Source organism: Falco cherrug, chromosome 14 (assembly GCF_023634085.1).
Source record: "Falco cherrug isolate bFalChe1 chromosome 14, bFalChe1.pri, whole genome shotgun sequence".
NCBI classification, from domain to species: Eukaryota; Metazoa; Chordata; class Aves; order Falconiformes; family Falconidae; genus Falco; species Falco cherrug.
This window is the reverse complement of record NC_073710.1, coordinates 8,839,538-9,416,253: the sequence shown is the minus strand read 5'-3', so window position 1 is coordinate 9,416,253 and position 576,716 is coordinate 8,839,538. Positions and strand designations below refer to the sequence as shown.

Sequence of the window (576,716 nt, the reverse complement as noted above, 5' to 3'; positions counted from 1 at the left end):
CATTCAGGGAAAATTGAGTTTCATGACTCCCAGAGGAACAGGCTACAGTCTTCATGAAACAACTTTCCACCTTTTTATGTCAAATAGCACAGACTCCGCATAAATGGTGCAAGACATTTTTGTGAGTTACATCATGAGCGGAAAAGAACAGCAATTATATTAAACTGCCTGGGTGCGTTAACCTTGTTTCTGAGGAGTTAAAAATCTTTTTGGAAGCAAAGTTAGCGAAGACTGCACCAAGAAAAGTCTGTCACTTGACTTGCCTTCTCCTCTTTTGCCTGTATTTCCTTTTGGCAGCAGTCATACCTCTGCCTACTTGAACGTTAAAGAGGGTTCTAGCGGGTGAATAAAATTTTCAAACCCTAAATCCATGCACTTAAGTTCTTATCCTGAGGGACATTTTAAACAGGCAGCCATAAAGAAAACGAAACCCAGTGTACATTAACTATGCTGCAAACTAATTTCATGAGGCAACTTGAACTGGAGCATGAGTCTTAGTTTCAATAGCTAACCACTTATTACTCTTATCATGACAGCATCCTTCAGAAAGATGATTTCTTTCCCAGAAATAAGTGAATTATCTTAAATTCATTAAGAACTAAATCAGAAATTGCTGTTTGATTTGCCTTGATTTGTGCTGCATACTGATAATCATTAAAATACAACTTTCTTTATCATTCACTTTTTTATTGCTTGAAGGTTCTCTGTATGAGGACTACACTTTCCCAAGCAGTGTGATCTGGAAGCAACAGCACAGAATTGGGAGATAAAAAGCAGACACCTAAGTCTGAATACTTACCCTGCCACTACAAAAAGCAAAAAGGGAAAAAACCTCCCTCACTCTCTTCTGAAGAATGGAAGTTAATTACCTTGCACATATACACACATAATTTCAAATAGGCTCAAGTAGCACACATATAAGAATTAATTGCACATGCCTGTTTTCTCTGAAGTAAAGACACATTAAGGATGTAAAGACATTTCCAGACCCATGGGAACAATGTTCTTACGCCAGCAGTACTCTACCGGAATGCAAAAGAATCTGTGGTTTTTTCTTTTTTAAAATGCTTTTAGTATGACTGAAGAGCCTAGCACTGCTGCTGCGGCTGCTGAGTCCCTGTCGCTCCCAGGCCGAGAGCACAGGGAATGTGGGGAGCACCTTGCTCAAGTGTCCCCTAACATGGTGCACACAGAAGACACATTTGCAGATATGCCCTTCAGCAGCACTATTTATAATGGCAAAGAAAGAAGGTGTAAGCAACAGAGAGAGCTCTGACACAAGCTGGCAGACAGGGAAGGAGGCAGTAAGGGCAGGAATAGACATGGAGGTTTCTGGTGCCAGGAGCAGAACCAGGTTCAAGCATCTGCTCCTGCCCTCCTCCCTCCCTCCTGCTTTTTAGTCATTTCTCGCCAACTTTCTTCAAAGCAATGTTTGAGAAAAGAAGAGAGAACACAAATATGCTCAAAATGAAGCGTTGAGTACTGCTTCTCACACTGCTCCTCTTTTACAATGAAGAAATAGGTGGCAGCGTCCTGCAGGATGCTCATGGGTTCATCCCAAGGCCTCTCTCTGCTTGCTCAAAGCTTTGATAGCCTATGGGATCCCAGCCCCATGTAGGAGCAGGGAGGAGACCTAGTGCATTACATGTCACTCCCCGAAATCACCTGACCCCACTAGGAACAGCTAGCTCCCCATCTCAGCCGTCTGGGTGGGCTAAGCCATCATTCACAACCCCCCAGTCACCCTTGGCGAGGTATAAGCCAAGGGGAGGAAAGACGAATTCACCCAGCCACAGACGGGGAAAGCATACTGCATGGGGGAGCAGGGTAAGAAGCTTCTTCCACTGCTCTTTACACAGATGTATCACCACCAACGGCCCAGCAAAACCCCACAGGGTGAGGTGCTGGTCCTTGTCTTGGCAGCAGTAAGGTAGGCTGGGCATCCTGCCGTTAAGCATAAGGGCTTGAGATGGAGATTTCTATTTCTGCCCATATAAGAGATAGAAGGCAAACTCTAATTTCTATGTCTCAGTCTTCCTTCAATAAGAAATTGCAAGTCATATGTGTAGGGAGACCTTACACTCCTTCAGTGTGCCTTGTATGCTAGTTAAAAAGACAAGACATCACCAAACAATATAAAGTTCCGGTTCTGCAAAAGTCAAGGGCTTAAAACACCTTTAAAAATTTAGCCTCGAATTTTGTGGTAGCAGTTTAAAATGAGAACAGCTTAACAGATTCTTGAAAATGCAGGATTCCAGCTTCAATAAAATCTTCTCGATTAAACGCTGCTTAATTGAAAGTGGTGTGTGATTTCTCAACAGCATAAGTAATCTGCTGTAACACCTGTACAGGCTGTCAAACCATTGTCAAACTGTAATACTGCTTTCTCCTTTCTGTCCATTTGATCATACACTCCATTTTGGATTTCTCTGCTTTCTGTACAAAGGCTTCTGCACTCAAGATCACAGAGATGGTCTAGCAATAAAAACATTCAAGCAGCAATACAGACAGCTGGGAATTTATTGCATCAGGATTTGTTTTTAAAATATAGGTTTCTCCTGATAAACTAATACTGTCATCTGTTCTGGTGGCAGAGCATACTGCAAACAGCAATCTTCCCCCAGAGAAAAAACGTCAGATTTTGATTTATGAACAGGGAGCCACTAAAGAGTATGATTTCACCCTAAATCAGTAATTTATCAAGTAAAGAACCACAAGCAAATAGCTGAATATTGGTGCCTTAAAGGGTCACTAGACTTCTCACTAACTTTTGCTTCAAGCACAAATAATCAGAGACTCCTCCAAGGGAAAACTGTTCAAGTGGATGCCCTAGAAAATAAAAACATTTAGGTCTAAGTGTTGAGGAAAGCATACCCAACGTGACCTTTGAGTGTCCATACAGGGTTTAGAGGAGCTCCACACAAGGGGACTGCACAAGGCTGCTAAATGTAGCAAATCAATCGAAACGTTGTACTGTAGATCAAGAGAAGGTAGTGGGGAGAAAGAAGGGAAAACAAAGCCATCTAAAAGGGCAAGTGTTCGTTTTCAACCTTAATTAATTGCCTGAAGTGAAGCACTTGATTTCCATGTACAATGAGTTATGAATTATTGGAAATCGCTATGACACAAGTCGACAGAACAATTACTTTGTAAAATCCTCCTACAGGCCAGGGAAATGAGTTTCTAGACACCCACCTGGGAGCAGGGAGTCCCTTCCATTTCTGATCACCATTGGCAGGAAACATACACTGTCAGTGCCCAAAGGCACGGCCACAGATGCAAAGCTGTTCAGCTAGGATTAGAAGCAAACCAAGGAAGCTCAACATATTACTCTCTAGTCACTCCCTCAGACACTTTTCTTCAGACTCCCCAACCTTCATTCCCAAGAATTTAAATGATTTGTAATTTTGTTGATTTAGCAACTGCAGAGCACTCAAACTCACACTGCTTTCAATATTAGGGAATGAAGTATAAGCTCTTTTTTCCAAATACCATATTGCAGATGTAGATGCCTGGATCTAGGCCCATAATTTCCACAAAATTAGGCAATTAAAATTTTACTTGAGGCAGTTTAAATGCATCTGTAAAACTGCTACTAGTGGTGTCGATAGAACAATTTATGGTTCTGTGCTTCTAGATCTGGACTGTTAGAAGATTTCATGGGGCATCAATCCACAACAGCCATGAAAAATGGGTGTTTATTTTACTGCTTAGATGCCAGCAATCTGTTCCTTTATATAGCACAGCTGGATTTAATAATGAAGGACTTAACTTCTTAACTACCAGAAAAAAATTCTTGTCCACTCAAGAACTGATTCAGATTTATTTTCCATTGATGTAATTCCACTGTCTTCTTCCATTTGCATAGGTCTGTACCTTTTTCTGAGATGGCTTAAAAGCCAGCAACTAAGCCAGTAACCAGAACAAGCAGGAGAAGGTTTTCCCAGCTTTCAGATTCTCATTGCACAGCAGAAGGGCACTGGATATGATGCTTTCCTAATAACATTTTTTGCCCAGATTTGTAATGATGCTAAAACTTCCTTGGGTGATGGTACGGTCTCTGCTCTTTCAAACTGCAGAGAATGAATGCAGTGATAACCAGGTATGTGGAGAAGCGATGAGTAGCAAAAGAAGAAAATGGGTGAATCACAGGAAATTTAGTGCGAGACGCCCAAAGCCAACCATCTAGAACAGTGTGAATAGTAAATGTTCAATTCTGATCCTGAAGGGGTACTGGAAAGGAAGCCCTTTCCCATTTCCATTCTAGCTTGCTTGAACATTCACATCTGCAAATATTGTATTTTGGCTTTGTGAGAAATAAGCCCTTCGGCTTATTCAATAACAGAGTCAGTTCACAGGTCAGGTACTCTCAATGGTTTTGGTTTTAATGATCACAGTAGATACACTTTGAAAAAACTGAGAATTATTATTTAATCTACTTGGAGAGTTTAGGTATTTCTTCTTTAGATAGCTTGCTGGTTAAAGAAAGGCAGCTAAGAAGCTAGAGTTGCAGCTGCACTTTATGTTTGATCATCAGCTTTCAACCGTTCCTCACACCAGGCTGGGGGAGCTTCTCCTGTGTGCCGGTGACATCCTCTTCTCTGTTTAAATTTTGGCACAAGAACCGAGTCTGAAGCAGTGCGAATTCATATTCAGGGGAGACAGACTAGGACAATCAACATTAGCAGGAGAGGCCAAGATTCAGCTCTGACACAAATAACCTGATTACAAGTTGAGCCTGGATAGCAGACAGCCGGCCTAGAGTACCATCTGCAAAAGCTTCCCCTTGCATTCTCGCATCAATTGCCTGAATTGCATTGACTGCATTTGTGCAGCAGAAGAGCTGCTATGATACATTAAACACAAGCTTAGAAAAGCCAGCAAGTTAATGATCACTGTCCATACAAAAGTACAATAGGAGAGAAGCAGTTGTTTCATTTTGCTGCCCTTAGAAGAGAAAGCAGAGAGGCCACAGCCTGAATGTTTACAAGGGCTAAAGTCTTGTAAACAGCCAGAGGATTTTGCAGCAGTTGGGAGGGCTGCGGTGAACAGCCTGGCCCCCTTAGGCAATTTGAAAAGGCCAAGGGGTCAGTGCCAAGGCCAAAAAACTGATTAATGTGAACTATTTCAACCACTACCTTTGGCAGTTCACAACTCAGTGCTGACGTATTTCAATCAAAGCATGTCTGCAGCTAAACTTAATAACTAGCCAGCCTATCAAGTGGCGGACGCTAAGCAATTCCAAATCACCCCAAGAATTTTAAAATGGCAATGACTTACTGCAGGACTGCTGAGAATGACCCATCTGTCAGATGCAGTTGTATCTGTGGCCAACACAGACGTCAAGATTCCTGCTCCCCTCCATGAACACTTCTGTGATGCTGTAAAATGGAGTAGGCCATCTGGGATCACTGCCCTACACAACCCATCCAGAATCTGTCCTACACAATCTTTCCTGCATTTTTCTAGTAATGACATTTCATCACTTCTGAATGAAGTAAGTTCTTTCGCAGTGAAATTGCATCTTTTCCTGTTGGCCAGAGGTCAGTCAGTCTGCTTAATGGTAAAGTAAAACAAAAATGCCCCCTTCTTTTTATTCTATTTTATTTCTTTCATAAACAGAACTAACATTGCAATTGTTTTAATTTCACTACCTAATTTTATTTGTTTGCTTATGAAGATACAGCTTTTTTGGGAGTAGCTGCAGTCCCCTGAATTCCTGTGGAAAGCACTTAAATCAACAAAGTTGTAAACCACTTCATACCACACTACTTTGTACCACCAAACTGTTATTTTTGACACACAATTTTTAGCTTTGGAAGGAAGAAAAAGAAAAGGTTATATCCTGAGAGTGGCAGAGCACACACGCGTACCCCTTGGAACTCACCTGGAGTCAAACACTTTAACATATATTGAAGCTGCCAAGAGTATGGGAAGCTAAACAAACAGTAAGTTTCACATTTAAAATGAGTTTATCTGGCAAAAGTCATGGGAATTTATTTACTCTGCCAAGAGAAACAGCTCCAGCTTCTCTGCCTCTTTAATAATGTCCTTGGAGAGCTGTGATGGACACTGGAAGTTGGCAGTGTAATGAACAGCCCATAGCTAACTAGCAGAGATTGTATCAGCGCACAGTAAGCACCACTTTGTGGCAAATTTCACATATACTTTCTTGTCCCATCCCATTCAGCCTCCTGGGATATTCATTCATCATAAAATCTCACTGTCCAAAAATCTTTGCTGAGGGCTTCTTCAAGATTGATCTGGGTAGCAAGAAGTATCTACACTGAGAGTCTCAAAAGAGACATCTCAGCTTGTTTTTTGAAGTACATGCTAGTTAAGGTTTGTTGGATTAAGGGAAATCTCTGCTCATAACAGAACTGCTCTGCTAATAGTTTTCACTTAGTCACAAAAGCCCAGAAATAGGCCATTTGCTGGTAGAAAATAAAGCAAACGTGCACAGGCCTTACTGGATATGAAACTGGGGTACAAGAGGAGAAAAATCAGCTCCCATGAGAAGGCAGACTGAGATAACAGTCTTGATATAAAAAAAGCATCCACTTTTACAAAGTATATAATACAAGTTTAAGAAAGAAAGTTTTAAAAAGCCAAAATAAAATCCTAGTCAACAGCTTCCCATGAACAATGACCCACATAACAGACCAGCACAGAAATCTGCATTCAGCAGTTTGTTGCCAAAGTCCTACTCCTTACTCACTAGAGCATACAGGCCTCCCAGAGCCATTTGCCAGACTCAATGGCTCAGATTTGCTGTGAAAAGGGACCTAGTATAAGGGCACGCTTTTCACAAGAGAGCTCTCTTGTAAAAGCCCCTGTGTACACCAGACAACTTGAATGCCTGGGGAATTTCATGCTGTTCTTGCCGGCTGAGACAAAGCATTGTGGAAAGCCTAATGTGTATGTCAATCAGTTACAAAACTAATATTTACCCTGTCTACATTATAATTTTACAGAAATAAGGAGCTCTTTTTTAAGCCAAACAGGCAACCATGTTCTCACACCACACTTTTCTTATAATAGAGAGCATCTGTGCCTGTATCCACCTCCTTGTATTACAGGAATTTTTCCCTTAATATTTTATACACTAGTTAATTGACAAAGGTAACTCGTAGGTACTCAGTTATAAGAGAGACACAAAATCAAAGGAGGAGGCAGTAAAGACTAGACAAGAGAAAAAAAACCAAATCTGAAGAAGAACAGCTAAGTGGCACAAATAGAAACAACTATAACACCAATAATAATCTAAGGCTGCTGAGGTTGTATTCCTTCTCCAACACAGGTGTACATGTCTGGCATCTTGGATTTTACTGGAATTTGCCTACCAGTGTATATTTTCTGGAAGGCAGTTTGACACGCCAAACCCAACAGCAGTCTTGAACAACTTTCTGACACTTTCACAAGTGCAGCATTAGAACACCAGGGACAAATCTACATAGCTACTGTAAAATGGTCTTTAGACAGTTTGTTCCTGGAGCTACACAGGAGCTGTCCCCTTTCCCTGAGGCGTTGCTCAGTGCACCACAAGGCAAAGAGCTGCGGGCCTGCTCCAGGCTGGCAGCACACTCACTGCTGGAAATGCATTTTCATTAACCAAGAGCAGCACCAAGCACAGCCCGCATGAGAAACGCAAGTGTCCTCTGGATGGCTGGAGAACTGCAAGTGAGCATAGTCCTGCCAATGAAACTGTGGTCAGCTTCACTGACTTCAGTGGAATGGATCACTAAAAAAAGGCTGTATTTCACCCAGATTTGACCCGGGGAACAAAATAGTGTTTGACCCATCTGGATAAAATTTTGAAAGAAAAAGAAATAAAAAAATCTAAATATTGCTTGAAAAACTAGTTTAGGGCTGGGTTTAAGGGAATATACAAACCTGACGGCTGCTGGAATGCCAGAATCCTTTGAGTTAATATGTGACCTGGCATCACAAGGGTCCTGTTATCTTTTGTTCATGGGTAAATGTGGCCAACCTGACCATAGCTACATCTGGGAGTAGGATGTGTATAGGGTATCAGAAGCAGAAGGCTATGGACTTTGATTTTTGTGTAATCCCTAAAGAGTTCATTAGTTAAGTGAACGTGGGCATCAGTGGAATCTATGTGCAGGCATTTGAAGCAAATACGATCACTACTATTTTTTAATCTAGTTTCATATCTATCAGCAAGATTTAGGAAGATGTTGCCAAGCAAATCTTCAGTTCTTGCATATTCCTCAAATGTTTCCAAATTCAGGGTAAGTCTAGATTTTATGGCCTGTGTTTACATTTTAGGAAATGATGAGTCATCCTTTTAATTAAAAAAAGCAGCAATTAGAAGTTCTACTACTTGCATAATCATTACAGATATATACAAATAAATTCCATAGATTAAGATATATAAATAAAAATGTATTTATACAGAGATAGCCATCTTTGTCTCCCCCAGTTATGATGGGCTCTGAGTTTAGAATAAAGACTTGAACAAAAAAAGTCCTGGCAGCTTCATTTCCTGTGTAATTTTTGAATACTCTGACATTATGGGTTGTGAAATCATCTGTCTATAACTGGGGTCAGGATTAGCGTTTTGACTCGGGAAAGGAATTACCGAAGCTCACATTTTCTTGCGATTACTATAGGCACACACAGAAAGCACAGCAAAATGAGTAACAGTCCTCCTGCCCTGAAACACAGAATGACAAAGACAATGACTGCCTGAAGTGTCTTCAGAAAATCCTGTCTGAACAGTGGAAGATGCAAGTCTTTAAGGCTACCAACGTGCATAGAAGAGCTCAGGTACCCAGTCTGCCCTATCTCCAGAACACCAGTGCTCACCTAGAGGTTATCAGAAGAAAAGCCTCCGCAGGTTTTTTGTGGTCTTTCTGCTGCTCAGAGAAAGATGCTGTTTCCCAAATACCCTCCTAGCACAAATGCCAAAGTACGGAATGGGATGTGAGTACAGAATCAGTGACACCGCAGCAGATTTGGCTGTACTCTTGTTTAACTCAATACTTTTTGCAGACCAAGGCAGGCACATTTAGATGCTCCTGAATAAGTAAAATAAGTGCAAAACTAAAACTGCTCAGGAAAATTTCACTAAGTAAAGGAATCTGATGCTTCACCTACTTTGTCAGGTGGGGCTCACAAACAAAAATGATGCTTCAGTGACTCTTCCCTCTTGGAAAGGAAGTGGAGTAGCTAGAGATAAACTTTCATCTTCCCACCAGACCGCAGGTATGAAACAGAGGGAGAATATTAAGCTTCTTTCTCTCCATAATGATCCTCTGATCTAAAAAAAAATTTTGCTCCTTACAGCTAAAAAATATGTGAAATAAAATGAGTGGAATTAGAACAAAATCAGCTCCACTTCAGTACGCGAATATCTTTATGAGTTGAGAACTCAGAAACAGTACGATGAATACAAATATATTTCATTTGAACTAAAAGAGACTTTTAATCAATACAGAATAGAGGAAAAAATCCCCAGATTGGGTGAACGGAGGCTCTCAAAATACAAAGTCATGAAAATGAACTTTGGACTTATCTTTATTTGTAATGGAGGGCCCATTCCTGCAGTTTTTTTGGGAAATCTCCCAGTGGAACCATTCCAAAGGAGCTCTGGTACAAGGAGAACTTTACATACCTTCAAGGTGTGGTGTGCTTTTCAGATAAATATTTTTATTGCTTTTTGTAAGTTACAGAAAATGTTCTCTCCAGAGGCAGAAAAACAGATAAATGGTTTACATTATTCAAAGAAAAAAAAAGCATCCTGTCCAATATAAGATCTTTAAATATGCCTCACCACCATACCCTGTCCCAGAGAACGGATCGAATTTCTAGCATCAATAACTTCGCAGAGGGGATACATTATCTCCTCCCACAAGTGTTTACCAACAGGAAAATAATTGGTGGGGAAACAGCAAAAAACCCACCAGAAACAAGTGCTGAATACTCCAAATAACAATCCCCACCAATTTTTTCAGTAGAGGGTGCTTAAATGAACAATCCCTTTTCCCATCCCAGCTCTTAGCAGGGCTGGCACACTTAGACATCCTCTTGCCTCTGACTCTACATTGCCTATTGCATTCTTACATTTTATCTAGAAACATGGCTTATGCCAATTCTCTGTTCCTGAGTCCAGCAGATACCTGTATTCTGCATTAGACTGAGAGCTTGTGAACCTTGTGGTGATTAAACATAGGCAGAGAAAAATGGTGCATCATCTTGAAATGCTGTGCTACTATTTAATATTATATACTTTTCTATTATAAAGTGATGGTGAGAATTTCACTTGTAATGCATACCTCTGCTAAAAATAAAGGTGTCTATCTCCCAGTTCGCAAAGGTAATACTCCCTGTTAAAACAGCATCTTATTAAAGTTGTGTTAAACCACCTTTCCATGAGGATTTTTTTGTTTTCTTGCCAGATCTGAGTAAGAAGTTGAAATGTGAAAATTTACAGCAAAATGTGATTTCAGATATATTTTCTTTCAGGAGGATCAAAATGCTTTGTTTCCAGAAAGATTTTTCAATCTTTAGGGCATAATAGCTGAAACAAAATATTATTTTCTAATTTTGACACAAAAGGTTCCAACAATTTCCCATAGCATTCTGATAAAACCTGATGCATTTTTTGGGAAATGTTCCCATTTTGCCAAATCAGTGTTATCAGATAGAAAAAAATGCATCAACCAGCACCACTCAGTCACCTCTGAATTCAATTTCACTTGTTCCATTGCTGTACATGCTATTTTTCTCACATTTTTTATTGACTGAACTTTGTTCATTGGATTTCAAAAGTGTTTTCCCAATAGTATCTTTAGAAAATACAAGAAAAACGGTTCTCGGCTGGTGGAGGCTGGCAAAGCTCCAGCAAAGTCAATGGGCCTCAGCTGAGGCACTAGCCTTTTGTGAGTGTTCACAGAGGCTTTTTATATTCTGCCGAGATGCTGGATTATGCAGAGAAATCAGGAAACCTCACTGTGTCTCCAGTTTGCAAAGATTATAGATATTTTAGCAGTCACCAGTCATTTAAGGCTAATGGTACAGTGACAGTTTTGGATAAAGGGAAAGCCTCAGTAGGCTTCAGATAACACTGATTGCTTTACTTGACCATACATTTTCTTCACTGCATTGAGTGCAGTGCTCAATGGGTTTTAGGCGAATCAGAGAGAGACTGTACGCTCAGGTAAGTAATATGTACCTGGTAACTACTGAAAGCACCATCTGCTGCTTCTTGCTTTCATTTTCAGTCTGGTTCTGAGCAGTTTGAAGAAAGAAATATGAACTACAAAGCTAAAGGAAACACGTTCTGTGGCAAAACTTGCATGAGAGGATAGCCTTCCTGCAAGGAAATGTGCTATCCGAGAGGCCTTTAAGTCATTAGATCATCCTATCCATGGGGCGCTCTGAATTTTTGATAAAGACAGGAGGGATCCTGAGTGTAGCCTGGGGATCTGAAGGCATTCTCCTTCCTACCAAATCATCTCAAACCAGCAGAAAACTTACCATGTTGGAACTTCCAGTATCTAGAGCAAAGGCTTGAACGGATGGCATTTCTGCATATATTTGCATTACTTTTGGCTGTGGAAATCGGCCAACAGTCACAAGGACTTTCATCATCGTGGCTTTTTACCATAGTCTTTTATTGCTTATCTGCATAGAATCTGTCATGGATGGCCATTTCTTGCAGACAAAAATTTCTTTGCCTTCCACAGTGTTCCAAACTCATCCCATGGGCTATGGAGAAGTCAAAGTTCCTCAGAAACCCTCCTTTACTCCTTTACCTTTCTGTCCTTGTGCAAATCAATGCATATGCATGAGCCACTCTTAAGAAGATGGTGACTCAGCAACCAGTAGAATATGGACAACGAAAGAGCAAAGAAAGAAAGAAGACATTAGAGAAAGAAATAGGAGGATTTAATGTGATAGCTGGTCCTGATCCACCCAAAAAGATAACTGGAATCAGTTAAAGAAAACTGGTGCAGTGTGATCGAAACCATCAGCATATGGCTCTACCATGATACTGCTCACTTGCAGGAGAGGGGCCTCAGTTTAGGAATTTCCTAATAATGACACTGCATTTTCAAGAGACTAGGGAAGGTCCATCCCATAGATCTGCTCACGTGTCAGATTTGGCTTAACCAAATGAGAAGTTTTAATTCCAAGAGAACCGAAAAATCTTTCAGGGCATGCTGTTGAATTTTAAAGTTCAGAGGTAAATGATATCCACCAGATAGTAGTATCTGTATCATGTTAAAGCATAACCTATTTTATAATTTAATTTCACTGAAAGTGAAATGAAAGTGCTATTGATGAGAGAAAGAAACAGGAAAAATTTGGCACTGTACAAAAAATACAACTTAGTCTGGGAATCAGAAAAAGACAGGAACAAAGAAGGAAAAAGGTAGAGAAAAATACCAAAACCAAGAAAAGAACACTGCATTGTAATCCAGTTCTTAATACAAAGTCATGCCTCAGTGCCCAGATGGCCAGAAGCATTAAAAGAATATTGGAGAAAAAAGCATAGGACCTTAACTCCCTACCCCCCTCAAAATAAAAGGAAGAAGAAAGCTCTTGTGTAAGACTGCAGGAGATGAAGCTTTAACTCTGCCAGAAGCAGATACAAATGCATCCCACTGACTGCCATCAATGTGAAAATGAGAGATGTTAGAAAAAATAGCCTCACAAAGTTTTTGGGAGCAGAGGAGATCGTCTAGGTTAAAAGTCACGCTCCTAAATACTATAAATGTACTAAGCTATTTACTTGGAGAAACGGCTCCAGTTCATAGTCTAGTGATTTGATCAGCAGCCCCTTGAAATCAATAGAAAAAGACCTACTATTGGCAACAGTGCTCAGACCTGACTCCACTTACTACAAGGCAGTAAGTGCTGAGACTGCCCCCCTATTCAGTTCAGCATGTATGGAGAGATAAAGTTTAAGATAGGGCTCTGCAATAAACAATTTAAGAAAATATTTACAAAAATGCTGTTCTGAAGTATTGTAAACATAGACAATTCACCGTAAAGCTTTGTAACAGCTGCTCTGCCCAGGGATGACAAATGCTAGCTCCTCCACTGAGAGATGGAGAGAGAGAAATCAAAAATGTCAGCTGTTTTTACTGTGTAATGTTGCCTTCCAATCTTTGAAAAATATCAGATATGAAGAGAAATATGTGGGGAGAATGTAAGCAGGCATTTAGAAATAGAATTATCCAGAAAAAATATTAGAATTATTTTAAAATATCCTGTGAGAGGTATACTACTCTCACACAGCAAGGAAAGGAGAGAGAAAAAATAAAGCTAATAGAAAACTTGTTCTGTGTTCCTCTGGCACTGTAAAATAAAATATAACATGTAAGAAATTGAATGGCAGAGTATGACATCTGATTGCTGTCAGACCTTGCACCCAAATGTTAAGGTTACAGGTGCTCTGAAAACAATGGATACTATAGATGCATTTAGAAATGAAGGAAAATGGGGGGGGGGGGGGGGGGGGAGGGGAACCCCACACGAGCACATCTTCAGAAATGGTACAGGAACCTGGAGGAGAAGCCTCTTGTGCAAATGTCATTTAATACTTCTCAATATTTTACCCTCTTACTTTCTTTTCTTCTATGTTAAACAAACTTGTACTTTTTCAATACATTTCCCATTGTTGTGAGGGGGCACTGCAGACCGGACTGCAGCTGTACATCGCCATTATCTCCAAGGAGGTGACCATTTCCCTCCTATTGCACTCAGTTCCCTCAGATATGAGAGACAGTCACATTCACACAGCATCGAAATACCCACTTACAAATCCCTGAGTGCCATAACCCTGAAAGGGGATTTTTTATATAGAAGTTTATTTTGATACATAGACCTCTGTTGAGGAATTTCCTACATCTAGATGTTATTTGAATAATCATTTGATGTATAACTAAAATTTTTGCAATTACATATTCACAGAGATGGTTTAGTTTTAGTAGATTGCCTTCTGAGGCAAAGGACCCTTTCCTCCTGTTGTATCTATGTTGAATTAATCCCTGGTGTAATGATGTCAGTGGGGATATACCAGGGGCAGCCTTGACACGCTGTTCTGTCACTGTCGAGTACGGTTGTGCATTGCCAGGCACCTATTTATGACATGTTGTTACAATTCCAGAACTCAGGGAATTTAGTACAGTATTTTCAGACTCAGTCTGGCATACCACAGAAGAAACAACATGCTAGGTCTTCTGAAGCTTTCATGAAAATTTGGCAGCATTTGCCACCAACCCTGATGGAGTGGTGGTGTGGCTGGGGCAGGGTGATGGCATTTCTTTGTGTTTAATCTTTTGGAACAAACAAGGGAACCACTTCATTTTTCGTTGTTGTTTTTGGGTGGGGTTTTTTTTTTCTTTCTTTTTTTAAATTTGAGACTACAGAAGCAAAGATGAAACTAGCAGACTGAATGGATAATAAAAAATTACAAGTGCAATTTCATACGGGCAAGGGGCTAAGTTTTCTGACATGGATCATGGTCACCGACTGTTAATCTTTCTGCCCTCAAACTAAACCACATATCCACTGCCCCAGTAACTAATGTTGTCACTGCCCACCCAGGCAGGTATGTAGTCAGTGCCTGTTGGCTTAAGAATATTTAATATGTTGAATCTTTCCAAATCTGCCTGCAGATTTTCCATTTCCAGAAGAAGGAAATAAAGCTTCGCATAAAAGAGAAGAAAATGTGCCATACTCCTGCAGACGAATAACTGTGAGAAACTCCAGCTCCTACTCCTACCTGTACAAGGTGGAAGGGGCGCAACCCTTACTCATGTTTGATGTAGCTGCATAATGCATTTTGCGGTCTGCAACTTTTCAAGCCCATCAGACCATTTTGTATTTTATGATGCAGGTCTTTGCTGTGCCAAAAAAAAGCATCTGAAGTGATGTAAAGTAATTCCTTTCCTGTTAGACTACAGCAGAAGCCTTCCCTACTCACTCCCTTGTCTGCTCTTCAGCACATAGCAATTTATTTTTAGTTTGCCATTAGGGTAAGATATTTTCTTCTCATAATGGAATACAGGAAATTTTTCCAAGTGACACAGGATGATGTTACCAAAAGAAAAGGTTTTGTCACATGTTTTGAAAAGAACAATTTCTTTTACAGCCTGAAATACCACTTGCCTCTTGTGACAGTGTTAGCAGATTCTGAATTTAAGATCTCTGAAATTAGCCATTATCCTTCTCAGGGGGTTTTGTTGTCAGCTGAAACCCAACCATGGAAATGGCAAATAATTAAAAACAAACAAGCAAAAGATCACAACTTTTGAGATTTGCTGCTATTGTTAATATTTTACTTTATGGAAAAAATGCCATCAGTACTTGGGAACCAATTGTCCAGAGCAACATACTTCAAAATGAGTAATCTTTAAATAAGACTTATAGGCCCTATGTAAGTCAGCATTCTTGCATAGGTGTGTTTAACAGATCCAGATTTTACTAATTCCCCGACTGCAAACACTGAATCAGGTCTATTTCTACCTACCCCGGAGAGGCAGGTCTTCCCACACCAACAGATAATGCAGAAGCTAATGTAAATAAAAGCAACCAGCAGTATTATATATAGAATCATAGAATCATGTAGGTTGGAAAAGACCTCTGAGATCATCAAGTCCAACCATTAACCTAGAACTGCCAAGTGCACCACTGAACCATGCCTGTAAACACCACATCTACATGTTTTTTGAGCACTTCTAGGGATGGTGATTCCACCACCTCCCTGGGAAGCCTGTGCCAATGCTTCACCACCCTTTCAGTCAAGAAATTTTTCCTGATATCCAATCTAAACCTCCCCTGGTGCAACCAGAGGCTGTTTCCTCTTGTCCTGTTGCTTGTTATCTGGGAGAAGAGACCGACCCCCAGCTGCCTGCAGCCTCCTTCCAGGCAGCTGTAGAGAGCTATAAGGTCCCCCCCGAGTCTCCTTTCCTCCAGGCTAAACACCCCCAGTTCCCTCAGCCGCTCCTCATCAGACTTGTTCTCCAGACCCTTCCCCAGCCCCGTTGCCCTTCTCTGGACACGCTGCAGCCCCTCAGTGTCTGTCTTGGAGTGAGGGGCCCAAAACTGAACAGAGTATTTGAGGTGCAGCCTCAGCAGAGCTGAGTACAGGGGACAATCGCTTCCCTCGTCCTGTGGGTCTCACTTTCTGATACAGACCAGGATGCTCTTGGCCTTCTTGGCCACCTGGGCACACTGCTGGCTCATGTCCAGCTGGCTGTTGACCAATACCCCAATAGGAATTTCTACTGCGAAGCTTCCAAACATGGTTTGAACAAAGTCTTCATTTTACTGGACATGTTTTGTACCGTAAACAATTGTAGTCCTGAATGCCACCTTGTGAGTATCTGGTCATTGTATGTCAGCAGTTACGCAGCTGCCTAGAGCAAAGATGCTGATCAGCACAGAGGGACGCGCGATGAAAAGGTTGGTTTCCATAGGCTCCATTAGTGACACACATAGGAAGAGCTCTAGGAAAAGGCCAGGTAGAGAGCTATTGTGAAGATGAGCAGCATGCTGTTCTGCTTCACCAATGTCAACAGAAGTGTCTCTGAGGACGGTTATTAGTAAATAATTTGCTTTATTGGTGAGGAGAGAAGCCTGGGACTGGAAATCACCGGAAGGTTTCCCTCCACCTCAGCTGCAGCACTGAACACTAGAAACTTCATACCTGCTTAGTATCATGAAATGATCATGCTTTTTCATGGCAAATACTGCTGGATGAACTTCTACAAGCAGAGACAGTTATTTTTGTTACTTAGAATACTGTAAATATTAACAAGTCAACTATTTAAATTAACAGAGTACTTGATTTTCTATTGCTATTTATTTTAGTGTCTTCAAACAGGAAAATGATATTTCAAGGATCAGCACTTTATTATAAACTAATACCTTTCCTAGTAACTGAGGTTTTCCTGTTATTCCCAGCCTGGCTCTCACACTGACTGAAAGGCTGAGTTAATTTCTCAGTGGAACAGCAGCGGAAGAGAGGGATAGGAGAAAGAGAAAGAAATCCGAGATAAGGCTGAATAAACCCAATTTTCTTCTGATTTGGTAAAGCCAGACTGATTGACATGGTATGAATTTTAACCAGATCTTGGTAAAGAAGAGACATCTGATTATGAAAATTATGTCATCAAGCAATGAAGTCCAAGTCTGTTTCAAAATAATGTACATGTGACAAAGCTGGCAGTTTGCTGCTTTGGGCTGGGGGATATTTCCAAAGGTTGTGTTTTGTTGAAATCTTTGTGGTCTACTACGGAAAATAGGAAGAGGTGAGGAAGATTCAGCACTCCAGCAGTCACACACAGTCTGGGAGACTCGCTGCTGCTATAACTCCCAGTGTCACTGATGCTGGGCAATCAAATTTAGAGGGACTTTTGCCCTCAAATTAATAGGGTCAGACTTAAGCACTTACTAAAAGTGGACTTTCTCACACAGTATTATCAGAAAGGGTCTTCTTCAGAAATGACCTGGAAAAAATTAGAGACTTTCTTACGGCTTCTGGTGACATAATGAAATGCTTTCAGAGAGCTTCACTTGCCTGGCAGAGTCTTTATTACCAACTAAATTAACAACTTTGCTGAACTGGGGCACATGACAGGAAAGAAGAGTGCTAGGATTTCTATTTTTACTTTTTGCTAACTCTTGACCATTTCTTAAGACTAAAGCTTCCTTTCAGTAGGAGACTTAAAATTATCACAGTTAATAATTTGTTTTCCTGTTTCTGTCCAGAAGTGGTTACATTTTTAGATTCCTATAACAATATATACCTACTGATACTCTCATATTGACATAAGTGACATAATACTTGACTATACTTCTTTTTGCCTTTAAAAAATATTTTTGTTATTGTTTTATTGATCTTTATAACTCATCTAAAGTAAAAGGGTGAAGTACTACATCACAAGAAAATGCACTACCGCTCATTTTTGAATACAGCTGAAATAAAGCATCAGCAATGCAATACATGCTAGACCATAACAAATATGCTATAAGAGAAATCAATGACCATAATGAAGAGTTTCCACGCATAGATCACCTTGTGCAAAATGCTCATATTATAATTTTTCTCTTTCACCTAATTCCCTTAAGGTTATCTTTATGTACAGTACTATAAATTACTTTTCTACTTCAGATTTTAAATCCCTTAGGATAGAAAACAGATCTTATTTTATATCTAAAATATCACTATTATTCACATCGCTAAATGTAAAGAGAGGTAATAAATTTGAAGCTAGGATGATCTTTCGATACTATCAGCTAAGTTTTCTGCAATCTAGGTTAAAAACGTGTGCACTTGCAAACCCTTATCTGAACCACTGCAGAAATGGTCTGCCAATAGAGTAAAACACGCCGCGCTGCAGACCAAGGTTTTCAGCCTTCTGTCAAGTTGCTGTGAGCCATCGCATGGTGCCTGCAGCAACCATGCAGCCTGCAGCGTGCTGGTTGTGGTGTGTGGCATGCTGTAGCAGGATTGTTATACATATTTACACACACGTATAGTTTATCTACACACATAAGATAAAAAGGCTTTTTTCAGTGACATAGCTTAGAGTAGACACAAGGTAGCTCTAAGTTCTGATGTGGTGTAGTTGGAGATATTTCCTTCCCTTAGAAGCTTGTCTAAGCCCTAGTCTCTCAACAGGAAAAGAGACTGGCTTGGTTAACACTGACCTGGAAACTGCTCTTATGCTTTATGGTACGTAAAGGTAATACAGAATAGGTATCTGCACACTATGTGCAAAATCGTTCCTTACCACTGCACTCACTAAGTGCAGCAAACCAGCCATCCTACCCCTGCGGAGCAGCTGTGACAGTGCTGCTGTGTGATCCCCGGGCAGTAACGGCTACCTCCTGTGCCTGATCAGTCCTGGCCAGCCTGCGCTTGGAATGAAATAGCCCTGGGTTGATCATAGGACAGCTGATATACTAGCCAGGCTGAGCATCTATTAGTTTTGCCAAAAGTCATAGAAGATTCTTGTTACAATGCATGCAACCTTCCTATCATTACACCTTTGTATCCCCTTGGGCTAAATCCATGTGCCCCTATATGCATGTAAGTTTGCAATTAATGCACACGTCCCTCTCCGCTGCAGCAGACCTATTAACAGGTTGGAATCGGCTCACACAAGATAAACATGTTGCTTGATAACTAAACTATTGTGATTTCAATATACTTTTTGCTGTAATAATAACTTCAATCAGCAATCAAGGTTTCCTTCTCAATTTTTGTTGCCTGAATTATGTGGCAGTTTAATTCATTGTATACTAATTCCAGTTGTGCATTAATTGTATGTTTCTGCACAGTAATTAACTAATCACTATGTCACTCCCTCCCTATTATGAATAACCTCATTAATTCAAGACTGAAAGCTGGGTGCCTGCTGCCATTGCTATAATTTTTTTTTGTTCTTTCTGTTGCTTCTTGACTTACAATCAAATATGAAACTCATGTATTTTTAAATACTTTCTCTTCTGTTTCTCCCACTAAAAAATTCATTGTGCTATCAAGCCTTTTAAAATAATGTTTATTCATTATGCATTTTTTTGCTAGGCAATCAAGAGCTGTTACAATAAAGTGTGTGACTTTCTCTCTTTATGGCAGCATTTCTACTGTGTCAACATCTCCATTTTAAACCCAAGTTTACTAGAAATTATAATTTAGATCTAAAATTTAGCTCCAAGGTTAAAGGCACTGTCAGATGTCTTTGCATGAGGGTAAATTTTATTATTATTGTTAAATGACTGGATGTTTTTAGGTTATGCTTGTAGCTAAATGCTTGTGGACGCACTCAACAATGGCAGCAGAGCTGTGCACGTGCATCTGTAAGGTCAGAGCCTGGCCGACAGAAGGAAGTGCTGGGAGATGCCCACAGCATAGATCCACAGCTTGGATTAACAAGATACTTGAACTGTGAAGACTAGTCATGCACAGCACTGAAGCAAAACTGCTTTGCTATTGCAGTCTGGTGATCTAAGTTCAGGACTAAGCATTACTTCAGAATTTGCTGAATCAAGGTTCTGCTCCTCTAAGAAATTTTTTTAAGGAAATTTACATTTCACACAGACTATTCAGAGAGTGCTCTTTTGTCCTTTTTATGCTAAAAGGCAACAAGGAGCTTTGATTACTATTTTTTATTCCCCAATAAAGGCAATGGATTGAGATTCTAAAATGTGCGAACACCTCCTATTAGAGTGGATGGGAAATCTAATGGTTCTGCGTATGCACATGCACGTACATGCACACTCCTAACCTAAACCCACTACAAAGCCAGCTGACATAACTGTACTTACTAATTTTTAATAAAGAATTAAATTAACATTTTTCAAAACAGAAGTAAATATGCCTAGAAGTCAGGATGCTAGTTTCTCTGCTGTTACAATTTCTCTGCTGCACCTCAACATATTTCAAAGGCAGACTGTGTAGTTGCAACAGCTAAGAGACCAGTGCAACTTTTTTAAAAGGAAAAAGGCACTGCTAATCAACAGAGGCTGTGAAAGCTATCCTGAAGTCCAGAAAATGTATTATGGAATATATTAATCCTTTAAGAAAGACAGATTTTGTGTCTCCGTGGTATTTTCCCTTAAAAAACCCAAATGACTAAACTAACAATTAATGACTAAAAACCTAAAAGTATATTTGGTAATTTTGGAGTGGTTTGATTACTGCCTCTTACAAAAAGGAAAAAATGCAAAAATGCACCTCTGCAGAATGGGCTGTTGCTAATGAACAGCATGGCTCCGGGGCTGCTAAACACACACAGCAACTTCTGTTTCATCACGTCACTACACATCAACATTTATCCAAATACATATTTGTACAATAGACCATAATGGTCTGTTTGCTTTGTAACAGTCTATTTGGCTGCCCCTAAATGAGTGGTTTGGGCATGCAGTGGAAGGAGATATTACTGCTATTGCTGTTTCGGCATCTGTTCCTGTCCTAGCTACTACCATTTCTCTCCTTTCTGCCTCAGATACTGCTGCTCCTGCTATTACAGCCACCAACCTCTTTTTGCATGTGCCTTCAAACCTGCCTTTTGAATGAATGTCTGACGGTTTCTGCTAGCCTCTTTGGATATTTCCGTTATGCCCTCTCTTTTTCACTTTCTTTTGCTATTTATCTGAACACATTGATTTCTGTTTTCCTTTGACTCATCCCAGTTGGAAGCCCACAAAAACAGCATTATTTGTATTAAGAGCAGGTATAATTTTGTTCAAATTAATTAAGAACTGGCCTGCAACATCACCACTTCTTAGAGCTCAACTGAACCTACAGTTGTGGTTCTGGAAGGCGATTTTTTATTAAAAATATGATTTCCCACTGCACAACTAAATATTCTAAGCAGGAAGCAGAGAACAAGGGGATATATACATAGCTATAGGTGTATATAAAGAAAAGGATGACAATGCCCTGCTAGCTGAAAAGAAACTTTGCATGCAAGTTGCAGTAAGTTCCTTGAGTCCACACAGCCTCTTCATTAGCCTACTCTGGTCAGCATGTACTCTGAACACCTGTGGTGGTGCTCATGCTGAAGGCAGTAACAGTCTTGCCTTGGTGGCACTAAATGAGAAGTTACAGAGACGGAACAATAAATATCTGTCATCATCTCCCTCCTTTTTTTCATAGGGAGAATTAAATTGTTAACAAGGGTGACATGTAACTGATTGCACTGGACAGCTGATTAACACTGTTCCAGAATAAATAAGGCAGTTTGCAGCTCTCCAAACTATCATAGCAGGTTCCCTTCAGGTTTAGTTGACATCTCTCCATCACTTATAACTAGTTCATTTGGAAGAGGCGGGGGAAAGGGAGAATCTTTAACCATGACCATGGAGACTGCATGAAGGAGTATGTAGAGCAGAAAAGATGGCATGCCATCAATTCGCAGCACATCTCACTTCTCCCTGACTTATTCACTCAGGAAAGCCTTTATACTCCATTTTAAAAGGGAAACTGAGACACTGCAGAAAAAAAAAATTACTTTGAAACAGTGATAGTCTTCTGCATCTTCATACCCCAGACTAATCTGTGCCCTGCAGACAAAATACAAATCCAAGCTGCCAAAGAGTTCATAAGAAAGCAGACCTGCAAGCATTTCAATGACTTAATGTCTCAGTTTCTCAGACTTAACACACCGAAGGATAAGCTTTCAAGATCACCAGACCCCTGAACACAGACTGCCTAAAACGGTCTGTATCAAATTAGTATTAAAAGCAATACAAATGCTCATATACTTAATTACCAGGAATTGCAGAAGCACAGCCTATGTGCAGTGCTCAGTGTCTGGCACAAAGCTGTAGGTTTTGGAAAGTAAGGCACACTCTCTGTTCTTCTGTGTTTACACCTGGGTCATATGTGTAACTGCTTTGTTTTTAAAACATTGGGTTTATAGTTAGGTTTGCAGTAGGAAGAAGAAAAAAAAATGTTGCCAGGCTGGCTACATGACGTGCCATAAAGTTTACTGCCCTTTAAGGCTCAGAACAAACTTTTATATTCATTGAACTGCTTCAGAGAAAACTGATCACATATCATCTACATGCTATAACTACAGATTAGCCAAGCCTTATTTGACGGAAGAATAACACTGAGAAAGCTGTTACAGAATTTGTAGAAACTTTCACCTTTGTACATTTGCCTTAAGGCAAGTCATTTAAAGCAATTTGTTGTGCTTATTAGAATGAGATGATATCCCATTACATAATCTCTCTGCAAAAACGGGTTATCACGATTTCAAGAAGTAACCATGTTGTTAAAACTGATTAATTTGTTACATATGATTAAGTTACAATTCATACCTCAGACATCCCAGAGCAAAGTTAAGGGCAAAACTTGATGGGGTATTAGAAAAACTCAAGGTTTGAATTTAGTTTTGGAAAAGAACTTACTATTACTATTTTTGGATCCGGGTCCTATCTCACCTTAAGAGCAGGCTTTATAAAGAAAGATGTTTTATAAAAATAAACCTTACTTTCCTTAATTCAAATCTTTCTCAACATATATGTAGGACTCAGATGCACAGGCTAAGCCTCCTGTTTTCAGATTGGATCTATATCTATCCTAAATAAAGCACCATTTACATCAGTCTTGCTAAACTGCTTGCCTGTTTCTCTGCAAGTAACTTTTCAAATTAAATTACAACAAAGTAATTGTTTCTATTGACACTGTGTGTATTTGCACTGGGAGGGGAACAAACATTTGTTTACTGAAAAAACCACTGATGGCATTTTTCTCAGCATAACATCACATTTAATTTTATATATTGAAACTGAGTTTGAAATATTGCATCTGTATTTATGTTAGCTCCAAATATTTTCTGAAGCAAACCTGGACCGAATGAGATGCAGGCAGCAAAAAATGGGCAGATAATGCCAACGGCCTGAATCTGTACTTGTTCTAGTGAATCTTTACTTAGTGTCTCACAATATGAGGTGTAGCAGCACGCAGTCTCTGGCAGTTCAACAGAAAAGAACTGGTGGCAGTGACGTGACAAGTGGAATTCACCTTCATTCTTGTGCATGAACATAAGCAATGCTGGTGACAAAGCAGCACCAGGCAGTTGGCAGCATTTACCAGCAGGTCACAGCTGGTGAGACTGCCAAGCCACAGCAAGGCCACAAGCCTAGCTCCTGGCTGCACCATTTCCCCTGCTCTCCCCTTTCTGCTTACGTTGGGATTGTCTTTGAAGAAAACTCTCTCACAGGAAACTTTGGCTGTCAACCAAATTGTGTTTCTGTGAAAGGAATGTTATCCCTCTGCTCTCAGACCATGGCAGGCTACAAACAGGCTGGGAGCTGTCATGGACAACTGGATTTAATCCTTCAGCACATGGATACTTATTTTTCCATTTCTCCAAAATAAGTCCACTTTAAAAAAATTGGCCCATAGGGAAAATAAAAACCTCAGCAGATATAGTTACAGTTGATAAAAGTGGAATGTCATCACTTTGGCCTAGAGTTAATGGGACTAGATCTCCCCAAATGGAGCAGGAATGACAAAAGTCTTAAAGAATGAAGGCAGTGAAAGTTTCAGCAAAATAAATCCCTGAATTTTGTGCTCCTCTCCTATCCAGGACACAGATGATGGTGTTTGTTGCATTCCTACTGTATCCCCTTCACAACAGACATCAATTCTTTGATGGCCTGTATAATAACTATCAGGGACAGTTAACTTTTTTAAACAAAATTAAGACTACTCATGGCAAGCCAGATGAAGATATTGGACAATCATTAACCTGCAGATCTCAGAAAATAGTAGAATACTTACAAACCCCCAGATGATTAGCTGAACCACAGTACTAAGAATGCACTTGGAATAAAAGTCCTATTGTCCTCACATTCCTGTTTTCTCTTCTCCCCCCATATTAAAGATGTGGGGTTTTGTTTTGTTAGAGGACATAACATGTTAAGTCTGCTTGCTTTCTCTATTAACGGACTTCCCAGGACAAATAACATTTCAAAATAAATTTGGCAAATCACAGCAAAATGCAGAGAACCAGGTAAATGGGTTGTGTATAGTTCTTTTTTGGACAATAGATTATCAATCAAAAGAAAGAGTTGTTTTGAATTAGAAAGGATCGATTGGGAAACACAGTATAGGAGGTACAAGGACTGGACTAAACCCTACAGACTCTGCTTCCAGAGCCTGTCTTTGCTGAACTGCTCCATCCTGTAACCATGTGTTCAAGCCAGCCTAATTCAGGCAGCCAAGCGTGGCTCTGGACCACTGAGTGATGCTATTTGCAGCACAGAACAATTGTGTTAACTGATGATGAATTGCATAAACTCAGCTGCAGCCTGTAGTTTCACCTCATCAGTTGTACCAGCTTTGGGCACAGTCTAACTAACTTGCTATTGCTGATCCTAGCTAGGCAGTTTCCTATTGCCACCTTGCTATAAATTCTAGACTGATTTCTTCCCTAATCTGGATAATTTCAAAATGTTTTTGAAAGCATTTAAACCAGCAAAAATCTAGGGTGGGATTTTGCTAGTGGATGGGAGTAAGATCAAGAAGCAAATTCAGACTCTGGCTTGCTGAAAGGACATAACCTTTGGGTTTTTCCTATAATTTTATTTTGATAACCTCTGATGCTAAATCAATATGGAATCACTGTAAAGTGCTATAAACTTGTAATGTGATTTCAAAGAACACAGTAACATCGCAATATTATTAGGTGCTAACATTAGAGATTCTTTTTTAACCTCAGTTCTGAGGTCAGTATATAGAGCTTTAAGGCCGGATATAAAGAAGAGACAGACTTTTCTTTTTATCATCTAAATCATACCACATATCATTTGTGCCCACACTGTTAAAGTGGCTGAAATATCTGCACTGCAGTTTACCGGTATTATTCAGAATGCAGTGACTTTCACCTGCTTCTTTCTTGCTTACAAAGGTCAGTTCTGTAAAACTTGTCATCTTGATTGATATTCTAATGTCATCTTTTAATAAATTGTTTTGTTGATATATATATAGCCATTTGCAGCTGCAGTGGATGTTTTGCTCGATTATTGAGAAAACTGAAGTCTGCAAAAGTGCTAAACGTTGGTGAGGACCATCAACATTTGCCTTGAAGAAGGAGATCTCATGTCCTTCCTGAAACCAACCATAGCCTGTCTGGCTTTAAGGAGTTTCTTCTTCAGGCTACAGACTGAGTTACCACTTAGAGGTGAGCTTTTCTATACCAGAAGGAAAACAAGAAACTGGCAAACAGCAATCTGAAACGTTTCCCCAGGATTTTGGACCCTTATTTCATATTTCCAGCCAGGGAACAATGCATGCAGGCTTTCTGCTGTGCCATGCAACCCTCTGGGCACCACAGGTAATGGAAGGGTATCCACAGTGCTCCTGCTGGACACCCAGCGCGGCACTGAACTTGCTGCTCAGTAACATCTCACAGCACCTCTGGGATGCTGCCAGGGGGCACTTTCCAGTTCATCTGGCTCCTCTCATGCATGGCTGAATCTTTACCAATACCAGCCCAGAAGCTTGTGGCAAAATGGTTTCTTTTAATTGGAAAAGGCAGACCCATCAAACCCAAATCCTTATAAGAACATAAATTTGGTCCTCTCATAGAAATATTTTCATGTCTGGTATAAAACTTTTGGTCAGAATGAGATCTCATAATATTCACAAGTTTCCTGTACTTATTAAGATAAGAGATACCCGAGATCAAACACTGCCTTTCACCTCCCTTTTGTGTTGTTCAGCACGGACAATTTAACCCGTCTATTCCTATTCCTTGTCTTAGCAAGTTCCCAAAACAGAGATAAATGAATAGCAAGGAAAAAAACCCCTTATTTCATTCTGATGCGAAATAGGATTTTTTTTTTGTGTCTTGACAAAGCCATGCGTTCCTAAATGCCAATCAATGTTAATAAAAACATTATGCATTCAAAAAGCACTATCACAATAGGCTGAGAAGGTCAGAAGGACAACATTTATTACTGCATTAACTCGATTTGAAATTCTAGGAAGATACCAAGATTTACTGAGGAAAGGATCATTTACAACTTGATAGATAATGCATATACACAATTTTAACATTCTTTATAACACTTATTGCAGGATTTGAACAAAGCACTCTCACACATCCAAAATAAGTCTCAAAATTCTGGGCAGGAAGTAGCTAGATAAAATTTTCATAAATACAAAAATGCTAGAGGTCTGAACATATTGCCTATGCTTTACAGAAAGACTATTTCAAAACCTGTTCTTTCCTACTTTCCCTCCTAGCTTTTGTTTTCTAGATCTGTATATGGAAATGCGTGAGGAAAAGAAATAAAAGATTCCAGACACACTCAAGATCAGTTGGAAAATAAATGTCAAAATACAAAGAGGTAAAAATCAATACATTTAAAAAGTAAAGCTACATATTCTCTTAACATTACATTAATTCAAAAATTGGCTGCCATTCAACTGAAAAGTAAGTCTGCCTTTCCTCTCTAATCCTGGTAAGGTTTGTTCTATTAATACATTGTACCTTTTTTCTGAGCACCATCTCAGTGCAAAGCTTCAGCCTTGTTTTGTTTAAGTACTCTCCTGGAGTTCTTTATACCACCTTATTGCCTTTGGAAAACTGGATGAACAGCTCTGAAAAAGCCAGCAAATTACTCTGGACATACCTTCTAAATGCAGATGTTCCCTAATATTTCCCAAACAAGTGAAATAACAAGTGAAGCTTAATTTCACCCATGACTACTTATCAGCAATTTTCTGGTGCAGTCCAGATACATTTATTATACATTTCTGGGCATAACAGAGGAAGTGCATAGTAGTAGTGCTTATAAGTTTGAGTTTCACTCCAAAGAGGTCCTCCAGGCTTCCCTTCAAGACAAATGACCACCAAGAACCAATCAGAATCACCTGAAGATTAACGTCACTAGTTATTTGTCATTGTCTTTTCCTTTCTTTGTTAAATTCAGGATGTTAACAGCAAGCTAAGCCATATGCCCCCAGATCCCACACTGAGTTTCATAATCACATGCACACGTAAGATATGTTTTGTCTTCGTTTAAATGTATCATTGATTACTCCTCTTACTGCAAACTACAGACCATGGTTAGCAACTGCAATCAGGCTAAGGGTGCTACAGAAAGAATTTCTGTGTTAACTGTACATCGTAATTACTACATGCATTTTATCACTGTTTACTTCAATATAGCTAATTCTCACTAAGATGCTAATTTACTGAGTCACAGCAATTTGAATGAAGAAAGTTCGTAAGACAAGAGAACATACTGACTGGGTGCTCTAATGTTTATTTGGGATCAGACTGAGGTCATTTGCCTCAGTGCCCCCAAGCGCCGTTAGGAGGTGTAACTGCAATACTGTTGGGCTGCCTTGCACCCAATGGGAAATGTCCCCTGTTATGACACAATTCTATGAAATTCATCATGGCTCATGTGCCTTTCCATGGAATACTTAATGTATTTCCTATCCTAATAACAGATCACCAGAGTTTCAAGAAAACTGTTATGTTTATACATAAGGACAGCACAATACGACTACACTACGTGATGGCAGTACAACTAGCAAGCAGTGTCTGCCTGTCAAGAGCGGTTTGTTAGCCCCATATCACACTCTGAGGAAGACTGCTAATTCACAAAATCACAGCCAATGTGCCAGTCTAAGCATGCTGTCTAGATGCTCTATATTTAAGCTGGAAAATCATTATCTATTGTTATTATTAAATTGTATCCCTTCTGGAGCCAATACCTTGTCTTTTGCAAGGAGAAAAGCAGAAAAATATGTAATCAAGGAAACAGGCTGAAGAGGTGGATGCTTAACTGTGTTACGGACTTTCTTTAATTAAAGCCTCTCTTAACCTGCTCTTAATCAAAGCAAATGGCAAGTGGCATGCTCAGCAGATGGGTACAGCTGTGCATAACAACCATGCAGGTGTTTAATTTTATATTTGGCAAGTACAGCAAACAGCATTCAAGGATTTGAGGGTGAGGGAATAGTTAGTAAGGAAGGGTTTCAAAGACACATGCCACTGAAAGAGGGAGATTATTCTGCCACTATTAAGTTACTCAATCAACTTCACCAGTTTTGTGTTAAATCCCTGTTTAAATTACAGGGGCAGATGTATAATCTGTGAGGCGTTCCAGAGTAATCCTCCTCTCTTTCCCCACCCTTTATTTTTTCTAAAGGCTAACTGTACTGAACTGAAGTTTTCTGTCTTCTCACATATCAGAAGCAGTTCTTATTCTTTGTCTTCTATTCCCAAACCAAAAGACACTGAATGAGTCAGAGGAGACAGACACAAACGCATCCTAATAGACATTTATCACTGACAGAACCAGGAGCTCCAGAAACATGTGAAAGCAGTGAGAGAGGTTGCATGAATAGAGAAATAAACCCCAGATGAAAGACTTTCCAAGACAAAGTGCAAATCCAGAAAATTACTGAGATTGTCACAAAATAAGAAAAAAGAGTATTAATTTCATCTAGAAGTCTGCCACAAATATAATTAAAATGAAAAACAATAATTCAAAACAAAGCCAAAGAAAGCTAAATTTTGCATTGAATGAACATCAGTTATTCCCTGCAACCCCAGTAATTCACAGTATCATTTACCTGCAAGAATGAAATGGAATAAAGCCAGGTAAATGAAACACAGGGAAAACAGCAACTATTTAGCATCTTCCATATAAAATATACCAAGGGAAGGAATTTTGGCAAAGCAAAGGATCAGCATAACACAGCTTGAAAAGGAATATTACTGAAAAGTAAAAGTGTCACTACCATCATCTGCATCAATAGGTATTATCCAGACTTTTATTACAGCTACAGACAAGGAAAGACGCAGAATGTGGATGAGGCAGAGGCAGAATGTGCAATTTCAATGCATGCAAGTCAGTGTTGATGTTAAAGTGATTCAGAGACTGCTGCTATTACTTTTTCACTTATTTTCACGTACTACAGTACATTAAAGGTTAGCTAAAAATAGATTACACACTTTCATAATATTGCTTTCTCACATATTCCCCTGATACACTATACTCTTTCAAATTAGAATAGAAACATCCAGCAGACTCCCTCTGTGTTTTTCCATGCACAGAAAGTTCAAATACCCTTGTTTAACAATCTGAATATAAAGAGGTATGGAGCTGCTTAAGAATTCCTTCCATCAGTACTTCTCAGATTTACTGAAAATACAACCCCTCCTTTTGGGTCTCCGTTTCCATCTGCTTGCAAAGTCCGAGACAGTTGGTAGAATATTTTGAACACTTTAAAGCTTTTGCTACTACTTTCCAGTTCCTTTGGCATGCTTCTCTAGTCTTCAAGTAGTGGTATGGCACCCCACAGCTGGAGAAACAGTGGCTTGGTTGACTATCATAATTGAAGCACATAGGAGTTTAGCCCAGTAATTACTGAATAAGGTTCCTTATACTAAGCTGAAGATTTATAAATATATAGAACTCTCTTATGCAATAAAAAAAATATTTGTTTTGCTTTGACTCAGATTAATTATTAATGCACCCAACTCCACGAGCACTTCAGGTGCTCTTTGGGTGACCATGATTCCGATAGTAATGAGTGATACATCACCCAGAATCCCCTAATGAGTCCCACAACAAGAAATTAAACAGATCCACAGGTGAACTGCTAAAAGATCAAGTTCTGAGACCACTGCTGTGAACAATTTCCCTTTTCCAACTTTAGTTTTTATGGTCTGGAGGTGGAATCTTCTGACACTGTTGAGAGATATATTCGGGAATTTAAAACACAAGGTCCTGAATGCTAATACTTGCTACTAGGAAAAGAAGCTTTCTACAGAATAACATTATACAGCAATTCCTAATTTAATTCATCTTCACCTTAAATACCCAACCTACTGATTTGCATTTTTTTCCTGATATCACTGAAACGGAAGAGCCCAGGACTCAAAAAACATTTTAACAATTTTTCTGTTATTGCCAATAGTCAGAGTTCGAACAAAGATCAGTGAACACTCTTTTCCCACAGAATACTGATCAAATTAATTATTATCAGGTAGTTTGTTACATAGATGATAACCATCTATAAAACTACTCTCCAGTAGGTTCTACAACTACCAATGAAGCAAATAAGGTTACCCTCAGGTTTTAAAGTGTCTATTTTAAACAGATCTTGCTGCTGTTTCTGTTGAGGCAAGGACCACAACGTGACACATTTGAAGGGCTCTGCTGCAGAACTGCTCTACACTTGGCAGCACAGAGTTCCTCCAGAAAATGGCAGGAGCCACATTGTGATACCCGCTGGCATCTCCTGCCAGAAAGATTATTAGTGCTATGTAATATAGCAGGTGAGGAATATGCACAAACAAATCTACTTAACTTTTTCTGACTGAAGTAAAACTGGACATGTCTATATACAGAACAGTTTATACCTGTTCAATGAAGCAGGCTCTTCTTTCATACGAGATCAATCCAGTCCAAAACATTTAATATTAGATTTCCAATACCGTCTTTCCAACATTAAACATTACAATCGATTACAATAATTAGAAATGTTGGTAACTTTTCCTAAGTATTTTTTATTTTAAAATTTGTCAAAGATAATTTCATGAATGGTTTTGAAATGCAAGTTTTTAATGGCAAGCTTGTTAAACATAGAAGAGTAGTTGAGAAAGGGACTTGCTTTACCCGTAAGCTCTAGCATAAATGGAGTCCAAAGGACCATTATACTCAAAGCACATACATGTGAGACAAAGTTTTAATTCATTACATATTCCTTAACACCACAAACTTTATTTAGTCAGTATTTTGATTTCCAATTTTTTTCCTGTTCTATTTCTGCAATCATAACATGATTTCGTTAAATATTTAAAGGCTTCCTTCTTAGCAATAAGCAAATTGTCTATTTGTATAGCAGATGAAACACTAGTTATACCTTGGAGAATTACAAATATAAACAGAATAAGCATTCAGGTCAAAATAAAAATAAAATTGGAGTCTAGAAATGTTTGTAGGAAATAGCACAACTTACATTTACCAAATTAATGTAGAATTAAAGTGGAAGAAGCTGTGTATACAAAGCTAACTTTTATGACAACCTATACTTCCATAAATATTTATTATCAATACAGCATATCTAACCAGCTAAACTATTCTAGTCATATTTGCATTTCAGAGTGATTATTTTTGCAGCTAGCATATTAATTTCCTTGAAATGAATAATTTATCATGGTTATTTTTCATTTCTCCCTTGTGTGTATTTTCAAGAAAATGGTGTCCTAAGGCTTGAATAATTACCAGCCAAATACCAGATAGTTACCTTGATCTTTGCTCAAAATACACGTGTGTGTGTGTGTATTATCAGGGCTTCCTAGTATTTTCTCCAGCAGACAATATTAGGTAAGACTAGAAAACAAAGCTTCAAGGTGATTAACATTCTTTTTGAATCAAGATAATTCAGAGTTTCAATACCAATAGTATGCAGTTATAGGGGCATCCCTTTTGGTCTCTGCAGAGTATTTGGGGCTATAATTTCACCCTGCATTCTCTAACTTTGTCACAGACAGAGGCAGAGCCAAGAGAAACACAAGCAAGATACTGTAGGGCCCTTCTTAAGTGAAATAGGACTGTAGTCATGTTTTCAAGTTTAAAAAAAAATATTAAATCATGTTGACTCCAGCAGATGCTGCTCTTTTTGAGGGGCATTTCAGGTTTGGCACTAGCACATCCCATCTGTCCTGGCAGCACACCTCTTGCAGAATTCCTTCCATGCAGAGAAGCCCACAGCCCCTCACCCCACACCGCTTCTCCAGCCAGAGATCAGCATGGGCAGGCACAGACTTAGAAGTACTCTACGGGATCTACCCCACTGTTCTTGATTTGAAGTGGATTATATTTTTGATTGAAAATAGGGAGGAAGGAGGGGGAAAAAAGAATACCAAAGGCTAATATGATAGCTAGTCTTCCAGTGAGCAGTACTATGGTCATGGGCACTGAAACTCTTTGTTCTTGATGTGTTTATGTTCCACTTTAAAGCTGCTTGGTTTTGTTCCATGTGTTTAGATCAAAATCTATAAAAACTGCCTTAAAATGGGCACATTTGAAAATTTTATTCTTCAGTTTGCCCATCCCATTTGGCTCTGGGCAGAAACAAAGACAGGCTCAGCACAGCTGAGGGAATGTGATGGTGCAGGCAGTAAGCGCGAATGCTCTGGGCTCCCACTGAACCACTTCTGTCCCCCAGAACCTGCCAGTGGCAGATCCACGATGGGTCTGAAGGAGTGCACTGGGGCAGAGCCAACATGCAGGCTCCCACTTCTGCTGCTAGCCCAGAGCTGGTGGACACACTGATAAACACGACCTACTGGGGCAAAGGCAGCCTATATTCTATAAAGGGGAAATTATGTGTCTTGCAACTAGTGTCCTGTGAAAGACACTTATGAAGGAAAAGTGGATAAGGGTCATCAGTGATTAGAGGACACCTGGAACATTGAAATGGTTTCAGTCAGATCCCTTGAAAATAAACAAACAAGCCAACCCCCAAAAATCTTCTGTAGGGATGACCACATGCACCCAAATACAGACCAGCTGTGAACATACAGTACCCCTTTGTTCAGAGACATCCCCTGTAAAAGCGGGACAGTGTAAAGGAACCCTATGCCTCCCCCGTGTTCCTGGCACCGCAGGGGCCAGCCCCTCTGGCTGCCCCATGCCCATGCTCCCCTGCCTTCCCTCACCTTTTCAGCCAAGCCCATGTACTGACTTTGGCTGTGCTTCCCTCCGCGCTGCCTGACATCTTACTGCCCAGGTGGCACCTCCAACACCTCTGGATGAGAATGAGGAAAATGCTCACACTGCTTAAGTATTAGCCTCAAAAGACAACAATCTTCTGGGGACCTTCTGAGTGTGAAATAAACTGTTTCTTGCTCTGCTTCAGTTAAGCTGGTGAGCATCAAAATCTTTGGAAAATGTCACAATCTGAGTATTTATTATATATATTCAATACAGACACTACACTATATGCAGCATTCACTATCTCCCAGCTTCAGCAGATAACATACAAGCTGCAAACAGATATAAAATAGTCAGCTCTTCCAGAGGGCAGAAAAATGCATTTTCTTCACTGTAAATTACATGCAAACATAAAATAGCAACTACCCAGGCAGCAAATGGTTTTCTTTCCATTTAAACATGCAAAAGATGTTGATACAGTAATCAAGGCATAATGGTAGAAACCTCATATCTACTACTGCTGTTTCTTAAAATAAACAAACTTCCTAAGTTGAATGTTAAATAGATACTTGCACCAACACCTAGGCCCTAAACCTGTCAGCTTTCCATATAATCACCTTAAACATTTAAAAAAAATTCAGAAGGTTTTCATAAGGACTAAAGCATTAGTAGTTACAGCATAAGCTGAGAAGGAATTTACTGCTATCGTTCTGCATCTAATGTTTGCACAAGACTAATTGATTAAGACATTCCCAGATGGTTTTAACATTTAACAGGATCTATAGAATGACAGTCAGAATTTTTAATACTCCGTCATAAAAGAGTGGCATCAATAAGACAAATTGTATGAGTAAGTGGAATTAGACTGCACTAGCAATGCACCCAAAAAGTTATTTTTAAGGACTGTGACAAGAAATATTCCAATTAGGTTACATAAGTTGCCAGAGTGTAACCACCATTATTGAAAAGAGAATTTCCCTTGTTACCATAAAAAGAATTTGTTGTACAGACTGGAGAAATATATACTCTTTGGACTTATTAAAATAGATGTAACAAGTTATAATTAAATGGGTCTTAAATTGCAATAATTACCTAGAAACACTGAGCAGTGTTAGATGAGCACAGGTGAACAGTACACACACATCAAAGCACATAGCGAAGAAAATGAGAATAAATGCTTGCTCTCTCTTTTAAATGCTGTGTCTTCAAGTAAGCAACCTGATGTCAGCTCAGCCAACCAACAGAGCTGATGTAATTAAACAATGATACAGGTTTATTATATAACCAAATGGAAAGCTGTAGACAGGTCTGAACAGCACTAAAAGAAGTTTTAATTAAGTTTGCAGAAAATCTAATTATGCAATGCTGGAACCAAAGTGTACGAACTGGATCTGTTCGGCGCTCACACTTCTTTCCAGCTTTTTATTCTAGAATTTCAAAGATTACTTAAAAAAATATAAAAGAGGAAAAAAGGAGCATTTGGTCCAAAAGAATGAATTTTTCATATCAAAAATCAGCACAAAAAAGAAAGGTACTCTGCAACAGAATAACCAGCAGCTGCACCAGAGACAAGCTTTTATATTTAACTTCTCAAGAAGCATTCATTGCTTTCCATAAAAAGAAAGTGCGAAAATCTAAGCTAATCTCATAGTTAAATCCCCCTTCCTAACGCATTTTAGGTTGACAAACATATCCCTGAAGTCACTGAGGTCAGTGTAGTTCAGCTGACAGCCCCCTGCAGCCCTCCTGCAGCTCACCCAGCCAATTCCCTTGCTCCTTTTCCATGCTCTGCTGTAGGCTGTTGAGGGGACTCTGTCACCTCCCCACTGCCAGTAGGTAGCTGGCATAGTGTTCTTCTCCTGAAATACCTCTCCTTTCACCCCATGACATGCTGCCTGCCAGTAACCCAGCTCCTTGTCTCCGGCTACCCAAGCACCTGGGGAGCAGAAGCACCTTGTAGGCAGTTTGCCTAGATAAGCTCCCCTCTTTGCTTTGCTTCTCATCCTCTTGCAGGACTCCCTTGAGCTTTTCAATAGGCCAGTCCTGAAAAGCTGCATGTGCTTTATTTAGACTTGAACCATTAGCTCAGCAGGCTGTTGGAACAAAATCTCCTTTTCCAACTGCAGAAGTTAATAAGATATATTACAACAGTGGCCTTTTCCCTCAGAAAGGTCCACTGAGCTCCAAGCTGTGTACACTGTAAGCATCACCACTCCAAAAAAAAAAAAAAAAAAAAAAAAAAAAAAAAAAAAAAAAAAAAAAAGACTTAGGGAAAGAAATACAGAATACAGAAAGGGAAATGGCAATTTGCCTGAGGTCAGAATGGACCAAAAAGGCAAATAAATCACTTGTGCGGCCATAGGGACTGGCTGAGCTGCATGGCTGCAGTGAGACCATACAGCAGCACCAAAGCATGAGCGACATGCTGCAGAGGACCCTAGGTGCTGCCTAACCTGCTCACCATGCTCCCTCGGAGGCACAGGCAGGCTTCCTCCCTCCTTGGTTAGCCACGCTTTTCTTACACCAGCTGCCAATATGCCTCAGCTGTATTTTTATTAGCTATGATTTAAAAGTATAATGATAAATGCATTTAGTAAATACACAAGTGACATTTTAAGGCAGTCAGTGAAATAAATTGGTGTTAAAGTACATTCCTCATTATCTAGTTTTGTTCAGAATACTTAAATCAGTTTCTCCACAGTTTTTTCCAGTTACTGTTTGGTAGCTGCTTCTGTGCTTGATCAGTGACTTCTTTTTGCTCCCTCAGCTGTTTTCTACACAATGACATGCTTAGACACATCTGAGAAATTCAAGTGTCTCATTCTTCTCACTCGTGTCTATCTCAATTCAATCCTCTTTCAGTTCTCTTTTCCTCTCAGACAATTCCTTGTTAGCATAAATCACCTGTCACTTTTCTTGATAGATTTAGTTGGATCCAAACTGAGAAAGCTGAGATAATTCTCAGCTCTCACCACATAGTATCCTTTATTTTACCGTTCTGACGTTCCACATAGCAATACTATGGTTTCCAAACTTCCTTGTAATATCACAGATTGTGGAATTAGCGCTCTGCTAACAAGTCATCTATGGGAAATTTATGACTGCTTAATAGATTTTTGGAGTACTCTTTTTAGCCATGATTTTCACTGCCTGCCCAAGAAACGCGTTTTCAGTACCACCATTATAGGGGGAGATTCTACATGCTGAAAAAACGCGTGTGTATTAAGTGTCAAAATAATATTCACCTTCAATGATTAAAATTAACAGCATGAAACTACAGTAAAACTATAAAATTCAGGGTTTATCACCAGAAATAGATAGTATTCAACCTACAGTATTTTCAAGGCAGGGCTTAGGGTGGTCAGCCTGGGCTAACTGCCCAGTGAGGCCACGGTGAAGCCTTCACTCATTTCAGCCCTTAAGCCTGTATGGAGCTGCTTGTTAGTGTAAAATTGAGCACAAAAATCTGTGTGTACAGATCAATACTTTAAAATATCTTTTTTTGAGTGGTTTTTTTGGTGCTCTGTTTTGGGTGGGTTTTTTTTGTTGGTTCCCCCCCCCCCTCCCCCGTTTGAAGTCTTTGCAATGTAGGTGGTTTTGAACTCCATATGCCACCTCCCTCACACCTGGTAAGGCTGCTGATACCCAGAGCACAATGTAGAGAGCTCTGTGACCACTCTCACCTTGATGGGATCTTAATCTGAAGCATCTCCCAGCTGCATTTGGTGTGCAATGTCAGCCTGGCCTCTAGTCTTTTCCTTCTGTCATTCTGATAGAGGTATGACTAAAGTTCAGCCAACAACTCTATTAAATGGAGTCACTAAATACCATGAAAAGGAGCCAGTGCCCCCTAACAGCAGCAGAAACTTCCCTGGTGATTTCAAAGAGCTTTGGCTCATGCCAAGAGTGCCTTTGTCTTCACAGGAGAGTAAAAATTTAGGAACAACCTACAGATATTTAATATTCAGAACATGAATAGCTCGCTATTAATAGCTCACTAATACCAACAAGTTGACACTATGGAACAAATGAATGAAACAGAAGATAACTACAGGAGGCGCAGTAATTATTCCATGTAGCAACAGAGAAGAGCACTTTTCTAAATACTAGTACAAAAAGCTGAAATTTAAAGTGGTTTCCCTTTCCACAAAAACATTCTAAATAAATTATGGCTCATTATAACATGATTTGAGCAGACATTAATTCATTAGGCCTTCAGGGATGTGGGTAGAATCCTTTCGGATGAATGCAATCAGACCTTTGGTTATCATACATTCCTAAAATCATGCCATGGTTGTTAGTTCAATTATACTTTTTTTAAATACTCCTTAAATATAAAATGATAAAAACTTCTTTAGCAGTATCTTTACAAGTGTGGTAATATGTTATGAAATTCATTCCAGTGCATTCACACTGAAGGTATCCATTTTCACCCTCATTTAATACACTATCCCCAGGAGGATTCATTTTGACAGAGAGAGTACATGCTTTGATAATAGCTTCAAAAATTACGATACACTGCAAGCAATATTCTTAATTGTAAAAAAGTTAATGATTTTAGAAACAGGGACTTAACTATGTTTTTAATTCCTAAAATTCATTGGCTACAACTCGTTTTAAAATCTCCAAGCTACTAAAGAATAGCAATGCCCTCCTGGTAAGGCTGCCCAGTACCTTCACCATATGGAGATTATTTTCAATGCAATAAGACAAGGAACACAAAGCCCATTAAAAGCACTGCTGAAAGAACACAGGAAATCCTGAGCTTTAGAAAAGATAGAATGGGAAGGATGTAATTTATTTTTATTGACATCTTAGAGACAATTTTCCTTTAAATATCACAATATAATTTATTTTAATGAGATACTGTGCAGAACAGGAAAAATGGAGGGGGAAAGAGCACCAAATCTCTGTTTTTAAGTGTAGGAGATAAGCATCCATTGATTGCAAAACAACGCATGCTGACAGTGCAGTAAAGTTTAAATTATCTAATATTAATTTTCCATGTCTATGGCACCTGCAGTGTACCAGATACTTACTCAGTGTGTATGTGCGTAGAACTGAATTTCACTGCACTGGATTTGAAGCTTTCTAGACTAACAGAGAAGTGTGGCCATGCGCCTCTGTAGAAGCAATCAGGAATTCTCACTAACCAAAGCCAGGCTTGAGAGACTTAGAGAAATATTACTAAGAGTCGATCATCCACTCATAGCCTTTCATGACCTTTTTATACAGAATTGCTCTAAATGAAAACATTGAATAGGATCACATCCTTGCTGGTAAAAGTTCCCATTAAATTATTTTAATATTATCAGAGAATAACCAATAATCTGAGAATTATCAGAGTAAAAAGGAAGTTTATGATCTCAGTGCATTTGTAATTTGCAAGACACAGACCATTAGCAGTAACACGCTCATTGGCTGAGAAACTTGATGGACAAGTCAAGTGATTTCACACCAGGAAAGAACATACCAACATAAAGCAACCCTTTAACTCAAAGAATGTTCCTGTCCTGATATTAAGAAGAATATGTGCAGAAAGGAAAAGGGAGCAGAATATGATGTTCAAAGAAAATAGCTATATGTGACAGCATTATTTTAAATAGAAAAAGACTTTTTTTTCTATATTATTGGTTTAATTTCATACCTAAAATTTACAAGTGACTTTGAGAGTTGACAACGCAACAATGAGGTCCCTTTTGATAACTCTAAGACTGTGAAAGAAAAATTAAAGAAAAAGACATTTGATGTTATAGAGTGAAAAAGGAATATAATATTGCACAATTAGAGAGAAAACTGCTTAATAAAAATACACTTTAAAAACTTGCTGGTGTTTGGGGAGTTTCTTTTAACCTTAGGAAATAATACTGTGGAACAGAGAGGACTGAAAATCCCATCTACAATCTAGTATATTTCTTCGGTCTCAACCTGGCATACGGACACATCTAGCATTACTATCACTGTTTGAATTTTGCTTTGTTGGTAGTAGTATTCAAAATTTTTTAAAAGAACCTCCAAATTTTGAAGGGCTTAAAATAATCAATTATTGATTTTTCTTTTCTCCCTAAGAATATGCTTTTGCATTTTGAACCTTTAAGGTTTGAGTTCTTTAGCATTTCTGAGTTCAGAAAGTAACTGCTCATCAAAGAAAGAAAAAACTGCTACACTCTCACTAGCTTTTGGATTGAGGCAAGAAAAAACAAAAGGGTGAAATTTGGAAAACAATCTTACATTATTTAGGTAGTTCAAAGGTTTTATGTAATTCAGTCATATTTTGCAATTTGTGTAATTATTTACAAGCTTCTAAGATTTGGCACCATGATCAGGTAGGTACTCTATGGACTGATCTTTATAAAACTTGTCACCAAAAAGTCTACTTATGAGAAAATACCAGTTTACATCAATGTAAAAACTTTCCAGAACAATATAGATACACATGTAACAGGTAGTGGTATTTGGGTCTGAATGTCTTGGCAGTGAATCCTCCTCTCCATATCAAAGGGAGTAATATTAAGCCCTTTAAGATGTTAATAGGATGAGTTCTTGAAAGAAACCACAAAATTTTATGCAGAAATACTGAAAAAATTGACTAATTAGAGACTAACGCATACCATCTAGTTGGAAACTACAATTTTCAGCATCTAAATTTAGGATCTTGTAGAGCCAGCACAGAGGGGCTGCTGCAGAAGACAAATCAGAGGTTCTTCTACTTGTGCCTCTCTCCACTACTGACCACAGGGTGATTAATATTAGCTGGTCAGAAAACCACATTCCTTTCTCTCTTCAAATAACAGTCTGAGAACATCCACCAACTCAAACTACATTTTTTGCAAGCTCTGCAAGTCCACGAATGGTTGACCATCTAGTCTGTGGTTTTGCAAAGTTTGCTTTCATTCTCTTTGCTAAGTGATTAAAAAAAAAATTAAAAATCAATAACTTATACGTAAACAATCACACTAACTGATGTCCAACAGTGTCTATTTTAAATGCCAATAAAAATCTTGCAAATGGATTACAAAGTTAAATACAATTTATACATTACAAAAATGGTACTTTTGGCTCTACCTTTTTTACATGGTAGCAATATAAACTACAAATGCACTTCTACCATTTATTCTATTAAGTGCTTTTCAAACAATAACTCTCCATTCAGAATACCTGCAGTTTAGAAGGGAATTTTATTGCTAGGAGATTGAGAAAATAGAAAGTTTTGGGGCATCTCTGTTGAAAACCTACTGGTACCTGCTGTAAAATGCAGATATGTCACAAGCTGTGTTAGATAAAAAATGGCCCTTCTGAACACAGTCTGTAGCTAACAAGGGGTAGCACACAAGAGTTATTCTAATGGTGGTTTTTAATTCTCTGAGTTACACTCTTTCTTTTCCATAATTCTGCTATTTATAGTATTTGAACTTACAAGTTAGTTCTGCTATGGCTGAAATGGCAAGACGCTGAACATTTTGGCCTTGACCCCGGGAAAGAACTGAAACATTTTAGAAGACAAGACCCACACGCATCTCTGAGAATTTACTTACATGTAACAGTAAGAAGTTACTTACATATGCTTAATATTAACATTATATCCTAGGTTAAGATACTATAGTACTTCAGAAAATATGTATTAATTTTATGCCAATTTATAGATGGGAAAACCATGCAGCAGATCAAACAACAATTCTGGGCTAGGAGAGTGTCTCTCATATTCAAGCCAAGTTTCCATCCTGCCTGACCCAGGCTTTATCTTTCTCTTACTCTTTATGCAACAGAACTCTCACAAGCTTTTTTTCCAATTAGAACTGTATTAACCACATTTTACAGTGCTTGCTTCCTTTTCATCTTCTGCTTACAACTAACAACAATTCTCTTTGCTTTCACATCGTGTAACTTGTGGGCATATTCCTGACCCTAGTATCCCAATCACATAATTCCTCTTTGTTGTAAAAGCCTTACAAAACTGTTCTTGCCCACATCCAGACCAGGTTTTTATCGCCTCTACTAACACCTGTGCTACAAGTTATCTTCTCCCTGTGCTACTTTCTCAGTTATTTAAGGCACCAAATATGCAGCCACTTTCCATATTGCTATATAACATCTTCTAGATATGGTTTCCTCTATGATGAACTTAATTTGACACATTCTAACTTTAAACACTTTACAAACCATTTAATTATAGCAGAAGAATAAGATCTGAACAACTAGATTGCCTGGTCAGCTGTGGAGGTCCTTCTCAACTGAAACCTTCTCAACATGATACTATCATCTCTTGTTTCCTACTCTGTGCAGAAATATTTTTGTTGCTTAGTAATACACAGCTCGCAGGAAGTCATATGTTTAGTGAAATGTTAAACTGACTGAAAATACATAAATTGCTCTGCTACAAGCCTCTGATCTGTATTGTGCTCTCCATATTACACAATATTTGTTCCTTGGATGGAACCACAATTGACTTACTGAAGTATAAGAATCCTAAATGAAAATACCAAATGTTCTCCTTGGAAATCTGGCTTGTATTTAGCTGCAGTGGTGAAAAGCAAAGAGGAAATGGAATGCTGGCAGAAGATCTTCTTCACAGGAGCAACCAAGTTGCATCCATGCAGATCCCATGGACTCTTACCAGCTGAATGAGCTCTTCAGCCAGCCAGAGACAGGTGAGCAGAGAAAATCAATCCATCCTCTGCTCAAACTGCACAGGCTCTGCAGGAAGCTCTCTGTCTATGGTCCCACTCTAGGACCATGGGATAGAGACCTCAAAACCACAGGCACAGGCTATCTGTAACAGATAAAAGCTAAACCCAGAGTAATTCTTACATTTTTACAACTCTGTGAACACAACAGCTAAATTTAAGTGGCTGAAAGCTTTCCTGACACTTTGGAAGCATACAGAAAGCCTGTGGTACATCCTGAGAAATTCTGCCAGAGAGAACAGCAACATCTCAAAGAGTCAGCAAAAAGATCACGATTATTACTCCCTCAGGGTACCACAGAATAATAGAAGTTCATTTGAAGACAAGTAAATATATGTGCGTGAATGAAGCTGAGCCTCTACTGTGACTTAGACCTGTAAAAGACATGGTTGGTCCTTTTAGCAATATCTGCAGTACGGTTTTAAGGTGTACATTCAGGCTGGCTGTAAAAAGAGATGGTACAGATCAAGTCAAAAAAGACTCATTCAAAATAATATTGATCAAATTGCAAGATCCGTGAACAGTGAAACAGGTATATCTTCCTGTAGGTCTTTGTCACTGATTGACTGTAGAACCATTAGGGTGAATGTGCTTTCCTAATGGGTTAGCAGAATTGACTTCTGAATGACAATGTTTCTCCTCCAGGCTTATACAGCTCCAAAAGTGCAATGAATGAAGTTTTCCTGGACTTTAAAGAACAAAGGTCATTCTGAGGCATCAGATATATACTGTCACTGCCCCAGAGAGAGCTCTATTTCTTTTTGCAAAGAAAATGTATTTGACAGTAATTTATATTTTGTGACAGTTAATTAGAAAGAAACTATAAACCTCTGACAAAAAGCAAACCAACACATGTTCCCAAGTGGGCTTCTGTACTTTGCTTCTGTTTTCTTATGTATCAATTACATGCATATCTTGCTTTGTATCTCATCAACAACAGCTTAATAGTGCTCTAGCAAGCAAACCTGCATGGTGGCTCTCCAAGGTGCTTAGCACAGGATCTTTAAATGTGGGGAAGCGGATGAAAAAGTTCAATAAACAACGTGAAGAGCTGAAAAGGACTCAAAATGCTTCAGCAAAATGACAATGGTGCAACAATGGTGGCTTAAAAAGACCCTTTTCAAATGGGATTCCCTAGTGCTCATAACGTCACCAGCTGCCAGCCTGCAGTCTTCCAGTTTAGCATCTACATCCACATACCACATGGGAACTGAAGTAAGAGCACCTATAACGGACCAGAGGAAGGCTCGGGAGGCCAGGGTGGGAACTGACCCAGTGTGAGTGGTATCAGCCCAGCAGCAGGCACTGTGGAAGCCACTGGGCTCATTGCTCCCAAGGTCACTCACATGTGCGTGGTTTTATGCATGTGAGGAATCCAGCAAACTGAATTTTTCAGCCCACCTTCTCCACAGCCATACAGTTAAGCTATTAACGGTGAAAGAAAGAAAACTCAGCATAGTGTCTGACTGGCACAGCTGCCTGAGGTCCCACAGAGTATTTAACAATTAGGTGTTACAGAGCACTGTAGGAAGAAACCCTGAGGTCTGATCAGGTTAAAGTCAGTATTTCATCATCAGAGACAAGAAACGGTTCTGGTTATTGGCTCATACTGACTTCATGTCCAGTTAATAACAATACCCAATAAATTATCTGTCACTTCTGATATTCCCGATACTGGCATACTGCAAATTTTCATGCATTTATATAGTGAGTAATTTATCAGATACGCTCATAAGTACTCAGATAATCTAAAGAGTAGTAAATGCTTAGTCATTGCTGAGAAGCACTACAGAAAATCTGAAAGGTTGGAGGGGAACAGCATTGTCCAAATAGTTTCCATTCTGCAGCTCTGCCCTGCTGCAGAGCACTGTGCTTGCATGATGAAGCTTCTGGGATCTTATAGATTATTCTTTAACTTTCATCTAGTAAGTGCAGTTCAGTTTAATAAACTAATAAATATTCCTGAATGAACATAACAGATTGTTATAACATCTGGCACTAAAATTTAGGACTAGATAGGTGCAAAGAAAATAAAAGATGAAGTTCTGCCCTACCAATCAGGAGGGAAAAAAAAAAAAAAAAAAGATCCTCTTGGCTTTTATCACAATTTCCCCACTTACTGCCTCAGCCAGTGAAACATGATGTAGTGGCAGTAGTGTTATTGTTGCCTGCAAAAACCTCACCATGAAGCAGATGCATCCTGATTCTAATTTAGCAGTTACCACCAGAATCTTATCCATAATTTGTCTCCTGGATCTGTTTTGTTTATTTTTAATACAGCATATTTCACACACCACATACAATTAGAACATAAGACAGATATAAAATAACTTTTCCATTTTTTAGCCTGCAATTAAAAAAAATGCATAGCAAACTTTCTTGTCAGAGACTACTGAAAGACATAAATACATATTTTTTTAAAAAAACAGCCTAAATAGATTGATTTTATGATAAATAAATTATTCAACACTGATAGTGATCAAGAGGAACCCAACACAAACAGGAAATATTTAAATAGAGATTGCAAATATACAAGTACTTTAATTTATAAATTAAAGAGACAAGTGTGTGTTTTGTCTGTCATTTAAAAAAATTATTTCTTAGTGAGAACAGACACGAGATATATATATCTACACATATATATATCTCACACAAACAGAGACACATCTGCTTCCTTGCCAGAGTGCTGCTTAAGCCAACCTGAACAGCAAAAATAAACCAACACTAGCTCTAAGTATGAGTAATTGGAAAAAAGCCTGTTATGCAGGAAATTGTGGTAATAGCTTCCTCCCATGAAAATGGGAGGTGGACTATTAATGACAATACAACACCAAGGACTACACTTCTAAGAAGCCCTATAACCAGAAAATTATTTTTGGACTGATGGGCACAGATTTACAAGATTCCTGGTAACAGACCAGCTCGAAGAGAAACAGGTTTATTCTAACTTCTTACTGTCTGTGTGTGGCAGACTGAGCAATCCACGTAACCATGCCCTAAGCACAGGGGCAGCCAGGTGTTGCAGCTACAGCCCAAAGCCAAGACACAAAGTATGGCCTGCTTTTTCCTAATAACAAAACAGAAAGAACAGGTCTTCCCTAGTTCTGGATCTTCCTAACAACTTTGACTTTTCCAGACTCCTCTATCACAGTAGATTCTTTTACTTAAAAAAAGAAAAGGAAAAAAAAAACCAACCCACCTCATAAGCAGCCAGTTAACCTTGTTTTTACTGGCAGATGTTTGTTCTTCCTTTGAAGACTAAACTCTCAGGCTGCAGTTTGTTTTTGCAATCCTAAATCAAGGAGCTTTTCCTTCTCCTTTCAGTCCCTTTACAGCTCCCTGTTCAGACCACTTCACTGTGTTAAAGGGAGTAAATAGGTTAGATTCACTATAAAACCTTTACTCCTCCATAAAGGTTCCCAACAGGCTTTACATAATTTGACTTCAAAGTTCTGAGTGGCCCCAAATGCTGGTAAAATTAATGGGAAATAAGTGCACTGCAACTTGCAGAATTAGGTCCATTCAGTAACACTCAGGCAACATCAAATCACTGTTCTCAGTGCAGAAATGAAACAACCTCCAGGATGAAATACAGAAGAGCAATATCCTTTTCCCCTTCTTATTCTTCAAACACAGCAGCAGGTGCCAAGTAGGAGGGGAAGGGATGAATGCTCACCAGGTTTGAACAGATGTCTCTGAAATAGTCTCCTGCTTCCAAACCCTACCCAGTATGACACTAAGTGGGGTGGGGGTGGGGTGGGAAGCTGTGTGTCTAAGTTAAAAAATTAAGCTGCCTTATAGTTTGAAATAACAGATACTGTACACTGAGGACAAGCTGTCCAAAAGGAAAATGCATCACTGTAAAAATAATAAAATGCAATCGTAGTATCACAAAAATCAATTAGATAAGAAACCTGATGAATCTAAAAATAAAAAACCAAAGATATCAACAATTCTCAAACAAAAAAAAGTTGGTTCTTTTAATAATATCTAAAAATAAAAAAAAAGATATCAACAATTCTCAAACAAAAAAAAGTTGGTTCTTTTAATAATATCTAAAAATAAAAAAAAAGATATCAACAATTCTCAAACAAAAAAAAGTTGGTTCTTTTAATAATGATTTTTGAAAGCATAAGAAAATCTGATCAAATGTATTATTTGATATTCTACTAATTTAAGAGAAAATTGAAAGCAGACATTAAAGGGCTATATGATACAGAAAATCATTTGAGACTGCTACTGATAATTGTTAACTATTAAGCATTCCTAATTCTTTGTCATGCATGAGCTATAGGCCAATCCCTAACTCTAGACCTCATTCCGTGCTCTCTCTGTATATACTAGTGATACATTTGTACTGTTGTAGGAAAGGTTTTGTCAGCATTTCCACTATAAGCATCTTACTGGGACTTGAAACTGTCATAAAAATGTACTCGAGGATGAAAATTGGCATGGAAAGTCTCAGTCTATTAAAACTACAGTAAGCATGTTGCAAATATGAAATCACAGAAAGGCTGAGGTTGGAAGGGACCTGTAGAGGTCGCGCAGTCCAACCACCTTGCTCAGAGCAGGGCCAGCTATGGCAGGTTGCTCAGAGCTGTGTCCAACTGAGACTTGAGTAACTAGCATGGAGAACCCAAAACCTGCCCAGGCAAACCTGTTCCAGTGTTTGACTGTCTTACATTAAAAAAAGATTGTTTGTATATTTATACAGGTTACATTTTATTATATTATCCATTATATATTGCACACTATATTTTAGAAAATAAGTTTTAAGCTAGCAAGGATTAATGTTATTGCTAGTTTACCATGATATAACTATCTGAAAAGAATGCAACTGTAATTAATTACTGAGGTGCCTACGTATTTGATACAGGCTTCATGTCTGACCATGTGCCCACTTATATTGGGCTCCTGCCATTCTCAGTGCTCAATGTGACATGGCCTGAAATTCAGTTGAATTTTCAAGCCATAAAACATGCCTGGTGTTTGGGAAAACATCACGTAAACTTTTAAGTGCCTAAAGGTGATTCTCAGTAATCTAGCCCTAAGGAAAATGAGCAGAAGAACGTGATTGCCTTAATTCCCTTGAGATAAACAATGGAATAATTTTACTGAAATTAAAAAACTAATAAAGATGGCCAGACACTCACCATATGAAATTTCAAACAAGATTGCAAAGGAGTAAAACTATAATAAAATAAACCCAGGAATCTAGAAATGAAAGTTAGTATTTAAAGAACCTGTACTGGAAGGGAAAATACATCCATTTATATACAATACCATAGACCACTTCAGTGTTTTTTAAAAGGAAAAAAAAACCAAAACCATAGGTCAACACCAATTGGAAAAATCTTGCCATTCTGTTAACTCCTGTACCAACTGCTCATACAAAACTTTTTCTACAGGGTGAGTGAAAACTGCTTGGTCACAGAAATCAGCTGCAGAAACAGGAGATTAAACTGAGACAGGGGCTACAGAAGAGAGTGGGAGAAGAACCAGCCCCAATCCAGGTAGCTGTGACCCACTGCAATGCATAAGAGGGAGACAAGCAGCATGGCAGTGTGACTCCAGTCCCTCAGGTTCACCAGCTCTGCCCCTCGGAGGGGGCTCTGTCCAGCTGCAGGGCTGGGTGAACGCCATTGCAGAGCTGCGCTGGCAGGACCAGGGCAGATGGCTGTATGGCACGCTACACAACTGTGGTTTTCCACCACTCCACTGTGTGAACGTGTCTGAAGGGTCTCAAGGCAAAGTGGCTTTTTGTCATGAGAAAATCAAAGCATCACACATTTTTCCAAGATAATGAATCAGTGGCAGAGATCCATAAGAAACATTCTGATCTTTTCTTACTGGAGACTTGATTCATGCACAGCCCTGAGCTTTTTTTTTTCTTCTACTCGTCTGCAACCTCTCACAAGAGCACAAATAGAGCAGAGGGAAGCATGCACGGTTACTAGGATTACTCAGAAAAACTTTTTTTCTCTTAGATTTGGTTTAAGTTACATTATCTGAAAATGTACAAGTGATAGTCAACTCATTAGTTTAATCTCCATGTTGTTTTAACACAATTTTACTATGTTTTGATAATTTTCTTGAATTGCATCAGCAAAATTAACTTGTTTATTGTCAGTCCTCTGTGGAAAAGTTACTACTAGTGATAAACCTTTAAATCTTACAGGCAATTGTAGGATCAGCCATGCATTACTTTTTACCTGCTTGTTCTATCACTTCAATCTCCTAAGTCTTTCGTTATCTCAAACGGATGCTTACAAATATTTTGTATGGTTTTGCCATTATCTGTGAGACGACTGACTTCTTTTGGTCCCTCTAGTTTTTACTGGCCAATGCTCAGCCATTGATTGTCACTGAATTTTTGAGATTGTTAATGATAGGGATGTTCACATTTCCTCTTTTATTCCTTTCTTTTTCCCCAGCAACATCTTTCTACTGTGATAGCTGTTACATACTTAGAAGGCAGATACCAAGTTAACTCTGACAGTGGAGCAGACATGGTCCTGTGTATTTGAACTTAACCTCTACTCATGACTTGTTTGAAAAGGGGGTTATTTATGGCATTCCTTAATTCTCTTATTACTCATACATATCTTGGAGGCCACCAAGACAATACAAAAGCTTACATACGACCTGTTTAACCAATTGGTATCCTGGGTTGATATAAACTCTGCAATCCATACTCTCAACAAGTACCTCAGAAAAAATAGATGCCAGCTTTATTGATTTCATACAGGACTTAAGACACTGGCAAAGAATCTGGTATGAAATTGTTCTTTGTTCTTCTAGTCAATTATCTCATCCACAGAAGAGACAGAGCCTTCCTCCCCAACATAAAAAGCGACAGGTTTGCATTCTGTGTCTGCAAATCCAGCGATGCCACAGAGCACTTAATACAGACTTACTTGGTTGCTCTGTTAAAAGACTGATTCCAGTCACATACACACAGAAAGAAAGAAAATCCATATTGAGAGAAGGCTCTAATTAACAGATCTCTCTTCAGCACAGATGAGTACCCAGAGATGAAAAGGCTCAGATTACCTACTTCATGCTGATAAAGTGCAAAAATGAAACCCTGATCAGTTTTGGAAAGGCATTCCAACGCATTTAGGTAAACCATTTACGAATGTACATTTCATAACTGACATCAAAACAAGAATTATGACTTAAGTTTTGATACTTTGATCAAACATCCTATGGTCCTTCACAGGATCAATATTCTCTCCCCCCCCCCCCCCCGCCCCTCCCCCCCCCCCCCCGCCCCTTTCTTCTTTTCTTTCTTTCTCTCTCTTTTTTTTTTTTTTTTTTTTTTTTGTATTAATGGTACAGGCTGGTAAGTATGATATGCGCTCTTCAGCGTCCTTAGTATTGTACCAAAATCAAGATCTTTCATGTCCTTCTGCCTCAATGTCAGTGTTGAAAGCATTGGGATATTTGCCACTCTGCTCCCCATTTCCCCAAAATTAATCATCAGTCCCCAAAAAGAGACAACATTTTTCATTTCAGAATCAGATACAGATTTTCTTCTTACCAATTCACATGCTGAACTCAACATGACCTCTCTTCTTACAAAATTTCAGTCTCATCAGCCCCTCAGCTCAACACTTGCAAATACATATGCAAAGACCCACCAAAGAAACAATAGAGATCATTTCAAGTTTAAGGAGCCTGGACTGTAAATGTCTCTCGTGTCTGCAGTCCGCTGGTGTACAGCATGCTGCTGAGGTCTGTGTGTCAGGAAACTCAACTATTAAAGCATTTCACTTAGTCACACACTCTTATTTTAAACAATATGTATCAGCCTTGCCTTCTCATTAGGTGAGGAAGAATTGAAAACTACCTTGGCTGGTCTCAGTCTGAAGTATCTGAATTCCATGATCATGAAGGAGTTATCTCTTTCTTATTCAGGCTTTGGGGACAATAGAGGATTTTATAGATTTGTTAGATTATGAACTTGAACCTTAAATATTGGCTCATCATGTTTCACACTTCTTGTACTTTATTAGAGCTGCAGGAAATGAAATCTAGTGATTGTTTTCATCTGTCTGCTTAGAATCAAGTTAAAGGGTTCTCATTATAACCAACATTCAGAATGACCTCCTTTCCAAACTGTGCTTGGCTTTTTGCATTGTCAGTGTAAAATAGCCTTTCTTGTGCAGGCAGTTGACTTTGTTCTAGATTTTGCCAAGCATATGCAACACACTTTGAGAACTTTAAATGGTTCCAACAGAAAGATCTGTTCCCCATGTTCCTTACTTATATCTGATAAAGGAAAACATCTGTAATGTTGACTATGTTGCTAAAAGCTTTTGTGAAGGTGAACCAGGTGTTCCAAGGATGGAGAGGTTTTGCTGCAATATAACTTTGGGTATGCACACAGTACCTGGGACAAGCCTTTTGTCTATTTCCAATGTCCAGTTGCCCAGACACTCACAGACTTGGTAAGAAAGAGAGACACATGAAACCCCAGTGCCTGGGGGTGTAAACTCAGACTCTCCTTCATGCCAGACCTCTTCTCCAGCACAGATCTCCAGAAAGTCTAATACACTAGCAGCATTTTTTTTTTCAATTCCTTATTGTAACATCAACATATCTTGACAAGAAAATCTGATCCGAGTTAGATTCCTTTCGCTTCCACATGTTCCTTTATGAGTTTCTCTCTAGGTCTTCTTCTGTTTTGGGAACTTTTGAAGGAAAGATTCCACTCACTCCTACTTGCAGTCTTTTGTCTTGAGGTGCAGCCTCAGAAAGCACAAAACAGATTCCTTTGGTATGAAACAAAACTGGAAGACTGCCACTAGTGTACTTCAACCACTAATCAATGTGATCCATAGGACCAGAAAAGAGCTTTTCTGAACTGAATATAATATGGACAATGGGACCTCAACACTTAACCACTCCACTTTACAGCTCTGCTTTCGCTGCACCACACTGCCTGGAATGAGGACAGAGTCTTGCAGAGTCCCCTTGGTGCCTTACTCCCTTGGCAGTCTCAGACTTACCTTTCCAATGGCACCAACCCACTACTTTATCACTGCAAAAAATGCTGGCCCAGGACCATGCTGCCATTTATTTCCATTTCATTTTAGTTCCAAAACTTAATTTTTTGGTGTGGTGGTTTTACTTTTAAATTAAATATACCTTAATGTTTCATTTAAACAGTGTTTCAGCAGAGAGAAGTGATTTATTTTGAAGATGTTCAAATGTTAACAGAATAGGTGTGGGTTTTGGTGGTTTTTTTTTTTTTTTATTATGGTTTTGGTTTTTGTTTGTTTGTTTGTTTTACAAACTCCAAACTGTTTGCACAAGATGCAAAGTTTATTTTCAAGCTTCTTACAACTCTGATGAGTTTTTCTTACTGCTTATCTAGCCATTCTCTCACTCTTGAGAACCTTACATGCCCCCAGTTCACTCCTGTAGCTGTAAGTCAAGGTGCATGTGGTTGGTTTCTATCAGCTTTGAATTCCAGTTGGTCTACAGATAAATGCAGTTCCAATCCAGCCCTGGGTTGTTCACCATCTGCCATACACATAACACTGTGAGCAACAACACACAGACCGTGGAAAGGGATCCCTGATATACAGAGTGTAGCTATGAAGACAGTCTGGACAGAGAGATCTTTAAAGTCTCTCTCGAAGTCTCTCCCCCCAGAACCCTCATCACTAGCAGCCCTCTATGCTGTGTTCTGCTCTTTTGGTGCTTTGGGCTTCTGTTTCTGCCTCTGCTTCCCTGCAGCCGTGCACTGCCTCACCTGTTCCAATGCCCCCTGCAAATCCCTTATACACCAGAAGCACAGGGATAGCAAAGCCTACACTGAACTGCCCCACCGCTGAGATGGCCCTTTCAGCCTGGAGTTTGACATAAATATTAAATCATCACAGTTAATTATCCAAGGGGGGCAAATTCAGCCCTCTCAGGCCTTGCAGTGACTGAACCATATGACAACTACTGCTAACACTTAACAAATATCTTCCAAACACCATGGAAAGAATATTCTTTCATTGATATGCTGTACTAATGGGTTTGTGAAATGAAAGTCACTGCATAGCTGCATTCCTGAGACAAGTTTTATACCTCATTAATGCAGTACATAAGCTGTACAATTATACACCCATATGTCACTGCCAAATTTATACACTTTTACATACTGTTAGATTAAATGGTTTCATTTCATTGCTCTGCAAATGGACTTTTGAAAGTGTATTTCACTCAAATTTTTGTGTAGCACTGACAGGCAAAGCACATGAAAGACATGGGGTTCCTTGTGTAAATGCAGCACCTACAATATATACCAAAATAAAAAATGTGGCATCAACTAACAATGAATTTTTACACTCTTCCAATACACTGATATTTTCAAAGTGTAGGCTGCAGCTCAGCGTTTGCTGCCTGCACCAAGAGACACCATTTTAGAACCAGTTCCACCAGATTATACTATCATGCACTGCAATGTCTCTTGATCTGACCAACTTCTTTAAGTTACATGGGGTTTTGTTTACACTGGAAGACTTCTGCTCCAAAGCAGCAGGAGGATTACAGAACTGTAATTAGAATAACTTTTCAATTTTTAGTGAATAATGAATATATACTATCGGATGCCACTGCTTAGCGGACTGGGCAAAGAACCACAGAACCAGCATATCTAGGTTCTGCTGTTTACAGGGGAAAAAACCCCAAACAAAACAACTCCCCCCAAAAAAACCCAAAAAAAGACTTGAGTTGATATTACATATCTAGCTCTCCATCATGAAGCCTGCTTTTATGTCTTTGGCTGCCATTTCTTCCCCTCAAAAAGAACGATTTGTTGTATACACTCCCACATCAGTACACTAGACCATTAGCTACAGCAAGTCAGAAGACTGACTTCGTGTTTGAGAGGCAGTTAGTGTAAGACAACCATAGCCATAATGAAGAACCATAGTGCTGCAGCAAGCAAACTAAAATTACTTTCCCCGCTGAGTTATTGGTGTGCTGTGTGAACTTAAACATAGCGTTTCACACCTGGAGCTTTAGTGCTAGAGAGCATGCTGAGATGATCGCTGAGAGGTACGAGGTAGTTGTAGGGTCCTTCACAACACTGGCCAAGTAGCAGGTTGCTCCTGGTGCTCTCACTCCCCTTATTTCCATGCTAACTAGCAAATCCAGGCAAATCCAGAGGTACAGTCCTTTACTTTTACCAGACCAAGAGACAAAAGCTACAAATTTGAAAAGCAATGTTGCCTCCCCTTGTCCCTCTTCCCCATCATGGCAATCTTGGGAGTAGCTTAAGTGGGCCCCTAAAATTGATTATACAAACATTGCAAACTGGAAAAACCAAAGCCACAGGTTTTTGTGTAGAGGAGTTTCAGGAAATGATGCAGGATAACACAATCCTGTAACAATGTGTGAAGCTACATATAAAGTGCAAGGGTAAAGAGCTAGTGATAGGAAACTTAGTGGGTAATTAAGGGATTAAAAAAAAAAAAGTAGGAAGTAGTAGTCATGAAAGCTTAAAGGAATTATGAAGAATATCCTAGACAGATTCTTTCCAATAGGTGACTGCAGAATGTCTCTGCAATTACTCACCCTTTAAGAATTAGAGATGCATTTATTGCATGTAGCTTGTTCTTACAGCAAAGACAGATGGAAAGCATGTAGGGCCGTTAATACAACTGTTTACACAGGAAACTGCATTATATAAGAAAAGCTGCATGAAAAGGATCAAAATGACAAAATGCAACTGACTTAGAACACAGCAGTAAATATAGGCAAATACATTATAGTAGTTCAATTACTAATAGGATACTAAAGCCTATTCAAGACTTAATATTTAATTACCTTTAGACTACATCAGTTGTTAAGCTGTCAGCAACATATGTAGAGGGTACATAGGTGGACATCTGTTACAGACTAAGAAAGCCATACAGCAGCAGAACTGTTTGCTGCAAATACACAGAAAGAAATTCAGGAGCTGGTATTACAGCCGTATCTTCCACATAAAACATATTTACAACAGTGATATGTAGCTTGGTTCACACTGCTGCTGGTAGGAGGCAGGACAAACTGCACTGACTGGGGGATCCCTGGAGGTGAGCTGTGAATCCTGGGGTAGGGGAGATGAAAGGGCACAGTTAAAACTGTCTGCACTGAACCACCCAGAAATCCAGCTGAAACTAAGTTTACAGATCTCTCTTGCATGCAAAATACTGTTGTAAAAGATCATTCAGGTTGCAAAGTCAAGCCCACTTAAACTTAATTCTGCTTCTTTGAACAGATGCATCACAACACTATGCATGCATAATTATATAAAGGAAATATTTTTTTTCTACCCCAGGAACACCATTGCATGGACAAGTCTCACAGACAGCAATCCTAAGTACTCCTCTCATCTTAGTTGCTGCTACGCCAAGCACCCACCACCCACAGTGGCCCCTACAGAACTTGCTTGATTAAACTCACATGCACTCCCTTGCCTACAGTCTCCATCCAGCAATTCCATACCACTCCTCACCTCAATATTCCTTATTTCAGCTTCCAGCACCCTGTGCCCAGCCGAAGAGCCTTGAGCTCCAGTCCCTGCTTTTAGTCTTTGGGGGCTATCCTGCTCAGTGCCACAGCAGAAGCACTGCAGCCCTGGAGCTTTCACTTGCCCACTGTAGGTCAGGATGCCTTACTAGTACCACAAAGCAGCTGCTGGTCTGAAAATGTCCCTGAGCTAGGGCAGGTCCAGAAAAAGTGACATCTTTGCACTTAGAAGCCCACTGAGCATCTAACAAAGCACAGGCAAATAAAATCAAAGTTGGTAACATGACTAGATTTAGCTGGATTCTTATGAGAAGAACAAAAAAGAGACTGACTCCCAACAACAAAGCAACCCTCTACACAAAGTATCTGGTGCGAAATAAGAAAGTGAAAGCTGCTTAGCCAACAATTAAGAATATAGCCTCCTTCCAAGAAAAAGCTCAATTATTTCTGTTGACAAAGTCTCAAATTCATCCCCTAGCAGCAGCCAAGCATCCTTCAGCTTGACAAAGCTTGACTCAGCAGAAACAAATCTCACAAAATGGACATACAAGGTAACCTTGACTCTAGGAAGCACAACCAGCTACGCCTACATCATATCTTACAGACTTGCACTTCTTCTGCACTGAACAATGACAATAAAGCACAGTGCAGCTAAGTGCATCACTTTTTAATGATATTTGAGAAGTTAAAGAGGACAATAAATTTCTTCCTATCTGAGCTGCATGTCTGAAATGGCAAAGGATGTGAACACACGCAGTGGATTGAAAACACCTTCTTGTGCTCCACAGCCACAGTATTTGTTATAATTCTTCACACTCTTCTAATAGGCACCAAGTAATCATGATGCTCCTTTGCATTCATGAGACTGACCAGTTCCAGCAATCCCAGAAGCAGTGACATTGTTTTTCAAGGGAATTCCCTGATGATACTTGAAAACTGAAAATACAGGCTTTGTTTCTGTACGTCGTACAGGATTTGAGTGTGGAATCATCCAAATCTGGTGTGACCAGTGATCGTTTTGCCATTGCAAGTCAGTGTATTTTAACCATCTCTTAGGTCACTAAGTGCACTGGGGAGATTTATAGCAACTGAAAATGGGAAAGGTGACTTTGTAATTTTGCAGGGAGAAGCTGACACTTTTTGTTCCTTTTTGTCAGGTCTCCAGAGCTGTTAGGATCTTGTACTGTAAATGAACCTTAAAGATTTGCTTAAACTAAAACTGGATTTGCCCAAGTAAATTTTTTTTTAAAATACAAACCATGTCTTTGTATTTCTGTTCTCAAGGTCACATAGCAGGGATTTGGGATTGTTGTTTTGTTTTGTTTTGTTTTTTTCTTTGTTTCTGTTTTGGCGGTGCTGGTTTTTTTTAGACATAATAGCTTCTTCTGCATTTTTTCCCCCTCTAACCTTCCAGTGTGGTTTAAAGATGCAAATATTAAAATGCAAAGTCAAATACAAGTTATTTTCACAAGCACTAATGTAAAAAATTGTCTATTTTCCCATTTTCTAGAATAATATTTACCATCTTTGACAGCCATATTGCTGAGCAGATTGCTGCATATTTCAGCATTATCTTTTAACAACTTGACAGATCCACCTATTTTTCTGTGATTATTTTATCCCAAGTTGGAAGCCTAATAGCTCCTTTTCGACACATTGAATCACAGGATTTGTAGCACAGCATAGAGTCCTGTGATTTATAGTTAATATTTTGATGATGCTTTACAGAGCATATTTGGATTTCCAGCAGTGTTGCTCTGTTTGGTCTGATCTGCTCAGAAATACAGCCAGCAGCCTCAGTAACCTCAGGATGATATGTATTCTACCAGCAGAAGCACAAGTCAGGCAGCCATCTGAAAGACTTGAATTGAAGATCAGAAGGTCACTCAGGAACCACTGACTACTGCAACAACAAGTGCATGCTTTCTTAGAAAAGAAGGAAATCTTGGACAAGTTAATTCTGGATATTCAGGAAATGCCAGCAGTTTCTACTGTCGATCACTTAAATACACAACCTAGGAGCATGGGGTGGATAGCTGAAAATGCACACAGATACCGTACAATAGAATAGGGAATATACGGTTCCATACAGTAAGTTCTGTTGTAAATGCAAGCAAAGGACATAAAGCAAATTGCTTTAATAGCAATTACCCTTTCAAGGGAGTGCATCATACACAATTTTGCCCCCTAAACCCAGAGAGTAAAAGATTCTCCACATTGTTCCTTCATTCACTTCAGCTTTCTCTGTTTTCAGATTATAACTGGTAATTCTACTAATTATTTCCAGCTAGGTTCCTAGGGTTATTACAGAAATTATTTTGCAGCCAGTGAAGCACACCAGAAGCTTTATTTGTTTTCATAATGATTGCATATTCATAGGAAGTAAGACTGGAAGAGACCTCCTGGGTCATCAAATGCAATTCCCTGCTATCACAGGCAACCACATAATATAACCTCTTCATAAATGAGCAAGTTCCATCTTAGAAGTAATTTGGTTTCTCGTCCCCACTACTCTAATTGGAAAGTTGCTCCAGAACCTCTAGTGTTTAGCAACCTTCTCATTACCAAATTAAATTTATTTGTGGAAAGTTTATTCCATTTCTGGTGCCAATGCTGCCCTTTAACCCAAATAACATTTCTACCTTCCATTTGGTCCATTAATAGAGAGCAACTACAACCTCTCCCATTCTACCGTTGTCATAGCTTATAAAGTACTGTGTATATCCACACAACAGCTTATGTACTAAACCAGCCTTCTACTAGTTTACAAAGACACTTTTTTAAGCCCTGGGAAACTGTGTCACATTAGAGCACCCAACCTGAGACTTTTTAGGTTAAGACATCCTGATCTATTGGTGTTTTGTTAGCTATACCAATTTACATCAACTCATAATGCATGAAAAGAAACACAAACTGCCATGTCTAATGGCATGCAAATGAGCCCTATGGAGTCAGTTAAAGCCTACAGATGCTTAAAACAGTGAGTGGAAAATGCTTATCACTACAATATGTTAAGTAGAAGGTGTATTTCTCCAGGTACCTCATCACGCCGGCAGTTACGAGAGAGGTTTTTGTTAGCATAACACATTCGTAATTAGGCAAATACCTAGTCAGGACATGTATAGGGAAGGGGAACACTTACTACTGAGACCCCAAGGCCACATTTGCCTCTCTAGGAGTGGAGGAAGAGGATGGAGATGCAGTGCAAAAGGAGGGCCAGGAGGCTCCCAGTCACTCTGCACTTTCTTTCCTCTTGCTGCACTCAGTGCTCACCACAAAGCGATGCGGGACAAAAGGCAACTGTATCAGTCCTCAGACATGTGCTCCAAGAGTAGGAAGTATGAATTGTGCTATGCCAGAGCATCCAGCCTGCACTCTTCAGAAAAGCTGAGCATTTTAGGAGAATTCCGAATGCCTGTGTGCATTTCATATGTGCATCTGTACCTTAACACAGCTGTGGGGCTGGAGCCAAGGAAAATAGTTTTGGACCAGTAGAGTCACAGTATAGCCCCAGAACTGAAGTGACACCATGCCCATAAGTTTCTTATTCAAACTCTCACTGGGATAACAGTAAAGAAATAATATTTTGTGATTCAATGGCAGCAGGGCATAATTCACATTAAAAATATCCCAGTCATTACTAAAACAGCCCTCAGAAAAAGTTGTTTTACCTTTACCTTCCTTTTTTGTACTGTAGCATAGAAGATGACTTGTACCTACCTCTATGAACATGTACACAAATTAACAATTTTACATATACATACATAACTATATAGATAAGTACAATAAGCAAAGGCAGGCTCCTCTGGGAGTGAGGAATGAGGCAGTTTAGAACACCTACAGAAGAGCTACTATTTAGCTCTAGTTTGTCCAGGTGAGACCTCTTTCTGGTTGTGGTTTTTTTTTTTTTTTTTTTTTTTTTTTTTAATGTCACTATATCTGTATAAAGTATAGATGTTGCAAATGATGTAGATATTTTAGATATTATACAGCAGCTGCCTCTCAGATACTTGATGGGGATTGGGAAGTCACAGACCTAAAATTCTTGTGTATTAAAAGGCACAGAAGTTTTCTTCATACTTAGAAAACTGCATCCTGGAGTCCTGGAAACCTTCAGAAGAGGGAAGATTCATTTACAACAACACTGACAGAAATATTTATTACTTAGCAAATATTGATTGGCTTAGAAGGGAATTTTGAGGTATTCCCTACAACTAAATTAGAACATAAGAAATTCTGGTTGTAAATACTGTAATGTAAAATGAACTATTAAATCATTTGAACAACAAGCTCTGAAAACTAGAAGAAAAAGATGAATGATTCAAAAGGATTTTTTGATCAATAAGGTAGAAGTAAACCACATTACTAAATATGAGATCTGGCAGACAGAGAAAATAAGAATCCTTAATAAACCTGTTTTTGTCAGCAGATAACCAGATAGATTTGAATCAAGATTATGATAATTTAAAAACTAGACAGTTGGAAGAGGAAAGCAAGTTTGAATTACCAGAAGATATACACGCACAGAGTGAATTTTACAGAGAAGATTAGGAATACTTATTGTGAAATAGCCTGATATGAGCTCTACAGATTGCTTAATAAAAATGTGTTAACTGTAACATCAGAAATGAAAGAATAGCACCTATACAAACCTGATAGGTTTGAACTGGGCACAGACACTATGCTAAGATTATGAGTTCTCTTAATATAAAGATAAGGCAATGTTATCAGAAACTGGATTCAAAGAACAAAAATAGAGAGAGAAGAAAGAATCACTGACAGGAGAGTTACCTTCTGCAAAGGAAAGGGGTATTTTTTTTCCCCACATAAATCAGTACTTTTCCATATGTAGAAAAGGATACAGACAACCAATAGAAGGAAAAAAAAAAAAAAAAATCTCTCTCCTATTCCTGCCTTCAGCACCAGAACCCAGAGCTGGAGACGTAAATGTCTGGTAGCTCTTGGCTTGGGGCTCACTGGAAGTGGTACAGCTGCAGCTCTCGCACTGCTCCTCTGGTCTACAACTCAGCTGCAAATTACCTGGTAAGAGGCACCATGCTGGAAACTGTCACACTCAAAACAGCTCCTGTTGAGTTCAGGAAGAGTTAAAGTACTAACTTACTGCCTCAGACAGTTTCCAATCAGCGTATTGACAGCGAATGGGAGGATACTAACTTTGGAGATATCAGGTTAAGTTGTTTGCTCCACAATAGCATTGTTAGGTAACTTCAGGCAAGTCATTTAAGGTCAGACTTTACAGCTTAGGTAACTAGAAAGAGGAGTCCAAATCGGGTAAATCTTCATCCAGACATCCCCATAGCAAAGCCCTCCACATACTTCTTCATCTTCCAGGGTATTTTAGTGCACAGAGTGATTGAATTTGCCACAGACACAATTGGACAAATGCAAAAATGGAACAGACACTCATTCAATTGCAGCAGTGCATATCTTCCTTTAGTCTGAAATTATGGAAAATGTCTAGGAGAGCTTTTAGCGTGCTTGTTCTTCCTTACCTCTAGGTGCGATCCTAAACAGAGTGAGAGCCTAAGTTCAAAACTATGACAACACAGTTCTAGAAGATATCTGAACTTTAAAATTAAAGTACTTTCAAAGTTTTCTAAGAAGTTTCTATGCATGGGTGGAGAGAGATGGGAGGTTAAGCCATTACAGCTGAAAAAATTTCCCAGAGGGAAAAAACCCTGTGAAAAATACAGCTCTCCTGCTCTCTGTCTCTCTATCTCCATTGCCAAAAATGGATATTAATATTGCCTGATTCACAGAGAAGACCGAAGTGATCCAGGATTACTACAGCTATGAACTGCTATATAAGCATAACAAATGGCTATATATTCCCACCAATTCATCATCACACACAGCTAGATAAAATATTCTCTGTTACTTACTTTTAGCTAAATTAGTGTTAACTATAGCTTTCAGGCAAAATCACAAGTCCTTTGGTTGTGTTCCTTCAAAAGAATAGTCATAGAGGAAAAAATATGTTCTTATTCCTGCAAATCAAAGGGATTTCAAATGTTGCTTTGGTTGAAATTGTACCTCTTTGACAAGTAGATTGTCAATATTTCACTTAAGTCCTTTAAAAAAGTAGATTGTATTAGGTTTTTTTATATACACATTTATGTATCCGTGACTGAATAATTCTCATTCTTGGGTTCAAATATTTGTAGTGTATCATAAATGCCCTAAATAAAAATCAACTATGCTTGAGAGTAGCTTGCATATATTAAGGAATAGTGTTCTATAAGTCACATAACTATAGTTTATAATTGAAAACTCGTCTTTTTCTGGAATGATAGCTGTCATCAGCAGATGTCTTAAGCACTTAAAAAGAACACTTCACAGTTTTTCCTGAGGCATCTTCAGGAGCACAAATTGATGATATTGCTTCTGAAATGTGTATATCAATGCTTCTGCCGTTCTACTATCTATCTTGTACACACCTGTGCCACACATGTGGTCTGGGTGGCTAGATTAAAATTTGTCCTTTTATAGTTGCTGGGAGGATTCCCCGAATAGAATACTGTCCAGAATACTATTGCTACAGTTCCTTTACAACTTGATGTTACAATCTCCGTAACACACCCTGCTGTAATTATATTTAGACTGGTATTTAAAATTATTAATTTCATTAAATCTCCATTTGGAGCCTGAAGCAAGCAGCTGAACATCTTACTACACACCAAATGTCTGACAGAACAGATTTGAAAGTCCCAAATGGATTTCTTCAAATAACAAAAAAGAACAACCACTACCACTACCTTCAAAAGGTGCCTTTACAAACATAAGGTGTCAGCCCCTAAGTTAAGGATGAAATTCATTTTTCAGGACTCCTCATTACACATAAATGTCCTAACCCTCTAAGCATTCAGGCTATTCCATCCTCAAAGGCCTCAGAAGGGACAGAGAGACAACATTTATTAACTTCATAATGTGAAGTTAATAAATCTAGATTCTAGCAAGAAAGATTTGATGCTTCACAAAAGATGCCCTTTTCACTCTTGATGAGATCAATTTATCTAGAATGGACAAAGTAATTTAGAGGGCACAGGAAGGAAAAGTTATCACATAAAGTTATTAAGGAGAATTTAAATCAGACCCTTGATTGTTAGTCCACAGCAGAAAGTGCAGATTTTAGAAACTATGCAAGTACCATTTAGGCCTATTGTTCCTACTGCTGAAATATTCCTATGAAAGAACCTCCATTTAATCTGTGTTTATCCATAAATTGTTTTAATAATCACCATTTGTCGAAAATGTGACCAGAATTCTCAGGACTATGGAGAGATATATAGAGCAACAAACCCAACAATTACACATGCTTTGAAGTCGCAAAGCTCAGTCTCACTCACAACAGCTTCATTAAAAGCAATGACTTCATATTACAACCCTTGCACCAAGAAAGGGCTTGTTTTTCTTTGCATGGATTGCTCTTAACCAGCAAAGTTTCTCACTGATTGAGGCAATGTGTGTTCTAAGTCAGTCCTCTTGCAAGATTTGGCAAACGGGCTGCCAAATCATCGCTCTTTTCCCTGCTGCTTTTGCATAGCCCCAATCCATCATTGTACAGGTGATTCCAACACTTCTGAGCTTGTAAAGTCAAGTCTCAAAACTTTAACCTTGATATAGTTTCTGTGCAGGGTTGTCCTAGGCTAAAAGAAATGGAGAAAACTAATAAATTAATCTGAACCTGTTCCTTCTGTTGCCTCTAAAATTTCCTAATTTAGCCTTACTTTAATGTTCCTTTCAGAGTTTAATAAGCAGAGTTGAATACAGAGCACAGAAATTGTGTAAAGTAAGCAAAGGGATTTTAACATAGAAAGAACCTGTAAACCTACTGGGAATCCATTAATATTAACAGCAGAGAAATCTGTGATGCAGGAATTGTGGTTTTGTCCCATTTCTGGTGAGGCTAACGTGCCCTGTTCACAGGCCTCCTCAATTCATCTCATTGTACACAGGGTCTTCCAACATTGTCTTCTCTTCTGCCTCTGCTCCATGCTCTGTCACACCCACTAACCAGACTTCTCCAGGGCCCCATATGGATCCTGTTTCCATCTGTGTCCTGCCCCGCCATTCATCTGGGTCTGCTCTTCCTCCCACCATGACACCAGCTTGAGTCTCCTGTCCAGGCAGCTCTGGTCTATTCCAGCCTCACGAGACTGCAGTTCTCAACATCGCCTCTTTCATCCTTCTGTCATCTGCCTCCTGTCTTTCCTGCTTTTGCCTAGTCTTAAATCAGCAAGGACAGGAAGAACATCTCTGTTTTTGCTTTAAGGACCAGTCTAATCCAAAGCCATAGCCTCAGGGAAAATGTGCCTGGAGAGCTCAGCTCAGTTCCTGCAGCCCTGGGGTAGTGTCTGCTAGATAGCTATAGAATCCTCAGAACATTTGTCAGCCAGTTTTAATAAGCCTTATGCATGGTGTAGTTCTGCCAAAGCTGGGAAAACTTTCACACAAATAGCAGCAAGAACATTTCCTGCATTCCCATCAAAATTTAATCTCTTCTTATAGGAAGACACTAAAGTTTATTAATGAAACATCTGCAAGTATTTTTAACCATGACAAAAATGAGTGCCATTCAATTCTTTGAAACAGCTGAATCTCTTTCATTGAAAACTTAATACACATTTTCTTTGGTTGTCAAACACACAGGAAAGAGGCACAGTTGGAGTGAAGTTAATTCCTTCAAAAGCTCAGTAAATTTTTTTATATAAAGTTTGGAAGAAGTATTCTCCAAGATCTATTGGAACTCTGGTATTCAGCATTAAGCAGTTCAGATATCATTTGTCCCAAAAGTTTGAAAAGAAAGCAAACGATTTTTACTAATAGAATAAGAAGATAGTTCTAATGTGACATAGAAAGTATGTACTAGCACAGAGCTTTATCACTACAGTAATGAGTAAAGAAAATGATATATATTTAACTCCACTACCATTAAAGATTTAAGATTATTGCAATAATTTTCTGCTTCTCCTTTGCTTTATTGAGCTCAGTCAAACTGATATATTGCTGTGTACTTCATTCATCCCTGCTGATGGATGATATGAAGTATGTAGACAATGCTGATGTCCAACTAAAAAGAGGAATTACAGAAAAGAGAAGATAAGCAGTTGCAGATGATGAAGTGCTGATTAATAGAATATCCCCCTCCCCATCAAGTCCAAGCCCATATTTTAAACCACCAACAGCATTGCAACTGAATGAACAAGTATTTCTGGAATCCAGGAAATGTTGAGGAGCTGACCTTTCTCAAAATTAATCCTTAGCAGCTTCTTTCAAGATTTATTTCTTTCTCTTAGCTTCAGACAAAATCAGTAACAGCACGCATGACCTGAGCTTCACAATTTCCAGCTGTGAGCATGCAAGTACTTTCTGGCTTAGAGGTTTGATACACTTGCCTTAGTTTTCATATAAGCACTTCAGGCAGTGCTGCTGACATTGGTAACATCCATTAAGCGTGAGTTCAGAACGAAAGTGATGTAATGGAGCCACCTTAAGCCACTGAATCAACATGGGCTCATATCAGCAGTAACAACTGAAAGCTGTTACTAACCTGTGGCTTTGAGGAAATGAGATAGTACACCTACAGTTCCAATTGGGCATAAGAAAGAAAGGAGAAGGAGAATGTTTTAAAGGATGGTGGTAGCTCGTGGTGGATGAAACTTACTGAAGAACTGATGAAATTCCACAAAATGCACCAACCAGCATGGCTCCCTTGAGTGAAGGGTTAAGACCTGCAGAGTTCGCCTCCTGTCAGAAGGGGAGTTTCTTCATCCTCACCAACAACATCAGAGGCACCTGTAACTCAGGGGTGAGGTGAAGTGATAAGCTGCAATTTTGGAGATTCTCTTGACACCAAAACATCTGCCCAGAGGTACTATGGGGTTCAACAACCTATACAACAGCACAGAAAAAACGCCCAGACTTCCCTCGTCTTAATTATGCTATAAACAGTGCAGAATTCACCTCTAGTGCCCTCCACAGTCTTGCTATATGAATACCATTTAGAATTTCTCTCAAAGGGAAATAAATCAAAACCCCCAAGAAACATGCCAGGTTGGAGAACTACAGTCCCTTGCTTGGACAGGAGACAGATGTGTTATCTGCTGTTTCCTGTGAGATGAGAGGATGTTGTGTTGAATACAAAATTTGCATATGGATAAAGTTCTGTCTTTCAGAGTGATTAAGTAAATTTTTTGCACAATTAGTTTATGATTTCTTGCTAGGTATTGTGCTACCCTATGATGTGGCCATTACTGAAGAGTTACTCTTTTAACACAAATAGTATGGTTCTTTTAGACCATTAGAAAGTACTCCTAGGTTAGCTAGTTATGTGGGAGGATAGAAGTGGCTTTAAAAGAAAGTCTTGTAACTATGTATGTTTCTGTGAACAATTTAACCTACAAAAACTAAACCATAAGAGTCAAATAATCAGCCGGTCTGAACTATCAAAGTTCTCTTGACTCCAGTTACAATACATTGTCTAGTTTCTATTTTCTTGCTCAGCATTTGCTCCCACTAGAATTCTGTTACATTTAATTAACTTTAAAATGCAGCTAGCTTTTGGATATTCCTATAAGAATACACATAAAGAGATAGGCAATTGAAAAAACCAAACTATTCTGAATACTGAGCATAAGAAAGTGTATTTTTCTGGACAGTCCTTGTATGACTAGAAGTTCAACTATAAATACATGGAATGTGGTGCAGATAGAGTTATATCATCTGAATTGCACTGTTGTAGATAGATCAAGTATTACAAGTGGACAAACAACTTCCAGTGAATACATACTGACAGAGTGAAGCAACACATCCTCAGCCATTCAAAATACATGATAAATTTAGCAAAAATCCAGATCAAGACTAATTCTGAAAATAAATTGTGCTTTCAGAACAACATTGAAGTAACTTGATAGGAGAATTGCCTATTTTCAACTACTATGGCAATCAACTGTCATTGTTATTTTTAGCTGTTCTTCAAGAAAATAAATTTATGCTAGTTCACATACCACCTGTGACAAACTCCACTTCAACTTTACGCACACACCCCCTCCCCCTTTAAAATCTAACATTCAATTCTAAATGGAAAATATTTTTTTATTATCAGTTTTCCAGACACCTACTTTTGTTTTGTTCTACTATGCATAAAAATTCAAACCCTGAGGAATGTTTTTCAGGTATATGTGAACATCACCAACTGCTATTTGAATCTTTTTTTTTTTTTCCTAATACATTGGCAGTGCTTTAGATCATACATTTGTTTCCAATATGATAAGTGATGATGCCACATAAATTAACTAAATTTTCATTTGTATTTTAATTATTGCAAAGTCTTAACACCTTGCTACACTACATTATGGCATGTCATACAGCATATTACCTGTGTGACACAGCAAATAACTGTCCCTCAGTGATGATGTGAAGCCATTTAATGTGCTAATATATGTTTTCTCCTAAGCAGGTTATATCCAAGAGACCAGCATCTGTTCTGAAGCCAAGGTTTAAAGGTAAGGCTGGCATGTTGGTCACTGACAAGCTCAGATTCAGTGCCCACATATCCATGGAAAGCCTTTCAGAGAAAGAGGTGGCATTATGACTTCCCAGGTTGTGATCCCCATTCTGCTTCTCTAATGTGTCCCATATGTGACTATTCCACAGACTTTGCTTTGTGCCTAACTACAGGTCTGGACTTATCATCTTCATCAATTTAATATTGGGATAAATTAGCTGACTTTCCATTCCTAGAATGCTAGATGGGAAGTGCTAGATAGGTGTGGCTGGGCCTGCAGAAAAATTGCTGAGGGGGAATATCCACTCTTTGTATTTCTTGTAAGAAATAGGTGCACACAAACTGGAGCTGACAAATCTGTGAGAAAACTCCTGATATATTTCTGTTCCAGTTTTAGACCAAGAAGGTAAATGCAAGCTGAATTTGGGATTACAAGAAACATAGTTGTAATACTGTGCACTCCAAAGAAATATTAGATGCATAGCTACATGCTCTTGTAATGAACAAAGGACATCACTCAAAGGGTGAAAAGGATATTTTAAGTTCAGCAGATGCTTGATGATTTATTTCTTTATGCTTTCAAAGGCCAGTTATATTGAGCCAGACCACCAATCTCTAACCAACTCTCCTTCGGTTATGCTTAGAAAGGACATATGGGGTAGGAAAGACAGCATGCAAACTGTGTCCCAAAGACACAGACAGAGAGACCACTGTAACTAATGTATACACTTGCAAAGCCCTTGTATGGGGACAGTGAGTCTCGTACAGCTTATTTCTTTTTTTAACAGGTGTGAGTTGGTGCTGACCTTTAACTCTGACAGTATTGTTAAAGTAACAAAATTCCCAGCACTTCCTTGGCACCCTCCAAGTGCAGGAGAGGTTATATAGTTCTCTGCAGCCCAGTTCTAAGGCATCCCAAAAGGATCTTCCCTGACCCATGCACCCTCACTACTATTTCAGTCTAAGAAACCAAATATGTGTCCAGGAGGAATCCAGAGTCACCTCCCTGAAGCTGATGTTACATCTGCTTCAAACTGGTTTTAAATACACATGGTTTTTGGCAGGCTATACTCTCATTCTCACAAATAATTATTATGAGGCCAAATAAGACTGGCATTTTAATCACAAGGGAGCTTAAACAGTCACATGTGCTAAACACCTGAGAATAAAAGGCCTGTGAGCATGAGCAAGGATAAATTAACATTCCCAATTTGCTAGCACTCCAGCATTTTCAAGTGAAAACTAATTTTCCCCATAGACAGTAAACCACAAGTATGTTTATTTGTTCTAATTTACCAGACGTATTCATTGTAGCACTGTTAAAGCATCAATGTAATTTTTACTTCATCTTTAAGCTATATGCAAAGAGATTTTGTCATAAACCCAATCTGCTATTTAATTAACACACACAAAAAGTTGTTGAGTATAATAAAGCCCAATTTGTCCTGAAAAATGTGCAACTTTTACAAGACCCCACAGTACAGTCTCACACAAGGTCAACAGGTCTTTTTTGAGCAAAAGGGTAACACAGTGAGGATCAGAGAGGGTGCACGAGCCTGGCTACACAAACACACACACACTCCTTAGCAAGAGGACCAGGTACTTTTTGATGCTGGAAATGTCCACACTGCACAGCAGGATGTTAAGGAAGGATAACCTCTTCCGCATTCCCTTTAAAGATTTCTAGTCTTAAATTTCAAGAGAAGAAACCTAGGGCAACAGAGAACATTTTTTAAAGAAAAGGACAGGCACACAACAAACACTGTAGCAACAAGAACTCATATAGGATTTGCTAGGGAAAAAAAAAAAAAAAAAAAAAAGAGCAGCTCTATGTGGTTCTACAAGTAAATGGCATCCTTGAAAACTATGCTGCACAAGAACAGATGAATCTGACCAAGGACTCCTGAGACTCAGATCCATAAGTCTTCTACAAAATAAATAATTCCAGGATTGTAAATGCTCTAAAACCCTACAGTCAGCCTCTGAAAACTTCTGCTGGTGATACTGTAAAATATCATTTATCAAAAATTAAATTAAGAGAAACATATGACTGATTTAAGAAGATACATATATACAAAAGTCTTTTTTTTTTTAAGAGTATCCAATTATAATCAACTGTAGATTACATGAAAACATGTTATAAGAGTAGGTAGGAAATAAATACTGTTGAGAATGTCTCTGGTTTCCTCAAGACAATCTGAGACCTTTTTAAGTTCTATCTTTCTCAAAATGCCAAGACATTTCAACATTATGGGCTAAGAGTCATATAAGATCAGGTTTTAATTGAATTTGGTTTTGAAACAGATGTCTGGAAATCTTAAGCCAACACTTAGTCCACAGAAAATATTTAGGAGCGTTTATAATTGAAAAAAAATATATAATCCCCCTTTTGATATACTGCCAAATAATGCCATTAACAGTTCTGCTTATATTGTAAGGCAAAAAGCAGCATGGCAAATATTTCTCATAAAAATTTAATTGCTCATACAGATTTAAAAGCAAAGAAAAGGAGGCCACATCTAACCTGTAGCACCTTTAAAATAGCAGCCTGGAAACACACAACCTCAAGAATCAAGGAAGGCCTTCATTTTACTAAATATCTTGAAGAAAAGACTTCACTTTTTTTTTTTTTGAAAAAAAGACAAAATCCTCCCCAAACCTCAAACTTCATGCTGAAACACTCAAAAGACAAGGGAGCTTCAGCTAAACTGAGTGTTGAGCAGGCAAATTAAACACATCTGGAAAATATTTCAGTCAAAACATATGCTCATGTATGCAATATGTTACAAACCATGGCCAAAAGTATCTGAAAATAGCTTACACTAAAGCCAATAAAATTAGTTGAGGCCCTGGGTAAAGAATAAATTGCACCAATATAAAACCCCATGTGCCAGAGTCTACCGGTCAGTACCTTTGTGGTTGTATGAAGCATTTGGTGCATACTGACAAAGTGAGTGCTAAGCACTACCAGACTGATTCATTAATTAATGTTACTGAGGAATGTTTTATATTCGCTTTGCGTTTTAAAACTGGACTTGAAATCAGCTATTTACTGTAAATGTGATGAAAACAAAGGCAAATAATGCACAGAGCTATCAACAGCTAATTTAAAAGCTGCTCCCAGCACACCAAAATGCTTTCTCGGACACAGCATACTGTGTGATTAATAACAAATGATGACATTACGCCTTTCTGTATGGAACTCCCCATCTGTACCCCTGCAGAACTCTCCTTCTCTTGCAGAAGTCCACAAAGCATCCTAAAGGCAAGTTCAGGAGGCAAATGGGATGCAGTTCCACACAATGTGAACGGCCAAACATGTAACGTACTAATGCATAATCTTATAGCTTCTTGTAAGCAGAGGCATCTTGTTATACTACCACTGAACCGATCACGTGTACATGGAAATATTTACAGACACCTTCACCTAAACAATTCCCTCTGCCACCGGCTTTCGTACTGCTGAAAAGGCAGAGCCTGTGCCTCATGAGTTCAGCGCAGAAGGATCTATTTTTAGAGGTGATGGTACCTCAAACAATATTTTGGCTTGGCCCTCTCAGAAAACTTGATGAAGCCCATTATCTGACTTCTAAACTTCCCAGTCTTTAGTTGGCAAACTTCTTCTTTCATATGAAAGACATAAGTCTTTCTTGGACTCAGAGTAATTTTTTGAATGCTTTAAAGGTGAAGAAATTCTATTGTAAGCAGATGAACTGTAGTTATACCAAACAGCATTGCTCAAGTAGGTGCAGCTGTTTTAATACAAACAGTCTGAAGCCAGAATTTTTAAAAATTGTTTCACTTAAAGGAATTAGTGATGAAATTACATATGTCCTCAGGCACATAGAAATCCTGTTCTTTGAGCATAGCTGGGGGTCAAAGAATAAAAGACAGTATCCTAATTCTCACCATGGGATTGTCCTTTCCACCTTTTGAAGTCACCAGATTCACATGAAAATCAGATGGCAGGGGGAACTCTGCAGGAATTAGTTTCCTTTTTTGCCTCATTTGTTGTCAAATCAAGATTATTTTCCTTTTTCATTTTAGTATGTGGTATTGTTTGATACAAGAGGGGATTAACACAAAGTCTAATATATTCTTCATTCATAGGAATAAGACTGATAATTAGCTAAGCTAAGATTAATTTTAATGTCAGTCCAGTAGCTCCCAGAGTCTTTTACTAGAGCTTTAATATGATGATGATATTGAAAATAGTTTACTGAGAATTTTGAGATAATAAGGGAGTGATTAAGCAGATGTCCCTGATATTAAAACTGACCTTTTCTGTACAAGGAAGAGCTCAGATCAAACACTGTGGATTTACTTGTGCAATTTCAGCAAGAGCTCTCCAACACCCATGTGCTGGATAGTCAGAGGCATGTTTTTCCCTTTCTATCACTGACTGCAGTGAATCTTAGATAAGCAAGGGACGTATGCATCAGCTCTTCCTGTAAAAGCACAGCAGGTATCACCAAGATGAATTGCAGATACACTTCTCAGATTGCATGTTTTAACGGGGGGCAAAGGAATGCCCATGGCTGCTCCTTTGCTTTGCACACTAAACAATCTTGAAAGGGCAAGAGAGAAGCTTTCTCCTCTGCCCCCAGTCACTGAACATAAAAGGAAGACAGTAAGGATTTATACTGACAACTGATTGTCTCCTACATGACACCTGAGAGGATAGACAGTCACAGCACAGAAATGGCCAAAAACCTGCAAGAACTGTCCTTACTGCTTTTGTTTCCCACACTCAGTTATTTTGCAAAGAAGCCTGGAAGTCGGTACCTGCAAATCAGCTCCCCGGCTCCTCTGCAAGTGTTTCTGAAATGAGGTCTATCAATCTTTTAACGAACATTTCTTACAATAAATCTTTCAGCAGTGAAAGTAAAATAAATGGTATCTATAACAGCAAACATTCATAGAGGTCTGAAGCAATCTCAGAACATTTGTTTTAGGAGATGCATTTTAAATGTAAGGAACAAATGAAAAATTTTAGTCTGACATTAATTACTATTTTATGTCAATAAAAGTTTTCACAGTATATTTGCCTATTAGAACAGTAAATATTGTTGAAAAGTGCTGTAATTACACCGAGTACACCATTATATCAGCTCTCCCAAGACAGCCTGGGACAGATTTAAGACCTGGGAACAAACTTCAGATTGTGTCTCTAGTGGCACAGCTGCCTGCAGAGCACTGGTTCCTGCTCCACCACTCAGCTGGTACGAGGTTGGAGGTGAGTGATGGGGGTGTGTTGACAAGAGGGCACAAGATTAACTATTATCTACAGCTTGAAAGTATCTTGTTGAAAGGCCTATTCTAGGCATGGAAACAGTGGTTCTCTCTGCTTTGCTATTATATTAACCTGTTCTACTGTCCTACTTTTAGCCAGAAAACAATCTTACTGTGTAGTCCTGGTTCTGACCTGTAGATTAACCAAAAAATGTGTAGCATGACAGGAAAACGGGCCATATGTCCAAAAATCTTATTTCTAACTAATAAAGCAATGATTTATAATGCATTCTCATTTCCTTTAAGTTGACCATCACCATCCACCTTTAATAGCAAATGCAGTTCTTGTCTTTCACATCTGTAAAAGATATCTCAGTAACAGATATTACTCAGTAGGTAACATTAAATCAAAGATACAGAATGATATGCAGAAAGAAATTAATTGGTGGAATTTCTTAGTTTGGAAGAGATGATTGAAGAAAAGTCACAAGTGGTACGGAGAAGGGAGCCAGAAGTAACAACTCCCACCAAAACAAGGCTGGAGGTTTAAAAAGATATATATATCTGCATACAGACATAATGAAAATATACACATCCATGCTGTAGAAATTACTGCTATAATAAATGGAATTGCTCAGTATGATTATTCTTGCCTTTTTACATTATTTTGTTTTTAATTATAAAGAACAAGCAAAGTTCTGTAAAAATAATTACAGCCCTGCAAAGCAGTTTTACAGGAACTCTATACAGTTTTATAATGTTGCAACAGTACAACTTTAACAGCTTATAAATGAAACAAAATGGGAATAAGGATTTTATTTACTTCCCACTAATCATCTATTGCTGAAATATTGGAAGTGTTCTTTACTGAAGGATCAAACCAGGTAGAATTGAGCAACTTACCTGATTCAGAGAGCATGTAACTAAATATACTTACAAAAAATCAAAATTGATTTATCATTAACTCTTTGCTTTAATGAACAAGCATTTTCAAAATAGATGTTAGCTCTAAGTTTGTAATCAGTTTTAGAAAAAAATTATGGAATTAGTGGCTAACAATCTGGAGGAGAACGCTACAACTAAGCTTCTCACCTCCTTGGGGAACTGCATGTTGGTCCCATCCTCAACAGAAATAAATCAAGGAAAGACTATCTCACAAGGTAGCTGAAAACAAACTGTAAATGGAAAAGAGCAGTAATAATCCAACAGTGACTCTTTTGTTAAGAAATCCCAATAACCAGAAAAACTCTTTGAAATGATCAATTCCATTAAAAGCTTTAATGAGATTACCAAATTTAATTACTCTTCTGTGCTGCATTAATTTATAAGGGGTGGGTTCTCAATCTGAACATTTAATGGTTTCCAGAAATAGCGAATCTCATTTGAAAAGCAGCAAAATGATTTTTTATTTTTATTTAATTGAAATAATCTAGCACTGCTATAAACCCTTTGGGCAAGATTTCTAGGAGTACTATAGTGTCTAAAAAGGCTGATATTTCCTAGGTGTCTATTTTAATTGTCATATGTTTAAAGACCTTTGAAATGTTCACCCTCTGTATGTTAACCACATAAAAAGAATTAACAAGGTTACATTTACGCTGTTTCAGTTTTATAAATGTGATTTTACAAATTATACCACTAGAAAAGATAAGAAAGTAATTTTTAATACACAGCAAGATGCATTTCTAGCTAGATTAAGCAGCTGTTAACATTATTTTTTCTGCAGAGCAAGAGAAAATGTCTACAATAACTAGACCTTAAAGGAAGAGGCAATTCCATTTGATGCACATAGCATACATTTGATTTTATTCCCCAATAGCATTCAGGAGGAAATAAAAAAGAACTAGATAAGGAAATTAATTTGCAGCAGTACTTCAGACATGCACATTTGCAAAAGCGTAAGAATGTTGAAGATGTTAGAAAGAAGTCTTTAAGAAGCAAGAACAAAAGGATAACACTGAACTCCAAGATTCAGCTCTGGTGCCAAGTTCTTCCTAGCTAAGAGTGGCAAGTAGGTAAAAAAAATAATATAAAAAATATCTAACAAACCTCCCCAGATACATGTGATAGGGAATATGAAAGCAGGCTTTTACAGAAGTTGGAAGTCTTCCGCTGGAACAGAAAATTGTATTTCTTGGGATTTTTTCCATACCCCCTGTGCTTAACTATCCAGACATCATTTTACTGAAATTATGAGTGTTATATCAAACAGCAGCTGTTCCAGGAAATCCACAACCATGACAACAATGAAACAATAGCCAAGGTGGGGTTGAGATATAACAATGAAAGGTGTGAATGAAACATTGAGGAATTTACTAAACAGCAGCTACATCCTGTAGGGCTCAATCCCAACTAGGATGATTCTGCCAAGCTAAAAGTAATAAAACAACTATAATAAAGCAATTCAGGCAACAAGATTTGATGGTAATGAAATATATTACATTAGCCAACACATGAAACACCCAAAGGATTTAGCGAATAAGCCTGTTTTGATAAGAGTTTTTTGAATATTTGCTTTCTGTAACACTAATAGGGTTATAATTCTCTACGGTGGCTAAAATAATTTATAGACAGGAATTAATTTCTTATTAAATGATGCAAGACTATCCCTTTCACACTCTGCTGTCAGCATGCCTGTTTTCAAGGGACAGCTGAGGTTCCACAAAGTGTGATCACTGCTCTTTGCTCAGCTGCATTGACTACCATGTTCTGCAGGACAGGGTGGGGCCCTGGGCATCCCCCAGAACTGTCCTGCTGAGCACGCAAAGCCTTCCAAGCAGAGTTTCTCCACTACAGTATCCTGGGCAGATGTAGTAATTGCCTTAACGCCTTCTAAAAACCACCTCTAGCAAACAGATGGCTTTGTTCATAAAACTATGTATGAGAATCACAAATTGGAGCTTTCACCTTGCCAAAATGATTTTTCTCCACAAAGTATACTGGAAAGGCACTTGCATAGCAGTAATTTCAGAAACTTAACTATAAACAACTATTAAGAGTTTCAAATACAACACATAATTAACAACAATACTAAAGTTATGTTTCTACGTAATAGGATTAAGCCAGCTTCAGATCACTGCTGGAAATTTGTTATTTCAGTAGTACGGTATATGCTAGTTTGAGTATAATAGTTAATTACAGAGTTGAACTTAATTAAATTATTTTGTTTGTAGTACAAGGATCTCTGCATTTATATAGGTCTAAGCTCCCTTCCCACAAGCACTGTTCCTTTAACCCACGTCCTAGGACAGGCGGTATTTGCCACATTCCAACCAAGAATGCAGTAATCCAGAATCAGTCTTATAAAACAGTAAATCCTGCTGCAAGACATGGAGGTACATCTGTCCAGCTGAAATCCTCTTACAGCAAGACATTCATTATTGCAAGGAGAGAGTGCTTAGCAGAAACAAGATCAAGGGCTGGTGATCGTACACAAGTACAAATGCACAGATGAAACTTGTGGTAAGAAGGTACGTGTACTATGTTGTCTGACTTTACAACTTTAAAAACAGTTGATATATGGCAGTTAGATAGAACTATTCTTTTAAAACTGGACAAGGAATACCTCTCCCCAAACCAGAAAATCCTTAAACATCCCAAAAGCTTATTGAATGGATGATTAATTAGGTTAAACAATTACTGCAAACAGAAATGTAGTCATCTTTCTGCAACCATAAACTGTCTAAAGTTATTTTAGTCTTAGCAAAAAAAAGGCAATTTCCTAAAGAAACCCTCACGTAGTTTATTGCCACCCACACACTGCAGTCTGTACAGACCAACAAGCAGGTCCGTCCCTCCCTCCCCCATCTCTCACCATGGCATTAGCAGGCAAATTCTAAGGTCTCATTATTCTGAGGTCTGCATTACTTTTAAAAGCTATACCATCAAATCCAGGCTCCAAAATATTATGAAACATAAATAATCAAAGGTAAATGTCAGCTGTCAACATAACAAACACTGCATGAGGCTCATTTACTGGAGAATGGAATTGAAAAGTTGATTCATAAGCTACCTTTGCACTTCTGTGACCACGAACCAGCACATCACAACGAGGACCACGCTGAACCTTGATATGAGATGGAGAGGAAGAAACAGAGGCAGCAGTGGACTGCTCGCACTGGCCTGGCAGCTGCCTTTCCCCAGTGGCATTACTGGAACCAATGCCAGGCAGAATTGCCAACAACAGGTGTGGAGACCTGCAGTCCCCCTAGTTTTCTCCAACTTTTCCCCCATTTCTTGGGCTTAGAGGGGGCCTCTCAGCTGCTACTATGAAGAAGCGGTTCTGCTGTATGTCACTTCATAGTTTGGCACAAAATGAAAGGTAATACCCTTTAAAAGAAGCTTTGTAGCCTCCTTTTCAAGCAAAGATGAAAACCAAAAAGACAAAGGAAATCAAAAGGGTAGAAAAACCCTGAAAAAAACCCCAAACATGTTTCTTTCCTTATCCTTGTATCACACCTCCACCCCAAATCAGAAATGGTTTCCTTTGCTCACAAAAATATTTGTAGATTTACTTTCACCAAACAGTCCTTTACTCCATCTGGCAACAGCCTGGGTCAGTGTATTGAAATGATATCCTCTGTGCTGCTAAATATTCCTGCTGATAGAGCGCTCATTGGAGAGCTGCCAGCATGTTTAATTGCAAATGGAGAAAGCGTTGGCCAAATGATTCCTTTATTTCCAAAAGCACAGATGAGAGTCAGCTCAGGAAATTTCTTTAGGTTGTAAGAGATTAACCCTCAGCATGATTTGGAATATTTCCTGCTTCTGTTGACTGTCCATATTAATCTCACGTGAAACAGAAGCAACGGAGGCCCAACAGTGCTGAAATTCAACTGTGTGAAATCAGAAACAACAGATCTGTCAGATTTATTTCCTTTAAATTTTCCATTCATCTCTGTCTATGATGATGATTTGAGTAAAACAGTTATTTACAGACTAATTATGGGAAGCAGCATCAGGAATCTCTGTCCTGACCTGATTCTCCTCCAGTCTCCCAGGTAGGTAGTCTGCGTCCCCTGGTAATGGGCTGCCCCGCCAGCGGGGTGCACACCAGCCAGGGAGTGAGGCAACAGCCCTTTCTTTCCATCCTTTGACACAGAAATTTTCTGCAGCAGATTTTTTTTTTCATCCCCATTTAGATATTCTGCCTTTTTCTCCAACCCAGAAATGAAAAATCTTTGATTATGAGTGTGCTTGCTTTTGGCTTCCTAGTAGCAACACCTTGACAGATTAAAAAGATAAAAATGATTTTTAAAAAGTGACACCATCACCAAATCCTGCTTGGGTAGCAGTGCTGGGGCCCTTGCACACAATCCTGTAACCAAGTCGAAATTTATACCCACTGCTGTAAGAAAGGTTTGAGATGTACTTTCCAAAAACATTCCTAAAGATCATGGCATCACCAATGACAAATGAAATTATGTTGCTCAACACAAATATAGCAAAGCATATTTTTGGCATCAGAATAATTTCTGCTAGGGAGGAAACAGTGCAGACATTAAGTACAATGTGTATTTCATTAATTATTGATGACTGACACTCGTCAGCAATTTGAACAGACCATGTAAAACAATGCTAAAAAAGCCTCCGATCCACCAGCACTACATAAAAGCATTTTATTGCACAGGATAAGAGAGATTTTAGGAGATCTGGCTTTCTGTATGCACATGGTATTTTGTTTTCTTCATGTGTATACTTGATTTTTCACAGAATTCTTACACTAAAACTATGCATTCATATTTATCTGCATGAAATATTTTAGTCAAATTTTATTAAAATTCTTGACTAGAATCCACAGAGAATAAAGGTATCAAATTACCCAGGTAGCAATAGGGCAGGACAGAAAGCTGGCAGTGAAGTACTCAAAAGCCTCACATGAAAACTTTGGAAGTTTGAGACTTAATCATACCTCTAGTTTCCTACTTGGACTTATTGCTGAAAGACTTTTGATTGTGGATATTTTTCTAGAGGATTTCCCTGTGTTCATATCAGAGCTGATGCAATTAGTTTTTCCTTAGTTACAAAACACTAATTGGTAAAACCAGAATTTTATTACAGCAACTTCTCATCCTCGGGAAAAAACTTTTCTCAGAAATGAATTACAAATTCAGGATGAGAACTGCTAGTCAAGAAATATGAAGCAAGGATATTAATCCAGATGGTCCATGTCCTGGGTAAGTGTCCTGGCCACTAAATCCATGTCACCCCATCAATGCGTAGTCTCACAGTATGTAAATCAGTCAACATTCATTACTGCTACCTCAGAGTTAATATTTTGCAATCTTCCGCTCTTTTCAAATATTTTCAAATGCTCCATTTGTCCCAGTTCAAAGATCCCAAACTTTACTACTTATTACAAACCTTATTACTTTTCACAGTTCTTGTTTTCTGGATAAACACAATTCAGTTACTCTACAGTCTGCATCTAAGAATTTTCGCATAGAAATTCACTTCCTGATGATCACATTAAGTATTTCTGAAGCCAGGTGAGTTATTATTATAAACACGGAAATTCTATTAAGCTATAAATATCAGCTGCAAAATAAGCAATGATCAAACATATCTTCAGGAGAAAGTTTTTCCTCTGTTATTTTTGTAACTAAATCGGGTTTGGGTAAATGCCAGCAAGTTGAACCGCAAGTGAAGACTGCCAGGTCAGCAGGCCAGCTGCGCGGGCACGGGGCTGCACACAGACCACAGCAGGAACGCTGCTTTTGGTACCCGAGTGGGGATCTCGGCGTGGCACTGTGTTGGGACCATCCAATGCCATGCAGCACTCTGCCACTAAGGAAAACTGTCCAGCAGCACACGGACCAAATACAAATGTTATTTTGGATAAATGACGGGAAAATGATTATGTTTATTCTGTAACAACTATTCATAACAATTGCACCTGGCTAATCTATTTTTATCTGAAATTAAGATCTTCAGGGATTTGAAACTCTTTTAACAGCCCAAAGAAAGTTACACATTGAAACAATTCTTACATTTGTTTAGCCAGAATATTTTTACTCATATTTCATTGCTACTTATTTCCTGTGACTTCAGCTGAGGACATGTATCAGAACTCGTCCGTCTCGGGAATTTCTGTTCCTCTGTTTCACCATCACTAAACAAATCTTATTGTTTGTTGTTATTAAATATCCAGAAGTGAATGTGGAGCCACAGATACTCCTCCAAGGTATTCTGTGCCATAAAAAGATATATAGTGCACAGAAAACCCTTTAAGTTTAAAAACCTGACTATAAATTAAGACTTTCATGTTTCCCGCCATCAGATACAGAGCATCTGATACCAAGCTGGCCAGGCCCCACAGACACAAATACAATGTTCATTTATTTTATGTAGAACTAAGTGAGAATTTTCCATAGATTTAACTTCTAACATATCAGCTAGTCATTTTTATCCCATGAAAAAAGAACATTAATACTCCACCAAGGCTGCATAATAATACTAATAAAAAATATTTATTTCTATAAACTCCACTTATTACCTTCATTTTTTATAGCTTTTGCTTTCTAATTATACTGCAACATCTGTATTTTGTACTATTTTGTCAATTTTTATACCTTTAGTTACTATCTTATTTACCTGAATAAACCAACCTTTAACTTCATTTTATCAGCACCTGTTCTGCAACATATGAATGAAACAATTTCTATAAAGAATAAAATTCAGCTTCTGCAAACAAATTCTACCTTGTAAAACTGACATTTGAAATCACTTCTCTATCATCCTTCAGCTGATCCACAGGTAAGTTAATTTTGGCAGCATTATAATAGTCTGCTGAGGTCACCAAAACACAGTAAAGGGGAGAAATTCAATGGGGGGGAATAGCACCTGAAAAATGAAATGGCAGACATATGGCAAATGAACAAAAGTTTTGTTTGAAGCACTAAGTTTATATTTATGAACCATATACATTCTATGCAATTAACTTTAAAATATTCTTAATCACATCCAATTTCACACTAACCTAAAATAAGCCAGAAAAAAAAACCCCACCCCACATCTCAGAGGAAGACAGGAAGAAAGGATCTTCAGGTTTACTTTATCAGCATGATTTTTTTCCCCAGCTAGTAGTTAATCACAGTAGGTTTGGCCCTTATGTTGACCATTTTTTTTCTTGTATTTGATACCTTGCTTGAGTCCAAAGGCAAAAAGAGGGGAAAAAAACCAACCCTGAATGACATTATAGATAATCATTAACGTGTTTTTCGATGCACAGGATAGCAGCAGCAATTTTGCTTAGATATACTGAACCATGGGTCTACTAGTTCCTTGATGGTCAATGTTTGTTCTTTTTAATTCTTGTGATTTCTTTTACAGCTACCAATAAAGTAACACACTTCCCTAATCTTCACTAAGTCAAAATTAGGCATAATATACATTGGAAACCACCAGAAAGAAAAGCCTTTAATACCTTTTACCCATCTTTCTGCCGTTTCAAGTTCCTAAAGTTGAAGCTGAGAAAGTATGAGGACGAAAGCTTAGGAGGATGTAATTTCTGAAATTATTTTAGAGCCAAGTCAAAGAAAGAAAGAATTTGACACCTGCAGAGATAGAGGAACTGCTATATCATGAGCAGAAGCACATGAAAAGTGCACAGACGTCTCAAAAATTTCACATTCTTCATCTTTTACAGAGGGGGAGGAGAGAGAGGTGGAATTTTATCCTATTGTAATCTCCCACTCCGAGGTGCCAGTGGCCTTAAAATGATCTTTATCATGCTGCTTTAAGATTTTTTGCCACAAAAGTGAAGAGAGAGAATCATATATTGAGAAGCTAACTCATTACTGAATGGTTGATCACATCCATGGTGTTGATTAAGGATGGCTGGCAAACACTTACAGGTATTTTTGGCTTGTTATTAGGCATCCTTTCATCTGTACGTGTTGGAAATATGCCGGCACTGTTCTCTGTGCCTGAAGCATAAATAATTGCACAAGCCTGATCCTGCATCTCCTCCTCAGGTAAGAGATTCTTACTAACATGAGGAATACAGGCTACAAAATCATGTTTTGCTTTTCCATGGATTAGTCATGGTTCATCCCGGTTATATCTGATGCAAACACAAATTTCCATTTGTGATCTGAACCATTTTTGCAGGGTTACATACAAAGCTTTCAATATTTATTAACAAAGACATGACAGTTATTGCACTCGTGGACTTTGGCCCTGGAAAGTCTCATCCACAATAGCCAGCTTAATTGATTTGCAGGTATGGGGCTTTACATGCTGTCTGTATTTAAAATGGAAAACTTGTTCCCCGTGCCACTGTCATTTACATTGGGAAGCCCATTATCCCTCAATAACAGAGTTTGACACCACTCTGGATGAACACCTGTATTCTATTTAAAGCAGTCTACTTCATTTTCACAAAGCATTAGCAGAGTCATGGATCTCTGAGCACTCATTTGGAGGTCCTTATTGATGCAGATTTGTTTATTAAAAGGAAGAAGCCAGACTCATGGAAACCGTTCCTATACACAACTCCCAGCTACAGTCTTGAGAATTCTGGAAAAGCTCATGTTCTAAGATTTGGAAGGAAATCTTATTAGAACAGGTTCTGTTTGAACACATAAAAAGAAGTATTTTCTCAATCTATTTTAATCTACAAGGATTCACTGGCTGTGCCATTTTACTTCTATAATTATGCATTGCCAATGGAATTAAGAGAGCTCTGTACATTAGGAGAAATATTCAGCAGCTAATTCTCTTGTTTTTTGGGCAACTGGAAAAGAGATGGGCTTTAATGTAGCTCCTCAGTCACTTCATTGTGTCAAAACTAAATAGAAAACATAACATATCAATGCAAAAATGGTAGACCAGATCTGAACCTGAGAGTATTCCAATGAATGCAGAAAAAACCAGTACATTCCCCAATTGTTAAAAATTACAGCCTTTGAAAATACAAATTAAAGAACAGAAGAAACATGCTTTGAGCAGTCTACTGAGTTTGCGATCAATAAATATGTTTGCGATATGTTTATTCACTGAAGAAAACTGCAGAACAGAAATTACCCAAAGCTCTCCCAAAAAGGCCAGTGAATTTTCACCAAACAAATTTCTGTGCAAATATGGACGTAATCTTCCCTTACACACAAACTCCTTTCTGAATCCACCTCCACCATGACGTGTTTATTTTACCTACTTTTGCTTAACTCCACACATTTCAGCTTTCAAACCGTTAATTGCTTCTCCTCTTCTCTATACCAGACTCTCACTAGAGCACACCAGTGATGCAGTATTGCACGTAAAACAGCGCAGTGCATCACGCCACTTTATACAACTCCAAAGGTACAGTACGGATTGCAGGTGGAGAGAGGGGCTTGGAGGCAGTACCAGATCATGAGCACATGCGCAAGCAGCAGAGTACTCATTGAAGCATCTCTGTAAAGAATTCTTCAGATTGCAAACCAGTTTGGTTTCAGAAACAGTTCAGAACATTATCCAGTGCACAGTACAGGGAACATTAAAAATTAATATCAACAACAAACAGATTAAGAAAGTTTTCCTAATATGTAGCAGAAACAGGATTGCCAGATACAGGTAAAACTGCAATAGGTTTAATAACATCGTTAACATAAGCCATATAGTGCCAAACTCCTAAAGCACAGATATTTCATCATGCCAACAAGGAATTACTGATAAAGAGTAACAAGCTAAGTGCAAAGGCTGACACTGGATGCAACCTCTGTGTCTGCAGAATGTAAACCACCAGTCTCTTTGTAGCTGAACAGCATCAGTAGGGTCAGTTACCCTATCTGTTTTGGTTCATTAGACCTTCTAGGGCAAGGGTAAGTTCTAAAAAGAGCATGATGAGCTCAGCTTACTGTTGGGATTGTGTTTTATATGCAGATCAATATTAAAAGAATCTCAACAGTGATTCACCATATCAGGGAACACACAGAATTCTGAAAAGGAGACAGGCTGAAACTTGTTGGATTCCCAGAGGGTGCTCTTACAGAATTTGGGTCTGAACATACATTTTAAACATGGAGTAATGACTAACCATATACCAGGTATATATTTTTCATTTATGTAATGTAAAGATGAACTAAAACTATCTTGGAAAGATAACTTCTTCCACATTATGAAGACGGTCATGTAGACAATTAGTTTGTCCAGGCAGTACAACAAAAAAATGTATTGCTTTTTCTACTTCTACTTCTTACTGGATTTAGAATACAAGAGAGGTCAGGTACGTGGCTTAAGTAAGAACAGACATGCGAGGTCTTCTTTAAAAGGCCCCAGTATGACCACAAAACCTGGTTCACCTTATTATTTTCCTTTGAATGAATGTGCATATAGATGTATTAGTGATGGAAGGGAAGGCAATACTGTATTTGTATAAGAGATATTTTTCCTAGACACATACATTTTTTTCTGGACTGCCTCAACAGTGGCTAATCCTGTCTCTAAAAAAATGAAAGAAAGAAAAAATGGTGTTAATGAACTTTCTAAATAATATGCAGAACAAATAAGAATGAAATTAGTAAATTATTAATATTCAACACTGTTACTATTAAAGATGTTCTTGAAAATCCTGCGCAAGAGTAGGGTCATTAGGAAATATTTACCATTTTCTATAATGCAGTTTTTGAAACAGCAGTCTTCCCTGGAATGATCACCTCTAGCTGAGGCTGCTGCTCACACGGTAAAGCAATTCATTACATGCTGCTAAAACACTGCCCAGCCTCCATCAGGTAAATGTGTGGCAGCTTCCCTGCACCTGATACACAGAGGTCCCCACTCACTTTGCACTGAAGTTACATCCTCATGTTAACTGACAAGCGAGATAGGCATGAGATTTAAACTCTGGATTTTATTTTCTCACAAGACATTTAGGACATCTCTGCTCTGTGCAGCAAACCTCAGCATTCAGACACTTTGGAAAGCAAGATGCAGCTGTCTCAATGCTTTGGTCAGCAGAACATAGGTGCCTTAGGGCTTCCTCAAAGTTCTTTCTATGGTGCCAGGAAACCCAAGGCTGAAAAACTCTACTGCATCCCTGAGCCCTGCAGCTTTTTGCTAGCTGTAATAGGGAGCAAGGTATCCCAGCTGTTTTATATTTCAGTATCGTATGTCTGTAATTGTTTTTAGTTTTGATAAGCTGTTAGCTGAAGAGCGAGGTCCTGTGATGCAGCTCAGTGAACGTCCCCGTTAGTCTGCCTGCAGTTATTTTAGGGGCTCACATACTTTTCGACTGAGGACACCTGTGATTGCCAACGAGGACATTCATCCATCATCGCCTTTACCGTCTAGATACAGTTTAGTGGCATTAAGTCTGACAGCCCTACATGCTGTAAGGTTATTACTTCATAGCTCAGCAGTGCCACTATAGCTTAAGGTCTGTTGGTATTACTATTATAAACAGCACTTTTCAAGGGGTTGATAACTTTGCTATTTGAAATTGCACAAGGTTAAAGCTCAAAACATAAATTGTCATTCCTCCCCTCTTTTAAATAAAGCAAGCTCCCAACCAAAATGACAGGTTCTGTTCCAATTTGACAATACATCTGTGTGTGAAATATTTTCTAGGTGCTTCCAGACACTGTATTGCCCTTTCCATAGTAGACAAAAATATCCTGGTAGATGCCATGTCTGCCTCTCTGACCCGCACCACTCAGAACCTCTGAATTCAGTTCACAGATTACTTTGGCAATTTACAGGCCTACACAAACACCGCAACTTCTGGTGCAGGTCAAATATACTTTCTTCAAAGTCTATTTTTGCACAGATTGACAACATATAGAAGAACTGGCTTCCCTTACATTTCAAAAAAAAAAAAAAAAAAAAAAAAAAGCAGCAAGAGCTACATTATGGGATCATTTTGAAGTATTTCTTCTCCATATCCTTCTCTAGAGGACTTTTTGGATACTTCCCCCCCCCTTTTTTTTTTTTAAAACAGCTCCAGCCATGTCCCTATACAATGTTCTGGGCAGGTGCTTCACAAAGAAGTAGGAGCTAAGGGGCCTTGCCTTTGCCTGAGTTCCTCTAACTTCTGAAATGTTCATGTCCTAGAAGAAGCTAACCTAAGTAACAACAAAATAAACAAAAATGCTACCCTGAGTATGGTGTCACTTCCTGTGTTTTTTTAAAATATCCTGGGAAAAAAACTAGCTTCATTAGCATTGGAGAGAATACGAAATCTTAATCCTGTTCTCAAGTTCAAAGGAGGAGAGTAGCCCATATGCCAAAATAGAAAAGGTATCACTAGCATCTGAGAACACTGTCATAAGAACATCATAATTTTTTCCTAACACTTCTAAATCCCCTTGAAGGAAGGACCAAGACAACTACAGGAAAATTCTTCATAGATTCATATAGATGCAGAAGTGCAGCAAGTTGAATGTTTAAGGATTGCATACAACTCATGATTGTTATACATAAACTTCCCTTAACAATTCTAAATTTCCCAAGGATTAATTTTAAACAAATTGGCATTAAACTTTTGGGAACCCATGCAGAGATGGATATAAAATGATGCTCATAGTTAAGTTACAGATTAAAAACTTCTAACACTGGAAGAAAAATGGTGTGGATTTTCAAAGACAGTAGTCTGTTTTGTGGGTAGGCTGAAAGTAAGCAGAAGACATCCATATTTGCATATGCAGGCCATATAAATGCATGTTTATAATATGTAATTACCCTTTCTGCAGTGCAGTTACATGTAAATCATGTTTAATCAGTTCAATAGCACTCTTTTCATGAGTATGAAGGAAAATGGCTCTGCAAAACTTGGCTCCACATTTAAATTTAAATTCAGCAGGTGGAAAAATTGAAAATAATAAAGCTATATGGTAAAAAAAAATACCTTGCAATAAATACAGAGAAAAAAAATCCAAAATCAAACCTTTAGAAAACTCTTAACCAATCTTAAACTGGCACAGAAATAGTAGCAAAGTGCATTATGTGAGGAGAAACCATAACGGAGCTGGGGGACAAATGTGAGAACTGCAAAATCATGTGCAAGTCAAGTGCTGTTTGGCAGACTGCTGCAAAAGCCATGCATAATAACCAAATTAAACACCCAAAACAAGTTCCCAATCCATATGGGTGTTATTGTTTTTAAGGGTCTCTTTCAGGTTGGCATGACACTATCTGCAGTCATCTGAACCCTCAAAAAACTACAGGTTTTTAGACCTGCATTTTGTGCAGCTTTTTCAGTGTCAGGTATGCACAGAGGGATGCATGCTCCGAGAGAAGTGCCGAGAACACATACAAGCTGCTGCACCAGGTACCTTTTTTCCATGCACCTGAAGACAAAATAAACGTACCTTTAAAAAACAGAATTAACACAGCATGTCTAAAAAAGTGAAAGGCACAGTGGTTGCTGTTTGATCATTTTTTAGCCTTGCAAGAAGTCTCTGATATATATATATATTTTCTCTCTCTCAATTCTCAAGACCAATTCTTTTCCATTTGTCATGCATACAGCTGAAAAGACCTGTAAACAATTTATGCTGTTGCTTTATGTGGGACATTTACATCCCAGAATTTCCTTTTTTATAGTAAGCAGCCGTAACTCACATCAAGCAGTAACCATACACAAGCAGTTTAGATAAGTTATTGAATCTCAGGGATTTTTTTTGTTTATTTATGAAGTTCAATGTTTGTTTTCCATGTGAATCTGAATAAGATAAGGGCAGGTATTCACAAGTGTTTAATAAAAGATGACCCGTTTTCTTGTTTATCATGAAATTATTATTATATTGTTCAAAATAATGTTTTAAAATGCAATCTCAAGTAAGCAATTTAAAATAATTAAATTTTTCTTGTATAAATTCCAATTTCAAAATTTTGAAAAATAAGGACTGCAGAAAGTTGGTTTAGCAAAACCAGTTTTCTTTCAAAATAATTTTTTTTCTTTTTTTCTTAAAAAATTTCCAACATAAGTGTTCCTGACCTAAAAAACAACAACATGATTAAGACTTCACAAGGGTATCTCCTGTGCTTGGAAGGATTTGCTTTTCTTAAGGATTTGGAAATTTTCAATGAGTAGGTTCTGAATAAAATAGGGAGAAAAAATTGCATGGAGACTGGTATTTGTAGCATAACTGCTATATAATTAGATCCCCATATTTTTATTTGCAAAATACCATGCAGATAAAAGGGACAAGACACTGAACAAAGTTACCAGTCATACAGAAATTACTTGACATCAAAACAACAGCAACTTAATTAAATTTAAAGCATTATTACTTCACTCTCTCTGATACACTCTGGTATGCACTATTACTCTTAATATTGTAACTTGTACCTATAAAGAGTGCTCTGGGACTGAAGTCAGGATGTTTACACAGTGTGTATTTTCAGGCTAAATGCTTTCCCTATTCCTATTTGCATAACAAGATAAAAGAAGAAAATTTTACTCATGCAGGTAGAAAGGAAACTATAAGTTATGTCTCTGCATATAATGAGGATATAGGTTATATTCACTCATGGTCACAGCTTAAAGAACTGAAGAAACCTCAATGGAAACATGTCCATTTTGAGACAGGAAAAAAATATAAATCAAAGTCCTCATTCTCCTCTTTGCTTTCTTCAATTTTGATTAATACAAATATTTACATAAAAAATAGGATCCTGTTTAGATGGTTTTGGAGCCCATATACTCCTTCTGATGTTACAACCTTATGCAGTATGCTAATTTCCACAGCAACCACTTAAGAAACACATACAGTATAAATATTATGCTGAGGATTATCTGAAATACAAAGAAACAAAAGATCCCATTTTTGTGCAAATTTGACTAGTACTGAAGCAAAAAAAAAGAGAAAGAAAAGGGTATAGAATTTATGCTGTAACAGCAGTAATTTTACCTTGAACTTGAATATGCCATCTATAACCTCACACTGAACTGATATTGAATTTTCCTAAATGTTTTTGCTTTAGAAAATGCTGACTTGTCAGGAACTATGAATGCATTGATTTCCCAGATCTAGGATAAAATTTTGAAAGTCAGAGACCTTCCCCCACCCCCTCCCCGCTTATCTTCAAATATCTCCCAACAAAACTGAACCATTCATGGCCCTGGGAGAAAGTCTTCACCTCTGTACTGTGTGTTTACAATCTCTTTGCTCCAAACCAAGGAAAGTCTTCCACTAAGTTATTTCTGGAATCTTGCAGTCTGGTTTTCACAAAATATAGACTGGAAAGAGTTGATACGTATGAAAAACAATTTGCTTATGACAAACTTCAAGGATCCTGGTTACTGATAAATCAAACAAGATTTTGTGGCCCTCCTTGGAAGTAGGGAGACAACTTTTGTTCCAAGTCCAGATTCAGGAAGAAATTTGACACAAACAATACCACTTCAGGCTCTGGTTTGTATTTCTTTTTGTTTCTGTGACATGGACTTAAACATGACAGATACTGAATCCTCAAGTAATTAATTCTAATCAGCCACCTGCTTTCTCTGTCTTTTTAGACATCCCATACACAGAAGGAGTTACTGAAACAGCCACTCAAGGAAACAGTTATCCTTAAACTGCATGAGCCACACACCTTGCTTACAGAGCTTCACAGTGCTTAAACCTGACAGAGAAAAAAATAAACTTTTAGTTTCAGTATTACTAGGGGACACATGCCTAAAACCTTTCAGTACATTGTTAAAAACAGGAGGTATGAAAGCTGGCACACTGATGAGGTTTTCCTATGGTTTTATCACTTGAGATTTATTGAATTTTATGATGTCTATAAAACAGGTTTTTCCTTGGGAGATGGCATCAACTGCACAGCACTCCTCTTCAAAACCCTGTGCAACTCCCATGCAGGAGTGGATTTTCCAGTATAAACAAATAGAAACCTGCAACTTGAGTCTTCTTGCAGAAGACACTGCCAGTGTCTCATACTGGCTGTCTGATGCTGAGCTCATTGCATTCCTCCTCTCAGCAGGGACAGCACCCGTGCAATAACGTGACGAGAGCTGGAAGACCAAAACTGGCCCTGTCGTATTTTTAGTTGTTAGAGGAGGCTTCCCCTAGGAGGCAGTTTCCTTGAGCTCAATGGCTCACGTTTTAAATAACAGAACTGAATTAATAAATGGTCCCCAGGTCTGCCTTTTCCTCTTTTCTGAACAGGAAAAGAAATGCCAGAGTAGATAGCTTCAAATGAAAAGGAAAATAGGCTGCAAAACATAAATACATCCTAACATTTTCTTGCTGCTGTTCCTTCTCAGTCAAAAATATCAACATTAGACTCCTAGCACATTGCAAACATAAATCAATGCTATGACATACTGTTTTTGCTATCAAAGATGCAATTTTAATTAGTAGTATATAAATATAATTAATTTTCAGATTCCACTTTTTCTTCAGATATCCTGTTGCCATTTCTAGCCTTCCATAAGCCATTTTGCTGCAGCTTATGAAGGACAGGGAGTCTGTGCAGCTCCCAGGCTAACAGAAGACACTGAAAGACAGGGGAAAATAAATATCTAAAGTGATATGCACATAGGCAGGACTAACTTCCTTCTCTTACAGAAAACAGAAAAGATAGAGAGGTTCCACATAGGAAAACCTCTGTGAAAAGTAGTTTGGCACTTTGCTCCTGTCTAGGAGCTAGATAGGCAATAAACCACTTCCTTATGTTTTAACACCAGGCAGCAGCAGCTCGAGTCTCAAAATCCACAGTTTTTGGAATCCTCTCTAGCTGCTGGTGAAATCAGAGTGCTTCCAGGCATGGAGATTACCCATGCTGCAGCACAGCACACACCTGGACCCAGTCCTGAGCACAGTAACTGCTGCCTGTACAGCACTGTTGGTGTGAGAACACATCCCCGAGAGAGAGAGCACTCACCAGAACGGTGTTGAAGTTTGCAGAGTGACAGAATCAGTTTGTTTTCTCTAACAGTGAGAGGTTTGAATACTCTCATATAAAAAAATCAATAGGCTCCCAACAAAACTAAACAACATCCCAAACCCAGAAAGAAACAGCAAAAGCAGAGGTTACCAACTCTGGAATGACGCTCAAGGGTTGGTAATAGTTCTGCAGTTCATGAAAGATTCCCCTGTTGCTAAGAGATTAATAAGGGAGTTGAACTCTCTATTTAGATTTTAGGCACTTTTTGACCTTGCCTCCAATTTCTCCCTAAAGAAATTTTCCAGAACTGGCTTCTACACCTCTTCCTACAGTCCCTCCCAGTCTCACACCCTTCTCGTCCCAAATTTAAACAGTACATCTTTCTCTTCACTCAGTATAAGCCACTACCTAGCCTGAACATGGTTACTGCTCTACTATCTTTCTCATTCACCAAATGATTTTGTGGATTCCCAAGATCATCACCGTCTGTCTGACATTCCAGCCTCTGACACAAGCAAATTTTCAGACCCTTACATCTCCACTATGTCTAATTTCTTTTCTATAACAACACCTTTGAGACAGTCTATCTCTTCTTCTTTGCTTGCAAAATGCTTATGATGCTCATATTTCCTATCCCAAGTTCTGCAGCATCCTATTCCCTGAGAATCACAATTTGATCTGATTTTTAATGTGGCATTTGAGGGGGAAAAAAAAGAAAAGAAAAAAAAGGGGTACTTAGAACATTTCTTTATCGCTTACTGACTTACTGTCCTTAACATTCTTGCCCTGTTCTTCACCGCCATTCATTCACTCTCCTGCCTTTCCCTGAAATGCAATGTTGCATCACCCAGGGCCTCTCTGGCTGCCTCTGTGCCTAGGCTGTAATGCCATGCAGACTGGCTCCTACTGCTGGTCTGGGGCCAGTCACCGCCTCTCAAACATGACAGGCTCAGAGGCTCTGTCATACTTGCAGGGCTGAAGATATGTCCTGCACAGGCAATTTGAAAGACACTGAGGGCAATTAAGAGATCAAGGTGTGAAGGTAAAAAAACCCAAAAGGCTCCAGACTTGTGGCATTTAGTTTGGTTCTTAAAATTAGCAAGTACAGCTGGGTGCTTTGGACAAATGGCTATTTTCAGGTATTACAAATGACAGAAAATTTTATGCTGTGTGTTTGCACTGGGTTTCGACAAGTTTATTGTTTTTGTGTTTTACGAGGCTAAGATACTGTGGAGCTTCACATTCAAGATATTTCATCATAAACCAAAGTAACTAAAACTGCAAAGCAAGTAAAGAAAAAAGTAGGTAATGCTAAGCTTGAATATATTAAAAATGGAAACTGTTATAGTTACCAATTAACATTTAGATTGCCTGTACAAAGGCACGCCATAAATTCCCACACCTCAGGTATAATAATTCCTTTTAATATCTCATTGCATCACTGCCAAACTACTGTCTCTTTGCTGTGTACCATTTCAAGGAACATTTGTGCACTCTTTGGTTTCCAGAAAGTATTGGTGCACATGAATGACATCAGCCAACATATTTCTCCTTGTAATCCAGCTAACCCACAATTAGTTTCTTGCCAGAGAACCTGCAGAGGCAGCTACAATTCTTCTAAGCATTATTCAAAAAGAAAGGTACCAATTTAATGGCACTGAGTAAATGCAATGTTGTTAACGGAAAGAGGTAATTTCCTACATTTCTATCACTAAGTTCTGCATAATGCACCCATAAATTTCATCTGCAGCCTGCACTGAAAACAGAATTTGGCTTTGCCTATACACTATGTTCTGAGCTCATTAGACCTATGAGTGAATATCTGAGAAGTTTTTCCACTGTTTTGTTTGTGTTTCTATTAGTTTTTTGGCATTGTAACGGAAGCGCTATTCTGAGCAATTTTTAGTTACAGCTTCAAAATAACTGGACTTTCACGTCATGGAGTTTCTTGGTAGAACGGTTACCATAAAACTTCTCACTGTGGTTTAAAAGATAAATAATTTGAAAAAGGGTTATCTTGTTAGCAATAAGCAAACAAACTTTACAAAACAGTGTAAACCCAAGAGGTATTTGACACATATATACAGACAATTTTATTATTAAATACAAAAACCAAACTGGCGAAAACATGAGGAATTCCAATTAGGAACAAATTAATCCCTTTGGATCTGCATGTTCACAAGTAACTCAATGGGCTGCAAACATCCCTGTGCTGTACTCTGTTGTTCCAACTACCTGTGGAAGTGATCTTCAACAAAAGGAGGAGCCAGTCTGCTCAAAGTTCAGTTTCTGGAAAAAGTCTTAAAAGACAGGAACCAACCAGAAAAAAAAAAAAATATCCAGAAGAGAGCAAAAGATGAGCAGCCTGAAAACATGAATCACAAGGAAACAATGAAAGAGCTGAACACAGAAAGCAGCAAACAGAAGAGATGAGTATTATGCTTTGCATAAATAAAGGATTGCTGCAGAAAAGAAGGGAAAAAAAACTTTTCTAAGACCACTAAGGCAGAGAAAATCAAACCAGTGCAAATACGACTTATATTCTGCACTAGGAAGCTGCAAGGACAGTGAAGCATTGGAATAGATGGGCTGGGAGGTTTCAGAGTTAGAAGTTTTTAAGAAAACATTATGTAAATATCTGTTAAAGATTACCTCTGGTTATTGCTCCTGACTTCAGGTGAGATAACCACTTCAGGCCTCTTCCAACTTTGTATTACATGATGAATGGGAAATTATGTCGGGAAGCAATTCAGCCCTCAGCTGAACCTAACCTTGTAGGTGGCATGGCTGCCATGGTGCAATTTGCTCCAAATGTCTGTCTTAAGCCTCATTACTCTGTCCATTTGCTTGCTGCCAGAGAAGCTAAGATGACCCTACTCAGACCTGAGAAAGCAGACATCTGATGCAGGAAGCTCAGATATAAAGTATGATGAGAGTTTAATCAGAAAACCTGCCCAAGATTCTGCAGCAATTAAACACTACCAGAAATCATCTTCAATGCAATAACCCAGCTCATTACAGAAACTGAAGTAGGTTTTCTAAGGATGCCTGTAAGGCAAACACCAAAAGACAAAAAATGGAAAGCATGCAAAACCAAAATCTAAAATACCTTAAACATCAATCCTAGACATTTTGGAATTAGTCTCTGCTATTGAAGAACTCACAAAAATAAAACAAAGAAAATAAGAACCTAACGTTACCTCTGTAATAGTAATTCAAAGAGATCAAATTTTGGAGAGAAATTCAAATAAGCTGGCAGACAGGAAGAGTGCGACACAGTGCATTTCAACCTGGTCTCTCATAGCATGCAAAAATGAGTTTTAGCCAAGTCTTTTATAAGGTTAGCTTTTCTATTTCCACACCAATACTCTGCATCATCGCTTTCCCAGCTATGTGCAGTCTTGGCATTCATTCAGACATTTTGACATTCAAACATTAAGAATGAAACCCATCACTACTCAGTCTAGCCAGCATCATATAAAGCAATCATCCCTTCCCATCTTGAACATAAAAACATCAGACTTATGGACTCATACTTTTTGTTAGCACTGAATATTTGCAATATGAGAATATTCCCTATTATTTTTGTGGTCCTTGGAACAGGACAGGTACTTTGCATGTAAATATATATGTGTGTATGCATGCAAATGGACAAAATATACTCAAGAAACAAAATTCAAAAGTGGAAAAGAGTCTAGAAAAACCACATTACTTGTAAGTAGCTGAAAGAGTCTATCATTCTTGCATAATAAGTTTTCCAGAGCTGTAAGTTACCCTTGATGTAAGCAGAGAATTTAATGGACAGCATCAGCAAGGGAAAGTCACACGAGGACAGGGTATAATGAAGTGTTTGGTTTTTTGTTTGGTGGGTTTTTTTTCTTTTTGTTTGTTGGTTTTGGGTTTTAATTAAACCATTCACATATAAGGAGGTTCATTTGATTTGTGGTCTCCTCACTTCTCTATGAAAGAGTTACTTAGGTCCCTCTGGTATCTTCCCCACAACAAGAAACGTGGCAATCAATGTTAAAGGCTTTGTGGAGAGGAGACCAACCCAATGCTATGGAAAGCAAAGTTCAAAAGACTTAGAAATAGAAAACAGTACAGGCAGTTGCCAATAGTCATTCCAGTTTAAAAAAAAAATATTCAATTACAGTTTCCAAAACCCTGGGAAAGTTGGGCACCTCCTTGGTGAATTCACTGAATGTTGTAATTTTTTGCTTAAGAATCATCTGCTTGAAAGATCTCAGGCAAAGGTCAACTGTTTCCATATCAATGACTGGCTTAAAATCAAGAATAAAATATTAAGTTATCAGCTACATCTGCATAACCAATTCCTAATATTATTCAGCTTCATATTCACTTCATCAGCTTCACTAGAGTTGCTCTTACTGATGTAAGCAAGATTAAAATCGGACACAAAAAATTTAGGCTAGCTTTGGTTCCAGTTCAGAGCTTTGCTTTTCAAAACATATGTTCCATTTTTTGTCAATAATTATAGTAGGTTTTACAGCAGATAGTTATTGTAACTAATTTGTACTTACATGAATAATTATGAATGAGAAGAATGCTAGTTTATGGTATTCTCTCACATCTGGAGAAGACCAGAAGACAACAGCAGCTGTCTGGATGCTGTCATGAATTTGTTGCTATTTATTCACTGAATACTTATTCTTTTGTCTCCTGATGATAAATGGTCTAATGAAACCTCATACATTTCCTATCAACTTGCGTCATTGGTTTAGTGAATTATTGAAAAGGCAAATCACATTCACTTGACAAAGATAGTAAACAAAATAACTACTCAATACACATTAATAACTTCATATTAATCAATATGCATAAGCTACCTATTACAGAAAGCTTGCTCTTTTTTCCTTTTTTTTTCCTTCTCATTCCTCCATAAGTTCACATGTAATCAATTACTACTTCTAGCCTGCCTGAAATAACTTTGGGGCAAAATCATTAGGACAAAACAATTGCTTAGGTGGCCCCCCAGGCTCCCGCTCTCCCCAAGCCCCAGCATATTGGCACTTCTAAGACAATATTTGATAGTCTCTATTTTAAAATCTAAGATGATAATGGGCTGCAATAATCAAGCACCTTTCTGGCTTTATTTTTTTCAGTATTATTTCTTGGGCATTTTAATATAATTTTTAGTCATTTTTCTCTTGGTAGAAGAATAGGAAGAATGGAGAAAATGCTGCCTCAAATCCTTGATTTATAATAAACAAGATCTACTACACAAAGCATTTTTACCACACACACAACTACACTTAAAAAAGAATAGGTTAGATTTGGGTTTATTTCCACGTTTAAAGGTAATCAACACCACCACCACAAAAAACCCCACACTGCATTTTGAACTTTCAGCAGAGAAAATAAGCAATAACTTTGAATTACACAAGTTTCAAACAATTAAGCTGTACGAACAATAGGTAATGCTTTTCGAAACACTTCAGAAAATTGCTATTATTGAGCTTGCAGTCTTTGAGTCTGTAATTCAAACACTACAATTCCAACCACACAGCTCAGGTCAAAAAGTAACAAATCAAGCTGACAGAAAGCAAGCTGATGAATTATTACATGATTTTACAACACAGACACAGACAGACAAGAATAGAAGCTAGTATACAATGAAATACGTCTGTGCTACTGTTGCTGATGTAAATATCAGCTTTTATTGCCGTTACCATCTTTCACAGGTTACAGTACTCTCACATATTTAACTAATCAGGATTTCTAGCCCTCAACCTCTTTCCTGCATTCAGCATATGAGGCACTAGCATCAATTTACTGCCCATGAGAAGTATGCAAGAAACAACCAAAACAACCATAAAAAAAAAATTTAAAAAATCACTAAACTATCCTATAAAGTGAATTGCATTGTGCAAAACCAGAAAGAGTAGGCTAGGGCTTTAAAAGTTGACTCCAGTTAAAGGCACATTGGAGAAACTTTCCCATTTTACCATTACAAATACAGCAATGTTTGTATGCAGATTTTACAGTCCTGCATTTCAGGGTACTTAAAAGAAACAAGATTACCCAAGCAAACAAAAGATTGGATTGAAAACAGAGGAACTGCTGTATGTATTTTAATTTTTTTTAAAATAAGTACATACAGTGCTATTGCAGTACTATTTAAAGAGTGAGGCCAAGTACTGATCTTAAATTAAAGCCTTAGAAATTGTTAAAAGCTTCATATCTCTTTCTGATTTCCACAGCAGCCCAAAGATCTGGCCAGTCCAACAAGGGCTCTGGGGAGATTTTTCCCACCTGTGCCTTCTTCGCCAAGGATTACACAGGCAGGAGGCATGTCCCAAACAACACAGCATCACCGGGCTGTGGTACCCAGCCTCCATCACTAGCTATGCACTCTCCAGTTTCCACCACAATGCCCATCACCCCCGGTAGCCCTCTCCCATCCCCTCACAGTTTTCATCCACCTGTTTTGAATGCGGATGCTCAGGAGGCAGTGACTAGTAACAGTGGCACCTGGTCTGCTGCATCCCTGACACATGATTCTCTAACTCAGTCTTAAAAACTTCCAGACAGGTAAAGGCTCCGCTCTATCTTAGGGAATCTTTCCTGGTGCACCACAGTTAAGCCTATGTTATCTATTGTGTCTAAAGAAAGGAGACAGAAATTCATCCCTCCTCTGTGTAATCACTTTGGCATACTTACAAGAATTCACGAATCTACAAAGAGCAAAGTGAGGGGGCAGAACTGTAACTCTCAGTGTTTCTTTGTCAATTGTTTTTTCAGACTTCTGATGATTTCTGTGACTCTCCCCTGGATTCTGTCCATTCAGACTCCAAATTTCCTGTGGTGTTACATCATGCTTGCTCTGAGTCTCCAAACAGCACACTTTCTATCATCACGTTTCCACTTGTTTGTATTATTCCATCATGCAATTCTTCTAAGTCATCACATGCAAATGAGGGCTTAAGTTTCTCAGTAAACAAACTGGACAAATATAGACTTACCACTAAAAAAGACAAGTGTTCAGACCTTATCTTTTTCATCCTGAGAGAAACTGTCAGACAACCAGAATTTCTAGCATAATATAACAAAACCACAGGGGAAACTGAAGGACTAACACACATGAAACACACAGGGTTAAAACTGAGCTAGGATATAAAATTCTCTTAACTCCAGCTTGTATGAAACAGCAGTTGGGCCCAGAGATGCTATACATTTCCAGCAAATATTAAGCAAGTCAACAAAATTGAAGCCTTGTGAAACTAGCATGAACAGACACTTAACCTTATAATTTCCTCTATATTTAGACATTTGCAAGAAATTGTTACACCCTGACTCAGGATTAATGCTGAACATCAAATACGTCGAATTCACAGAGTGCAATAGAAAGGTTTTTGCTTCTGTTTTAGAATTACTGTCCAAGCTGCAAGGTAGGCTGATGTAAAACAGTTTCTCTGGAAGGTCTGAGGCTAATAGTATGTTATTGCTCCCTACTGTGTTTACTGTAGCATTAGAAAAGAATATGTACTTATTACTTAAAAACAGCTTCAACCTCTATCATCTTGTCTGCATGACAGAATCCTTTAGAAATACACCCATCTATGCAGAAACTCTAAAATGACATTCAATTCACTTTCTCTCCTCCACATTAAGGCATTATATGTGTCTTTCAATTTACTTGTACTACTGTCCTCTGCTTCATTAGCATGTCACAACAATTTCAGAAGCAAAATTCTTGTCACAGTGTGCAAAGGCAGAAGAATCTGTGTAAGAACATTTTGAGTTACAATAAACAAAAGCACTGAAGCAAACTGAATACCCGGAACAGAGCAGCCATCGGTGCTACTATCGCCAGATGCCGAGAAAGCCATTGCACAAAGCAGCATCTTCCACCCCAGCAGGTCACAGCAGCACACAGCTGATCAATCATTGTTTTTAATCTCATTACCACCCCAGGGTTTTCTTCTTTTCCTTGAAACAAGTTTTCTTGCCCTTTGGTAGCTTAGGTAGCCACAAAAGTGACTAACATTAAATGACATCATTTGTCTCCTCTATACTCATCTACACATACACTTTGAGATAGTTCAAATTAAAGATGATGTTTAATCTGCCATGAAGTTACATATATGCCTGCTGCTAGTACTCATTAAAAACTTGATATCTGATCGCCTTCCAATGAAGAACAGATAAACCAGAAAATGTTCAGTTCTTAAAGCTGCACTTGCAAAGGAGGTAAGCGCAACACAGCATCCAAGTTTAGGCTAATGGTGTGCTTTTAGAATGAATATATAGAGCACATATCTAGTCACTGCAAATACAGTATTCCAGCACATTGCTTTGGAAATAAGTCTCAGGATAATACACCAGCCTGACAAATGAACATTTAAAGATTCAAATCTCAGGGTCCCAAATCAGTTCAGCTATTTTAAATCATTGCTGTAAATATTGAATATTAAATGAGAAAACAAGTCCTAATTTAAGAAAAAAAGCACTACTACTTTCCTTAGGGCTGTTTTATTTATTAATCAAAAATATCTTGTGAGGTCTATGACAGCTCTCTGTAAAGATCTTAAATTTTACTGCAAGTGGTAAGGTAACCTATCACCTCTTCCCACACATGATTCACCTCTTTCAAAAGCAGAAAACAGGCACAGAAATGAAGCTCTCAACTTTTTTGGTTTGCACAACCAGCTGGAATCACTGCTGGCAGGGCCTGCCCAGAGCTTCAACCTACGAGAAGAGTACTTGCACTAGTTACCACTCCTCTCTTAGCCCAGGTGCTAGTTTGACAAAGTTTCAACAGTTTTATCATGCAAGGAAAACCACATCTACAGTAGAAAGAAACCCAATCTCCAGGCAGGAGACAAGAGTTTTTTTGATTTTTTAATTTTTTTTTTTTTTAAAGCTGGTGCATTATTACCACAGATTTTAAAAGGATATACATCCTCAAGAGCTGGCAGCAGCAGACAAACAGCTGCCCTGCTCGTCTCCCTTTCCTGGACTGAGTTACAAAAAAAATCAGCTCCTTGGGAGACTTCCAGTTAGTAACATAGGCCTTGGAAACATACAGATGGGAGCATTCCCCTTCAAGCCCTTTGGGAACAACCTCCTCATTAGATAACCCAATACTATTTAACTTGTGGTATATCACACGTGCTAACTCCTCTCCTTACATAAAGATTCATACATCACAAGCAAACCATCCAACCATCATGACTCCAAACACTTGCACAAGTGGAAAGATCCCTTCCTAACATTATCCATCCTTTCCCCAACACAGCTTCTTTAGATTCTTGGTTAAATGATGCTCAGAGCGCATGTTCCAGGCTGTTTCCTGCCCTGTTGCCTCCTGATATGGCAGAGCTGGGGCTGGTTGCTGCCCTGTGAAATCTCTCACACACCTGCTCACGTGCCCAAATGTTTCTACTTCCAAATGGATTTCATACATCCATAGGCTTTTTTTTTTTTTTTCTTCAATAGACGTTTAAAGCCTTGGAATGGGGTGCTATCATATGAGGAAAAATCCGATTGATCTGGTTCTCTTCCATTAGCCACTAACCTCCCATTTTTTTCAAGATAAAAAGCTGAGGCCACACTGTAAGGTGCTGATTATGGCTTTTCATTTGAGCTGAACAGTAAGTATTTGAACTGGACTTTTAAAAACCCAATATTAGAAGTTTTTTGCAGCATAAAGAAATTGTGGCATAAACAGTGACATGCAGGATGAATGTAATCTCTCTCCTGGGGCAGGGCAAATGCAAAGAGGATTTTTGTATTTTTATATATTCTTGCTGTATGTGTACAAGAGAATTGCACCAGAATAAGTATTTACCATTCAGAGAACATACTATAAACAAACAGCACCCTGAATGAAGGGGAGTACTGTTGTGAAATATTATATGGATGACAAAAATAACATCTTTAGCTACAAATTTTCAAGAACTTCTTACTGTGTTTTATCAAACCCCTCTGCAGATGAGATTTGAAATTTGAATCCAAGTTGCAACATTTAATTACTAAATAAATCTTGGTCTATAATCTTCTGAGCCGATTTTAATAATTGAAGAATTTCCTCCCACAGATCCTTCCAAAGGAAAAAACTCATATCGCTTAATATAACTGTGTGGCTTTCTGAGTCCTATAACATGGACGTACAAAATGTAACTGTAAAACATTACTGTAACTCTGGAACACCTTAAGTTTATTTATTATTCATATTCCTGTGACATTCTTTTGTTGCCTATCTTGCTGCACAGTTGTCCTGATGTGGTCACGCAGCTCTGGAGAGGCTTGACAGTTTTAAGTAGGGTTAGGCTTGAATTAAATCCCCAGATTTTACCACTTCCATCTCTAAATATCAAAGTTTGACTATTAGTACAGAGCTGAATTTGGGTTTAAGCCTCATGGACAGTATCTGAGACTTTAAAGAAAATGAAATTCTAAACAAGGGAATAATTTTATAGGTAAAGATCAAGCTTAGCTTTTCAACATGGACAAGCCAAGACTAATCTATCAGAGGATATTTTGCTAGAACATGACCAAAATATTGCTGCTAGACTGGTTTTATCCTTCTTAATTAAGCCTAAATTTTGGATTAGATTTATTCCAAGGCACGTAAACAGAAAACACCTAGGTATGATAAAAGCTAAGCTATACTAAGCTAAGCCAGTTGGTTCCATTTTCTGAAAAACTGATTTCCCTAGAATATGCTTACTGACTTACACAGTCAGTCTGCTGCTACTGTCAACTATGTTACTGCATTTTAGATAAAAATATATCCCGTTTTACTTCAAATCTGTAGAAGTCAGTGAATGATAGTTAATTGCTCAGTCATGTAGTGCATACAGCTGGAGACCAAATAATGTCTGTTCCAGTTTCCCAAGCTTCTTTGAAGTATGTTCTCATGGGTCCTTCTGTAATTCCCTCCACTCTATCCCTTAGCCAGACATACATCTCCCTCTGTCTCCTGAACCAATTTGTTCTATTTTTGTTACCACTTTAGATTTAAGGTAATGATGAGACTTTTGTCCTTGGTCTCCAGACAGCTGAAAATCTGGGTCTGGATTCTTTCATCTGTTTCATGCATGCTAATGAGCCTGTGCTGAGCCCCACTGCTTTCTGATAGGGTCCTAATGAAAGCAAGTTTTTATATGTACATAACCAATTGCAAAAATCAGCATCCATGTTTTCAGCATACAAGTATCTTCAATATTTATGAAGCACAAATGTCTCTTTTAATATCAAGATGACCAATACGAGTTCCTCATTTTAATCGAAACATTCCCACATGTGTTAAACACTTCAAAGTGCTTACAGAGTACCAGGTACAGTGTATTTTCATTTATTTCTGTTTGCTAGTCTAAAGACTATTTTTACATTAGAAGACCGTCAATAGAAGCATAGACTTGCTAGGAATTTAATGCAGATGCACAAAGGGTATTTTTAGTGCCCTTTTAAATGGTATATTCTGGAAACCTAAAAGGCTAATATTCTACAATTTTTCTTCAGGTACTTTCCAGAAATCCCACTATTCAAAACTATTCCTCACTATGTAAATATTCCTATTAGGAATAAGACTTGAGAATTCATATGCTTCAGGCTCTCTGACAACAAAATTTCCATTTCAATAAAAAAAACAACCACCACCCACCATCAAACCACAAAGCCAGCTAAAAGAAGAAAATTTACATTTTTTTTCCCCTCCATGGCAATGCAAATCTCTAGATAGGACATCAGTGTTTATAGTTGAAAATCCATTTTTAAGTCTCATATTTTCTTTGCAAAAACTGAAATAAGCTACTAGAGTCAGATGTCTGCAGTGTGGTACAATGAAGGTTAATTGTGAATTGTTTTATTTGTATCTTACAATTGTCTTCTAGGTTAGCTTATTGAATAAAAGATTAGCTGGAAAGTTTATTAATAGTCTTGAGGCATCAGTTCAAAATGAGAGAGGAGACTGCTTGAATTTGGACACTACAGTTATGCACTAGCAGTACTATACATTGGCTAAGAGACAGACATAATCTATGTTTCAAAATAAACCAGTTGTCATCAAATCCTTTTCCCGTGAGTCTCACACAGCAGCATTAAGGCAACAGAGAACGCTGTATGCAGCACAGATGAGGCTGATTCCAACTTCACACATTGCAAGTGGGTTATCTCTGTGTGTGATTTATCCTCATAACATGATAGAGGTGAGTTTGCCTCTTCTGTTTTAACTAAGAATCTTAAAATAACTTCAGCAGGAAGGGACCTGTAGGGGCTGCTTGAAGGAGGGCTAGCTTTGAAATCGATCAGACAAGGGTCTTGTCCAGTCCCCCAAAGAATGTGGGAGACTGCACACCTTTGGGAGCCCCGTCCCTGTGTTTAGCCATCCTCAGTGTGAAGAACATTTTCCTAATTATCTATTTGAAATTGCCCTTACTGAGACTTTTGTCTTTTGTCCTGTGCTTTTACAATGCATGTGAGAGAAGTCTTGTTCCACCTTCTCTCTAGCCCCTCATTTGCCCCTCTGTGAGAGGCAGAATTGCTTCCCTTCAAATGATACTTTCATAATTAAAAAGATATTTGCCTTTTAAAGCTAATAGATTAAAAGCCTAATTAAGGAAATCCTTGACAGACTGCAACATTTACTTGGGGTAATGATACATGCACACATGCCCCACCCCCTCAAAAAAAAAAAATCCCAGAGCAAGGCAAAATTCAAATACATTGGGACACGGATGCTCTAGCTATCAATAACTTGGTCTATACTGGTAGCAGATGCTCTTAAAAACCACCAAAGCTAACAAAGGCCACAGAGCAGCAGAGGTTTAAAGGTAAACTTTAAAGGTAAACTGTACTGTTATTTAGTGCACTAAGGTGTACGCTAATCTATTACATCATTACATGGGAAAACTGCAACAGAGAAAATAAGTTAATTCTTTGTGAGAGAATATGTCTCACTGTTGCCTCACAATTGGTAATAATACTGGTGCTCTCTGAAAAAATTATTAGCACTCCAGAATTATTCAGACATAGCGGACATATGCACCAGCAGTCATAGCTTCATTACTATTTAAGTTATTACAAAGCAAAACCTTTTAATTCAAGTAGCCAAAACCCAAAACCAAGGTAAAAAACAGTGCAGAGTTTCTTTATGATTACTATTTCATAGCATTAATTTATCTGTCACTTAAATTACAGAAAGGGAACTCACCCCTCTCTTTCCAATAGCAGACTTGTCAGCCAGCAAACTCACAGCTGAAGGTCTTTATCTCAGAGAGGCTAAAAGACTAAAAAATTATTTGCCATTTAACTATAACCTAATTCCAAATGAATTGTGCTTGTGTAGCATTTCCCAACAGTTTATGCAAGCACAGGCCAGCTGAGAACAAACAAGGCATGAGCTGCATATGATTCCAGATTCCTAATTAACCATACATACTACAACAAGCAGCATCACTGCACTAAACAAGTTAACATGCAAATTATTCTTCTATCAAGCCAGAGCTACAGAGACAACAGAATTTGGAAGCACAGCAGAAGAACCAAGACTCTGGTTTTAAATCCCCTTCGTAATTAGATAATCCAATTTGTTTTCTTAAACATTTGTATAATAACAGCACATAAATGCTAGAACCAGTCTGTTGCTTTTGGCATTGTACAAATAAAAGAATAAATGGTAAAGGTTTTGTGCTTATAAAGAAGTAAATGTCTATTCCCACAATCTATGCTTTATATATTCAGATATCAGGTGTGCTTTTCACATAACGAGACCTGCCTCTGAACTGAACATGAAAAATATTCTAAAAATATTTTGCCAGCTATACACATTTATACTCTACAGTTCAATACAAACTGTTTAAAAAGTCACCAACAGCAGTCCTTCTGGAAGAAAGGGAACAAATAGGAATTGCTACACTTAGTGGAAGTATGTAATAATTTAGAATAGCTCGTGAAAAACATTGTGTCTTCCTGAAATCAAACCTGTACACACTGCTCTGCATGCAGAAAACCAGAATGCCATAGCATATCATGAAAATGGATCCTAAACCACAGTCCTCCTACCTCAAAGGCAGAGCTGCAGGCTATATCTGGATTAACAGGAAAAACTAAGTAGGATTTAATTATTCCCTTTGCTGGGATGACAAGAATGGCTGCAGGGGACAAGGGCAGGGAAAGAGGCAGCAGTCTTCAGCAATCTGCATCCCACAGTGGTATGTAGACCTTATAACCTTCAGCTTGAGCTACTCCCTCATACCCAGATCAACAATACAAACTAATTCAGCACCAGGAAGTAACTGGTGATGCTACAGGAGAGGTCATATCCACCTAGCTGAATGAAAACCTGCATGGAAAGATTTATACAAGTTTTGCAATACAACAGGGAGGGAACAGCAAAGATCTGACACTCTGTATGTCAGTACTGAGCAACAGCAGGTAGGTCCTACAGAAACAGAGGGCAGTCAGAAATCATGCTTAAGTTCTTTAATGTTTGGGTTATTCTTTCTTCAAGGGGAAAACATAACTACAAAAAAAGGGACATGCAACTACACTGCAACATTAAAAGTTCTGCTGGTAAAACAAAGAAATCTAGATGGCATAGTTAGGACCACTTTTTTTCTATTATTCACACGATTATTCTAAGAAACCCCAAAACTTCCACTTATCATTAATGAAATCCAAATACAACCCAAGACATAGAGTTCTACTAGGGATACAGATGAGTAACATAAATACAATAAGCATTTTGGGTCTCATCTATCAGCCTAAACTTCCGTCTACACCCTTAAGTCTGGTGGTCCCTCCTGGCTGGAAGGAGTGGGTGGCCTCTAGGCCATCAAAAAACCTAAGTACTCACTGACTGCACATGCCTGCTTCTGCTTATCTTTTTTTTTTCCTGGGCTGCAGGGACTCCTTACAAGGTGGCATGAGCACTGAACAGTTATGGCTGGGTACTGAAGGCCCACAGGTCTAATTCCAATTCACTGCAGTTCAAAGCAGAAGAATGACACAAGAAGTTTGCACTGTGGCCAGTTCTGCCCTTATTAAAATTTCCAGTGATGAGAAGCAGCCAGATGCAAGATAATTCAGATAGCTGTGTGAAAATATTGTATGAGATCTTGTACAAAAGCCACATGTACTTGTGACAGACACAGGCCATTTCTGCATTACTGACTAAACTGGTCTGAAATACTGCAGTGGAGAAGTTATGCCAGCCCTTTACAGGGTTCTGAAACTAGAAGATATGTGAATTATGGACAGAAAAAACACCACCACCAAAAATCAGTGACCACTGATTACTTACCATAATCATATCTTATTTGAGCCATTTTGGAGCAAGGTGGGTATTCCCTCCACTTAAGGAACATGTTTTTGTAAAAGCTATTAACTATTAGCAATCCAGAAACTGTGGGCAGGACAAACAAGCTAATCAATAATGGGTGCCCTTTTAGGAGTTACACCATGCAGATCACTTCTCAAGAGAGACCTGGTTCACACTGAGAAAGAACTAGAAATTGGGGAATAAGGTCATAGTCTAAAACTTACTACCATGCTAAGAAAACCCAAGCACTTTAATCCTCTCATGATGGGGATGCAGCAAGTGCCCAGCAAAAGCCTGGGGAGGCAAATGCTAACTTCTACCAGCTGGCAGTAAGTCAAGGCATCATGACCTGTACTTTATAAGTTATTGCTGAGGAGCTCCCAGATGAGCTACATTAATAAAGCTGTAGCCTAATTAAACCACATCCTTCACATCTCATCCTCCCATGTGTCTGGGAAGATCAATGCAAACCAAGGCAACCCAAGTGGGAATCATTAAATGCATCTGTGAGCCATGCCAGATCAACAAACAATTAGACACACAATGTGCCAATCAGTACAACAAACCAGCCTTATGGTTATGATTCTATCAGCTTAGCTTTCCTCAAGTGTAATTCCAATTAATTATAAAACATTTATACACAAACAGTGGCATCTCTAACTATCTACTTTAAACACTATTAACAGTGTCAATAGTCTAATTTCTGTAAGTAAACAACATAGCCTCGCTCTTGCCAGGAAAGTCTTACCCTACTGAAACTTTCTGTGCCATTCAGCAAGTATATAATTATGTTGATATAGGAGTAACCCCTGAGGAGGTGAAGGGGAAATATGTTAAACATATTAACCAGGATAAAAAGGTTCCCCCCAAAACAGTGATTAATTTCAATAAATACCAAAAAGAGAGACTCATAGAATCATAGAGTGGTTTGGGTTGGAAGGGACCTTAAAGATCAGCTAGCTCCAAACCCCTGCCATGGACAGGGACACCTTCCACTAGACCAGGTTGCTCGAAGCCCCATCCAAACTGGCCTTGAACACTGCCAGGCACGGGAAACCTGTTCCAGTGCCTCACCACGCTCACAGTAAAGAATTTCTTCCTCATATCTAATGTAAATCTACCCTCTTATAGTTTAAAACCATTGCCCCTTGTCCTATCACTACAGGACCTACTAAAAAGTCTGTCCCCATCTTATAAGCCACTGTTAGGTACTGGCAGGCTGCTGTAAGGTCTCCTCGGAGCCTTCTCTTCTCCAGGCTGAACAACCCCAACTCTCTCAGCGTGTCCTCATAGGAGCGGTGCTCCAGCTCTCTGATCATCTTCGTGGACCTCCTCTGGACTCTCTCCAACAGGTCCATGTCCTTCTTATGTTGGGGGACCCAGAGATGAAGGAAGTACGCCAGCTGGGGTCTCATGAGAGTGGAATAGAGGGTGAGAATCACCTCCCTTGACCTGCCGGTCATGCTTCTTTTGATGCAGCCCAGGATACAGTTGGCATTCTGGGCTGTAAGCACACATTATTGGGCCATATTGAGCTTTTCATCCTTCTCCTCCAGGCTGCTCTCAATCCATCCTCTGCCCAGCCTGTGTTGATACTGGGGGTTGCCTTTACCTGTGTGCAGGATCTTGCACTTGCCCTTGTTGAACTTCATGAGGTTCACATGAGCCCATCTCTGAAGCCTATCAAGGCCGCTCTGGATGGCGTCCCTTCCCTCCAGTGTGTTGACCACATCAGTCAGCTTGGTGTCATCAGCAAACTTACTGACTGAGGGTGCACTCAGTCCCAGCGTCCATGTCACTGACAAAGATGTTGAACAGCACTGGTCCCAGTATGGACCTCTGAGGAACACCACTCATCACTTGTCTCCACTTGGACATTTTGCCACTGACTGCAATTCTTTGAGTGTGACCATACAGCCAATTCCTTATCCACTGAGTGGATATACCTTATCCACCAAGTGGAGAATACCTCAATGATTTTTGGAAACCCACTCAACAATCGATTTAAAGTTTAAAAGACAAAATGAGAAATACACATGCTACAGCTCTTCATTCATGGAGCTCACAACTTTTTGCAAAGGTCAGTGTTGCCATTTTCTGGATTACTGCATTTCTCATAACCCAGACGGATGCAAAGTTCATGGAGTGCTACACTTGCTGGGCTGGTAGCTGGCACAAGATGACACAGCACAGCTGTGAGAGCAGAAGACCCCACACAGCTACACTTACACATTTATCTGGTAGGAAAAATGTTTCTCATAAAATAAATATTCGCGTTTAATATATAGGCAAGAAGAGCTTTTAGGAGCTTGACAAGTATTAGTAAGAATAGAATGAAGCAGTATCATCTGTATATCCTAGATGAGTCCTGCACACACATTTGCATAACGAACACAATAAGAAAGGACTTATAAAAGGCAGCCTTCACGTCACTGTCCTGTATCATATGGGGATCAAATGGCTGGTAGCCAGAAGACCAATATTTTGCTAAATGCTCTACTCTTCTTGTGTCATTTAGACACAAGCCTTGTGCTACAGCTCACGGTTAGTAAATATGGAGAACGTTTGTCCAGTTTCGTGAATGCACTGACACATTCAGAAAAAAAAAACAAAAACAAACCCAAAAAAACCCAAACCCTACCAATTGAACTAGATAGTATAAAATAAGGTGAATTTCATTGTCGGCAATACCAAAGAAGAGACATTTATTTTTACTTGCATACTTTCTACTTTATTTACTTTTGGTTTTCCACAGTGCCTTGAAGAGTCTCCCTTGCTGGCATAGATAATTTATCAAAATATGTTTGAAAACTAGAAGCGTAATAGTAAATTCTGATTCAATCCAAGGAGTTTCAGTGGCTGGATATGGTTATTTGGTTTGCAATAATAAAATAAAATGAAATAAAATAAACTAAAAAAATAAAATCCACAGCTGATTACCTTAGTATTGCAAAAAAAAAAAAAAATTAATCTAGATCAACTTAAGTGACTTTGGATCATATGCAAATCCACTGAATCTCAACTCGTAGAATACTAGAATAAAATTCAGTTTTCTGTTTAATCAGAAAAGCAGTCATTTCATTACAGCTATTACAGGAAGATACACTGGGATGATACAACAACAATATTCCAAGTATGAAATATTTACTTCAATTAACACTGCTTGGTAATAATAATAATGTATTATAAATTATGGGACTATTAACCTGAAGTTAGTATCTATTTTGGGTAAAAGGAGCTACCAAAGATAAAAATGTTACAAGTGAATGACCACAGAAATTTTTTTCAGGTTTATTTGCTATACTTAATGAAGTTCAATGAGAGTTTTCCTGTGAAAGAGGTTTGTGTCAGAAATTTATTTTGTGATTCATGGAAATTGGGTGTTTGTGTATCTGTCTTTCATGTAATTTCAGTGATTTCACATCAGAAAAAAATAATCATATGGTATATGGTACAACTTTTGGACTATAAATGAGAAAACCACCCTTAGTATAGTTGGGGGCTGGAATATTTACCACCAACACAAAAAAAGCCAACAAAACCAGGTTCAAAATCTGCATGATCCTTTCCTTTTTTTTTTTTTTTTTTTTTAAATAGCTAATAAAGGGTGGATCAAATGATAGGAAGGAACGAGATGCACTCTTTCCAGGACAGTCAGTTGTGTAGCCCTCGACCATCAGTCTACAGTTGGTCTGGCAGGACAATTTTTCTACAAAACCTCCCTTCACAATGAAACCTTTAAAGAATGAGCATCAGTGCTATTTAAATCAGAAGATTTCCAAATCTCGTTACCACAGGAATGTGGAAATCTGTCCACATAGACATTTCAATGAAGTAGCATCTAATTATTTCCTCTCAGTGAATCTTTCTTAAAACAGAAACTACAAGGAAATTAAACCCCACCAGTTTTAAAACTATGGCAGGTTTATGATTGGTATCCAAATTACTTTCAGTTCCTTTTTTGAGGCTTAGCAAATTTCAGTTCCATAATAGTTGCCCTCCCATCCTTACACTTTAGGAAGGTCATACACGTTAGAACTTGCCAAATGGAACTCTTGTCCATGCTAGAAAATTGTAGCAATTTGTTTAACTTTCTGTAAAGAGGAGTATAAAAGATGCTGTATCAAAAGAAGAATAAGCATGCTGATAGAAGTCACGTACACTGAGACAACTCCTACATTAAAGTCTTTTCCTGAAGCTATCAGTATAACTATGTATCTCAGGAAAAACAAAAAAACAGGTAAACCAGCTAAGCTGATGCACAGTATTGTTAGTGTTATTGTTTACCTTAGCAGGCACAAGATGCAAACCCAAAAATTAGACTCATATCCATATGTGAGCAATGAATACAGCAAGAATAATATATCCTATAGCATGGCTACATTTATGCAATTTTTTCATTTATTTGTTACCATCATAACAATACTGTGGATACTAATGATAATCACTACATGACTGTTTGCTTCCTTCCTTCCTATTTCCTGCCCTATTTTCCTTCTCTCCCGAATTATCTAAAGCGATTAGTATGAACAAGATAAGCTTATTAAGGGCTAGAAGAACAGAAACAGAAATTGGAGGTATTTTACACACAACTGATATGAAGACGTGTGAGGAACTGTCAGCTCCATATACTGTATCACTGTCCAGATCAATTGTAAAAAGTATATAGGGAAGCGAAGATATAAACAAGTTTTTTGTTGTGAAAGCTACATTTAAATAGGTGTGCTCTGAAGGAAGAGAAACAGCAGGCTGGAAATGAAGACTGCCTGAAATTAATGGAAAACTTGCTCAGGCCTGACATATCAAGAAAATTGTTCAAGAATACTTCATGTACATGGAAACACAGCCTCAAAGCTCCTCCAAGGTGAGCAGGATTTGGGCTGAACAGTTAAGGAATGGCAACCTCTGAAGCTCATTGTAGTTACATGTTCTCAGGTTTCCTAATCAAGGATACTACTTTTAAACTTGATGTTTCAGATGATGGGAGTCTGCTTTTTAATTTTTTCTTCCTATGTCAGACTGGGAACTGCTGTTCACTAGTTTTAGACAATAAGTAATTTTGAGATGCACAGGACATTTTAATTAGGCCAGCACTGTTTTATGCGTTATATTGACTTTGCCCCTTTTTTGGCTATTAATTGATTTATTTGTCCCGGTTGAGGATATGAACTTATCATTGATTTCTACTAAGCCAAATAGTTGAAGGATGATATATATACTGCAACTTGATGTTTTTCCAGAAAACGCCACTAGGGAAGAAAGTTTCTATTTTACCTAAGTTTTCCAGGTGAAATGGCTAAACAACTGCAGCCGCAATTCTGCAAGAAACTTCAGCACTGGATTAGCCCCAGTGAGGAATGTGATTACTGCCAGCCAGGGAAGGTGCTTATGCACATCCTGTTGAATGGTAGCTTGTAAACACAATTCATCACCAGTGGCAGCTACTCGGTGTGTTAAAACAGTTACTTTTTTTTTATTCTAAATCATTATGCATAAGATAGTGTGAATAAAGATATTTCAAATCAGATCCTCTTCTTTGGCATTTAGTAGACTCAGCAGAGATGCCAGACATCTCTTCTGTTAATACATTTAGAATAGAATATTGTGATCAGGAGAGCTGGAGAGCCCTACAGCAGCAGCGCAGACTGTGCTTTAGGATTTCTTATCCATCAAGTGATGATGGGTTTATATGCTGTGACCGAGACTTTCCATGTTCAGGCTACCACACACACGGAGCAAGCATGCTAGTGCCTGCTTTTCCTCACTGTATTTCACCATGCACTAACTTTCTTCACAGCTGGACCTTTGTGAAAATTAATGAATAGTTGCCAGAGACTTTTTAAAAAAAAAAAAAAAAAAAATGCCCAAGTTTCATTATTGCACAACAGTCACATACTGAATGCTTGCCAGCATATTTATAAAACTTACTGTACTTGGTGGGTTTGTCTACCAGTCCTCCTCAGTGGGCTATAAACTGATATTGTAGCTCAGAAACAGGACAGCTAGAGGTTTACATGATAACACCTGCAAATCTTTCATGCAAAGCCAAAGAACTGGCTGAGATCCACTGTAAATCTGTCCTTGTAGCACTGAGAAGAGAGCAACTCTCGTGCAGAGAAAGCAGTGAGATGTCCCATTTCATTAACACTGCACTTGACAGAACAAGGACCTATGGCTGAATTTTACCTGAAAAAAGGAAAACTCCAATTTCAAAGTGAGCCTTATGAAGTTCACTCAGTCTTAGTGGGCCACCCCTCTTAAAGGAGAACCTCCAAACTCAGACTGAGCAATTCTGAGGGCCAGTCTTGCCAACTGTCTGTATGAAAACAGAAGACGGTGAAAGTTTGCAACTCACCAGCTCTCATGTGAAGGATGGTGGTTAAAAGCAGGAATCCCCAGCCATTTTCCAATAGTTTTTTTTCACCAGTGCACTGGACAGAGCTATTATGGAACAGAGTACCACAGAATGAACTACTAATACGCTGCTAAAGGCAGTAGCTGTAGCTCACCTTTATGAGCCATGAAAATAGCAGTGTTGAGCAGCACTCAGTAACTTAGAAGAGACATGGATGTTAAAATTCTTTTAAAGAGCAGCAGCCTCCAGACATTTACATCAGAAATCTAATGTGTGCTGTATCTGAAGCTTTCATAATACTTCTGAGTTATCTGATTTGCAAGAATATCTGGTTTTGAGATGGAATTTAATTCCTGGTGTAATGAAAGCAGAAGGATCTGCAAGATCCTTAGTTTTGCCAAGTTGCAGCATTTTCACAGCCTGTTACAACACAGGTTAAAAGCAAGTTAATATTGGCTTCTTACAAAAAAGCCACTGGGCTAACTTGCAAGGGGTGCTTAATTAGGCCCACCTGCACTGAGTCAGACAATGGATTATGCCATGATCAGGCATATGCATGACATGCAGTGAATTTTATTTTTTTTTTATTTCTTCAGCAATAGTACATATTATATGAGTTGCAAAATAACTGCAGCCCTAACAGAGACCATCAGAGTGAGGAATCGCCATGTTAATACTACATGACTGTATTTTTAATCTACACTTTAGTCAGAAAGCCCAAAGAACTGTAGACATTTACTCTTATAAAAGGTAACAGACTATCTTTTTTTATACCAGAGACTCAGAGGTAGAGCTGATCTAACAGGAGTTTCAAGTGCTAATGGTTCCCCATTGCATTCCTACTTTCAAAACTCCTGTTTTCTGAAATACATTAATTTATTTTGCAGCATAATATTTCCAGTTCCTTTGCACACCTCTGTCTACAGCCCCACTGCATATTATTCAGCCTTTAACCCATGAGTCTGATTTTTTTGACCTCCAACAGCCTGGGGAAAGAACACAAAAGGCAGCACAAATAAAATTTCCCCCCTGTTCTGAGTCTTAACATGAGATCCCATTTTGAGGCTCCAACTATCATAAAATTAAGTTTCCATCCGTTGATCCAGTTAAAAGAAGAAGTAGGGGAGAGAGGAAGAAAAGAAAGGGATCCTCTCAGCAATGCTATTCCACTTAAGAGAGGTAAAATAAAATAAACAGCTAACCCACTTGCATTGGCTACAGTTTGATCAGGCAAAGAGCTCACAACCACCAATTTATTGGAGCTGTATTAAGAAAAAGCTCATTTTGCAGATTAATGTAGAATGAAAATGGAAACAATGCTTAGAAGTTAAAAAAGCCTTTTAATTTATTGCTTTGAATCTTCTGCATATAATAAGTAGTTTTCTTTGAGGCAAGGTCTGTGGCTAGTTGCATTTAGGACTTGCTCTCCTCCCCTTTTCATACACAGATAAATAGTAAGACAAACGTGTAATGTCCATTATCCCTTTTTTTTCACTAGGAAGAATTCAGTTAAATGGAGATGTAGAAACAAAGCAACTAAGCTTAGTAAATAAAAGCTCTCCCACATCACAGTGTCTAATGCTAGCTGGTGAATCAACATACATGTTTTTAACCAGATGTTTTGCTTGCTTACTACATACAGTTTCAAGAAATTTCATGTCTGCTTCATTTTTTGATGGCTATGTATTAAATTCGGATGAATGTGTTTTCAGGCATTTGTGGATCATTAGTGGGCAAGTGTTGACAACAAGAACAAAAAGGAGAGGAAGAAAATCTGTCTCTATAAGGCATCCTCAGTATTCTATCTCTCTTTAAACAGTAGTTAAGGTATAAAAGATACAAACCTACAGTAAACACCAGAATTACCAACATGCTGAGACAACACACTTGGGACAATTTGCCTTGCAGGGTCTTTTACAACCCAGAGGGCTGGAAATCCTGTAATTTCAACTGGCCAGTTGACTGTTTTTCCTAAACTTGTTTCTGAAGTAAAGACCATTCATTCACATGAAGTACTTAATTTTGAAGTGGACTTTGACAAAGCACAACTTCACCAACATAGAATAAATTTCTGCATCACACTGAGAAGCACTCATCTGTGAAGTTCAGTTGTCCATATATTTCTAAGTCACTCAGGTCATATATTCAACCAGTGTCTGGTGTTAATAATTTAGAAGTGAAAAATATAATGCAGGACTTCTCAAATCTTGCATAATCATCTCTCCCAATCTAGTACTTTTTTTGCAATGAGTCCCTGAATTATCTGAAAATTCTTGATGATCTGTTGCACTCTTTTTTTTTTCTGTTTGGTTTAGTTCTCCATTGATTAAAAAATAAAAAAAATAATAGCTGGGATTGGGAAAATTAAATTTAAAAAACCCCTCAGTGTCCTATAGTTAATCACAAATGATAGCACATATTTCTTTAAATGCCTTTAGCCTTATATTTTCACAGTTATACTCTGCACAAAATAGTATCTTTAAACAGTGACATAAAGCTTCCAAACCACTGTGTAATTTCCCCAGGCCTGTTGCATGCATGAGGTAGGTGAGCAAACAGAATAATAATCAAATTTTAAGCATTCCTTTAATAACATTTGCCAGATCAAACATTAAAAAATAGCACAGAGAGAAATTAGTTATTCCCAAATGCAGTGTATTATCAATACTGCTTCAATAAGTCATCTATACTTGTTCAGACCCAAATTTTAAACATTGCAAAGGTTCCTAACTGAAGGGTCAGATTAGGAGATCCAAAACCTTAGCTGTCAAATTCTGAAAGATCACGTGGTGTAACACAATTAATCAGCATCGTAAGAGCAATGTGTGGTCTAGCTAAAATAAGTGCAAGTATTGATTTGCAATTCAGTCTCACTGCTTCATGGAAGGAAGGAACAAGAATACCCAAGAGATGGTCTATGCACCACAGTGGAGTGCTCTGGGTGGTTTTTTTCTGAGCAGTACTTGTTTACATTACATTACTTTAGGGGAAAGATCAGATCCAGAGAAGAATGTTTGAAACCTGCATCACCAGCCTGATATAATCCTTCCAAGAAGATATTTACAGAAGGGGAAAGGAAGGCATCCGTCTTTCTACCATACTTCCTCTCAGACCCTTTCAGTAATCTTTTCTTTTTTGCAGCCTGAATGAAAACAGTTCCTATTATTATTATTAATAATAATAATGCATCAATATGAGTCAATAAATACTATTTTAGAGACTATAAGTGGATGAAATCCATAAAACTGCATCACATCAGAGATCAAGAAACAGTGTTATTAAACTAGAAACATACTGAAGTCAATGTGAAAAAACAATGCTGGCAATCTCAGGTGCAGGAGAGAGAATCGAGCTGTGAATGTCTAAACCTAAGTATATTAAATGATTATAAGACAAAGATTTAATCCAAATGTTCAGCAAATAGGGAAGATACATTAGTATTGCTGTTTCAAATACTAATGTCATCCATCAAAACATTACTAGTTCTAAAGTTTTGTTACATTTTATTACTTTTAAGCAGAGAGAGCAATGACAATAGCACAAGAACTCCTGAACCTATAATAAACACAGCTAATTAACTGCAGAACTATAAGTACAGAGCTACCCACAGTCTATTGATGGACAAGCATAGCTTTAGGCATGAATAGTAACTCACAAATCCTCTTAGATAAATTCCTCTACAAGCTAGGGAGCTCTGTGGCATAATGCAAACACCAAATTCAGAGTTCTGATAAAATGCCATTTAAACGTTAAGACTAGTTTCTGACACGTATCAAAATATGCATGTGAACTTTACAACATAGCTTTAGCCTAATTTTTCTCCCATCGTCTCAATTTGTTTTCCCCTTGTAACACACCACTGATTTCAGAAGAGTTTCTTCATTTACATGAGCACATACACAGTACATTTAGTGTATTTTCTTCAGTCTGTTCCCTGAGAATGTGTGTCAAAATTTGGGATTTTGAGACATGCCTTTAGGGCATTGCTCTACTGACTGACTAGCAATGCATCCTGTCAAAATTCTGAAATGTGACACTTTCAGTGTCCTCTTCAAAGTTTGCAAACATTATTCAAAGGGGCACTAAGGGAGGGGGAAAGTGGGCCTAAATTCCCAAAAATAAAGAAATGAGACGCAACTTAAGGGAGGAAGCATTTTGTTAAGTTAGTGTGATGGGCTCTTAAAGAACAAGGAGGATTCTTGGGGATTACTTTGTTTGGAGAAATTTTTGACTGATCTTCCTGTTGCCTGATGCACGCTTAGGAAACTATTTCCACTTTAAATGTCCCTTATCTACTAGCAATGATGTTTTTCTTTCTCTTTCAAATAAAACTATGCTAAAATGTTCAAATTAAAATCTGAAAGTCCGCATAAGCATGGCAAACACACACCATCTCTCTTCAGAAGGAGAGGGAAAGGTTAAGGCAAAGGATCGCTTACAGCAACAGCAGGAGGTACTCTGGAATCCATTGGGAACTCCACATCCTTTGCTGCTCCAGCAAAAGCAAGCAAACCCCAGATAGGTAGGCTCTCACTTCTCAGTACTATTTACCCAACACTGCATTTACAGAGAAGCAAAAGACCTTCTCTTGTCCCAAAAACCTTTATCAACTCTGATAAATAGTAGAGTTAAAACCAGGGAAGTTGTTAAGAGGTGCTGATTTATTGGTGAAATGCTCGGAAATATACATTTAATTTTATTACTGTTTGTCCTGGTTTTGGCTGGGATAGATTTAATTTTCTACCCAATAGCTGGTACAGTGCTGTGTTTTGGCTTTAGTGTAAGAATAATGTTTATAACACACTGATGTTTTAGTTGTTGCTAAATAGTGCTCAGTTTAAGTCAAGGATTTGACTCTCTTATGCTCTGCCAGTGAGGTGGTGCACAAGAAGCCAAGAGGGACTACAGCCAGGACAGTTGACCCAGACTAGTCTGTAAAGGGATATTCCATACCATAGAATGTCATGCTTAGTATATAAACAGGAGGGAGTTGGCTGGGAGGCACAAATCACTGCTCAGGGACCGACTGGGCATCAGTCAGTGAGTGGTGAGCAGTTATATTGTGCATCACATGTTCTTCCTGAGTTTTAGTCTTCTCTCTCTTTTTGTAATCTCCTTTTTCGTTACAATTATTATTAGTGTTATTAGTAGCATATTTTACTTTCTTTCAATTATTAAATGGTTCTTATCTCAATCCGTGTGTTTTGCCTTCTTACAATTCTCCTCCCCGTCCCACGGGGAGGTGGGGGGCAGAGTGAGAGAGAGGCTGTGTGCTACTTAGGTGCTGGCTGGGGTTAAACCTTGACACAGTTGATGTAACTAACAATTAAAACCAAAACCTTGTGTTTACTGTGTCTCTTCCACTTTCTGTAATAAACATAGTTTCCTTCTTCAGAGTTCATAATTGAATCTGGTGTCTATATAACTTTTATAGGAAACTATAAAATACTCCTCCCACAGGCAAATCCAAGGGGCTTTCATCTCCACAGTCTGGAAATAAAATGTCAACATGCACGAGCATGGTCTTTCACACTAAGCATCTGTAAAATGTACTTTGCAGTGTTTTCCCATTTTTGTTCAGAAAATACATACTGTCTGCAAAGAAGGTTCCAAGATGTTTCTTTAGAAGGACAGAAAGATTTCAACAGTCCTGTCCTGCTCTGGATACTTAGTTACATATCAGAACACTACGAATTCTGAAGTTTCCTAGTTTTACATAGTGTAACATCATTTGCTACTTATTATGCTGAAAAATAGCTAGAACTGACTCAAGGCTGGAAATAAGCAAGTGCTGAAACACCATCCCAGTCATATACAGCTGTGTAAATACTGTGGCCACTAACAGAAATTATCTTTGGTTAAAAAGGAAAAAATAGCTTCAGTAATGTAAATAAAGACCTGTACTATTGCTTACACTCCCATCACTACTGACAAAGAACCACTACGAAAAACTTCTATAGGTATGTGATAACAGAAGAGCTCAGTAAGATGAAAAGCAAAAGGAATGTTTCAACCACTCATCCAGGGACTGAAAAAAATATAAGTATATACACTTGATTGCTGCTGTAGAGATTGCATAGAGGCTTTCAAATCTCTTCTAGTGCCATGTTTGCTCAGTGATCTGTCACAAAGTATAGATTCTTTCTTTTATTAATACTGTGCCTTCTACATCTTGCCTGTAAATTCAATAAGATGTCACTGGTAAAAATCACTGCTGATGGCAACAAGGTGTTTCTCAAGTACTGTTCGATTAGAAAAAAAAAACCAACAAACAACAAAACACATTAAAACAGCTAAACAGAAGAATTATTAATTATTTAAAAAAAAATCTAGAAGGCTTCTAAAATTATTTTAATTCCTTTAAAATACAATAGCTCATCCTAGAACACCGCAATCCTGGTAAAAGTGGTTGGCAATATCATATTTACCAGAAAGGAAGATCACAGAGTGTCTGGAGGTGCTGAAAAACTCTGACAATAGTAACCCCAGCCAGATTTCTTGCACTGCACCACTTGCGAAGTTGGGATCAAACATCCTCCTGTAATTCATGCAGCTAAATATTCATCTACTGAGTCTAGCAAACCCCCTCCAACTGCTCATTAGCTTTTCCAATTAAACTTTTTGTGATCTTTTGATCTCAACATGACTCCACCTTCTGAAAAGCCTAGAAAGTACCAAACAGGGAGCTTTGCCTGATTCTGCAGAAGGCACAGAACAGCATCCAGAAGCACTGGATGTTTTCCCTTCCCTACACTGGAGAGTAAGAACACAAAATTTCAGCCTCTTTCAGGTGATGCAGAGTATACTGACATTTAACCCATCCTGTGATATATTTTTTAGTATCCTAAAAGGAATGAACTCAGGGGAAGCATCATCTATTCCATTGCAGATGGAAAAGGTTGGGGCTGTCCCTGTATCAGCATGTTTTGTGGTATCAAATATGAAGGTTCTGTGGAGGAAAAAACTCATGCTGAAACATGCACAATATCATACCAAGAGGGAAGGAACAAGTAAGTTTTTTTCTACTACAGCAGAGTTTTTAAATAGGCTAATACAGTTGACAACACTTGGTCTAACAAAGACATTTGTATTTCCAAAGAAGTGATAGAACACTTAGTTTAATCAAAATAAAATACCAGATTACATCCTAGATAAGAAAAACAAAATGAAACAAAAAAACTTTGGGAAAAAAATAATTTAGTACAGAAATGTTTGCTTAAGAAAAAGCTATGAAGAATTCAAAAAGAGATTGGCCACAAACGCAGTGCATGCCATTGTGAAGAGACCCCTCTGCAACAGATGCAGCTGTTTTACTGGTAAACAGTAAAATCAGGCTTAGGTCCAAAGATGGATGCTGCAACAGCTATTTGTTAGTAGTTATTGTTTAACCTTTCCTTGCACATAAAAGACTGTTTCCAGTAGTAGTTACTTGTTATCCTGAGATGCTTTTTTTTTTTCCAGATCAACTCTCAGACAGCTAATTATTTCGCCTACTTTTCATCTATCTTTCTAGCCTCTCACTTGAGCTGCTGTTTTGTTATCAATTTTTATTATGAATCTTTCCATAATTGGAACTTTCAACAAAGCACTAACAATGAAATAGTGGCATAAGATTCCCAGCTTTCATATAAAATTACCACCTTGTTGACTCCAAAGACCGAAATGCGTTATTGAAATGAATCCAATAGCTTCAAAAACAAAGAAGTAGTAATCCAACTTCAGTGGATTTCTAAGCTTTTGGCCTGAGACTCATAGGAACTATGCAAAACAATTGTATCAATTCATTGAACACACTGAAATAATACTGAATGCTGAAACATCGAAAAATACTGAAAATATAGAACTAAGTTAGCTGCATCATTTCACAGATACTGCTTCTTACGTGGAACCAAGATCCCCGTACCACAGGAACACAACACAGATCCTTTCCATCTGCACATGAGTCTCATCACCACAGCCTACTGTTGATCACAGTATCAAGACAGTGTCCATGTGACCTGTTCTCTGACCAGATCACATTCTTACTCAGGGGCATCAATGAACTGTGGTGCAAAGCAAGATAATTCAATAACTAGTCAAAGATGAGAGGAGCTAGGGTGGGAGATCAGCTAACTAACTAACTAACTAACTAACTAACTGTCTTCTATCTCCCTTGCACCTGGCCCACCTCCCATAACTTATACTGGCATTACCTTTGCCAGGACACTTGCTCTTGCCAGTGTAACCAGACAGATCATCACCAGATCACTGTCGCTTACCTCATTCAGAGCTTGCTCTGATTCCTGTTCTCTCTACTGTCCAAGACCATGAAAAGACACCCTAGATGCCAGATGACCGTCTCAGTGGATTAGTCTTCTTTGTCCTAAATCTCACTGTAGGAAAACCCTTCTGTAGCACTGCTCTCAATAAAGCAGGTCCCAAGGCTGGCCTGCTGATAGTACTATTATATAATTGCATAGCAGTACTACTAACAATAAATCACTTTCTGCGCAAGGAGGAGGCAGGCCAGAGTACGAACATTTGAAGCATGAGGTCTTCTGTAAAACACAGTTCTAGCACAAATGCCTAATTGCACAACCAAAGGATTAATTAGCTCAGTTTACAGAAAATGGTTTAATTAGAACACTGTCTGAAGTTTTTCTGATGACTACAAAGGCCTAGAAGTAGATTAAAACATATGCTACTACAACAGTGTTAGAATTATAAAGCAGCCAGACTTCCACAGAAATCTATGGAAGAATTTACAACATCTTTTTGCTATTAGAGTCCAAGTGTTGACTGATTTTCCTTTACGAAATCCACAGAGCTTCTGTTGCTATGTTAAAGTGGTAGCATCAAGACTCTAACCAGGCAGCTGACCGTAATCCAAGGCTACTCAGGAGGATCTTTGTAAAGAGCTCCCTGGAAGAAAATGACTAGTAGTAATACTAAAATATTTCTGACCAAAAAACCCCCCAACCAAAACAGTAGTCTTTTTTTATTTTATTATAGATGTCAGAGTGCATGCCTTGCAAATAATCATTCCACTGCACTGCAGAATACAAAACACATATACCAGGCTGAGGTAACAGACTGAAACTCACTCCAGGAGTTTCTTCAGGTGAGAAGTACTGTTATAATTATAGAATCCACTAATTCAAGATGGAACATGTATATAAGGGCCATGTAATCTAACAGTATCTAACGTGCTATTGAGTATATGCCCTACTGGTCTTCCCCCTATGTTATAAATGTACCTTGTTAACACTTATGCTACTCCTAGATATATATATACAATGAATAGAAGAAGATAAAATTATTCATCATGATATGTACTTTTCAGATCTGTGATGTGGAATTTATAAACATGAAGGAAAATGTACTTTGAAAATGGTTAATTCAAATTAAAAGATTTACACAATTTTATGAACAGGAGACGATATCATATTAAAATATTAATATACATATGTGTTCTTTAAATTTATGTATGCAGCCAGTGCTCTGGCAATTATTTAGTGATACAAGACTTCTGTATTCCATGAACTGCTGTGAAATTTTCTACATGAAAGAATAACATGTCTAATTTTACTCTGAATATGAATTTGTCATGCAGAAATGTTCATTAGATTTAACCATTACTACAAAACAGAGTAATAAATCATCATTTTGCATCAAATAAAGAAGCAACAGCTATCTTAGTTTTGTTGCTCAGTCATAATCATGATAAATGGACATTCCAGGACAGGTGAATTTTAACAAGTGTCCAATATGCTTAGATTAAATTTTGCTTTGTCGTTTTTGTTCACTCTTAGTCTATGAGTGAGAGACTACAGTTGAAAGTAACATCGATACAATATTCATTGTTGTATTAAAAAGCTGTTTGTTCTCACAAGGAGTCCTACTGAAGTCAATGGGACTTTACAAAAGTGCTGGCAAGAGGACATTATTAAGCAGTTCAGAATATTTACTGCAACTTCCTTTTAAGTTTGTACATCTCTGCCAGTGATTCTCCATATAAGGAAACATGGACACACAGAGTACATAGAGAACACAAATGCATCTACTAGCAAGTCTGAGCAGTCTTGGCCCTTGGTCTAAGACTTCCAAATGTCAAACATTCAGTTCCTCTAGTTCTGATCATTCTAATTTTTCCTACAGAAAAAGAGGACATGCTGAGAAAAGCCTGTATTTCAGATTACCTGCAGGGTCTGTCTCTGCATGTTCTGTGAAACAAAACATAAGTAAATCACAAAAAAATACCCAGCACCATCATATACAATGTCATTAGCACTGTACAATTGCAGCTGCTAAGAAAGTGTAAGTACTTTCAAAACACAGTTGTCCTACCTTCCAACAAGGGCTTTCTGATACTGACATCAGCTGCTGCTAACTGGCAGCAGATATGTGATCCTTGCCAGAAATCATTAATCCAGATTCCTATATATTCTGCTTCTACCTACATACCAGGCCTGTTACAGAAAAAAAAAAAAAAAAATATTTCCCTTTTCAAAAAACATCTCTATCTAAACATTACCATACAGTTCTGGCAAATTTACTTTACTTCATAATTTGTTTCCAAATGGAGTAGAGGAGAGTTCAGGGCCTCCCACATCCTCCACAGTATGTCCCAGAGTATCATTGCATAAAAACTGACACCAGAACCCACTGTCTCAAAAATCCTTTGTTTGCATGCTCTGGAAGAAAAACTGTGGGAGTCCTCATACCATAAGCATTTTAAGTAATGATCCAAACCCTAGTATTTAAAGTTGCTATAGTAGTTGACTAGCCTTTAGCCAAAGCACTCTAAATTCATCCCCACATACCCATGTATAATGATTGTTTTAAGTACAGCAAGACTGAAACGTTTAATGGCTTACACTAGGAAAGTATTTGTTTTTCAATGAAACATATGTGCCAAATACAACTGAGACCTTGATACCAAATTACAGGTATCCGCTCCAATGCAAATAGGAGCTAAAGGCTTTCAGAAAGTGAAGAAAGAAACTTAATACAGGAAAAAATAGCGGATTCCTGTAAACTTGAAGGCAAATCATACCATCTTTTATGAATCATTCTGTAAGAAACAAAAAAATCACCCTGAAGCATAAATATGGATGTTTTCACTATGAAACCCTAAATTTTTACAGGTTTCTATACAAGTGAAACCAGAAAATTATAATTTCACTGCTGGTGGGTAATGACCTGCTACCAGAACTCCTGATCACTACAACACATACTAAATAAATAACGAATGGAGTGTCAATTAACTTTATCTACCTACAATAAGCGTGAGAGCTGTAACATTCTGTAGCTCTAACTTTGTGCTTCAGCACATACATGAAGTAAGGGGAAAATCTTTGGCTTTATAGCATATCACTTTGAAAGCAAGCTTAGTGTTTGAGTCTGAATGAATTCTATTAAGAGAGCAATATTCTATTAGGAGGTCTTGAGTGTTTCAGGGGTAGTAGGAGAAATGGTTAAGAGAGTATTAGAACAAAGTACAAGAATTTGCATGATCAGGCAGACCCATCAGAGCTGAAAAAACATGGAAAGAGAATAAGCTGAAGGCCCTCATTCTCAACAGTGCTCCAGGAGAGCAATTTGTGAGGACAACCCCATTTGTCTCTCCTGGACACCACAAGTCATTGTTCATTACTTTTCTATCACAATGTGTAGTCTGATTTGATTGGAATGATAATTTTTTTAAAAAAATGTATTTCATAACTATACCTTTAATATTTAGGATACATGTGAAGTCATTTAGAATTTTTTGTTTGGCTCAGATTTGATTAGCGTAAGTAAGGATATGTACTTCTTACTTTTTGAAGCCTAATTCTATTTCGGGGGTGGGGTGGGGTGGGGAGCGGTGTAAGAGGGAGAAAGAGAAAAACCCATGGAAGCATACAGCCTTGGGTGAAGGATAAAGTTCGGGAAACCAATGATTCAACAGGAAGATAATCAGCACAGAACATGTGAGTTGCTTCAGATTGTACAGGGATACTGAAAGGGCACTAGGGTAGTAAGAAGCAGAATTGATCAGAAATGGGAAAAATTAATTTAATGCTAAGCGTAGTAAGGTCTAAATTGGAAAGCGATATATCAAGGCCAGCAATGCACAGAGAAAGAAAAAAATCAAAGAATTATGAATGTTGAAAAGACCTCACAGGAAGCCTAATAAGTATGATAACACTAGGTCTGTGGCTCTATTGTGCCTTACTGCTATCCTGCTTCTTTTCTCTCCTGTCCTGGCTCTTCCCTTGACTTCTGTATTTGCTCCCTTCCCACTGGAAGAAGTTCATTCAAGGCGGTCAATGTTTGAATTTGTACTGGGATGACTGGTGCAATCCACTGTGGCACTCACCCACAGTCTGAGTGGGATGTGTTGCTACTACAATGGGTTAATGACAGCCTTTGGAGCCACTCATTGATATACATGTTAGAATTTTTAATAGCTGCTGGTTCTCCCAACCACCTGTTTCAACAGGTTCCTGGGGACCTCTGAAACTTTCCTTCCAGTCTTCTCATTTTTAACCAAAATCCACTGGGCTTTTCCTATTCTTCATCAAGGTCATTTGCATCCTGAACATGCCTAGCAAATTCTGGAATCTATGATATATTGCATTCCAAAGCCATCTCCCTTATAGGCAGACACCACAGACATTTATTTCATACAGGCAGATAAGCATTGTTTTCCCTTTCAGTATTGAGTCTTCTCGGTACTCACTGATCATTGAATCATTGTGGGATAGGAAAGAACAGGAACAGTATGCAAAAGAAAGCTATGGATGAAGTATCTTAACATTTAATCCAGTTTCTTACAATGAAGGGATATACAGGACAGCAGCTAAATAAATCACCAACCAATCAGCTAAGTGAGCAAGCACATCCTTGCATATTTTGCCACCCAGAGTTTTTTTTTTCCAGGAGCTGAGGAATGCAGTCAGCAGGTACAAAACCAAGTATGATGACATGAAAGCCTAAATGAGCTACTGTTGGGGAAATTTATTTTAAATGTGATAATAGGTAAACACTGTGATCTCCCAAATCAGATCTTCAAAAGATTTGGGAAGGAAAGAAAACCAAATCAAACAGAAAGAGCCCCACTGAGCTATCTTTAAAAAGTTACATCTGCCCAGCCTTGGTAAAATATGGAAGGGGCCGGGCATTGATATGTGCATTGAATTATTTGTTTTGTTTGAGCTTTACTAATGAATGGAATCTAACACTTCCTTCTATCTACCAGGTGATCTGTCAGTACAGAAAGAGCAGTCAAACTACTGGCTTTGCTGACATGTTCTATGTAGTGTATTAGTAGCAAGGAAGAAAAACTAATATCATGCCAACAAACGTTCTGAGTTGAAATCACCAGTCATAGAAAAGACTGTCTTGGAATACTAATTATCCAACAGAAGAACAGAAATTGTCCTATTAAATACAGTGTTATGTACTGAACAAACGTGAGCAGAGCTAATTTAGGACTATGCCAAAGGAGAAGACAAGCAAAATCCCTCAGGCACTACTGAAGATTAACATGGTCAGCAGAGTCAGAAAATGTTCGGAACAGAAACGAAATGAAAGAGAAGGAGAAATAAATAAGTTATTAAAGGACACTGATGAGGAATGTGTTGTCCTGAACCATAAGGAAAAACCCCATTAAGCTTCACTTGTAATGAGAATGTGTTTAATCACTTATACAGATATATAATCACCACCTATTCCAGAACATTGGCTAGAGAAGAACATGCTGGAAACAGGCCAGATGCTGAAATTCCTGGAAAACACTACATAGCTTTTATTGCACATACAATATAAATATTAAATAAAGAAAGAAGAGACCAGGCCACACACCATTTACAGAATTTGCTTTTGAAATTAATTTCATACATGGATTTCAAGGTTTTTACAAAAATTGCTTAATTTCAATGTGAATTAAAAACCAATATACACAGTGTACATACAAAAAGACTGATTGCTGTAGGAACTTCACCTTACAAAACCAGCTCCAGAGAACTCCATGATCTACAATCATGCTGCTGTAGTACCCTGATGTTCCCCTTTTTGACATGTACTACGTAATCCCCCCACAATGAATGCCTAAAAATCCAGAATAACAACCCTAAGAAAGAACAGCTCTTGATTGCAGTAGCTTAACTCCTTAGGGGAGGGACCTCAAAGCCCTTCCTTTTAAAACAGGTCAAAGAAATTGTAAGGGTAAAACCCCACCAGAACTTCCCTCCTCCCAAACTTGTGTTTTCATCTCAATTATGTTGATTCTATGATATTCTATGATATATTTTATATATATATATTCTTTATGATATATTAGCCAGAATAAACACTTAATGAAGTCTGTCTTCCCCATATCCACTTCTTCAGACGATGATGTTTATTAAAAATATTCTGAACAGGAGTTAAGATTGAAATGCACACCAGCTGTTCCAAAGAGCTTCTTACAAAGGTCTTAATGGCCATGACCTTCAGCAGAGTCAAGCTCATCAGCAACCCAAATGGCACGACCCCAACAGGGGACTGATAAAACAGGCTTTCATTTTGCAGAAGGCTTTAAGAGAGGGAACTGCCCATTCTGACACTACATTACCATGGTGTCACTTAAAAAAAAAAAAAGTCTACAAACCTAAAATACAGAAACTTAGTAGTTTTTATACAGGAAAGATGTGAAGTAAGGTCAGCAAAGTGGTACTGCCACTGGAGAAGCAAAAATAACCAAAGTTAAGAAAATATAAAACAAAAAAAGCAAACCCTCCCAAACCCCAGAATCCCTAGTCAGCTTCCATCAGTTCTCTCGGTATCAACTGACGATACACTGAGATGAGCAAGAACACTCAGAAAGCACCTACTATACAATAAACGTGTTTAGACACCTGCTCAGCCTCGGCTTGCAGCTTAGGGTAGCAATCCAATTCACATTACCCAAATGCCACAAGACAACTGATCTAAACAAACCTTCTACCACTGATAGAACAATTAATGAGGAAAGACTTGGCTGGGTACATAGCTAAGTTATTGGAGAAAAAACACACCTTCCCCCTTAATAAAATATTATATACTACTAATAGACAATATTAGTATTACTTTAGGAAAAAGAACTATACCATAACCATGTTATCAGTGCATGTAACATGTACTAACACTAGGATCTTACATGTTATAACTACCAACTTGTATTAGAGATTAACCAACACTTTCTTCATCCACTTCCCTTTAACCCACACACTTCAACTAAAAACCTTCTAGATGAAAATAACTGAGGTAGCATATTTTTAGACATATTTATCTTTTTTCCTCAAATTAACCTTCTGATGAAGCAGAAAAAAAAAGTTTGTAATTAATTCTCTTCTCTATATACATACACACGTATGCACAAATATGCATATATACATACATGAAATGTCTGTAAAATGTCTTTGATAACAAATGGTAGCATCAAACATGAGAGGAGACCTCAGGGCACAAGCCAATTCCTGCATAAAGTCAAAAACCTTTCACTTTTTTCCATAAAGATCTGAATGCTAGTCTAACAGCACTGCATCAAAGACTTCTCATTTAGTTCTGTTATGTCTCAGAAAGGTACGACTGTGGAGCAGGTCTGACCTTGCTGCAAACATGCAAAGGAGCAGGGCCCATGAAGCAGCCACTCCTTCAGTGAGGCAGAGCCCCAGCTCCCACCGTGTGACTCTAGCTAGTTGCTGGCCTTGGTGGCAGAGGTGAACACACAGGTGAAGAACTTTCTGGAGTGCAGCACAGAGACTATCATCAAAATGAACATTCCTGGTACTTCTCTAGGGACTAAAAGAACTTTGGTCCAAGCACTGGTCTAGGTCTACGAAGCTCACCTTTATACATCTGTTTTAAAAATTGAGGAGGTTAGAAATTTCACCATCAGCCAGGCTAAGATATGCCATTTTCAGGATTTCTTAATTGCGTAAACGCCTCTATTATTATTATCTATGTAACAGATTGATTTTTTAAATCTTTGGAATCCCAGATCCATTTGAATAAAGCAATACCTCAGCTACTTCAAGTAACATCTGAGACCTCGAAGTGATATATTTCAATGTCATTCAGGAAAAGAAGGAAAAATAAATCCACCAGATGACATTCCTGATGCTAACATTAAACCAGAAAAAAATGCTGTAACTTGATAAAGCCAAATGAAAACCAAAGCATCTCCCTCCAAGGCAGCAAACAAAAAGGCAAAAGTCCTTTGCAATTGACCTTAACAAAGTTACAGTGCTGGTGTATTAAAACAGACAAATCTATCTGAAGAGAATTTCATGGTTTAAAGTTACATGTGCAAAAGTCATGAAAATAAGAGTTATTCCCACTATTACTTAACATGGTTCAGTGAGTTCCTCACACAGAGGGTATCTTTTCCTTTCCTTCGTCTAGTGCTGTATCAACTGTACACACATGCGTATATGAGCAATGATAAGCAATTATGTAGACTTTATAGCAAAGACTATTAATTGAGAATTGCGACTTCAGTTTAGCAAAGTAATATTGCTTTGCTAATTAACAGTACAAAAGGCTTAGAGATTTTTTCTGAAGGGAACGATGAGAAATTAAGCACATGTTGTTCGTTGTAGTGTTTAACACTGCTGTTGGTCTTAAACATGGACATGTAAGTTTATTTTACCTATGTTAATGATTATGAAGCTAAAGAAATCAACCTGAAATCCTGCCCGTATGCCAGATAGCCTATATTATAAATAGTACACTATGCCAGCCTAGATATTTTATGGCACTTTTCTAAGCCAAATTATCTATTACAAACTATTTTGAGACAATATGTGGATCAAGGGCATTGGACTGTCCCTTAATGATGAGAAATTATGAGAAATTTGACAAATTATGAAATTTTAGGGTACATATTTACTGCAGAGTTCTCCTGTATAATAAGGGCTAGAGCTTTTATCCTCTAATTTCCTTCTATCCATAAATAAAACCCTTTCACCCAAACTCGATGATGTTTTAAACCCAATAGTAGCTTGACTGAGACTTTCACTAAAACTATGGGACATTTGCAAGTCAACAGGCTGAGAAAAAGAGGACCAATAATAAACAATTCTACCCTGATGCCTTCCAACTGCTGTCAGTTTAGCATCTCAAGCATGGACCTGGGCTGACTGCTCAGACCTTGTCTATGTTAACCTACATAGCACCCTCTCATGTTTGCTCTTTAATAAAAACAGAAAAATGTCCTGAAAAATTTCAAAACATTTTTAGCCACAGAAGCCGCAGTCCAAGGGTCAAGGCTCTCTGAACATCACACCCTTGGCCTCTGCAAGAAAAACTCTTATAAAGAGCATTATCCATGGATGAATACGGATATAATTTCCCAGAAAGCTTCCCCAGTGGAAACTTCTTTTATGAAGACGTGTTCCAAAACAGAGTAATGTCACACACTAGGTGTAATCAGAAGATACTATTTCCACTGAAGACATTAATAAGTGTATTGTACCTCTGGACAGGCTGTTCTAAAATAAATAAAGAAATCAAGGCACACATGTCACTCCTTCCCAAATAGCAATATCCTCTTAATATTTCACAAATGCATTTTACATTCATGCTGACACAGACCTGAAAGAATCTGGAAGCCATAAAATCCTACAGCTCCCAAGACCCCAGTACAAAACAAGCTTCTGAGATACCTTAGTATATTAAGGTTAAGAAAAGGCAGCAGGAAAACATAAAGAAACTCATGCACTTGCCAGTTAATGTAGCATTAAAGTTGTATATTTATTCACATACAGGAACTGCAGAAATGGGAAAAGGCTATTTGCTAATCCCAATTAGGCCAGTTGAACCAGACAGCACAAATATTTGGGATTTACATCAATGCAAGAGCTATCAATAAGTGATAAAGGGATTTATTATTGGGATGCTCAGATAATTCCCTAAATATCAACTAATAAAAGTATATGTATTCATGAGGCTGCCATAGTAATTTTTCACTGTACTTTATATGGATTAGATTAAAAGCCTCTCCTTCACACCTTTTCTGAGTAAATGCTCTCTTTCCTTCCATTACAAGAAGTAATAGGTGGAAAAAAACGCAAAGTTTCCAGAGACCAAGTTGCAAGTACAAAAAAGAAAAGAAACCCCAACAAAATATTCCCATCTCACTGGGCTATTCTTGTGTTTCCTCTGCAGTTTTTCTTGTACACTCGATTTAGAGTTGTTCTAAATTAGATAAATCCAAAGAAAAAGACACAAAACAAACCACTCAAACCCTTCATGTTCATTTCAAAGATCTATACAGAAGCGTCTTGTTTCATGGCACTATTAGGGCTGGCAGCATTAATAATACTTTATGCTCTTGTTTGCTTTGATGTCACATCCCCCCCAGCACACACAAACACACTCCCCATCCCCAGGAGCAGTCAGCTCATTTTGGCAATTCAGCGATACGTGGATACATTTCTAGAATCCTGTGCCTGCCAACTACAAACTAGAAAAATTGATTACTTTGATCACAATAGGTGCATTTGCATGAATGAATTTTTGATTGTAGCAACAACTGTTAAGTCAGGATCCATGAAGCAGAGCAAAGTAATGGATTAGTCACCGCAGCTTCAATTAATGGTTTTTGGTTCCCAGTGGCAAATCAATGTCCATCAACTCTGACTTTCTTGTCAAAAGCAGGCAGGCAACAACACCATCTATAGCACTTAATTTACAGATCTTGTAAAATCTTGGAAGCAGGAATTGACAGAAACATCTGATTTTTACCTCAGGACAACATATAAATTATACTCTGCTCTTTGCTCCACCTTGAAAGGCTTTGACTAGAAGGGTACAATAATTCAGTATTGCTGAGTGCAGAAATAAGCTCTGGGTAATAATTATCTTAAATCATGTTTACGAGCTCTAAAATAAATATATCAGCTTCTTCTTTTATTTGGACTAATATCTACTAAACAATTTTAGTCCAGTAAAACTAGGATACACATGGCCTAAAAAAAAGGTCTGAAAGAAATAAACTGGAGGGTAGGGAAAGTATTGCATACAGAACCTCCAGTGATGGTCAGTTGTTTTAAAGAGTTTCTCAAGTAAAAAGCACTAGAGAACAAAAAGAAATAAGGCACAAACACATCGCATTTTATTTCCACATGAAGAACAGAACAGCAGAAATATAGCGGAGGCTAGAGGAAGCTTTGGGGAAAAAAATATTAAATGCTAGATATGGTGTCATATAATGTAATTGAGTAACTTGTTCATTGGTAATGGTAGTTGGAGTGAGTTGTCTTACTACAAAATACTTCTGCATAACAACTCACTTGTGTACAGTAACAGAATGGTCCATGAACCAGGAAATTATGAAGGACTGTTTTCTCTTTGGAAGTCGCTCAAGTTAACTGTAAAAACATCTGAAGACCTCACATAAATTTTGTGGAGAGCAAGAGGAATGGAACTCAACACTAAAGAGCAGGCAGTGAACATGCTGAAGGGCACATCTCAGAATTCTGGAGCTTCCCCAAATGGGAAAGTGCAGCGAACTGCGCCATTTCTAATGATGCAGCTCTCAGTCTAAATACACTTCAAATATACTTGATGCAAATTATCACACCGATGTGACAGAAAACCACCTCAGCTTTCTCGCATATGCATTTCAGATAAGCATCACCTCTCTGACTGATGCAAGTGGCCAGTGCAACCTTTTCCCTAAGCAAAACTAATGCACACTGGCTTGCTGGGTTTTTCCTCTCAACTACAACAGAAACAGGACACGGAACTGCTTTACGTTTTAAATTATTTTTAACCAAGCAACACACAATTCCTAATAGGTTGCAACAAACATTAAAAGCATTCTTTATTCAAATAAAGCCAGAAGTAACGCTGCTAAGAAAGAAATGTTAGGCTAAATCTGCAAAGAACAAGAACAAATATCAGGCCGCCTCTGTTTCTAAGTAATACAACAAAACTTGATTTATTTTGAAAAGGAATAATTCAAATCCATAAGCTACCATTTTAAAGGAGTTCATATCTATAGTGTCTAAGTCATAGAATCATTTAGGTTGGAAAAGACCTTTGAGATCAGAAAGTCCAACTTTAACCCAGGACTGCCAAGTCTCCCACTAAACCCTGTCCCTAAGCACCGCATCTATGTGTTTTTAAATACCTCCAGGGATGGCAATTCCAACACCTCCCTGGGCAGCCTGTTCCAATGCTTCACCACCCTTGCAGTGAAGAAATTTTTACTAATATTAAATCTAAACCTCCCTTGGTGCAACCAGAGGCTGTTTCCTCTTGTCCTGTAGCTTGTTATCTGGGAGAAGAGACCTACCCCCACCTGCCTGCAACCTCCTTTCAGGTAGCTGTAGAGAGCAATGTAGTCTCCCCTCAGTCTCCTTTCCTCCACGATAAACACCCCCAGTTCCCTCAGCTGCTCCTCAATACTCCTCCTTGTGTTCCTGACCCTTCACCAGCTGTGGTGCCTTTCTCTGGACACTCACCAGCACCAAGTCCTTGAAATGAGTACGTTTACAGTGATAAAATCGCAGTACTAGTCTGCAACAATGAAAACTAAGGTGCAGTGACTATAAAGGTTGGAGTTTTTTAGCTCTGCTAGAAAAATGCTAGCCCTGATGGTAAAGCCATTTATACCTCATTTTCATAAGCAAAGTGTCAGAAGAGTTGTTCTGGTAGAAAAATATGCCACATCAGTCCATTTCTATTTGTATGAAGCCCCTACTGAAGTCAATGGGATACCTGCCTAAAAAAACATACAGGAAAAAAATGGAACTTTTCTGTGTCCTGGTGGTCACATTTGTCTATTCTTAGGAATATATTTTTTTAATTCTCTCCTACTTAGCATCAGTCGTGTACCAGCTATGCTCTTTCATCTTTCCAGTTCAACCTTTAAAATCTCTTGGAACTCCTTTTTTCCTATTTTCATAACCAACCTTCCCCCCCACCCCCTATTTTCATAACAACAGTAAAGAGATGTACCTTAAGCAAGCATCACTTCCAGGTGGAAAGTTTACCAGCACAGAAATGCTAGAGCTGGCAACAAGCAACATCTATAATTAGATATAGACTTCTGCAGCCTTTTGCAGTGGATGTGAGTCCATGAGATCATGGTGAATCCTAACTGGACCCTGGCTCAGAAGCAAGCCTTACAGGTGTATGTGGCCATTGCAAATGGCAGACAGCTGTATCAGAATGCAGGTCCACTGAACTAAAGCACACAATGTTTTTATGGTGTGCTCTCACTCTAAAGCAATTTCCTTTTTCTTCTTAATTTCCAATGACCCATACACAGTAAGTGATGCATTGCTGATGCAACAAAATGACGACTCCTGAATTAGAAAAGTTCTTTTCATTGCTCGGTCCCTAACTTAGACTTGGCTTAAAGCATTCATGTAACAGCAGTGGTTTAAGTCTAAAGCACAAAAGGAAGAACAAACCCTATTCTGTTTTGGGTTTGTTTTGTTTTACTTAAAATAGCCAAAATAATCTTACTCCAACAGCCTGAGAAGACCGTCTGATTACCTACTGTACAGTGACAGACAAGGATACAGACTGCCCAGAGCCCTGCAGGATGGTGTTTGTTGACCTTTGTAAAACCCATACAAAATTTCTTGAGTAATCTTGCCATGGTAGCTTATCATGGATGTCATGCATAATGAACAGCAGTTACACAAGTGTCTAATTGGTGTTTTTATAGAATGCTTCCTGCTATTTACACCTGTTTCCCGTCTTCTGTTTCAGCCCATTACTGTTTATTGTGTCTGCACTGTGTACTGCAAATAATCTCATTTTACTAATTCCGCTCAGATATGCCCTGGCCTATTGTCATACTGTGCACTCACTTTTCTTCTGGGCTGTACTAATTCTGTTCTCTCGATGATACAGTGTGATTCATTGCTTAGGTGGGTTTCAATACTTTGTACCTTTTCAATCCAACTCTGTTCTTACAGCACCTCGTTTCAAGCCTCTTTAACAGCTCTCTACTCCAAACACTTCAATCTTAACTATAAAAGCATAACACATCAGTTCTGAAAAAATCTTACCTGTGCTAGAAAGGCTCACATGGTGCAGGCAGAATTCCTACTATTCATGGATGAACTCATTGTGCTTCTTTGTGATAATCAACCCTTTTTTAGTTGTCGAAAATAATGAACTCCTGAACAGTTAAGAAAGACTGATCATAACAAGCTACTTTGCTAATAACAGTGTCATGATTCAGGTTCTGAGTCCATAGTCTCCACATGACTCCTGCAAAGTCAGGCTCAGGACTGGAACTTTTGTTAAAAGTACTTTGAGAGTGAACATGAAATAAATAAGGAACTTTTAGGGGAAATGTTTTTTGATCTATTTATATTAAAAAAATAAAGATTGAAGTATTCACCTCCTTTCCTGTTCAGTGCTTAAATGTGGTGTGGGAACACATTTTAAGGTAAATGTAATCCCAGACTTTTTAAAGTTAAAATAAATAAAATATTTATTCCATCAAATAAAATGCCAAGAAGACCTATATTAAAACATTTATTGGACTATTACGTTTGCAAACTCAATACTTCTTAACGCATCTGAAAGATTTGCCTCTCAGAAACCAGCACTCCTATAAATACAAAAAAATGTGCTCAAAAAGGAAAAGAATTGTGCAAATGGAATAAACTTGTTAATGATACAGAAGACCCAATATTTCACCAATGCAAATAAATGCATCAATAAAAATGTGTCCATATATAAGCATGCACACATACACATATATAACAGTCTTAGATGGTACATGAAGATATATTAGCTCTTGAACATGACTGTGTTTCTATTGCATCATCAGAAACCATTTTGTCACCTGCATTGATGTTCATATTTTCATTAATAATTTAGTTTAATAAATTAAAGCAAGTCAAGGTCAGACCAGGTAATTTAAGAGGTGCTTTTTGAGCTTAAGAAGAATTAAGTTAAAAAAAAAAACAAACTCAAAAAACAAGCCCAACCAAAAAAAAAAAGCTCATCTTTTTGTATTTAAACTGAATTGAGGGTTGTTTTTTCTCTTGTTTTGTCTGCTCTGCCTCTTTCCCTTTCTACAGTAGACAGAATACGCTGAAATGGCAAAAGCACGTCTACATTGGTACATAAAGAAATATATTCAGGCTGGGCTTTAGGAAAAACCCTACAACAGTAGCTTGACAAACTAGCAAGTCTTGAAAACACCACTCTCCGAGAACTCCCAAACTCATAATTCCATTATTTTAAGATGCAATAGCCCCTCCTCTGTCATGAGGTGTACACCTGCTCTACGGCACATAAAAAGAATTTCCTGCAATATCCATCACACTTCTCATTGTGAGATCTTATTACAGCCCTTGGAAGAGCTCTGTTGAGCTATTTCAATTTTGTATCATAGCAATCAAAATACAGTAAAAATGAGAGGCTACAGTCTATGGCAGGAACACACAAATAGTCCAAAGAAAATCTCAATAAATCACCTGGTCCTTCTCTTGAGCTATAGTGAAAATCAAGAATACTCAAGACAAATCTTGACAGATGTTTTCTTCATACCCCCTTAAGAAAAGCTCTCTAAGGATGTCCTACCACATACCTAGGTGCCTACTTCTACTGCTCCACTATTTTTACAGTGGAAAAGTTTTTTATTTTTAAATACCTGCATTGTATCTTCTTTCCTACAATTAAAGCTGATTACTTCTTGTTCTACCCTCAGAGAATACAGAAAAAAGAAATCATAATCTTCTTCACAGAATCTTTTGCAGACTAGATATTTGTTACTGTGGTGTCCTTTAGCCTTTTTTTTCATAGAGCAAAATAATCTAATTTCCTCAAACTTCCCTCAGAGGTTAAATCTGCTGAACTTCTCATTTCTATTTTTTTCCTCCCATATTTCTCTAATTTTTGTATGTCTGTCTTAATGGGTAATGCTCAGGATTGCACCCGTGTTCTAGCTGAAGGCTCAAAAAACCCAGGAAAGACAAAGCAATGGCCTCCCTTATGTTAGATACAAAACTCCAGTTAAGACATCTCAAAGTAAAATTAGCTTCTTTTTTTTCTTTTTGTTAACAGCGCTACATTTTTGCTACATATTCCATATATTCAGTTTACCATATGCTACAACCCCCAGATCTCTTTTTCCTGATCAGTTGTCAGGTCAAATATTCACTATTATCTGTGGGTTTCCTTCTTTGCACTTGTCTGTTTGATGCTTGAATCTAGTTCTCCACTTCAAGATCATTTTCAGTTCAATAGCATAAACAAAATTACTGGTGACAGAAGACAATTTCATAGGTTTTATGGTTTCATTTGGGGAAGGTGATCCAAAAAAAAATGTCAGCAGAGACAACAGCACTTGAGAGTGCTTAGGAAGAAACAGATGGCTCATCAAGGTGGCAGTGTTAGTGGGATAGAAAAGACACATGGGTAAATTGAATAAACAGGTATGTCAGCAGAGCATGGGTTAAGATGCAGAAGGTATTAAACAAGCTTCTACTTGGAGTAGGATCAAAGCAGAACAAGGAAAAGACTCATGAAGTCTCCCAATCCAGCTAAACAGTGGGGACAAAGTTTACGCAGCTCAACAAAAGGGTCAGAGGCAACAGTGGTGAGGAAGATGGCAGAACTGAACAAAGAAAAGTCCTTCTAAGTGAAGGATATGAAATAATGTTGTAAACAAAAAACTGGTCACTAGATACGTAAGTAAAAGAAAAAAAATGGATTAAAGGTGAAGGAGTAAAAGAAACTGAGGTAATACACAGAAAATAGCCCAATAATCTGTTACACTTGTGCAGAGGGTGCAGGTGGTGTCCATCACTCAGCAGCTAGGGAATTCAGCACAGATGGAAGCACCTACTTCAGACACAGATTATGGCAACCAGGCATATGGCAGTTAAAAGGTCAGTCCCTCCCCACTTGTTTTTACCTTCAGAGGTATGCTTACAGTAAGGCTGATATAAAACAAAATTGTAGAAGGTAACTGCAATTGGGTAAAGAACTCTTGCAATGAAAAAAGTAGGAACCTCCATATTATTATCTAAGAATGCTTTCAAAGCTGTCAAAACACATACTTTTAACCTGTAAGGTTTGCTGAGAAACACTTCACAGAACAGTACTGGTTCTTCATAAACAGGCTTTTTATTGCAGCTATACTGCAGGACAACTGGAGAAGAGAATATGGAAAAAATGGGGCTCTTCAGGGCATTGCAACTGTTATGTAAAAGAAAAACTGTAAATGGATTTCCTTGCTGCAGTACACTTTTAGTAGCAGAGATGTGTACTGAGGTAGAAAACTACTTGTCTCTGACTGCAAGAGCTCTGTATTATTTTTCTCCTCTATGCCAGGGTGGTGACCTTTTGGATACATCATTAAAGAAAGCACTTTCTAGAAACAGAATGTATCAGTCTAGAAAAGTCTTAGTGTGTTACCCATATTATTGATCTCATAAAGGACAAAGAGAAATTGATTACTGTTTAGAAAGACTCTCAAAATTCATTCATCAGATGCGTACACACATATATACGTGCCTCTCTATAGACATACGCATACTCATACACAGCATATATATTTTTTAAATGGATCTTACAATTTCTACATGTCAGTCTAATTTCTCAACACTGATATATTTGAATTTGTGACTACACCTACCCTAAAAAGAAAAAAAAAATGTTCTTTCACAGAAGAATTAACATGAGGTAGCAAGCAAAAAACCTGGTGTCAAAATCTTCACCATCACTTCACGTGACATACATAGCATTTGCCTCCTTTTGCAGAACTGGGGTGATCTAGTCTGTTAATCGTCATTATACTATAAACCCTCATTAGGTCTTGGCAATGCACATGGTCTCTCTAGCCCAAGCCATTGTGCTAGCTCATTGTAAAAGAAAAGTCTAAAAGCTGATCCTGTTACTGTCAATGCACTTCAGTACACAAATAAAATAGAACTTCATCTCATATAGCCACTGTCTTGATTCTCAGTGAGCTTCTAGATGTCATGTATTATAACACAGATTTGACATAGCATAAGAAATAAATACCACCTTAAGTTACAGCCAAGTACCATGCGTACTATCATCCTGCTACACATGGTAAGTCAGCAGGATGTGGTGAAGTTGGTATATTATGGAAGACCTCTGAAGAACTGCTTGCATCAGAAACACAGTGCTCAAATACTGAGTGCTTCAAGATTTCACTTTTGCCCCTATGGAGAGATAAGGGCGAACACAAACTTTTTTTCATCATCAAGTGGAATATAATAATGACAACCAGGCACTTTCTCAGGCTCTTCTGTCCATTGGAGTTTGGTGCAAATTAAACGCTTCCAGTACTAGGCATGCACCAGCAGCATACTGAAGTGACAACCTCTGGATGAATACCCGAGCCTGAGCATTTCCCCCTCTACAGTGCCTGGCACATAATGTTACTGTATCATGCCAAATTCTGTCCTGCTTAATTATGTTTGGATTTCCAAATGTTCTCTCCACTGCTCCCTCACTGGACACCACTCTGCTCTCCATCTTAAGAGGGCTGTGTAATGTCAGTGTAACTGCTAGCCGGTTCCTGTACTTCATTCCAGAATTAGCCACATCAAAAAAGTTACTTACACATTGGGCTACAGTAAAACTAGGAATTACAGGAATGTGAAATATTACTATTCTGTAGGATTACAGGTTTGGAAATGGAGTGAAAAAAATACAGCCACATTTGAGTGGCATATCATAGACCAAATAAACCAAGATTAAACACAGTATAACAGACCCTGAATCCACATGATCTGCATGTATCTGTATCTAAAAATCACAGGATGTGCCAAGTTTCTTCTCCTTACTGCACAGAAGAGTCAAATAGTCCCTTAAGAAACAAATTTGATGCAGTATAATTTGGTTATAGTAAAAGGATTAATCTGGGCACTCCTCTGCTGATCATTAAATCCAATTTATCACAGCAGATACAGATCTATACAAAAGTTAGTTTTCCAAATCAAATGTGTGCACATAAGCAAAATTCCCACCTTGTGAGTACAGAGTACATTCTTCTAGGCATTGCAAAGTTCCCAGATCAATTTGATTGCCAAAGCAGGTCAACCAACTTATAACTGACTCTAACCAGTACTCCCTTTATCCTGCTAAGTATTTCACCTGCATCCAAGTCAGCCTCAAAGTAAATGCAAATTTTTTTCTCCCCCACATGAAAAAAACCTTCACCCCAAAATCACAGAAAATCATTGTCATTCAGATGGCTACAATAGGAAAAAAAAAAAAAAGTCTAGTCAGTACAAGTGAAAGAAAAGCCTGACAACTGCCATACAGCAAGGTTTGAGTCAAACGATCCCAGCAAGCATGACTGTAACTACAGTGGTTATGGAAGCGTGCAATGGAAATACCACTGTGTACGTGCTTCTCCATATAACCAGGCAGCCTCACTTCCTTGATACCAATGGAGTTCAGCATTAATGGAGTGAAGAGAAATGCAATTCCTTAGATTTTAGTTCAGTGAAAAACAGTCCTGCTTTCCTTCTTTCACCGCCTGTCACTTTGCTATGTGATCACTCATGATATTAAAAAGCAGAGGAAGACCTAAATTCTCAAAGTTAACTGCTAAATTTAGCTACTTCTGTTAACATGCCACATGCTAACAGAAGAGAAAAGTTTATAGCGATGACAGGTGGAAATAGCTACAGCAAAGGGTAAATAAACCCAGCAGCAGGCACTTCTCCCTCTCGACTTTGCCTCCAAAATCAGCTGCATCTACAAGGCGGAAATGCCAAACCACCCACCATTCTGTGAATGTCTTTCATCTGCTTTGCAACACAGGCACACTCCAGCTTTTTCCTGCCAACGAGGATGTATACTACACATACATGGCAATAGCATCTGTCAGAGAGGCCCCTGCAAAAGACCTTTGCCAGTTCCCCACAGGGTATAGATACACTGATGTTGCAGAAGTAAAACAAGCTTGCCCTGACCAAAGCTATCCTCAGGGTTGTAACTGTATCTGGGGAAGGAAATCCACACTCTCCCATGGGAGTCATTCCTCCCCTCTGGTTTTTCAGGGTTTGCCCAGAGCTGTACCTGGGGTAACGTGATCTTCTACATCTCTGTGGTGCAGAAGCTGCCACAGGCTTCAGCTGCTGATGAAAAGTCCTTCCCCAAGGTGTGTACCTTTCTCCAGCATGGTTGCCATGATGGGGAATACTTTATGGTCCCCAAGAGCCTTACGCATGCCTTGGGGACAAGTTCTTTTGCAGGCTTGCATTTACTGCTTTGTTACTTCCAAGGAAATGAACAGCTCCCAATCTGCCAGCTTCCAACTATTAGATTTTGAAAACACCAGTATAAACATTATAGTAAATCGATGAGTTATTCTTGTTAAGCTCCCAATTACAAAAGTGTTTGATTACTATGCGTTGGGTGCGTGTGCCCAGGCGCTGGCCACGGCGGGTCTCTGTGAGGAGAGGCCGGGGCTGCCCCACGCTGACAGGACCGGTTCCAGCCGGTTCCAGCTGGTTCTGCAGCCGCCCCCGAGCAGGGCCCAGCTGAGCCCCTCAGCGACACCTCTGGGGAAACCGGTCTGGGAAAGGGCAAAGCGCTGCCCCACAGCCAGGGGACAGCCGTGAGGGACAGCCGTGAGGGACAGCCGTGAGGGACAGCCGTGAGGGACAGCCGTGAGGGACAGCCGTGAGGGACAGCCGTGAGGGACAGCCCTGCGAGCACCGAGGCCAGAGGAGAAGGGTGTGGAGGAGGTTCTGGGGCTGGAGCAGGGGTTCCCCAGCAGCCTGTAGGGAGACCATGGGGGAGCAGAAGCCCACACCGCAGCCCATGGCGGGCCCAATGCCGAGGCAGGCTTGCCCTGAGGGACTGCAGCCCATGGGAAGGACCCAAGCTGGAGCAGGGGAAAAGCATGAGGAGGAAGGAGATGCAGAGAGGAGCTGTTCAGGACTGAACACAACCTGCCACTTCCCATCCCCGCTGCACTGCTCGGTGGGCAGTCGGGAGTGAAGAAGCAGATTTGAGTCTGGGAAAAATAAGGGGTGGAGAAGGTGCTGTTGCAATTTCTAATTTTTTCTCATTACACAAATATATTTTATTTTATGATAAATTAAATTAATTTTCCTGGCGTCCAGTCTGTTTTGCCCTTGATGGTACCTGGCAAGTGGTCTCCTTATCTTTACTTTGATCCATGAGCTTTTCCATCTTATTTTCTCACCCATCCTGTTGAGGGAGTGAGAGAGCAGCTGTGTGGGCATCTGGCAGCTGACCAAGGTCAACACACCACAGTATTGGGTGGAAAAAGTATGATTACAAGAGTGTAGGGCGCACTCTTTCAATATTAGATAAAGTTTTTCTAGTCAGATTTATTTCATTTAACCCTCAGATGTACAAAAGGTCCTCCAAGAAATAAACCAATAATATTAGGTATCTTTAAGTGTCAGAATGCTGATGGGGCTCATAGCTGCCATCATAACCAACTTTTTGAATGCAGTTGTAAGTATTTAAAGCCTCTACTGTACAAAACTCCATAGCTGAGACAACATAGTGCCCATGATGGCACTGGCATATGCAGATTTCTGGGATTCACTTCTCTATAATGATGTGGTAAGAAGGCAAGAAAGCACCATTTTTACCAAAACTTAATGATTAATAGTTTAAAAAAATGCTGAAACTTATTCAGCAAAAATTATTAAAACGCAGCAGTTCCATCATATTGTTTTGCTTTTTAGCTTAACTTTGGATGTGGAAGAAAGCCAAAGGACAATCATTAGTCTCTACTAATTCAATATTTTTTTTTACTTTCCTGGCCAAGGCCAGCTCTGCATGATAGAACTTTGCCTTTAAAAACTAGAGGAGTTAATTTTCAATCTTGATAACTGCTAAGATAAACGTTCTAAAATAAGAGATGCTGCTCCTGGCTGCTACTGCTTTAACATATCTAACATGTGAACTGCCCTGTTCATCTCAATAGGAAGTTAACTCTCGGGACTAACGATGCCTTGTTAAGAGTCAGTCTCCAAACGCTTTTAGCACATATGCGTGCATAAGATATCCATTTCACTTTTCTCCCATTTATGCAAAAAATTACTGCAAATGCACAGGCAAATTATCCTACTAAATAGGAGAATAGCCAAATAAGCAAAGAACACGAACAGCAGTGCAACGCTACGTTCATGTACCTTTCCTCTCTCTGCAATATGTCTCTTTCCTTTTGAAAGGCTGAGCACCTGTGATGCCGCTCAGGGGGAAGCCAGGCTCCAATGGATCCAGTTCATCCCCAGCACGATTGCAAGCACTTTTTGTTTTTTGGTTGGTTTTTTTTTTTCTTCCCTTCACAAATTCAGTTGACATTTAGGAGGATGGAATGACGGTTTGAGCCAGTTACTGTCTCTGCCAAGTGACTTGCACTCTCCCTGGGGCCCCAGTGCAGGTAGTTCTAACAGGGGGCTCTCTGTCTTGCATGACAGTGTATGAAGCAGGAACCTTTCTGTTCCTAGCAGAGATACCATTGCAGGGCCACACTAGACTCCAACCTTTGTCATCAACAGGAATGCATGTGGACTATGTTTGCAGCTCCGCCTGCAGGTCCTAATGAAAAGTGTAATTCTGTCTTGCTGAGAGGGTCTGACACACCAGTGAGAGCCACAGGCATACAGATCAGCAAAGGAAAATATTTGGGGGTCTATGTTGTAACTCCTGCTCTATATGAATTCCAAGAATGGATATATGCAAAAGAAAAAACAATGAGGTGTGCATTTGATAGATGAAAAGAAGGGAACAAGCATCTGTCACTTACCTAATTAGCAACTGGATGTGACTGCTGTTCCAGAGCTCTATTGCTGGAAAGACCTTTTTATTGGTGCAGAAAATGCCTGTATATGCCATTAGAGAAAGCAGTAATATAATGAAAAATTTTGGAAAAACTGGCACTTTCCTGTTGGAAGCACCTGCACTGTAAGGAAAAGTACCATATATTTGTTTAACTAGCTGGGTAAGAATGTAATATATTAACATCCGTGAGATCATCATTAGAAAACTTTGCATTTCCTGAGGATCAGAAGGTATTTAGAGCACAAGGGATAGACACTGGCCACCCCTCTTCTCCAGGCAGGACGCAAGCAGGAGGAGGCAGCCCTGCAGGGATTAGCAAAGTCCAAGTGTTATCTTCCCCTCTACTCAAAAGCCTGCAGAGATCATATGGGTCAACCCCACTCAGTAATGCCAGCTGCCACAGCTTGGGGGGCCACAGCAGACTCCAATACAGCACACAAAATGGGGGCAGGTGGGCAGGGATGCCTGGTGCAAGATTCCTGCTCCTGCAGACAAAGTAATAAAGGAAAAATCGTTGCTATCACTGCCAGGGAAAAATTTAAGGGGATTACAAGGGATAAATCCATTTTAACGTTGTGCTTTGAAGGCTCACACATATTGTGGAGGATTGGAGACATCTGCAAAGAGATTGGAGCCTATTATTCAAGACTAGGAAGGGAGTATTTGACCATGCATACCACCCCAAATCTTTTCTGCATGGTATAAGCCTTATCTGCAAGTGATGTCCAGTCTGATCCAGCACCAAACCCAACGTCATCACTGAAAAGAACCCCCAAATCCAACAACTTTGCAGTCAGCTGCCCTTATGGGTTTCCCTCTAATGCAACCAGCAGATATCAGCATATTGCAGCATACACTGCAAGAGTATTTAGGCAAAAAGTTACTGCATTCTCAATGGCTCTTGGAGGAAAATCAAGGTGGTAAATCCAAGTGGTAGCATGGGAGTCTGTTCTATTTAGTTAAAGAAACTGTTTGAAAAGCTTCACGGAAATAAAGACTTCTTTGCTCTACACTTCAGGTGCTACCTTCGCCATTATTTTCCCGACCCTATTGCACCATTCTATTAAAGCAACATTACAAACTATTTTTAACAATCCATACGAAAATCCCCAAGCTAAATTGAGAAGAAATCCTTCCTTCTGACCACTTCTTACTCAGACACATCTATCAATTGCCTGGAAAAAATGGCCTTGTAATTCTATTCAAAAACTAACAAACCTAATCTAAACACCACCAGACCTGGTTGCCCCATCAGGATAAAGATATACGAGGGATCTTTCATTAGAATGGCTGACCACCTGCCCTTTAAGTACTAACATAAGCCAAAAATACCACCTGATCAATCATATCACACCCACTGTTGTATACAGTTGTTCTTTTTAAAGTAACCAGAGCCATAATCCATAGGAATTATTAAAAAACAAAATATCAAAACCAAGCTCTTTATCGTATACCTGGAAGTAATAGGAGACCATAGAAATTTGAATCACAAAGCACGTGTGAAGCAGATTTCTTGCAAGATGTGCTGCCTAATAAAAAGGTTATCACAGTTGCCCTGGCTGGGTTCTCCCAGTGGCTCTCAGCTCCATGCTCTGCCACCAGTGGAGCATGTTGCAGCACTCCAGCCTCGTGACCTGGAACACTGTGGCAACCTCCAAGTCTCCAACGCAAAGGTCTTAAAAGCAATACCAAGTGAAGGGAAAAATGCACATGCTGCCATACCCCCTTGAGCATTGAAAAAACCCACTTGTACGCTGCATGTCTCTAAGATATTTTTTTTTTCTACTCAGGAGATCAAAACCCTCACTGCCATTTAGTCAAGGTTGACATCCTGTCAACTGCCTTGCTCAGCCAGCCTTCATCCAAGTGGAAATCTCCTTCAGACACTATTTAAACCCAGATTACCATCAAAGGCAGTTAGTAAGTAACTGCTTGAAGTTTCAGTTTACTCTGTTTATAATGTCTGCCAAAAAATATAAGGAGGCATAATATTTGAAATGCAGTACATATTATGTTCATCTGTTAACTGCTCAGTCACTCAAAAATCTTTGTATGTGCAACATGGTTTACAGCTACTTACATCAAGATTAATACAGAGCTATACATAGAGTACACAATTATTTCCTTTAATATTTTCTTCAGATATTAAATGCAATCAAGAAAATACTTTCAAGATAAATTGGCATGTGACAGGAGGAAAAATTGCTCTTGAATCATTAAGAAAAGAAGGATATTATTAAGAAAGAATTGCTTTCAACCCTTCTAATTATGACGAAGCAAATACTTCATAGCCCTGAAATATTTTGTATCTGTAGCAAGCCATGAGAATTATAATTCTGCCAAGACAGTTATTTGCTGAAATCTGAGACATAATTATGGTCAGTAAAACTCCTAATCTTGAAAGACCTTAGATTTAATTCTTTACGCTATCAATCTCTCCTCTGGATTTCCTCCATGTTACATTTGGCATGATTAACTGTAAGTGGGGAATAGGTCCACAGAATTACATGCCTTCTGAACTGGGGCAAAGAAGGATTATTCAGTGCCTCATATAAGAGACAACTTAGTGTTAACCTTAACCTCTTGTGTGCTGGAATATGAGGCAATGATAGAGACAAAGAGCCATTTCAGATGGCTTACCAAATACACAAGGCAGGCAGAAGACTGAGCAGACGCTCAGAAAGCACTCTACAGTCCCAAGCACGCACTACACATTGCTGCCATTAACTCTGTACTGGATGTTGGAGCAGTTTCATCATAGGGAGCAGGATAGGCCACGTGAAGACAGAACCAACTTTTCTAACCGTGTCATTGGGATTCAGCCCCTACAACATATGACAGAATAGGGCAAAAATGACTGGATATAGCTGTGCTACCACCAGTAAGCCAGGCTGACATTTGAGGTAGACCACATTTTTAAGCACAACAAATATATACGGATTAAAAATATTATTTTTCAAAGAGATTGCTGGGAGCAAGCACTGAACGCAAGATCTGAGCTAAATTATTGGGATGTAGTAACTCAAACACTGCAACAGAATCACAGCTCCATGTAGCTAGGCAGCAGAGGGAGAACTACCTCATCTTCATGAGTTATCTGTAAACAATAAATGCTATAAGAAGCTGACATGTGACACATTATATTCCTAAACCCCGTGGCTACAAACTAGAAGCCTGAAGCAGTATCTTTGATTTTGGGAAATCAGTCTAGAATGCAGGTGGACTCACATTCCTAATTCCAGATCAATCCATCAAGGCTGGACCCTACATCACACAGAAAGTGAAATGTCGCCTTTTCTGGTAACAATTACCACGTCTTTCAATTTTCAAAGTATAATGGAAAAAACAATCCCATTGTAATATCATCTCATCTGACAAAACATTTCAGCTTTATCTGGCAGGCATGACAGAAACAGTTTCTGCAAGCCTATAGTCCTCCTTAATTAGAGTCTGAATCGAAATCTGGTTTTATCACTTAATGACCCTTGGGACCATCCCTGATTTTTGCACCATTTTGGAAAGTTCTTTTATGTTGTTTTCATAAAATCATCCAACACATATTGCATAAACAGCTAAGATGACAGGGTGTTCTCATGACAGAGAATTTAAGATGACAGAGCATCTTGTAGCTTACAAGTATATTCCAAACTATTGCCATATATTTTTTTTTCCTAATAGCAAGAAAAGAAAACAAGAGTTCCTTTATAAGAAAGATCCCTCTATAAGTGGCTACTAGTCCTAGGCAAACACTTCTGCAAACCGTCTTTAAAACAAACTTAATCTTAAGTGAAAGTAATTGGCTTATCTCCATCTACCTCTAGTGCACATTTATCAATACTAAAGCTAGAAAGACAGTGCATGGAGCACTTGGAGTGTCTGATAGATGCTTTTCAGCAGAGCAGCACGGGAAAATAATTTTGGGGTATTCTTTCAGTGTTTCTTCCTACAGAATTATTGTTATTAGTCTCTGTAACTGTATTCTAATGGGTCTTATTATATCTTCTTCTCATAAACACCACAAACTGTTACATTTACAAATTTTAAAGATAATTTTTAAAAGTCCTCACATTCTACTTCCTAATTTAAAAACTGCACGGGTGGGTAGGTCTGAAATTTTGAAATTTTGTCCTAGTTGTAAAAAATCTACTGGTCTTTTCTTTTTGTTAGGACTCACAGAGTGTCTGCAGTCTGCACTGGACTGATTTGATATTGAGAAATGCAGACTTATGAAACCCTATAGGTAAAAAGAGGTTCAAGATCAATGTAATTTAGTAGCTGCTACAAGTGTGTGCCAGTATGAAAATACTCATTTTGGCAATCATGCAGTAAAATAATCAATATTTAATATTACTAAAAAATATTGGCAAGTTCTATCTTTCAGCCATTTTATACATTCAGGCAACTCCCATATTTATTTCTGATAGGAGAAAAAAAAATAAATACATCATTTAATTCCAAATATCCATTTGAAGAAATTAATTTTGTGGAACAAGACAGTGTAGCATTTCTGGAATTTTCTCCTCAAAAGTAGAAACTGAGATCTTAGCTACAGTACAGGGTTAACTATTTTGCATCAAAAGAAAAAATGCCTCATTTGTAGTAGGAAGGTTATGATCATTAATCTGCATAAAGATGTAGAAAGCTGTGTTATATATGCCTGCACTGCACTTGTGAGAAAAAAAAAAAAAAAAAACAAACCAAAGCAACAAAACAACACAAAACTTCATATTCCAGTGTTACGGGTCATTAATTTTTGAGAGCAACTATCTTCCTCTATTAAACCCCAACCTATCCCCTCTTCTCCCCCGTCCCTTCAATTCATCTACACATGATGTCCTTCATGTAAATCTTAATGGATTTATTGACAAAAATGTTTTGGACTATTGGTGAACTCTGTTATTTGCTGTGGGAGACTATTTATTACCTTGCAGGTGCTTCAGGGGGAACGCCATTGTTTGGTGTGAAAGGGGAGCAAATGGAAAGTACGGTGTTCATTAAAATGGATCACACAACCAGGAATCAACCTCTACCTCATTCACGTGGATACTGATTTTTTCCATTTCTGCTACACTGAGCTTATCATAAGAGAGTGCACCAGCAGCTGCATCGATGATATTCAGATTCCTTACCAGAGCTGATGAAATGTCTCAGTAATTGTGTTTGCTTTTCACTTCCAAGTGACAAGAATAAAATGTATTGTCTGCACTCACTGTTTCTAACCACTGAATACTTATGTTCACAAAGAACAATTAATTTCTTCCCCTTTCTCACCCAAAAAGACATATTAGCTGCTTTTCCTTTACAATACATTTAAATTGAATTTAATAGAAATTACTTATTAACTTTTATTTACTTTTCCTACTAAAATACAAACCAAAAATCCAGCTATTGATTCTTTACTGTTTTGAAATAAAACTATATAATCTTTTTTCTTTGGTTTCAACAAATGATTCCAAGCAGGGACTTTTGATGAAGAGTTAGTAATTCACTATCTTGTGTTAAGTACTATAGTTATTTCAGCTCTTGCCTGTAGAAGCGTTAAGAGATCTGTCAGATTCTTATTCTGCAATAGAAGTCCCAACATTTCCAAAGTATTTCAGCCCAGACTGAAGCTTAATGCTGAGGTTAGCTCATCGACTCAGCCAACTAAAAGAGTAACATCCATGAGAAAGCAAAAACATTGGATGGTCACAAACATGGTTCAGGTCTAGAAAAAAAATGAAAAATACAGTGAGACTAAAAGCTAGGATTTTCCACAGAAGAGGCAGGATCTTGTGGGAGATAATGTACAAAACTGGTGACCGATTATGGTTCTGCAACTCCACACTGTACACCACACATCCCAGTCTGGGAATGTCACAGCCAGTGCCTCCACACCAGGGCTTCTCCTGGCATGCAGTCATCAGAGCAATCATCTGACCCTTCACAGAAGCAACAGCAGAGCAGCATAGAGGCATCACCGTCATTTACAAGCAGGTTTAGAAACACCATCAGTCTGGCCCTGTCAGGCCACACCTTGGTATTGGTTCATTTTCCCCACTGAAAACTTCATTAGAAGAGTTTTCCATGATGCTACAGATGAATCCCAGTGGCAGCCCAAGGATTCAGCCAAGTGAGAAATTGTTAAAGTACAATGCTGTCACTCCTGTGAGCTTAAGATAAACAGAGCTCTAAACTCTGGAAAAATGGGGCAAATGTGTCCTGGAATTTGCTTTCTAAATTGCCTGGTTGGCTGATTTTCTTAATATTAATGCAAGCCCAAAGGAAAACTCAACAGCAGGGCTCTCCAGCAAAGGCTGCAAGGTATCTGATAACTGGGCTGTCAACCGTAGAGACAGAAGCTTTAGGAGAGAACTTCCATGCAAACACAGGAGAAGCCAATACTAGGTTGCATCCCTTGAGCTTCAGGGCTTATTTAAAAAAAAAAAAAAAAAAAAAAACAAAGAAAAAAAAAAGCCAAAATGAAACCCACAGAAATCCAACAGTGTTTGTTTCAATCTGCTCATTCATACAATCCAGAATAAAGTCTAATGGCAAACCCAAGCAGTGACAAGGAGCAAACCATGCAGTCATGCTCTTTTTATCCCACCTCTTGGCCAGACCCACCCCTTCTTCTCTTGCACTAGCTCTCATGTTCATTTGGACTGAATTCAGTAAGCAAGATAACTTTTCTTTATTTTTGCTGGGCTAGTTAGCTAAATAATTTCAAAATCATTCTATTAACATCAGAATGAGCACAAGGCAGGCAGGAGCAATAGGAAGGAAAATTTTTCTTCCAGTTTTGATAAAGCTGTTAGACCATCTTAAGCTCTGCTATGTAACTTCACTCGCCCTCAAATTACATAAACTGAGGCACACTTCAGTATTTTTCCAGTGCTTTCTGCCATTTTCCAAAATCTTTTTGCTGCTAAAAGGCTCTTCATCACTGAATAGTGCTGGCAAAAGAGAAGAAATGCAGGTATCCAGCTAGATGTGCGTGATGATAAGCAAGTGAGTTAAAGATACAATTTGTATCCAGGTTCTGTATAGGAACAGGCTTTACATGATTGCTCCTGGTGGGAGTAGCGTTTCTACTCACTGTGAATCATGGCCTGTATGAAGGGTGCTATTTTCAAACACTTTCACTCACTAGTTGGTCCTGGGTTCAGGCTCAATGGATAATACTCTGTAAATAGTCACAAAAGGTACAAACTAACAGCTCCATTTATGCTTTTGCTGGACACGTCAGAAGTGGATGCAAGCCATTAGCAAAACAAAGAAAAAAACCAAACCAAAACAAACCAAAAAGCTCCACCTTCAGTGTTCCTTAAGAGGTTAGGCTGCCCAGACAGACACTGACAATGAAAGAACAGCTGAGTCCCACTCCAGGAAGAAAAGATGACATAGCACTCAGATGTCATGGGGAGGAATGCCAGAAAAAGGACAAGGTGGCTGTAACCTTCTAACAAGTTTAAGATCTGCTAAAAAATTTAAAGTCCTGTATCTGGTAGCTGCATGAGAACATGGCATCCATTAGGTGTTCAGTGACAATGTGACTGACATGAACATCATGACTGGCAGCAGAAAGCAAGTGCTGAAAGTACTTTTCCCCCAAGAGAGGTTTGCATCTCACTCCTGAGCAGGACTTTGCTGAGCTAAGCTGTACCATCGCACCCAGCACAGCTCACAGGAAGGAGGTCACAGTCCCAGTAATATATTTTGGTCATATTTCTCTATGGAGTTATCAAGTCCCACCTTTTAAATAATGGCACTGAGAGCATAAGAGCTTATCATATTCATATTAATGGCATACTTAGTGCTGCCACTAGCTTTTTTCTATTGAACAAGTGCCTCTAAACTCTGCCATTTATCCATCTGACTCTCAATGAACAGCAAATTAAAGATTGCACCACTAGGGTACCAAGATACCGGAAACTTCCCTCCAGGCACACCATCACAAAACTGCTGAAAGTAGTGCAATAAACAGAGAAAAGCTTCAGACTCCTGTTCAAATCAGCTTTGTGTCTACCTAACCAGGTCAGAAGGAAGCGAGCGCAGGAGCAGCTAGTCCTCAGTCCTGAACTGATCTCAGTGCTACCTTGACAAAGATCATGTTGACAAAATAGAGTAAGTGGTTGCTGCTCAAAATAGCTCCCTGAGGGAAGAGGTAAGGTCCCAATTCCCGTACCTGGCTCCTGCTATTTTACTGCAGGATATGTTGGCAACTAGCAAAGGTTAGAATAATTTTCCAAATACTCAGCTCTTGTTCATCTGCAAAAGATAGATTAATAATGAGTGTATGGTATACATATTCAGTAAAAGAATATTTTGACATGTTTATTTCTGGATTCAGGAGAAAGGCTAGAATAGACATTTTCACACTCTTCTCCCTTAACAACACATTTTCCAGGGTCCCTTATGCTACAAGTTCACATGACTGGGAGAGAGGAGTAATCAGTCCTTCATCCCAGCTCTGAGAACGGCTAGAGACATGGGTTGCAGGCCACGGAGCCTGCACCACAGCATTCTTGTTATATAATACTAAATCCAAATAAGTTTGCAAGTCCAAATAGACATCCTTTATAATGATGCCATATGAACTGTTCTGTGCCATTAATGGGAAGGAACACAATATAAGTTGAGAAATGTATACTTCACCTACTGTACTTAAACAGAACAGAGGTATCTACCTACTTAACAGCAGAATTTGAAGAAGGTTCCTATTGCATAAAATATGGTAAAGAGACCACAGGGATTAAACTACACACTGCTACTGAAAAGTTTGGGACGTTTTTAAATTATAAAATGTGATTGTTCACCTATGAAGCCTTAAGTTTTGCATTTTCAAGTGTCAATTCAGAATTTATATTCTGTCATAAATCAAGTAATTTGTTCAGCTATGTGGCCATGTGCACAGATTTTAAAACATCTTTTTATGCAAGTGTCTACCACATAGACTCCAGCTAGCCTGAAAGACAGAAGTTAAGTAACACTCATAATGAGGTCATGAAGGTTTTATAATTCTTACAGTTGCTCCTTTCCTTGAATGGAACTATTAATGGAATTATTAAAAAATTAAAATTCAAGCATTCAGCTCACCAGTTGCTGCAGTTGTCCAAATGACAGCTCAGTATTCATCTATCATCCTTCACAGATTGCACAAATTCAGGAGGTAACGTCAGACAGATATCTAGAAAACTCAGAAAGTAAAGTGTTTTAACAGCTTCAAGCTATTTCTACATTGCCATGCTATATAGGTATTGCTGATAAAAAGAATGCCCTATCAGTCTTTCAGCTAATATGAAGTTATACAACTGAATTGAGTATAAAAATGAAAGTCTTAGTATCTGTCAGTTAAGTATTAGCCTGAGTTAGTCTCAGAAGAAGATTAAAGTCTAATGGACTGTCTTGATCATGCAGATGTAACGTGAGTCCAATTCAGGCTTGCTTTGCTATAGGGTTTTGGGTTTTTTTTACACTATTTTTTTAAGCCTATCCTGGGGATTTGTTGTCCTGACATGAATTGCTGGTTGAGTAAACCATGTTCCGTGGCTCAGCTATAAGACTGTGTTGGTCCTACAACATCTAGGAACAATGTTACACATTCTTGAACACCATTAATGGCACTTTAGAAGCTTGTTCACGGAGTGACACAGGATGAATAAAAACTGAGACTTTACTATGAATCAGAAGACAGCAGGATCTTCAAATGCAATGGCAGCCAAGAAACTGATGACTTTAATCCCGCTCAGTTTTATTTCAGGAGTTGTTAATATAATCGTAGTACAAATATTTGCTGTATCTAGAATAGTGTAAAGAATTACGTAGTTGATTTAATATTTCTGCGAGATCTCTCAAGTCATAAGCTGATAGAATATCAGCAAAAAGAGAGAGACATGACAGAGAGACATGAAGAGATGGCAGAGATGAACATGGGGTTTTTTTGCCTCAGTGTTGATCATACAGCTGTTCAGCATATAAGTCTCCTCAATGGATTTTCTTCATTGAACAAACCCACATTTTCTTTAGAGTACAGCTGCAGAGCCACTGATACGCAACTCTGCCGCATCTACTGGTAAAGTTGGCTGATTAGCCTCAGTTAACTTCAGGTAAAAGAATTAGTGAAGACATGCAAAGAGGGAACTGATCCCCATGCTGACACACAACTATGCAAAGCCAAAAGATATATTCTGCTTCTTCATCTGTACTTAATCCTTTGTCATTCCATTTTCATCACATTTTTTTATCTGTGCTAGCTAGCTGCTATCGATACATTCGTGCTTTCAATTTACTCTCAAGACAAACCTCCAATGAACCAAATGTCTGGGTGAGATAATACTACTAGGTGTAGCATATGGGAAAGTAGGTAGCCAGAAGATAAATTACTGGGTTTAAAAATGGATTAAGAAAAGAAAGAACAAAATATAGGAATAAGCTTTCAACAGTCTGGTGAAAAAACACTCTGTTACAGAACCTCTGTATATTCCCTAATCATCAGTTATGTGGGAAATGGAACAAACATTCAAGTGTTAAATGAAGTTGCCAATGGCAAATAAAAATGAACATAAGGCCCTCTTAAACAATAATACAGCATATAAATCCTCAAGAGAAACATAGGAAAACCAACAGTGTAAGCAGTCACTTGGTGAAAACCCATGCAGGCAACTTGGATCGTGCACAGGAAAAGAGTGTAGACTCAGTTTGGGTAATTTCAACTTAGAATCTCTAATCATTCTGAAAAATTGGTGCAATGTGTCCAACGAAAGAAGCAAAATAAAAGTGGCAAATATTTGCCATTCTGAATACTCCACCAACTGGTGGACGCAGTATTTCTTAAGGATTATAAAAAGCAGACTTTGTGTCAAAAAATATATATTGATGTACCCTTGAGGGCTTCAATATAGCAAGTTGCTGTATGTGCCCCTTGACACTGTTTCAGGGCAAGATGAACGCATAGACTAGCCCAAACACTGGGTTATCTAGAAGTACACATAGACATGTTTTTAGGGAACCAGGACCCTGGAGGTGACAACAGATACGGGCCAACTTACACCCAGCCTGAGAGATTTTGGCAATATACATTCCCCAGAGAATGTGGCAAATGGCGAAATCCTAATACCATTTGAAGCTATCCTCCCAGTAAAATTACAATTGTTGTTCCACTGGAGTTAACAAAAGTTCATGAAAAAGTATTTTGAAAGAAAAAGACATTTCAAGATTATTAAAGCTGTTAAGCACCTTTAAAAGACTCATGAATATATTAATGACAGATACTGAAATGGAATAACACTGTGTTCATTTCCATGAAACAGAGCATTATAGCAAGGGGTGATACTCACAAAAGATAACTATCTATCTTTTATAGGTGTGAAAGGCCTGCTGTATAATTTATACAGCATGGGCATCTTTTAGAGTAATGCTCAGTTTATGTACCTTTACAATGTCTTTACACATAAAAATTATATACAGCCATCTTCACAGTTATAAACAAGGCATTTATGGCAAACCCAGCAAACTTTCCTGGAAGGATTATTGTAATTACACATATTAAGATATAGTGAAAAGGGTATTTAATTTGTACTATTTCTTTACAAACACAACTTCTTTGGATGAGCCCTAGATAAACCAATATATTTGTGAAACAGGTAAGTTTTTGAAAGGCCAAATATCAAAGGCATATTAAAAAAAAAATATCCCATTTTTCAAAAGGAAGAAAACTCCTAGCTAAGTGGTTTGTTCCTCATCAGCACAGGAAAAAGTAGTTAAAGATGTAGCAAGAAACAATAGTTAAACCTCTTCTTCCTATTAATAGATGTAAATCTATTGATTTACTTGTTATTTCCCTACGTATATCTTCCTCCAGAGGATATTATCAGCTAGAAAGGTACCACTGAAGAGTTTCTATGCAGAAGAGATTCCACACCAAGCATTTGTTGTGCCACAGAATTCCATTTCCTTTCCATTGCAGGTGCTGCTGCTAACTGATAGTCAGAGTCACAGAAAAGAGCAGTCCTCCTCTTCCCTTTGCAAGCTGGAGATCTGCTGCTTAGGATCCCTCTGACCACACACACAATACACCTACCCACTAGACAGCTCTGAATTCACAGATTTTAGTATCTCAGAGCAGCTATACACATTGATTGATGCTAATTTCTTTCTCACATGTAACAGAAGTGTATGATTTTAGAACAGCAGACCTTGTGCATGCAAATATCTTCCTACTCATTTTGCCACAGTGATAATTCAATTATCTGTTTCCTTCCTTGACTAGCTTGTGTAAGGTCCCTCGAATAAAGACTGCCAAAGACTGCACTGGTAGTGTAGTATTTTTAATGCTGTGTGTGTTATCCATTCAAAGCAAATGCTAACCTAAAAAGTTGCAGGTACTGGAGCAGATTCCAATGCACACCATTAGCAAGTACAGTAAACCGTTAACCACTCTACTTTCAGAGCTCCTGCCTCTAACCAAGCAGCTCCTCTTTTTGGACAGAAACAGTATCACATTGTCAGGCCTAAGACAGGCTCTTATGACAAGCTGTGATCTTGCTGGAGTTAATGCCACTTCCAACTTCAATTATACCAGCACAACAATGGCAAAATACATGAAAACAATGGAGACTTCAGTATGAGCTGTCGCACCCCAATGACGAAATCTAATGCAAATACAACCTGACTAAATTATACGGAACTTACTTATTAATACAAAAGCTCATGTTTTTGGATTACTTTGTAAATTACTAAGATCTCAAAATAAACCTTGGGATAACACTCAATGTTCAAGCCACTGCACGATAAGACTTAGCAACATACACATTATTTCATGTCGGTTAAAACTTTCTGCTTTTCAGTAGTACAGACATGGCATACAACATCAGACAAAATACTGTTCTCCGTAATATTCCAATATGCTGCTCTTATCAAGCAGTCTGAATTCCCAACAGCGTATCAATGAGAAGAAAACATAGTTGGCAACTTATTGACATTTGTGAAAACATGCTGACTGTTATTAACCAAAGAGTAAAAAAAAAAAAAAAAAAAATCAGACATCTTACTGTAATTAATGTTTTCAACTAGATGCCTGAAACAGAAGCTCTCTATACAACTCCTACATAGCTTTATCTAAGGATGCAGGGAATTCAGTATAAACAATTACAGTTCCAATGAATCTGCTGCAATAAATCTGGACAGTGCATGGATGGTTAACTTTGCTGACTTTCATATTGGAGCAAGTTTCCCTTTGCACTGAAGAACTCACTGTTATGAAAAAAAATGGTTTATAGTGCCAGTGGGGGAAATACCAGTCTCATAACAGTGATACTTGGCAATTATGCAATGAGGGAAACACAAGAATGAAGATGCATTACTGGACAGAAAAACAAAATTATGTTTTTACAGAAACTTGCTGGTGTCTTCCTCTTCCATTACAATTCAAGGCTTATAATTTCTTTGCTGGGGTTTCCACCTCTCTCTTGTTAATTGACTTTTTGTATCTCAAGCACTTTCTACTCCCCACACCACATGGATAACAACAGAAGTGTTGCAATTCCCATGGTGGGGCAGTTTTGTCTCTGAAATTCGAGTTCATAAGAAAGTGGTTCTACTACTGCAAACTTCCCCAAGCGACTTCCAGGGCATCCCACGCTACCCAGAACTACTTCTGAAGACAGAATACCAGTTCTGTTATATACAGCTCTCTCCATCCTAATGTCTGCTGACAATTATTTATTGAATACTACATTAATAGTCTTCCAGAGCCATGTATGCCAGTAAGTAATTATCAGAAGTAACAGAAAGGTTTAGGTTCCCACTACTGAAGTATAACCTATGATAAAGTCTCAAAAGAAAGATTTTAAAGTGGGTAAAAAATTAGCACAGATTGCTGTCCCTTCTCAGCTGCTTGGAGGAACACAGTTCATCTGCAGTCACAGAGATGAAAAACATCTCTAGTATTCAGCCAAAGTAAATTGCATTTTGAGATATAAGTTAAGTTGTAAGTAATCCATTTTTACAAAGGATTACACTGTTTCAAAATTAACAAAATGACACATTTCTATTCTCTTGCATAAATTTTCTTTTTTCCCCCTCTCCAGATTGTCTTTTCAAAACCATCATCAAAATTCTGGTTTTCTACCAATTCAAGAAAAAAAACAGAAAGAGGAAGGAGACTGCAAACTTTCCCACCCAGCTCTATTAGATACTGTTCTTAGATACAGTAGCTGAGCATCTTCTTTAATGTTATTACTGTAACTGAAATCTCAGCAACTGTGTCAATGATTTCTAGGATACCATCCCAGGACTCTACATTGTTGTTGGATTCATCTGTATAATGTTTCTTGCAGCCCTTTTACCAGTGCCAACAGAACATAAAGTATATTCTGTCTGAAAAGATGGCAACGACTTTGACTTTGCCTAACCGTTATTCTGCCCAGAAAGTACAATAGATCAAAGCAGTCTTTGGTCTTGGATAGATCATCCATTCAAACCAAGGTATTAAACACATTACCTGCCTGTCATTCCTTGTTCAGGCTTCATGACTTGTTAGAATGTCTTTTTACTGACTATTCCCTCTCAGTTTTGGGTGGGGTTTTTTTTGTTTGGTTTGTTAGTGTTTTTGGTTGGCTTTTGGTTGTTTGGTTGTTTTGTTTTGTTTGGGGTTTTTTGGGGTGGAGGTTGGGTTTTGTTTGTTTTCAAAGAACAAGTATAGAAGCATGGTAAACTGCTTATATATATACCAAACCAATTTCACATGCTTGGCATTCTCATTTGACTACTTGTCATATCCACAGTACTGAAAATTTCCAAGGAGAAGCCCCTTCGTAATGCTAGAGTCACAAAGTAGTTTAAATGTATAAAACAACACATGCTGAGATAAGTAAATTATACAGGTAAAACCCCAAAGTCATAAATGATGGCAATCTTCTTCTGACATTAAACTTCCTTATTCTTAGAAAACATTTCAGGAACATTGTGATTAGGTTAATGGAAATAAGCTATGACAGATTTTGGTTAAAAAAGATACAATTTACACTCTGGAGAAAAACTATTTTCTTTATAATATTTTAGTATAGAGATTCTGTAGAAATATGTAAGTCCAAAAGAGGACATTTTTGACCATTCATGGTAATGCTGCTATTTTAATAATTTTTACTTCAACGGTATTCAGATATCTAATATCCGCAGAAGGAGGTGGACACTGCAGAACTTTAAAAACAGAATGCAGTTTAAAAGACTCAAAACATTGGTTTCCTTTTCAGTGATTTCCAAATCAGCATCTAATAAATAAATAAATAATTCTTATAAAAACCTTTTGCCCTGCCAATCTAAGAAACTTCTTTTCTTGGACAGACTCCAAATACTGTTAAAGTTGCGCATCACTGAGATTAATAGTGATGTAAAGGGAGTAGTGAATTTTATTACGAGGATGTACTGATGTATTGTCCAGGGGCAGCAATTAAGCACTGGCAAGTATTACTATGTCCTAATTCCTGGTAACAAAAATTCAGAGAGCTTGAAACTAGTACTTGGGTAGAATATAAAGTTTGATACCATGCACTTATTTGACCTGGAAATCAAGAGCCCAGTACACAATCCTAAGTCCTTTATGCGCAACCGATCTCTCCAATCGTAGTACGCTAAAGTTATTTCTGTGCACTTGAGTTTTACCTAGAAGAGAGTCCTGCTGACATTAAAGATCCTTTGCACAATTTGACATACTACTTTGATTTTGAAAACTCATTTTGCTGTCATTTCATCTATTACCCCAAAACTTCTTTGGGACTTAAATCCTTTGCAAAAGCCAACCAGCTGGAAAAAGGATTTCATATCTTAAGAGCCACAGCCACACATAGCCCTGCCATGCCAGGTGGCTTATGTAGGGCATATATATTCCTCACTCTTCCGTAATAACATTTCTCTTTTCAGACATCCACCCCCTCCTTCACTAATACTACAATGGCACTAGGCAGGCAACTAGGGAGGAAAAATAAGGACTGCTGTCCACTTCAAATTCATTGCTTGCTCATTGCATGCTACTTAGTAAATGATGCACAAATACACCCTTCACACAAGAACTTTTGAGGATTCCCCATGCTCTTCTGTAGATCGCAATGCAATCTGTACACTTTTGGCTGGTACTGGGAAAGAGTGAGGAGAGAATCTGGGGCATCACAGGGATGTTGTGCAGATCAGAGACATGCAGTGCTACTATCTGCTGCAAGAGAAGCACAGACAGCTTCCATGGGGCAGCACACAATAACCAATATTTATTTTGTTTTGGATCATTAGCAGAGAAGTCAACATTTCCCATGCACACCAGCTGTCAGGGGCTATCTAGAGAATGGTTCACTGGGCACAGAACTGTAGAATGTAAGAGATAAAAATGAGCCAGTTCAGGCCTTTTCAGAATAAAATTGGTTCATACACAGCCACTGCCTACAGCTTCTGGAGTTTAGTTTTAAAAGCCCTTGATAGTAACGAAGTACCTCATATTGAGCTTACCTTTCCCTTTTTCTTAATTTTATCTTGATTGTCCTAATTATATTACCATGTATCACACTAATTGGTGTCCACACATGGCCAACTCAGCTACAGATGGTCAAATCTATTGTGTCACACCTAGCACAATTTGGGATTCCTTAAAATCCCAGTTGTGTTAGTTAAGCATTGTCTACATATGGGAAAATACAACTGCATGATTTTCACAGTTCTTTTCCTTTTCCCAATGGTTTGCGCTAAAGCAGAGACAGGATCCCAATTTGCATTTACCACCACCACTTCCCCCACATCAATTAGCTCAAACTACCACAGGTGTATTTAGGCACTGTCATAAGAGATACTCCCAATTTGTGGGGAGAAGCCTTCTACTCACATCCCGACACGACACACACTCCTTATCCTACCTCCAGGCACCCAGGATAAAGCTACTAGCAGTTTTGTTTCTGAAACTGTTATCAGATAATAATAATGCATTCACCAAGAAAAGAGCAGTCTGCAAATTTTAAAAAGCCACGTGAGTATCTGCATTAAAGTCACGGTAATGCATTCTAAAATGAGCCATAACAATTCTATACTAGTAACATCTCCTTCACTACCAATATAATTGTTTCACAAATTTAAGTTTGATTGTGAGCTTATGCGACACATCTTCAATGCAGGGAATTGTTAGCAACCCATTTCACAGGACAGGAGGCCAAGCAATGTAACCAGGGTTACACGGACAATCTAATATTAAAGCACAAATCAATCTCATGCTAACATCAAGTCACAGAAATTTTCTTCCTCTGAAAATTAAGTTGCAAAATTCTTGTAAATTGTAGAAAGTAGAAGGGTTTAAACAGATGACTACTTACACAAATACCCTGCCACTACAATACCAAGCCAACACCTTTCCTTTCTCCCTTTGTCTTACTAGCAACCACACAGTAATCTCCATTTTAGTACACCAAAGGACACAGCACATCTCTGAGGTGTGGACTGAGGTAAGGTTTATTCCACCTACATTAGGAGACAGGGAGTAACCAACAAAGGGTAACACAGAGCAATCTTTGAAAAAAACCTCTAAGCATGGTGACAAGAAAATAACTTTTGCCTGAGGCAAGCTGGTGGTTTCTGGGAACTCCCCTATCACTTCTTCATTTCTCCATATTTACCTGTGAAAAGCGCCACCTCCTTCAGAACAGCTGTACACAACAGGAGAGTGATTTAGAAATTCAAGGTATATCAAACCAGATCAGCAAGATCATGCTGATTTGGTGAATACTGCATCTGTTTTAGCACCATGCAAATTCACAAAATAGGTCATGATCTAACCCAGGTTACACAGGTTTCTAAAGACTCAAAATCAGGCAGAAGAATCACAAGGCAGAAAGCCCAGGGAAGGGCAAGGTGCAGCATGACACAGTGCTACTGCTGATGGAAAGCAGAAGGCACCAGGGGACAGATTTACATCACCACAAAAGCATTGCTCTCTTTTGGTAACAAAAAAGTAAATAAAACTTATTTTTGTTTACCACAAAAGGCTTGCATTGAGCCAAAACCGAATGAAAAACATTAGATTCAGTGGGGTGGCATTCAGCTGATACCAACTGCAAGTGCACTTGAAAGCCAGCTTTATCCACCCCGGTACTCACCGGGCTACTCGTCCAAAGCCACGCAGCCGCGGTGTCTCTCCTGGGAAGCTGAGAGGTTTCTCCTGCCCTCAGAGGCAGCATGGCCTCCCAAGCTGCCCTCCCCGGCAGCCACGGGAATTCAGCTAGCACAGGCAGGACCAGAAGACCATCTCCTTGTCCAACAAAACTCTTCAGCCACCCTTGCTGAGACATTACTGTGTAGTACAGGTTTGCTTCAAAGGCCCTTAATAAGAACGCATTAATCTCGAGTACGTCACCAGCAATTACCAAGATTTAATGGCAGCACTTGAACACGGACGCCAAAGTACATCACAGTTCACGCCCGGCAGGAGGATGCCCTGTAGGGTGGTCTCTGTCCGCACCCCCCTCATCCTGGGTGCGTGTGCCCAGGCGCTGGCCACGGCAGGTCTCTGTGAGGAGAGGCCGGGGCTGCCCCACGCTGACAGGACCGGTTCCAGCCGGTTCCAGCTGGTTCTGCGGCCGCCCCTGAGCAGGGCCCAGCTGAGCCCCTGAGCGACACCTCTGGGGAAACCGGTCTGGGAAAGGGCAAAGCGCTGCCCCACAGCCAGGGGACAGCCTGAGGGACAGGCGTGAGGGACAGTGGCATTAGTAACGATGGCGTGAGGGACAGTGGCATTAGTAACGATGGCGTGAGGGACAGTGGCATTAGTAACGATGGCGTGAGGGACAGGCGTGAGGAATAACGGCCTGAGGAGAAACAGCAGGAACCCTGCGGGCACCCTGCATTCTGCCCTGCTGATTGCACCTCAAGGAGCTCCACTGAAACCAGAGAGGACACAAATGAGTCTTGCATATATAACAGAGCAGCAGGCTCCATTTTACCAGGGAAAACAAAGGCAGACAAAACTTCTCCTTTCCCTCTGACAGAAGCCGATGCCTGGTGTGATGCTACTGCAGGTGCTCTGCCTGCTCCAGCCGCCTTCCCCCACAGCCGCCGGCCACAGGGACACTGCCAGTGCAGACACACAGACAGCGAGCTGGTGACGCTTGACCCCAGCTCTTATATGGTAAGCTTCCCAAATTGTCACACCCTTCAATTTCTGCATTGTTACTTTCCGAAAGTAATGCATCCAAGAAGCAGACAAATCAGCACATATTAAGTTCACCAAACAGTTTGGTAAGAAATAATGAATACCTAAGGAAATAAAAAGCGGTGTCCAAGCAAACTCCAGCATTATACCACATATCACACCCAAACAGTAAGAAAAAATGACAAAATCCAGATTCAAAGGACTCTGCTCCAGTGTCTGTGAGTACAGCTAAATAAATAATATGCTAATCAAACACTTTTAGCATACTCACTCCCCTAGAACTATTTGCACAGTTATGAACTGCTTGGGTGCTGGACAAATGGGTTTGAACACAGAGAAACCAATCTTTTATTTTAATTTTTTCAAAATGCTTGAGAGATTATGTAATATTTAATAAAGTACACCTTAGACTCAGTAATATACCATTCATACCTTTTACATTATATGGCACCATTTCTATTGTGCATGCAATATTTTTAATTTATTTTTTCATTAAAGATGGCAATTTATATTACACACTATTACAATAGAGGAAATATTCACCAGTTTTTCCTTCATGCAAATGAGGTTTCCAAATATTAAAAGAAATTTGAAATTTCTTTATAGATTTCTGATCATTAGTAGTATTCATTGCCACTGAACTGTATGGAGAACAAAAAAAAGGAAGAAACCAATTCACCTTATTGAACGTGTCCATAAATCTACTATATTAAAATTAAATTCAAGCTGTAAAACAAAAATATATTTCACTTCAGGGAAAAAAAGAAATGAAACCACCAACAAACCTGGGAGGCTGAGAAGCAGATGAAATTTTTTAAATCATGTAAGAAAAGAAATTATAACGAAATTAATAAAAGCATAATAATCCTAAGCATACTGGTCTGTATTCATCAACACAAGGAATATCTTAAATGTGCACAGAACTACATGGGTCATGATATAGTTAGTGTCTATACAGACTAGTCTTAGGAAATTGAGATGCCAAGGGAAAGTAGGATGCTTATCAGGAGGATCCAAAGACAGAGCAGGCAGTTAAACCGCGCAGTCACCCCATGAAGAAAGGTGGAACACTGGTGGTTCCAATTTCAATTTTGTAGCAGAATCCCAAGACTTAGACAAGGAAAGTGGTGCAAAGCAGATTTTGCCTTTTGAACTGATCTAGGCTCACCGAATCCCAAAAAGAGATGGACATCAGGAAAATGCATAAACGTGTGAATCTCATGCAGTTAGTTATTTTTGGTATTTCTGGGGTATCAATACTGCCTTCAGCTACAGATTCTTATTTAATACAGTGACTGACAAACATACTGGGCTTTGTTTTATCAGAGATGATCTCACAGCTCTGCTGGGGGTAGGTTCTTACACTGCGGGTGTTATGGCTGACAATGAAATTGCATTTTCATCTCAATCCTCCATATTTAAAGTATTTCTTGCTCCTCCACTTCTCTACACAAGAGCAGTTCCAAGTGTAAATTTTAGGTTGGGTATCTCTGAAGTTCAGAGCTGCCCTGAACATTTAGATTCTAGACAGCTAATATTTGCCTACTATATCCTGATAAAATGTTTTAGTAGACCCAAATTCAAGTTTTTGTAAAGGTCTATTGGCCTCTGTGTTGGTCCATTCCTATTTTCAAGGACCAATGCGCTCACTTGTTTTTCATGCGTAGTTCAGACACCAAAGTAGACTGATAACTGTTCCTGACTTTCAACACAGCATTGCATTTCTTTATTTTATTTTATTTTTTCTTTAAAGGCAATTTTAATTTTAAAATGCAATCTATCTTTTGTATAGAACTGGCAACATCATGGATGTAAAGCTAAAAGAAAATGATCAGACCACATAAACGCAATAATGTGGTGCTAGCAAGAACATCTAATTGATTTACAGTGCAGCTCAATATATAATCACTGTGCTATGAGTAAAGCTATAAGGTAGCCCATCAGCTCTTGGTGGGCTTCCTCAAGAGCTCCATTCACAAGCCTATTAATTAGCTTGGGTGTTTCAGTGTCCACCATTCAGATTTAAATCACTTGTTTCCCATTATGCTGTCTGTACTATACACTGCAGGCCCATAAAATCAGGTGCTAATGCTTTTATCAGCAGGGCTTCTGGAAGTCAACTTTAATTACCGTAGGTGATATCTTCCTAATCCTTGCAAACAAAAATGAGTAAAATACAGTGAAGTAGTAATTCAGGGATAGTGTTAAACACTGGAGTATGTTATAGTCAAATGTCATAAAGTTTATTCCTTTTAGTAGGAAAGAACATTTAAATCAATGTATTTTTAAAATCCCAGAAAATGACTTTTTTTTTCAAGCAAATTCAGATAGCGAATTGATAAATTTAAGAGCCTTTCCAGTTCTTTAAATGCTGCATTTTTCATCATACACCTTCTAGACTTTGTGATTCACTTCACATGGAAAATAAGCCTGACCATAGGGCTAAAGCTGACAGCAATATTTGTGTCACATGCATAAAATAATCATGAAAATCATATTTAATTATTTTTAATAGTTATTCATTTAAATCGAATGCTTCCATATAAAATGAACTATTGTATTACTTAATGTCATGTTCCTCACGTATATTTGAGCATTGCAAACTGAAATCTACAGATTGTCAGTCAGCTTCAACAAAAAAAAGTGAAGAGGATAGAATTAAACAGTAACATAACAGTCACAGATGAAATGCTCTCTGCATTCCCATGGAATATAAACACTGTTTCCTGAGTTTTTAAAAACATATTATGATTTAAATCTCCTTAACAATTTGACAAAATAATTTCATAGCACTTGAAAATATTGCCTGCATGTGAATCTGACAAGCAATGAAGAAGAAAACATCCTTGGTACTGTTTCACATCATATTTGTTGTGCCACACAAACAACAAAATTTAGGAATTTGCTTTTAAACTAAAGCTACATCAACATCTGTAACCTGTGATACCTAAAAGAGTATCAGAGAACAGCAATCATTCAGGCTCACATCCAGCTCTGAGGTTCACAGCTCCTTCACTCACAGTGTTTAGCTGTTACTTATTTTTTCAGTGGTAACACTACCACAACAGCAAAACCCCCCTTTTCATCAGACATGCTAACAAAAAAATAATAAAAATCAACAACATGGAATCCCAGACCTTCAATACATGCAATAGCCTATTTAGGGATTCAACCTTGCAAATTATCCATCAGATTAGTATTTAGGAAAAAATTAATAATTGATGCTGTTAATAAGAACTTCCTTATTACATTACATAAAATAGAAAAATATAAACACACATCTCCAGTGGCTTATATGATGGTATAAACCTTCCAACAGTCAGAGTTAAAATTAAAATCAAAGCAAATAGGCACTGCCAAGTTACCCCATTTGGTTATTCCTATGCTTCTTGCATTGTCCTGTGAAGCAGCTGGTGCTTGCTGCTCTTGGGGCAAGGACACTGCCCTTCCAATACCTTGTTCTGATTGTCTCCCATCCTATACTCTTTAAATCCATCTTACAGGGGCATGGTAGGTAACAGTTAGAGAAATTAAATAATTTCATGTAATCACTTAAATGAAAACAATTTTTATTGCTTAACTAAACCCCAGATTTCGGTTGCAGTGAAAACAACAATTAATTGGGTCAGCATTGTGCTAAAGACAGTAAACCTTACAGATGAGAGGGAGGAAAATACTTATTGCAATATCTCTGAATTATAGAGGATGTATTGCATTAAAACACAGTGCTGCATTACATTTAGGAAATGCTAAAAAGAGACAAATTGAAAGACATAACCGCCCATATCCTGCTATGAAGCTTAATGCAAAATTCCCATACATGCCAACAGATAACTGCATTAGTGCGGCAGGTTTGGGGCCAAAGGCAGAAATGTTAAAGATACTTTGAAGATTACACCAGATTTTCAGATTCCAAAATTAAACCACCTCAGAGTAATGACTACCATGAAAAGTTTGGTTGTAGTTTGCAAACCATGTATAATTCAGCTTTGTAAATAAATGCACAAAGTACCTTAATCTATTATCCCCCTTAAAGTCAACGAAAAGCTGTTGAGAAAAGCCAGTTTCATTCTAGCTACAGTGTTATTAGGCAAAACACCTGGCAGATGTAGTAAATAAAACCCACACTTCAGTAGCTGACAAACCTCCCTTACACGCTGTACTAGTGCCACAGCTTTGTCCACATACATATTTTGCTGGTTTTTTTTTTTCACATATAACTGCGGTTCCTGCTCACTAAGAGCTTTGAAAATCTTTGGGAGTCTTAGAAAGCATAAAGTTATTAACTGGGTTGTCCTGCCAAGACTGAGAATGAAGGGTAACTCCATGTTTCCATATACCATGTCCTATAATAGAAATATCCAGATCTCTATTTCAGTAATTGCCCTGTTCAGGGACATTAAAGAACAGTTGTATTGAATATGCATCTATATACAGTATGTTAGACAAAGCCTCTAAATATAATAACATTAAGCTTTAGCAACATTCTTGCAGAGCAATACTTCTTAGCAAACACTCATGGATGGATTTTGGAGGCTCTTTCTCTTTGCAGTAAAGAGCCAAGGCTACATACACTATCACTCTTCACAACAAATAAGATCTAGGACAGCTGATGTTCCTTTCTAGCTGACAGGACGAGCTCCGTTTTAGAGCTTTGAAGAAAAAGCCACAGACCTTGGATTAGTTCACATAATCATTTTGACACTGCTGAAATCTATATAACACTGATGAGATATTTCATTTGTCCTATTCAGGTGGAAGAATCCTGGAGCCTGGAGTGGTTCGTATATGATTTCACATACTTTCCATCATCACCTTCCACCTTCAGCAAAATAATTTACTGTCTTTCACTCTAAAGGTTTATTAATTTGATCAAGGGCAAAGGATAGGTAGTATGCTCCACCAGTTAATAAAGTTTATAAAGCACTAGGGGATCTACTTGGATGAGAATCATCACAGAAATGCAAGACTTAATCAGACCAAAAACAGCTGCTAATGCCAGAGAGATGTAAAACTCATTTAGAAATTAGAAGAGGTGGCTGAGCAAGCACACAAAATTGAAAACTTGTATTATAAGACACAGGTGCAAAGACTTTTAACCTAAGTTAAGGTTAGTCTTTTAAGGCTTAAAAAGAAAGTATTGTGAAATGCACCTGAAGTGAGTAGTTGAAAGGATACTCAGACACAATGGATGTGCTGATCACAAGAATTTACAAATGGGGAAGTAGAAGGTTCCAGCGGAGAAAAAATGTTTTAAAACGCATTTAAACACCAAAACTCTATCAACATTATAAGCTAAGAATTACAACAGAAATGACAAAATTAGAGAGCTTTAAAAGAGCACCGTATAATCCAATGATGACTGAAAGGGTAACCTGCAAGCCAGTCTGAGCAAACGCTAGAGGTATGGTTGTATGTTCAGAATGGTTCTGGACTACTACTCACATCCAGACTTAGTAACAACATATCCATACATAACAGCATTCATCTGTCAATAAAGCAAAAGGAGCAAACGAATGAAAACACTGTTGCACTTCAAGATAACTCCACTGGTTTAGGTGGACTTTTTTTGAGAAATAAATCGAGTGATGTAACAGGTGTTATTATAGTGCCATCTAGTGCAAACGAGGCGTTTGAATGAAGATGGCGGCCTAAATCTCTGCAGCCCACAGCACCACCAGTGCGCGCCCAGGAAGGGGAATGCCTCTCCACTGGGGCCATGGTAGATAGAGGCCATCTTGCTTCTTGCCAAGAGCTTGGGAATCTGGCTCAGTCAGCAATTAGAAAAATATTCCCATTTTTGCCTCTGGGTGAATTATCGCTTTGAGTATTGGTGTCACACATTTTGCATTTTTAAGTATCTGGATTATGTGCTGGGCTACTTTTCTCCATCACAGTCGCTTGCTCGTCCTTCAGTCACACAGCTGAGAAGAGCTTTGTGCTGACAAACAGAAAATGCTCTGAACATGAGAAAATAGCACTCTGATTTGCCCTAATGAGGAAAAGCTATGATCAGCTTAACAAGTAATAGTTTGTGAAATACTCACAACAATTCCCAATTCATACAGACTGGTACCTGGGCTCTGGCCAACTTTGTGCCTGCAACTGCTCACAGATACAGGAAGCCCATTTTCTCTCATGATACCTTATATACTGACAAGGTGGGTTGATGCTTCGCGTGACAGGCTGTAAAGAGCAATGAGAGAAACACTGAGTGTTGCATCTGTTAAACTCTGAAGTGAACCTCTTAGACTTACCCCATGGGTGTTTTGCAAATTCTTTGAGGAGATACAAATTCCAGCTGCTCACAAAACTACAAAGAAGGCCTGGTTAGTTACTGTGCATGCAGGTGACCTTGGGGCATCTCACTTAGATCCACAGGGGAACTCCATGAAGGAAGAGCCACTCCAAAATGCTGGCTTCATTACAGAATTTTCTATTCTATCTTTTGTAAAGACAGATTTGGGTCCAAAATGAGAATGCCTGCTCCTATCTTTGCCATACAGGTGACAAATATTCATTAAATCCATGGTAATTTCTATGTGAACCCTGGAGACAAAAAGGAAGTTCTAAGGCACACCTGCCATACCAGCTTCAGAGCAGCTTTGTTCGTTTAACTTCTTTCAGAATTAGTGTCTTGTAAAAATTTTGTGGGCAATACAGAAAAGCATAAAACTTCCTATAAAAAAAATCTGAGAGAATTGATTTGTGACATATGGGTTGTCCCTGCTACTTCAAAGGGAAGGGCACCTAAAACGCACATCTCCAGCAAGTTCAGGAGGTGCAATTCCACCAAAAGTGCAGTGGAAACACCTTCTCCTAGCAGGACTGTATGAACAAGTTTCCCTTTCCTGCTGTGCCCTCTGCCACTCACTTCTTGATGTCAGAGCTCTGCGGTCTGAGAGGTACAGGCAATGAAACAAACTCGCTTTTACACAAAATGAGAAAATTCCTCTTGAAATCACAAACTACAAATCAGGAGCAGTACACTTCTCTCCTGCCTACACACATGCACCCATACTCGTCCACTTTATAAGAGAAGTAAATGACACAATTACTATCTGCCTAACAACTACAACACATGCAAAAATGTTTTCTTTATTGCTTTATTTCCTTAAGGGCTATTGTGGAATGATGACTCATAAAAATAACGTATGGGCCCAACATGGTTTCATTGGATGATCTCAATGTCCAAAAGCCAAAACAGAGATGAGATGTTTTTTTGATCTCTCTGATCCTGAGCTGGCCAGAGACTTGACTCTGCTCAAACTACATTTGAAATTATCCTGCCTGGGTGCAGGGAAGAAATCCAGCATTTCTGTTCTTCCCTAGCTCCTTCCACTTAGACATTCTGTATACAAAGGTCCCACATAACATCCAAACCCTTTGTTTTGCCGTTTATGGTTCCCTAGAGTAATATTACAATAGCTTTGATTAAGATACAAACCAAGTGAGTAATTGCAGGCTTTTTCATTTTACTGTGTCAGTTTGTCATTGTAATGGATATGTTGGAACATGAAAGTCTCTTAATGAATTAAAGGAAATGCATATTTAGAAGGACTTAAAACTGCCCATGACCAGCAACCTCATACACTCACCCAAAAATAAGAGAGGGAGAACAACTTTTCTTGTCAGTGGTACAAACCCCCAGTAAAAATGATGAACTGTACGTCCTCCTGACTGCAGCTCTCTATGTGCCCTGTGGCTTCACTGAATATCATTAAGCAGAACTCTTCTGTACTTATTTCGAACAGGCCTTTCCATCTATTATGTATCCATATAATACTTTTCAGTCACTGAAATATAATAAATTTCAGCCACTGGAAAAAAAAAAAGTTATTTTTACAGCAGAGTTGCATAGAAAACAAAAAGGAAAATGCTCAGTTAATACTGTTTGTCTTCTCCGATCTGCAACACTTCACCTTAAAAAAGTAATACTTACATTTCAGGGATGTTTGTTTCCAGGAAGCAGATGCTTGTTTTCCCTTCTGCATTGCTGTTCATCATTCAGTGTGTGTTTCACAAAAACACGGTGAGAAGCATAATGTGGTGGAAGTGCCAGAATACCATTTTTATTGTGAAATCTGATGAGTAGATCTATTCACACTTAGGCTTTTATAAGCAGAGTGAACCCAAGTATCATAAAGGACATGGATGAATTTTTCCTGATACGCACTGCAAATAAACAGGAAATCCATTTGACAGCTGTTGTCAGTAACAAAATACAGGGTTGAGTATTTTTTGTTATCTAAAGGACAGTAGGGTAAAATAATCATTAGGGATTTGCACACATATTACAAAAGTAATACTGGCTTGTAGAGAGCATTTCGTAAAGGAGGGACCTGCTCCCACTCCATCTTTGCTACCAGTCTTTTAAAGCAACAATAGGGAACAGCGGAATAATGATGCTACTGCTGCAGTCACGCCAGAGAGTATTTATGCATTACTGTCAATACCGCTAGCTATTATTCTTCAAATAACATGTACCAGATTAAACTGAATCGTAAAATAGAACACCACTTTTTTCTTCCACTTTATGCATAAAAATGACATGCACACGTGTGCACACAGAGTGGTAAATGCAGAAATGATTGTAAATTTTATCCCTTTTAGGGAAGGCATTTCTGGGCATTGGAAAAGGAAAAGAGCTTTTTTTTTTGGTTGCTTTTTTTTTAAAAAAAAAAAAAAAAAGAAGAGAGAAAGGAAGAAAAGAAAAAGAAGAATAAAAAAAGACCAGAAACAAAGCATGTTTTTCCACATATTCCAGAGCTACCAAGGCAGGAGTAGAGCTTTCTTCGTGGCTCACTGCTCCCCTCCCAGTGTCTCTTTAAAAAAAAAATTATGGTTTTGGTGGTCTCTGCTTTCCATGGCAAAGCAATTTCTCAGGCTGAAAAAAAGAAGGTAACACCAAACTAAGCTGTTCAATGCAGCTGTAACTCTTGCCTAGACTTCCTTGGCAATTTGCCAAGTTGCACTGTCAGAATGACTCAATTTTTTTACAGATTTGAACTTAAATCCTGACATGACAAGCACCTGCAATTTGTAATAATTACAAAGTGGGAAGTATTCAGCAACTCTTCTATTCCAGCCCTGAAATCATAAGCTTACTCAACAGTAAAGATTTTTATAGTTTTTCCTTGGCATTTATGCACCGTCCTTTTAGGAAAGTGTTTTCCATTTCTGAAAGACACAGCTCTGACTGGACCTAGGCAAACAGAGCGGCAGGGCAGGGTGGCACTGGATTTGGAAATGGGAAATACATGTTTATACTCTGCACCTTCTTTCCATCGGGCTTCTCCCACACCAGCTAAGCACACTCCAAGATGATGTCATTCTGTTACTTCCTACCCACATCCCAAACCACTCTTTTTGGATCCGTAGCTCTTTAATTGTGTCAACACCACTTCACTGTAGCCTCCCAGTTTTACTGAAATTGCTATTTACTCACATTGATGACTATATTGAATAAGACTCCAATTCAGCAAACACTTGTACACCCACTTGATTTGAAGTATGCACATGGTCCAATTGACTTCAGTGAAGTAAAGCATATGGATAAGCACAGGGTAAGCACTAAGACAGAACACAAAGTACATTTACTGCATACTGCCATACCATCATACTTAGTATTGTTTTATTATGGTGATTGAACTTATCTAGATTTTTGTCCACAGGGACATCCACATCCAGATCTCTTACACCAATTACTTTCAGCAAAACTATTCATTATAGTGTCTGTTAAAATGATCACTTCACAACCACTAATTTTCTAACTCTTGCAAAAATATCTCAGTCCTCCACTTTTATTGGGAAAACAATTTCTAATACATATATGAAATAAATATACTTTAACAAATGTACCTGCCTTCACTTGCATACATTTTTGCTAAAAATCAACCCTTTTCCCAAAAGCAGCATGTGCTTGATAAGCGTAAATTGACTCTGCTTCCTTTTTTTAGCAGAGGGATGTATGTTAAGAAATAAAAATGCAAGTGATTGTTCCTCCTGCTTGCTATTCATTGCTCAAATACTGAAAGTCTCTTTATGAATAACATGAATTGATGTTCTTGTCAGTAGCAACAATATTTACAGAATGTATGTTACATTAAAGAGAAAATTGAAAGATGTGACTCCACTAAGAGAGACATTGAAACATGCAGACTATGTCACCCTTGCAAAGTCTGCTCACCTTTGTCAAGATGTTTTGCTTAGTATTCATAAACCTTTTGTATTTGATGTTGACTATTTAAATCAGTTATTATCTGTCAAAGTAGGTCTCTGCAAACATTTGTGATAGAAATAAACAGCAAGTTATTATAAAGCATAACAAAAACCTGGGATTTTTCATAAACTATAGAAAGTTTCCACCCAGCTGAAGATGTTCCTTGTGGCAAACGCAGAGAAAATATTCTGAAAGTGAAATACAGAACTAAAACAGCTAGTCTGATTCACTGAAGTCTGTCAGTGTACCCAAGGAACTACTATAGGCTCCATTAGCATAGCAGCTTAGTGCCAAATGTTAGCATTAAAGTTGCCATAGAGCTGATCATAGTGCAGACTACAAAAGTCCTATACCAGTGAGCACAAGAGGAAACCTCATCTGAATAAACGTATCTTCACAATGGTCAAACTACAGTCCTTAATTCAGTCCCAATATTCTGTTTAAAAAAAAAAAAGTTAATTTCCTTAAAGTAATTCCTGAACTCATAAAAGGAGTAGGATGATGTATTCAGCGCATAGTTCTTAGGGTGGATAGAAAATTACGACATTTTATTATTTACTTGGAAGTCAGTAAACACACTTCTAGCCCAAGTGTTTTACACCCCTACAGCCACTGAAAGTACAATCAAAACTCACAGCTCATGAAATCCAAATCATATTTCCTTTTCTCCATACGCAGAAGCACAATGCACCAAAACACACCACAAAAACCCCAGTGAGAATCTAGCTTTCTTTACTTTGAGATGCTCTTTGACCAAGGGAACAGGGGGAGAGAATTCTAGCATCAGACACCTGAGCACAGTGTATTTTGTCAGCAGGGCCCTCTCCTCTCTTAAGGAGAAACCACCCTCCTTAAAGGAAGAAGGGAATCTGTTAGTTCAGGAGATTGCTGAGAAGCCTTGCATAGAACCACCATAGAGAAACAGCGTAAAATAAACCCTTTTAAACAAATATTTTGAAATTATGGACTTGCTGACACAGACCAGTTAACAGAATTTACAGAGTAGATGTTAACAAAATACATGTCTAAGTAACTAACTCCCTTCACCCCAAAATACCTTAGACACATAATAGAGTGTAGCGACTAAAATAAATTAATTAGAAAACAACAAAACAAGAGCCCCCTCACCAAAAAAGAAAAGAAAAGGAAACCTGGAGAAAGAGGGAAGGTGTAGTTATTGTTTTACCACACTGTATTTCATCCAGAAAAAGCTACTTAAAAAGACTGCTGCAAATTTTTTTAAAAAAGGTCCTAATGATACTGAAAACATGCAGTAGGGGTGATGCACGAATGGCAAGATGATGCCTTTAACAGGTTTTTCTTTTATGGTTACATTCAAAGCAGACAATTATGCAAACAAAAAGAAGGAAAACTGTAGGGGAAAATAAGTCTCTCTCACAGGAATGAAAATGAAAACAGTGTTAACGATATGGCTCTAGAGAATTTGGTATTGAGCACTACTAGTGACAAAAGATAAAAAACAGTAATTCAAGTGCATTTCAACTGTCACATACGTCCATTAATATTCTTTGCTCTCCAATTTTACATTTCTCATTTCTTTCCTCAATGAAACAGGAAAATGGCTTATGGGGAGGGATGGAAGGCAAAGAAAGCAAATCAAATGGAGTTGCAACAGGTAGGTAAAAAGCAAGCCATGCTTCAAGCCAAGACAGCTTCCTGAATGGATTTATGTTATTGCATAACTGAAGTACTGTGCCATGATTTTGGATAGATTTGCTGAGGAGTATATTCTCAAAGCCAAAAAGAAAATATCATATGAAATTGTATTTTTCAGCGAAAACACCTTTTTTTTTTTGCCTGTGGGTTGTGGGGTTTTTTTGTTTGTGGTTTTTTTTTTTTTAATTATGCCTCAAAACTTCATGCTTTTCAGCAGACAATTTCTAAAATTGGCATGGCAGGCTTATACATCTCATAGCAATACTTGGTAAACCAGAGTGATGCCTGACACACTCCCTTTTGGCTGAGAAAAAGAACATAATTTTCTTCTAAGTGGACAGCGAAATGACACACAAATCAAATAGCAGGATACCTGCAGTCAGTGCAAAAACCAAGAGAGCAACAGGAGAAATATTATGCTACCTTTTTACAATAAATCTGAAACTGACTAGTCAAACTGCGCTTGACTAGAGGGATAATTAAAACATCATCCAGAGGTGAAGGTATAAACCCTCCTTTTTATGAAACAGTTTACAAATACACTTCAGTAAAAATGCCATTTTTTTCCTACCAGCACTTCTGATGATGTTTTTATGGAATTCTACCTTCCTCCTCTTCAGTTCCTCAAGCAAGGTGTTCTGTCTCAAAATCTAGACATATCTATACACATTCTCCCTGGCCATCAGCCCTGCCAACACACCTAGACATGTGCATCCGTGGCATTAATACTGCAGACTAGATCTGGCCCTTGTTCACATCTTGTCTTCAAATTGTGCTCTCATCATTCCTCCGATATCTCATCTCTCTCACTGTATCCATATAGAAACATGTGACTGAACCTATTACTGCCTTCATACACTGCTCTTCAAGTTACACTGAAAATTGGGACAGTTTGTTTCTACAGCCGTCTCCCTTTCACACGCTGCTTGCTGGCCCTTATATTTCAATAAACTACTTATCCAATAGAAATGGTACGTTGACCAGAAATCTGTACAGCAACATGTACTTGGAAAAGAACTTTTCCAGGGCTTTACATATAACTTGAATAAAAATTGGACACTGTCCAAGAACAGTTCTTGCAACAGAGAACACAACCACTAATTTAGGAATGTGTTTCTGTATTATCAAACCCAGTACCTGCTTTACAAAAATATGATTCCCCTCCTACCAGGCTACTGACCTTACATATTCTGTTTCTTTTCACTGAAACTTAGTATCATGCTGTGTTTTCATGTTGAGATGAAAATTGGAAAATAGGTATACTGGTTTACACTGTCGTCTTGACAATCTGTTATTTCCTTGTGATATTTTAATCCACTTTCCATACTTTCAACATTAACAACTTCTGACAAACTTTTCTTTACCCATGAAGATAACATCCTCATAAATGACCTTACACTATGTCTGGGGCTTGGAACATGAATTTATTTCCTTTTATCACTTTGTACTAAAATGGAAGAAAATGAACCATTATTAAAAAGGGCTTTCCTCCCCTCCTTTTTAATTCTCCTTAGGAATAACAGTTTCTTTTCCTTTTATCTTTTCATTCTGAACTACAGGTACAGTCCTATTATATCTCTTGCTGATGCCTTTAAGCATAATATTTCAGCTCAAATGCATTCTTTAAATCAATGAAAAGGAATTAAATTAGTACCTGCAGGCAAAATATATTAAATAAAATGTACAATAATACAATTCTTACACATTTTTCTCTGTGCGAAAACATTAATATTCTGTGTCTGACACTCAAAGAAACAATTTTATCCCACTAAAATGAAATATCCATATTTTCAATTTTTTTCTTATTAAAATTTAAGATTTTCTGAATGACAGTATTCCAAGAGAAAAGGTAATCTGTTTTCCCACAGAGAAAAGGAAGGCAGAGGATTCTCATTTACATTTTAAAGAGCTGTACAACTCATAAAAATACTAGTTTTCTAGGACTGAAAAGTAAATTTCTTTCTTTACTGACAGAACAAACCAAAATCAACTGAGGAAAAAGTGATCTGCTTTGTCTCACGCTTATGTTTCTGCTATCAGCATGGTATTTTTAGGAGCAAGGAGTTTGTACACATCCTGGTCTCTGACTGCAACACGAGTAAGGATTTGAATTTCTGATAAAGTGTTATCCACAAGGAGCAAGGCTGAGCACGCATACACATTCAAAATGAGACACTGAATATTCAGTAATTGTCATCTGCGATTATTCTAGGTAAAACCGGGATTTGTCTCAGTTCTTACTGTGTTCAGCATCACCTCCAACATCGTTGCTTGTAGATTCTAAAGTATGTGTTATGAACCCTTCCCAGTTAACCCACAACAATAACAAAAAAAGCATCTTCATTCAGAATAAAGGTCAAACTGCATTAGAAATTTCTTAGATAAATAAATGGTGAAAATGAACTTTTTGACACCTGCTATTCCCATAGCATCAACAATCTGATCTCTGTGATAGCCATAAATCCAACGGGAATTAATTATTTTAGGAAGCAATAAGGTTGTATTAGTGCCGTGGATGGCATGCACTCACCAGGTCTAGATAAGGCAGTATTCCCAAGGAGCACTCCACTGTTCCCTCTTAATTCCTCCAAATTATCTAAGGGGAAAAAGGTTTATGCATCTCCCAGAATTCATTTTTCCCTTGGAAAATACAGAAAGATAGAGAATACAGAACAAAAATAAGAAAAGCTTTCAGGTTTGCTTTCCTTTGCTCCCCTCTGCCTAATGACCTTATTTAGTCCCAGCCTTTTAGCACCTCATGATTTTTCAGGTATTAACAAGGCGCATTCCAGGTGAGGCTTGGAGGCAAAACGATTTAGCCAAGCTGCCCACAAACCCACAGGTTTCTCAAATTCCAGCCTAATGCCACAACCAACAGGTCATCCTCTGGCTTTGCAATAGCTAAGAACCCAGAGCATTTCTCAAATGTTCATTTTAAGTTTCATTTTAGCATAGCTAATGTCTACAAGAGAACCCATCTTCTCTGAGAGTGTGGGGAACCTTCTTCTGACAAACTCGGTTGATGACAGGTCCCCAGAGTCCACTGAAAATAGGTCTGCAGACAGCCAGAGACCCCCCGCTGGGTACCCATGCACAGCATTGGCCACCCTGCTGCCGAACGGGGCCTGGTGTCATGCAAGAAACCAGAAAATACATCCTGGCCAAAACGAAATCCACGGCAAACACCTGTTCACTGGCAGACCCCAGATTAACCCTCACACCTGGAAGACCTTCCTTTTCAATAGAAAAAAACCCAACAGTGTTTGTGGTAGCCATTTTTAAATTTTGATGGTGGTAGTCTTTTCAAAGAACTGTGGAAGCATCACTAATTTCAGATGATGTCGCATACAGAAAGTCAGCGAGCATTTTTTTTCCCTAGGATTTGAAACAGACTAAAAAGAAAAATTATTTTCTCTTATTTTTTAATTAGAATTGCCCACCCCCCAGCAGGTGGAAGGACACTGCCTGCAGGAGCTTTTTTGTTGGCTAAAAACTTGGTTTATATAATCAGCATGGTAATTAGTGAGCTCTTTGCTATTAAAAGGAACTCATTACTGCTATATTTTGCTGATTGATCCATACTCATGAAGCAATTTAAAAATGTAAAAAGCATTTTGTGAACCACTTAAAATCTTCAATATGAATATTGAGAAAATGTAGCTGACGGTTGTCTTTGACTAAACTCCAATCTATAATTCTCTAGCAGTTCAAGCAAATCTACGTGGAACTGGAAAATTAAAATAATTACCTTGAGTTATATATGGTTGTACTGGGTCTGGCTGAGCCCCATAGCAGCCCTCACAGCGCTGTGCTAGAAAGGTGGTAATAACACACCAGCAGCGCTCGCACAGCATCAAGGCTGTCTCTCCAGCCTCCCCCCCCCCGACCCTATCTCACCTGTAGGCTGGGGGTGGGCAAGATCTTGGGAGGGGACACTGCCAGGACAGCTGACCCAAAGTGGCCAGTGGGATATTCCATACTGTATGACCTATGACCTCTGCTCAGATATAAAAGCTAAGAGAAAGGAGGGGGTATTTGTTATTTATGAAATTTGCCTTCTGGCAACCACTACGTGTACTGAAGCCCTGGTCCCAGGAAGTGAACAACATTGCCTGCTGATGGGAAGTTGAGAATAACATCTTTTGTTTTCCTTTGCTTCTGCATGTGTGACTTTTGCTATTGCTTCATTAAACTGCCTTTATCTTGACCCACATGTTGGGTTTTTTCCCATCTTGTTTTCTCCTCTCCCTGTTCTGCTGAGGAAAGGAGTGATAGACCAGCTTGGTGGGCACCTGGGTCAACCCACCACAATTGTTCTCCTTGTCAGATTTCCTTTGCAAGGGATGGGGCCTGTTAGATCAAGCAAATAACCACCTCAGATTCTGTGAGGGATTGTGCAATCAGACAAGGTGACGAAGTTCCTACAGAAGTCATTGGATTCCCCTGGATGACTGCACAACTTGGCAGTGATGCTGCTCTTTTCCCTGAGGGCTCCCAGAAGTCTTAGCATGTCCATGAAGTCCTATTAGCCCCATGGAGAAATAGCCTTCTGAGAAGAAGTTTGAAAAGAAAATGATCTTTACTCAAAATTAATGATTAGCACGGATCTGAAACTGTTACAGAATCAGTTACTTTTAACTTTGTACTCTCTGCCAAGTTTTCTCAAGCTTTAAAAAGAACTGATAAATTATCTGACAATTTCTAATTTTGAAATGAAAAGAAGAGGGAGAAGAATGAGGGACAGATGACAAGAGGGTGGACACATGTCAACTGTTCAAAGAATTTCCCTTATTCAGGGACATCTGAAGTGAAATTCTGCCTCCAGTTAAGTCAACATAAAACTCAATGAGCTCAACAGTGCCAGTATTTCAGCTCTGACCTACTGCCTTGAACTCCATCCTCTAGCGCTTCTAATAAGCAATCTGTTCCTTTCTCCCTGACCAGTTCAGGTGCCACTTCATTTCCAAACGAGCTGTTTAATAACTCACGGTAATTATTTTCATTTCCCAGTTCCATGTAGATTTGCTTGAGCCACTAGAGAATTATAGATTGGAGTTTAGTCAAAGACAACTGTCAGCTAGGTTGACCCCATTCTTTTAGACACAAAAGAATTATTGATTCTTCCATTGCCACAGCAATCCAATATGGTATTTATAGGCTGTACTACAGCACCGAATTATTTTACAAACTGAAAGGACATCACTAGAACTGAAACAGATAGTTTTTTTGACAGGGGTCATAAGTAACTACAGCTGGCCCAATTCATCTGCTATTAAAGTGAAAAGCAGACTTCAGTGAGAGCTGGGTCAGGCCCTAAAATGGTGCAGCACACTCACACAGTGCCTACAATAGGAAGAGAATATGGATATCAGCTCAGACATTGATGGGAATTCAAGGTCAGTCACTGTCCTGGAGGGCATAAGGATAATCATATCACTGTTCATATACTTCTGTCTAAGCCTGATGAGTGGACTTTATGTAGACAAGTGATCTCCACAACTTATTCAGATAATTTTCATTCTATGCTCCCACAGAAGGACTCTCCTGCCAGCATTAATACTACCAATGAGCTGTTTCAGAGCAATTCCTTTAAGATAATGAATTTCAAAATTTAAAGGTCTGTTTCCCTGCTCTGTTCCTTCCCATTTCCCTATTTTGAAGAGGAAAGGATTATGCTGTTTCAGCCTTTGCTCTTGTTTTTCTTTTAGTGCATTAAGTATTTTTAGGCTCTTTTTTCCTTCCACAAAAATGAGTGGTTTTAACATTCACTTTAAGAAATTTATTCTCAGTTTCAAGCTGTGGAAACAGCTCTTACTGAATATTATTTTTATCTTTCTTGGAGATGGATGATTTATTTTTAATTGCTTCTTTAGGTCAGGATGCTGCTTACCAGTATGCCTACATTTACTGTGTTCATTAATTTAAGCTTTTTTTAAAAAGTAATAAGTCAAATCACTTTTTTCTCCTGGAAAGGGAAGTCGTGGTAGATAGAAATATCAATTATTAATCAGCATTAACCAAAAGTAAAAAAACCCAAGAAGCATCTTAAAGACTCAAGTGTTCTTGGTTGAATGCATTTATACCAGATCATCCCTTTCCAGCAGAAGCTCTCCCAGGAAATTAAAGCACAGGGAGACAGAGGTCTAAGTCCTGTAAGCTATTGAGGTCCTTTGCTTTTTGGTTTTTTTTTTCAAGATAAAAAAGAACTAAAAAACCCCAACACTTAAAACGTAAAAAATAATGGAAAACAAAAGAAAACAAGAGAAAGAAAACAATCTCCATGGTTATACAAAGATGTACCTGAAAATAAAGACCACACCCAGCTCTTCCAAATACTAAACTCCAGTTACTCCAAATCCAGCTGTCCATCCCCTCAAAGTTAATAAATTAATATATTCATAGAAGTACAGTATCCTAAACCCAGCAGAATAAATTGAATCATCTACAGAATTCAGTAGATGCAAGTAAATACACCCTTTGTTATATCCTGCATTTTAATTTACCAAATGTGAAAAAAGTACTTGTTAAAACTCTGGAAAAAACCCACTGTTTCTCAATCCTACATATTTATTACATGGATCATAGGGGAGCACTCATAAACATCCATAAACCAATTTATAGCCTCTTCTGCTAAGAAGCAGTGTAATGAAAAAAACCCAGTCCAGAACTGCCTTGAAAATGTGATTCAGTGATTCTGTATTCGCGATGTTTTATGTAAAGCATAAAACTAGCTTTTAACTCTAACTAATAATATTACTTTTGTCTTTTTATCCTGTATTTGGGAAAGTAAATTTGGACATAACACTATAATTATCACACTGCTGCTGAACTCTCTGCCAGGGAATAAAGTCAGTATACAAACAAGCGTTCATCCATTTCTATAAATAAATAAGAATTAGTATAACAAATAGCAACTGTGAATTAAACTCTCCTAACAGATTAATTCTAACTTCGCATAACTAATGTTCAAACCCAGACACGCTAACATCAGCCAACTCTGACTGGAGCCACCACGTGCGTACGAGGCGGGGAGCCCCCCGTCTAACACCGCCCCGGGTGCGTGCGCACCCAGCTATGGTCAGCTCGCCTCAGCCCAGGGTTAGCAGTCAGTACCACAGCCTATCTCTGACAGCAGGCTCTGGTGTGTCAGATGCCCAAGAATGCACACACCATGCTGAAACTTGTCTCGATAAAGATCATCTTCCGCTTTGAAGCACAGCATCAGACCTAGAAATGCAGTTACTTGCAATCCTGGGATATGCTGCTGTGCACCAACCCTTTCCCATCACTTCCATTTCCCCAAGATCCACCTCAGATCAGACCCCTGGAATCCTATGATTCACCAGTCCTCATCTGTCTAATATTATTTCCTGATTTATTATATTTTTAAAACTATAGTAGTGGGGGTTTGTTTGTTTGAAGGAAGGACAAGGCTGCTACAGAGTCACGGTGACCCCATTTTAAGAATGTAATCAGAATTAATTTCCTCTCTCTTTTGTCAGGTTCTTTTTGTGCCCTTCAAGAGCTTGCCAGGACACACTTCTATGCAATATAATACTCTGTTTTCCATTTTAGTCAGCCTGATGCCATAGGCAGTTTTCAACCGGACAAACTGTATTTTCTCATTTTTCTAAGAAATCTGGCCACATATGTTCTACAGGATCCACGGTTTTAACCCAATTTCTCAGCAAATCTTCTGTCCCACTCAGACTGCCTTTTCTGCTGTTTTCACTGCTGTTTGTCTCGTAACAGGCAAGTTCTCTCCTCAGGAAATGTCACTCATGGACCTTCATTGCTGGATGAACCAAGTATCTGAATATGAACCACTCTGGGAATCGCACGGGCTTGGGCCTGGGCTAATCCTTCTGTGACCTACCCGTGGCTACAGGCAGCACCAAGAATGAAAGGGCATATGGTAAGAAATCTAGATGAGAATAACACAGAAACAGGAAATCATAAACTACAGCAGCATCATTGATCCCTGTAAGGAAAGGCAAAGCCGAGGGCATGTGAAATGCATTTTCCTGAAATCATTCTTTACAAGAATTGGAAGCAGAGAGTGAGACCACAGAACAGAAGAGGCAAGTCAGCTGAAGAGTCCTGCTTCTCTGGGAACAACAAGGAGGTCATTCATCTGAAGTATGTCAGTCTAGTTCATTAAAGCAGATTAAGGAAAAGTCAGTATGTAGGAAGTTTTCTGTAAGTTCACACAAAGGAAGAAACCAGAAAAAAAACCAAACAAAACATTCCAAAAAATGGCTCATACCCTAAGTACCACATAACTTTGTGCCAGCAGTCTTGGTTTTTTAATAACTAATTTATTCGTTACTCCAGACTAAAGTGACTTTTATTACCAAATGAGTCTACACCGTCAGCTGAACTGATTTCCTCTTTTATCCAAGAGTTTTCATCTTGTGGACCTGACCTTGTGGACAGAAGTCAATCTGTACCAACGGGCTGAGCGTCAGAGCTGTCCCCAGCGTGGCTGACAAAGACAGCACTAATGTGATCATTAGAACCTGCAGCTTACTTTGCGGAGATATTCCAGTACAGCACTGTGGTCAGCCTTCCTGCAAAGACAAACCTGAGAAAAACATTTTAATGAGGCTTATGTTGCTGTTAAAGAACGAAACAGCATCACCCTCTTCACACTTTTAAAAGCTTCTCCATTTACAGTGCCTTCAGAATGAAATTCTGAAAATATAAAGCAGCATTTCAGAATCCCCAGTTTTTCCTGCAATCAGTGTCCGTGCACACAGTTGCTAGGTCCGCAAAACATTAGCTGAACTGATCCTAGACAGAATACAAGACAACTTTTTTGCTCTGAAGTATTACTTATTTTAAATTTAGATAAGGAATAAATTATTACCAGTCCTGCTACACTATGTTCATGCTGTTCTTTTCATGCTATTCTTGATGCTAAAGAAGGCAGTGCTATTATTCTAAGATTCTATGTGGGGGACATGAAGGTGTCCCACATAAGCTAATGATGGCAAAGGGACCTATGCGTTTGGGATTAGTGGAACCAAGAGCTTTAATCCTACATTGCTCTCATTCTGGACTGTAAACTGCCTGCCTACATTTTGCCTACTCCTTTGGCACTTCTTTATACTCTCTAATTCTCAGGACAGATAGTAATATATCCCTTTGGAAGACATGAGGCAGCTTGTACCGCCTACTTTTTTGAGATATCCTTGCCACAGTAGCATCTCTTCTCCTTACCCTACAGCAAATTAATGAAAAATGGTCTCATGATCAATTACTAACATTTCTCTTCTATCATATTATCCATTTTACATAGCAAGGCAGCTTCCAAGCGCATCAGTCTTGTTTTAAGAAAGCCAGCAACTTTTTGCAGGGAAAGGCCATAATAAAGAATTAGTGACATGCCTCAGTGAAAGATACTTTGGAAACTAGAGCCTTTTCTAATGTATTCAGTACACAAGTGAAAATTTTAGATTTCTTCTCTCCTCAGGCAGTACTTGTCTTCATCATAATGCCATGACACAACTGGTCACTGTTCAGCATAACTGCAGTAACTAAACCTATTTCAAAAGAAAGAAAAATGAAAGAGACTGTAGCAGTATACGAAGAAAAGAGAACTAACATGCATGGAAATCCAGTACCAGGCCTTCTTGTTCTAGCTAGTACAATTAGTATTTAATGTAAATAATTCATATCTCAGTAAGACACCCATAGTTACCACTGACAATAATGCAAGCCCCAATAACATGGGATAAAATTGTATATGTGCATTTACATAAACACAGGAAACTTCACCCTTTTCCACCTCCCTTCACAGATAACCCCACACTAACATCATTAAACTGATTTATATCCCTGTCTGGAGAAAAGCAAAAAATCTTCTGCAATTTTCCATTTCCTTTGAATGAGCTTTCAGTCACAATCTACATTTTTATTCATGTTAACATCCTTTGCTAGATTTAGAAGGATATGTATTTCAATAACTGAAACCAGTGTATTTGCTCTCAGTCACACTGTTCCTTTCAGATTAGTTGTTTATTTAACTGAACAAGCATTCCACAGAAACTTGTGACTACCAAGATTATCATCTGATCCCCTGAGATTAGCCCCAGAAACCCATTCACTGAACTGCTTTGAAAGATGAGTTTGGCAAATTGAGAAAAATATTTGCATATTCAGTGACATAGAAGTACCTTCTACTTGCATGTGCATGCAGTGGCTACGTATAAGAAAATTAATATTTCCTGTATCTATTGAAAAACTCCTATGTCCTGGTATCCCACTGACCTATTTACAGACACACTAAAAGACCTTATATGACATTGTACTTTGTACTACTAAATTTCATCCTAAATTTTAAAGTTTTCTAATTCTTCCCCTATTATATTCTGATTTTTCCCTGAGTTGAGAATGCTTCGTAAGTTTGCCTCAGCAGATTTCATTAATACATGTCTACTCCTTGCACCAAGGGTCACTAAAAATACGAAAACGTGAAACGTAACCAATCTGAAAACTTGGAGGAACTCCACCGGGAACCACTAGGAACAGCCTCAGTAGCATGATTATTCTCCTACCTTTGCATGTAATAGAGGAAAAGGCTCTTTTTATCATTTCTACACAGTGGGACTGAAAACAAAAGCATCACATAAAAACCAACCAGCAGATACTAAAAAAAAAATAATCTTTGCATTATAAGCAGGTTTCCACAAGCAACTATGGAAGCAAGTGCTCAGTAATAGTCACAACAGCATTTAGATTAAGACTACAATGTGCAATTAGCTCAGTTCAGGTACATGTTATACACATATTGTTCCCGATTCCCTGAGGCGCACAGAGATCAATACCACAGTTTGAGACCAGGGCCAGCTTTTTTTTCTCAGCATGGTATTTTTAAACTAGATGCTGCTTAAGTAACACAGATCCGCAGCAATCCAGCTGAAATCAAGGGAGATAAGTATGTTGCAAACCAGTTACAATTTATTTTAGAATCAAGTCCTACAATGCAACTTTAAGCGCTCAGATGAGAAAAGGCCACAGACGAAGTCTCTGCACAGCTGTTACAAGGTGGAGGAAAGGGAAAAAGTTATGACATGTGGACACTTCCATTGCGCTAGTTCTTAATGGTATAGCTCTTTATTGCCAGCAGCTCCAAGTATTACAAAAAGCTCTTACTCTGCCATTATCTGCTTCATGCTGGTTTTAAGCTAGTTAGAAGCCAAGGTCCGGCAACCTTGCATCAGAGAAAAGCTCACAGGAGAGTCTAATGATGATTGAGGTCTCCACTACACACCGTGAAATCGAGAAAAAGTTACTTTTTTTGTAACTCCTCTTTTTATGTTGCTGTTCTTATTCTGTCACTTCACCCAAGACAGGTTTCATAGTGGCATGTATATACACAGGTAGCAGCAGCTGAGATTACTTGGCCCCAGATCAAGTAGCATGCTTAGCTCTGGTGCTACTATTCCCTTTCCCTACTTCTTTTCTTAGTCCTAGAAAGATCTCTATTCTGATTAATCAATAACGTAAGGCCTCCGAAATGTTATAAATGCTCTGTTTCTGGAACATTTATGCTTAATTGTGCAACTAAGAGATTTCTTAGTAATAACAGAAGAGTACGGTGTTCCAGCATGTACAGCTAAAACTTGGAATAATACCTGGGCTTTGACCACTACAAACCATGGCAGTGCCGTCCAGCAGACTGGAGAATAGATGGTCACTCCTAACCTCTTTCTGTGTACAGTCATGGGGAGAATTTGTCCCTCACCCCCCACAACCATTGTCAGCTGGGCGTCAGACACAAGGTGGAGTTCTTCAGATGGATTAATTATACTCAATACATAACCAAAGCAAAGCAAAGGAAGTTTTGATTCTCCTTTGTAAAGCTTTTCAATTTTTAGTCAAAGTTGGTCACAGAATTGAAAACAGTTTGGGTTTGTTTCCATACACAGGCACCATAAAAAGCAAAGAATATGTAGTAGTGGAAGCCAGCTGCGAGTCAAACACGTGCCCTTCAAGAGGCAAAAGTGTCTGGGAGTTTTCAGGAAATGTGAGGACAGAAAGCAAGGGAAAGGGAGAAAATATTTTCCTTCAGACCAACATTTCCACTAGCTGTCCTTAATGATGCCCCAGGCAACTTCATTAGCCTTCGGCTGCTGCCTTGCCCAGCAGCCTTTGATGTTGCCTGAGGCAATTATCATCTAGCCTTTGGCTTCTGCTTGGTTGGACACCTTTTGTTGCCATTTCTGATTTGTGTGATCAGACCTTATCAATTTCACATATATACAACTCTTTTTGTCCATCTGGACAATTATGTAAATCTTTGACGTAATCTTAGGTTTGGTCTTTTCATTTTTATTTAATTCACTTCAGTGGTTTTATTTTCTTTCCTCTCTATAATAGACTCAGAAAATCCCATTCTTCCTGCCCAGTGGAATGCCTCATCTGCTTTGATTCCTCTGTTTGTTTTTTGGGGGGCAGGGAGGAGAAACATGCTTTCTTTGTATTTATCTCATTTTATACTCTAAACATTGAGTGCATGTCTGCCAGAGCCAGATATTCCATGCCCTCCTGCTCAAGGCAATATATCTCAGCCTTATCAAGCAGCGATGTAAGAGATCTAGAATAAGACAGTTGCTAAAGCTGTGAACTCCTGCCTATTACTCCTGCATTAATAGAAGGAGTAGTAAAATGCTGCAATCAAATTTCTTCTTTGCTCATGATATTCTAAAGTTTCCTCCTTGAGTGGGAAAAAGCTGAATTTAGGTTAGACTGTAGTAGTGAGGTGTCATCATTTCAACTAATTTGAGGAGTGGGAGAAGAATGTTTCACCAACCAAATGTTAGTAGATTTTTTTTTCCTCGTGTTTACTGCCCTTTCTGTATCCTCACTTTTCACATACCTTGCTTCTGATCACGTCTTGTGACTTTTCGAAGTGGTAGGACAACTGCAAAGAGACGTAATGTCTCAAAATGAAAAAATGTCCATAATTTTAACCTTAAGCAAACTGTACTCCATATACAAAACTACCTTCCAATTCATTCAGCAGCTTCCCTAGTACCACACCAGAAAACAGAAAACATTTTAACAAACATTAATTCTGCAAAGGAACTAACCGCAGACATTTGGAGCCACACTGGCAGTGGGGTGCCCTTATCTGAATAGTCCACGAACTGGAAGGCTTCATCTAATGCCTGCGGGCTGCAGACCCCGAGACATGCCACTACATAAAAGACACATCCCAATTTGGAAAGTTTACACAAGAAAATGGCAACATAGCTATACAAACAAAGATTACCATTAAATAAAAGAAGTACTCTTGCTAGAAACAGCTTTTAAAGGAAAGGCCAAGTACCAAGCAAGCAGGAAACTCTTCCATTTTAACTTCCAGGAACTTCTCGCTCAGTGCACTCCCACTTCGTACATCGGTGCTCAGCAAGGGCACCATGCAGGCACCATGGCCAGGTGCTGCCATCGGACCCACTCTACAGGGCAGGGCAGCAATGGTTGGACTGTATTTCACATGAACGTCTGTATATTTCCAAGCAAGCAGCTTTCCCTTGCTCCTTGTTACACACACCAACATGAAAGTCTGAATGTCACCGAGTCACTTTGGTCGGAAGGGACCTTTCAAGATCACCTAGTGCAAATGCCCTAGCTCAAGCAGGGTCAGCAAGAGCAGACTGTGTCCAGCTGGGCTTTGAATTCCTTCACAGATGGAGACCCCATAAGCTCTCTGAGGAACCTGCTCCTGCGTACAGCTGGGCTGTGTTACATCATCTGCACTCCCCCATCTTACAGACATAAGATCATGCAACATGACTGGAGGTGGTGTGAGGGAATCACCCGGGCCACATGGCACTTGTTCTCAGTCATCCTCTACAGCACAGTGTGAAAACCCTCACGTTCTAGCAGGATACACCTGCTTTACTAACAGTGTTCCACAATCGAAGTTCAGTAGTTTGTTTGTGGGGTTTTTCTTCTTTCTGAATAACCTTATTCATGGAGAAACAAAATTATTATCAGTGCAAAACCAAAAAAGCAAATGCAAACCCTGAAGTCTCAAGTTTAGTAGCACTGACTTTTCAGAGCATAAAAATAATGCAAGATGGCAAAGGACTCAAAGAAAGATAACTTTCTGGTAAGATCAAATTGCCTGGGGTGAGCAACATTCTAGCAAAAAGCCAGCCAAGTTCTGCAGTTAATATCTGAAGAAAAGATAAACACAAGAATAAAACACTATGTAAAGAAAGGCACCAAAGCACCACTGCACACGCCCAAAAGCATTATAACAATATGTTGCAACTGTTTCATAATACTGCAGGTCTATTATCTTATAGCTTTTGTATTGATGCAAATGAACTTCTAACTTACTTTAAAATGGGAGGAACATTAAACAGTATAAATTTTCATGAGGATAACACTTGTGAATGCGCAAAAGCAATGACAGAGGTCTGCTTAGATGGTACAATACTCTATTGGCGTTTAACTTTCAGATATGGCTGGAAAACACTTGCTCAGCGTTGATGCTCAGCAACATAAGCCTAACAGCAGTTCTCAAAGAAAGACCTACACACTAGAATATGCTTAGTCATTTTAAAATTAAAATTACATTTTGGACTCTGACATCAGGACATGGTGCCTTTCAGCTGAAATATTTTCATTCTTTAACCATCTTCTGACCACATTGTAATTTGAAGTCAGACTTATGCTTTTAAAAAATTTACAACCATGTTTTCCAAAAAAACCCACGGTGAACTCATTTTGTCAAAAGTCTTTAAAAGTAGCAAGCACATTTTGCCAAACATCTCTGGGAATATCAGCCAGTGAGAAAAATAAACCATTTGGGATGAGGCCACATCTGCCCCATCCCAAACAGCTGAGCTGAGTTAGAAAATTCAAAACTTGCACAACTGTCAAAATTCAGGGATCTTTAAAAAGCCCAGAAAACAATGAATCCCTCAAACCCACAGCTGACAACCCTTCTACAAATACTAGCTCAGATCCTCAGCTTCATGGTGAAACACCAAGAATCTACTGCACACTAATATCTGATGGCCTTAGCAGAAACTTCTCTTGCCCTGTTAAACTTGTTTGGTTCTGATCATATCTTTACCATGACTGTGACAATTTTGTAATCTGTTAAAAAACAGAAAACAAGATCATGTTTCTGTAGCTCTTTGCCTCTTAAACAAAATAATGTTTCCAAAACTTGTGCTGTTAAAATCGGTCTTCCTAGTTTTCTCTCCCCCTGCTTGAATACTGTCTACTTCCACCCGTACACTGATTCATAGCTCCACTACTTTCTACAAATTACCTTTCCTCTACAATATTATGATGATGTCCTATAATTACTACATCACTACTAACTACAGCTACCAACAGTACAGTACATCGAGTTGGGTAAATCATTATCTATCCAGGCTTAGATGTCAAACTTGTCGGGAAAGAAATAAATTATAGATCAATATTACTAGAACTGGAATGATCCATCCCACTTAATTAGAATGACCATATTTCAGTATATTTCAGACAACAGTTAAAAAGATTCAGTGAATTACTTACATGAAAAAGTCAAACCCTTAAATAAATCTTAATAAGGCCAGTCCCTAAACAAATACTCCACAGAAGCAGAGTTATTTTCATGCACAATCATAAAAAAATTTAGTAGCAACACCACTAGCAACAGCTGAATTTCAAAACAATAGCTCCTTACACAGCAAGTACGAAACACTAAAGCTTCACAGCCTCATGTGGATAGACTGTGCTGACTAGCTGAAAAATTGTGGTTAGATTTCTAGGAGATGACTTAGCTCAAATGTCTTCACAACATATCTCTGTGTCAAGTTCATCCTGCATTTTGGGAAAATTGTAGAAGCCCAAACTAGTTGAAAGGCTTGACTGGAGCAGGTATGCACCTAGTATCGAACTGAATCTTACCCTTAGAAGCTGTGACAAGCCAAGCATGACACGGATGCTGTAATGCAAAATAAATTTGGAAAAACAAATAAAAAACCCCACAGCTATTTATTTATTTATCCACCCTAGTTGTTAGCGAAAGAATGGACCTTTCCTTTAGTCAGGATCCATCTATGTGATGCATCTATCGTCTCTTATCCTTGCAATTAACCCACACAAGTTTTGGGTGAGAGTATCAACCCAAGCTGAGCGGTTATTACAGAGAACTGGAACCTTGCCCAGAGGAAAGCCTTCATTAGAGCTGGGTTGGTGTTTCCAAGAGCCCGAGACACTTATTCTGTTTCACAGTGCTGCTGCCTGGCCAGGGCCCTCTCTGCACACCAAGGATGTAGCTCTGCGGAGGCAGCCAGCAGCCTCCCTGTTGCAAAGGGGAGAAAGACTACTATGGCATTCTGCCTCCTTGTCTCTTAAAAATGCTGCCCTTCCTCAGTGTGAATGGCCTGTATCTGCCAAGATTCATTTTATTAACTGAACTACCACCTCCAGAATAGCTCTTGGGAGTGGATTTGGTTTTAATTTGCCTGGAGGATGTCATTTGCTGCTTGTTGCACGAGGGAAGGAGCTGACAGCAGCGTTGTTTTGTTTCAGTTCATTTTTCAGTGCAGTCAACAGGGTGAAATCACACATATTACCTAATTAAAGAAACTAAACATACAAATGAATCAGTATTTCTGTCTTGCACACTGCTGGCATACCATCTTAGAAGATGTACTTTTAAAAACAAAGAAAAAAACAAACCAATTTTATTTCCCTTTGAGAAGCTCCACAAAGTAACACCATCAACCATTTTAGGACTACCCTGGCAGGTCAAGCCAGATCTATTGCTCTCTATCAGACCAGAGAAGATATATTTAAATCTACCAAAATATTTTCTTTAGTATTTAATATTTTTCAGTACTTTGATTTGCCTGTGTCCACAAAAGGACAAGCAATGTACACGGTCAGAAAAAAAATATTAAAACAAATCCTGGAAACAGAACTTTTTATTTAGCTTTTTGCTGCTGAAAAATGTGGCGGGAACTTTTGGAGAATAATCCTTTCTATCTTTAGGAAAGCAACTTTGTATTTTCTTCATAAATAATCAAAATACTTCAAAGATACCCAGAGTACTGAAATCTCTTCCCTTAATGGAAAAGCATTTAAAGTATGTGGGAGGGGAGAGGGTGGGGGTGTTCTGGGCAGCTCTAAAGGTGCAACAGTATGCAAGCTTCCCGTACCATTCACACAGCTGAATTAAACTGATGTGAGCGAAGACAAAAAATTGGACTCAAGTGTTTATAACTTTGCCCATGTTTGTGATTGAGAATGGAAGAAATATATTTTTGGCAATAATTACAGCTGCTGTGTTCCTTCACCCTCCTAATCACTGATGATGAGTTTCTGGGGAACTGTCTGACTTCCCCAGCAGCCTGAGCTCCAGACGCCGTGTGCTGATGAGCAATGGAACACACTGAAGCTGTGGCAGCTGGAGGCTGCCTGCAGAAACTGGTTAACAAACCCAGTAAGTGCGCTGTAAAACGTGCTTTGCAGTCTTCAAACTTAAATGTATAAACTTATCCGTCACCGATTTCCTATGACAAGCTGAAAAAGATGTGTTTCTTCCCACTCTGCAGCGGATCTAGGAAGTTGAAAGGACAAAAAAGCAAAAAGGGAAAAAAGAAACAAAGAACTAAAAAGTGGCAAACGTTGTACAGAACTCAGCGGGCGTGACGTGAAGCTCACGGGGCAGGGGTATGCTCAGGCAGTAGTTTCTGTACAGACGGTAACGGGCCGATCCGACACAGAGCCTGGTACCGCCCGAACCCCGGCAAAGCTCAGGGCCCTTCGTGCCTGGCCCCGGCCTGGGCTGCGGGCGGCGCCGCTCGCCCTCACGGCCTGAGGCTGCGATCACGCTGCCAAGCTTCTGGAGAGGGGGAAAGGTGCCTTGAGAAAAAACCAGTTTGGCACATGAAAGGTTACGAGCAGAGCAGGGAATTAAGATTAATTCTGATGCTCCCGACCTAGAGACAGCCCAGGCCGCCTGGCGAGGGGAGGCGCTCCGCCCGCCCCACCGCACCGAAGCGGCGCAGCGGGGGCTCCTGGGCCGCACCCCCGGCCCGGCCCGCTGGGCCCCTCCCCGCTGCCGCCGGTGGGTCCCGCAGCCCCGGGACTCACCCTGCCCCGCCCGCCCGCGGCGCGCCCCGGCACCGTCCCCCGGAAGTGACGCCGGCCCCGCGCGACGGCGTGCTGCCGTGACGTCAGCGCGCGTGCGCAGCGCCCCGCCCCGCCGCCGGGAAGGTCGCAGCTGTGACCGGCCCAGCCGCCGCCGCCGCCATGTTGTCCGTGGCCGCCCGCTCCGGGCCCTTCGCGCCCTACCTGTCGGCCGCGGCGCACGCCGTGCCCGGCCCGCTGAAGCCGCTGGCGCCGGCCGCGGCGCGCCGGGCCGAGAAGGTGCCGCTGGACCTGAAGCGGCCCTTGCTCTGCCGGGAGTCCATGAGCGGCCGCGCGGCGCGGGGGGGCCTCGTCGCCGGCGCCAGTCTCAACGGTACGGGCGGAGGGGCGGGCGGCGGGCCGGGGACAGCGGCTGTGTCGCCGCAGCGGCTGGCGGGGGTGCTGCGGGCCTGGCAGCGCCGCGAGTGCGTGCAGAGGCGCTGGCGCTCGCCACCGTCCCGTCCCGTTTGGGTGCGGGTTGCGGCGGGGACAGCAGCAGCCGCTGGCTGCAGAGCCGGGGCCGGCCGGCTGCCCGCAGCCGGGTATCGGTTTTGCGTTGCGAAGACGCAGGAAAACTGCGTTCGGCTCCATGGGGCGTTTAACGGGGGGCAGCCGAGCAGCGCTGTGCAGCGAGAACTCGCGGCGCGTTTTACTGCCGCGGAAAAGCGGCTCTAACGGTGAATTCGGTGTGCCAGAACCAGCGGCGCGCTGCGCTCGGGGATCGCCGTGCCCCCGGCTCAGGCCGCGCTCGCCCAGCTCGGGCGCAGGCAGCCTGCAGCAGCAGCGCGCCCCCGCCCCGCAGCCGGCGGAGCCTCGGGGAAGATGCGCCGCGGCCGCAGCGCTGCGCACCTCCCCTGGCACCGCCGCTGGTACCTCCCCCGGCACCTCCCCGTGCAGGATGAGTTCCGCTGAGAACTCTATAAACCTGTAACTAAGACTGAACGTCAGCTACGTTAGTTTCAGTTAACATCAAGCGTGCTTTTTGCTGCATATAAGGAAGGTTTAGAAGTTAATCGTATTGCTTGTTACTAAATGAGAAAAATTTTAAGTCTTGACGCCGAAATAAATTGGCATGGTTTACTCTGTCAGAAGTTTGAATTTAATTTCTCTGCAATTAAAATCCTACAGCAAATACCTGCTCTATGCTCAGTTACTTGTAAATAAACGTAAATATTTCCCCCATTATTTTGCCTTTAAATCCCCAAGAGCTATTCTAGGTACTTTTGAGAGAATGAGTTTTATTAACCTCTCTTGACTTTGTGCCAGCTGCTAGTAAAAAAATAAAGACTAAATACTTCTTTATAAATAAGCGTTGCACTCTGGCAAGTAATATGTTCTGTCTTTTGTGCGTTCTTCACTTTGGCTTATAGATGTTCCTTGAGGGAAGCCGCTTTCTTGTTCTGAAGAAACTAATGGAACACCTCTTGGTTAGCCATCACATTAGTTTAGCACACAGGTTTGATGTGAGAATCCCACTCGTAATGCTTGGTAACTGGATAATTATTAGTTTTATCCCTAAATCCTTCTATGAAGTGAGCCTGGCAAATAGGGAATTGTAGGTTTAAAAATTATTTATTGTGGCGGTTGGCTTTGACAATAGTTTGATGTAAAGAGGGATGCCTGATGCTGCTTTCTTTAATCTGAAAAATGCTTAACCACATACTGAAGATTATTAAAGGCATAGAAGTTACTTAAGTCAAAAGAAAGCACAAAAGTGTTCAGCAACAGATGTGCAATCTTTACTAAATCAAATTTCTTTGTAGTAGTTTTTTTCAGGGAAACTTTTGAATGGAAAACAGATACGTCTTTTCTTAGCTAGTCATGGTATCCTCCAGGAGTTTTTTCTTGAAGACTTCTGAAAAAACAGTTTACTTTAAACCCAGAACTTCTCACAGATTTTTGTGCATCCTTACCAGGCTTTGTGTAATTTTCAAATAGGTAAAACTAAATTCACAAATCACCTGTTTTACCTATCAAAAATACCTTCTGGAAACCATTTTCCTACAAATTAAAATCAAAATTTATAACTAGAGGAATCCTACCCAGACTTGGGAATAACTTTTACCCATTATTCCAAAAATGCAATTAAAAAAGTGTATATACATCATAATATTTTTTACCTGAAAGTTTTGTCATTTCATATTTTTCTTGCAGCACCTGCCAGTGTTCGTTGCATCCATAATGATGTCGTGGTACCTGACTTCTCTGCCTATCGTCGTCAAGATGTGCTAGACGCCACCGTATCTTCTCAAGGCAGCAGTGAAGCTAGAAAAGGGTTTTCATACCTCTTGACTGCAACAACATGTGTAGCAACTGCATATGCTGCTAAAAATGCTGTCACCCAGTTTATTTCCAGCCTGAGTGCCTCTGCTGATGTGCTAGCGTTGTCAAAGATTGAGATCAAGTTATCTGACATTCCAGAAGGCAAGAACATGGCTTTCAAGTGGAGAGGGAAGCCCCTTTTTGTGCGTCACAGAACCCAGGCAGAGATTAATCAGGAAGCTGAAGTTGATTTGTCTAAACTGAGGGATCCGCAGCATGACTTAGACAGAGTAAAGAAACCAGAGTGGGTCATACTGGTGGGTGTCTGCACTCATCTTGGTTGTGTGCCCATTGCTAACTCTGGAGATTTTGGCGGTTATTACTGCCCTTGTCATGGGTCCCATTATGATGCCTCTGGCAGAATCAGGAAAGGTCCTGCTCCCTATAACCTTGAGGTTCCGAGTTACCAGTTTCTTGGTGATGATGTTGTGGTTGTTGGCTGAATAATGAGGTGCTTGCTCACTTTCATGGCTCTGTGAATGTACACTCACAAAAGGGTTAACTGAGATTCTGGAATACTGTAAAACCAGATGATCCTAAAAACGTATTAGCTGTCTAGATTCTCAACCAGAAGTATGTTGGAATACTTCCCTGTGTTTTAATTTTAATAAAAACTTGGAGTGAGCACTTCTTCGTGACTAACGATAATGTGTATTTATTTGTGTATGGACTTCTAGTGTGTCCAGTCAAAGAGATACTACAGCAGATGCAGAATGTGTTCATGGAGCCCTCCTGAAGGGCTGCTCATGCAAGATAGACACTGAACTACAAAGCCCTTGTTTCTTCATACCACGTATTTTCTTCTTTTGTAATTTTGTTTTGTTTTGCTGCATTATGGCAAGGAACATCTGAAAAAGGTCTTGCTATGAATTTCTAACAGTGAAGTAAGTTTCAAGATAGAATTCTATGAGATTTAATCCTTTTCCTTCCAATGTATTTTTTCCCTTGCTTGTTTTCAAAGGAAGTGAAGGAAAAGTAAATAAAGACCTACCTAGAAAGAAAATTCTTTTACACTGGTCAGAGGCAGCTTATAATTGTTTAGCTAGAATGATAGCAATATAATTTTATGATGATTTGGACAAAAATAAGCATGTCATGTTAAGAGTTATAAAATAGTTGTTTAGTTGCAGATAAGGCTTGATCTTACCTGTATCTAAACATCAGATCAGGTGCTTAGGACACTGGGAAATCTGACAGTTTTCCAAAAGAAGTTGAGAGGGAAGTAAAAAGAGAAATCCACCTTTTACAGAGGGTGAAAAATGCTTTGTAAGAACCACTCAGTCTGGACTAATCTCTGGTGTTAAACATAGCGAAATGTTGATGTGCCATCAAAGATATTTTAAGACTCAGTGATTTGTGTCAAAACTATAATTTCATACTGCCTATAAACTAAGCCAAATAAAGGCCAAAACTTTGAAACCTCTCTTACCTTGATGCTGACTCTGAAGGCGTGGAGAAATGCAGCCTGGAGCAGATGATCTAACCAGCCTTGGTCCTGCCAATACAAAACAAAACTAGCAATTAATTGCCAATGGTAGATGAGGAGAAACAAGGTGTGCTGTGTCCAGAACAACCCAAAAAAGCAAAACAAAAAGACACCAAACTATTTCCTGTTCGCTTCCAATTATTTACTGCTGCTCTGTGAATGCTTTTGTCTTGCACTGCATTAACATGCTCCCTCCAATTGCAGAACAGAAAATACAATCCTCAGAATTCCGTGGGTCTGGAGTGTTTAGCTTCACATAAACGTCATGTAGAGCTGTGGTGATAGTTGGGTTAAAACTGAAGTTTTAAGCAAAATTAATTAATTGACGCGTTTGGCTTACCTGTTCTCAAACAATTCAGTGAAAAAAAGAACATAAATGGCTGCTGAAGAAGTTCTTAGATATGCATTTTACACCCTTTTGTATTTGAGCTTTACACCTTATCACTATATCCACAAAAACATTCTCAAGAACTCTTTTTGGTATGACGTCACACAAAACCAGTACTGAAAGGGATGTTCCCCAACTTTTATGTAAGCAATTGGTGTTGGTATATGTGCCTTGTATTACAGGGTTGATCATTCCTCAAATTTTCTATTTCAAGGAAAAAACCTCAGGAACTCCTGAAGTAGCATTGCTCATCTGCTGTCAGGTGGCTACTTTTACCTCATCTAAAAATGTTTTTTAGCCCACAAGTACATTTTTTAGGCCAAATCTTTGTTTACATAATCGCTAAGTAACTGTGGTACCAGTATATTAGTCCCCTGTAAAGCAAAGAAATGGCCAGGGCAGTTTCTGAGCTGACAAGTGAACACAGTGAAAGCTAGAGTAGCTACATCACAGCTGGGCTTTAAAGGGTCACGCATAAAATTCCTTGCACAGAATAAGCTGCTACTTAAATTACATCAAACTGACTGAACCAAATCATACCAATTTCAGCTAATGCGGCACCATGACATTGAACGTGTTTGAGAATAATCTGGCAGCTTTTACTGTAAACATGAGATGCCAGCAATACCTTTTTTCACCAGACTGATGACATAACAGCTGAAGAAGCTGAAGTGTTGCTTACTAGGTAGTGCAGACCTGATAGTCTTCATCTTCTCCCCTCCAAGACTTTGTTCTCTTCATAGCGGCAAAAAGCATTCCTGATGGGCTGCGCATGTCTTAGAAAAGAATCGGGGTTTACTAGAATTTGAGAATTAAGGTGAAGAGTTTAGAGCCTCAAATCTCCAAAACCAGTCACAGTTTGGTGTTGAAAGTATGGGCGGAAATGAAAAACCATGACATTTCATCTGATCACGTTAAAATACTTTTTTACTGTGAAGGTTGTCAAGACACTGGAGTAAGTTGTCTGGAGAGGTTGTGGAGTATCCATGAAGATAAATGCCCAAATCACACTGGACAAGAGTCCTGAGCAACCTTGCTTTGTGCAAAGCAGTTGGACTGGATCACCTCAAGAGGTCCCTTCCAACCTCAGCGACATTGTGATTTGCAAGGAATATTGTCCAATTATTGTGTTGTCTTCTCTGGGACTAGAAACTCCAGAAAGCCCAGGCTCCCTAAGGGGAAGCATGACTGGAGTGAGCAAGGGTAAACCTCCAGTTGCCAGTAATGAGCTCATAATTACCTTGTGGGCTAAGATGTCCTTGGAAGGAGCCTTTACCACTGCCACTAATTACAGACATTGCCACCATACAAATGGGTAATGTTACCCTTTCCATGGCTAGCATACCCCGTGGGGCTGGAAGTGCAGGTGTTCAAGTACACAGAAAAATACCACTATATTTTATTAAATTCTGAGGATTCATTGTGTTCATAAGCAGCAATGGTTTACTGGGCTTTACTACATGTGTATTTCCACTTCGTCTCCTCCTGCACTGCCTGCCTTTCTTCCGAGTGCCTCCAAGGCTCGAAGCAGCAGCCACGTGTCTGGTTCTTCTCAGCTAGCTACTTTCGCTCCTTTAGAACAAAACAGTCTTCGTGAAGTTGCTGAATGGGGTTCATGTTTATTGAATAAAAAAAAAGCTCTTCAGGTAAGGGGAATAAAGATTCTAAAATCAAAACATAATTTTCTAATATTTGACATTTCAAAAGCTTCATCTTTCCTTTTCTGTATCTTTGGAAGAGGGACAATATATTTAATGGTTACTGCTGCCAAAGGAATGATTAGCGCAGAGACTCGAAATGAAAATTCAGAATATTAATTCATTTTCGACAGGCGTTTTTTTCACCCTTCCAATTTGATAGGTCCACTTGTCAGAACGGAAGACAGTTCCCCACACAGCCTCTGTACAGTCATCAACGTATGTTCTTGCAAATGAAATGAGGCAGCGTTCTCAAAGGCTGTATTGCGCAGCAGCACAGTTATCAAGGACACTCGCCACTGCTCACCAAAGAAATAGACCTGAAGAAGAAATTCTGTAAGAGGGTTCTGAAGCAGTTTGGATATATCTGAGGAACACAGTATTCAGTTCCCCAGTTAAAGGAGCCTGCAGTGTCAGAGCAATACATTTCTCGTCAGTAGAAGTCACAACTGACGGAATAATCACCCTTCTTCAACCCTGAAAAGGTAAAAAGTAACTGATTTGCAGACAGAAAGAGTTTAAAGCTATCGAAGGCTGGGTGTCCTCCATTGATAAGGTTTTCTCAGCTACCTACAAATGATGTTTGTTCTATGTGTTAATTGCTTTTATCCTCCACAGAGCTGGTAGCACTGTTCATTATTCAAATGGTTCACATTCTAAGACAATTTTTGGTTATTTACACTGTTGGGAAGCTCTGGCTGTGATCTATATTAACTATGCCAGATTTCCTGCTCTCAAGTAATTTATTTTCCCTATGTTTCAATAAATAGTTTTGAAAAGATGTCTAAATGAAAAATACCTTTCATGTTAATAATGTAGGTAATGCCATCTCTGAAGGACTTTTAGCACTTCATGTCCATTAAAGTCTTGCAGTTTTGCTGACCAGTATACGTTCTGCAATCACCATGAAAATCCAAATTTTCTCTTGTCATAACCTTTTACAAATATGCCGTTTACATAGGCTCAGCTCAAAAGTGTCCGACAATCATCTGGGGGCCTGGTCTGATATGCCTAGAATCTGGTGGTGGTTGGGGTGGTTCCCCAGGCTGTAGCACCTAGTGCATTCAGAGGACAGTTCCTATGGATTTCAGCTACCATTAAAAGTACCTGACAGTCCTGCAAATCACGATCTTAAGTTAAAAGTCTGGAAAAGGACAGAGAAATGCGATGACCACCTGCAAACAGCTAGAGGTACTGCAACATTACACAGGAACCACAGCACAACTGGGCATACACCTCACGCCTCTGGAGTATCGTTCCAGAGCATCCTCCCTTTCTTTTCCTGCAAGCGGGGAATTCATCCCTATGCAACTATATCAACAAGCAAAGAGGGAACAGCTTCCAAGATTTACTTTTGTCCAAAACCCAAGCAGTTGCAAATGTAATACGCTGCACTTGACAAATTATTTAGCATAATGACAACATTTTAAAAACTCCTTTGTTCTTGCAGAAAATAAGTAGGTGTTTTGGTTTTGTTTTCCCTTTTTTTTTTTTTTTATTAAGGAAAATACAAGAGCTTTTATGCACTAAAACCAGGGGAAGAACAGATTTGTGTAATTAGGTTTTAGCATAACATGGATGCAAAATGATGTTACTTAAAGCCTACAAGGAAATACTGACCTCAACATTTCAAATCTTTTGGATCTCAGCTGGGATTTCAACTTTTCAAATTATACCATTGCATTGTACTTCTAGAGAAAAATGAACAGAATATATATATGTTCTGCTTGCAAAGTTGATATCTACTCCCAAGATGAAATGACACCCTTTCTGCATTCCCATATTCCCTCTTGGGAATCGAAGAGGCAAACCACAACAATATAGAGGGCTCCAGTGGATAATCCTGCACGTGCTCCCCGAAAACTCAACTAGAGCCAGGCAGGCTCGCCTCCTTTACAGCCTGCTGGATTTGTTTTGCATTCCTGCAGGTAACATGAGTCTGCCAGGATGCAGATAAGCTGAGTCAGAGCCACAGGGGCATTGGGCACATCCTGAATATGGTATTTCTGAAATCTTTAAGCTTCAGAATACCTTGTCATTAAGTGATCCTAACCCAAGCTGCCATCATACCCCAAGATCTTCAGAGTTAAATTACAGCCTACAAACCTTCCCAGCTTGTTCCTGTGGCTACAGAAAACACCAGAAAATTTTCAAGATGCAACTCGTATAAGCTTATTCACTAATAAAATAGTAAAACAAAGAACTCAGATTCCTAGAATTAAGCAGTATTAACCAGAGACTACAATGTGGTCTGTAACGATGCTGATGTCTGGATATATTGAGCTAGGATCCTGCCAGACACCAGCTTTACAACACAAATGTCACGCATTTCAGGGACTCTGTCTCAATTTATGCAAGTAGCAGTCACTGAAACTTTAAAACCATTGTGTCCAGCCTATTTGTGGAGCAACCCACATCCTATGTGCATGCAAATATTAATTCTAATGTGTAATTTTCTTTGTGTCTCATGGAAGAAGAGATCTATTAGACTGCTTTCTCCCTTTCCTTTTCACATGGATTCATACAACACGAAGTTCCTGTAGTTGAAGCAAGCGGACAAGTACAAGAAATGGTGTGCTGCCTGTATTACAACAGGCTCAGGGATGTTGAAATGTGTATATGGTTCAGCTGAGGCACCTGATTCTGCCAGATGAAGTCAAAGGCCAACACTACAGAAAGATGGCGAGAGTCTAAGTTTAGCAAGTCAGCTAAAACTGAGAAGTCAGACAAAAAAACCCTCCTCCTAGTAAATAAGGAAATGGCATCAAGAGGAATGTAGTTTCAGAAAACAATTTGGTCACGCTTCCATCTCCTAGCTCCAGCCACTGCTAATACACTTGCCTTAAGGTGTGTGTTATCAAATCCTGGGTGGGTAGAAGTGGCACACCAGGTGCAATCTGCTCATTCCTGTACCTACTGGGTGTATTGCAATCATTTGTGGATAGTATTTGCAATGGGAGGAGGAGAAGGGGGCACTGAGGACTTCAAAAAGGTTCACTGTATTTAGAGAAGTTGTGTAGAAATTTCAAGAGGACAAGAGCTATGACAGGTAACACATAATGCAGTCCCTTAGGGGAAGAGTTGTTTTAATACCAAATTTTCAAAACAAATGACACTTCAATTTATTAAAGCCTTCATTCAGATTTTGTGCATATTAAAATACAAAATAAAACTATAATCCTATTTGTAAGCAGCTGGAGTACTATAAGGTGATAAGTAATAGCCTCCATGGATTTATCAAGAACAAATCATGTCAATACAGTCACATTTGTTGCTATAATAGGATAACAGGCTTTGGAAACAGGGGGATATTAGTAGCTATCAAACTTTCAAGTAAGATTTTTACACAATCTCCCAAGACATTCTCATGTCTACTATTAAATCTGATATAAGTGGAAGTATTGTAGAGGACAACTGCTTCAAATACAGTCCTTACCGATGAACTACCAGCGGTTAGTTCCCTGTTGAACCAAAGAGACGTGCTGTGAGGAGTCCTGCACAAGTCTGGGTCTAGCACCGTTTGGTATATTTGTTAATGAACTACATGTCACAAGACAGAATAAGCTTTATAAAGCTTGCATGCAGTGGTAAACTGCTTAGAGCTGCAAACACTGATGAAAAAAGGGTTAGAGTTTAAAATAATCTTGACAAATAATGCTCTGCAAAGCTAGAACGTGTCGCAATCGGAAGTAATAACTAAGCAGCAGATCTGCAAAGAAGGATCTGGGGTTATAGTAGATCACAAGCTGAAGATAAGTCCAGGACCATAATGTGATGAAAAAGGCTGTCCCGTTGGGATTGAGGGTTGTATGGGAGATGTGAAAACCCATCTTACTTTATCACTGGGGAAAAGATGATTTGTTGCTCAGAGTGTTTTAAATAAAAGGAAATTGTGGCCCAACTAGAGTAGTATCCAGAGGACTACAACAGCTATGCTTAAATTTACATATGACTGAAATATAAGCGGAACAACTGGAAAAGATGGAGAGGACAGAACATTTTTAAAAGTATTTCAAAACAAAAATACAAAGAGATAATGTAAGCTATTCCCTGTAACCTTTGGGTGTAAGCCAAGAAATATAATGACTTGAATCAGAGGCAAAGAGATTTAATTGAGACTCTGGGGGGAGGAAAACAAGTCTTTCCAACTGTAGGTAAGATTAGTTCAATTTTCAGGTATCCTGAAAATAGATGTGGAATGTCTGGACTGAAAATTGTAAAGTACACTTCCCAGTAGCAACTCAGGAATAACTGATGGGGTTTTGGGGACCTTCCGAGGTGGCTTCCAGCTGTACACCTCCATGAATCTATGAAAACAGGGATGGATGGTTTGTAATATTTTTAGCATATCACATTGTATCTTTGAAGATTATATCAGTGGGGAGAAAATATAATACTGAAATGAATAGAATTCTTGATACAGGAAAAAGGTAAGCTGAGGAATCCTTATGCTAAGGGACTGGAAAATTAATGGAAGAATAAAATTGGTTACAAAACATTACTTTGGTCAAGAGGTTGCAAAATAGGGAAAACATTGAGGGAAACATCACTAAATACATGCTTTATTCTCACATTCATTCCTTAGTATCTGTTTATAGCCACTGCTAGAGGTAGGGTACTGAGCTATATGGACTTTTTGTCTATTAGAGTTGTTCTTATATTGTTTAATATCCTGCGTCAACTATGACTAATGAAATGCAAGAGAGAAACAACAGATTATAACATGTCTTGCTTAAAGAAAACACAGAACTTCTGGCATTTATTGTCCTAACACAATTAGCAACCAGTTTATGTCACAACTGTGATATATTTTCTTCATGAAATATTCTGCATTATAACATTTTAATAACCTCAAGACATTACTTATAGCATTGCCTTCTTCTACCAATGCATACTCAAAATGTAATGTACCATCCTTTACTACATGCACATTTTTTTGGCATTAGAAATTTAGAATAAGCGATTCTGGAATTAAACCATATTAGAGATGCATATGTTATGTTACCTGGTTTTACCTAGCTTTTACAGGAGCTAGAATCATGAGACATGGAGGACTGTCTTTTCTGTCTATAAACGGCAGTAGTATTAGTAGGGGAAGATCACTTCCACATTTAACAATATTACATAGTGCTGATATCTTCTGTCAGCCAATTACAGAACTGGCAACTGTACCATGACTTCGTCCTTGTCCAATACAAGCAGAAGTTATGCACCTAGAAGCAGAGCTGGGATCAGAAGGTGAACATACAAATGATAGTTTGTCTTGTTTCAGGACTTAGCATGAGCCTGTATTTGAGATATCTTTAGTAAAAAAAAATCTACAGTACAAATCACCAGTATGCAGATGTCTGTACATAACTTTCTGCAAGCAATCTGATAGTAGTGTCGGACAGAACTGGCTTACTCTCACCATGTAACATAGTAACAGAACTCCAAATTTTCCTCTGTGAGTGCTCATATAATTTGCAAGTAATTGCATACATGTCAGCCTCTAACTCCGATCACAAATAAAAAGTGCCAGCTCCCTGCAGAGTTCTCTTGGTTTGCACAGCCCTAGGACGACCAAAAGAGCTATTGAGAAACACATAATTTCCTAGCAGGTCCAGGAAATTTTATATGTATGGGGATTTAATGTTTTTAAAAAGGTACTCAAAACCAAAATGTAAACTGCTTGAATATATGTTCTGAGAGGATAGACTTTGTGGGTACAGAAATTATCCTCCCACGTCTACACTGTAGAAGTTAAAGAAGAGCAAGAAGCAGCTAAATGAGGTAAGTTTTATTTCACAGGGTAACAGCACTGGGGCTTTGTATTGGTCTGTGTTTGGACCAGGAGAAGGATACCAAGCAGTTTATTTTGTTAACTGTTGCTGTTGTGCCTGCCTCACGTATAGTTGGCTGATGACGGCACCGTTTAGGTAACATTACTATTTGAAAAAAAAAATAAATAATGGAGCTGTCCATCTAGATTGCAACAAGTGTGACAAAGCATTTCAGATGTCAGTCCGAACTGTCACCTGGAGGATGTCACCCCTACATACAGCACAGCCTGTCAGCTGTGACAGGCTACAGCTGGGTTTTCCCCTCTATTTTCAGTTCCAACTGAACTGCAATTTTGAATTAAGTATTAAAGTATCATGAGTTTCAGTAGCTTTTCTAGCAGTTTGCCTGGAATTGTGTATATTCCAAAGGTCTGAAGTACACTGAAGTTTTGTGCAAGCTAGAATTTCATACACACAACAAGATGTGGCTCACAGATTTCCCACTGAAGTACCTATAGTGGCATGACCAAATCCTGACCTAGCGGTTATTCTTTGCCTATAATGACATGAACTTTGCCTGATAACAAGATTGCATATTTAGGCCAATATGTTTTCCTTTTTAGACTTGTAATATGCTTTGATTTAGATGTTTTTATTTGGAATTTAACGTTTCCACAAGCAGAAGCCTCTATTTACTCTTTGCTCCAGTTCTTTTAATACTTCTGCTTCAGAATACAGTACAAAATAAAAATATCTCTTTCCTACTCACTGTACTTGACATTTACTAGAAAGATGAATAACTACTTAAAAAATATTTTTGTTGCTTCTAACTAAAAAGAACATTGCTATTCGCTCATAAGGCATATCTGACATTGTATATCTGATAGACAAACCCTTGCATTATGATACAAGAAAAGAAAAAAACTACCTATACATATATACTTATTTGCATGTATAAATATATATGTCAGGCTCTTAGAATGCAATAATTTAAACTTTACTAGGGTATATTCATTATCAGCTTTTGGAAGGTTGAACATTCCTCCAATAATATTTTTTAGGCCATAATCACAGTGCCACTCAGCTTGTCCTGCTCACTTCTCTTAACCTACTGGAAGAGTTGTTTGTGATCATTTCATGTAATTGAAATTGACAAAGATCTTCTCATCTTGTGCCAATCATTTTTCAGAAACATTTGTTTTTTAAGATAGTTTCCTTTTTTAACAGATAAGCTGTCCTTACTTATAATTCATATCAATAGATATAGGCCATTCTTACTCATAGTCTATAAATCATCAACCTTTTTCGGACTGAATTTCTTGTCATCTCTAGGCTGCTCCGTTGAGGTCACTAAAGGTTGCCATTGCCAGTGCTATTTATCTTCCAAAATTTTTCTCCTCTCTACTTTTTCAGTTCATTTCATTTCCCAGGCAAACATACTTCTACTTAATGGCAGCAGGTCACCTGCTTCTCGCATAGACAGGAGTGATGCTCCACAGGTTCTGCACTGTGAGCACACTTACAAACTCTGGGCTCTTCACTTCCACTGCACTCGTAACCCCAGTGAAAAACACAAGGATTGATCAACTGGGTAGGTTAAAAGAAGTCTGGAAGATCAGTGATAAAATCACGGAGTTATGGTCTAGCTTGTGGTTATGGATTAGGCAGGTTTTATGTCCAGAGCCCATCAGTCTAGAAATAATTATTGTCTTAACAAATCCAGTATTTTTGTACAAAGAAAGTAAAAATATCTTCACAGAGATCCAGAGTCAGCATGAAATAGGTTGTTGCAACCAAGCATATAGCCCACAGGAGTAGGTATATCATCCTGCAGGTACAATGGTAGCCTAAATCTGTCTCATTTTATGTACTAAACTGAATAGTGCCGTGGGGCTTCTATCTTAAGTGGCAAAATAAATGCACCACAAACAATAATGAATTACAATTTCCTGATTGCCAAAGCCCCACTGCATACAGCATGGCCAGAGTTACAGCCTCTGTACCTTTGGTGGAGAAGATTTAGCAATGTACAAAGAAAAATCTCTTGAATCTGTGACTGCATTTCTCCCCATCATGTTTGTGATATTTAAGTAATTTTCCCTTCCATTTACCTTCCACAAAGCTCAGAGGCAGCAGAAATTGCCTCATTCTGTGGTTTTTAGCTGTCTTTCGTTCATCAGTAGTCTATCATCAGTATGCTTCTCCCAAGTGAGATGTAATCTATTAACATTTTTCGCAGCTTCTTGCGTGCTGCTTTTTCGCTGTCTTTACCCAAGTGAGCTTTAAGGGAATGTTTTTTAGCAGATTTGTATTTGTTTGGACGATACAACAGTTTTCTCCATTTTCTTCTGTAATTAGTTTTATCAGTATCAGTTTGTTCTTCACAAGAGAAAAAAACCCCAGCTCCAAACACTGCACATATTTGGTCTCTATCTCACATTCTTTAGACTTAGTTGCAAAGCCATTCTTGTTTCTTCTGCAGCTTTTGGAAACATCTACATTTATCTGTTAGTATTTCTATTTTGAAATAAATTGCAACAATTAAATAATAATTAAGTCCTTGACAGAAATTATCTTTAGCAACTCATTTAACTAATGTTTATAAAACCACTTTCATCTAAGGATGTTAAAGACTGCTATTAACATTATCTTCTAAGCTGCATCCCAGTTGTACTGCAGTGTGTATTCCTGAATGACACACTGCTTTGAAGTCTTTAAACTACACAAGAAAGTCATGGCTTAGGGATGTTTTTGACAACTAATTGTAGTTTTTGATAAAACTCTTCCAATTCACTCTGTAAGAACATAAGTCTCAGTGTTTTCATTATTCTTGGTTCATATTTTATTTAGGCCAAGATTAGCTTGTCACTCACTTGTCTCCAGTCTCTGACTCCCCAGTAATGTCCTTCAGTGTAATCACAGAAACCCCGCTATACGCAGCATAATTTATTTCTGTTTCATATATGTACTAATCTTTGATATATCCAACTCCTTCTGCCACATGATTATATGGTACATAATATTTTCAGACATGTTGGCTTAAAGTCACATTTTCTTTCAGTTGTGAAAGGTAATTTAGGTGTGACGTATCTACTGTTTAGCCGCGACTCTCGGTACTGCAGAGAAGCGCTTGTCCTTTCCCCCACGGCCATTTTAACCCCAGCAGAATGATAAAGAATAGCAATGCTCGGAATACAATGACTTGCAGAACAGCAAGGGTAACTTGAAAAAACTGATTAAGGTGATGTAGTCCACCAGTAGCCAGCTCAATATACAAGTTATAGTGGTCCATATGCTCTGCAGCTTCTTCATAGACTCGCAACAACCTCCCACTGGGCCAATACATTTAATCAGTGATTGAACTGAATTTAATTTTTTAAAACTCATGTTTCATGCAGTACTAATCAGAGGAGAACAATATAGCAAGAAGAGTAATTGACAGAAATCTTAAGGACATGTATTAGAAGCAGGCTACATCTGCCAGCATAATATTTAACACCATTCCCTTTCTCAGTGTGTAAATTGTAATTGCATGAGTCTCCCCACACAGAGAAGGAGAGTAAGTGGGTGGGAAGATGCTCAGGAAGCATTTCACAACTCTGAGACTGCATAGGAGCTAACACTGCTCAAAACATTGCTCTTTTAAAGACATATTTAAGGGAACAGAGAAGAATTTTATTGTTTCAGGATGAAGCACATCTGCCATAAAACAGACACTGTTCAGCTACCAGTTAAATATTTCCAATGCACCATTCACATAATGTCCTAAATTAACAACAAATAAAAGGGATAGAAAGGAATAAAAAGTGTGCAAAGAAATCATCAAACAAGCATAAAACAAAAGGAATATGGATTACACATGGAATCGTTGCTTCAGAATGTAGGGAAAGCAGAAAAATACAGGTAGTTTAACAAGTAGATCAGAAAATTCAGAGAGGAAGGTCCATCTGTCACTTTTGAACACAATGCTCCAGACTCAGTCTCTGGTTCAAGAGAAGCCTACAGCAGGTGACTGCTGGAGACTAGGGCTGTAAACTCAGAGGAAGGAAAATTCTAGTCTTGCATGTTTCTTGTGCTCTTTCCAGAAGTATTTGCTACCAGTTGATGCTGTAGATAGGGTGGGCCAGCTGTGACCCCATACTGTATTTCTTATGCTCCAAGTAAAGGAAGTAGCTCAGTGGCACTAGTAATTATCTTTCTCAGTGGCAGTAATTTACCCTTTGTTTTATGATATCTGTGATGAAGCAACAGGCTTCTATTTATTTAGATTTACTTATGGCTTTTTGAACAAAGCATGCAGTATATATAATGGGTGACAGTTACCAGTAATGTTATTGTTATTGTCATTACTGTAGAGATTTCAGTGTAAAAACGTTTATAGAGCCAAGGTTTATACAGACCGATTTCACATTGCACCTACTACACTAAAATACTCCACTGAATACAACAGCACAATAATTCTAAGATACGCTGAATCCAGAGGTTTGAGTAGCAATGGTTATGGCTCCCTTAGAGCCAAGCCAATTCGAGAGCAAATATATAGCTCACATTTTATCTCCCAAATGAGACAGAAAAAGGCCAGTAGTACATTCCTCATAAGCAAAAAGGTTTAAAACTTGAATATAGACTTTTAAAACTTGCATATATTTTAGATTATCGGTACTTGACGGCTCTGTAATAAAAGCTATGGTCAATAAATACACTCAGCAAGATAAGGATGATCTTTGATATACCCAGCAGTTATGAAAAATATCAGCATAGGATACTATTTGGGTTTGCATCAATCCATTTTTGCTGTGCTCTTTGGCTAGTCTTCTGATCCCTGCTACCCTGAGTAGTACAGGTAGTAGTATCTGAAATATCACAAGCTTCTCTGAACTTTTCCAAATTTTAACTGCATAATGAGATCAGCATGTATCCATCATAGTTTAATGTCTTCAAAGTACTCCTTTTTAAACAGAGGCTGTCACAACCGTAGCCAACATGTAGCCTTTAATCAAAGTAGCTAGAAAATAATGCACTCATTTGCTTAATAACATTTGTTGCTAATGTTACATACTAATGCACCATTTCATTACAGAATTAGCTAAGTTAGGTCAAGGTATTATTGAAGTTGCTTATGGAAATGATTGAATAAACTTTGAACCAATCCTGCAGTACAGCACCAATCTCCAGATTAAGCGGGAACAAAATTTCATCTGGTTATACAAATTTGTAGGAACTGGTCCGGTGTTTTGAAAAGAAAGTAGTTTTTTAAACCACTCATTATTTAATCAGGCCTGTTTACCTTAGAGTGGTTAACTACTTATTTAAATCTTTATAGAGGCATAGAATCATTTAGGTTGGAAAAGGCCTTTGTGATCATCAGGTCCAACCATTAACCCAACACTGCGAAGTCCACCACTAAACCATGTCCCTAAGCACCACATCTACGTGGTTTTTAAACACCTCCATGGATGGTGACTCCACCACCTCCCTGAGCAGCCTGTTCCAATGCTTTCAGTAAATGAAATTTTTCCTGATATCCAATCTAAACCTCCCCTGGTGCAACTTGAGGCCATTTCCTCTTGTCCTGTTGCTTGTTGTCTGGGAGAAGAGACTGACCTCCACCTGTCTACAACCTCCTTTCAGGTAGCTGTAAAAAGCAATAGAATTCCCCTCGAGTCTCCTCTAAACAACCCCAGTTCCCGCAGCTGCTTCTCCTTGCAGCACTCCAGTTATGCAAGTTATCCCTCCATGTTTTCATGATGGCAACTATGTCACAGCCTTCCTGCTGCACAATGGCTTCCAGCTCCCCCTGTTTGTTGCCCATGCTTTGGGCACTGGCATAGATGCACTTCAGCTGTGCTATCAAGCCTCCAACCCTGGTATAAAGCCCCCAGGCTCATCTCTAACCAGCCTGATTTTATTCCCTTCCCCCTCTGAATCTAGTTTAAAGTTCTCTTGATAAGCCCTGCTAACTCCTGACCTAGGATCCTTTTCCTGCTTCGAGAGGTGAACCTTATCTCTTCCAGCAGGTCTGGTGTCATGTAAACTGACCCATGATCAAAAAAAAAAAAAAAAAAAGAAATTTAGCCAATGGCACCAGGTGGGAAGCCAGGTATTGATCTGTGTGATCTTCCAATTACACGCCCCTGCAACTAGCAGGACAGAGGAGAACGCTGCTTGTGTTGCTGATCCCCCAACCAGTCGCCCCAAGGCCCTGAGGTCTCTCTTGATTGCTCTCAGACTTCTTGTCATTTGGACTTTGTCATTGCTCACTTTGAAGACCAGTAATGGGCAGTAAGCAGAGGACTGTACCAGGCAAGGGGATTTTCTAGTAACATCCCTGACCCTGGCCCCAGGGAGGCAGCAACTTCCATGTGGGTTGGCTCTGGTCAGCATACTGGGCCCTCCGTTCCTCTCGGAGTGGAGCTGTTGATGACAACCACCTGTCTTTTTTTCCTAGCAGAGCTGGTTGTGATGCATGGGGTTGACTGACTCTCCCTAGGCAACTCCAAACCGGGTGGGCTTTTGTCCACATCACCATTTTCCTTGCCTTCAGGTTCCAGAGCCACACGCCTACTGTATAGGGGCACCTGGAAGGTGAAGTAGGCTGGGGGTGATTCACCTGCTGCCCCAAGCAGGGACCTGTTTCTGCTCCTCCCCATCACTTCCGACCCTTCCATCTGCCTGGTGGTGAGTGTGTAGGGGAGCATCCGTGTCTTGAGATGCATCCACATGGCGCATTTGTCTCAGTAATGGCAGAGAGCAGCTCCCCCAGCCCATCTCCCCTTCACGCTCCCTGACACTCCTAAACCTTTCTGCTTCCCCTTCCAGCCCTGCCACCGGGCTGAGCGGATCGCCCACCTGGTTGCCCCTTACACAGGTGTTGGTCCACTGCCCTCCAGCAGCAGGGACAGGCTCAGCGCACCCTGCAGCCCTGACCTGGGCAGCTGCGTTTATGTGGGAGCTCTGCCTGGGTCACCACATGCCTGCTGGTGCTGGCTCGTGGCCAAACCATGGCTAGGTTTCTTCTGGGGGCAGGGGGCAATGGCCACTATTGAAGCTCATCTCTCGGAGGCACTGGGGGGACGGCACCCTCCCCACACCAGCCCTGGCTCATGTGCCACACTCCTGATCGCCCACACTGCCTGGGGGCTGCTTTGCTACCTGTGGGGGTTCCGCCACCTGCACTCCTGGCCCTGCCAATGCTGAGCCAGAGATGCCGCTAGTCAGGGTCTCAACGCTTCCTGCTCGGGGGGCTGGGGCACCCCCTCTCCCTCTGCCCTCCCTTCTCGGCTTTGCTGATTCACGGAAAGCTGCCCATGGTCCCTCGACACGGTCCTCTGCTCTGGACCCCCTCTGTCAGAGCAGCATGCCTGGGAAACTCATGTCTTGTTACACCTCTTGTTAATACAGCTATTGTTCTTCAAGCATTTACAAAAAAACCCAGGTAAGCTATCTGGTTCCTGTAAATAATATATTAATTAAATATTCTTCACACAAAATAATTAATTCTGAACAGTAACACTGCATTATAAAACAATTCCTAATAAAACATGCTCTAATTATAATTCCAAAGCTCGCATTATTTTTGAAACTTGTGTTGGCTTTTTGATAGATTATAATAAAAGCAAATTACTGTACATTTTAATAACATAGTTGTCAAATAAAGCCATAATGCCCAACTGATGACTAACCACAATGTATAATTCCCCATAAAAGCTAATTGACAATTGATTTTCTTAAATACTGAAAGAATTCATCATGATTAACACCATTACAATGAAATCCAAAGGAATTAAAAAAGATTTATCTCTATTTGAGCATTTCTGCAAATATTAGACCTACTGAAGAGAATAACAAAGTAGGTTAGAAATGCAGCATCCTCCTCCCTAGTTCATAGAATATGAATTGCAATGATGTAACCAAGGGGCTTGGTGCTTTTTTGTAGGTGCATCACGGTTTATATACACAGTAGCAGCATGGCACGTTGCTCTCTTAGTACTCAAGCTCTGTCAACATGTTCAGCTCTGGGATCACCATCTCATTGCAAATCCTTGACTGGATTTGCTCTCATAAAGAAAATTTGGGGGGGGGGGGAAAACCCAACAAAAAAACCTAACTGTATGGGAAACAAGATGATGAAACCAACAGTCGCTATGCAGATAATTTTTAAAGGTAGTTGATATGACAGCCTCAGCTGCCCTCTAAGCACAGAGGGTGGATTTTATGCTGGAGGGGAGCTGACAAGGGAGGCACAGAGTTCCTTGCTGCTCCACATCAGCTCCGTGCAGGAGGCATATGGCCTCAGGGGCTTGGGAAGAAGCTATGGAGCTGTGCTGGAAGCAAGCGTGCCAGTACCCAGAATGAAGCAAGGTAATATGAAATGGAAGCTAATGAGAGGCAGGCAAAGACCCCCACTGCCCTGAAAATTGGATAATTGGAGCAATAATTTTTTCCTTGCCATATTAAATACAAAACAGGAAAGCCAGTGAGCATGATTATTATTTATCGGCTTGTCTAAGGAACTTTCAGCAGTAATTAAAATAAAAAACAGAAACATTTCCCTACCCTGGAGAATTTTTAGTATGCAGCACCCCAACATTGTGATGACAGGCATTTCAAGCCCTTCACTCAACCTCAGTAGGGTTCTCATGGGAAACTTTAAAAAGTTGTCACTGTGGGATACATCAGAAGGTACAAGTGACACTGGGTGGAACATAATAAAAAGGTGAAAGGCTATTGCTGTGTAAGCACACGGCAGTTTAAATTAGTTGTGCATGCTCAAAAGTGCTCTGTACAGTCCAGAGAACTTGCAGCTCAAGGGCAAGAGGATACTAGGCTGGCTTTTAAGCTGCTTTAGCTTCTTTGTGATGCTTTGATACTAGAGGAGCTACCAGGGTCATTTGAACAGCCCCTCTTCCATCAGAAATAATCAGATCTTCCCTGGTATTTAAGTACAAATCTTTTGGTTTATACTTTTTACAGTGTGTATTTCATTCCCAGCTATTGCAATTCCTTACTACAGTAAGAGATTCTTTCCTTTTTTATTTAAAATTAAAACTAAATGAGAAAGGATATTTTCTAAATAAATAATTACAAAATAAAAAGCAAATGAGATTGCTCCTGTGCTTTAATGAGAACATAGGAATGGTAAGATGAGTCATATAAACTTGAGCAATGTTGAGAGAGATGTCTCAGTTCAGTACAACTATATAAAATTAAAGAGGAATATAAAGTCAGGTAACAGTCTCCATCTAATTAATCCATCTGAATTTGACATGGCTTATCATGTTCAAACAAGTAAACTACAGTTTTAATATGACATCTGTTTTCTTTGTCCCTAGAAACAATTATATCAGTTTAACAGAAGAAAAAGGTATTAAGATTTGTGTGTGTGTGTGCTTTCCATACCTAACATGCTGTGAAGCAGGCTAACTCTGCAGAGGATGTCTAGGAAACTGTCATTTGTGTACATCAACCTCACCCAGACTAAAAAACAGAAACAGTTTAAATAGAGAAGAAACACTATTCCCAACCCACAATTTTCTTCCTTAACAATTTCAAAACTGCTGTGGAATTATTGATGAATTCCTAAACACTTAAGAACGACCAGATATTTGGATTTAATATCCAGCTTCCAGGTGGCAACTAAGGAATTTAGCAGTCCATTTTTCACCTACTTTTGTGTAACTAAGTTTACTCTGGCAATGAGTCTAATCTGCTCCCTGATTGCTTCCCAATGTTTCTGAACTGCCAGATTTCAAGCTGGGAGCGTAAGATGTCTGGAAATCTCATACTAGAAAGCCAAGTTCCCACGAGAAATTGGCTTAAGCTGCAAATATTAAGGCAACTATCATCACAAAGCTGTGAGCCTTGAATACAAGCTTGGAGTCACAATTTGCTTTCCAGTACAGTGATTTAGGCTTTCCGGCTCCCCATTAGCTGCAGCAGATTGCACTGGAGCACAGAGCTAAGCCAGGCTGGGCAGAGCCTAGGAGCCATATTCTACATTATTATGTACAAACACGTCAGTCAGTAAATTATGTATGTATATGAAACACCAGAAAAAGCCTTAACCAACTCTATTAAAAAAAAAAAACAAAACAGCACAACACCAACCAACCAAACAACTGCCCAGAAAAAAAACAAAACAAAACAAAAAAACACCAAGGTAAAATAACTTAAAGAATGCAGTGGTTTCATTGAATAAATCCCAGTGAGCAATTTTAAGATAATAGGCTAAAATATAACGGAAAGCATAGCATTGCTTGTTCAAAAGCTATTCTGATAGGAATGCTAAACTGACAATAAACACAAACAACTAATAATCCATTTAGTGTCCAATATTCTATAATGAAGAGTTAGACTGGTCAGATCCTTTGGGAAAAGGTATAGAGCTATTTACTATTTTCCATAAAACAAGAATATGAGAGCATTTGTTTAAATGGAAAGCCACACATATTTTTGTGGGCTATGCATAAGTGGATAGTGACAACCAGACTTCTAGACTTCCTCTCCCTGATCAGTTTTGAGGAACTGCCTTCAGTATGAAAAGTACCTTGTAATCCTTATTGGTTTCTCTTTGCATGTACTTTGCACCTATCTGTCAGCACACCTGAGGAAAATGATCCCTGGTTTAAATCTATGGCTTATGACAAATACTGGGAAATGCTTAAAAAATAAAGCAAAACCAAAACATGGCACAATATGGGAATTGCTTGTGGATGTCACTGTCAGAAAACAGCAGTGAAGGAACAATTTATTAAGGTTAGTTAAAAGAAAGTCAAATGCTGAAGACAACTTTCATCCACGTAGAATAATACTAGCTATTTAATACTACCAGTCCTCATATTTCAAACGAGGTATCAAATGAAATTGGGAGAACAGTATTTTTCTTTACTTGGCAAAAGGAAAAATGTTCTCTGAATAGCTTGCATGGGTAGCCTTTCTGCATCCCTTTACTGGAATCAATGCACTGATCTTGCTAGAAGTACAGTGTGATTATCCACAGACAAAACAAGGATGTCCTGGTTTTCCATTAAGTTGAGTGCCAACTATAATTTGTGTGTGTGTGTGTGTGTGTGTCTCTGCGCACATGCATACATACAGTTAGAGGTCATGTAACGCAATCATTGCTCATGTTATCTCATACCAAGGGGTGAATATTTATGCAAATAGGAATTTCTGGTTTGAGGACACAGTTGCATATTTTTACAAGAGAATTGCTACCCTCTTGAAAAAAGATCAGACCTGCTATGTCACATGAATCACACACGTGACAGTCTGCATGCATGCTTCCACATTTAGATTTTGTTTTCATTGTTCCCTGTAGGGTTTTTTTTCTGGCTATAATTAAAGTTAATCACATTTCAAAGTACCAAGATAATTATCTCCATGTCAAATTAGCTATTTTCAAATGAAAGACTATTTCTGCTTAATTTTTCCTATCTTGAAAGCAAAGCAGTGATCCCCAGATCTTTTATGTCATTTCTTTATGAACATCAGGTTACGATAAGCTACTTTCTGAACCACTGCTTGAATACAATTTATTTTACATAGCTTTGCATAATAAAATGGCATTTTAGATAACTTATTCAAAGGGCAGATACTAATTCTCTAAAGATTTCATTAAATCACTCTCTTCGTGTTAAATTAATGTGCCAAGTTAGTTTTGGAATAAACAAACTAAGATATTTAATTGCTTTGTGATAAATATGTAGTATTTGCTTAGAATTTTGTCATGCACTTTTACATTTCAAATCTCCATATATTTCTCTGTGTTGAGAGATTTAAATTTACATTCTTACTGGTACACACAATAATATATATCTAATAAACTAGTAAGTCCATATGTATATCAGACAAAATTTTTCCTCTTTAATAATTATTTTGTATCCTGTGTTTTCCTAAAATTTGTATAAACAATAGAAGGTGTTTTCTTGGAAGAAGTCAATTCTAAATAAATTGACACGGAAAACCTGAAGGATGATGATCAGCTTTGAAAAACGGGAACTAAGATTAAAATATGCAGCTGCACAAGAGCAAGACAACAAAACTCAGAACTGAAGCTAGATTTACTCTACCTCAGACTTCACAAGGCTGCTCCTTTCTTTTCCCCTTAAGTAAATGTAGAGTGCTCCAAACATCACCATTTAACATACAGTTAGCTGGAAACTAGCTCAACTGAATTCAAGTTTGAGTTTCAGAAAATGATCAACTTCAAGTCCAGTCAAATCAAATATTACACAACCCTCCTCCCAGTTTTAAAAGCCCTGTGACACTGCATGTGGTTATTCCATGACTGATCCTGCAAGTGTTCCATTCAACTTTTATCACTGGATAAACAAAAACACTACCTACTAAATCTGTGGTTAAAGATATGCACTGCTGAACAGTAAATGCAGCATCTTTAATAAGAGGAAGATTTTGATGAGCTTTACTACTACAAAATAAGACAACAGTCCAGCAACAATTATTTTCTAACACTCTTAAGGAGGAGAAAGATTTGACTTGAGATTTTAGAGCCAAAAAGTACCTTTGGCAGCCATCACTAATTATTATTATTGCTGTTACAATATGGTTGGATGCATATTTTATTTTATTTCTTGGTAATATTTCACATTACTTTTAAAGGACATGAAAATCCATTGCAATACTAATATTTCACACTGATTTATGCAAGCATAATGTTGGAATTAGTGCTCTTTGATGTTTTTTTTTTTCTGATAGGGTTGTAAAATATTCTTGGGAGTTATTTCATTTTTTTTTATACCTTCACAAGAAAATTATACTTAGGTAGAATAAAGTATTTAATTTCTTCAGTTACCAATGAATAAACAATCTTCTCATTTAGGATAGTTTTTCAGTATGTACCACAAACTGTGGAAGGAACAGTTGAACTGTCATATTGGTACTGATAGCACATTTTTAACTAGAGAATTAATTATTTCACAGTTCTGTAGCTGAAATGTTTCTAGTGAAACTTCTGCAGAGAAAAAAGGTGATACTTGCTTATATTTATGGAATTATTTTTCTGGAAAATAATCGACGTTGGTCAGTTGCTGGATTAATTCTTAGTTAGATATAGCATCTAGGAGAGCTTCCCTTCCTTGTGTATCCATACTCATCCAGCTGATCTTGCTGCAGTCTCTTTTGCCAGGTGAGGGACACGAGGGTACAACACACTCAGTCAGGAGCACATGGAGGAAGGGAGCCAGAATTTCATCATCCTCCTGAGATTTATGTTGCTGTTTTTCTCCAATGGTCTACCAGCCTCTTAACAGCTAATGTAGTACAAAAATGATCCATTTTACTTTGCTTTTCTGCATGACATTCACTGTGCTCTAAGGATGTTTACCTCAGTAACACACACGCAGAGGGAACACCTACTTGATGGATCACAGGCGTACTTAAGCATGATCTACATGCCAGTCTGCTCTGTTCTGCTGGTTTTGGGTGTATTTAAAAGAGCAATGAGTTTCATGACTAATTGTCCTCCATTAATAGAAGAAAGCACTGGGTATAAATTGCATTTGTGAAAGTTCAGTGAATTTTGTTCAAGGGCAGAAAAAGCATAGAGAAACATTTTATACTTCTTAATAGGATACACAAAAAAGTAAGTTTTTAAACTCTTTCAGGACAAATATAGTCAAGCATTATGATAGAAAGTAATCCCCTGGGGGGTGGGGAGAAATCCACACATGCTTAATTTTAAGCATAGTCTTAAGCCTCTTCAAATCCAAGGGTACTAGAGCTCACCAAATTCAGTGTCAGTAAACTAACAACTCAGTATAATCTAAACACTACTGAAAGTGAAGTAACCACCCAAGTGCTTCCTTGACTCAGGCAAAAATAATGCATATGGGGAGCTCACAAGTGACATCACCTTGGGGTTTTACACATGTATTTGTATTTCTACAAAAAAAAAAAAGTCAAAATACTTCTTTTTTCCAGTGGTAGAAAAAAGTGTGCACGCATGTGTAAAATTTGGGGATTGTGTGAAAAATCAGCTTGTTCTCCATCCTCCACATGCTAAAGCAGACAGAGTGCACTCTTAAGTGGAGCACCCCCATGGGAGTACAGCTTATACAGAGAAGTCCTCAAAGGGTTAAGCCCCTGGTCCATTTTCAATAGTTTAAAATTCTCTTACTTTAATTATAAAAAGTTATTGTTTTTCTGAATGAAGAGGAAGAAAGAAGAACAGATGGTCAAAGCAAGAGCAGAAAGTATACATGCTAATATGTGACCAAGTCCTGATCAGCATCCAATTGTGAATACCAGCATCTCTCAATGGGATGAAAATTTGATGATAGGTTGCATGTGCAATTGAGCAACGCAAATACCTTATCCTCAGCTGTACTAAGGGCCAAGGAGGCACTTGTGAAAATAATTATTTTTTTCGAATACACAATTTTGAGGGTCATTGCCCATAGATTGCTGAAAATGCTCTCTCTGGGAATCTAGACTTATTTGTTTGGCCACGAGTTTCTATTTCACAGTGTAAGATAAGGCCTATTTGCTGCTATTGCCCATCACAATGTAATCAGCTTCTGTTATTATCATCAGTTTATTCATTCTTCTGTAGCATACTGTGCTGTTCTGTTCAATCAGAAGAGATTTATTGTAGGAATGACTTGTTTGTTGATTTGCTTGCTTCCCCTCCTCCCAGACAGCACATACGTGGAGATATGTAGGTGAGCTACAACATTTTAATGGTTTCCTAACCCTAAATCAATGTAGCTTCTGGAAAAGTCTTTAAACTGATGCCCATCTATGGTGTCTAACTCTCGTTTTTCAGGGTAGTATTAATATCTAGAAACTTTTGCCTCTTCACGTTAAGAGAAATTGTTTCAGTGCAGGATAAACAATGTGAGAAAATGAGGGCACTGCTGCCTACATTTGAGAAACGCTGCCAAAGACAGCAGGCCAGGGCCAAAGAGAAACTCAATTCTCCTGCAAGCAGTCATCCTGTGGAGGTTAGCTGTAAGATAGCCTGGCTGAGCACACTAGAGTCAGCATAAGTGGAATTTTCTGCTGTAAGTGTTATAAAACTGTAAACCTTCTTTCCTATATTTACAGCTACCCAGGCATTTTTTCCTACTACCAGAAGCACTTCAGGGGTTTGCTAATGCATGGGAAGCACCTATCTGATAAGAAACATAAATAGGTACAGCAATAAATCAATAAGCATTATGCTACTCCATGATGTGGAAGGGGATCATTTCATTATGCCAATAACAAAAAAAAAAAAAAACAAAACCAAAAAAAAACCCCAAAAAAACACACACACCAAAAAAACCAATGCACGTCATACTACTATACAAAGGTGTATTTCTATGTACAGAGAATCTGAGGAATATTATACCTTGATAGGAGAGGAAAATAGTTACAGGACTTGCTACTCACTGAAAGCAATCAGGATTGCATGGCAACTGACAGTATAGACTTATTAGAGAAGGTTGCATTAGATGACAATATGCCTTATGAGGGAGATAGAGGCATTATTAAAACATAACGCACATCAAAAGTGATGCATACATTACACAGTGACAAGCTAATGCTTCCCAGGAAAAGACATTGTTTTAAACAGAGCTTTAATTATATAATTTTCTTGTTCAAGTGTGCAAAGCTCTAGCCAAGGAAGCATCTCTTTCCATATCAGTTTAAATAGCACCTTTCTCCTATCTAGTTGGTAGCTCCTATTTAATACTGTATTGCCACCAGGAAAATAAAAACTAATTGCATTAATAAAAATCTAATTGCATTAATTAACAGGTGTTTTATTTTAAAATTTCTATAGCAAAATGAAAATTGCGCCTGAGAAGTTGGACCAGCATGTTAATGGTCCTACTTTTCATTATTTATTTGGTACATTTCTTCAATAAAATCGGTTTCTTCCTTTAATTAAACACATTTTATACTTTTATTGCTGTTGCATAAAGTCCAAAAATCACAACAGGGAATACATTACTGAGTCATTACCCACTTCTTAGATGACTGAAAGCACTTAGTTTCCCCTCAAACATCACAGTGCTCTCGAGAAGGGGAATATGACGGTGATTATTAATATTAACAATAACTTAGTATTGTGCTTCTATGCTGACGGTCTCCCAGTGACTCTCACCAGCTGTGGATCCAGCTCGCCATAGCCTGCAACTTAATCTATTGACAGCTTGTCCCCCACAGAGTTCCTCTGTATGGAGAGAAGCATCCATCGTCCTGTGCTCCCAAAGCAGCTTTTGTCCAGCAATGGGGACACAAGCTAGATTTTGGCAAGACCCAGCACCGGAGTAAAGCCTCAGCTCTGTTCCAGAGAGCGCTTAACCTTGAGTAAATGAAATATTAAGGAAAGATAACACCGTACTACAGGCTTTGAACACTGAAATACAGAAATAAACCTAATGCAAGCTGCTCTTGCCAGCCCTGCAGAATACATGAGGTCCAGAAAGGATTTCATAAATGTTGCAGAAGGCTATTCCAAACCAACACATCAGCATGAAAGGAAGCATGAAGAAACAGAAGATGGAGAACATTATCTAGTTTTTCTTTAAGATGCCTAAGTCCCACGGGCGCAAAAAACCACACAGTCTACTTAAGTCACAGAAATACTCAGTGTTTCAGTGTGAGCTTTCACATGCAAACAAGCTTTACAGGACAGTGCCATAGGCTTGTAGTAACCAATCTCATCTCAGTACTCTAACGCCTTTATTTTCATTACCTGGAACACAGTGCCTCCAAGGCCTTTCCTTCTCTATTACTGCTTTTGAACACCACAGTCTGTTGGTACTAGCAACATTTCTCTCCATAACAGTCTCTACATTTGGGATGGTTAACAAGAGGGTCCTGGATCTTTTTTCCTGTCTCCCTCCAGCTATGTATTTCCTTTGGCTGTAGCACATGGGAGTTTTCATCTGTTCCTCTTCAAGTTGTCCATTAACGCTACTCATTTTTACAGCCTCCCACATGTGCCACTCAGTCTTCCAAATGAAGGACCGGCTTCACATCACATTCCCCTCTATTCCTTTCACCTGCACACAAATAGTGTAGATGTTTGGATAAGCGCAAGAAAGCTGCATTTTCCCAGTCACATCATTAGCGTATAGACTGACCAGGAGACATAACAGAAGTAAAAGGATGGAAAATCATTTCATTCAAATTGTTAGGACTTGGTTGTGGTTAAAAAGAGAACCTCTGAAAATATCTGTATCAATTATAATTTAAACTCCTTTGTGATCATTTAAAATTCCATCCAATTAAGGTAGTTTTTGCAGTATACCTCAAGAAACATCCTATGTGCAAAGTTTCCCTCTATTTATGTTCCCTGGCTCTAAATGCTGCTGCTCTATTGATTACTATAATTCAGCTCTAATTGCACTTTTACAAAGCAGAATGAATAGATTACAGTTGAGCTAGGAGGAAGCCAAACATCAATTATTAATATAAGAGAGCTGGCCTTTACCGTGTCTGTATTATTTACCTTGGGGAGTTTAGGAACCTGCTGAATAGTATTTATTCTTGTAAATTAACCACTTCAAAATATTTGTTTCCATTAAGAAAAGCACCCAGACTAATAAAATACACTTTCAGAAAATGCAAACAAGCCCTCAGTGTCTGTAACGATACGTGAAAACCCAATGCACTTTCTCGGGAGGAGGCAGCCGTGGTATTTCAGAAAGCAGCCTATATATTCTTCACCAAGAATAAACACAGCTGGTTGATCTCCAGATTAGCTTGCAGCACGGGGTCTTTGGTTACTGTTTCAGTCATTGCTATTATTGCTAGGCTATTTTAGCCTCGACAGGGATCCAAAAAGCTGACTGTTTCAGTAAGGAGAAAAAGCTAGTGGTAAAAATGGTATTTCCTCAGTGCAATTTTTTGTATTTACAAGGCAATTACATGAAGCCCTATTTCCCAGCCCTATTTTGGCAGCATAGTGGCCATAATCCTCCCCCCCTGCCAGGCCCCCCTCATTCCTGACTTTCTCATTGGTCTCACTTCTTGCCTGTGCATCCTCTGCTTCTTTGCTCTAGCAGTCTTCATTTCCATTAACAACAGTTAAAACTGACACACTTTATACTCTAACCTTATGGCCTATGGCTCTGGCTGATGATTTGGCTCTATTGATTTTTTTGAAAAAAATATAGATATCGTTAAAGAAGGAAAAATTTAAATTATTCCTCTGACCTTTATCTCTTGTCTTTGGATACTTCATCTGTCCAAAGAAAAAAAGAGTCATCTCTTTTCTGCCACTGGTTTGGTCACCTGCAGAATGATCTGGCTTGGTGCAGAGTGTGCCTGGCCAAAGCACAGGAGCTCCCAATTTGCAACCATATGCACAGGCCTACAAAGAATTTCTTCTTAGGAGTGAATTTCAGAATTGTCCACAGGCAGACAGTACCAGCCACAATTCCCCCCTTCAGTATTTAACTGCTACTTTGAAGGCAGCTCACATGCTGTATAGATTCTGTCGTTCTGTAGGTCGAGGTGAATCTCTTGCAGTAAACAAATACTATGCTTAAAAGCTTTTGTTTCTCAAATAAAAATATTCACCAAAGCTAATTCTGTAGATTTCCACTGTATCATAATCAAGAACTCACTGTACAATAATTAGTTAGCCATTTGCAGCTAGGATTGGAGGCATTCATCTTCTTTCCAAAAGCATATATATCACCATCTGTAACATCCACACAGTGTTTTGAATGAGATAAAACATTTAACACATTGGCTGCTAAAAGTTAGTAGATTTGTTGCAGAACCATAAAATGTGAATTATATTGTGCTGCTCCTTGGAGAGTACAACCCCAGCATTTGCCACTATGGTATAGTCTCTCATTGAAAAGCCTGGAGGGAATCCAATGAAATCTGTGCACAATATTCAACTGCAAGAGTGTTAATCCATGTCTTTTCTCTACCTGATTAGAAGAAACCAGCTCTTTTCTACCCATTACGCATCTTTTATCGGCTCCTGCAATATATGTTTTTATTTCTTTTCAATTCTTTGGAAGTAATATCAGTGCAGTAGTACTCTAGTAACTGTGTATCTGTGATAACAACTTAGGGCTAGATAGTACCTAAGAAAGAAAACAAGATGCTTCTCCTTTGATTTACCGAGGAACTGATTAGAAACCCTCTGAGCAACACAATCCTTGGATATGAGGAACGTCATCAAGGTGGAGCAAGGAAGACTGATAGCTCTGACTTGTTTAGATCCCTCTCTCCAGACGTGCTGTCCTGCGGAGGGTTCCTGGCACCTCCAAAACTTCCAGTTCCCTCCTCCAATGTATTGAGTGCCAGGGGGCCACAGGCCATCCACATTCCACCACCACCCTCCCACCCTCCACATCTCCAAATGTGTTACAGGCAGATTCCTGGAGCTGAAGATTCCTTTACCTCATTTCAGAGTTAGATTTTTCCACAATATAATCCCTACCGTGCAGATAAAACTGCACTGCTCGTTGCTGGGTGTGTAATTTTGAACTGGGCTGTGCTAAAGCCCAAGGGAACTGGCCTAACCAGTGAGCAGCATGAGCAAGTGCCCTGTTCTTGATATGTACCTCGACCCTGGGTCACCTGCAAGTTTTATCATTGGCAATTTTATATTTACTTCACTATTATCTGCAAAATGGCTGAATAAGATTAATATCGACACTAATTCACTAAAACACCCACTCATTGATTCCTCATTATCAAATATTTGTCATGATCTAAGGGTCTGGCAGTTCTTAAAGCACTTATACCTGTTTTAATAATGTTGCACAGTGCTAGTTTTCCCTCAGAAATCACAGTTTAAGCTATCAGTCTGTAAGTCAACCAATCTCTTCAAGAATTTTTTAATTTATTGACCAATTTCATGTATATTTTATAGTGCTAGAGACCTGAAACATGTTAGAATCCCACAATTTCATGAAAATCAATTATAAAAATGAGAAAGTTCTGAAAAACCTCTCAAAGAACATTTATGGTTCAGGGATGAACTCTACTCCTTAAACACCAGAGAAGCCACACAAGACATCAAATTCAAGACAAAAATTTCATAGGAAGGCAGGTGGCACTCGCTTACCTATATCAAATCACCTGATCCAGTGGAATATTGCGCAGTGCTAAGTCAGCAGCTATCAACTGTACATTTAAATAACTATACAGGTACTCTGTACATGAAAAATGAAACCAGATTTATTTGAGATCTATTTCAAAACATTATGTAAAAGATATCTACAAAACCCCCACCGTCAATTAAGAAGAGTCAGAGAAGTTCTCTCTACCAGATCCATATGTTCTTATGTTCCCTTTTCCTTGCCACTCCTCTCACATGAGAAATCATTGACTTTATCTGGACATGAGCTTTCAATGTATTTTTCTTCCACACCCCTGCCCCCTACCTGATCTTTTTTCCCTAAGCCTTGAGGTATTAGACAAATGCTATCAATTTAGTGAAAACTTTCCTTTTTCTTCAAGAAACAGAGATGAAATCCACTCAGATAGGAGGAAATAAAAAAAGGAAATACTTTAGTCAACCTCGAAAGAGACAGAACAACACTGGAACACCCATTATTTTAAGTATTTAAAAAAAAAACAAACAAACGAAAAAAAACAACCACCAAACAAAAAAGCCCACACAACCAAAAAGCCAAACCCCTGAGAGATATGTCTTTGTTTTAGTGATACTTTAGGAGCCTTGAAAGACACCTATGAACATTCACTTTTTCACGTGTTACAAACCACCTTTATTGCAATATACAAGTAGCAGTCTGTTATATCTTGAACAGATATAACATTATTAATAGCAAATTTCTCCTCCCAAATGAAGTCCTTCCATGAATATTTATCTACATTCAAATAGGAATGTCTCTTATCTCTGAAAAGAATTCATGAACTTTAATGGCAACTTCAGATAACTTAATAGGTTTATATTTCCCTCAAATAAACAGCTTTGCATTAGCATATGAATGTTATTATCTATCCTTTAACTTTGCCAGATGCTGACCACTTTGTTGCATTTTTAATAGCCTACCTATGAAATTTCTTCATTAAATGTTTTTGATCGAGTGTTAGCTTTGATGTCAGCTTGAGAAAGAATTTTGCTTGTTTGCGTAGCAGTGAGCTGAAACTTACCTGGAAACGCTTTATGCCAGCCTAAATTACAAAAAAGGCCTTACACAGCTAGGCTTACTTCTCTGTTATAACACAGGTATCTGAGGAAAACACATTAAATACCATGAAGGATGCAAAAATACTACAATCTGAACAGCATGTAGCATCACCATTCTCATTCTTTCTTACTACAGGAGAGCTTTTTGAAGAATCAGAATGCTCATTTCACAGAAAATAGTACTTTATGATGTTTTTTCTGCATTCCAGGGGTATTTGAATTACATGTATAAATGTGGACTTACGTACAAGAGAGAAGAGAGATGGAGAGATCCCTTTGAGACCTTTGTAGATTGAAGAACTTTATTTATGTACATCTTCCCATTAACATTTTTATTATTAATGAACAACACATGCCTGATAACAGTCAAGGAATTTTTTTTTCCTGTGTGGAGAAGATCTCAAACATGGTAATTACTAAGGTCTCTAATGGATCCCTAGGCACTAGAAGAGATTCTGCTCTTCAAGTTTCCTATTAAAGGTTTATCTTGAAGCTCTTCCTAAAGAAGGGAAAATACAGGGATGAAGAAAGATCCTTTCCTCCCAACTTGTTTTATTTTGACCTTCGTTGACTAACCTAGAAAACAGCAAATAAGCATTTTTATTTTTTTTTCATAGGAGAATATCATTATCGTGAATTGAAGACAAGGCTATACTGGACATCTTTCATTTAAGTTAATGTACACACTCTGATTATAACAAAGTCTTTATTTTTACATGCTTGAGGAAACATCTCTTTTATTCGGTATTTCCATTAGTTTAAAAAGTGATTCCTACTACTGAACATGTATGTTCTTACATAACACCCTTTGTGCTACACTGCTTCAGGTCTCAGTCTAAGTAGATAATGAAAGTGATTCTTCCCCACAACACAAATTCCCACCTAGCAGACCCAAGAAAACAGATGCCTCAGAAGGTTGAAACAGATAATCCACCCTGATATAGAAAGAGATTTGCATGCATTTGGTTTTACACCTACTCTGATACATGCAGCCCTAGAGCTTTCCTGGATTAACTCAATTATTCATCATCATCTATTTATCAGTCTACTTGTGTCTGAAATGAATTTCAGAGTAAAATACAGCAACAAGGAACTTGCTACCTCAGTGGACTGAAATTGTTCATGTGACTGCCTCAGTTCCTGATTTACACAGGGCAAATGGGCATTGCCATGCAAGTCAAGCTAATGGTCCATTTGATCCTTTTTCTTACTGTGTCTTAGAAAGGAGCAAAATGTTGTACAGTGGGAAATGATACCTAACTATTTAGAGAGGCAGGTTTCCATCCCATCCCACCCTCCAACAAAGATGCTGCTTCCAATTAAGCATGAGACTTTACAACCCCTCCACAAGAAACTCTAGAGTTGAATTGCGTTGGTAACATGAATTTGGCTAAGAGCCAACTGCAGTCCCTCTTGAAGTTTTTCACACTTGCCAGTTTTCCCTTCTGTTCAATATTAATTCATTATTTTCAGTACCGGTTTAAGAAGTTAATCTTCCAAGTTGTAGATCAGACAGTTACTTACTATGAATTTTTATTGGTTATTTACCTGTTCCTGTACCTTAAAAATCAGTAAAATCAAGGTAAAAACTTCATAGAAATGCTTACTGTTTTCCTAGTTATCTCTATGCACGTACCTGGAGAGATGCAGGGTGTGTTCAATGCTTATAGCTGTCACCAGGCTGTTTTAATTTTATCTTAGCAAACTTACACTCCAATATGTATTGATAGTAGGAAGAGTGAAGCAGCTAAAAGCTGAAGTCTTCTATAGTGATTTTAATTAAGAGTCTGTCACCATCTGAATTATTATTACCGTTACTTTAGAAATTAAATTGCAGCATAAATTATTATAATAAAGAAGACTGGTGATTGTGATTTTAGCCAAAGTGCCTGAAATAGGTTTAGCTTGCATTATGCCTTTTGGGCCACTGGGGAAAAAAGAAATTCAAAGACTTTCCATTTGGAAGAAGAGCTGTGATGATGCCAGATACTTCCATAATTACCTGCTGTTTAGCTATGGAAGCTATAGTTGCCCTATCCCCACCTTCAAAGCCCATGGAAGGCCACGGCACTCCCACAGTTTCTCACCCGAGCGCTCCCTTCCTGGGGTCCGTGCTCTCATGTTTGCTGTATCACTGTGTCTCCAACATGCCCAGCTCCCCTCTGTTCCTGCTTGCTCTCTCTTACAAACACACCACAGCAGAATGAAATCCAGAGAAAGCCTTCCACCTCATGTGTACACCACAAATACGTTTGTTTGAAACATGAGATGTCTGCGTTTGGGCTGAAAGCGGCAAATGTGTAGCTAGTTGATGTAATAAAACAGCTAAATTCTCAACTTTTTTTTTTTTTTTTTTTTTAAGGGGGGAAAAAAAGCAAGCATTCACTAACTCATAACCATACTTTATCAAACCATGAGAAAAATCAGACAAAAGCCAAGAGAGGAGAGTTTCCAACCAAAGACTTCAATACACAGGCTCCCCTGGGAGTGACTTACACATTGCACGTAAGGGGGTGCCTCCTGCTTTGACTAATGCCTGCGAATGGTGTCAAGCAGCTGCTTTGCTGGCTGTTGGCAGGGTCTCCTGACAGCCACCTCATGTCATTGCTTTCACTCAGCCACTCCACTCTGGAGAGAAGAGAGGAAGGAAGCTGCCATTCCTACCAAGTGCATGGGGTACAGCACAAACACCAACACGATGCTGCAACTTCAGTGGACTGAGCGGATGCATGTCACGTGGAGAGCTGAAATGGCACTAGCTTCCAGCCTGTGATTAACCTGAAAAGTCATACCCCAACACCACCATCCCCGCTGACCTCCAGTGTGTTTGAAAGATTGGGTTCTCTTTTTTTTTTTTCCAATCCTTATAGCTTTTAGGGGAATATAAGCAATGAAACTGGGAGGAACTGAGTCACAGCTGTACCTAATACGAGCGAGTCACCCAAGCACTTAAGAGCAGCAGCCCCACGCTCCACGAAATGCAACACTGGAAAAATGAAGTGCTACAACAGGCAGAAATGGATTGTGATCCTTAAGCTCCCCCTGCCTGTACCTGCAGACGCACAGCAGCACTTCCTTAGCTAAACCAGCCAGAAAATGGTTTTATGTGAACACTAAACAAGGGAATTATTTCCTATTTGATGCAGATTGTCTTCATGTGTCTGGGCTGAGATTCCTTTTCCTTTGCACCAGAAAACTCAGTTATTTAATTTACAAAAGCATGTGTCTTGGCAAATGAAATGCAGGTGCAGCTAGTTTTTCAGCAGATGGATGCAATGTTTTTACTGTACCCTGAAGGCCAACCAAAACTACAAAATAAAACAACCAAGTATAATATAAAATTCAAACTCTAAGAGAAAAAATAATTTTGGCAGCAGGTTAAGTAGGGTGAGTGACTAACAAAAATGCAGAAGATTATTTTTTAAGGAAAATAGAAGATTTTTTTTTTCATATTTAGAGCTTTGTTATCTTTTTTGCTAAGCTGTAATTAATTATAAAACTTTTCTAATTCTGGCTATGAGTTTTAAAGCCCATGTAGTATAAGTCCTTAAAAACCTGCATTTCAAGTTATAGCATTTAATTCCAGTTTTTCAGCAATGGAACCTTCAGAAAATAAAAAGCTCTCAAGTGAAGAAATGTCACTGCCTTAGATTCGGATCAGAGTTTCACTTTTGCATGCAAAACAGAAATAATTTACATTTGTTTCAAATTGCTGTAACATGTCAGAATGTGGAGAGCATCCGAGTGGACTGTTTTCTTTATGAAGTAATAGAAGTATTAAAAAGTGGAATCTTACTGTATTTTTCAAACAAGAAAAAACATCTTCAACAAGTTAGTTTTATATTCTTACCCAGGCTTCACATTAGGTAATTTATTGTCTGAAAAACAATCCGTTAATATTTAAGATCGCCAGGGCCTGCCCTGCATTACTTGTGTTTCATTCCAAAACCAAAAAAGCATTATGTGTTGGTTGGAAAGCATATAAAACTATGTCTGTACAGCTGATGTCATTTTTCTCTGGCGTGGGTCTGCACAGTTCATACACACCACCACCATCATCATCGATTCACAGCACTCTCTATAAAATGTGTCTGGCAATAAAAGCTTGAAGTGCATTTAGAAAAAAATAGAGCAAATCTTCACCTTTCACAGATGGGTCTTGTCCAGTAGATCTGATTAACTGGTTTGGCAGCCACTCTACCAGAAAGCCACACGCACAGCATAATGCAGTGCTACTCTACGACTTTATCTTAATGTAAATCATGAGATTGTTTACAGATACTCAGAAAATGATAGATACTCTTAGTCTTCAGCTCAGAATCTCTTTCAAATGAGCATCAAAATAATGATTGTTCTCTCTTCTACAAACAGATGCAGGCATTGCTAAGCCCCCAAGCACAAGAGTGAAATTCACCCCAGTGCCAAGGACCTTCACTGAGACTCTCACGCATAAAATGAAGCCAAGGCCTTGTACTTCCATCAAGCACTTTTTCCAAGGCAATACCTCAGTACGCCACTGCAAATGTATATCACTGCTTAATGCTAATCTTTCAAAATCTGTCTCAAACCGCATGATACATGTGGGCAAGTTTTCTGGTTTACTTCTGTGCTTCACACAAGGGCAGCTATATCGGAATGGTCGTTGAAATGACTCCTTTACGTATGCTGTGTACAAAGCGATACAGCATGTTGTGTATTATTTGTTCAGAGTCTCACATTTAAAATGCAATAAAAATAATTCCAAGGAATAGCATTCCTACTTGGGTCTGTATGGCCTGGTTTAGCACTTTTAAAGAAGTATATTTTGAAACAAGAAAAATCCAAGGTAGAAATGAATTCTTTAAACTGTCCTGATCCTTGTTTTCTATCCAACTTCGAAGACCTTGAAATATAAATAGCACCAGAGCAGTTCAGACACTGAAACATGCACTAACTCCTCTGCAGGCATAAAGAAAAGTTACTCACTTATGACAGGTATACCCATTTGATCATTACCTGAAAATATTCAGAACATGCATCCCTGGGAGACAAAGCATCTTGCTAGGGCTGAGGGCTGTCATATTTTATGCAACTCATGTCTTTAGTAAATCAAGATTATTACATCCACCAATCTAAGCCTGAAAGGGGAATCATAGTAGAGAACTAGGCTTTAAATTTTCTCATTATAAAGAAGTCAACAAATTTGTTCTGGACCCAGAATCCCCCCAAAGCCACACGGCATTCACAGTAAGCCTCCTAGTACAGCACTCTCCTACAAATCTGTTATACACTTCATTCTTTTAGTTCCAGAGTTTCGTGAAACTCAAGCCCTGTTATATAGGGGTCACGCAACTTGGGTAAAAGTAGGAATTTGTCTAAGCCAGGGCTGGATGTGGCCACAATATGAATGATGAGCAGTCACGTGGCCTTTCTCCATCCCATTCTAAGTATCACATAGCCTGCAGGACTTGCAGCAGCTGTGCCTGCAGTTCCCTGGGACTTCCCCAGAAATCCTCATTTTCACATCCCTCGCTCCACACCACAAAAAAGCAACATCACAACAAAGGTAACACATCTGCAAAATACCTGAATCCTTTGTACAGGCAAAGGCAGACCAACAGGACAGCACGTGATAAGGAGCAGCCATATGAGGCCCAATCCTAGTTTCCAATACAGACACTGGGAATCCCCAGTTCCCAAAATATTAGATCTATTTGATCTCTAAGGAAGGAAAAAAAAACATGTTCTATGCTTAGCCTTACGTTTAGCAACATTTCTGTCAGAGGCTCAGCAGGTATTCCTGCAATGCTCTGCATTGTCTAGCTAAGCTGGACTCATGCTAAGCAGCAGAAGAGGAATGGATAGAAGGAACGTTCTCATTGTGCTGCACCTATAGACTAATCAGATTCTCTTTCAGGATCAGGTTGTATGTAAAAAAACCCAAACAACAAAACCCACCAAAACTTAGTCTGGGTTTACCAATCTAGTTAATCCATTGTCTCCATTTGCATCTCCTACCAAATCTCATTGTTACAGCAACTGCATCACCTGCAGATCCCTGTCAGGCCCGTTCCCAAGCACCATGTTACCGACCTCTCTTCTCCACCCTTGTGCAGGAAGGTGCCAGGTCTTGCCAGGGCTCAGCGCAGCCCTCCAGCCACAGCACTTCTGCATCCCTTTGGAGCAGTGCTAGCACAGCAAGGTTGTTTTTCCAGAAACAACTACCCTTTACTGTACATAGGGGCCACCTAACAGCTAGAGGAATCATAACAGGCTTTTTCATCTGTGCCTAGCTCTCTCATTCATTACTTGGCTTTACTAAATATTTTAGGAGCTAAGGGCTGGGTCTGCTCAGAGAACAACTGGTTTCAAAATCCCTCTAGAAATGATCTGAGATCTGATGGCACATCTGTCCCCTCTGCCCTGAGCTCCCCCCAGTTCTTCATGTGGAATCACAAACTAGCATATATGACTGCATGACTACCTATAGGTTTCATAAAAATACACATCAGCTACTTCCATTCAGGAGTCTACTTTTCTTCTCCTGCTCTGTCCACTCTCCACTCCCTCTAGCCACAGACCCTCCCCTAGCCCCCCCCCCCCCCCCCCCCCCCCATAAGCTAGGAACTCCTTTGGAAGGAAAGGGTTAGCTCTGGCAATCATGTCTCTAACAACATTTAATAACACTGCATAAATGCTTGGAAAAATATGGAAGAAGTGTTTACAGTAGCTGTATATCATGAGATTTATAGGCCTATTAAAAATTATTAGGCTTTACTATTTCTTTAGTGACAAAGCTGCTTTCATAAACTGCTCTCGACAACTTCATATCCAGAGTCTGCAGGATCTGTATTTTTAAGTTTTCAAAGTAAAAATTACATATTTCCTTCACCATTACATTTTTTGTTTTGTTGTTTAAAACAGCAATTCCCTAGCTCTTCTGGCCTAGCAATTCAGTTTAAAAAATAACTATTACCCTGGAAACACTTTCAAATGGACAGTATGATTACAGGGACTGCTGTAAGTAATGCTGTAAAGTGTTCCCAAGTGCCTGAATAACTAAAATGTACATGTCACAGATCAAAGTATGTTGTCCCATAGGCGGGTTCATTACACAGTGCACAGTGCCAATTCAAGCATCAAGTTGAGGTATTTCTGTTCCTTTATCCTAATTTGCACAACGTACGGAGCTAGATGGTCACCCACAAATACAAATAGCTTTCCAATTATCAAAACTTTACAGTTCAGCAAGCAAAGACATCAGCCTTCATTGGTTACAAGTTACATAATTCCTCCATTACTTTAACACTCGGTTTCCTATTTGTCAACTAATTCTCTCGCTTCTCATGTTAATTAGTTCACATGCTCAGTCTTAACTTCTTTTTGGGTCTGGGGGGTTTCTTGAGTTGGCGGCTGCCATCTCCCCCTGCCAGAATTACCTTCCCCTAGTGCATGCTTCTTGTGGTAAACTTCTAGTCAGATTCATTTATAGAAAGAACTTTTGGGTGCTTAACGAAGCCCTTAGCAGGACATACAAAAATACTTATATCTTGAATTAACCATTAACAACTCATTTGTTCTAATTGTCTTAAATTCAAACTTCTAACAATGTATTTGACTTAAATGATTAAGGGATTAATTAATAATGTCAAGTATGCAATTGAGCATTGATCACTGATACCAGTTTCAGTAGCTGCTACACTGTGGTTGGACTCGGGGACCTTATTCACAATGGTAAAATCTTTACCCCTGAACATGGCAAGCAGGGAGGCAGGACAACGGAAACATCATTTTCATATTGGCTACAATACAAGCTCTCCCCGTTCCACCCTCTGCCTCACCAAGAAACAGAAGGGTTAGTACTGTCCTTTTGTACACATGATGGCCACGATTCCTTCCTTCAGCGTCCACATATCAATTCCCAACGGCTAATAAGGAAAAGTAAGAGATCTCTCCACTTACTATGAGAGCATAATCTTAGATTTGGCTTCAATTGATTAAACCGATAAAAACATTTGCAAATGTACTTTGTATTAGAATCTAAAAACAGGGAATCATGGCTGCTCTAATACATATGCCAAAGATGATACAGCTGGACAAAGAGAGTCAAATTCAGGAGCTGTTTCATAATCTCATTTTAAATTGCTCAAGTTAACAAAAGGAAAAAAAAAGTTTGAGAGTTTTGAGTTGAAGTGGTGGACAGAAATCACCCTACTGCGGGTTTCATTTGGGTTTGCCTAGGAAAAAAAATCTCATCAAAACTTGCTCAGCACAGAAAGACCTTTGGAATGGGCCATTTTCCACTAACAAAGGTAATCCTTTGTGTGATACAGACATTTTGAACAACCAAATGACATTAAAAAATATTCTAGCTGTAATCTATTACTTTCTTCCATAAATGATAACAAAAATCACAACACGACTGCCAAAAGAAAAATTGTTTCTATTTCTGAAGGGTGATACCAAAGCTCTGTATTTTCTGTCAAGGCATTTGCAAAGATTTCTCTCCATCACATCCCTTGAGTCTTCAGTACTGGACAGGTACTCTATGTTATAGACAGTAGTTACAGTCAAACTGTGTTAATGAATTAAACACAAGGCTGTACAGAACCCATCATAATTTACATGATAAAACCGCTAAAATCTCAGTGGTAAATCACAATGAGAAAAAATGGTTTGTTCAGGTTAATCCTGGTTAAACCATATAAATTTTTCAATATATCCCAGTGGTCTTTTTTACAGAAAAGATGAATGTGACCTGAATAGAAGACAACTGATTTCAGACTTTGCTGAACCCATTCACAAGAAGAGGTAAAAAAATTTGAAGCCAGCAGGCAAGAGACAAAACGATTTGAAGTTTTCCTTCAGACTTTCATCTGTGTAATATACGGCCCCCACTGTGCAATCTAAGATTATTGGCAACACCAGCAAACCATTACTGACCAAGGCAGCAATTAAAATTCAGCACTGCCCCTAACATTACCTGCTGTTTACTGTTGGCTAAACCAGGAATAATGCTGCAAAAAGAAATGCTGCAATACTCCAGGCCAGTGGAGTTTGTAAGTAGAATGCCAGTGACTTTCAAGATGCTTTTCTATTAAACTACTGGGTGGGACCAATTCCTTCACTTTTATGGAGCTGAATACCACCTACAGCGGACTGAAGTGGGGCATCAGTCTTTACTGCAGCACGTATTGTTTCCAGTGCTAATCCACTGGAAGAAAACTATCAGCCTGAGATTTTCTGATGTGCATCAAGCTTCATGAGAAGTTCTATTTTTCCTCTAAATGGAAAGGAAAATAAACATGTCTATAAAGGTTCTCCTGTGTGCAGGGAATATGAGAACAAACTCTTTTTCCTAACTAGCTACCTTGGAATGGTTTAGCATCAATGAAGAAAGTGAGATGACTCATAGGAATAATGATTTTTATGAGTATAAATACTATACAATCAGGACTGGAACACAGGCTGCATTTGGTTAATCTCAGTAAGTACACTGAGGAGTCATGGTGTTTCTCACATGCACGTACAAGACCACACTTGTATTTACTGTTTAAAAAATTATTATTATTGTTTTTGATTTAAGCACTGTAGACATAAAAGTATGGAAGCTATTCTGTGTTGTGTCCTAGGAAGTACAATGCATACAATTAGATCACAGTTGTGAAACAAAGCACACTACGCTCACCGAGTGCTGTTAGAGCCAAAATACAAAGTCAGATTAACAAAAGAAAGCAATAACCAAATCAGAAACATTTGTAATGGGATTTTGAGACTTTCAAAAGGTCTTCCAGACAACATTCTGGAATTTGGAATGTGCAAAATCACATAGGAAGAACAAACTACTTAATATCAGGAATCAATCACTAAATTCTAAAGACCCTAGATTAGATAAACACAAGGCAAAGCGACATCCTATGTTAATATTGTCCATATGCATGGACATTAAGAACGCACACAAACATTAGCGACTATGAACAAATGCTTCATAGCTTCAGATACGTTCAGTTTTGGTTTTCTCCCTATCTAGAATGCATGCTCAGTTATACCCACTTTTCTATACAAACGCAGCAAGTTTTTGATTGCACACATTGGACCTTTTGATACAAGTTTTAAATTATAGTTAGTGGCACAATTGCCATTTGTCTCAGCCAGCTAACAGGAAGAGAAAGAGAAACAAAAACTTCTGAGATTTCAGCATTTTCACAAGCAGAAGTGCTGTTGTCAAAGCATTAGATAGCAGCAGTAGTGACCAGATATCTTGAACAATAATTTGCTGGGGTCAAAGCTAAAGCAGATAATAGAATTAAAAGATTCATTTCACTGAAGAAAGTGGGTGACTAGCAAAATCCCTCTCTCCAGGAAAATTAAAATAAGGGGAAACCAACCACAACAGCCATACAAGCAGTAACGCAATCTTCAAACAAAGATAGCACAGAAGTGTGGAACAGAAGACTAGAAAGTAGTTACTATTTTTCCCCCACATCATGGTTAATATGTAGTACATCACGTATGTATTTCAGAAGGTTCCACAAAAAAAAGTTCATGCTCATATGGCTTTGGGCTACTATTTAAATAAGTTAAGCAACAGAAGTTAGTTTTAACAAATCCAGCAGTCTAAGCCAAGTCCAAATGTGATGATGGCACACAACCGCCCTGACCACCCAGCACCTGGATAGCATCACTACAAATGTGCAAGTCTTGAGCAGAACCTATGCAAGTCTTGAGAAGAATCTGTGCAAGCCTACAAGGAAGAAATTAGGGTGCAACAAGAAGAAACAGCCTTTTATTCCTTTAAGCACTCTGTGGGCTAAACAATCCTTCTTTTACATATTCCCATCTAAGGCAAGAGTTCATAATCTAATACAGGATTCCATGGGTAGTTTCCCTCTCCCCCCTCACATTTGCCATGATTTCTCCCACATTAATTAAAAGAGCAACTACAGACATAAAGGCAAAATTTGTTAAACGTATTACAGATCTTACTTTTTCTTTCTGAAAAAGTATTCTTCGCAGAATATAGTATCAGATTAATATAGATATGGTATCCCTAACAAGTTACAACAGGTAATTAGATCATGGACACCTTCAACAGCAGTATAATTATTTTTACATTGTCTGCAGCTAGTAGTTAGAGAATAGCAGATAAGCTATTTCTAGACAACTCTAATAAGATTGTGGCTTTATCTGAGCCCAGAGATATCCTCTTTCCCTGCAAGTTGCATACAACTCAAGACCTGACAGATACATACATTAGAAACTTTTTATAATTCCAATAATGAAAAATGAAGTCATTATAAAGGCAGCCAAGTGAGATTTGCAATGCCAGCGTTTTAAACTATCTTCTGAACACATAAAAGCTTTGTCACTTATCCATACCCTGAGTCTCTGAAGAACTAGCAAATAGATAAATTTTCTTAATTACTCCACCTTATAACCAAATGTCATCAGTTCACTGGAAGTTTACTAGATCCAGTTTCAGTTTTCATATCCAAAATGTTTGCACTCTGAGGTGGCTTCCTAACCTCACACTTCACTAACTGGACATAGTGCTGAGCCAGAAGGGATACTCATGGCTATGTCAAAAGCTCAGCTCAAACACTAGGTCAGCCCAGTGCAGAAGCAGGAGCAGAAAAGCAAGCATGGCAAGAGGCCTGCCTAATCCCACTCACTTGTTTGACAAACTTGCTTGACGTCAGGATAGACCACTCTTGAGTTTGGAGAAGGAGATCCCTGAAAATCAACTAGCTGTCCTGGACCCCTCTTCTCTCCAGGGTTGTATCCCATGGGATTCTTATAAGCAGATCCCTGAACAGGCTAAAGTCTGCTCTTCTGAAGTCCAGGGTCGGAATCCTGCTGTTTGCCTGGACCAATTCAGTCAGTGCAGCCAAGGCTGCCCTCAGCCTTCATATCCCCAACCAGTTCTTTCTTGTCCATAAATACCAGGTCCAGCAGAACATCTCCTTTCATTGGTTCCTCAATCACCTGTGTTAGTTGTCATTGATACACTTCAAAGACCTCCTGGCTTGCTGATGCCCTGCTGTGTTGCCCTTCCAGCAGGTATTTGGGTCATGAGCGTACACCATGAGGACTAGGATGTGCAAATGTGGTGCTTCTCCAGTTGTCTGAAGAAGGTTTTGTCTACTACTTCTTCCTGATGAGGTGGTGTGTAGCAACCACCACAATGTCACCCCATGTTGGTCTGCCTCTTAACTCTGACCTATAAGCTCTCAGCTGGCTCATCACCTTCCCCAGGCAGAGCTCCATGAACTCCAGCTGCTCTCCCACACACAGGACATGTCTTCCTGGCCTGTCCTTCCTCTCCTGAATTCTGTATGCATCCTTCACAGCAAAGATTACACAGCTAAGTAATTTTGTTAATAACACCACCACAATACCTGCCTAAACTGAAATGGAAAACCGAAACTATGGGATTTGGCAGATTATTACCCAGACAAAGTTTGAAGCATTAAAAAAAATTATCTAAAACTTCACCTGGCTAGTGACTGATACAGCCTCACAGTAACCTTTAGAGGTGGCTATGGGAATACAATGGAAGTTACGGCTGCTGAACCAGTTACTGGAGCACTGTGTAAATAAAGTTAGCTGAGTAGCAGGTGAAAGGAAAAGTAAACTTCACCCTTTGAATATCTGAGTATGGCCTTTTATTATCAATATTGGCACAAAAGCAAACAAGAGTTTAAGCACGGCATCAGCAGAGCAGGAATGCTGAGCATACAGTCCATATACAGTCCATGCAGACTCACTAATATTCATGATTTGCAAAGGAAAGTGTCTGTGTGTGTATCTGTGTGTGTGTGTCTCTCTCTCTCTCTTCTAGCAAGGGGACTACCATTATCACTTACCAGTCACTCATTCCACTTCTCCAGTACGCAGCAGTTTGGTCATGCCTCCCCGAGCACCTAAGCATCTCACTGCACCACACTCATCATCTCACTCTATTTTTAAGGAAAACTCCCCCTTCCCCCATGCATTCACATAACCCCTATGCTCTCTCCTAATGAGCTGTGTAGAAAAACAGCCATTTATCCTAATTAAGGGACAAGGACAAGAACACAGGCATTTCCCGTGTCTTAATTACAGATACCACTTTTTGCAGCTATCACCCAATTTCTAATTGTATGAATACTCATATAGAAAATTCACAAGTTCTGTGAGTGTTTTGGTTTTTTTTTAATCTGATCTTCAAAGCAGGGTCAAACTCAGAAAGACAGAGAGGAATGCAAAAGCTGTCCTGCTTTTCTTAGTGAATGACTTGGAATCAAGGCAGTAAAAAAAGTGAAAAGAAACATTGCCTCTGAGGACAGATTTTGCCAGTTTACGTTCTGCTGGAAGTGCTGAAGATTAAAGCCATCTCCCATACTCATGGAAAGTCAGAGAAGCAAAGCAGCAAGTACCACCAACCACTGCCCATCAGGACAGAAGCTTCATAAGCAACTCGCACAGCAGCTGAAGGGAGCTGAAACTGCACCTTCTGATGCAGAAGTGAGCACAAAACAAAGTACAGAATCTGTGGCAGCTCCAGCTAGGGACTGCACATTATACTTCTTGATGACAACTTAAGAATCGAATCAAAATATTTTACAGTGTGAAAATCCTTTAGTGAAAATCAATTCATTAAGACTAATACAGTGACAATGTGTGGGTTGCACTTCCCTCTGTGAATCCCAGATTGCTTAATGAAGGCTCAAGGAACTGAGCCTTCCAGCTAGAGCTGGTCAAAGTCTGCAATTCCTGCTGCACAGAATATTTTGAAACAGACCTTGGGGATATATCCTACAAAAATTGAAATCTTAAAATTGCTTTCTTCATAAAATAAAAAACTCCCTAACTACTTCATTCTGATATTGCTTTCCTCTCCCTTTATATTGCAAATTATGTCACAGCATACATAGTAATATTTTAAATTATAAATCAAACATAAAACCTATAAAAATTCCTTTAAGTTATTAAAAAATAAATAAAGTCGAAGTCACCACTTTTTTAGGTCATTTTGATATGAGAGAAATGGCATTTTCTAAAGAAAAAAAACCCCACCACTGTCAGGAATTTCTTTAACAAGTTCTTTCTCCGGCATTGAAGAAAGTAATCCCAGGCTGTAAAAGCAGGTCCAGAGAAAACAAAACCACATCTCCCAGTGCATGTTCCTACGCATAAACCAGCAGTCACTACACAGACTTTTCACACAACCAGCTGCATTGCCTACTGATATTTCTTTCAGTATAGATAATTATTCATGCCCTAAGTAAACCAAGAAGCACCCTTCTGAAAATGAGAAATTATTTTTCATCAAGTTTTATTTCAGGTACTAGAAAGAGCACAGGAGTAAATATCTTGCACACAGAGACTGACTGGAATAGCAATGCTCTTTTTTGTTTACCTGGAGCTCATCTGCTACGCCTCAGCAGCTTTAAACAATTATTTCAAAATGGAATTTGAAATTATCAAATTACCATCAAACTAAGTTTTCACAGGTAGAGATAACCCATAGATATATACCAGGAACACATCAAGTAGGGAGAACTCAGGTTCTGCACCATTAATTTCCTTTCCTCCTTACCACAAACCTGGTTCTGCCTACCACAGCCAGGTCACCATGCAGCTGCTCAAAGAAAGGGGACAGTGGGCCTCTCTGCCTCTTTGGGCAGCAACAGCAACTTGAAGTCTTCATGAAATGATGGCTGCAAATTATAATGAAAGAGAGGATGATATTGAGGTAGGGGAAAAAGAGGGAAGTGACATGAGCCACAGGCTCCAGTGGCTGCTCCATGCACAGAGCGGGATTAGAGACTGCTGGAAATGCCAGTGATGCCCATCACGTCACAGTGCCTGCCCTCCCAGTGCCTCGGGTACACTTGTGCCACCATCCCTCTTTTCCCCAACAGGCTCATGTCTCACATCACTTGCACATAATCGTTCACAGAAAAAAAAGAAAATCATACTTCTGCTGAACTGAAACCTTCCCAGAGCACTGTAATGTTACTGTTATTGATTTATCTATTTAAAGTAATGTCAGGATTTTGTCATTAATATTTGATTGGTCTTTTTAAACCGTTACAAGAATTGCACAGACCATAAAAAGGTGTTACAGTAAAGCACCATAGGCAGAACAGCATTATCCTAAACCACGGGGGATGTTGGTTGGCACTATCTTCTACATCTTAAAGCTCTCACAATGTATCAAGACACCATTATGTCATTGCCAGGACCTGACTTCTCAGCACACATGGATTTAAAGATGAGATTAAATAAGACTACTAGAAGTGGCAGAACAAAACAAAAATCTAAAGTTACAGACATTCACAGAATAAAAAGCCATAGTATGTTTATTCATTTGTCAAAGTAAATTCAACATAGTATGCATTGAAGATTTGCACATTTTAACAGGACTTATTACAGTGAAAGGCTTGCACATAAGAATGTACCATTACAAGTGAAGAGCTCTGTCCTATTTCTTCAAATGCAAAGAAAAATAGATCTTGGGGTACTTTAAAATGTGTGCATTACCCCAAGCATACTTAGTATTCTGAAAACATAACTCACAACAAGAGCAATCGTGCTTTTAGAATCAAAGAGAGGATATATGAAGAAACCTCATCAATGAATTTATGCAAGGCCTTATACACAAACAGAATTAAAATGCATTGGTTCTTCAGAGTGCAAAATAAGTTAAAAATGGTGCCAGGAGAATGATGCAACCCCAAACGTTTATTAGCCACCTATCCACACTACTGACCTAGGGGTAAAATCAAGCTGCCAGCATAACTGCCCAAAGAGTCGGCAAATGAGCCCAGATGCCTTTGATGAGGAAGCATCTCCCATATTTTGACATCTGATGCCTTGGACCATCATCCCAGAACATGTGTTTGGTAGAGTAAAAGGTGTTCAAACTTTTAGCTATGTTATTAAAAGCATACATGTAAATATGCCAGGTTTTACTTACAGAACAGGGGTATTTTTGTATTAATTTTAGATAGAAGTGGTAACTCTACCAAGTCTTTAAGTAGCCTGAGTGCTCCCAATGCGTAACCCAACAATATGTAGTTTGTAACTCTAGTAGGCTGAAGTTTTCCATCCTAGGTATCTGCCACTGAGCTTTCTAAAAAATTTCAGGTATGAGTTTTGGAAAACTTCTGGAGGGAATTTAGGAAAGAAACACATTCTTTATTCATGGTAAAAATGCTCACAGCCTTTCTGTTGAGGTGTTCTAGTCCAGTATACCTGTGAACTTTAGAAGGGACTTGAATTTTGGCTACAAGTGATGTCCTGGTTTCTGGGCAGTTGCTTTGTCACTCAGAAATTCTTCCAAACATTGCCAAATTATAAACCTCTACGATTCCTCAGCTTTCACCTTCACAGCATTCAAAATACATGAGAATAAGGAGATTCATACTGCATTTTCTAAATCAATACAACTTGAGCACTAATTTAGGAAAGTCTAATACAGTAACAAAACACTACATTAAAAATTGAGTTATCACTAGGGATAAGAGCAGGACTACAAGAATTTAAGACCAACTAATTAAGCCCCAAGCAGATCACTCCACAAGTACTCCTGAAACAGGCAACAGATCCTGCCCCCTGAATAATAAACAAGGTTTGGTAGAAATACCAATGCGTCTCACAAAGGTTGCAAAGCACACATCTCCCAAATTACAAGCTGCATACCTGTGGGTGTGATAAAATTTCCCATAAAGGAGGCAAGTAGCTGTGGTAGTTCAAACCATTTCTCCAGTTCAGGGTCAGACCCTCTCTCCTCCAGATGTTCATGCTGTATGCAACATCAAGGGGTACTTACATACATGGCCTAGAGTGGAAATGAGTTTTAAGCTATGTAACAACAGCACATTACTGCCTATTATCATAAAGCCTGAGTCTGCTATTATATCCACAGTATAAATAAGAATAAACTCCTTTGAAGTCAGTGGAATCAAAATTCTCAATGCCAAGAACAGAATTAGGTCCTCCACTCCAGGCTCTCCACCTACCACATGGACAGAAGTGAAAGACTGATAGAATTGTATGTATTTTAAAAAGTCAGCTTTAAGAATTATACTGCTAAGAAAAGCATGTTAACAAAGTCATTTTCTATAAAAATCTATTTAGCAGAGAAAGGAAGACAGACACGTTTATAGTGCTATGTTTCTTCATGGCCAGAAAAATGCAAAATTAAGCAGGAGAAATTCTTTGTAGTTTATACGAAAGACAGCGTCTGCCAGAAAAGATGTTCCCTGGTAGGAGAGCAGTGGAAGTGTCTTTTGACAATTCTGATCAAGTGCTCTAGTTAGTATTCGGGATGGCCATGATGACAGATTAGATGAATAATTTTGGTCCTTTGTCAGGACTTGGATGATATCTACCTACAATACATCTGTATCAGTGCACTCTTAATTACTGAGTAAAGGACAGATAGAACAGCACAAAACTTTTCTACACATCCTTTATGCTCAGATAATGACAAGTTCATGTAAATTATGGCACATATTACAAAAGAAAACACTATGCTTCTTTTCATTATCACTCACTATACATGTGTAGCATTCTGAAGAGCTATAGGGAGAGTGTTGTTGAACAAGATTCATCTTGTTAAAGAGTGAAGTATAGAATTTGAGATGATAAAGGTCTGAGGACCAAACTTTTCATTGTGCATCTTACTGTAGTTATGCAGAACAAACGGCAAAAATTTAGATTCAGTCTCCTTGTAGGTGGAGAAAGGGGTTGAGGGAGTGATAGAGTGACACAAAGACATCAAATTGTTCTGTGACTTCTTTCTCTGTTTTCTTTAGGATTAAGGCTTCCTGTCTGTACAAGTTGATGAATGGCAGAGTGCAGAGCATCCTCTGTATAAAAAAAAAATATCCTCCATTATTTCACATCTGCTCTGTATTTACATATTTATTTAGTCATTTCATGCTCCAGAAAAGTGCTTTCGCTTTAGTGGACAATCACCATCCTAAGATCACCTGTGGGGTTTTTTTAGCATTTTCCCAATCAATTCAGAAGCCCAACATAGGCTTTTAAGCTTTTCTCCTCTTGTAGCTCACCATTTGTCTTTTCTTTTAGTCTTCTCCCCAAAATTTTAGGTTTGTCCTAGTTCTGGAAGATGGTTTGGTGGACTGCAGTGTATATTGAGTTGGAGTAGGTATTGTGTGCACTTTATAGAGCTAAGGCTATTTTGCATAGTTCCTGTGAGAATTGAATCAGACTATATAAATCCTATGCTCCTGGATTCTAGATATCAACCATTTTAGATCTCAGCATCTTGACTTGTTCCTTTCCCTACACCCTACAGCCTTATATATTTGCCTAAGAGAAAGATTATTTCCAAAGAATTCTAGATTATGTTCTCCTTTTTAAGTCATTTACCAGATTTGCTACCACTAAATATCATTTCACTTTAATGTGTGCTTCTTAAATACCTTAATATTATGTATGCTCATTGCTTTATTGCTTATATAAGAAAATATGAACTAATAATCAATATATCTGATGTAAAAGCCCAGATGCTTGGTACAGAAGTCTGAAAAATAGGAGATGAAGCAAGTAAAAAGCAAATAATTCTGAAACTGCTATATTATGATATTATATCTGCTGTGCATTTGTGCAATAGGAACTGTAGCACATTTCTCAGTGTACAGTAATTGATACAGTAAACTACTGGACTAGAAAATTGCTATTGAAAACATATAATCAACCTTTTGAAGTATATAAACCCAGAGAAATGTGAGATTCTACTCTAGATGCAATTCTGCTTCCTCAGGTCACGTATGACTAGTCAGTTTAGATTTCAACCTCAGAAAATAGAGGTGAACAAATTGCAGACAACAGCTCTTACAGGTAAGTTTGTTTAGAATTTCATCATCCCATACACGTAGCATAAAGTCTTTCTGGACTCCATCTTTCGAAAGTATATAGCCCATGCAATAACATGGGAACTGCAGATCTTGATAAGTCCCTTTCATCCCAGAAATGTTATATATGTAAAGATTTAACATCTATTAATAGATCAAAACAATTTTGAATTTTGCCTTTTGAGTCATCTAACCTGATACAGATCAAATACTATTGCTTCTGTTTACTGATAGGTTGTGATGCTGTATTACATAAGAACTATTAAGGCACGTACCAGGTTGAGCTGCTGCTTTGTTTTCCCCTTTACACACACACTCTTCCAGAGAATTCTTTTCCATCCAAGGTTAAATCATAAAAGACAATTCATTATTTGGCATAGATAAGAAAAAGAACTATTAACATATATAATATACTGATTTGTAAGATACTGTCCCATAGTAATGGATCTAAACATTTGCCATGGAAAGACATTCATCTTCAATATACTTCCACTGGTAAAAATCCATGAACTAATGATTGATTGTAATTTGATGTTTGAATACATTTGTGCAATGATTAAATTTACCTTTATCATTTTAGAAGATCATCAAGTTAAAATTCCTCTTTTCATGCCAAAGCTCTCAAATTGACTTGAGATATGGTTCCTAGTCAGGCTTCCAAACCACCTTCTTCAACAATTAAAATTGATTGAAAATATTAATCAAAAGGTATAGTGGCTTGAAGTTTACTTTTTATTGGAGTCTCCCAATGTCATTGGTAGATACTGAATCTGATCCTAGCAGAGGAACTGACTTACCAAGGTAAGCACACTTACCCACTGTAACACTGTAACAACCTTTTCAAGCCCTAATTTTTCAGAAGGCAATTACTGAGCCAGCTTTTTCAGAATATTGATTTAGCTTCTTAAGGTGTCTTAAAGTTTTTGGAAAAATGTTATGGACCCACAGGCAGACAAAGGAAAAAAGAACAACCCAGAGAGGCTGTGGAGTCTCCTTCTCTGGAAATATTCAAAACCTGCCTGGACACACTTCTGTGCAACCTACTCTAGGTGAACCTGTTTTAGCAGTGGGTTAGATTAGATGATCTCCAGAGGTCCTTTTCAACCCTAACCATTCTGTGATTCTATATCACAGGAGTTCCACCTGACCCTCAAATCTGTGACAAACTATATTGTGCTTCAGATCCTTACAGATCTTGCTATTAATTTAGGAATATCCAGATCACCAGATCAATAGCTCTTGGCAGCATTTTACTATCATCTTAAAGAGAAGCAGCTTTAAGATAGCTGCCCATAGAGTATGAATTTTGGGTTCCAATCTTTATCTCTAGGCAGCCCCACACTGAGAAGAGACAATTCTGCTTTGACCTACATCCAACTCCTCTTAATTTTAAAGTGGTCTTCTTGAAAACGCATTGCACTTGGTGGCAAATTTGTGATGGGAACTAACTTCTGATGAAGATTCTTGGCAAAAGTCTCTTTCATTTGTGCTAAGGCTATTTTACTGCTATCAAAACCTTGCATTATCTCAATCCGCCACAACTTGCTGAGTTAAAAAGCCTTTTTATCTAAAGATAGAGGTATGCTCACTGTGATAGGTTTCTGGGGCAGTAGAGGTAGAATGAAAAGATCCTATAAAGATAAGTACTTTAAGATGGAGTTCATTCAGTAATTCAGCATTAAAGGGTGTTCCTAACTTAATAGGTGGGTTAAAAAACCATGGGGTTTTTTCACTGTCTTCTGATCCAAGTATTTAGCCTGCTGTTGGTTTTTCTTTTTTTATAACAAAACTTTCTGGCCAGATGTCTGCTGCTTTTTAAGCTCCTCAACATCTGTACTAAACAGTTAGGACATTGCCTAGTCGTAATGCTGGACTTGTAACAACCATGAGGCTTGTGAATTTGCAGATTTTAGCCTTCCTTTCATGCATATATTGTAACATCTCCTCATGTTTGCTTAATCTATAGGAAAAATGGCTCTTCAGACCATGCCACATGCTGATGTGACTGGACCAGACAGGATTTGTTCAGATTCTGCTCACATTGTCTTCCAAATTCTACAGATCATAATTTCAATATGCATCATGCATATAAAAAAAAAAATGTATGCCCAGGTATGAAGTTATCAGAACTTCCTTATAAATAGCTGCATAATAAAATAAAAGTGTTCTGGGTTTCTGCTAATTTAAGGGAAAGCTGTGAATTAAAACTATGAATTTTAATTGCTTTTGAGGTGGTGAGATGCATGTAAAATGAAGATGAAAAGAATGCACCAACTCTGTCTCACATTTTGGATGAGAACATCAGAACTAGGAAACTTCCAAAAAAGTCAGTTTACTCCTCTAATATGTTTTATATAACTTTATCCTTATATTAATGCTACCTCTTAATGGGTGAATACAGCAGATGGTAAAACAAAATTCAGTCCTTTTGTACCGTCAAGGTGATCATGGGGCTAATACATTCTCTGCCTCTCAGTCCGTCCACAAGCAAGGTGAAAATGTAAACGTGACATCTGCTGCATCGCCTCACAGTTGTCAGCGGAGCACCCTAAAAGAAGGTCCATGAGTTCCACCAGTATATCAAGGCTCTAAGCCTGATAGCCTGTGCCTGGGTCCATAAAAGAATCTCTGTGTAATTACTGCTTTTCTGACATGAGTCCAACTACATGCTGGCCACTGGCCAATGTGCTCTCAAACTGCAAGAAAACATCAAAGAAGCAGTTTACGGATAGTAAAGCTTTATAGTAAAATTATATCATGTTACCTATTAAAAACAAAACACAATCTCTGTATTTGCTATTGTGCATGAACAACATACGAAGACAAGGAAAGCTCACTCCACTGAATTAAGTCAACATAGAGGTGAATGGACAAATGAGCCTAGACAATAAAATGCATCATTCTCCCATGTTATCAGCTGAGTTTCGTAATAGTATTGCATCACGGGTCATGTTTATATTTCTAGGATGTAACTAGTTCTTTCAGCAGTAATTCATCTTGCAAATTTGACCATAAAGCTAGGTTTACATATACTTTTTTATAAATGAATGGTTACATGAATTTATTTTTCTTAACTCAAAGAGTAATACTTCACCATCCTATCTGCTCTGTTGTGGATTGTGTTAGTGACTAAACTGACTAGCAAGGTAGGACACTAAGTCTATATTTAGCTCATAATGACATAATGACTGTAGATTGCTCTAAGTGATTTGTAGAGTGATACATGAATGAAGTATGCCATGTCACATCAGCAATCAGCTTCTAGTACACATACACAACTTCAAGTGAGGCATGTATTTTAGTTAGAAATTGTTAGTAAGGACTAACAGGAATTAGAAGTCAGCACATACAAGACCACCTATATAATTCTAAATTAAGTGTTCTATTTAGGAAATGTATAAAATCAGGCAATTTTAAAGCACTTATTTTGAAGGGAAACAGTATTAAATGTTTAGTCCAACTCTTAAAGTTAATGTTCAAACAATTTTCAAAGGGTGCTTGATTTGGATCTTAAGTGTTTTCAAACAAAATCCAGGCCAAAACATTTTTAGCCATTAAGGTGTTTCACTGATGTTTGGCTCACAGAAGAACAAAGGAGGGTACACGAGAAGCCTATATATTATCCATAAAAAGACCCACAAAAACCAACAAAACAATTTGCTGGTCATCGCCTCAGAATAGTAGATCCCACAGAACAACAGATGGTGAAATCAGTACAATTCCTACAATCCAAAAGACACTGGCAAAGAGTATTTGAAGTAACATAAAATTGCACTTTCTGAAGTGGCAAGAAAAAGAAAGGAAAAAGGCAAAAGGATATTAAACCCAAATCTACTACACACAAGTAAATGTGCTACATGTTGATAAGCAAGACTAATACTTGAAGCTAGCTTCTCTGTAAGAGATCTAAAATACGTGCTAAGAACAACCTGCTTCTTCTCTAGAAGACAAACCTAGTTTTGCTTAAAAGATATTTTTTCCCATCTTGAGATTTAGTTATATTTTTGCTTCTCAATAGTTAGAATTAATTTTTATAAAATACCTATGTTAAAGTGGTATAGCAGGAACACTCCTTTGTTTTCCAGTTTGGCTGATCCCATTGGACAGAACACCCATGAAGAAAGTGCAAATTCGGTGACTTGACAAGTATTAAGCGGCACAGGAGGGAGGCAGGCGGGGTGCAGGAGTGCACTGTGGGGCAGCCACCCCTAAGCCCAGAAAGCCCCCCGGAGGCGGTGGGGGTGGCAAGCACACTGGCATCACTGGCAGAGCCCCACGCCAGCTGCAGAGCCCCTTGTGCCGCCAGGCGCCAGCTCCCAGCACTCACGCTGAGCCAGCCCAGCCCCGCTCCGCTGCTGCACACCTACAGCATGCCGCCGAGCAAGACCGTGCTCAAACCTTTCAAAATTACTTCTGATTTCTAGCTATGAGAAACCATCTGTGGAGTTAATTAAGCATGCCTAAAATCTATCATAGCTATTTGCTATGAAATTCCTCTTCAGACTTTTCAAAAAGGGTAAAGCAATGGAAGCCACACTGGGGGAGGGTGGTAGGTGTAAATACCCATGCAGCAGCTGCACACAGGCAGACTGGGTTTGCAAGGTGGGGTTTCCGACAAGAGACCCCTACTTTGCCATGGTGGAAATATGTCACTGTTCAGATACCAGAAAAAAAAAAACCACAACCAAAACCAGTTTTGTGATTTGCAGCTTTTTAAACCCAGGAATCATTACTTGCCACAAATCCTCTGCAACAAGAAAAGAAACTACTTTCCCATTTTCACCATCATTTTTCCATTGCATATGGTTTACACAATAAGAAATCTGCGTACGTGCCATTTGCTGTGGATCTGCACTGGTAGAAGCAATTTCAATGTTGTAAGGGTGGTTTTCATATACAATTGAATTGATGTAATGTATAGTTTAGAAGGAAATTATTTTAAATTGAGGGCAAGAAGCCAGCTGAAGTCATAGCTACACTTAATGCACATGCTGTATACTGTAAACATTTTTGTCCTCATAAACATGCAGCAATTTAGTTTAATACAAACTTCTTGGGTAGGGTGATCTTACTCATCCTGCAGCATAAAGATTGCTTTGTTCTGTAGTCTCTGGAAAGCAGTATGTAAGAACGACCCAATGTGGATTTAAATTAACTGGAGCTGAATTCCATTGATGATAATCTGTGGTTTTAATTATTCTCATCTCTTCTCAAACAAACTCTGTAGGTTTTCCACCCTATTGTAATAATTTTCTTAAAGTTATAATTATAATTTAATAAGCCTAGTGGCATAGCAGCAGTGCATAAAGCTGCTACGCAAAATACTGTAGTTCCAAATACACCCTTGGGTTTTCATTAATGGCATTTACAACTTGAGATTTTACATTTCAATGGAGGGTAAGAAAATATATTCTCTCCACTTTTTTTTTTTTTTTTTAATTATCTTGAAAAAACACATTCCAGAACTCTGACTTTGCCACATATGTAATAGATAACTGCTCCTGAAGCTTCACTATTCTGGACTGCTGGCAGAAAATTCAGCTGCTTCTCCAAGTAAAGGGACAGGCAGCAATCACCCTGGCAAGACACTGTTAGAGTGGATCATTTAAAGAAAAGCATCTCAGTAAGGCATGCATGTGCACCAAAACTGACAACATGCTTAAGGACTATGTAAGCATACCCCAGCTAAATTTAACCAACCTACAACTGCTATCAGAAACAGCGGTGTAGATCATTTTTTGCTGTGGACTTGAGCAATATCTAGAAAGCTGCCTGTCAGCTGGTTTTCCTGACCTGTCCAAAGCAGGTTTTTACAGAGAGCTGAAGAGAGGAAATGAGAAGCCATCAACGCTATGCTGGACCATGCTGCAACCACAGCTCTAGCTGCCATGCAAAGATATTTCTTGGTTTGAGATAACCCAGTTTTATAAAGAGACCCTGAAAACACCACACATCTAAAGGGACTGGTAAAACTATGATTAAGTGTTTTGGTCATTCCTGCATATTGGCTTTGTTTGCTCCTGACTGCACTAGGAAATGCTCATGCTGAAACACAACTATGAAATGTCAGGCTGACACCACACTGACTACCACGGGCATAGAAAAGGGACAATCACATTTTAAATCTTGCCTGGTATTTGAAACCTCTCACTGCAAAGGTAGTAAAGATCACCTGATACAGTAACAACCATGCACCAATTTCACAGAAAGTAATTAAAAAATAATAATTTGTAAAAAATGCCTCTCCTAAAACTCACCATAAAACTTGCCCATCCTATAAAGAATATGAGGACTCTCAAAATCCATAACCAGCCAGTCTTCACTCACACTTTTTTTTCCTCAATGTAAGTCTGTTGCTGTTCCTAAAGAACGGTTACATATTTTGGATATATTGTTAAAATTTTAAGGGGAGGTTTTAATCTCATTTACCTTGACTTAAATCCAGTTTAACTTCACTATGGCAATTCAAAAGGACCAATATCAGCCTGCAGTTTTGTTTTTACTTATAAGTTTTTGGAAGAAAAATGAATGCCACTTCAGTTTCTCTGATAGTTCCCACACTTAAGTTCGGAAGTAAAAATGTTACTATAGTCTCCCTAATCATGAAAATTTCACTCTCTAGAAAGCTTATTTTAAAAAAAAATAAATTATTTTTTGCAGATATTGCACATGTTTATATATATATGCATATTATCTTTAAATTTTAAACCACATTTGCATTTTAAAAATGACACTAATTTGCTTTTTCCAGATGTATCACTCTTAATCCTAACAGCTAACTAGCTTTTTTATATTGCTGTTATCACTATTTAAAGTTGAGAAGAGGCTTCTAATTGATCCAAATTACATATTCAAATTAGCCTTTTATGATCTCAAATTAACATACCATAGACGTTTTTTTTAATTTGGTCCCCAAAATGTCACCAAAGTAATTTGTTTTAATATATTAATTAGTACAAATGCACAAATTATTAAACTATAATAAACTCCTCTATCTGAATATTCCTCCTCAAATAGCACCCCAAAGTAACTTAGAGCACACTACGGAGTCACACATTCACAAATTTGTCTTCCTCAGGTTCTTTAATATTTGCCAATGCACTTTTGTTTGCTATCTACACAAGAACTAAAACATCAGAAAAAGCCTTTGGGATTCTCCATCTGGGGGACTTAATGCCTCATATCTAGGTGTGTGAAGGTTTTTTGTTCTCTCTCAATATTGTATTCACATTCAAAAGGTTGAAAAGAGTAGAGAGATAGCTACTTTTTTTTTTTTTTTAAATGTCTTATTTTAATTAAAACATCTAATTTTGGAATTTTGTTTTCTTATTTTATAAGCTCATCTGCAGTAGAAAGAACCAGGCGTTCCCTACCTTTGCAGAGCTCCTCTTTTGCCCTGATAAAAGAACTGAACAATCTCCAGTGCACAATGAGGACTCAAGTGGCTCCCCCCTTCCCCCTGCTGCTATCCACCCACCTTGGCAGCATATAAAATTAAAAAACATTACTTGCAAGACTAGAAATACATGTCTGTTTACCTTTTAAGGTTCCTTTTTTTCCCCATTCTTTACTACTGGGAATTTCCAGTCTTTTAGAACCAGGCTCTGACACTAGCCCAACACATCTTTACATTTTCCCAGGCTTATCAAAACCTATTTCATCAGTTCACTGATTCTTGTGTCTAACCTTTCATAAGCAGAAACTGCACTTTGGATAGTTGTTACCTAAACCTGTGGCGTGCTTCACTGCAGGAAAGCAGTTATTGTTGGGTACATCTATCCAGCCACTTATGTCTTTAAATGGCCAACAACAGAATCCAGTCCTGGAAAATCAGGAATCTAAAAAACAGGTCACAGATCCTAGCTACAGTCTGGCTCTCTTGATGAAATGCCATCAGTGACTGGTTTCATAAGGAATGCTTGTCGTTACAGAATTATACGTCTCTAACTGTTAGATTCCTGCTTCTATCTGTATTCAATTTCAATTTGAACACTTGAGACAAAGTTCAGTTTTCACACATAGCACAAATCCATTATTATTTTACCCCGGAAACTGACAGCTTCCCCAAAGATATGAATGATTTATTTTGTTTAGCAGTTGGCTTGGCTGAGTGATAGCCTCATCTGCATGAGTTATCTATTCCCAGAGATGAATCAACCATGTTTCCCTCATTAAGTCATTCATCTGCAGAGCTTAAGTATACTTCTCTTCACTAAAAGTTCAACTGTTAGTAAAATAAGACCTATAACTTTCCACATTCCTTACTAGTACTTACACACCATATGTCATTGTTTAAACCCAGCTGGCAACCAAGTACTACACAGCCACTCGCTCACTCCCCTGCAGTAGGACAGGGGAGAGAACTGAAAGAATAAAAGCGAGAAAACTCACTTTGAGAAGTTGAGATAAAGACAGTTTAATACGTAGAGTGAAAGCTACACAGGCAAGCAAAGCAAAACAGGAATTCATTTACTACTTCCCATGGGCAGGGAGGTGTTCAGCCATCTCCAGGAAAGCAGGGCTCCATCTCACATAACTGTTACTTGGAGAGACAAACGCCACCACTCCAAATGTGTGCCCCCCCCTCCCCTATACTCAGCATGACATCGTAGGGTACGGAATTCCCCTTGGTCAGTTGGAGTCAGCTAACCCCCAGCTGTGTCCCCTCCTAACTTCTTGTGCAACCCCAGCCTACTCACTGGTGGGGTGGGGTGAGGAGCAGAAAAGGCCTTGATGCCGCATAAGCACTGCTCAGCATTAATAAAACCATCCCCATATTACCAACACCGTTTTCAACACAAATCCAGAATAGCCCCATATTAGCTACTACAAAGAAAATTAACTCTATCCCAGCCCAAACCAGCACACCTTACAATACTCATGAACTTTTTGCTACTGAATGTAATCCTCTGCTCTTGGAAGATTTAAAGGTTTGGGCTTCGTATTCATTAGCTGAAGCATCTGTGCATGTTAAGCACTCCAGACGGTAACAGCAGAGGTGTGCCACCTCAGCTGGGAATGAGTTTGCCTGACAGTGAAACTGGCCAGAATTCTTCATTCGTAGCAAATCTCAGATTTGAAATTTGGCTTCTGTCCAACCTAGAACTAAATATTTTTTTTTTTATTTCTTAAAGGAATTTTTCTATGTTATATGCTATAAGGCCAAATGTTAGAGTTTTCAAAGCACAACGTTTCTTAGATTCCTCAGCTGATGAAAGTTGTTCATATGACACACAGCACTGGTTCTTAACCAAGATGTGTGTTCAATTCAGATATTTTCAGCACCAAATCCTGTGGCCTGTTAGCAGGTAAGTCACTGAGGAAAGCGAAGTTTGGATACTTTTATTGGGGACTTCTGGAATTTCAGTTTCAAAGGCCCTCAGGGCACAGATTTCATGAAGTTCAGTACGAAACAGTGTCTAGTTTGTAAAGTGCAGTTACTAATGAAACACCTGTTGGTCCCAAACCCCCTGGACAGTATTTTGAGGTATGGACTAATCACCACATTGAATTTACTATCAGGTGTATGCGCACAGACATTTTCCTGGGAAATGCTGGACAACAGTATGCTGGACAAGTATTTGGGTGGAATTGTTCTGCTGCATCACACTTCGCATGCTGTTGGCTGGACCTGGGCTTGTGGAGTTTCTGATGCGTTTTGCTTAAAACCAGAAATTATTATATGGATGTAATTGCAGTCCAGAAATGAAAAAAAAAAAAAAGGTCTCTTCAGTCTTTCCTGGGCTACTGCTTTTTTCCTTACAATATTTAGACTCTGTAAAGTGAGTAAATATGTTCTTGATGAACATAATCCTGGAGAAAAATGCCTTCCTTCAATTTAAAAACAAAACATCAATTAACCCAGAAGAGGGTTTTCAATGGTTAAAAAAATAATAATCTATTAACACTGTGTTGCCCTCAATTTAATAATTCTTTAACAGCCCTTCCCAGATTTTCTGCTCACAACATGAAATTTCTCCAAGAGCTGCATTAACCTACACATAAATAACACACCAATTTCTAAGTTCCTCATTTATAGTATCAAAGAAAGTATGCACAACTGTAGCAACCTTATATACCTTTAAATACATCTTAGTTCAAGGAAAGTTTTTCAAGTTTTCATCAAACATCTGGAGTTTTACAGCAGAATAAGAAATACAAGCAAGCCGTAGCAAGTTTTCACATTTCTGCTATCAGTGGATCATAACAGAAAACCACAGTTCTGCTGAAGCAAAGTGTATATGCTCAATATGTGAGGTGAGGGAAAGTGTGGAATATAAAGCCTACAATGCCACAAGTCCAGAAAAATCAATAAAGAAACTGCAACACAGAATGATACATGTCAGCTGATGTTTTTGAAGTAAAGGTAGAAAGTTATCTTTTCTAAAAACAGTTCATGTGGAAAAATATACTTCTCTGCTCACTTCAGGATTATACTCCAGTTTTCTTGAGTCATTGCCTTTTTTTAGGGGTTACTTTCTGAAAAGTTTTACTCTTGGGACCAACTCTCAGTCCAAGATAACCCATCTTCATTTCAGCAGAACTTCTGCTTTGTAGACAGCATTGAGGATAACTCTTACAAGACTGAATCATTCAAAACTTTTGAGGGAGGGGAAAAAATAAAATAAAAATCATTCAAAGCATAGATACTATCAGAGTGGAAAATTCAAACGCTACATTTGGTTATCTTGTTCACAGTTTAAAAAACATTTTTTGTCTCTCTCATCTCTACAGTCTAATTACAAAGTAGATGGAACTAAGGTTAAAAAATTCATCAGAAAACTATTCAAAAGAAAGACTATCAAATGTAAAGCCACTTGCTTCAAATCCATCTTTGGTTCGTACTTTGTTACAGCTCTTTGATAGGCTCATGCTGGAACAATTTGAACTGTCACAAAATTCTGTTAAGCCCCTTTGTAGACTCTTACTCTGCTCACTAGTGAGGATAGTCACTAAAATAGTCCAGAAAGATGGAAAGCGCATGATCCTAAAGAAGAAACCTTTTTCTCACATTGAAAAGTAACCCAGGACAGTAACTGAGTGGGCTGAGAAGATAAACGTGTGGCATAACAACACACACGGTACCATTTCCACTATAGATGCAGATCTTCATTCATCATTATTACCAGATTTCCATAAAATCCAAAGTGTCTTAGAGAGGAAAGCCTAGCTCAAAATGAACCTTTCCAAAAAACCTACCGTAAACTTTTCTTAGCCAGTTCACATTAAACATTTTTGTTAACTCATTATTCCCAAACTAAAAAACAATTAAGAAATGGAACTACTCTATATCAGGCATTTAGAATAAACTAGATTATTTCAGTTGGAAGGAACCTACAATGAAAGGTCTAGTCCCACTGCCTGACCAATTCAGGGCTGGCCAAGTTAAAGCACGTTAAGGGTGTTGCCCAAATGCGTTATGCCTTCAGGCACTTTATATATACACATAGATACACAGCAGCACTGAAAATATAGCATGTACGATACAAATATACTGTATATTCTTACTAGAACAATGATTTTTGGAAGTCAGCTGAGCAACAATAAGCCTTTTCAGCAGATTGAATTTCAGCAGATAGGTAATAGCAGTTAATCTTCAGTAGCAAAGCTGACGCTGATTATAAAATAAAACATATCTGATGGCCATTTTATTTCTTATAATCTGTGTTTAAAATTAAATTATCCCCCAGCAACTAAGTTACTTGAAGATCTTTCTCCTTGGACAACTTTTGGATCTAGTATTACTATGAAATATTACACAGTTCACATTTAAACACATTTATCAGAAGCCCCACTTGCCTGCTCCCTAGAACTGGGAAAGACTGGGGCAAGGAGTCTCGTTGCTCCTTATTCCTGATCCTAAGCCCAAGCCCTGCTCTGTTAATATTTTTCCTGGGCTCCTGAGCTGGGAAATTAGAATCCCTGCTTTATTCAAAAGGACATATACTCGCGGGCAGTACTTGACTTTGAATCTGGATAAATAAAAATCCAGAGATCTCAAACTTAAGTGACTTTGTTGTGTTCATATCTTCACATATTTACTAAATGTATGATGTTCTGCACCAAAATAGCACAAGAACAAAGTGCTCAAGGCATTAATTCCTTTCATTTGCGATACATTTACTGAATGACAGAGATTGCGGCTGTTGCTTCTGTATCTTATATGGCTGCACAGAGGGGATCTGCAAGGCAAGAAAGTCAACATAGCCGTGGTAGTTCAAAATAAAAAAGGATTAGTCTTCCCCAAAATGCATGAAAGCTGCACCTGGGATTTTAATAATGATAAAAATATTTGCCAGGCACCACACAGCCCATCTGAAGTTCTCCAAGGGAAAATTTACCTTCAGTCAGACACCTAAGAAAAACAGCATTTTCACAGCACTGGATGTTACCAGAAGGTGTGTTTTGTTTTTCTCATTTCACAGGGCAATCCAGTATGTGTTGTCTATCAATCTAATTATGCCAAAAGCAGCATACAGTCAATCTGCCAGACAGGCTTTGAACAGTGAATAAGCTGGAAATCAGCAGATCTGAACATTTTTTTTTTTAAAGCCAAACCCTCAAAAGTGGAAATTAAATCAATTTCTTATTATTCAAATTGCCCCAAGATCCGACTCTCTATTTTAAAGGGTCTGGACAGAAAGACAGGTTAATTCAGCATTTTGACTGTATATGAGGGTTTATATATAAATATATATATATAAAATTCTAAACCACCCCAGCTCATTTTATTAGTTTGCTGTTCCGATACTTAGATGCATATGAAGTGAACTTTGCTTGTTACTTACTATAACAGCATATAGTCAAATTGATTTACAACAAACCTACTTACCAAAACTTGGCAAAACCCCAGAACTGGGTAAAACTCTCCTCCTCGCATTGGTTTCAAGACAGACTAATGAAGTTGTGCCTGATTTATACAGCAGACAGCTCTAAGCATACAGAAAAGTTGCATCAGTTTATCTAAAGACATTGTCAAATTAAGAAATGCAGCTTCAGCAAACTCTTACATGTCCTCTTATTCAAGCCAGGTTTACATGAGCCTAATCTACTGGAATTAGCAATTTATGTGTTATTTCTCCTATAAACAATATAGCATCATGTAACCAAATGCATAGCTACTGCTACAAATAAACATAACTTTGTCACTTGAGCTAATTGAGATAGCTTTAACTGGGGAAAGTGCTGCAGTGCTTCCAGGTCTTGAGCCGGCGTCTCTGCTCAGTACTGCACCTATTTTGCACAGTCGCTGTGCACCATGCAAGAAGGCCGACATCAGGGTTGATCTGGGGTGGTTTTGTTCTTCTCCCATCTCTACACCTCCTGCGTTGCCTTGTCATTTGGTCTGATAATCATTTGGGAGGTTGCAAGCTGCATCAGGTAACCAGTTATGGCTAAAAATAACCTGAGCAAGAAAGGGTGTCTTTTGTACTGGGCAGTTGCTGAGGGAAGCAGAGTGGTTCAACTAGGACAGATGGAAAGAAAAATGACTAAGCTTTTTGGAAGCACAGTACATTTCTCAGCAAACCAGATGCAGTGCAGCTCTTACTGCACAAGAGGCCTCTGTACAAGCTGTAGAATCCATCTCTGTTTGCTTCAGGAGCTGAACAGCGAATCTGTCCCTTCAATTTATTAAACAAAAAGGGGGAGGGGAGGTGGTGTAAAGAAAAGGTCCTTAATAGCTTATATACAAAACACACTTTTATCCTGATCAGTTTGATTTCATATCACTGCTTTTGATTTATACAAGGTGATTTTTTCCATTCTCATCATGTGTCCTCTTCAGTCACAGATTTAATTAAGATTAGGAAAATGAAAAGGTACTGAGAATTAGCCAGATTTTTGAGACAACATCTATAACAATTATTCATTCAGGGCTAGCCAGAAAAGATTACACATGTAACACATTCTGAGGGGAGGGAATACATACCATATGGTAATTTCCAATTTATGGAATACAGTGTAATTTTGTGCTAGACAAGTGTCAAATGTGATTAATAATTAATTTCTGTGGAATCTCGTGGGTCCCTTTTCTGTGCTTTGTTTGTAGAAGATTTAGGTTTGCAGAACACTTTGAATCAGCTAAGACATACTAACACATAAAACATGTTTTACTTTCTTAATGGTGACTTATCATCACAGGTTAAGATCTCCATTTACTTCAACATTCTCTACAGTTTTCCTATCCAAACATTAGCATGATGGTGAAAAGAAAGCAACAGGACAAAACTGATCAAAGTTTGTGCAAGCAACAAGTGACACCACACCTCTTGCACTGACTGAGGATACAGCTGGATACAGGCTTGGCTGGGTAGAAGCAGGCTTGGCCAGAGCAAGTTTCTTATAATATAAGGATCCCTGTTACATAGACTCAGTGCGACCAGCCTCAGGAACAAGGAACACTGGTAAAGTATTAACCTTTGATAGGTAATGGCACTTATAGGCAGCATTTAGCTCACTTAAGTACTGTTCTAATCAGCAAGACTTCATGCAGTCACTTCTGCTCAGAAGGGTTACTTTTTTCCCCCACTAACATCATGAAATCATTGTTATTCACAGATTCAGTTTAGATTAGAAAGAACAAAAGACAGCAAATGTTTGCAAGTGTGCCTAATTAGGGCTGCAATAATTCTACATTATCATTTGTTTTCATGTGGTTTTAAGTAAAAGGCGGAAGACCATGAAACAATAATTGTTCAGTAAGATTGCCCTTTTTAAATTTTTCCTTCAGACACTTTGGTCTGTGGCACAGCTTTTCCCTCCCTTGCAGAGGCTGAAAGCATTGGTGCTGCTAGAACTGGTGCTCAGCATGGGGGAGCTCAGTCCATGAGGTAATGGGCAGAGGCTGCACCCAGTAGCAATGGGAATAGGGGAGGGAGGTTCAAAGCAGACACCTGTAGACTCACACCAACATATCCACACCATTGGGCATCCTAACTTCACAGAAGAGTGTGCTGATAAGCTTGGTAATAGCTTTGTTTCCTGTCTTGCAGCCTATGGGATACAGCTCCTCTCTGTTTTCTCCCTACTGGGAAGAGGATGGCTTTTCCCGTGAAGTGCTGAGTGCACTGAGGCCATTCCCACGAAGCCTCCAAAGTATTGATGTAACCTTCTTGGGGTAGTCTCTAAACCAGGAAAGTAAAGATAACTTATATTCCCCATCTTCTACTATCTTATCCAATGCATTCACAACAGTGGCAGAGACAGGCCACTGAGACAGATCTGTTAACTCTTGCCATTTCTTATATTCTTCTGTTCTATAAAGGAGAGACAGAAACATCGCATCTAAAATGAGGAAGTGAAAGCTACTTAACACAAGATCAAGCATAGCCATGAAAGAGGAACAGGAAAGCCACCACATATTGATGTTGAAAAGAGAAATTGCAGAAAAAACACTCAGAAAAGAAACCCAGAGCAGTGAAGAAATCATAATGCATTATATTCTTGTGTGAACGTAGCCCCTCCAGCACCACTGCTGTACACCTTTCTTCTGCTTTCAGGAACACTACACCCAGGCTCCCACCAAATTTTATACATGTGTAGGCCACGTGCTGGCAACAGATGTTTTTAGCCATTCCCCATCCTCACCTGTATAGGAGCCACATCCCAAGGTATTCCCTGGGGTATTGTGTTCACATGAAAACTTTTACATGCCATTTGCAAGGACTTGTACTACTAGAAAGTAGCAGTCCTTTACTTCAGTGAACATGGCTATGAGCAGACTTGCTTGAAAAGGTCACTTAACTTGTTAAAATCCAATGAGAAAGACTTTGGGGGTAAACTAACTGAAATACTGAAGATCAAAAGCTAAAATTCAATGATCTAGTAAGTTGAACAAGAGTATAGAAATTAATTGTAGTGATCATTCTGTTGAAGGCCTAAGATAACGACAAGTGATCAGTATGCATGAATGGGTACAGATACATACTAAGAACAAAGTAGTGAAATACAAACGTGAGAAATATAAATCTCTACAGCTTTTGAAAACTGATTCACAATGATTTATCTTGCAAAATCGCACCTATTTTACATCCAAAGTGCTCATAAGCATATTTCATACAATGATGCATCTTATTGCTATTTGCCTGCTCTGTTCCTCCTTCCACGCCCACAACAGAAAGAACATAAAACGGAATTAAAATTCACAGCACACATTTGAGATACTGTGTAATCTGAGTTGCAAACCTTAAAGAGAGTCATGAAAGATATCCCAAAACACTTGACAGCTGACTGAAAGCCTAACCTCCAACCAACACAGATTTATTAACATGGGTTTTTAAGCATGATGATACTACATGTGCATTACTAGCAGGTTAGAGACATTTAAATCCTCTTTAAAGCACCAAAGAGAAATACCCTCAGGAAAAATAATTATTTAATCAGAGCAGGCTGCTTAGCTGTACTTTTAAATCTGAAAAATCAAGGTCTTGTGGTAGAATTTTATAAGCAAATGGGTACTGTACCCAGCAAAGTGCTGTGGAGACAAACGTTCATGTTCACCATGAACTGAACAGAATAGGCCCTTTGCACTGTGCAGCATTGCTGTGTTGTTATGGGAAAGAGGTGTTCTCACAGGTAAGTTTAAGGTTTAATATTTTCTTCTTAATCTAGAATGTTCTGTCAAAACTTTCCAGACTTGAACTACAACAAGGCTTTCTAATCTACATACACAAAAAGAAATTCTCTCCTAACCTTGTATACCAAAAATATTCCTCACTGTGAGTGGTAGTGATATCAGCAGTATTTTCCCAGGGAGAAATTTCAAACTGAAAAATTACAAATCTTCTATGGAGGAATAATTTGATATGTAGGCCTTGCACTGTATTTTCCCTTGTAAAATTCCTGTCATGCTTGACAGAGTCACCTGTCCATTTCACAGATGGGAATGCAGATCCAAAAATACAGAAATAAAAACATTCAGACAGTCCTTTGGAGTAATGGATACTTTTGAGAATCTTACTATGTCCATCCATATTAAAAGATGCCTAAATATATTCTCTATTTGGAATGTAAGTATTTTTTCCCATGTTCCCCCAGGAAGTCTGGAGATGAGCAAGGAACCTGGGTCATTTCTCCAAACACAGACAGTGCTTTGAGGCAAGAGCCTCCATCCTGACAAACAGCAAAAGGCAGGTCTACAGTTTAAAGTATCAAACCTAAACACGCAGCCTTAAGGACTGTAGCAAAGCCATATACTCTGTGACTAGAGCACAAAATTTAATTCATAGCACATGTTGAATAGCAAATTAACACAAATGTTTCTGCATTATGTTAAAAAACTGCCCAAATAAACTTTATAAACAAAAAAGTATAGTTGCACTTCAATTTAATCTCATAAGTAGACTGTCTGAAGACATACATTAATGGGTAAAAGCTGTTTATTCTGGGGTTCATTGATAGTTCAGTATGAAAGACAACACCCTATACAAGATCTCTGTATCTTCAAAAAGATTATTTCACTGTTTTGTAGTGCTAAGTAATGCTAAATCCCCCTCAGTGATGTTAATAAATGCACTGCTGTTAATACTGCAGAAAAATGTTACACCTTCACATATCACAGTGTGCAGTTTGTTATGATATCAGGGGCTCTGTACTCTCCAGAGGAGAGAGAAAAGTAAACATTAAAATTTAGATATGAAATGGAAACATCTAAAAAAATCTTGGTAGAGAACCGTAACTTCTATGAACAGGTGGAAGAACAAAAGAAAGGTATGAGCATAGTCTGTAGATACCTAAAACCGTCTGCTGAGTAACTTGCAGAACCTTTTATATTTCTGCTAGCACTAGGAAGACAATTAGAAAAAGTGTTTCACAATTACTTAGGCAAGTTAAGAATCAAGATTGATGAACATGGCCCTTTGAATTTGCTTTTCATACACATTTGCTTGATAATTTGTTTGCAGTCAACAGTTCGATCTGGTGTAGTATTTTGTACGCAGAAGGAAACAGATTACAAGAGTAAGTGACAGGACAGTTCAATAAACACACTAAGCAAGGGGAGACAGTCTCATCCGTGGGCATATTCACTTTGCAATATTTTTGAGGATGTAATTCATACATACTCTTGAAGCTCCCGAGCTTGTTAAAACTCCAATTATATAAGCAGACACAGAAGCAAAATTTGTCTATTCAGCATTGTGATCCATATTTTTTTCCAGGCCCTCATGCTGTTCAGTAATCTCTCAGAGCTAAGAAGTCCGACAGATTCCAGTTTTCTGCCTGACACCAATTTATCCGCACTGAACAAAACAAGCCAGTATATAGCTCAAGTGTTGGCTTACACCAGAGCCTCTGAAACTTATCACCTCCCTCCTTCATCTACCCTGAATAATATTACCCTATAACCAGCCAGGCTTCTCTGACAGGGTACTGGAAGTTTATTTTTGTAACGACAGAACTAGGTGACTGCAGATATTATGTTACATCCTCTTTTTGAGGGAAGGGAGGATGTAATATCTCTCAATATTTGGAGAATTAGTGCAGTGTTGAGTGTCACAGAGTCATTGAGAGAATGTCACAACAGAAAATTCCCAGGCGAAACTATATTTCTATTTTTAGACATTTAAGATTCCACTTCTTGGTTCTCCTGGACATAATCAGATTAAACTGATATGATTATTTCTAGGAAATATACAACACCATGCTCCTACTGTTTGTGGTGCTTTCCCTTGATACAGCCACATTCTCAGCAGGCTTCAATGACCACTTCAAAGCCTCTCCCGGGCTGGGGCAGGTACACCCTGCCCCATTCACACCACATCCCTGCAAGCTTCTAGTACCACCCAAGTTCAACAGCAGAGAATGCATGTGAGCAGCTGAAGCACTAAGTTTAACAGACCAACAGACCATTTGCCCATTTCATTTTGCTTTTAATTTCTCTTACACAAACTCCTTCGGGAGCTCAGTGCTCCAAGTTCAAATCAGTTGTCAGTCAAAATCTACAAAAAACATCTCTTGCTTGCACTTCTCAAGCTTTACTGTGAATGCCATAGGTTTTGGATTATTCACGATATAAACTCCACTTCCTCCTACAATTGTCATGTTTTCTATTAATCAAGTTTTAATGGCTGAAGGTCTTTCTGCAGCATACTGCTGCCAAAATGCCCTTTTTTTAAGTTTGGCAACCACATATATTTGTCCAAAACAAATACTTTTTCCCAGAATTTCCACATCTCTCCTTCTCTACACAATATTTTCCAAACCCAGCCTAGGAGTTCAGAAGGAATACTTTTCTCTATTCTATTTAAATGTAATATTTGGCAATCCTCTGAGCAAGTCCTTTGATGTGTCTTTGGCTTTTATTTTGGCTAAAGGCCCAGATTCAGAATGAAGCCTTGCAGGCAATCTACCATAGCAAAAGCAACAGGAAAATAGGAAAAGCATTTAGTGGAAGTGGCAGCCCAAGCAGTTGCACGCACAGGCTATTTAATACTTTCTCGGAAGTTTCAGATGCAGCTTTCTCAGGGCGGAACAGAAACTGGAGGCTGTTATCACACCTCAGGGAGGGAGACAACCAAGGTTACGGATTGAAGCAAGGGATATTTTTACTAGCCTTCTTAAAAAAGGATTTTGCTTTAAGATTACATTTATGTTAATATCAAACTTAATACATTAAAAACTCTTAATATATTTTATCATGTTTATAACAATTTTAGCAAACCTTTAAAGGATATGGTATCAAGAGGGGAAAAAGGTATCACTTGAATAGATACAGGAGAATGGACACATGGCATGTAAAACAATCAAGCATGTGACCCAAAGGATGAAGGTGTCAGGAAATGAAGATTCCAGTCATTGGCCAGTCACATAACCATGCATGGTAACAAATCCAGAAGTCCCTGAATTCTGAATGACACTGCCATCACACAAAAAAATCATGTGTTTTTTCAGCATCATGTGTGCTAGACAGCAGGGAGAAAAACAGAACAGACAGCTATTAAAAGCTTCCTTGGAACAATCATAAATACCCATTTTCACTTTTGGCTTAAATTTTCTATAGCTCTACTATCAAAAATGATTTATCTTCTTTCATTTTTCACATTATCTGTAAATAGGTTATTCCCACTGGCATTGCTGTAAGAAACATTTGTCACAGCTGTAAGAGGGGGGAGCCTGGCTAATTTCTGGATTCAGAAACGAAGACGAATAGCCTTTCTCACCACACAAACACCCCTTAATATCAGTCAAGCCCTTTCTTCTGAATTAAAATATTATTTTGAAATCTGACAGGTACCTCTCCACCTTGTTTTTCTTTTCATATCCTGATATTTAGGTTGATATGTGCCACTACATTTGCTACTAATAATGATGCAATTTTGTAGAAGAGCAACTTATTTTAACAAGTATTGAAGTATGTGGAAGACAGACTAAAACACAGCAGTACATAGTTAGAATATTAAATATATTAATATAGCCTAATAATAAATTTTTGGCACCTACCAATTTAACTCTGCCAATGCTCCCTTCTTTTATTATTCTTTTCTTATTCTTAGGCCTGTCTACTTAGACTACAAACTTACTCTAAAAAAGCATCTCTCCCAAATGTTACTGGGTCCCCTTTCAGCTGGAGTCACCTATATGTATTACTATGCATCACACTAAATTAAGGCATAAGAATAGACAATTTTTGAGACCTAACTACTGATAAGAACCCTGCTTAGCAGCATTTTTAAAAAGCTGAAAAAAGCTCAGTGATTTGATAATCTACCGAGTGTCAAACCTTCCTTCAGCACTGAAAAACTGAAAACTGGATAGTAAGAAGTGATTAAAATGAGCCTTTTTAAGGCTCAACCTATTACTAATTGGTCACAACCATCCTGCAGAACCTCATTTGTGACACCAGTAGAACAGAAATTATAATGCTAGTTTAATAACCTGAAAGAACTTTGCTACTAAAAGACTGAATCATTTCTTTAATATTAAACAGTACATTTACTTTGTAAATGATGAACCAGTATTTCAGCAGAATGCACAGTGTTAGCCAGCCAAGACTTTTCCTTATTAAAAAAAGGAACAGAAACCACTGTGAGCTGAATTCCACAGTCCTTTCCCCTACAAAGCTCTCTTTGAGGTCAATGAAAAATTTGGCTATTAAAGAATGCTGAACTCTGACCTCGGAATCACACAGCACAAACCATATTCGGTTTTGAAAATAACATCCCATCCTAGGTCTGGAAAGATTTCAAAACAGGAGAAACAGGACATCCTTTTTCTATTATTCTTTCCTTAAGTTCACAATACCTGAAAGATTACAACTTAGCCTGACAAACCATCTCAGCCTCCTCATTTGCTGGCCGATATTGTTTATTGCTTACTTATTTCTTCTTTTAGGATATACAAGTAGTAATAAAGACCATGAATCTATTTAATCTAGCGAGAGTGAAGCAGCATTTATCATTAGACACATTAAGCACAGTAAAAAGAAATACTGTCAATAAGCTTAATGAACTTTTCCAGACTGAAGCAACTGTAAGTCATGATGAACAGGGAAAGAATGCAAACCAAACACCTTTCTTTTTATTTTCTTTCTATCATTCAGGATACTTTAGATGAGTGATGTCTAAACCTAGAGTAACAGAAGATCACAAGGCAAAAAAAAATGATATGGCAATAATATTCTGACAGAGAAGATCTAGTGATCAGTATTTACAAAAAAAAAATAATATTTCTTTATAGTACATTTTAGTACAGGCTAAGACCCAACACCATAGAGATTGTCACCTGAATCTTAGAAAAGCAGAACCTGGCTGATTTAAACTTTCAAAAATTCCAGACAACTGACTCTTACTGGATCTGCAGTGCTGAATTCAGTCTCGTATACATAAATGATGCCAATGGGATAAACGTTGCATGGCCCTGTACCTGACAGCAAGACCAGTTCACTTCCAAGGCAGTCACACCTTCACACTACACACACTCTACTACTTCCACAGCTCTTCAGTCAGCATCCCCATGGATAGCCTCAAGGACACAATTACATATTGCTCAATGCACCCAGGGCAAGAGTAAACACTGGCATGATTCAGACAAGGTAAACATCTTTTGCATTGAGTAAATCCCACTACCTCAATAAAACCTATTTTACGAGGCCTAAGGGCAAATCATTTTTCTTAAACAGAAGGAAACAGCAGCTGAAGCTGAAAAGCTGGGCCAGGAAGTTTTGGCGGAGAGTTATTTGGCATGTTGTCTGAGAAGGAAGGTGATATCTACGTTCGATTCTGCCATGACATTGAACATGCATTGGAGTTGCTAAGCATACTTACCGAGCCTTTCATATGATTTGAAATTCACATTTCATTCTTATGAATACCATGTTCAAAAATATTACTTTCAAACTCCAGTTATACTTTCCTACCTGTTTTGCCTACTCATTTTCTATGTCTATTAAAACAGTAGACTCCGCAACACTCTTACATAGCTACAAATCTGTACTTGACTACAGCAATGTTCAGATGACTGTAGATTCATTGTTCAGAAACTTTAAATTTAGCTTCAGATCAAACAGCCATTCTATTTTCACATTCAACTTTTGTCTTTGGTCTTTTTTTTTTTTTTTTCTAAAATATATTTTCATTGTAAGTCAGTCCTTTATGTCTAATTTTATAACGTCAAAAAACTTTCCCATGGTCTCAAACTACTTCCATTCTGCTCAAAATAATAGCTTTTACTTAACATGATATGATAGAGCAATTTAACAACTCATTGTCTTCTAACAGTTAGTTATAGGTGATTAATCTTAGTCCTATTAGGTCTGAAGAGTCCCTGAGCTCAATCAATTCTTTCTAGACACCTAAACTGGGGCTGGGATTACATTAAGTGCTTGAAACAAGATACAGGCTGGCCAGAATATTTTATGCTTCAATCAGGTCTGAATAGTTTACTTTCAGTTTAGAGAAAGATCAAGTACAAAGTCAGAGCAGTCTCCCGTCTTGCCTGGAGATCCCTTCTAAGCCATCAGATCAGGACTGAAAGTGCTGGAGTGAAATGCCAGTCATGTTACACTAGGATAAAGGGCATACCTCGTGCCCATATGCTTTGTTCCATCAGTCTCCTCTCATGGAGCTGGGTTTTCCTTGAGGGTCCCATTGCTCTCTCAGAGGGAGGGGGGATTTATTACTCTTTCGTACCTCAAGATATGGGTGGTGATTTTACATCAAAGATGTAAAAAGACTTCCATACTCTGTCTGATAGAATGATTCACCAAAGTTGAAATAGGCCTCCCTCTTTTCTTTCATAAATGTATTTTTTCTCATAAAAAAAAAAAAAAGAAAAAAAAAGAAAAAAAATCACACCCCTCGTATTACAGAATTCCTTTAGAAAATACAGTAGACTCAACCTTGGTGCTGCTCCCTTGGTAGGTGTATCATACCCTCACAGACTTCAGATCCCTTCATTTGATCTTGACAGAGTCAGACCAGCACACCCGGCAGCAGTCCAGCCCCATTAAGGGCATTCCTTCATGCACGCAGCCCTGACGGGAACCACTATGACATCCAGGGAGCACAGGCGAATGGCTGGGCTGCAGAGCACTGCTGCCACCAACATACCCACAGGCAGAACTTCACAAAAAGAAGAAAAACTACCACGAGCATTGGCAAAGATTCAAAAGCAATTTTTTTTTTTTTTAAGATATATTCATGACGTTTACTTCTTCCCTGTGATTATTTGAGACCTTGAGCAAGATACTCTGAAAACAAACTTCAGTTTAAAGTATACCCTTAAATACCAACCTCTAACAATTGCTTTGATTGCAACTCATTAGAGGTAAATTACCACGTGAGAAATAAAAGGAAGATACAAATATGGTATCATTTGACTTGTGCTCACTACACAGTGTGTTATAATGCTTTGAGAAATGACAATGAAATGAGAATAGTAAGAGCAATGTTATTTCTGGAATAAGAGGTAGACATATCTTAGATAAGTCTAAGTTCTATTTTTTCCTGCATCTGACAGCATTTTGATCTAACATCTTCCAGATGCCAAAAAAAAAAGTGCAATTTTTTTTGGTGAATCAAAAAATGTAGCCTCTTCTTTTCAATTGGAATAATCCGTGTAATATTGGCCTGTGTATATGAAATAAGGTCAGCTCACGACCCCAATTCCTTCCCAAAAGAGCAAGAAAACACTCTCAGAAAATGTTGTGTGCCCATTTTTCAATTAGGTGTAAGCCAGGATAGAATTTAGGATATTGTCCATTTTATTTCCTTAAACAAGACCATTATTAAGTCAAAATGTAGGTCCTGCTCTGTGTAGCTTGTATAGTTTTATATGATCATGAGCTGGCTGGTTTTGTCTTAAATACAGACCTAAATGCTTACCTATACAAGTGTGCCCCCTTGCATTGTCCAAGAATGAAATGCTTGATTTAACAATATGCAGAGCTGCAGCAGACTGCAGTATGGAATGGATGCTCCCAGTTTCATCATCAACGGGCAAAAGATTTTCTTTTTTTCCTTGGAAAAAACTTGTGTAACATTTTCTTTTTAAACTATATAGAATCATCCCGAGATTTGACATCAGCTGGAAGGCTTAAAGGTGAGATTGATGTTTAACAGCAGGTATGTAGTCCAGTTTTATCTTCTTAGCAATAAAATTTTGAAGTACTATGCTATACAGTCACTAAACTGCTTTCCTTATTGCCACCCAGTATGGACACATTGACAGCAGCAAGGAGAGAGCAAGATATTCAATATGAAATATACACATAACAAAATAAACAAATGGGCTCTTCCTTTCCCTGCTTTCCCCTCTTTCCTCTCCTCAGCACACACTCCAAGCTTTACTTTTCCATTAGGACATTTGCCAAACAAAACCTGGGAGATGCCAGCAGCATGCATGCGCTTCCCCCGTATACTTTGCAGGGCAGAGCAGAGCCAGAGGACGGTGCTAGCCCGGCTGCCTGAGCAGAGGACTCTTCCTATGGGGTGCCAAGCCCCCCAGTCCCGCCTGATGGAGCCTCCTGCACCCAGCACGACCTGGCGTGCAAGATGATTTGTCTCAGGACAGAGGCGGCCCTGGGCTGCCTTCAGATTCACAGATAACCTTGGGGCTACCAGAACTGAACAGTATAACACACTACAGACTTCAAAAATCCTTAGCAGCGAGCAACCAGCTACCCTGCCTAATAAGCCTGTACACTTCCTTACGATACTCAGAATATATGCAACTAAAAGCTTATTGTTGAATATTAATTACAAATGGTTAAAAAATTATACTACTCATGTTATGCAAATACATCAACTCAGTCAACCTGAGAATAAACAAGTCTTTCAAATATTTATATGCTGCAGAAAGCACTGCAAGGGTAATTTATGCATTTGTTGACCCTTATTCTAAATGTTCAGCCATAACACTGCATCTTTGTACTTGCCATAAATTCCTACTCCTCCTCCTGCCACTCCTATAAAGAATGTTATTGACTATATCAGCAAGAAATAATCTCTATTCTAACAACCACTTTCAAATTTAAGAATACTTATGTCTCAAACATGACTCATTTTGTTCTCTGTGCATATATATTAAACCCTTCTGTACTTAATCAAGTTAGGAAGGGTGCAGGAGAGTCACTTGGGTGGCTTTGCATAAAATTGCCACAGTACCAACATGGTTAGGGTAGTTTGCAGAGCAAAAGTAGCTGTATGCTTCTCTAAGCTAGTTTAAGACCAATACTGCTACTATGTTTGGAAGGTGCTGTAAGTGGTCTAATAAACTGCTGAAAGTTTGGGGAGGATGTCTGTGGTATAGGTAATCCACAGTTCACAAATATTCAGAGGTAACCAAGCAGCATATAAAATAATGGTCCTCCTCTTGTCCTTAAAAAGGATAGGGTTGGATTATCAAATCTCCTGTAATACTCAAAAGAAGCCAGCTCAGGAAACACTGTGTGCTTCAGAAATTATTATTACACTTATACTAACTACAATTAAGTGTTACCTGTATGAAAATTCATAAGGTAACCTCACAGCCAAAGAAAGTATTTCTGTGCTGCACATGGCATGTTAGACTTTGCTTGTGATGTTTACTCACATTTCTAATTACAGAAGAAAATAAGTTCTGTTGAAGTCAATGAGATTTTATACAGATTAGTTTTTCAAATAACTAGACTCACTCTAGAAGCAAGAAGTGGAGGGGATTTAAATGAGCGCATTTAAAATGTAGAAGTTTTAAACTCTGTCAAGAATGATTTTAGGTGTTCAGGAACCTGATTTTGGAAACCTATTTGTCTGCAGCACCTAGCAAGATAAGCTGTTTTTGCAAATAGGACTATGTCAGCTTGACATTTTTGACAATACTACTCTCTGACTCCCTTCAGCATCCTTGTCCTTTCAGGAACTTCACAACATCAAAATCCAAGGAGAGAACAGACTTCAGCAACTGATAATATATTCACAAAATGGTACAACAACAAAGTATATAAAACCAACTAGCTATCCCAGGATTGTCAGGCAAGCAGCCTATAAATCATGCAGACATGTTGCCACATCTGTTCAACAGACATGAAAAGGAATATATTGCTCAAAGAATAGTTACCAGAGTATTACAGGACTGTGAGAGTAAAGGCATTATTTTCACTGCCAGATTCTCTCTCACATGATCTTTATTGTAAATGTTAAATTATTTCATTCTAAAATAATTAATCTCAGTCCTTACCAAAATATTCAGAACATGAAAAGGTTTGTCAGCAGGATCAAAGACATGTGTGCTGAATATTCCTGCCACCTTCAGCAACCAAACACACTCAGAACATGGAGAGTTCCTTGAAAAGAAGCTACTTGACTGCTACTCTAACTGCTGAATATTACTTGTAAGTCACTTCTGAAGTAAAGTCTTTACATACATTTGCACCACACAAAGTCTCTTACATATGGGATACTATTTGCTTCCTAAAGACCACAGGTCAAACTAAAATTCAGCTTTTCTCAGGGTCTGCTAAGCTAGCCAAGTTTCCAGGAATTCCAAACAAGTTGAGCTCAAATAAGAATCACTGTCTTCATGGATGTGAGGATGGTATACAGGAAAGACTGGCAGTGTTTGACATCTTATCTTATTCTTCCGAGGAACAGAGCAGTGCACACATGAAATCCAGACAGGCAACAGGAAACATCCCTTTGCTCACAAGTCCATAAACAGGTTTTGGCTTCTCACATTTCATAGAAATATAATGATCTAAGAAAATATATTCCCAAAAACTGAATGAAAGGAAACATTTTTGTTGCTGTAAGCTGTAAAAGTTTTTTTTTCCCTCAAATGGTTCCTGCATTATCATCTACCATACAGAACCACTCAGTCAGCTATGGAAATACTGTAAATGCACTGCTGTCAGGATCCAGTTTTGGCGAAGAAAGCAAGGCAGGATAGGTATGTTTAAATAAGTCAACACATTACAGTAAAATGGACCACATTTGGTGACCTCTAGCTTCTATGTTTATTTATAACAAAACCCAATAATGTACTACATGATTAATTAAAAATACACTGTCCAGAATGAACAAAAGCCAACAACATGCTACAGTCCATTAAATGAAATGATGATTCTGAATTGTAATTGCTTTATAGACCACTGAATTAGAAACTAGGGAGAAAAGATTTATCACAGGAGATGTTTGAGATCATTAGCAAAAGTTTAATTATTAAAAGGTTTTATCTCTGAAGGCCAAATCTGTTTCTGTATTTATGTGTGCTTCTATTTTTTTTCCCTAAATTACTAAGAACAGTCATTACCAACCCCACCCCCCTTAAACCCCCTTGAAATATTTTATGCACTCTTAACCGCTTTAATGAGATGAATGTAATCCTCTGAGGTCTCAGTTCAGGAAAGCATATAACTGTATCTTAAGTCCCACTGGGGCAAATCCTCAGCTGATATATATCACATGTATGGAACTTCGGCATCCACCTCAGTGGGACTTAATTGCCTTCTCAGTAGGTGGCTGAACCAGGTTATTAAAAAAAAAACAAAACAGTGTTCCTTAAACTGTCATGCAGTATTGACAACACAGAAATTAATATTCTTATGTGGAATTTCATTATAATTATTTTTATGCAATATGAACATTCAGTACTATGTAAATGTTACTGTGCACTAGATAGTACAGCAGCAACATTTTTCAGTCTAAGGTAACACAGCACTTCCTAAAAGATCATTACAGGTCCTTGTGGTCAGGCAATCATTTAGCTGGTGATCTCATTTTGTAGCCAAAGCCATTAAGACAACATAAAACTGATTTCAGGAAAGCACATTAGCTAATTAGAAAGCAATCTAAAACAAACCAAAAGGAAAATATTTGATTTATTCTAATTGTTTATAGATATATTGTAATACTGTGGTTGTCTAGTTTGGTATCTTGTCTGGGGGAAACAGATTTTATAGGAATAGCAATAATATGGGCTTTAGACTTCTTGCTTTTCTTTTAAATAACTTTCTAATAATTCACTTGCAGCTTCTACTGGCAAGAACTGGTCCCAGTTTTATGCCAAATTTTGCTCATGTTGATGTCAACAACCTTCATTAGATGCAATATAAAGATCTCAACATTTTGTGAACAGGAAATTAGTTTCACACCATCTTTCACCAGCTGGTCTGTACAAACCACTCATGAATTTAGGGTGCAGAAAACAGTCCAAACCTTTCTTAAAAGCACAATGGCATGACATGCTTTTCAACTGGTAGCACTGTTTCTTTCTGCAGCCTACTCCATCTTGCTTTCTTTTCTTGGCTTCTTACTACACCTTTTAGACCATAAGCTCCTTGGGACAAAATTATCACTCATCCTGTGTTCTCCAACTGCATGGAAAAGTGGGGCTCAACTGTTTGCAATCACAGTGTAAGTGCTAAATAAATCATAAAAGCAGTCACACTGCATTACAAACTGTATTTGTCTACTATTCCACAATATGAACACAGTGATCTTTTTAGCAGAAAATGCCTTTAGATTTTGCATTTATATAGAACTTACCACAGCAGGGTCCTGGGATAAAATTGGGACTCCTATGATCAGGCTTAAAATGCATAATCATTTCCATTGACTTCTGCTACTGTTCTGGATTGCTCTAGGCTCCTGCTTTAATGTGTACAGATACCAGTTCAAATGACATAAGATGCAATCAGCAATTGTAAGCTGTTAAATCTCACCAGGCAGAAATAGCTATTTATTTCTTGTCACTGCATTTCCTGTGCAACGTGAAGCCTTTCCTTATTCACAGGCTTTCATTATACTCATCAAAAGGTTTATTCTTATCACAGACAAGACCAAGCATATCTAAAGAGATATTGTAGGCACTGCAGTACATTCACCACAAGTCAGGTTTGACATATTCATTTCTAGTGCATCATATATTGCCAGTGGATAGCTTATAGCTTCTTTCTCTAACGTTCAGCTTCTACAGGCAAACAAGTTTCTGCCTTAGACACTTCACTAGAGGAAGCGCCAGCACGCCCCCAATCTGCAACTACCATGAGATGATTCATAACATCTTTCTCCAAGTCTTTTCCACAGAAAGAATCAATTCTTGCTTGGGTTTCTCCATTGCTATCCCAAAATAACTACCCCAGATCCAGCACATATGCAGATTCTGCCAAAACCATCCAAGGTCAAGAGCTTTGCAGGTTTGGGGGGGGGTGGGGGGGTGGTGGTGTTTTGTTTTGGGGGTGGGTGTTGCATTTTTTTGTTTGTTTTGGGTTTTTTTTTTCTAATGCTTTAAGTTTTATTATTAATTGAGTAACACGGGAAACATTGAGCTCTGAATTAAACCAAACGGTTGTGATTCTTGCTGCTGTGACACTGTAGCTGCTGCTATTGCTTAACTCTCCCAGTAGCACAGATCTTTATCCACTGATGTCTACTGCAGCAACCTCAGTGGTTTTAGTAGAAGGAAAACAATGTACAAGCCTATTTAGGCACATGCTTGATAATTTTTATAACAGGAAGGTAATTTTTCAAAATTAATTGTAGCAAAGAAGATTGATACAGCTTGTTACTACAGCAATGGATGCGGAATAGCTAATATTCTTCACAGAGGTAGTGCTGCTCCTCCAACGGCAGGGGTTAGCTCCCAGTTTACGTTCTTCATTTGGAGGCCAGGAAGAAACAGCAGAGGTGGCTCTCCACTCCAAGCAGCCCATCATTCCTGGGCACAGCAGGGTGTAGGCAGAGACATTTTCCTACACTTCCTTTCTGTGTCCCCCACTGAGCTGGAAAAGGGTCCTTTCACACTGAGGTCTGAGGCAAGGCAAACCTGCATCATCCTGCTCCATTCCACAAAACAGTACTTGGGAGCTTGCTATTAGCAGCTGCCTAAGGAGTTTTTTGGGGGTTGATTTTTTTTTTTCTTTTCTTTTTCCTTCTCCACAGATGGGCACACTTACTCTTATTTAGATAGAAATCATAGCAACTTTTTACAGGGAAGGTGGGCAATTGCAAACAGTCACGTGCTGAATGTGGGCTGATAAGTGTGTGCTAGAGCTATGAGAAAAAAAGAGGGAGACAGAAATTAAGGGCAAAATCTTCTCATCATATACATACACATGTATTTATTCTGATCAGATATCTGAACAGTATGTCTTTGCATGCAGACTACTTACAAATACGTATGGTCCTCTGTAAGCCAATATTCCCACATTTTGGCTGTATAATATTATGCTGTAGGTGAACATATGTATTTAATACAGCTAGATCTTTGAACAGGAAATAGAACTTTCTCTCAGATATTACAGCAGAAAAGGTGTAATATGTGAATCCAGTACTGCACAGCCCTAGAATAGCTTGTCCGCTAGACAGTATTTTTTTAAACCCATCATTTTTTGGTACGTAATGCCCTATAGACAGACATTTGTACAACTGCATGATGAAGATTCTGACTTTTTTCAAGACTTTGCATAGTTTTTACCACTTTTTCGGTCTTGCCTTTCTAATCAAGTTTCAGAAAACAGTGGCAAGTGATTCAAGTTTCATATACTCCCCATTCCTCTTAAGATCAAGAAAAGCTCCTGAATGGTTTTTGTAACTAACCAGTTTGGTGTCGGAAGTTATCTTTATTGGTGACTATACATTTGCATGAGCAACACATAATGGCATTTTCCTACCTTTAGTTGCGAATACTTTCCCCTTTTTATCTAACAGATAACACTCACTTTCTTCCTCAAAACATGTTTGAACTTGCTTCCCTTCCTCTAGAGTTTTTAAGAAATGCACATACATTATTATGTCTGGCCATTGCCAGTCATTGATCAGCACCAATTTAGCAGGTATGAAGCAAACTTGGCACGACTTACTATCTCTGCAGGAGACAAAGGTCATAATTTCAATTATAATCTTCATTATTTACTACAATTAAATGAATTTGTTAATAATGCCAAAGCTTGGGTTGTTTAACATAATTAATTAAGCCAGTCACAGACTATTCCATCCATTAGCAATGCATTTCTTCTCAGGCTTCTGGTGTTTTACATTTCAGTTAACTGTTTCTATAGCAGACAGCAAGTACAGGCAAAGCAGGGGAATTAGAGAGTCTAGCAGCATCTGAAACATCTGTCACTGGAGATGAGAAAACAGCACAGGATGTGGACATACAGCCTAAGCCAATGCAGTATTTTTCTTTTCCACAAGCAAACAACAAAACACAAGTTACTCATGGTATGATGACAAAACAAAAGTAGTTTTGAAATGCTCACCTTGTTCTGCTAAGAGACAGAAAAGAGAGCAAAGTATTTTTTACAGAGGAGGTAAAATACAATACTTACTCTCTTATTGTTTTTGGCATGTGGATACTTTGGTTCATAGCAGCAAAGGATGTTTAATTCCCTATGACTTCAAATAGGTTTATAGTATTTATTACACAAAGGAGATAAGTCACTTAGTTGTTTTGATAGTATGGATTAGTTAGAATAGGAAAGCCTACATTCTCTCAAGTTGAATGACTTCGAGGACCACAGAAACCGATTCCCGCTGAAACCAGGCGCTGTGGCCAAACCCTGCCCTCCTCCCCACTCTGGCTTGAGGAACACAAGGGAGACAAGACATCCCCAGGTGCTTGGAGCACTGCTGTTGAGGGAAGCACAGCTGAGAGCACAGAGAAGAGCTAGGGGCAGCTGCTTCTCATGGCACAGCTCCAACTAGCCAGGCAGATTGGGCAGGCTGAGCAAGCCCACCACAGCTGCCTGCCCCCTGGATAGGGGGAACTGGCAGAACTGCTGGCAGGAGACACTGCTTGCTAAATAGCGTGACGAAGTATTTCATTTAAGTGCTTTGGAAATACTAGTCCAGGCTTAGAAAACAGACTATAAGCTCTTCAGGGCAGGGACCATCTGTCTGTTCTCTACTTAGGATGGAGGGGTCCTACTTTTTCACCAAGTTGTTAAGGAACTGCTGCAGTAAAGCAGGCTGTGTAAACATAAACATCATATATTCAGGACTTAAACTGCAGAACAAAATGGATGATGCTTAACTGCAGAGTGACAGGCAGGCAAGGACTAGTTCCCAGCAATGCAGAGCATTGCTCTATACAGCACACTACATTACAGTTTGTGGGTCCTTAAATTAAAACCTGAAGTTTCTTAGGATAAACACCTTTCCTACCCCTCTTACACCTTTTTTCTTTGGCTCAGAATTTCATTTGAGTTTTTATAGTCTCTAGTTTGGCAAGTGATTTGATGGTAAAGCTTCAGCTGACATACAAAGAACGCTAACTGTATTCACAACAGCTCCTGTAGGTAGGCAGATACACATTTGTGCAGCAAAACCATCACCTCAGTCCTGCCTTAGACCTTGTTTATAATAAATGGTTGGATTAGTCAGGATATCAAGAAAGAAATTAATAATTCAAATTAGAAAAATCATTAAGTTCTAATTACACCAGGGTTTTGCAAAGTACACATTGAAGCTAGTAGTTTTTCATGGATATGACAATGAATGGCCCACATCCCATAGCTATGTCTTTCCCACTAATTAATTTTAATTCTAGGAACTGCCAAAAAACATTTCCCCAAAGTACCCTTTGGTTCTTCAAATGGAGCTGTAGTTCTGTTTTGCTGAACCTGAGAATCTTATGGGGTTCTAAGCATGCAAAGTGCTGAAGGATAAGCACCCAATACATTACACAAATGAGAAGATTACTACTGGTAGTTCTTACTCCTACCTTCCCCTGACATTCTACAAGTAAGTATTCCAAAACACCCTCTTGGCTTTCCCAGATTTGATGGCAACTCCTCCTCCCTCGAAGGTTACTGGCTTATTCTGTCCCAGGAATACCTTCACTTCTACCAGGTCATGGTTGAAAGTTTTAGACATTTCCTCCCCCTCTGTCACACTCTCCTGCAGAGAAGGGCAAAAAAACAAAAATAGCTGAAAGAGCACCAAAGCCTACAAGAGTGATTGCATGGCCCATTTTGCCCTTCTTAAATCACAATTAGTTTTCCAGACAGAAAGCAGTAATAAGGGGACATCTGTACATGGCATCCTGTCCTCAGTGTTCACCAATACACTCGTAAAGAGAGAACTGTGACAGAATAACAGCACTAATTTAACATGCTGCAAAACACATTGCCTCCAGTGCCTTGTCTGAGCAACACACCCTGACTCTATTCAACACAAGACAAGAATTAGATGCTACAGAATAGCCTATAAGCCGTCCAAGAAAGACCGTTAAACTGCCCAAGCTCTCTCTGCAGGTTTGTTACTCAACACCATTAGTGATTTACAACCTTAAATCCTCCCTTTAGTTAGGCACCTCTAGCTTAATTATACTGAAAACCACCAGCCTTTATTTCAGTAATGCCTAAATGCTTACTGCAGGAGGACTGAAACTCGTTTCCTGTCAAGTGAATGCCCACACTATGAAGCATAACACTATTCTTATACCTACTTGCTCTCCTTGACCCAACAAGGATCAGAGACCAGCAGACAGCCTGGTAGTTCCTTTGGGCTGAACAGGAATTGATCCTCCATCCTGGCTGGATTCTCCATCACTGGGCTGTTCATTAAGCAGTTGTTGTCCTGTTATGTCATGCAATGCCATAAAGCAATCGGAATGACAGCACAGCTTTGGAAAAGATTTCAGTAAAGTTCCAGCATAAAGAGGAAAATCACTAACATCCAGCTTTTATCACCTATTTATGTTTAATTTCACAAGCCCTTTGTAGGCTGAGGAGAACCATAAGCATACTGCTCAGTCGTAGATTCATTGTGCTTCCTCTCAAAAATGCAAGGTAACGCTAAACAAATTAAGAAGAGAAATATTTTTTATATCTGTTCCAATACTGCCATGTTTACTAGTTGAGGAAAACACTGCCATATAATATGTATGTAACAACAGGCTGTAACAAATGAGAGTAATTAAATATGTAATTCCTATAGCAAAGCTGTGTAACTGCAAAAACCCTTACCACATTTTAACTTTACATTAATTTATTAGAATACTCTTGACCTACTATGAATTTTTTCTATATACAAAGGGAACTAAAGAAACCTTCAAAAGTATTTGCTTTAATTTGTCTGGTTATTGCATAAGACCATATTATTAGGTCATTTTCTATTATACATTTGTAACATGTTCAGGAACACTGAGGGGTGGTATTTTATTCTTTAAATTGCCTTGGCATTTTCCATCAGTAAAGAAAGATACTGAGAGTTGCACAGCAGTTTAAACTACCCCACGATAACAAATAATCAGTGTGCTCTGCATTTGTATGAAGTATCTACAGCTACGAAGCACATGGGAGGGATATATTTGTTGTACATTTCTAAATATCAGAAGAATGTCAACACAAAACCAGCTGTTATAGTTCCCATTTTAGCTATGATTCAAATGGTAGGGTACAAGATTGCAAAGCATTGGACAGCTTTTATTCAAGCAGGCTCCATTCCTCCCATCTGATGAATTCTGAAACTCTATCAGAGATTTGCAACTTAGTAGTGAACACGGCAACTGCAATCTAGACTTACACTTAGAGGATTGGCTTGAAACTGAGCCAGAAAAAAAAATAAATATGTTTAAAGACTAAAGTAAGCTGATTACCTATAAACCAAAGGTTCAGCTGTACCTAGCAATACATGTAGTATAAGTTCAGAGTCCTACTCTTCTTGACGAACTGTGGGAGTTAGAACTGTCAGGCCCTGAGCACCTCAAGCAGCTCCAATGTGCAGCCGTGGATCAGGCTGCTGGGAAAATTGTTGCATATGAAGCAGCTGTGAAAAGCTTTGTTGGGACCTTAACCTGTTCATTTAGGAGGTGCTATTAAAACCCAGTGCCTGAGCTTTTAAGTATATTAAGTATTAAGTCATTTTATGATCAAATAAATACAATTTTAGCATGGTGTTTTTAGGTTTGTCAGCAACATCAATTCACATTAGCTTCATGTAGATGGTGCATAGATTTTCATCGATTCATGTTTTAGGATATACATCTGTGACCTCAACGTACACCTTGAGAAAAGAGCAAAAACTTGTTATAAATGTGTATTAGTATTCAAAATAAGGAATTTTATTTATACCGACATATTAAGCAGAAATGGGTGTGGGATATTTCCAATGAGGTGATTATTCTACAAAGCCTAAGCCACCTGTTTCAGTCTTGGCTGTTATGGCAGCCACATAACTCTGTGATACTGCTTGACTTTCAAACTTTCCTGAAAAATTACCTTTCCAAGTATTCTGTACCCTTCAAATGCAATATGCTGTACATTACTGTAATTTGTATCTGATCTATTTAGATCATGCATTCTAGGTTAGATTGTCAGATGCAAATTTTTTTAATTCTTTTAAAATTTTTTTTACAGAGCTGTCCTTCACCACTTGTGCAGGCTATACAAAGACAAAGTAAAACTCTCCTCTATAATATTTTCTAACTAGGTTAAAGATATACTCTGATTATTTATGTCCCTTGATGTTACAGAAGGAACTGTTTGAAGATGCTGGCTTCCAGCTGTAAGGGCAAAAGGATAAAATAAGACAGACAGAAGAACATTCCATTAATCCAAGTCATCTAGAACAGACTCCTGCCTGGCTGGAGTCTCTCCTGCTTGCAGCATCACTCACAATGTTCCATAAATTGGTTCTAGGGAAGTTCTAAAAAAAGACCGGACTTTAAATATCAGTTAGCTGACAGCTAGCAAGTGGCTTGAATCTTGCTGCTCTTAGTATGACAACTGTCAAATTTGGCGAGGTAAGAGATCAACTTCTATTTATTGAAGGCAAGAAGCTAGAGAATTGGAGGTAGACACTGGAGAAAATTGATTAATTAATATTTGACTTCTGAGGGTATTTCTTTGACTTGTTCCAAATTATCAGCATAGGACGACAGGAAAAGTACCTGCATATTGTTCACAAAAAGTAGACAAAAAGGCTTAAATAAAAGGTCCATCTTCCACGTGCTAAAGTTTACTAGGAGTGATAGCAGAAGAAATAAACCCCAGATCTTATTTATTCAACAATCTTTCCTAGTCTTAGCTATTTTTAAAGCAAGCTTGGGAGGGTATAAGGCAGACAGATGAACAGGTTTTCCCCCCCAGGATATGACTGGTTAATAATGGCAGTATAACAGAAGGGAATTCAGCCAGATTCTGTTTCAAATGCATGAACATTTTTTTGGAGGATGCTTTAATCTTGTCAAAACAATCAAGCAGCTAATTCAAGTCAAGCAAGGCCTTTGATACACAGTGGATTACACATTCTCAGCTAGTGTGGATTTACATTGTTTCAGTGCAGTGGTGAATAATTTGTTTTGCTGCAGCCAAGGTCCAAATTCAGCATGTTTAATAGCAGAAGAGAGAAAATTCAAACACTGTTGCCAGCTAGATGTCTTGGAGGACTTGAAATGATAGAAAATCAATTAATCCCTGGGCAAAACCTGCTCTTGTAAACTGCCATCCTGTTTTGTACCAAGTGAAAAATAACATTGATGTTGATAACACCCATTAGGTTGACATAATCTTATAGTTTGCAGCCAGTTGGAAATGTCACCTTAGCAAATACAATGCCTTAAACCACCAACCGGCAAAACCATAACAAAACACCAGAGACCATTAAAGCGAATTTAAGGCTTCGCATTATAGGTCAACAAAACCAAAAAGCTAACGAAAAGCACCACGAAACTCTCATACCAACAATTCAGCTTGTATATATAAAACCATGGCTGTGCAAAATTTGACAGTCTGGATCTGGGACCTTCTCCTTCTGCTTGCTCAGCAGCAACAATCATGCCAGCAAAATACCGGTTGATTTCCCATATTTCAGCATGAGAATTTCTACTTTTGATTCTTGCTCTGAATAATTCCAGCAGTCCCCAGTGGATTGGTATCTGACTACTCTTTTGCAGAACAGATGCTACACTTCCACATTCACTGCCTACAACATTTGAGGCTGGTTGTACCCATCCACAGAGATCATCTCTCTGATGCTGCTCACCTCCATGAACTTTAAAAATTATAAGAAATGTTGGAGTACTGTGGAATGAAATCAGAAAGCCATCCCCCCAGTAGGTACAGGTGTACTAGAACTGTGCCCCAAATTAAACTTGTTACCACACTATCCAAAATCTTTTAAGATACATACTCTCCTAGTTAGACAATCCTTGTTCTATGTTCATTTCTTCCACCTCAAAAAAAAACCCCAAACAAACCAACAAAAAACAAAACGAATCACAGTCATCTGCAACTAGTAAACTGATTTATAGCAAAAAGTGAAGCAAATACAGAGAAAAAAAAATCTGCCATTTAAAGTACTGCCTTAATCCCATCTCTAGCAGACAGTATTAAAATTCTACTTTCTGGAAGAGCTGTGATAATTTCATTGACTGTATTGCACATATTTGGAAAACAAAGTTTACATGGTTGAGGCTCTCTGGGCTCCATAACAAACTGACTTAGATTGTCTCACTTAATATTTGTATCATTTGCAGGCAGTCTCGATTTGGCAAGATAGGCATCAGAAAAATAAAGACCATTATGTACCAGAAAGTTTTAAAGTAGGACCAACAGCAAACATGAATACAGTTAAGTTTTTCAGGGGGTGGTTTAATTCTAATACTCATATTTGGTAGAAGTCTTGAACTGAAGGCAGCTAAGATATATTAAGAGGTCCCCTATTTCCTGAACACAGGAAATTTGATTAAGCACCTTTTTCCTGTTGCTGTTCTGCAGTGATCTGAAGGTTCTAGTTTTCCCTGTACTGCTCATTAGAGGTTGCTCACTGGCACACAAAGGCTAACTTTCAACACAGAAAGCAGAAATGCTGAAATTGATCTTAGTCCTTTTATATCATGTGCCAGGTGTACAGATGCTGGACAGGTGTGTCAGTAGGGAAGTAGCTCTGATGGACTGATGCCAATCTATTTACCTGTGAAGAACAAAGCTCCAGCTAAGAAAAGATTTGTGAACATGTAAAAGAGAGTGAAAAGATATTTGAACTTTTTAAAACGGGGGAGAGAGAGAGAGATATGAAATTGTTCTCCTATAGTTCAATTGTGTTTACTGACCTAGGTCTGAAGGATTCAGCCACATATTTCTTTACTTATTCTTACTTTAAGTGAGAAGGATGGTTTCCTCTCTTATTTTAACTCAAGCCAAAAATATCACATCTGGGGATAAACTGAAAGATGACAAATGATAGTGTTAGCAGAATTAATTGCTCTGTCCTCTCCACAAAAAATTTTTCCATAATTCTATGTGGCATTTCATTTTAGTTTATGGAGTTTGTTTGGGGTTTCTTGGGGGTGAGTATTTTCTTTTCTCCAAGGAAAATATTTTCTACTCTCTTCTTCAAACCTTCCATCGAGAGAAAGACTGTCGTTTTCTACAGTCCTCTCCCTAAAAAAAAAATTAATTAAAAAAAGAGAAAAAAAAATAAGAAAAGAGTGCAGAATTACCTCCTTATACCAGAAAAATATAAACCTGAATCTTGGCATCTACCATAAAAACATACTTTCATTTACAAAAAAACCCCAATCAAACAACAACCAAAAACCACCACAAACCAACCACAAAACCCAACGTATATCTTAAGATTAGATCTTACTGAGACATCTTCAGGAAAAGCAGGATTAAAAAAAAACCAAAAAAAACCCAAACAAACCCACAAACCAATTTTAAACCCTCTTAAATACTAAATCAGGTATTATTTTTTTATTCCTTTCTTTCCAATTCCTATTTAGCCTGCTGGAAAGGAACAGCCTGCTCTTTGGTTTATCTGAACTGTTAGATGGTTTTTTTCCTTCCTTCAGCTTTTTAACATGTCCTTGCCTCAGAGATTGTAAGAGCAATAGGGAAAATACCAAGCATGTTTTCAGATAAAATCCTTGTGTTTTCCATCAAGAGGCAGTGAAGTTCAAAATTAATTCTTAATTAAATTTTAGGCTATGTTGAGAGAGGTCAAGTATACCATTATTGTTACGAACATCACTGGTTTTGTTCAGCTAGAACGCCACAAATCTTTTTTTAGCCATCTTTCATTGCATTTTGCAAGCTATTAATGAATCATTTTGTCATGTGTAGAATATTATCCATCTGAGGACCATCACATCATGAAAAGACATTAAAATGTGCTCTCATTATGGACATGGTGATTACTATAAATCCTTATTTTCAGGTCTTGGGATAAAACTCACTTTAGCAGATGCATTTTATTAAAACATGCAGCAGCTAAAGGTTTCTCTGGAACTAAGTAGTGTAATCACGTAATGACAGTACTGGTCTCAGAGTGAAACGAAAAATTCATTTTCAGATCCTTTTGATCATTTTGCATCACATGAGGATAAGTGTTGTAATATATTAAAGGCTCTCGCATATTAAAGACAGTTTGTACTTAAAGATCATGGTCTTTCATTAGGAATATCCATTTTTTTCATGAGCCAATGAAAGAACTCTTCTTTATTTGTCTCTCCATGGATTCATCTATTAGCATTTGAACAGACTAGCTATAACCAATACGTGTAATAGGAGGCTGCAAGTTGAGCCTTTCTTTGTCTTAGAGACACTTGTAGTGCCCATGGCATCTCTCTCAATCTTCACTGTATTTAATCCCACAACACATTCAGAGGTGAAAAAAAAAATATTATCCTGTTGATAGGGTAGCAAAGCACAGACCTTGTGCAGCATTGAGACACTTTCTTCACTCTGGTATCAGATCTGGCTATCTAAACACCTTTTGAGATATGAATCTAAGTGGCCCAAAGTGACATATGTTGTCTACCAGGAAGCAGTATGTTGAAGCCAGCTATTTAAAAAAAAAAAAAAAAAAAAAAGCGCGCGCTATTTTTAACCAACATTTTTCTTTTCCCTGAACAGAAACTGCAAAGAAACATGTGAGTATCTCAAATCAGGGTGCTTGCAGCAAAGCCAGTCAGTTTGAACAAAGCAGACTGAGTTGATGCCTTTTGATGCAGTTCAACAGCATGTACTTCAAGGAATAAAGCCAGCTGAATCCTGTCATTTTCAGATCTATAAGGTGGTCTGCAAGTACAAAAGGTGCCCATGCAAATTTCCTTTTGATGCACAGATAAAAGTGGCAAATGATGTGTGGTTATTCTTATATATAAAACCACACAAAAGCCATGATTCCATCTGCTTACCACCAAGAGAGGCCTTACTTGTCTTGAGACCTAAAAATACCTTATTTGCACAACACAAAAGTATGCTTAGTCTCTGAAGTGAAACATTTTAAAAGGTGAGCTGTTTGTTGTTTTTTTTTAAATGCAGCTATTGATTTTCAACTGTTCCTGCCCTCTTCTCACCATACCCCCAGGTTTTGTTCTTATGGATTAAAAATATCAGAAAAAACCAAAACAGTTCACCCAAAACAAACCTTCACAGTACCAGTCACAAAAATTAAGTAAATAGGAGATGGATCATCCCTTATCCTTTTCATTTAATAGCCAAAAAATCATACAAGTTCAAAACTAAAGACTTTTCTTGATTTCCTGTTCCCACATCCAGTCTCCGTAAGACAAGGATTTCATGGAAGGAGCAGCAGTTTCTAGGGCAGAGCAGAGCTGCCCAGCTCGAAATACTTCCCACCCTTGCACACTATTTGAACAGTTGCCTAGGCAGCATTGAAAAAAAAATTAAATTAAAAAATGGGCGGCAGTCCTTTTGGATTGATCCAGCTAGTTCTTACTCTGTAAGGGTTCTTTAGTAGTTTAAGGAAGAATTGGGGACTACATCTTTAATTCCTCTATCTTGAGAATCTAGCTTAAAAACGTTGCAGTCTAAAGCACTCAAATTCATTAATAGCTTGAGCCAACTGAAACCAAATTTTATAGCAAATAAACTAGTCTGGGGAAAAAAAAGAAAATCTCTTACAACCATAAGCCTGAGAATCTATTTAAAAATACACTTTTGCCTCTCTCTTTTCCTTTTGTGATTTCCCATCATTTATAAACCTTGGATAACTAAATTCAGTGCCAGTGGTGACAAACATTAGGACTGCTGGAAATTAGCTGTTAGATAGACCCCCTATTCTTATGGAAAGGTAGTCCTTTACAGAGAAGTTAAACTAACATTTCAAAGTATTAGGCTTTTCCATTCAAACATAGATCTGACTTTTCATACTTTAAGGAAAGAGGACTATCATAATTAATCTGATGATTTAATGTAATTCTCAAGGTGTATATCTCATTACATTTAAAAGGAGCCAAAACTTGATAAACAAATAAACTGTGGCTCCTACCTACCCTCGACATATCCCTATCTACTGGTACTTTTGACTCCCAAAACCCCAAAGTTCATTGAAATCCTACTATTGGTAGCAGCCATTGGATCAAACTTTTTGATATGAAGTCAAGGCTATTTAGTATAAAGACTTATTACTAGGAGACTTTATTTCCACAGAAACAGCTATATAAAGAACTACATGTTTATCTTTTGATTCATATTTTCAGAGCCTGTGACCAGTCACAGTCAGAAACTTAATATTACCATCCTGAAAGGAATTGCTGCACTCAAGCCCTTTTCTCTATGCAGAGGAAGTCTCTAAACAATACATTTGGCTATAGGAAAATTCAACCAAGTGTAATGAATTTTATCACACAGCAGCTGTTCAAATAAAGTAAAGCAAATTTGGCTTAATAGCTACTTGATGAGAATACACTGGTCTAACAGAGAGGCCAAAGCAAAAGTGTACCTGTGTTGTATATTCTGTCACGTAGTAAAGCCTTGATGAAAGAATAACCCACCCCCCCCAAAATATAATTTTCAATTTTACTCAACTATTTAGGAAACTAACAGTATACAGAGTTTTGTATTAAAGATTTATCTCTATAAATATACAATAAATCAATTAAAGAGTTGATGTGATTACATATACGCACCATAGGCAGTGCCCACTATTGCTCTGGAAAAGGAAATCCTGTTCATTTATAACAGTAAAGTTAAAAGATTTGGGGGAACATTACCTTGTAGGCATCAATCTAGAAGTAAAATATTTAAAGTACTTTTCTGGTTGAGTTATGCAATTCTTTTGTACAACAGACAATACAAAAAAGCTCACATAGGATGAAGAGAACAAAGCTGATAAAGTAATTTCCTTGTAAGCTATCACTTTGATGAAAAAGCAGTAATGCTCTTTTAACTGCTGTCTCGCATGATGGATATGAAATTTCTGTAGCACATTCCCTGTTCAAGATCAAGTTTGAAATTGTCCTCTACTGTGGGCCAATTTAGCCCAAACAATTTAACCTTGAGGCACTGTGCAAGAGAACTCAAACATTTCTTCAAAGAGAGGGAAAAAAAAAATAAAAAAGAAAGAAAAGCACTTGAACAGTTTTAGTTCATGCTACATAAGAAAAGAGAGCTTCTGGACTGAGTATGTTTTGAGAGGGTTTATATGGCTTCAAATCTAATATTTAATATAGTCACAATAAATATTTTTAAACACTTAAATCCTTTTAACCTCTTCTTATAGACGTGTTACACAATTTCACATTTCATTAGGTCAGAATTAGAAGGTGCTGTGAGGACAAAGCTTCATTATAATTAGCTGCAAATGGAGATCTGGTCTATTCTCTGCTAGACCATTACACTTGGACACAATCAAATGCATCCTCATCTATTGAGCCACAGGTGAACTTTGAACACTGACCTGTAGATCCATAGGAAAGGCACTCAGCTTTAATTTCTCAACTTGCATGCCATGAAGGCTGACCTGCAACAGGTGATGGTAGCAGCTCCAGCTTGCACAGGTGGTCTCAGGCCAGCCATGCCTCAATCTGCCTTTCAGCTCCAAGAACCACTCACTCGGCCATATTCTAAGGAACTGTTCACTCACTCGGCGAGTCACATTTTTCCTAAGGTAGGAGGGACTTAATATAATGTCCCAAGGCTCCCCATCAATGCACACTTTCATTCTTCAACATTTAACAGGAAAACAAAGATTGATTAGAATAACTGCTCATTCTGTGTGGGCTATACTGCATGAAAGCCTTCTCCTCCTGTATCTCTAGTACCGAAAGAGAAGACTTTTCCCATCACCCTCCACACTTCAGATTGCATTGCACAACCCTGTCAACCTCCTGGAGTTCTGCCCTGCCTTCAACTCTCCACCCTCTCTTTATTTTTAAATAGAAAACACCCCTCCTTTCCCCCAGATGATTCGATAACTGAATAGGGCTGATTGAACTCGATAATGTCTCTACTGTGTTGTACTAGTGACTTACAAAACGCAAGGAGACAGCAATTTATGCTATTAATACGGAGAACAACACTGGAACACCCTCCTCCTTTGAGAAGCAAATTGAAAGTTTTCAGCTGGAAGCTCTTACAGTTTCAATACTTTCCTTATCTGCCTTTGTCCGCAGTTGCTGATGAGAGCTAAACTCTTGCATGCATCCCAGCAAATTACATGAGTTTAATCAAGTGACTGTGTGATATATTTCGTGACAGCAGATTTAGTTACCCTGCTGTGATAAAGGGTTGATCAATGTACTATTATTCTTTCCTTTATTGGCTTTTCTTTCTTCCCAGCAAGCATAACACTACAGTATCACAGACCACATTTTCTACAGTTGAGAACTCACCACCCACTTCTAAATCCAGAGGCAATATTTCCCACTTCAAGCAATAAAGTCATTTGTTGCATCTTAAAAATCATGGTTTTCTAGCAATCCTTTTATTTTCACAGAACTGAAGTTACTACACAGAACTTTGCATATGGGCCATCATTATCTATAAGGCTCCTTTTTTTTTTTTTTAAACCTCCTCTAAATAGTTCAAAGCAACTGTTTTTGTCCAAATAATAGTTAAAGAATTCCTGCTTTATAGTCTTCCAAAAAAGGAAAACAAAGTAGTAATTTAGTCTTTTGCCCTATTGCTTTCCAGCCTCATTAAATCTAGTCCTTAGTCCAAGACCAAGCTAATGACATGAACTTTAGTCACACAGCCATTGTACTGTCTTTCCCAGCAAAGCTGGGGTTAGGCAACATAATATGACTCCTCTTCAATGATCAGATGAGTAAAACACTATTTTTGGCGAGCTTCTGCAGATGTGTTTAAAAAAAATATTTCCTACATAGTCTCCCTTTTGAAAAATTGTTCCTAGAGGCTGAAGATTTTCATTTCAAAATGCCTCAAATGATGTTCATTGCTGCTACTAGTAAATCATACTGTTCTACAGCACACCTCGGAAACACCCTCTCTGGCTGTAAAATGCCATCTATTACCTAATAGGACATGATACAGGACCAGCCTAATAGGACACTATACAAGACAACATTGCCTGGGTTTGTTCTTTTTTTGTGTTTTGGGGCTTAGTTTTTTTGAAGGTCTTCTATCCCAATTCACTTTGGGATATTATAAGAATGCAACCTTTTAGAATAAAAGGGCAGATTTCAAACTGAAGAAGAGTCTGTGCTGTCTGTAGAATTTGCTCTGCTACTCAGTGTTCTGTTAATGTATTAAAATGTGTACTAAATTTAACTTTACACTTAACGAGTAATTGAAGGATCAGAAAAGCAAAGCTCCCCTTCAAGCTTTTTGCTTTTACTGCCATTTTCTGTCTTAGTAAGCAATGTCTTTATCATGATGTCATTTCTTCTAAGGTAGTAATTGCAAAAAATGCAGAAATCATTCATCTACAGTAGAAGTTTGGAATGGGCACTTAACATTGGAACTTACCTTTGCATTTTGATTATAAAAGAAAATGGCCCATATGGCATAAATATCTTCAAGTGAAATGGGAGTTCATGAATTTATAGCAAAAGTGATAAGGGTAAAAAGACCTCAAGAGGAAATGTTGTGATAATGGTCTTTTAATAGACCTAAGAGAAAAACTGGCTAACTCTTACCATAGCTAAGCAAATAAAGGCACAAATCAGTGAGAAAAGTTGCTAGTCAAACAGAAAAGAATCCAGAGCAAAGTTCATATAATAAAGTGATCTCTCTCCAAGTGAAAGTTAAAAGGCAAATCTTAGTGAGACAAACCTAAGAGCAATAAATTAGAATACAAATGAAGACATAGGTTTTACTGGATGTTGAGAGCTTTGAACTGGCTTAGTAACTGGAAGGGCAGAAGACTGTTCACACAAGAGGCTTGGGAAAAAAAGAGGTGGGGTTTTGTTGTTGTTGGGTTTTGGTTTGTTGGTTTTTCTAAAAATCAATATAATTTTCTTTACCGACTTTGAAATTACTCCAGTGAATGCAAAATTCAAATCTGCATTCATTAAGGTATTAAAATCACAATTTCTTAAGGAAATAACCTGTGGTTTCAATTATTAAGTGATAAAAGTACTTCTGAACTCATGGTCTGTGTTATTGGTTCTGGAGTCACACATTCATTTCTATGGTGCAGACCTACTCTAGGAAATAAATGAATTTCTGATTGGATACTACCAAAAAGGACTAAAATTTCATTTTTAATTAGCTTGAAAATGTCCAAATCGTTATTCTAAATTTTTACTTATTTTCTCCAATAGCTCTAATATAGACCAACAGCTTCTATATTATCAGCAGTTCTGAATCCTTCTTATGCGTCTTTAGATGCATAAGTTTAAGTCAAAAGTGCTCCAGTGACAGACACAAAATCTTTATACATTGAATAAGATTCCTATAGTCAAGTATTCTTCAAACCACAGTCTAGGTGTAGGGTTACTATTTAATGAAATTGTATGTGAAATAGAGCTAACAATCTTTGTTTTCTGATATTAGTTTGTTTCCGTAACTATGCTACCTGTGAAGTCTAGTGTCATACAAACAAGTAGAGTGAAAACATAATAACACAAGACAAGACAACTTCGTCACTGGTTGATTTAAAGTTGCTAAAGCAAATGCTTCTTGATGGCATGAGTACTGCCATCAGTAGTACTCTGAAACAAGAGAAAGGCTTATAAACACATGGTACTACACACCAAAAATCCCAAAACAAATATCCAAACATTTAAATGTGAGCATTCAAAAATAGCGTAATATGTCTGACTTAATTCAGTCAACAAATAATTTGCATTTTTCTCTAGCATAATGAACCTATAGAAGACAACACATACACTAGCTGATCCACGCATACACCTACTGCAGACACCAAGTCCTCCACACTACACTGACTGGTCACTTTCACGTCTATAAAAATACCCTCCTTTGAAAGCTGTAATTATCACAAATCAAATCCTCAGTTTCTAATAAATTGACACAGAAACTACAACCTTTTACTATGGAATTTAGACCCATTTTGCTGCATAATACACTAGGGCCTTTATTTTTATTCTCTTTTCTGTATTACCTATGCAATAGTAAGAAATAGCTTTGGCATACATGAAAAATAGCAGGCAAGATGTCAAAAACCCAAACCAGAACTGTATCCACAACAAGACAGGTAAAAATCCCAATCAAGTTGGCTGCTTTAATTTCTTTTTCACTGTAGCATGATGTGGGTGGTAGAGCAGGAGGGAGACTATCTAGGACTACGCAGAGTCAGAGATCCTGCAGAAAGTAAATGCAGGAACTCCTTGCTCAAATCCTGCTTTGTTCTAGGCAGCATTACATTCAACAAGTCACACCATAAAAGAAAAAGTGAGACTTCTCCATGCTTTAAATTGCTATTGCTATAGTCAGGTTTATCACGTGGTACACTCTATCAATGAATGTCTTATGAAGCAAGATGCTATTACAGTTCCTTCTGATGTAAATTAAACTAGTGAATACAACTGAATTAACAGCTTCTCTCACACTTCTATATACAGAAAAGGTAGCTGATTTTGTTGACTAAGTGATTAATTTTTAATTATTCTCTCAGATTCAACTGTTAAGGGGCATGGTAATGCTTATAATTGTGACTTGACTTGTGTTGGGAAGTTCTTGTTTTGTTTTCAACCACTTACTCTTCCTCCCCCATTTCTCCTAACAGCCACACTATAAAACTCCAAAGCAGATTTGTAAACTTTTAGAAAGAAGGGAGAGGAAACATGAAGTTTTCTGTTATGTGAATCACCACAGACCACAGGTCCCGAAACAAAGCCAAACAGGAGAATCTGTGCAAAATGAAATGCAGCTGCAATATAATGACCAGGAAAAGGATTCAGGAGTTATTACAGAAAAATCCCTAAAAGCCCTCTTCAGAACAAGCCACAGCAAAAGTGAGGAAGGTATTAAAGCCTTTGGATTACACTGACAGTTGCAGCTGAAACAGGTAAAAGCAAAAATTCTACTCTTAAAAAAAAAAACAACCAAAAAACAAAAAACCCCACACAATACAAAAAACAAGAGCTAGACTTTCACCAAAATATTGCACTATAGATAATTAATTTTTCTTCTCAGTTATCTGTGAAGTAAAGGCATATGGCTCAAATTCATTATCAGGTTTGTAGGGCCCTCCACCAGCCTAAGTACTGGAGGCTTCCTTCAGTGCACAGGTCTGTCTAGCAGCACAACAGCACCCCAGTGACAGCGCTCACCAGCTTGCCAGACATGCAGTAGCCATCAGAGAGCCACTGCCCTGGCTTCATCGAATGTCCTTCTCCTGGGCAGAAAAGCTTACAGGAAATGCCACAGTGTTCTTGGCATGGTCTTGAGACCACCTGTCCCTGACAGAAGCTCACCAACCATGTCAACTTCTATGGTGTATCTTTAAACCACGTATTCCAGCTGTTGAAGAACTCTGGTTTTGCTCTTTTATTATCTTGCCAATGAAAAAACATGACATACACTACATACCACATCAGACCGCAGCCTTGGGCTAAGAAGAACCTCTATACTGTCTAGGCAAAGTTTTCAGCTGCATTACCAACAGGGCCACAAAGACATCATCATTTTAGGGAATATGGCTAGAAATTACAGGTTAACTGAAACAAAATCAAAGCTTTTATCTGAACTACTGAAATTAAAAAAAATAATCAAGTGACAGATCTAATGACTCAGTGTTTCAGGACATTACTGCACACGTGTACCAGCTGGAAAGAAACAGAGCAGTTTAAAAGGCATTTCTGAAGTACCAACCAAGCTTTCTTTTTGCTCAAAGAAGTAGATTCATTGTTGGTTAACATTCTTTCTGTATATCGTGTATTTGGACAAAAATTGCACTTTGGATTTTCCTATTCTGCAGTACCATCTAGTGACATTGCAACGATGGGAACTGAGCTTCACTGCAGTGCTTCTCTTTGGTCATGCAATTATTAGACCAAATCTTGCAACTCCCACTTTAACCATTTCTTTCCTGGCTTGTTATGAGCCCCGTAAAAGAACACATATGATAGACAATACACCCTAGAAGAAATAAAAACATCCATGAGCGCAGACACAAAGCACTTTCTGCCTGCTTTCTGGCAGACTGGAGAAGAGAGGATTTCAATGAATCTACAGGTGTGAAATACATCCTGTGTGAAACCAGCTTTAAAATAAAATGCAGCGATTAGTAAGGTACTTACATCACACTGATGTCACTACCTATCCAGTAACTCTGTAACAGTATCTTAACTGGGAGACGGGGGAATCTAATAAACTGTGTCATTAATGAAGGCAGCTGCTTCCCTGGTTCCCAGAAGATCTTGGCTGAACCCACCCCTCAGAGGCATTCCTGAGAAATCTAGAGGGGGAAAAATTATTTCTAAGCACATTCCAGTATTCTCTTATGTATTGAATACAAATGTTCTTATAAACGTATTAAAATAGTGACTATTACTTAGAGTTAAAAGACTGTATCTGTTAAAAAACACTTAGATACTGCTCCTACAGAGCAAAATAAATACTTCATTTCTAGGTTGCCTTATCTCCGGTTTACTGGGGAGATTGAGAGAGACAAAGATAATGAGGTTTTACAATGTCACAAAAGGTAAATAAAACCTTAAACTATAAAATGAATTCCTTTGCTACAAGAAGTTTTAACACCATTTTACCCAACCCCCATCAATCTGGATTTAATAAATGCTTCCCCACCACCACCCCCCAAGCTATTGTTCCTAACTCAGCTCACAAAACAAAAACGTACATTGACAACCAGAACTCTCATACCTATTCCTAATTACAGTACCAAATGCAACAACTTAAAAACACACACATGTACCATCTTTGAACAGGTTTTTGATCCACTATATTTGTTCAGGATACAGGCTGTGTAGCTTAAAGACTATACTGATTCATACACTAAAAGCTGTAATTCATATCTATTGCAGAGAGAGAGAGTTTATGTGCAATACTTAGCTTAAAACACATATAAAATTATCTGGAAAGAATACTTGAAGGACAGCTGATCAGCAGCAAGCCAGAATTACCAGTAGTTGTGCTCTTTTTTCTTTTTTTTAATTTGCCCAAAAAATATTCAAATCATCTATTGTCTGGACAGGTGAAAGTAGTTTTTGAAATAAACAGATCATAGCCAATGCTGGACAACCATATATCTGGACTTGCATGAAAAAAATGACAGGCAAAACCATTACCTGTGCCAGCATAAGGCAACAAGAAAACACACCGCTTGTACAACTATTTACTTCACCTGATGTTTCAGGAGTTTCAGGGCAGCTGCTCTCTGCATAATGTGAGCAGATGACACCAAAGCATTGAAGCATGGGCAAGACTTGATGACTCAAAGTAATGATACATCAGTATTCTAGGATTTCATGTCCATGCTTTTTGAAAACACACCACTTTCTATAAGGATATGGTTATAAAACTTGCATCAGAATTATCTAATAAAGGATTGGGCTCTGAATAAGAAGTTTCAGTAAATGCATGTCCACAATTCTGATGTTAAATCGGGTACAAAACAATGGTACTGTCAGAAATTCTTGGCGCTACTTAGTTTCGCGGTCATTGCTTTCAATAGAAGGCCTGCCACTGTCTTCAACAGGATCAAAGAAATAAAGTCAAATTAAGAGCTTTCGAAAACTCTACAAGCTCAAACACAGTGGCCTGGTTGACTGTTGGGTTCCACGAATTTAAATGCCAGTAAACCAAAACAAACCTACTCTGCAGCACCATCTAGTGATGCTACGTGGGTTTCACAAGAAACCAGTATTGCAAAACAGTTTTTAACATTAATTGCACAATTTATGTGTACTAATGCATTGCATGCAGCTTACACTGATCACTTGAGAAGAATTTTAACCAAGTTTAGCTATATGTAAGACAGAGCCCAGTACCTCCAGACCACCATTAGAAAGAAATCTGGAGAAAGAAATTACTTCATAATCCTCCTATAGGTTAAGCCAAAAATAGTGGCAGCAACATTAACTGAAAATAGAAACTTTAAATTCATAGTTAAGATGTGGACTGGCAAAAGCAAGATAAATTTGAATTAAATATTGCAACCAAAAAAAATTACGTCAAGTATTTGAGAATAGTCTTAATCTAAAAAGTTTCAGGTTCTAAGCAACTTATTGTATTGGCAATTCTAGGAACACAGAAAAAGATGTTATTTTTAGGACTTCTGCAACTTTCTCCTTCAAGGAACTCTCAAACTGATGTTTTAAGTTTGGGTACTGGGAGGTGGGGGGGAACCTTTTTCCACAATAAGTTTCACTACATATAACAGCACCTGTTACTGCTGTATTAAAAAAATTAATAATAAAAAAATCATCACTGTCCTACCTCAGGATAGCCTTCTACTGACATGATTACACTACCCCAGTAACAGATTTCTAGCAATTAAGAAGAAAGAAAAGTGGCAGACTGCTTTAATGGAATTCTTGCTTTCTTTAGTGACTGCTGTTATTGCAGGAGACAAAAGTCATGCAATAAAAGTTAAAGTGACTCTTCTTCAAGAGGAGGGAGAGAAGACGGCAGTGCCTATTGCCTGAGTAAATGAGCTTCAGACCACAAAACCCAACAGCACTGCACGTTAACTTCTGAAGAACCATCATGAACCAGTGAGTTCTGGCAGCATTAAGCCACTCTTAGGAAGTTCTAATTCATTATCTGAAGTACTAAATTTTCTTCCTTATTAACTGTTTATCTACTACATATTTATAATAGATGTTTTCCTCCTGTGGAATGCTATACTGATTCTACTGATTTGAGGTCTCAAAAAGGATCAAGAAAGAATCTGATTAAAAGCAAGTTGGTTTAAGCTGAAGCACTTCAGTCCGCTAGAGAATTTCACAACCTGCTGCAGATGGTAGCTAGCACCTAGCAGAGTTCTCAGAGCTGTTCTTTGCACTGATACAAAGCGTTCTGCTGGATTTTAAGACAGACCCCAAAAGACACAAAAAAACAAAGCAAACCAAACTATTTACCAGCACTAAGTGGAAAAGTTTCTGTGAGAGCTACACTACCTAACAAAAATAGTTGTACTTTTCCCCTGCATACTCTTTCCTCCCACAATATTGAGAGAGAAAGCTAAGGAATACATGGAGCTGTAATGCACAATCCATGTTACATTAGAAGCCCGCAGAAACTATCAAACCATACAGTTCTGATGTCTTGACTTTCAGAAGAAATTATTATGACACACACAAGAAAAATATCTTTCAACGGACCAAGGTCTAGTAGCATTGCTGTCTCCGCTTACCTTATATCATTAATTAAACTTCAATAGCAGCAAGTGTAGTCACTTTTATCCCTGATCTTACATCTGCATCAAATGTTTCCTAACCATCGTTATCTTAGTGATGAAAGTGTTAATACAAATAAAGTTTTAATAAAGACCTATTTGAGTACAAAAGGACAGGCTAAAAATTAATCACACTTTCTGTGTTTTGAAGGAAACTGAGGCTTCAAACATACTTCCCTCACCTCTAAGTTGCTATACATTTTGAGATAAAAACAATTACCTATAGATGTTATCACATCAAGGGGTGCTGTTTATTTTTGCCTGCGCAACTAAAAGAGATGCAAAAAACAGGTGGGATGTGGTACTATTTAGGCCCAGTACCAGAGATGCTTAGTAGAAAATTCCCCCACCATCTCTCATGGCTTTTTATGATATATCCAGAAAGTCAGTCACACACTACAGCTCTTCCAGATTTACAGGGTTACTGGTTACCTACACAGGTACAGCCTCTATACCTGCCTTTTTGCCTGCCTTTCCTAGCTCCTGTAGCCACCTGCCAGAAGTTGAAAAGATGTTATTTTGGGGATTCCTTCTCCCCACCCATCCTCAAATCCTTTTGAAGCCATGTTTAGAATACACTAGAGTGGAACTCACCATCAAGAAAATAATTTCCCTATTATAAAGACACAACTTTTGAGAGCTGTGCTAAGATAATATAGGAACAACTGGTGAAGTGACAACAACACAAGGTTTAAGAGAATTGAGTTTTGTGCAGATAAATAACCAGAATCAAATAGGGCACAGTGCGATGCTCCTGCTCACAAGACCTGCTGCACAAACTGAAGAAGCTAAGCATAAAGAGGACAGCTCAAAATAAACTCACCAGAAAACCCCACATTATACTTCCGTTGTTCTACTGTTATCTTTAGGAGTATCTTAGTACATCTTATAAACTCTGAGAAGAACAAACTCACGGCAGGCTTAAAACACTTTTCAGGGGGGATTAGATAAACTTAATTACATTTAAACTCCTAACATAAGGGCTAAAATTACTGGAAATGCTGACCACACACCAATGAGGCCACACTACTGGGCTCTGTTAATTTTCATCCCAAGTGAAAAATAAGAAACATAGAATGACGTCTATTTAAAGTACTTTTTAATTATGTACTGCCATATTGTATCCTACTGCAGATTAGAGAAACAACATCCAAGTGCCTCTAAATGAGATGCTTTACTATAAGCAGACAGAGAGCAATAATCACTATTTAACCCTCAGAAATTACTCAAAAAAATAAATCAGAGCAAATGAGGGAATCTCATACAATCTGCCCCATCCCAGAAAAGGGCTGGCAAAATCAACATGGGACCAAAAGAGATACTTGGTTTCTGCTTTATGCCACTGAGTTTAAAGAACCATCTCTTTTTATGTTACCATCAGCTGAACCAACTGAGGAGAGAGGCAGGAAATCAAGGGGAAAACTTCAGTTAGTGTTGATTATATGACTGACTAGATCAAGTATTAATGAAATATAGCCCAACATCTCACCTACGCAATAAAATCCCTTATATACCAATCATAAAAAAACCCATAATCAACTATGCATACCTGATTTCATTTCATGGTGCTAGTTACCTAACACAGCTTCTGTCAACGCTAAACACAACTATGCAGATACACAAAGCTCAAAGATCCTGACCATAGTTCTTTTCCGAGGGATTTCTGCCTTCTGGCTCTCAAACTAACTTGAAGTAAATTGGCAGCACATTAAAATACTTCAGCATGTAGCCCTTTCAGAACAAGGTCAATTAAAACCAAATATAGTAGTTAAGTCCCTGTTGCAATTCGACCACAGGCAGCTTGGACTCTACAGCAGCAGAACCAGGTAACATGGACAACTCCACAGGCCCTCATGGACCCTTGGGCACCAGGACGTACAGTGCTGCCCACTCCAGCCCTACTGCCTGTCCCACCGGCAGCAACACAGGCAAGTGCTCATCATGGGACAAAGGTACATTGGGAAAAGCAAAGGAAGGAGCAGTAACAGCTCCAGAAATTGCAAGTCGCAGTGAAGGAAGAACGAAGCAAGCAGTAAAACTAAGGAAGCTCAATAAATACAGACAATACAAAAAGATACCCTAGCAGAAGAACGTCTCTTCCTCAGTCCATGGTTAAGAAGCCCCCTTCTCCTGTCCTCCCCAATCACAGTCAGTGCAGCAGGTTTTTGGGTAAACACCAAATAGTGCTAATATTCAACAAAAATATTGAAGAGGCAAAAATCAAACTAGGAGGAAAAACAAGACCACTGTGAAAAGAGAGTGATAAGGTCATTTAAAAACCACTGTTTTCCTTCTCAGCATTTGGGTTGGTGCAAAAGGAGCATATCGCCACAACACAAGATGTTTTTACAGCCAGAGTGGTTTTGTGCTATTTCTACTTCCTTCAGCCTCTAGAAGCTGGGATGGGGATACCCACCCTCATCCTAGCTTTTGCTGGGATCTGGCTAAGCTTCCTCAGTCCTTCTGAAGAACCAGATCCCACACCTGCCCAGAGCCCTTAGGACCAGTTCCCTCACTGTCCATCAGTGGAATCAGTGACAATGACCTCCAAGAGCATCAAAACAAGTCTTATAGCCCTTTCTGTCTAATACTGAGCTACAAGGAATATCAGCGTCTCTAGGGATAGAAGAAACAGGCAGAAATAACCATAATGGTCTGAGAAAAAAAAAAAAATAAAAAAGAGATCATTAGCAATGCTACAGCAAAAGTGTGATGAACACAAGACAACTGAATTTTTAGAATTTTTGACTGGTTTAGAACACAGGCTGAAAATCTAGCTAAAAATATGATTTTTCACTTATGAATAATGTTTTATACTACAAAGGTTTTGCCTTTATTTGGACACAAGGCAAAAGTATCTGCATATGATTTTTCTAACTCCTGGTATCATTTATTTTGTGGAGGTTTTATTCACTCTTCCTAGAAGCTGTCATCCAATTTATTCATCAGAATAACAGATCTGCATTTCAATAGTAATTTGTAGACAAGTTCCAACACCAAGTTAAAATAATATATTAAAACCAAACTGCAGGACAACTTGGAGAGAATATGAAAAGACAGAAAAGTACTCCCAGGAGCAGAAAGAGAAAATAAAAAAAATTCCAAGTTGCCTGCTGGCTCAAAGCCAGATTTCCACCTCCCTGTGAGCTCTTCAGTAAACTAGGATCCAGGAATATTCTCTGTCTGTTGGAAACTGAAAACCATACTGAGAGCAGTTGTTTTGTAGGTAGTGGTTTCATAACTAAAACAAATTTTCCATCAGTGAATCTCTTTCCTACCCCACCTACAAATATCTCAGATATAAGCAACTGTGACATGTGACAAGCTTGAGTTTTTCTCACCCAATTCTCTCCCCACCACCACTAGCTCTCCCACAGCGATATAGCCACAGCAGCTACCCCCAGGCAAGGGGGCAGTGGCAGCACATCACCTGCACTGCACTGGCCTCCCACACCAGCTCTGGCTCCTCGTGCAGTGGCTATTTGTAATTACCAGACACAGCTGAATGTGAGCCAGTACAAGACACTAAGGAGCTCAAATCCGCTGCACTCTCCAGTGATTCTTCTCTCGCTGCCACTCAAAAGGACAGTATTATTCCCGAGTTCAACTATGGGCAGGGTGATTCAAAAGGGGCAGATAACAGCTTATTTAAGCTAAGACATTTTTCTTCTTCATTAGGTTTCCTGGAGTGACTGAATGGTGTAGAGGATGCTTTTTAAGCCTGGAAAGGAGATGGGAGTGGGTGAAAAGTATGAAGAATAGCCACAAAAGTTCCTTTTCTCCAGGGAAAAATCTGTTGAATAATGAATTTAACAGGGAGATGACACCACCCAACTGTTCAGTTGAGATCTGAACAACATCCTTAATGAATAAAATATTAGCACTAGAAAGCACATTTATAGTCTCCTATAAAAGAGCTTATAAGCAAACCATAAACAAACTATGGCAACAAAAAGGCAACGTACGTGTAAATATTCATGACATTTTCCATTCCACTTAATTTTCATCCTAAAACTGCTCAAGGCCCCAATATTTTTTTTTAACACAGTTACATTAAAATAAAAAGGAGTGAAGGTACAAAGGTCAATCTCACCATGCACAATCCTTCTTAATTACGAATTTATGATATGATGGTTCTTTTTATGAAAAAAGATAATGCCAGAATTAATTAGAATCCATACACTTTAATCCACTACAAGAAATTAATTCATTGTACAAGTGCCTTTGGGATTGACACCATCTCTAGATTGTGTAAAAAAAAAATAAATTAATGAGGCAGATATATTCATATCATTGCAAATGATGACTGGAAATGCAGGACACCATAGTGAATTAGTTTATCAGGGGAGAAGCAGGTAGCCTATGGATCACCACAGGTGCAAGCTTGTAGCGTAATCAGGTGCAAAGACCTGTTTAAATTTCTAACTGTTCCAGAACAAATGCTCAAAACCAGCATTTTGCTACGGCTAGCAACAGTCTCACCCTGCCACAGAGTGCCAACTGCACCAGCCACACAGCACCTTATATATACTTCCTAGATATTATTATAACCTCAGTAATTTTAACTGATTTATGTAAATAACTATCTTTTATAATTTGCATACAGTGCTTTTCCATTGAGCATTACAATTTCATTGTTTTAATCATACTGCTAATCTCATCTTAAAAATTACTCAATTTATCTTCTTCTCTTGCCATTAGATATTTGCAAGCAAGAATGCTAGCGATATTCAGTAAAGCTGCTGCTGCACTTTCATATTTAGGGTTTTATTTCACACTGAGGAATACAATATTATACCACATCAGACAACCACCTGGAAGGATGAGGAGAGTTTATGGAAAATTACCATTCCACAGGTCTGAACCACTGTTGCTTCAGAAATCTTTCTGCAAATCTCATTTTATGAGGCATAAAGAGGAAAAACACCAGGTATATAGGGCTCCTCTCTGAATTTCTAGCTAGATTTTTTGATCTGAAGAATCATCTATGGAACTAATATTGCCCAGATTTCCTAAAACTTTGTAAAATCCTATGTCTACACTGGATTAAAGATGCTGAACCAAGCCAAGGGGCCAGGCACCAGCACAAGTTGGTTGCACCTGTGTTGGTACAAAGTGGCTGTGTTGTGAGCTTCTACAAAGAGTGCTCCTCAAGTGCCCATACTCATCACAATCACATAGGGGTTTTTGTAAGCACCTTCCCATGCTTGCTTGGACTTCTTTTATGAGAATGAAGTGTTAGAATTTTAATACCTAATTGTCCTGGTTTCAGCTGGGATAGTTAATTTTCTTCTTAGCAGCTGGTGCAGTGCTGTGTTTTAGACTTGGTGTGAGAACAAAGTTGATAACACACTGATGTTTTCAGTTGTTGCCGGGTAATGTTTATACAACGTCAAGAACTTTTTAACTTCTCACACCCTGCCATCATAAAGGCTGGAGGGGCACAAGAAACCGGGAGGGGACACAGCCAGGACAGCTGACCCAAACTAGCCAAAGGGATATTCCACACCATATGATATCATGCTGAGTATGTATAAGCTCGGGGAAGAAGAAGGACAGGGGGAGATGGGACACACACGACATTTGGCATTATGGCATTTGTCTTCCCAAGTAACTGTTACACATGATGAAGCCCTGTTTTCCTGGAGATGGCTGAACACCTGCCTGCTGCTGGGAAGTGGTGAATGAATTCTTTGTTTTACTTTGCTTGCGTGCATGGCTTTTGCCTTACCTACTAAACTGTCTTTATCTCAATGCACAAGTTTTCTCACTTTTACTCTTCTGATTATCCCACTGTCAGCAAGCGGCTTCATGGTACTTGGTTACCAGCCAAGATTAAACCACAATACCATATATACTCTGAGAGATAGCAAAGTGCACGACTTTGACCTTTCTAGTGTTCTGTAGTTTGACTCATTGGTAAATCTTACTTATAGCCATAAAGCACCAAAAAGAGCTGCAGTGCTAACAATGCTCAGACGCAAAATACTTCCAAAGGGGACAGCTGATGAAAGGGCTTGATAGGAATTTTCTGGCACTTACAAACTTCCTCTTGGATATTCAGTAAGAAAAAAGGAAGAAAGAACTGCTCCAAGCACAGAAAACCAAATAGCCTGAAGATAACTACCAGAAAGAATTTTATCCAAACTGGAGTCGTATTCTCTAGGGTAGCTCCACTGATTAGAGCAACAGCAGAGCCTACAGTTTTAAATAGTTCTCAGATGTTAGATCCAAAGCTAAAGAGCTTTGCCATAATGGCATGACAACCATCATCACCCCAGAAACTTTCCACTCTCCAGACAGCTACCATATGATTCTTTAGCTCAGGTGTAGGCACAAGAAAGAAAGGTTGTTTCATGGAGGGGGTTTTTGGCTTATGGGTTGTTTGGATTGGGTTGGGGGGTATTTGTTTTTGGTTTTTATTTTTAATCTTTGACTCTGAAACCTATTTTTAAAAGACGACAGCATACTCTTGCACTTGAAGATTAGCAAGAAACAACTCTCTTCCCATCCTGGTGGTGTCAGACTGAACCATTTCAGGGTCACAGCTTAAGTATCAAAAAGCTGTGACGAGTGACGAAACACTAAGAGATACCTCACAGAATGGACTGTAGTCATGCCAGCAGTTTCTGGGAGTAAACACGCAGTTCAGAAGAGTTTATCCTTAGAAAGCAAACCAGAAACCAACAATCACATTATAACAGGAATTAGTTTAACTTTTTAAAAAAGTTATCAAAAACCAAAGCAGAATATTCCTCTGCTGCACGAGCATGCTGGAGTCCCAAATCACCTCAGTTTCTCAAGATTCCTGTCACATAGGCAACATTAAACTTTTTCCCTGTTTCCGTTAATAAAGTGAGAGAGACAGCAAGGGGATTATTTATTCCTACTTATTTTCAGTCTGATCTGTTTGTTTAAATTCATGGGAATAAAATAGTTCCAGACTTTTTTTTTTTTCTTACCTCTCTCAACCTCCTTAGCTTTCTTACTTTCTTTTAATGTTTACCTTTCCCCAGCACCCTGTTCTTAACCTTTCACACATTTGGACCCTCTCCTCCTTTTCTACGGCCTCTTACCCCTGCCCCACATCAACTGCAGTGCAGCATCTAAAAGGGGTCTAGAGTCCTAGGATGTTCTTAGGTCTCATCAATTGCATGTGGCTTAACTATCACCAAACTTAATTGATAGGATGACTTGAACTGCAGACTGTTCTTCCAACCTCCCATGCACCCACTCTGTAATAATTAAGAACATTCAAATGAAGAATTTAAAGCACAATAAACTGGTACATGGCTAGCACATCACTGGTCTAGCAGTTCATGCAAGCACAGCTACCTTTATCTCAGGCTTAAAACAACAAAAAAAAAAACCAACCACCTCAGTTCCCCCCCCCGACAAAAAAAAAAAAAAAAAAAACACCAAAAAAAAAACCCCACAACAACCAGACAGAACTGTTATCCTAACTGATTTTCCTTGAATCAAAGTCAGGGCTTGATCATGCAAGCTACTTCTCTGCAGATTGGAGACAATAGCAGTCTACAGCATTGACATGACTGAATCTGGACAACAGTCCACATCTGTGGTTAAGGTAGTAGCAGTTCTCTTACAATCAAGTGGTTGAACTAGAGCTTGAAAATATCCTACATGGTAGAAGAGTTGCACAAACACTACTATTTAAAGCATAGTAAGTCATCTAATAATAGCTTAGCTTGCAGGCACACATAGCTCTTACACAACACTCATACTGCAATAAGCCCATCTTATTACACAAGAAACATTTAATACAGTTGCCATTAAAACAAAGTAGGAATTGAAGAGGGTTTTCTTATTTTCTGTAATACAAACTGTATTTAGCAACTGGAACATATTTATTCTCCAATATTTTCCTTATTTACTTACTGTAATCTATAGTGGTCCATAAAGAGTCCATTTATCGCAGAACTTGTAACTGGTACTATTTGGACACTTTGGATATTGCTTTGGGATTTTTTTTAATATTTGGATATTGCTTAGGGAGTTTTTTTAAAAATCAAGAAAAAACTTACAGATAATATTACTTCCACTTAAAATCTGAATCTTTTTCTATAGTCCAAATAACTCTTCCAATATTCAGGCTAGTCTAAGCTATGAAGCTGGTGCTTTATAGCAAATGCCAGACTTGTCCTGGAATCATTCAGAGGGTCAGAGAGAATGTCTATAGGTCATTTTAGGCTATATTGTGCTGTTCCCAACAGCAACCTTTGCTGAAGGTCAGTCAAGTCACGGTCTGGCTCCCACTTAAATAATTCTTAAAATTGCAGAGGTTTTATTTTTGCTTTTTATTTAGTTGGGTTTTGGTTTATTTTTAAATCCAGTGGTTCTTCACTAGTATGTATATAAAGCTTGCAGGAAAAGTTTTTGTTAGAGGTTTGCAAACTTCACAAAAAAATGTGTAATAAAGAAGTGCATACTATTGCAGCAAACTTGACTTATTCATCTTCTGTTATAAACAGAAAAATAACCCGATTTGCTGGGCTGCACATTCCAAATCTCCCCACATTTCCAGTAATGCAAAGGGAAAGGGGGGTCGCAGGCAGAAAAGGTTGAAAACAAGTACTTGCTGAAAGGGAAACAAAGCATTTTATAAACATTGCATTTTTGCATACTGAGGCTTGGAGGCAAAGATCCACTATTAGGTTGAAAGATCATGCACTTGCCATACACCCATGCAGTGCCTTCCATTTTGGTGTAGCTACACGCTCCAAGAAAACTGTTTAACAGGCAGCTCAGCTGTTCTCTTCAGCAATGACAATACCAACGGCCATTAAATGCAGGAAAATATCTGATACTGTCATCCTATCTAAACAATGCAGCTTGGAAGCATTAAATTGCTTAGTGTGTTTCAAGCCTGCAGTAATGAAAACAGAAGCATACCAAGGCACATCAGGACATTGTTTACACTTTTTTTTAGGCGTTAATACACTTTTTGATAATGCATGTTTCTGAATTATTCCATTAGAAACAAACAGAGATGAAAAGCTCTCACGGTCTCCAAGACATTTCAAAGCCATGTTTTTTGTTTTGTTGTGGTTTTTTTTATAAAACCCCAAAACTACTAAACAATTCAAGGCAATAATGCAAACTAAGTGATGATATCTCATTAATAACAACACAGTTCTAATAGAACCTTGATATTTTGTAAGGAAGAGCTTGTGTTTTTGGGTTTTTTTTTGAAACACCTTGTTCTTTTTAAGTGTTACTCTACACTCTCATCTGTACATAGGTGAATCTTATTCCAGATCAAGCAATAGCAGCTCTGATTTCACAATCCCTAACTAAATTATACTCCTAAAAACAACGATGGGTCAGCATTCACCCCTTCCCACCCACAACAAAGGAGGACAATGAGGAAATATATTTACATGAAGAAATATATGGGTTCAATCCTTTAATATTCCTTTTAAGCCACTAAAACTAGATTTATTCTACTACCTCAAAAGATTCAGTCCACAACATTGAAATCCCTGAGAGCGTACAACCTCACATTGTTATTTTAACTGAAGACACCATTGTTCTTTTATGCTGGACAGAAGGTGCAATTCAAGATTTCCAGTGTGTATGAGTTTAAATGATGAAGTTGAAGATTTTCTTTTTTTGTCAGGTTTGTGAATCCATAAAAGATCTCTGGAACTCCTGGTCATGTGAGTAGGCTGAATAGTTTTGATGAAGTTAATCACACAACTCAGTTTCTGGAAAGGAGACAAACTTCTACATTTACCTGTTATAGAGGTACATGGTACTAACAACATTCCAGGAGTTTCTCCATCTAAGTCAGTGAAAGGATCTGAACTCGCACTTTTTTATATACCCATATATTTCACCGCCAGCTGGTGTCACCATGCACCTTAAATTTATGCCACATTATTTCATACTTATACGGCTCTCCAGCAAGCCATAGGAGAAAAGATTTTAAAGTTTAGGAATAAGAAGCACTAACACTGTATTTTATATACAACCATCCAACTGGCCTTCATTTTTTAAAGATCTGAATTAAAGAAGTTCCCTAAAGAAATGAATTAAAGGTTTTTTCATTGCCTTTGTACAATATTATTTTCACTTCCTTTTGTACATTTTTTTTGTAGCAACAGCAGTCCCCACAAAAATGGATTTATTCCTATGAGCAGAAGAATTCACTTCGGGCATAGCAGTAGCTACTGCTTGTACTTGGAATCACACTTTTCTACTTCAGGACAGGACAGGTTGACTATGTGCACTGAGGATTACTAACTTGCTTCTGTGCAAGAGAGGTACAAAGAAACCGTTAGTTAGGAAGAAAGATATAGGAAGAGAGAGGCTGGTTTGTTTTCTCAAACACTCAAATTGCATGGCCAGATGAATTTCCTCCTAGGATATTTAAAGAACTGGCTGATGAAATCCTTAGAGCCATCAGCAGTTTATTTTGGAGAACTCAGGAGATACAGCTACAGCACAAAAGATTAAATTTAAAGAACAGCAAGTGTGGTGTACCTATAGAAGGGGAAGAACTGAATAGTTACAGAGAAATAGTAGAACAAATGATTGGGTTTCACCGCACAAAAGACAACAAGGCAACAAGAACAGCAAGCAGGATTTATCACAAAAACCTATAAAGTTAACCTAATCTCCTCCTGTAGACAGGTAATGTGCTTTATAAAAATAAAATAGCAGTGATGTTTTACCTACATCTTGGCAAAAAAGCACTAAGGCATATTAGAATTATGGCATCAGAATGTCTTCCAAAGAAACGCAGTATACAGCGGTCTATGCACAGAACTTTTAATGAAGGTACCAGCAGTTTCCTGGCAGAGAAAGGTTGCAATGACAAGGCACCCACAGCATCAAATCCTTTAAGTCAGTCCTATCAAGTACCATAATGACAGGGTTGATGAACTAAGGATATTGCAAACTTTGCCAAAGCTGGAAGAGCCAGGAAATACAGCAGGAGCCTGGACAGAACTCAAGTAATCTTAAATTGGAGACGAGCTCTGGAAAGAGACAGAGGACCAAAAGGTACAAAACTTCAGCAGAAACAATCAGCTACTGCTGTAAAACTGACATTGTTCTGGATGTTGTATGGCAACACATCACAAGCAGTTTAGCATAAAGAAGCAAAGACAGGCAAGAGTCCACGACTGCACTGAGGTATATAAAAATCTGCTCCTAAACTGTGACAAAAGTATTCAGAATAAATAATGAACACTATAAAAAAAAACAGACATAGAAGCTTAATGGGGAGTACAGGAAATATATAAATATATATATATATAAATACAGCTGTCAAGAATAGCATAGGCCTGTGCTACTCGATCCTGCCTCAAAGACGACTGCAGTATCAGAGGGTCCTGAAGGTCCTTTACCAGCACTGCGATACCAGGGCACCATGTTTTGTTCCCCACAGTCCATCCAACCTCCTTCTTCATTTCCTTATGTCTTTTTTCCCTCCAGTAGCCTTATTTCATCAGTTACAGAACATTTGTGCATTAACATCTTTGTCATACTAGCATATCATTTTCTAGAAGATCACCAATATTTTAATCTACTGCCTTCATTTATACCTCATTATAGGATCCTTCAGCATAACAACCACTGAATTTCTAACCTCTTGAAATCTCAAGTATGGTACAACTGTAAAGTCCAGCCTGCTTTGATCAGTCTCCCACATGATTCGCCCATTATAAAGGTAGCAGAAATCCAAACTATCCTGGTTCTCCCCCCCACCCCCACCCCACACAGCCTTCTGATAGTAGCAGCAATAGAAAACAATTTGTTGTAAGCGTCTGGAGATTGAGTACTGACCTGGCCACTCAGCAACCATCCCAAAATACTCATTTTGTCACACAAAGACTAAAATTGCAATGGGAAATCTTAGCAAAGCATTAACAGTAAAGAATACAGATATACACTGACAAGTAACAAGTAGAAAAATTTAGCTTTCAATTATAGCTCACTGAAAAAGTCATACATGCCAATTTCATATTTTCCTCCATGTCTTGTGCTCTACTAGTTTCTGTTTAAAGCCACATATTCATTTCTCTGTAAGACCACTTAAAGAATTGTGTGGAAAAAACCTACTAATCACCAATACAATTGGTTGCAGTAAAATGTGCAATAGCCATAAACAGCCACAATGCTATTATCTTTGGATAATATAAAGACGTTATTAGCATCAATTATCACTTCATAATGAAGAAATAAAAAGCATCCCAAAAATTAGAAGGTAAATAAAATGAAAGATTAAGGTCTTGGATATCTAAACTCCCATCAAATATAAGTGGACTTTTCACTGCGTCTCACTAATCACTAATTCCTTGAGAATACTTACTATTAAACTGTATAATGCAAAATTGCTGGAGTAGTTCAGCAAATACAAAGTATTTTTCTTTGGTTTAAAATAGGTCTTCAGCATTTCTAGCATCTCAGGAAGCCGATATCAGTTGCACTGCAGATCAGTCCCCTAAAATACCAAGCAAAATCCTTCTCAACAGTTTTCCTGAAGCCCAGAGAGCAGAGGAAAGATTATAGCAGATTAGTAACATGCAGGCATTTGTTTAATGCTAATAAAAGCCATCCGAATAGAGAGAAGGAAGATCAGGGAAAAGAAAAAAAACTCACCGAAAGGTACTCCTGATTGCCTAACAAGGGCAGGTTCTGCCCGACTTGGGCAGTCCCATCACACTCTATGACTTCCAAAGGCTTGTTGTTTGTTTTTTTTTAAAATCGGACCTCAGTCATACAGTTGTATTCTATTAGTGTCTCAAAAACTGATTGTAATGGTTCTCTACTCTCCTGTAGTGTGTCCCTACAGCATATAGGAAGAGGGGGCACAATGCTTTAGGACCCCTAGTCAAAATTAAAAGATAGCTGCAATCATGCAATTAAAACTGTATGAGAAATTCTACAGATATTTCATATCTATTCCCTAAAGTTTACAACAGCATAAACAGGAAAATGATGAAGGGGGGGGGCGGGGGGAAACAAACATTCAAAAGATTAACAGGGACTGAAATAGATTGCTAAAGGACCGGACCAAGAGAAGTGGTCTGTTCCAAGGGAATTCAAGGATTTCCCCTTACAGATGCTGAAGTACACTGGAATTCCCCACCTCTCCACCCCTCACCCCATTTAAATCCATTCAGCCTCTAGGTCTCCTTGGTGACTTTCAGGATTTCTATAGAAAGCATCCTGCAATTTTACAAATGTTGCAGAGGCTCTATAAATTAAAAGTTCTCTTCCCAGTAATGAAATGAAGATTGTAATTGCATGTATCTGTAATAGTAATGGATATCTTGCCTTTATTTCAAACAGATACAGGAACAGACTCTGATGCAGTTGCTTGCACACACACACAAAAAAAAAGATCGATTTTTATCCTACTTGAGGGACAATATGATTTCACTAGGCAGTGGGAAGATTAAATTATGTAAAACAAAGGCAAAGTTAAATATACAGTGAAGATAAATGTCTGTTATTTGCTAGCACACAAGCATGTTATGTTTAAATGCAACAATTTCCTAGTGAATAAAATTAAGGGGTATTTCTGGACAAAACAGCTCAAACCTAGGACAACTGTGCTCTCCCGTCTTCCTCTTTAGAAGTTTATACTGAGAACCAATGATTATGATACCTTTTATCTTTAAAGAAATTACTTGCTTACATTATAGATATAGTTAAAGCAATTTTTTGTTTCCATCCTTACATCAAAATAGCATTAAAAGATGTTACTAGAGATTACATCTGCCAAAGCTCCCTTCATTTCACAATAGGATTGTTTCTAATAATTTTTCAGAAAAATACCACCTCAACACTTATTTTAAAGAAAGTGTATTTGCTTAACAAATGAAAATTATTGTGACCTTTTAATAAAAATAGTGAAGCAAGGTGAGAAATACAATACATTTTTAGGCAATATCCTATTCTTTTAATATTATCTTAAGGATCAGCTAAAATTCAAGATACAGGACATCCCTTCCTAACTCCAGACTCAGCTTCATTTTGCCTATACTATCCAGAGCCCAAGTAGACAAAGACAGTAAATAAAACCAGAATTACCTAAATACTAGAGGTGCAAGGAGAAGCCAATCATATGGTGACATCCACACTCTTTTTAAATACTCAAGATATTAACAAAAGCATAAGAACAAGTTAGGAGAGTTCCTGTTTTTCAGGATCTGTGACTTCATTCACCTGCAAGTTCATTTAAAACCTAACGACATTAGAATGAGTCTTTGTAAACTGAAACTACACAGCCAGCCATAGATGAGACAAACGAACATTCATAACAGATTAGGTATACCATTTTTCAAAAGGTTTTTTTTTTTCAGAATCCAACAAGTTGGAGCTGGTTAGAAGCTCAGAAGGCCCTACCTTCTCATCTACCTAACCACTCACCCTCATATAGTCCTAATCAGAATCCATCTTCAATGCAAAAACAAACAACTATGTCAAATTGACACAATTAAATTATCCTCTACCCTAGTTAGAAACCTCATTTAAACAGTAATGAGGGCAGGAACACGTCTACTCCCAATTATGTATCAGCAATAGCTTTGCCAGAGCTAATAGAAGACACTGTCAGCTCCCAGTAAAGTCAACCTTTAAGTCCAGTTGTATCTTTAATGTAGCCAGTCATGCTATTTTTCTGCCCAATTATAATCTCCCCTGTATCGTTAGCTGTTAAACTGGGTAAGTAGTAAGCATGCAAGAAACTGAATGAGTTAAATGCTACCTCACCACTGTTGAATACCAAGTTCTCTGTAGCTGTAACTCTAGTGTTCAAAGTGATGGTGCAAAAAGAAAAGATAGTCCTACCTGGGGATAAAAAAAATAAAAGTTATATGAGAAGGGAAAGGAGAAACAGAGGAGATAGCAGAGGTCTGAAATTCAACAGTCAACTAATATTTCACTTCATATATGTAACCTTGTACAGGTCAAGCTTATGTTTTAATTCTTTTTCCTTTCAAATATTTCAGTGCATGCCTCTCCCCAATAATGCATGTGGCATAGCTGTCATTACAATCTAACTGCTATTGGTATTGGAGAGCAAGAGTTTCTAGATAGCTAACAAAGCAATTTTAACTTTGCTTTTACCATGCTTGTTACACCAGAAGTTACCTTCGCTTTCATGTATTAGCAGTAATGCTATAGCTGTTTCAGGAAACCCACCGCATGTTTGTACCTCAGAACAGTTTCTTTGAAATTTGTAATTCTACTCATAAATTAGTAAGCATATGCAGCAAAGTTTGCAGGCAGGTGGACTGTTGCTGTATTACCACTTAAACATACCAGACACACCAAACTCATTTGGCAGTTATAAATGAAAAATATCTTAAAATTAAGTCATCCAGGCAATTCACTGGCTAATTCTTCAATTTTACAGAGCGATTGCCACTCCAAAGCATGTGTATAGCCATTAGCAATGTTTTTTTTAGCCCAGGAGATACCCATAATATTTGCACAAAAAGGATGCACCTACATGCTGCCAAGACAAGGATTATAGCTTAGGAATTCTCCAAACATAGCCCTGGCTCAATGGACTACAGCATTTCAGACAACTATTTCACAATGAGTCACATACCCTTATGTCCAAAAGGCTAATAATTCAGCACATTTTGTTGGCTACATAAAAACACGCATGTTGCTTTCAGCAAGTTCTCAAGATTGAGGTTGGAGGGCCTATGCAGAACTTTGTGGCTTTACAAACTACAAATCATACCACACAAAAGGGAAGTCCCTCAAATATATCAGGAAATTATCTGTACCTCCAAGTATAGAGTTGACAGATGACTATTCTGACACAAAAAAAAAATGCACATAAATGTAAGCAATTCAAATTACCTCTGGAAAGTAAACCAAAATACTTAGGACTGGTATTTTACCATCACACTAAGTTTAGGTAATATGAAGTCTGGATGACATAAGACAGAGTGTTCCCAGAAATAAAGTTGTTTCTATTACTGTCTGACAAATATCAGAACAGCAGCCAGTTGAGCATCATGCATTTAAACTGAAAAATCAACTGGCATTGGAAGATCATTTTCCTCTTAAAAGAGAAGCTAACATTATGTCGGGCAGTGTGAAAATAATGTTATAAGAAAGAGTTACTGGAGAAAATTAGGTTGTTCCCAATAATAAAAACTTTCCTTCTCTTACAGGAACACTTGACAACCAACTGACAAGTCACCTTTTTAACTAAGCAATCGACTGACAAGTATTTGACAAATGGGTTTTGGATATTGTTGTAATTATATTTACGAAAGTCAATTACTTTATTTCAGTAGCAAACAGGACATGTTTCAGAGAATTTTCAACAAAGTCTTTGTTCCCTAATCTATTGCGAACGGCCAACAGACAGCTGGTGGGCTTTTGAGCATTTAAAATTAGAATATCAGCTGCCAAGTCTCACTTCAAAACTCTAAGCAGTAAAACTGCTACAAGTATCACAGCTGAAGCAGAATTGACATATTTAGATATATATAACACAGCATAAAGATAGAAACATATCCAGGACAATCTGGGGAACTGGAAGTTTATTGTGAGTTTTGAACCTAGCTTTGTCCAACATAACTAGCAAATGCCACATGCTAGTTTCATCAGTTAAGAGATACCTTTCCATCAGGTCCAGCACTCATTTATCCTAAGCTCAGCATCTTCCCCTCCTTGAAATATTGCACAACACAACTGAGAACTGGAAAGTACAGCAGCGCAGATTTTTTGCCTTGGTGGAATTTGGTATGGTTTCAAAGCTGTAGCTGGTAGAGATCATTAGACATGTACAACTCTGCTCTGATCCTGTACGTTCAAAGTGTGACACAACCACAAGCTAGCTCCTGGTGGTGATTCAGTGGCAGTAAGAGACATACTACTGCACCAGGACCCAGGAGACAAACTCGATTTTCAGTCTCTGCAGGGAGATAGGAACCCAGAGAAAATGCTCATCAAGGAAGTGATACGGACCCTCACTTGCCATGCAACCTTTGGCTCCTCATCATGCTTTTCATAATCTTCAAAACCCTTTCCAGCAGCCAGGCAATACATTTAGGGATTGTGTTAGCTTGAGATAAATTCAAGTACGGCTGGATGTGACCAAGCAGTGGCCTGAATTAGAACAGCAGCGCTTACTTTCAAAGTGTCAGTAGTCTCTGCAGTGCATGCCACCTATTTTTCCTCTCAGTAACCTGTATTTATTTCCTATCCTCACAGATTTACAGCAGAGATTAATAGGAAGATGGCCATATTAAACCTGAAAAGGATGGGCTAGAATAATTTATGGTTTTAAGACAGTTGCATTGTCTTTTTAAGCTACAGATAAATTTAATCTATATAAATACAAGTGTCATGATAAAGTCACAGTCTAGTGCATTAGAAAGCACTTACTATCCTGTTAAGGACAAAGACGATTAAAATCAGGTTAGTAAGATGAATAATGACAGTGTCATTTTAGCTAATGCACTAGACAAAACCTATCTGTAAATATAGATATAGCCTCAAGGAACCCCCATCAGCACCAGTGTGGTTTGCTCTGTAATCACTGATGACTAACAGGAACTCCGAAATCAGATCTATGATTTTATCCTTGTCAAAATAAAATGGTGTCAGTTATCTGAAGTACACATCAGGAACATTAGACCTTTACAGCCATGATTCATAGTTTGCAGTGCTTAGGAAAATCACTATGGTTACATACACCCCCAAATAAACAAACTTTATTTCTGATTTTCTTCAGAATTTCTTCAGCCTTTACTCCAGTATTCTCCTTGGTGGGAACAAGTTGGTTAGAACCAAAGCAGACAAACTCTACAGGCAAAAGCAGCAGCAAGTGTTGCCATTTTTATTTATTCACACGTGGCCCCTTGCTGTTGACACATCCAGCCTACAAACACTACCAGCACTCAGTCGGAAAAGCACTCCTGCCTCCTCCTCCATCTCCCAGCTAACACACTCTGGGATGCAGCAGTACATACGGGCTGCGCCAGCAGGGTGAAACTGCTTACCACCTCACCATCTAGCAGCTGCCTCCACACCTCCTATGCTGTCAGTCTCCAAGGAAGCCATATCAAACCTAACTTACCATGCAATCCTTGTTCTTCACAACCAGTTCTCTGGGGCAGCCTCCATCTATTACCACTGCCACTGCTTTATCCCACTTTTTATCCATTTTCTCAATTGCTGCTAAAGTTATTTACTGTCCTGCCTACACAGCCAGGAAACTGCTACCCATCTATCATACTCCTTTACACCTTCCCAAATTGGCTAATGGTTAAATGACACCACAAGTATGCGTGTTTCAGAGCATTAAGTGGACTTCAACAATCTTATTTGTCCCAATTCAAAGTATTGCTTTTCCACATCTAGCTTTCAATATGACATTGAATTTCACCTCTCATTCCACAAATATAAATTTTGGAGAATTCCCTGCCACGTCTACTTCAAATATGGGAGAGAGGAGGAGAGAGATAAAGTGAAAAGCTAAGTGATGGCAACCAACAAAATACAAAAAGACACACTGGAGAACAGAATCCAGCTTAATTTTCAAACTAAGGCTTAGTCTCTGTTGGATAACCTCACTCCTTTGTTGTTTTTCTTTTATGCTTTCAAATTGTGTACCTTTAAAAGTAAGGTCCTATGTGGTCTGCTTCAGTTCTCTTGTGTGCAGGTAGAAGAATCTTATCTTGCTTTCAATGAAACACGTGAATACTGTTCAGAAACTGATATAAAACAGGAATGATATTCTAGTTCAAATCACTCAGTCCCAAACCTGCAAAACAGCTCTAATGCAGTCACAAGGCAGTCTTTCAGCAAAAAATAAGAAGCAGTGTTCTCAAATATAAATCTGTTTGGTTATACTGTATGCAATAGATCTTCCGAAGAAGCCACCTGGAGAAGGAAGTATCAAAAAATGAAGGCCAACTGCAATAAAAAGCACAAGCCTGTTAACCTGCAACATGCTAGCACATGCTTCCTCAAGCTAATTAATCAAAATCCACTGAAGACTGAGAATCATTAGCCTGGAGTTTCTCTGGCCAGATAAAATAGTCTAGTCTAGAAAGTTAGGCTTTTTTCTATCCTCTGCATATTAGTTTCACACAAATTCCACCTGCAAATGGGTTAAAATAGACTCCTGTATTTTTTCCATATCTATTACTGCTGAAATTTCTAGTTTGCTGCTAGTTCGGTAGAATAGGTTCCCCATATAAAATTTAATTATGTTTTCCAGGTTATTAAAACCAAAACATCACAAACTTCTTTTTGACATGCAAGCTTATAGAGGATCAGATCGCAGAAGATACTTTTATTTTGCTCCAACTTCACCCTCTCTCTCCAACCCTTGTCATCAAAACTTTTCTTTAAGCCATATCCCTCAGCACCTGAAGTAATCAAAACATTGTAAGATTGATACCGTATCCTCTTTCATTGCTATCCTAGCTATTTTGGCAACAAAATTACTATGTAATTTTACAAATGTAAAAATACATTTGACTCACAGCTTTTTGCTTTATCATTCATTTCCTAAGGTAGCCTCACCAGTACCTTCCCAAGATGCTCTAATTGGATAAAACAGGCTAAGATCACAACTGCTGAAGTACAGATTAGGTCAGATAAAAGAAAAACAATTTATAAAAAACAGTTTTGTAAACTCTTTCAGCTTTCAAATATCCATACTCTGAAGCCCTAAAACAATCTGGATATTCCAGCTTTTCCCTGTACAAGCTTGCCTTTCAAGCAACATTTAAAAAAAAAAAAAAGCAGAACTACTTTACTTGTTAGTATAAATGAAACTATTTCTTCCAGATCAGCCCTAATTGTCCTTCTACAAGACAGCAATTATTGAACTGCAAAATACCTTAAGGAAATGTAATACCTGTTAAAGTTTCTTATACCAGCCTTCCCTTTACTTTAAGGTAATAAGCTTCCTTTGTGATTGTTTCTTACTACACTCCATACTTTTTTTCCTTTGTGATGCAAAAGTAGTGCAAAGTCACAGAAATATGCATAACAAGTGTCCTTTATTGAGCCTACAGGGTGATTATTTATTTTAGGGGGTTTTGACAGTGTACCAAACTCTGCTGCACTCAACATGTTTAGAAATACTCTCCCCAAGCTTTTGTCACTCTAAACAAGTACTTCCAACCCTCATCCCTTCACAAAATCTTTGGACAGCAAACCATAAGCTTCAGAAAGACTTGCATCTTTGGATGGTCCTCCCTCACTGTGAGCAGGTAAAGAGCTTTTGAGAAAAGTGACAGAAACTGGACCTTGAAAGTTATTTAAAATAAGAAGCCTTATTGTAAGCAGCCCTAACTCAAGCCTAACGTTTGCTGCTTGCACCCTTCAACATGGACAGGCATGGCCCATGCACTCAAAAGAAACTGAGTTTTGGCACTCTAAATGTGTGGCAGAGAACAGATTTCTGACAAACTGAAAGAAAAAACCCCAACAAACTAACACGCAGTTACCACTTTGATGTGACTAACATTTCCCTTTTAGTCATTCAGCGTACCAGTCCTTATCAAAGGACAGTATTGAAAGTATTTCAAGTACAATCTTTTTTCTACATACCCCAGCTCACAAGCAAAGACTGCATTTCTTCCATTGAGACCTACATTACCTTCCAAGAACAATTTTTTTTACAATGGACTTCATGCTGCGCACTTCTACAATGCAGCACACACTACTGATAAGGGATTTGAATATTTTCTGCATAGTTTCAAGTAGCTTCCATCTACATTATCTTCTGTGATGCTGTTTTCAGTATGCTCATGGAGGATGTCCAATTTACATTGTCCCTTAAGTATTTCCAGAAATGAAGTATTGAACTAACCTATGTAAAAGTTGTCTTTGCGTTGTAAATTATAATTTACACTTTCAAAGACTACAACATCCATCAGTACTTAAAGTGTCTTTAACAGTAAAGCTATAGTCAGAAAAATCAAATTCTCTCTGTTCTCAATGTATCAAATTGCATATATATTTCTACAGTAAAGTTTCCTCAAGCCTGAGCAACAGGTACAACTACAGTGTTTCAGGAAATCCCTTGTATTAATAAAAAGAATTAATCATTTTAAAGAGCCTCTTTTGGCATTATTGCAATTATTTTCCTTTGACTAGTTGCTGTAATATTTTCCTCAGACTAATTCTGATATTTATGAGCAAGTGTCATGATTATAGTAGGCCTCTTCCCATTTTCAGTTTCAGAGGGCAAAAAAGAAGCATCACCCAAGTTCCAACTTACGCGATAAATATGAAGTGTTCCACATCAGAGTATACAGGAATAAAAAGTGCCCCTTAGAGAATCATTTAGGTTAGAAAAGACTTTTGAGATTATCAAGTCCAACCATTAACCCAGCACTGCCAAGTCCATCACTAAACCATGCCCCTAAGCCCCACATACACATGGTTTTTAAACACCTTCAGGGATGGCAATTCCACATGTTGCTGCCTGTTCCAATGCTTGACCACCCTTTCAGTGAAGAATCTTTTCCTAATATGCAACCTAAACTTCCCCTGGCACAACCTGAGGCCATTTTCTCTTTGTCCTGTCCCTTGTTATCTGGGAGAAGAGACCTGCCCCCACCTGCCTACAACCTCGTTTCAGGTAGTTGTAAAGAGCAATAATTATCTCCCAGTTCTCAGCCACAGTGACTCGTCCACTTCATGTGCATCAGTATTTGACTACAGTTAGTACCCGTAGCTATGTCAAGGCAAAAATTATGTCAAGAGCTTCCTCTCAAACAACTCTAGGCATTGATCCTGAAGACTAAACCCTCAGGCAAGAACACTGTCAAGATGAACACACTATGCTAGATTCCTTGCCACCCACAGGTCCTGCCTTAGACTAACTGCAGCTCTGAAGACTTGAGTCTTTGGAAATTATTCTCAGACTTTCTTCCACTTTGTTTTTACAAGCACAAAATTGTCTTTGGTAGTGTCCTACATGCAGGGAAAGGCACAACAATGTCCACTGCTTGCTCACCTCTGAAACGTTAGCTACTTTAGTTCCCTTTCTTGCCAGTAGGGGAGGGAAAAGGAAGAGCCAATTACTAACTTTAACTTCGAAACGAAAGCAGCAGCAAAGATGTCTGACGGTTTTCAAAAAATAAGATTTATCACCTTTCATCCTACTGGGATCATATCTTTCTCTGATGCCATTTCAAAGTTGCCCAAGTTTTTCCCTAATCTGCAAAATGATTAGAAATACCTACTGTCTCATGGAAAGACGTACTTTCCCTAACCAAACGCAAGTATTCTTTAGTTATGCCATGGCCCAAATAGAGCAGTGCATGTTTCATAGGGAGCGAGGGAAGGGTATCCTCCCTTGGCATGCATATTAAGAATGGTTAGAAGTTTTCACTGAAAGTTTTTAGCACCAATTAGAGATATGTAAGCTGACATGATGCTGCTAGTTAAACCTTTGTAAGCCTTGCAGAATTTAGACTTATTTGACCAGTTAATCTTATAACAGGATACTACAGGTCATAAGGTGTTTCTTAAAATACAAAGGCCTTTTACCCTCACATTTGCCAGACTACTAACTACATTACAACCAGTAAAACCTCAGAAATGTAAGAACACCAACTTGCAGCACTGTAAAGCTTGGCTCATTGATCTTGGCAGTTGTACTGTTAGAAGAAAGCCCCTCTTTGCCTACATACTTCTCCCTCTCCCATATTTAAACAAAAAAATCTGGCTTTTGTCTTTGACAAACCCAGAATTACCAGTTTCCACTAAACCACTGATCTATCTAGAAGAGCTAGGACTCTTTCAGAACATTTCTGAGTTGAGAACATTTAGCAAGTGAAATGGATAGGTGAAAATAGGGAAAGGAGAATGACACATTGCTGAAAACCACAGTTGCGTTACTGGAACTCTAGCAATGGCAACAGTGGAATTATTAACAAGTTACCATTATTGACTGCTTAATGCTATCTTGTAATCTCATGGGAATGCAAAATACTAGCCAGATTCTCCACTACTTTGTACTTAGTTATTTAATACCATTAAAACACTACTAATCTAAGTTCAGAGACACACACTATATTCAATTCCGCCAGGTTCAAACAGCTATGCAAAGACTGCAACAATAGAGCGCAAAGACCATAGCATGCATCTTCACAATCCCTATTACTGCACCCTCAACTACCTGCTGTTAAGATCAAATCAATTCACCACTTTTTAAAGTCAAGACTTGTGAAGTATTGATCACTTCCACTGCCTACTGTATATTTAAATAATGCATCCTATACTCAGGCCTTAGTAGAGGGCAGATCCCCTTGATACTTTATCATCTCTACAGCTATAGATTTTACCATTATTGTATTTGCCTTGCGTTACACTGGACTAAGATTGTATTTTTGATTTATAGTAGCAGACAGGCAATTTATTTTGCTGTTTACTTTTTATAGTTGTTTAGGTGGGAGTAATATATAGAAGGAGATACTTGCTTAAGTCACTAATATCTTCTACTGAGTGGTATATATTTTTCTTGAGAGAACAAAGACATTTGTTGATTTGAACAAACTAAATAGTGCAAACTGCAGAAAACAACAGTATCGCCACCATCTGCTAAAGGTGATTAGTTACAGTATTATACACCCAGAAAAGTCTTGATGGTACTGACTTTCCTTAGGGCAACTGTCCAGCCTCCCAGAGTTTAGTCCTGTGAAAGTAAAGAGCAAGTAGTTAACCACGTACATAAAGCCAGACATTCTGGCAGCAAATTTAAAACCAAGCCTGGTGCTTAGTTTGGTTATGTCATGTGTCCCTGCTTCCCTTCGTGCTTCTCTTTGTTTCCATTTCCATACTAGCAGAACGAGAGCCCAAGCAAGTACACGGTTTAGCCAGGAAAACACTAGAGGAATTGGCCATACAGTAACGGCAGAATCACACAAAATGCCTAGAGGTTGCAGTCCTGCTTGAACTATAGCAAAGAAGCGCCACATGCTTCTAAACCAGGTGAGAATGGAGTGGTTTCAGCTCATTTGCTGATTATGCAGGTTATCACAAGGTATTTGTACTGAGGTGAGTTCTTCCATCCAGAATCCCCTTTCCTCCACCCCAGACCACCAGCACCCATCCAGTGCCCTCAGAAGGGCCAGAAAGACAGAGACAAAAAAAAAAAAAAAGAGAGACACACCATACATAAAAAAAAAAAAAAAAAAAAAAAACACACAAAAAATCCCTACCATACACACACGTCTGAGGTCTTGCTGAACAGGAAGGGAAGTTTAGTCCCAAATTATATTAGGAGAGAAGAAGAATCAATTATCACCTTAATCCTGAGGCAGGAAAGCCAAAGATACCCATCATAAGCCAAGTGTATTCAACACAGCCTACCCTGACATGTAGGGTGAGCAATTTGTTAGCTCAGCTGAGTGCACTGTTACTCAGTTTACAGGGAAGTTACCTATTGGATTTGGCATTTAGAGATGCAAATCCAAGCTAAGCATAGTCATAACAAAAAGTAGCACTGCTCACTTACACTAACCTAATCATGCACTAGCGTTTATAGATTAACATTATCACCACCACCTAACTTCATTCAACATAAGCCTATGTAATTGTTACTATAACATTTGGCAACACTGACTAGTGCCACCAGGCAGTTTTAGGTTAGGTAACACAGCCAGCTTCATATTTCACAGCACAGTTTTCTTAGCTCTTACTACTCCCTGCTTAACACTCCGGTTTCAGCATTCGGAGTGCCCAGCCAGCGGGCCTTACACTGTAACTCTTTTTTACCAGTGGTACCCAATTAATTCAAGGAAGATAGAGGCAGATTAAGTTTTAAAATTGCAGACAGGATGTCACACTCCACAGTATCTTTCCTCAAGACAACTGTGGCTGTGCTTTGAAGGTCTGCCTCTATGACAAATGTTTATTTCTCCATGGTTCTTTTAACAAATGGGAACACTGACTGCGTGTCTCTCTGTACTACCCATTCTGCTTTCCAACAGGCCTGCTTGCCTTGTGGCTTACCTGCACACAAGTTGTAAAAACATCTTTTACAACAGAAATATCTCTGTCCATATGAAGTTCACCTTTCAGTTACTTCCTCAAGAGGACACTACAGTTCTAAAAAACCAAAATCATCACTTCCCCATGTGGGTGCGCAGCACTGCACCAACAGCAAGAGCTTCATTCCTCTGACTGTTCACACTAGTTTGGGAGATTAAGCACACATTGTAAAATAACAACAGAAGGGACCCAGTGAGTCTCCTGCCAGGAGCAGGCAAATCAATAGTCCCTAGCAGGTTCAGATTGAACTCCTCTTTAAGAAAGAGGACTATCCCACACCCCTCAGACTTCACCCTTCCAAGTGTAGAGCTTTAGCACGTGCTCCACTAACAACTCTTAAAAATACTTACAGCTTCTCCTGAACACTTCCCAGCACAGCCTGCTCACCCAACACATGCTCCCAATCCTGCTGACTTGTTTACCCCCTTCTCTATAACCCTCCAGTCCCACAGGTGCTGCCAGTCTCTGGTGATTGGCGAATTGGGTCCAGCTGCTCCTCCAGACAGGCCAAGCTGCTGCTTCCAGCCCCCTGTGACAGGGACCTGCTTGATCCCCACCTTAGGGGGTGCACAGTAGGGTATGGCAGCAGTCACTCACAACTTTACCAGAACTTTCAAAAGTTGTGGCCAGAGCCTACAGCAGCTCTCACAGGAGCACAATGTATTTAGGCACAGACAGAGCACAAATTTGACTTCAACGTTTCTCACTCCCAAATTCCCACTGATGGTATGGGTGCTTCCTCCTGTGGGGACTGGCAGGCCCCATGAGCCTGCTGCATGTCCTGGTCACTTGGTACTGCTGTGCCGACTTCAGATCAAGCACACGTCACTCTGATCTGGTCTCAGCCACTCTGAAAAGTCTATTAGCTTCTTTCAACCTTCCAAATCACTGCCTTGGCCGCAGTTCTCATAACTGATATAGTGACTCTAAAAGAGTTCTGAGAGGTAACCCCTACCTTTTTCCCATTTCTATTGTGACATGACTGGAGAGTTACCCCTCCTCTTTAAACTTTTTCTGTATTTCTTGAGCAGAAATGTAGAAACAGAAATACCGAGCTTCACCACTGACGGAGATCACCAGAGTTACAAGGAAACTGGAGGGGAAAAAAATGTTAATTGTATTTTTACAGATTTCTTCACTATAATTTCTGTGTTGAAATACTGCATTTAATATATATGTATAAGATGTTTTTAGTCAAAAAGATCAAATAACTAGCTGCATTTAATAAGGAAACATACCCTTCAGTGCCTCATATATTTTTTGTCCTATTGCTTTCATTCCCAAGTCTCACTCTCAGATTCGGATCTGCAAAGACTCAAATACAGAAAATTAACCATACTCAGGCCTGATCAGGACTGAAGTCCAAAAGTACATCACCTTCATTCACTGCTTCATGAATCCTCAAGTGGAATTTCTCAGGGATTGGGGGACAAACTTTGCCCAGTTTCTTTTGAGAAGACCTGTTTAGAGCATTCTAGTTCCCACAGTTCACTAGAAACATTTTTTAATTTTTTTGTATTGGGAAACAGATATTTTTTTTACATTTCAGGGGGAAGCTTGTGGAGGACTGTCATAGTTTTTTAAACTCTGGATAAATATTAACAATAATTCCATGTCTGTATTGAGGTCAATGTTAATTATTACTTTATTAACAATATGGCCTTGATGTAATGCTGCTGAAATCTTTAATTTAAACCTGAAAATAATATGTAGTAGGTAGAAAAAAGATCTAAAAACATATTATGTATCAAATGGTAAATACTACAGAAAAACAAGAATGGAGACCATGGAACTACACCTCATAAAACCAAGCTCATAATTCTTTTAGAACTACACTGACACAATCTCTCTAGCTATCACAGAATTACTCACAGAGATGCCCTGATTCATGGTGGGGGTTTTATGTTTGAATTTCTTTTCAAGAGTCACTCAGCTGTGCTGTATTGGATATCAGAAAGAAAGTATTTTTCAGAAGTAAAGAAAAATCTTTGTCTGCTGGAAAGCTGATGATCTTGATTGTAAAAATCCCAACAAAACATTCAGGCATAAAAATTAATACAAGAGTTTACCAGCTTCAGGAGTCCAAGCTTTGAAGAATCAATTATTCTTCCTCTGGAATACAAGGGAACTTTCTTATATTGACAAATCTGCAAAATTGATCTTTTTCATTCCTAGCCATAATTCATCATCTTCAAAAACGTGAAGCTACAGCACAATAGAAACAAGTCCTTTTTAAAAATGGTAATACATTTCAAAAAAGTATTTTAAAATATGTGTTCTTCCTATTGTAGCAAAGCACAAGATGGCAGGAGAACCATCCTGAAAAATCAGTTGTAAAAGCAATTAAATCATTATGCGGATGTAGGGCCAAAGTTGCCACACAAAGACCAGAATATGGTCTGAGGCTTATACACATGCAAAGGCCAGGAGAGAAAAATCACTGTCCTGCTTTTCTGTGATGCAAGAACACTGCTGTTCCTGGACCCAGAGGGCATACGCTGCTACTCCCAACCCCACTTGTAAGCCCAAAGGTGACCTGGATTTTGGCATTCTGCAGCACTGTGCTTGTTTTGGCACCTCCAAAATGGGAGGTACACAGGCCAGGGCTTTGACTGCAAGGACTAGGCTGTCCCCAAGGTATTCCTGAACTTAAGTAGATTTGTCCAACACCTACAGCCATCAAAAGCCTGAAGTTTTCAGTTAACCTTCTCAGGCACGTGTGGTAACAAAAATTCACAATACACCCTCAGAGTTTCCAAATACTAGCTTTCTTTACCTAAAAGAAGTGACAGCACATAAGCAGTAAATGCACCTGAACCATGCACTTCCCATTGGAGGGTATCAGATGATCTTTCCTCAACAAGTTGGTTCACCTAGGCAGCAGCCAGTTCTGTAAGTGCTTTTCTTTGATTAGAAAATCACTCGGCTTTAATGACCTCCCTGTTCTTAGCCCTGTATCATACCTTGTATGAATTTCTAGCTTTTTTTGTATGACAGAAAGAGATGAAAGACGGCTAAAAAGTTACAAGTGCAGCAAAAGTACATTGGGTTCATAATCTTAGAACTAACAGGTTACCTAAAGCCACATTACCCTGAATACCACTCCTCCATAATAGACAGGTATTGCTTCTAACCCTATAGACAAATCATCGAGAAAAAGGGAATAACGCTACCAGCCAAAATACTGACATGTAATTACACTCCCTTGAAGTATTTCCAGCATGTTTCCGCTTAAGTCACCTCAAATCCTTAGGCATCAGAATGTAAATACCTAAAACTAAGCTTTACATATTTCAATTGAATGAAAACCTTATCTTTATCTGTTGACATCTAATTATAGCTTTCAAACTGTGTCAATTAAACTGGAAATGGATAACATTTCTTCTCTCTTCAGAAATACTGTTAAATAATTGTAAACTTTTTTCTTGTTTCAATAATTGATCTAAGAAAAATCTAAGACAACCTATCATACAGTTTTGAAATTGAAATCTGGTGAGTTATAGACAGCTTTCTGTTATGCAGTGAACTGTCATTGGCAGAAAAACTATACAAAAATACAACTGAGGCATTGGTATGTACAGCATTCACTCAACACAGCTTTCAGAATAAATAATCCTTTTTGTCCCCCGTGTATTTTGTTATTATACAGTATGATGCAGTACTAGTTAGGACAGTGTACAATGACATTAGTGGTCCACTAATCATTTGTAGTATTTAGGTTGAACATAATTATTATCTTTACTTTTGAACAGAAATGAGATTTCCAATTCAATGTATGTTTGGCCACTAGGAAAAGGAAAGCCAAAAAACCCCTGAGTTTTTGTGAGTATTCTGATGAGTAGTAATAAGCACATTGCATGCAGCTCAAACAATTCCTAATGTTCCTAATGAGGTTCATACATACCTTATACATATAATGAAGAAATGCAGAACATTTTAAAGAAAGTGTATATATTTTGATACTCCCAGCTTTGAAAAAAAAATTAAATCAGTGCAGTTGATGGGTTAAGAATCACAGCAGCTAAAAATATCTTTCTGTCATGATGTGTTGGTTCTGACATTAGGAAACCATAACTATAAAATTTGTATTTATATGCAGCCAGAACGAACTGATTTAGAGCTTCCTTTTCTCCAAGACAACCTAATTTATATTTTAATTTGCTGGAGGTAATTGATTATCATGGAGTAAATGCATTGTACTGAAAACTCTATTAAATCACTGACTTAATGGGAGCAGAATGATTTTTTTCTCTTATTGGATAAAGTTTAACCTTTGTAAGCATTTTAAAACTAATGTATCAGGCTTTAAATATTTTATGGTCTGTATTAAGCACTGTTTGGGGTTCGTGTCCCTTTAGACTCCAACACAGTACATTATACTATACAAAGCAATTTGCCCAGAGTAATGAGTTCTGTAGTAGCTTCATGAAGACCAATATCGAATTGCTGCTGCTGCAGGCAAACATTTGGTCTGATATAAAGTACAGTGGGGAAGAGGCTGGCAGATTGCTGCTCGTCCTATTTGTATTGTAACTAGCAAAAACATGAATATTCTTTAACTAATGGGTGGTGGTTGGTACAGGGCTCATAGAAACCAATCCAAATTTACAGACCAGAGTAGATAAACTCATCTTTTTAAATACTCAATATCAATAAGGCTATAAAGTGTAATCTAGTAGATAATTAGACCAAAAAATCAAGGCAAATTGATGAAGTATAAAGGAAATAGAAAAATCTATGCATTTCCAGCAACCAATACCCTCAAACTGAAGACCAGAACTAAATTAATAAAACCTGGAAAATTAATTCAGATAATATCTATGTTTTATTAACCTCATGTCTCTATGTTTCTGAAGTGTTTGCTTATACTGATCACATTTACCAAAGTAGGTTTTATTTTATGAGTTTATTTTTTTCCTTGGGAGTAGTTGTCTAGCCTTTTTAGCTGATTTGGTTTAGATAATACATAAGATACACTCAAATTGAAAAGGTTCAGATTTTACCGAGCATTGAGATTCTTTTAGAATCCAGGATTATTATTTTTCTAGCAGATAGCTTATTCTCTTGTGAAAAAATAGCTGCTCAGGAAACGGAAGATTAAAAAAAAATGGGGTTCTTCTCCATTTTTTTTTATTTACAACTGTAGTATATTCATACAAACATTTTGAGGGTTCTTCCATTTACAGAAGAAATTAAAATCAGCTCTGAGTATAATATTACTGAGAGTGGGGTTACCCAATAATTCATGCTGCTTAGGAGGAAGTGCATAAACTCACTTATGAAACTCCATGCAGATGAGACTGGAACTAAAAACCTCAACCTTCATCTCTGCTGGCCATGACAAATGGCTCATTGACTGTTTTTGTGGCTCTGTTCTAACGGAATGGGCAGGAACCCTTCATAGGAGGAGAAGCGCAACTCTTAAGACAGTCATATAAAGGTTTCTAGTTAATATTAGTGGAGATAATGCTATCATTTTACAGCCCTGGTGTAGTGCCAGCTATAGCATGAACTAGATGGATAAAAGCTGTATCTTGCCTTTGGTCTAACTGTGCAGCTACATGGGCCGCTTTCTTTCTCATCCTGCCTGTGATCAAAAATGCTTCAAAGCACACTCCTCGGACACATGCCTTACCACGTCTTCTGCTGTGTCCTTTTCTCTAATCTGAAATATGGTAGTCCTGGGTTTCCTGACCAGCTGTAGTCTAACATACATCTGGATCAATTTGTTATTGTTTAAAGCAAGTGACTATAATGCAAAAAATGCTAACACCAGCTAACACCAAATTTATGGGTAGGTTTTAAGATACAAGCTTCTCTGATTCTCACTTCCCCACACCTGCTAAAGAGCTTGGCTTTAAATTACTTTCAGTTTCAAAAACTGAACTCTTTTAAAGCAGATGGTAAACTTCCACTGCAAATTAATCATGCTGCTCCTATAATTTTTTAATAGAAGTCAGATGCCTAATTTCCTGCACAGCATCTTGACAATTTAACCCATCTAGTACAAGCAGAGGATTGTTTAGAAAAGGAACCTTCTTTAAAAACGAACAGATATCTGCAGGCCTAATGCAAACTGTAAAGCAGAAAGACCATGAAACACAATACAGAAAGAGCAATACATAAACCCATGATTTGGGTTCTTACATCAAACATTTGCATTTCAAATCCTGGAAAGTGCTGTGCGTGTTGATAGCAAAACATTAAGTTTCCTATTCCTTACAGGTTTTTTTCAATTAATCTCCATCATCTCAGGCCTAAAGTCTCATACACAACATTATGTGCTATCAGACCACAGACCTGATTTTCACTTTGTGAAATCTGGGGTCAAAATGTTGCTTAATTCTCTCATTCTGCCTTATAGAAGTGAATTCAGTTCCTGCAGCTGAGCTCAGAGCAACATGAAGGACCAACCCTGAACACTTTCACCTACGCTTAGATCAGCAACAAAGGGATGATGGGATAGAAGAAGCTATAAAATAAAGGCAAATTCTGCTCCTCCTCATCCCTATCTTCCAGCTCAGGAGGCTGAGTACCCAGAGGATAACTGGTCTTACTATAAAAGACTGAGGCAAAGAAAGCATCTCATGCTTTTCCTTATCCTTTGTGGCAATGTTCCTCACCACTTCCAATAAAGGATGCAGATTATCCTTGGCTTTCCTTTTGTTTCTAACATTATTTGTAAAAACATTTTTTGTTATCTTTTACAGAAGTGGCCAGGTTGAGCTCCAGCTGGGCTTTTGCCTTTCTAATGTTCTCCCTGCACAACCTCACAAAATTCTTATAGTCCTCCAGAGCTGCCTGCCCCTTCTTCCAAAGGTGATAAACCCTCATTTTTCCCTGTGTTCAGCCACATTTCTCTGTTCAGCGAGGCCAGGCTTCTCCCCTGCCAGTTCATCTTTTGGCACATGGGGACAGCCTGCTCCTGCACCTTTAAGGTTTCATTTTTGAAGGATGCCCAGCCTGCCTGGAGCCCTTGGCCCTTCAGGGCTGCCTCCCGAGGGACTCTGTCAGCCGGGCTCCTAAACAGGCCAAAGTCAGCCCTTCAGAAGTCAAGTCCTTTCTCTGACTAGAGACATTAAAGTCCAGGTATCATATCTGGAGAGACAGGCACAGTGCATTTTCCTTTCCATGTGAGCAGAACCATAGACTCTTTGAGGATATCTGGAAATATTTTCACCAAAGTATGAAAAATGAGTACCTTATACATTGATATTTTTTTAAGAATCAAATAGATCCAAATGTATCAGACTGTCTGAAATAAAACAAGAATGGATTTAAGAGAAAACAAAACCACAGCAAAGATAAGGCTCCTTCATATGCAATATAAACGTTTCTGAGAAAAACAATGGGGAATTTACTAAGTGGAAGATGCTTCCCCATGCCCGTTCAGGCAAATTTTTAGGACAGTCTGAAATTTTATTTTTTATTTTATCATCCTGCAAAAATACGTTGTCTATCCTACCAAAGACGGAGTTCATTGGATTAAACAGAATTCAAAAACTGGTCTGTGAAAGACGAAACTTGGGTAAGAATATGGACCCTTTGGGCTTCAAGCTTCTCTCTGTATGCTCATTGTGCTGAGTAAAAGAGTAAAAGATACCTGTTTGTGAAGGAGCTATTACTGTATCACTTTAATAAGTTTATAAGTCACATCTTAGGGGCAAAACGACTTGCTTGAACAAACATTAGTTGAGCTAAGAGGCTGAGGGCTACAGCAAAAAATCCTACAACTTAGAAATCCAGAGTTTCTCACTGTACAAGCATGTAAACCTGCTTTTGCAAAACCAAGTCAGTTGTCATAAGGATGCATTAAGGAAAGACTGACAGAGACCTAAATTATGGTTTACCCTGAAACTGAGAAGACAGATACTTTGTAACACACTATTAGGCAGGAGCATCTTGGCTAACTATAAGTGCCATAAGCAACCTCACCATGGCAGTAGAGTTCTGCACAGGCTGATTCATAGTTCTACAGTTCATGGACTTCTTCACTCCATGCTGTCTTAAGTATCTCTGCAGGGCAGGTGTGATCTAACCTGTTATATCAGGCATCTGCAAAATGCTGCAGCGTGATATCAGTGCTCTGGATGTCAGCAGTGACATATGAAGGTTGTAATAAATATTTTTTTCTGATTCACCTTAACCTGGGTTATAGACAATTTTACACAGATGACTGCAGCCTCCACACTCTGCAGGCGGTTATGAAAGACGCTTCTCCAAGTTCACCCTGACTCATTTCAGAGAGAGAGTTGTTTAGGTGAGTGAAGGTATGGTTCAAACCAACCTGTCCTAAAAAAGCACCTCTGACAGAGAAAGCACTGGACTGACTGAATCCAGAAGACTACAAAAACTGTAAACTGTTATTATTTTAAACATCCTGTGATTATTTTAAGTCAACTTTATTTTAAGGCCCAATTCTGTCAGGTGTAGCTGATAATGGCAATTAAATGTGAATACAAACCGGGCAGAATTTAGTTTACCCTGATAAATGCAGAACATTAGAGCTTTCTGGAGCTCAGAAGTCATTAAGCCTGGAAATTAATCATGTTCGCATGCACAGAAAAATCTAGTCCCCAGAGAGTTTTGCTAAAATTCAGAAACAGATTCTTTCTGGGTTGAAAGCTATTTGTTCACTAACATTAAAAAACAAACACAGTAAATCTCAGTGCCAATGCCAGATTTCAAGTCTGCAGTTACCAGCATTTGTCCTGCATTAACATCTGTCTTGATGGTTGTGTTCCTAGATCCATCTAGATCCCAGACAGCATTTCATACATTGAAACAATGAGTGGCCTATTGTTGCTAAATTTATGTAGTGTAATTAAATGTTATCCCATCCACAAATCTTGCTTTGCTGTCATATATTTCAGGCCTATCCAAGTGCTGGAACACCAAGCACTACAAGAAAAAATGTCCAAGATGTGCTAGACCAAAAGTACTGCTTGCTAAGTCTGAAGACATACTGCTACTTGTTTATCTGTTTTATGTAATAACTCTCTTCTATCTTGACTGGCTATTTATTTGCATAGTCTCCCCCAGTGATCCAGTTATCAGGTGGACCAAAATAATTAATACAATAAGAATATATGGCCATGATGCCTCCCTGAAAGGGAAGAGGGAGAAATTCATTGTGGATATTAATTGTCTGAAAGGGGGAAAAAAGACAGATGCATTAATTTTTATGCACATTTGCCATATATTGCTGCTGGTCACATCAGATATATAAGTGTTCTTTGATACAAGTATGCCTCTAAAGAGAGTGCTGGGAATCTTGTGCTGGCAGTTGTGTTATGTAAGTGTACTGTCAGACAGAGTGACTCGGGAAGTAGCTCTTATTTTGAAAAATTAAAAACCCACCAGAAAACAAAAAGAAAGGAATAAATTTATGGTTTTGGTTCAGGAAATCTCCTCTGGAGGCATAACATAGTGCTTAAAATAATGAGAAACCCTCTTTGGAGGTATCTCTTACCAAGAAAAAGCTATAGTCTAAAATTGCAATGCTAGAAATGCTGCCCTAGAGAAAGTTATAATACAATGATGAAAGACTTGAGATTCATTTCTGCAACATAAGAAAAATTCTGCCATGGCTCTAAACCAATGCCATTATAAATCTAGGAACATTGGTGCCCTAAAGACAGATCTTACTACAGCACCACATATGAACACTACGACTATGGAAATCTGGATGTGACAGTAGAAATATAATACCCTGAAAAGGAAGATTTCCTCCACTGAAAGCTAATGAAGATCTGTGCTATCTAACAACAACTGTAACAACCCTCATCATCAATGTTTTGAAGGTTTCTCTGTTTCACAGTTTGCTTAGCAACTGAGGCCTTTCAACACCTACCACTTCATTCTGAAGTGAAGGGTGGACTTTGAGACAGTTTAATAAGACATGTTATCCCTTTATGGCAACTTCAGAAAACCATTCATCCTGAAGGACAGTATGAAAGGCTGACTTGCTATTAGTTGCATTTGAGACTCTTCTACTAGGAGAAGGCCCTCTAGAAATGATGAATGCACAGGTCATGATGATTTACAGTAGAAGTCAGTCGAGGAAGCTACCTTGACATCAGAAATAATGGCATTAATCCTTCTTTAAATTGAGATAGTATCTGCAGAATGGTTTGACTGTAAGCAAGAACTTCATCATTTTACCACATCACATCAATAAGTCATACTCCTTTATCAACCATCAATGGGTTCACAGAATTGAAAATATTATTGTAGGAAAAAATTTAGCCTTTTAACAGACTCCAGTTAAGTAGCTCTATATTAAAAAAATGTACTGGAAAATTATAGTAGCCAGTAATAGGAAAAAAATTGATAGCATCTTTATGTACCTTGATGGTATGTCTAAAAACTTGTCTGTTCTACCAGTATCAGCTGGTCAAGAAAAAATAAATGTTATCTCTTTTCCCAACCTTATCCTGTCACATAATTTCTATGAATAAATTTGAATTATATTTTAATTTTAAATTAACCCTATGGTCATATACGACCCAAGGTTCACAGACTTGTGAAGTGTAGTTCTCCTGACACTGGAAGATTGCTTGGGGTGACTCTTACATGTTATTATGGATGATTAATGAAAAGATGCAAGAAATTACACTGAAAGAACTACCAGAATAAAGAAGCTGCTAGTGGTATCCCCCAGAGACTGATCATGGGATCTGACACAAGATTAGAAGACACTACCAATATCGAGAATTGTGAGATGAAATTTAACGCCATCTACAGGACAACCAGGGGATCCGGCCCAGTCAGCACGGGGCTATGAAAGGCAGGTCCTGCTTGACAGACCTGGCCTCCCTCTGTGACAAGGTGACCCACCTAGGGGATGAGGGAAAGGCTGTGCATGTTGCCTACCTGGACCTTGGTAAAGCCCTTGACACAGTTCCCCACAGCATCTCCTGGAGAAACCAGCTGCTCATGGCTTGGAGCATGTGTGGGTACAAACTGGCTGGATGGCCGAGCCCAACAAGCGGTGGTTAATGGAGTCACATCCCGCTGGTGACCAGTCACACGTGGTGTTCCCAGGGCTCAGTACTGGGGCCAGTTGTGTTTAATGCCTTTATCAACGATCTGAACAAAGGGATCGAGTGCACCCTCAGTAAGTTTGCCGACAACACCAAGCTGGGCAGGAGTGTTGATCTGCTTGAGGGTTGGCAGGGTCTGCAGAGGGGTCTGGGCAGGCTGGATTGATGGTCTGAGGCCAATTGTATGAAGTTCAAGAAGGAGAAGTGCCAGGTCCTGCACTTGGGTCACAACAACCCGATGCAAAGCTACAGGCTTGGGGAAGAGCGGCTGGAAAGCTGTCTGGCGAAAAAGGACCTGGAGGTCTTGGTCAACAGCCAGGTGAATGTGGGCCAGCAGCATGCCCAGGTGGCCAAGAAGGCCAAGAAAATCCTAGCCCTTATCAGAAATAGCATGGCCAGCAGTACCAGGGCAGTGATTGTCCCCCTGTACTCGGCACTGATGAGGCCACACCTTGAATACTGCATTCCGTTTTGGGTGCCTCATTTCAAGAGGGATGTAGAGGTACTGGAGTGTGTCCCTCTGGACACAATAAAGGCAATAAGGCTGGGGAAGGCTCTGAAGCACAAGTGTTATGAGGAGCAGCTGAAGGAAGTGGATTTGTTTAGTCTGGAGAAGAGGAGACTCAGGGGGGATCCTATTGTTCTTGACAGCTATGTAAAAGGAGGTTGTAAGCAGGCAGGGGTCAGTCTCTTCTCCCAGACAAGCAACAGGAAAAGAGGAAACAGCCTGTGGTTGCACCAGGGGAGGTTTAGGTTGGGTATTAGGAAAAGCGTTTACTGAAAGGGTGGTGAAGCATTGGCACAGGCTGCCCAGGAAAGCGGTGGAGTCACCATCCCTGGAGGTAGTTAAAAGATGTGTAGATGTGTCACTCAGGGATATGGTTTACTGGTGAACTTGCCAGTGCTGGGTTAACGGTTGAACTTGATGATCTTAAAGGTCTTTTTCAACCTAAATGATTCTATGATTCTGTGACTATAAGGTGCAGGTTTTTTAAAAATAGCAAAAAAGCTTCTTTTGCTATTAATGTACATTCATAAATTGGAAATTATGAAGACAGAAAGAAATCTAGATTATTGCTCAAAGGATGTTTATGTATTACCACCTTGATGCAGCTGTGAAGAAGGTGAATGCAATTCTAAATTGGATGAAAAGAAGCATTTTTATTAGGCACAAGGAAATATTCATGTTAGGAAATAAGAACACAGGAAAGACCTAATTTGGCACATTGCTATCTGGTATAGTTCTGATTATTCTTGATCCATATCCATTAACATAAATGGAAAAAAAATATGAAGAGGGGTTACTTTTTAAAGTATGTCTTCTGAAGAGAGTCTGGGAGAACCTGGATTAGTTTAAACTACCTAAAGAGAAACTCAGGGCTGAACGTGAGCACTGTGATGATCTTCTACAGTGAATGCTGAATGACGAATGACAGAAGTACAGTAGAGGGAAAAGATTGGGACATAGGATGGGGGCACTGGTGTTCTTTGGAGTGTTGCAATACAGAGACCTGACTGGTGTGTCCCCTGGAGAGACGCAGGCCACTGACAGTGCTAATGAACTCTCTTGTTTCTCTTTTGGTTCTGTTTTTGTGGAGGTTTTTTACACCACCTTAACATTTATTGATTTAGTGTTTAAGTTAATTATAGAGCATAGAGAAGTACTTTCTGTAGATTCCTGCATGACAGGTAATTATGATGTGGTTGCCACTGATCAATAAGGAAATAACTCAGTGTTCCAGATGTTTTCAGCATTTCCTTCTAGTCTTCTGCTCAAAAGTTTAATAGTAATATATTTTCCATCTTTCTGGTGTGTGTTTTAAACAGCAGACATCCACAGAGTCACAGAATAGTTGAGACTGGAAAGTCAATTCAATCAGTTTTCAATCCATCTGGCTGTCCCAAGTCTCAGTAGATATCCCCATTCTGATATTTTAAGAAATATAGTTACCATTTGATAAGAAAAAAAATACAATTTTATCTTACATGCAATAATAGATCATTCTTGCTCAGATATGTATTTGCAAGTGTGCCTTCAAGGACAATAATTGGACCTCTAGGTGTCCAAATCTTCATCAGTTTGTATGCAGTTACTTGAACTGCATCCACATGATCCCACAAAAATGAGAAAGTCTGTATATACATGAAATGTGGAACTATATTACTAATCACTACTTTGATTCCTCCTCCTCCAGTCCTTTGCTAAATATCCATGGCTAATTTATGCATCACAGACATAGTGCCAATTCATTCACTGTCTGAGACAGCAGAAATATTTCTCAGATATGCCATTACCTTAGCCCATCCTCATGTAGGCAAACCCATCCAGGCCAGTATGGAGCTACACTTCCATTTTGACCTTAGTGAGTATTTGACCCAAATAACTTCCTAGTGTAAATCTTATTTAAATATTTATATTCTTTACTTTTAGTTCATTCAGATAACTTCAAGAAAACAAGAAAATGCATAGGCTACTAAGGATTAGTGGTGGCGTAATTAATGAGAAACTATCAAATAGGTGTGGTAATTACAACATTCTCTGCGACAAGGTGTTCAATGGGAGAATTCAAAGTACATCCAGGGTATTTAATCCCTTGGAACTCATTTTATATCTGCTTTATTAGGAATGAAATGTGAAGACTTAAACATTGGTCTTGCTTTCGTTGGTCAGAAAATAGAGCTTATAATTATCTTCATAGAGCAGGAAAGTATTTAAGTACTTTGCATTGTATGTATAGCAACACGTTATGGTTCACAATGCAAATTCTGCAGGAGCCTAAAATACAGGCAGATCAAAAAGAAAACTGTAAAGTAATACAACAGAGATGTGGTAAAGCATTATATATAGAAAGCTGTGCACTTAAAAATAAACATCACTTTCCTGTCTAGGGAAAAAAAATAAATGAAGAACTAACTGCCTCTTCAGTTTCAGGGAAACCAGCAGTCCTTGCCAGAAGAATAAATCAGACAGTAGGAGACAAAAACTATTACAGAGTCGCTGTGTGAAAAAGTGGCCTCATTGAAATTGGCTTTAGCATTGTGGATGAATGCCCGATGGCTCGAAACAGATCTAGTTTAGTAAACCTTATCTTCTTCGGTGGTAGATACTATGAAACATACTAGTTACAAGGTCAGCACTGCAAGGTCAAAAGCGTGTGTGGTCATGTCCTACGTACTGCATTTTTAAATGTAAACTAAATAAGGGAAAAATAAGGTAACGTGTCATCTACTGAGCAGCTGGAATCGGTTATATAAGAGAATGTAGAGAAAAAAGCAAGGGAAAGTAAAATGATTGATTCAGCTAATAACTGAAATCAAGAGAGCATAGATTCGTGCCACAAATGCTTCACATAGGTTTTTTTAACTCCTGAAGCTGTGTTTTAGCCTGGTCTGCCTCTTAGAGCCTTTTCAAACAGCAGGTCATCACAAATGATTGTGTTCAGTACAGTAAAATCACCCATATTGCTTCAGTTCCTTTCCACTGTTATTTGCTGGACTGGCACTGTAAATCAGGCATGACCAAATCAGCTAAAGACTAATGGACCAGTTGCCAAGATACAGCTGTGTGCCTTTAGATGCTGAAGTCTGCAGAGGAAATTCTCGTTCTGTTTGCTGGTAACATCAGCGTCCTTATGCTAAAAGCAGTACAATCACCCATGTAAATGAATGTCTTTCTCAGTTTCTAGCGCTCTCCCTTACCAGTACACCATTTGGAGTATAACCAATTGTATTAAGAGGAAAGGAAAAAAGAAAAGGTAAAGTGAAAGGAAAGTCATGAATGGTATATATATATGCTCTAATAAAGAGCTGGAAAACAAAAAATCCAACATGCTGAGGAAAGGAGGGGAAAGAAAGCAAGTTACTTCAATCACGTAATGCAAAGCTTAATGAAGATGGCAAAACATGGTATAACAGAAAGCTCTGTCCTTTTTGACAGAAATCTGCACCCACTTTGGCATCACAGAATTGTCTTTGATAGCTACAGTGTCCTCACACTAAAACCTCCCACCATTTGGAGAAGCTTGGTGCATCTAACAGATGCATATCTGTTAAAAGTATTCATTAGAGGAGTTTCATCTGGCAGAATAAGGCTTTGACAATGCCATAGGAAGCATGGTTGGAACAATAATTTCCTTTTCCCAGCTTTCCTCTAACTTGTTAGGTGTGTGCTGAAGACTACAAAGAAGTGCCAATTGAAGTTTCTGGGCCTGGCGGCTGGACAATAAATACAATTTGTGAAGGAGGCTGAGTATCATTGCCCAGTGCTGGTCTTCAGAGACATACTGCATAAAGAAGAAGTTCTTGTATAAAAACACAATTCCATACCTTAAACAACATGCATACAGACATGGCTTTTCCCAAGTTCTTGCTTCTTTTCCAGGCACTGAGCAGCCCATGCTACCTTACATCTGGTAAAAGAACTGCTGCACAACTGCAGTTAAAGTGTGCACCTTCTTGTTCTGCAATGCCCAGTTCTGTACTGCTTGTGCTATGAGTCTACTCAGATCCATACAGTGCGCCAGAATCACTTGGACAACATATTTACCTGCATAGAGGCACAAGGGCCCCTTTTTTCAGAATCTTCAAAATCCTAAAGCATTCTCTGCTGCAAATAATGTACATGATCTCAGACTTCCCAGGTATGAAGCTTGTGCACTGAATTTGCTCAGAGCAGGTTACTCGGCTTTCCCTTGTCTTCTTGAAGGTTTACAAGGAGAAAGGCATATTTGAAATTTAAGAACAGCATATGTGGGCGCATGAACAGTAGAAAAAAGCTGAACATGCTTCAGTGAATTTTTATGCACCGTGTTACCTACATGACTTTCCTGGAATTCTAAGCTAAGGCCACCCCAAGGACTTGTCACTGCCTGTTATGAAGGAAAAGACAAACTGAGTAACAACACAGGAGAACAGAAAAAAATCTAAAAAGAAACCAGTCTAGCAGGAATTCAGTCAGCCATCCCCCTCTAAAAATTACCATGGTTGAATTCAGTGAGGCCAGACATGTGCGCTAGCCTCAGGCTTGACAATCTGTCAGAAAACAATGCTAGCCTCCCATGCCATTTTGCATTTGGATATGAAATAAACCATGAAATGTTTTTTCAGGCCTGAAAAAGCTATCTGTGTTCTAAAGCTTCTAAAAGGACAGGCAAAGTCCATTAATGGTAACATCTGACTGGGGAAAAAGCAAATGGATAGGTACTGGGCTTCAGGAAAGAATTGCATTCAGAAACACTCAAGCACATTGGAAACTCTTCTGCACTAAGCTCTTGGTGTAGAGTCCTCAGCTTTTGTGGTACTTTCCATCTGCGGAATAGCTAACAAGAACTACCTAACCCTTACAGCACCACAGTGAAGTACTGTTATCTCCATGTCCCAATGAAATTGAGTTGCCTCCCTCAGAGGTCTGACTCAGATTCAATCATGAAACTGTAATCCCTGGCTCTCAGTGCCTCCTTCCCGCTGGCAAGAACATACTTCTCTCCTGGTTGAACTTGGCTGTTTAAGAAGTCTTAGATCTTTGGAAAATACTGCTTGGTGATGACATGAACAGGTTACTTTAAAGAGTAAGTAAGAAGAATAAAAGGAGAAAGACATTTTTTATGCAGCAGAATCATAAAAAAATTATTTAGTAAGTAATCCTACCTCCTTTTTGATAGAGTGGCTGAAAGATTCCTCAAAATAAAACATCCTGATGCTAAAACCTTGCTTTCTTGTTTGAAGGCTTTGTTTCCCTGGGCTCTTTCCAGAAGACCAAGCCAGCAGGCAGAATTCCAGTACTGCACAGGAACAACAGTGAACACAGCCTGGAAAGCAAATTGCAAAGTGAAATGTGACTTCATATTTAATACTGGGTCATTTTCTCAAACACCACTGACAACATATATGCATACTGTCTACCATCGCCCTCAGACCTGAAGAAAATAAATTCATTAATGTAAACAGAGTTTTGAGTATGGCAAGAGCAGAGCTGTGAAAATGTTTTGCATTCATTCTGAATGACCAAAAAAGTTCTGGAAACACTACACCTATAGACCAGCACCAAAGACAGCAGCTGCTTCTAAGCAGAATGCAGAAAGCTCTGCACAAACTGTGAAATGAAATGTTTGGAGGTAAGTGCAATGCTATTTCCCCAGAATTTCTATAAATTTCTGTATAGACAAGACAGAAATTCTTCATCTGAAATGCATACGCAATCCCTTTAAATGGACACTATTTACCTACAAGAGGTCAAAACACTTACTTAAACCAAAATCTACTTTTTTATGTTCCTTCTGTTGTTACAAAGCAACTACCTCTTTTAGAAATATCTATAAATGAACAGAAAATAATCTACCAAAATTATCTTAATAATTATTTGGTTTCTAGGCAGTATTGCTGTAACTTCTCTCAAGGTGTTAACAAAGATGTTCAAAAAACTCATGTTGTCAATCATAAATGACGGTTTCTTGATTGCTTGGTTCAAATTAACAAGTATTTTTAAAAACTTATAAATATAATTAAATTTTTGATACTTTATGAATTTACTAGATGCCTTTTTCAGTCTGTATTTTTTGCACTAACTTTTCTGAAGTTGTTTCTTAGTTCCTTAGTTACTAAAAAGTTAAATATTGAAAGGGAAGCCAGAAGAGATTTGGACATCAAATTCAAAAGGACCCATGCTGTATCAGAAGAATATTGTAATTTAAAATCCCATAGCTGCAACTAAGGAAATGCTAGGAATGGCATAACCTACTACTTAGTGTCCTGTTCTTCTCTTTCCTATGGCCTGGCTCCTCTCTGTACCCTCCAATGCTTCTGTAATCCCTGAAGTTCAGTCCAATGCCCTCTCTTTTTTCACCACTATTTCTGTTCTTGCTTTCTTCATGTCCTGCTAATAATTCCTTCCACAAGATACTTGGGTTTCTCATTCAGTGCTGTTATGTCTTTGGTTGTTCATCAAATACTTCAGTTTTCTGTTCTTACTGTCCTCTCCTTCACCAGCAGGTTACTGTCTGTCCCTCTTGTCTTGCCAGTCCTTCACATTCAGCTCAGGCAGTTCTCTCCTGTCTCCTCCAGACCGTCAGCACAGGAGAGACTCTTTCAGGTGCTGCGCCAGGCAATAAATTTGGGTACAGCAACAGAGCTGCTTTTCTACTAACTTCCTCCTGCATGCTGGAGAATGTTTAGATGCTGTTGTAAACCCCCCAGCAGGACTGGTGCTAATCATGTTCAGCTCAGACAAAACTTTGAGAGAATCTAAGTAACAGTTGTTAACACGTTTGTCTGGAATAAGTCATAGAATCATTTAGGTTGGAAAAGACCTTTGAGATCATCAAATCCAACCGTTAACCCAGGACAGTCAGAAGCTTACAACTTGTTTAAATTCTTCAGAGACACCTCAAAGGACATATCCCTCCTTGAAGACTTCACTTTCCTCAGACCCAAAATTGCTTTTCAGGAAAAATGGTTTGCTGCCTTTGGGAGTTCTTTTTTGGTTTTGGTTTGTTTGTTGGGGTTTTTTTGAATATATGGATAAAAGTCAGTTCTCTTTCAGACCAATACTTAAATTTTTGGTAAACTGTATACAAACATTTCTATGTATCATGGAGAATGCCGGGTTAGCTTCACTCTGTCCATTCCTGTTGCTTTCAACGGGATGTATCTTTGCCCGTCCACCACATGCTTCGTTTCCCATGACTTGACAGTTTTGTGGTTTTTCAAAAGGGATCAGGTCAGACAGGCTCTTATAAATGTTGCAATACATTATTAGCCCTGGGAATATGAATATCTTATTCACCCAGAGTTAAACCTCAACAGAAGAGTCTGAAAGCACCAAAATCTCACTTAGAGAAAGACAAAAACTAGAAAAAGGAGTAAGTGTGATCTCCTGCATCCACCAATTCCAGCACATCATTTCTAATCGTTCAAATGCAAGCCATAAAATACCACATTAGAAGTCAGAAGAGTATCAGCAAGCCCTCCTGTATGCCTGACACCATGCAAATACATAGGCAATGCAGACATGCCTATCATTTGTATACAGTCTCTAGAGGCTCCAGGAGTCTGGATCTGCACATCAGAAGCAGATTTATTGGACCGTGACTGTGTGCTCTGCGCAGTAAGAACCAATGAATCTTGTGTTGGATTGATTAAAATTGTAATTGTACAATCTCTGTGATCCAAAGAACGAGGAGTCATTTTTCACAGTGAAACACTTAGCAATTGGATAGACTCAAACTGTCTGCCTCATGGCATTTGTAGCTGTTCTTTACATTGCCACATAAATCAAAGGCATGTATTTTGACCCTCCTACACAAAATGCAGCCAAATAAGAAGTGATACCACAAAAAGAACATTGCTGGTTGAATTTAGAACAGCTTTTCAGACAGAAAAACAATAGTGAATATAAATCCCTTACCTCTTCACAAAATTTTATATAAACTTCATAATAAAAAACACAAAAAATATAAAATTAACAACTAAGTTGCTTAAACTGTACCAATATTCTATTTTTACCACTACATATAAAGGGGAAGAAAGAGGGGAAATGCCAACATAGAAATAGGTAGCAAAATGATCAGGTTCATTTCAAAATTAGAATGGGTGAGCGGGGGAAGAGTTACCCTCACTTCTTTGTTTATATTTCCATAAAAGCTGTTCATAAGACCAAGAATTGAAAACCCTTGCTCTCCATGCTTAATAAGGTTTTCAGGCAATAAAAATCATAGCAGTTTTAAAAAAAAAGTTTAGATTCTGGTTTGCCATCCATTATGGTTATGGAGAAACGTAAACCACATATACAAATAACCTATGAAATACTAAAACAACTGCCAAACCTCTTCAAGAATTCTGCTATAGCTCATGGGCTAAGAATCAGGTGTCAATTTATATTACTAGTGCTCATAAAACTTCTCCACTATAGTAGAAAAACTGCAGGTATTTCTCTCTGAGTGACACATCCACCCCACCTCCCAAAGTAAAAGGGAAAGAGGTAAAAAACCACAGATGCTCAGAAGAAATAACCATATTTCCAGCAGTCAGAAAGTTTTCTTAGGAGACTGCTCAGACAGCTATTGTGACATCTAGTATGTCTACATTTATATGGAACTGAAGACAGAGTTCAGAGACAGTCTAGGACAGAACAACTCATCAAGGGGACTGCTATTGTCCAAGGGTCTTAAATCTGATTGTTCAGACTCATTGGGTTATGCAGTTAATGAGCTACCTTTGTATCACGTTATTGATTCTGTGCTCTAAACTATCTATTCTGTAATTCAAAGGAGCAAAGAACAGACTAGAGACGCATTAGTGGCACCTGTGGAACACAGTTTAGCTGCCCACCAGCACACCCTTGCAATATATATGACACAGACTCCAAATGTCAGTTTGTGCCATGAACTATGTTAAAATTATGAAATCATCATATAAGCAAACAAAAATAAGAAGCTTAAGATGGAAAGCATCTATGCATTTCAAGTTCATACACATTGTCAGTAATTGTAACTTCCGTTGCAGCCTTCAGCAGCTACATCTGCTGCTCAGGTGACACTGACAAACTCAGCCACTACCCAGTTCATTCACATTCTGAGGAATCACTTGCAGTAGCCATAACAGTTCTTGATTTTGGGTTATTCTTAGCAAAGTCACTCACACAGCTCCCCACAGCTCTTATCTGAAGTGATAAGAGAACAAATAAAAATTGTATCCTGCTTACCACAATTAATATATTTCCAGCAGGTGATGCCACAGTTCTACCCAATCAGTGACAGTACAAACATATTTTCCAATGAAAACCAGAATGACCGTATTGAATCACTTCTTCTACTTCACATTATTTCTTTAGATTTAGAAATTAATGGAAACCAGTCGTATTTTTCACAGCCTGATAAATTAAAAGTGTGTTCACAGAGATCTGACCATTCAGAAGCACAAAACTCAGACCCAACAAAGCAAATTATTTTAGCTAATCTGTAATCTAAGATCACAAAATATACCTTTTATACACCCATAATAATTTCAGGGGCCACATAATCAGTGTAACTACTTGCCTGCAGCTAAGGTAGGGAGTCAGCCAAGATATCCAGTATGTTAGTGAGCAAAACCCATGCACAGCTTCTGCTCAAGAGCCTGTAGGAGTATCTATTACTATGTCAGACCTCAGTCTCTAATACTTCAGCTGTCAAGTTCAACATATTTTAAACTTTGTAGAAATGGTAAAGGAAGAGATCATGGCCCACAGCATCCCAACACATTCTTTTTCCTTTGGAAGGCTGCAGAACCACTGCTTTTACTTAGAAAAGTTGTAGCAGGGTGACAAGTCAGGCCTCAGAGCAAAGCCAAGACTTAAAACTTGACCTTGACACAAACAGATTCTGAAGTATAAAAACTCTGTGTTCAAAAGCTTCTCCTGTGGGGTTTACTGTTTTCTGCATCTGAACCCAAGTGGTTTGAAGATACAGTTCAATTTTTCATTTCTCTTGAGAGCCTTTCCATGTAGTGGAAGAACAAAGCTACCGCATTGCTAAACCACTGAATCAATGTCAAGATGTGTTTATTTGAAAATCTCCGATAGACTGTAAAAAACATTTTCTTCAGATAAATGTATCACCATGATTGTGGTTCTATACCTTTTTATCACAAATGATAGCTACTTCAGAAGAAACAGAAACAAAGGCATACTTAGCTTTTTAAAAATTTGTATTAACTATCTCTTTTCTTCATTTGAAGCCTCCTCCTCTGAAGTTACTATCAGTATCAGAACTGTCCTACCTGGGGGGAGGTTGAACAAAGTTCATTCTGGAACACGTTGGTCCAGCTCCTGGCATTTGCTGGCAACTTTCTTTGCTAAAGTGACAGAAAGAAACCCTTGTTCTAGGAGTACATTCCTAGCACAGTCAGGAGGGATGGACTGAGGTGGGGGCCTGCCAAGGGCTGGCTGTCCTATAGGTTACCATAAAACAAGGACACGCTGTAATTACAACATAAAGCAACTGGCTGTGAAAGATTATAGCCATCCAAACAGGTGTTTGTTTTTTCTTATAAATATGTAGGAGCTGTTCTGCTTCCATTTACTGTTTCAGCTAACGGCCGTAGGAATTTTGCCAATTTGCTGTGTCAGGTATGTCACTGCTCATTTGACTTTTCTAACCAGGCTTTTCCTAGTAATGTTCACCAGAAATTACTAAAAAATAATTAAACAAACCCCAGATCATTTATCATCTCTTGCAATTAGAAGAGTTTTCTGTGATCAGACTATTATGACAAAATGTTTATTTATATATTAACTGTTTTATAGGTGAACGATCAGTAATTCAACATACACAAATGGACCACTAGAAAAAGCTGTGATGAGTTTGCACCAGCCTTCAGCTCTGACATTCACTGCTGCCCTTTCAGGTGCTCGCTACAGGCAACTTCTGGCTATACCTTTACCTTCTCTTTCTGAGAGCAACTTGAGAACAGGAAGGTCATTGCTGACTTTCTTTCACATCAATAAAAAATAAACCTAGTTAAAAGCAGAGGAAAATATGATAATAACAAATGCCATCTAGCACTCCCCTCTTCTATGCAGCACTGAGAGGCTGCAGTAGGAACAAAGTTCCAGGGAACAGATGCCTTCAGTCTTGCAGAACACTGGTTTTGTTAACAAATCACCACCAGTGGCCCCTTCTACTGAAAAGCTTTGGATGCAACAGCAGAAAGTAAAAGTCTCTAGCATTTAGGAGAGTCAATTGCATACAGAGCATTGTGGAGTTCCAGAGGCTTATACCAGAATGACTCTCAAACAGTTATCTGCACGTGGCCAGCCCTCTCGGTCCTATTCTCTGGAACTGCATGGTGCAGATAAGAAGTGTGACTGCAGCTGGTCTTTCCAAGTCTTCTTTTTCTCCTTTTTCTTTTTTTTTTTCTTCCCCTCACTGCAGGGAAAAGTGAGTCCTAAACTACTGGCAAGAATCTGTGAGAGGAAACAAACTGCAAAGCAATTTATAGCGAGTATCGATCATTTGGCTGAATGTCCAGGAAGTCAATCTGCGCTCAATCTTCCCCAATGTACGCTTAAATACTATACACTAACTAAAACGGACAGCAGAGCTCTGATGGCCCATCTATACTGAGTGTCATTTAATTGTGCACATACCTGAGTGATCTTTAAATAAGCTGCAGCCACAGTAGCCAAGCCCTTAGCAGCAACCAGCTGTCTGAACAGTTGTTTCTTTGTTGAATTTTGCAGCCCATCCTGAACTCTGTGTTGTTTTTCCATAGTGAGCTTAAGGTGTACGTATAGCTAGGCAAACTTGCACAGATGTACACAGTGTATGTGGCTGCCTACTCTGAAGCAACTTGTATTGAGTGCATGTGCCCAGGCGCTGGCCACAGCGGGTCTCTGTGAGGAGAGGCCGGGGCTGCCCCGCGCTGACAGGACCGGTTCCAGCCGGTTCCAGCTGGTTCTGTGGCCGCCCCCGAGCAGGGCCCAGCTGAGCCCCTCAGCGACACCTCTGGGGAAACCGGTCTGGGAAAGGGCAAAGCGCTGCCCCACAGCCAGGGGACAGCCTGAGGGACAGGCGTGAGGGACAGCCTGAGGGACAGCCTGAGGGACAGGCCTAAGGAATAGTCTGAGGGACAGGCCTGAGGGACAGCCTGAGGGACAGCCTGAGGGACAGCCTGAGGGACAGCCTGAGGGACAGCCCTGCAAGTACCGAGGCCAGAGGAGAAGGGTGTGGAGGAGGTTCTGGGGCTGGAGCAGGGGTTCCCCAGCAGCCTGTGAGGAGACCATGGGGGAGCAGAAACCCACACCGCAGCCCATGGCAGGCCACACGCCAGAGGAGATGAATATTTCCCAAAGAAACTGTGGCCTAAAGAGTGGACCTGCACTGAAGTGGGGAAAAAGTGAGAGGAGGGGGAGCACAGAGAGGAATGGCTGTGGACTGACCACAACCCGCCATTCCCAATCCCCTGCCCTGGCTGGGGCCAGCAGGTAGAGAATCACCCTGGGTATAGTCTGTATGTGCTGTTGTCATTTCCCATACCTGTTGCCTTCAGAGAAAGAAGTGTTGTCTACTACACTCACAATAAAAAACTGATCCTCAAAGTCTAGATAACAGGTAATACAAATCATCAATCCTTGTAAAACAAAATCTTCCTTTACAGGCAAATGCAGTCAATGAAATTATGATAACTATCATCTCCTATCTAACTGACATTTAATTACTTCAAAAAGGCTGAATAAATTTGAAGGAGCATTAGATCTCTAAAATACACTCATTTATGGCAGTTTCTTCACCACTAAAAAAATTTATTAGTTTTCCTGTGCAATATAGGCATGCACATATACTCCAAGCTACAATAAATTGAAACATAAATTATACTCTAAAGTTGTACATAATATGCAAAAGATACATTCTATCTCTAGCTGGTCATTAAATTTTATTGCCAAAATTATTTTTGCAATAGCCTTCAAGTTTTAACACAGGAAACTAATCTTAGATTTTTCCAAATCTTCTGATTCACATACTAGTTAAAGTGATTGCCCTTGCTAAAACTGTACTAGCTAAAACATACGTGATCACGCTGAAATCTCCCACTCATAGTGCAGCCCCTTCAGGCCACTGTATTTTAAGAATCAGTTTTGGCTATTCTGGATCAATGCTGGCAGCATTTCTTTGAAATCCACATTTGCCACTTCCCACTTAGGGCAAAAGCAACAGCTTTATTCTGGACTGCATTCCAGTACGTGATATCTTGCTTGGAATTACTGGGTAAGACAAGACAACAACTGCTCTGCTTTTTTCACAATTCTGTCTTGTGAATCAGAGATGCTATGGCCGTATTTCCGAAAACCTTCCCAATGGACCATATAAGTTATGACATTGTGCATACTCTAAACTGTTTTGGCATAGGAACATACATTTAAATCCGTTATGCAGAAGGGTGGATATATTTACTAAATTTCAATAAGAGCATTTGTTCAAATAATTTTTAACACCTGACGGAAATATCTAATGGCCATAGAACAGGCACACCAAAATCTTTCTCAAAAATTAAAGCATTTTGGAAAGGTACTGGAGAAAGAGCACTGGGAGGGGGAGAGCGGGACAGTGTGATGTATGAGGTCATTCAGTGCTGGATATTCTGCCCTTGATTCAGCATCAATACCCACCTAGGGCCAGTGGCACCGCCGTAGTGGACAAAATGTAAACATCAGGTCACAACCACCAATGCGTAATTATCATATACCTCACAGGCATGGCTAACTGTACCTTTTGGAGTAATTACATCTTATCCACTGAAAACACCTACTAGTAGTTTACATTGGGTAGAATATGCCCCTCATTCCACCCATTAGTGTGTAATGTGGCCTTGCCTGATTAGCAGATGTTTTATTCTGGCCAGAGGTAGCTTATTATTGAATAAAAGCTATTTTGTAGCTTAAGTCACGTGTGTATTTCTATCCTAAAATAATAAACTACAAGAGCTGAGGAGAAAGGAGAGTGGGATCATGAAATATTTCACACATAACAAAACCACATATGCAGAAAAGTATTTCTGATGTGCAAAACCAGGAAAGGTTTTATATACATAGAACATCATTATTATTGCACGTAAGTACTAGGATTTGACTGTTTCACCTCTAGGTGTCAAGGACAATAGTTAATTCATACAAAGTAGATAAATGAGGTGGAAACTAATCAGAAGAGGTTTGTTTATCTGTTCTTTCATGATATATGACACTGCAATAATAAGACAGTAACTGTGTGTTCTATCTGGCTGAGAATAACTTCCAACATCATTTCTCATTTTTACATATCAGATCTGAAAGCACCTCCCAGTCTTTGAAGTTCATCACAATTCAGAAATAGTAATTAAGCCCAGCCAACTGGTAACAGGGGATTTAAACAAGAGAAGTAATAACATTAAATTCCACAAGTCTGTATTGTTTTACTTGCCTCAACTGACTTGTGTGCGTGTCATCTCCTGTTTCCTCTGAATGTAATGGTCACAAGTTCCAGAGACTGCATTAAAATGGTAATTTTTCTTCGTCCTGGGAAACTCCAAATATGCATGTGGTTTTAATTGCATTTTGATATTTTTTTTAAATGTGAAAATACTCATTGTCTTTTGTTAGTACACTGTATTACAATGCAAGAAAACAATTATTTTGGAACACATGTAATATCATGCTTTGATTTAAAAGTCTGTATTGCTAAATATGCTCTCAACAATCCAACTACAACCTGCTTGCTTGCTGGGAGATGGGAGGATGGGGAAGGTTTGTAAAAGAAATTCTTCTGTCTTATGCCAAAAATCCAGAGATTTACCAAACAGCTGATGTGGTTCAGCAGAAAACAACTTCCTGAACAGCTAAGAAAATTGAGTTCATTTCACAATTTCAATTTACTTGTCCAATGGCAAGGGCCTCTCCTTCTCTGTGTTGATAAATACTGACACAGAAGTGTGTTATGTTTGCTATTTCTAGAATTTGCAACAGTAGAACTGCCTTTGCCCTCCAAAGGCCAAGACCTCCAGAACTGGAGCAATCTGACAGAATACACAGTGTTCGCTTCATATTTTTTCCCAATTACAAAACACTGTTATTCTGTTTCCCTTAAAGATGCCAATTACAAGCTGCTTACTAAAAAAATAATTTACAGGCTGAAGGAAGTTGATGAGAAGCTACTATTTCTGACAGCAGATTTAACAGTAGAGAAAATCATAAAATAAATGAAGAAGGGGGAGATGTCTATTTAAGCAAGTCAATGAGAACAGATAGAAAAAAATTTATGTTCTGATAAGTGGTAGGAATTTGATTTAACAGAATTTATTAACCATACATATAGTCCTTCACAAGCGCATAAATGCAAGCAGAGGTCTAATATAATCCTATACCCTCCCCTGCCGTCTCACTTTTATAAATGTAAAAGGCACTGACAGCCAAATAAAAATAATGCATTACTTCAAGAGTCTTTAGAAGTAACTGAATTGTTGTTATGCAGTAATATTTATATTGTCTGCCAATGTGCTATATCTACTTTTTATAAAACATAAATACATTTTCAAAGAAGCATATTAGAGCCTTGCCTGCAACAGTGAACAGGAGTTTCTGGAGTAAGTCACATAAGCAGATATAAGCAGGCATGGATTCACCTTGAGCTTTTAGGAAGGCACAGAAAGCCACAAAAATGTCTCATTACTCTAAGAAAGAATTTCATTCTCATAGGTCACAGTCCAATTTTGCAGATTCTTGCAAAATCAGAATTGCTGATTATTTTAGATAACCTGTAAATGTTTTGCTTTAGAATATGATGTGGTAAATGCATGGGAATTGAATGATGTGAAGAATCACCTACCCTGTGTGAACCGAGTTCTTCCACGTATAGTCAGATACAAAACAAAACTGAATGCAGATTAACTGCACTTGCATCTTAGGCTGAGCAAAGGACATATGCGTGTTTTGAAAATCAGATTTTTAAAAGCAGATACGTAACATACTGTTAGCAGACCACGTGCAAAAATGAGGAACACAGAGTCTGGCTCCTGACAAAACTATCAGGGTATGAACATTCTTTTCAAGGAGACAATAAATTATTTCTATATGTTTAAGAAGAAGTTACATAAAGCTGAACTTCTAAAAACGGTAAATCTATTTCTTATTTTGTTGGGGTTTTAAATGTATTTATCTGCAGCAGACCTTAGCTTCCCACAAAAATACACCTGGGGAGTTGGCTCCTAATGTTCCAATATATTCCTAAGAGAAGAGAGTGACAGGCTGTGCTTACCTCATAGCACTGATGGCTGGAGTGGTTCACGGGAACGCTGTTTCCAGTCAATTTTAACCTAAGTGGCAAGTCCTTCAGAGTCCCTTATCATTCACAAATAATCCAAAGTGTCAGATGGGGAGGGATTCTCTCCTTCAAGACTAGAGCTATATAATGAAAGTGCTGACAGTCTTTTAATTATCAGTGGCAAAAATGGGTGCTACTATAATAAATCTCCTTTCCTAAACACAGACAAATCAAAAAACTAATTAGTAGCTTCATCAAAGCTCTCTAGGATCAAAGCTGGTCAAAAAGATTATATAGGAAATGCTACTCCAACTGAGTTTAAAATTAAGATGGTCATTTGGGTATACTTAAACACCCCACACTGGTAGTCAAATAAGAATGCAGTACAATATTCTGCTGACATAAAAAAAGATGCCACATAACATTACATTATGGAAATATATATACACATTCTAGTTTTACTTTTTTTCATTTCCTTATTTTTTAAGGAAAACATGAACAGCATTGAAAAGGATAAATGAATGCCATGGAACCCTGTAACATTTATGATTATGATTATGCAACATTAAAAGATCTTTTCTGTAGTCTACACCTTATAGTAAAATCAAGAAAATGGACAGTGAATAATGGTTATCTGGCAAAACAATAGCTCTGGATATCTATTTCTATCTCTCTCTTACACAAGTGGCAATGATGCACTGTAAGATCATAAACCAAGGCAGTTGATTCAGACAAGCTCTAATAAGAAACAGTGAATCTGTGGTTCAGCAAAAGCCCAAAGATACAAATATATCAGTGTAAAATGTTGGAATGATTCTGAGCACGTTAACTATAAAATATCATAGCATATTTGTTGGCATGCTAGAAATACAAAAAAAAACCATTAATCTTAGAAATTCACCTTTATGTCTGCCACTGAGAAAGGATGCTTTTCTGACAGAAATGCACTGTTATCAGTGGCATTCTCTAATACACATACTACGTAGAGCTGTAAAGCTCTGATACTTATCCTAATACTTTCCTGGCAACACACATTTCTAGAGTTCAGCAAACCAGTCTTAGATACTGCCAAAAAATTATTTCACATTTATTTAAAAGACTTTTCTTCACTTCAAATGACTCAAAACAATTACAGGTATCTTCCAGTTTCTCACTACTATTATGACAACAAACAAATGCATAAACCTTGCACATGCGAAACAGAAGAAATCACACTTCTGAAAGAAAAATTAACAGAAAGAGTCACAAACCCCATACAGTCAGATAAATATTAGAACAGGGTTTCTATGACACGGAGATAAAACAATGAGGAGATTTCAAAAACACAAACATTATGTGGTCAATGGGAGCTAAGTGCCAGCCTGCCCTGTGACTTTGAAAGCTTTGCCATAAAGCACTGAGTAATCACTGCAATAAGGAAATCTTTAGTATTGTCTAAGTAGCTGTAGGGAAGTATGTGGAAAATACACTGAAAACAATGCTGATCTGACACAGAAAACAAAAAAAACAATTCCCTTTGAATATAAAATCCACTAGACCAAGAACAGAAACATTTTGCAAGTCCTATTAAACCACAAATTGCAAAATCATTGTGTACTGTGATTTACACAAGAAACTGCTGAAGATGTCACAGTATGAAATTCAGTTCCTAGGTAAATTATTCTTCTAACTGCAAATAGGTAAAATTTATCTCAGTTCTGATTGAGTTATCAAGTTTGATAGCAGTTCAAGCTATCAAATAATACAAATACAAAAAAAAAAAGCCAGGGAAGAGCAACCCCAACCTGTTGTTTGGATCAACAAGTCTGGTGAAATGTCTCAGTTTCTTTTTCTGGAGATTCACTCTTCTCTCTTTTCTTTCGTAAGAACTGCCATACTTCTAAACTTTCATTCTTGAATATTGTTTCTAAGTGCATGTATTGCAAAAAGTTACTCTTCACTTTTCGAGTAAGATATTGAATTCTCACTCATCATATAACAAGCAAACAATAGAAAAAGTGAACCCTGGACACCTATGGATTTTCATCAGGTGAATTGTTTTTTTTGGAGGCTGAAAAGGTACAATATCATCTGAAACCAGAACATCTGTTACACTCTCCAAAGAAACTAGATAAGAAGAATGATGAAGTGGCATATGGACTATCCATGAAAGTTACTTTTTGTTCAGCATTTACACACAATGTTTACACAAAAGCAGAATGTCACCAGAGATTCTTTCAGTTTTGTGAAATGAAACCACAAAGCAGGACATTCTTGGTCCTCATTATGAGTCCAGATACAACATCTGGGCATTGGTCAAGCAAAAAAACCTCACCTTCAATAATAAATTCCTTTTGTATCTTTTTCCCAGGGTATGTTTCATGGGATTGGCATCTAAGAACAGCAGAAGTAATTGAGGTCCTAAAGGATGCTGTAACACCTGTCACTGATACATTTAGAACTTTTGTTATATTGCAAGGTAAACTGATTGTCTCCATTTCTTCTTGGATGATGTGTAGAGGAAGATATTAATTCCTTATAACGATAAATGAAAAACTACTGAAAGTGTTTTAATATCACAAGAGTAATTAATGTCAATACACATACCATCAAAAGCCAGTCTCCTAAGGGAACAGTAATGTTCCGAGTAAATGCAACCTACTACAAAATTCTTTTCCAGAGCAGATGCTTTTTTTTTTCCTGATCCTCTGTAGTAAACATTTCACTTACTTAAACTTTAAAATACAATTATATTTCTAGGGACAAAACCATTTGTCCATACTGTAATGACAAAGCTTTTAGATTTATGTTAAACAAATAATTGCATTGCCTTTTTTAAAAAAGACATTTATTTTGCATTCCACAAACATTCCCTGTATGTTTCCATCCCTGCCAAAGATTTAGAGTAAAGATATGCAAGCCTACCTATCCAAGAACTCCTTCAATTCTTTCAGCATGCTCTAAGCACTAAGAATGGTCAGGCATGATTTAGTCACCGTTATTGATGATCAAATCGGATTTTCTCTGTGTGAGGTTTATGCCTGGCCTGTTTTGCCACACACATATTAATCATCTATGGTCATTGCCTAAGCCTAAAATATAGATAAGATGAAAATTGCTGTAATATGGGCTTGCACAGCTTTCTGTGATTCTAGGGCTGATGTAAATGCAGCACACAGGACAAAAGGCTGAGATGGAAACAAGCCTGACATTTATTTCTTTTTACTTCCTGTTTTTCCATTTGTTGGACTCAGGGTATTTTGAAAAGGAGAACATAAGAGAAATGGGACACAGAAAAATAAGATTAGACCGCCATTCCAAAACAAAACATGGAGTGTAGTGGGGCTGACAGCATATTTAACTGGGTTATGGTGAAGTCACATCCTGAAGTCATGTTTTCTCAGTTTCTGTAGAATCCAGACCTAGACTGGGGTGCAGCTTCTCCGGTTATGCATGAACGCCAGCTGAAGCTTATCTCCATGGATGGGAAATTCGACATATCTTTTACCAATGTGCATTTTCTGAAGTCTGTACAGGAATCAGCTGCTGCTAATCGTATTTCTAAGCTACCAGACTAGCCAAAATTCACATCAATCACCAGCTGTCTTTTGGTTGTTGCCATACCGAGTAAATACCTTCTAGCACCCCATGGGACATAACTGTGCTGCTTAATATTTTTGGCACTTCCATATTTTGTCAAACATAGTTGAAACTGGTCTGCAGACCTATCCATGGAGGTAAAAAAGGAATGTCACAGACGGTATTGTTTAATTATGTTTAGGCAGAAATATTTCTAGATTTACTGTAAAAATAATAAAGATTACACTTCCACACAAATCTTGAAGTGCACGGTTTATGTTTTTTAATAGCATATATATGCACAGTGTGAAAAAGATGTAGCCATCTGATCATGTACATGTTTTTAAAACTAATTGAAATGTATACATTAATAACACTTTCAGTGGGGTATTTCTAGCTTAAAATCCACCTGTGTGATTCAAAGCACTATCAGGTTCTCTGGACCTCTTTATCAACCATCTCATTAGCAGTACTGAAATGGTGTGGAATCAGTCTGGGGTACATCTCCCTTTGTGTGGAGACTGAAACTGGACCATTGCAGAATTCCATAGGCAACACAATCATTAAGGACAAGCCATTTTTAGATCATTAAGAGACAGAAATTACCACTACACGATTTAGAGAGGGGGAAAAAATCCCAAACACCACTACAATTGCATTAAGCCTTTTCATCAAAAAATGCATTAGGGGTGCATAGGCCTTTTACTAATTTGCTTTGGGTTTCCTAGAGTTCACCCCTGTCTTTTCAGGGTAAGTCAGCTTGTATTGCAAGCCTAAATGCTAGATGGAAAGTCCTGAGATTCATTGCTTTTTCTAAAATAACCTTTCTGATGTTCCCTTGGCTGCATACAGTGCTGTATTGGCTGCTAGTGTGTTTGCATAATGCATGCTCTGCAGTAAGCTGATTCCTTACTGAAAAATATAGCACTTTAATGTTTGTGGAATTTGTTGCAAAGAAAGCAAGCTGTGTCTGGGACAAGCTTCAGTTTAATAGGCAAGTAAATTGACCAGACATTTTAAAGGACAACTGTAAATATCTCTTCAAAATCATCAGTACAGCTAAAACTAAGTGTACCCAGTGACAGTAGTGAGTTAAGGGGAAAAATATCCCCCCAACCTGAGCCAATTCTCTCCCTTTGTTTATTCATATATATGAAGAAAGCAAATCAAAGCTGGATTTGGGGAAAAATGTGAGGAGAGAGAAGTGCAGTGACCTGCTTATCTCTCACCATCACTCTCTCCCTAGCTCTGACATGGCTGAGAACAGTTAAGAGCAGGTTGCACAGGTAGAATGAATTAGCCAGTCTGAAGAAAACATTTCCCCAGAAAACTGACTCAGTCCTTGGTTCCAGAGTCAGCTAAAAGAGGCTGCTAGCCTGTGGCATTCTAGTGTTGATGGCCAGAGCTCATTAAATATGATGATCTTTGTTCTTGTGAAAAAGGTAACTACTGGCATGAATGGGCATTTCCCCATTAAACATCACTTTGTCCCTGGTAGGGCCCCAATATTTTAAACTTAAAACTCTACGTCTCCTCCCAACATCTGAGCAAACAGTTTTTAAAAATTATTTCTGTAAAATGAAAAATGAAATTTTTTTCTTACCATGATGCAGGGAAGTTCTCGGCACAGGAAACTCTTTGATGTCTTTAATGAGGTAAGAGCACCCCCCGGCCCCATGATGTCAAAGCACTATCATATAGATTGCTGCAATAAAAATGGATCCTCTGGACTCCACCTAAGATATTCCTTTATTGTCTGGGAAATCAAAAAATATTAACGTATCTTAACAACCTACTTCTTTTAAAAGAACATGGTAACATGGGCCATATAACCACAGAGATTTCCAAGTTTTGGGAAAGAGAGAATACCCATTGCACTACTCTCACACTGTCAGAAGACTTTAAGTTTGCTCTAAGTGTAAATTGTGATTGTTTTCCCCACATAGCTCCTATGGCTCAGTTGTGGGAGAAGATTTCAAAATAAAAATCTTGCAGAAAATCCTGATTCTGAGGACTTCAGACCCACGTCCTATTATGTATCCTTGTCTGACTGCTAGATAAGGAACACGACACGATCCAGAGCTTTTACAAATTTTTCAAGCTTATATCCTAAGTGGTGTCCTATAAAAAGGAAAGGGGAAAAAAGAGCTATTATTCTTTTTGTGGCTAAATCTTTAACAAATATGATTAACTGAATAAAATATTAAAAATAGACACCTGGATTATCTAACCTAAGCTCATGCAAGAGATTAAATAATGATGTATTACATGTAAAGTTTCCTATGGGAAGGCCAGAGCATTGAATATTTGCATGTTGTTGGCAGTGGAATTTTAAGCAGTGTTTTTCATAAGATAGTCAAACTTACAAGGTAAAGAAATTTAAAGAGGATGTGAAGGGCGAGTGCATAAGCATGTCTAAAGGAAAGTCATTAATAGCATAAAATACTCATCATAATAGCCTGATAAATGAGCTTTCATACATCCTACTCGGGACTTACTGCATTTCAATATGCCTTTTTTTTAATTTCCAAATGTAAATGAATTGACCTTGAACATAACTTGAATGCTGGCTCATGATTCTTTACACAAAGACTCAGTTCATTCAACAATGTCAATGAAGTAAATTTACAGTCATTTTGCTTCTAACGCACAAGTCAGCAGGGGAAGTTAAAGCATTTTTACACAGCACTATACTTGCCAGTAAGCTGAGGTTACTTGCCTTGATTTTCTATTTGTAGTCTGCGCATGATTATTCTAGATACATATGGTCATCAGATGTGCAAATTAAAATGAATTTTATAGAGAATATAAAAAGGAAAATTCAGAAAGAACCTACAAAAATAGTTGCATTTCATTTTGCTACAGAACACCTTCCTCTTTTGCCACAGTAAATTTTTAATCAGGTGGAATTTATTTATCTTGCTGTCTGCTGTATGTTCCTCTGTAACTGGCGTAGCCCAGAGGCAGAAACTCATTTGATGTCTTTGAGGCTCACACCATCAGAAGTTGCAACATTACACTTACACCAATAGTTTAGAATTCAATTCTCAATCAACTTGAAAAGGCAACTTCTGTCTTCACTGTCCTTTTTATATTTCCACTTGAGATATGTTACAGTCATTGTATTACTGATGCCTGGACTTACAATTATTTGCAATGTGTCCTTGTTTTCCCTCACTTCAGACTAATTCTATCAAGTAAACTCACCGTGCCTGGTAAATTAATTTCTTCAGATACAGGCTGGGTTCATCTTTGTACCAGCCACACAATGCTTCAGAGACAGAAAAACAAACAGCTTAAAAAATTATCTCTACCATGTCAGAATTTGCTTGCCTTGAAGAAAGATCCATCTCTGGCAGCCTTTATGACAGCATACTGTGTTTCCACAAACAACTTTTCACAATGTAAGTAATCAAAATTCTCCAACTTGGAGAGAGAAAACTGTAAACATTTAGAAAAAAAAACCCAGAAAACTCTAGATTTTTTTTAATTATAGATATTTACAGACAAGTATGTATAATATCAAATTAAGATAAACAGCAAACTAATAAGTTCAGATGTGTCACTTTACATTCAGTAACTGTGGCCTGTTGCAAGTGTTCTTGAAATACCCTCTTCTAATTTGCTGGTGGTATGAATTTGGGTTTGGAACAAGACCATATATCTTTTCTTTATGAAGCAATTTTCTGATCCTCTGCATTTATTACAGCTGTAGTCCTGACAGTTTGTACCTGACCTTGATTATCATTTGATATTTATACAATACTAAACAGAATCTTCTGCATGAAGCTGCCACAACAATCATGCCTAACACTGCTTAATTCTGCAAGAGGTTTCTTGCTTATTGTTTCCATTTACCTAGAAATTTGAAACTTACTGGAAAAAGACAGGCAGATAGGAGACACAGAGGAGAATCATCTGGGAAGTAAATGAGAAAAGGGACTTGTCAACTGTAATTACTGAATAAATGAAATACAAAGCCTGTCTGGGTAATTCACACCCACCCACCCCCTTTTTTTTGCTTTTCTCTTTTTTTTTTCTTTAAGAAAACTGCAAGCTTATGTTTACATTTTTTATGACAAATTAATTTCTTATTTAACAGTCATCTCTTTCAATGAATGAAGAGGCAGAAAACTTAACTGACAGATAAGATTTGTCTGTCTAGAGCTTCATCTCAAAATTATAGCTTTTAATGAAAGTTGTAAACACAAGACCTCGTTTTTCAGCAGTTTTATGATACGCATGACATTTGAGCATCACTGTATTACCTCTCAGGATTCAACACCTTTTCTTTTTAGAATTCATTATGTAGTCTGTTACAGTTCCCAGTCATCACTTGCTTAACAATTTCAAAATCTTGTGCAAAGATGTACTGTTAACTCCATTCACTTGTTTGTAATTTCTCCAGGTTTATCAAGACTGGAATAGCCCCTGATGTGTATGGTTAGAAATCAATACCATCTTTGACCTTGGAAAAATCATGTGTAGAAATCAAAAGAAACACAAAACTGCTTGCCTGAAAAAATTTAGTTATTCCATATCCCTCAAATTATTACAATTATTGCAAAGTGTTAATGCACTTAAAAGGTAGAGGAGTGCATCACACCAGGACAACATATTTGTGATTTTCACAGATCAACCTTTCAGAATTTTCAATTATTTTCTACATATTCTATTGAAAAACATTTTAAAAGTTTTATTGAGAGCCCAATGATAAAAACGTACAAGTTTCTAAGACAGTATATTCCACGCAAATAACATCAGGCAACCTTGGTTCTCTGAGTATTCTTTCCTTCTTTATGAGCTTAACTTTCAAACTTTACTTTCTTTTAACATAATGAAAACATCTGCACAGTCACATGCATGTAACTACTTATTTGCACACATACGCCCATCTAATATATTATTAAACATTTTAAGGCATATGTGGAAAAAAACATTGTTAAAAATCTACATTCTAAACATGGAAAATGAAGAATCAGCAAGAAGTTCAGTCGAAAGCAGTTACAAAGACTGCCCCTGAGAAGTTCTTCCCACTTTTATGCAGTGTTTTAAAAACATTAGTAATTTGCCCAGTAGATGCACATTCTCAGAATCTGTACTTCTATAAATCCCATTATCTGCCTTCCCTTCAACTACATTGTTGTGGAAACTGCTGAAGTATAGCAGACGCTGAGGGGCAGGGAACAGAGGTTGCTAGCCAGACTTTATTCTAAACTTGCCATTTTGCTCTGTAGCAAGGATCTTAATCCAGGATCTGTATGCATATAAGAATCCCTAACAGTATGGTGAGTAATAGCTGCTGTTCTTGAAAACAGCTGCAAAGCAGGGATTATTTTGCTCTATTATATATATTGTAGTAGAAGGAGCCTTTATTTTTATTAATAGGAAGTGTGGACAAAGTAAAATTTCATTATTATCTCTCTCCACTACAATCAAACACATCAACAGATGATGTATATGGAATATATATATTCCATAATTGCACACTTGCAACATACATCTGATATTATAAACACTACTACTCTAAGTTACCAGTTGTAAAAAAGTTGCAAGGTATATTTCATAATATAAACACCAATACTCCAAATACGTGGATCTGTTAAGTTTAAAGTTTTCCAGAATCAAGAGTATGGCCAAAGGCACATACCAACCTCATACTCATCCTGTTCTTAATGAGAAAAGAGAAGGAAGTGATTATGTACTATTAATATTCGCTTGATCTTTTGTACAATTTTTTTTTATTTAACTTGGCCTCACCTCAAGAGCTGGGCATTTTCTCATATAACATTTGCCCTATTTCTTCAACCCAAAGAAATATGTTCAGGAACATGTTTTTATTATATTGTCATTCATTCCTGTTCAGACCTTCAATTTTAACTAACGATATTAAGATTTTATAGTGGCTAAGACAAAAATGGCTTAAATATAAGCACTGCCCACGGTGAACGAACAGAAGAAGAAACCAACAAAGTCACCACAATTCTCTATAATGCAGTAGTGCAATTCCAAGACCTATAAAACCATAGGAAGATGATACTACTACCTTTACTATGCAAGTGTTGAGCTCTAAAAGACATTTACAGAAGAAGAAATGCACCAGAAAGATCTTAAGGTCTAGTAACTGGGGTTTTAGGTTGAAGAAAATCAGCAAGCAGCCCAGAAATATTTTTATACCATAAAATCAAAATAAAGATATTCTAATAGAAGATGATGGAACATCAGGAACGTTCCTAATGCATTAAAATCATGTGAAATAATCCCCACAAACCCTAAATCAGACTATATGCCTGGCTGTTAGTCCTCTTCTATGCTGCATACTCTAAAGGCACAGTGAATGGATTAAAGTAAGCTTTGCTAAGTGCTTAGAGGCTGCTTCATCATTGAGCCTTAGGGGATCAATTTTTCTAATGTGGAAATGCAATTTGGATTTCACGTCTCAAAACGGCACCCTTCTCAAATGAAAATTCATGTTTAATAGAAAATTACAACATTAGTCTTTAAAAGCCCTATGTCTTTGGCTTCAGCTCTTTAACAGAAAGATTTTAGGAAGAAGATCTGTGCTAAATTTTTTGAAGTCTGAAGAACATTAGAGATGCTGAACTGGTTGTCCAACAAGTCAATCAGGGATTATGATTTTATAAAGCTATAACATTTTTTAAGCACAAACTCTCTCTCCAAGGCTTTGTTACATAGACGGAAGAAATTAAGTAACTGCTGACTGGTTAGATTTCAGATGATTTAATTTTCTCTGAAAACCAAGCAACACATTAAAGCCAATAAAAAATGACTTTGCCAAACCTGCAAAATCAAAACAGCTGAAGAAAATAACCCTGGAATAGAACACACTTCAGACAAATCAACCAGGAAGCTTGTAAATCCAGAGCAAGAATGTAAATTTCCGAACAGTGATAGTCAAACTTCATCTTGAAAACAAAAGCATAGTAAGATTATCTGTTAAGCGCCCACATTTCCCTTGTTATAGACAATATCCAGAAATACATTAACAATTTACAGCGGTTTTATCATAACTACTGACTGGATCCATTTTTATATTACTGCATGTACCAATAAATGATAATCTCCTACGCTGCTAATAACATTTGTCAAAAACTGGAATCCAATTCTTCAAGACACTGACAAAGCAGTTGTATTCCAAAATGGAACCAAACATGACATTTCCTTTAAAAAAAAAAAAAAAAAAAGGAAAAGGCATTCTCTTCCTTTCAACAGCCCTTTATGCCACACTACATCATAGCCAGACCTATGGAGGTTAACCATTCAGTTAATGAGCCTGATTATTGAAGCTGCTGAAGAAGAACCTGAGGTTTTTAGTGGATCCTTAATCAACTGCAACATTCACCACATGACCATATCCATTTTGAGAATCTGTGCTTTTTCAAAGAAAAGGATTTAATCCAAAATAGTCCAAATTAACTAAATAGTCTAAATTACTCTCTGTATTGTTAGAAGAATGTTAAAGTTAGCAGACAATACCTGAGAATGTAGAACTGGCAGGAATATTCTGATGTTATTTTCAGCTCCTGTAAGTATGCAAGGAGCACAAAAAATGTATGTAACAAAACACTATTTTTATCATTAAGAAGTTAAAAACACCACATCTATTATATACATATGTATACATACAAACACCCCAACATATAGATGCAGGTTCAGTGCCTTATTATGTGCCTTATCATAACCAGATTCTACTTTTACATGCCTTGGGGGGCTTATAAGAGTAGAACAAATACCTTCCACAGTGACAAGAGTGCTACACATAAATTCTGAATGTGAAAGATGTTTGTTCAAGAAAATATGTATTTCAATCAGAGATCCCTGTGGGGACTGAAACCTAAACAAAGTAAACAGAGCATATACGTATTTTTATTTCCTCAAGAAACCTGTGAAGGCAGCACACAGGAAAAGAAGTGCATTAAGGAGAAATTCCCGGCTGGCAGCTTTTGTTTTTGAGAACACACTAGCCGGTTCATTTATAACGCAGCTTCTCTTCTGACTGACACATGTCCATCTGCATACTCAAAGCTTTATAAACACCAAGATAAAACTAGCAAGCGTAGTTGTTTACTTGAGGTTTAGCTAGCACAATATTTTAAATCTCTTTATCAAAGTGGAGAATTCAGGTGCTAATTTATACTCTGCTCATTTGATTCTCGTCTACACCTTGAAAGCAGCTACTGCGCTTTTCATTCTATGCCCTGGGATACTATTAAACCTGACAAATTCCCCAGCCATGCTTTAGGTAAGTACTAATAGCTGATTGTTACACAGTAGCTTTTTCCAAATTATAAACAAGTAAATCAGCTTCACCCATAAGCCAACCACCTCTGATGCCACATAACAATTTCTGTGGAGCAGTTCAAAACATTTCCACTGTGTTTTAATTTGGTTCTTGCTTGTTTCAGTTAATGCTACCCAAACACTTATTGCCAATATGGCCAGATGGAAGTTTCCTGTGAACTGAATTTGAACCACAAGTTGCCCATTAGGTAACAGCTATACATTAATATATGATACACAACTGAAACTCTTTTAGTACACCCTTGTCAATTCTTTACCTTTTTCTTCTCAAACAACTGTCAAGTATTTACATATATTGATACTTGTCAAATATTTAAGTATATTGCCAAATATTTACATATATGACCTGTATATTCCCTGTCTGGGTGCCTTATGGCCCAGAGACAGTGAAAAGTCCACAGTCAACTTCATATAAATGTCCCTAGAAACCTCATTCAGAAGTTTACCCTATAAATTAAGATGTATTACAGGGAATCTCAGAGGACTGAAATTTGTCCTCTTTATCCACAGAACTGATGACAAAAAGCGGATGACATGAATACACATTTTGCTATACTCAGTTATGACTGTCCAGCTACCTGGACACTGGAGATCCAGTTAACAGCTTTACTGCATTCGTATTTACAGAAAGCCACCTTCCATGGACAGATGTAACTTCAAAGCGAGAAGAGCCACAGTGAGCCTTTCATCACATTTGTGCCTTTTCATGTTGTCTTTATTCCTACCTAACTTAAAAGAAAAAAATACAGTTTTGCATATTCTCCAAATTGTGTAGCATTTATAACCATGAATTTTTACCACCTTGCATGAATACAGCACTTGCTGACAGGCTACAGAAACTTTGTGACAGAGATAATCCTTCCTATGATTTGCTCTCAGCTGCTAAAGGCACACTTGATGGGGGTAGCATTCACAGATTGCACTCAGCAAAGAAGTGTGATTCAAATAGAAAACATTTTAAGCATGTCAGCGTTGATAATTTTCTATTTAGTTGTTATATTTTCCAGCTCGATGAACAGAGACAACATGCCTTCTGCTAGAAGGCTCACCTTAACACAGAAGGTGGATGTCTCTGTAGCTGTAAATTGAATTACTTTTTTCCTGTTTCTCAATTAACAGAAAATTAACACGGTCTCTTTTGAGCTTCCATGTTGGCCGAGTTGCCTGGTCAGACTTCCCTGAAATATCAAAGCACCATTTGGGAGCTTCATTTAATTGAAGTAAAAAGTTGTAGTATGAGCATAGTCTGGATGATTAGGCAGGTAGGTGGGTGACTATAGCAAGGCGTTCTAAACTCAGCCACGTGCCTTTCAATCATCTCTTTCAAGAAAGAGCAGAGCACGTAAAGGTCCGAGTGATCAGACAGGCTTCAGGTGAACTGGCAGAACCCCAGTGTAGGTGCATATTAGTGCAACCCTTTTCACTAGACAAACCAGAAGCTCAGTTTTCTAGTGACTGCATGGTGTGCACATTTCCTGTTATGCTGTTATATTCCAAGGTTTTAAACAACTGTGCATAATCTTTGAACTGAAATACTTTTCCAGACAGTTCCAAAACTTCCAGGCAAGTAAAAACAGGCATCTCATTCACTGGAATTATGATTTGTACTACACTACAATGCACGTAATGTTTCATTAAATCTTCAACTATGTTCTGAATGTGCTTGAATATTTTTGATATACTTGTTGATCTATTCTGAATGAATTCTGTTCTTTCACTGTTCTGACAGGTGATAGAGCAGTGTTTGTATACATGGACATCTTCACTGTTCTGATGCAAACTTATTTTGGTTTTCATGCTTCTTGTAATGGGCAAAGCCCAACAGATTTACTTATATTTTTTGGTCTCCTGCTACCTTCCCTCCCATTCCAAAATGCTTTCAGTCCTATAGGCAACTTTCATTTCCGAATTTGTTGTTACACATCTGGATGCATCAGTTTAAAATGTTCAGATCTGTAGTTTTCCTGCCACTGATTTGCAACATCGTTATTCAGCCTTGGTGAACATTGTCTGCGGTGGATATGATTGCATTTCAAAGCTCAGTATGATTGAAGTGGAATTATTATCATTTCCTAGCTGTTTTAAAGTGCCTACTCAATATTTATCCTTACAGTTTTGGATAAATGGAACATGTAACCATGTTCAGATTCCAGGATATAAATTCTGCTCTGTCATTTGAGCCTGTCATATTTACAACAGCTAATAATTACTCAGAATGACTAATGTCAGCTATCCAATTCAGAAACTGTTTAATAGTCTCTCTATTCAGCTACTAATTTTGCTGCAGTTTTTGTGCAAGAAAGATGTGGCCTATGCAAGGACTCCAGCTTATCAAATGTGTTATGCATTCCGCAACAAAGTTACAAACAAATTTACTGTGCAATTTCAGATACTCATTCATGAGTTCCAGACCATCTCAGGCACTCTCTGGCATACTCACAGTATGACTTCTAGGAGCCAGACTGGAAGTCCAAAGGTTTAATATTCTCTGGTGCTTTATTTTAAGGTGTTGTTAGCCACCATGATTTCTTGACATGCTATGTTTAGATATTCCAATAAAATTGCTAGGAAATCACTTGCATTAGGTAGTCTGCTTGGTTCTTATCTTTACAACTAGAATTTTTTCTTCAAAATTGACAGATAAGATTGCTGCTACATGAATGAAAGAAAATGCCTGTATTCTGTAAAAATAAAAAGGGAAAAACATATAGAGAAAAGCAGATACAATAAGGTGGGGAAGATGGAAGAAAAGGCAAGTTCTCTAATGCCACCAGACACCAAGAAAATGAAACCGTTGATGCTCCTTACCCAGGGGTGTTGCTGATTCATATAACCTCTGCAGCTTACAGATAGACCTGGCTTGCAAAGACCACTTGCCTTAGATTCAAGCAACATTTTTGGATGTCATTTGATTTCTCTGAAAAGAACATTTTCAAAGAACCTTTCCACTAAGGGTCCACACTAGTAACTTCCTTTCCAACAGATCACTATTTTCTGCTGAGTACTGCCAGGATTGTCTGTTCTAGTTCTGTTCTCCATTCCTCATTCATCTCTTGCCTCACAGATACAATATGCTCCCTCATCCATGAAGAATGAAATAACATCTGTCCTGGTGGTTTATTAACAGAGCGGACAGGCTAGAAATGAATTGACCATATTTTGAGTAAGGAAAAAAAACCAAACAAACAAACCCCAAACCTAAATGTTTTACCACACTTAGGTCCAGATGCCTAGGTAGAAAAAGTTTTAGTTGACAATCAAATGATAAAAAGCTCTTTGGAAAGTCAAGTAAGAGCTTGCAATTAGTGTCTAGTCTAGTCTATAATGTGTTATGTGACTGAAAAATGCTGAAAATTGTAAAAATACAAAAGCTTTTGGCTGTTATTTGAAATTTGATTTACAATTGCATGAATAGCATTGTCATTAATATACAAAAGGGAATAGCATTAGTCTTTAAACATATATTTCCAGGCTAAAGTGATGCAATCCTTGAAGACATACTCTACTGTGATATCTACTCACTGTTACAAATCCATGTTCACATCCTCAGGGAATTCAGAGGACCCAGTATTAGGTAAATACTCCAGTCTCAGTTTTGAGACTAAAATAGCAGCACATGCATTTTTGCATGGACAGTCACATCTGTGTTTCTTTGTCTTATTGCATATTTAATGAAAAACTACAAATATGTGTATATATATTTATGAACATGCTTATGTTAAAATAACCACATTTTCTTAATACACAAGTGTGCAGAATACTGAGAGCCTGATAAACTGGCTCTTTCAAAGCAGTGATCATTATTTGCATTTAATTAATTAATCTATAAATACTAGCAGAAATCCTACTGCTTCTTTTCCCCAGTGGTAACATGATCTGTTTCCTAGCATGTTGAACAACCTGAACAATGAGTGTATAAGAATTTTTTTGCTACTTTGGGAGGTAGTGGATGCAATATGAATTTAAAGTTGTTTTTACATAACAGGGTACTCAAAAATAGTTCTTAACATGAAATAATTTCCCAGTTCGTTAGATTTTCAAACTTCTCAAAATTGCCAGTATTAAGCAAATGTTCCCTTTGAATGTGACCAATGTTCAGTATTTCAATACATTGCATAATAAAACAAAATTTTCAAATGAAGATTTGCTTTGAAATGTGAAAGCTAAGCAATTCATACTTGAAAAAAAACTTGAAGGGTTTGGTGGAGACTTCTAAAATCTTTATTTTTATATTTTTAAGGACGGTTAGTCAAAATCTACAAAAATAGAGATCAGTAAATCTGCCTACTTCACCGGCAATATTTGGCTATTTGCAGATATTTCACTGAGCGCAATTCACGAGAAACTCAGAGGAGTCATCCCCAAAATTACTAGAAAATATTAATAAATTCATTTTATCCTGCTTTATTACAGGGCATCACCCTTTTGTTTCATCTATTTATGGCAAACCAGAGCAAAAAAATATTTCCTTCAATAAATGTCCATAAAGATACATTGCAGCTAACAAGTCATGGTATAATTCTGTGGGTTTCATGCGAGTCTTTAAAAGATTGTTTTAGGTGAACATGGGTAGTTTTTGTTCTCAAATCAAAGCACAAAGAAAGTCAAAGCAGAGTGGCATATTCTTAATGGTTCTTTGGCCTCTTGCAATGGCTCCCCAGAATGACAGGATGACAGACCTATTACTTCTTCCTTGATCTAACATCCAGCATGCAGCTGAAAATCTCCCAGGCCATAAGTGACAAGTGTTGTAAGTACCATCACTGCTGAACTAGGCGATTTTAATTTCTGCTTTTGTCAGTCTGCAGTAATGAGCCTGTCTGCTGCATCACCGAAGGGAAACACACTAATCTTTCTAAAGATATCTGTTTGAAATTCCAGACTTTATGCAGAGGACTCACAAATATGAATGGCTACCCTGCTCGTGGCCTTTTTGAGATATCACTGAAGCTCAGATGCCAAAAATTTAGAACCATACTACACTACATGACCTATAAATGTGAACCAAACTCCAAAGAAGGGAACCAAACTCATACAGAAAGGAATTTACATCATCTTACTAGACTGAAAATAAACCAAGCAGCATGAGAACTGAGTGCACAGTACGCAAGGAATGAAACCCTGGCTGCTACAGCCATTAAAACTGCTAAAATTCATCACAGCTACCATAACTGAAGTCATGAATATGAAACTCCAATGGTAACTAAATCCATAGTACCTTAACAGAAATATTGGAACTTCATGTAATCACCTAAATAAAGCTGTTTATTTTTGTACTTCTTTTTTTTGTATGAGTACTGAAGGTTTTTTGCTGAATCATCAGATTTTACCTCAGCCACCTCAGTGATGCCTAACGTTTTGGTTTTTTTTTTAATGAATGGGGTTGAGCTTTACCCAGCTGTTCACTGCCTTCCTTGGTGCTTACCTATACAAACTCATTAAAATGAACAGAACTATTAATGACAGTCAGTACCAAATCAGCACCACCAACACCCACCCTGACTGCATTCATACTTTACCAAAAAATTTTTGGAATTCTTCTGGATGAAAGTGCAATAACAAATTCATTTATTAATGGATAGATACCAAGAACTATTAATTTTGAAGTTAATATAACAAGCTCTATTTATGTGTGAAATACCAAAGAACCATTAGATTTGGCATTCAAATTTTCTTGGTTTGTGCTGTAGTTAAATACTAAATTATGCGACCTGTTCAGGTAGCTATGATTACGGGTGAAATACCATCTGTATTTCATGATCATTCAGTAAATAACTTCTGGCAGTGCAGTAAAAACACTCCTAAACTGTGTGATTTATCTGATAATGGAATAATGTTCTTCTTTGCAGACCCAGACTTTAAATTTGATTTACCTGCACAGAATTTTTTATAACCATATACGCACAAGATTGATCATATTTCAAACATATTCTGAAGGAAAACTGGGGTAGTGCACTTAAGAAGAAACTTAAATTAGAAGCTCAAATTTTAAAGGAAAAAATTTAGTCCAACGTATAATAAATTAAACAGCAGAAACAGAATTTAAACTCTTCACAGAAAAAAAAATATTCAACTCTCCCATATTTGGAAGGACTTACTGGTTAATACAGCCTCTTCCTTCCTTGGAAGTGATTTAAATTTTGCACACATTTTTAGACATGGTTGGTCTTACAACTGCATGAGAAAGACACGAGGATTAAAGTTAGATCTTTTTTTTCCACAGAACATTTCATTCTTCTGGCCCTTTCAGTATTGCTCTCATACATATTCATCGAGTGAAAATGCTTTAAATTTTATACTAATCCATGGCCAGTTTTCATTCAACAGAAGGTAAGAGATTTCAGAAGGTGCATTGCAAAGAAATGTTGTTCTCAAGGAGCTCCGAGGATAGGTAAACATAGTAAAGCACTTGCATTCACTGACGTCACTACTGAGGAGATTACAGACAGCAAATCTGGGTTTTCTCCACTCCAAAGCATATTAGGGGTCATAAATTCCCACATACATTCTATCATAACTCTCACAGGAATATGTACAAGTATTGATGATGAAAATAAGTCTCCAAAGTAAAATCCCTCTTTTCAAGTAATCATGCCAGTCTGTTGAGATCTATGGTATTTTCAATCCAATAAAAACGACTTTTTTGCAAGTACTTAAAAGAATTTTTACCGTATTATCTGATGCAGCAATATGTCCTTGCAAACACCCCTTCTCTCCCCTTCTCTCAGTCCATATTTCAACATCATAACTTACACTGACTTTAGTAGGATATCATGCAGATCAATATATTATTAAGTAAAACAATGTATTTATAAGTCCATACAAGGCTGTTGGTATCCACCTACCCACTAATTCAGTAGAGGTTTCATCAGCTTTTAGAAGCAATATCCCTAACAGAAAAGCGGTTCTTACTTTTTTTTGTCACATCATAATGGATTACATGGACAGAAATTAGTTCAGTTACAAACATTTATGAATTTAGTGGTGGAGCTAAGCACAACTATGAGGACAGACATATGATAAACAATTTTACAGTCAAACAGTTGAGCAATTTGGCAGTTGAGTATTCTTACATGTCCTAGCTCAGTGCACCTCTCTTTGGGTCTGAAGTGTTAAAGAAAAGCAGGAGAGCTATACCCAGGTAAGTCCAACGCCATCCTATCTCACTGGATTAAAAAAAATTAAGCTTAGTCACAAAGTGCTACACCTCCTCCATCTCCAGTTAGAGTTTAACTGACAGCTCATGAGACCCTGACATTTCATGAGTAGGCCCCCTAGAAATATTAGGCCATGTATAGAAATGTATTCACACACAACACACAGGCATATTATGTAACTATTCTATTAAATAGAAAATGGAAAATAAAGATTTCAAGTTTTTTCCACACTTACGCCATGTCTAGAAGGCAGGAAACTCCCTGTAGCAGAGCACAAGGCAAAACCTTTTATACAGAGTTTTCTTGGAAAGTTTGCTTAAGATTATATCACAGCTCCAAAGTGTGTGGTGTCCTGGTTCTGGCTGGGATAGAATTAACTTTCTTCCTAGTAGCTGGCACAGTGCTGTGTTTTGGATTTAGTAGGGGAATAATGTTGATAACACACTGATGGTTTAGTTGTTGCTAAGCAATATTTATACTAAGTCAAGTTCAGTCTTTGCTTAGCAGCTCATAATGCACCTTCCCATGATGAGAAGAATAGGATAGAAATGACAATTTTATTGAGCATTGAAATGGTTCTATATGCTAAGAATTGTCTTTCATAACTTGCACAACATTCCAGATAATTAAAAATCTGATAACCCATCCTGTGGCAGAGATAATAGTGAGCATCAAAAATGGTACAAATGAATCAACCCTATGTTACAGATCAGAATATGGAATGCAATTGAGTAGGTCTTATTACTACATGAAGATAGATAACTTTGCAAGCCTTATTTAAATACACATAGATTGACATGCATATACGTAATACTGCAATTTACAAGCAGTTTATGAAAAAGGAAGTTCCTCAGAAATTAATACATGAATACCAAATATCTAAAACTAAAGATACCTTAATATGCAAACTCTAAATAATTAAAGGTATGAGGGATGAAACAGAACATTTAATTGGCATAAAAGTGCAGAAAGTTCCCCACTTCTAAAGCCCACCTCTCGAAGTTATTTTCACACAGAGAGAATCATTCTGACAACACAGAAATTCTTGGCAATAAAAAGAATTAAAGTATTTACTAATTAAAGATAAATGGAGACTATTAAGTACACTGTTTGAGGTGTGGTCTACTTCTGCTCTCCATTTATGAGAAAAATTCAGCATAATTAAATTTATATTATTGAACTGTTTCTCTCTCATTTCCTCTCCCTGCATCCCAACTGGTTTCCATTTCAGAACTGTACATTTCTTCTAGACCTTAACAAACTAGTTAAGGTGATGTACTTTGGCATGATTTCATTTCACATGATTTTATCATGTTAGATTCTCAAAAGCATCTAGCATGCAGACTCCCATTTCTCCTTTAACCACTCTGCTAGGCACTAGAGCAAAAAGGTCAATTCCACCGTAGCAAAATTCATCAAATCTTTTCTTACTCTCTTAGCTACATTTTAAGAGACTCCCAGAAATGCTTCCTGAATTTGCCACCTTTCTCTCAGTTCACATTAAAATTCCCCAACAAAACTGAAACTCTCTAAGGAAAAATACCTTACCACAGCATGGGAATAACTGTGCTGATATAGCTCACTATTTCCAGTAGAAAGTGGCTATCTTAATCATGACACTAAGTTTCTGAGTACGTGTCCTGTGAGTTCAAATCAAGAAAGAGATTCAAACTAAACTAAGTATTTGTGTAGTTATTAAAAAAAAACACCCACAGGGGCCACCTTCTTTCCAGCTCACATCTTGCAGGCTTACATACCACCATTCAGTGGTGTTACCTCGAAATTCATGCCAGGTTTGTACCTCTGTGGGGCACAGCTACACACTCTGTGTGAACATAAAACTATATCATGCAGTTAGCACACTTCACCATCATTCAACATGGAAACAATTTCAACTGATCATTCCTCTTATATTAGATTCAGCTCAAATTTCTGCTTATGCTATAAATTTTACAAAATTCTTTATAATATCTGATCCATCCAGAAAAGATGCACTTACTGGTTTGTGCCTTTATTGAGGTAGATGGACACTTTCAGTTTTGTCATTATGCTAAACCTTCTCTGCCTTCAGCCTCCTTCTATCTCCAATTATTTTGGCTACAGATAACCTGGAGTTCTGTTGTTTCTTTTCAGAATGTTTCTACTTTTAATGCTATTTGGAGCAATACCCTCCTGGTCAGAACATGAATGAATGGTTCTAAAAGCCTTTACTTTCCAAAAGTAAATTATAACCATGTATCATGGTTGCATTATTAGTCTGAGAAACAGGAACATTTCCTAGAAGAAAACACCCTGATATATTTCACTATGATTTGAACATAAGCCATCTATACACATTATTAAAAAATCTGTGTGAAAGTAATGGTGTTGTGATACATTAACTGAAGTATCCTAGTTGCAAACATCTATAAATTCTGTTGACATACACCCATGGTTTTGACACAGAAATTAATTCAGACATAAAAATTACTTGATTTATAAATAAATCAAGCAAATATATTTTAGATGGAGTTTAGATGCTGCATTTCTGTATAAAACTACTGCATTGACCCTGGCTGAGAACCCATGGCATGTTTAAGAATCAGTGATTCACCTAGCTGTCCACCCGAGCAGGCAGGCTGTGCGGTGTGGCGCACCCAGCCTGGCCTGGCGCAGAACCCTGGTTAATACAGTCTATTCAGTTTCATTTATCTCCACCTTTAATACAGAGCAAGTTTCTGTCAGTCAATTTAAAAACAGCAACAAAGTCTACTAGCAATCTGCCAACAAGGCTTTTATTTCTAAAATATGTTATGTAGATAAGGAATACATGAAAGCTTAATGACTTCTTACTAGATCAATGATAGCATGTAAAGGTGTTTGTCTTTTTAAGGGGAAAAACAAAGGGTTTTCCGGTCCAGTCTCATTTCCTTTGAATATTCTTTCAAACATTTAAAAAAAAAAAAAAAAAAGGTAAAGAGACTTTATGGAGTTTTAACAAGGTCAACAGACCCAAAGAAAAAAGAAAATAATAAAAAAAAACCAACCAAACCCAGCTGGTACCAGACTGGAGGAGGAGGCAAACAGAAAATAAAAATATATTTGAAAATCATAGGATTTTGCTATTTGCAACCTCAACATTATCAAACACTTTCCCTAAAATTCACCCATCAATGGATTCTGAATTCAGCCTGTCCAGAGCTCTCTGACTAAGCTTGGAGTTGCTACCTCCACTCACTACCAATACCACTACCTGCCGTTTACGGTATTGCCAAAGGCTGGCTGAGGAGGGCTCTTGGACTTCCAAAGCTGCCACTGCTTTAGCACATGAAGGATTAACAATATGACACTTCTTAAAGAAGCCACACATTTTGAAACAAGAAGGTCAGATGATCTCAGAACCACCTAGGTATCAAAATAAAAAACTATTTCTATGCAGATTTTTATGATAGCTGTCTTTATTTCTTAAGGGAATTGTCTCGGCTTGACTGAAGTGACACTTTTTGAGATACTCAGCAAAAAGTGAATGTGACCAATTCTTGTGCTTATGGGTCACCCCTGTCAGACTGTTGATAAATAGAAAAGTCTGTCAGCACAGAGCAGATAAGATTTCTTTCAAACTAAGTACACCCTAGAGAACACTTTCTGTCTGGAAGATACTGAAGTATAAGATATCATCTTCTTCATTAATAATACTGAAAAGTTTACTGAGCATTGCAGGAAAAAAAAAATAATAAGAGCATTACATTTTATGTGGTTATACAGTCTGGTACATACCTCAGAATTATACCAAAGTATCATATAAATATGTGAATTGTTCCTTCAGCTGTGGCCATTATTTTAATTCTATGGTTAAGCAAAACAAAATATTTCTAATAAAGGAGGTTTATTGCATTTTCAGAAGCAGTTTGTAGCTTGCTGTAGATGGGCAACATTCAATTTTTTAATAATTGCAAGTAATTTCTTTTTTTAAAGGACTGAAAATACACTTTAGTGAAGCTTACATATTAGTCTGTACATTTTTTCCCAAAAGCTTACGGTACTCCAAATAAGTAGTATTCTATTAAATCCAACATATACAACATTATAGAATGTTAAAAGTCTAAGTTCAGAATTAGCACTGATGCCCATTTTTAGTGGTTTCCCCCTATATTCTACTTCAGAAATGGAGAGAAGAGGTAAGAATATATCCTAGCCAATTATCCACTGAATGAGGTAAAATTCTATTGAAGCTCAACAGGCCTTTTTTGCAATCATAAAACAAAACGCTATCTTCTTGTGGCAATGTTTCTTCCCAGATTTAGACTTTGAAATGCAAGCTTTTTTTTTTTTTTTTCAGCATAGTTATAGGAATGAAAAACAGAATGAGAACTGGGAAGTTATTCCAAATTTTTAATTCTTAGAGCTCACCAATGGTCAGAAAGTCAGAGAGAGATGAGACTGGGCCCTAAAATAGAAAACAGGTTCTTTCAGTCTTTACCAATACTTTTTTTTATCTCTATGAATAAAGATCACTTTATTATAACATCCCACAATAACAGATTACTGCAGTAGTATCAACAGGGCGATAGGAGAATACTCTAATACACATGTGCTTGCAAACCAGGAAGAGAAACCAATGAAGACAACTTTTCCCTCCAAACCTGAATGCCAAGCTGCCAATTCAAAACTTGGATTATAAAACCATCTCTCAGGTCCAGTGGGAAAATGATGTATTAGGTACTTAGGGCTTTTGAAAAGGCATAGTCAGTCATGCACCAAGGGCAGAACTTGTCTTTAGGATTTATTTCACACACTTTCTGGTGCCTTATCAAGACATCACAGATTTGTGACTCCATATATTGTGTCAGGATTTCCCATGGAAAGAGCAATAATAAGATACAATACTCAAACCCACAGACATCGTGGCAGAATGCTTGAATGAAAATACACCATTGTGGTAAATGCTCTTCCTTCAGATGCCACTAGAGTAGCTGTGCAATTCATAAGACTTGACTTTTACATTTGGCAAGTGTTCTGTATTACTGTTGGTTTATCACTTGCTGAAACTGTTTTAGTAACAGTTTTTATAAATTTTTTATAGAAGTCATCTAGCAAGGTTTTAATTTTCACTAGGTATGTTAGCTCTAAAACCATGAGCCTATCAGACTTCTTTTTGTTCAGAAGCCCGCACACAAACAAGATTACAAATATCAAGATAATTGACTTTACTCAGGTTAGTGTAATAATAAAGTTTTCTGCTTTATGTAAATTCCTATAAAAACCAGACAGACCAAGTAATCACTGATGATATTGCCAAATGCTCGCACAGACACAGTGTCATATTAATAAAGCATTTCTGAGAAATTTCTGCAAAGAATTTAAGTGGAGCATGGATGAAATATATATCAGCATTCACCAAACTGAATATCTAATCCCATTTAAAAAAAAAAAATCACACTGGTAATTCACCTTTTCGTCTAAATAAGCAGAAAAACTATATATAACATTGATTGTACACAAAAAATGCATTTTATACCCCTAAATCACTTTCGGGCAAGGGTAAGGGTTTTGAGAACCTATACGATTTTATCTAAGGGCAGACCTGCTGATTCAGTGGCAATTGTTCTCAGGATTATCTTTGATTACCATGGATCCACGAAGAGGCACATGGACCACAACTCAGACAAATGAATTAATCCGAGTGAAACTGAAACAGCAGTTACAGAATGAAATTCTGACACAATATCCTCCCACAGAATGACTTTATAAAGTATTAATGGAGTGTGCCCACTGTGGCAATACAATATGAATTTATCCCAGAGGAATATAAAGAGCAGCATCTTCCATAACAGGGCAGAAACAGCCTTTTTTCTGTCTTTTTAGCTACAATGAATTTGCATCCAATGGTGAGATACCAGTCGCCAGATTGTTATTGCGGGAATATTGGTGGCAGCCATTGTTGCAAGAAGGCTTTAAATATAATGAAGCAACAGTATAAAGGGGGAGGGGCAGCAGCTTTGTGTGTGTACTTGTTATTCTTGCCGCTTGTGAATATCACTGGGAAAGGTCACTTGAATCCAGCAGTTCACAGCATCATGAACTGCTAGCTCAGATAAAGGCATTAGACTGTGGAAGTTGATAACATGTTCTTCCTTTTCTAAGATTAATCTGAGCTACACTTCTTGATCCCTACACAAGGATTTTAATTTGCCCAGCAAGGATAGCACTGAACACCATCAGATATTTTCTTTTGATAGCGGTGCAAAATCACAGAAAGCCTTTTAATGAACCATTTAAATCCTACTGTTTACAGCAGATTAGCGTGCCCATGCACTGTAGCAGGCTCTAAAGATACTCACTATGCCATAATATTCCATAAAAGTGCACGCTACCAAAAATCACCTTCACACAATGTCTGACGCTGATACCTGCAAGCTGCTTATTAGCATCACCATACTTTTCATGACTCACATCACTTGACCAATTGATGTAATAAATAAGTTGCTGGGTTTCAGCTTGTTTTCCCTTTTTACTGTACTGTACTGTTGTTCCTGAAATAACTCATTTTAACATCCTCTGCAAGGAAATTATAACGCCCCTGGTACAATGGGGGAAAAACACAGTACTGGCCTATCTGTAAGCATGACACTGGGAAGGATGTCCCACTTTCACTTCTTCCACAGCTCCTCTCTACAGACACAGTAATTCATGATTTCACAATACAGAGATTTTCTTGATTTCTATGACAATTTCTGGAAATGAGGCTCAGGTCACCCCTATATCTTTCAGGAATGTAATTAAATTGAACCATATACTGAAAATACTATTTCTTTTCTGTATATTTAGCTGCAAAGAAAAATATTTTCATGCAAGATGTCTTACATGTACAACATTCAAAATCCCAAGAAAGAAACTTCAGGGTTTGACTCATCCTTGACAAGGTTGCACCAAGCTTTACACATTATGCAGTAACCATGCAAGTTAGCACTTTTTGTATCACCTGCAGTATTGCCCAAGCTCTCAATTACATGGGGTTATGTGGAAGCATAATCCTTAAAACTTAAAAAAAACAAAAAAAAAACACAAAAAAAAAAAAACACAGAAAGACAACACATCATAAAAAATAAAATGCAATATCATTTTTCTGGCCTTACTGCTTTTAGATATTGATGATTATTCCAGCAGTATTTCTCAAGTGGAGACCCAAGAAAGAAGCACAACTTAACACCTATAGCAGAGCTACCTTCCGTTCTCCACATTCAAAACTTTCAACATCTTAAGAACTATTGAAATCATAAGAGTTTGAATTCTGCAATTATTTTTTTCCCAAAACAAGATTAGACCATGAGAAACATTTTTAATTTTTTCCCTTTAAACGCTGTATAATCAATCAAAAGCTTTAACAGTATTTCATATCTGGCTGTAACAGTAAATAGTATCTCAAGCAACACCAAATGCAATAAAAATGTGCTTATAAACATTCACATCATGGAAAGTCATTTCTTTTGTATCTTTATGCTAGAATAGGAAATAAGAAACATAATTCTGTGACAAAAAGTACTAGAGTAAAAGCAAATCATTACAAAACCATATAAAACAGAAACTGAAATGTGCAAGGTTAATCTTTTTTCCTGCTCTGTTAGCATTTCTAAATTAACTTTTTTGAGCAAGGTCTAGTTACCAATAGCTAGCTCATAGCTCAAGTCATTTTTTTGCTTAGCAACATACTGATAGCCCGTTCAAATCGCTTTTTGTTTAGCCACATACTGTATGTTCGATTTGTATCACATGCAAAGCAAAGCTAGCTACAACAGGTTTAAAGAATCACTATCAGGATTTTAAAGTACCTCATAGAAACTACTCCCTGCTTTTTTTCGATATCACAGAGGTAGCAGAAATGGAAGTATTGCAAGGCCTTGTTTAAACAGATACTTGCATCAAGAGCCCTAATTATAACTAATATAAAAGCATTTGCTGGACTTAAAATCTATTTAATAAGAAAGGAAAAAGAAAAACTACTAGCTTTCCAGGATTATCAGTCACATAATAGCAGCAATATTCACAGCAATAGCTGTGGTGAAGCTGCATAAATAAGCCACGGCCTGAATTATGTTTACTTGAGATTTATCTGTTTACACTGGGTACATTTGAGCAATGGATTGTTAAAACTATTTAGAATTTACCTGGTGTAAAGAGCTAAATTTGACAACTGCATCCCTAGTCCTACCAATATTTAAGTATTTACAGACATTTGGGAAATCTCTTTCAGATTTATTTCTCACTGTGTTCCCAGGATAAGGGTTTAAGTTCACATCCCAGACAAACTTTAATCATATAACACCTTGAAGAAAATAAAATAAGTAACAATATAATTTTGATTACACTATTAAAAATTCTGGGACCATCTTTTTGGAAGTACTACAGTGCCTTTAAAATTTGGTCCTTCGAAGAAAAAAAACCACCCCAAAAAGCAACTGGCAGGCCAGTGAAAAAAAAAGCTTTAGAGGCAACAAGGCTCCAAATCAGAGACTGAACTTCATTGTCAGACCTGTCACTAGGTCTGATTTGTATATGACTTAAGAATCACTCTGTCTTCTATCTTTTCCCAGTGGGTAGCCAAAAGTATCAAGTTTCTGCCCACTGGGTGGGAACATCAGATAAAGCTCAAAGTAGCAAATGTCATCAGTATGCGGTCACACAAAGACAGTGAACTTGGGTCAGAGTAATCGCGTATGATATGAAATAGTGCCAGGCAGATTGCTAGAAAATGCACTTACCTCCACCCACATGTATTTTCTCACCTGTCTGGGGGCTTGGTTTGAATCAGCACCTTAGAAGTAAGAGGCTGTGCTGTTAACATTTTCCCATATTGCTCAATACCAAAGGTATGATGTGTAATACCACATTATATTTTGGTAGGTACCTACTAGAGAGAAAAATGACAGAGGTACCAGCCTTAAGTTAACTAAAATTCTGCATTTCATCTGAACGTGTCTCAGAACAGTATTTAAATTCATTCCATATGACTGCACAGCAGGATACCTCACTCATTTTTCTCTATTATGGAACAAGGAAAAATGGTCTATTTGTTTTTTAGAGTGCAAAAACCCAATGTTATACAGGGCTTTCAACTGACTGAACAACTCAATGATAAAAAGGGCATGCATCTGCTGACAGCTGCAGCGCAAACTATTCCTGTTCTTTGAAGTTATTGGATGGAAACAAGTAATGGAAGTGCTTCTTCTCTATTTATAATATTTTGTGCTTAGAAATGACCTTTTGTTTCTCATCAAAGGTACTGAAATACTTGAAATATCCATACACGTTCACAAGAAAATTTATAGTGATGTATCTTCTAAGCCTGCTGTTGCATTCAAGGCAAGTTTTCTACTGAGTTACAATAAATAACTTAGACTTTTCTAATTCCAGCAGTCTTAAAAGAAAACCTCTTTCTAGTGCTTTGTACATTTTATTATTTTGCATAAGAACAGGTAAAATCTGAGTCTGCTAAGGATGTATTTCTCAAAAGAGAAAATGAACTATGCTCCACTCATTTCTGCCTGCATAAGCATTCACTGGGATGACTTTTTGATTGTGTGTATAGTTTTAGGGCCCTAATGCACAGCAGTGTTTTTATTACACCCTTTAAAATGTTTGCATCATACATTATAATCAAAATATACATAGCAGTTATAGACATTCATGTGAGTATCTCATTTACTATACGCCATGAGGTAATCATAACATTTTATATCATACCATAGAATTCCAAAGTGTTTAAAAGCATTAGCAAGTTAAATTATATGACAACTTCATGAACTAGGTAAAGATCACTTCAAGATAACTTTGTACACTAATGAAATTAAAACATTTTTTATATTAGCAATGTTCTGCTTAGTGAAGAACAAACACTGGAATTAAAAAGATACTAAAATTGTCCAACAGGAACAAGGTTATAATTTAATCCAAAACCTCACTGCAGAATATTCATGAGACCACTGCTTTCAGAAAATGCTGTAAAATTACTAATATTATTGTCATGATAAATATCGTTTTACATTACTCTGATGAAAACCAGATAGAACACAATAAATGGCCAATGCAGTTTGATTTTGGAGTAATACAATTTCTTCAGCTCTTACACCTAGGAAAAAAAACCCTAGATAACTACAAAACTTTCCATCTGAAAAAGTTTTCCTTAAGGTTCTTGAGATGGAAGACCCTATATGTCATCTTTTCTTAAGATTTAATGTTTTTCTTACTAGGATTAGAGAGTAGTTTCACATTCACTAGAAGCAGGATCCTATTGCATACATTGGTAACTCTTTTTGTTCACAATGTATAAAAATTCCCCATCAACAAGATTTATGTCATTATCAGAATACAACACATAAAACAATTTTACCAGTGTAAACCAAGACAAATTTTGATTAGTGTTGTTCTACCATCACTGTCAAAAAAAGAACCCACAAACGAGCAGGTCTTGCAGTGTACTCTGAAAGTCAAAAACCCCTCAAGTTTTGCAAGTTTTTAAAGCAGATTTCAGAAACACACTTTCATTTTTGAAGTCTCAGCATCCAGATACAAATACAGGGGGTTGCTAGGGAAATGCACCATGCGTTCTTATTCTTCCAGTTATCATAAGGGTACATGGGGAAGAAGGGAGGTATTATGGTCAGAGATCAAAGCATTTCTATGCTCACAATACACCTGAAAACAAACTGGAAACCACTGCTGAATGAGGAATGAATGAGGAGCATCATTTTTTACTTGCTGGATTCTAAACAATGTCCTGTTATTTAAATCATTATCAGAATGGTTATTCACAGCAATACAGCTGTGAATAGCAGAAGTAACTTTCAGGAATACTTGTGTAAATCCTTGACTTGGAGGAAGACGTGTGTGATTTCACAGAACTGATGAGACTTAGGATAAAAACCTATTGTCTCCCCCACAATTTTTAATAAAAGTTGTTGAGAGGCATATTTTCAAATCAGTAGTGAATTTGACATTTACCATATGTTCACACGCAGCATTCCTCACTGTATGAAGGGTATAAAAACTTCCCATAAAGCTCCACTAATTAAATTCAAACAGAAACTGACAAACAGGATGAAGAGCTGACAGTTTTGGTAAGTGCAAACCAGACCAAGTATGCATCTTAAATCCTAATAGCACCATCTGATGGAGGATCACCACAACACTACAGAAAAGATTCAAAGTGTGTTAGAAATTAATCTGAAAAGGTTTTAATACATTTCCTTAATTTGTTTACTAAACTGTAAACATAAGTATACAGATTAGTGGTAATCTGCTAAATAAACCTAATGTAGATTTTGACATTTTAAGTCAATAAAAGTTTTGATTTAGTAGGAAGGAAATCCAGTCTGAGGTTAAGCCAAAAGGAAGAAAAACAGTTTCTTGTCAGTACTCTTTCCAGACACCTCTTTATGTAAGTCTGGATAATAAATTTAAGCACATCTGGTACCCAAGTCAAGTCTTTATTGCTTGTAGGCAGTCAGATTCCCAATATGGAGTAAAATATAAGTGTTTGTGCTTCCTTAAAGGATACCAAGTAGGGTATTCTTTTTTAACATAGGAGTCACTGAATACCAGAACGGTGTAAGAGAAGAGCACAGGCTTTACAAAGGTAACTCTGGAGGAGAAAACTATGAGGATCAGAGAGCTTTATATACAACACACCAAGCATCTAATCAGAAGGATGGTATGCCACAGCTAAATTCCATGAATATAAGTAGTTACAGTTGTTCCAAAAGCTTTTGGTGAAGCATACATAGTTCCTTCAGAAAAATGTCATGGGCAATCAGTTTAACTATTCCACTGTTTGGTACTGGAAAAATGTAAATAAATTTCTCTGCTTCAAAATGATTCTTCATCTTTTTCTGTGTGTTTTAATAGTAGGTAAAACCTTTTATCAGCTTCCATCTTTTTGGCTTTTTTTTCTTTTTGGAAAATTCTGTGACTTTGGAAAAATAAATACATCAAAACCAACAACTGTTTTCCTAAAGTTAGGCAGTTAAACTAGTAAGTAGTTATACAACAGGCCACACAAAACCACAAATAAAGCCTTTTCCAAGGTTTTGTACCACTTAGCAGCTAAAAAGGTGATTAATGCATAGATTTTTGGCATACATATCCCAAATGAACACACGGAAAGAACAGAGCCTTTCAAAAAGAAACTCTTTTTTGGGGGAAATATTTTTTTTCTTTCTCTTTTTGAAAAAAAAAAAATATCTAGAAATCACAAGAGTATTTTAAGCCAACAAGAGCTTAAACAGGAATATTACAATATTTAAGAAGCAACACTGCACCCAGAACATGAGTGCAGCTGCTATCTCACTGTTCAGAGCCCCTCACTAAACACTAAAACAGGAAGGAGAAGAAATGATACTTTATAAAAACATAGCTAAAGCTAACCTGCTTGTGTAAGTGTTAGTGGTCTTGTTAATGATTTAAGGGACAGTATCATCAGGGCTACAGACGTTTCAGTCTCCTATTTAGCTCCTGATATTGCCACTGAAATTCTCCTCCCCTTTATTAATACTAATTGCCATCATTCCCTTCAGGTATGCTTGAAAAACACTTTGTTGACTAACCAGCTCTACAAATGTATTTCTCTCAAGGTAAAGTTCAAAACATAGTAAAACCTAAGCATTCTTCTGATTCTTGAGAGCCAAGTGGCCACACTCTCAAATCAAATCCTGTTAGATAAACCTTAAACAGCTCACAACATCAGCCAACCAACTGTACCCACTGCCACTAACGCACAGCAATGAGCCTGCACTGTAGGGTTTGCTCTACAAGTCTAACGATTGTTGCAAAATTAATTTGCATAAAGACAGGCACAGACAGTAAAAGAGATTAGCACTCTGAGGAAACTATCAACTCAACATATCTTCTATGTTATATATATATATAGCCTCTCACTGAATAGGTGAATCTTCATGGATAGAACAGATGACAAACAGAACTTATAATTATTTTCAAATATAAGGCAACTTCTGATTTTTCTACTTTCTTAGTCTCCCAAGTAAAAGACACTTGAGACACTGTTTTCGCTTGTGTCTTCATTGTATGAAGAACCTATAAAATCTAGCCAGAATCAAAAGCAATAGCTATAATACCTCTCTTTTTATTACTGCTGCTGCATATGGAGTAGGTAAAAAATTCCTTCCCACTGCAGGTCAGGATTTCAGAAAACATCAAAGCCGTCTGCATAGTTTCATACTAATAAAATGAAAAATCCATGACACCAAAGACACAGTCATAGAATATCCTTGCTTCATTCCTCACCTCATGATTCATAAACAGAATTTACTATGCTTTGCTGTATTGGATGGCCCTTAAACTCAAGGGCTCCTCATCCAAATTCATCCAGGAAAAATAAATTTACAAGGAATATGCCTTACCTTTGGCAACCTCACGTGCATGCAGTTTAGACTTTTTCTTTATTGCCAAATTAATTACCTAACCCTTAAATACCTTCATACATGCTGAGAAGTTAGCACAATCCCTCAATTTTTCTACTTTCTGCCATGCCTGAGCAGCCTCCTTCATCAGAAACCATTGCTTCTACCAGATCCGAACACCTTTCAGATATGACCCTTTCTCTTTTTATTTTAGTTCAACAGGGGTTTTGTCCCTCTCTTATTCTCTAAAAGGTCAGTAAATGAAAAGGCAAAGGTGAGTAATCTAAAAAGTTACTTTAACTTTGAAGATGTGTAACTTTGATACACTTTTCCCCTTCACTATATTGCAAGCCCAAGAGTAAAACTGTTAGTCCAAACCATCTGCTCCACTATGAAAAGTGAAAACAAACGATCTAATGCAGGACCTCATTAGCATACATATTGTTAACTGTCATAGCAGTACCAAATAACAGCAAAATGAGGAAAACTAAAAAGCACAGTGACAGGTGCTTCAGACAGAACCAGACAGTGGAAAATGTAGAAGAATCTAGAAGAAAGTAAGTTAAGTACTTGGTCCTACAGAGACAGAAAAATCCACATGGATCCTCTTACAAGGGTTTTGTTACTGTTTTGCATAAATGGCTTGGATTTTGTCTGCCTTTGTAATAAGAATAATATGAACTAGCAAGCAATTTCATCTGTTGACCTCTGAGATTAGAAGTACCTTTAGTTCCTGGCAGTTACTCTGAAGACAAGAAATCTACATCCTCCAAGGAGATTCTGTTTATTGTTATTGATCTGCTTAAGAAAAAATAAAATACAAGAATTTTCCACAGAGATATGGTGGGGCAGCTCACACCACTGGAGCACTGTGATGGATGAATAGACTGTTTGGGAAGGATGGGCCAGCAAGGTGAGGAAAGGAGTTGTCCTGTACGTGGAAAAGCAGCTGGAGTGCATGAAGATTTGCCTGGGAAAGGTTATGAGTCAGCTGAGAGCTTATGGGTCACAGTTAGGGAGCAGACCTACATGGGTTAAATTGTGGTGGGTGTCTGCTACATAACTGCCTGGTCAGGAAAAAGTAGATGAAGCTTTCTTCAGACAACTGGAAGCATCATCACATTTGCAGGCCCTGGTCCTCACGGAATACATTACCCAACCTTTAGTATCTGCTGGAAAGGCAACACAGTGGAGCACGAGCAAGCCAAGAGGTGTCCTGATTTTTGGGATGTGTTGATAACACAGATGGCCAAAGAGCCAGCAAGCACAGGTTGTCTGCTGGACCTGATATTTACAAAGAAAGAAGATCTGGTTGAGGATCTGAAGATAGTTAAACATTAAAACAGGGACCCAGAGATGCTATGGAATATCTGACCTTAGAGAAACTCAAACCTGACTGGACAGCTAGACAAGTCCCTGAGTAACTTGACCTAGTTAACCAGTCTTTGAAAAGGGGTTTGGATTAGAAGACCTCAAGAGGTTCATTTCAACCTAAGGTGTTTATAGGACTCCAAGACTTTTTTCAGATAAAACTGGTTTATTTTTTAAAATGTTTTCCCAAACCATTTCATTTTCCAATAAAGTAGAAACTTCCTAAGATAGTGTTTTAAGAAAAAAGAAAAAAAACACTTTTTTTTTTCCTAGAATTTTTTTTCTGAATCACCAGAAAGACAATAAAGCAAACAAGCAAGTTTCTTCACAGTTGTACTGTTTCGAAATCAAATACACAAAATAGTAAGAAATGGAGATATCTGATCACACTCTGTTGCCTTCAGAGTATTTTGTATGTGCCTAAAGCAGGAAATAATAGATATGAGAGTGAATTCTGAAGCAAAAGACAATCATAAGTAAAAAATACTGGAGAGCAAGATAAGGAAAAACAGGACACAAAGATTGTATTGAAGTCATTCTAGTTACGCTTCTTTTGAGAAGTAGAATCCTAGAGCAGAATATAAAAACAGACAGCGCCGATAGACCTACTGATAACAGAAGACCTTTAGGGCCAAAGCGTTTGGAACTATGCATACCTGCTGTTCAGTCAGCTCTTGTATGTGTTCTTACAACTTTACTTAAATAAATGCCTACTACTCTGCATTCACAGGACAAAGGAAATTGGGACATATTTTTGCAATAAAAATGTAAAAGGCTTGTTACAGCTTTTTTACTGCCTTTTGTACGCATTGATGTTTATACTTCATTACTTTAATTTTTGTTTTTTACTACAGGTAGTGCCCTAAAGTTAAAGTGGTAAACTACAAGCTTTTAAAACAAGCAGATGTTTCTTATTGTGGAAAAAGACTACAGCTATGTTTTATGCCAAGAATAAATTTTAACACTTAATGGCTTTCACCAAAAAAGTCTTCTTTTTTTTTTTTTTGTTTTAGTAGATTGAAGCAGGTAGAAAAGACATGAATTATTTAATATCTGCAATCCGTTTAGGAGAATTGAAATCCTTTCCAGACTTGCTATTAGCATAGTCATTAGTGCATCAATAAGAGCATGAACAGGTCAAAATCATCCTTGTCTATTGACTTTACTGAAGTTCTGTAAGAAAATGTATTACCTATCCAAACAGTATTAAGAGCTTAACATTTTCAGTTTGTTTTCAAACTTCACACAAAATACAATAAATTGCTGTATCCTGAAAACATGATTTTTTTCCTATAAAAAATTCATTTTCTTCACAATTACTTTCTAGTTCTTAAATTTTAAAGCACATTATCTCACACCCTCTGGTGCCAAACATTTTCCATGCACAAAAAATCCCAGGACCTACTTTTCTTCGTCTTCATTAAAAGAGATTTTACTCCCTATAAAGATGAAAAATTGCCTGACCAAACTAAAACAAAACGAAGAAAAATGAAAAATAAAACTACATCTTTCCCTGATGTAAAAAAGCTATTTTTGCTTTTTAACAGTGGGAGGAAAAGAATATTTCTTTAAGTTTTCTCTCCACTTTTGACCTTTGTCCAACAACTTCCAGCCAAAAGACAGAAGAGAAATAAATGAAAGAAATGGGGGGAAATGAAGACAAAAACTTAAAAAGAAATTAGTCTTTTAGAATGACCTATTAAAAGGTGTGGGCTTTTAATTTAAAATATGAATAATTAATCTGAATTTTTCAGTGAGAAAACTTAGTTGAAGGCATTTTGTCAAACACGCAAGCAGGGAATATGCAAAGGGTGTGATTCCATTTTGTTACATTGCAAATACACTCTGACAATGTCCTTGGTTTATTTCATTTTGAAAGACTTGGTATAGAAACCTAGACTGAATCAGCAGGGTTGGTTACTTCACAAGTCCCACCTCCAATCCTATCAGATTTTGTTAAATCACCACAGAAAAAAAACCTACCATTTCCACTCTCAGTACTAGACTGCAAAATAAATTGCAATGTGAGAACTGTGCTTTATGCAGAAGATACATTTGACAAACGAGATCCATAACAAATTTAGTCCAGAGCATTTGTCTTTATTTTTTGCCTAACTATGCCTTTTATACCACCTTATGATCTGGTCACTAGCACCACACCTGAATTCATTTCTTCTGAATGTAAACAGTTCACATCCACGAGGAATAAATCTCCAGGGGTTCTGTTTATCAAAAAAAAAAAGCTGTACCCATAGGTAAGGGGCATTCAAAAGTCTGCAAAGGGCCTTAGGATAAAAGTGTACTATGAAGGACTGTCAGGTACACCTAGGAAACGATTAGTACAGAAGGCCAGTAACTCAGCAAAAGCAGTATCACAATGAATCAATTTTCTTATTTCATATTGACCCTAAAATGACTTCTAAGCGCTGAACTCTATGCCAAGCAAGTGCCAGAAAAGCAAAGGGTTTCAGGTATCTAGGGACTTCAGTTTTGATCTAGTATATCACTGAAGTGGAAAAGGATCAGACAAAGTGGTATGAGCAGCAGTGTAAGAGACAGGAGAATGAACAATAGTCTAAGGGATATTTTCACATTCTTTAAAGCAATATATTGTGTAGACAAATACTAACACACACAAGTTTCTAGATATCGCAGATGTATTTATCACTCCAATAACTGGGAAAAAATAATAGAAACTTTAATCTTACTATCCCCATTAGGATGGCAATATTCACCTCTTGGTTGTTTCACCGATGTGTGTACAGTACATTATTTGTAGCTGTTTGCAGTTGTCTGTTTCTGAGGTACGAACACTCTGTAGTCATTGTGGAACAACCACAAAGTATTAGCCACCCCTCCATTTGGGCCTACTGTGAATCATCACAAGAGCTGGAAAAACAGAATCTTTAAAATCTATTTCTTCAACACGATTAAACAGTCCAAATAATAAAGAATGAAAATCATTACCATTTTAGCTAGCATTACTAGCAGTAATTTCTTATTTCACTCTTATTACATAGAAACAAGTAAAGATCTGCAAGACTAGCAAAGGCATAGCTGGTTGCAACTACATCTGATGGAACAACGGGAGAATCCTGATGCACGTAGCAAAGCCCTAACATTCATTGCAAGCCCAGACCTGGTTTGGTTTTTTGTTTCATGTCATGGCAACCATCCCAGTCATGGGAGGGCTTTAACTGCATCACAAACCCTGGATACTTCTACTGTCAGATTCTATTACTTTTGGCAATGCTGACAATATGACCTTTTCCTAAACCAGCCCTTAGCACATTTTTTTTTACTTGGATATTATGTTCTGGTAAGAAGGTTGTGTTTAACAGATGTTATTAAAAATATTAAATAATTAGGAAATTGTAAAACTGTTCACTGTTATTATAAACTTTTAAATTATTATTTATCTACTTCTAAAATCAATTTGACACTGGACAAACAAGATTTACTGAAAATATATATAATATATAACTCAGTTTTAGACAACTTTATTTTGTAGTTTGTAATATGCATAAGATCAAGTTTTGAAGTTAATATTATTAGGGGAAAACTTCTCAACTGGCACTTTTTTTTTATTTAGAGAAATTAGGATAATAAAACCAATGATTTTAAGTAAATTAGAAACTTTACTGTAGATACACAAATAATCTTACTTAGCAAAATCGATAAAAGCAGCATACAATCCCATTAGGAAGCCACAGAGATGAATTTTCTCCAACATTTTCTACTTCAGTTAACAGTCCTGTAACCCAGGGAAGAAAAACTGCCTTGACTAGTTTTCAAAAAAAACACTTCATTGACTTTTTTTCCCCCTCATTATATCATTCAGCTGACTTAGAGTCTACAATTTTTCTTTTCATACAGTCCAGAATGAGTTTACAAGAGATTTACAATAATGATAAAGTGTTTTCTTCAAAACAGAAAGCTGAAGAGATCCAAATGATATACAGAAGTGAGAATCCATCAACCACTCTTCTTACTGTGTAAGGCAACATGGGCATGTACCAAAACACACAGGATTGTAACAACCATTTGGGACACTAAGCACATACCCTTCAGCGCTCATTCAAAAGCTAATATGAAGAAAAAAAACCACAACTTTTTTCCCTATACAACACTATAACAGCTTACTTTATCACAATAAAGTATGTAAATAATACAAAGATACACTTCATTTTTTTCAAGATTTTCTGTTTTCTAAGGACAGAAGAATACAGTGTAATAAGATTTGGATTTATAGTTAAAAAGTAATATCTCTAATGTAACTACTCCTTGTGAGAGTAATCAATTTCTTTTGTTTTCTTTGCGTTGTGCGTGTTGCATATATTCTAGTTTTTACTACGGGACTTGCATACATGACTGTAAAATGCATATATTTGTATTTAGAAAATATATCCATGTGACGCCCACTTTGTGCAAAATTTTTAGGAAAATAACATGGATATGCAGGATTTTATCACTAAAGATTGAAGTCACTTGTAAAAGCAGCTCATATCCTTTCAAAATTACCTAAATACTTTTTAACGTTCCATTTGTTTCGTACATTAGAAAGATCTGGCTATTAAGTTCAATAACTAAAACCAAAACATCGCATGATTCAAAAACAGTGTTCATGTAGTTAAATGCGTTCATTATTTTCCATAAATGCTGTCTTATTTTCATCATTTCTTCCCTGTGTCTGCCCCACCACCGCCACCTCAAACCATAGGCCTTATACTACTTATTTAATGCACAGTGGCTGATCTCTGAGGTGCTATTTATCTGCACTGCCAAGACACATGAGATAACTCATCCTTGAGCAGGTGTAAGCTTGTACTCAAACAGATTGAGTACATTGAACTTCCAATACATCTTAAGATACTGAGGTCTTTAATTTAGTGCATTCCATAGTCAGTGACAAACAGTAAAAACAGTACCCTAAAACCCAGTCTCTGCAATGCTGTAAATTTCATTTATTTTTTTAGAACAGATCCATTTTCAATTTGCAGCTCTGAGGAAGTTGAGGAAGCTCTGAGAATGTATAATAATCTCACAGAAAAGTGATTACTATTTATTCTTAAAACCTTCCTGCATTTTGATAAAGACTATTAAAAAACAAATCTTAATTTTTTAGAATTCCTCCAAAATTTCACCTGCATTCGTCAATAGATGCTGTCCTGTCTTGAAGTAGGATCTCAGTTTTGAGCCAAATAATTATAAAAAACACTGAAGACAAGACTGTAAATAAGGCCATCCCACAGAAAGTGGGACGCATGCCTCTGTCAAAAAGGCAGGACATTGCAGCGTGCTGAAATCTTCTGTCACCTTCTGTCGGTTTTATTTTAGATGTAAATTCAGATGGGAGTATTTCAAAGATGAAGTAAGAAAAGGAGATAGGAAGGAAGGAACAGGTCATAATTTGAACCTTACTGTTCATGCCTTCAGCTGTTCACAAGACAAAAATGAAATCTGGATTGTTTGGTGACATGGTGCTATTTTAATGGGAAAAGTAGTGCTGAATCTCTGTGATTAATGTACATGTCAGACTACACAAACAGAAAGATGAGGTTTTAAGAGAAGAAAAATATTCTAAACAAGCTTATACATCAACATATTTTACATTTATTACTGGAAGGACCCTTTTTATAACTTTGACTAATTAGTACTGACAGCAGCAGAGATGAACAAGGAGATTAAAGGCACCCCTTTGCGCTACATTTAAACCATGACAAGGCCAGAAATAGTATAAATTTAGGTGATACATGTAAAATGGGCTCCAATTTTATTCATGCAATTTACCTCGACAAATTTTTCCAATTTCCAATATTTAATTCAATTTCAAATGTTACAATTGCTTCATAGCATCAAGAAAATAAAAATAGTGATTATAAATTCAATCTATTATGGCGTTTACCTAAAGATTAAATGAAATGCAGAGGAACACTGTTAATCTACTACAAAAGTCAGAAAACTTTCAGTTGGACTACATATACTCTTAGGCGTTCATTAAATCTGCAAAAATTGAAAACACCTTTTCATTTGTGGTCAATTCAACCATAGTTGCTGTATTAAAGCTGAAAATAAGTCTTAATCCTAAGAGAATGAACTACCTGTGTTCAAAAAAGAAAGCAATGTTTCAACTGATTTCTGAAGCAAAATTTCAGTTCAAGTTTTTGGATTTTTTGCCTCAAAATAGGCAAAAAAGTTTCATGGTCCTTTCTGTATAAGGTAATAAAGTTGCATTTGCTAGTATTCTATTCACATATCAGTATTAGGACCCTAACTGCAATTTTGCATATCTGTCCAATTTCTGTTGCTAGAGAGCTGTATATATTGCACTCCCTGCATGCCATGGTATAAATTACTATCTGCATCTGAAGGACTGCAACTCCCATTAGCTGCCAGGAATAACAGTGATAAGGATTAGCATTGTGATTAGCTTAAAATAAAAAGTAACAGCATCACCAGTGAAGCTGTATTCTGTAAATATCTTTAGTGTTTATAGTCTGACATTGAGGTTATGGCTTGTTTCATTAGTAAGAGCAGTAGGTATATAAAGTGTCTATACCGTTAGTAATTATTGCTAATTACTAAAATCCCTGATTTGGAAATTTTAAGCAAGGAACACAAATAACTGGACAATTAATCAGTGGTAGCAGTGCAATTATTGGTGCTGCTGCTTATCTTTTACAAGGAAACAAACTTTACACAGATATTTGAAAATGCCACGCACCAAAATACACTATTTTAATGGCAATATTTTCTTTGTTTCTTGAGCAGGAAACAGAAGCTCATACTCCCAAAATCTGTCCTTGTAATCACAGAAAATAATCAAAACTTCCCTATTCTCAGCTCTTTAAGTTTTTTTTAATCACCTGTAATATGAATGAATATGACTACTGTAATTCTTCAGAGTGTTTCCTCTCAGAAACAAACAAGTGTAATCAGATCAGTTCTGACAGTTTAGCTTTATTCTTCATAATAAATTCTTAAATGGAGTATCGTTCTGCACAAATAAATTTGAAACAGAAGTTATCAGCTGAAAGGAACACTACTCTGACATTATGACACCCAGGTGTTGTCTTGGCCATGGCAGCAGGTGACACACTGAAGTAAGCATTACCTCTATGCTGATATACCCAGAGAGACTTAAAGAAATAGCCTCGAGATATGGCTTTTGGACTGCAAATAAGCTGCCAGTTACAAAAGTCTTTTGGTGAAGTTATAGCTAGACATAGGACAACAGAGCAAAACAGGGGAAAAAAGCTAATGGTTTTCATTACTGGATTGCTGTACTTGTCTTCTGGACTGAAAAGTTACCTGATGCTAAGAGCCATGCTGCGTAATTTCCCTGGGGAAAGAGGAGGATTTGTCAATGAGTCTGACATTTCTTTTGTCCAGTTTTACTCATTCCAGAAAAAAAGATGAAAAGACATCCTATTTCCCTGAGGAAAAAGTAGCAGAATCGATTTCCCTTACTGGCATTTTTCAAACCTGCCTGTCTCCTTCTGCCTCACAAGTGGAATTACCAGTTGAAGTTGTTCAAAAACTGGTTATTGAGTTTTTGTGATGGCCAAAAAAGTATAAAAATAGCTAACAATAACAAAGTGTTAGTTCTTACACAAATAAAACACTTGAGAACTAAATTTTTGATCAAATTGATTAATCAATTTGACCCAAAATAATCATTTTGAAGAGATAAGAGTTGGAATCCATCGCTCGCTCAGGATAAAGGCTAAATACCATCTTTTTCAACATGGTATTTTTACTCCCCTAGATTCTCCCATTCTTTAGGGCGATTTCCTCTCAATATCTTCCTTTCCACTTCCTATCTGGAAGTGAGCAAGCCTTTATTCCCACTTTCTGAGCCAAAAGTATTTATTACATTTGGCCTTCCTTCAGACATACTTTTTTTTGTCCACTGTAATCTTATTTTCTTTTTGGCTGAATTAACTACACACCTCATCTGCTCTGTTGACAGCTACATTTCTCCCTCTCTCCCTGCCTTCCAGCTCATCATCTCCCTTTGACCTGTGTTACCACAATCAGCAAATGCTCCAACCCTTGCACTTAAGAGTCTGTTCTCAGGGAAGTCTCTCTCTCCACCTGCCTTACTTTCTGCTCAGTCTTTCCTTCCTGTTCGGTGATTCTTCCTGTTTCTCTTATTACAATAAAAATGGACACATAATTTGATTAACTTAAGCTCATACATGAACATGAAGAAATTGATACAGCTGAGAACACCAATTCACAGCTGAGAACATCAATTCACAGCTCACAGTCCCAAAATCTCCTGGCTCAGAAGAGGGAATAAAGACTGAATACTCTCCAGCATGACTTTAATATCCCATCATATAGAAACACACAGACAAAGCTCTCCAGCTTTTCCCCACAAAAAAAAATTTAGTATTCAGCACTAAGAAATCTATGTGGATAGATAACCATCAGAAGACTGCTGCAGAAGAACCTCAGCAAAATCCTGCGCATGTGATACCTGAGTGTTTATTATTGGAGCACATCTTCTGATCTGAAAAATGTTTCACCACACTGGACTGATACTTATAACACAGTAAGAATAACACTTTTTCTATTTTGCTAGCTTGCTTTGATGACCTATTGATTTACTCAGCTGGTTTCCTGAAACATCTGGGGCACACAGATACGACACCAAACTATCTCATGGACACAGGATTAAAGCTGAAAGTTTCAAACTGACATTTCATTCAGTGGGATCTGAAAATAATGTGTACGTTTCCTTTGACAAAGGTATCAGTGCAACCTAGCAAAACAAAGTTGCAATGATGAATCTCAACAGGACTTGAGAGCCCTCTCTGTGATTTTACCAGTCACTATCTGTGCCGAAATAAGGAGCTGGTTATAAAGGCAGAGTCTGTGTGTGATCTTGAACAACTACTTGTCACAGAACAGAAGAAAATGAGTGGTAAAGAGCTCGAGACCTTTATGCTCAGAGTATGCATAACTAATATAGAAAACACATATTCAGACTCACCAATGTTATCTAGTAGGTCAACAGAGACTATCGGCATCCTTTCAACATGAGTGGTCTTCAGGAAGGAGTAGCTACGGTGCACACATTCATATCAGCGTACCTTCAACAGTAAGTCAGGCAAAAGCTTATTCGTGAATAATTCCTAGACTTAACTAGGACTTGCTGTAGCAATACAATGAATGAGTTCTAACACATATAGTCATCTCATGTATCAGAACTAATCAATGTGTGAAATCTGCGTCAAGTGCTATGCTCCTAGTGCATTAAAATTGTATAATAAAATGTTAATCAAAGCTTCAGAAAAAATATTGAAGAACACATAACAGTACTAAATACAGACTGGGAAAACAGATAATATATGGAAAATAGCTCCTATCTAGTGGATTACAAAATACAACACAACTGCATCAGTACTCAAAAACGTGTTCAGCAGGAAACAGCATAAAGATACTTCTTCATTTAACCGAAATAAATCAGACACATGGCAAAATATTTTCTTTGAACCAGATAATGGTTTGTCTTGAACGGTTATCAGGCTTTTGAATCAGCACAAAGAGGTAGAGATGCTAACAAAATAGAATGGTGGTAACAACTAGATTGAAATTGACCTGTATGAAAAATCAGTTTGGGTTGCCAAGTAAAATCAAGGAAGTCTTTATATCCGTTTGAAAGGGGAAAAAAAATGTTTAAAAATCTAGAGACAAGCAGCATTCTGTTCAGGCAGAAAAGAAGTTTCAACCAAAGCTTAAATGTTTCTTTCAATCATTTTCAACAAAAAGTAGCTGAAGTTAATCTGAAAGTATAATTTTCATTAACTACTTTTTCCTGAAGAACTTTCCTTGAAGAAAGTGTAATTCAACCCAAATCCAAAATATTTCCAATTATTCCTGTGTTCCAGATACTTTGTCCCTTCCAAAACAAGTTTTGACAGACTGACAAAAAAAAATTTAAAATCACCATAATCATAAAAAAACTGATGTAAAAGGTTTCTTGTTAATCTCACTATAGATTTGTATTAAAACAATACTATAGAGAATATAATTACAAAATTAGTCATGAAAAAACCTCCTGTTTTTAAAAAAATAAATAAATAGTCTCAAAAAATGCTGAACTCCAAAATCAAAAGAGATTGGTAGGTGTATGACTTTCCAGAAGATAATTCTAGATCTGAAAGTTGCATTGAAGATTTTCAGGATTTTCAAAAATTTCAAGAAGGAATTATGTATGTATGTATGTATGTATGTATGTATTACTTTGAACATCAGATTTTGCCTATCTCTTCCACCACTTTTAACTTGCAGAAAAGAAGACTTAGAAGATGTATTTGTTACTCATGCATTAAGATATCAGTTAGTTCTACAGAAAGGTACTACGGTAATTTAATCAAGACCCAAGACACAATGAAAAATTAACACCAGAATGGTTTTGATTAGGGAAGGCAAACAACATCAATAACATTTTGTGAAACTTCTCATAGCTATTTAACAGCTAAAACCTAAATACTTTAGGAATATTTTTTCTAAAAAAGTGGCAAACTTTAAAACATGGAATGGAAAAGCAAATATTATAAGAGATGCAGGAGGAAGAGTTTAGGTAACAGTTCATGTAATTGTGAAATTCACAGTATCCATAAAAAAAAAAAAAAAAAAAAAAAAAAACACCAAAAAGATCAACATAAATTAAAATACTGCAGGTGATAACATTTCGTTAGTGCTGAAATAGGCATGGGCTAAGCCCACCTACCGTTGAAAAAACTGGTATATTTAAAGTTGTGATGAATTCTAACTACAAGATACTCCAAAGATGCAGTGTCCGCATCTTTTAAAGTCACTGCTGTATATATTCAGCAGTTTATTAATCAGATTTAAGCCAAATTAATCAACACATAAGCTACTTCCCTGAACCCAAAAAAACCCAGCCATCTAACACCTACCAAGGACAGCATGTAGAAGAGACTCTGCAACTGAAACCTGTGTTATCTTTCAGACAATGCCTGACAGGCATTCTCCCAGCCTTACCAGCTCTCTCCTCTCCTCTCGAGTCTGACTGACGCTGCCAGACCTGTGCTTCAGCACTTTCCCTATGTTTTGTGCCGTGTTTGGCACTCCCAGTAATCAGGCCACACCATCACACAGAAGAACAGAAGCCCATATGCAGCCTTCCAGGAAGTTCTGTTTCCTCTGACAGAACTGTATGTTACAAATAGGTATCTTTCTCTCCAACTGTGTCTGAAAAGAAAAATGGGCACAGAGGCACTTGGACAGCATCTCCACTGTGGCAATTAAACAGCTGTGCGCGACACATCTGAAACTAATGTTTTGACATTTTCTAACTGAAGACATTTTCAATATCCTGTAAAAAAAAAAATATCTCAGCATTTCCATTTTACATCCCTATAACTGACATTCTGATATTTGGATCTAAGTGCTAAACTATGAGTAAACAACACTACCAAATTTGTTATTACAGAAAAGAGTTTGCTATAATTGTTCTTAAGATTCTGGTAAGACCAGGGCCTCCAGCACTGATTTAACAGACTATTTATATGCATTCTTTCTTTTCAAATTTAACTTGATAACTTAAGAACTTGCTTCTACTTTGAATAGTAACATTCTTGTAAGTTGTTCTCTCAAAGAACATTCATTTTCCCCTCCCTTTGTTCCTGTTTTCTTGCTGACACCACCACTATTTGTCAAGTATTAAACCACTGTAACTTGTGTGGTGAATGTATATTCTATTTTTACTGCAGATGATAAATGAAGTAGATTTACCCTGAAGAAGCAGATAATTTGTTGATACTCATAGTCAGTCACAATGTGAAATCAGATCAGTCTTGCCAGTCTTTAAAATCTTATCCATCCCTTATTGAAACTAGTGTTTGCATTAACATTTGCTCTAGCTGGGTTTGCCAAGTCATAGATTAAAAATCGCTCCTGGAAGCTGAATTATATTTCAGTGACTTTCCAACACTCTTAAAAAGATTGTTACTTGAACAAAAATCTCTTTTCTGTATTTTCGGAGAAGATAAACATGAGTAAAAGAAAGAAAATAAGCTCCTGTGATATTTATATAGAGAAATACATGTTTGGAGTCTCGGTGGTTTTTTAGCTTAAGTTGATTCTTAAGACATGCAGTGCTATATGAGGTTCTATTTAAAAGGGAAAAAAAAGATGTGTACAGAGTAATTTTTGTATTTGTTTTAACCTGCTATATTTCCCCTGCCCTTGACTGTAAGTACTACTATGTTTTTAGACATTCCTAATAGTAGAAAAACCTTCCACTGGCGATTTAAGCTGACTTTATAGCTGCTTTGTACTGCCATAGTGACGTCAGGATTTCAGTAATCTCTCAATGACAAAAGCATTTTGAATACCTGTAAGAAAAATCCAACCTCTATGACTGAAGAATATCATCTTGCAGCACTTCCTTTTTTTTAAGTTTAAGAATCAATGTGTTCAAAAAAAGATACAAAATTTAATTCTTTATAATTAGCAGAGAGCACTTGAGTATCCAGTAAAGCAATTAAGGATGGCTGTGACACACCTCCTTAAAATATTTCATAATGCTGAAAACTAGTCTATCTCCAGAGAAAAGCTGTGAGCTGTAGTTAAGGGAATGATGCTCAAATGAGGCTGGTAATGCCAAAATGTTTCTCGTGTCTCAAATATTGGTAATTTTGCCCTTACACAGCAGGCTGTCTGAGTCCATTGAGAAGTGGACCTGATGTGGACAACAGGAGGCTTCACTCTGTCTCTAGCTGGTTGGATGCAAAGGACATGCTGCTGATGTTAGAACATTTTCGTTGATATATTCAATTTTAAGCTATGTATATCTTGTATTTCAAGAGGTGAACCACACCTTGAAGCAAAATCCCGTAAGATGAGGGTACAAAATTTGCTTCCCTTCTAGTGCAGTTTGAACACTTCTGAGACCGTATGTTTTAAAGCAGTGCCTCAGCCTATGAACTTCAAACCTTGCAAAATATCTCTGCCACTCAGAAATGGCCAGAGTGATCTCTCTTTTTGTTTACCAGGAACAGTTGCTCACAGTTGTAGAACCTGTGGGGAAAGCTTCAGCCTCCGGCATTTTTTAGCCACTGAGTTTTTGGTCAAGATGACCAAAAATTTCATGTTATAATCTTGCAGTAATTCTTAAACAAGAAAGAAAAAACCCTACTATTAGTTGGGATTATTCTGAATAAAATTGTAGATCCTTGGTTAAGACTACTAGCAATTTTAATTCTTGCATTCTGATGCTGCAAAGAAGTCTATCCACTACAACTCTCATCTTTCTACCATGGCATCCCCAAGAGGACAGTTAATCTGCATCTTTTCAGCACAAGGAAAAATTATAAATAATTCCAGTACTAGAACAGGTCTACTCGATCGCTACTTGCCCTCAATGTACATCTGTCTACATAAAGCACCAATATCCTTTTCTCTAATTTCACTGTGCTACAATATGTCCTTTAATTCTTACGGAATGAATGATTGCTTTATAATCTTTTAAATCACAGAGCTTTGTAGTGAAGACCTTACAGCAACATTATTACAAACAGGTCAGGCAGTAATTGCTTCCCTGTGATTAATTTAATATAAATGGAGTCATTTGACTTTTATTCAGAAACTGTAATCACAGGGAAAAGTCAATATTTTCTCTACTCCCTCATCATTATCACCACCCATCAGAGCTTGAATCTTAACATGTCTCAAATTAACCCCTCCATCCAGTCGTATGAATAGATTCAAGAGTAGGTGCTTAAAACCATGAAATAATAAGAACTAGGCTGAAAAAATAACTAAAAAACACGTGACTATTAGGGAACAATCTTGAATTTGCAGATGCTGAGAACTGGCAGGAGATAAAAAGGCCTCTTGAAAGTGATTAACTTTGCTCTTAAAAAATGCATCAGAAGTACCACAGTTTTAATAACGAAGTTACTACAATCTCTGAATCATCAAAATAGAGAATATAAAGTTTTGGAAAGCTCTGTGCAAAGGTAGCTTTGAAACTCTGTGCTTACTCCACAGCCCAGTATGATCAGCATTAGATAAAGACCCAGTGCCTTGCTGTTGTACATCAGCACCTCTCAGGCACAGGAATTACGGTTTTAATCAAGTGGTTTTTCCTAACACCTCCAATTTGACCAACATATCTCCTCCCAAATAGTAAATATCAAATGCATCTGCACTTCCATTAAGTTTTGAGATCAGTGGGGCAATGTGCACTGAAATACTAAAAAAAAAAAAATTACATTACTATCACCCAGCAACGTCTCTGGACCACAATCACAAATATATCATTTAGCACATACAGTTCATTAATTGTAAATGTTTGGCAGAGAGCTGCATTCTACCTCTAACAGAATGTACCTAGCCCCTGCCTACAACTGCAGTTCTAAAACCTGAATCACAGATATGGTACTTGGTCCTGCATTTTTATTCCAGGAAAAAAAAGTCCTCCTGAAATCAATGGAGTTTTGTCTGATTAAAAAGACCAAATAAATACATTGGGCAGAATATGGGAATGCAACTGGTACTGTCAACTGAAAACAGTGGTGAGAGAGAAATACGTATTATTTCTTTTCCTGTAATAGGTACCAGAGTCGGAATGATAAAATACTCCTTGCTTCTTTCCAAAAGATTACGAAAAGCATCTGCAGCTTGCCTTTTCCACATAGCTAGCTGTTGCATTACACGCATGTTTCAACCATTCAATGGAAAAAGACAAGTTGTCTGATTTTTACTATTTACATACAGATAGATATTTTACATCCAGCTAGCTAAGAAAAGTACAGGAAATCACCTCTGTAATGCCTGTGATCAAACTCCATTTCCAAATTCAACAACCTGGTTCAGATTTTCTTTTTACTGCTAGCTGTTCCCTCAAAAGTCTCTCTTTCATACTTCAATACTTTCCAGTTGCTCAGGCAGATCTATTTTGGTTCAGAATGTATAAAACAACACAGCTTTGCTAAAGCAATCTGGGTCTTGGTCAAAGAACAAGTTACAGGATGTATTATTACTTCCTGCTAGGTACAGGTTCAAGAGCGCAGTTTCAAAACTAATTCCATTTTTCTGAATTTAAATACTTGTGATCATGTACAGAAGGCAAAATGCATTATTACATATATTGTTTGTCATGTTTCAAGTTGTCACCTTGCTCCAGGACAAGTCAGTCATATATTCAAACAACTCAGATAACAGTAAATAGATGCTTGGCATCTGCCAGGATCAGTTGCAAAGCATAAAAACGGCATGGAACAGAAATGACTGTGCCTTCTTTAAATGCCTTATCAATACTAACGAAATACTCTGTGTGGAACCGCTGAGGTTGGTTTCCACTGTGTGTGCCCTGCTCTTTCCTAACTTCTCTAAGGTACTGGAACTCTGGAATTAATGTTTTAACCTACTAAGAAAACTATAATTAAAAATAGCAGTAAACTATGTAATCTACCTAGGTAATGGGATAAAGATGAAAACCAAAGTCCACATCCTTTAACTTTTGACACTATTCAAACTTTATTATTTGTGTATTATACACAAAACTCCAAACTATCATCAGGGTTAAAATGACTGTGTTCAAACTCTGAAACCATAGATATTTTAACAGTTTGTACTTCCTGCTCTCTCTGACACTACAGAGGACCATGATTAGTGCTGGTATTGTTATTACTTAATTTTTATGTGAACATAATTCAAATAGAGGTCCAGCTTTGCACAGTGCTAAACCAGAAACTTAGTAACTCATACTATACCTTCATTAATAAAAGTCCCTTCTTTCACGAGTCAATAAAATGAGAAAAAACTATGACAAATATGCACATGACATTTTATTTCCTAACATAAATCAGTGAGAAAACTCTCTCATTTACAGCTTGTCAGAAAGCAACATTGTAACAAGTAGATGTGATGTCAAATCCACATATAAGCTAACCTTTTCTGTCACTCAAAAAATGTCGTTTACTATTGGATGTGATGCCATATCCAGGAGTATAACCAGTTTGACTGATAGCTCTGGATGTGAAATATGAAGAGAAACATTTCAAATAGATCTTAGTCCACCATTGTAATTCTCATATATTGATGCAAAAAGGAAAGAATCCAAATAATTCAGTAATAATACTAGAATATAAAGTCCTAGTGAAAAACAATTCCAGATTTGCTTTCTTCGTTCATAAACCCAGAACCACCACAAAGGTGGGTGCATTTGTTCCACCGACTGTGTTTCCTGAATTTACATAAAGTAAGAACTCACTGAAAAAAATACCTTCAACCTCTGTTGGGCAATTAGCATTTTAAGACAGACCCAAAAATATGGCTCTAGATAGTATTTAAGCTTGAAGCAGCAACCTTATCAGTGGTTACTATCATAGATTTAACGCGACTCGTTTTTATTCATATCTGAGCCTCTTGTGGGAGATTGTATTTTATTTAAGCATGAATTTCCAATGAGGTATTGTGATCATGTAATACAAAAATCAATTCTTCCACGCTTAGCTAGCATGAATTGATACAGCTCCACTGAAGCAAATCAGCATAAGCAAATGGAAACCAGGAGAGGATCTGTTTCAAAATATATGATTCTGCTTTTCTTCCTCAAGCTAGAATTCCTGCTGGGGGAGAGGAAGCAGTTTTATACCCTTAGCAGAAAAGTTAAGATGAAGGGAACAAGACACTGCATGAATGTAGTGATGCCCTGTATTTACAGCTAGTAAGCAGCTCTCATGTTGTACACATTCATCCATATGCACTAAAATTGCATGCCTGTTCACAGAGTACGCACTTTGCCTTTTACTTGCAATTAAGTGAATATTCTTTGCCACTAAAATCCAGATTGCTTTCTGATAGATAGTTCACTTCATAGCATCAGTTTTCCCAGAGTGACAGCACCAGCACGTTCAGTGCATACAATAACTACTGGAGGCATTTCCGGATTAGAATGTATTGCTTCTGTATCAGATTTACTGTCCCAGGATCAGGAACACAAGCTCCATTTCTGTGATTGCCTAATAGTACACTGTCCAGTTGGTTTGGTTCTGTTATGCAGAAGTATGTCAGCTTTCAGTTCAGTTATGGATGAGTTGGATAAATTCTATAATATAGTTCTAGGATTAGAAAATGTCAGGAGTGAGTGGTACAGATATATTTAAGATTGCACAGTAAAGATTATACTAATGGTAATTCAACGGTGTTCAGATTTGCTGCTTTACTGCACACTCTTCAAAAAGGCTTCTCTCACCTAGTCATGTCATCTGCCTACACACGCACACAGAGCTTAAGGTCCCATACAATCCCCCTTTCATTGCTCCAGCTATCATTTTTTCCTGGCTTCTTGACAGACCAAAACTCTGAAATGCACACTATTTAATTTTTTTATGTCAATATTAAACATGGCATAACCCAGACTGAAGATAAAATATACATCTTTGTTCCAAATCTCATTTACATTTAGATGCTAAATAAAATATTTTTAGCTTAGAAAATGAAACATTTGACCTTGGAGATGGACCTAGCTGTCCCCCAACCTATTCACTGTCTCCCAACACACTTCTGCTAGGGTACAGCAAGACTGAGAGAGAGAAGGAATAGTAAGATGCTACAGTAAGTATTAGCTATCAGCAACCTAAAAAAAAAGATGCATTGTTATGCCTGAAGACTGTCAAGACTGAAAGACTTGATTGTTATGAATATATATTAAAAAATACAGCAGAGATATTAATTATTTGGACATTTTCAGGAAAAAACAACTTGAAATTCATCTTATAAGCCATCTATCATACCTATTAACAAAGAGAAATTTGGAACTAATCTGAAAATTTTGCATTTTTGCTTTAAGAGTCCTTTTCACATCTAATGTTTATAATAAGAAAGCCACTAATAAGCTCTTTTTTGCTTAATCATTCAGAACAGAAGGAAGTATTTGCAGCAGAACATATTCAGTGTCTTTTGTGGTTAAGAACATCCATTTTAATAACTTTTTTCCTATGAATTTTTTATGCATATACTGTAACAAAACATACTTCCTTTTATTAAATTTCTGTTACACAAAATCTTCTGGGAGAAAACCAGTAAGACTGAGTGGAATTAATACATACCTCACTGCATTTCTGCTTCTTTGGGCAGAACATAAAGCTGCAACCCAGCCCCAAGATATCCCTTGGGGAAGGATACATCAGGCATCGCTCCTTTTAGATAGATAGATAGATAGATACACAGCCGCCCAGAATGTTGTACCACAAAATGAAAATACTTCAGATTATTTTTACAATAGAAATTTTACTTGCACAGATCCACTGGTGAAACGCCAGCACCAACATCCTCTGTCTGAGGCAACGTGACACAACCTTTTTTTATTTCTTGTACTCTTAGTCACAAAGACATAAAAGATTTGAAACAAATGGCCTATTTCTGGAAAAGTATGTTCCTAAATATTACCCCCACCAGATCCCATTAAATTCTCAAAATCCACAGCTAACAACAGGTTTTAAAAACATACAGCAACGTTGTAACTTCCGTCCCACTTCCAGAAATACAGTAGAGAAAGGTAAAATACAGACTTGTAAGGAGAAATTACTGAAAATTACACAGTAACATCTCAGACGCATGGAATATATTAAACATTGAGAAGGTCCATGAGCATGATTACAAAGCTGCAATAACCTGACTATACCAGTCTGGTCAGTCCATTAGATTACAGATGTGTGTAACTCCATTGCCAAAATGTACAATTGTAAATCAACCATTAATTAACGGATCACATAACTTTAACAAGATTAGAAAGATATTTAATCCTTCACAAGCAAAATTTTAGTACTGCAAAATAAGGCAATTAGAATCTGGTCTCAGGTTTTTCTGTGTGGCTGTTTCATATGACATATCTAATGCCTCCAGGTCTTGCCCAAGTGCAGCTGTTTTAGAGAGAACCATCTGAGCTAAAATTAGATGAACACAAGAATTTAAAACCTACATATTTTTTCACTATATTTGCCAATTTGTAAAGGCTTATTACTGAAGAGTTTTCCCAGCTATGCAGTGCACAGATTGCTCAATTTGCTGAATTATAAAGTTATCCTGGTAGCTAATATTCCTCAAACCAGTAAAAAAAAAAAAAAAAAAAAAAGCAAACCACCACAGATAGGAGAAGAATTTAGTGGGCTAATGGCTTCATTATGTGGACATCTCCAGTTTTATGGACACGCACCCATCACACCCTCATCATTACTTCTTTTCCTAGTGTAAAAACAGAAAAGTCAAACAAAGCCCAAATGATCCTGGTCTGGAAACCAATGTACTGATAAATGCTCCCACAACTGTCCTGGGTTCCTTAGTTCCTCTAAAGGCAGTTCCAGGCAAACATAAATTTATAAATTTGGTTCTAATCTCTACAACACTTCTGTGTTAAAATGTATAATCACAACTTTTGCTAAATCGGACTTCAGAGTTTAACCTTCATGCATCCCCTGTGAGTCTGCCCTAAATTGCCATGACTTAGCTACTAAACTAATATCACATGCGTTTGATTCATGATCACAGTATTTGCTGACCATTCCTAAAACTATCTCAACTACAGGCATGTCTAACCAGCCCTACTCTGAAAAGGTCACTATAAGAAACGACATTACTACACAAGTGCTTTAACATTATCTATCTGTACTCTAAAAGTCCGTTATTTGGGAATAACAAGGACAAGAACTATCAGACAGTATGGAAGTAAAGAAGCTAGTGAGACAAAGACCTGTAATATCTGCTTGCTATAGTAATACTTCTTGGAACAGTATCGGTTTCAACAGTTTACCTACTGTTTTCTTCTTTTTAATTCCCACAAGAACTCCTAGTTATCTCGGTCGAAAATTTCTGCTTATTTACTGTATCTGATGCATCAGTTATCATGACAGCCTAAAGCATCAGTTCAGCTCAAAACAATTTCAGCCAGATTTTTAGGGAAACTGATTTTCCATTATGTTTACTTGCTTCTCAAAAGAACTATCTTCATGGAAGAATGCTATTATTTTTATAAAGTGATACAAGCCCTAGCCTAACAGCTATAAAGGCTGTACATTTGGGGGGGGGGGGGGGGGGGGGAGCGGGAACGGGACATACAGATAGATTCATATACAGATAGATCAATATATATTCATAGATTCAGATCAGTGGGTCCAAGAACTCCATATTCTCGACATCAACAAATAAGGAAACTCTTCACAAAGTATGACAAAGTACCCTCCTGCTGCAATGCACCTGAGTACCAGTTTTGAAGAGCCAGATCTCCCTGCAATTCCTTTTTGTGAAGAGTTAAAATGCTCCTTCATATGACAGTTTCAGATAAGACTAAAATTTCATCACAGCTCAAAAAAATAATTCTACAAGGAATTGTTTGAAGATGAAACAAAGACAAGAGCTACTAAACAGAAGAAAAGTAAAGAAGCCACTTTTCCAGAACAAGAAAAGAGCAGAGAAACTTTTAGAACTGAAAAGGATGCCTGAGTCATGACATCACTTGATGCAACTCACTTGCCCAGCTTGCTCAGGACTAGGTCTAGTGTTAAAAGTGAGCTGTATATGCCACTGACGCAGACCATAATTCTGTTCAAGTTGAAACATGAATGATAGAACAGTCTGGCAGCTGCTACCATGTTCTCAATTCAGACACAATTTATGGCAGAATCTTAAACAGACAGTAACTTAAGAAAATTTTCATTTAGAAAAGCTTCCAAAAGCCATTGAGAACCCTCATACCTAACAAGAAGTGGGCTAAACTTGAGGCTTACAATTTCTGTGATATTTGTCAAAACAGGAAAAATTTCTCTTTGCCATTTTGCTTATTTTCCAGTGTAAATGCTACACAGTTTCTACAATATTGGATGGGATTGACAGTGTTAAAAAAAAAAAAAAAATCAAAACCAAACAACATAGTCACTTAGTTCTAATCAATACTTATTGGGAAATGCTGGCAATAAAATTCAGCAATGGTTTAATGGCAACTCTTCTGAGCTTTTCATTTCATCTTTTCAATTGCAAGGTATAAAACTAGAGCTTCACATGTTTGTGGTCATAAAACTTAAACAGACACCTTCGTGCTATGGAAGTACGCAAATAGCTGAACAGCTGGTGATACTAAGTAAAACCCACAAGCTTCAACGCTTTGTTACAAAGTTATGTATGTTACAGCAAAAGAATGAAAATTTAAACGGAAAATAGCCTGTAAATAGTAACACAAGACTTTCAATTTTAGCACCAAAATTCCATCCTGCATTGTAAGACTGTAGTATGGAATACTGGATACAGAAGAGGAGGGTAGACAATCCTCCCACATACTCACTAGGAGACTAAGAAAAAATAGTGCTGAAAACCTCCACTACACGTTAAATTATATCCTTGAGTAATTTGCTTCATGATACTTCCCAGCTGCAAAAGAGAAAGGCAGATGCATTGCTTCACTCCAGGAATATGTATGCAACCCATTTCTCCTGTGCTACTCGTTGGAAGTAGCTGGCTTGGCTTTGTAAAGCACGTTAAAAAAGGCTGCCGACAATTCTTTCACAAAGATTGCTCAAGGTATTCTAGGAACCTTAACCAACCTACGGCAGAGAGGAACAACAAATGCCAGATACATAAATCCAAGTTCTTATTCTGCCACACAGACCTTTATCTCTGGCAAGTAACTGATCCACTGTTGCATTGGAGAGAACTGCTTTTCTTAATCACACAGGAAAGATGGGAGATGCTTAGTTTTTACAGTAATGGAGCCAGAGGAAAACTTATTAGACAGTTTTATGCCTTTAACTTGGCATGAAGGAAATGAACAAGAATCAAACTTTGTAATGTTTTAATGCTGGCAGTAACATTCTTCAAGCAGTTACCACTTTTCACATAAACTGATCTTCACTACCTTTGAGGCTCTTGTAAAGATCAAGACCCCCTTCTAGCTGGCAAAGCAGACGTGAAGCCAGCCTAACCAGAAAAGGTAAAGCATAAATGACAGAAAAAGAAAAGAGGAAAGGCTGAGCAATGTCCTGGGTGATGCAATGTAAGCATTCCGGCCACAGGTCTAAAACCTTTTGCTTCTATGGAATTTCTATACTCTCAGACACAAATACACATTTCCTAAGGCACTGGTCTCTCTCAGTTGACCATATAAGTTGATCACTAAAGCCCTTTCAAAAATGCAATAACATAATCAACCCGGAGTCCACTATTTTATTTTAAAACATCTTTTATCACTGTATTTTAAAAACTACACATTTAAGCTTTTTTCAATGTTTAAAAATTTGGGGGCTACATCATACTGGTTTATAGTGATTTCATATTTTTACCACATCAGATAGTTTCACTAAAACTTATATAAGACATGCATTGTAGGCACTCATAAATATGCAGTGGCATGTGAAGCAGTTTGTACATGTGCGTGAGTGTGAGCTTGGGGTTTTAGCAGCTTTTCTATTTGCAGTTATTATTCCCTTAAGTCTAACTCTAAATGGAAGGAATCATACAGACAAGTGTTCACCAAGTGAAGATGATGATTTGACATTTCTGTAAGTACTTTACTGAGTTTGCCAGCCTTTATAGACTTTGTTACAGAATATGAAGCTATATATGTATTGAGCGAGGATGCTGAAACTCAAACTGCAGTTTATTTCAATCAATATTTCTTTTTTGAAGCCATGGACTCTCATGTAGTGCTCATCTGACAGCCTTTGATGTGAACAGCATTAATAACTGTTGACATTTGGCTTGATTACTCTCCGTCTACAAGCATGGACTAGTCAGACACTGACTAATCCCTTCATTCTTTATATTTGAGTTGCTGCTGTTTCCGTTCTGCTTGCTACTACACAGTTTTATCTGTAACTTTCAGTGCGCCAAAAATATAGGATTAGAAAACTTGACACTAACAAGATGTGTGATGTTATTAAGCACCAGCAGAATCTGTAAAAAACGTAGCCTGAATTAACATCAGTGACACGTGTGCCTTTCTAATGTCTGTACAATAATTCTTAAACTAGCACCATCCTGCTTTTGTTTCAGTGTAGACAAGCTACACACTTTTGGACTAGATTGTTGCTCTCTCAGATGATCAGCACAGCGCATGCAGCCACAAACAGTGCACCCTCCTGGAAGCAGTTCAAGGAAGGAAACACACACAGAGAACACACTCTTACTGTTCTGAAGGTCCATATACCATTCAGACTGAACTAGATATGTTATCTGGCACACTGAAAGGTGTCATTACAAGAAAGGGTTATCCTGATCCCCACAACTGATTCTCAGGCTTAGTTAAGCTATAATTAACGAGCGCACAGTACTAGCTTGCTCTTCCACTTGCAAAGCCAATGACAGTTTTTAAAAGACTACATAATTTATTACACGAGATGCCTTTTTTTTTCATTTGGATTATAAAACACATCTAATGCTCTCCATCTCAAAACATTTCTAACTCATTTCCCATTATAATTAAAAATGCTCTATTACTAACCTAAAAATGTATAAACAATTTACTCGGGGGGGGGTGGGGGGGGGGGGGGGTGGGAAAGGGTGCATAAAAGCCAGCAAGGTCTTAGGAATCCTCCTTTTGAGTAGGAACTCAGGAAAAATCCTGCCCATTAAAAGCTGTTAACTTACAAGACACTATAATCTTCCCATTGAGCTAAACCTCAGTCATTCTATTCAGAAGCTTAACCCAAATAACCCAAATTCATATTGTGTTGCTATTCCAAAAACGGACCCTGGCACTTCATGGAGATTTTTTTTTTTGTCTGAGGCTATAAAATAATTATTAATAATGAGGAAATAATTTTAAAAAATTCAGTACTGAGGACGACGACAATGCAAGAGTAATCAGAATACAAAACTGAATGAGGTAGCAGCTAATGTTCTGAAATGCAAACGAATTAATTTACAGGGCTTAAATACCTTTCTTTTAAAGATATTTTATAACTGCTGCCCTGGGAAAAAATTATTTAAGAAGTCTAAAACATATGTTGAAAACCAAACCAAAACAAAACACAAAAATCCCTCACATGTATTAAAACAGCAATTAGCCATTTTTTCTTTCATTAATATCAGTAACTCTGATTTCATCCATTCTTCAGCAGTACATCTACCTGCAAGATTATCCTTGAGTAAGATTATGCAAGTAACCTTTAAGTTTCATCAGAAATGTTATTTCAGTTAATATACACAGTAGCATTTTGGACAATGATATTAAATGTTTACATTAATGTACATAAATTCATCCTTTGCAAAGATTCTCCTCCAAAAGTCTGTTTGATTTTATATGAAAAAGCTAAAATTGAAATCACAATGTTTATGGGGGTTTTTGTTAAGACTGTGAAATATAGTCTTTACCTTGTCAATTCAATCTTTTTCTATTTTTGTTACTTGTTTAGCACAATAATATTGGGTGTTCTGCACACTATTGATGTTTTAAATTATAAGCAAATATTGTAACATATAATTATTATGAGAGGATACTAGTAGTATCAAGTAACACAGCCAGTGCTTGCTACATTGCTACATCGGCATTTGTTAAGAAAAACTATATGGAATTATCTACACATTCTAGTTACTACAGCATATGCAAAATTCAAAAATATGCACTACTGCATTTAGGTGGGATGAACTAAAAGGGAAACCAACTGGAGCTATCCCTTTCCCTGACCTGTTCTGGATGGACCATACCCTAATTAACACGTAAAGAGACTGTCAATTAGACAATACTTTCTTCTCCATTTTTCAGCACTTCCTGTCATTTGGGAAGAGGAAATTTGTGCAGAAGACAGTCAGACAGAGATTCTGGTCAGACAGTCTAGCTTAATATCAAAGAACACCCACAGCTGCATTTACAATTATTCTGCCACATCCTAATATATGATGACCCCATGACCTTCCTTCATCCCTTCTACTGCATACCATCTGTCTTATACACACTCTTGCCATTCTTCAGCAATTCAGAGTTCAAAAGCTTCCAGGCTGAGCCAGAAATTATATCTTTGTGTTTAACTGTCCTTCCTGGAGCCATAATATCTTGCTGCAGCCATAATATCTTGTTGCAGTTAGTTCTAAAACTTAGTTAAATGCTGTGTGAGGAAATACTCCTTTTATTTGTTTTGAACACGTTCCTGATAATTTCATTTTGTTATCACCAGTTGTCTTATAAGAAGAGACAGGGAGCAATCATTCCCTTTCCACCTTCCCTATATTACTGATGATATCATTGACCTTTCTCATATCCCTCCCCGCCATTTCTTTTCCAAAAGGAATAGTTCTAGCCTATTTAACCATTTCTCATGAGGAAGCCATTCTATTCCTTTGCACACACTTGTTGCTTTCCTCTATACATTGCAAATTCAATTAAATATGCTTCAAACAGGACAAGAAGCATATATGGAATTCAAAAAGAAAGCTCAGCATGGATTTCTAACATCACAAAAGCATTTTCTGTTTTGTTTTGTACTCCTTTCCTAATAGTTCCTAATGTAGTATTTGGTTTCAGGCCACTACTTAGCACTGACCAGAAATATTTAAAAAATTCCTTGTATTATTAGCTTCAAGGTCTCTTTTCTGATTGGTAATAGCTTTTCTAAAGCTTGTTATTGAGTTTTTAAAGTTAGAATTTGTTCTCCTCATGAATTATTTCACATTCTTCAACTCTGAATTTCATATATGTCAATTAGAAACCTGTCAGATACCTTACTTTCACCAATGGCATGGTGGTGGACTAGGGCACCATTTTAGCCAGTAAAGATCTTAGTAGTGAGCCATCTGAACATAACAGTAATGAAAGCCATCACTGAACTGTTCCAGCTGGGAGCTACAACAGTGAAAGATGTGAATGAAAGTTGTTTCATAGGTTGCACGAACACTGGTGTGTATAGCCTGTGATACAGCCTCTGGGCCCAAAGAACCAACTGTTTAGCTGTTTGTATTGCCCCCATGGAAATTATGCTGGCACAGCTGAAAGGAAATTATGGAGATACCTGGAACACAAAGCACACTTCTCTAGTCTCTGTGTAAACACATTTCTCCTTCTGTCCAACCAGAATTTCCCCTGTTGCATCGTGTGCCTGTTGCCTCACATCCTTTCACTGTGCTCCTTTAAGAAGAGTGTGGTTCTTTCTTTAAAACCACCAATCTCTTTGAGCAACACTATTGACTAATAGCTGAATCAACATTTTTACTACACATGTAAAAACACACCCTTTAACACATCTTTTTCTCATGCCACACAAAGGACCAAGCATTTAATCACCACACATACTTCACCTGGTGGAATGAAGACATTCTGTTAAAGCAATCTCAGTATGTTTTGAGGAATTATTTAAAATACAGACTGCTGAAGGGCCACACAACGGATGTTCTGCATGAAGGAAAGTCCCAGTAACAAATTCCTAGGTAACAATCTCCTGAGCCCATCATACTACCCTGATAGTTTCAGATCTTCTTGTCACTGTAATTTCCTATGCTTAGTGCAGAATATCCCATTTCCTTAATGAACACTGAGAAGGAAAGGATCAAGTCACTGATTCTAGTACCCTACCACAGACAACCACATCACAGAACCTTTTTCAGGAACTCCTGAACTCATTAAGGTGTATTCTAAGATTACTTACCTTTTTTCCCCCTTTGCAGAACCTCTCTTTTGACAGAAACATTCTTGCACTGAAGGCAAGACTCAGGCTTAAGGGAGTTAAGAGACATCGAAGAGTAAGTACAGGCTCATGCATGGACAGCACTATACCCAAATCTAGCTCACTTGAGAAGATTGCAAGCATCCACACTGACTACATTTTGTGCTGCCACAGCTACACCTCTTAACAGGTCTTAGGCTACCTGGACACCTTTGGTGCATCTAAATGAGATGCAGAGAAGGTGCATTAGGTCAGGCAGCCACCTCCTTCAGGAAGCTCATTGTGACTGATCTTTTTAGATGGAAAAACCTACTTTGAAACCTCTACTGTCTCGCAAAATCACTGTAGTAATTTATAAAAACTGTGTTATGATACAGCTTTTTAAACAATATAAGAGATTTAATGCCAGAAACAACACGTTACTACCACATGCAATCGGTTTACTACAATAGAGGAGAAACATCACTTTTCTCAGTTACGTACTCAGCTGTAAATTGGGGTTGTCATCTGTCAAGGTAATCAAGACAGCCTTGATTTTATGAACGTGAACTGACCACAAAAAAAGAAAAAGCAATTGTCCTGATTCTGTACAGAATAAACAAACCTAATTCTATCAGTAAATGGCCAACAATCTGAATAAAGACAACAGGCAAATGCAGAAATAACTTGCTTCTATTCTCTTGAGTCACTTCTCTTGGTAAAAAGGTACAGGAGTATGTGAGGAGAGCATCTTTTCTACCAAGACTTCACATAATTACTGAATCCCCCAATGTAGGATGTTAACACAGGACCTAAGTGACACTGCTTTCTTAAAGATGGTGTGATTTATGTTGTTCTTAGCTCACAAGATGACCTTTCTATTTTTACTGTAATACAGAGAACCACAGAGAATCTTTTACTACAAGTAAATGTCAAAAGGACTGCCACCACATTTGTATAAATCCATGACTTATTATGGTTATTGCACAGTTGTTACAGAGGAGAGTTCTGTTTTACTTTTCTGCTTATCTTTACTAAGAACTGCAGGATATGTGATTCAGTAGAAACAGCCCCAAAAGAGCAAAACGTGTCAGAAATATGAAATCACCTTTCCATCACAACGTCATAAAGGAGGCTGCAGACTCATATTCTCTGCCTATTCCCCAAAATCCCACTGGAAGATTACGTGATTTTAATGCTTTGCACAAAAATTCAATTTATACAAGCTTGATAGCATTTTCCATGATCATTTAATTCTAATTTAAATTCAGAGTAAATTTTTCAAGTGGTTTAAGAATGCTATAAAACCCAACCTCCTTCATTTTACTGAGAAAATTTAAACCACAGCTAGGACTTGGAGTTATCTAAGGCCCTGAAAAGTTACCTATGGAGATTTGGTCCATTAGGATCAAACAGTGTCAGCAAAGAGCACTGATAAGAATACACTTTCCAAATACTCAATGAATAATGTATATCCCATTGCTTCTGTGGCAGATGTATTCCCAATTAAATATGCAAAGCTATAAGAACCTGCTTATTAACAAAATCCAGTTCTCACTGGATTAGTCCTGTGCCTACCAATGTGGAAATAACAAGCCAAAGCTCACAAAGTTATTTCTAGTATTAACCAGTTTTAATGAAATCATGGAGGTGCCTAGTAATTTATTTTAATAGGTTTATACATATATTCTTATTGTAGTATGATGTTATACTATTTTGCCTTCTGTGTTCCTCGCTTGGACTCCCTCCTTTGTAGCCTTTTCTCTTACAAAATTTTAAACAGAAAGATAGAGAGAGAGAGAGAAGAAAGAAGAAATCTAAAAATCTAGCTGTTATGTTTCAAATCATATGTTGTTATATTTTTTCTTTGGGGTTTTTATGATTGACATTAAGTAAATTAAAATTATAGCATGATTTTATCTACATTCTCTGCTTCTGGTTTTTGGACAAAAGAATCAGTGTATCTTGAAAAGATCTGTAGGTAAAACATGATTTATAGCTTCTGGGACATAAAGTCCCCATCCGACATTCAGAAAAGAAACTAATGCACAAGATATCCAAAGATGATACACTTCAAAACTATCAGAACATGACAAAACTGTTAGTTTGCATCAGAGTCTTTACAGAGTTACAGTCAGTGTAATCAAGCAGAAATAGCTTGTATTGTTGTCTTGTCAATATCAATTTAGACCGCCCACTGGTTCTTATTTATTTTTTTATCATTGATTCTGCATCTTTCCTGCCCATATCATACAGCTAATTTCCTTCTAATATGACAAAGCCTTAAGGATTTATAGACATTTCTCAAACTATAACAAATTGCTACTCTTGTTAGGGTTCCAGCTGCAATCCCCATTGGAAAAATTTTACAAGAGAAATACTATTAAAGTGATCCCTGGCTGTTGATGCAGAAATAAAGACAAATCATTTTTAGTTAAAATAAAAAAGGGCAGAACTAGTAGTGGAGTCAGGGAATTTTCTAACTTACAGTCATTTATCAGAAAGAAATAAAATAATTAAAAACCCATAACAGTGTTTAAAAGTTTTGAAGGTCTGTAAATTCTTTGTTTAATACTGCAGCTAAAAATCCTTATTCATTCATTAAAAATATATATCTGGTATCATCTTGCAAGAAATATTCAAGTTTTTTCTCCAGAAATCAGGCCACATGGAATCATAAGATGAACTTTATAAACTAAATTATTTAGCATTCCAAGTTCACTATCTTTTTATTTTTCTTTTTTTTTTTTTTTTTTTAATAACAGACTGTACTGTTATGTTCAATATAAGCAAGAAACATCAATGGACCTCCTAGTGTCAGGAAGATACATGACCAGGGCACAGCCATAGGGCCAACATTCAGATGCTCTAGCAAAGGACAACAGCAATTTCTGCCAGTTAGGCAATTAACAACTTACTTCTGTCTGCAAAATATTAAGAAAAAGAGAGGATTTTTTTTCCTTTGTCAATTTTTTTAAAATTTTTCACTTTAAAAAATGCAAATCCTTTTTTCTCTCTTACAAATAATATAAGAATGACATCTGGTTTTAACATTAAGAGCTGTTTCCTAAATTCAAGAGATCAGTAATGTGTGAAAAGGTTGAAAATCTACTCTGACATGGACATGCTCAGAATTTTCAACTTTTTGACATACAATGGATAATAAGTATGAGTGAAAAACAGAGGTCTGGGGGTTTTCACTTTGTGCAAGATACCAAAAGATCTGTTAACCGAGACTCACTGGCCCTGATCAGAGCTTCTGACAATGAAATCCAAACAGAAGAGAAACATGGAGGAAATCTGCAGAGGGATCCACTGAGGACAGTTACTACAAGTGTCTTAGTAAAAAAAGCCAGTGTTTGACACCAGCAAGAAACATCAAGTATAGCAAAACTCCACATCCACAAGCCTAGGGCCTTCACTGTTGCTGTTAGATTTCTTTTTGCACTCAGTGTGCTGCCAATGCTCTTCCCTTTCAGCTCCCTGGAACCAGAGGTGACTAAATACAACTGCCTAGAATGCTTAAGCAACAGAGAAAAATGAAATATACAGCGAAGGCTCAGTGCAGTCTCTTACTTTCAAACAAGCCCTGAAGATGTAAGGAAAGCCAGCCAAGGTCCTTCCCAGCAGAAATGAGAGCTTTCCCTCTTGTGGAGAAGTTTACGAGTGCTGAAATGGCCCACTGTGGGATTTTGGGGGAAAAGGGAAAAACAAAATCAAAACACCCCAACATATTCTCTCTGTAGAGTTTAGCAGTTTTTATAACTTTGGAGTGAACAATAAGGTTAAACACTTAAAAAGAAAAAATTACATCCATTGCTGGTGTGCCAGTTACAATAGGCATATGCTGTGAACTCTCGTACTTCCAGCATAATAAAGCTGGCCTCCAGAAACCAGGAGGAAATAATTTTATTCCTTAAACTCCTTTCATAATTAATAAAGTGAAATCTAACACTTCAATAGCCTTATTCTTTTTTCTCACTTAGAACCAAGAGCAGTAGGATTCTAGTCATCAGTCAGATGAATTTCTAAAGGATTTAAAAGAGACACTACAGAAAACCAAGGTTGCTGCACAGTTTAGAAGGGGTTCCCTGACTCTGACCTCATAATATCCCCAATTACTTTTCTGTTTCTTTTCCCCTACATCTGTCTAACTCTGTTATTAAATTGAACAGACATTCTTCTACCCATGCTATTTTCTCAACACAAAAATGAACAATTTGTTAGCCAGACAAAATCCTTGAAACAATATTTGTTTCCTCACCATAAGATGCTCATCAGAGACTGCATTTGTTGCATATTGACCCTCACACTGGTTTACATGATAATTTATTTCCACAGCAAGCAGAAACTGTCCTACTAATTAACCTACTGGAGACTCAGCGAGAGACTCCACTGCGGCATGAAGTCCACACAGGATTTGTCTGTAGAATAAAGTTCTCATTTTTAAATCATCCTCACTTCCTAGAGAAAGGGAAAGGAAAAAGAAACTAGAGGGGAAAGAGCCATTAGTAAGTTTAATGTTAAAAGAATTTACGTTATTTGCTTCTACATGTAGTACTGTAAACACACCTAACCAGCGCTTCAAGCCTCCATCACACAGAATAACACTGACCACTGCTTCAGGAGTGTAATATTTCAGTGAGGATAGAACAGGCATATGAATCAAAAGCTCACAAAGATAATGGGTGGCAGAGATCAGATAATATATAAGTACAGGTTTTAGCCCATCAATAACAAAAATGTAGCTTCCCACATACCTCATTGCAACCAGAATGGAAAACACGGTTTGCTCTGTAGATGAAGACCTTCTCGTCTTTGAAGGAATATCATAGAGTAGAAAGGACTAGTGGCAGAATTAAGGAATTAAGCAATCTATCCTAATACCTTTCAGATGAAAATGGAAGAGAAAATCTTGCATTACAGATCAGATTAGAAAAGTGGCAGCTATCATGAAAAGCAAGGACAATAAGTTTGTTTTTAGTAAGGAACTTAAATGAGGATATGACAGAGCAGTGAGTTTGGAAGACACTACTAACACCAGTGGTTTTTTAAGGAACTGAAGACAAAAAGGACAGAAAAAAATGGTCTGAGAAGAGATTACTATTACTAAGTATAGAAACAATCAGATTGTAGATGACAGTTTGAAAAGTTTAAATGCTACATGTGGAGCTTGAAACAAAAGGCTGAACTGAGATGCAGAAAGGGTGGTTATAGCTACCTCAAAGTTCACACAGAGAAGTAAGGTGAGAAAAGTCTGCAAGAAGAAAGAAAAGTCCAAGTAGAAAATAAGAACAAAGAGTCTGGTAAACCTTAGACAGGTTTTACTATATAGAACTGGTCCATTACACACGTCACTTCACCAGCTCCGTTTTTCCAGTACCTCCTTTACTACAGCTTTGAAAATTTAAAACCTTCATTCAGGATGCCATTTTAGACTGAACATAACATCACAAATCTATCTGCATTTTTATCCTTCATTATACTGCACTTGCAAGGTAGAATTCTGGTAACAGATATTTATCTCTGCAACCACTAAATATTTATGCTTCTCATCAAAAATTTCTGAACTGCAATCAACAGAACTGTTTGGTGCTATTTATATATGTAGCAGTACTGTGCCTTGGCTCTTACAGTGGTATCTGAGCTTCCCTGCTTGACGTTAGTATCAAGGGCAAGCTACTGTATCAGTTTGCTCAGGAAAGTGCAAAATTTAGAATCATTAATGCAGTGTATTGAATGCTTCAGAGCAGCCCAGTAAATTACTTTGAACTCCTATAATTCTTAGAAGACTACAAAACCTTTTCCACAAAAATCTCTGGTATGAAACAGGACAAAACCATACAAATTGAGTTTCAGTTTTCCCATCAGCATCCAAAATCTGAGCCAAGACTTTTGATGTAGGACAACATGAAACCAAATCTAGCCTTTTAACAGAAATTAATGAGATAGGGATAAGACAAACCTGACTGACATTTAAGGCTGTGTAAAAATGTACAACTAAATTGGGCATGAGGTCCACTGGAATTCCTTTAACAACTTAAAACTGCTTTGATTTTTTCTCCTTTCCTACTAATTTTCCTTTTCAGTTTGCCTTATTTTTAATTTACTTCACTTGAGTTTAAGACAAAAACAAGGAAAGGAGTCAGGATATGATCTCTGACCATATTTAGAAATGCAGCACAAAAATGTAAAAAATTATGTAGGGATGGCCAGGAGATTTGGGTTTGGAATCATTGCAAGTTCAGGTCATTTAATTTCCTACTCCCTTCCCTAAATGACCTAATAATGTCTCTACATGAAGCACTTCTGAGCCATTTAAAGAAGTAGCATGATATCAAATTTAGAGTTTTGGAGCTCTGTTCTATTAGGTGGATGTATGAGATGGGCATTTGTAAAAGGTGGAAAACAGTGCAAATGGAAAAAGTGAAATGCAATCAAAGATTTAAAGGTCAAGAAAATTAACTCCACTGAGATGAACAGAACCGTGATTTCAGGCTTATCCAACGTTATTGCTTTGTTCCATAAAAGCAGCAGTTACTAATGCAAATAATCCCTGCTTCCATTTAAAGTGAAACCTAAAGAGAAGGTGTACGGCTGGACATACACTAGCACATGTTACTTTTCAAAACAAGGGGGCTGTAGAGTGAAGCGACTGATGTTTCCACATTATAGGTGTAGCTCGCACCCACACAAGTGTAGTAAGGTCTTACTTCATCCCAGCTATAGTCTGATGCTATGGATCGACATTCCCTTAGTGGAGAGAGTATATTAGGTATGCTCTCAAAACAAATATTCTGGCTTAGTTTCATCTAAAATTAAAAAGTATTCAGTTTGTGCTCTCCATGACCACTTCATGGTGTAACCTAAAATGCAGTAAATGGAGACTATCAAGAGTGACCTGATAAAAACTGAGACATCAGTGTCACAAGCATAGTTAGCATCATCACCTAATCCACCTGTAAAAGTTACCTTATTAAACCTTATGAAAGGCTTGAAAACTGAAATGAAGAAACAATTGTCAAATAGTAATTAAAGGGCAAGAGACTAGCAAACCACCTTTAACATAATAAGAAATCTGCGGACATAAACAGAAGGGAAAAAACCAAACAAGCTAGAACCAAGATTTTCAGTCTTAAATCTCAGAATCCTTCGGTGAGAATAAATGGTACTGTGAACGTGATGCTCAGTCCTGACCTTCAAATAAAAGAATCTTAGACCCTTTTGAACTTCGAGAGTTTAAACAATTGAACTGAACTATATTCTGCCTTCTAGCACCTTGCAGCTAACCCTCTTCCTAATGCAGAGGACAGTCCCTGTTTATCTGTGACCGCGTAACACTGATGTGAATCACACAATCATTCCAACTCACCAGGGTGATGAGGTCACAAGGGATCACTTCCCATAGATGAGTTTCCTAATTCTGTTTTAGTGTGGATAGTTTTCATAATGACTTTTGTCAGGTTGGTTAGCTGCTAGGTTTGAAGCATGCACGCAAGTCAGTTTAAGCCCAGGCCTTTGTTTTGGCCAAAAATCTCTCAAAATGTCAAATGACCATAATTGTTCACTGCTGTATCACCCATTTATATTTTGTCTAACCTCAATTTTCAGACAGTAGGTGGGAGACCTTTAAGATTCTATCATCCGGAATGTAAAAACAAGAAGAAAAAAAAAAGGAGATGTGAATAAAGAAAATAGATGCTCCACCTTTTTCCTTGAAGCTGCCATGTGAATAATGTATCAGGGCAGGTCAGGAAAACCTAAACTTTTCAATCTTTTTGAATGTGCTAGTAATTTCAGCGGACATTTTCTTTGTGATTCTTCAGCTTTACTTAGAAAAGTAATTTGTAAGATCTGTTCTTTACATTCTTGAGGCTTTCATGCAGGAGATTCACTATCACCTCTAAAAGAATGTGAAATGTCTAATTATGCTGCCAAGCAGAATGAAAACACTTTGGAGAAAAACTGAAATTACTTTTCGTATGCATTGGAAATAAGAGCTGAAAAAATATTTCCATTTTTAATGGACACATTTTCTAATGGGAATTTTTATTAAAATACAACAACCATATGAAAAGGGATGTGCCTTAAGTCATAAATGCTCAGAAGGGACACAAAAATACTGGTAACCTTTATATTGATCCACAAAATCTTGGGGCAGGGGGGACTAGTAAGCCTCCGTAAAAATAACTTCAAAATGGCAAGTTCAAAATCAGTTTGATCTTTCTGGACAACTCTGAATCAGAGTAAAATCCGTATTGAAAAATACAAAGGGCCATTTTCTAAACATTTTTACTAACGTGTCCCCAGTGATGTCACTGTGTTAGAACAAATGAGCAAAAAGTTTATTGCACATACAGAATTCTTAGCCTACTGCAAGAAAACTGACAGTAACGTCCTGCATTTCTGCTGAATATATGTATGAATTATGATTACACTTTGATAAAAAAGAAAAAAAATACAGGTCTTATCAGCTTGTTAAAAAGTGTATCTTTCTCAAAATACATGTTTTGTGAATGCAAAAATGAATAATAAAAGAACAGGAAAAACAGACTGAGACTAGAGTAGCAGTAGCAAGCTGAAGTAGACAAACACTTTGTTGGGGGACGTTCTTTAACATGAATTCAATAAAGTTAAAAATGTCATCTTTCTTTGTGCAATGAGGAAGCCACTCCATTTATTCCAGTTTAATAAATAAATAAAAATATTTAAAGAAGATAACATTTTTGGCTACATCAAAGGGGGGAAAAATTTATCGCTGGGTAACAGACTTCCTTAAATAAAATATTATGTACAGCATTTAGAGCCATTTAATACTGTTTTCATGACCTTCCAGTTAATGCCTCTTTAAAATAGTACACAAGCATTTCTTAGGCTGACCTACCAGTAAGAAGGAAAAAAGCATTTATATGCAGTAGCAGAAGATATCAAAGGCTGAAGATATTTTTACTTAGTAAAATGACACAGGTGTTATATAAACAGCTTAGAATATAATAATGATATAGCAATAATTGAAGGGTGCCCTCCTGTGCTGAAAAGGAATTTAGTCTAGTTAGGCTAGGCAATACAGCTTCTTTCCTTCCAACAATTTTAAAGATAAGTGTACTGTAGTGATTTATTCTGATCCTCATAGACATTGTAATTATTGTAATAAAGATATCAAGGTACAGGTAGCTGAAAATAATTACTAAAGCATAACTTATTAATAGATAAGTTAGTTAAACAGGACAAGAGACATGTTAGTTGATACTGTTTGTATGGTAAATTCTTATGCTAGTTGTTATGGCAATGGAACCAAATAAAGGTACTTTGAATGTGTAATGGAAGGAAAGTACAAACTTGACTAAAATAAATCACATTTTTAACATAGCAGTTCTTTCAGCTGAAGCTCTGGTTCATACATTAGACAGCTCTATATGCCTTCACCCTGACATACCGTTATTTGGAACAGTTTGTAACATTCCCATTTTGTCTGTGAATAGACATTTTAATTGAAAAATCATTTGCCCATAAAATTATCATCATCAATTTACATTCTACAAAGGGACTGCATTATGACCATAAAACAATTTGCAAGTGGATTCATTCTACCCACTAAATCACTTTACATTATTCTGTGAACAGAATGATTAAAGCAGGTTAGCATTTTGCTGGCAAAGTAATTATGTTGTTATGCATTTCAGCCACACAGATACTTATAATAGCTAGTCCATTTATCTTGGTGACATAACATCTATACTAAACGGGCAGAATACATTTTATTTACTTGATGCAATTTATTTAATTCATAAAATACTTTTAAACTTAGTTTTTGTTATCAGGATAGTTTTAGGTAGTTATTTATTTAGCTTTCCTGTAGAACAAATATAATCTTGCATATAAGTAATGAGCAGAATTTGCAAGTGAATTTTAAGAAGAAATGAAAATAAATTAGTAGATCAGCTACACAGAACTTACATTTTTAGATCAGGGAAAATCTACACAGTATGACCTGGTGCAACAGTCTTCTCTTTGGGACTAAATTGCTCTTACTAATGAGTTAGAAAAGGGAAATGACAAAATACAAGGGCAACAGCCACGGTGCTTCAGTACATCATAAAACACAATGTGAATGAATGCTTGCTAGTTGGCTTGCTCACTGTGGTGACCAATATTGACCATGTATGTCACTCCCTAACAAGCAGTAAGCCATCCATAGATGCATCATAACCCACAAAATTCTGGCGGAAAGCTACCTTTTCTCATTGCAGAGAATACCAAAACAACCAGAAGACACTCACATAAAATCCTGCTGTAGTTCCACCAACTATTTCAACAACATTAAAGAGCTTGTTCCCACTCCCAAATTCTGGACACTGATCAGTATCCAGCTCTTGGTATTTGGTCATTGATATATGCATGTTCGCTTGACACCATACAGACATAGACAACAACTATAATAATTAATAAACAGCATTGGTAATTCTACTTCTCTATTACAACACCAGGGGACTCCCTGTTGTTCTGCAACTACAAGGATCCCTATGACTGTTGGATACAGTTGAACCTACTGCACGTAAACTAATTATGTTGCCTGCATTGGAAAAATACATGTAAAGTCTGGACATTTGAATTTGAGTTCCTCAGCTAGTGAGGATTTCAAGTCCATTTGCAGGAATTCTACTGGTGTAAAAATAAAAGGAAGAGAAAGTATGAAGCTTGATACCTTCCAAACGATCCATCTCTTCCACGTTCTGTAGTTTCAAGGTAAGAATAGTGAAATGGCTGGTTTGGATTTCTAAATACGCCAACAATGCCAAACTTTTAAGAAATAGCCAGAAAAAAATGTATTTACTGGTAATCCAACTGATTCCAAGATTCCCAATTTATTGAAGTTTTCAGCTGAAAAAGAACACTACTAAATTAGTATATAGAGCTTACAATTACCTTTTGCAAAAGAAATACACCCCTGCATTTTTTTGTATTTGGAAATCCAAAATCTGCATGGACACATCACTGAATAAATATAGCCACTTCAAGGGAGGTGAAAAAACATTCACATCTCTTTAAAACTATGCTTAGAGTTTGTATCATGGCTACAAAGACAATAACATATATTTGTTGACAAACAATTACCGTTTAATATCTTCATCAATGACATAGACAGTGAGATCAAGTGCACCCTTCACCAAGTTTACAGACAACACCAAGCTGAGTGGTGCCGTGGACATGCCGGAGGGACTGGATGACGTCCAGAGGGATCTGGACTACCTCAAAAAGTGGGCTCATTTTGAACATCATGAGGTTCAACACGGCCAAATGCAGGGTCCTGCACCTGGGTCAGTGCAATCCCCAATGTCAATACAGGCTGGGGGATGAAGGGACTGAGATCAGCCATGCTGAGATGGACTTGTGGATACTGGTGAACGAAAAGCTGGACATGACCCCATCGACTTAGGCTTACAGCCCAGAAAGCCAACTGTATCCTGAACTACATCAAAAACATGGCCAGCAGGTTCAGGGAGGTAATTCTGCCCCTCTGCTCTGCACTGGTGAGACCCCACCTGGAGTACTGCATTCAGCTCTGGAGCCCTCAGCACAGGAAAGACATGGACCTGTTGCAGCAGGTTCAAAGGAGGTCCACGAAGATGATCAGAGGGCTGGAGCACCTCTCCTGTGAAGAAAAGCTGAGAGAATCGGGGTTGTTCAGCCTGGAGAAGAGAAGGCTCCGGCGAGACCTTACAGCAGCCTGCCAGCACTTAAAAGGGGCCTGTAAGGTGTGGACAAACATTTTAGCAGAGCCTGTTGTGATAGGACAAGGAGTAATGGTTTTAAACTAAAAGAGGATAGATTTAGACTAGATATAAGGAAGAAATTCTTTGCAATGAGAGTGGTGAAACACTGGAACAGGTTCCCCAGAGATGGATGCCCCATCGCAGGAAACTTTCAAGGTCAGGCTGGACAGGGCTCTGAGCAACCTGATCTAGTTGAAGATGTCCCTGCTCATTGCAGCAGGATTGAACTAGATGGTCTTTAAAGGTCCCTTCCAACCCAAAGTATTCTATGATTCTATGAAATGCATTTCAGAGTGTTACAGCTACGAAGAATGAAATCACAACCAGGTAATGGCAAAAAATCCTTATGAACATTTTTTCTAAGACAAAGGTATCTATGCTAGCTCCTTATCAGATTTTATTTTATTGCTTGATCAGTCACAAGTAACTTAGATATTAAACATATATGGCTCTCTAGTAATTTTGCATGTTCTTCTTAATAATTAAAAGAATGAAAAACTAAAGATTATGGAAGTACTTAAAATGCTGTAACATTCTGATTGTTTCAATATTACATGAAAACATTTCAGTATTCACAGGTATTAGGTATTAGTCTGCCATATGTATCAATAGTAGTCAAAGATTTCATTTACAATTTGCCTAATTCTTTGTATTAAGAATACATTCTGTGTAGCTGGTCTAGTTGACTGTTTTGCAACTCATTCATTTGATTTCAAAAATAAATTCTTCAACTGTATAATCCTGAGGGCAAAGCAAATCAAAATAATTTAATTTCTTCAGGTATTGTTTCTTGGGAAAACATAAGAAAAAATACAGTTCTTCAACACAATTTATCATGGTTACGTTTAATTCAGAGATTTAAAGCAGATTTACTACCACATACTGAAAATGTTAAGTGAGCGTTTCATACCCACAAATACTGCATATTCTGGTCTTGCCTGTTACTACCTGGGGCATTTTTCTTATTCAAGATTCATCTTTGCCTTTTCTTTTGAATCTTTTGCTAATAGAGTTACAAATGGAAAATGAAATTTAAGGGAAATAAAGAACAAAAGATTATATGATTCATGGCTCTTACAAAATAATGACCTAGCCCCGCAATCATTACACAAGCTCCTCCATTCCTAAATTGTCTGAGTTCAACTTACCTCAAGACTTGAACATGCAGATTACAGAGGATTGTGCATTTGACCTGTGTTTCACTTAAAGACTTTCTGACATGATTAGATTTCATCAGTTGATAAAGCTAATAGTGCATTTTCCCATTATTGCAAATATAATGTCCACATATTGATAACTTCAAAAACCTGACTATGTAAGTGATAGGATTGGTCAGGTTCATGAAGAGGCACAGGCTTTTTTGTTATTTTTCTTTTCTTCTTCATCGAAAAGTTGCAAGTTTTAAACAGAATACCAACTCTCAGGGACCAGTTAAGATCTCAGCTGACACAAATACCAAAACTGAATAGATACAAAAGCTGAATCATTCTCTCCAGTACAGAAATTACCTCTCCAGAGGCAAACGAAAGTGTACCACTGTTAGCGAGCAAAAAAGAAACACACCTGAATTGCATCTCGCTCATTATAAAGGTATAGTAAACAAGTTTTTTTGTCCAATGTTTATCCAATAGCATTGAAAATTACTAAGTCCTCTGAAAATATGAAAGTTCATTATTTTTTTATTTTACATGAAAACTTCATGGTCATATCAACAATTCTAAAACTGTTCCCTTTACTGTAAAAATTTCACCTCTATGGAAGTTTGCAGATAACACATGGAAGAAACATACATATTGCTTCCAAATGTACAACTACAAGTGTGAAAGAATCCATCTCAAATACCTCATTTCAGTGAAGGAGAGCCATACTGGTAACAATGGAGATTCCACAGAAAAAGGTAGCTCTTACTTGGTACCCTTCCCGTTATTCAACCAAACTTCCCACACTTGTAACAAAGGATGTTGCTAAATTACCCTCATAGGTTTTCTGTCTTTCTGACTTCCCTTGACTATGCACATGTCTGCCTTGGCTAACGAAATGCAATGACAGCAGATTCTATGATCAACTGGCAACGACTATTCTATCTGCCCCTTCTGATGCAGAGTAAAGCATTCCCACCAGCAGCTGAGCCACGTGTAGGCCATGGATCTGGTTTTTAGACATACTATGTCCAAGTAGGTGTCTTATGATCTTAAATTCTCACATAAATAATGCCACTAGTTACAGGCAGAGAACTTAAAACAGCAGTTATTTCTCCAGAAAACAAAACATCGAAACCTGATTATTTAAATATCTGTGTGTGCTAATATAGACAGTCATAGCATTCATAGAACTTCCCTTCTACCATGATTAAATATAACTTACATTTAACAAAAAGAAACAAACAAAAAAGCACAGAAAGGATCTCCACACATACACTCTTTCATGACACTTTTACACCATAAATGAGCTGTTGACTTGAGGAAAAAAGAAAAAAAGTACTTTCACTTCACCACAGGTTTGTTACATCAGTTCCGTAAATTACTCACAAGCACCAATTTTTTTAAAGTTATCTAGGGGTTCTTCACGGGTTTTGTTGTTTGGTTGGGGTTGTTCTATTTTTAGAAACAACTAATATGTTTAGACAAAGAATTATGCACCAAAAGCTACATGGACACAATAACATATTTTTATTTGTTGTTCTATTATTTTTTTTTAATCTAAAGAAATTGTGCTTATAGCAAAGCAATTCCTGTTAAGAGAACTCACAAACTGGTTTCAATTCACAACTGCACAGTCTTTATAAACTGACAGCAGCACTACAGCTTTCCAAACACACTCCATTCTCATTAAATGACTAATCTAAAACAAATCAACCAAAACACATAGAATAACCACACCGAATACAAATGTTTTGCTCCCAAATTGGAACTCAAATTTAAGTAAATCATATTATATCTCAGATCTGAGTGACCACTATTTAAAAATAATTTATTACAAAAAACACATTGGAAAAATCAAGGATTTTCCTTAGTAGCATCAGCAATCAATTACCCAGGCAAATGATTAATATACTTATGAAATTCAGCAGCAACATTATATAGGCAATAATCTATAGGCAGTTAACAGATTTTTAACAATACTGGAATAAATAGACTTTGTAAAAAAAAAAAGTCAATATTGAATAATGAAAATTATTTCTACTTAAAGGGGTATTATCTGAAGTCAAATTTTATGTTTATCTAATTCCTAGTATAGTGCTATGCATGCAAGTACATTACTTTGCACAACAAATTTGACCAGACAATCATTTCTTTAATTATTATATCTACTTGTTCTACTCCTTAATACCTATTTGAACTTCCTTCCTCAGATCCAGTGTAATACACCTAGCCAAATGTACACCAAAATGTGCATAAAACATACCCATTCACAAGTTCCATCAAAACTCCTGCTTAAAACAAGCAGCTTACACATAAGAATTTCCTTTGCTTGGCTGATATTTGCAGGCTACATGGCAAACTCAGAGACAGCACAAGCCGTGACAAGGGTGATTGCTGTATAGCCCTGACACAAAAGGTCCGAGTCCTTGGAAGAAAAGATAATGTCCATCCTTCCCTTACTGCCTCCGTCGCATGCAGGATCATAGAGGAAAAGGGATAAATTAAAGCAATCTTAACTGCCACTCTCCCTACTACTCCCCATTGATTGCTGCTTTCCATTACAAAGTGTGTCCTTCCGCCCCCTGGCATTTTTCCAGTAAGCTGAACTTGTAAACCAGCTGAAAGAGAGTATAGTTGTGCATTCCCTTGTACACAAGTACAAAGCCATGTAAGTTGAGAAAATTGTCTTATAGCCTACTAGGGATCTAAACATGAACTGTAATTGGGGGTGGGGGCAGAAGTGGTGGGGTTTTTTGTTGTTGTTTTGCTTGTAAGCAAACAAACTGGGCTTATCTGCAGCATGTACAAAGACCCTTCTAATTCCATCATTCTCAGTTGCTAGTCTGAACCCCACCAGAGCTCTACTTAGCCAGGCCCCTAGCTGTCCAAGGAGACTAAAATTATGACAACATTCAGAAACTGAACGTAGAACAGAACCAGAGACTAAGTACTAGAGAAAGGAAAAGGAAAAAGGAAAAGGAAAAAGGAGGGGGAAAGGAAGGGAAAAGGAGGGGGAAAGGAAGGGAAAAGGAGGGGAAAAGGAGGGGAAAAGGAAGGGAAAAGGAGGGGAAAAGGAAGGGAAAAGGAAGGGATAAAGAAAAAGAAACATAGGTGCCTAAGAGTCACAAAAGCGTGTCAAATATATGACTTTTAAAACCACCTATTTATTTCATTCCACCTGAAAAACACAGTGGAAACTAAAGTGCCTAGATATTGTAAAAGATTTTATTAATAACTTCAGTCATCTTTAAATAACTTTGAAAAATTTGTTATGTTGCACTGACTTTTAATAAGATGCCTACTCCTAGGTGGCCATTAGAAAAGCAAGCGATTTAGAAAGTGTACTCCATGAAAGGTTTCTATCTTTATTTTACCCATATGAAAGCTATAAAAAAATCCTAATAAAACCTCTATATCTATCCATTGCAAAGAGAATCTTCTTATAAGGTTTCTTTAAAGCACTCTAAGCTCTTTAAAACACATCACTAACTGTGATGAGAGCCAATTCACTTTAGTTTCTGATTTTTTTCAAGGCGCAGGACATGGAAGCTCAAAATCCATTAACCAGCTGCAGAAAGGATAACAAAAGGAACTATTTAGCCACAAGTAATGCTAGTGTCTGCAAAGAAGTATAAATACGGCATTGTCTCCCACATTCTGAATAGTCAAACCTGGAGACTATTTAAGTACCGTAATTCACTGGGAGTAACAGATCTCAATCCGCTGCTTCATAACTTGATGGTTACCAGTCAAAATCAAAGGTAGAACAAATATGTAATGTACCAGCAACCTCCATTCTGTCACCTGAATCATTTTCTCTTTGTAAATCATCCACGAAAGCCTAAGCAAGATTGCTGGGCTGAGAAAACTTCTGTCTCTTGTACATAAGGCTGCTCAGTCAACAGGTAACAGAAGTTTTGTTACTAAAAATATTGTGTAAAGACCATGGGAAAACTGATCCTTTCACTAATCTGGGCACCCATACAGTTGACCACAAGTCCTGAAAGAATATGGAATCCAGTGATCTGAGGGGTGCAGAATTAGGGCAGGAATATAGAGATGTACATAATTAAAACTTTCACAAATCCCAATCGTTATTTGCCAAATATGCATGTTTAGGCTTCCCCCCCCCCAATATCTTAAAGGTCAATCAAAGGTTTTAAACCTCCTAGAATTACACTTGTAATCAGGATTATATAACCAGCCTATGAGACCAATAGATAAAGTTTTACAATTTTAAGTAAAACTTAATGAATTGTGCACACGTATTTGGATTTGGGACAGATTTTTGAAGATCCTGTTTTTTCATCTGAGCATTTCTTTCTCCTAATGAAAAGATATCATATGACAATTTGGGGGCATAAAATTAAATTTGGCTTTGGATAATTTTTAATTTCTGATCCCACAGCTGGCCTACTCTTTTGATGTCCCTGTTGATGATTCCATTTTTTCAGAATTGTATGTTCACAGCTGGCTCACTTGAGCAAGGCTACATAAAGCGTTTGATATTCTGGATTTAGTGGGCGGGGGGGGGGGGGGGAGGGATAAAAAAATAAGAATAAATAAATTAACTTTGAAAACTTAAAAGAAAGAATATTTCAATGCTCCCTTTATTTTAAAAGTGGAATCTGAAATTCTCTCATTCTGCTATTGATCTGTTGTAGGAACTTCTTCAGACAATTCATGTCAGAACCCTATTTCTCCACATTTAGTGGGGATCATAAATTATTTTTTTCTTAGAAGGTACTCCATGGACACAATTTGTAGGTTTATGTTTGTCTTGCAAATGAACCACTTACCATATATTCCTTTGTTATACTTCTAACTAGTTATCTTAAACTGTCCTGTGACTGCAACAAGCTGTTCCAAACACTTGTGATTATGAAATCTTAATTGCCTCTTTGTAAATGTTACAGAAACATTGCAAAGAAAGACAAAATTGGCAAGTAGCATTTTTAGATGAATTATTTCTCCCCATCCCATCTATTATGTTTTAACAATTCTACATAATAGACCTTCCTATGCCTTACTAATATGTTCTTAAAATAATACTATCAGCACATCCTTTATGAAAGCTTTAAGTTAATATATACTCAGCTAATATAAAATGTCTAATCTCCCATTAAATCAATGGAGCAAGATAATTCACATGATTGAAAAAATATACCTACATTGTTTCAAAACAGTCTCCTGTTCTTGGCGCTCTGTAATCCAAGTGTCCTCCAATAAAATAGAATGGTGGAATATATACATCTCTATATGACTTTATAGATCAAGGAAGCTAGTAATAATCTATAAGTACATACTATTATATCACTGGTACAATTTTTGCTTGGGAAGAAATGTGTTTTATTTAAATAATGAGGGAAGGGGAATATCAAGCCATGCCCTTGAACACCAAGTAAAGAAACATGAAGTACAGCATGGGATGCTTTCATGTCTATGCTCAAAAACAATGCTAAATCACATTCTTTACAAAAATGATCTGAGGCTTATTCATTTAATCAGATATTTAATTACAAATAAGACAAACAGTGTTAGAGCTATGAAAAGCACAAATACACTTGGAGGCCTTAACAGGTAAATACAATTATATACTGTAATAAAACCTAGCACAGATCTTTTCAGAGCACTCAGATACACTTTTGGAGAAGGATAAACAATGCAAAAACCTATAATTGCAATGTCAGTCATGGTGCCTATACAGAATACCAAGTACAAAATCATATCTTGCTTGATTTATTTCCATGGGTCTTTGGCAAAAGAAAAAACTACAGTCAACTGCAGAAGCACAGTGTCCTCTGCTGGGGAAACTGACTCAGATTTCTTGCCTGAACATAAGGGGGGAAAACACCTGTGACTCTCCTAACCAAAACTGAGCCAGTTCAATCAATCATCATTGCAAAAATCCCATTTTTCACAACACCCATAAAAATAGTACAAGACATAAGACCAACCTGGAGATAGTTCTTCAGTGACTTCTAACAATTCCAACTTGATTAATAGCTCAATAGCCATTATTTATATAATTCACCATAAGTGATCTTAAAATACTTTACTTTTTCATGCATACTGTCATTATGAAAATGACCAATTGAACCATTTGTCAAAGTGAACTGAAAGGGCTCTGAGTTCTTAATCCTTTTTCTTTTTTATTTTATAAGATCAGAATTCAGTTACAAAATGTGCCATCTGTAATTTAAAAAGGAACAAGGAACACAGCATAAGTCAATAGCTCTCTTCGATTACTGGATGTGATCAATTCAACTATATACCTGAAGAAGCTGCAGCTTTCTCTTCTAGGAAAATAAATAAGCTATCTCATTCTAAACTGAGGTGCAGAGAAAAAACCCACACCAACCCTGTGTGAATTTTATCTCATAACAAGTCACCAGTGCAAGGGTGTAAACTTGTAAACTTACCTGAACAAAAAAGAATTCAACTATCAGAAGCATTCCTCCAGTTTGAATTATATTTACATATGAATGTTAAATATAACGTTTGAAGGGGAACATAAACAAATGTACAGAAAAATAATAAAAAAATAAATATAACAGAAGCATCAACCACTAACCACAACCAATAACAAACAATAGCTTTGGTCTAGAAATGAATTCGCAGGTCACATCCCTTATAACATTGCTTCTGTATTTTGTGACAAGATCAGTAAGAATGAACTCTTTTTCAGGCAGCATATGTCTGGCAAAGGAGTATTTCTGTGCAAATATTTAAACCAGCTGAAACAGCTACATTTTTTGCTTTGTTAACCACCATAACACTGAAGTAACCTCACAGAAGTGATATAATGAAGTGAAATTAACTGTCTTCATGGACATAATGCGTTGCTGCGTACCAAATGTTCACCACTGATGCAGGCAAACATCTTAGTTTTAGTTTGCACTATTAAAAGCCCTGACATGTACTGACAGTAAAAACTGAGTACATACCCAGAATGGAGACAAATATATTAGTAAAAAGGAATATGGACAGGACAGAACACAGCTTGTAGTGTTGTGAAACACTGCAGAAGATAGCATGGGTACCAACAAGGTAAAAACAGGCAAAATAAATAGTCTTAGTGTGTATTAGTTGTACCCCTAAAAATGCCATCTGCTGTTCTGCTGGAAAAGACAACAACCACATCTCTTCAAGACAAGCTGGCAATGCTTCAAATTTTCAACTATAGTGAAAAATCATATGAACCTTTCACTCTAATATTGAATGACCAATGGATGATGGGAAGAGACTCAAAATGTGTTAATGTGGCAAATTAATCTCCCTGGCAGAATACATTCTACTCCAACTCTTCCATTTCGTAAAAACTTGAAAATATCTTCTTTTCTTGGAGTTCTTTAATGGGCTTGTGGAAATTATAACCTAGGTTGTTGTATTTAGTTAAATCAGTAAGCAAGCATCTTTTTTAAACCATCCTAGTTTGTATAGCTGTATGTGAACAGCAACTGATAGACTAAAAATTGTCTGTAGTAGTATGATTTGGAATTGCTGACCATTAAACTAGGGTGGTCTTACCCTTTTGTTTAATTCACATGGACATAATTTAGAATGCCTCTTGAAAAAGCTTCTGATTTAGTCTCAGGTTTGTAGCACAGCAAGACCTTACTGATCTGGATTTTTTCACATTAGAAATTATTAGCAGTCTCGAATCTGTTCTTTTAACGCACATATGATTTTCATGCACAGGTTCCTTTCATCCATAATTTCAAATTAATTCTGATGTGCATTATGCATAGTTCAGTAGCAAATGAAGGGAAGGCTATTTGGCAGATCCAGGAGAAAACTCTAAGGCAGGTACTGTTATACACATCAGAAGTCCAGCCTTCTCCTAAAAAATCAAAATTGTTAATGATACCACTGGGGAAAAAAAGGCCCCATCTTACCCTTCTGCCTCCAACAGCACGGAGATGTAAATGTTTTAAATATTCTATAGTTCTTCAGAATGCTTAATTTGTTGCATCTTACATCTAATGATGATAAGTCTCCTTTAATCCAAGAGCACATTAACTTTTCCAACCCTCAAAACATGTCCTATGTCTGCCTTCACTTAGGCTCATGTCTACATCATACAAAGTTATACAAAAACCTACAACACTTTTGATCAGAGTAGGTACTTAATGGTCACAGGAAGAAGTATAGTTAGAAAGTCTGGGAAGACATTGACCTTAGCTTCTGCCTGAAAGAGGGAGCTATAGTGAAGCAAAAGCAGGGCTCAGGCTATAATAGCTAGAATATAATTACAAGAGCAATATCAAGACTGACTTACATGCTTACAGATCCAACGGTCCCTGACACTGCCAAGTATGACTTCAGTAAACAGCACCAGGAACTACCAGTGTCAAAGAAAACTCTTTCTTCAAAGAATGTAAATGATGGATGAGTCTGGATAATGGTGAAGTCCAGAAAAATTGCACAGTTTAAAAATGTCAACAATAATTGTGTCATAAAGATCAGAAAGCCAATTTACAGCAACAGAAGGCTCACAGTATGAGATGCAGTACAGCTAAGAGCTTACTTTGTATTTATGTAACAGCATAGGAGCTGGCATAGTGAATGAATGTACTTAAATACCACCAAAGACAAAGTGTCTACCCAAGACCAAGACATTCCCTTAGCTGCAATGTAATTTTCAATGGGAATTTTAATTTTTGAAGTGTCAGAATTTCATTTATGTAAAAGGGGTGATTCTACTGCTCTTTTTAAATAACTTTGCACTCCCTTTTAATATGCTTTAAAATCCACAGTTAAAAATGATATACCATACCTACATATTATATTAGTACATGTTCAATTAAGTGTGTGATTTACAATTATAATGACTAGAGCTCCATGTGCACATTGGCCAGCTGCACGTGTGTTAATTTCATTTGTGCACATAATAACCCAATTTGTTTGCACAACTGTAATCTTTATTTGCCTAAAGTTTCCAAACTGTTTCCAAATTAGTTTCATTCATTCAAAATTCACATTTCGTGAAAAGGACATAAGAACTCATCTTAATTGTGGCAGCATTTAGGCAACTGAAAGTCAGCTAGGTAGACAACCAAAAATCAAGGGCGTGTATATGTATACAGGGGGAAATACTTTCAGAAAAGGATAAAGACTTTTCCCCTGAGCTAGAACCAAATATTATTTCTCTGAATTAAATGGTAAATTTAAAGATAGGAGGGAAAGATAATTCTACTTTGCCAATAGCCATTCCAAGTAAGATAACCAAGTAGCAGTTAAATTTGACAGCCCAGCAACATACAGCTCTAAGCAGTTATAAAACATTTATCAGAATTGTCCTTAAGCATAAGACCAACGTGACTATAGGCATTAGATCCCATACAGTAGATATGGTACAACAGATGTCTTCAAATATTCAAATAAATACTTTATCTACAGGCTTGCATGGAAACACAGAAAGACCAGACAGAAAAAAAAAAAAAAAAAGAAAAGAAAAAAAAAACAACCCAAAAAAACCCCACAGTTACTCATTTAGCAATTATGAAAAAAGAATGATTCTTTTTTTATAACAAAATATCCTGCCTAGAAACCATGGTTGCATCTGTTCTGCTGCATACAGACCTTTTTAAGGCACTTCTCTGTAAAATGTTACTGGAAAAACCACCCATATCAATTCACAGGGATCATATTATTATACATGTAATATACACATCAAAGCACATACTAACATGCTGTAATAATTGGATCCTAATAGCATTTTACTTGTCTCCTGATATGTTTTAAAAGCCAACTGCCTTGCACATTTTTTGTCTTTTCTGTCACAAAGGACCTTTATACCCATCTCTGTTATTATTCATCAAACACACTGCCAGGGACATAAAGCAGCAGAATAATTTAAAGTCTTTGATCTATATGGTGTTCCTGTAGCACTGTTCAGCTCACTAAAAATCCTATTCAAATATATCATTGCATCTCTAATATCAGATTATTTTAGGCCATCAAAGTCTAGAACTATCTATAATTTTTTAGTTAGTTCATCAATACATTCCTTTTCTGGAACTGGGGGCCGGTGGGGTGGAGGGGGACGGACAAGACTTTGTATTGCATAAATGATAAAGAGGATAGCTGTTTCAGCTTGAACAGATTCAATAGAAGTTTTATGTTTCTAAGTCTACTAATGGAGTAAGAGTGTCATCGCTCCCGTCTGCTGGTAAAAATAAGGAAAAGCTACCACAATCATTTAGTTGAAGTCAAAGCATTGTCAGCGTGATCCCCTAAGGCTGCTTTCTGAAGCTGGAAATAAATTATTTTTCCTCTTTGCTTGCTATGCCAAGAAAAGATAATGCAGCACGTTCAGTTAACATTTGTCCCTGAAGCACATTATCCTTCCAGGAGTAATACATGGGAGTAGCACAGACATCATGTTTCAAATTAATCAGGAATAGGATTAAACATGCAACAAATAGAAGTTAAAATATAATATTTAAAAATAAAGTTAGAGCAGTAGCAAAGTATAACTACAATATTCTTCCTTGCTACCGTTTGTTGCCATCGTAAGTTTGATTTTATCAGTTACCTTCCTCTGTTTTTTAATTTCTCAGCCATAATGTTTTACAGTACAAACCTGCCATTTATTAAGGCCTAGTTAGAAATGCATGAGCTTTTTCCCTATTCCTTCATTTTTTAGCAAAATCCTCACTTCAAAGGGATTTTGATCTGCATATAAGATCTGAATGACTTCAGATAGGGACAGTGGACTATGGAGTGCCAGGGAGCAGCACTATGAGAGGGGAAGGTAAGAACTGAACAGCTGGATAAAGCGAGTGTTGTTTCTGCTGAGAACTGACAATGAAAATCAAAGCAGAATTTTGGAGCATACTCAAACTAATGCCATTTGAGTGCCAGCAATAAGTATGAGAAATCTGTACGTGATACATAACACAAAGGATAGCAGTGGAAGGGCAAGCGGCAAGGCTCACCAAAAGGTATGTGTCATCTGAATGTGGAAGAACATTCACACTGCAGAATTAACACGTCAATCACTTGGTTAGGATTGTTATAATCAGACAAATAAACTAGCATGCTTATTCCCTCCTCCTCCTCACATGTGGTATCTTAATTTCAGTCAAAAACATTTAATTTACTAAATTCAGGTTTCTCAGTGAATTATGCCAGGACCTCTCTAATTTCTTCAGCTGCAATTTGCACTAACTACAATACGGTAATAAGAAGCATGACATTATTTGAAAAAGGTAGGTATAATGAACTGCTGAGAGAAGAACAGCACAATCAATATTTATTTTGTGTGCATATTATGAAACTTCTTGTATTTATTTGCCACAATAAATCCTAACAATGATTGCTCAAAACTTCATTTTTACCTCACTGGAAGCTCTTTTCTTAATGGAATCATAGTTTCTTTATTTCCTATAAATATAGTAAAAACCTAAAAGTAGATAAAATAATTAGTTTATGCTGATCAGCTGTATTAAATTAAATTGGCTATATTAAATTCAAGGACAGTAATGATCTGTCCTTATTTTTACATGCTCCAGCCTTACTCCTATGGAAACAGAGACTAATGCTTTATTTCTGCACAAACATGCTGAAGCAGTATGCAATTGCTTCCCTGGAATCACATTTTCTCTTTCCACCCATTTGTTCTTCAGAACACATTGTCTTCCTCTTTTATCTACCCAGCATCTTACACCATCTAATGTTCATTTCAAAGACAAAAAAATCCTTTATCCTTTTGGTCTGGCAAAGGATTGTTTTTTTTCATACAATGATGTTGATATGGAATATGCCACATCAACACTCTTTTGCTCTCCTATCAAGAGGCCAAATGAAATTTCTTAAGAGTCAAAGTGCTAAAGTGCTTTACCTACTTCATAACCTTAATCAGACCGTATACTCCTCATTCAAAATGTATAACACAAATCAATATAAATCACAGGATTTTAAAATAGTAAAACTGTTGCTCAATAAGATTGCTATCACACTAAAAAAGGAAGAACTGCAACTTGCATGAATAAGGCATTGACAAGCTTTGTGTTAACATGTAGCGGATTAATTTGTAGAGGTATGAAAATATTTAAGAGCTCAGAGGCTTACAGTTAGTGTTTTTTTAAGAGCTCAGTCAAGCACAGGTTTTATACAAAAATGGAAGCGCTCCAACACTGCAGTCCTTCCCTACCTGGAGCAGCTTCAAATACAACAGGAACAGAGAAGCTAACTTCACACTCAGGCAAGCACAGACAGCAGCTTGCACCACTGATTATTCCCTATATTCAGCACCTCCAAGAACATATCTTGAGTAGTGGGTCTGGTTTGGTGTTTCCCGTTGGAGGAAAGGCACCGACAAACTGGCGTGAATCTAGTAGAGGGCCACCAAGACTGTTAGGGGCCTGGAGCAATTGAAGTACATAGAAAGGATGAAGGACCCAGGTTTGTATAGGCTGAAGAAGGGAAGGGTAAGGGTATCTAAATGCAGTCTTCAATTACCTAAAGGGGTGAGGGTTTCTAGAGAAGTCACAATTAGTCTCAGAGGGAGACAGCAAGAAGCAACAGTCACAATCTTCAAACACATGAAATTTTGGTTAGATAAGCAGAAAAAATTCTTCACCATAAGAGCAATCAAACTCTGGAACAGAGGTCCAGAGAGGCTGTGAAATCTCCATCCCTGGAAAGACTCAAAATCCAATTTAAAAAGATCCTGAGCAACTTGATGCAACAAAGCTGTCTCTGGTCTGGACGGTGAGTTGGACCAGTTGACATCTAGAGGTCCCTTTCAAAATTTTTTTAAATCATTGACTGAAAATATAAAAATGCAACACCTTCCAACTAGTTTGTGAGCACTGATTCACATCAGGGAAGGTAGAAATTTTCTAGCCAAACTTCAAAAAAACACCTTTGAATAACTGGTGGATGGGATTCAAAAAATGAGTATTATGATTTAGTAAGTGTGGCTGAAGATGAAGTTCTTCCATTTAGCTCTCTGCATCTTTGTGAGGTATCTTTTTCAGCTATCACAGCCATTAAAACCAAATGTCAAAATAAACAGAACTTAGAACCAGACCTTTGAATAACTGCATCACAAAGTGTTAAGTCGAGATTTTCAAAAATAATGAAGCATATCCAATCACATTGCTTTCTCTAAAAGTGTTATTTATATTATACTTTTTAATTTTTGTTATAATTTTATTAATGGTATTTATTAACTTTTTCACTCCCATTAAATATTAGTTAATATAAATAATTATATTAAAATAAATAAATAATAAAGTTATTTCTCATGTTTTTTTAATTTCTATTTTGTGTATGTTTTGTAATGTAATTATATAATCTATAAATTTAAATACATCTATTGGGGGTGTATGTTCAAAAACATTTTTGCTGATGGGATGCACAATAAAAAGGTTTGGAGACCACTGCGCTACGCAATCACACAGTCAACGTCACTCACTCAGTCTGAGTGCACATTAAAGCACATTCATCATTCATTTAAAGTAAAAGTAAAATACAGTTCCACAGAATATTCAGGACGGTATACTAGACTAGAAGTAGATTAAGAATCAAAAGAGAAACTTAAAACTAAATAAAGCTTGAGTTACATGAAGGCATCCAAAAGATTCTTGTGGATTTAGTAAATTATTCTTCATGCGTATTGCAAAATTTAGGACACAAACGCTGGACAGATTAGTTATTCAAATAAATCCTCACACCAGCAGGTGGTAAAGGAATCCAAAGCACACTTGATTTTCAAGGAGGCACAGCTTAATGTCAAGAATTTTTAAGTATGGGATAACTGTGCCCTATTGTATAAATATTCCAATTAGGTTTGTTAAATGAAAGGCACAGCAGATTGCTCCAATGAAGTTTCTGAGACACTAATTAATGCCAAACTTGCAAACATTTAGCAGGACAAACTCCAGGAGCAAATTCAGCTGAAGCTATCAAAGAAGGGCTGCAAGAGACCGCAAAATCTCATGAGTTACTCAGATGTGCTATTTGAAATGAAATCATTAGTGAATTATGAAAGCAACTACACCACAGATTTACTTGTTTGAATCAAATTACAGTTTACAGTAAGTCACATTAGAGTTATATCTCCACCTTTACAAACAGATTCCATTAAAAACTGAACAAAGTCCAACACTGTATTTATTTTCTAATAAAGCGAAATAGCTATGCATATAAGCTTTTCTAGACTGAGGAAGAAGAGAGACATGATTCTTTAAAAATTAATTACTTGGCTATTGAAGTCAGTGGAAATTATTTTCATGTTCAATTAATATTTTGAAGATTAACAAACATTTTTAAAACCTGAAATCTTTACCTTCTCTATGAAATTTCCATTCTGGCCAGTCAAAGTGCTTTAATTACGTTAAATTAAATTAATTTAATAGCATTACAATTAGTGTTATTTCTTAGTTTGGTTTCTTCTCTCCCACATACCAACAAGACTATGAGCTGCAGAGTTAAACAAACAAAAAAAAATTTGAAAGAGCAGTTTTAAGTGCCTTCCATCGCCCATTTTCACCTCTGATCTTTTTATTTTCTTTTAAGAAAACAAATCAAAAAACAAGTTTTCCTTTCAAAAAACACATAATACCCAGCTTCTAAAATTAATTACTATAATTATTAGGAAATACAGTCATCCTGCAATCCCTACACCATGTTTTATGCTAAACAGAATAAAATAGTGTAAGGCTTTAACATATTTGAAGTGAATTGTTGTTCCAGAATTCTCTTGCATCCCTGACTGAACAGTACATCTGTACACATTTTTCAGAAAATTCTGAACAACATTTTACACTGCTTTGAAACTGGCAAATGAACACAGTTAGGTCCTCAATGTAAAAATTGTATTTAATATCATCTTATTTTGCATAATTGCCTTTTTTATTCAACTCTCTTTAGATTTGATTTCAGTAGTCACTACACCTCCCTCTTTTCTATTTCCAGCTCCAGTAATCTCGCACAAATCTCACATGCAACAACCTAGAAACATTATTTAGCATTAGACAGTCAAATCCTGATAGCAATTGGAAAGTATTAATAATAGTAAAAGTATAAAAATCCAGATCTTTAATATCAGCCTATTCAACAATCTGGAGATTTCCACAGAGTAGATGTTTGGGGGCACCTACTGGTATTTTGTACTCTGAGAGCTATGGTGAGCCTGTGACTTCTGCTCTCTAAATGTTTATCTACCTTGTACAAGAATCAATCTCATCATCCTTCCAATACAAAATATATATCTCTCTCCAGACTATGATCTTCTGTTATTTTCATGAATTATAAAGTACAAAATTAATTTAAGGTCTATCAGTATCGAGCACTTCTGGCATCAAGCTACACACACAGGTCCCTCAATAACTCAAGAAACTCCTTAGCTGAGCCTTTGATTGCTTGGTGTTTGGGGAAAATAAAATTATATTTATCCAAGATATTTTTGCTTATTTCTGATGGTTCTAAAGCCAAATCTAGGAAATATTAATGCATATTAATCCCATTGCAAATAGAGAGGATATTTTCTTGACTAAAAACCAATTCTTGAATGAATTTTAATAAAATAAAACATAGGAATTAAAAATGTGTTGAACCAAATTCCTGTTTACCAGAATATATATTTACACATACTTGTTTGCAATATTTGCCAAAATCTAATTAGAAGCATCTGCAAACAGTTAACTTCTCCCAACAGCTGGAAAAAGGTTACAGACTAGCAATCTTTTTGAGAAATATGTTTTTTCTTTAGTTGAAGTTTTAAGGTGAAATCTTAGGACCATTAGCAGTTTTAACAGCAAGTTCTGTTCATGTATTAAGTACCAAGTCTCACTCCCAACGCTAAAGCTTGCATCAGGTTCTAGGCTCATGGATATTTTAGTGAATATATTAAAAACAGAATAGGGTGGTGCATGGGAGGGTTACAATTATATTTAAGACTACCCAGCTTTTCACACCTTACTGAGACATGGATTTTAGCAGAAACCTGTGCAAGAACTGTACATATCATTTATTTTTCATCTTAAAGTAAAAAATGCAACAAAGACTATGAAAAATCCCTTTCAAGCTAGCTGACCTGAAAAAAAGTCTAGTTTCAGTGAGCCAAAAAGCTTTAATTCAGGTCTCTTTTCATATATGAGCAGCCTTATATCTGTAACTGAATTTAGCTCAATTTCTAATTAAAATAGTGCCTTCAAATAAGCAGCCAAACATTTTATTTTATTTTGAGAAGGGTGAATCATAAGACACAAGCCTACCAGAAATTTATTCTTTGAGGGGGATAGGGGAGTGGACTACTTCTGGGTTTACTTTTCCTAACAGAAAAACTTCACCCATTTCCAACTGAACTCATGAGTACCTCTCATTGGCACAACACTGCATCTTTGCACAAGTCACTCAGCCAAACAAAGTGCTTCTCTTGCAGAAATCATATCTCTTTATAGTGTTTCAGTTTGTGTAACCCAAAACTTACCACAGCCATACCTGAAAACATCACACTCAAAAAAGCTATAACTTTGTAGTTATATACAAAACAGGACTGACAATAATTGAATTTCTATTAGCTGAAAATAAATATGCTCTATTTTTAAAAAGCTTTCAGAATAAGAAGAAAGTGATCTGAATTTTGTAATAGCTGTTATTGGCTAAGACTTGAGTCCCAAGTGGTCATTTCAATACACTCTTACTAGCATGTAGCATGTAGAAACATATACTAAGCAAACAATAAAGATACTTGAGAGAAATTCTCCTGAGTCAAGCTGGATCAAAATAATAAGCAGACAGCAACTTAAAATAAGCTATAAACTTTTCCAATAACAGAAATAAGCACACAGAAAAGAAAAAGAATACAGAATCTTGGTCATCTAACCAATAGACTCCTGTTTGCATTACATCCTAATTAGTATTAGTTATTACAAATTTCAGTTAGAGAATTTCTTTTTAAAAGGGATGAAGAATCTTTAGACTTAATTAAATCCAGAGTAAGCCAAATTCCAAACAATAAAACAAAACCTTTCCTTCCCTTGCCCCCCCCCAGATAGGAATGAATCTGTGAAATGTTTAATATACTTTGTTTCCAATATTTGCATTTCTAGAACTAATTGCTGTTCACAGATGCATCATAATTGGCTTGTTCAGACATTAATGATTTCATGACTAATTACAATACTTAATAGGCCATCTCAGGTAGAAATCCAAGAATACATCTACAAAACTATGTTTAATGTGTGAAGTGGGAAATGTTAATGAAGAGATGAAGACAAATCATCTACCAAAAATCAAGAACGAAGACAGGTGATTCAAAAAAAGAAATAGGTATCCGAAGTGAGAACAGATGTTGCCAAGTCACCACTGACTTGTATGGCAAAGCTGCCCTTTTGTTAGTAATTCCAGCCCTTTCCTTTATCACATGCTTATTCATATGAAGATGCATATTTGTGTTTTGTATCTTTTTTTAATAACCCAGTCATCATTCAGATGGTCAAAAGTGCCTGCCTAGTCCAAATGAATCCAATTGGATCCACTTTTAAAGACTACAGAGATTTATTTTTTTTCATCACAAACCCTAGATATTTAACTGAAGCTTTTGCAGGAAGTCCTGTGGAAAGCATCCCAGATTAGCAGACTTAAACACTGACCCCACAACAGCCTTATTTCACTTATGGAGCAAGTTTCATTTCAAACTTCTGTATTGCCTCACTTGGAATATGAACTTCAGTATTCCATACGGCAGACAACTGCTCACCGAGATTATTGCTTGTTGCCTGATGTCTGTCACTCAGTTTGTCTTTATCCTGAGATTAACTAGGAAAATAAGCATATTCTGAGAGCATGTGCATTTCTTCATATACACACAGCTGTTCACCTGTGCTCCTGACATCTCTGAACATATCACAGCAGTTACATTCTTAGAAGTTTTGTTAAAGGCTGAAATATGAACCCAACTCATATTATACACCAGAGAAAGGGTTATGAACATCCCAGCCATAGGAAAAATTTTAATCAGCATTTGCTGATTTGCCTTTTTAGATAAGCGAGTCCAACCATGAATTAGAAACCATCTTATTATATCCACTACTTTCATAATTAATTGCTGGTGAAAAAGTTAATAAGGTTTATTTTTTCAATGTAGCACAGAAATGTCAGAACACTAACATAGCCTAAGAAATGGAAATTGCCTTTTACAAAGAATACTGATGATGATTTAGCCATAGTGTTTATGTTTAGCACATTTAAACTGCCTGTACTAGAAATGGCAAATTAGAAAATATTCATGTACATAGTGATTTTTAATCATTAAAAAACCCAACACAGTTTTAAAAATCATCACTAAATCTTTGGACAAGTAATAGGAATAAAAAAAGATCAAATAATCCATGAGTCTTTAAATGAGAGACTTGAGAGCATCAAATAAAAAATAAACAGTCAAAACAGCAAAGAAAGGTAGTCAATTTTCCCTCTAATTTTCTTTTTCTAGTTTTTTAATTGGAAGCCACTTTTTGACATTGAACATTTTGGATTCAAACATGACTTCCAAAAATATGTGTAATTTCAATGAGGAAAGCTACAGTTATGGCCAAAACCATTTAAGATCTCCAAAGGACAAAAAGTGACTCAACAGATGCAACAAAAATGTTTAAAATAAAATGTGAAATCTCAGCCTTCTCCCATTTCCAATTTATGCACATAGATTGAAAAGGACCATAGTATGCAGTTTGATATAAACAGCCTCATTGATTTACCATTAATTTTCTTTCTCAGTAATCATGAATTAAAAGAATCTGATTAAGATAATCCCTTTTTATATCATCTATAGTTTTTTATACTGTACAATCACAGTGATAAGAAAGCACTGTGCTGTCCAACAATGTAGGACCCAGAACAACCAAGCTATTCTGGCACAGCATCTCTCCATATACCACTCAAACTGCATATTCTCAATGAATCATTTTGATGCTACCTGCAGTTTTAAACTCAGACAATTTAACACACAGAGACTTTAAATAGTTAGCTCCTTCCCAAATGCTACTGTGTTCTGTGAGGTCTGTCATGTCATCCTATAGTTTCATCAACTTCCAACTAGCTTCAGCAGGAGCTGAATAAGGCTTTATATCTATTTGTACACGTTCTCTGAGTATGTGACAGAATTTTAGTTTTAGAATGCTTAAAATATGAAAATTATTTGATAGTTTCAGCCTTCAAGTTTAGTCAAACCACACTTAAATGTAAAAAAAACTCTCTTGGGTTTAGATTTTATTGGAACTAGCTCTCTTTCATCAGAAAAGCTAAAACTAAGGGAATGCTGCTGTTTGACAACAATTCCAGTTTACATATAAATAGACTTGACAGCTCCTAGCAGAGGTGACATTGCCACAAGAACTGTGTCATGCTCTTCACATTGTACCTGCACAATCTTCTTGATGTGTGATCACTTCACAGAAATGGTGTGAGAAATCTGAGAGCACTTTAGTTTAAATCTGCTGTTTCTGCCTTTGGCTTCTACATCAGGACAGTTCATTTCTTCCTGTGCACACTAACACAGCTGTATTTTAAATGCAATGTAAGCAACAATTATGATGAATATAAGAAAAAAGATTTTACCATTATTTGATTGAATTTTCAAAGAAGCTAACTCAAATATAAAGCAATTTCAATTGCAACAGAACCTGCCCTGTTTCCTCATTAAGTCTTAATTTTATATTATTTTTAGTTTCCATGTTTGCAGAGAACATTTATTCATTAAAGCAAAAACAGTGCAAACCGAAGATAATATTCTTGTTCCTCCATCTCATTTGATTTCTTTTTAGAACAGGAGGCAAATGCTATCACAAAAACAGTTCTTATCACACCTAATTAGCGTTAAAATGAGTTAAAGATGAGTCAATCTTTCTAAAGAGTAGAAATAAAAGCATACTTGATCTTCAACATTTTAAACTGCTTAATTCCGCAAATAGCCATGAATAGATTACTTGATAGCACTACCCACAAAAAGCACAGAACTTTATCAAATCTACTCCCGCCCACAGTCACAGTTCCATTCAAAGCCATACGTATTTTTATTATTTTTTTTTCTATTTCCAAAGCATGTTTTAAGCACGGATTTGCTAATTTCATAGACATCGTAGCATCTGACTAAAAATGAAGCACGTAAAAACAGACATTAAATGCAGTACAAAATAGTAGCGCAGGCTATTAAAGTTGTAATAAACCAAAGAAGGTAAAAATACAAGTTTTCAAAAGCAGGCATTGTATCAATCGCTTAACAGAATACTTTGATAAAGTATACCCTAAAATACATCTGGAATATTCTGTCAATAATACTCCAGTTTTACTTCTGTATATGCCATATCTAGAAACTCTTTTAGACACAATAAGAGCACTTGTAGCCACCAATAATGTTCTCAAAGCTAAGCTGCACCATATATAATTCTTCACAGCATAGGAATAATAGTGAAGATTTTTTTGTTGCTTTTTTTTTGTTTATACTGTTGTATTTTAATTAATGCAAATTGTCCCATAGCTGAAGTATATTGATAGAAATGTTTCTTTATGACTGATTGCTCTTGTAACAGTGCATGTTCAATAATACTTAATTCTTAGCTTTCATAAACTCCTAGGGATTATAAAGGGATTAGTGGGAGATTCATTTAGACATCTTGAGACTCTAATGAGAAGGAAAAAACAAAAAATACAAAAAAGTACAGCAGCCTTTTTTTAAGTCCCTAGTATTTAATATCTGTTTAAAGACAACCAGTTATAAATATATCATGCCTGCTTTTCTTCACTTTAAGGGATGAATATAATACAAGGCAACAACTAGTAATAATATAGATTATCATCTCTGTAGCTAGTGTTGGAAAAAGTGGTAATTTTGGTTTAGGAACCAAAAGCACTATTTATAAAAACCTCAAATGAGAAAGTTAATGTTCTAAAGGCAAATCCATACTCACAGATATATAGTGAGGACACTGAAGATGAACATTTGGATCTTACAGCACTATAAAAGATAATTAACATTTTGATCAGTTGAGGACTACAAATATACTCACAGTTTCTGGTTCCAAAAGTAATAGTGGTGTAAATCCAAACAATGTATTAGTTATGTGCAGTTAAACTGGATTCATGCCCATTTAACAAGGCATGATTACATATGATTACATGATAACAAAATATAGGCTAGATTTGAACAGAAATATCAAGGAGATGAATTTAAATATATGGAGTCGCACTTACAAGAAATTATTTCCTCTCACATTTAGTTTCTTCAACAAAATTTTGTAATCAGGGGTTTGTGTGGCACAACCTTCCTCCACACGGTTCATTTCTTTATTCTGGAACGAAATAAAATCACAGACACTATATCAAGAGGTTAAACAGTACACAGAGAAGAATAAAACAAAACAAAACATAAATAACAGAAGGTGGATGCAAAAAAACCACAGCAGAATAGAGACTAGTGTATTTCTTATAGCCCTTTTTATCACATGGTGAGTTGTTTAAACTTGCCAACCAGAGAAGAATTCAGCAAAGACAGTGTTATTCAGTCTACGTATGTATTTTCAAAATGAGTATGAAGAATCTCATATGGCATAGTGTCAGCCCTGACACTCATTTGTTTGCTTAAGTGCAGTCCATTCACTCATGTAGCAGCACAGTAGATTGCTGTTTATTCCAAAATGTAGTTTTACATTTGGAAGAGGAAGGCTGCAGGACAAGGCCTCAAGGACAAGAGTCCAAGTACTGTTAGCCTGATGAATAGAGACATTTTAGAACTTGTAGGACACAAGCCCTGGGAACAAAGAAGCAAGCTAACTGCAGACTCTTGAGCCGTTGCAGTCGAGATGGCAACCAGATGGACAAAGAGGAACAAGTAGCCAGATAAGGGAACGGATAGTGCCGATAAGGAACTTTATTAATTAAGAAAGTCACGTAGGAAGAAACCCCTTAATCTTAGAATAGAAATTGTTGCTATGACAAGGTAAACTAATCAGTTCTTATTGTTTTAACGGTGTGCCTTAAATGTCAACCAATCAGTGTTTTTTACGCTTAAGATTTAACCAATCAGTGTGTAATATGTAGAAGATAGAAACGTATATAATTGTAAGAAAATCACTAATAAACGGACAACTTGCTTGCATCAAGCTGCGTCCCGTCTCTTCATTCGCCGCAGAAGGCTTTCTTCCTTCGGGTCTTGGAAAGTACTCTTCACCTGTACAAGTGAGTCTTCTCTATAAATGGAGAGTTCCGTGCAACTTTTAAAGTCCATGGCTGCCTCATCCTCCATAGACCCTGCTGGGGCCTGAGCTGAGCCTGCACGTGTAGCGTGAACTTGCCAACACCCACCAGCATCCTACCAGCCTCACAGGATCCCCTCCAGCACCCTCATCAATTCTTCTCCCAGCTTCCAAAGAGAAGCTATCCTAAAAAGAAACTAACACACTTCTCCCTCGAAAATCCAGATAAAAACACTCACTCAACTTTAAACTGTCTCCAGGGTACATTTAGCTTTTCCACCTTCTGAAATATAATACTTTCTTTAGTGGACAACTATCAGAATTCACATATTCACCCCTATCTATTAGCATGATCACAATGCCCAGGTATCTTCCAAGTTTTTTTTTAAAAAGCAAAAAAATCCTTGTAGTAAATCACACCTCAGCTGAAACAGTTAAAATAATATTTTTATATTGATATGAAAAGGTAAGTATCCATAGGAACAGCTACAACATAAATTAGGGCCTGTGAATAGGTACATTGTACTTTCAGAAGACCTTATAATATAAGTATCTCTTGACTTTTTCATTGTTTGAATAAATGACTACAAGACAAGGGCTTTTGAGAGGTTGCTGATTAAAGTGCCCTTTATTGTTAAAAGCGTAATTAAGTAATACTTGAATTTATAACTCTCTTTGGGGAGTCCACACTCCTAAAGAAATTAGAAAATGGCACAGCCAGAAAGTCATCTAGTTAATAATACTTTTTAATTATCACAGTTAGCCTGTGTGGCATTCACATTTGCAAGGTTTCATTTTATTTAAAGAAATTAAAGTGCAGATCAAGTCATGAAACTCTCCTCTTATGCATTGTCCAAAGTCTATTAAAGAAAATATAATTTAAAAACAGCATGGAGTTATAAATAGCCAGCTGTTTGTAATAGCCTGTCAGTCTGTTCCCAATTATATATGTTTAGCTAACAGCTCTCTAATTAGCACTTGCTTCTGACTACACAGTTCCTAAAATGTTTACATTGGAAGTCACAAATTACCATCTAATTATGTTGGCTACGTTATTTTGCATAAAACATAAATAAAGTATCTGCCTATGTTATAAAAATGAAATACACGGTCATCACTCCATGACTATAAGATATACCATTGATACTGCAAGTCTCAGAAAAAAGAATGCTGAATTGAAACACTTCAAAAGCACAATAGCAACTTTACTCCCATCAAGTAAGATCACATATATTAAGAGAGCGGATCTCTTCTGAAACGTATTTTACTTGGAAAAGCAAAGTAGAATGAACAGCTCCCTTAAATCTGCGGAACTTTTCAAATGTGCATATTGTCATATTTCCATCTACAGTCCTTGGGAATTTTGCATGAAGGATTGCTGAGCAGCAGTGAGAGGCGAGATGGACATGCAAAACGAGAAGGCTGGCAAATAAGCACGCCTTAGGAAGAGTGGGACACACAAGGGTTGTGGGGGAAGCGATGTAAAACCCAGAAAAATCAACATTCTTGTAAAGAGCCCTTTCAAGCCACTGAAACTTGAAAGAAAACTGAAGGCAGCCTAACCTGTATCACATGCTGCCACTTACCCATTCCCACAGCTAAATCAGAGCCAGCCGATAATTGCATTTTCTTTTCCCTCAGAGTGTAGGTTATACTGTTAAATCAGAACCGTGGATCAGATTGAAAATGAAAGACTACTCTTTGTCAGAAAGAAGTGGCCACTGTCTAAATTAGAGGGATACCTGACAAAAAACAGCAGTTTTCTCTTTCATACCTGAGCTACTGTAATCTATGAATTTTTTTTCTTAAGAATTATCACAAAGTGGTCTCCAAATTGTCAAATGACAAGTACCAGCCTCTCTGTGTAATTGCTATATTTAAATAGGATTTCTTTGTCAAATATGTTGAAATATTTCTTTGCTATACTTATGAAACGTGTCATGCTCATTTACAACAATACAGCTAACAACATTTCAATGACCATGTAACAGTTATTTTCAGGCAGGCATCAACAAGACTCATGCTTAAACATATAGAACAGTTGGTAAATATTTTTTTCCCCACTTATGTACTTTGGGGATTTCAGAAAACACAATTTTTTCACATCACTCACTTTCCTTCACTAGTATTGCAGAACAAGTTCTTTGAAGTGGTATTTGTAACCTGGGTTTGGGCAAATCTATCTTAATGTGTTCTACCTCTTTCTAATGGCTTCTCTAAGATATAAAAAAATGGTTGCTTCCATTTTTCAAGCTGAGGGCTTGCTTCCTAATAAAAATACTACTCATTTTTGCAGTTAACATGCATTACTTTAAAATACTGAATTTGGATTTACTTGGTCATTTTCTAACTTATTCTATACTGTATTACGTGGTTATTGACTGATATTAACATCCAGTGAGTGGCCTACAGCTCAGCTTTGTGACAGTGATCACAACCATTGGAGCCCAGGTGTTCAGTCAGTTTTCAGTACACCTCACTGTCCTCTTTACTAATCCATACATCTTAAGTTTGTCTGTAAGGATGATACAGGAGACAGTGTTAAAAGCCTCGTAAAGATAAGAACCACCGATCCTCTCCCTTCATCCAATGAGCTAGTCATGTCATCAGAGAAAGCAGTCAGCTTGGTTCAGCATGGTTTCCCCTTCAGAAAACCACGCTGACTGCTCCTGATCACCCCTCTTGTCCTCCACATGTTAGGAAGTGGTTTCTGGAAAATTTGCTCCATCATCTTCTAAGGGTTTGAGGTAAGGATGACTGGCCTGTAGTTCTCTCCATCTTCCTTCTTGCCCTTCTTGAAGATATGAGGAACATTTGCTTCTTTCTAGTCTTCAGGAAGCTCTCCCAACTGACTTGCAATGACCTTGGCCAGCTGCCTCAGCATTCATGGATACAGCTTATCAGGTGCCATGTCCAATTTGTTTAAAAGTCTCCTAATCCAATCCCCTTACACTAAGGGTATGACTTCCTTGCTCTGCACTTTCCCACTGGTCTAAAGGACTCGGGTTTCCTGAAGGCCAGTCTTGCCAATAAAGACCAAGACAAGACATTCAGCATGCCTGCCTTCTCCATGTCCTCTGTTGCCAGATCTTGTGCCCCTCTCAACAGCAAACCCACATTTTCCCTACTCTTCTTTTGCTGCTGATATGCCTATAGAAGCCTTTCTTGTTGCTCTTAACATCTTCAGACTCCAAGTACATTTTGACTTTTCTATGCCTGTCACCATACGGCTCAAATCACATCTCTCTGTTCCTCCTGGATCACCTGGTTGTGCTCCCACTTCTGGTACACATCCTTCTCATTATGTTTTAGTTCTGTCAGGAGCTCCCTACTCGTTCAAAATGAACAGTGCATCCTAACACCTTTGCTTGACATCCTGCTCATCGGAGTGGACTATTCTTTCACTTGGAGGTGGCGATCCTTGAAAATTAACCAACTTTCCTGGACCTCTCTTCTCCTCAGGGCTATAGCCCATGGACTTCCTCCAAGCAGGCATTCATGCATCATATAAGGAGCAAACATGTCCATGCAACCGCCTCAGGATAAAAAGCACCAAATTTTATCTTGAGTTATGCTGTTAATATCCTAAACATATAGGTGAAAAGTTGAATGTCACACTAAGGTGACTGAGACCACCTCACTGGATTCAATACTTGATTTTATACAAAAAATAACTTCTGATGTAGTCATAATCTTGAATGCCAGAATGCTAATCCAGATTACAATTCTTTAACATTTGCTCCAATTCTCATCATAGACTTTTTTTTTACATCATCCACATTTTACACATTCAATATTACTTTGGCTTACTTCATAATTCCCATTTACTGGAATTGGACTTCAGGACATTTTTAGACTTCATATGACCCTTCCTACCATAGTGGCAGATATCTCGACAAGAAATCACATTCATGCAAAGAACCAGCAACTTCATGTCCAGTGAGCACCTCTTACAACCTCCCAGCAGTATGGCAACAACTGAGTACTCAGTAAAAATAAAGGATTGCAGAATACATCAGAAAGCGAGTCATATCACCTGCAGAACACGAAGAATTCCATACACTTCTTATATTCTTGTATATAGAAATAAATATTCTCTCCTAATTTTTGGAATCAAAGTTGTCCATGGAAAAAGATAAAATTAATATTACTTGATATTCAATCTCATTTCATACTATTTCTATAAAGCAAAATAAAGAAAAAATAGGGGTTTTTCTGTTTAATAAACATTAACCAAAGGCAGTTAACAGAGATTATGAATCAACACTTAAAGAATACTCTTTCAGGACTGTGTTGTGTCCTTTTATCTTTAGTGATACAGTATCTGTTTGTTCCATAAATTCCAACTTCACAATTTTTGGTCATATGGTTATGTAGTGAGAAATCCAGCATATTTTACGGGGTTTTCTGGAGCCAACAATGAGGTTACCTTCACTAAACACTACAAAATCCTAAATGGGAAATTGTTGACTAATACTACAAAAAATAACTCATTTCTGATGAATAAATATAGCAATCATGCCTTCCCTTGCAGAAGTTTGTGGGAGATGAACAAAAAAACATGAGACATCCTATCCTCTTATCAGGAGCTAAAACAAATATGATAATTAGAAAACATTTTGTTTTCCCATGAGAATAAAAACCACAAGAATACATTGCCAATTTATGGCACCATCACTGAAGCTATTTAAGATAAGGCATGGTGTGATTACTGCCATGTTGTATTCCGTTTGATGGAGGGATTTGGATTACAGTAGCTGAAAGGTCAAATCAGCAGTTACAATTCATATGCCAAAGCAGAAATTCTTCTCTTAAGAAAGCCATACAAGATGAAAAGACATGGCTATAAATACTTGAACGAAAATTATTTCAAAACTAAGGCATTTGGATGAATTATCACTCTTTGGAAAAAAGTATGTATTTCTTACTAAGTTTTCAATTCTGTTACTTGAGATGTGTAATAAATATCCTTCACAGTCAGATTTGACACCACTGCTTGTTAATACTTCCTAGAATGAGACGGTTTTTCAGACACTTATTGTGTAGTGGTTTGACCCTGGCAGGACACCAGGTGCCCACCAAAGCCACTCTGTCACTCCCCTCCTCAACCGTATGGGAAGAGAAACTATAACAAAAGGCTCGTGGGTCAAGATAAGGACAGGGAGATCACTCAGAAATTACCATCACAGGCAAAACAGACTCAGCTTGGGGAAATTAATTTATTATCATTCAAATCAGAGTATTGTAATGAGGACTAAAAATCAAAACTTAAAAACACCTTCCCCCCCACCCCTTCCTTTTTCTGGGGCTCAACTTCACTCACAGTTTCTCTGCCTCCTCCCCCCTAGCAGCGCAGGGGGATGGCAAATGGGGGTTACAGTCAGTTCATCACATGTTGTTTCTGCCGCACATTCCTACTTGCACTTTTCCCCTGGTCCAGCGTGGGGTTCCTCCCACAGGAAACAGTTCACTATGAACTTCTCCGACACAAAGTGATCAACGTGTAAATAGAACCCCAGTAATTTCAGGAAGAGACACATTATAGAAACATGAAAATCCCATCCCATGTCCTTAGAGGCTGACACTGAAAAGTTAAAAAGCCAACCAGATTTGTTGTGCATTTTCTCTAATAACAGTTGACCTCTGCTTGTGAATTATTCTTTCTTTAGAAAAACAAGACAAACCCAGAACAGCAGTTCTCCTGTCCTCCAAGGACCTAAACTATTTATTTTTTTTTTATATCCTTACATCTCAATACCTTAATTATTAATTTGTTCCCTCAGCTGACTTGTTTGGTGAGCTGTCCTCACCAGTACAAACCTATTTACCAGGCTGCAATTTTCAACATATAGATGATTCTTCACGGTATTAAAAATCTACTCCCTAAACACTTCCCTATCACTCAGAAAATTAGCTGTCACACATAATTACATTAATTTAGCTTAACATTCATAAAAAATGAGCATGTTATTAACAATGAAAGCAAACATATGGAACAGGTGACCTTGCTTCTGTCAAAGAATGTATTTAGTGCATTCAGCATTTGGTAGGAATGACCTTTAAGTATAGTTAATTGGCTGACTCAACTACAGTGAGAGAGAACATTTCCACTGATAGTAAATTTATTATGGAAAAAAAAAAAAAGTTTCCATACCTTGTTTTCCTGTCTTCCAAAGGAGAGAAAAGTTAGGCAGTAACACAGGAAATTACTGTTCCTGCCACGTCCATCTTTTGCGCAAAAAGCCACTACATTGTATTTAGGAGCTGGACATGCCCATATGAGCATCATCTTTGATTTTCAACTCCTAAAACATCCTATGACCAACTTGTCAGACCAAAGTTTCCCCACTACTTGAATTTTTCACTCTTTAAAGTTTAAACTGGAGTATAAAGTCCCATGACTTACTTTATATAGAATGACCACAGCAGTTCCCTATCACTGTTTTTATTTCTGAATTACTCTGTTTGCTTTATTGATCATTTTCTCCAGTTCTTACTTTTTGGATAAGATAATGCAAGTCCTTGATCAGAAATCACTTGTGCTCTGACATATTTCCTACCAGAAAATCTGTCAATTCCAGCTTCAGAATAAAAAGATCATTTTAACCTATTCTCACCTTACCCCTCATTAGTCCAAGGCTAATTCGCTCCCTGCCAAGTGAGGAGGGGAACCAAAACAAAACCCACCACCCAAAAAAAAAAAAAATCCCATATGTTTACAAAGCCACAGAATTTCTATCAGATATTAAAAATCTAAAAAATAAAGATTGCGTTGTAATTAATACAGCACTAAATTTAAAGGACATTAATCCTCTTTAAAAAGAATATTGCTGTAACCATTTTAGGGAACCTCAAATTCCATAAGCAAATCAGTGATATCTGGAGGGAACAGGATAAAAGAATAACCGTTCTCACAGGCTTTGCACAATGCCTCCAGAGTGTCACAAGCAAAGCTTTCAAAGCTGCAGATGTCCTTACAGAAAGAGACATTCCCAGCAACTCCCTAAAGGAAGGTATAGCTAATGCTGTTGCTATTAAAAGCCTTTTGACCCACCATTATTGCTTTTATGATGAAAAATTTTGTTTCAATAACTGTTTTCTATAGTCAATAAGTGCAAGTGAATTTTGTAGGCTTATATGCATTTTCATTTTAATGAAGAGTCACCCCAATTTGTATTCAAATTGATTTTTTTATGGTAAATATTTTATTTTAGATTAACTGTGAATATTTTTTAATCTCATTGCTATCAATAGAATTCAGTATTTGACAGAGGAAAATTATGCACATCATCTGGTTTAAAATAAAACTTCCATTGGTTTATGGGTTGTTAAATTTTACTTGAATCCAGAGCAATCACAGCAGAGTTCACTAAACTGTTGATTCCGTTTTAGAGACATGCAAGTTGATGGAAGAAGAAATACATTAATATTTAGGAAAGCTTTATAGTTTTCTTGCCACCTAAAAGGTTTCCTTTCTATAGCTACCATGTCTGAGTGCCTTTTATCTTCTGATTGAAATCTATTTCTTTGAATTAGGCAACACGCTTCACTTGCAACTAATGTGTGTAAGGCAGGGACAATTAAGAAGAACAGCCAGCTTCACACTGTGGAGAAACCTCAGGGCCAATCTGAGCTGACTTGCAGACTGAGTTAAAGAGGGTTTCTGTTTGGTTTTCTTGGTTCACTTTAACTTTATAATGGAACTCCAGTTCACAGGTGGCTTCTTACACCGCAGAAGATAATTTGCTGAAGTTCAATAGGCTGCAAGGGTTCTCAATGCTTTTCTGTCACCTTTACCAGCATAAAAAGGAAAATGGCATACTGCTGCTTTGATACTTCAACTCAAATTTTTCCTGCAAGAGTCAGACATGCTGGACTTACGGTCATTGAACTGGTTTTATGCTTTGTCTCGTTAGAATACTATAATGCAATATTTGTTTCAATGGCTCACTGGGACAAAAAAAAATAAAAAGAAAAGGAAGAAAGATCATGGCAATTAAGAAGCTGCATTTGTGCTAACAAGGACATCAGACTTGCAGTAGTTTGGCACCACTAAGTCAGAATATTTTAGCTATCTACTGTTAATTCATTTCAGTTCCACTTACCTTTTTATTTCCTGCTTTAACTGGAAAAGCTAATTTATTGCCTTGCTTTTCTTTTCAACTTGAAGCAGTTGAAATCTTGTTTCTAGATTAATCAACATCTCAGTGTGAAGCAGCAAAAAGTCAGAGAAGCAAGCATGGGTCACTGTGCTGTGAAACTAGTGTTTAATTCATGATTGCATAAAATGGACACTAAGCATTTCCTTTTGTTATGGGCGGCATAGAATTTTTTCCTCAGCTCTTACTTTTAAATTAGATTTGTATTTCATAAAAAAAAACCAAAAACAATCACAAAAAACGTTATTTTTTAAATGAAGCACAAACTGCTAAAGGTTCTCATCAGAGCCTGCTGCGGAATAGTCAGATGGGTTACGGATCAAACCATTCCCCCCGATCTCATACACTGACAAAAAAGATCTAGGTGAAAATGAAGACTTCTTCAATCATTTTACTACATGAATGGATTCTCTGTAGATTCTTTATAACCCTGACTGCAACTGTTACTAAAGAAACCTTAGTGACCTTTTTTTGTGTCCATTGGCACATGGGTTTGCACTGTAACCTCTTAAGAAGCTAAGAATAAAGAAGCGTTACCTTCTCTTTCCTGAACAAAAAGAGATGTTTAACATGACATGGATTTAAATGTGGATGAAGTTTCAGGTGATATATACAGCCAGGTTTTGTTATGCAAAGTAAATGAAGATACCTGGTTTGAAGTCAAAGTGTCAGGAGATAGAAGTGAAGAAAAGACAGCACGGGAGGATTTAAACAGCAGGCAACAACTTTAGCTCAGTCAAGGGTTTGAACACACTCAAAGAAGGGCTTGCTTACATAGTTACAACCGTAAGTTAAGACTGACTTTCCTTTGAACAAGAACATAGGAAAGGTTGCCGGGTCAGACAACATGCACATCCACAATTCAGGATCTATTCTCAGCCGTAAGACAAGGGTTCGCATATAATGATGCTTCCCCCAGATATTCTTCTAATAAATTGCAGCTCAGAGGATTCCTGAACAAGAGATGATGCCCTTATACTTAATTTTGAGAACTTTCCTATCCAAATATTTATGCAATCATTTTCTGAAGCCATTTATCCACAGCTTCTAGGCACTTCTAGGTCTTCAGCTGCTACCAGCTTTTCTGAAAAAAAATCTCCTTTTGTTTTGAATATAATTCTGTGTGATGTCCTCCAGGCCTTATGTTGAAAGGGACTATCAGGGTGGCATTATTACTTTCTCTGGCTGCAAAGTCCTAATCTTAGTAGTTTTTCTTTTCATACCCTTCTACTCAGCTTCATTTCAGACTCTTTCTTAACCTGTGAAACATAATGTTGGGCAGATTTGCTACATTTAGGGGAAAAAAACATTCATCCTTCAAATTGCAACAATGCAGGTACTCAGAATGCATAAGGTAAGTGAACAAAGCAAAAGACTAACAGTTCTGAACAGAAGTGTAGGTTCATCAGAGTGAGAGTGCAGGGGGCCAGCCATACCTCTTCTCTCACTGGTTCACTGCTGGTGAGAGGGCTGTGGAAAAAGAAGGGCTGGCATTAGCCACCCTGCCTCAGCCTCTAGTGGTTAGCCCAGTCTCCCTCACAATAAACTTGAGTGGTTGTATTACAGCAAAGACTAAGTCTTCAGGTTTGGACAGAGCCTAATAACGGACAACCTGATACGCACTGGGGCTACAGCAATGCAGACAAATATTATCTGCAGTTGGGCTACTCTTCCCTAGTCTCAAAGAATATAAACTTGGGAAAATCACTTTCACAAAAAACGTTTGCTTAAAGGAGGAAAGAAATTTTGCTTAAAAATATCCACATATACATAGATACTAAATTAACAGCTATACATTATAATAGTCATGTAAAAGAAAGAACAGTGCACTAGGAGAGTTTGAAGATTTAGAATTAGAACCCTATATCACTGAAACTTCCCGCATTTCCTCTGACATCTCACTGTGCTTCATCTATTACTTCAGAAATGTGGAATACTTCCCTCACAACATGTGGAAGAGGGAAAAGTAATGAATTTCCAATGAAGTCTTCTGGAACTACAGTAATGGAACACAGAATTCTCAATAAAAATAATCACAGAAGCTGTTGAAATATTTAAGATCATGGTAGGTTTCTATTTAACTTTTAGTCTGAAATCAAGTATTTTCTGGGATGTTTCAAGCATCAGTATGGTTCTTCTGTTGTGGCATAGCTAAAGTTTAGCTAAAGGTAGATTTCACTTTTTCAAAGCCTCCTTCTCTTAAGAGTTTGTTTCTTCAGTGTTTCAGAAATTACTATCATCATTTGTCATTAGCTACACAGATAAATGTAGGTATCTGCTTTGTCACGTCACAATTGCATATTCCTTTAAATCCTTGCATGGAAGTGTTTCATTTCACTGCAGTCGTATATTCCTAACAGTTTATCAGCTTCACTAAATGTCAAAGTTTTAATCTTTTTACAACTCATCTTGTATAATTCTTTTTAAGTTAACTCTGAGTTCTGCATACCAAGCTCTGTGAGCTGCACACATTCCCGTACATAAAGCAGTTAAGTAAAAATCTCTCAGCCTCAGCTAAATCCTTATGACATACTGTGCAGGGAAGGCTGACACAAAACACTCCCTCCAGGCACTTCATTCTGTTCTCTTTATCTTTATGGGATTTTTTCCACCTACTTGATTAGTACTAGACCTTTGATGCAACAGTGACTATTGTCCTGGCACACGTTCTGCAGAGACTTTATTTTGATAACAAAACAGGTTCCTTTAAGGATTAGCAATTATAAATATAAACAAACAGCATGCTGTCTGCTAAAGGTCTGCATGCTAGAAATCTTGTAATACACACCTGAGGTGAAAAATGTGTGCAAATCAAGGTTTCTAGAGGGAGAAATTGTCTTTTAACTAAATCCCCATGATATAGCTCCTCAGAAATCATGATTTAAATATTTTTCATTACGTCAGTCTTTGCTCCCTATAAGATAACAGGATACTAGACAATTCCACATCAGATGCAGTGATAAATCAGGTTTTTTTCCTGGAAATTTAACCAGATTCAGATCGCATTGCATTATTCTATTGTAACCATTAAAATTCAAAGACTCCCAGTAGCAAATCAATTTATGTGATGACTACATTTAGACTAGTTAGCCTACCTGTTGCAGTTTTCTGATCCCAAGCTAGTTATGCTTAAAAGTATGTGCTTAGAAGGTGAAACCATGTTTGCAGTATGTCTTTCATGAAATGTTGTATATAATATAAACTCACAAAAATCTACCGCATTCATCTCCTTTCCTTATTCTCATTCTTGTGATAGACACTATCTACCTGTTTCATGCATGAAAAGAATCCTTTGAATCTGAATTTAACTAAATAGCACATCTTCCAAAACCATTATAGGAACTTGTAATACTAGCAGCAAAATCAGAAGCATTTTTTTCCCCATTTCATAAGTATGGGATAACAATATCACAGTTGTAAATCCTAAAGCAGTAAATTCATATTTATACTCATGTATTTTAAGATTCTGGACATAATGAAGGTTTTGTACCATCAGGCCTCTGATAACATAACTACATGGTCTATATGGAGCTTAATAGTCATAAGATTTTCTTTCAACATAGTGGTGCATAAAGATACAAATATGCAGAAAGTAGGAAGTACATCACACAGCAACGTGAATCAAGTTTTTTAATTTTACAGATTCAAACTATTTCCAGTCAGTTAACGACTTACAGAAGTGAAAAGAGCTAGAAGAGTGCATATGTGCCCTGATCAAGCTCCAGTTGTGCTGTAAGACAGATGACCACAAACCCCTATTCTGAAAGCACCCCTTAAATATAGTCAGGAAATAACTGCTTTATCTTAATAGGATTCACACATACTGCTAGGTGCTTTCAGGAGAGGCGTTCCTAGCCCCTCCTCTAACAGTTCCCATTTCAGGAAAGGAACAATGGAGCTCATCCTCTCACATGAGAGTAGGGAACATAACCCCACCTTAGACTTCAAAGAACTGAAGCCCAAAACCATATAGCACCACATATAACATGCTTACAACATGTTTGTTGCATATTTAATTTAAATTATTCACTGATTATTGTCATCCACAGCTGAAGGACAACAAAACTATATGAACAGGCATAGAGGACAATTGCACTCCTTTCATACATGCATCAGATAAAACCCAGTTGTTCGAGGAGCAGATGGAGTTTCCTTACCTGCTTCTCCAATCAAACAGTACTTCCAAATGAGAGAAGCTGTAAGACCCATAAAGGACAGGAAGAGGAAGAAGTGTAGCCAAGTCGTGCTGGAGAAAAAATAGTATGCACTCCACTTTCTTTTTTGCTGATTTTGAGGCAACAGTCTGCTCCATCTCAAAGGCATTTACCATCTCTTGCATAATCCAGAGTGGACGGTCTGCTTCCTCCTAAATCGAGAAACCCAAAAGTTTTGGCTTACTCTTTAGGTATAAAATGTTAGATACAACCACGTGCTGCTTTGTTACAAAGGATGACACAACTTGGATCCCAAAGCTTTAATGCTGAAGCACTACAAACAAGTTAGTTAAACAGATCCCCGTCACCACTTTTGTAAGTAAGATGAATAGCAGAAATGCAATGACAAAGCTAAATTGGGCAAGGATAGGTAGACCAGCATTTGATGGGGAGGGGTGGGAACTGATTAAGCACAGTAATCAAAGAAAGTTTTTGTCTTCTCAACTTTCAAGACTTCCATAGTCCTTTCCACTGCAAATAGTTTGGAATGTTTCAACAAGCTAAACTCTTTCCATGTGTCTACTCATGGCAATCACATTCAGCATCAAGTCTTCCTTCAAGCCTTTTACACTCAATCTACACACAATTTCAGTGTATAAAGACTTAATACTTGTTGATACACAGAAGGGAGCTTTACAAAGAGACTAAATTTCAGTCACAGACCTAAGGAAAATTGCTCAGTCATTTACAGGTAACCCACACAGATTTGCATCATGAAATATGCTCACCATACTGTGCTAGCTACCAAGACATTGGTCCTTCTCAAGATCCCCCACAAGTTTACAGCTAGCAACTCCAAAAAGGGGCTCATGATGAACCTATGATTAGTGCAGGGTTTATATACCCAACTACGTGAGTACACATTACATACCTTCATCAGAAAATGACATTCTAAAATGTACTTTCATTAGAGCTGCACACATGCTTTCAACCTAAGTTAAATCTACATATATCTTTCAAAGCAAATCAGTATCAGTTTCAAGTCCCATATTAATCTATTTCATCTGTATTCACAGAAAAGCAGACATGCTAATCTTTTGTTTTAACTTACAGCACATAGACTACTTCCACATGCTAGTCAGGACTGCCCAATACCCACAATGGCTGAACCAGAGAGCATCAACTAAGTAATTTTCAAGACAAGCACATTCATCATTTGTGAAACTTCTAGAATAAAGTCTCTTGGGTATGACCCAGGTCCCGCTAATCCTGCTCTGTGGACACAGACTGGATTGTGAATTCTATTGCAGTATCTCATTTCAAATTAGGAGACAGTGAAATGCTCCACAGGAAGTCTCACAAACCACAAGTGAAAAAAGGTTTTCTCCTGCAAGCCAATTATTTCTAGTTAGGCTATCGCCCAACACAGACTTCAGTCTCAATACTCTTCGCAAGATACTAAAATTAGAATAAAGCTGACAGTCTTGTCTCAGTACACCTGCCCTGGCTCTCAGTACATCTATGTTGGGAAAGCTAGATCTGATCACAGCACATTCCAGTGTCTGTTTAACCTGGTTAGCATGGTGAACAAAGCAGCGCTGGTGTGGGCTTTAGCATGTGCTACCAACCAGCCTTTCCCTCTTGAGAGGCTAGGTGCATGGTGCAATTGCTAACTCAAGCCATAGGAACACCGTATCATAGACTCATGTTTCATCCTGATCCACATTTTTATATTAAGTAGAAGGCAGCAGTAGTATGCTGCTCTGCAAATAATCAAGAAGCAGGAGTCAGGCAGCCAGACACGTAACATGCAAGTTCCACCAACAATACTGACAAAATACATGTAAATAAATAAGTAAATAAATATAAATAACAGGTAGAGAGGTCTCAAAAGAATTTACTTGCATCAGAATGTCACAAATTTATTGTTCATTCTGCTCTCCAAAGAGTGCATAATTAAAGTATTTTAATTACTAAACAAAGCAGCAAAATGAAAAATGAAGCAGTTGCAAACATACTAATTATGGCTCCTCAAAAGTGTCATAAACAAAGTTTTTTCCATCCCACCTGCCTTTTAAATAATTCTGCCCCTCACTCTCACAGTGACCCTTTAGGAACGCTCATATTTTTAGCCAGTTTACTTCTGATACGTACTACATCATCTCACCCACCTCCTAAGACATACACACACTTCTCTCTATTTTTCTTATTGTAAACATTTAAATGGTGTTTGAGATTTCTCAGTTGGTGAAAGATATGCAACTTTTATTTAAAAGGAGTGAACCTTTTTTGGTATGGTTTTTTATAAAAGCATTATGTGACCCGGAAATGTGCACTTGCAGCCCAGAAAGCCAACCATATCCCGGGCTGCATCGAAAGAAGCATGACCAGCAGGTCAAGGGAGGTGATTCTCACCCTCTGCTCCACTCTCATGAGACCCCAGCTGGCGTACTGCCTTCAGCTCTGGGTCCCCCAACTTAAAAAGGACATAGACCTGTTGGAGAGAGTCCAGAGGAGGGCCATGAAGATGATCAGAGGGCTGGAGCAGCTCTCCTGTGAATAAATCCTGAGAGAGTTGGGGTTGTTCAGGCTGGAGCAGAGAAGGCTCCAGCGAGACCTTACAGCAGCCTGCCAGTACCTAAAGGGGCCTACAACAAAGCTGGAGATGGACTTTTTACAAGGTCCTGTAGTGATAGGACAAGGGGCAATGGGTTTAAACTAAAAGAGGGCAGATTTGGATTAGATATGAGGAAGAAATTCTTTACTGTGAGGGTGGTGAGGCACTGGAAGAGGTTGCCCAGAGAAGCTGTGGATGCCCCATCCCTGGCAGTGTCCAAGGCCAGGCTGGATGGGGCTTTGAGCAACCTGGACTAGTGGAAGGTGTCCCTGCCCATGGCAGGGGGACTGGAACCAAATGGTCTTTAAGGTCCCTTCCAACCCAAACCATTCTGTGATTTTATATTATTTCCTAATGCCCACTCCCCACATGGAGTCATCCTAATCCTTTATTTTTGACTTCTACCACAATCAATTACATTATTTTTTCATGAAGAGAAGATAACAACTTCAGGGAAAAAAACAGCAGGATTGGACGAACTCTTACAATATAAAAAGCCAGTGTTGCATGCTGCAGTTGTACTTAGTAACAAATGAAATGAAAAAATAAACATTATACAACACAGGGCTTTTCTTATTGAAAAGCCTTACAATATTATCTCTGTGGGATTGAGGCAACTTAAAATTTTAAACCATTTTTAGATTGCCCATTTAACAATTCTGAGAAAAAGGTCTACTCTACCATCTTTCATATTGGGATCATTATACTCATACTCACATCCAAAAAGCCTACTAATAAATCTAGTGGAAAACGAAAATGAAAACTATTTCTTGATTTTACTACATCTATTTCCTTTTGTCCTCTGAAGTAATATAAGTAATTTGAGTAAATTAAGTAATTCAATTTTGAGAACACACTATTTAACAGCACCTCTCTGGAGAGCAAAAGATGATGAACAAAGCTTTATTTCACTAGTTTTGGTTGAGAATTCCAGTGTTAGTTACCATGGAGAATTCCATTTGAAGAATTTACTCTAGATTAGGATAGGAAATGAATGTATTTCCCTGATTCTCACAGAATTTCCCTCACAAAAGAAACCATAACAGAAAGTTGCATTCATTCATTTGGCACACTGGCTATCAATAGCAGTAAATAATATGACATCCTGTGAGACTTAGTTTTCATTAAAGGAGGCCATAAAAGGTTAAAATTTTTGTCATTGGTGATTAATGCCATAAATTAAGGATACGTTAGAGGGAGTATTGCACAATGGCATTAGCCTGTAATGAACTTTGTTTGCTAATATAATCTCAGATCTAGTTGTGAATACAAACTCTTGAAGGTTAATGGAGTAATATGGTATATTATTATGTTGTCTTTTGCATTTATACATTGGTAGGTCAAACAATACCGGTCATTAAAATTTGACCTTGGTTTTTAATAAGAAAAAGTATGGAGAGGAAAAAAAAAATATGACTAATCGATTCAGGAATGATAATAATTTCTTTTCAGAAGAATCCTACAAATTTATCTCTCAGCTGGCCTTCATGTTTTGTAATAATGTCTTTAGAGTTATCATCTTGAAAATAACGTTAGTCCTATAATAATTTTTTATCTGATAATTGTCAATACAGCCATAAAGAAAATCTTAGAATTCAACCCACATTAATTAAATGTCAGTATCAAGCCTGTTCATAACAAATTATGCTCACAACAGATCCTTAGTTGTTAACTTTTTCAAAAGCATTACTTTACCTGTTTCATCATAAAAACAAATTCTTCAGTTTGTTTGGATTATTCAAATGGTCCTATAAATGCTCACTAATTTCTACCGGGTTTGGACAGACTGGAAGAAAGTATAGAGTATTGACAAATAAGCGGACTTTCTAAACTGAAATACTAGAAATACTTTTCTTCAACATAGTAATTTTTCTGTTTTAACAAGTATTTATTTAAAATCAGCCATAATTCTACATGGGGTAAAAACAGACATTTCTCTAAGGATTTTCTTCTGTATTTTTTAATATAGGATTTTTTCCATTTGAAATTTAGCTCTGTCAATTATTTATACCATTCTAGATTAGGCACACAGATGTAATGCCTTTTTCTTCAAATTTGTGTTTCTGACTTTTCCAGATCTCACTTACATTCTTTTCCATGTATTTTTATGTCTAGCATTAACTTTGTCTCCCTTTCAGAACCCATCATTTTCTCTTAAGCAACACAAAGGTTTTTTTCTTGTCGTTATCACCTACTATTTACAAGAAAATATTTCTGAATTAACATCACCTATCAGCTCTTCAGAAGTTCTTTTCCTTTTGTATCACCACAGTGTAAATGAATCCCATATTGTTCAGAGTCAGCAGACAATATTATGTGCAGAGCTTATTTAGAACCATCGTGCTGCTGTCAGAGCAGCCCCTGCAGCTCTCTGAACCCAGCCATCCTCTACCGTGTGACAATTACCTGGCTTCTACAAGCCTTCAGTAATATAAACCAATCCAGTATGACAGTCAGGTTTTAAGCCTATTCATATAGTGCATCCTCATTGAGCTCACCAGTTTTATTTAATTGTTTATTCTGAAAGACACCAAAGCAACAGGTAACTCCTTTCTTCCAGATTTAATTGCTTTTATTTTATGGTTCTGAAGATACAATGAAAGATGGGACTAGACTATACACTTTCAGCTTAAAGGACTCATTCTTGTACACAAAAAAGGGGAAATGAGCCTAATGAGACACTGAAGAGTTCAGAGGAAAAAAAGATGTTAAGAAGATGGGGCCAGGCTCTTTTCAGTAGTGCCCAGTGACATGACGGGGGAACAGGCACAAACTGCAACACAAGATGTTCCTTCTGAACAGGAGGAAGAACTTCTTTACCTTGAGGTTGACACAGTACTGGAACAGACTGCCCAGAGAAGTTGTGGAGTCTTCTTCTCTGGAGGCATTAAAAACGTGCCTGGACAGAACTCTGTACAACCTGGTCTAGGTGAACCTGCTTTAACAGGGGGCTGGACTAGTTATCTCCAGAGGTCCCTTCCAACTTTGACCATTCTGTGATTCTGTAAGAACAGAAAGAAAAGTCTTACTTTGTACTCAGAAAGTTTACAAATGATCACTGTTTTGCCCCACTTTAGGGGATTTTATTAATCTGTTTTGAGTTCTTTTTTAAATGATTAAACATCATCAAGTTGTTGAAGACAGCCTAGACTCAGCAAAAAGAGATTTACATCTAGAGAACAGTAGCGAGACAAATGTTCCCATATAAACTACTCCTTCTAGCTATCATAACCCCTTAGGAATTAGCACCTCCCTTAAATGTCATGCTATTGGATTAAGCCACTTTCCTGGCTTTGTCCCATTTTGACTTTCGACCGACTAGAAGACTCAATATAGAAATCGGAACAGAGCGCTAGTGAAAAGATTACCACCAAGGAGGTGTTTTTTGTGGAAAACATCCTGATTCCTTCACTTTCAAGGGAGGACAGACTACAGGCTCATATGGTAGCCTTCTGTGACCTCAGAGGTTAATTTCTTCCAAGTTTCCTGCCAGCAAGTAACTCTGAAATTCTGTTAAAACTATTTTGTTTATTTTTAAGGGGTGTAATATACAGTATTTAGTGAGGGAAAAAAACTAATGACCCTTTTTCAGAACTCAATTACCATGTAAAAGAAGAAACTTAATATTGTGTAGGTTTCAAAGAGTGTATTTTGCCTAAGCAGAGATTTGTTAGTGTTTTTCTTAAAAAGAAAATCAAACAAAAAAAAAAAAACACCAAACCATCAAGGTATATATGTACACTTTAAAATACGCTTCACTGCTTGCCTTTAGCACCATTTGCAAAAATATTCCAAATTCCCCATTAATAAATCCAGAAGAAAACAGCTTATTTGCGTTAACAACTGCACTGCAGTTCAAAATATGCAGAACAGATCTGTTCCAGGCTCTGCTCCAATTTGCTCTATGACCACAACCATTCCATTCCACTTCAGTTTTAAAATAAGATAAACAGTACTGATGTTTAACTAGCAAACAGCCCAATACCTCCACAAATAACCTTATCGACATTTCAAGAAAGCGAGGTAATTTCCTGCCTTGTGCCAACAGAAATAAAAATATTAGTAACATTTACTGCATTCATCACTAACTTAAATAAACCTAAATAACCTAAATAAACATGCTTCCAAATTGAGCAGAAGATAATGCCATTTGCCATGTCTGTTTGAGACTACACTAGGAAAAAGAACATACTCCTCAATTTATACACAGTTTACTTCAAATCCGTAATCCAGCAGTGAAACACACCATTATATAATCTTAGTTATAAATTATTAAATAATAATTAAGTGTAAGTTGTTGTGAGTGTAATTGGACCATTAGTATGTAGTTTTTGCTCCTGCGGTTATTCAACTTAAGCTTTAGTGGAGGTCTCTGAACAATTTCCTATTACCTTATAATGACTTTCAGCAAGTGCTTATCTGCATCCAACAGATTTCTCTGCTTCAATATACTGTGCTGCAAGAGAAGGAACTAACTGAAATATCATCACCATGAACTAATTATTTGTGGTTGAAAATGTCAAAGAGACCCTCATAACTTGCTGAAGCATAAAATTTGCCCTGCCTTTAACTTGTTATAGTCTAATGAGATTTCAAGTTATAACAGCACATCCCAGTGCTTTCCCTGACACTGTTTTAATCAGATTTCCTTTTTTTTGTTTGATAGGCTTCTGAGAAAATATTGCATATTGCACACATCACTTCAAAATAGTCTCTAACTGCTAATGAACCACAAAAATGGCTTATGATTATTGTGTAGCTTCCACAACCAGCAACTATTCTATGGATGCCATTTGCTAAGCTCTGCAGTGTGCCTAATAGGCCTAGAAGGGTCCTTTTCCAGCAAGTCAAACATTTTCTTCTAAAACAGTGTTTTGGTTTTGTGTCTTACAAAATAACCAAGATAGATAATTTTACTAGATTTATAGCAATGCATCCAAGACCAAACACATCATAGAAAACATATCATAAAAACAAAAGATAGTGGTACATAAAAAACAACACAGACATGTCAGAAAATTCTTGTCCTAGATAAAATCTTTCCAGCTTTGACCAACAAACTTGTGGGAAAAACCTTGAAGTCATTAGCTGTTTACTAAATTCCTCAAAAGTAGCATATATGAGTAAAGAATATAGTGTGCCACAGACGCCATGCCAAAAGGGTTTCTTCACATTCAGCTTTCATTTTTTCAGCTATGCCACAAGTTCACACTGTCCAGAGTAATTGCGGCAAAACAGGGAAAAATATGTATGCAGGAAACCAGCTCTTTCAAAGGTACAGTTGATTAAAATAATGTTTCTAGATTAATCTTTTCAGTATACTTATAATACCTGTGCAATATTGTAGAATGCTGAAGAGAGAATAAAAATCAGTGGATGTGTCAATGACACTATTTTTGAAGAAAGCTTGTTAAAAAGGAAAACTCCTCAGGTAGCAGCTTTGTTGATGTTACCTGTATGCTGATGCTTTTTAAATGTAATACAAAAAAAAAAAAAAAAAAAAGAAAGAATGATATTTTTTTCCATCTATCACTTATATTGTTTTTTAAAAAGGAAAAGATGCCATATGTTCCAGTTCAAGTCTTGATCCCAAATTGTTATTGACTGAAATTAATTCCAGAGCTCCTGGCAAATCATCATTTATGTATGTGTGATGCACAGAAGAAAGCACATTAAAAGAATTACTGTAAACCGTAGTATCTTTGTACAGACTACAGGAGTGCAGAGAATGGCCTTTACAGATCTTCAAAAGCTATTTTACAGAGTATTGTTTTTTCCTCCCTGAGATGATCTTGCTCATTTCAGCTGGTGGTATTTTTTCTGGCATACATTCAGGAAACTAAAAAGTTAACCCAGAGGTATATGACAACATTTGGAGATCTCTTCAGAGCGTTCTTAAGACTGTGAATTACCTTTTGGACTCAAAGGTCCCCAGTTTAATTGTTGCATAACCTATCTTTTAAAAAAAGAGGTTTCTAACACACCGTGTTATAATTCCTGGTGAATATCTAATCTTCTTTATAAGAGGTTAACAAATGCCATCAGAAGGAATAAAGCTATCAGCTGCCTACTGAACAATACAGAACCACACGTGTTCCACTAGTCAAACTCTAGCACTTTATAAGAATCAATTTTCTACTGTACTCTACTCCTTTTGCCATAACAATAGAAGATTAACGCATTCCTAGGAACAATCAGAACTACAGGAGGCTAGAAGCTTTTTTCAGGGTCCATCCCCACTATCAATATGTGACAAGTTAATGGGTCTTAATTATAAAAGCAACACTAAGCAATTAAGCAAACTGAGGGATTGTAGTCCCAGCTGTGGCAGCCCATTTCTTTTTTAGGATAACATATATTTTCTATTTAAAGGGAGATTAATCTTCTAAAGCATACCAAAAATCTTGCTCTGGGAAATTTCTTACTTCTTATTAAAATGAAATCTAGTTTGGGTAATGATTGTAGAAACAAAGTACCACTTTAGGCTTTACATTTTCCAATTGCAGCCAGCCATTTGATCTATGACTGAGTGAGACTAAATAATGGGAAGAACAACAGGTACAGAACTAAAATTATCTTTGACCTAGTGTGTTACGACAGCTATTGCAATATGAAATATTTGTCAATCTACTCAGTTTTATACAACAGTGACACAAGAAAATTCAGTTGTTATTCCCTAGAATTGCTCTTCTATGTACAATAGACCTTTCCCCCCCCCCCTTTCAACAGCTCACCACTTGCATAGAAAGAGTTCAGTTTTCCCTTGCACGTATCCAGGACTGCACACACAATTCTGGTTGCATATAGTCAGATGTACTAACAGCCACTGTGAAGTGCTGGTAAACTTCGACTGTACGTGCAGGTGATGACAGTTTTACACGGCGGACCTAAGAGTTACACCTGTATGTATGCAGGTGTTACTGTATTACAAAGTACACTAAGATATTAGTGCAAAGCATATACCTTTGTTTATGTGCCAACATATACATGCAGATTAAAAGCACACAAAACCATACATGCTACTGAAAGCCCACTGAACACCTAGCCATATCTAAAAGATCGTATCATCTTTAAGAATAAGATTTGTCTTCTACTTGTAGAAATCCAAAATATTAAGAGAGGGAGTTTGGGGATACGTGACACATATTCTGCCATCCTAGGACAGAGTTTTACTTCCAGTTATCTAGGCATTTCAAGATAGCCTGAAACCCACCACGTTAAAATTTAAGCTGTTAAAAAGTATCTCTCTACTTTATACATGATCTTGTAATATTACTTTCCTGATCAATAAATTCAGTAAGCCTTTGTATAATGTAAGCTTTTATTCGCTGCAAAGCTGGACTACCTTGAGAGTTCCCACAGCAGATGTTTGCCATAATTGCTTGTAGTATTCCTGCTATGGTGTACTTGAAAGTAGAGCTAGTAAATGGCCTCTAACAGCAAAATATGAGTCTACAGAACAAACCACTGCATCCCTGTCTCATGAAAATACACTGCTTTGGGACTACTGAAACTGCCAGCCAGACTTCTAAGAAATAGAGAGAGAAGATATCATTAGAAGAAATCATTAGAAGAATGTTAGCATTAAAATGTCAAGTCTTGCAGCCTTACAGGAAAAACTTCATATAAAATGAAGTTGAATTCCCCCTAAACAAAAAATTCAGACTGCATCTGTCACTTTTACAATATATTATACAGCTATATTATTTAAAACAAAAAAAACTACACCCATTCAAGCAGCTTTACAGAGGAAATTCTAAGAACTGAAGCAGGCCGCTAAATTCTGCTCATGGTCTACCTGCTTCTTTAGTTAATTAGTTCATTTTCCTTGAATTAAAATTAAAGGATGCATCTGGTTTGTTTAAGAATAATAGTTAACTAAAATAGTAGCTATAATGCAGTAGAGGGGAAAAAAAAAATTCTTAAAGATACCATTACATGAAATTACCATAGGTATTTATTTTGCTTCCACCTGCTCCATTTGTTTCACTATACTAATACTCTAGTAGTCACAATTAACACAGGACATATTTTCATACTTTTTCTATCATTAGCAGACACAGCCTGAAAAGGCACATCCCTGTACCATGAGAGCACAAGTCATAAGCACAAACCTGAATGCCCATACCCTTTGCTTCTCTCAAAGTCTGTCACTAGCAGCTGAAACTATCTAAACTGCAATTCCTCAATCTTTTCATTTCCCACATTTCCCTTTTTAATCTGAGGGCTACCACTGAGGACCCAAGACACAGATACACAGCGGTAAAGAGCTTTCTATCAAATTGCTGGTACATCAGCATTCAGAATGTACTACTTTTGGAAGTTCAAGCTTGCAAACAAGCCTGATTTATTGAGCTGGAATTGATTTACCATACCTTATATGCAACACTTTAAAAAGCTGTTCTGGGCTAATTACATACTCAGCTGATCCCCAAGTGATTAATAAAGTTCCTGACCAATTTTCTCTCTTCTGAGCTGCCAGATGGAGTACAGAAAACTCATGTACATCCCATAATGCAGATTTTCACATTAATGAATAAAGCTTACACCTAGGAAAAAAAAAAGAAAAAAAAACTAGGGAAGTTTACATCTGCTTTACTTTTACATTTCTAAAAATATACAAACGACTCAGAAATCAGGTCTGTATTTTAATTCTCAGATTAAGTCAGAAATCTCTTTGTATCGGCCTTTGTTTACACAACAGTACTATTGAATCAATATTTTAAAATGAATAAAAATGTATCTTTCATTAAATAAGTCATAAGCTATCACATGCCTTTATATATGCATATGCCATCTAGAGCTGACAAGAGTTCCCCCCTGTTTTTGCAGTCTCCGTTCTTTCCTAAGAACTGGTTAAGTGGAGTTAGCATCACTTTGCTCTTCTCACAAACAAAAAACATGCTGAAGGTGACCTTGCTGTTCTTTTTATTATTTCATAATGAATGCAAAAAGTAATCAGAAAAAGATTTCCAGTGATTCAATTCTTTAGAGAACGATTCAAATTCATTTGTCCCTTACAAGAACCAAAGGAGAAGGGAAGGGGGGGAAGGCGCCATTATTAATTTAGGCAATTAAGACTACTTTGAAAGCAATATCCAGTACATTAAAGAACCTGTCTCTGGAGTGCTGCTTACAGTCTATGAAAAGTTAATTTTAGAGCATTTCAAGTGAAGAAAGGTCACTTCCTAGATATGCTCTACAGAATATTATAATTTTTAAACAGTAACCTAAATGAGAAGTGGTTTTTTGTAAATATGGAGTGAATGGTTAAGTGAATTAGAAACAAAATTAAAGCCATGTATTACATTTACCATGTCATTTTAAATTAAACTATTTATAACAAAATTTACGGTCTTTTCCTCTTACGTATCGAAGAAGAATCTATGGGTTTCTTCCCTAACATTACACAGTACACAGTCTAAAAAGAAAATTTCTATACAAGACAAAATAGTTGACATTAAATCTTTATAGTTTCTATGATCAACTGGTTGGAATGAAAACTGAACAAAGCCCATATAAAGTATAATTGCAGTTGTTTAGGGAAAGGGAGGGGTTGTGTCTTACAGCGCAACATTTACTCTGATACACAACTCTTGCCAGTCGCAATGTTCAGGAACAAAAGGCAGCCTCAAAAGGTATATATGAACTTGAACATCTAATCAAATTCTCTCGACTCATCTACAAATTACCTGTCTCACTTTTAAAAAGTGCAGAAACAGATACCTAAGTGAAAACTTGGTATTTACTGATGGCATCAATTCTACAATGGTAAATTGCATAAGTGCAAAAGGAACTACATTAATTTATGTAGAACTTTCTAAAACGATACCAAGAAATAAGAGTCCAAGAGAGACATAATAGAGGCAGTTAAGTAAATTTCTCCCACTGCAAAGTCAGAGAAATGATAATACAGTCACAAAGGCAGAGGGCTGTGATTAAAGTTTCAAATTCTGCCTGCAATAGACTTTCTACTTGAATATAAACACTGCACAACACTGCACAACACTACATCCTCATTGCTCAGTTTCTTATTTGTAAAAAAAGATTAATCTTTTCCACATAAAGGTGGAAGCATATGTTGCTGTTAGAAAGAAGCTTCAGAAGTACAGCAAATTTATCACAAATTATAGAGCTGGTTCTCACAGTAGTCAACAGGTTTGTGTGATATTATTCTTTGGCAAATTCAATGTTAAATCCACTAGCATAACTCCTGTGGAAGATAAAGTAATAGCCTCTGATACGGTAATAGTCTCTTATTTTTATACAAGCATTAAAAATGTAAGAAAATGTGATGATGAAGTTTCATGCACCTTCGTTGCAACATAGAAATTACATACTAGCACAGATTCCAAATTCACCCATATGAATGATGCAGCTAGACTAGATAAAAACCATAGCATTTGTATTTGTTATTATTCTGTATTTCTTCCAAAATGCCTTAGATCCCCCATTTGAATCCCCCTCTCAAACAATCATGGTAACCATCAAGAGTGATTATCACAAAACAGTCTTCAATGCAATAGGAAAACTATAGACAGAAATGCCAACAGCTCAAACAATCTTCACACAACATTAAAAAAAAAAAGTAAAAAAGCAAGCATATTTGGAATAAAGATTTGTTCCAATCAAAGGATTACAGGTACATATAGTAAAACAGATTATCACATTCTGTCAAACTAGAAGACAGCAATAAACTTCAATATGATAAAGCAAAAAGAATTCATGGGCCTAAATCTTACACTTCATAATTCCAAAATATATCATCTTTCTATAAATATACTAAGAGGTAACAGTCCCAGTAAACTATATGTCCTATCTTTTCTCCCTGTACTGGGATAATAATAGTCAGCTGACATTGTGAAATAGTTGTATGTGCAAGTTAGAAATTTCTTCCCCTCACACTGACAGACAGATATCACACATGGCTTTAAGGATGACTAGATTTTTAATGAAAGCACCATAGAATTTTCTCTAAAACTATTTCAACTTCCAGAAATTTTAAATTAAAATATACTTCTTTTTTTCAATGCAACAGTAACACCACACTGCCAAGACAGGCATAGATTACCACACAAAGATACCTGCACAGCTAATAGCAGGGTTTCACTGGACAATATTTGTAGAATTGTGCCTTTCTGCATCAGAGGAGTCCTGTAAGGTAGACAAAGAAGCAATGAATAAAATGGGGCAACTTGAACAAGCACTGTTATCACCCAAGAAAAAGGCAATTTTTTTTCCCCAAGTGAGGACATGGTGTTATAATCATCGTGTTTGATTCCTGCTGTGTTCCAAGGAACCTTCTTTTGTACAGTCTTTGTAAATAAACTGAACTGTATTAAAAATACTCAGCTTCTCTTTCTTCCTCTAACAGAAACAACAATAACAACCCATTGGACAACCCAGTTTAAAGAAACTGTCAGAATGCTTTTATTGGCAATAGCTAGGTTTAACAAGGTAAATGATGAAAAGGAGCAGAAAAGCAGGTGAGTAAGGAGGAATGAAATTAAAAACATAAGCTGAGAGAGCAGAAGAGAGCAAATGCAGCTCAAGGCAGCAGAAAGGCACAGATTTACGAATTAAATATGTCATAATAGAAGGCAGATTGAAACTAAGGAATTTTATGAATAAACCTGGCTCAGTCCTCCAAATTATCACCTCCCCTGAACTGCTGACAACACTCTTCCAAATGCATTCCAGGATGCTGTTGGCCCTTTTTTTGCTGCAAGGGTGCATTGCTAGCTCATGTTCAACTTTTTGTCCACCAGGACTTTCAGGTGGTTTTTTGGCAGACCTGCTTCCCAGCTAGGCAGGCCCCAGGCTACACCAATAAATGATGTCATTCCTCCCCATACACAGGGCTTCACACTTTTCTTTATTGAACTCCATGAGGTTCCTCTTCATGCTCTTCCACTAACATTCAAGGTCAATTATAATGCTGTAGTGACTATGGTAAAGCCCAGAGCAAATCCACTGGAAAGTAGATCAGATAAACTTCCTTTACCTGCAAGTCCTCAGCAGAGGGCCACAGCAAAAGAACAAGCTTTTTGTTGGCAACTTAAGAATAGGAAGAAAAATACCTTGGCACTTGTCAAGTAAAGTACTTTGTCCTTGGAATTAGTCAGTTATTCACCTCTTACATCTGTCTCTTGATTGTATCTGATACTTGATCTCAAGACCTTATGTGGAAGGGAATGTACCCTTCCAGTAAACACAGCTTGGGCAACAGCTGAAAGTCAGAATTTATGTACTTAAAGTTCTCCTTTCTTTTGTGACGTTGCCTGCAAGATTATGCACCGAGTACCTCAACACGTCTCTGTTTTAGAAGTAAACCATTTTGCTAGCCTTTGTCAGGAGTGTTTAGAAGTATTCTTTATCTTGAACAAAGGTTGAGTCAAATAATTATTTTGTTTCAGCTGGGCGTTGCTAACTGCTTTAGTTCTTAGGCCACTGACTACAATGCATGTCATGTTCATCCACCCTTTATCACTGTGGTAAGTCATTTCATAGACCGTGCTTCATTTAAAACTAAACAAACATCTTCTGTCTTTATCCTGGCTCTACTTCAGCTTGTTAAGTACTACAACCTATGTCATCTGTTTCCCTAAACAACCTACATGAGCACAGCATTACAGGATTAGCAATTTAGGAAAATGAAAAACAAGCACCAATTGGCACACAGATGCAGTCATTTGATTTGCTTTAAGTAGACATTTCAGTACAGTCTTTTCCACCCAATAAACATGTCTATAAATAACATTAAAAAATAACCTTGCTCCTGTAGGCACCATCTTTTCAAATACTGCAGTGCATATATGAGGCATAAAAAACACCCAAATAAACAAAAGCCTCAAAGCTGTCCTACACAGTTGGTAGAAGAAGCCTCCTCTTTGCAGCATCTGCTGGAATTGTTGTTTAATAAAGATAAATCCACTTTGTCAAGATGCTTACCAGACACAAATACGAGTTTGTTAACTTAAAGGAAAGGTAATTATACCAAGTGTTCTAACCTTCCTTCTTTCATCTGGAACAGACAAGGTCACCAACATTACCACTGAGATAAGTGTCTTCAAATATGTTTGTTTATCAAGAGGAAGAATCAGACATTTTCACAAAACGGTCTTGATTCTTTCTGCCTGAGCACAAAAAATACCAGAAAAGTATAGGAGGTAGCCTACTTAATGCAGGAGCAAATATATTTCTGCTTTTGCAGGGAAGAAAACAACAGCAAACATGGGGGCTTAAACTTTCACTTGTGTGCCTGCACATGAAAATACAGAATCCTAAAACGCTTAATACGATTCTGTCACAGATAAGTTTTATGTGTACGTTCAGGATATAATACTCTTAATCCAATTCAGTTTTACTGAAGTCAACAGCATAACCATTGAACTATACCAAATTACAATTGGAATTGCATTCAAGCTGGACATAGCTGCTTGTTTTTTCAGTAAAACCCATGTTCAACACACATTCTCTACATCACAGAAAGTATTTGTGAAACTTAAATACTTTAGGGTCAGGCAAAGACGAAATAAAGCCCAAGCTTAGTAGTGATTCCCTTTCCTCTCCTGCTCAGTTTAACATACAGGGATGTCAGTGGAGGAGTTCCTGAAGATCACACCCCAGTTGTTCACCTGCATGAGAGGGCCCCTGCTGCCCCATTAAGTTGTGCTAACAAATATCTGTGGGACTCTGCTGTGACCTAGATCAGGGAATGGACTCAGTTTAAATAAAATCCTGCTCAAAAAGTTGGTTTCAGCAGGGTTTTTCCCCCCTGTTGGGGTTCATGGTACAGCTTAAATACTAAGACAGCCACAGAGTTTCTTCAATGATGCTGACAGACCCACATAATACTGCCCAATATCTTCACTAGACAGAATGGAAAACTCAATGGCACAGACTGTAAAAGGGAAAGAAAATAACTATAAGATGTTGCTTAGAGCACTCACCATGGATGGTGGCAGGGGAATGGGGAAGTAGAGCTCTAGCCCCATTCCTATTAAATGAAATATGCTAAAATAGAACAGCAGCACATAAATTAGAAAAAAAAATAAAGAAATCAGCTCAGCATATGAAAGAACTAAATGGCTAAAGGAGAACTGGCAAGAGACAGGACATTCCACCTCGCTTTGATTTAAAACAGAAATGGGATCTGAACAAGGATTATCATAACTAATTAGTACACCACAAGCACTGGGGTAAAAAGCTGTACCATTTTCTGCTACCTTATTTCTAAAGTAACACTGAAACCTTGGAAAGTCTATGTGAAAAATTCCAATGCTCTCCTTAAAAAAAAATACTAACAAATTCAAAATATTTTTGAGGGGAAAATAAATTTGATGCAAGTTGGTGTTATTAAAATCCTGACCATCGCCACCTGCAAAAGAACATCAAAAATGAACAGAAATTAATTAGAGTTTACATTAATCCAATGATTTTGGGTGGCTTATCTTTTTGCCTCAGTTACCAAACTGAAAACTAGAGCTGTGCTCATTTGCAAAACTCTTTTTAGAACCTATTAGGAAAAAACATCCTACATAAGCACATCAATAATTCACATGGATACTCAGAGATCCAACATTTCTAGGTATTTTTAAATACTGAAAACAACATTTTGAATAATCTATGTTAATCATGTTGATCCTGTATATTCCTGTAATCTTCCTAATTGGAAAAGAAGACCATAAAGAGATTTTAATTTTTTTAACCAAATTAAATGGGTTGTTGAGAAAGCATCGGTGATGCAGTGCCACTGCTTTCCTAGGAAAAGCCAACCAGCAGAAGATATAGGGCAAAGTTTTTCCAAAAGTGTCTTGGAACTGAAGAGTTAAATACTTCAGGGCATGTTAAAAAGCAACAGTGGAATTATTTATAACAAAAAGGTACAGTGCTTTTGAGAGTCTTTATGAATACACACATGGGACTCCCTAATTAAGCACTTGCATGTTAATACAAGTCACATTCAGTTGGTCTGATCATCAGCTAAGCTCTGGTTGCCTAAGGTAACTTACCTGGCACACCCACTCACCAGGGCTGCACTTGGGTATTCAGTAAGAAAACACTGCAACAGCCATTGAAAAGACTAAAAATCACATCAACAGTCATTCGCTTTTTTCTCTGGCATGAAATATTTTCAGACACACAGCCAGTTACAAAAATACCTATTTACAAAAGGGTTGTGTTTCACACATATGCTTTTTTACTCTGCTGTGTGCTCCATTTCTTACAATCATTATGAGAAAACACGTTCAACACATTCAATCACAGTTTTGTAGACCTGGACAGATTTTATAGTAGAGGAAGATACTAACGCCTTGAATAGCTTTAAAGTAAAATACAAATTTAGATTTACGGACACACTAGGTATTTCTGAAAGGTAAATTTTGTATTTTTTTATTAACTTACCCTTTGCAGATTAACTAATTTTACACTGACATCTTACTTCACATGATAGCTACATTAATTATAATTTGACATTATATATCTATAAATAATCAATATTATCTTTATATCTTTTTGCATCCAATGAATAATTAAATTGCACTATACAACATCATCAACTTTATCAATGCTGCTTCTCCTCTTTGCTTCAGTATTAGGTAAATAAGCAATTAAAGAACTGAAAAGTAACATGACAATAGCAAACTGGTTCAGTAAGTCAACTTTTGTAAGATTCTGCATCTTGTATGCATTTATAATGGAAGTCTAGTAGCTCTGAAAACATTTCTAGTGAAAATACATTGAATGTACATATTTTAGGCCAGCTACTTTGCTCAGAAAAGGACCTTCAGTAACCATGAACACAGAGCACCTATTCCAGTGTTCATGTATTATGTAGACTTTATTGAAGACACCTCTTATATTGCGGTACATCATCTACCTTATCTGAAGCAGTTAAACCTGCTGATTAACCAGGCTTCTAAAAATAGGTTAAAATAGGCACTGACTAGTGCAAACCAGTGCACTGAACCTCTTTCCTCACCTTGGTTGCAGCAGTAAAAAAAAAAAAAAAAAAAAAAAAAAAAAAAAGTCTTAAACTACCTCACTAAAAGTTATGAACCTACACATACACACATGAGAATTTCTGTCAGGGAATTTTTATCACTTACCAAACTTGACTCAAAATTGATTTATGAAGAAAAATTTAAACACTGAAAAACTTGCTAAAAACTAGAACAAGTATCTTCTCCAAAATCTTCTAATATAGGAACTAAAATATGAGTTATTAGCATTAATATATATATTTTTTTTTTTTGCCTAAGTAAATAAAAAAAAAGAATAGGTAGAACTAAGGGTAGTTTAAAACCCAAGCCATTTAATACAAGTGAAAAGTAAAACAGGAACAGTTCTTTATAGTGTATCTCTGAAGCCAGTGAAGCACAAGACTTGATGACAACCAACTGGGATACATTTTGCTGCAAAAAGCAACTCTTCCCCTTCTCAGATACATTAAATAAAAACCAATATGGACCCAAGCACTTGAATAACTGAAAATCCAGATCACAATTCTCCCAGGATACCAAACAAAACAAAACAAAAAAAACCCACCAAAACAAACAAGCAAAAGAACATACATCCCACATGGCATTGCCTCCTATTTTTCCTTTAAAATTTTTATAAAGTACTGAGTATTTCTGCTTTTGGTTCTTCTCAAAATCTAACTTTCTTGCATGACAGATAAGTATTTAGAATATATAATTTTCAGAAGGTAACAGCTTTTTAAGTCTTTGCTGATAAGAAGTACATGAACTGTACTGTTTCCTGGAAACTTACATTTAGACAAAAACAGGCTTTTCTCAGTTCTGTTTACCCCTTTCCTGAGCAAATAAGCACATCACAGGTTTTTCTACAGCTACTCATTAATCTAAAGACTCAAATCACAACATTTTCAGAATTTTTTCCACATATCTAAATAACAGCTTACAAATTTTGTGTTGTCTTCTCTAAATAATTGTATTGTAAAGGAATGTATAGGCTTAAGGACAAGCCAAATAGTTTCTTCTTCAAACATTTTCATTAGTTGTGAGTTTCCAGAAACACTTATAAAGGAAACAGCAGGCCTGCTCATAAGGTGTTAGTTTCTGAAGTGAAAGCTACACAGACAAACAATCACAAAAGATCACAATATCTAATTAGCCACCTGCAATTTGTGATATGTTGCCTCAAACCCCACTAAGATTTCACAATATTTTAAACACAGCCTTGAACTTCTGACTTTCAGTCTAAGCTTGCTTAAAACAAAGCAAAAAAATGAAGAAAATACACTTCCCTGAAGGAAGTAACTTGTAATCTTCATTAACCCCATTATGTGCAATATCATTTCATCACCCTAACACTCCCTGCAGCTGCATCAGTCTGGCAAGCACAAGTCACAAGAAAAGCTCATCTACATACGGCTTCTGGCCTTGTTCACTAGAAAAATTTGCTGAAACAAATTACAGTGTCAAAATAAAGCTCATTAAATTTTTATATCAGATTGCTATTTTACCCTTAGCTCCCTGGGTATTCATCCTTCTTTCTGTCATTAGTTTTCAGTCCTTAAGGCTCAAATATTTTTCAAGGGCAGAAGCAGACCAATTATAAAAAAGGAAGTTATTTGCTTACTAGTATAAGATGAAGCATACAACCATCACTAATTCACATTTACCAAAAATATAGCTCAATTACCATGTCACACGACTGCTGAACAGCATTATATTTCCACATGCATTTAATTTAGTACCAGTATTTGTGCTGAGGCAACAACAGCAATTAAATGTACTGAAATGGGGATTAAGCACATTTTCCACCATTTTTCTGTCTATTATAGTGTTCTTTTTCCTTAACCAAACACCTAGCCCATTTCTCCAGTGGTGATGTTAATGTTTCAGATACAAAAATCCTTTGGCATCTAGAAAGGTTGAAACAGTTATTAACATCACCTTAAGCTACAGTCATGTTGGGTTTTTTCAAGGAAGAGTCATTTAAAGAATTGAATGACATGAAAGTTATATTCCCATACTCCCATCAAGTCAGTGTTTAAAAAGCAGATAAACAATTAAGAAAGCTGTCTGATTAAAAATAAGAATGGTAAACTAAATAGTGTTTACTTGCCACCAAAAATACAGTTTTATGCTTTTGTTAAAAAAAAAAAAAATGTTCGTTATTTGTTTATTGGGTTTGAAATATTTATTTCAATTTTTTTTAATACTTGTAAGTACTTCTAGATAGCGCACATAACCAGTATTTCATTATGCATTTCAAACAGTACTTTAGATCTTACTTGTTCACAAGGCCAGACACATTAAGACTGTGATTTTATTCGCCATCACTTCAACACTTTAATTTACTTTCAGACCTGGCACATCTAAGTATCATTTGATGGAACGCAGCCATCCCTTCCCAGCCCAAGCCCACACTGTTGCAGCCAGGTAGGCTCCAAATCAAAGCAACTGCTTCTGAATCTTCACAGCAAGTAGAATTCCTCTCTAACAAGTGTCAGAGACAGCATATGCTAAACCTTGCAGTGACTTTTTCATTTGAATTTATTTTGTTAAGCTTTCCAGGTATCTTAGACTTCTGCTGAATCAGGATTGCACTTCAAATCTGGTATCTGCTGCTGATCTGCACTTTATCAACTCCCAATATTTAAGTAGTTAACTGGTAATTAACCCAAAGGAATATGACAAAAGTCCTCTGTTTTTCAGCTGCCTGCCCCATGTTTAAGCTACTAATCATCATCATCTAGGGAGTAGAGTCAACTTAGTGAGCCCTGCAACAAAAATAATTCATTTATAAAAAAGCCAGGGGGCAGGGGGAGAGGAGAACTAGGACCTGAAGTCAGCCCCTCTCGCTCTCATCCAATGAATATTTATTCAAGTCAAAACAGCTGTCACATACCATTGTGAGTGATAAGGAGAAGCCACCTGTATTCTAATGATTCAGATATCCACAGGACTTGAAAGAATGAAGGACCAAGGTCAACTTCTTTGCATTAAAAAGTAAAACATAAACCAGTTTGGTCTCCTTGTACTAGGTCAGCACATTTAACTCCAAAAGGAGTCTACATTTTCACGACCTGTTAAGAACATTTTGGAAATTTTGAAATTAAAGCACTTTCCTAATATTTCAGCAGGGAAACTTCTTTCACAAATCTTTCCAACTTCAAAGTAAAGTGTTTATTTCATTAATTTTTTGCCATAACAGATAACTCTGCTAAAGATTCCGATTTTGATTAAATTGGCATTTCTTATACTACTGTATTTGGTTGGAACTGACCAGTCTTTTCCTGTGAACATAATAATGCTCTATCTAGATTGCAGCAAAACTGGAAGATTATCTGAAAACATATTTTCATTTTGCAGATTTTTCCTTTTGACGTACTTATAAAACTTCAAACAAGGAAGTGGAATTGTATTTTAACATTCGGTTTTTCAGCAAGCATTGTTTTTCAAACAGAAACATTTTTCCCTTCAGAGGGAGCACAGAACTGATCAGAACAACTAGCATCTTCACTGACGTTATCTAGAGCAGAAACCAATTTCTGCAAGAACTCTGGCAGTTTGAAATTTCAAGTTGTGACACACACTGAAGGAATCATTTTTCTTACAGAATTTGCAAGGTTTTCATTTAAGAGGTTTAATACTGCTACAAGGTTCCTGTTTCTCGCATTTTTTTCACTTTGGCTGCCGTCTTTGGACACCACCAGAACTGTCACCTATTTGCTTTAAGTACCAACACTAGAAATGCATAATTTTCATTTTGCAAAATGCTAGCTTGGGACTCATTGTAATTTGGAAGACTGGTGGTAAGGGGGAAGGAGAAAGGATGCAAACCACTGGATGTAATGCTCTTTCTACAGGTGGAGGTAGAAATGGAAGGAACTGAAATTAATTTTTTAATGATACAGAAAACAAACCCCTGGAGCATCAGGTCAACTGGCTGCATAAGAAGCAACTGTCTAAAGGGGATTACTATTCCTAACTTCCAAGACAGTCACACATGCAAGATGATCCTGAGTATACTAAGAAGCAGGCTTCTGATCACACTTAAAAATGAATATGATATTTGCCATTTTGTAAAAATAGGATAGAGTTATTAAAGTTTTTCTAAATCTTATATGTGACTTTTGGCTCATGCATAATAGATTTCAATAACTCCTGAGGGAACTGGCAGTCTACTGATGTCAACAAACCAATACTACTCATATAAATTTCCAGAAACACTCAAAAATCCCTGACTGTCCTTGTGGCCAGATGCTGAGTGGCTAGGTATCCCACAGCTGCCCCAGATCAAATGGACAGACCCACTCCATATTCCCATTTTCTGCATATGCGCTAATTTATAAACAGCAAAGTACCTTCAGGTTATTCTTTCACTTGACTTACAGTAAAGTATTTAACATTGGCCTTCCTGCTTGGAACTAAATCAAGGGTAGAGTAACCCATTTAAAATCTTCCTAGCTATAATTGCACACCCTTTCATGCCAGAAATAGTTTGAAATTGAAAACTATTTGAAATTTGTGCAGACCAAAGACAATATAGAGGAACAAAGATAACAACAGGTACTGCTTAAAGACCTAAATTTGTCTTCAGAACTTCCAGATATCAGTTACAGAATTGCATTTTACTTTCTGCTGCTACCTGAGGCAGCTCTTTTATCCAGAACCTGTCAGTCTCCTAAATTAATAATTAGAGCCAGTTCAATGATCCATAACCAGGGTACTTTCTACAGTCATTGACAATTGATTTCTATCTAATTCACAAGGGGCCAAGCTCTGGCTTTATGTACAACCCAATATTCTTTCATCATCCATGTGTTACATAAGGGCTGAATTCACATTAGGATTTCTAATCAGAAATCTGTGCCATTGATTCCTCAGCTTTCAACAAGCTAATTATAGTATCTGTGAGCAAATAACAGTTAGGGAAAATTTTCTGAGGTATTGTTTTGGGGAGGTTGTTTTGCTTTCCTTTTTTTTTTTGAAGGCTCCCTTCCAAATTTATAACATTAATGAGGCAAAATTATCTGACACATGGTATGTCACTTAAATAACGAGTATTTACTCCATCTGCGCAAGTCCCATTGACTTCAGTGAAAGCTCTACACATTGGATATACCACAGAAAACTAAAGATCAGAAGAAATAAATTTTTTGTAGGATGATGGCAACTATTGCTAAAATTTGACACAAAAATAATTCTTTATCATTATCCTATTGAATTAAGCTTTTGTTCACTCTTGAGTTTCACAGGCCTGCTAATGCCTTTTTAAACGTGCTCTTTTCAATCAATCACGCTGATTTAGTGAATTGTGTTCTCTATCATTCTGAAATGAACCAAGGTAGGAGGGAAGAAAAAAAAAGAAAAAAGAAAAAAGAAAAAAAAAAAAAACCACAGTAGCTATGCACAGCATATGTCCCAACACTGACAGAAGTAATATATTTTGAGGACCTGAAAAAGAGACATAGTCACAAGTTAGACAAACACGGGACAGAACAAGGTTTCATTAAATAATAGTGTTTTCATTGTATTTGTAGCAGTTATAACAAGCATATTCGTGGGTGCTTCTGAAGCTTGAGTTTATGAAAGCAATGTGCACAGAATAAGGTTAAAAGGGCTAAGATTTTGTCCTAAAACTGAAATACTAAACCTGATCTAACTGTCCCAAAATATTTTAATTTCTGAGGTACCATGTTGAAATAAAACATGTCTCAAAGTAGCAGCCGTCTTCTGTTACCAAATTAAAACCTGTTATCATTCCTTCTGATAAATCATGTATCACATTTATTTCTAAATTACATTTTTCCAAAAACATTTTATCCCATACCACTGCTTCTCCATAACCCTTTAATCCTCAAAATGTTTGACTTGCTACAGAATCAGATGTATTTATAGAATGGAAGAGAGGCAACTGAATCACATTTATCACTTGTAGCTTTGAAAGTTTGAGGTTTATAGATCAAGACACTATGAATTTTCCTTGGAATGTTAACATATCAATCAGCACTGCTCAAATAGGAGCTAATCCGAATTTTAAGAACACTTTAATACTTTATTGTTATAAAGGCAGGCAGTCCTACGATTAAAATGAGCTATTTTATTACTGAAACCTCATAAAACACTGCATCTGAAAACCTTTGCTGTTTGTAATATAGCAAGCCTTTCAATCTGAAGAATTGCATATTGTGCATTACACCTCTTAAACTGATTGGATGCTGCCATCAGCAGCAGCTGTGGGAATGTGCAGCAGCTTGTGTCTGTGTGAGAGTGTGCCAACGTTAGCATTTCAACAACTTTTGTCTGAGCTGCATGTTAGGATTCACAGCACATCTACAGTTTGTCATAGGCAGTACCCTTGAGACCGTTTGATTTCGAAGCTGCTTGCTACAAATCCTCTGCAATCAGGTTGTGCTTGTTATTAATACCTTTAATCTGACCTCAGACAGGAGATCTAGTGCAGTGTGATTCTGCCAAACAGAATGAACAGTAATCAGCAACCATATCTGATGGATTATGTTCTTTGTACACTATTTACGGTGAGCAAGGAACACAAAAACATGCATATGTTCATGCCTGTGTGTTACTGTGCACGCAGGCACTGGAGCTGGGTCCATTTATAAGCTCACCATTATGTTCTTTGCATCAAGATCAGTTGAAAAAAATAGCATTTTGGGGAAAAGGGACATACTGTCCCTCTAATGAAATGAAATATTTAGAGCTTTTATCAGCTAAACAAAAAAAAAATGTTATACTTTGCATATACTATACAGTAAACAGTAATTCTGAGCACTGTTATATATGTTGGTTTCTTTTGCATATTTAACTGGAAGTCCAGCGGCTTTCTGGATCTTAGGAAAAATTAATAAAAATTTCTGTTCTCCTTCTGGAAAATGTCACTTATCATTTTACTACTACTCATCCCTTCCATTTAAGCTGCCATTACAGTCATAATTCTGAGACCTATGTAACTAGAAGCCAGTACTGTATTACTAATTTAAGTGAATGTTCCTTCCACAGAATTTGTTCTGACAGTGATGTGTTTTTTTTAATGTATAGCCAAAGGCAATCTTCTATGTATACGCTCTAGTCTAGTCTCTTGGGCCCACAGTGTCTACAAAATTCCTTTCCTTTGTGCAAAAAAGGCACATCACTGGGTTCTGATAGTCCAGAGAACTCATCTGCTGTGGCAAATAGCACAAATTTAGCCCACACACACACAGAGAAAAAAAACCTCAAAACCCACAAACATTGTCAGTGGAAGCTACATGAAATTTCATAGCATGTACTTCTCAAAGAATGCCAATCTGCTGAAAATAATCAGCACAATGAACTGAAATACTGGCAAAGGTAACAAAAAACCCAAGTGAGATTCACTTTGAACAAACATACATTAGATTACTTAGACTACTTCCTCTAAATCCAGGAAATATTGGTGATAAGTGAAAACTGGGAGTCAGCTGAACAGCCACAAATGTTCACAAAGCAGTAACTTCATGCAAATAGACCTTATCAGCTTTGGTTGTATTCTGGATCATTATCACGTGTTAATTTTACCAAATTATTTTTCAGCTTCTACTTGGAGAAACTATTGCTAGAGACCATTGAATTTAATTTAGAGCTACATAATATATGAATTCCTGAGTGCAGAGATTAGCCAAGCCCATCCTCTAAACAGAACTCTTAGTTGAAGAGCCGGATAGGAAAGAAAAACGAATCAATGAAGTAGCACAAAGAAAACAAACTATTAGTTATTAAACAAACATGAAATTCCACAGTGCAGGACTAGCACGAGTACCAAATGTCAAAATTAGGCTGAGAAATTTCACTGCACATTGGTAGGGTGCAGGAAATTATTATCGATAATTAACATACCCACACCCTGAGATTAATGCAAGTAGACATGTCTCACTCTTGCAAAATTTCTTTGAGAGTCTCTTTTCTGAATAAGTTTTACCTACCAGATAATAGCTATCATCACTGACACTCCAAAACATCTATTAGTTGTTTTTTTTCAAAACAAACACAATCATTTTCATCTGCTGCCAATTGATTTTGTTCTATTACTTAAGCACGGGTCTGTGTGTTTAGCTGCATCTGAAATGTTTGCTTATACTCATCTCTAGAGGCCACCAGGTCAGGATGGGAAAAGAATTGCTCTTTTACGCTGTCATTTTCATTTATTTAACAACAGGCTTTTACGTGGTTGTTCTTGCTGTTAGTTATCTAACTCTAAAGGCTATTATAGCATCTTGCAAGGAAAAAAAGACATTAAAAACTAGAACTAGAAAGAACAGAACATCTTGGGAGAGAGGAAGAAAACTAATAATTTAATATGCCTGTAAATAAGTCTAAAAAATACATACAGCTGTGAATATTATGTACACCATGCTAATGGTACCAATAATTCCACACTGCATGGCAGAGGAGTAAGAGATTTCCAGGCCTGATTCATGATCATTTTACCCAACTGCATGCATACTTCCAACCATAGATCCTGCAGTTAATTCCAGCATTTACCCTCCTACTTTTATTTGATCTCTACAAAACAAAAGTGTTCATTACGGAAACATCAGAAAGTTTCTTTTTTTTTTTTAATGTTGCATATAGACTGAATTTCTTTCACAAGTTTCTGAACTATCAGGCTTATGACCACTTTTACCGCATGATCCACATGAATCAAGTTTGTCATATATTTCAGGACAAAAGTGAAAACTAGACAACAATTCATGAAACATGCTGGAAAGACTATTTGACAAGAATTCAGTTAGCAAATCTCTGAAATTCTATTGAAGTGAAAACAAACAAGTGACAAATACCAATACAATTCATTTTTACCGAATATTGCTTCAATTAAAACTTTCCTTGCAAAGGTAGCACGTTGGTGTTTAACTGCTTGTCAGCTAACAGCAGGTTTTCACTTATGGAATAACATCTTCACCATTAGAATTGTTTGTATTTTAGAACTTGTATAATTTTCTGGTGTATTCTGAAGTTAGTTCAAATGCAGAGAATTTCTGAAATGGAGATGTCTGCACTTATATCTGCATTGAAAGAGATTTTTCCATCTCCAAAGCTAATATTCAGCAGAAGACTAGAGAATATCAAAGCATGAAAATATTCTACATTTATGCCTTCTCAGCTTACACTGGTTTCCCCAAGTTCACTGCGATCCGTAGTATAGAAATACCTTCTGAAAAATACTGGATGTTTGCCATATAAGCTAACTGGACCATAGCAATGACTATTCAAGTTCTGTTAGCTAAAAAAAAAAAAAAAAAAAAAAAAAAAAAAAAAATCAGTCAATGTAAACCAAAAGAAAAAAATAATTTCCTTTTAAGCAGAAGGAGAGCCAGATACAGGGCAGCTCATATCTCAAAAAACCTGTACTCTAAGGTACAGAATACACACAAAGCATATGTTAACACCATATGAACAACGCCAAGTAGTATAGCCTGATAGCAAACAACTACCTCACTTCAGAGCTCACAGCTCTCTCCACTTTTTAGATAAAGGGGTCTGGTCATGACTAATATCACTTCCTAAGCATAATTTTTTTTTCAAATTGGTGAGAGACTTGGACAGGGAAAGATAGGGCCTGCCAGCTAACCAAATTCAGGAAAATGCCTGAGGACAGCAAAGGGGCTTTGAACCCCATGGCACACTGACTCATCATCAACAGGCAAACAGTGCAAGGACAAAAGTAAATACATGGAATTACTTCCCTTGGCAAGGAAAAGAGTTTATTCAGAAGTGCTAAAGAGTTTTTTTACAGGGAGGCCAAGAGTTAAGCTGATTTGGCAATTTTTTTTCGGAGTGAAACAGCTGTCATATAGAATCTCTAAGCCTGAACAGACTCTGATCAGTGTTTTCAGGAACTCAGTCTTGCCATTTATTTCATGGAAGCCTTTGCCAGAGGAAAAAAAAAAAAAAGTCAGATGGCAATAGAAGACAAGGTTAGAGTATGTAGAAAGATTTCATATCGTTAAATTGGTTAGGTTCAATGGATTGAATCTTAAAATACTTCAGTTGTCAAGAAATCTAGTTATAAGCTCTGAGAATCCATGGTAGACAAATGAAGTTCCAGGAAAGTAAAAAAATGGGAAATGCAGAGCTGATCTTCCAAAAGGGAACTTCGGGTTGTCATTGTGCACCTTAATTTCAGCTCTTAAAAAACTCCAAAAAACAAACCAAAACAAAAAATGACCACCACCACCACCAAAACAAACCAGCCAACCCACTACAATCAACAAACTCCCGAAGATAAAAAGCAATTACATAGCAAGTAAAATTCATTTTTTCAAAAACAAACCAAGTTAAACTAATTAATTTCCCTCTATCACAGGGCAGAAGATCTTCTAGATATTAGGTAAATATAAAGTTTCCTGTATTTTGTAGGAGGTTTTTTGATAGCATTTCATGTGACAGTCCTAAACAAGCTTGGAAATCAGATGAAGATAAAACTATTGCATGGTAAGAGAGAAAATGGTAAGAGAGCAATCCCACTCAGAGAACAGTTATGAGTGACTACCTGTCAAGAACACACCAGGAAGGCTTCACCAAGGTCTGTTCAGTAATTTTTCAGATCATGTGGATGATAAGGACTGTTCTTATCAAAGATACAGCTGATACAAAGCTAGGGACTAGAGTCATCCTGTAAAACAGGTTCAGAACTCAAAGTGAGAGTATGACATGTTAAAAAGTGCTTGTGCTCTATAGGTTATAAATATTGCTAAGCTAAAGGAATGATGTAAAGACAGAAATAACCAACAACCACTAATACAGAAAGAGAAGGCGGTTAGGCAGCAGGTCTAAGCAGCAAGACTGTAAGTCTTGCTTAGACTTAGACTGTAGGTCTGTCACAAGCTGAACGTAAGACGACAGAGCAATGCTGCTGCATGAAAGGCAAGTATCATACTACAGCGTGTGAAGAGAAGACAGGAGAACCCTTCCATTCTATACAGATTAGTAAAGTCTCAACTGGAGAACTCTAGAACAACATTTAGGTGCCACACAAAGAAACATGTGGGCTAATGAAAGTTTCAAGAAACTGGCCTCTGTTCTGTGGAAAGAAGTTAAGACAGTTTATATCACATTACAACAATTAAGCAAAAGCATTTACTCCAAGCTATATTTCTGTCAGCTTTTGCTGAAAAACCTCATCTTAGCGAAGAACTTCCTGCAGTCATTTCTTACTTATAGTGAACATTGCTAGCATTATTACTAACTAAAATATATGTGTTTCTTATTAAAGTACAGAAGCCAGGGCACAAAACATTACTGTCTTGCACTGAGGAGCCAACTCAACGTAGTGCTGGTTTACTAGATCAGTGATTATGTTATACAGCCTATACCTGGGCCAGCTATTAATACATTCCTTTACCTCAGGATGAAAATCCTTCACTATGAAAGACAGAAATGCTGACTTTTTTAAATTAAATTATTTTTAAATGTGAAAAAAAAATATTCATTCTTATTTTGACTAAATTCCACAGCAGAATGAGAAGGTGTTGCATATAAGCACTTCACTGCTTGCAAACCCTAATGACACGTTGATTAACACAGCAGTTGATAGTAAGGGAGCCAAGCAACCTCAACGGGCCATACACAGCAACACTGTGACTTATGACTTCAGATTTTTAAATTGACCTCTCCAGCATGATATGATAAATCAACACACAAGTCATTAAATGGTTCATTATCCCAGTAATATGATTAATTCTCTCTGCCAGGAAACACAAGAGGTGATGGGCATCTTCTACTCGTAACTATGACTGTCCATCAATGTAACAGACTAAGTGTATGAGGGAGTTCAGTTTGGTGTAGAGGTCAATAGGATGCTTCACGTGGCAATTTTTCTTCTGCAAGGCTTGACCTCTTAGCAGGAAAAAAAAAAATCCTGCTGTGTAGACAGCTTTTAAAGATAAAACAATTGTCAAGTTAAAAAATAAGAGCCATGACAGAAGAAAAAGAAACACGGCTCACAGGTGCCTAGCAAGCTATTTTCACACATTTAGTCAACAGGCTTGAGTTAGATTCTTTCTTTCTTTGGAAAGCAAAACTTAGATGTAGTTTAAAAATGCAAATAATTCTGGTGTTATCTGAACATGGTCACTTAGACATGCTTGCCTTTAGTCACCACAATTGCTTAGTCACCATGAAGTTTGGCACAATCGACAGTTTGTGCTTAGAAAAGGCCAAAACCTAAAAATCACGGCAATAGGCTACAGATCGAGTAAGCTATAACTGGCAGCTTTACATGTCCGAGCTGACACGTAGTGTGTCTGTTCTCTGTAGTCTAACGTGCGCTACCAGTTCCTAAGTACTCATTATAGTTACCACTTAATCAAGAAAGTGTCTGCAATTACTAGTAAGCTAATAGTTTTAAATGTTTCCCTAAGCAATTGTTTACTGTAATAGGAGTACATTAAACATTTTTCTAAATAAAAACATGTATATAAAAGTTAACTGACTCAAGGAAAAAGTAATACAACCCTACATACAGACTACAAAGAGGAAAAATCCATTATTTGAAGTATACAGAGAATAGTGCCCAACTGGGCATAGAATAGCTGCTCTACCATGACAGAACCAAGTATCACTTTTTTACTATGCATTCATAATTCAGATTGTCTGCAAGGTCCAGACAGCTATAGCAATACCACCGTACAGTATATTTATTAGTGAAAAAAGCAGATATTTTACTAGAAGTCATTTATCTTATAAAAACTTGTACTACCATATTGCTAAGCATAAGGTAATTTCTTATATTCAGTTACTGTGACATCAGAGTATGTGTGTGTACGTGCATATATTTAAATTTTCATTTATGCTATATGTGTACACACGCATATATATTCTTCCCCTTTTTGAGTGAAAAATTTGAATTCATATATACTTGTCAAGAGCCAACAGTTATATTTAACTTTGTTAGTATGTCTGAATGAGAATTACTAGATACATAAAAAAATAAGTCTGTCATCGCTGTGTTATGCTGAAGATCATGGAAGATCCCTGTAAAGATAAAAGGTTTTGGAAAAAAAAAACCTCTGGCCTAAACCAATGAAAAGTAGAAAAAAGTGTATTATCATTAATTCACAGAAACAATGAATAGAAGCAAGTGTGCATCCCTACCTCTAGTAACTCACAATATATCAACATATATTACATAATTAAAAAAAAACCACACTGGTCTGCACAAAGATCATGTCTTTAACTGTAAACACAGTAGCTCAAGGTTTATGTTGAAAACTGAAGGATTCTTACATTCCTTTCCAAGATTATATTTCCAACCAAAGTTTGATTTTGTTAAGTTTTTTCTGGTGTCTGAAAAACAGTTACAAACATCAAAAATACAAACACTTATTATATGGCACTTACAGGAGATGGGAAAGATGAGGTTTTCCTAAAGATACCAGAGAATTGTGCAAAACCATAGCAAGAGCCAGGATTTGGGTTAATTCTATGTGCAGGATAAGTCCAAATGTTGCACCAGAACCTTTGGCTGGGATTATCCACACAAAATTTGATACAGCAAGATGCAAAGGATACTTATGCAAATTATTGCATGACCATGATGGTCCTCATATAAATTATTTAATATAGTTACAGCAGGAAGCAGACCTCTTCCTCAAAGTCAAAACATTACAAATTAACAGACTACAAACATTCCATAGAAAACACCACTTAAATCTGGTCTTCAGCATCCCTGTAATTACAGGCTAGAGATGAGAGAATTCAGGCACAATTTAAAAAAAATATTAATGTGCTTCTAAAGAGGATCCAATTCTTTGAAAACTTAAAGTCCAGGCATTTTCACTAATGCCAGCTGCACTTACAGATTTTGAGAAATCTGTTACATGGATTTCTAGGTATCTATTATGGACCTCTCAAGAGGTGTTGTATAAACTGGCCAGAGCAACATGATGGCATGCTTGAATTAACTGGCAAATGCAAGTAGATTGGATGGTTTGGCTTTGAGGCTTAATGGAATTTCAGCTCTTACTGCCCAGAAAGTCTTCACAAATATCTGTTCCTAGGACACAGAATTGCATAACGAGACCAGAATCTGGCTAGACCCTCCGGGAGTTCAGAAACATGCAGAAGTTCACAAACTCACCCACTGATTGAAATATGACATGGCCCAGTTTGAAGCACTCAGTTGAAAGCACCTTGACTTAAAATAAGTAGATTTTGGCAAGTGTTGCCTGCAGTAAATGTGATAGAAGCTCTTTTCTGATACTGACAAGTACAAGAGTAACACACTCCCTGTGGCTTCCCAAGGAGGTGAATGGCATGGGGTGCTGTACATTTACGAGGTAGCAGATAGACACCATTTGTACACTGTTCATTCATCATGTTGATTAATAAGAACACAACCTGATGTTCAAGCTTCCACTCCATTTTCTAACCAGTTAATGGATGGAGATCTCCATTCAACATCAAAGTTCTCTGGCTAGCCAGCAACACTCTAGATTTATCACTGTTTACATCAAGATAATTTATTTTTCTTAATTTGCTTTAAGTTTCTTAGTTGGTAGAGCACACAAATAGAGCATGTGTGGGAGGCAGCAGAAAGATTCTTTGCTGTTTCAAGTTATTGATTCCAAATAAGTGTTGCTCAAAATGATTCAGTCTCAAAATCATGCATTATTTTGAATGGCTGACAAAGTTCTCTATAGAAAGAGGTAATTCAGAAATTAAAAAACTTGGAAAAATATTTTGTTTGCTTAAATTTGTGGAGAAAACTACTAAACAAAAAATAATGTCATGTTGTTAAAGTAACAGAAATTTCTGTTTGTGTGGAATACACAAAGGAAAGGGGCTGAGGAAATAATGAAAAAGAAAAGAAGAAAATGTAATGTGTGGGCCTAAAACCATTTCCCTTTAATCCAGGGATATTCCTGTCATTTGCTACTGGTAGCAGAAGGTAACAATTCCCCTGCCTTTCTGTTTGTTTAGGGGCGTGGAGGTATTTGTATACAGGAAATTCTATTCCAAAGCTATTTTCTGATGCAAGTTACATTGAAGAAATCACTATATGTCGCTGAAAAGTTTTGATTCTCATCAGCCTGCATTTCTGATTAGGTCTGCTGGGCTTATTTTGTCACAGCTCCTGACCAGCTGTCCTGTAAGGATGTGATACAGGAACCCGGCCTGTGTTTAGTCGGCTGAAAGCAGGAGTCCTTTGCAGTCCTGTAAGTGCACATGCGTACACATACACAAAATCCATGCTGTCCAACAGGCCTTAACAGCAATTAAGACTACAAAAGCCAAACAAAATTGTTTAACTTTTACTTCAGCAAGTACAGTCTTGCAGAGGCTGAGTGAACAACGATCAGTAGTTGCATGACATTTTACCTTAATTCTGATCCTTTTTCCCCCCATTTGACTTCAGCCATGCAGCATTCAAGCCTGTAACAGCACCCCTTGTGATATTTGTTCACCGCTATAGCAATATGTCAGAGCACTCTGTATCATTTAAAAACCTAATGAAGCTCTAACATTATTGCTAGTTGGACTGTTCACAAAATTCTACAATGGTAATTCATTTTGTTTCCATTACAGTATTTTCTCTTCCACATTAATCTTATGCATCATACTGATGGAAGTGCTTTCATGTAAGCTAATGTCTGTCATTTGCATCCTTAGAGGTTGAATGTTCCTTATTTAGGAGTCACTACTTCTCCCTGTGTATTTTATTTTATACCCTTTAAAAGCTGTCAAGGCATGAAACCAAAGTAGTTATGGCAACAGGAAAACTTTCCCATATCTCCCAACCAACAACTCTCTTACAAAAACTGGTCCTCCTCTTTTCTTCACTGCAACACAGTACTGTCACCATTATGAGTAATAAACAATACCTTACTATTGTACAGGAAGAAAAGCTCTTCATACAAGTTAAAGCCTGGTCTACACACAGATTTTGGTCCACTGTGACTTATATATAAATGAGAATAAGGAAAACTTTAAGCCCTGATACAAGGTTATCTTCACAATCTAGCACCAGTGGAAAGAGAGAAGAATGTCTAGAGCCTGCATGCAAATATGTTTATAGCTGTCATCACATCCACAGGGTGATAGTGCTACCTAAGGATGGATGAGATGTACCTTAACCACGTTTTTCAGTAATAACACAAAGCATAGCTACACAGAACCTTTTGTTCCTTTTAATTATAAGCACAGCTGCTACTAGAACAAACATGCAAAAGTAATTTCTGCATTCATCCTGACACAGTCATCTTCAACCAACACAGAAATATGGTGACTTTCTACTGTCCTAGATTAGAGCCGGTTTCAGAGAGGTTTGTACAGTAATACTTGCTCCTTCAAAAATGGATTTCTGTCAAGTTTCTTTCTTGTATACTTGTATTAGTGTGCATTGTAGAGAAGATAATTTTGGAAGGTATCAGTGGTAGTGCAAAACTGAATCTGAAAGCAAAGGAACATTTTACTACTAGCAATATTTAGAGAGGAAGGGAAGAAGCTCTTTTTGTCTGTTATTTTAAAAATAAACTTGGTCCAAACTATTTAAGTGAAGAAATTGTCTTAAACCATTTCAAAAGAAAATTTCTTAAGGTTCACAAAACAGTTTTGTGATTATATATATGTATTACTTCATATGTACTACTTAAAAGTAAGTACACACTACTTGAAAGGCCTTAGTTACTAGTAGCCATTAAATATAAACAAAACCACACATATTCAAAATAAGAATAAATTATTTTTTCAGGTTTAAAAATAATTTAACCTAATAAGGCCAGCATTTCTGTCTTTCATAGTGAGGGAGAGGCCCAATCTTCTATAGCCTGTATTTTACTACTTCTTTTCTGTGACATAAACCAGCGCAAAAATATTACAGCAGGAGTTAAGGTAAATGCAGCAGCTTGTTGCACTTAAAAGTTTGTTTTCCATAGAGGAAGAACTACTAGTTCTACTATTCATCCATCCATCTATCTATCCCATCAGAAAGAGCACTGAGCCATGCAATGACTATCTCAGATATTTTTTTTCTTAAATTAAGCACATTCATACTGTCAATACATGCAGAACTTCCAACAAAGGCGTGAGCACATGTACACACATGGGCACATTCAGCTGGAAAAAATCTCTGCAGTTTAGAACTCAGAAGTTATGAGATTGTCTGGGTCCTATTATGCAAACATGTGCTCTTGCTTTACCTTCTGGGCTGCTGCACAGCATTTTTTTCCTACATTTCCCCAAATACAATGCCTAATCGTTGCTAAACAGACAGGTTTGAATGAACTTAAAACCTGAGTTGAGTGGAATCTAACACAGGGTGATCATGACCTTGAAAGTCACAACCCCTAGGGTTTTTATGGCTTCGTGAGCTGATAAACCTGGGTCCAGAATTACAGCATTTCAGGGGAAGGATTTGCATTCTTGTCATCTTTGGCAAATCCACAATGATTAGTGATTTTATCCTGTCCAAATTAAGCCATATTTAACAGGTTTCATGATATACTATTTAGTAGTTTATCCAAAACGAGTAGGATGTTAAGGAAGCTTTGACAATTTTAAGCAATTGTTAGTTTTGCTTCATATAAAAGTTTATATAAATAAGCATATACACAGTTTACATAAAAACTTCAGGGGGGGAAAAAAACAACAACAAAGTTCAGGGCAAGCAAAACACATTCACTTATGCTTGGATGAACACTCCTGGAATACTGCTAGAATCCTGATCATTTTGTAAAAAAATATGAACAATCTTCAGCTGATGATGGTCTCAGCTGACATGCAAATTCCTGGGAACAAATAGGCTTTTGTGATAAAAAAAGCACTGTGTGTTAGGGTAGCATTCATCTAGATAATGATTTAGTCACAAATGACCATGTTATCATGAAGATTTACAATGAAATTCTGACCTCTCTGCACTAAATAGCAGAACTATTATCCTCATTGGGACCAGCTCACTTCATTCTGACAAATATGCGCTTGATGAAAGGGTGCGCAGCTACCCAACAGAACAACCGCTGGCCCTTAAGAAGAGCTCAGGAACAGCAGTTATAGTTATAGCTACTTTAATTCTTCTGGAGGAGAGCTAGCTCTTCAGTGAGCATTACGAGACATCTTTTTGGGGAATAGTGATTACAGAGAAGTGGAAGGATTTCTTGAGGGAAGCACAAGGATACAAACACAACTCTAACAAAGCAAGATAAAGTTCTTTTTCCCTCTCTCCAGAAACTCACAGAGCAGTAAAATAAGCAATATAGATATAACCCATTTTTATTCTATCATGAACTCGTGCAAGGACCATCTCTGACCAAGGATATTTGTGTAACTTCATTGCTAAAAACTGAAAAGATGCCCACGTTTCCTTACTTCTCTAAGACACACTACAATGCCTTTCTTGACTTTTTTATTCTCCTGATTGATTACACTTCCAGGAGAGTTGGTTTTTTTTGTTTTTGTTGTTCTCCAGAAAACTAAAGCAAATACAGTCTTTCCCACAGACACACCACAGGACTTTTATAAGCTGCTTATGCAAATGACTGCTTAACTGGAGATGGTTCTACACACGACACTAGCATCAATTATAAATTGGGATGCACAGAAGTAAGACGCAATAGGAAACCTTCTGCTTCTGTTTTCACAACATGCAGTTTAAACTTTCGATTGGCCTCTAATTCAGTAGACAAATAATCTTATAGCCAAACTGTCTCAACAAAACATACATTATTGGTACTGCTGCTGCTCAACTCACCTTTTTTCTGGGAGATTTGCTTTATACTTCAGGATTGGCTCCATGAAGGAAATCAAATCCATCCCTTCTGCAGTTTCAAGCATACTATTCTGAACTAAAATTTTCATCTGTAGAGGGGGGGAGGGGGAAGAATAAAAAATAAAGGGGCAGGGATTCTCAGAAACTTTCTACTTGACATAAACAAGCATAAGCATTTGTGTTACACAGAAAGATACCTCCCATAAACCAGCCTTCAAACACTGACTAGTCAGCAGGTGGATTGAACCTTCTTCTCTGCAATGCCTGGGTGGGGACCAATTGCCTCATTAGCTTCTTACTTGTGTCCAGGTGTAAAGCAATGAGGAACCTTCCTTGTCGTTCACATATACACAGTTCTGTTTTACAAAGTTAGGTTACCCTTGCTTTCTGAAGGTTGTTTTTAATTACCCACTTACATAGAGCCTTTCCTTGGGAAAAGGGAGGAAAGTTTGGGTTTGGGTTTGGTTGACTGGGGGTGTTTTCTTTACCTCTTCTGGGGAAATTCACTTGTTCTTAAGATAACAAAGTTCAAACTTGCAAAGACAAGGTCCTCCATTCCAGCAAGCTGACTTGGCAAAGTTAACTTGTGTATATTCTCATGCTTGAGAACAATCAAATACCCAAGTGAGAGACTATAAGAAGTGTTCAGCATCATGCAGGATCCAGCCTTGAATATAGATAAATAAATTAATTAATTAAATAAATAAATAAATAAAAGCGAGGAGTTTCCCAAGCGTTTCATTGCTTTGGTTGGCTTTTTTCTATCTTGTCATATACTATACTATTTTATGCCTTGGATTTTATGTCAACTACACTTTGCACTTCATATTTTTGAAAATAAGCATATCCTGTGAGGTTTTAATTTTAGATGTCAGTACATTCTAAACAGTCCTGCACTGAATTCAACTTTATCCCATCTCAGTAAATGTTCCCTAGGAATTAAATGGAAGTGACAGCATCAGCATTGGTTGTAGATGATGTATTTGGAACCAAATTACATAAACTAGTATTATGTATAATTAATAGATGTCCAAACAGAGAGATCTGACTTTCTAGATTGAATTATAGAAAAAGTGCCTTATGGCATATCTTTGCAAATCTGTTTTCCTACGACTGGGAAAAATTTACATCTAAACCCAATGAAATATGACATATTCCTCCAGAACAGAGATATTTCTGAAACTAAACTGCATTAAGTAAAAAAAATTAGCATAGGATTAACATTTGTTAAGGAGTCCTAATATGCAAAATTATGTTATTGAAATTGAAAGCAGTTGGGTTTGTCTCTTGACATGGTGCTAGTGGTGGAGAACCTCAGAGGGACTGATGTTCCAGCCCCAACAACTAACCAGGATTCAGTAATAACTAACTAATAAGTAACCAGGATTACTTATTAGAAATAGTAAGTAGTGTAAGAATCAGTAGTAAATCTCTTGGAAGAGATTTTTCCCTCAGTCCTTCCAGACAGAGTTTGAGCCATTTCTTTCAGACTTCTAGTATATGAGATATATCTTTTTTTAGTGAGACTCAGGAAGGGGGGAAAAAAGAAGGAAAAAAAAAGGGGGGGTGGGGGGAATAATCTTCATAAACCATCAAGTATGAGGAAAAAGACAAAAGCTGGGATTAACGAGTCACAAATGGCTCAAGTTCAAAATCTCCTGATTTTTTGCTATAACCTAGCAAATTTTTTACGTTTTCCTAATGATGTATTTTCTTTGCCAAATGCAAACTTTTAACTAAAACAAGAAGGGAGAACAAGTACACTTTTATTCAAAATCATATAATAGTTAAATGAGAAGAAAAACATTTCTGAAGTTTCGGATTTTGACATTGAACATTTAGTTATACTTACTATCAATTTTAATGCTGACAGATACTGAACTTCCCTAGCCAGGTGATTTCTACCAATACAACTGTCTTTTCTGATCAGAATATATTGTCCTGCATATCTTTTCACTAAATATTGGCAAGTACCAAATGCACAATGAATAATTTCACAAAACACCTTTCAAAAATGTTGAGGCTCAAAGTGATCCAATACTGAATTCCAGAGGTCTGGAGGGTTTTAACCCAATTTACAACACCGCAATGTAAGAAACAGAAAATTGGTCAACTACATGCGAAGAAAACAAAAAAGAACAAGTTATATCAGTTACTTTTAATAGTGTTTTAACTTGAAACCTATTGTTTTCCAAACTACTCACTAAACTGGAAACATCTCATAACCTCACAGAAGCAATTTCCAAGTGCAACCATTCAGCATACAAAACAATTTAGTGTTACCATAGCAACATATTCACATTTCTAGACTTCTGTGTTTATTTTAACAGTGAATCTTAACACTGCATGAGTGTATGTTCACACAAACACACAGTGGTGGAGTAACATCACTCTCCCAGAAGCCAACAGAGAGATTCAGTACTTAAAGCAGAGTTTGGCAGGTGAAAAATTCCACCTGCTAGCACATGTCAGTAGTGTATTTAGTATACATGTGTACAAACCACAGACTGAGACAACTTAACCTTATTCTGGTTTCTAGGTGCTACCTGATAAAACAGCAATAATAACCAATGCACTGATTGCTATGTATACACATGCTTGCAGTATGTTTGCATTTGAGCATAAGTTCTGGTGTAAGCTGGAGAAGCAATGATTTGAAGGTTATCATCTCACGTAAGAGCGAACATAGCTATCTTTAGAAGGAAATTGCTTAGAGCCAGTCATGTATGTTTATGTTTTGTCCTTGCTCAGATGCAGGTTTTGTAAGCTGTTAGAGGACGTTTTATACCAGAGTGCCTTCTAGTGGCTAAGGAGCTAGAAACATCAGCTTGAAATAGAAGTCCTAGTATTTACCAAATAATTATTCAGTAAATGAATCAATAGTTATAGATGCCTTATCAGAAATATTTGTTGCATGTCAGAACCACAGTTTTCCGTGGTAATGCTGCTCATAAAAATAGAAACATAATTTAGGAGTGGAAAGATATCACTTACCAAACAAGTGAAAAAATAGCTAACAAATACACTGTTCATCTTTGGGTATATACTTGACCTGGATAGCAGGTTTATGGCAGGTGGTAAAAGTTAGCAATATCATAGTTGATTTCATTGAACAATTCCATTAGCAGTATTTATCAGAATGATTTTTAACCATACCAGCCACACATCAAAAGTTTATGTGATATTGAACCATTAAAAAAAGACACAGAAGTTTATACTTGGATCTGCTTAACAGTTTTTGGCCAGCCACCTGTCACCACAGTAACTCAACATCTAAGAGAGCAACGCTGCATCAGGGCCAACCGCACAATTTGCTTTTTTAGATCAGGAAATAAGATCTCGCTGGTGAGTTACACATACAATAATAGCCAATCCATGTTATCTAAATATCCATCTAAACTCTGCTTCATGTAGGTCTGTCCTAGGAAAAGGAAGTATGAAGTAGCGAACTGATATTGTTGGCTCCCACCCAGAAACCCAGTGTAGGGGAGCTAATGACTGCAAAGGGAATAACTACAGACCACTGTCTCAGGCTGTAGTTTGTAACCAAGTCCAGGCTGTAATACTTTGATCAGACTACAGAATGATATTGAGAATCAGACCAGCACAGAAAAAAAGGCCCAAAAAGTACTTTTGTAACAACTTTCTCAGGTATATCAAGTGCTATTAAACTTGTAATCAAGTCCTTTGGCATTTACAAAAGTAAATATTACAAACAAAACAGTCACAACTGGAAATTCTCTGAGATATAAAACTGTCTGAAAAAGTGGAAAAGAAATGGTCAGATTGTTCAGGGATTGTTGCATTTTTCTAAGCCTACCAACCTTATTTGTAAAGTGTTTTGCAGAGGCTTTGCATTAAGATGTGTATAAACTAGAGGCATAGATCCCTGGCTGCTGTGTTTAATATACTTTGACTAATGGCAGTAGGCTTCAGAACAACCCTCTAGCTTGAAATGTTATATGAAAAAACTGAAACTATTGGTGAGAGAAAGGATGACGGAGGGAAGGGAATTTTCTATTCAGAGAGGTTCGTGCATCTTCACCCAGCCTCTAGGCTAGGTCACCAGCACTATATTCCATTGAAGCCGCTTCTACAAATATCTTTTTATTTTCTGGAAACATAACAAACCAGTGTACAGAAGCTACTAGAAAATAGTACCACATCCAAGGAAAAGCTAAAGAGGTTATGCATTAAACTGACCCTAAATTTCTTTCAATGTTTCATACGCATTTCATAAGAGGTGCTTAATGGTTACAGAAAATCTAGGGAGAGGGCTCCGTTTGAATTCAGGTTACATTATTAAAAGAAAGACTCAAAGCCAATTACAAGTTACTTTCTATAGACGATAGATCAACAATCCATACTTTCCCAAATCACTTCAGTGACTAGCAACCCAGTTATCACACACATACCACTGATAATTATCTTATTAAAATCCAAAAGTAAATGCTGCCATTCCAACAGTCCCCAGTGAAGACTTCCCAGTTAGGCCAGCTTTATGCCAGGTATTTTATTTCTGTCACATGATTCTGTGACTAAGTTATTTACATTTTTTGAAAAACATGGCAAAACCCTCTAGTATTTTAGGGAATTGTGCATGTAGATAAAAACTTGTAATTATAAACATCAAGTGAAGCATCAGTCCTACTGGAGTGCCCTTGGGTGATCTGTAAGCAAACCCCCGAGCAGACAGAAAATGTGGGTTTTTTCCTTTTTCTCCTGGGGCTTCCACTACCAACAGTGATTTATCACACAGGTCAGGTCAGTACAGCGCGGCCTTTGCGCAGGCTCCCTCTGTCAGCAGTCGCTGCCTCAGTCATCTGCATAGTCACAGAAGAATAATTACTTTTACACCTATAAGGCTAATTCATACATGCAAAATTAAACACTGTGGAAAGTGGTATCTTATGTAAACAATGCATGTAGCATCCTACTAATTTCACTGACACTCACTGAAGGCTTTTAACCAAAGAAGTCATGTAAACGCGTTTACTGCACACATAGTTCCTTAATAGCTATCAGGGCCAAACATAAATTCTCTCTCATCAGCTCAGCATCAGTAATGGAACAGGTAGCCTGTCCCATGGCAAAGCAAGCCTTGTGGGACCTGCCCATAGACTGCTTTTCATGACTACAAAGACGACAGAACACGATATCCCAAATAAAGCATCAGAAACCAAGCGCAGTTGTCTTCTCCTTTAAAGAAATTTTCACGTTTGCAGTCTAGCTCAGCATATCTGCATTGGAAATACAAGCCAGGTCAGGTCTTCTGCTGTCTTCAGCAACAGTTGTGTGGATGGGCCTGGACCTCAGCAACATCTTGCAGGAGCTAAACTGTTGTTACCACCCTGTTCCTGCTCCACAGCTAGACCTTTCACCTCTAAAAGCACTTTCTAGTGAATTCATAAATGCAGGAGGTCTTCAGCGCGTGAATGTTCTGCATCCCTTTCTGACATATGTAGTTGTGTGTATATGACCACCCTTAATAATTTCAGGTTAGCTTTGATCAGTATACAAAACCAGGGGAAATTTCTAGCGTATGACCACACCTGCAATTCCATTCTCTCCATGAGGATGTTTTGAGGAGATGTTCATGAGCAGAATTACCTTTTAACTTCCTCACAGTGATCTATGTACTGAAGTTATATATCCCTTCTAGGTAGAGGCATGATACCAATATGAGTTTTCCATACCAGCACTTGCACCAACATTTTAGTAATAGAACAGTTCTGTAATCCTGTTTCATTTTTTCCTCTTTCTCTCAATATTGTTGTAATATGTATTGTAATATGTATTTCTTATGTCAAGGAACAGTAGCCAATATTAGTCACAGATGTAAAAGCAGTTCTTAATCAGTGAGCTTGAATGGTTGTATGGAACACAGTTGCTGAGGCAGAAGATTTCATAAAGCTTCCTGATGCAAGAGGGAAGGGCAGGAGGTCCCCTTCATAAACCTGGTAGTTATGAACTCTTGTATTCCCACCTCTTTGCTGGTCCCATATAGTTCAACAAGACACATGAGCTGTTTGTACCAAGTTCCCATTCATAAGACAGGAAACATTATTTACCACATCTAGCAGAATAGCGAGGAGAACAGATAATTCATGTTTTCAAAATATTTCAAAGTTAAAACAGGAGGATTAATATTTTTTTTCTTCTTTTCCTGCCTTCAGCTTTACTAGAAATTTATCCTTCTATGTGCTGGTTATGACTTTTAGCTTTTCCAGGAAGCTAGACTCAGAAGTTTGCCTTCTATAACCTTTCTAATCCTCTTGTGAGCCTCTACTCTCCACTAGAAACAATTGTAGTGGATCCATTCCATCCTACATCCAAACTGCCTATGGATCAGCTATTTTATAGAAATGCTAATTCCTTAATAATATATGCTGTATGTTGATTGTCAAGAGGCATTTTTGCCCCCACTCATCCATTCAGTCTTTGGTGTTGTTAGTGCTTTTCATGTCAATAAAGACATGATTTATTTTTTTTCTGGTATCAAGTCTTGAGATGGGAGTTGTTAATTTTAATAGATACGCTGCCAGCATATTCTTGAGATTTGCTTCTGTTTGACAACTTGTTTTTATATTTCATACTTACAATGGGTAAATGTAATGGTAATGTGCCAGAACAAAGCAGTATTGTGACAGTTTGAGCTCTGGCAGCAATTAGGGAGCTTGAAGAGTGTGGTAGTATTTTGGGAACATTTCATTTCAAATCCAAACATGTTTTCTGAAGATGTTTGTTTTCTGATTTATTTGGAATACATACAGAACTTTTGCTGCATCATCATTATGCTCTGTACTGCTGCTGGAGTGTTCAAAATGCCCAAAGTGCAGAAAACATCCAGTAAAAGCAGCTGTTCAGAGCTAATGTATATCTGTTAGCACAGAGACAATGCCAGCCACAGGCAACTGAACTTAAGCACTTGGAAATCAAGAGACTGACTTTCAGACATCAATGCTTTTTAAAACGGTGCATTATGGTTCTTTTGGCTACTTGGCTTTGATACTTTACTTTAGATGTGGAAGACAGCATCCTTTTATGTTGTTTGCTCACAGTCAATGCAACTTACGTTATATCAGAGGTCATGCAGACTGATGGTGTGCCATGCTGTCCTGGGAGTGATAAGAAATTGTCAGGAAGGAGGAAGAAAGAACACACTTTTCCCTAAGAGCAACACATATAGTTGGCTGGAAGAGACTCCTGCAATATACATGTAGGTGGCGGGGCAGCAAGGAGGGAGCCGGCAGCACAAGGGTAGCCTGGAAGAATCCTGGTAGACGCAGGCTATGGGTACACAAGCAGAGCTTTGAAGTGGCAGGGGGAAAAAAACTTTTTCTTAGCCACTGAAAATATGCATCAACTTGTATTTTTCCTTAAATGAGAAAAAAGGTGTTAACCAAGGATGGAAAGAAGGGTCCATACTACAAGAACACAGCAGGCAGGGGAAAATCATTGTCAAAATGATATTTTCATTCCATTTTACCAAAGTGATTTGATCTTCTTTTAATTTCCAGATAGCTTGTATTCAGCAGTGTTTTTTGAGATTGGTACGTTAATGCAAAATGTTTCCAATTTAAAAAAACAGAATTTCCTGACAATGCTCTGTAAAAAATTACTGACAAATTCTAACAAAGTTTTTCATATGCCCCATATATGTGGGTAGTACTTCTAGCTGCCTGTCATGATTAATGAGATAGCTCCCGTCAAAGACAGGAATAAGAGTCTGAATTTGTTTTTACTGAAGAAAGCAAATGAATGGTATACAGCACTAAAAAAAAAAAAAATCATAAAAAATGCAGATCTATAATTGTGGAAATATAAACAGTATTTAACCAAGTGGGAAAGTTTCAGCTAGACAGTGCATGGATTTGGCAAATGCTTTGCTAGCACAAATAAATTCTGTCTTTTCAGAGCTTCAGTGAAGAGGAACAGCATTGCTACAGCCAAAGGAAATCTCCAAAGATTCTGGACTGGGTGGCATGTGTATTTCTTACATCAGTACAGAAGGAAATGTTTTAGGTCAGTTAAAATGGAAGGAATGTAGTGTTGGCTTGCTTTACTGAATTAACTGATGAAATCCCAGCTTTGTGGTTTTGTTCTTTATCAACATCTTTTATTAAATTGCTTCAGAAATAGTCTTGCCTCTGAAATGAGCAAAAGCTCATAGTACCACAGGTAGTGGATCGATGGAATTAATATCCATTTCTGATTGCTATCAGGTAGACAGCAGTTTAGTAGAACATTTAAGCTTTAAAGAGCAAGTTTAAATCTTACTGGAGACAATTATGTCCTTCACTAAATTTAACTGAAGGAAATGGTTGTAGTACCTTTAACAGGCTCATGGTTATGTTCAGAAGTAAGATAAGTAGTGTTAGTAAAAGGTAATAATAGAGTAGCCTGGACACAAAAATACATAAGACAAATACAAATTATCTACTGTATAGGAGAGTGTTATATTAAAACAAAAAAAAAATAATTGTTCCTCTAGCTCAAACTTGAAACAGTGAGTCAGATTGTAGATTTCCGAAGGGGTAACACTTTAGTGCTACCCTTTACTACATAATAGTCATAACAATGTCTTGGTTTCTGTATTCTTACCCTAATTTTAATCATTTTTATAACAGGGAGGATTTCCAACAAACACTAGGTCCAAGGCAAAATTAGTCAAAGTTATTCAGAATTAAACTTCATTTCATTTTTCAAACTCAGAGAAGGTTAAGCCAATCTAAGCTTTTATGATGTATCAGTCCATAGGGAAACATGACATTATTAAAGGCCAGACTCTCAACAGGCATCAAGGTTATAAAATACAATGGTACATAACAGGATCCCTGTCTCCCAGGATGTCTCATCTTGTACTTTGTGATACTGTTATGCCTCTGTGCTTCTTTAATCAGATCAGGTAGGATTTGTAGGCATTGTTCTAATTTGATTCATGTGCTGTCTGTATGTTAGGTGACAGTTTTGCCACTCAAGTGTCAGCGAGATTTTTTAGGACTCAAAATATCCTGGTGAAAATTTTCATTGGGAAGTTCCCAACAAAATCCATTAAGAGGACTCAGAAAACTTTACTTTTTTTTCCCCCTGAGTTTCTACCAACTGTAATATCCACCTCTGAAATCTCTGAAAATTTAAACAGAAATCAAATATTATCTGTCTTTAATTCTTCCCTTTTATGAAGGTCTTGGAGTTTACTGTAGAATTAGTTGTATTCTGGATTTGAAAGGCTTTAAAGAAGCCGCAAATATCTGACCTATTATACCTGCAATTGTGGAGTAAGGGTAGGATTTTAGTTTCAAACAATATGCAGTGTTTCACTGTCAAATTAAGAATATTGGTTGGAAAATCACACAAACTAGGATGCTATCAGCAAATCAGAAAAATGTTTAAATGGAGTACAGGTTTATATATGTAGTATGGAACTACACAGAAAATAATTTTATGTTTTTCAAAGTAGTCATGCTAGTTCCACACAAATTGCATATTCATACTAACATCTTGATCTCTGATAAAATCCAATCATTCTAAGTGTATGTTTGTTTAAAAAAGGTACTTCACAAACCACAAAGTATAATTCATGACAAGGCATCTTCAAAAGTATTTTGTGACAGTAGGACAAATTTGCTACCAATAAATTTCTGGCACCTGATGGAATTAAACTAGCAGTGAATTTAGCCCAATGTGCTTTGTTGTCTTTGGAGTGTAGTAGCTTTCTGTAACACAACCTCTTCTAACAGACCTTCAGAATGTCTTCCTGTACCACTCCAAAACGCATGGCCTAGTTAAATTTGGGTAGAGGCCACTGATAATCAAACAGACAAGGATCCAAATAAAGTTGCCTAATCTTTTACTACCATTTTTTTTCCCCTGCTTCTATGGGAAAAGCCCAGGAGCATCTGAAACAAATGAGCACCTGATCTAAAACAAGCCTCAATTAGTGCTGTGATACGTTGGCTGACATGTTCACAGAGAGATGATGAAGGTTAAGAAGTTTACAGTGGAGTTTCTGCCAGCTGCATTTTCCACCACTGAAAACTGGGGATTGTCCTCCAATACAATGGATATTTCTGTCTGTTTGTTTGTCCAGTACAGGTGGAGAGAAGACTCAAACTTCTTTTCTAAAACAGAAGGATAAATACCTCTACATGGTTTTCCCTCGAATGCCTATTTTCTTCACTTTTTAAAAAATTGTATGTACTTGAAAAGGAGATTTAAAGGCAATAAAATTCTTTCTGTAGTGTCAGATGCCCTTCATGATTCTCTTATCCCTTCAAAATTGTTATTTACCGTGAAACCTGAAAGCAACCAGCTACAGGAAAGTGTCATTCTACTTTAAAAGCCAAACACATTTCAAAAGTAAAACAAAACCCAAAGCATTTCCCTCTTGCAGGGTTTTTCCTAATGCATTCACACAAGTTTTTGCACCGTATTTTGAAAATCATATTTGATAATGCCAGAAAACAAAATCACATATAATTGTCATGAATAGAAGTTTTCAGCTTTAGGAAAGATTTTAGATAGTAACACAGTCAACATTACAAAAACTTTTAAAATGCTCCTCTTTCCTTCAGATATTAAAATAGGAGCTCATATAAGTCCATCACCTGCAAATGACTACTCACCTAAGTAAGAGATTTTGTAGAAACAGACTCATAATCTTGGTTCAGAAGGGTTTTGGCATATGTAAGTCTAGAATCTGGCCTATAGGAAGTGTTAAACTAATTTGTATTACAGAGAACTAGTGACACAGAAAATGAAAGCAGACTCAATATCTGTAAAAAGCAGTCTCATGAATATTCAAGCTTTTATTTTAAGTAATAGTATATATTATCCTGCTCAAAAAAGATATTCAACATTATCAGCGGGTAAGTAGCAGTGGGGCAGAGTGCCAAATTGTGATGTGAGGCAAGGCAGGAGGAAATTCTACTTACAAAGAGAAACGTGTATCTTTGGTTTGGGAACATACATTATGCAACAGTTTTCTAATTCTGCCTACATGTTAATGGCCTAAATGTTTAGATTTGCATCTGGAGCAGATGTTGGGCAGGACTTGCAAAGCCTCATTTTTGAAAGGTTTAAAAATCAGGAAATATCTTTCTTTCTACACACACATATCACACAGGAACATATGCACTCGAACATTGAAGGAAATTAGCTGGGAAGCAAATTCCTATTTTGTTAGTGTTGCTTATGTTTGCTCATATTTGCTTTTGAACTCAGAGAGAGATGCCATCATGGGTGGGGGTGAATATTGTCAGTACTGTTTTTTAACAAAAATATCCAAATTGCATCCCAGTTCCGTGAATGTCTGTCCTGTACTGGGCGAAGTGGGAAAGGAAGAAACAGTAGCTATACCCGTAAGTGGCTGATATCACAACTGCTCAAACTCTGATGGCTTTAGAGCGCACCTGTGTTGTGCAAGTAGTGACTCAGTCCTACACCTCCCAAACTCACCTCATAATTAAACAAGGGCTCAAACTCTGGGGTACTGCAGGACAAACTCCCATGCAATTCCTTTCAGCGGCACGAACAAGCCAGGGAAAGCCCTGGATAAGTCTAAATTCTCATCTCCCATAATTCCTTGTTAAGACCTCACACAATTAAAATACAGGTGGTTTCTGGGTGTCATTTAGTTGTGTGGGTTACAGATCGGGGAGTATGTTATGCTTGAACCTATTGCTTGGCCCATCTTCTTACAAATAATCTATAGTTGGTGATATGTGCCCAGAGAATGCTCTGACACCCTCACATCATCTTGGAAACCCTGTTACTCCACAGAGCTCATTCTACATCCATTTTCCGTGACTGAATCGTGCAAACAGTCCTTTCCCGCAATAGGTCTAAACCATTTATCTGTGGGAGTACAAGAGGCCACATTTCTCCTAGACCTGTTTTGCATCCATCATTCTGCAGTACAGTTTCCTCTTCTTTCCGTAACAAACATAGCTCAAAGTTTCCTTATTCAAGGCTCTGTGGAGTGGTTCCCTAGAACATTCTGGATGCTGTGACGGACTGACATAGAGGCACCCAGGATAATCAGCAATAGAGCCGAGTTACGGTATCTTTAATGATGAATTCCTGATCGCAGTTAATCTCCAGACTCATATGTCAGAGACCTGACAACAGCCCTAACTAATGTAGGAAAATTTTGTAGTGATATGAAACAAATACAATTACAGTCAGCTGTTCATGCCCCTTGAAAAGAGAAAGTGAAAACTAATAAAAAGCTGTATAGAATTCCACATCATCAGCTAGACCTTTCCAGAAAAGCCTCTTTGATTTTTTTCACTGCAGCTATTTATCAAATGTAACAGAAATAAACCACAAGGCAAACAAACTCCAAAACAAACAACTGGCACAGAAAGATTTTGCTAATCCCTTCAAGTTTTCAGAAGGAAAATAGAACTCCTAAGGACACTATGGCTTGGCACATTTCACGTAAAGCAAATAATTTCCCTTCAAATAGGTTTTCAAGTTATGAGATCTCTATCTATACAGCTTTTCTGTTTTTCTTTGGGAAGTGGGGGGAATTTTTTTTTTATTTTTGGATGAGATTTCACAGCCTTTAACCTTTCAACAATGCCTAAAAGTATTAAAATGTTGTTCAGCTCCCAAAGCCCAGGAATGAAAGAGAAAAAAACCACATTGTCAGAATTTCTTTGCTCTTTATTCACTACTTGAGGGAAGCAGGAAGACATTCCTGGATAAGAAAACAGTATAAACCACATTTGGCCCTTTTACTGCAGAAGTCATCACGACTGGCAGGGAATCCATCTGTTCAATGTAACACCAACATATTTGCCTTTCTGTCGGTTGATCACTAGAGATGTTATTTATTCATGCTTTCACAGTCCTCTGCATGTACAAAGTATTCATCTGTGTCTTTAGTAATTAATGTCACATTACCAAAGGGGAAAGCAGTTTCTCAGTAGAGGGCAACTAACTCCACCTTACACATTACACATTATTCCACAAACTTCACATAACGAAGACCTATCGGTGATGGTGATGCATTAAAAACAGGGAGTCTTGCCAAACAAGATGCCTGGCAGCCTTCTCTGCTTGGGTTGTCCCTGAGGTAAGTAATGCAGAGTAAATCTGAGATATTCCTATTTCCACAGAAGAAGTATAGTTCACTGATTGATTTTTGCTCTCTTGAACGATAGACACACAGTTCCAGATTCTAAGCTGGCAAGGTTATTTTGTTAGGAACGTGCTATATTTATCTCCATCTTCAGGTTCAAGAAAAAGTACCTGCTGTTGTAATATGGGAATAATGGGTATTTCTCTCTTAAATAGACCATGGTGCAAATATGCTGCGAGTATACACGTTTCACTGCATATGTTGAAAACTATTACGAGAATGGACAAACTATTGCAAAAGATGGTCAACTGCATGGGGTTTTCTTTCTGAAAGAAAGCACCAGTGCTTCCCCCAAGGAAACACTTCCTGAGCAGAAAGGCTTTTTAAAAGGGAATTTCCTCAACTAATGCACAAGAATATTGAGTGGAAATCAACTTTCCTGTGCCTTTACCCACCCTGGACCAGAACCACGGTGGATAATTTCCACGCATGCAGAACACAAGCACTATTAAAAACTTGTATAACTAAGTGTTCAATAGCTCTTGCTCTACAGGACATTGTCTCAGCATTTATAAATGAATACTGGCCAAATACAGCTGATGACTAGGAACAAGGCCCAAGTTCTGTAAGGCAGAGGAAGACATAGGATTCCTTAACCCAACTGTTCCCTTACAAATGAGACAAACCTCAGAAGAGTCATAGAGCTTTTGAGGTCTTAGATGCTTTGTTCAAAGTGCAAACTACTGAATAGGGCTCTTTCCACCAGTGACTTCACGATATACTCCAACGCTGGCTGGTTCAGAAAGAGTGTTGATTTCTAGGTGTGTTTTGTGAAGCCTCATCTCTTTTTCTCTGGCACCTGAGCACTCAAAAGGCATACAATATGCAGGCAAGATTTTAAGTCCAAGTGCTCTGCATCAAAACTTCACAGTTGCATTGATACTAACTTGCCTTTTGTTAAGTGCCCAAGCTGTGAGATCAGGCATGTATGACAGAGTTAGGTTTTTAACTTGCAGGGCATCTAAAACTTGAGGTAAAAATCTTGTTCTGTTTGTTTTTAAAGTAAAGATGAAAGAAGTATTGATACCATATAAAGGTAGGTATAAAACCCAGGATATTTTACAAGACTTCATACATCTCTTCCAGAGCAGAAAGACTCTGAGGATCAATAATCACTGTATCAAAAAGGCCATAAAACACTTGGCAGACACAGATGTTACCTTTAGATATTTCATTCAGTGACCTTAAGATATTATTCCTCTACTACCCAAAATGTCAAATACAAAACAAAGGTAGGGGAACCTAAGCAATAGAGATCTTCACTTGAGGCATGTTTATGTGCACCTTCCAGAAGCCAGGTAACAAGGTTGTCTATCCATATAGTTACTTAGGAGTATTTCTGGAATTAAATCTACCTGTCTTGCTTATTGCTTCCTCCTTAGTACATTTCCAGTAACAATTTGCTGAAAGCATGCAATACAGCTACATCAGTCACTACAAAGCTGTAATCACTTTAAAACTCGGTATCACCTTTGTGTTGGCCACAAAACCTGAACCTGATATCATCTTTTAAGTTGCCTAAAATGTATAGATGTTTAAAAATAGAACTAAAGACTTGGCATCAAAATTTGCTGCACCAAGTCTGAAACTTCTGTCACTAGCTACCTGAGAAACTAAGGACCACCAGTTTCCTGGAAAAGAAACCTGAACGTGATTTTGATAAGAATAACGAACCAAATTTAAAAAGAATTCAGAAATACTTCTGATATAATTCCACTGATTTCAGGAAGTTTATCTTAGCAGCTATTTTACTTCTTCAAGTTTATTTGAACCTGAAACTGAACAAAAGGCAAAATCCTGTAACCAGAGAACAGGCAGTCTGCATCTGCAAGCTTCAGGATTCCTTATCCTTTTCCTCAGCTGGGCAGGGAGCCTAAACATGTCAACATATAAAAAATAAGCAACCAACATGGCTCAACAGCTGTGCAAACTTTTTTCATAATGACTTGATTAAAGTTTTTTAAAAAAATAATTGATTAAAAATTATTCTGCCTTCTTTAAAAGTCCTTCTATTGCGCTGAGGTAGTGTAGATCCACTGAGGCCTGATCTACAGTTTAAAGTTTTTGTCAGCATAATTATTTAAGGCATATTAATAACCCTACAGAACTTATCCCTTACAGCCATAGCCAGCAAGACCACTTTCCTCAGTAAAACCAGTTTCATTTGAAAAACAAGGAATGCTCTTGTTAGTGTGAGGTAAGTTTCCATTAGACAAGTTTTCCAGTATTCCTTTAATCTAGAGCCTACCTTAGCTTAAAAAAAAAGAAAGAAATCCAGAATTACCAACTATTCTAAGCCTAGAACTGAAGACCTTTCCACAGTATTGTCACTCCCTTGGAGACGTACCTTAAAAATCCACACTTGCCTTTGAAAATTAATCTTACATTTTACAAACTGCTGCAGTTTTTCACTGCTTATGCCTATGAGCAACTTAAACCCCTTGTATATAGGGGCAGAAGTTATCCCTTAATTTCATTAGTCTAGAACTGACCAGTTTAAGATCAGCATTAGATATTTTACCACTTTGCTACTTTGGCATCTGCAAAATACTCTCTCAGCAAATAACGCTGCCTTCCAAACCATGTAAAGCTTCACCAGACCATGAACATAGCTATTTAACATCCCAGATTTCTTCCACACTCAACAACTTCTAAGATACAACCATACTTCACTTCTTTCTCATGGTTTCAATGTAACTGAATATGTAGAATACGCTGGAAAAATAGGATGAGATTTAACAAGCCTGCACTAATTCAACCAGATTAATATGTCCAGTTTGCCAGGATTGAAGTGGCTTTACAAAGAACAGAAAAGAATGTGTGTGCAGAGTCATTTCACCATGGACGCTCCTGGCACTGATTTTCTAGCTTAACCAACGTTCTCACAGCTCTCAGCTAGAAGTGGCAGCTACCAAAATGTTTGTAACTCTGAGAGCTGCTGATGCTCGGCCAGGAACTGGGGGTGCAATGGAATCCAGGAATCAGCACTTCGTCACAGAAAGAGGAACTAATCTTTCTCTTTCTTTCACACACCACATCTTGAAAGAGCACAGATCCACTTCTTGGCATAAATCAGGATGAAAGTGATGCACATGTGTTTCTCTGTCAAGGAAAGGGAAAATATCTTACAAGAGTCCAAGGCAGTAGGAGTCTGAGAAGGAATTTGTACCACTACCACTGTAATGTACTCTTGTTGGTAAGAAATTCCTCTCGTACCATCTTTGGTACATTACAGTACTAATACAGAAAGGTACGCAGGTCTCAGTGATTGCACCAAAACTACAAGAGCTCCAGGGGAAGAGGTGGGAATGTTTGCCACTATTTCTGGGCCACATGACCAAAACATGCAAAAGACACTGGGCAGTGTTAGCCCTCCAATAAATCTCTTGGTCGTGTACTAAGCCTGGTCAGATATCAGAGCTTTAACCCAAGATTGTTCTTTCTAAATCGTGTTTACATTATATTCTTCTGCAGAAAAGGACATTTCTCTCTGATTTTTTGGTGTTAGCTTGTCTTTCCTTTGTATGTGTACAGCTCAGATTATGATGGAGCCCTGCCCCCTTATGTTGCTCTGAGCTTTACTAAATTGATTACAATTAAAATAGACAGTTCTTTGACTCATCCTCTTTTCTTAAGTAGAGCTAATGCAGCTTAACTGTCCATAGAAAGAGTCTTTAAGTATCCAGTGCAAGAGAAGTCTCGTATTAAGCATTAGCAGTGGCATCACCGTGTATCACCATCATTGTTTAATGTGTTGTGCTGTTTGACAATATAGTACAAATGAGCAATTAAAAATACTCTTCTGTGTAAAAAAAAGCCCTAAGTTTTAACTCTCTCACTTGTATTTCAGATGTGCTGTCTCATTGAATGGCAGTTCAAACTACAGCAAGAAGCAATCCTTGGGTGTCCTTCTGTTTAAGAACGAACACAGTTGTATCTACTGAAAAATTAGGTTGTACACAGAGCAATTTAAAATTTCTTAACTCCTTTTCAATCTCAATTTTGTTTTTAAACATATTCAAACACATAAGGAGATGTGAAACATTAGAATGACTATATTAAGACATGACAAACCCTCATAGCCGAGCATGACATATTTCACAACTACATTCCAAGACATTAAAAAAAAACCCCAAAGCCTGAACATGCATAAATTAATTATTAAACCACAGGACTTTCAAAAATACCGGTCTTAATTATGAACAAGGGGTTTATTCTGTGTTGATGGAAAATTCATGGTCAAGGAAATAATTTCCAGCGTATGCAAATGAATAGAATTTGTATAACTTACTATATAAGAAACACTAAGATTGTAAAAGACAAACTGTTTACATAAGAAGCAGATGGATGCAAAGAACTGATTCATAGGATACCATGAGTGAAATAAACAGTAACCTTGCTTCATTGTGATTAGTCCTTACAGAACAGATTGATGAGTGTCTCACTAATTCTTGAAGGCACAACAATAAATGCCTGTGGGATTTACACAATGTACAAATTCACACTGCTACAAGTTTTTTAAAATATTCATTTGCTTGTCTCCATTTCTCCTCCAGTGACTCACAGAGCTTAGACTACAGCTATTTAAGCCCTGCATAGATATTCCTGAATATAAGCATGAAAGGCATGAATGAAACTGATGCTATGGGAAAAGGAGCATGTTTTGATTCTTAATGTTCCCAGATATGAATACTCAAGAATTACTGAAACATCACAGAAGAGTTATTCAAGCAAAATTAAGCAGCAGAATGTTTGTCAATACTTCCATAAGAAATGCACTGGCTTAACTACAATCTAATTTCTAGATGCAGATTTGGACCAGTGTTGGGAAAGATTTTCACTCCCAAGTAATTTCATTCTATATCTATTTCAGTATAGAAAGAAGTCTATTCGCTTTTAAAACTACACAAAAGTATGTCTTAAAAAAAATGTTTTGCAAGCACTACTTTAAGAAAAAGTATCTTTAATGAATAATTCTGCAGATACATAGGTGTTTAGTTTGACTGATACATAGTTGATACTGCCTTTGGTGGACAGAGGGATGTTAAGAATGCATCATAATAAGTGCCATAGCTAAACTTAGCTGGAGTCGTATCAATATGAGAGCGCAACTATAACAGCCATTACATCAGTAATACAGTACATGCTCATGTTGAAATGGAAGGAAACACTTTTTCCTATTTGTTGTACATGGAAGATTTGGGTCTGATGACATTTTATCTCAGCTGGAAATTGGCCAGGAGTATTAGGTAAACTATCCTGTGGCAGTAGAAATTACATTACAGCAATGTAAAGACTTTTTACTTATATTCCTAAGTTATTTGTCAAAGCGTGTTGACAGTAGCTTACCTCCTACGAGAAAATACTGTAGCACACCGAAATGCACCTGCAGTGTCCAGTGACTTGTAAGGACGCCAGCCTTCTTAGCTGTCACTACACTCTGTCATCTATTACTATGCAGCAGACATGCCACCCACTGTACACCTGGCATTGTGATTTAAGTCCCATGCATTGCATGACTATCATTTTCAAAAAGTGTTTCCATGTGGCAAAGAGTTCTGAGAAGCAAGAACAAGTCAGCCAGCAACTATTCCTCAGAACACTCAAATTTTATTATGGCAAGCCACAACAGCAGTCCAGAAGCCAAGAATACATAAAAGATTATTATACCATCTGGTATGTTTAGGAAGGTTTTTGTTCAAATCTAAAATCATACAACACCACCAACACCACCAATTAAAAAAAAAAAAATATCTTACCTTGTTCTTTTTTCCCTAACATAACCTTCTGGCTGAGCAACAAAATGCCCAGCAATAATATTCTTTCATGCTAACGGTTTAGACTTTATAACATTATAACTGACAAACAGTTCCTACTGAGAGAAGGGATTGTGACAGATGGCATGAGATATTGCAGTAATTTTGCTGACAAAGCAGTAAGCACGTGATAGAAGTTCAAAATATATTCAACATATATTCCAGTTGAGGAAGTTTTACAGGCATTAAAGTGGAAGCTTGATAGTAACGTTAATCAGAAAAGAGGGGAAGTTTTCTGCACCACTGAAAATAGAGATATGATTTTTTTGTTTCTGTTTTCTGGATGAAGGGTTAAAACTTTCATTTGGAGAACAAACAAACAAGTTATCTTCATACACTAGAACAGGATTAAAAGGCCTGGAGCCAAACTTTACAGCACTGAAAGAACAGGTTATTTAAGGTAGTGTAATAGCCAGACATTGTAGATTTGACACAGGCAAATACTTCATATAGTTCATCCATTTCAACCAGTACGAGAAGTCCACACAATTTTGCTGGAAAATCTGAATTCAGCTTCAAGAGACAAGTAAACGTATCACCAAATTTACCAACATTCTTTAAGTTAATTCTTTATGGATAATCAGATGGTCACAGATAAACACACTCATGTCACATCTTCATACCAAAGTGCTCTTGTCCGGCAAGTGGGAACTTAATCAAGGATGATTGCATCTGCTCCCAGTTCTTCTACAACCCTTTTGTGTGACCTTGGGAAAGCCATTTTGCCTCTCTGTTTATGATTTGTCGTTTACCCTCTCTACCCCCCTCTGTCAGTCTTGTCTGTTTAAAATAGGCAAGTTAGGGATCAAGCTGTAATGGAAGCAACCAAATCCTTGGAAGAAAGCTCTATGAATTACTGCAGAAACAGAAAATGATACAGCAAATGTTGCACATGCTAAGAGCTGCATTCAGTGGTATTTTACACAATACCAATCTAGAATCATAGAAATTTTGAGGTTGGAGAAGACCTTTAAGATCATCGAGTCCACCCTTTAACCCAGCACTGCCAAGCCCACCACTACAGGTGTGGTATGAGTGCCACATCTACACGTTTTTTAAATACCTCCAGTGATGGTGACTCAACCACTTACCTGGGCAGCCTGTTCCAATTTTTTATCTTAAGCAAAAGCTCCCACTGTAGCACTTCAGGGGGAAAAATACATGAACTTTTATAGAGACCACAAAGTAAGAAACTAGGCATCAGGACAAAAGAAAAGATTTTATTCCTGAATTGTTTAATTCTATTTTAATTTTTAAGGTTTTTCTTTAATAGATTTGAGGAGCAGGTTAAATCTCAAAAAACTTTTCCTTTCTTGTTCTCATAGAACTGAGGTGCACATTCTGCTTACCAACCATCTGGACTATACCTTTGTGCACTACCAGAGCTATAAGCAAATCTACTGTTTAAAAGAGAAACCCACTAAGCAACAGTAAAAGACACCTAACAGTGTCTTTAAAAAAAAAGGCATTAAAATACACCTACAAATATTTTAATCATGCGACCATCAATGATTATTCTTATAACCCTGTACATCAAGGTTAAGAAAGGCTGATTGTTCCTACATAAACTGGAAGAAATACCTATGTTCCTCCCCACTGGATTTCCAGAGCAATTTTTACTCTCTGTCCTTTTTGAAACGGTGCCCTTAATTGTTCCCACTATTTTTGTCAAAGACTAGAAGAACTGTAATCAGAATCCTTCACTGTCACTACCATCCCCTTACTGAAGTGTTCTGATTTCATGAGACATTTTGTTCCCTTCACAGAACCCTGTAGTGCTCAGTTATCCTTGGAAGAAACCACAGCTCTACCACTGAGTTGGATTTCCAACGTGGTTTTATTCCAGCTAAACCAACACAAAAATACAGTTTTGTCTATTGTTTCAGCTCCTTCTGCCTCCTATTGCAAGCGTTCGAGCATACAGAACCCATGGAAACAAGACTAGCTTTTTGCCCTCTTTGCCTCTTTGCTCAGGAAACAAAATTGCTCCAGCCTAAAGCACAGTTTATTTCAAATGCCAGCTCCTCCCAGCTCTCTCAAACCCATTAAGCCCTTTGCTAAACCATTTACCGGAACAAGCCAGAATGTTCCATCTCAAGAATGTAAGCTCTTGAAATAAATGTTACTGAAACAAGAATTTAATGTCTGGACTTCTGCAGATTGGAGGTTTACAATTTTAAGTTGTTGTAGGACTATAACTTTCATAGTAAATCAGGTGGGAAGACTGATGTGAAAAGACTTTTACGTAAATGGAAAATGTTAGCCGTTTACTTTGACCAAACAAAAGTTAGATCTGCTCTTGGTAGAATTTCACTTCAAGAGATGAAAAAGAAAACTGATTTCCTTGTCCATTCGTCACCCTCATTTCTGAGATTCTCTCATTCCCACCTCAAATATGGTGCAGTTGTAAATCTGTTACTCAGGATGTTCGAGACCTACAACCCATTCAGGTGTAGCCCCTAGAAGGTCAGCTGCCCATGAGCACTGGGGGCTGTCTTCAGAACAAGATGTTTCAGCTTTTCAGTATCTGGGAATACAGGAAAGCGCTAGCTGAAGCTGTAAATGAATACGAAACCAAACAGCCTTTTTACATGTTCAGATATCTTTTGCACTATATCCCCCATAGATTAAATCTATAGAAGAAACAAAAACCTAACAGCTTGTAATTCCACAGCAATGTGCATTATACTTACATGCAGGTAATCCAAAGAAGTATTTACCCCAGTCCTCCATGTTCCCCGCTGCTTCTTCATCTCTACCGACACCTACACTTCTTACACAATACAAATTTTCTTCTGATAAGGGTTATCTGAAGATATGCTTTTAAGAAACAGAGCTTTTAAAGGATGCAAAAATCCTTGGAGATGCAGATCACATAAATAAGAACAACAGAAATATTACTGAAATCAGCTGGGGAAAAAAAAAAAAGAGAAAATCCAATATAGAATAAAAGAAAATTATTTTCCTAGTTACAGCAGCGTAGCTGACAGCTGGATTTCAGAAACCTGATTGGTTAAGAATTATTAAAAAGATAATAAAATCAGTCAGTGCTAATGTTGATCACAACTAGTTGGCTGTTTTATAAATGATAGGCATATTCATCAAAATGCAAATAAAAAGGATATTTTTCAAAATTAATAAACATTAAAAAGAAGCAAGCAGCCAAAAAAACCCAGAGTCAATAGGATCATTAAGGAATGTGAATACACTAATAGTGACAGGTGGGGCTGATATTGCTAAAGGCCTGAATAAGTTACTTGCTTTAACATTCATGAAATAATTTGGAGGACATCCCTGAGACCAAAATACATTTTCACAGGGGAGGGCAACATGGTGAATGAAATATGAGACAGTGTTAGTATTCCAGAGCTCATAGAATAATTAAGACAATGAAAAGCTGACATCGCATCATCTTACAGTGAGAAGAACAACAGAACTCTTACTTTCTAATGGGAAAGATGATGCAACAGCAGAAACTAGCAGATGACAGTGCTGTACTTCAACATATCAGAAACAAAACGGCTGAGCTGCTGGCTGAAATAGTTCCCTGCTTCCTACCACGGAGGACAAGGACATTGCTTCTGCTATCTCTACTCTTTTGAGAAATACCGTAGACCTCCCTTAACTTTCAATAAATCAGCTTAATAACTAAAACCAATATTCTAATGACTGTTTGCTGACAGGCACACGGCAGGGTTAAGCCGTCCTCCCTGCAGGCCACCGGCAGCCCCAGGGACGTTATCAGGGTGACACCACAACCAGCTGGCAGGACCCGATCAGGGTCACAAGAGGCCTTTAGCAGAGCTCTTCAGCCAGTTTGGGTTCGGAAACCCAAAAAACCACACGGTAAGAGGCCACATGCTTGCCAAAACCCAGAAATAGAAATTAAAGGAATAATGGGTTTACTGTCAGTATGGCTAAAGCATAGCAGTAACACCTCAAGATTCTGTGCAGCGCTGTTTTCTAAAGCAATGTGACAGAAAACATGCAAATTTTGTAATATTTGGCCAGCTTGTTCAAAAAAAAAAAAAAAAAAACCAAACCCAAACTGATCCACCGGAATAGACTTGGTAAGCAGCACCTAAAGGCGTGGGTTTGTGGTTTCATTCGGTAGGTTTGGCCACGTCCTACACGGGAAAAGTTTCTGGGCCCGTTCCTGAGGCGCAGGAGGGGCCGCGCTGCGCTGAGGTGAGCCTGACCAGCTCCATGGTGGCCATGGCTAGTGCGTCTAGTTCTGCTGCCAGGCTGCAAGCACGCCAACACCAACATAGATTTATACACCTTATCTCCTGGATAAAGGAAATATTCAGTCAAGTATAGCTACTTTGTCATAACTACAAGATGAATTTTAGGGAAATGTTAGATTTACTATCAAAGAAGAAAATTACTCTTGTTTTTGTGAATAAGTAAGATCATCCAAGAGGCATCATTCACCTGCCAGTATGGTGAATCACAGTGTTGAGTTGGATTTGCTTGAATGCCACAGACCTTTTTTTTTTTTTTAATAAAATGAAAGCTTTCCATGCACATTTCAGCATGAAAGCCATATAACTCCCTATTCTTTGTACTGATTGCAGCATAAAAGAAACATCTGCTAGAGCACAAATACTGCAGAATAATCTTCTTTGGGTTAACATTTGGTATTGCCATTATGAATATTTTTTTCTAACCAGATAGCTATAATAGTTCTAAATAATGTAATGTACTATGATTAAATGAAGGAGAAAATTAAGCTAAGACCATACAGACCACAAGGCTTCTGCAGCATCCATTCCCTGTTGTAGGTGCAGAATGAGGGATTTGTTAAAGATGGCAAGAAACTGAAACTTTCCACAGAATCTTGGAATATCAGAAAGATCAGATATGCCTTCATGTGCAGTAGATGTAGCTTTTCGGTATGCAACAGTAAGCTACTTTGCATTGCATAGTATGCAGATGAGATACCTAAATGAATTATCATTTCGGGCAGTGTCTATCAGGGGTTTTCCAAGATGCTCACTTCTAGTGAGCAAAGAGCAGCATCACATAGAACAAAGAAGGCACGGCTGGTTCAGGTCGGCTGTTACTAGTAAGTCCTTTCCCAAACAGAGGATACTTTAGGTCATCGGGCCATAGGTACGTGGCTCATTTCAGCTGGCTCCTTATGCAAAGCTACCCTACACAACTAACACACAAGAAAAACATCTGCATTCATCATGCCCTCCCATATTTTGTAAGAACCATTCACGCTACGGCGACTGTCCCATTTGCCTGCCCAAAATTACCGCTGTTCTGGTGGAAAGCCCCTAGCAGCTTTGCAAAGTCAGTTGTGAAGCTCTTTCTCTTTTGAACTGGCGATTTTCACTAGCTAAGCATTTTCCAAGGAAGAAGGTTCAATGTAAATCTGCAATGAGTCACTCACGTTCATTCTTTTCCACCACTTGAACTCGCTCTACACTTTACTAGGTATTTTCCTCTGTGAAAGTACCATTTCAGTTAATGACATGTACTGGGTGCAGCGTGCTGGTATGGCTTTCTTTTCTGTGCCAGAATTCAAAAGACTTAATTGCATCTTGAGATATGAAACTACCTACTTTTATAGGTGACTGTACTTATGTCCACCCACTTTTCCTGATGTTTTCACCTTGATTTATTGCATGTTTCTTTAAAAAAAAAAAAAAAAAAAAAAAAAGATAGGTGTTGCAGGAGGGAAGGAGCACAAATACAGTATTAGTGCTTATGGCATTACCTCTACAGACTTCCACCCAAAAACGAGTGAGGTACCTTGGAGGCCTGGGAGGTGTTAGCAGAGCACTCGCACAGCTGATTTACACAAGTGCAACACCAGGTTGGAATTGTTTGCACAGATGTTACACCCTCATGTTTCCCATCTGAAGCAAAATGCAACAAAATAGAAAGCCTCTCCCATAGCGGGCTAACGAATTTAAACCAGCCTCCTCTGCCAGTTGCTATAGTAACCAGCTGCAGTAAGTGCTTTGCAGAAATTTCAGGCACAAACTCTATGAATTGTTTGCGTAATTGTCCTGGGTTTATATGCAGAGAGATCTTTGCATTACTAAAAAGAAGTCACTGTATCACAGGAGAGATGTGTGCTTTACTGGCTGTGTTAGCAGAACAGATGTAATACAGGACTGTAGAATAAATAAAGCAGACACTGAATTTTCACTATGAATTTTTAACAGTTATAGCACATCATTACTCTGTGATATATCTGTTCTGGGACATGAAACGGAGCATTCTGTCTTCAGGGCCGTCAGTGAAGCATCTCTGTCAGCATAAAATTCACTTCTAAAACATCTAGATTTTGTTTCTCTTATACAGTAAATATTCTCCAAAATTGCAAATATTTTTATATATAATCATAGAGTTTAGAGAAAATAAAAGCCCTGTTAGAGGGACATCTATAACCTCAAGTGAAACCTTCCGAATGTCCTCAGAATATATAACATTCAGTCAGATACTGCTGTTGTGTTTGAGGAGAGAATTTGACATCTAAAGTCCCTGATGGATACTTTGTTTCCTCTTTAAAAAAGTTGGATTGCTTGTGAAAAGGAATATACTCAAAAGATGCAGACCCTCCTGCTTACATCTCAGAATATGCAAAACAGGAAAGTTATAGCTATTGCCCTGCACCTGAAATGTAGTGTTAGCCTCTTTTCAGCATTGTAAGACGAGATGTAAAACAAAGCATTTTACAAAATAAAACATCTAATGAGAGCCTTAATTACAAAAAAGCATAGCATTTCACCACTTTAGACCCAAAATGTGATTACTACAGCTCAAGATACTATGTTCTTATGGATTTGAAGACATTTAAGCAAGACAAGTTATGACTTTAGTCTGCCAATTCTAAGTACCTTACTAACTCAACTAAAAATACAGTCTTATAAAAGAAACTAATGTATAGCACAAAAAGGGTAAAAACATGCAGAGCATTCTGGTAAGATATGTCAGAATAGTTCTGTGTTCATTTTTTCCTACTTTTGGCAGAAGCACATCAGAATAAAATTTAGAACAAAGAATTATTCATGCCAGCTAAGCTTTATTTTTAACTCTTGACAGAATTTGGCATTACGGTAGTGGATTTAGTATAAATTTAGACCAAACCCCCTTCAAACGCTTTGCTTTTGAGACTGTTCACCCTGCTATTTGAATTCTCTGCACATATGGTGGCATAACTTTGTTCCCATGGCTTTTCTTCCACTAGTCTATTTTTTTTATTATTTTTTTTTCCACTTACTAACGTACTTCTCAGGTTAGAAGCATACTGACTGTTAATGATGTCAGCATCTATCATTTTATTACTTGTATTTCTTTTAAAGAAATTAGACTACTGCACAGGTCAAAAGGTTGGCTGATGCTTTGGTTAGCAAGAACGTGAACCCTTTACAATCCACTAAGCTGACTCAGAAAGTGTGTTCTCCGTTTCATTAATCAAATCATACCCAGCTTCCATTGATAACCACATTGATGGAGTATGTTCATATTTAAGCAAGCAAATCAGCCTGTTTTCAGCTGGTTTATTTTCCCTAATTTATATCACTAAGACATTCAACATTGCCAGAAAAAAAGAAAAGAAAATCTGATTTCTACCATATCTCATTGCATTTGTACCTCCTAAAATACTTCTAGAAGCTTTTTGCCTGCATTTGTGTTAAAAGACCTGGGGATGTTTCTTCTCCTTTAGTTATTTGATTAGTTAGTTTCTACTCTGAATAAGCATTTACATGTTCATCTGACTGACTGTATCAGAAAAAAAATTATTAGAATGTAACCCACAGGCTATATGAGCTTAAATTTGCACAGCTCTACCTTTTTTCGGGGAAAAAGCTAAAGTACTGGGGGCAGGGAATACAGATAATTTTTAAATCATGTAAGCATACAGTAATACACTACTAGCCAAATGTCATGGAGGGAAAATAAAGGAAACAGATGTTAGTGAAAAAATTCATTTAGTGTGTTTCCAGTGGGTTTATTTTTGTTTACTGGAACAGGATGAAAAATTAATTGCAAAATATTTTTCATTAAACCTTTCTTGTCCCCCCCTTTCTTAAACCCATACAAATTGGAAACACTTAACACAAACAATATGATATTCTCACAAAACAGAGTAATGTTTTGTGAAAACTTTGTTGGTTTTGCAGGGCAGGGGTAGCATGCCTGGCAGTGCCATTCGCCGTGCGTCTGGCTGGCTGGCAGTGGGAGATCAGTGTATTGCAGTTTCTCACAAGCAACTTAAATGCTTCAGGTGCCCCCTCCATCATTAGCACCAGATACTGCAGAAAACTCATCTCTGATGGTGCAGGAGTGAGACAAGTCTTCACTGCATGCTCCCAAACACAGCAAATACGAGCAACTGCGAGGCGGTGAGTGGTCACTCCTATGAGCCACCCCGTATCATGAAGTGCAACAATCAATAGTGCTTCTTGTTTAAAACCAGAGCTTCATGCCTTACAACAAAAGAAAAGCTTTTCAAGTACACATTCCGTCGCCAGTTCCCTACCTGCCTCTCTTCCTCCTTCTTACCTTGTCTGTGGCTGTTCCTATTGCCCTGCTGTTGTGGTACTTTGAAATGATGAGCCAGAAATGGATCTGACTTACTTGTGGAGGAAGAAATGGAAGCTGTGAAGACAAAGACTAAACTACTTTAAAAAAAAAAAAAAAAAAAAAAGAGAGAGAGAAAAAAGAATCAGCAGCATTTGCCCTACTTGCAGGATTGTTAATGTATAGCAGGTAGGGAGGAAATACTGACAAACGCTAGTATATCTCTGGTCCACAACACCTTTCCAAGGAAAACAGCTTGGCACAAGGTTTTCAAATCAAGTAGTCGTTATTCATGAATCATTGCAATCAATGTCGTGTTTCTGATCACTTGGCACCATCTTCCACTCAGTGAACTGGTACACCCTTAGAACTGGCTATAAGGGTTGAAGATCACATTATTTTAACACATGCAAGAAATGCTTTTTTTTTTCTTCTGATTTTTGCATAGGTTTTTCCTGTCCAAAAAAGAAAAAAAAAAATTTCCTTCTGTTCCATTATTTTCCTTTTACACTGCAACTAATATAGGTGAAAATATCTTATCATCCCTTCCTAGTGTTTCTGCTGAATATTTACTGCAAGATCCTTCAGTGTACTGTGTTTAAAGTCCGTCCTTTTGTTCCTCATTTTCCTTGTTAAGTGAGATTTGATCCGGTTGTGTTCTAAACTGAGGAATCTGACAAATCTTTACTATGGATTTCTTGTAATTTAAACTTTACCTTTAAAGCATTTTTTAGTTACTATTTCTAACCTTTAAAGTCTTCTTCCTTTTCAGTTTTTAAAATTTGTTCCTTTCTACCTCTTTGCTAATTCTAGTTTAAAGTCTGAGGGTTTTTATCTGTATGGCACTGAGTGAGTTTTCCCCCCTTTTATTTGTAAAGTTGCTATAAAAATAAAATAGTAAGTCATTCTGTATTTCAGATGTAACTTCTAAAACATCTTACTGGCTTCATCTGAAACCTGTGCTCCTAAATAATTCAGGCACTTAACTCTAACGCAATCCCATTTAAATAAAGCAACATGTTAAAAAGGCGACTGCTGTTTCTGATAACGCCCAATAGCAAACGCATAGAGAAAAACAGGATCAGCAATTTTGTACAAAGTTTTGTAGAAACAGTGTTACTACAGTTGCAAAACTAAGAAAGTATGTTTCCTTGTTATAAAATACAGCTTAAATTAAGCTGGCTATCCAACCTATAATGGAAGTACATTCTAAGAAGAATCCACACATCACATGAAACATAATACAAGGTGGATTCTGCAAATGCTTTCCACATTAGGTATTTCTGGAATTAGGTTGGGAAGAGAAATGGTGAATTTCACCACAACAAAGGGCGCTTATACATATTATTGGTCTCATCAAGGTTCCTATCACAGCATTTTATGTACTGTAATATACATTTGTCAGAGTAGAAGATAATTTTCTCTATGCCTTTACTATAATTTCCCCATAACATTAGTCTCAGACAATTTTTCCCACTAATAAAGCAATACAGACAAAGAAAATTCTATACAGCTCTAAAAATAATTATTGGTGTTCAAATTACTCTCAGTCAGTAAAGGAAGATAAACATAGATGATGTTTAAATTGAAAACAGGAAAGTAACATTCTCAAACAGTAGGAATGATCAAAGTTACCTTGCATTGAAATACTGAAATTGATTTGTCATTAGGCATAAAAATTCAAGTACTTCATATACCTAATAGGAAAAAAAAAAAATCAATGTTCTTGAGGGGGAGGGGAGGTTGGCAAATTCTTTATTGATTTGAAAGAAATTCTAATTTAAAAAGTCAAAGAGATTAATTTACTGTATCACTTAACTACTACTCAGCAAACAGCACAAGTAAGCCTGGTGTACATGGCCAAAGAAACACAATGAAAAGTATCTTAACTCAATGTCTGTGCATAAGTGGATACACTGAAATAACAACCTAAATCTGGTTAAGTCAGCTGGTCTCTCTGAACTTAATTTCTCTAATTAAAAACATCAAGCATCTACCCACCATAAGGCAATTACAGGCTTGCTTCTTCATATCCAAAATAAAATGCAAAACTTCACAACTGAAAAACAAACTATTACTACAGAATACAATACCAAAAATAAGAACATGATTGTCTATGAACCCCACCCACCCAGAAATGGAAATGGAATATAAGACACATATTGGAAGAGCATACATTTGAGGCCGTCGTGTGTTTTACAGTACATTTCCACTTAATCAGGTAGAACAAGGGAAGGACTTTAAAGACCAAAAACACAGTGAGCGGCAAGTAAGACAAGTGCTTTCACACCTCCTGTCATCCCATTTTAAGGCCAAAAGGTTCTTGCTTTTTATCCCTATATTTCAAACAAGTCTGAAAAAGAAGACATCCTGATATGCTTAAGGGGAAAAAAGGAGAAAGACGAAAGACAATAACAGTCGGGAGTTCTGTCTGCCCTCGCCGTCCAATACCGACACCCAGAACCAGGGAAAGGATAGCACACTCTCCTAGGCTGCTTCGTAATTCAAGACATAGTCTGGCAATACCTTATTCTTTTTCTGCATGTTCTATCTCACTTTTTGTGTCTTTTATCACCATGAGCATGAGGCAGACTTCTTTGAACTCAAAAAAGAGTAACATGAAACAAAAGCTATAGATGTGAAGTAGTCTTGAAACCCAGCAATGCATGAACATGTGTTCGTAAACAAGTATCAAGACCTATGAACAACATTAAAAGCATAATCAAAAAGACTTGCACAACCACTGGTACAGCCCCTCAGAGAGCTTAAACAAAAAGCAAGTTATATGTCACCATCATATGCTTAAATAAGTCATCCACATTTTCACATTACCTTCCTTTGTCTATAAATACAAATTTAAGCGAAGCATGAGGGTGAATTATGCCCCCCATACAGAATATCCCCGGTATAAACAGTAGCAAACGTTAATTGCAGGTGGGCTCAAACTTAAATAATGTGTTTGACACCTCCGGAAGAGAAAACAGAACCTGACTCTCGTTTTAGAAAGTATTTCTAGATGGACTTGTCTCAAAATCACCAAGTCCAAAAAACCAGCAGCTTTTAGACAGAGGAACGTTAACTACAGGAAAAGTGGAGATGCTAGCGCTGCAACATCTTGCCGCACACACAGGGGAAAAAAGAATAAAAATAAAGTGTATCAAGCTTCCTTTTTATGCAAGTGCGTTGTGCTTTCAACTAGTACTGTCTGCATTTATATAATCTGCTCCCAGGCCCTAATGACAATAAGAATTACTGTCTGCTACTACTATAAAGTGTAGCCACGAGGATAAACTGAAAGACATCTTTGAACAGATGAATAAGGCGACACGGCTACAACACAGCATCATGGATTAAAAACGAGAAGTTTTTGCAGGCTGCAAACAGTGTCTTAACAGACAGCTTGACGTGCGGTTATGCACAAATCTACACTGCCAGAGACACAGGTAGGAGTTAAATATTCAGGCACTGGAAACACCTTTTGAGAGTCACGAAACACTATTGATAGTTTAAAAACCATTGTGAAACCATTATGATATTCCAGTCACGATGTTGTTTCTGTTCCAGAATTTAAAATAAAAAAGGAGGTTGGAAAGCCTTAGAAGCATTAGACCACTTGATCTCTGAGCAAAGGTGCACGGCCAGCCAAGCACGAACCTTAACCTGCAGCATTTCCCTCCCAAACCGCAGCAGGTACATCAGTGAGTAGCGCATCCCTTAAAGACAGCTGCGCAGGGTGGCTTTGTGAGGACTAAGAATGTGCTAATATGCTAAATACCTGTGACAAACACGCTTCACACTATTAAACAAGCACACCAAACCTGGAGAAACGCGTTTGAATAAAAGGGCATGTTTTAAAACAAGCTTTTGAAGATCTGAAAGACTCTTTGAGGACTCTCAAGTAAAGTGGTACTTCTGTGTATTACTGCTTCCAAGTTTTAATTTTCTGCTGAGAGATTACGGTGTTGCTCAAGTGGGTTAAGACCACCCAATCATTTACCAAAAATTACACAAGTGCATCATACAGCGTGAGTGATTCAAACAGCAGTCTGCAGACCACGAAACATGCAGGTGGACCTACACAAAGCGGTAGTCAATCACTGGAGTCAGTCAAGGTCAACTAGAAACAAGCAAGATGAAGAAGCTGAAATTAGTCTGAACACTTTGCTAACGTTTCTCCCTCGAGCCAGCTGGCAAAATTCCTTTGCACTGGAAAAAAATCTTCTCTGACACACAACAACATGCTGCTGCTGGCAAGCTTGCTGCAATGTAGTACCTAATTATGACTTTGACAACATACAGACATCATATTAACTGATCTCAAATATTGGAGGACAGAGGCTTGACTTATTTCACCCCTCCTTCATTTGAAAGTAAGAAACAGGCACCTTACAGCACTGATTGCTCCTCTAATTGAACTGTGGTAGTTATGCAGGAACTTTTTTCTTTGCTCCAAAAGTTAATCTTGGTGAGCTGAGTTTTATCATCTTTGTTGTCCCCACTTTTTTCTCCCCCACCACTTTTTTTTTTTTTTTCCTTTTTCCTCCCCTAGGAAGACGATATGAGGTCTGGAGCCATGCTTTACTCTCTCTTCTCTGGTGAAAACAGTATGAAAGGAACCTTAAAGACTTTAACATAAATTCCAGAAATTATCTTTTAGATCCTAACTTTCTTTTATGAAAAGCATTTCCAGATTACTTGCAAATCAAGTACTCAGGTAAAGCATACATGATTGAATACATTCTAACTAGGGTATATGTGAAATAATGGCAATTTAAGTGTGAAATTCCAAAGGAACAGCTTGGGGGGTGGGGGATGTCTGTTCCTGCATAGACCCCCTGCCCCCCAGGGTGGGTGAGGGACCAGGAGCTGAGGAGATGACATCCAAAAGCACAGAAGGAGACAGACCTCAGATCAGCCATCGGCACTAGGAGCAAACCACTCACCTTAGATTTCCTTTCCAGTTTTACTTACCTTTCAATTGGACATTTCCCATGACCAGCAATTGCCAAACCCCTTAGGCTGCTCACTCCAAGGTTAAAATTTCAGTCTCTTGCTTAAGCTTTCTATTCTATATAAATAATAAGTTATTGGAACAGAGCTGAGTGTGAGTTTCACACATTTCAGATGAACGTACCCACCACTGTTTGGACCATTTTGGAAGCAGCCTCTTTTTAATTTTACACTTCTGGTTTACTAAAACAGGCTTGTGATTTAATCACCACATTATCCACAGGAAAACGTGACTGCTGCAAGGCGTAGATAAAACCGAACAAAAAAGAAATCCTCTTGTGAAGATGAAGGCAATAGGGAAAGATTGTTTAAAAAAAAAAAAAAAAAAAAAAAGGGGGTTATCTTTGTACCACTCCAAGTGTATAAAACTCCCAGTATTCTTCAGACCAGGACTATCGTGTTCTGTACAACAGCTGGCTGGGTAATTCCTGATACTTTTGAAACCAGCCCGAACAGCGAGGAGTAAGGCAGCGTGGTTATCTGCAGCAGATGTCGAGCTTATCTGAAGCTCTGCAGCTCCACTCTTTATCTGAAGTGCTGCAAGGGGCAGGCCGATTGATTACAGGGCAAGGCGGCCCGTATTTCAGACAGGCTTTGCTCCCCCCACCCACGCTGCGGGGTCCCCTCCGGCTGTAAGTCTCCCCAAGCTCCAGGGCCAGCACTGCCACCGCTACAGCAGTGGGTGGCTGTCCCATGAGGGAGGAAGGCTTTAAAGCACAGCACCGCTGAAGAACAGCGATGTCATTTTCTTTCTTGTTAGAAGGTGGCTTAGCAAACAAGCGAACCGCTGCACAAGGCTGCTGCTTGCCATGCCTCCTGCTCCGGCCGTGAAAGGCAGAGCTAAACCCATCCTAAACCCACCGCTGGGCTCCTCTGTAGCACGCAGCAGCCCTGCGCCATGTGCTGCAGCAATCCGTTCCCATTTGGCAGGTGCAGCAGTGGGGCACGGAGCCGTTGTATGCCATTCCCAGAGAAAAATCATGGGAAAGTCTAGTACTACAGCAAAGAAAATTTCCAGTTGCTCTACTGCTTCTGAGGTATTCTAGGCCTTTCCCCTCCACTGCTGCAAATTCAGAGCTCACAGTCTGGCACATCTTCCCTTACACCAATAAAGTTCATCCCAGTGTAGAATAATTTATACCACAGCAGCTCTTTAGTTTACCATAGGTAATAAATGTTTTGTGGGAAATAAAAAAAAAAAAAAAAAAAAGAAAGAAAGAAAAAAGGTGGGTAGTGAGCTAAAAGTGATGACAAAGCTTGCGGCACTTTAGCTTTACTTCCCATGGTGGGTTTTTTTCATAAAAATATAGTATTTTGGAATATTGTTTAAAACTTGAGGTAATATATAGCCAATTATTAATTTCACTTTGTCTAATTAATCATTTATTAAGTTTTAAACTAGAAGTTCCAACTCAACTGATTTGCCTCAAAAGCCGTTTCATATACTCTAGGGCTCACAGCTACAGTTGTAAAATCTTTTGCTTGGAATGTATAATTTTTATTAAATTATGAAGATGAAGACATGTAAATATCCATGCTTAATAAATAAGACTAGATAAAGACATGTAAATATCCATGCTTAATTACCAGAATCTGTGCTGTCTAGGAACCCTTTGGAAAAAAGTTAATTCCAAAACCAGGAATATAGATTAATACGGTTTGTCATGTATTACTATCCAGGGTTCAGGTATGATAAAGTGGCCCAAGACATGCTGCATGCAGCTTATTCCTCCTGGAAATATTTGTATGGCAGTAATTTATCTACTCAGTGAAGACATGAAGGCGCAGGGAAAATGTTAAAGAAAGCTTGAGGCTGCCAAAAATTTGAGAAAGGAAGAAATAGTGGAACAGCCATACAAACAATAAAACGGAACCAGGACCAACTAGCGAAGCCATGGGGTAAACTTAACGGCACATTTAATAAGCATAAAATGTAGTAAGTCCAAGAACAGGCTAGACACATAGGATGGGGAAACCTCATCCTAGGAGAAAGTTATTTTGCAGCTGCTTAAACATTTCTTGAAACTAAATGTTTTCACCAGCTTTTCTGACAGCTACATAAGAAATCATTCTGGATTTAGTTTCGTAGTCAGGAGGCAGGGAACGACCACAGAGGTTAGGGTAGAGCCGTAGTCATTGCTGCAACATCAAAATACCTTTAAGAAAAAAAACCAAGAAATTTAAGCAAATTCAAAAATCTAAGAAAAAATTAAATTTTCAAGAGTAATATTTAGAGGAGAAACTGAATTTATAGTTTCAAATAGATCATCTGCTAACAAACACATTGCTCCAAGCTGAGGGTACAAACCTCATGTTATTCAACTGTTCTTTCCCTTTATATTTAAACATTTCTCCTTCTGCACTTCAAAGGGAAATTAAAGCTGCAAAATAAACTTATATTTATCACTAACATAAGTGATTGGGAGGACAAAACTCCGAGATGAGTATTCAAAAGCTTAGCCCCCGTGAGGCTCAAGTGTCACCAAAATTTAACCACAACTTTATCATACAGCTCCTGCACGAAGGAAACTGCTGGAAGCTGTACTAGCAGCCTCATTTTGCTCCTTGACCTACTGACAACCTGCACAATAGAATCACCATTGGCATCTGGCACAGGAACGGGCAAAACTGTTGGTATTGAAAGCAGAAATAGTTACGGGTTTTTTGTTATCTTCATAAACGTAAAGCTGAATTTTCAAAAAGGGAGATAAGAGGCTGTCAAGAGGTAAGGCAGGCTCAAACTGAAGTGCATGGGAAAGAATCGCTACCTACACACCACAAAGGCAGCTTGCTCAGGAGAATTATGATTTGAAAAGATGAGAGGAAAGAACCACAAAATTAGTTTTTAGCCCCAGTCCTTTAATAAGGATTACACTCAGGAAATAAAGGCATAACATCAAAGCATGAAACATGGCATGTGACCTGATGAATAGCTTAAGATACTAAACTACTGCCAGTCTTAGCATTAGGCTTTCACTTGACTCAATTATTTCTTTAAAAATCACTAAGTGGCAAACACGTATGGGTTTGTGCATGTTGAGATACTGCAAAGGCATTCATATTCATCAAAACGCGGTTTAGTCCTGAAGTAGAGCGTCCTGAGCAGAATGAGAACAGAAGCAGTGGGCTAGAAAAGCTGCAATAGATCCTGTGGTTCACAGAATGGAAAACAAATGCATGTAAATTACACCTTCCTCTTTTCCTTTCCATCAGCTGCTCACACTAAAACAAATCACGCACTGAAGTGAATTTTGATTGTCATTTCAATTTAAGAATGCTAGAATGGAAAATCTGGATCAGACTATTCACATCCACTTCCAGGCAACGCATTCGTTTCTAGCGAAGGCAGACACCTGCTAAGCTACTTTCAGAAATTATTCCAAAGTCAATTTGCCAGCAACGTGCTTTTCCCTTCTTAACACCCTCTTAACAGCCGATTGTGTTTCATAGGACATCCTGGATCACTTGGGTGTTATTTTCCTACATACATTTCACCCACTAGCTCAAAAACTGACCTACAACTCTTAGTACAAAAGTTTGAAGGCAGCATCTAGATTTGTAATTAAAATAATAATAATAATAGGCACTGAGGAGTCCTCCTCAATCAGGCAGTCCTTCCAATTTTTCCCTCAAGTACTGAATGTTTCACAGCTGTAGGTTGATAAGATTTCAATGGAAAGTAATTTTTTAAATTTTCCATTCATTTCCAAAACCTCAGCTGCTACAAATGGCATAGTTTTCAAAATTTCAGAATAATGCACCGAAAAGTACAGTATGAATGCCGCTAACAGACAGAGACACATCTATTTTAATTTCTCTTTATTCAGATTAACGGAGTTTAGTTAGATGCTGCCCTCCCTAAGAAAAAGGTGCACAAGCACCGGTAGCTGTTGGAAGTAAACAGCTGGGCACAAAAAGACACAGAAGACTGAATGATACTACCCTTCCAAATGTTTTCTAGAAAATACTTCAAGTATGAAATATGGCAGCCAAACACTACATTCCCAAGGAATAGCATTTCACTAGCTTCTGTTTAATGTAAAAAATTAAGCATGCCAATCGCTTATAGGAGTCAGCCACAGACTAACGACACTTTAAAAAAATACGGAGGGATATGTACTACTAATTGCTGCACATCTGTTGCCCACTTTTCCATGATGAGCCATATCTATATTTTCTTTCTTTGAAGATTTTTTTTTTTTACAATAAAAAGTTAAATAAATACACTAAAAAAAGACTCATCAGAGAGCTAGCAAAGAAGCAACACATAGATTAGCAGAATACATGCAGTCTTCAAGCTAGAGTTCTGTTTTCTACCACGCTATCCATAGTATGCAGCAAGGAAGCAAAGTTTCCACATGCAATATATATACTATTAATAAATATTTGTCACATCCCAGTAACATTATGGAAGGCTAATGGAACAGGTTAACTCCTTGAAAAGCAGCAGTGAAAATAATAGCTTGTGCAAATCTTCTATTGCAATGCCATTAGGAGTCAGGACAGTCAGAAAATAAATGTACCAAAACTTCCTTTCCCATTCCATTTGAACTGATTGCCCACAATAGAAACAAACATTTCCTGTGACATTAAGTTTTCATCGGCTTCTGTGATTCCCAGTTCACTCAGTCTTTTCTTGAGCATCTGGCTCTTCTTTGCAGAAGTAGCCCCAAGTTCATTTGCAATTTCATAGTTGCCTTCAGTTTGTTCAGAAATCTCAGCTTGCTCATAGAGCTCCAGCTCATCAGTTATACATTCTGGTAGTCCTTGCCTCAAGCCCTCTACACGGGCTGTCCCATCACCTGACTGGGTAGGCTCCGTATTCCCTAGGTCAGGAAACAATAAGAATGTCATCAACAGTCACACAAAACAGCCAAATCATTTAAAATTCCTGGACTTAAAAGTTTTCTTGAGTCTGAACATTTTCACTTCACCCCACTCACTTTTTGGATAACTGCTTAGTGACAGGCACATATCCCAAATGCACCACAAGATGCTTGAGAAAAAGGTTTATTCTTGAGATGACTTCAAGTTGTCAAGTGATAGCGATACTAGAGAAAATTGCAGTGGGTTTACACGTTACACTTAGTGACTTCTTGAATAAGACATTATATAGAAATATATAATTTTTATTTTATCATTTGCCATTTTATCTACTGCGGAGAAAAAATTCTGCATGGGAGCGCGTCTCAGCTCTAATGCACAAAAGAAGAAATTAGCAGGGAATTATCATGAACCAGAACAGCTGTAAGAGAAGCCATGTCTGCTATTTCGCTGGTCACACTCTTGTTTCTGTATGACCCAAGGAGGCCATACAGACATACAGGCTCTGCCTAGCAGGGAGCACAGACCATGTGCATAAGGACTTTACAGTGGAAGTACGTAAACACGCCACGAAGCACAGACATTCACAGTTTCTCTGCAGCAAGTTAACCCTTTAGGAATTTCCAGTGTTCTGAGAGTTATGAATAATTATTTCAGCTAAATCAATCTAGACATTATTAGAAAATTTAAGAGACTTGATTATGAATTATACAATCCAAAAACTGGGTAGTTTTAGGAGTTTTTTCTCCTGAAAAAAGGAAGAGAAAAATACCTTTTGTTATCTCTGCTGAAGTATCCTTTACATCAGAGGGCATTGCTGGTCTGACCAGGACTACACCATATCCTTCATTATTATGAATCATATTATTGACCATGGTTATCTTAGGGATGTCGTAATGTTCATCTAAGAAGTTCTACAGCAAAGAAACAGAAATCCAACATGTTATGTCCAGCTAAAGGGGTGCAAAACATTCCAGTTCGAGGTAGAATCAGTTCTATGTATTGGCTAGAATTTTATTATTTGCCGATGAAATAAAGAAATAAAACAAGTATACTGCTTCAATGGATCAAGCAAAGGCAAACAAGTACTGTTAGCATCATACGCAACAGAAGAGTTCTACCATAAAGCAGCAAGGTGACAAGCCACCAAGGTTATTTGCATTAATTCTAGCAGCTATAAGCTTTTCAAAAACAAGTACATTCTGCCTTGAACTGACCTTTATAAGTATTCCCTCCTTGCAGTGGTGTATGCCACTGTCTAACACGGTACACGTACTACCTGGATATATTTCCACACCAGCACCCTACAAGATAAAATTGATTGCAGTTCACAAATAGTTCAGGCCCATTTCCAATTTAATCTGACAACTCCATTACAGATCTTTGTGTTTATCTACCAGTTCGTGCAAAGCAGAATTGTGTTACCATTCCAGCTTTACAGCTTTGTTAACCAACTTGAGCAGCAATACTCAAGGTTGAGGCCCCATGGATAATATTATTGCCACCAGTCCACAAAAGCTCTGGTAAAGAGTAACTGCACAGCCTTGCATTACTTTCTCATTCTTTACAACATTCAAAGCCCCATCATTCTTCAAAACATCCTAATCAAGAGTTCATTTCTGTGTTCATCATCCTTCTGTAAGGATCAATGGACAAGGTGTCCAAAAAGGGCATTTAATTTTTAGAACAAATGCAACATTTAATGAGAAATATTATTTATGGGCAGAGAAAACAGAAGATTACTGTAAAAGTATTCCAGGACATGAATCAGTCCAGCAATACAGCAACGATTATTTCACAGATGTCCCCTGTTACTACATCATTTTCATATCATCACACAGAAATCAGCATGAGACACTTCACTAGATATTATTGATGGCTACAAGACCCTTGGGACTAATCTCTGAAACTCAATAACATGTAGCTGTCCAAAATGAATTTGTAAAGGTTCTCCCAGGAGCAACAGAAGTCACCCTGTTCTGGATGGCATTATTTCCAAGCAGAAACCTTTATTTTAATTTCAGAAATAAGTCAGAGTCAAGAATTTGCTTGTACCTTGGCACCATACAGATCTGACTTTTTCATTACTAGCTCAGCTGATGTCCGTACTGTTACGCCTGTAGTTTCACATTGTAACACACAATTCTCCAGGGTGGTTTTCCCATGATGGACATCTACACACACAGAAAACATTGTTAAATGAATCAGTTATGCAAAGGCAAACCCCTCCTACAGACAGGTGGACTTGTAGCATTTTTGCAGTGTGATAAAATCACTATTTTAACTTTATCCACTTTGGATTAATTTTAATGATTTGCTCATGCATAGTTTGAACTTATGCTATTTTTCTGGTATAAGCAGAAACACTGCTGCTAGGGAGCACTGACCAAAGATTTGTCTTAGAAGTTTTTTGTCTTTCTGGCTTTTTTTATGGAAATCGACAACTATTCATTACATTCCTAAGAGACTTTTGATTTAAAGATACTAAATACATGTATACAGGTGTTAATAAACAATTTAACATGTTTAGAACCAAATGTCTGTTGAGGCAAAGTATTAACTAGCACCTTCTGCAAAGACAGAAGTCCATGGCCAACAAACTCATTAGATACAACTTAGGATTATTTGAACCTCAGTTTGAATGTGTTGTCAGCAAAGTTCCACACTATTTCTATAGCATATGCCATTCCTCAGTGGAGAGCTGGCTGGGTTCAGCTACAGCTGAATATTGCCATGGTGGTTCTTCTGTGGAAAAAGGAATTATTTCCATTTCCAGGTAGCCTGACACCAGCTGTGCAGCAGTCAGTCAGGTTGCCTCAACAGCAGAAAAATGATCAAGTAAAATGATCTTCTCAGAGTATGAGAATAGAACACAAGAGCTACAATAACTTTAAAGTAAAAAGAGTAGAAATTATTTTGATGTCCACATTATTAGCAAGTTAAAAAAATGGGGAAGCATTGATATTTATACCTGTAGGGCTCCTCTCTACAATACTTCGTTACAACTAGTGAACTCCAACACTAGGTCTCGGCTTTAATTCTAACAGTAAATTGTGAAAGATTCACAAGAAGGTAAAGATGCTTTTATACTTACTTAAAATCCCCTCCACAGCATCATGTTGTACTAACTTCAAACTGGAGATCTTTATATTGGCTCCTGTACAGTCAACAAAGTTGTCTCCTTTCCCTCGTTTTTCTATCACAATATCATCTGGCAGGCCATAGCCTTAAAGCAGAGATGAAAGATGCAAGTTTGATGAATAACTGGTAACAGTCAGGTGCTCAGTATATAGTAGACATTTAAACTAAATACAGAGGTTTAAAACTTGAAGTCTAATACCTTGAATGGGATTTTCCACCCAGTGGTGAAGCTACACCTTACATGCTCTCTGAACCAAGGTTCAGGCACTCAAAACCAAACTCAAAAGTTACCTTACTTGAATGACACACAACAAAATGCAAAGTTATTTTAGACAGCTGAGCAAAAGCTTAAGTGAGCTCACCTTTGCCAAGGCCAAAGTTCCTACTCCCAAAAGTTACAACAGAGCAGGGTGATGCAGTAACCAAGGACACACAAGCATCTGCAGCCTGCTTTCAAAGTACAGTTGACTAGAGCAGGCTGAGGTTCCAAGGAGCACGGGGCCAGCGGGAGGGGAGCAGTCACTTCCACAACACAAGGAAGCAAGTGCAGAGGACTTGATATTGCTAGTAAGCTTCACTCAACTTCCCGATTTAAATGAAACTTGGGTCAAAATTTAATGTTCTTGTGTTACATGGGCTTCCAGATTAAAAAGAAACTTTCACAAGCATATGACAACATTGATTTACTAAGCCATCCACAGTTGTCAGCATTCAACCACTTACAGGGGAAGTTATGAGCATGTAAAGCTTTTATTGCTTGTCACTGACAAGAATCATGATAAGGAAAGCAATAATGCAACATCTATTAAAGCAGCGTGAGTCCTACCATTTCCTGAAAGCACACACAAACTCAGATAAGAAGTGCCTGAGCAGGATGCTAGCTTTTAACCAAGTACATAAATAAATACTCTAATGTGCAAGTGGAAAGGTTAAAAAAGAAAAAAAACCTTTGAACAAGAGTTGGCAGAATTAAAGACGGCAGATTTAATGCAAAGTTAAGTGATTGATACTTCAGCACACTATACTAGCTAGAAATCTTTTCCCACCTGCTACTGATTTACAGTCACCCCTGGAGGGGAGGTGGCATGGGGCAGTTTACTTCCAGTACGTCAAAAGAGAACACCACAGGACAGCAATGGCAGATGTAGTTTAACTTCACCCCACTACAGAAAGGGGTTATTATCCAAGGCAAGAGTTTTGGGAATAATTAATTGTCCTACAGACTGCCTGTCATTTTTCTAACCATGCTTTTAGCTTGCTTTACACTTCACCTCTGAAGCAGCAGCTCTAGTAAGAAGGAAGCCAGCGACAAGACAAGGAATAGAGAAGGAAAGATCCACCTGCTATCAAGTGGTGTACAACACACAACGTGGTCATGGCTCAACAACCTGCCCATAAGCCAAGTGACTCCACAGGAGCTAAAGGTATTTCTCATCCATTAACACTGATCACAGATACTAGATGGGCTGATGCTACAGGTTCCCATCCAGCTTGAACAACCACCGTACAAGCAGAAGGAAAGTTCTTAGGTGCCTTTGCTACACGTTTTTGCCACGTGTTAACGTTACCTTTACCATGATTTCCTGCAGCTGCTACTGCTTAACCTTATTTAGTTCTTGTCAGTTTTTTATCCCTGACTTACTAATCCTCTTACTTTCAACCTTACTACTTACTTGTACAGTGGCTTGAAAAAAATAAAACCTCTACTAAGCAAAGTGACATTATATCTTTGTTAAGTCACCCCTTCATCCCAAGAAGGCCACCAAAACCGCCAGCTGCTCAGATGAGTGCCAGCAAAATCTTTCTTGATGCTCCTACTTCAAACACTTTTGGCCACTACTATTGCTATAAAAACTTCTCTAACAGCAGTCCGTATAAGAAGATTAAATACCCTGACATGTACCCATTATTTAGAGAGTGGTTCACACTAAAGATACATATTTATATGCCTTGCTCCTTAAAATAGAGCAGCTCATCCTTTAATAGATGTGCTATTGCACTATTTGTATTACTTTTTCCTTAAAGCTAGAAAAGCAATAAAAACCACCCCACACAATTTTAGCACAATGACATTCTTGCAGATAAATAAAGCACTTTGAGGTCCTTCATCCTGCAGGTGCATTGTCTATCAGCACGCGTATCTATGTAAAACACACACACACAAGAGAAGGGCAAGAAAGAAAATGACACTTATAAAACAAGGGCAAGAAAAAGTCCAGAACAGCAGGAAATTAAACTCCCAGCCTTCTTCCCATTAAGTAATTTTGACAAGACAAAAATGCAGCCAAATAAGTATCTGAACAGCTGCACAAGCCCTAGTGATACAGAGACTTACACTGCAGCAGAGTGTGCATGCCTAAAGCAGAGGAATTACACTGAGAAATCAAGAATCACAAGGAAGAGATAGCAACATATCTTAGACAAGGCAGAAGTATTTAAAACACATAATTTGAAAGAAAAATGGAATTGTGCATGCTATGTCTGTTTCTACAGGAAAAAGTACATGTTAAGTCAACAGCTCCCTCCTCTACCCATGCACCTCGCATAATGCGGCTTGACACTGGTAGCCACCCCAACCCCCCATCGCTGTCACGCAAAAAGGGCCATAAGCCAGGTTCTAATAGCACTTGGCTCTTCCTCTCTGCATTCACCAGTGCTATACTGGTAATGAGACTCAGAGCATACCTCTGAAATAGATTAAGACATGCAAAGAACAAGGGCAGCTCTCAAGCACTTTTAAGTTACCAGCTGTAAAAACTGAAGCCTCTCAGAAAAACTATTGTGCTTCTTAGATTACCAAAAAAAAAAAAAAAAAAATCAGCAAGTCCCTCATGTTTCTGTTGAATCCTCTCTACTATCTGTATAATCAGAATTTATCTAGACAAATAGTTAGGAAGAAATGATGAATTTGCTATTAATCAGCAACATTTGCAGTTTATTTGTAGAAGCAACTATGCCTAATGAAACAGCTTACTCCATGCCGCATTAGATATGACTACACATGCAGAAATAGGAACGCTTTGAAGAAAAAAATCAAATATTCCCAACAAACTCTGCAAAAAGTAAATCCTTATGCAGAGTTAAAGACACTCAGTTCACTTCATTTTAAGGACCTTTAAGCTAGCAAACCTTCTACCTTCTAGTTCAACTGAATCAGCAATGCAGAACATGCCATCTACAACATAACGACCAGGACAGATGATGACACTGTCTCCTTCGTAACAGGCATTTACAGCTGTCAGCGGATCATTGTGAAACTGTGAAAGACAAACACACAATCAGCTCCTGAAGAACACTATAAAAAATGGAATGCATTTATGCCCTTAAAGCTTTGCTTTTCAATTAAGTGTTGTTGGTTTTGCTTGGAAGAAACCCTTTTTAATGGCACCAATAATACACAATTTCTACTTTGAATTCAAGAATCATAGCACTACGGACAAAAACAGCCTTAAAACATTCCTTTGATGTTTGTGTCATGTCCATTCCCCCATGAGAAAACTGGGGCAGAGACACAGATCGAAGAGCATATGCACCAGAAAGGCAACCTCAATATGGCCTTGGTTACAGGCCAACATCTGAATTGTGCCTCAAGTGCCTTGCCATGAATGACTGAAGAAATAGATGACAGAAGGTAAAGAAAATTAAGGGAAACACAAACAACTCAGCGACTATATTTGAGCTGGCCTGAACACTGACATAACCCTTCGGGGGTCCTGGTGCAAGTCACCCCAAAATAGAGTTTAGATATTACTGTGGCAAACATGGGGACCACATGGTCCTTTTTATTGTCTAAAAAGGGCAGGCTAATATCCTTCACAACTATTACTGGGGGATTCTGTATTGAAGAATAACAGAAAGAACAGAAAAACTGCACATTTATTGCTTCCCAGCAAATTCCAGGGTAAGTATAGTGAGAGCATTTCTCAATTGCCAAATCAGAAAACCTGATTTATAGCCCAAAAGTTAATCCCAGATCTTCCCTGTGGCTCCATTTTGGCCATCTGTAATTCATGAACTTGATCAGAATACAGCCAGCAATTTAATTTGGGCCCAAGGAATCCAAACTGCTCTTAACTGTTGAAGTAGCAAGTCCCGTCTGAATTCACTAAAACTTAATGTATCTCCTACACAGTACTAAAGCAACAGAATGACATTTCTCTCTTCCAATTCTAGATCATTATCAGTAGCATCAAGAGACACAAGTATTTCAAGACTAAATGTAAGTATTGTACAATGAAACACAGTAAAGTAATTATTACAGAAAGTTTATCTCATTTCCTACACACAGGAAGGAAACTGCTTGTATGGAGTACTCAGACACAAATGAATTAAAGAAATTACTTGTATCATCCAGTCTCACCACTCACTGTTTAAATTACAGTGCTTTTTTTGAACTGACAAAAAAAAAATAACACTGTGCAAACATAGTATCTTGCACTTGATAAACTTATTTTCTCCTCAAAAAACAAGGTGGAAGAAAAGTATTAGCAGACAGACAATTCCTGTTGCCATACCTGTATTTCTAGTTCTTCACCACAAGATTCAGGGCAAAGTTTGTCCCTTAGCAATGACTGCAGCAAACTTGCCACCATGACTGAGGATACAACATGAATGACCTTGGTACCTGTTGGTCTCAGCCCTTTAGCTTGGGAACCGCTGTGTTTCTGGTAACCAAACACATACCTAAAACAAGAGCAACAAAGCCATCAGCTCTTTCTTCAATAAGGAACGTACACGTAGCCTCCTATATGGCCCTCCTCCTTGCCCAAAACCAAGGTACCTCAGCAGCGGATTCTCAATTAGTTTTAGCTTTTGTTTTAAGTGCTCTATTTTCTCATACAATTTTAGTCCTTCCACCATGGAGACATTTTCTTCTTCTGAGTCCGAATCACTGCTTGATATGCTGTTCCTCACATCTATAAACTTCCTGTAAAGCTCTTCACATTGAGACAACAAGTTCTGGTAATCAGCTGCAAGCCCAGAAGGCACACGGTGTTCAATGATGTCATAATGCCTGCAATTCAGAGCAAGAGGTCACTATATTTCACATCTAAAATTTTGAAAGATCAAATATAAACCCAGAGAGAACCCGAAGAGTTCTGCTTCGGTGCTTTAATCAAGATTCTCTGCAGTCTGTATCAACACTGCTCAATTTTTTTTTTTCCCAAAGTAGCAAAACCAGAAATCTGAACAGACACAAACATACTCCCTTTCTAAATAGTTGTCCACCTACCTTGGAAGATTATACACAGTTATCAGAAATGCATTCTGAAACAAAGGCATAAGCACAGCAACTCAAAAAAAGAGTAAGAATTTAGGAAGTAATTTGATATAAAAATTAGTCTATTTTTAAGCATTTATTAGAAACACTGAGAAAATTGTATCTGAAATAGAAGAAAAATCCTATAATGTGAAGTCTCTATCATCAACAGTCTAACCAATTACCTGCACAAAAATGCAGAATGTATAAGAAAGGTATTACCAGCACCAGGTGAAGATGTGAAGGCACTGCATTGTAAAAAGTTTGCACCATCCCAAGAGCATCCTCTACAAAAGAAAATGCAGGCCAGAAAATACAGCCCAAAGCTGCATTGCCACAGTCAGAAAGATGAGGATATTTGCCAGCTAGACAGTGTCATGAAATCCAGGGCCAATCACATGGGACCAATTATGATCACAACAAAAAAACTGGACAGCAATTAATGATACAATTAAAACAAGATTTAATTATCTCACACCATTTTTGTAGGGAACCAGCTGAACATAGTATAAATAGCTCTATTCAAGAGGGCACATGAAATAAGAGCAAAGATATTCCCTCAATTTTCAGAGGCTCCTTAAAGGGTGCACATGCTGCAAAGAGCAAGAAAATTTGTAGTCAGAGCAGTCAGTATCTATATAGTTACAATAAACAGAGCGTACAGAAATAGAGCCTCACAAAGTTTTGGCAATAGGGTTCTCAGAGGCAACAGAGTTAGTCAGTGCAGCATGATTAGCATCAGAAGATTTTATAGCAATATAGTAATATTAAATATTTGAAGGAAACAACATTGTACATAATTTGGCCCCAAAATGCATGCCGCACATTTTACAACTGATCGCTATGAAAGCACATAAAACTATGTGTTTTTTCAAGCTTTAGTTAAACAGTTCATACAGCTTTACTTGCCTCAGAAGACTAGTACAGCCTAATGTACAGTGCAAAGATACTGTCTGTTCTCATTAAAACAGAGCACACCAGAGACCTGAAAAGTTTAAAGCATCATATGTTTCCATGCATTAAAGATTAATGTTATTTCTGAGCTGATACATCAGTGCTTAGATCACAACACAAGATAACAGCAACATCAGTGTAACTTGGCAGACTGGCTTTGTATCAAGCATCGTATGGGAGAATAAGAAAGGATAACATTTACTTTTCTCCTTGAAGATGTTTAAGCATTTTGGATTCTCACCAAACTGGCTGTAAGGCCACACACAGAATTAAAAAGTTATCCCATGGCACACCATTTCATTCTGGTTTCATCCCCTGCAAAGTCTCCATAAGGCTCCAAAAACTCAACAGAACAGCCATTTACTGGAGCACACAAGTGTAAATACTTCAAAAACACATACAATTTCCATATACAACACTTCGTCCTAATTTGTATGATCTCAGAAAAACACAGGCATATCAGAGTCCTTAAATGTCACATTGTGTCCTGTTTGAAAGAGAGGCCTGCAGCCACCTTTATAGTGTAGGTAGTTATACTGATTTTCTTTGTAAATCACATTCTATATTCGAGCACATGTAATGCCATATTCTAAATAGTATTTCAGGGTGGGTTATAAATACTGATGTAGCTCCCCAGCATCATAAATTATCAAACCTTGATCTGAATGACACAGAAACTTCCAGAAAATAATGAGGTTAAGTTATAATAAGTAAAGAAAAGGAACTGAAAAATAATCCTCATGAAAGACTTGAGAAAAAGATAGCGTGCCAAATCTCAGAGGAAAAACTACACTAAAAATCACTTTTCAATTATTAGCTCCAGGTACGTTTTACAGTGTGTTTTGGTTATTTAGCAGCCTCAAAAATAACCAGATTGCGTCCTCGTGCACTGCTTCAGTTCCATATGGCAGGACAGCATTAAAAGCCCACCTTCAGATAACCTAATGCTGACCAGTCCCACGAGGGAAAGAAATGCACACACTCCTCCTTCAGCATGACCAATTTACATGGGTTTGGCAACATTCAGCTCCGTTCGGATTGTTACGCTATGCCCAGAGGTATCAGAGCACCCCAGGTGAGCTCTAACTGGGATGACAGTGCAGCCCAAGCCGAGGGCAGCTATAGCTGGGTTCGGAGTGCCATCTGATGGAAGGTCAGCGAGTGCAGGGAAACAACGTTCAGAAGTCGTTGCAACCTCAGTCGTTGCACCCCCTTTCCATGCAAAATGTTGACCATCAGACACCGAATGCTGTTAGAACACACTTGATGTACCAGTGACCAGGGTTGGGTTTTTTAAATCTAGTTGCGCATCACTGTTCCCACGTCTACCCTAGTAATATCAAGGGTGTTACACTTACAGTCTCAGTCGAGGCTCAACACATCGCACAAAGTAATCAAAATCATCCTCCTCCTCCTCATCCCAGGTCCTCCAGATGCACTGGTAGAAGAATCTTTTGGAGAAAAGCAAGCATTTAGTCACACAAAGGAGGCCACACTTACCCAAGCAGAGGTGACAGCACTGGAAACACAAATGTGACCAATTTGAGAATTCATCTCTAAGCACCACCTCTCACTAATTCCACTTTACTGTCCTGTAAAGTATTTCACATACAGAGAAGTTATCTTTCTTGCCTGTTGTTTACCTGCATAAAGATTTTTATTTTGTGTATCTAAATCCAAAATTCATAATAGCCTGAGTCCCACTTTCATCAAAACAGAGCAAAAGCTGGATTTGCAAACAAGAGTTACACTCTTAAGATCCTGAGGCTCTTTAGTTGTTTGGTTTAGCCAAGCATGCTTCAGTTAAGCTTTCTTTTTGACAGTGAGTTTGTCACCTCCATCGTTCAAGCTTAGATCTCTGTACCAAGTAATTCACAACAGAATATATCTCTTCTCCCCTTTTCCTCCCGCACCCACCACTTCTGAAACAGCACATTTTCTAGACAGGAAGGTCATTCCTCCTATTTCAGCTTTTTCATCCAGTTCTACCACCTATTTGTAGATCGCTTTCAAACAGCATGTACAATATGAAATCAAGGGAGATGGAAAAGAGACAGTGAGATGACAAAGAAAGGAAACTAAAAGAAAGTTGTGAACGGACACCAAAAGAATCAATAGCAAACATAAGGGAGGAGGCAAAATGCAGAAAAAAGAAAAAGGAAAAAAGCCACCCAAATGATATAGAAGAGAAAGGAACACATCACTAGAGCAAGCAAGGTGATACAGTCCAAGGAAATCTGGGGTGGAGAAGACAGGGAAAGCAGCACAATTTACATTGTTTTATGTATTATGACACTAGGATGCAGCTAGATGTACTTTGTAGCTGCAGAAGACACCACAGACTTTCTTTTTGAGCAGTTTCCTTATAATACCAGTCATCAGATTGACTTTGGAAAGCTTGGCTTGTGGAGCTGCCAGCATAACCACAAGAACTCAGAGACCACCCACTGAATATCATCAGAGTGTAATTGTTAAAGACAAAAATTAAACCTTGAGCATGTTCCTACCTGACATGCTCTACAGCTAGTGCTGTCTGGTCAAACTCCCCTGACTCGTCATACACAACCCACAGCTCCTGCAGCGGTAGCTGACGCTCCTTCAGCTCCAAGAGCTCCTGCATGCACTCCAAGGTAAAGGTGCTATCCCGTGAGTCACACAGGAAAGGCTCACTCAGTTGCACAACTGCTTTCAGAGCAGAGTACTCCACATCAACCACCTGTTGGAACAAATAGTACTTCAGGTTTCTCCAAACCTTAGGTACAGCGGAGGAAGGCGACCTATTCAGCTGAAGCGAGAACCCCAGAATTAAGCTTCTCAGAACCATACATCTAGAGCCTTTTCCACACTCCAAACTTTGTCCAAACCCCTCATAATACTCATACAATGCCAATAAGTTGCTTCTCTATTTGGGTTTTCTTTGTGGTTTTTTTTTTAAAAAAAAAAAAAAAAAACAGGAAAAAGCATCAAACAAATCAATACCTTACAGTTCTTAGAAACTCCTTTGGGACTAATTTTTCAAAGTGCCCACATGACACAAACAATCACAATCCAACAAGTTAGTCTGGGCCAGTGAAAGCCTTTTTGTCACTAATTGGGCTGAAAAGCTGAGGGCTATAGTTTTTCCCTCTTCAAAAATGTAACAGAAATGCAAGTTTGAACATCCAAGGTTTGCACAAAGATGTATGACCTGGACGTTGAAACACCTAGAAAAGGAGTATCCCAAACCAGCAAACCCTCAGTGGGTCTATGACAGGAGTATGCAATGTGGAAGACCTACTGTCAATACCAAGACGGGTTAAAAGGAAGAATTTTACTGATAATAAAATAAATCAACGAATGATTAGAGCCTAATATTTGAAAAGACTACATTACAATAGCCAGCTCTGGACCAAGTACTTATCTCCCCTCTGTGCCCACAGAGATCTCCTTATGGCTCACTCGCACTGACTTGACGTTTCCCCTTCCAGTCTCAAGCACTGAGCCCTTTGAATAAATTCCTATTGCCCTAGCCATCACTGGCAATTAGATATGAAAACATTACTATTTCCTACCAGCTCATAAACTTCATCGATAAATGATCTGTCTGTTACAGAGGTAAATTATGTCAATCGGAGGCAAATGCCTATGCAACTGCATTCCATTTACCTCAACGAGGACGTCAAACACATTGGTGCGCCAGATTGCCTGCCATCCAGATGGTTCAAGGACCTTCTCCAGGTACTCAGCTGTGAATTCTTTCACTTCAGAAGCTTTGCAGTCAGCTAAAAAGAAATTGAAGGCAGTACATTTATGCAAGGAAAGAAAGAAAAGTCCTCCAGATCACTGGAAAATGAAAGTCAACACAGTTGAAACAGTCCTCTACCACATCTCAAGCTGGACTTCATTCTGTTTCACTCATGATAACCATCAGCATCTTTGCTGTCTGTCTCAGTACTGAGAGAGCTGGAGAGCCATCTGTTCTGTGCTTCTCTGGAAGAAGAGATCCAGTACTCAACCTCCCAGGTACTGAAGGTTTCCGTGCCAGTGGCATTAAGCAGCTAACCTGTGCCTTATCTTAAACAGTCTTATTACACAAAGCACAGTTCTATTAAGATCAGTCAAAACAAGGCACAGAATCCAGTATTAGCACCTTTGCCTTCATTATTCAGATTTTATTTACTTACATTAAAACCATTGCCTCCTGGTCCGCCAGACAGATAAAGCAGCTGAGGTTACAGAATAAGCGACAGCAGGACACCACATCCGTTCTAGTCCCCATTATTAAAAGCATCTCATAGTTTAATATGGAATTGCCTCCATTTACATTGGATCATTTAAGCACTCACTAGAAGAAACCTGGCTATGTGTTCTTTTTCTATTAAGAGGTTACTTACCCAAGATGTAATCCTGGTAAGCTTTAAATCGCTCGTAAAACAAAAGATGTTCGGTATGAAAAATATCTGGAAAAAGCACATTCCCATCTGGCACAGTCCTTCCTAAAGCAGTCCCTGGTTTGTCACGACTGCCATAATCACTACAGGAATCATCATCTTCCCGGAGCAGATCTGGGGAGGAGTGAGCACAAAGCAAACCCAACAAACTGTCAGTTCAATGCAGCCATCACCCACTCCTCTATTCCCAAAGAATTCCTGTTCAGACCAAAATCTATCACGAACCTGCTTTCTACAACACAGCTTGATTTATCCTTGGTGAAGAGACTATCTTACTTGATTACCTGCTCTCTTCTTCAGAGTATCTACCCTGTCCCAAAGGAGGATCTCCCATTTATTGCCAGCTGTCCTGAGCTGCAGTTACATGCTAATTTACGTTGTTCTATATGTAGGATCTAAAAACCTTTAAGTAATACGTTACCATTCATATACATACGATGCCTTGCTAGTACACTGCCTGCATCACCCAGATGCAATATCAAGCAATAATCCAAATGACCTTGGAACATGCATAAAACCAGCAGATCCTGCACACAACTGATCCAAAATAACGTACAGGATTACTGTGAGCAAAGAACGAAACATAAGAGGCACAATAAAGCTGTAGATACTAGCCTCAGCTAAAGACATGTTTTCACAGGTGCCCTTTTCTTCTCTTAAGTATTTTCCTGTTCTTCAGTACAAGTATTCTGTTTGTATTTTGATCAACTAACGCAGTCTCCACACCTGAAGTCTCAATTCCAAGCAACATATTTCGACCAAAGGCTGCCGAGCCGTCCCGGGCAAACCGTCCGGCCCCTGCTCTGCCCCAAAGCGGGCGGGCGGTGCCCGCGGCCCTCCGGCGTCTCGGCTGGCCCCTGCTCTTCCGAGCGGCGGCGGAGCCGGGGCGCGCCCGGCTTAGGCAGCCCCAGCCCTCCCTCCCCGCGGCGCGGCCGCCCGGCACCGGCAGCCCCTACCTGGCTTCGCCGCCCCGGCGCGCTCCGGCGGCGGGGTCTGCCCGTCCCCCGGCGGGGTCTGCCCGTCCCCCGGCGGGGTCTGCCCGTCCCCCGGCGGGGCGCCCCCGCTGCCGGCCCGCCCCGGCTCAGCCATACCGCCCGCGCCGCGCCGCCCGCTCAAATTTCAAACTGCCCCAGCAGCTACCGCTCTGCCACGTCACGGGCAGCGGCCGCCCTGATTGGCTAGCGGCAGCGCCGCGGGAGGGCGGGCGGCGCCGTGCCGGGGCCCTGCGGGGGGGGCAAGCGGCGCGGCGGGGCCCGCGGGCGCGTCCCCGCGGGTGTGCACGTTACCCGCCGGTGTGCGCGTTACCCGCCGGTGTGCGCGTTACCCGCCGGTGCGGCCGTTACCCGCCCTTGCGCCCGGCGGCGGGGATGGCCGTGACCGGTACTGTGCCGTTAGGCAGAACACCGAGGTGCCCTGAGGGGCTCGTCCCTGCGGAGAGGGGTTTGAGCAGCGCACTGGGGGGAGAAGGATCAGTCAAGCGTCACCCCAGAAACCTAAAAAACCTCCAACAATCTATACAGTCCCCTCGTCGTCGTCCCCGCCCCCCCTCCCCCCCCCCCCAAAAAAAAAAAACCAAACCACAACCAAAGCAAAAACAAAAACTGTAACTCGCGGAGCAGTTTGCTCACGTAACTCCAGGAAGACAAGCTTTGCTTGTAACTCTGACCGGTTGCCACATAAAAGGCACTTGATATAAATTTAAAGCACAAGGCGTTTCCCCTCTGAATTTCCCATTGGTGCCACCTCCATCACAGTGTTACCATCTCTCATCCCTGTCCTGACATCTCTTTCCAATGCGTTTCTCGGCCCATCTCTTCTTTTCAAGCCACTGGTTGTGTTTCGAGCTCTGTTACCACAAGTCCCTATAAGGATTAAAGTCAAAACAGTGTAAGTAAGGTGGAGCTAAGCAGCTGGAAGACATTAATATTGAACTGAGCAGATATTTAGCAAAGATGAGGAGACTGAAGCTCATTACAGTATCTGGGGACAGGCAGGAGCTAAGAAAAAAAAAAAATTAATCAAGATGTTCCAGGAAGAATACGCAGCGCCCTGTGCAATGCAGTTCAGAAGAAGCAGAGGATCAGTGTGCTGTGACGGAGATTTGGGATAGTACAGACTGTTCCCCAGGCGTGTAGGACGGCCACCGTGGGCCAGGCTTTACATAGCTGCTCCTGGCAACCCCATCTGTCAGGTCAATACCTGGGTTTGATCTGTATTAGCATCACAGGTTGTTGGCGTTATCCTGACATTAACAAGTGTAACAGTACACGGAGAAATTTTACATCGGGAAGCATTCCTTTCTCCTCCACACCATGGCTGTTTTTAAATAGATGTTCAAACAGTTCCTTCCCAACAGAAATGGCCACGAGGTGGCTGCCGCAGATTTCCAACATCACGATGAGACGGCGGCCAGCTTACAGCTTCTACTCGTTTACTTTCCAAGTATTAATTGCTTTTGCAGCAGCAGCGTAATGCCTACAGCAGTTTACACATTCAGAGTAAACCAACAGCCCTGTTTAGCCCGGCACTACACGAGCCTGAGTTGCCAGAGGTCCACTGAAATCGACCCTTGCCCATCCTAACCCCAGAAGAAAAAGAGTATCTTCATCCCCAGGACTTTTCTGCAGTATGCTATCAGAATTTAACCATTATACATGGGCATGTATGTTTTAACCATGCTCATGTAGTTTTCATCTATCATAATTAGTTATAAAATTACACTAGAACATCTAAATCTCCCCCAAAATCTGGGGGGGGTGGTGTGTTGTTTGTTTTTTGTTTTTGTTTTTTAAGGTCAGCCTTCAAAGCAGAGTGTTTTTTAATAGAATCATGGAATCATTTAAGTTGGAAAAAACCTCTGAGATCATGAAGTCCAACCGTTAACCCAGCACTGCCAAGCCCACCATTAAACCATGTCCCTAAGCACCACATCTATGTGTTTTCAGGGATGGTGACTCTACCACCTTCCTGGGCAGCCTGTTCCAATGCTTCCCCACCCTTGCAGTAAAGAAATTTTTCTTAATATCCAACCTAAACCTCCCCTGGTGCAACTTGAGGCTGTTTCCTCTTTTCAAGTCCCTTGTTATCTGGGAGAAAAGACCTACCCCCACCTGCCTACAACCTCCTTTCAGGTACTTGTAGAGGGCAATAAGGTCCCCCCTGAGTCTCCTTCTCTCCAGACTAAAAATGAAGTGGTTGTAAATCGGCAAGTTTTAAGTAAGTAAGAACTGGGAGTTTGTCCTCGTTAAACCTGCAGTAGCATTGAACATGGTATTATATTTCAAACAAGTTCCCCCATATTTAAAGAGTGAAGTAACACAGTTATTCACATAAATTCTTTGCTATAAATCCACAGCACTGAGATTCTGCAGTAGGTAACACACATTTGTTATCTTCACACAGAAGAATGTCTCTGATATGAAGGAAACTTCACTGAATGAATAAGGGTTTTGAACCCAACCTCAGCAACACACACTAGCAAAATTGCATTCAGGCTATATGCTGAGTCAGAAGGAGCAGCATAATGGTCAAAAAGAGAAAAAAAACCAGTAAGAAATAGTCTAACAGAGAGGAAAGATAATGGAGGGATAGTAGTAAGAACTTTCACAACAGGGGTGGGAATGAAGAGAATATTTGGAAAGAAAAGTACTGGAATATCCCGCCAAGATGAAGAAGGTCATCTTTTGGCACTTAGATCTAAATCACCCCTGGGATGTTCCTTGTCTTTTACTTTTTTCAATACCTAGAACAAAAAGAGACTATCAGCTTTAAAGGACAGAAATAGCAAACTCAACAGGAGAAGAAAACAAGAAAGGCCAAATAAAAGGGAGGAAAAGCAGAAAGCCAAAGATAGCCTGGAAGATAGGTGAGAAGCCAAACTCTCAGAAAAAAATCAGAAAATGTTTTTGTGACTACAGGACCACATGAACAAGCTTTTTTCCTGAACACAGGAGCTAAATAAAGGATTCAATAACAAGCATGAGGTGGATACAAAAGGAAAGAAAAGGGTAGCAAGTGAAGAACAAGCAAAAAAACTCATTCCATTATAGATTTTAGGTATCTGCTGTTCAATCTCTGCTGTTACATAATTAGGTATGTAACCTTAGGCCCACAGTCTTGCCTCTATGTATAACTTTATGCATAGAGTAACTGTATAACCATAACTGTTTAACTGACATTATGGGTAAGCAGGTTCCCATATTATTTAAATATTTAGAATATTTTTTCTTTAATAGGTACAATGAATTCAGGGACTCGTCAGGGCTTACAATGCGAAGGTCAGTTCTTTCACACCTGGGTGAAACATGGGCACAACACTGCGAACAGGACAACCCATTTACCCCTATTTGTTCAGTTCTCAGGATAGCTGGAGGCAGAAAGTGTTCTATTCTATAAGAGGCTTCCACAATGTTCAGTTAATTATTCCCAATCCTTGCAACAGAGCTGTTTTACTTCAGAGAAACACAGTCCTAGCAGGGATTGCTGCTGCAGGCAACAAAGTCAGGGACTGATCAAGCTCCATTGTGTTCACAAAATTCCAGCCAAAGCTGGTTTCTTTCGCCTCATACTGGAAAGAGAAATTCAGTTCTCTTACAGCTGGAATCCTTCCATTTTCCAGCTTAAATGGGCACACACAATGCAGGACATCAATTATTTTCTGGAACTTAAAACAGTTCTTTTTCTCCCTACAATGTTTATCCATCCAATTCATTCATGAGTGTGAATCAGCGCTTTCCTGAACCTCTTACGATAAGTCTCTCCTTTTGCACAGCAGGCTCCCCATTCCCCATAACTCACTAGTTGTCCTTCTTTGCACTTTTTTGCTTTTTTTCCTCAAGCAAGAGTGACCAGGTCTGTGTGAAGTGCAGAGGACTGGCAAGACTTTACATGGAACATTAATGCTCCTGAGTTTAAAGGAGGAAAAGAAAGTGGTTGCCTGCTCTCATACTTTGAATGAAATCTCATTGCTATTGCTCCTGTCAATGAGATGTGCGCACTTGAGTCACCTAGATGCTTCTGCGTAGCCTTATTTTAGGCCCCAAATATATTTGCTCAGCTGCCTTTCCCTTGAAATATTAAAACAGTGAGGAGTGCTAATACGCAGAACTCTGACTTTTGAAATCTTCAAAATAGACCTTCACTCAGAAATGTTACATGGCAAATAGTTTGCAAATCACAGAAGACCATTAATTGCTTTACAGAAACTGATGCAAGTCCAGCTACATAAACCTAAGGAAATGCAGAGAGGAGCTAGTGTCTTAGTGCTTGATATACATCTGGAAATGTATGTAGAGTGACATACCTGGATTTGCCTTGCTTACTCTGGACCAGAACGTCATTGTGTACCACTGATTTCACTGGAGCAACGTCTGTTCATGCCACCTGAAAATTTGATTCCGAAGTTAAAAACCTGAAGAAAAACACCAGAATGTTTTACTCAGTGTTCCTATCCAAAGAAAAAATACCTTAATTCTAATCTACTGATGAAAGACAAACCATTAGTTCTCTTTTGTTGACATACCTATATCTCAGTTGAGAGCACAAGCTGTTTCTGCTTTAAGATGTCTTAAAATAATATCTTCTTTGTCATATCTTATTAAAAGGCAAACTTAAAATATAAATAGAATAGAAAGATCAAATTATTTTATTACATGTAATAAAAGAATTGTTAGTTAATACAAGGCTTGCAAATTGGAACATGTCTGTGAAATGCGTGGAAAAAGCACTTGAGACAAGCCAGCAGAGATGTCATGATGGGAAAGAAACACGAAATATGCACAAAAGAAAAAAAAATCTAAAAAGAGACTGCTAAATAAGATGGTAAAAACAAATCTGTGTACTTTTCCTCATCTTGACACACATTTTTCTTGGTTGCCATGGCAATCGCTTTAGTCTCCCTAGGCTTCCATTTGCCCATTATAAAATGCAGATAATATTTTTTACTGCATATGTTTCATTAGTTCATTTGCAAAGCACTTTTATGTCTGGGGATGAATGGTGCCACATAACTGTAGATTGCTGTTAATTAGTTGGGTTATTGGCTATAACTGATGTCCTTTGACAGGTATTTCGTCAGACTTGATTTTATAGCTGTATAAACTTAAAACGTTGTAAACCTAAATAAATTGAATCTAACCAGAGAAGCAATTAAACTTTTGAAAACCTGTATAGTTCCATTCCCTCAGAAAGTCAAATCTAGTTCTTTTTTATGAACTATTTTGGAGCTTCACATATGAGTTCTCATCCAAATGTCTACATCTATCAAAGGTGGAGCCGTATCACTGAGATCAAGTCATCTGACTTCTAAAAGTCAGAAAAATTAGAGCTGGAAATCACCTGCTTGTATCACTGCTTGTCTCTTTATTAACAGAGGACACTTTCTAAAGTGTCAAATCTAAGATCTGAGTAGTTTTCAGAATCTGCTCAATATCGGCTTCTTCAGTGTGGCATTAGAATTGGTCTAACAGCCATCTTACATTTTCAAATCTCTATAACAGCATTGCTTATTTGGATTTTCCTCTTACAGGAAAGTAAGTCACCTTTAACAGCTTCCAAGATTCTTTAACTTTCTTGCAAGTCACCCTTAACAGCTTCCAAGATTCTTACTGCTTTGCCTGCTGAGTGTTGAGTTTTTCTTAACCACAAACATGCCTGGAATTGCTAACTCATTAATTTTCAGAAATGAAAGTTTCAGCTGACTAACCTTGCAAACTGAACCTTTGCTCCTCTTATCAAGGAGTTAGTAAAACAGATTTTAGCATTTTTGCTCACTGAAGAGGATACTGCAGTTCTGTTTTCAAGTTCCATTGAAGAGCAGGGATCCTTCAGGAGGATTAGAACTGGGTCCAGCTGAGGACTGATCTATTTTAGCTGGGGTTTTCTTTTTCTCCCTCCCCCCATTATTTCACGTATATTGAGACATACCTACCTCTCAGCTATGTTTTCATCTCAGGGAACTTTCAATCCAGGTACTGACTTACGGATGGAATCTACATAATGATGGAAATTCAAGTCTATGCAGATGACTGACTCCCTTGCAGCAGAAGTGCTATTGATCATGCTCCCTTAATACTGCACAGGCCCCTTCTCCACATACTCAGCTCTCTGGAGTCTTAATAGCCAAGCAGCAACCCTTTTTTAGCTGTTTCACAGTTGCCAAGAGCCCCAGAAAAATAGACGGGGCCTTACACAAGGTGTTCTTCAACTGACTACAGAGACACAAGAGGAACACAGCCGATAACAAAATGTTTTCTTTCTTTGAAGACAAACAATAAGCAAGCAGAATTTCCAACAGATGTTAAAATTGAAATTGAGTATTGATGGGAATAAATAGAGACTTTGGGCAAAAGCGGAAATGGTAAACAGGCTTCAGCTTTATGACTAACACTGTGAGATTTATTTATTGGGCGTTTAACATCGTATAACAGAGTGAATGCTGCATTTTGCCCTATTACTGTCAAACTTTTCATCGGCATTAGTAAGAATAGTCATCATTGCCATCGCTGGCCATTGATTTCTGCCCCTCTAGAGCTACTGACCACATCTTTGAAAGAATAGCAAAGATGCAGTGATTAAAGATAAGGATGAAATCATGATTACTGCAGATGCAGAACACAACAAATCATTAGGTATAATTATGTCAGGAAAAGGCATGCTTGAAAAGAATGAAAATCACTTGCACTAGTGATTTCACATGATCATTGCACCTCTTCATTCATTACAAACAAAACAAAATTGAATTTACTAATGATGCAAAAGAATGCAGCTGTTGGTGATGGGATATGTTGTTTTGATCAACGCTTCCTTTCCTTTCAGTTAAAATTTTGAACATTGCTGTTTAAAAGCAATTCTCCTATAATTTTGTGATAGTTCGAGTACTTTTGGTTCTTTTTTTCCAGAGGACAGCTGTGTCATCATTTTGACAACTAATGCGTAGTAATGATGGCTCTCGGGTCTTAAAAATTATCTACTTAAGTATGTCGGAAAAGAGATCAATTAGCATGAAGTGATTTCTGACAAACACTTGTCAGTGGGCTTATAATTATGTCTTAACAGATGGTAGTTTGAAAGGTTGGAACTATCTGAAGCGTGCTACTTCGACTGACAGCCAGGAACAGTGATAGGCAGTTCATTTTGGGCATTATAAGCCAGAATAAAGTATGCACGGGCACACTGGACTTCTCTAGTTGCTTTTCTGTTGTTGATTTGGTTTTCTGTGCTCTGCAATCTGCTGAGCAATTTGTGCATAATCACAATAATTTTACTACATACTACATAAATGTGTATATATAATAATGACACAACATGTAACTACATACACACTCAAATGATAAAGGCAACACTTTTTCTACTGGAATTCTTAAAATATTTTTCAATTTAAAAAATACGTCAAAGGCTTTTCAGTGAAAAAATATTTCAGACAAAATACAGGTTTTCTGCTCAGTACAGCACCTGTGACTTATAAAAGAACAGAATATGTGACCCAGTTATCCCTAACAATCCCAATCTGTTCATGATATTCTAGATAAAATTTGCATGAATCTTACTTTTTAGAGGTAGAATGGCATATAAGTTTGCATTCACAGGTATATAAGTTTCTAAATCCCCACAAAAAAATGTTAGTAACAAATTACCAGGATGAAAGTTATTGTTTTGTGTGGTTGTGTGGTTACCATAGTTTGTTGGGGTGGGGATGGTTTGTTGGTTTGGTTGTCAGGGCGGGTGTGTGTGTGTGTGTGTGTAAGTAAATGGAATATAATATGGAGCTTCTGGGAGACCAAAACCATTCATAAGCTGGATCAAATTCAATTAACAGAACAGTTTGTATCAAAAAAGAAGCTTTTTTCCCAAAACTGCCAAAGCATATTTTGGTTATTTAGTGAAATGTTGTAATTCAAATATGACAATGAAAAGATGCATTTCAACCTGTATACACTATCTTTAAATTATACCCACATTAATTAATAAAATAATGATTAAGTAGTGTGAAATAAAATTGTATTTTTCTTTTGAATGAACACTTCAGTTTTCTCTAAACCAATTTATCCTCTGTGGCCCTTTGAGTAGATGCAAATCTTACCCTTCAAAAACAGGGCCTTATTTATTTAAAAAATAAAAATTATACATTTTAAAGTATTTGAAGCCACTATATTTCTTTCCTTTATACACATCACCAGTCTGCAATGGTGCCTATAATGTAGAATAGATTTCCACTGAAATGGAAAATATGTCTTGCCCAGCTAAAAAAAAAAAAAAATTTTAAAAGTCCAAGTTCTTGATGTTGTTTGTATGCTCTTTTTTTAGATATGCCTTCTTTAGATATACCTGGGGTTTTCTGTAGCAAAGCAGACCACAGTGTGCTGATTAGAATCCATTACTATGTCTGTACAACCTGGCTTCTTCACAAAATAACTGAAGATTGTCCTTAAAATAAGACTATTGCTAATGAACTATCCCCCTTCCTCGCTTTCCTCCTAGCTTTCCAACACGGGAAAAACACATAGAAAATACACCTCGTTGCAAGCCGACACGTATAAGTAAAAATCTCCAATGTGAAAAAATAGTCTTAACTATGTCAAAAGTGTGCAAAGCCAGTCATTTTGAAAGTTCCCCTCAAACAGAACATTCTGTAAGTCATACTGTACTGGACAGCAGGATCTTCCCGTGCCCAATCCAGTTCACAGCTTTACCTTCCACGTACAGCCACTGCCACTATGCAACAGTGCTTACAGGAGATGCACAAGCCTCTCAAAGGCATGGTGGGCCCATCCTTACCACACTACCACGGGGCCTAGAAAATCTTATTTGCACAGAGGACCTGATTTCCCAGATCATCAAACACTCATGCTCCACTGTCTCAACTAGGAGCAGCTATGCTCAGGTCACCCCTGAGCAGCATTACAAGAAAACCAAATATTTTAACACACAGCATTAAAAGTTTACTCTTCAAGTTCTCTGTATTCTATGTGACCATTTGCAACTAAGAAGAAGATAGAGACAGCTTCTAAGCTTCTGCATCCCTCAGAACTGGGGAGGGGGGGATGTGTGAATTGGGTACTCTGAATTATACCCAAGGAGAATGGACTGATTAAATCCCCTGGTGGCAAATACAATATAACATTGATGGAAAGAAAACTGAGGCACTCCAATCCATCAGTGCTTTTTGAATGAAATGTAGCCATCCAGCCTCAAAGAGCAGTATGTCACCAAAAAGAATGTGTGTGCAAGGAACAGGACAGAAGACAACAGGCCAGTTACTACGTTCTTACGTACACAGAGGACAAGACACAAATATTTGTGGCTTGCACACCATGTTTTTAAAAAATGAAGGAGGAAACAGAAGAGATTATTTCAACGTGTGAACAAAGTCTAGAAGGACTTTGTACCAAAAGAGACTGAAATTGAGCCTGTTAATTAAAGTATTACATTGGTTTTTTATGTTAAAATTAACAGCTTTTTCACACACATAATAGTGCACACTGTTCTATGGGGAACTGGTCCTCTCTTCTGAAAGAAGACAGGTAACGGTGATGAAAAACATATTACTGAAGAATTTACAGGCAGCTCCTGACTATAGAATGTCACATTACTATTCTAATAAGATGAGTTATTTAGATTGTTTGGCTTCGTATTTATTTTTCTATTATTATTGCGCTACCATTTCAAAACAGAGACTGATGACGAAGAATTTGTTCTCCAACCTCTTTTCACTAGCATAAGCCATAACTGCTAGCCTCCAACATTGGCTGTTTTTGCACATTCCTGCAGAAAATCCTGCACTTGGTAATTCTCCACTGAGAAGACAGATACAGAGGACGCCCCGGGTCACCACCAATCTAATTCCAGCTGCTGACCGGTGTCCTCAGTGTACCAGATAGCACGTGCAGCTGTGCTGCAGCACCTGAGTCACATCACAGCAGCTCACTAGTAAAAAAAGAACATTCATAAATAACAACAGCACAGCAGGTTTGATGGAAGGACAGCATTAAAGCAGTCAATTTGGTTCAAATGCTTGTTACGCCATAAAACAATACCCTCTCAGACAATGTGACACATGCTTTGTGTCAAGTGTACAGCTCAGAGTACTTGTTTGTACAACTTGCTGTCTGTGGGAACTTGCAGCCTGGAGGCTGTTAAAAGAATGAATCAGACCCACTAATTAACTACTTATTAGAGCTTTCAAGGAGGCACATCCTGAATATTTCTGTGAAGTGACAAAGCCTGCAGCAGAATCAGCACAAGAGTCCATACCCAGAGCTACACAGCTCTTACCTACAAATTGAGTGGTCAAAAGGACACTCCCAATGTCTTCCAATCTTTCGAAAAGTGAAAAGCACAGCAAGAGCGAGTGGGGTTTCTCCCATTCAGTCCCATTTTTGTAGCCAAATAATCTCATCTCTGAACAGGGGACCCAATATTCAGCTGTTGTAAGCTACTGCATCCCTCCTGACACTACTGAGATGATACTGACATAAACAAGCTGAGCCCCTCTGTATCTGTCCAGCCTGCTAGGTCAGTATAAGGCTCCCCTCCATGTAAGAAACAAACATTGTATGGTCTTCATTATCACTGTGCTAAAAGTACTGAACCTTTATACAGCTTAGACAGTGGAAAAGTACAGGGAACACATTAACATTGCATACCACCATTCAGCACCATGACTTTCACAAGCTGGGTGATGACTGGGACACTGTTGCGGCCTTTTAGTTATGACTTCCAGAGGTACAGCAGAAAAATAAAACACCAGCACGACTGACAGCATCCCTGCTGGCTACCACTCTATGGTGTGGGAGGACTAGTAGTACAATCAGACCGTTCTTGCCAAAATTTGTCCAAAAGGAAACAAGTGGCAGGACAGGTATCTTTGGCCTGGTAGCATTTAGACAGGTCAGCAGCAAAGATATATTAATAACACAAAATAGTGGTACAGAGTAAATGGCAAATGCTATCACCATTTTACACAGTACTTTCAGACACCCAAACAGCATTTTCCACAGCAGGATTGCTTCTTTTAAAATGTTTCCCTTATGTCATAATCCAGAGCACCAAAATGATGGTTTAAACCAGCTGTGAACCAGTGAATGGGCTGAGCTTTTTATGTTAGGCATTAGGAAAAAGGATACTGACATTCTTTTGGAAACTGTCTGGGAAGGGGTGAGAAGTTTCCAGTGTTAGATGTTTTTAAGAAGAAGTAGACAAGCATCTGTCACTAATGAAGTGGTTATGATGAGCTCATCTTGGGGCAGACAGCTGATGAGGCACAGCCCTACTCCCACAACCCACTGTGCTGTTCTGTAAACTGAGTTTTGAAAAATACATCCAACATACTAATGCTTTTTCATCCTTTCAATGGAGATGAAGATACACTTCAGCTGTGATCTGCAGGCATCTGAAAGTAAAAAGAGGTCCTATCTGCCTGATGTATTGTGTGAGAGATCCCAGATCTGTTTGTACTTGCTTTTTGTTGAACTTGTTTGTGATATTAGTATTCCTTTTCAAAGGTCAGTTTTCCTCCTCTTTTCCTGTCTGCTACTATGCACACAGGGCTGTCTGTTTCTTTGTCAATGCAGAACTAAAGCAGGTGGAAAGAAAAGCCTCAGTCCTCAATGTAAGCAGTTCAGCTGTAGGTGCTGTAGCGATTTACAGGCATACTTACTTCCAGACAGCACAGCAGCATTGAAGGAGGCTACGATTTTACCTTCAGGAATCCCAGGCCCCTGAGGCCAGTGGGAAAGCCTGGCGCAAGGAAGACATAGCATCGGTGGGGGAGGAATAAATCAGGGAACATTTAAATGCAGTGGACATCCACACATCCATGGGAGCTGATGAGATGTACCCAGAAGAGCTGAGGGAGCCGGCCAATGTCACTGTGAGGCCACTCTCAATTATCTTTGAAGGGTCATGGCGAACAGGGAAGGTGTCAAGGAAGAAAGCAAATGTCGATCCTATCTTCAAGAAGGACAAGAAGGATGCAGGGAACTGCAGGCCAGTCAGCTTCCCTCGATGCCTGGTAAGGTGATAGAGCAAATCATTCTGGAAGCCATTTTCAAACACGAAGGACAAGAAAGTGATTTGGGATAATCAGCATTAGGAACAGGAAATCTTGCTTGACCAACCTGAAACAACAGCAATGGCTCGGCGGATGAGGGGACAGCGCTGGATGTTGGTTGTCCTGACTTTAGCAAGGCTTTCAAGCACTGTCTTTTAATACATCCTTGAAGACAAACTGATGAAATATGAACTAGATACGATGACTTTGGATCAAAACCTGATTGAACCGCCTAGGTCAAAGGGTTGCTGACAGCAACTATTGGTGTGCACTGTTGGTGTACCCCAGGGGTCAATAGTGGGGCTGACACTGTTTAACCTTTTCATTAATGACCTGGATGATGGGACAGACTGCACCCTCAGCAAGTCTGCAGGTGATGCAAAACCAGAAGTGGCTGACAGATAGAAATGCCCATCCCATTATGTGCTTTAGGCAAAAATTCTTCTGTTTTGACACATTTAAACTAATACCAAAATAAGAAAAATTGACTTGTTTTGTTAAATTCTGTGACAATAACAATATAAGTAATATTAATATATTATATATATAATTGGTAACAAATAATAATAATAATTAGATAGCTAAAGCTCTAAACCATTATATTTTTATTTCTTTTTCTTTTACTATTTCCTTTCAGTCCACCCTTCTCTGATATCAGTGTTCTCTGAATAGGATAGATGTCATGCTATTTGAAATAAGGGTCAACTTAAAAGCAACGATCGTTCCTTAGATAAAAAGCTCAACCCCATACACAGTAGGGCAGTGGTCCCATCTGTTGATGGAACAAAGCTTTGCGGAAGCGAACAACAAAAATCCAATTAAAAGTGCATTAAAACACATGCAGTAGTGGGTGGCCTGATTCCCACAGCTTCCAGGCAGTATTGCTCTGGTGTACTTAGCACCCATTCAAAGAGCTGGTGTCACCGGGAAGTGTGGATGTCCTTAGCTGGGTGGGAAGCAGCTGGCAACATGGTGTTCTCAGTGGGTGAAAAAAATCGCTTTGTGTTCATGGTGGTGCTGATGAGTAAAGGCTGACTGGGTAAGAGCATGCCCGTCTCCTATCTCATCTTTAACATACTAAATATGCAGCTTTCTGCTAGACAGATAAAACTCCAGCACTCCTAATCTTGTCTATAAAAAGCATCTTTTACTAACTTCACTCTGTCGATGTCGTTCTGCAACACTCCTAACTGCACCACTAGCATGTGGGAGTTTATTCCTATATTATCTAACTCCATCCAAAGAAATACAGAGGTTCATATGTTGTCAGTGGCAACCGTATGTTAGTCACCAGCACCATGGTGCCCTGCACGGCACACTGTCTCCTGTTTTCCTGCTGAAGTCTGGAGGAGTGAGGAGTGAACCTCTCTCAGCAGGCACTGAAATACAGCACCAACCTGAAAAGCTTTTGCATGTATTATCATCAATATACTTCTAATAAATGTACTCAGAAAGACATCACACTTTTGACAAGACTGCAGACAGACTCCTCTCAAAGACTTCCAAGAAATGGCATACTCCTAATTCCCCGTATGTGGCTTCATAAAAAGGTGGTGTTGTCCCGGGCTTAACACTGGTACCTAGCCAGATCTTTCACCTCTGAGAACAGGGCAGAGATGGCCAGAGAGAGAGGCAGGGAGAGACAATAATTTTGTTCAGAGCTCTGTTACTGAGAGCAGGAAGAGGTTTTCTCTAACTGTATCAAACAAACCTGATCCAAAAGGGAATATCCAGTATTTACATACATTTGCTTTCTTTATGCCTCATCCATATGATCTTTAGCTATTTGTCTATCAAACGGTATTCTGTATGGAACTCCGCATAATACTAACATACAGCCAGGCCTTTCAAAACATGTGTCCCAACATTCAAAAAAATGTCCCAAACATTCCACTGAAGATTGAAGTACGATAGTGTATTTATCACGTGCCAATTAGCCTGGTAAACAACAACTTATAACAACCCCTTGCCAGACCTGATGTATACCTGAGAATAATAAAAATAATAAAGGAATAATTAAAAAAACAGCAGCTCTTAATACAAGGCCAGGACTGAATCTGGTTCTTTTCAATGTTAATCACACTGCAGTGCCACTTACATTGAGCTGTTGTATTACATAGGAACCAAAAAGTCCTGCAGAAACTTGCATAGCCAGGACAAACTACTCAAGGATAAAGCACACAAGTGGGGCTGAAAGACCAAAACAAAAGCACAAATCCAAGCACAAGCAGTGAGTTTTAAGGGAGGACAGAAGAAGTATTTTGTGTGTGTGTACATATGCATATAAATATTCATGGAGAGACCTTACTTAAACTAGGAAAAGACATGAAATCAGTAACAGAACAGACTACAGCTGCACCCAAAAAACCACAAATGATACAAATCCACTTATTTCTTAAGTACCAGAAAGAAAAGTACAGCAAATATTATACCTGTGAATAGAAAAAGAGGTTTCTGGGGAAGGCAGGTTAGCCTAAATACTGTAGGTACATTATATTTTCTTATGCGCTACTCTTGAAGTTATCCACGTAATCCTTCCGAGACCCCAGATTTCTCCACAAATAACTTCCAAAGTAAGAAAGCTCAGTCTGGCACCACTTCTCCCTTCAAAAGCATCTCCCTTCAAAATAGCTAGTTATTATGGTTACTTGTAAGCATAACAACAAGCCTAACAGTTATTTCAGAGCAATGAATTTTGCATATACCTGAGAACTTGAAAATACAAATGCCTGCTCAAAAACAGGAAGCCATGCCCAAATTATTGTTTTTCATAGTTTGGCCAGCTCATTTAGTCATAATCAATAGGTATCTCACAATTCAAATTTTTAAAGTCAGTTTAACACATCCTGTATAGTAACTCACTAGTTTCACCTGCAGTGATATGTCAAAAAATCTCAAAACCATATTAACTTACTAGTTAATGTCAAGTGCAAATACACTGCATCAGTTCATGTCTGAGATGTTATTACTATCTAAAATTGGCTTCAAACTGCCTGTATAACTACATAACTTAGCCGATTTCTATCCAATGAGCTAAAGTAGCCAACAGCTCCACAGATTACTCGGTGAACAATTTAACAACTGTTAGAACATACCACAAGTTCTTCAGCACTAATTTGTGATGATACATAATTAACCACAACAACACTAAAAACCAGAATTTAATAAAAGACACAGTGAATGCAGTGTACTACAGAAGAACACTACTAAGAGGTTATGCTTCTAACACAATGTTAAGTTCTTTATGCCAAACTTCATTACTTCTATTATCAGTCACAGCAGGAGAAAGCTTCAGTTAAAACCTAGACCTTGCCTTTTACTTTAGTGATAACTGAATGTCCTCTTGCCCATGATGTCCAAATACTCTTTTTTACATAAAATCCCAGCTGGTACACTACCTTTGCTTGTGGCCTGTGCAGAAAGCAGCATGCCTGAACAACGCATTTAACACTTACTATGTTTTATGCTTGCCTGGCCTTCTTCTATTCAGTTCTTACTAGTCCACTTGATACTTAAAGTCCTAAAAAAAACCACTGTATGATTTCTTGTTTTATTTGTATTGCTAATTGTTGTCCAGCTTTTTTGGAAGTGGCTGTGATTGGGTTTTAGGTGATTGGCCCTGGAGTTCTTGGCACCATCTAGTTGGCAGATGTCTTCATCTTTCTCACTTTGGCAATGCAGCTTTGGGCTGGTGTTTCTGGCCTGCAGTTTCCTTTGTACAAGATACTCCTGGTTAATGGTGCAAAATATATCATGCAATGAATCCAACTGTGTCCAACAGTGTGACTGTTCCTGGAGTGAAGTAGATTAAGAAGCCAGCCGGGAAGAGGTAACTGCTGCGGGAAACATTTACTGAGAAATGAGAAGTTTTTCAAATTTATACTTAAAATAATAAAGAAATTGTGACCACGCATAAATAAATACTAACAAGCTTTGTCCTTCAAGTTACTCAATGTAAGGAAAAAGAGTAGCCAGGATAAAAATTCACTAATCAGCCATACACCATGTTACACACAGCTTCTTCAGCTATGAGATGGAGGGTATGTTTGTGCTGCATATAAATCATAGAATCATTTAGGTTGGAAAAAACCTTTAAGATCATTGAGTTCAACCACTACCCAACACTGCCAAGTCCATCACTAAACCATGTCCCTAAGTGCCCTGTCTACATGTCTTCTAAATACCTCCAGGGACGGTGAGTCAATCACTTTCCTGGGCAGCCTATTCCAATACTTGATAAACATTTTGGTGAAGAGATTTTTCCTAATATGCAACTTAAACCTCCCCTGGCACAACCGGAGGCTGTTTCCTTTTGTCCTGTCATTCGTTACCTGGCAAAAGAGACCTGCACCCACCTCACCGCAACCTCCTTTCAGGTAGTTGTAGAGAACGATAAGGTCCCCCCTGAGCCTCCTTTCCTCCAGGCTAAACACCCCCAGTTTCCTCAGTCGACCCTCACGAGACTTGTGCTCCAGACCCTTCACCAGTTTCACTGCCCTTCTCTCAACACGCTCCAGCACCTCAGTGTCTGCCTAGGAGTGAGGGGCCCAAAACTGACATGACACTGCATTGCTGAGACACCTAAATGCAGGTTGGTAGTTGGTTACTGGAAGCTGCACAGAAATGAAAGGACAGCGCTCTATAGCTAAAGAAGTTCATCACAGTACCTAGACTGCTTCTACCTAATGTGCTTGCAGTACAGACATGCACACAGTCACCCTTTTCTTTCTTTTTTATCCAGATCAGGTCCTTCATTACTGATGCTCCATGCAGTTCAGAAACAGCACCACAAGCAACACTTGCTTTTAAGTGGCAGCCTGATCTCATTGGCTTGTCTGGGGATAGAAGTAAAGCCTTCAAAACACGGATGTTGTATTGGAACCAAAACAGATGGGAGACGGACTACTGAAGTGGCAGCAGGAAAAAGCAGCTGGTTCATTTAAAGCATGCAGCAGCTCTGCCTGTTTTTGGGGAGCCTTGTTAGCAAACTGGAACTGGAATGGAGACTGCTCGGGATTTGGTGGTCATGTGCTATTCTGTTGCCTCGGCAGCTGAGAATTGCACAGGCTGTTCAGGGAGCATCTCTCCTGATATTAGCTTAAGAGCAAAGTTTGTGCAATATTTTGAATAAGAAAATTAAGCTGCTATCAACATATCAAATTATGAGAGCAAATTAAAAGCAAAGTCTACGGCCATATGGAACAAAATAACCCTTATTTTTCTTTGTTTCATGCCACAAATGACTAAGTGGAAAAACATTTTAAGATGGCACTCTCTGGTTGCCATTGCACATCTCTGCTTCTGTGAAAAGTTCTCATGCAGACAAAACCTTTGCATGATGACTAAAAAAGAGACTCCTAAGAGAAGGGAAAAAAAAACCCAAAAAAACAAAAAAAAACCCAAAAGGTGATGAACAGCCACACAGATAGCTTCCACAGATGATGTTGTATTTCATAGGAAGGCAGTGAGAGCTTTTTCTTATGGAGTAGATTCTGCTTATCTTACAACCTGTTACTGTTTGAGCGTTCCTGTTAAGGTTGAGCTCAAAAAGGTGATCCACAGCCTGAAGAGACACATCAAAGCTTGACTCTAACTGTAAGGAGCCCTTGAAAACCTACCCAGATGATGAAGAGAACCTAACACAGGAATAATTGCCAATAACATTATTATTATCAATTGCAATATAATTCAATATTTACTGTAGTGTCACCCTGCAAAAAAAAAAACCAGCATGGTCTTAATCATGATCAGTGTAGGGGCAAAAATCACTGAGTACTTTGTCTCAGGTTAGGTCCCCACTGAATTCACTGGTGAAAAGTTCACTAGTAAGATCGAGCAGAGAAGGGCAATTGGAAATTGGTGGTGGAATACTTAAAAATATCATATGCTAGCAGACAACTGGGGAGAGAAAAGGAGAACGTTTTAAGTAGAAAGAGAATTGTTATACCCTTTTCACTTTGAAGTTTTCAAAAAAATTCTTCACCCTGTCCATGGAATAAAGGCAGCTATTACTGTGTCAGACAAATGCTTCTGAAGGGATATCTGATGGAAGAAAACACATTAGTCTCTATTCTATTATTATATATCTATAATATTAAACCTATTAATCTAGAAGTGCAGTACCTGTATTTCCACTCCATTTCAATTTTATTCTTTGTCCAAACAATTAAAGCTGAACTTATAAATGGAGAGTAGTAATACTTTCTTCAATCTACCATAAAAAGCTAGTTTCCTTTACATTGCTATAAGAAAAAGATTATAGAAGCAGAGAAAATATGGCAGATGCCTGTAAAAATCAAGACACACATTATCTTCAGCATTAAATTACCCCTTCAGACCTAGACTGTGTGTAAGTATAAATTCAGCATAGCATGGGTACATGGCTGATAGTTATTTAACTCCATTACCTCCATGTAAATCAATGTATACCTAAAGTATTTTTCAAAGAGGGGCCAAATAGTTTATTGAACTGGGACCTGAGATGACTACGGGGAGTCCAGATAGGCTTCTACCCTAAATATTTCAATATGAGATCATCTAGATTTTGCAGAGAAACAAGGTGTAGAAAATATCATCCTATTACTGAGGGGATGTCTCTGCAAATAAAATAAAAAAAAAAAAGTATAATGTCAGGATTTTTTGAACAGAAGTGCAGCAGAGGACATCCTGAATGTGGAATATGGCAAAAAAATTAAGAAACCGGAAAAGAATGGAGAGTAAGAGGAAAAAGGGCTTGTTAAGTGTTCATTACTATCGTGAGCTGAGCAACATTCACATCTTTACCAGCAAAATGCAGTCTTCTGCAGGGTGTACAATTGTGCTACCCCTGTATGTGGCTGACATTTCGTATTTCATGCTTGTATACCAGACGTTGCATTTATGTGGAGGTGCCCATTATCTGTGTCACAGCAACCTCCAGAATTTGTCATTATCAGTGCACTGGCCATCTAATGTGAACAATTTTGGATTTTAGCCTTCTTCATAAGGAAGAATTCAGTATTCTAGTCATACTGAACTGGTAAGATTTGTTCAGAATTTTGGTAATGTAATTTTTCTGTTTCAGAGTTTTTCTCTGTAATTTTAAATAATGGTTTAACTGTGGTAGGGTAATCTGGAAAAACTGTAAGGCAGACACGTCACCATTTCTCTGCTACTATAAACTGCACATCTCAAGTGTCCCGTCATTTTTCCGGTGGTTTGTCTAGGAAATATTTTTATAGCTACAGAAATGTAAACAGAGCAATAAAATACCTTACCTGCTTGATTTCTATTTATTTTGGCCTTAACTTAAAATGAGGCTGATTACTGGGATAAATGTGAATGTTATCTTAAGAGACTTCATAACACGCAGCACAGAAAGCTAAGTGCAGGAATTTGATCTATGACTAAACTAGACGCAAATGAGTTTCCCAATATTTAATACACCTAGTAATGACAGTGGGCTATCACACTTCTTGTTTTCAGTCATCATGAACCTTATCAAGACAGTTCACACTTTGAAAAGAAAAATAAATATAGATTTAATTTTTTTTTTATGGCTCTGGATACAAAACCAGCCAAAAAAACCCAGCCTTGCAACAACCAAGACCTTGAGATTATATACCCAAGCAAATCAAAATCCCTGCTCCGCATTTGCAGACTAGGACTTCAAGCCTACATTTGGATATACACAGACAGGTTCTCATTCCTACTCAGAGCCTGCTACATTGGCAGGGAGCGTCTGTCCAACATAATAGCACAAAATCCATGGAACATTATCCCCCAGTCTCCTGAAAGGTATTTCCTCATTCCTCCAGTTATGCTTTGGCCTAGTGTGTTTTCACCTTCTCCCCTGCTCTTCAGATTCCTTCCAGCTACCAGAAAGACTGGCAGTGCCCCTCTTCCCGCTAAAGAGCACTAGTGGTGACAGCAGTCAGGATCTGTCCTGCTTTGAGGCCATATAATCTCCCAGGAATATATACCTCACACTACAAATAGCTGAGAAGATGCCTGTCAGGTTTAAAGACCATGAATCTGCACTGCACTGAGATATGAAACTCAGAGGTGACTGCCAGAAACCACAGATTAATATGTTGTCCTGTGTTAAGACAGGAGGCTGTTAAAGCTTCTCACTGCCACCATGGCCATGCACCAGCCGCTTCAAGTTCTTGAAAAATTACAGCAGATGACAACACAATATATACAACAAAAAACACAGTGTAAATCTCTGATCATCAGGCATCTCGGCCCATCTGAACGTTAGACTGGTTTTCTGAACACTTGAACACAGAACCAGAAAGAAGATCTAAAATTCAAGCACTTTTTTTCTCCCATTTGGGTGCATCCACTTCGAAATTATATTGCATCTATTTTGCACTCTGGTATGCCATATCCTGACCCATCTGGGACATGTGAACACTCTAAGTGCCATTAAGTTTAAGGAGATAAGAACCCAAAGCATATGTTTGTATCTTAGTTTTAATGACTTTTGTTTTCCCAGGAACATGTGCTCAACTTTTATTTATCCTTTCAACTTCAGCTTATCTCAACAGGCAAAATGGAAGCAGTGCTATTTCAACCATGTAATTTGGGCTGAGGATATTAAAACAGCTGCCCACTGAATTGGCATAATAATGTAAATTGTCCAGGAAACATGAAATATAAGGCTACAGTGCCAAGGAGACAGAGGTACATTAAATTTCCATTCATTCTATTAATACTCAAGACCTCATTCTGCAGAAGTTGCTTAAATGCACACAATACATAAGTAAAAAATATCTTGTTTTTAAAAGATAAAAATTTACTAAATGTATGAACAGGTAAATAATATATATGTTCATTCCAAAGAATGTACCCTGTTTCCCATGAGCATTCTTCATTTTATTACACTAGAATTATGTTACTAACCTACTACAATCTAGTAGGTAAATATTTTACTGCATTGTCAGGGAGCTGCTTCTTACAGTAAGAGTTATTAAGGATTATTTGTATCCTGTTCTGGAGGAGATAAGCTCCAAAATTTAGTACGGCACATTTCTCATCATTCTTCTTACAGGCAAGATTAAAAATTAAATTTGATGAATCTACACAATGTCAGTAGTCCCATCAGGTAGACATGGATGAGTATTCACAGTAACTTCAGCCATCTGATTGAAGTTCCAGTGTGCAAAGCCCAGGTCACTGTATAGGCCTTTGGGAAACACAGACCCCAAACATCCCCAAATGTTGGTGTCTTGATTAACCTTAGGAGGCACCTAATTTATAAACTCAGTCAGCAGAATTTGGTAACTTACAGCAATGACCCTGCAGAGTGACAAATAAAAAGACATATGTAATTCACTTACAATTTAGACTGCATTGTGAAGCTGTGTGAAGAAAATTCTCATTCATTTCTATAAATGCTAGATCACTTACTTCTTCTGACCGTCTCTTAAATATTTAACTATCAGCACCAGACAAATATTCCACTTAAATCTGGATTTTTACTCTCACAGGCTGCATACACAGGATGTTGTGATGAGGATTTGAAGGCTATGAATATGCAGAGCAATGTCACAGGCTGGGTTTTATGAGTCAGACATAATAAACACATGCACGTTGAAAAGTCTATCCTGTCATTTTTTGTTTAAAAGGTCAACACTTTTGTGAAAAGCTTAGGGGAAAAAAAAGATTAATTTTTTATTATTAACAAGATGGGGTCACTTGGCACATGGAAGGAAGAATAAATGAAATCAAGATTTAAAACAAAATGTTAATATTAACAGCTGAAGGAAGACAAAAGGTAATGGAATTCCTATCTTTGAATTGGCACTGAGGACTGGTTCAATGATAATAAAATTCAGTCCAAATCTAAGAACAAGATAATCCTCCCTGACAATAATTACCAGGTGCTGGTACTAGCAAGAAAAGGGCATTTTTATTATTACAGATGTGTGTAGCAGAAATGTTATTACCCATTACAGTCGCCTATTATTCTGCTGTCAGTTACCCTCTGTTAATGAAGTCTCCATGGTCTGACAACTTGTTCTTTAATTGTCACCCCATGCTAGCCTCTGGTTCACTGTCAAATTGTGAGCTGAGTTTTCATATATTATATATATTATTTATTGATTTTTCCAAGCTTCCACTTTTGATATGATCTTAATCTCTCTAAATGACATTCTCCTACAGAGCCAGCACGTGGCTTCAGAGAATGCTTTGTGGAGTGATAAATTACTCTATGTTCTTTTGACAATGGAAGAGTATCCTTATGATCACAAAATTCTTTGGTATATAATCCTGAAGTCTGCAAGTCTCCTGTGAGACACGTCAGCTCTAACATTTAGTATTGAGATGTCTTTAATGCTGATTATCCTCCCATTCCTCAACTCTCTCGAGTAGTTTTTAAGATTCCATAGATACCAGCTCTGAAGTTCTGTTTATTTTTTCCCCTTCAGAAAATTATACCTTCGAGGTATAAGCAGTCCCTTCTTGAAGGAATAAATATCATACAAAGAAGAGACTGCTTATACCTAGAAACCTGCACAACTACCTTTATGTGTTGCAATGCCTCTTATGCACTGTAATGCCTCTTAGATGCTAGCTTCCCTCTGTGATATTCACACCGCTTACGTTAGGTGTTTCAGTAGTTATATTGTGTGCGTGGCATTTTAATAAAAGATTTGCAAACATTCAGCATACTAAGAGGGAAGCCACAAAAACTAGCCAAAAGGAAACACTGAAAGAAACATCTTTTAATTACTCATTTTCTTGATTTTAGATGGCAAATTCTTGTTTAAAAAGGAGTCACGTATATGCTGGAATTCTACAACTATAGCATTCTCTTATGGAAAAAAAAAAATGGGCAGAGGTTATACTTCAAAAAACAAAGCACATCTCCAAATAAGCCGTTTGCAATGCACATCCCTCTCTTCTCCCATTCTTCCTGCAACAGCTGTCATTAGAGCACTTCTCTAGTGGCGTGGGGAACTCAAGTTCAGTTTTCTCCTCAGTCTTCTAGTTTCTATCCTCGAACACATATGCATGAAGAGATTTGTAAATGTCACATCACAGACAAATAAAATGCAAGAAAAACAAGCCTAAAATCCTTTGTGATATAATCAAGTTTTACCTATGTAAAAAATCTCAGTATAGCAACATGAAGATGCTCCAGAAGTTAAGATACGGATACAGTCCAAAGTGACGTAAGAGTAAGGGAGAGCTGTTGAATAAGCATGACTGTCATCTGAGGTCAAAGTCTCACAGGATTACAATGCTATTAAACATCTTCCTGAAACTCTTGGCCTTTTCAACTGTGAATGGTCATTTTAGCTGAAGTCCAGATCTGCACACTGCCTTTCAACAAAAACTGCTAACTGATACTCTCTTTTGAATTTGTCCTGGTTTTGGCTGGGATAGAGTTAATTTTCTTTTTAGTAGCTGGTAGAATGCTGTGTTTTGGATATAGTATGGGACTAATGTTGATACCACACTGATGTCTTTAGTTGTTGCTAAGTAATGTTTATACAAACTCAAGGACCTTTCAGTTTCTCAGGCCCTGCCAGGGAGAAGGCTGGAGGGGCACAAGGAACTGCAAGGGGACACAGCCAGGACAGCTGACCTGAACTAGCCAAAGGGATATTCCGTACCACAGAATGCCATGCCGAGTATATAAACGGGGTGAGTTGGCCGGGGCCTGGAGATCACTGCCTGGGGACTGGCTGGGCATCCGTCAGTGGGTGGCAAGCAACTGTATTGTGTATCACTTGTTGGATTTTTTTAATTTTTGTTTTTATTCCTCTTTCCCTCTCTCTCTCCTTTTCATTACAATTGTTGTTACTAGTATAATATTTCATTTTATTTCAATTATTAAATTGTTCTTATCTCAACCCATGAGTTTTACCTTTTTCACAATTCTCCTCCCCATCCCACCAGGGGAAGGGGGGAGTGAGTGGCTGCATGGTTCTTAGTTGCCAACTGGGGTTAAACCATGACAGAATTTTACAAAATACTTCTGATATCCCTTCCTCCAAGATCTCAGGTCTTGTGTCATCCTGCTAGATGCAGGGTACTATCAACAGCGAGCCCCTAATTATGTTTCCCTTTGATGCAAGTGTTCATTTGGCTCTGGTTATGATCAAGGCTGAGATTTTGAAGACCAAGGGCCAAGATAAAAACATCCAAACCAGATCAGCCCCAAGGACTTAACTCCTGTCTCCCACTAAAACCTCTGCTGATGAAGGAGCATGAAAACAAAGAAGTCATGTAATGAAATTTCCTCAGAACACTCTCCAAGTCTCCCAGGATTTGCAGCATAAATTCTTGAGAATGAAATTACATCTTCGTGTTTAATTACCCTGAGTGGATAATTTCATGGACAGAAAACCCAATTGCTTTTTTAACTTACGTAAGCTTTCAGCATCTACTATGCCCAGTGACCAGCAGCTCCATCATCTATATGTTAGGTGAGGAAATGCCAACCTGTGTGTCAGAATGTACCGATATATTGGTATATCCTTAAATATTATTGGTAAACTTCAGCATGCTCTTCACCCTTTTACTTTGTGCTGCTGAACACGACCTGAACATCACAGGATTTACCACAAGCTGAAGAGTTCGTTAACTTCTGCACTGTATATGGCTCAAAGGGCTAAGATGTGTGCTTGCGTCAGTATGAACTGCTGGTTTATGTTTGGCTTTGATAAAAACATTGGCCCACCTTGTACAACTATAGCAAAGGTAAAAGATGAAAATTCAAGCAAATAAGAGCTCTAAGATCAGCCAGTTGCTGAATCTTCTAGGACTCCAGTACAAAGTTGAGCCAGATGCTTGGAAAGGATTAAGGGCTTAGCCTTTGTAAAAATGTATTGGCCATCTTGCCTGCATTTAAGGTTAGGAAGAAAAAGGCCTGAGACACTCCATGCAGATCTGTATTCTGCATGTTTCAGAAGCCTAGAACAAGGTGTGCAGGTATCAGCAAGCAGGCCAGGGATGAAGTTTGGTTTTGGTGGGCTTGGGGGTTTGTTGGTTGTTGGTTTGTTGGGGTTTTTTTCAAATCAATAAGGGTAAGTCTATGCTTTGGTAAAAAAAAAAAAAAAAAAGGTTTATTCATGAATATTGCATGGCCCTCCTAGATAGATTAAGGTCAAAAACTGGATACAGCCAATACGCTAAGTCATCTCTCTATGAATTAGGCTACAGAAGAGACTGAAGTTAGGAGGAAGTTTTAGGAAGAAGAAAGAGAAAAAAATTTCTAGCTTGATGATCTTGCAAGATCAATTAGTTTATTGCTAGAATTTTCTTGTCTGAAAATGAGAGAATGGGAGCTGACATATGCCAGTATTTTCTGCTGACATTTAGTTCTAATGCATATATTGCTTTTCAAGGCAAAATAAGTTTAGGATAAAATCTGCATATGGACACTGGGTGTCATTCATTTGGAGTAGGTTTTACACTATGGCATAAATTTGGAGGGGAAAAAATGGGTCAAGGATTTCAGGTTATTGCTGACACCCATACAGCTCTCAGGGCTGAGAAACAGTCTGACATAATCACAGAAGTCAGTTTACCTTTGGCAGCAGTGCAGAATTTGGTCTCCTATAATTTTTGGCAAGGATTAGGATTTACAGATGGAAGAAACACAATGGACCAGTGTACATGGTCCATAAGATTTGCACAAAGGCTTACATCAGAGGCTTCTACACCTCCAGTAAAGGCATCAGCTGGATTAGTAGTTTGCCCAAGGGCACAGTCTCTCTCATTTTGCTTGTCCTGCAGATAGAACAAACCACAGTCACTCCCTGATGAAAAAGAAAGCATTCAAAAAGTCTATTTTCAATTCAAAAAATAATAGTAGGCTTTTTAAAGCCTAAGCTTACTGGAATAGGAAGGCCACTTACCATTCAGTCTTATTCTTTGTCTCTCACCCACTAAATCTAAGAGCCACGCATTTAGAGGCAGACAGAGAAGAAATCTCAAGAGATGCAGCTCAAGAGTCATCTCCTACAGCAGGAACCAAATTCAGGAGAAAACCAAAGTCAAAACAGAAGACAAGAATACACAGTAGACTTTGACGCAAGCCTCAGTAAGCAAAGGCTTTACCTACGTACATAGAACCAGTTACACAACGCTGCTTTTTTTTGCTCAGGGCTGGCACTACCAAAAAGCTCACCTGAGCATGCACCACACCCTTCAAAGGAAGCTTGTCCTGCAGAGGTGTTGGCTTGCTAGGCTCAGCTGTTTCATGGAGTTGAAAACATCTCCAGCAGATCCTACTCAAGCTTCTCCCTTGGGTTGCAATACAAATCAGCTGCGCTAGCAACAGTCTCTTTACCCTGCTGCTGACTCAGGAGAGGTTAAAGCTTCCACTGAGGAAAAGCTAGTCCCTCTCCAGTCTGGTAGCAGTTTTGTTTTAGTGACCTGGCTGTACTGCGTGTTAGCAGATAATACCTAAAGGCTGTATCTCTTTATGTCTGTGTTACTTTTTACAGGGGTAACGCAGCATGTCCTGCAGAGCGTGCTGCTGACAGTGAGCCTTGGGCAGTCGCCTCTGTTCACTGCTCTCTTCCCTGAGCTCTCTTTTACAGAGCTATTAGCCACCAGCCACTCTGATAAGCAAAGCTGCTTCTCTTTTTAGTGGTTAAGAATGACATTGTTTTCCAAAGCTGAAGGTACAAACTGAATGCCTGATTCCGTCAGTATTTCCATGTAGCTAAGGTGGGTGGGCTTTGACAGCTCAGTGCACCATACTGATTCTCCCCTTTGAATGTGCACAGGGAGCAACGGGGTGCTACAGTGTCAGGTAACCGCTGCTCTTTTGCAGGAAACCACTTTTACTGGATTTGAGAATGGGCAGAATACAAATAGCCCCTCAAACAAAAGCAGAAAAAGAGTCTAAATCTGTGCTGTATTTTTACGAGACAAATGAATTCCCCAGAAGTTTCATTTCAAAGCAATACTAAATTATCTTCTCTAATAAGTAAAAAATTGAAAGAGTTCACATTGGCAAGCTGACATTTATTTTACTGAAAGGAAGTGCATTAGTACCTACAAATCAATTCCTTGCCAGATGCAGGCCCTGATCAAACAGCTCCTTAGATATTCACAGCAATCAATGTACTGTTTTGTGAGCACCAGAGCAGGCAGAAGCTGTAGCTTCCCCTTGGTTCTTATTAAAATACAGTCACATTTAAATGTAAGAACTGGTTTTCCGTTTGAGTGTGGGGACTGTGAGAATATTTGTACATTTACTGCACCTTCCTGTGTTCCTCTGGATTTCTATATGTTCCTTATCAGCACATAAAATGCACAGGTGACAATCCTGTGTCTATACAAGATGAGAGGAGTCTAATTGGAGAGTCCAGAGTTGAGCGGTCCTTCAGGATATTTGCTGAGGAAAGCAGAGTTTTGGAGACTGAAAGAGCAACATCCACAAACAGTAGCTTTTAAAAATAAACCCCTCCTTCCACTCTCTCTCCTGTCTAAAGAGAATTTCCAAAGATGGCATTTAGATTGGAGATGGCATTCAGATGCAAGATTTTTTTTGCAGAAAACTCTTCCTTCTTTCCTTTCTTAGTCCTACACTTGGTACTTAATTAACAATTTTACCCCATTTCTTTTTTTTTTATTTAAAGTACTTACAACAATTTTGAAATGAAAACTCCCTTTGAAATTGAAGAGCTTAAACATTTCATTTAAAAGCAATGCTCTCGAAATGTAACATTCCAACATGGAAAACAGTTCCCTACATTTCTGGTCATTGTATGTCAACTATTCACAGATTCTCTCCTGAACAAGTAAATTATTCCCTTATCCCACCTGAATTTTTAATGAAATTCACATTTACCAAAATAAATCCAGCTAGTTGTGCCCAAGACACAGATTTTCTGGTATGAGGAATCATTGAAAACATTCAGATTTGCTGAGCTTTTTAACTATAACTCACAGAGCCAATGGTTTTAAGGTCTGCTATATTGAGCTTTAAATAGGAATGTGATATTTTGTTAGCAAATAAGTAAGCACAAAACTTCAAGCATATGAGGAATGTCAATGACTTATTTAAAAAGAAATAAATGTTTTTTGGGTTTTGGGCTGTTTTTTGTTAAGAATGATTAAAGGCTATCATTTCCTCTTAATGTTCCATAATTGGTTATTTAACTCCCACTGACACTAATAGGAACAGCCTGCTTAATCACTGCATGCAAAGATTAATATATTTGAACATGTAGTGGGTGGAAGCTGCCTTGCCTATTGAGTTTAACTATAAACAGAAAAAGGATATGAAATCTATTGTTCTGCTGAGTTGTTTTACAAATCTCTTTAACAATGTGAATTTTTAAAGCTTTTGCTTCTAGAATATAGTTTCAAAAAAGGACTTTTAAGTACCCTGTCCAGTGCAAGAATATTGAGACACACAAAATCTAAGTGATTTTCAACGACCTCAAGTTTACAAGTTTATGGCAGAACCAAGAACAGAACACAGGTCTCTGTCTCCTGCTTAGGTGCTGCAGTGTTCCCTCTGCAATTAGTTAAACCTGATCCTTCTGTGCTTTCCAGCAAAATGCACAATTAGAGGCTGACTCAAGTACACTGAATTCTGTGTAGCTCAGTGGGTTTTGGACCACTTCACATGTATCTCATGGAGCTACATCTCTTCATAAATGGTTGATTTACAAGACTGCCTACATACTGTTGGGGGAGATATAACTGTGTGTATACAGCTGAGGTTTTTTTTCTTTTTGTAGCAATTTGTAGCGATCCTAACCAGCAGACCACTGTATATTGAGGAGTTAGTGATCCACAAAGCTAACCTGAGGAGGCCCAAACCTGAGCTGAGCTGCGCTGAGCTGTGGGAACAGCTGAGCCTTCAGGCGTGTGTTGGGCTGCACAATTTCCTTGGTCACAGAGAAACACCAGCCGGCTCAGTGTAACAGAGGAGCCTGCAGCCAGCTCCGCGTGGTACTGGCAGTGACAGCTCCTGTGTGCCTCATCTTCATCTAAAAGTGCAGCAAGAAGTTCTTATATGAACTTCTCTCTTGTCTGACAGTAGACATTATGAATAGAATTATTTTCTTGTAGGAAAATCATATAATAGCTCGGATGACCCAAAAGGAGGAGCTTCTCTTCGTGGGCAGGTTCTGCCCAGCGTGCCGTGGGAAAATCCATCCAGGGTCTGTTTGACACGGTACAAACATGCGGTTCCCATCTTGTAAGATTTACTATCTATATTCCTCTTTTTATTCTATCTTATTAAAACATTTATTTTATCAAGCCAATTATTTTTGGGTCTTTCTTACGAAGATCCAGAAGGAACTTTTCTCCAATCTATAAATGAAAATAAATCTTGAAAACACAAAGTTTCATTCCAAACATTCAAACTTCCTATATATCCCTATTAAGCATAGGGTAAAAAAGACACAATCCTAAATAATTAGATCCCATGCAAGTCCAAAAATGATGCAGAACTATTCTCTTGACCATCAAAACGCATAACAGAATGATGAACTACACTTTGCATGCATGTCAACTCTGCTGCACTGTAACTTCCCAATGTAACACTGACCATGACACAACTACAGTAAGAGCCTGACATTCAATATTCATGTAATAGTCAAAGGTAGGAAGAAGATAAATAAGCCTAAACATAGTACAGCAGACATTTGTTGAGTTTCTGCATAAAGTGAGAAAATAGATTCTGGCGAATGCATGAAAGTGAAGTTTGAAATAAAGGAAATTTGCATTCTTCTCTTTTTCCTCCCTAAGAATTTATATCCCACCAAGAATGTGAGGAAACAAAAGGTATCCAGTAGTATCAGAATGATCTGAATCTGTCTTAGCACAAAGCCTACGTGACAGTAACTGGGTCACTGATTAGTAACAAAGATAAGCCATGCTCCCTAACACCACTAATTTCATCTTCTGATGGCAACACATTCATACTTGCTTGAAATCTCACACCTGCCATTGAAACAAATAGGAATTAACTTCCAAAACAGGCATGAGCATTAAGGTCACAGTGTTGGGGACTGCTACTCCAGCTAAAAATGAAAAATGGACAACCCTGAGGAAAAAAATTAGCCCTAACTCATTCTCAAAGCTACAAAACTATAATAGATACTGACATAGCTTCAGCTACGACTGATAGAGATGAAACGCAGGTTTAGAGATACTGTGGAGAATATTCTAAATCTGTCCTTATTATCAGCTTGCCATGGAAATAGCCTCCCGGCTTGGGTCAGAAGGAGATGCAGGAAGCAGATATGCCTCCGGCTTATTCCTGGGGAATGCCATCTACTGGAGGAAAGGAAGGTACTGAGCAAATGCACCTAAATGCCAGAAACACTGTGTTCCAGGACTCCACAGTATTAGTCTGGCTACAAATATTGTTGCAGATTAGCAAAACTGTGTATCTGGACACCATCAGTGCAAATGAAAGAGGGGATAAGCCAGGGGGAAAAGAAATTTTTCCAAGGACTAAGGAAGAAGGAATTAAGAGTGAGAAATAAGCCACAGTCTGGGTATCTCTGATCTTTGCAGTGTCCTTGTTGCCAATACATTGTTAAGGGATATTTTTTTTAAATCTGCCCAGCTCTTACTGTGTGCAACCAAAAAAATATTCAGTCCTCTGTGATGTACTTGCAGCCAAGAGACAAAATTTTTATCACAGCCTTCGATGATGTGATCAACATAAGTGAAACTACCTAAGTGAAATACTGATGCATCAAGTAGCCAGGATGGGGAGGATACGAATGCCAAGTTGCATTTCCACTGGTAATACAGGGTACTAGTAATAACGGGTGAAACTGCTGAATGTATCCAGAAAGAGCAAAAGGAAATAAAACTATCTGTAGTGCCTATATTTTGTTATGATGTTTCTCAATGCTAACATAATTTTGGTGTAACTTTAAGGCAATTGCTTATCAGAGAACTATCTTAGGCACCTTACCACAGTCTAATTATCCAAGTCCATTAAATCATATTTCAAATCTCTCATCTATATTCATCAAAATAATGAGTCTTACTTCTTGACAAACGGTTATTAAAACAGTAAAGCCAGATGGAGAGGGGATCTCAGGCTCATGGTATTTGGATTAATTCATATAGAGTGTGACTTGGCAATTGTGACATCACCTGAAGTGCAGAACACGATGCAGAACCAAATCATCCTGGCCTGGCCCCTGCTGCCTCCCTGATACTGCATTCTTGTTTACATGCAAGCACAACAGGACTCTATTAAGCAGCAGATCACACTTGAGGTGGATGGAAACCAGTTTATTGATGTCTGAACAGGAGGCAATGCAGCTCACCAAGAACTGAGGGGATGGCAGTCTGCTTGCTTTGTGCTATTAAGAAAGTAGTACATCACCTTTAAGCTCCAGCAATGCCTTTACAAGTGCCTTAAATACAGGCTGCAACAACTACAGCCAGCTGCTGCTACTGATACCTACACCAACCTTGCTATCCCACAAGCCTCATTACGTACAGGACTGAATTCTACCGAACGTTTCTTTAGCAAAGAAAAGAAAATGCATAATCAGGAGATGGTAGGTAACACTGTGTACTCTGAAGTAGATGCCTTTCCACAGACACAGATCAAATAGGTGTTTTTTCTCTACATATCCAGGAGCAAGAAGAATTATTTTAAAATACAAATTCCATCGTATGCATGGAGACATCTACATTAAACAAAACGAAGGGAATTGGCATGCAAGCAAAAGCCCTGACTGGCAAAGGGTACAAGGTTAATGGGAAACTATCATAGCAGCATTTAGTTTTCCCCATTCACTTAACTAGGATCAGCTCTGTGTGACAGTATAATTCAATTTACCAGTCGATAAAGCCATGTATACATTCTCTTAGACAGTCTAAAGTCATTCCTCTTTTCCTGGCCAAGGAAGGTTTTTCTCTGTCAAATACCACTCACTCATAGTGAAAGAACAGTTGACAACCACTTACAAATATTAAATGGAGCTATTTGCAAGTAAATATTTTGCCAGAAATTTGCAAAACTACCAGTGAATAGTTTCCTTTATGTAAGTGAAGGTTCCAGCTATGGTGTGCTTTCATACACTTCACTGAAACGCGCAACAATCACCCTTCAGTTCACTAAGGAGCAAAGCTTAAGTAACGCTTTGGTACCAGATGGCTTGTGACATACCGAGAAAAGAGTCACCCTGTATATGAAATCCTAGGACTAAGACTAAGTACCTTTAAAAGGAACAAGCAGATGAAGAAACATTAAGTACAGTACGTTATTTGGTAAAAGGCACAATGATTTAGGCTTTGAATTCAGATTCAGGCAAAGATCCAATGTAAGTGTGCTTACTACCTTCCTTAATTGTACTTGAAAGAAGATATTACCTGGGAAGGTCTT

The 576,716-nt window shown here is 38.0% G+C and overlaps 2 protein-coding genes and 1 long non-coding RNA gene across 4 annotated transcripts; 1 reads left to right on the top strand and 2 right to left on the bottom strand.

Moving 5' to 3' along the window:
- The first annotated feature begins 190,637 nt into the window (after window positions 1-190,637).
- Window positions 190,638-193,555, top strand: LOC102054118 (cytochrome b-c1 complex subunit Rieske, mitochondrial). The gene is made up of 2 exons (XM_055726910.1): window positions 190,638-190,925; window positions 192,746-193,555. Exons 1-2 carry the CDS (start codon window positions 190,715-190,717, stop codon window positions 193,354-193,356), a joined length of 822 nt encoding a protein of 273 aa, XP_055582885.1. The 5' UTR covers window positions 190,638-190,714; the 3' UTR covers window positions 193,357-193,555.
- A 600-nt stretch (window positions 193,556-194,155) lies between these two features.
- On the bottom strand, window positions 194,156-511,230 carry LOC129737371 (uncharacterized). Its single transcript, XR_008735143.1, has 6 exons — window positions 511,120-511,230; window positions 492,193-492,299; window positions 460,306-460,487; window positions 454,872-455,080; window positions 335,907-336,067; window positions 194,156-194,408 (listed from the first exon to the last, which is right to left on the bottom strand). It is a non-coding gene; the product is annotated as an uncharacterized LOC129737371 (long non-coding RNA).
- A 16,338-nt stretch (window positions 511,231-527,568) lies between these two features.
- Window positions 527,569-544,440, bottom strand: SHCBP1 (SHC binding and spindle associated 1). Of its 2 annotated transcripts, XM_055726822.1 has the most exons (13): window positions 544,296-544,440; window positions 543,283-543,453; window positions 542,555-542,670; window positions 541,417-541,625; window positions 540,268-540,360; window positions 537,476-537,709; window positions 537,210-537,378; window positions 535,832-535,952; window positions 532,649-532,780; window positions 531,610-531,728; window positions 530,772-530,858; window positions 530,327-530,468; window positions 527,569-529,556 (listed from the first exon to the last, which is right to left on the bottom strand). In XM_055726822.1, the coding sequence occupies exons 1-13, from the start codon at window positions 544,426-544,428 to the stop codon at window positions 529,237-529,239; spliced, it is 2,046 nt and encodes a 681-aa protein (XP_055582797.1). In that variant the 5' UTR covers window positions 544,429-544,440; the 3' UTR covers window positions 527,569-529,236. The 2 variants fall into 2 exon arrangements, with proteins under 2 accessions (XP_055582797.1, XP_055582799.1); XM_055726824.1 differs by lacking the exon at window positions 530,772-530,858.
- Between the last annotated feature and the right edge of the window lie 32,276 nt (window positions 544,441-576,716).

Excerpts from the sequence above, each read along its gene's own strand:
- LOC102054118 (XM_055726910.1), top strand. The coding sequence starts at position 190,715 with ATGTTGTCCGTGGCCGCCCGCTCCGGGCCCTTCGCGCCCTACCTGTCG. Across the intron at positions 190,926-192,745 it reads CGCCGGCGCCAGTCTCAACG|CACCTGCCAGTGTTCGTTGC; the intron begins GTACGGGCGGAG and ends TTTTTCTTGCAG.
- SHCBP1 (XM_055726822.1), bottom strand. The coding sequence starts at position 544,428 with ATGGCTGAGCCGGGGCGGGCCGGCAGCGGGGGCGCCCCGCCGGGGGAC. Across the intron at positions 543,454-544,295 it reads CGCCGGGGCGGCGAAGCCAG|ATCTGCTCCGGGAAGATGAT; the intron begins GTAGGGGCTGCC and ends ACTCCTCCCCAG. Across the intron at positions 529,557-530,326 it reads TTCAGCAGAGATAACAAAAG|GGAATACGGAGCCTACCCAG; the intron begins GTATTTTTCTCT and ends TTCCTGACCTAG.